The following is a 544617-nucleotide window of genomic DNA, read 5'->3' as shown; positions in this document are numbered from 1 at the left end:
AGAGGGTCAGGCCCGAAGTACCCCCCACCTGCCCCCCGCGGGGCCCTGAGAGTCAGAGCTGGGGCCAGCGGCTGGCTTCCCGGGCTCACAGCCATCACCGAGTATTTATTAAGCACCCGCTGTGTGCAAAGGGAGTTCCGAAGACATGGAACCAGGTGAACGCATTCCCACTCCTAACCGCGGCGGACTCAGGGATCAGCCAGGAAGGGGTCATTATGGGAGTCCCCAGGCACAGCTGGGGTTTTAGGAGGGGGAATGACTCCTCTGTCCAGCGGCTTCCCTGACTGGGAAGAGGAAAGAGTAGGAGAGTCGCCCACACACACAGAGGCACACGTGTCCGTAGGTACACACGCACTGACCCGCATGCCCCTGTACACGCACCCGCACACACCCGCACACGCGCTCACACACACAGCGGGTTGCTAGAGCCGCTCCCTGGAACAGTGAGCAGCAAGTGGGCGGAGCTCCCACAAATAGGCCAGAGGACCCCATCACGCAGGGCTCACCTCTCCAGGCCCCTACTGGCCTCGATGACTAAGAACTAAATATTACTTGTACTCTGTCACAGCCCCAGAAGCCTGAATAGTCACAGTCACACACAATGACCCTGATCCCTGTTATCATTGCCAGCGAGGTGTTCCTCCCCCTGCGCCCCCCACTGCCCCTCCAATCATCAAGCCAGGGTCAGACGCGAGCTTGCCGCCTCCCCTGTCTTCCCCACGGTGCAGGCCCTCCAGAGCCCACCCGCCCTCCAGTATACTCTGCCCTCCCCCTTTCCCTCCCCCCATGCCCAAACAGAGCACCTGTTCGGTTCAAGGCTCCAAATCACACACAGGCTTAATGATTTCCTAATAAATTACCATTACTATGTTGTTAGTAACAGAACATGCTGTTAGTATTGGTTCTCAGTCCCAGATACAGCATCTGGGCTGTGAAAAAAATCAATTTTCAGAGACAGACTCCAGGTCTGGGCCCACTCCACCACCGTGACCGGCCTTTTGCCTCAGCTGACCTTTCTGGGCCAGCCTCCTGCCTCTGGCTCTACTGGATGTGCCTCTTGGATCCAAACAGGGACTGTGAGAGTGTGTCCTGCTGTCAGGGGGTGAGGGACAGCCGGGGCGGGGGGGGGGGGGCAAACGTTCAGAGCCAAAGATGGACAGCGGACTCATTGGGAAGTGGGCTGGAGCTCGACACTGAGACGAAGAAGCCATCCACGCAGCCGCCCTGTTGGACTGGCAAGAGCAGAGCTTGAGGGCCTGGGCTGGAGTCCTCGCTGCCACATCATGGCCACGGGATCACAGGCAGGCCGATGCCCTCCTAATCTTCGGCGTCCTGCTCGATGAAATGAGAGCCCTGCCACCGGGTGTGGAGGATTCGACGCAGGTCGGGCCATCCCACCAGACGGCACCGGCGGCTGCTCAGCCCTGGGGACTGACCACATCAGATCTTCTGTCCTGGCCAGCTCTTCTCTGCTGTCCACCGCTGCCTGTCCAAACCCTCCTGGTCGGGAAGCCCCGGCACCTCCCCGAGCTCCCAGCCATAACCATGTCTTCAGAACCCAAGAGGTGGAGCCATCAACCACTTTACAGATGAGGACAGCAAGGCATTAATTAGGCAAGTTTTAAAACTTGCCTACAGTGACTAGAACTCGTGGCGGAGCCGGGCTCAAATTCAGGTCTGTCCAACCCGAAGACTCCAGCACTTTCCATCCATCCTGAAATCCTTACCAGTAGTATTCAGTCTTACTGATATTTATGAAAGTAAGCTGTACCGTACGACTCACATAGTCAGCCCTCGGGGGCTTGTGGGCTCACGATGGAGGCGAGCTACCCTCCCACGGGGTGGTAACCACAGCAGAGATCCCCACGTGTGGTCCAGACAGAGTTCCCTGAAGGCAGGAGGGCATCAGCAGCGGCTTCGTGGAGGCGGTGGGTCTTGAACCACACCTTGAGCGATGGGCTCTTCCTTCAAACACTTTAGGCCGCTTTGGTCTCCAGGACCCCCTCAACAGACCTCATGGGCTCCGTCCCAGACCACTGCAATAAGCGAGCATTGCAAAAAAGCAAGCCAGAGAGGATTTTTGGACCCCCAGTGCACATAAAAGTTATATTTACATGATATGTAGTCTCTTAAGTGTGCAAACTCATGATGTCTGAAAAACCAAGATACTTACCTCAAACAGAACATACTCCATTGCTGGGCATCTGGCTGACTCAGGCGGAAAAACATGAAACTCTCCATCTTACGGTTGTACGTTCAAGCCCCACCTTGGAGGTAGAGGTTACTTAAAATCTTCCCCCAAAATAGCTTATTGCTAAAAAGTGATAACCATCACCCGAGCCTTCGGCAAGTCATAGTCACTCATCATAGGTCATCATAACAAATAGAATAATGAGAAAGCTTGAAATATTGCAAAAATGGCCAAAACATGACACAGAGACACAGAGGGAGCAAATCCTGTTGGAAAAACAGCACCGATAGACTTGCTCGATGCAGGCTTGCCACAAACTTTCCATTTATTAAAGAAAAAAACAGCAGTATCTGTAAAGCACAATAGAGCAGAGAAGGATCGACAGGGTGCGTCCGTATGAAGACGCAGGCAAGCGGGCACAGTGGGGCTTCCGAGCTCAGGGAGCACGGGGGACGGGAGTGAGGGTGCTCCGGAAACCCAGTGAGGAAGAGATGGGCGGTGGCCTCCAGCGGCACACCGGCCGGCTGCCACTTGTCCCCGCCGTCCCCTGCACTTCACCCCTGCCCGCCTCCCTCTTCACCCCGCAGCACCCCTTCTTCCAGCTCCTCCGGCGAGCTCTGTGCCCTTCTGCCCGGCGCGCCTTTCCCGACGCCCTCATCTGGAACATCGTTTTTACCCTTCAAGAGACGACTCACAGGGCCTCCTTCTAGGAGGGCTCCCTGAGCTCCTCGGATCCGACCAGACGCCCTCCATCCCCATCTACGCACCCTGTTCTCACCTGTGTCCCTGTCTTTCCCAAGCGGCCCAGCTGTTCCCTCCTTGTGTGTCCTTCTCCCCCTCGACTGTGACCTTCTTGAGGACAGGCATGAGGTCTTCTCCAGCACTGGATCGGCAGCTCTTGCCCATAATAGAGGCTTAATACAGATTAACTGAGCTGAACTGAGATCAAAACCCAGGAGAGGTCACGTGGAGGCTAAGAAAAGGAAGTTGTGGTACTTCCCACAACAAATAATGGCCACGGTTTCCTCATCAGTAAAATGAATGAAATAGAAGAGACCAGACCTGTGATCACTAACCTTAAAGTCCCAGAGTCTGAGATCTGTGGAAATTGTTACTCCAATTAAAAAAAATTAATTAGTAGAACTGACCGAAAATAGGTTTAAAATAGGTTAAAATAACAACTTGTGGTTTATACGGCTATCTTTCCCAGTAGACTGTGAACTCGAGGAGCACAGAGAAGGGTCTAATGTTTTTTCTGTATCCCCAGAACTAAGCCAGGTGCCTGGCCATGGATGTATTCATTAAAGTTTTCCTGGATGGCTAGATAGGTGAAGAGTGGGTGGCTGGCTGACGGCCATGTGGACGGGCGGGCGGGTGGGGGGATGGACAGAGTTCAGATATAGTGATAGATAGTAGTGGGTTGTGTATTTAAAGGATATCCTCAACCTTCCAGGGACAGACAGTATCATAAAGTCAGCCACGCCCTCCCTCAGACCCTGGGTGGCTGGAGCAGGGACAGCTCTGAACTGAACAGCTCAGTCATTACTATGAAGCTTTGTCACTAGGTCAATTAACAATTTTTTTAAGATTTTATTTATTTGACAAAGAGATCACAAGTAGGCAGAGAGGCAGGCAGAGAGTGGGGGGGGAGCAGGCTCCCCGCCGAGCAGAGAGCCCGATGCGGGGCTCGATCCCAGGACCCTGAGATCATGACCCGAGCTGAAGGCAGAGGCTTAACCCCCTGAACCACCCAGGCGCCCCTCAATTAATGATTTTTTTTTAGATTTATTCATTTATTTCAGAAAGAGAGAGAGAAAGCACAGGGAGGGGAAGAGAGAGGGAGAGAATCCCAAGCAGACTCCCCACTGAGCACAGAGCCGTGTGAGGCGCGACCTCAGGGCTCAGATCACAACCCGAGCCAAAACCAAGGATCAGATGCCCAACCAGGCGCCCCATTAATGCTTTACTAATAAAAGAATTCCAGTGTTTGCCCAGCATCTTCTCATAAAATACCCCATCTCCACCCCCAGCAGCCCTGAAAGGCAGACCAGAATCTACTCTCTATGCTTTACGCTCTCACCCGTAAACTAAATTTTAGAAAGATTTAAGTGACTCATTTGGGTCACCAGTGAGTCATGAATTTGAACCTGAATCCCCCTGACCCCAGACTCCCACTTTTCCCACTTGTGCTGCCAGGACCGCCGTTCCCGGACCCCCGCGTGCAGTCCTACCGGACTTGAAGGCGAGCGCTCGCAGCCTTCTTGGCCCTGCCTCCTCGCTCTCTCCCCCCGTGTGACACCATCTCCCTCTTCTGAATTCCCTTCACACTTTCCTCCTGTCTTTCTGGAGACACTTTTCACCTCCTGCCTTGCATCGGAGTCCTCTGTGCTCATGTCTTTTCTCTGTGTGTTTTAATTTGCACCACGAGCCCGTGGGTGACCGAAGCTTACGGCACAAATTGTAACGCACGCATACACACGGCACCGCACCCCACACCCGGACCGCTCACTGAAGCCGTGAGATGCGAGAGCTCAGCACCCTCTGGCCCCAGACATGTGGCTCACCCCTTCCCACTGGTCAGCAAAGTCCCCTGTCAGTGCTTCTTCTGTCTGAGCCCCCAAGTGATCAGAGCCTGGGGGAGGCCTCTCCCCTCTGAGGCCCACCCACCCTTCCCCAGGCCGGGCTGAGTGAGGGAGCCACGGCGGCCCCAGCAACTCCCTGCCGCCTGTGGGAGCTGAGGCCCCTCCAGCGTGCACATGGAGGGAAGGAGATGCTTGGGTGAAGGAGAATGGGAACCTTGCCTGGGCCTGACAATAATGGGGACACACAGCCTCACAGCCCACCCCCTGGTGCACCTGCGGGGGTGAGGGTGGGGATGGGGGGTGGGCTCTGTGCACACCTGCAGGGGGTGGGGGCGGGCTCTGTGTGCCTGTGTGACTTCAGCCAGCCAGAGTGGTCAGCCCCATATTCCCCTTCTACAGAGGAGCAAACCCAGCTGAGGCTTGTTCTCAGAGGAGGCAAGACGCCCAGCCCGAAGCCAGAAGGTCTGCCTGCTCATGGGTCCCCCTACTCCCGCCACCACCAAGGCTGGGCCTCTATTCCTGCTCAGCTTCTGTGACCCTCCCTCGGACAGAAGAGCCGGGGAGGCTTCAGAGCAGCTCTGCGGGGGCCCATCTGGCAGAGGCTGGTGAGGCTGTCCCTGCGTGGGGTGCGTCCTGAGGACAGAGTGGGGCCACCAGGCACCACCTAGGCTGGAAGCCTGGCACCTCTGGTTCCTGCCGACGACCCACAGGCAGGTGCGTGCGCCCCTCAGAGCCAACGGAGCTGGGCCCGTCCACGCTTCCTTCCACAACTGGTCTGGGAAAGTCAAGATACTTTTTAGGGCTTCTCCTGACCCGTCCTCCGCAGCGCTGCTGTGAAAACTTGCGGTTCTGTCCGCATGTGTCAGTCCGGATGTCATGTTCATTTACTTGACAGGTCAAGGGTCAAATGCAAGGTGCTGATAGCGCCTGGGAAAGAAAGCGTGGGAACTGGGCACGCAACCCTTCCTCACTGTGAGGTTCCGCCAGGCCCACCAGGAGCTAGTAGGGGTGCCCTTAATTTGCAAACCAAGAAATGCTGCCCACGGGACCTGGGTCAGGGTGAGGACCTTGTGGACTTCTGGAAGCTGAGGGAAGACCCACGTAGGTCCCTGCCCAGCCAGGGCTCAGCGGCTGGGCCTCCTCCCTGGAGTCTGGTAAGGGGCAAAGGCCCGCATACCCGGCACTGAGTGCGCAGAGAGAGCAGGTCGCCAGCCCGCCCTGGGTTCGCCAGGTGGCCCACGGCCAGCCCCACTCGGCTCTGCTCACCCAGCGGAGATGCAGCCTCAAGGGCGGGGGAGGGGCGGGATTTGCGTCCGTGCGGTTCAGCACGGAATCCCCAGGGCCTGGAGCGGCGCCTGGTGTAGAGTGGGCTCCCGCCCCCCCCAAAAAGCTCAGAGAGAAAAATCGCCTCCAGCAGTTTCACAGACCCAGAGCGCGCCCCTGAGCTCGGCCAGCCCCGCCCCGCCGCAGGTGCGCAGAGGGAGGCAGCGAGCGTGGCAACCCCTGCTGACCACCGCGCAGTGGTCAGGGAGGGCCGGAGCCCCCGGAACCAGCCAGCCCGTGCCGTGGGCGCCAGCCTGCCGCGCGGCCGGGGGTCTCACGGCCCAGCTCCGGCTCCGCTCCGCTCCGAGAGCCTCGCCCGGCCGCGCGCCGCCCCCGGGGCCCGGCCGCGCCGCCCCACCTGGGCCCGGCCGCCCGGGCGGGTTCGCGAGGACTGTGGCGCCCTCTGCTGGTGGCGGGCGCGCGCGGCCGCGCTCTCCGGAGCCCCGGGGCGGCGCCGAGACCCCAGCCCCAGCCGCCCGCCCTCACTTTCCGCCTCCTTCCGCGGCGCCCGGGGCTCGGCTGGTGCCAGGATCCAGCCTGGGGAACACTTCCAAGGGTCACCCTAGCCCAGATCAGCCCCGCGGCCACCCCGGGCGCGGCGGGACGAGGCCGGAGAACCCCGCCCCCGCCCTGCGCCCCCCCGCGCCCCGCCCGCCGGCCCCCGCGCCCCGCACTTCGTCGCGAATAATGCGAAAGGGCAGAACCCCGGCTCGCCTCCCTGCCCGGCCCGCGCCCGCGGTGCGGTGGGAGCCCCGGGGCTGCTGCGGACACTGTCCCTCCTCGGGGGTGGTCCGCAGCCCGCGCGGCCCGAGCCCGGAGTCCCGGGTCCGGCCGGCGGCGGCGGGAGAAGCGGGGTCGCAGGGGCTGAGCGAAGCGGCGCGGCCAGGCGGGCGTCGCCCGAAATGCAGCACCGACTCGCCCTGCGCGGGGCGGCGGAGCCGAGGCAAAGCCCGAGGGTCTCCGCGTCCGACGCGACGGGTCGGCCGGCGGGCACCGCTCGGGCAGGAGTGCGGAGGGAGGGCGCGTGGAGGTCCGGCGGCGGGGAGGGGGTGGGGCAGCCGCCGCGGCTTCCGGAGCCCCTCGCCAGCCCCTCGCCCTGGCAGAAGAGCGGCGGGGGCTCGGGGAGATTCCCAGCAGGACTCCGGGCCCCTCCGCGGCCCCGTGGGAGGGGCTCCGGGCTGCACCTGCCACGCGACCCCTTCTTTCCCTCGCAGAGGAGGGGGCCCCCGATGGCCACCGCACGGCTGGCTTCCCCCCAACAAGGACCTGAGGACTCAGCTTCCACCGTGTGCCCTGAGCACGCTGCGCCCGCTGCCGTCTCTGCCCCAAGGCCAGGAGCTACTCCCTGCACATCCCTCCAGGAGTTCTGGCCGAGCCGCTGGGCTGTCCACCCTGAAAGGTCCCACCGCTGCCCACCGCACACCAGCCCAGCTCACCTGGACCAGGACACCACCCGTCCACAGACTCTGCTCCAACTGGACAGGACGGTCCAAAGCGGAGCCTCCTTTCACAGTGGTTGACCCAAAAGCCACCCACGTGCCACTGGGCGCCGCTGGCCTCCCCCTGCAGGGTCCCGGTAGCCACAAGGGACCTTTCAAGAAAGGGAATCTGGGGAAGCATGCTGGCCCTGTAAGCGTTGAACGCATGCACGGTGGCTGCGGCGACCTTCTCACGCAGGTGCAGCCACGAGGACAGAGGTAGCTTTGCCTCACCTGACCACCATCCAAACCCCCTCCCCGTGTGCATTAACCCCAGAGGAAGAACGTGGACAGACCGGGGAAGCCCATCGCCATCCCAAAAGGCCCTGGAGATGGACACAGACGCAGGTAAAAGCACATCCAAACTCCGGCACACACGTACGGACACACGTGTGTGTGCGTGTACAGACAGGCGGAGGCTGGGGTCGAGGGTCTTGCCAAACCCCCGCATTTATCACTCTCCTGTTTGTATTCCTGCTGTAAGATACAGGGAAGCGAAACAGAGAGCCGTTCCTCCTCCAGACTGTCACGGATGTCCCAGAGCCAACCTTGGAAAGAGGGCCCCAGACCCCAGATGCAAGGCAGCCCGCTAGGCCCACTCACTAGCACCGACTCGCCCCAGCACGGACTTTGTAGGGAGCAGAACTCCAGCCCACGCTCAGGAAGAGCACAAGCACCGCCTGTCCCGGATACGAGGACACTCAAGGACAGTCTGTGTCACAAGAGTTGGGGCTGTACGGACAGGAGGACCCCAGCCCCTGCGGGCCTGGTGTTTACTGGGGGCAAAGGAACCGCCTTTGGACAGAACCACAGCTGGACCTGAGACTTCCTGATGCCACGGAGAGCGTCTGACCAGGGCGGCGGCCGCTGGAACCGTCGGGAGGGCTCAGGCACGGAAAGCAAGCAAGCGGTGGGGTGGGGGGTAACGGGACCCGGTGAGTGCAAGGGGCCTTCCAGATCCAGCCCTGCCCCCCACCCAGGGAATCTGCTCATGGCCCCCCGAGATGCTGGAGGGTAAGTGGAAGACAGAACGTGTTTCCTGGGGATGTCCAGGCTGCCTGTCACCGGACGAGGAGGAGGGGGGTGTGGGCAGCAGCGGGACACTCCCTCCGTCACCCTGTCACCAGACCTGGACTCTGCAGCTCAGAACCAGACCCAGCCCGCGCTCGGGACCCCGTGACCCTCCACATGTCGCTTCTCGTTGACCCCCTCGTGTGAGGAGCCACCGGGACCCAGAGAGGCCGTGGCCGTGCCCAAGACTTAACACCTGAGCTTCAGCCCCTCACGGCCAGCACCCTCGTCTTGGCTGTGTTCCTGCTCCTGCCGGCGTTTGAAAGTCCCACTTCAGGACGGGGATGGGCCGAGGCTCCGTCTCAGAATATGCCCAGCAGCTGCCCTTACTCTAACGGGGAGTGAGTCCCTACAGCCCAGGAGCGCTTGCCTCCTCTGCTCACTTCCGAAAGTGTTTCCAGATGTTATGCGGGTTCCCTGCGGCCGTTGGGGGCCTCTGGGAGGGCAGAGCCTCTTTTCTTGGCACAAGGCCCTTTGCCTCCTGCAAACCTAGCGATGAAGCAGGCGAGAGGAAGCCCCGGAGCGCTCGCAAGGCCGGTGCCTTTGCACTCACTTCTGGCCTCCACTTCCACTAGAGAAGCTTCTGGACCAGCCAGGACGCCTGGGAAGGGGAAGAACAAAGGTAGCCCCGAAACCTTCCCAGAGCTGCTCCCCCCACCCTGACTCCATCAGGGGGCACGACTGCAGGTCCTCACCAAGGCCGAGTGCTGTCAGACCCGCGATCTTGGCCGATGGACTTCGGAGGTAGAAAGGATGAGTTCACAAGAGATCCAGAGAGATCGGACCCCAGGTCTGGGGCTGCAGGAAACGGATTTGTGTGTTATCGGCACCAAGGCAGGAATTGTCCAGAATCGATTGCCAGACACAAGCAAGCAGCCGGGGTCACCTCCACAGGGCTGGACCGGCTCTCCCTGGAAAGATGCGCTGTCCGCACGAGGCGGCGCGCGGGGAGCCACCATCACGGCCCCGGCGAACGTTCCTTCCCTTCTCTCCTGCTTCTCCGCCGTCTTCCGGGAAGGAGAGGCGCGTCAGTGGGTGAGGAGAGCCTCCGCGGCCTGGATCAGGAGCCCCAGGCTCTGGACTCCACTGGCGCCTGCATTCCCCGTCCTGCCTCCACTCAGGAGAGGGAGGGGGCAGGTGCCTTGTTCCCAAGGGACACACAGCAGCTCAGGGAAAGGCCCTAGAGCATTCGTGACATTAGCTATGCCCACCTGCGGGGTAGGGAGCCTGCGTCTCTGGCGCCCATTCCCACCGGAGGACCCCGTACCTTCCCATCCTTGACCTCTTAACGGAGCCGGGAGGCAGTGCGGCCAGACTGACCCAGGGTCCGCGGAGCCCAGCCCCAAGGCCACGCTCTGCCCGGCAGGTCCCGGCCGCTCCTGGCCAGGGGACCGGTGGAGCCCGTGCTTCTCTGCCATCACCCCGGCCTTGGCCATTTGGAAGCAGCTTTGCCGCGCGATGCCCCAGAAGAGGGAAGAGAGACGCGCGTCCACGGGGCCGTCCGTTTGTTAGCCGCCCCAGGGAAGCGATGGTGGGGGCGGCAGAAGCCAGTGACTCAAAGCTGTCTCCACCGTCCAGGCCCTCGTCACCATGGAGAACCGAGAACGGGCGTCTCCGCCTCCCCCTCAGACCTGCTGCTGGCGCCAGAGCCCTGATTTGCACGGGGAGCCACGGTGGGAAAGGGACTCAATCTCTGCAGGAAAGGTTTCCCAGCGCTGAAGTGTCCTTAAAGAGCTCTCTGGGCCTGGCCCCTCTTGGCCCCTTTTTAAAAAATAGCAGAAAGGAAAAGGCACGGTTGGGGGGAGGGGGACAGACCACTGCTGAGTTTCTGGGGGCTCCTGACACTTGGAGCCACGGACGCTTCAGCTCAGAGAGGCTGAGGGACCCGTCCATGACTTGTCGCAGCACGGGACGGCGAGGCTGGTGCTCCAGTGGACCAGGGGACCCACTGGATTCCACAGCTCATTTCCCCACCGCAGCCCTCCACCTGTGAACTCCTGCTGCCCTGGAACACGGCGGGCCTGTCTGGGACCTTCTGTTTACATCCGCGTCTAGGAAAACCCAACTTGAGATGGTTTAAACACAAGGACACGCATTACCCCGCACGAAGCACTCGAGGGGCAGACCGTTCCGGGAGCCATTCATTCGGTGGCACGACTCGGCCCCACTGTCCTCAGCACGCCGGCCACTCCCTCATGATCACAGGACGCTGCGGCCTCTCCAGGGGGGAGGCCCGTGGACTCCACCGCCCTTCGAAGTCCAGAAACAATAAAGAGACCCCCTCGTCTTGGATTTCTTTTTAGAAATGAGGTTCTTCCCACAGGCGGCTCCCCAGTGTCCACCACAAGGACCGCACCAGCTCAGAGTCCTCGTGACCCAGACGAGGAGGGGGAGGGGCTGGCTCGCACGGCAGTGAGAACCGCTGGCCCCGTCGGGAGTGGGCTTATCTAGAAGACACACGTGTCCCACTCATCAGAGAGATTTGGGGAAGAACTCTTATTAGAGACGTGTCCCGCAGATGCGCGGGAGGCGAGGGTGAAGGCTGGCGGGCCATGCGGGGGCCGGGAGCGGCTGCACGGCGCCGGGGTCTTCAGTTTCCCGCCGGAGAGCCGACCGAATCTGTCTGCAGACGCTCCGGCTCCCACAGGGGTGTGCGAGGCCGCTGTGTCTCACACCGCAGACCCAGGCCCCTGCAGGAGAGCTGCTTGTGCGGAAGCCAGACGCGTCCAGGGCGCCCGCCAAGCCTGCCCTCTGCACATGCCCTTAGGGGCAAGTTGGGGAAGGCTGAGGAGGTGACCCAGAGATGGGCAGGAGAGGAGAAAGAGAAAGGTGCCAGGAGCCAGAGGGAGACAGGGCAGCGCCGGCAGAACTAGCGCGGGAGCAGACAGGCAGAGAAGACCAGAGGATGGGGGGCGGCGCCAGAGGACAGGGGGCCCCGAGGGGGCTGGTCGTGAGACGAGGGGGGAAAAGAAGAACAGGGCGTGGCACATAGCCACCCCACCACCACCTCTCAGGGACTCTTGTTAACACTGACAGTCACCGTGGGAACTTCCAGCCAGGGGTCACCTTTTTGCCACAGAGGACAGAAATCCAGGGGTCACACACTGTTTTTCCAGGCCAGCAGGATCCAGATGTTTCCAGTTCCTGGACCAGACAGGACGGAAGGGCCAAGGAGTCCTTGAACACGTGTGACTCTCCGTTTGGGGGTTGGGAGGAAGCAGCCAGGATGCATGGGGTTAGTCGAGCTGTGCACTCAGACCTTTGGCCCTTCTTCTCTGTGCTCCGGCCGGCATGAGGTCCACTCCGCAGAGGTCCACTCCACAGACAGTGCACTCATCCCATCTTCCCTCACAGCACATAGGCGTCTCCAAAAATAATGCCCAGCGCAGCACTGAGTTCTGTTTCCCTCCACAAGCTGCCTAGAGAACTCCTACTCATCCCTCAAAGCCCTGTTCAAGTAAGCCTCCTCCGTGAGGCCTTCCCTGATCCCACAGCCCCAAACAGGGTCAGCTGCTTCCTCTACCACGGGCCTCCACACTTTGCAGAGACACCCACCAAGGCACTTCTCACGTGGGATCGGGATTTTTTATTTAAATGCAATCAATTACCGTATATTTGATTATTGGCTTCCGAGACAGAGACCAGTAACTCATAAGTTGCTTCCAACAGCCAGTCCTCATCCCGCCCCATGCCCCCCTTCATGCCCATCCCCCAGTTAGCTCATCCTGCCACCACCACCCCCAGCAGCCCTCCGTTTGTTTTCTACAGTTAATGAGTCTCTTGTGGGGGCACCTGGGGGCTCAGTCTGTTAAGCATCTGCCTTTGGCTCGGGTCATACTCTCAGGATCCTGGGATCGAGCCCCAGGGAGCCTGCTTCTCCCTCCACCTCTGCCCCCCCCCGACCCCGTTCCCGGTCTCCCCGTCACAGTGGGTTTGCTTTGTATCTCTCCGGTGTCAAGCATCATGTGGCAATGGACTGTCGTGTTTGTGGTCCCCGGCATGTGGGACACCAGGGGCAGACGGCAACTCCATACACACGTGTGAATTAATGAATGAGTAAATAAGTCAGTCTGATTCCCTGACTAGATTGCGAGCTTCTCAACGCGTACAGAACTAAACCGAACCCCAGAGCTCCTGAACCGAAGACTGCTGCGCGCTCACCCAGCCTCTCTCACGCATCGGAGTGCGTGTCGCTCCACGCGCGGCACGACAGGCCCCAGGGCTCACCGAGCTCCGCTCACACCGGGGCAACGCTCTTCTGATCTACACGGGTCTGCGAACACCGATGGTTTCAGTGTTTCATTTACTTTTCTGAATTTTCATAGTAATGCTCGCTCGCTCGCTTGTTATAAAAATATGCAACAACCGGGGCGCTGGGTGGCTCTAGGGGTGAAGCCTCTGCCTTTGGCTCAGGTCATGATCTCAGGGTCCTGGGATCGAGCCCCAAGTCAGGCTCTCTGCTTCCTCCTCTCTCTCTGCCTACTTGTGATCTCTGCTTGTCAAATAAATAAATTTAAAAAAATCTTTTTTAAAAAATGTGCAACCAGAAAACAATAAAGCAGCAGAAAAGGCATGTATAGTCCAGCCACCTGAGTATGGTTAACGCGTAGCAGACTTCAGTCCTCGCTCTGCCCCGGCTTCCTCGCACAGCGGGGGTCCCGTGCCCACACACGGGTGTTGGGGCTGTTGCAACGAGGGTGTGACCTGAGATTTCATGCTTTGCTTCCTTCACGAAAGGAAGCCACGGACCCACGAGATCTCATCTCACTAGCACGTCAGTATAATCAAGAGCAACCGACAACACATCAGCAATAATCCCACCCGCCTGGTGCAATTTTTTAATAAACATATAATGTATTATTAGCCCCAGGGGTACAGGTCTGTGAATCATCAGGTTTACACACTTCACAGCACTCACCAGAGCACATACCCTCCCCCATGTCCATAACCCAACCATGCTCCTCTCCATACTCCCCCTCCCCCCCCAACCCTGTTTGTTTTGTGGCATTAAGAGTGTCTTATGGGGGGCGCCTGGGTGGTTCAGTGGGTTAAAGCCTCTGCCTTCGGCTCAGGTCATGGTCTCAGGGTCCTGGGATCGAGCCCCGCATCGGGCTCTCTGCACAGTGGGGAGCCTGCTTCCTCCTCTCTCTCTGCCTGCCCCTCTGCCTACTTGTGATCTCTCTCTCGCTGTCAAATAAATATAAAAATAATCTTAAAACAAAACAAAACAAAAAAATAATAATAATCTTAAAACAAAAAAAAGAGTATCCTATGGTTTGTCTCCCTCCCGATCCCATCTTATTTCATTTTTTCCTTCCTGACCCCTCAGACCCCCCACCCCCCACTCTGCCTCTCAACTTCCTCATATCGGGGAGATCATATGATAATTGTCTTTCTCTGATGGACTTATTTCACTCAGCATAAAACCCTCTAGTTCCATCCACATCACTGCAAATGGCAAGATTTCGTTTCTTTTGGTGGCTGCATAGTATTCCATTGTGTGTATATACCACATCTTCTTGATCCGTTCACCTGTTGATGGACATCTAGGTTCATTCCATAGTTTGGCTATTGTGGACATTGCTGCTGTTAACATTCGGGTACACGTGCCCCTTCGGATCACTATGTTTGTATCTTTATGGTAAATATCAGTAGTGCGATTGCTGGGTCGTAGGGTAGCTCTATTTTCAATTTTTGGAGGAGCCTCCGTGCTGTTTCCCAGAGCGGCCGCACCCGCGCGCGTTCCCACCGGCAGTGGAGCAGGTTCCCCTTTCTCCGCCTGGCGCTTTTAAGAGGGACACCAGGCCCCCTTCGCAGGAGCGCGGCCCATTCACGATCCTCAGGCACTGGTCGGCTTCAGCCCAGGGCCTCCAGCGGGCACAGCTGGAGGAGACCACGCCAGCGGCAGCGTCCACGGGCTCTGAAGGTGGCGCGGGGCCTGGACGCACGTGAAGTAAGCTCAAGGGGCAGGAGCAGCCCGTCCTGTTCCGTGACACCCCCGGCCCTCCACAGAGCCCTGCCCGGGCGGGCGAACGGATGAGTGCACAAGGCCCTGCCGGGTCTGGGTGGACCGTGCCTTCCGTGTGCTGTTACTCCACGACGGCGAACAGAGCCCCGGGCCCGCAGGCAGGTCCAGGAACGTCGCGGGTTAGCGCAGGGACATTGTGCCAAGTCCATGGGCAGAGCGCAGCGGGGCAGCCCACGGCCGGCTCAGGGGTAAGAACCAAGGACCGGCCAGGACCCCAGCCCCAGCCCCACGCCCACGGCTCCCCCGCACCTCTCCACTCCCGCCGGGGATGGGGGCCGGCTGGGCAGGAACACATGGGGCTCTCGGGCGCACCAGGCTTTCAGCCGGCGGAGCAGGGCCCCACGCCCGAGTCGGGGTGACTAATGCGTGGCCCTCCTTGTGGAGCTCACGTTCTGCCCCCCACGGGCTCAGGCGTGCTCCCCATGAGTCCCGCACCCAGCCTCCCCCTCAGGCAGACCAGCACCTGAGCCAGCAGGTGTCCCCAGCACCTGCATGTCCTGGTCCTGCTGACCCCGCCTCCCTGCGGCTCCCACCTGGGCCCTCCGACCCCCACCCCTCGGGGCAGGTCTAAGTCCCACCCCTCGCCCCTACCTGGCCCATGGCCACCCTTGTGCCCTTAAACCGCCCCCCATCCAGCCCAGAGAAGTCCTCTGAAAATGCAGATCTGGTCCTGCTGCGACCCCAGAGGGCTTCCCCGCGCTCTCAGGATGGCAGCCGCGTCCTCCTCGGTGGGGCTGGGACCCCGGGCCCGGCCGGCGGTGCTCCCGGAGCCGCCCCTCCCAGCCCACCTGCCACGCCCGCAGCTCCAGCTCCCCAAACAGCCCACCAAGCCCCTCCCTCTCTAAAAAATAACAAAAAATTCAAAAACCAGCGAACAAAAATCTCAGTGCGGATGATGAGTTTCCAAACGGAGGGCGTTGGGTGTGGAGGGAGCCAGGAGCGGGCCCGGCGGGCAAGACTGGCCAGGACCGGACAAACCTGCCCGAAGTCCCCGCCCTGCGAAGAGCAGGGCCTGCGCTCAAGACGGTCGCCGACGGAGTACACAGGCGCCCTCGTGCAACGCTTGTAGAGGGAGAGTTCGTGTCTATGTAAAATGGGCAGGGGTTGTGTCCTCCGGCCCAGCGTTTCCCCTTCCGGGAACTTATCCTACAGGGAAAGTCCCACAAGTGTGTAAAGAGACACGTACACAAGGACACTCGCTGTTTGCAGAGACTTGGAGAGAACCCAAATGTGCATGACGGGGCCTGACTGCAAGGCGGTGGCAAAGGACATGCAGAAAAATGCGGTCGACCTGTTTGTACTTTCCGGCAAAGATGTCTACGGCATTTCCTTAAAGGAGGAAGAACCAGTTCCAAGACCAACGGAACGTTCTCCACCCTATTTTTAGTTTCGAAAAGAGCTGATAGTGTGCACATAAGCTTCTGGGAGAGAAGACACTCGATCTCAAGTGATGGAGATTTCTGGGGGGCTCGGCGTGGGGGGCTCTGCCTTCTAGCTTTGGACTTGCACATGGTTTGCGTATCTGCACCCTATTTCGTCGTCGGGAAATAGGACAGACCAACGTGAGGTCTGCTGGCAGGAGGGCCCAGACCCGGAGCGGTGGGGGGGGGGGGGGGAGGTCCACGTGTGTGGATGGGGAGGCCCCACAGAACCTGAACACGAAATTTAAGCCTGGATGCGAGGGCCTCCTGACTGTGTTCACACGTGACCAGACGAGACCCCAGAAACAAGGCCGTGCCTCCATGGTCAAGGGGAGCCGCACGTGACGCGTACACGGTCATGCGGCAGTTGTGCTAACCACAGACACACAGGCACCCTCCCGCTGGGGCACGGCCGGGCCACCTGCCCGTGTCCTCTTGCCCGTGTCCTCCTCCGGCTGCCAGCTCTCCGCCAGCCCGGAGGGACCTGCGACTTAGGGGGTGGGGAGGAGCGCGGGCGGGAGGAAGCCACAGGGACGGACTTGGGGGGTCCCCTGTGGCCCGGGGCCGTCCTGCTGCTCCTCTGGTCAGTCCCCACCGTGCAAGACCATCGCCTCAGCCACGACATTCCTAGGGCTCCTAAATTTGTACTTAAAGCTCTGCCTCCTCAGGTTTCCACTGGGCTCACGACCTCAGGGTCCCCTGGGGAGTCTCTCTCTGTCTCCACAGCACCCGCACACTCATTCTACATAAACCAGTAAAACCTTCAAACTCGTGGTAAGTACAGGGGTCTGGTATAAAAGCGTAAAACCGGAGACGGATTCGCCCAGGCCCCCAGACGAGCACGAGAATCAGAACTGCCGTAATTTCACTTTGATAAAAGCATCTCAGGATTTAAATTCTCATAAAATGTGAAAAAACTGAAAAAAAATAAATTTTCATAAGACTTAAAATCACCAACTTTATTAAAAAGTTCTGCTTTGGGGCACCTGGGTGGCCCCACAGGTTAGGCCTCTGACTCTTGATTTCGGCTCCGGTCATGACCTCAGGGTCCTGAGATCCAGGCCCCCGTCAGGCTCCAGGCCCAGCAGGGCATCCGCTGGACTTTCTCTTCCCCCAACTCCACAGCCCCCCTCGCTCGTGCCCTACCCCTTCCTCCCTCTCGAAAAAAAAAATTGGGGTTTTTTGCTTTAAGTTTCCTACATTAATTCACTTAAGCTACTATTTTGCCTTTTATTTAGTAAATGACTATTTTAAAAGAAAAGGAATTTCTTTGAAAATATATGGAAAATGGGGCGCCTGAGTGGCTCAGTGGGTTAAGCCTCTGCCTTCGGCTCAGGTCATAATCTCAGGGTCCTGGGATTGAGCCCCGCATCAGGCTCTGCTCACCAGGGAGCCTGCTTCCTCTCCTCTCTCTGCCTGCCTCTCTGCCTACTTGTGATCTCTGTCAAATAAATAAATAAAATCTTAAAAAAATATATGGAAATTAATTTCAACTTTTTTTTTTTTTTAAAGATTTTATTCATCTATTCGACAGAGATCACAAGTAGGCAGAGAGGCAGGCAGAGAGAGAGGGGGAAGCAGGCTCCCCGCTGAGCAGAGAGCCCGACGCGGGACTCGATCCCAGGACCCCGAGATCACGACCCGAGCCGAAGGCAGCAGCCCAACCCACTGAGCCACCCAGGCGCCCTAATTTCAACTTTTAAATGCTTACCTTTACGTCAACTTACACTGTAATGAAACAATTCATATTCTGTACTTTTTCTTTGTACTTTCCTCCTCTTTTAGACCATTGTTAGCAACAGCACACAAATTAGGTAAAATCTTGACCAAATCAATATAATTCGTGATCTTTTTTTTTTTTTGCTAAAGTAAGGACAAGAAAAACAAACACTGTGGAACATCATACCCTCACTGATGAAGAGTATGTGCCTTTCTTACCTGTGCGGTCATCTCTGGCCCGTAGCAGCACGGCCGGACATGCAGAATCAGAATGAAATGCAATCGGTTTTAGTATTCTGCCAACTCTGAGTTAGTTATTTTCTACTTTTGTCGTTATAAAAGCATATTTGTCAAAGTAAGGGGTTGGAACATGATTTCATTTGACGGTTTGCTAGTTTTATTTATAGCCCTCCGATACCTGGACATGCAGGATGCCGGCCACCTGCCCCAGCCCCACAAAGCTCCGGGACCGGCCACTGGCAGGGCCCCTCGGGACCCGGGGCAAGCCTGCTGCTCGAGCAGAGCCCCCCAGAGCCACAGGCCCCCCGAGGCCACGACCTAGCCACCCTGCAGAGGGAAGAAAGAGGTTCCCCAACAACTAGGCGAGAACCCACCTTCCTGACCAGGACTCCAGTGACGGTGCCCCCTTCTCCACTCATCAGGGCTTCAAACATCTGCGCATTCCATCCCGCTGGGTACCCTGCCCCAGCGTGGGACAGGCAGGAGTGGGTTCTCCGGGCGCGAGTGTGGCCAGTTGGACACCCATGCAGATAAGACACTCAGAAGCCAGCCTGAGGCAGCACTACAGCCCCCTCCCCAGTGGGCGGACATCACTGCGTTCCTAGGCCAAGAAGACAGGAGGAGGCCCAGACAGACCCGGCGGGCCACAGACTTCAAGGAGGAAGAGGCGCTCACACAGCTGCAGCCGGCAGGTCATAAGGCAGGACAGAACGCCGTGTCCTTGACGGGGACCTTCAAGGAGCTGTGTCTTAGAGATGGGAGCAGGGGTTGGACTGTGTTCCCGAGCAAAGGGAGGACAGAGGTGGTGCCTGCTGGTCAGCAGACAGGGAAGACAGACTGTCTGCCAAAGCCAGGGGAGAGGGGCTGCTCGAGGCGGCAAAGTCCCAGCTCAGGGGACAGGTGCGAGGGAGAACCAAGGGCAGGCCCTCTACCCCGAGGCCAGAGTGCAGGCCAGGAGGGGCGCTGGGCACACAGGCTGGGGCTCAGACCCTCCCGCACGGCCACACCAACACTGTGTCTGGGGTCTGAGCTAAGGGACCAGTGTGCCCCAGAGCCCAGTCACTCCGGGGTCCCTGCCATGGCCTCCTGACCACCTCGGAACGGGCTCCAGTTTGGCGGGACCTCACGTGACACACTACCGCTTGCCAAGCTGGTCAGATTCAGGCCCAGCAACGCCACAAAGGCAAGGCTGGGGGAGACCAACCGGCAGCAGGAAACGGGAGCGGACACGCCTGGACGTGCACGTGCCCAGAGCCTGTGTGTCCGGTGCCCGCCGAGCGTGGACCTCCCGGCTCGCTGGTCATTTAGAACACCACTGTGTGCTACGGCGGGAAGCGGGTCAAGTCCCAAAGGGCCCGGCTGAGCCCGCGCCAGGGCTGACTCCGGACGGCCGCAACCGCCCAGCTCAAGGCGGACTCAGACAGTCCATCCAGGGGTCGTGCTCAGGGCCCACTCCCAGAGCAGCTGGCAGGAGGTCGGTCGGGAGGGGCGGTGAAAGCCAAGGCCTGCCAGACAGGCTGAGAGGGACCGGCCTGGTGAGTTCAGGACAGCCAGAGGCTCAGCATCCCAGACCAGGCCCCAGCCCTCTGTCCACGCTCACACCCATTTCTATCTTCTGGGTTTCCCTTTACTTCTTCTTCTTCTTCTTTTTTTTTTTTTAAAAGATTATTTATTTATTTATTTATTTATTTATTTATTTGACAGAGATCACAAGTAGTCGGAGAGGCAGGCAGAGAGAGAGGGAAGCAGGCTCCCCGCTGAGCAGAGAGCCCGATGCGGGGCTCGATCCCAGGATCACGACGTGAGCCGAAGGCAGAGGCTTAACCCACTGGGCCCCCCAGGCACCCCTCCCTTTACTTCTTAATAAAAACTCATTTTCCAAAAATGCCAACTTTGCCCCACATACATTAGATGGGGGGACACACTGAAATTGCAGTAGAGGAGCACCTGGTGGCTCAGTGGGTTAAGCCTCTGCCTTCAGCTCAGGTCATGATCTCAGGGTCCTGGGATCGAGCCCTGCTTCGGGCTCTCTGCTCGGCGGGGAGCCTTCCCCCCCCCCTTGGCCTGCCTCTGCCTGCGTGTGATTTCTCTCTCTGTCAAGTAAATAAGTAAAATCTTAAAAATAAAAAAATAAAATTGCAGTAGAAGTTCAAATCCAGCTTAAGCCCCGTGTCTGGCTGCAGGGTCTGGGAGAACCTGAGGGGCAGGACCCCCCGCCCGCCATCTGCAGGGTGAGCCGAGGCTCAGAGGGCCCTGACTTGGCCCCCGCAGACGCACCGCCCAGAGTCTCCTCACCTTCCTGTGTCCCCCGTGTCTTCAGTTTTGAAATGGGAACAAGACGGGTGCGATCGCAGACGTTAAAGCGGATCACCCCATGAGTGCAGGGAGTGGCCAGCACAGCGCGGCGCTCACAGCGTCCGAGCCCCCCACGCGGCGCTGGCGGTGAGAAGGCAAACACTGTGGGGCTGCAGGCGGCTCCCTGCCCGTCCCGGCCGGCGCGGCCCTTGCTCAGCAGGACCGGCGGCTGCACAGCCCCCCGCACATCCCAGAGTGGCGGGAACGGGGCCCGGCCCTGGCCCACAGTCCTGTCCAGGACCAGCCGGCTGTGGCAGCTGGAGCCCAAGGGACCCACAGGCCACGAACTTCGGTCTGGGTGTCACAACAGAGGGACCGTGCTGGGAACATCCCCACAAGGCAGACACACCCTCCGCCTCCCGAGGCCCAGCCCAAGGCACAGCCCCAAAGGTCCCCATCTCTCCACTCCTTGTCCCCAGCATGGCAGGAGTGTTCCCCTCTGGGAAGTGGCGCCCGTGGCCAGTTTGATTCACCTCCAGATTCCTCAGGGGAGTCTGGGAAAGCCTGGGAAGCAGGGACCCAGACCCAGCACCCCAGTCTCATGCCAGACCTTCTCTGCCCCCCTCAGGTAAAGGGCACCACATCCCAGGGCTCCCAAGTCCCCACCCAGGGCTTTTCTGTTTTTCCGGGGAGCCATGCTGGGTGTCGGCTACTTCAAGGCTGTGAGCTCAGGAATGCTGCATTATTTCCCAACACCTCTACAACTCTTCCATTTCCACACACTTATCAGCACCAGACAGATTCGAAAAACAGAAAAAATTTTCACAGGCCTCCAGAGAAAGGACGTGACCTTCAAAGGCACCAAAGTCCAGGCGGCCTCAGACTGAGCAACACTGACCACGGCAGACAGTGGAACCAGGCCACGATCCCACACCTGCCCCGGCAGTGTCCACACGGATGGGCGACACTGTGCAGGGCTGTCACTCACAGCGGTTCAGAAGAGAGCGCACCCACGTGCCCTTTGTGAAAAAAGTCTTTGAAGGCGCATTGACTGCCTGGAGAGGAATTAAAATACAAAATAAACAAATGAGGAAGCTGAGGCATCGTGGAAGGGCCAAGATGAGCAGTAAAAGTTACATCTTGGAAATAAACTGTTGTTCTAAACATGTTTTAAAATTGGATGTTAACCACGTATGAGAAATCCTAGAACAGGCGAACCGTCCTACGCGTCCAGGAGGCGGGGATGACAGCGAGGTGGTGGGAAGGCGCCCCTGAGCTCAGCCCACTTCAGAGCTGCCGCGGACTTCCCCCGTGTGCCGAGTATGAGAAACAAACACAACTAACAAAAGGCAGAAACAGACCCACAAACGCAGGGAACAAACTGGTGGTCGTGGGGTGTAGGGGGGAGGGGAAGTGCGGCGGGAGGGGTGTGGGGGGAGGGGTGACCTGGGGAGGGGAGGGGGAAGGGCGGGAGAGACGGGAGGCACAGTCCAGGGCAGAGTCAGGGGTACACTCGTGCCCTGACGACACTCGTGAAGCTACCGTAACACCGTACGGGTTACGGGTCAGACGTACGCCGCCGAAATGATTCTTGCTTTGTCTGAGACAGAAGGAGAAAGCGCGCACGTGGGGGCAGAAGGGGAGACCCCCAAGCAGACTCCTCGCTGAGCAGAGAGCCCCGCGCGGGGCTCGATCCCACGACCCTGAGACCACAACCTGAGCCGAAATAAAGAGTCAGACCCGTAACGGCCTGAGCCACCCAAGCACCCTGATAAAAATAACTTTTAAAAAGATCAGTACCTTTCACTGTCATCACATCTCCGTGAGACCCTCCACACGGAGTCCCGTCTCTGGGCGCGGTGGCATCTGTCCGTGGGGTCTCCAGCCTCCCCGGAGCACGGCAGCCTCCGGCCTGTCCTTATGACACTCGTCTCTATCTCACGTGCTTGCGCTACTGTAAGAGCACGACGCGTTTCCGTTTTGGCTGTCCTGTGCTGACACGACCAACACGACCCACTTTTACAAAGCGACCTCACACCCTGCAGTCTTGGTGAACTCACCCATCCGCTCGACAGCCTTCCTGGCCGTTCCGTCCGGGTTTCCGCACCAGGGACCCCATCTAGGAACAGAGGTGGCTGCGCATGCTCCCTCCCGACCCGATGCCCCTTATTTCCTCTTCCTCCGGTGCCCAGGGCTGGGCCCTCCACGGGCAGCATGCAGAACAGGCCCTGCCGCGGGCACCCCGGCCTCCCCCTCGGCCATGGAGGGGGGGCGAGGCAAGGGGCGCGGTCTTGTCCCACGAAGGGTCCCTTTGAGCAGGGCTTCTGTGGCCGGCGCTCTGTCCGGCAGTGGGCACCCCGCTCTGCTCCCAGCCGGATTCGATCAGAGCTGAATGTGGGGTTTATGTCAAATTACCAGGGAACCGCAAATAAAGTCACACCGGGACGGCCGCACTCAGACCCATCGACCCAAGCACCGGCGAGGACAGGGGCGATCGCGACCACCTCATAGGCAGGCGTGTGCCCTGCAGAAACCAAAGCGCATGTGCATGCAAAATCCTGCACACGGATGTTCACAGTCGCTTTACTGGTCACGTCCAAACACGGGAAACAACCCAAATCCTCGTCGAGGGGTGAACAGACCAGCCACAGGATCAAACACAGAATCGCCGCGGACCGGCAGCAAGAGGGCACACACGGCGGAAATCAGCAGTAACCCGACGGTTCTCGAAATAATTACGCTCAGCGAGACACAAGACCCAAACGAGGTTCACAGTGTAGGATTCCTTGACGTAAAATCCCTGAAAATGCAAACTTACCTACTGAGACAGAAAACAGACTAGTGGTGGCCTGGGGTGGCGAAGGTGACGGCCACGTGTGCACCATGACGGTGGCCACCGCTGCTGGTATATTCAAACGTCAAAACGTACCAAAGTGCACGCGTCAACTACGCACAGTTACTACGAACAGTTCCATCTCAGTAGAGCTGCTGAGACGCGGAACAGAGCACGTGTGCACGGGAACGTCGCTGCTACAAGCCGTTCCTGGAAGACCAGACGTGTGGGAACAAGAACACTTCCTAGCAGGACAGGGTGCCAGGACCACAGAGTCAGCGAAGACCAGCCCGGCAGGGAGATCACCTCAGAACCAAAGCCGCGAGAGCTCCCGTCGCCACAGAGAATCAAGAGTCGGGATTATCCTTGATTCTGCTATTTAGACAAATATCCTTTTTTAAGTATAGAGGAACTTCAAATCCAGAAGGGACTGTTAGACACCAGGGCCTCCTGTTTTAGGACGCATCAGTGCCAACCCGTCAAAGGGTGGGGGGCAGACCCCCTGGCCCTCCAAACCTCCCCGGAGCCAGGGGCGAGGTGAGCAGCGGTCCCGGGGTGGGGACGGGGACAGGCACCAGGACAGGGACATGTCAAGCCCACCAGCCCCACCCCCATAAGGATCCCCCGGCGACCACCCAGCGATCCCACTGCTGGACACGTGTCCGCAGGGAAGGGAAGCCCCACGCCAAGGACACAGCTGCACCCCACATTCACGGAGGCCAAGACGTGGAAACGGCGAACTCTCCACGGCCGGAAGAGCAGGTAAAGAAAACGTGCCTCCCGCGCGCACGACAGTGATGTGCGGTGACGGGGGCCACTAACGAGTGCCGACGAGCTCACGACACACACGCGCATCTCATCGCCGACACGGTGTCCCGTGAGCCCCACGTCACCACGCCAGGAGGAAGCATGAGGAGCGAACCCTCTCCAGGCTCACACCCCCCCGAGCTCCGAGTCTCGGTGTGCGCGCAGGGACGGCCGCCCTCCGGGGGGGGGGGGGGGGGGGACGACACAGCATCCCTGACCCTGAAGGACACGCGCCAAGGGAAGGCAGACACAGGCTTCCGGGACACAAGCTGACCCCGTGCAGGTTCTGCAGTCCGGGGCCCTCAGGCTGCTCCCAGCTCCGTGGGGGTGAGAACACCCCAGTCTGTGAGGCAGACGGTGACCCTGACGACACAGGCCGTTCCACGACCACCAGGGCTGCGGCTGCCGCGCACGCCTCCGAGCTCCGAGTCCAGGCAGCACCTTCTGAGCCGTCCTCATTCTTCACAAATTCTTAAAGTGCTTGAGGGGCGCCTGGGGGTCTCCACGGGTCACACGTCTGCCTTCAGCTCGGGTCATCATCCCGGGATCCTGGGGTTGAGCCCCGGGTCCGAGCTGCTGGCTCAGCAGGGGGTCTGCGTCGCTCCCCCCCACCCCATCCCTCTGCCCCTCCCCCATCTCTCTTTAAAGTAAAAGAAATAAAGTATCTTTTAAAAATAACAAAATAGGGACGCCTGGGGGGCGCAGCTGGTGAAGTGACTGCCTTCGGCTGGGGCTGCGATCCTGGGTCCCAGGTTCAAGCCCCGCATCCGGCTCCCGGGTCAGCAGGGAGCCTGCTTCTCCCTCCCTCCGGCTTCTGGTCTCTCTCGCTCTCTCTCAAATACATGAAATCTTTAAAAATAAGTAACATGGGGTACCTGGGTGGCTCAGTGGGTTAAAGCCTCTGCCTTCAGCTCAGGTCATGATCCCAGGGTCCTGGGATGGAGCCCCGCATCGGCCTCCATGCTCAGTGGGGAGCCTGCTTCCTCCTCTCCCTCTGCCTGCCTCTCCCCCTGCTTGTGATCTCTCCCCACACGCCAAATAAATAAATTAAAAAAAAAAAAAAAAAAACTTGGGCGCCTGGGTGGTTCAGTGGGTTAAGCCTCTGCCTTCAGCGCAGGTCATGGTCCCAGGGTCCTGGGATTGAAACCCCGCATCGGGCTCTCTGCTCAGCAGGGACCCTGCTTCCTCTTCTCTCTCTGCCTGCCTCTCTGCCTACTTGTGATCTCTGTCAAATAAATAAATAAAATCTTTAAATAAATAAATAACATAAATAACAATATAAATAACATAAAATATAAAGTAAAATAAAACAGGTCATGTCCAAAGCCCACCATGGGCAGGCAGAGGCTCGCTCCAGTGACGTGACCAGCCCAGGGCCACACCACGGTTCCAGGGAGTCCGTGGATCTCCAACACTGCTGTGGCTCTATAGCACCCCAGGCCCTCTGGGCACTTGCTGGTGGCGTAGCACCTGGAGCCTCTCGTGGGGCTGTCCCTGAAGACGAGACCGCCAGAACCCAAACCTGCCTCCCTCACACGCAGGCCTACCTCCCACGTGGCCCAGGCCGCGCTCTGCAGGACACGGCCACCCAGATGGGAGCCAGAGCGGGGCCCACCGCGCCCCCGGCCATCCGGTCCCCACACGGCTGTGCTGGCATCCAGGGAGTGAGAGCCGTGGGCGGCTGAGTGCGCTCCAGGACGGTTTATTAGGCTTGGGAGCCCTGGGCTGAGGGCGTCCAGACAGGGCGGCCGGGTCGGCGCCGGGGGCCTCTCTTTGCCCTTCGGTCTCCTCCTAAAGAGGTGGGGCGGTCCTGTGCCCGCGGCGAGGTCCCCGCCGTGTCCTGGCTTGTCAGGCATCCGCCGGGCCCTCAGCCGGCGTCGGAGACCACACGTCCGCCGCTCCCGGGACCCGGCACGGACGCCGGGACTGGACAAACGCCACCAGGTTCTCCAGCTGCTCCTCCAGGCGCCGCTCGTCCCCATGGTTCTCAAGGACCCAGTCGAAGGCCCCAAAGTTGTCGAGGCCACACTCTGACTCGGCATCATCAACCCCTGCGCAGGGGCATGGTGAGGTCAGGCCCCGTCCACGCAGGCGGCCCCTGGGCATGCGGGCCTGCTGGCCCCAGATGGAGCTGCCCCTCCTGGCCTCCCTCGTGCCACCAGAGAGCCTCCTGCACCCACCCCCAGCTGGCCGAGCGCCCCCAGAGTGTCCACTGACTTTGCCCTTTGTGGCCACTGTCCACGGAGTGTGGATGGGTCTTCTGGAACCACAGAACCCAGCGGCACGGGTGGCTTCCAGCTTACGGGAAGCCTCTGATCCCACCCTCTGGGGAGGGTCTGCTGGGCAGGTTCAAGAACCGCAGAGTGAGATGGTGCGTGAGAAACGCCAGCACAGGCCTGCCTGCAGCAGACACCCGGGGGGCAGCAGCCTCCCAGAGCAGCGCCCGCTGGGTCCTGGGACCTCGGGCACAAAGAAGCCACAGGGCAGGACCCAGGATCGCCTGCTCCACACAGACATGCTGCTCATCAAACACCCGGAGGCAGAGGTAAAAGACCCAGCAGCGGGTCCCACTGGCCTAGAGGGGCCAGCCCAGGTAAGGGCACCAGGCCACGGTCATGGACAAACCGTCAGCCCCAAGGACACCCTCCCCAACCCCACTCCAGTCTCTTACGGGGCAGTCTTGAGCTCCAGGCCCCAGATCCCCTTACCCTGCTTGGCTCCGTCCCCCACAGCCTGCCAGGAAGAGCACAGACGGAGCCTGGGGGCTGGGACGAAGGCCGTGCGCGGCTCACCTGGGGTGAACTCCCAGCCGCGCTGCTGTCGGCTCTGCTCCGAGGCCACCACGCGCACTGTCTGTGTCATAGCCCCATAGGCCTCCCGGAACCACTGGATGTCTGACAGCCTCCGCGTGTCACTCACCAGCTGCAGGAAAGAGCACAGGCGGGTGACCAGCGGACAGAGGGCAGAGGGACAGGGCCCCTGGCGGTGGTGGGAAGACACAGCCCCCCACCCTCCGACACAAGCCAGCATAGAGAGCTAGGAGGGGCTGGCAAAGCCAGACAGGTGTCCCCCGTGACCCCATGGTCACCGCTGTCCCCCACTTGCAGGTCACCCTCCCAGTCGCCATGGACCCGCCTCATCCTGGGGCCGCTGCTGAGCTGAAGCAGAGGCTCAGGCTTGGAGGTCAGATCAGCAGGTCCAACACTGTGTGTTGCAGATGAACAGACTGAGGCCAGAAACAGAGATGCTCCCAACACTTTCTAACACCGAAGAGAGATCACTGCCTAAACCCCTCAGAGGCCTCTCAATGCTCTAAGAAAATCTGAAGTCTACAGCCAGCTTATAGGGCCCTACACGACCTGGAACCCACAGTGTTCCTGCACCCCCCTCCCACCGGACCCCTCTGGTCTGTCCCCAGACATACCACCCACGTGCTCTTGGGGACGCACGTGGCCCCTGCTGCCCGGCCAAGCGCGGGCCAGGCTCCCTTGCCGGCAGAAATCTCTGTCCCAGTGTTCCTCCTGCAGGACGCTTCCTACCACCCTGCCCCCCACCACCCCCGCCACGCTGGGGACGTCCGGCCAAGCAGCAGGGCCCTGAAACCATCACCATCTGTTAGGCTGCTCGTCAGCTGCCCTCCCCGGAGTCCACTCCACGACGGAAGGCCTTGGGGACGCTCCCAGCAGCCGCACATGCTCCACGAACCAGCCAAGCGGCAAACGGAGGGACCAGCGGCTGGTGCTGATGCTGACACACTCGCTCCTCAGGAGCCACGCGCACGTCACAGCGACACTGGTGTGCAGGCACTCGGCCGGTGCGGGGAAGGCACGGACCTGGTGCTCACCGCCTCAGAGCCCAGACGTCAATCTGGCAGCTTCCAGCCCAGCCGTGCCATGGTGCCCCTCAGCGACACCGAGCTCCCAATCCTGTCCCCACACCTCCCCCGGCTCAGAAAACCCTTGTCTGTCCGGCTGCCCCGGCCCCTCTACCTGTCCAGAAAGATCCGCCCCCTGGCCTCCACTTCCTCCCCTGACCCCTATGCCTCTCCCCAGTTCAGGTGTCTCCCGGGAGCCCAGACCCCGCTCTTCCAAAGCACCGGCTTGACTCAGCCTCACCGCCTGCCGCTTGCCCCCCACTCACGAATTCCTACGTGGCTCAGGCCCTGCTCAAGTGCCGTGGGGTCCGGGGAAGCCTCCTCACAGCCCTGGCCTGCTTTGTCTTGCTGCTGCGTATCGACCCCCACCTGACGTGTTCTGTCTTCCTAACTCCCTCCAGCCTGAGTGATAACGGAAGTTCCCCCGAGAGCAGGGACTTTGGTGTATGTTCGCAGTGATGAACCCTCCACATTGCCAGGAGCCAGGCCGGTACATAGCATACGGGCTGCCAGAACGAGGAGGTCGGAAAGGGGTTTGGTGCTATGGAAGCACTGGATGGCAAGCATCAGTCCAGACCCGGGTATCAGGGAAGGCTTCCTGGTGGAGGCGGCGTGCAAGCCAGGGTGGGGTGAACCCAGTGAGGAGGGAAAGAAGGGGCGTCTCCAGCAGGCAGAACACCCACGAAGGCCCTGACTCCAGGAGGAGGCTGACTCGCAGGACGGAGAGAAGCTGACGCAGCTGCAGCATAAGGAGCAGGGTGGCTAATGGGCAGCAGGACCGGACAGCTCAGAGCCTGGAAGTCTGTTCCGGACGTCAGTGTGGTTCAACAGAACAATGGACAAAGGTTCTCAGCAAAGCAGTGACTGGTCTTGGATTGTCCCCAAACTGCCGTTCTGGCTGCTGGGTGGGGAAGGGACCGTAGGGGACGAGGACGGAAGCCAGGGCCAGGGCCAGAGCTCACACCATCGGTGAGATTCAGGGGAAGGCAGTGAAGACGCGGACAGAGAGGGCGAGTGGCCAAAGGCCGCCGAGCCACTCACCCAGATGGGCTGAGAGACGCCCTCCACGACCTTCCTGCAGAAGAAGCCTGGGTCTGCCTGGCGCTTCTCCTCCCCCCAGCGGATCATGTCCCTCCGGTAGGCCTCCTTGTATGCACTGGCGTCCAGGAGTCTCTGGAAGTCCAGGCCATGCTCCTGCCCAGAGAGCACAATGTCCACACCACCGGCCTCCGCCTCCCCGGTCTCTCCTGAAAGAGGGAAGGGCCATCCCCGCCCTCCCCCTCCCACCCCGCAGGGGCAGTGCAAGAACCAGGAAGCTGCCACCAAGACCCAGGTCTGCTGGGACAGGGAGCTGGAAACAGAAATCCCCAAGAGCAGCAGATGGACGACAAGCCTGGGCGATCCGGAAGTCGTTCCGGTTTAGCTTTAAAACGTGTGATGTGGCTTTTCTCTCTTGCAACAGCTTTACCTCCCCAAGTATTTCTGGCTTAAACTAGCCCTGAAATGAGTCTGCATCCCCCCTGGGCACCGGCTTGACCTCCAGCAAAGCAAGAAACCTGAACACAGCGCATGCCCAGCACACAGACCCCCACCCCCCGCCCCAGGCTCCTCCATCTGGCTCCAAGGACTCCTGGGGGCAAGAGGGGCGGCTTGGAGCATCCGCTCAGGCCACCCTTGCTTGCTTTCCCTTTCCTGGGGACACAGAGGACAGGAGGGGTCCTCCCAGGGCGCCAGGGCGGAAAGGGGTCTGAAACTTGCCACTCGGGGCAGCTTCTGGCTCCTCTAACTCGCTGCAGCTGGACCTTCCCAGACTCAGTTTCTTTGTCTGCAGACTGAAGGGCCTTGACCTTCCTGTGCCACCCCACGCAGGGAAACTAGGTCCCCAGTAGGTACTCCAGAGCACGGGAGGAGCGCCCACCAGGAGCATTGTGTTCTGCTTTTCAATTACAGTCCCCGCTGTGACTTAACAAAACAATACATTAACACTCCAGAGGGTTGTTGAAAGTAGGCTCCACACCCACCATGGGGCTTGAACTCCCAACCCTGAGATTAGGAGTCACAGGCTCCACCCACTACGCCAGACAGATGCCACGGATTTTGTTTTTTTAATGGGAGTGGGAGATGTAGGGGTGGCTGACCAGTTATTACCTATTGAGGTTTTAAAAATGCAAACTCCTGGGGCGCCTGGGGGGCTCAGTGGGTGAAGTGCCTGCCTTCGGCTCAGGTCATGATCTCAGGGTCCTGGGATCGAGCCCCACATCGGGGTCCGTGCTCAGCGGGGAGCCTGCTTTCCCCCTCTGTCTGCCTGCCTCTATACCTACTTGTGATGTCTCTCTGTCAAATAAATGAATAAAATCTTATAAAAAAATAATAATTAATAAATAAATAAAAATGCCCTGCCCCCGTTCTCCTCAGGAAGCCCTCCAAGGCTGCCATCCTACAAATGGGTCTGTTCAGCTGGAGGGCAAAGATCAAATGGAAGAGAATACGGACAGGGTGGCTGATGCACGGAAGGAGGCAGAGGAATTCATTTTGTGTCGCCCCAGAAGGCCAGACTCAGGCCAACTGAACAAGGGGCTGGGCGCACAGGTCCCTGGACAGGCACACCCAGAAGCCAGGGGCAGAAATGTAAGCAGCGAGCGCCTCTCCCAGTCTGGGAAGGTGGTCTCGCCCTCGGGGCTTCCTGCCTGAACACCAAGGCTCTAAGAGGTCCCGTGTGTTTTTTTACAATGCTTTTTTTTTTTTTAATCCATATGGTTCAAAATTCAAAAGATACATATTTGTTTACAGTGAAAGATCTCTCTCCCACCACTGCTCCCCTCCCTGGAGGCCGACAGAGCCTCCTACGTACCCCACCCTGGCTTCTCACACCCCAAGCCCCCCAGAAATACTTGTTATGTGGCTGAAAATATAAGCAAATATATTTACAACTTTTCTCCTTTTATTTTTTTGGATTTAAAAAAAAATTTTTTTTAAGATTTTATTTATTTATTTGACAGAGAGAGATCACAAGTAAGCAGAGAGGCAGAGAGAGAGAGAGGAGGAAGCAGGCTTCCTGCCGAGCAGAGAGCCCGATGCGGGGCTCAATCCCAGGACCCTGAGATCATGACCCAAGCCGAAAGCAGAGGCTTAACCCACTGAGCCACCCAGGCGCCCCTTTTCTCCATTTCTATACAAATGTAGCGTTCTCTGTGCACAGTCCTACATCTTGCTTTTCACTTAATGAGATATCTTGACACCTCAGATGATTCAATGTCTCGAGGAAGAATCCCAGGCCCTCACAATAACCCAGCCTCAGATCAGGCAGCTCGCTTCTCCAGCCTCTCCTGAACAGGCTTTCCTGAACCTACTCTTGGGGGGTGGCCAGAAGCTTAAGGAGCAAATGTCCCCAGCAGTCACGCCACAGAAAAGCAAGAGCTGTGCACCCCCTGCCACCAGCGCTCGTGGGCACTGTGCTCAGGATGACAGCCGGCACATGAGCAGGCTCCTCCCGACCCACCCGCCGCCACAGAGCTCCCGCCTACCTGAGCGTACTGTTCCTTGAGTGGACCCGAGAGTCGGAGGACGGCACAGACATCCTCGCCGAGTCTGCAGGACGGGCAGAACCAAACCCAGTTAACCTAGTTTCCAGGACCCTAACAAGTCCAGGGCATTGAGGTCCCCTTTCCTTTTTCCTTCTTTCTCTCTGTTTTTTTCAGGAGGCCCTACCAGGCTTGAACTCATGACCCTGAGAGCAAGAGTCTGAGTCACAGGCACTACTGACTGAGCCAGCCAGGCAGCCCTCTGAAGTCGCATTTCTGCTGTGCATCTCTGTGACTGTCACACCTCCTCCTGACGGTAACTCTTCACCTATACGGTGGGGACAGCACTTTCTGTTGTGTCCTGTGGGATTACTGGGAAACAGGGGCAGGTCAACAGTCCTGACACTAACAAGTAGGACAAACAGGACCAGAATTCCACTGGCCATATTCCCTGGATGAGGTTACTGCAGGGCCCCAGGCCTAGTTCTCGCACAGCCAGGGTCTCTCGGTCTCCACCAACGAGGTCACCACAGCATGAATCACTCATACACTCCCCTGTTGAGTTACTCCACCGGCCATTTGTGGGGCTCGGGATCTGGACCCCGGGAACACACCGCTCCTGCCCTGTCCTCGAGCAGCTCACAGACTCTTCCACACTGACCAGGGAGACCAGCGCTCTGATCTCCACCATTAAGGTGAGGAGCCGGAGGGTGGGAACAGATGGCCCCAAAGCAACAGGGCGGGGAGTAACAGCCACCATCCCGCTCCCGCCTCTCCCCGGCGCCAAGGACTGTTCTAAGCTCTTCGCAGGCATGACTCCTGGAAGCCTTAGGCGCAGCCTAGACCGATCTCCATTCGCAGATGAGGAGACTGGGACGCCAGTGGCTAGGACTCTGCAAGATCCCGAACGGGGAGGCGGAAAGTCAGGCTGCAAACCCCGGGGGTGCACCTGCACAGGCCCTGCTTCTGACGCCTACCTGACTCGCGTGTGCAGGGGTGGGGGTGGGGGGGGACAAGGAGAAATGCAGCTAAGGGAAAGGGGTTTGGGTCCCTGGTGTGAGCCCAGGGCGACCTCTGCCCGGGGCCCCCACGACCTCGTCCAGCAACTCCCCCGCCCCCGGCCCGGCCCGGCATTACTGCTCCGATCACAGCACCGGGAGCTAGAGCAGAGGGGACGCACTCCCGGCAGCCGCCGCTGAAGCTGTCACCTGCTCCCGGACGCCCGCGGACGCCTCCCCGAGCCCAGCCCTCGCGCCACCGGGCGCCCCTCCGCCCCGCCCCGCGGACACCTGCTCCGCAGCGCCTCGGCCACGAAATCCTTCCCGGACTTCCTCTTCCCGCTGACCAGCAGCACCAGGCACGGGACTCCTCGCTGCGGAGCCATGCGGCCGCCTTCCCGCCGCCGCCCAGGATCCCGCCCGCGCCGGGACCCCGCGACAGCGCCCGCGCAGCCGCAGAGAGGGCCGCCGTGGACACGCCCCCGCCGCCGCACGCCGACGGAGGGCGTGGCTCCGCCCGAAGGACGGTCCCGCGCGGAGCTCCCTCGGAACGGCTCGGCCCCGCCCGGAGCCTGACGTCATCCGGACACAACCATTCTCTTGTAGGGGGTGAAGCCCTGAAATGCCGCGAGCTGAGCCTCACGATTGCGCCACGCAGCCCTGGAAACCCGGAGAGACAGAACAGCCGAGACCAGGCCGAGCCGGTCTGCAGGCTTCCCTCCTCGGGTGCGCGCCGAGGCGCACGGACTAAAAGCGACCTCGTCGGTGCCCCGCGGTGAACGTGGGTCCTCCCGGAGGGGCGGGAGGGGGCGGTTCCGGGGCGTGTCTGTGACGTCAGGCGGGGGGGCGCTCGCGGGTTTGCGGACGGGGCAACGGCCGCTGCGGTTCCCCGCGCGGGCGGGTGGCGGGCGCTGGCCGGGTGGGACGGACCTGGCGCGCCGGCGTCGGTGGGGTGCGCTGAAGGGGGTGGGAGTCAACCCGGCCCAGACGACCTCGTGCTACCCGGAGTCGGGCCGGGACCCTGGAGGTGCGGGGGTCCGCCCGCTCCCGGGAAGCCCGCGGCGGGAGCGGCCGGCCCCGAGCGTGGAGCGCCGTCGCCCTGAGCTGGGACCCGCCGGCCTGCTGGTCTGCGCTTGTCCGCTGCTGCGAGCCGCGAAGGCCAAGGCCGTCGGGGAGAGAAGGGGGCGTGGGCGGGGAGCCCCGGGCGCGCCGAGTCCTGGGCTCAGAAGCCCGGCGGGGCCTGGGCGCGGCCGGACGCGGAGAGAACGGGCTCCTGGAAGGTGCCGTGTTTGGTCCGGTTCGAAGCAAGCGTGCGGTCCCCGCGCTCGTCCGTGGCTCGGCGCTGCACACCGTGGGGCTCCCTTCCAGCTCGGACCCGCTCGGGCCGTGGGCGAGATCGCGGGCTGCGGGGCTGCAGCAGAGTCGCGGCGCAGTGGGGCAGGCGCTCCTTGTCCCGTCGTTCCGGATGCAGCGCGTCCTCTGCAGGCACGTCGGGGCCCACGGAAGGCGCAGAGCCTCCTCCCCCGCTGGAAGGACTGGGGACTCCCCGCGGGTCCTTCCTCCACCGGATTCTCTCCCATCCCCGCTGCGCGGAGCGCCCAGGAGTTCCCCTCGGATGATCCCATGAGAAACACCCTCCCCGCCTCTCAGAGTCGCCTCAGTGCCCCCCCCCCCGCTGCCCTCTCAGATGGAGGGTTTATCTGCCCCCAGCCCTCCTACCGCAGCACAGACTTCGGGTCGGAGGCCTCCCTCCTTCCCAAGTCGGAAAACTCCAGCTCCTGCAAGGCTCGTAACCACCCGGCTGGGCGGCCTTTTCCCTGGTCAGTGCGGGCAGCCTGCAGTCCCCGCACTCCTTCCGTCACTGCAGCTTGGCCCTCGGCTCCGAGGCCTCATTGCAGGCAGGGTGACCCTTGACCTCAGGTGGCCAGAGGGTTCTTCCTCCTCCTCGCCTCAGACACGGGCTCCCCTGGAACACGCTGGGCCTTGTCCCCCGAAGCCGGTCAGCCTGCTCTGTCCCCCACGGAGCCGCCCTGCTCTCTAAGGCTGCTCACTCACCTAGTCCCCAAAGCGGTGTTTTCCTCGCAGAGACACCAACAGCCCTTGAAATTCGGGCCTCGCCACACCAGCCCGTCCTTCCCGCCACCACCAAGAGAACTCACATGAAAAGCGTTTGCGAGCTGTGCAGTTCTGCACAAACGTGAGGCCTTCCTCTTAGGGTAGGAGGCCTGGTTTACCAGCTGGGGGCTGGGGAGGGTGAGGCGGGGAAGAGGGGACCACCGGGATTGTCAGGCAGACGCAGCATGAGCCCGGAAGGCACAGCCCGAGTTCTGGATGGACGCCAGCCCACGCAGCCTCCTGCAGGTTCCGGAAGACGAGGCTTGAAGAGGCCAGGGCCCGCCTCCGATGACAACACCCTTACACCTGGGAGTCACCCCTCACTAAGAAGGCAGACCATATTTTTTTAAGATTGTATTTATTTATTTGACACCGAAAAAGAGGGAGGGAGAGAGTGCAGGCAGAGACAGAGGGAGACCCGTGGGGCTCCATCCCAGGACCGTGGGATCACAACCTGAGCCGAAGGCGGATGCTTCACCTGCCGAGCCGCCCCGGCACCCCTAAACAAGACATTTTTAAAGATTTCCGATTGAGAGAATCATTTTTGTCCTTCTGTTAGGTGATTATGCACTGATTTCAGCTTTGGAGGTGGGGAACTGACCCCACAGCCACGAAAGAGTCCTTTTTTGATTTCATTGCATGGTCTTCTAGTGACAGAAGCTCGCTTTTATTTTATTTAGGGGTCGGGCCGACGGGCCTCAGTCGGGAGCCATGAGCAGAGGAGCTGGGTCTGCGTGGCTCGGGCACCCCGGAGCTGCCTCCCCCGTTCCTCCCCAGCACCCCACTCTCGCTTCCCAAACACAGCGGTGACGCCAGCCTGGGGCCCCCGGGACCTGCTGCGCCCACAGCCATGCACTCGAGGGGGAACGAGGGGGGCATCCTGTTGCTGGGAAGCCCTCATGCCAAGGTTTCTGCCCCTGCCCTCCCCCCCCCCAGCCACGGGCTGCCTCAGTGATGGCCCGAGGCCCCCTTCCAGAGGCAAGCATGAAGTCTGTGTGGCCCATGGGTGCGGGGCCTTCCAAATGGGGCTGTTGCTTACCTCTCCATGGCACCTGGTTTCAGTTCCCGCCTGCCCTGCGCCAACCTGACAGCTGTCCCTCTGATGGTGGCCAGGGTCTCAGAGCCGACCTTGGAGGTCACTCCCCTTGGGCTCTGTAAGGTTAAGCGTCTGACTTCTCCAGCGGGGCCCTGCCTTGGAGGGAACGGGGAGGGGGGCACCCACGTGTCTGGAGTCGTGGGTGACAAGCCCAGAGGCCGGCGCGCTCCCTCCCCCTCATCCTGCGGAGTCCAGCCCCGCTGCCCTCTCCTCTCCGCCCCACTGCAACACCAGCACCTCCTTTCCCAGCGCTGCAGGGGTGCAGGGGAGCGTGGTCACCCACCTGTCCCAAGGCCGGAAACCTGGAGTCCTTGACCCCCCCTGCAGGTGCCCCGGCCTGGGCCCACTCAAGGCTCGTCCAGTCCCCAGTCCGTTGCATGCTCCAAGTCAGGCCCGTGTCACCTCGCTCCTGGGCTGTTGGCGGACACTTCCCAGTTTCTCAGCTGGTCCCTTCTGTCCTGGCTGCCCGCACGCAGGCCCGAGCACACCTTCCCTCACACAGGCATCCTGCCCCAGTGCCCTCGGTAGCAACCTCCCCCCCCCCCAAAGCTCCTCCGGCAGCCTTGCTGTGGGTCTGTGGGGGGAGAATCCTGACCCGTCCCCTTAGCCATCCGGCCAGAGGGCTTTCCCCCTCCCTCGGGCCTGACCGCTGTCGGGTTTGAGGCCCCCTCCCCCGTCGCAAATCCTGTAATCCCTCCCAGTTCCTCCTGGTCGCTAGGCCAAGTCCTCCCGGTGGCGGGTGCAGAGGACCCGGTGGAGCGGTGCGGTTCTGCTTGTCGGACTAATCCGGCTAGCCTCAGGGCCTGGGTCTGCACAGCGGCAGCGCGGAGCTGGAGGCAAGAGCTCCTCCCACCGGCCGGCTCCGCCCTGTGTTTCGGGAACCAGCCCTTTCTCCTCTCAGAGCCCCCAGCTCCCCGCTTAGAGCTTGGCTAAACCAAGAAAATGACTCTTTGTGATGGCTACTGTTTGAACCGTTTCCTGCTTGTCTGTAGTGACTGATTTCCCCCTTGGGACAACCTCTGGGGTGTTACTCACAGTCTCCGCTTTACTGCTGGGAAAGCTGAGCCCCAAAGCAGGGAGGAGCGCCTCACCGGAGGCCCACAGGTTGGGGGGTGGGGGCGCCTCGGTGTTCTGACCTCAGAGCCTGCTCTGCCCCAAGGACTAGTTAGGAGAGACCTGGGCGGTCTGGGCCTCCATGTGGCCCGGAGTAAAGAACCAGTGACTGGGGCAGGGCCTACTGCGGCAGCCAAGGCTTACCAGAGAGATGGGCCATGACCTTCCACGAGGCTGGGGGCAGAGGGCTCAGACAGCTGTGCAGGAAAGCAGGTGAACAGGGGCTTCTGTGGCTCAGACAGCTGAGGGGTCAGCTGGGAGGGAGGGCCCTGTTGCTGTTTGGGTTTAGGCCCAGCGGCCACCCTGCAGCATCCCTACCTGACCCGCAAAGAAGGTGACGTGTGAAAGGGCCAAGAACACTTGTGGTCCAGAACAAGCCTGATGGGGGGACATCCCTGCATCAAGGTGACCCTGGCAGGTTCCCAAGGTGACAGCCAGCCAGGCCAGGGTTGGGCCCATGGGGGCGGGGCGGGGGGTGGCTGGGAGAGGTTCTCAGGGGGAACACATGGCTTTGACCTTCAAGGAGCTCATGGGGGTTATACAGGCCCAAAGTCCACTCACCACCACAGTCTCACATGCACCCCCCATCCCCTAGGAGGGGTGGGAGTGGGAGGCAGTAGGGAGAGACTGGGGCCTGGGGACCTGGGGCGGCAGGCAGAGACGGGGAGATCCCAAGGGTGGTAAGGGCCGGAGGGGGCACTGGCGAGGGAAGGCCAGGCTGAGGGCCCCCGGGGAGGGGCAGGACCTCGAGGAGCCCAGGAAGGAGCGAGGCTGGACAGTGAGGAACAGGGAGAGGGAGGTCAGACCGGGGGACAGAGGGACATGGGGATAGGCCAAAGGAAGTAGAATGTTTCTACTGAGAGCAGAAGACCCAAGAGAGACACCCCCGACTTGAGTAACTCCCCCAAGTTGCCCCCCGGCCCTGGAGCCAAGCTCTGAGCTGGGGGTTTCTTAGAGAAAAGGCAGAAAAGCCAAACACTTAAACGGGAAGGTCCAGGCCAGAGTCTGGAAGGCCAAGCAGGGCTGGGCAGCAGAGTCCAGTGGGCCTGTCCCCAGGGCGCCCCCCCCCCGCCCTCAGGACAGATTATCGGTGTGTGTGAGTGAGTGTGGAAGTGTGTGTGTATGTGTGTGTGTGTTGGGGTGGGGAGTGCTGCCACCCAGCTCTACCCTCCCTTGGCCCACATTCACTTGCAGACCTGGATCCGGGGTTCGCTGGTTCCCAGTGCTGCCACGGGTGCACGGGCTGGGGGCTGACAGGGGCCTGCTGACCTATGACCTATGACCCGTGCTGTGAGCATCACCTACCCAGCTCAGCCCAGGGACGGGATAGCCAGCGGCCACTGGCCCTGCTGTCCTGGGCTCCCCGGCAGACCCCTTGGGTTCATGGCTCTCCTTGTCGCACTGACTGGACAGTCCCTGAGATGGCCAGCTCAGCACGGCCACTCCCTAAGGAGCCGGTAAGAAGCGGGGCTTGGGGGCTCTTCCCAGCCTCCCTGACTTTGTCATGCAGATGAAGGAACCGGCCCAGGAGGACCTGAGGAGGCCAGGCTGTGCCCCCTCCCGGGGATGAGGAAAGTGGCCTCCCTTCTGGCCGGAATCCCAGCCGCGGAAACCCAAGCTGACTGGCCGACTGGAGCCCGCGCAGACTCTGAGCACCTGCGGAAGACGGGGGACTCGAACAGGCGAACACAGACCTCCTCGTGGGGGTCCCAATCCAGGCCCTTGGGCCAGCCTAGCCAGCATCCTCCCAAGGCCCCTCCAGAAGGCCCGTTTCCTGAAGACCCGGGCCCCAGTCACTGACCCCCTGCCGAGGCCGGGGGACTTCCTCGAGTCCCTCCTGACCCAGAAGGCTCCACCGACGCCGGCCTTCCACCGCCCCACACCCCCCAGACCTCACTACGCGGCCCCGCCCCCCAACTCCCGCCGTCCACCCCAGCCCCGCCTGGACCTGCGCTCTCCCCTGCCCGCGGCCACACCGCGTCATTCTGCCCCTACACGCGCGCGCGGGGCATGTCCAGGGCAATCAAGGAGCCCCGCCAGGATGGACGAGCCCAGCGGGGTCTGCGGCCTGGGTCTGCGGGAGCGGCCGCCCGCGGCGGGGCCGGCGGGGTCTGCGCCCAACCCGGAGCCGGGGCGCCACCTAGCGGCCACCCCGCGCCCCCGCGCCCCCTCCTCCGAGCCCCGGAGACGGACCGCTTCGGCGCGCAGGACACGGAGCAGGCATCGAGCTTCCGCCGCTTTATTTAGTCTCTCCGCGGCCGTCCAGGCCCGTTTTGAGCCTCGGAAACCCAAGGCTCCCCGGAATGAGCCGGCCCGAGATCAAACAGCCGCAGGCTCACACCCCGAAACCCATGGTCATCTTCTCCATCTCGCAGGGGCCCCAAGGCTGCGAGCAGAAATGGGGAGTTCCAGCCCCGGTCCCGGGGTGGCTGGGAGGGTGGCGTGGGGGACAAGGCGGGTGCGGGGCCCCTGTGCTCGGACACCACCCCCACCCGCAGCTCCTTCAGTGCGCACGGGAGGTGCTGCCACGTGAGCAGCACAGGTAAAGAGGGGACTCCACCACCCCCCCCCCCCCCCCCCCGGGGTGGCTGCTTCAAGTCTAACGACACTCCAGGGAAAGCCCTAGTGCTGGGCCCCCATCCCGGGGACTGGGGTCCGTGCATGGAGCCAGGGGGCCCGCTGTGGGGGGCACACGCGCAAGGGTAAAAGCTGTGGCTGCAGAATGAGCATTCCGTCACACACACCCCCCCAACCTGCTCGGGCTGTCACGCCCCCGCATTTGCACACATTTGCATAGACAGCAAGGCCAAGCCAGCTAAGGCCTTCTCCTGCAGAAGTGGCCTCAGTGCTGAGTGATTCTGCTCCCCTTGGAGCCAGAGGAGAGCGTGGTCCCTGGGACCAGGGGACGCCAGGCCTCAGCCCCTCCCCGGGCTCCGCAAGGGCCTCTCCTTCTTCCCAGACCTGTCGGGAGACACGGGGTGGGGGCAGGAAGACAGCTTTAGAGGATGAGGCCACACAGTGAGACAGAGCTCCTGGGAAGGGGGGACCCTGTTCCTCTGGAGACAGCCAACACAGGAGCCAGAAGGCTACCTCTGCGTGAAGTCAGGGCGCCAGGAAGGCAAGAACAGAACAGGACAGAACACCCCGGAGGAAAAGTCTCCCCAGCCCAAGAGGGGCCGCCCAGACCACTATGGGGTGAGCTTGGGCGGCTCCCGACCTCCCGGAAGGCAGGCAAGTCTGTGGACGCCGCCCCATGGGTAGCCAGCTACAAACTAAAAGCGACTCCAATGAAGACCCCTCCTCAGGGCCCCTGCTCCTTCAGACACCCTGTCCCCCTCCCCTGGGCCCGGCCGCCCACCTCTTCTTCAGCGCTGCGTCTCCAAAGAAGTGGCTGATGATGAAACGCTCAAAGTCATCCACCTCATCGTCATCCCCCGTCTGCCTCACAGCCACCTCCTCCAGGCTGTCCTCCAAGGCATCCACAAAGTCCCGGAAGCGGAGGCGGTCGTGGCGGAAGATGCCGTCCTCGCTGAAGTAAGCAGGTGAGAGGGGCAGCTGCTCGGTCAGGGGGCCAGCCCAGGGCAGGCGAGCCAGGTAAGTCCTCAGCAGGGAGGCCAGCTCCTCCTGCCGCACGGGGGCCAGCTCCACACCGAAGGCCAGGCCCTCCTGCCGGGCACACTCAGGCACACCCGAGCAGCCCTGGGGCGGCCGGTACTTGTGCCTCGACAGCTCTGCCCACAGGCTCAGGGGGTCCCGCCGGCCTTTAGCCCCCTCCTTCCACGGAAGGTGCTCCTGCCGCCCCGCGGGGGGGTACAGGCCCCCACTCCTCTTCGGGGGCGCCCCGGGGCCCTGCCGCTGGCCGTCCTTCTTCCCGCCCCGCTCCTCGGCCCTCCCCGCGGCCTCCCTGTCCTCCTCGCCCCCCCGGCTCTTCCTTCCCTCGCGGCCGTCCTTCCTGTGCTTCCAGGGCTCGGTGCTCCGGGCCCCCCGCCCATCCCGCCACTTCTCCTTTCCGCCCCCTTCCCTGGAGCTCTGGAAGCGGGCCTCGGAGGCATTGGCAGGGACCCCCGCGTGCTGGCCCCATTTCTCCAGGTCCTGTAGCTTCCGGGCCAGTCTGTGGCCCAGCGCGGTCAGGCCCGCACGTGCCGGGTCCCCGCGGCCCACGTCCCTCAAGCTCTGCTCCAGGTCCCGCCGCACGGACCCCAGCAGCTCCCGCTGTCTCTCCAGCTCCCGCCGGAACGCCTGGGCCTCGGCCTCCAGCCGCTGCTTCTGCTGCAGGAAGCCGGCGCCGGGCTCCCGCTCCCGCTCCCCGGGGCCTCGCTGCTCGGTGGCCCCGGCCCCGGCTGGCGCAGAGCCCGGGCCCCAGCTGAGGCACACCCCATCTGGGCCGCGGAGGCAGTCGCCCTCCAGCCCCTGCAGCCGGGCCCGCAGCTGCTGCAGCTCTGCCTCGAGGGCCCGCTGGGCCGCCTCGCCCCGCCGCAGGGCCCCCCGCAGCTCAGCGTTCTCCTCCTCCAGCTCCCGGGGCTGTTGCATCAGGCTCTGGAGCTCCTCCTTCTGGGCCTAGAGTGGACAGGGCCACAGGGGGGTCCCGTCAGGGCCGCCCCCCATCCACTCCAGGAGCGTGGCCACTCAGAGACTTCGATCCTCCTCCGCCGGCCACAACCCGCACCAGAGCCTGCAGTCCCCAAATCCTGTCCCGGACCTCCGCTTCCGCATCCTTCTAGAAGGACCCTCTTCGACCCACCTGCCATCAGCCTTCTGAGACCCGCCTCCCCCACCCAGAACAGACACTATTAACTGATGGCCGCTCAGCCTTCCCTCTGAGTCCCCGCAGGTGCTGCCATGGCCCCGAACAAAGCAGCACCACCTCCAAGGGGGCTGCCAGGCATGCGGCCTGGGCCCCGGCAGCAGGAGGGATGAGACTCTCTGGTTGGAAGGTGCGGGTAACAAAGACGACTTCCTCCGAGGGAAGACGGTCAGCCCCTGGCCGGGGGAGGGCCCTGCGCACGAACCTGCAGCCGGGCCTGCAGCAGCCGCACATCCTGGTTCTCCTTGGCGAGCCTGTCCAGCAGTGCCCCCATGCTCTGTAGGCTGGGAATGCTGTCCGCCGGTCCCGGGGCCCCATCCTGAGGGCAAGGGAGACAATGACCCTCCTGCCCCATGGCCTGTGGTCTCCCTGGCAGGCCCTGCTTAGCTCTGGGCCCAGGAAGCCGACCTGCCCATGCCCTGCGGAGTCCCGCACCTCCGTGTCCAGCCCCGTGTCCGGGAAGACCTGCAGGTCTACTTCCTCCGCGGGCCCTGCAGGAAAGCCACATCCAGAATTGGCCTCTGCGTACACCAGACACCCCCTCCCGCCCACTCTCACATACACACACGCGTGCGTGCCCTCCTGCCCCGGACCTGGAGCCCACGGCTGAGAGGGCCGGCAGGGAAGGGGCCCAGGATCAGCACCAGCAGCCCAAGGGTCACTGACTGCCCCCCGCAGCCTCCCTCAGGCCTCCCTCGGACAAGCCAGGCCCCGTCCCCACTCACCACTGTCTGACTCTGTCAGGGCACCTGAGAACAGACACGGAGAGCTTGGTGAGGGGACGGGGGCGACGGGGAGGCCAGACGGGGCCCCAGGAGCCCGCAGGTGAGGTCCCACTCACCGGAGAAGAGGAGGGTTCCTAGCCCCAGCATCACCAGGGCCCCAAGGACACACACGTTGAGGGAGACGCCCAGCTCCCAGGCCGCACCCTCGCCTCCGGCCTGGCCCTCGCGCAGGGGCCCCGCGGGCTGAGCAGCGCGAGGCTCCCGGCCCCGCCCCCGCCGTCTCCGCAGACCTTCCACGTCCACTTCGGTGTCGTCCTCGCTGCTGGAGCCTCGGGCCTCCTCCCTGGGCCGAGCTGGAGGAAGGGACCGGGACGAGGCAGGGAGGCAACCGGAGAACAGGACACGGGCCGAGGCCACCCACAAGGACACGTGGGGACCCCGGGTCCCCGTGCACCTGGGCAGCCGAGAGCGGGACACGGGCCCTTCCGTCTGCAAACCCAGGGAGCCACTCTGCATGGCGCAGCCTCCTTCTGCCCACACGAGCCTCCCACCAACTCCCTCACAGCTCGGGGGCCGCCCCGCTCTTCCTGGCCTGACGGTGAGGGTGCTCGGGGGACCGGCCACCCCACCGCACCATGTCACCCCCACGCTCCCCAGTCTGTAGCCCCTGACCTGTACGACTGACCGGCCAGCCACTCCTGCCTGCCGCCCCCCAGGGACCAAACTCAGCGCACTGCCCTCCACGCTGGTCTCTTTGGGGGCCCATCGCACCCCGCGCCCGTTCGGAGAAGCACCCCTGCTGCCATCCGGCTGCCTGCGCCCTACCCCCTGCGCGCGCCCCACACCCAGATAATTCAGCATCACGTGCCTCGAATCTGCCCGCCCCTGGTCTTTGCACTTGTCCCCTCCAGGGCCCCGGCCTCTCCCTCTACCTGTCACCCTTCAGAGTCACACACGCTGTCCTGGGCCCCATCTCCTTAGCACAGGACAGGTGGCCTCATCCCACAGTGGATGCTACAGCCTTGGCCTGGAACCTTCTGTTCCTCCAACCCTACCGACCCAGAGCCTGGAACATCCCCTCCAGTGTGAACCCCTCCCCAGCAGTGCTCCCCTCAGCCCTTCCCTCCACCCATTCCGGGACTAAACCCCCTCCCCCCTGAGGGTGCACAGTGATCCCACCTCAGCCTCCTGCTCTCTTGGTCTGACTTGCATTTGGCTCAGACAAGACAGCCTGCAGCCTCTCTTGCCCAGGCCATGCAGCTCCCTCCCTCTCTCATCTCTGGACACAGGATGGAGACTCATGGGGGGCGAGAGCTGAACCAAGGGGCTGGAAGAGAAGCAGCCCCGGACGAGGGGAAGACCCGGGCCCTGCCACTTCCCTGCTAGGTGACCTTGGCTGCATCACGTAACCTCTCTGAGCCTCGGCGTCCTCGGGGGTAAGGAGGAGGAGTCTCAGACACAGCGTAAGGAGACCCCCAGCTGCTCAGTGCCAGGGCCCGGACCACAGCCCTGCTCGGCGGCGAGCCCTCCAGTGAGCACTCCCTCCCCGGAGCCTGCTCGTTCCTTCCAGAAGGAGAGTAAAGAGGGGCACATCTCACCTATGTTGGGCGATGAAGGCAGGTTTCCTGGGGGGCTCTGACCCTCCGAGTCCTCTGTGTCCAGTCCCAGGCCTGCCACCCCAGGGCCCTCGTCCGAGTCTCCCTGGACCGGCGTGTCTCCGAGGCCAGGGGGCCCCCCAGCACAGCCATCGTCTTCCTGGTCCCCCTGAGCAGACAGGGCCATAAGCACTCTGGACCGTACCCACCGCCCCCCAACCCGATGAGGGTCCTCACCTCGGCCGCAGTCTTCGCTGGCAGAATGGGCCCAGACTGGGAGCTTTCCCCAGACCGGAAGACGGTCTCGGTCTCTGTGGTGGAAGAAAAAGTCCAGGAGACACGCCACCGCCCCCCAAGTGAACTCCCTACACAGCCCTGGCTGCCGCAAGCCCTGCAGAGCTGGAGGGGCAGGAACACGCCAGGCCGGGTGGGGGCAGGAAGGCTTCAGACCACCACTAACCCCGGAAATCAGACGAACCAACGCCCTTCCCCTGAGGGAATGGGACCCCCGCCCGCAGGGGAGCCCGGTTACCTCCTCCCTCCTCAGCTCCAGTGGGCTCTTCCGCAGCCGCCTTGGAGGGGCTCCCGAGTGCCCGGGGAGCTCGCGCTGATTCGGTGTCCGCCGCGGATTCCGGGCCCAGGGTCTCCACGGGCGGGCTCTGGGGAAGGGGCGCAGGCAGAAGGCCACTGCAGAGCTCAGATCCAGGGCCATGGCGGGGGGGGGGGGGGGGGGGGCTCTGCTGGGGGTCTCCGGACCCTGCCACACCGCTCAGCGACCCCCACCCACATCTCACAAAAACCTCCGTGAGCAGAGGCAAGCTGGTGGGGAGGGGAGGGGCTGGGACGTGCCCCCACATCTCTCTCTCTCACACACACACACACACACACACACATCGGGTGCCCCCCGCCCTCCCAAAGAAGCCAGCTGAAGCCTGGGTCTCCCGCCTCCCCACAAATGAAACCTGGAGACTGGCGGGAGGCGGAAGACGGCCCCCTGGGGACTAAGGGTCACCACACGCCCCCCTCGGGCTTCTCTGCAGCTGCTCACACCACCGGGTCTAGGTCATCTCTCAGGCTTCTCCCTCTGCCCCACACAGCCCTCTCCTGCAGCCCCGCCCCAGCCCCACCCCCGCTCCCCTCCCTGCACACCCCTGCTCGGCAGCTTGCCAACCGCTCCCCTGCCCAAGCTTCCGCCACCCCTCTGTTCTCCATCTGAGTACGTTCTTGGCCATTTTCAAACCAGTCTTCTCTCACGGCCTGCCAGGCACATCAGGAGCCACGCCCCCGCTGCTACAGGGGAGGACCCGGAGGTAAATGCCCCTCGATTAACAAAGATACCCAACAGGAGGCAAGTGCATCGGACAGATGACAGGGTCCGCCCCTCTCCTCCCCCGCTGTGCCCCAGGCCCTGGGTCCTGGCCCAGCAGCTCCCGGAGCCCAGCCTCCTCCCTCCCCTCTGCCCCTTGTCCCCTCCGCCCCTTCCAGCAGGGCCTGACACACCAAGTAGCCAGGGCTGGGACCCTTGATGACGTCCTTCTCTCTTCTCAGTGGCTTTGGGGACACAGGCGTCCACAGCCGCCAGCTGTGCTGCAGATGTTCAGAACAGTCCCCTCTTCACCTCACCCAGGGGGGAGGGGGGGGCTCTGTCCAGGGCAATGACCATCCAAGTCCCTCTGACCCAAAGCCGTTCCATGACCCACCCCTCAGGAAGACACCCGTGTGCCTGGGTCTGTAGAGGTTCCCAGGCTCTGCCCCCTGCTTCATTCCAGCACAATCTAGCCTACATCTCCACCTCACTCCATGGACTGCCTCAGTCTCCCCCAAAATGGCTTTCCTGTTGTTGCCCCAGGCCCTCTGCTCACACCAGCCCCCTACTTCTTGCAGCTGACCCCATGGTACCCTTCTTTCAAGGCCCAGTCCAAGCCCCACCACTTGACTCTTGGGGCCCCATCTCTGTCCTCCTGGCCCTGGAGTCCCCTCCCCTGGCAGCCTGAAGGAGGTGACACAGGTGACCGTGGGCACCAAGGAAGGGCACAGACCCAGGGAGCAGCCCAGGCCTGCCAGCACCTCTCTTCTGTGGGTTCCCAGGCCTGCTCTCCCTACCTCGGAGCCAGCCAGCACCCAGCTGTTGTCAGAGTCTGGGCAGGAAGCCATGCTTGCTGGCGTCCCCGAAGCTGCCGCCGCCACCTGCAGAGAAAAGCACTCTTCAGGACGCCAGTTCCCTTCGGCAAAGGCAGGATGCAGAGGGCAGTCTGGGCCGGGTCCTCAGGGCTGGGCAGCAGCTTCCAGAACCAACCCTTCTAACCCTAACCTCCACTGTTCTGGGCAGTACCAGCCTTGCCCATCAAAACCTACCCACAGCCACAGAGAAGGTCCCCTTTCCCACAGACCAGCAGGGCCACTCCAAAAGGTCAAAACACATGCCCGGAGAGGCTCTGGGGGTGACCTGGCCAGGGCCCTTGGGTTAGTCAGGGAAGATGAAGGCCACACAGGCTGGCTAACTTGACCTTGCCGAGGACGGGCAGCTGATGAGAGGAGGGAGAAAATAACCATCCCAGACTCTCCCACCATCACCCCCTCCCCCATGGGGGCGCAGAAGACAGGACTCCCGCCCAGCCTCAGCCCTTCGCGCAGTCTGGTTCGGGGACCCCCAGCGCTGGCACCCGCCAGAATCACCCGGGAGTCTGACCCAACTGGGCCTGGGTCCTTTTTAAAACCTCCCCGATGGTCCTCACGGCCGCCAGGCCTGAGAAGAGCCGGCAGACCCGTCCATGGGGACCCTTAGTAAGGCTCCTTGTCATGCTGACTCTCCTTCCCAGATTCTTTCCGTGCTCTGTGATGGGCAGAGTGTCACCTTGGGGCATGTGAAGGCCACAGGGAGAGGTTCTCGTGACCGCTCTCCGTTATAAAGACTTCACAGTTTGCAAAGCAACAGACAGCAGAGCTGTGGGCCAACCGTTCGATAATCCACTCTGCCCTGGCCGGGCGGGCTGGGAAGTGGCTCCAGCTTCCAAAGCCTGATGCAAAGACGGCTAAGAGGAGGGAGACCTATCCTGTCATCACTTGGGCCCAGGACTGTCGCCTCCGGCTGGGAGCTGCAGCTAGGACCCAGCATGAGACAGGAGGGGCAGAGGAGCCGAGCCCCCAGTCTTGGACCTAATCCTCCAGATGATAAGTGGCTGTTTCCTGTGGGGCCAAAAGGTCGGCAAGTGGAAAGGGCTGACAGCAAACCCGGGAAGGGAAGGTGGGCTTGGGAAGAAGTCTGGCAGTAGGACTCCCCCTCTCGGCCCCCTTCTGTCTGAGCTAGGGCGAGACCCCCACGCAGCCTGAACGACCTGCAGCCCCTTGGGATCCACAGCTGGGACAGACACTCACGGTGTCTTCCCCACGCCCATGCGTCCCTGGCACAAGCAGCATCCCCAGGACACCCCGGCCAGCTTTTGCAGCGTCCCCAGAGCGGCGGCCCCCCCACGCACTGGGCTGTCATAGTCCCCTGTCCCCAGCTGCTGCGTGTGACTGCTAACAGGTGGTGGCAGGAAGGAAGTGCCGGCAGCTTGGGCTGAAGTCCCCGTTTATCCCTGGCTGTGTACAGCCTGCTCCGGTCCTCCAGAACCAGGCGCCATGGCAACCAGGGTGATGTCAGACCCGCCATCTCCACGGAAACCAGCCCCGATATCTGGGTCAACAAGACGGACGCTCGGGAGACCCGAGAGGAGACAGTCCGGAACCCCCCGCACTCGGGGCCTCCCACTCGGGCACCTCTCTCCCCCGGCGGAGCTCATCCCAGACGCCACCGGGGAGCCCCGCTCTCCCCCGCCAGCGTCGCTGGGCCTTATTAGGAAGTCCCCCGCCGCTCCCCGCCGCCACCCCTCCGCACTCGCAGGCGGGCAGGGTCCGGCCCAAACACACTTCCAGGCGCGTCCGGCCCTTCTGCGGTGTGGAAACCGCAGCTGAAGGGGGGCCTTGCCCCTCCGACTCGCTCAGCTCGGCGCGTCCAGGAGCCGCCCCCCAGCCCTCTAAGGCGGGCACCGCGGCGCAGCAGGAGCCTGCCCGGGGCCCCAGCGCCAACTCCGTCTCGGGGACGGACGCCCGGGGCGCCCCCCGCGCCGGCCCCGCGGCGACACGCAGCGCCCGGTCTCCGGCGGAGCGCACGCCCGGCTGCGCGTCCGCGCCCTGCGGGGGTCCGGGGACCCCCAGCCCGGTAGGGCCTCACCTGACCGCGCCTTGCGACCCGCCGGGACCTGTTGCTGCCGCCCGGGGTTTCCAGTCCCCGGAGGGAGGGAGGGAGGGAGGGAGGCGGGACCACGTGACCGGGACCGGCCAATGGGAGGCCGGCGTCCCTGAGGGGGCGGAAACTTCGGGCCAATAAGATCTGGAGTTGGGAGGCCGGGCAGAGAGGGGGGCCTGCTGGGGTCCCGCACCCCCGCCCCCTCCCGGGGCGAGCGGCGTGAGGGACGACCTCCCCTCTTCCCGGCGTCTAGACAGCTTCTCCGGGGAAGAGCCGCCGCTGGAAGGCGGAGGGCGGCACCTCCCGAGGCAGCAGGGGCGAGGGGCAAGGTCGACCCTAGGACGGACGGACACAGCTGCAGGGTGGGGGAGGGGACACGGCGCGCTGAGGGTTGGAAATAGCTCTCCGGCCGTTCTCCGCCGGCCCGGGTGCCGAGGGAGGGTTCCACGGCTACTCGTGCCACAGGGGAGCGGAGGCGCCCCCCGATGGAGTCTGCTAGCCCGGGGCCGCCGCTTCCCGCTCCGCGGGACCGCGAGCGCCGGCCGGGGTGCGGGAGGGAGCGCTGAGCCTAGAAGCACTGAACGGCACTGGTCTCCGTCCCCGAGGCGCTGGCTGCCCGCCTGGCCCAGGAATGTGCCCAGAAAAGAAACACGTTCTCCGGGCGGGGACGCAGAGGGAGGGGTGGCGCGCTCGGGCGTCCCTCGGCTCCTCGACTAGGAAGGACTAAGGACTGCGACTAAGATCAGCTCGGGGCCCTCAATCTCGCTGCCAGTCCCGCTGCCAGGAACCCTGGGCCACATACCCATCCGCCCCCCGCAAGCCTTCCCCCCGGGGTTTGCGGTTCACTCCAACCTTTGTGCCCAGAAAGAGCAAGGAGTCCTTGTCTGCGTTTTCAAGTCTTTTTATTAACCCAACGGTACAAAAAAAACCCCATCACCACATATCTGCCACCCCCCCCTTCCTTCCAAAAAGTACTGGAAAGGGAGAGAATTGAGCAGACCCCGTCCCCCAGAAGCCACTTACAAAAGGCAGAGATGGGAGGCAGGGGAGGAAGACATCACAAAAATAGCAACAGATGGAGGGCAACAGAACCACAAACACAACACAAGGGGGGGGGGGGTCAGACACTGGAAGAGAGAAGCCCAGAACCCCCTCCCCTCTTTCCCACCGCCTCGAGGCTGCTGCCCACCTGGGCAGGCAAATGCGTTCTGCAGTACGCTCGCTAAGTCTTCGGAGGGGACCTGGGGCGCTTCTCCGGGCCACAACCGTGCCTGCCTTCCCCGCCCCACCGAGGAACGTGCCCTCCAACCGCAGGGAACCGCGGCGCGGGGCTCCTCCGTGGGCGCAGGGCCAGCTCTGGTAGGCGGTGCAAAAAAGTAAAATATGAACACACAGAGCCCAGTGCCGGCCTCTGGGAACGAAGGGATACTGCCAGACCCCCCGGGCCCAGCAGATACACAGAAAGGCAGGGAAAGAGAAGCAAAACACCAGTCTCTGGACTGCATCTCAGGACCACCGCAGTGACCGGCCCGCCACCTCCCTTACCCACGCGGGGACAGAGATCCTTCTATCAGATGAGGTATAAGTGGTCTGTGCCCGTCCAAGCTTTCCTTCGAGCCAGGGAGGCGGAGGAATACAGACGCCAAAAGCGCGAGACCAGCGCCATGGCCGCGCTGCCAGGACCACGGAACAAACGGGCGAGGCGGGGAGGGCCGGGCGAGCAGGGTCCCTGATCCAGGGCAGTCTAAACTTCAAATATCCTGATCCGTTAGACCGCAAAGCCCAATTTTTGGCAAAAATATGGTCATTGGGGGAAAAGCCCAAGAGAGGCTGAGAAAGGGCCAGTGGCTTTGGTATGAGGGACACACAGGTCCGGACAGCGTCTCTTACCCAGTCTTGAAGCCCCGAATCACCAAGAAACCGCCCCAGCCAACAGCTCTCCTGCTTTCTCAAGCTATTTGGTTCTCTGACGGGGGTAGGACTTAGGTAGGTCTTGGGAGGAAGCGAGGGGAGATTCCCCATCGATCCCCTACAGCTGTCTCCTAAGGCCCACAACGAGGTTTCTGCAGGGCTGGGAACCCACTCCTCTAGCCAGAACCCTTTAACAGGTCACTCCAAACACCAAGGCCACGGGGAGGGGTGTGGCCGGCCGGCATCGCGGCCGGCATGGGGGAGGCCCCTGCCCTCCAGATCCTCCTTCCCTCACAGCCACACCCCTCGGCCTTCAGGACTGGAGCCGCCAGACACTCAGACACTCAGACGGGCTTTGGTTCCCCGGATCTCTGTGGATCTCAACGTGTCCGTGTAGTTTCCAGAAGGGTGAGTGATCCAGGCGCTTCTGCCTGCCCACCTCGGTTCCTTCTCTGGCCCCAGGAGCCACTGTGTTTCTGCCCCACGGGGACGGGAAGCCAGTGGAAACAAGGACCGAGAGCCAGACTTGGAGACCACGCCCCGGGCTGGCGTCACCCATCGTTAGCAGCCACCAGCTGCCCCACACCCTCGCGGATGTACACAGACTGGATCTCCTTGGTCTTGAGGCAGAGATCGCAAGCCCAGACGGCAGAGGCCTCGGTGGTCAGCAGCCCGTAGGCACTCTCCGTCATGCCGGTGCACTCGCGGTGGAACCACTTCTGGCAGGAAGCCTCACACAGGATGGCGTCCTGGTCATCGTTCACCTCGCTGCGACAGGCGCCGCACGGATACACCAGGCCCGGGGGAGGCTGAGGCCCCGAGCCCCCACCCACCTTGCTGGGGGGTGCCAGACTGTTGGCATCTGGGGGCCCCCCACCCCGCCCACTGCTATCTGGGGGGAAACTGGGCTGATTCCCATTCACAGCAGCAGCTGGGGAGCCTGAGTGAGGCTCCTGGGGAAAGGCAGTGGGAGCAGGTGGATTCAAGGGCTTTCCCCCATCCTCACCACCGGGACCAGGAAAGCCAGGGTCTGGGCCAGGGAAGGGACTTGTGTTGGGGGGCAGGCTGGGGAGCCCCGGACCAGATCTCTGGAGAGGAGACGGGCCAAAAGGTGCTCCTGGCTGGGTAAAGCGTTGGGGAAGAGAAGGGGGGCCCAGCTCTCCTCTGGGAGGTTGACCCATGGTAGGTGAGATCATGGGCCCAAATCCCCCCACTGGGCCTGGCATCATCTGCCCACCAGGAGGGCTGAAGTTCTGACCCAGAGGCTGGTTGAAGGGCTGGCTAGGAAAGTTCATGTTGCCTGGGGGTGGGTAGCCAGGGCCCTGGGGCGGCATGTTGAAAGCAGGGCCCATAGGGTTGGGAGGAAAAGGGGGGGGCTGTCGACGAAGAGGCTGGGGGCCCCCTCCACCCCCAGTGCCATAGCCTGGGGGTACCTGGCCTGCCATGCCCCCCTGTACACGGAAGCCTCCAAAGGGGACAGGACTGCCCAGGAATGGAGGGGCTGCACCCCCCACCTTAGGGGCTCCAAAGTCATCCTCAAAAGGGTTGGATGCAACCAGGTGGTCCACCATGGGAGTCGGGGGTGGTGCGAACTCCGTCAGATGTGAGTATGCAGGGCCCTAGTGGGGAACAGGTGAGGGAAGGAGGGTCACAGAGGGAAGCGCACAGCCACAAAACCACAGGAGGGCAGCGAAAACCGCGTGTTCTGGACGTTCCAGACGGCCAGCTCAGATGTAAATGGGGACAGACCTCAGACTGTAACAGAGCAACAGAACCGGGCTGAGTCCTCGCTCTGACAGCCGGTAAGCTCGAGACCCCTAGGCGGGTGTTCCGCTTTTTAAGGCCGCGGATCCCTCCTCTGTAAAACAGGGACGGTGCCTATCTCCCCAAACCGTCAAAGCGTCAGGAGCACAGAGGGCCGGAGAAGTCACCGAACACACCTCGGTAAGGGGGAGGTGTCGCCTGCCAGGAGGGAATCGGGACAGGAAACGTGCAGGGCGAGGAAGCCCGCTGGCCGGACCGGGAAGATCGGCGGCCCCCCGGCGCCCACCCCCCATCGGTGAGGAAGCGGAGGGACGGGGCGAGCCTCGGAGCCGCCGTGCTCCCCGCACCCCAGGCAGGTGCGCGCACGGGGGGCGGCACCACCCACCTGCGTACTGGACTTCCTCCGCTTCTTCTCCGGGCTCTTCATCTGCAGACCTGGAAGCGCAGCACAGGGCACACACAAACGCGTTTCCCCGGGGCTGCCCCACCTCCAGGGTCCCGGACGCGCCCGGAGGGGCTCCTCCAACTCGGACAGGCGCCCGCTCCCAGACTCGGTACGAACAAAGGTACCACACGAGACACGCCGCGCGACCGCACTCTCGGCCGCCTCCTCCCTTCAACGACAGACATGCCCTCCGACTCCCCCGGGGCTCCGGGGTGCCCCATCCGTGACGCCAGACCCCCACCCCTCCCGCCCGAGCCTCCCTTCGGGCCCCCGGAACCACCCCCCGCCCCCCGGCCCCGGGCCCCTGGAGTGCTCGGCGGGCCCAGCCCCTCGGCGCTCTCACCGGCCTTGCCCTGCTTCCTCCCGGTGCCGGGCGGCGCAGGGGGCGGTGCGGGGCCGCCACCTCCCTCCAGCTTGTCCGGTGGGGGCGGCGCCGAGGCGGCCATGGGGCGGGGGGTGGGGGCCGGGGTCAGCGGCGGCGGGGGACAGACGCGCGCTCGGGCAGCACCATCGCCGGGAGCGGGGTCGGGACGCCCGCGAGGAGCGGCCAGGCCAGGCGGCGAGGCCCGGGAGCGAGCGCAGCGCCAGCCGCCGGCCCGCGGCCACAGCAGCAGCAGCGGCAGCGGCGGCGGCGGCGGTGGCGGCAGCGGCGGCCGGAAGCGGAAGTCGGCGCGGCCGCCTCCACCGCGCGGCGCGGGGGCGGGGCCACCGGGCGGCCCGGGCCGAGGGTCGCTGCGCGGACGCGTGGGTGCGGGAGACCCCCACCCACCCCCCGCCGACGGGGCCGCGGACGAGCAGCAACAGGGACCACGAGGCCGAGGTACAAGAAATAGGGACTTTAATGAAGACGATTTCCCTTTGGTATCATCGCGACCCGTGGAGACGCGCGAACGACACGCAAAGGCCGGGACAGAGACCGCGGAGACCCAGACTCGCAGCGGCAGGACGCGCTCCGGGCGCTCCGCGAAGGGCCGGCGAGGCGGCCAGGCCCCGCCGCTGCAGGAGTGAAGCGGCTCGCACCCGTGGAGCCTCCCCGCCTCGCTGCCGTCCTGGCTCGGGACCCCTCCTGGAGCCCCGCGTCTCGGCCGGAAAGGAGATGCTGGGGGCCCAGCCGCCGCCCAGGCCGGGCGGGAGGAGGAAAATGCCGATCATTGTAAAAGGCTTTGAAAAGTCAGAGGTGACGTGTACACGTAATTGATTATTGTCATTTGCCACGGAAAACACATGAGGAAAATAAATCTACAGCCCTAAAATATATGCATAAAAAATAAAAATAAATCCCTTCCCAAGTCTACAGATGGTATTTGGGGATTGTCCACTGCTTTCTTCTGCCTCCACAGATGCCCCTGGGAAAGATACCAGGTCAGGAGGACTGAATCCAGTCCCTGCCACCGCCCCACCAACACCCCCCCCACCCCGAAGAGAGGAGGGTTCTAGGACCCAGGGCTATGCTTTGGCTGTAGAGTGTAACATGCATGCAACATGGGGGAGGGGGGACAAACGACACAGACTTAGGAAATGTATGTACAGACCCCTTGGGTGAGGGGTGCCCCCTGGCCAGGAGGCACTGAGCAAGGGAGAGTCCATCTCCCCGCTGGCCAGGAAGGGGGCTCTGAGGCAATATCTAAGGGTTGCCTGTCCCCGGGCGGAAGGGACAGCTAACATTCCTGCCTCTGTTCTCCCAACCTCAACTGGAGGGGGATCCCAGAAGCCAAGAAGATGTCAGTACCCCCACCCTTGACCTCAGGGGCTCAAGAACTCTTTGCATAAAATATCTTCAGACCTAGGAGATGGTCAAAGGCACAAAGTTTAACCACTGGGAGGGAGGGTTGTTGAAAGGGGTCTGGGGTACCCTGAGCCCAGGGGTAGACCAAAGGTGTGATTCATCCCCCTTCCTTGGAAAGGTGACTGCCCCCATTAAAGCCTTTCTCACTTCAAGGAGACACACTGCCCACGCCTCAAGCACCCACCTTCTTGGGAAAGGGGGTATCAGATTGGCACAGGAAAGGCCCAGGGAAGGGAGCCACTCTGTTCAATAATACTTTGGTAAGGTTCTGGAAGAAACAGGATTCTACCCCCAGCTTCTGACAAACCCTCTCATTCAGTGGGTGCTGAGCCATGTCCACACTATCCCCAGCTCCAGCACAAGGCCAAGCCCACAGAATGCTCCCACATGAGGTCCTGAGAATCAAGGAGTAGGGGAGAAGGGGTGGGAGGGCCCCTTCGGGGAGAAAGCACTGCGAGGGTCACAGCTTCCGCTCCACGGGCTGCTGGAGACACAGTTCACTGCCCGCAGAGATGATGGGCAAGTGATTGTCCACGTGGTAGCTGATGAGGTGACTGACACTCTCAAAGCGGTGGTCCTTTGTCCGAACCTGAGCAGCAGGAAGGAAGGGGTTAGTTCAGGCGCAAAGTCAAAGGCTGCAGAAAGGAGACAACTATACTGCGGGATGAGGAAGGGGAAGAAGGCCGGGAGGACTGTCCGCCCAGGCCCCTGAGACTTCTCGAAAAGGGGGTCCCACAGCTAGCTCTGGCAGCAGACCGAGAGAACATCAGGACCAGAAACGGAGAAGCTGAGGGATACCACCTCTCCTGACCTGTTAGGTGGCCCGTCTCAGAGGAGGACACCCACTCCGAGAAACCTGGGGCAGGGAGATGGGGACTGCTGTGGAGAAGAGCCCAAAGTCAGGAGGGACAGTGGGCTGGCGACAGGACGCCAGGTTGAGCCCTGAATCCAGAGGGGCTACGGAGGCCCCTCCGTCCTCTTGCAAAAGGAGATTTGGGGTTTCTAGGCCCCAGGCCTCCGACGCCGGGCGCCGGGCACCACCACCTCTCTGGGAGGGTTTCCTCGTTTGTCAAGATGGGCTCAGGCAGGCTGAACAGCGTCAAGCTCAGATGGAGAACTGAGGGCCGAGAGGAACAGAGCTCGGGCCCAGGGCTGCGTGAAGAGAAGGACGCCGTCCTGCCGGGAAGGGGGCTGCACAGGCGAGCCAAGCAGTTTGGAAAGGGGGCGGCAGCGAGGGGAGACCGGGGCTCGGCGGGAGCGCGCCGCAGCGCCCCCCCAACACGTGGCCCCACGCCACTCACCACGCCCTCTGGGTCCACCAGCAGCAGGTGCTTGGGCTGCCCGCTCTGCAGGCCGGTGAGCACGTACTGGCCCGGGCTGCTCGCGCTCTCCCGCACCAGGAAGTCCCCGTGCAGCTGCAGCAGTGCCTCGGCCTCCCGCCGGCTCAGCTTCCCGTGGAACCAGGCCTCCCCTCGGAGCTGCTCAGCCATGGCCACCGCCTGGGGGGGCGGAGGCACCCGAAGGGCATCTTCGAAGGGCTCTGGGGGTTCAGAGAGAAAGGGCTGAGAGGGGCCACTGGCCCAACACAGGCCGGGACGCACACCTTCCCGGAGGGGAGGGCAGAAGAGCAGGAACCGCGGGGTAAGACGGAGGCGCAGAAAAGGAGACAGGAGAACTCACTCATGTCAAAGAGGTCTCGGGGCGTGCTGCCATTGACCGCGGCACTGGGAGGCCCCGCCCCACCCCCTGCCTGCCGGGCCTTGTCCAGGTTCTGCACATTGACGTAAGAAGGATCGTCAAAGAGCTCTTTCCCTGCTAAGGAAAGGGCGGCGTCACAGTGGCCCCAGCCCCGCCTCCTGCGCCCGGACTCCGCCCCTCCCAGCTCCCTTCACACCTGGGCAGGGTGGCGGAGGTGGCATCTGTTTGCGGGTTTCCGGGTCTGCCCCCACAGGCTGCCCCACCGGCTGCGGGGACAAAAATAAGATGAGACCAGAAGCCCGGGCCGGCCACTCCCATCCTGGGCCCCAGCCCACCTCCACCCAAGCGACTCACCAGCGTTGCTCCCAGGTGGCTGGAGGTCTGGCCAACAGGTGGGGGGGGTCGAGCTGCCCCGGGGGCTCCTTCCCGAAGCCTCATGTCCACCACTCCCCCAAGAGGGGGTTCCTTTCCCGGGAAGTCATTATAGTACTGGTGGCCAGGTGGCTCTTCCTCTTCCTCATCCCAAGCCGAGCCATCAAAACCGGCCATCCTGAGAGAACAGGTGGGAGGGGCACAGGCAGTGGTCACAGGCCGGGCACTTCCTGCAGGCCAGGCCTGAGGTGGGCTGTTTCCTATGCACAGTTGACCCTCAAGGTAGCCCCACAAAGTGGCTGTCACTTCCCTCTCCAGTGACAGAGCAGAGAGATGAGGGTCGGAGGTGCAGAAATTTGCCTGTGGTTTCCCAGTTAAAGGTGATGGACCTGAGCTGCAGCACCGGATTTGATTTTAGGGTTCATGGCCTCGATTATCGTGCTGCCTCCCCAGACGGAGGGGAAGCAGCAACACAAGAGAGCAAGAAGAGCCGCGTTCCAGAGCGCCAAAGTCTCCTCTAAATGCTCCACAGCTAGCGGCCTCGAGGGGACAGAGAAAGGCAGAGACCTCAGGAGGAAGACATCCTCCCTCTCCCAAGTTCGTGATGGCTCCTGGGGGCAGGAGAATGAAAAATTACGGATGGAGAAATGGGCAAGAGAGGCCGACAGGCCGGCAGCACAGGAGCGCGGGCCGCGAGAGGAAGAGTGGGCCTACAGCAGGGCAGGGCCTGGCCAGACTTTCCCGCCGGCCACAGGAAACCTAAGAATAGCAGGAAGGGGGAAACGGGCCTGCAGGTCGTCCCCCGACACTCGCCGGGCCCCCGACCCTCTCGGCTTGAGTCTGGGCAGTGGAGCAGACCCGCTCTCTCGGCCGGGGCCCCGGGGGCTCAGGGGCCGCTCCGCCCCCTCCGCACCCACTCACCTGTCATGAGGGGTGACCAGCTTGGGCGGGTTCCTGAGGTACTGTTTGAAGCGCAACTCGAAGGCCTGCCCGATGGTGCTGATGACGTCCTGAGCCAGCCCCTCGGGACACTCCAGGATGTGGCAGGCTGGGGACACAGCGGAGGCGGCCCGTGAGCCCCGAGGCAGACCACTGGGACGGGCACTGCCGCGGGGCCCTCATCTTCCCGGCCGGAGCCCCCAGTTAGCTCCCCGGGTCCTGCTCACCTGCCTCCCGGACAGCCGGCCCCACCCAGCTCCCCACCACGCCTCACCTCTCTGATTCACCGGGTCTTTGGCAACATAGGCGACGTACTCAGCTGTGTCCTGGGGTGGGCAGGGTCAGAAACAGCCCCTTAGCTCAGTTTTATGGCCCACCTCACCCCCGACCCCCAAAAGCCCGGGCCCTCCAGACACTGCCTCGACCCCAGCGTGGCCTCTTCTCTGGCCGCCGCAGGCCCTGCTCTTCCCCCGTCCACCCTGTTTCCCAACTCACCGGGTCTCCACCGGACGCAAACGAGATAGACTGCATGTGGTGGTTGGCGATGATCTGAGGGTCAGGGCAGGGGCCAGGGAAGGAACGGGTCAGGCAGCCTCGGGGCCCAGCTGGGCGCCCCCAGCCCCAGCCCCAGCCCCAGACTAGTCAGACCCACCCTTCTGGCTTCCTAGCCCTGGTGCTCCTAAGCTCCTCCTTCCTGTCTTAGCTCCTGGCCCTCCTGGCAGGGCTTCTGGCCCCCTCGCCCGACCCCACCAACCTGTTTGCAGTCTGCGGCCATGAGGTTGAGGCTGCTGGTGGAGACGGTGAGCGTGATCGGCATCCCGGCAAACTTCAGGTTACTCCTCCCCAGGATGGAACTGAGCGGGCGGCTACAGGGCTAGCCAAAGATCCGAGGGTCTCAGAAGCCGGGGGTTCCCCACACCAGAAACCCCCACCCTTTGTTTTTTGGCCTTGTCCCCACACGTCCCCATGCTTGTCTTTGCCAACTCCCCCACATTTCCCAACAGCACCCCCAGCCCCATTGGCCCCAGGTACCTTTCTCCTCCTCGTCGCCCCCTTGGCACCGGGCACAGCATCACACACCAGGCTGATGGCCTCCCTGGCGAGAAAGGGGTCCTCAGACGCAGAGCCTGTCTCCCGCTCGGCTGGGGTGGCCACAGGGCAGGGGGAGGGGAGGACCAGGCCAGACTCCAGGGGCACTCCAGGCTCTTTGTCGTGGTGGATTGAATTAAGGGCCTTTAATATTTGATGACACGGAGAGGCCACTTCCTGGCTGATTGGGTTAGGGCCTCCGTGGGTCTGGCCCCACCTCCTTCCAGCTACCAAATGAATGTCCCGTGGCCTTCCCAAAGCCAGCAGCAACCTTCCATCCACCCCGTCCTGCACTCAGGCTCCAGCTGCCAGCTGCTCTGCCACCTCCCCCACAACCCACAGGACTGGAAAAGTGAGCGGGATCCAGACCAGAGGCGCCTCTTTTCATCCAGACTTACTCACTCCCCAAACTCTCTATCCCCTTTACCTAAAGCTAAGCCGTGGATAATAAGCCACCAAGACCCACTCCCCTGCTCCCCTCACTAATCCAGGGCGCTTCCCCCCACCCCGCCCCGACCCCCTCCCCGCTAACCTGGTGACCTGGGTGCGGGTGTTGAAGTCCAAGGCGCGCATTGACTGCAGAACCTCCACGCAGCCCATGTACTGAAGGAGGGACGGAGGGGAGCAGTCAGCCGCCTCCCCCCACCCCTTCACAAAGAGCCCTGGGCCTTTTCCCTACGTGCTCCCTAAAGGAAGAATAAAGACGAAGAAGTTTTTCCCGCTGCTTGCGGCTAAGCCCCACAAGGCCCCACAACATGCAAGACCACAGGAAAGGAGGAGCGGGGAAGAGGGCAGGCTGGGAGGGCCTGGGCACCTGGGAAGAGACTGTGGAGGGCAGTGACAGGCACTGGGGGGGCGAGGGGGGGTGACATCCACAGAGGGGGGAGGCTGGAGGACGCGATCGAGGCTCACTCATTCCCACACTAAGGGCCAGCGCGTGCTGGGCTTTGTGCTAAGCATGGCAGGGTGGGGGTGGTCACCAGAAGGAAGGGGCCCGGGCAGAGCTGGAAGGGGGGTGCGCAGAAGCGGAGAAGGAGCAAGAAAGGTGTGAGAAACAGGACCCTGAAACCAAGGGCGGTGCTGGGAAGAGCAGAAACCAGAGGCTCCAGAAAAGCCCCAGTGAGACAGAGGGGTCTGGGAGGGCGGAGGGCGGAGGGCATGGCCGGACGTTCACTCACCCGAACCAGGTAGGAAACCCCGGGTCCCATGACTTTGTCGTTGGGATGCAGCCAGCCCCGTGTGGGCTTATTGACAAAGCTCCCGTGGCGCGTCCACTCCTCGCCCCCCAGCTGGCCGCCTTCCACCCGAGTCCTGCGCCCGCCGCCTCCACTCAGCTTGTTCATGTCCTGGAGGAGGGGCGGGGGGCCTGAGTCTGGCGCGGCCACCCCTCCGGGCCCCTCCCCATCCTCAGCTGCCCTTCCTGGCTCCCCCTTTGGCCCCGGGCGCCCCCCGGCTGGGTTGGCCAGCTTCAGGTTGCTCATCCGGGGGAAGAAGGAGCACAGGGTAGTGGGACTGTCATCCCCGGGCAGAGGTGGCAGGGTGGGCCCCAGAGACGAGGCTGATGGGGAAGGCGGCTCCTCCAGTGGGGAAGGCCCTGAAGCCCCCTCCTCCAGCGATGACAGAGACTCGTTCCGGAGTGGGTTGTACTTGGACTTGGGGGGCAGGAGATCCATGGCTGCTGCTGGAGGGAGGCTGCTGCCCAGCCCGGCCCCCCTGCCAGTCCAGGCAAGGGGGCCAGGCAGGGGGCATCCCCAGGCCCTTAGTCTGACCGGACCTCTAGGGCCCAGGGATCTCAAGGATCCTGGAGAGGGAGAGGGACAAGTGGCGCCAGCGCCCCCGGCTCAGACCCAGAGAGTTTCCGGCCCCATCCCCGCCCAGCGTGGAGCCTCTTCTCCAGCTGCAGAGAGAACAGGCTGGACCCCGAGCTGCCTTGCTCCTCCCCAGGGGCGGAGCGCTAAGACCGGAGACCAATCCCGGGGACAGTGCTGACTCACAGGCTGGAAGGGGCTAAGCCCCCAGCACAGCCACAGCCCCAAACTCGGGCTGGGATGGAGCTCCCTCCACGCACCCCCCCACCCCGCCCCGCCGCTGCCCCCAGACAAACCACCAGTAATCTGGGGAGGAGGAAAGTAGGGGTGGGAGGGAAGGATGTGGGAACGAGAAAGAAAGGAGGGAAAGAGGAGGAGGTCTGGATCAATCCACACAGGACGCGGGCAGGCCAGAGGGAGCAGGAAGCTGCGGGAGGGTAGGGGGAGTGAGAGAGGAAACAGGGAGCTGCAGGTGGAAAAGGGAGGGGACCCCTGAGCTCAGCACTTCCCTTCCTGTCCTGGTGGAACACTCAAACGCCCCCTCCTCCAGGCCACCCCCCCAACACACTACCGCACGGCGTGTGTGGGGGGGGATTGGCCCCAGGGAGTCTGGGCCATTAGCACCCTCTGCTACTACAGCTGTGGGCAGGAGGTTGGGAAAATGGGAAAGGATGGAAGAGGTCCCAGCGGACGCAGAGAGGGGCCGAGAGGAAGAGCAAAGCTGGAGAAGTGAGAACAAAGTCCAACCTGGGCGGTGCACCAGGGCAAAGCTGGGGCAGAGGACAAGCTGATGGAGCCCTCCCACACCACCCACCAGGCCAAGGAGCAGCAGCCCCCAGGCAAGCACTTCTCTGTGGCCCCTTCCACAGGCCTAGTCAGCAAAGCAAGCTGGCAGGGGCGGCTGGCTGGTTCGCGCTCCTCCTCCTGGAGTGGGGACAGGGGAAGTTGCCTAGGTCCACCACGGAGCACAATGCCCCCCAACACCAGGGGCAGAGTCTGGCTGGAGGAGGCGGAAAAGTGAAAGCGTTCCCCAGGAGAAGTGGGGGCTGCAGGCCAGGAAGGGACCGAGGGAGCAGCAGACAAGGCTGTGCCAGGGAGGCTGGGGCTGGACACCGGGAACAGCCCCAGCATCCCTTCCACACCCCGCTCCCAGACACAGCTCCGCGGGAGGGGCCATGGAGGAACCGAACAATTAGTTGAAGATACACAAGACCCCCTGGCTCATCTGGGGATTACCTCCTCTTAAACTGCAGAAGATACAAAGATGCAGACTACAACGACTGGTAATACTAACACTTAAATGGTGTTAGATACACAGCTAACTCTCCCCTGGTCTCAGTCACTCCCTTTCCTCAGGCCTTCAGCGCTCGGGCCCAGAGAGATGGAAGAAGGGGTTCCGCCCTGGCCTCGCACGCCCAGCACGCAGGGCGGGACGTCCTCGGCCTGCGGGAGCCCGCACGGACCAGTCAACAGGTGTGGGCTCGGAAGTCGGGCGCTTTAAATCTGCATAGGAAAGGGGACTGGGAGTCGGGGTGCCTGGGTGTGGGGGAGAAGCTGCTCGCGGCTCGGGCCAGCAGGGAGGAGGAGGCGAGTAGCAGGAAACGGCGAAAGCCTCAGGAATGTTTCCAGAAGGGAAGGCCGGGCGAGCGCGACCAGGAGGAGTGCCCAGGCCAGAACTCTGGATGGGGGGAGGGGAAGAGCCAAAGAAACGACGGAGACTGGGGAGTCCAAGAAAAATTAAAATAAAATGAAAATCAAACAGCAAAAAGTCACTGTCCCCTCCACCCACGCCAAGCCACCGTTTTCTGGCCGCAGAGAACTTTCGCTCCGGTCGCACCCGCGGGTCACACGCCAGCAAGCCCACGGCCCTACCAGCTCCCGAGCTGCGGGTGGGAGACCTACAGCTGTCTCTGGGGCGGAGTCGGTCCTGGGCAGGGAAACCAGGAGCAAGCCTCCGAGCCCCTCTAGCGCCCCACGCCCCAAGTCCTGGCCGGGGGCAGGGGAGGCGGAGGTCTGCCCCGGCCCTCGCGCCGCTCAGAACCGGGGCACCTGGACGTCCCACCCGCCGGGCCAAGAGCGCTCGGGACAGCCGGGCCCGAGGCCCACGCGAGAAAAGGGAACTCTGTCTGCCAGGGCCCTCGGGGTCCAAGACGGCGCCTCTGAGGGGGCCCGGGTCCCACTCGGGGCGCTCCCGAGGGGGCGTGGCCCCAGGTCGCGCGCACGCGGGACTTCCCGGAGGCCAGGCTCCCGCTCGGCCGACGGGGTCGGAGGGGCGGGGCTTCGGGCGGGACTGGGGGCGGGGCCTCGCGCGCCCGGCCCGGCGGCCGAGGGGCGGGGCCCCGGCCTTCCGGGAGTCCGGCTTCGGGACGGACCCGTGGCCAGGAGGCGGGGTCTCGGGGAGCTGGAGGCGCTACCGTCCGGTTTCCCGCAGTAGCGCTGGGAAGCGTGTCCGGGGGTGGGACTTCCAGGAAAGCTGGGCGGCAGGGTGGGGTCGTGGACAATAAACAGAAAACAAGTCGGGGTTCGGGGCGCCCCCCTGAAGATGGGGGGTGGGACTTCCGGGGAGGGGGTCGTAGGGGGCGGGACTTACAGGTCCATACCGGAAGTGGGGTCCCGGGAGAGGGGTTCCGGGGTGGAGGAGTGGGTCACCTAAGGAGAGGGAGAAGACCCAACTCACCAGGGCCTCATGGAGTCTCCGCACCGCACCGCGGCTCGATTTGGTTCCGGATCACGCCACCGCCCTCTCAGGTGGCCGTTCCAACTTTCTCCCCGGCCGGGCCTCCCTGAACAAACTTTATTGCACTCACTTCCGGCCTCACTAACCCCTGACCCTGCACCTCAGCGTCCCTCCTTCAGCCGGCCCACTTCCCCGAATCCGCCAATGGCAGCGCGAGAACGCGCACGGGGTGGGAATAGCCAATTAGAGGCGTAAGTTTTACCTACGCTGGTTCTTCACGAGCGTTAGGCGTCCGCTCCAATAAGGGCGCGAGGAGAAGCCAATCTAAGCCAATCCGAGGCTGGAAGGTGGAGACGCCCCGCCTTAAACCAAAGGAGCCAATAGGAAGCGCAGGCGGCGTGTTTGAAAGCGAGGCCAAAGTGGGTGGGAGCGCGTGCCGCTGGGAGTTGTTTGGAGGCTGGCGGCGCGGGCCTGACGGTCCTCGGACGGAGCGATCATGTCGCACAAACAGATTTACTACTCGGACAAATACGACGACGAGGAGTTCGAGTACCGGTTAGTGCCGGCGCGGGGGCCATAACGAGGTCGCGAACTTTGACAAAGGAGAGCCAGAGGAGTTCGTCACCGGGGCCGCGGCGACAGGACCGGCGCATGCGCGGGAGACTCCCGGGACGCGGGCGGGGAGCGCAGGGCGCCTGCGCGAGGGCCGGGCGGCGCGCGGACCCGGGAGCTCCGAGTCGGCCCTGCGCTGCGGCGCGGGCAGGGGGCGGGGCTCTTGCGGGAGGCGGACCCCCCTTCCGCCCTGACGGGGCTCGGGAGCGGGGTCGCGCTGGGCCTTGCGGAGCCTGCGGGGGAGGGGGGCGTGGGCGCGCGGCTGGCCGGGAGGGGCTGCGAGGTCGCCCGCGGCGTCGGAGCCCGCAGAGTCGGAGCAGAGCCTGCGGGGCGGCGGGGCGGCGGCGCTCGCCGCGGGCTGGCGTCTGACCGCCGGGAGGTCGCGAGGAGCCGGCCCGAGTGCGGGGCTCGCTAGGCGGTGGGGCCTGGCGGTGCGGTCGCGGTTCAGGACCGGGGGAGGCCTTGGGGGTGGGTTTGTGCGGCCGGTCCGAGCGCGTGTGGGAGGCAGCCCGCGCCAGGGGCTGTCGGAGGGGAGGCTGCGGTCCTGTGTTGGGACGGGAGCGGGGCCTTTGCCGAGCGTCGCCGCCGCTGCTCCCGGCGGCACGTCTGGCGTGTTTCCGCGGAGCCGGGGCGAGTCTGGGTCAGCCCAGCTCGTGTCGGAGTAATTTTTCGCCACGAAGGGGTCTTCCCCTTGGTTAGGAGAACTTGGGAAGCCGTGTCCTGGCTGCTGTCCCCAAAGCAGGGAACGAGATCAGGGGTAACCGTGGAGGGGAGGACATGGCCATTTCACGCTTCGTGGTGGCTCTTCACGCGGCTCCCCCCGAGGCTTTTCTTCCGCGAAACCAGTCCTTTTCACAACTACTTTGAGTTACTGGCTGTGTGTGCCCTGAGGCTGCCCTGATGTATTCTAGAGTACGCCGCAGCCTGAGCCCCAGGAAGGCAGGAAAACCGTGCCCCTTTCCGTGAGTTACTCATGAATGTGTGCTTCTTAACCGGCTCTGGGGAGAATTTTCATAACTGGGCTTTATCTGTAGCTGCCTCCACCCCACAAAAAGTTGCATAACTCCCTCCGTCAGAAGCCCGTTTTTCCTTCCTGGCCTCTGCTTCATGTGCAAGCTCTCGTCTAGCAGACTGCACCCAGTACGACGTGAGTCAGCCCCCTTCCCATGCTTCTGTTGCAGGCATGTCATGTTGCCCAAGGACATCGCCAAGCTCGTCCCCAAGACCCATCTGATGTCTGAATCCGAATGGAGGAACCTTGGTGTGCAGCAGAGTCAGGGATGGGTCCATTACATGATCCACGAACCAGGTTGGTGCAGCGTCAGAGCAACCACGGAGGGCTCCTTCCGTGGGGGAAAGAGGGAATGATGAGATCATATAACCCAGACAAATGGGGGGGTGGCAAGGGTGCTTTATTGGTTCCTCACCAGCCATCTAGAAAAAGTGGAGTGACCAAAAATAAGAGGAGCGTGTCTGTGAGGCTCAGAGACGACCTGTCCCTGAGAGACCTCCTTTCATCTCGAGTTCAGTCCGAGTGTACCCTTTTTTTTTTTTTAAAGATTATTTATTTGACAGACAGAAATCACAGGTAGGCAGAGAGGCAGGCAGATAGGAGGAAGCAGACTCCCCGCTGAGCAGAGCCCGATGCAGAGCTCGATCCCAGAACCCTGGGATCATGACCTGAACTGAAGGCAGAGGCTTAACCCACTGAGCCACCCAGGCGCCCCCGAGTGTACCCTTTTTTTCCTAAGGCCACATAGATCCTGGTAGAGGTTATGGTCCCTGCATCATTCTCCATCAGCAAGTGAATTTTTGGATGTGTTCCAAGTAAGCCAAGAAAGGTAAATTTCTTGATAAGACACCAGACCCCAAGCGGCTGAGCAGAACTAAAAAAGGCCCGCAGGGCTGTACCAACAGCAGAGGTGCCGATGCTAACAGTTCTGGGCTCTGCTGACAGCTTGGCGCGCGGGGCTGTGTCTGCAGCCGACGCTTCCGTCCACCTTTAGTCGGGAAGGTCTGAGTGGGTGACACCTGGGAAGTGCAGAGACTGGTGCGAGCCCGTCCCTTAGCTTCTCCTCCCTCTTTCAGAACCTCACATCTTGTTGTTCCGACGGCCGCTGCCCAAGAAGCCGAAGAAATGAAGCGGCTGCCGCTTCAGCCTCGAGCTCCGCACAGCTGCCCTCGCTTGCCGACATCTTCCCGACAGCATCATTATGTCGCCTTCTTGTTTCTTACTTTGATATTTAAAGGACGTTCGGTACACTGTTTGAATGTGCTGCTGACCGCTTTGCTGGAGCAGAGCCGACAGCACCACGGCCCGGCCAGGGCAGCAAGCGGTCTTCGGGCTGCGGCCTCCGCTGAGCGTTACCCCAGAAACCATGCTGAGCTGTGTACCCGGCGGCACACATGTGGTGGACAGAGGCAGCGTCCGAGGGTGAGGCCGTGGCTGCCACAGGGATTGTGTAAACTTGCTGTTTGGTTTTGGTTTTGTTTCCTGCCAGGTGTTACATGATGGTGGTTTGTTTCAATGTATTGGAAACTTTTCATTTTATTCAAGAAATCTGTTCCATGTTAAAAAGCCTTGATTAAAGAAGAAGTTTTTATAATCTAATTTTTTAATTGTGAAGGTTTTCTGTTCTCTCAGGGTGAGCATTGCACTCAGTACCGTGTTTCTGATTATGTTCCCTTCGGTTGGGTAATGCAGTTCAGCTCTTTGCTGATAATGGGGTTTATTTTAACATTCAGGTAACTGGTTTTTAATCTACTTTAGCAGACTTTCTGTCAAACTTCTGAAATATATGTAGCTCTGTTAGCCTTGGGTAGAGGTTACAGAGAGACGTCATCTCATCAAAACAAATCAACTTTCCTACGGTCAGGGATGCTGCCTTTACCTCAGTCCTGATACTTGATGGGCACAAGAGGGTAAAGGGAGGAGGCTATAAGGCAGAGGGTGCACTTGCGCTCCTCTTCCTGCCCAGCCTAAGGCTTGGGCCTATCTGTGGCCTATTACCTGCTGCGGTGGGGGATGGGGGGGAGCCGCCCGGGCTGTTCATTGTGGCTAGTACTGATGCCTAAGTCATTACTTAGTGCCTTACTTGGTCTGGGGTGTGGCCTGGATGTGGGGATTTCCAAGCATTTTTATGCAGGTAGTTGGAGTATTAATCTTTGAGAAAACAGGTATAAGCTGTAGTTGTTCTAGAAAACGTGCCTCCCGGGGGTAGCAGGCTGGCTCAGTCGGTGGAGCGGGCAGAGTGGATCTCAGGGTTGCATAGTTGCTGCCCCATGTTGGGTGGAGAGACTGACAGTACTAATCAAGGAAGTGAATCTTCTCCCTTCTCCCTTAGTTCAGTTGTGTTCCCGGAACCAGCAGCATAGGCCACACTGGGATCTTGTTAGAGATGCAAACTACTGGGCTCCACCTCGACCTTCTGAATCAGGAGCTCTGAGGGTTGGGCCCGGCAGTGTTTGCACCAGTGATTCTGGTGATCACTCAGGCTTGAGAACCCACTGCTAAAGAATTGGACCAGAGCCTTTTTGTGGGAGGGGTGGTCAAATGTTACCGGCACTACTAGTAAAGATAATGGGTTGTGTGACATACCATTAGCTGAGTGGGACTTCTGTTTTGCCTTTAAAAAAATTTTTTTTTCAGGACACCCTGATGGCTCAGTCAACCCCAGGCCTCTGAGACCATGACCTTCAGCTCAGGTCATGATCTCAGAGTTCTGGGATTGAGTCCTGGGTCGCATCGGGCTCCCTACCCTGCAGGGAGCCTGCTTCTCCCTCTCACACTCCCTCTGTGCTCTCGCTCTCAAATAAATAAATAAAATCTTTTAAAATGAGGAAAAAATTCAGGGGGCACCTGGGTGGTTCGGTTGGGCATCTGCCTTCAGCTCAGGTCGTCATCTCCGGGTGCTGGGATGGAGTTCCGCATCAGGGTCACCACACAAACAGGGCTTACTGCTCCAGAAAGAATGGTCTAGAAGTGAGGCTGTTCCTCACTTTAGTGTTTTGTGGTTGCTGTGTGGCACTCCTAACTTTTCTAAGCCTGTGGCCCATCTGTAAAATGGGGATTGTCTGTCTTGGGCCTTAGAGTAAAATGAGGGTGGGTGTGGTCCAGCTGTTCAAGTGATGAGTGAACTCCGAGGATTTGCTGCAGAGAGCAGTCTAGGGACCGGGAGCATCGGCAGGACCGCAGAGCTTGCTAAATGCAGACCCCAGGCTCCCACCGTAACCCTCCTGGATGGGAGAGACTAAACCAGCCTATTGAGAAGCCCCAGCGGGAGCTCCGGCCTGCTCAGTCAGTGGAGCGCGACTCTGGACAGTGAGCTCAAAATGCACCTTGAGCATAGATACTCCTTAAAATGAAACAATTTTTTAAAAGGTCCCCGATCAAACATTAAAATTTAAGAAACTTTTAGACCAAAGGCAACTGAAACTCCGGGATGACCTGAGAATCCGAGGCAGACACACAGCACGGCCTGTGAGGCTGCCCTCAGTGGTACCTGCGAAACCAGTGATCAGGCAACGGTGACGTTTAACTGAGCACTCGGGGGCGGGGGGGGGGGTGTTGTCGACAGGTGACTTATGGCTTCATCGCTCATAACGGAGGTGAGTGAAAGTTCCCCCCGAGATTGTCCTACCCCGGGCAGTGCCCACACCAGGTGTCCCCGCAGCTGGCTGCGCTACTATGCAACCCTCCCGCGGCAGCCCCGGCGCCCGGAGTCAGGCAGGGCCGGACAGCACGTGCCCGCGAGAACTCGAAAGCAGGACAGCAGCGAGAGGCACGCCTCCCTGCCCCTGCCTCCGCCGAGAGCGCACCCCAAGTCCTCGGAGCACCGCCCACCACCGCCCCTTCCGCGGCCCGGGCCCGCCCCCGCCCCCGCCCCCGCGGCCCCGCCACGCCCCGCGGCCCCGCCCCCGCAGTTCCGGGGGCGTGGCCACGCGCTTGTCACCAATGACAACCCGGCGCTCCTCCCGGCGCCCCCCCCCCGCTAAGGCGGGCGAGCGACAGCCAGCTGCACCAATGGGCCCTTGGAACTCGTGTGAGCGACAGCCGAGTGGCCAACTGCTGTGAGCAGGTGCGGGTGTGAGGCGGGACTGCGTGCGGCGGCCGCCCGGGACGTGCGGGAGCCGAGGGCGCGAGCCGGGCCGGGGCCCGAGAGGCAGGTGGGGTCGTGGGAGAGCGGGGCGGGCTGCGGCGAGGCGGGGGGACGGGACTGCAGGCCGGAGAGGGTGCGGGCGCGTGCGGGAGAGGCGCCTGAGCTCCCGGGCGAAGCGGGCAGGGGCGTCTTCAGGGGTCGAGGCACGCGAAGGCACGGTGCCCCGCGAGAGGAGGTATTTGCAGGTGCAGGCGCCGAGCTCGGCGCGCAGACCTGTTCAAAGGGGCGGGTGCTGGGAGAGCAGGACGTTTTGAGACTAGAGCCCAGCCCAGAAGACCTGTGAAGAGGCCGGGGCTGGGGTTTCTTAGAGGCTGGGATAAAGGACTCTCTTACCCAGCGCCTGGCGAGGTCTTAGAGGAAGGACGGGCACTCCCGCTCTCCCCCGGTGCCCTCTCTGGCTCCTCCAGGTTCCCTTGACCCCAGACCCCCCTGTTTTCAGGCTATGGCCCCCAGTGCCCTGTAGACCTGGCGCGACTCCCGTGCTTTCGACCCCTTTTGGGGGCCCTGGGTGGCTTCTGGAGGGCCTTGCAGAGGGGCAGAGAAGGCAGGACCATGGCATCTAGGGCCTTTGACCCTCCCCCAGGGCGCAGCGTGACGGCGGGCATCATCATTGTTGGAGATGAGATCCTCAAGGTGTGTCTGGGACAGGAGAGGGGGGAGGGGGTGGCAGCCTCCCATCCCTAAGCGCCTGCAGCCCTTCTGTTGAGAGGAGGCAGCGGGGCAGGAGTCCCCTTGCTGCAGTAGGGTCCTGGCGTGAGTCCAGCCTATTACAGGGAAAGTGGCCCTCTGTTCTTTCAGTAACTCCGTTGAAAACTTGTAGCAAAGTCACTACAATTTGTCAAGGGGCCTTATAGAGGTAGGAGGGACCTTACAGGAATGACAAGGAGTCCAGCAGGTCAAGGAGGAATGGGTGCATGTGCTATCGCGGAAGTTCTAGCCAACCTGTTGGGAAAATGACCCACGGCATTCAGCAGAGTGAGTAAGCAAAATAGAAGGAAAGTCCTAGATGGGAGAAATCCCTTCTGAACAATCCAGAAGTCTTTCGAAAGGTCATGGTAGGTTTCAGGTTGGAATAGCAGCACTGACCCTGTTTTCTGAGGGGTTTACTAGGGCCTGGCAGCACGCTGAATATATCACATAGGCCATCTTACTAATCCTTAGAACATTCCCACGAGGTTTGATACTTTTACTATAAATTTGTTAATAGATTACGAGACTGAGAAGCTTGCCAGAGGTAGCAGAGCTGGGAGTGGTAGAACTGGGATTCCAGCCCGATTCTCTCTTCCTCCCGGGTAACCCTTACCCACTAAGCCCCCTGCAGAGAAGCAGAAGGAGACGGGGCTGGGAGAGAATATGAGCTACACACCCGCGACACAGCGTCAAAAGTTCTGCAAAGGAATTTGAACTTTATTCTGTATATGGCTGGAAACAATACATGGGTTTTGAGCCCAAGAGTGGTGCAATCCCAGTAGCATATTAGAAGGGTTAGTCAGGAGGCCCCGGCAGTCCACACTGGTGGCTGGGAGCCTTGCCAGGGGCTGTCGCCACCGTCCAGATAAAAGGTGCCAAGGGCCTGTCTGGTGGCAGTAGGGACACAGAAGAGATGCCGATGAGAGGGAGACATGGCAGTAGGGGCGACGCGGAAGGGCCCGACGGGCTGTGGACAGTGTCTGGGGCTGCCACTGACCAAAGGGACAACCGCCAGGAATGTGCGTCCATGGCGGACCAGGGGACTGAACCGTCAGGGCTGGTGTGGAATTGACCACAGACTCCATAAGCATAGATGAGGTCAAGGGAAAGTATGGAGAAAGAGGCCCAGGGCAGGTCATGCTGTCCCTGACCCTTCAGACGGATTTCCTCACTCCAATGCCCAGTCCAGGCTTTTTGGCGGCCCAAGGCAGCGTCCCCCAAGAGCACGGTGCCCCAGTATCAGGCAGACATGGCTTGTCGCCCCCGCCCCTTTGCTCTTCATCCCCGTGGCATTGACTCTCATGGTCCCCGTCTCACCTCCCAGGGACACACTCAGGACACCAACACCTACTTTCTGTGCCGGACGCTGCGCTCCCTAGGGGTCCAGGTGTGCCGAGTCTCTGTTGTCCCTGACGAGGTCGCCGCCATCGCGGCCGAGGTCACTTCTTTCTCCAGCCGCTTCACCCACGTCCTCACGGCAGGGGGCATCGGCCCCACTCATGACGACGTGACCTTCGAGGCAGTAGCACAGGCCTTTGGGGACGAACTCAGGCCGCACCCTGAGCTGGAAGCAGCCATCAGAGCCCTGGGAGGGAAGGGCTGGGCCAAGCTGTGTCTCGTGCCCTCCTCCGCCCGCCTGCATTACGGCACCGATCCCCGCACCGGCCGGCCCTTCAAGCTGCCGCTGGTCTCCGTCCGGAACGTCTACCTCTTCCCGGGCATTCCGGAGCTGCTGCGAAGGGTGCTGGAGGGGCTGAAGGGGCTGTTCCAGAACACTGCTGTGCGGTTTCACCTGCGGGAGCTCTATGTGGCCGCCGACGAGGCCTCCATCGCCCCCATCCTGGCCGAGGCCCAGGCCCACTTTGGGCGCAGGCTGGGCCTGGGCTCCTACCCTGACTGGGGCAGCAACTACTATCAGGTGAAGCTCACTCTGGACTCGGAGGAGGAAGGGCCCCTGGAGGAGGGCCTGGCCTACCTGACCGCCCGCCTGCCCCCGGGGTCGCTGGTCCCCTATGTTCCCGACGCCGTGCCGCAGGCCAGCGAAGCCGTGTACAGACTCGCCGAATCAGGTAGGGGCCTCCGCGGGGAGGGGTGGCGCGCCGTGCGCTGGGCTGACTCCCTGGGCCTCGGGAACGCGGGGGTTGTCGGGGGCTCCCGCGCACAGAGACGGCGTCGGTGCCCTCCAGGGCACGGGGCTGGGCAGCTCGCCGGCACAGGCGTACACCAGGCCCTTCTGGGCCAGTAGCGTGACAAGAAAGGTCCCCAGGTACGACTTGTCGCTGACGAGGGGCCTCCGTCCGCGGCAGGGAGGTCAGCCCAGGAGGTGGGCGAGAGCAGACGATGTGGGAATTCAGGGAACAGAAGGAAACCGGGACCCGTAGAGGGCAGACACCGAGGTGGGGCTGCGGGGCATGGGAGTCCGGACAGTACCCGACCCACTCTGGGGAGCCACGGAGACTTGAAGCAGGCGGCCTGCTCCCATCCCCCACCCCTGCCCCCCACCGGCCGCGTGCATCTAGCTGGTGGCTTCTGCCTGCTCGCAGGGTCTTCTCTGGGGGAAAAGGTGGCAGGTGCTCTGCAGACCATCGAGACGGCCCTGGCTCGGTACAGCCTCGCCCGCCTCTGCGTGGGCTTCAACGGAGGCAAGGACTGCACGGCGCTCCTGCATCTCTTCCATGCCGCCGCACAGAGGTGAGCCAACCTCGGGGCGCGAGGCCTCCGGGGGCCCGTCTGCCCTCCTGTCCAGCTCCCCGTGTGAGGCCCGAGGAAGCCAGAAGGGAAGGCGTGGCCGGTGGGTGGGGTATGGGAGGGAGGTGGCCCTGGTGGCCTCCAGTTCTGTTCCCCGCTGCTTACTGAGCATCTGACATGGTGTGCCCGGGGCATGGACCTGAAGGTCATCATCCTGCACCGGGACACAGGGAGGTCGCAGTCTTGTTGGGGAGGTGGCAGTTACTCACCTGACATAGGGCTGCGTGCTCCAGATCTGAGAAGGGAGAGATCAGAAGGGGCTTCCCGGAGGAAGTGGTTCTGGTGGATAGGAAGGACCGAAGAGCCGCAAGCAGGAGGTTGTCCGTCCATGGAGAACAGTGCGAGTTCTCTGAGAGCCTTTCCCGGCCTGCCTGGCAAGCCTATGCTTTGTTCGCCTGCCCAGGAAACACCCCGACACCCAGGAACTCCTCCAGATCCTGTATATCCGCAGCATCTCCCCTTTCCCCGAGCTCGAACAGTTCCTACAGGACACCATCAAGAGGTACTAGGTGCCCAGAGGCTGGGGCTCCGGTGGGGGGAGCGCCGCAGTGCCCACTTCTGACCGCAGCCCCCTTCCTTCCCCAGATACAATCTACGGGTCTTGGAGGCTGAGGGAGACATGAAGCAGGCCCTGAGCGAGCTGCGGACACGGCACCCCCAGCTGGAGGCTGTCCTGATGGGCACCCGCCGTACGGACCCCTACTCTTGCAGCCTCTGCCCTTTCAGCCCCACTGACCCCGGCTGGCCGGCCTTCATGCGCGTCAACCCGCTGCTGGTAACGGGGTAGAGGCTGTGCTGCCTCTAGTCTCCCCATCCCTATCCCCCGTGGGGGAGCGGTTGGAGCCTGGGGCTCAGATGCAGAAACACCCGCCCGAGGGAGGCTGTGCCGTCGGGTCCTCCGGCCTGAGCGCCGTCCACTGCACCCTGAGAGCAGGCGCGCGCTCTCTCCCGCTAGGTCTGTGCTGCCCAGTGTGGGGGCCGCTGGCCACCCACTTACACTCAAGCTGCAGTTTCCTAAAATTAAATAACTACTAAAAATAGGGCTGGTGGGAGGAGCGGGCCCCCTGAGTGGGGGCTGGCGAGCAAGGGGAGAAGGCCAAAAGGGCGGCTTAGCCGGCACGTGCCCACCTGCAGGTGGACGCTGGGGGGAAAAAATAAAGGAAAGAAAAGAACTACTAAAGCCGACCAAATGGGGGCTTTAAAAGGATGAACTCAGTGGCCTGCGGAAAGTCAAAGTTCTGTCCCTGACTTGCGCCGAAGTCATTTCAGGTGCCCCGTGTCAGAAGGCACAGCTGGGGCCCATTTCCACCCCTGCGCAGGCCGGCCTGCTCCCCGCAGGCTCACACACGCGCGGGAAGGGGCCGGGGCCGGGGCCGGGGCCGGGATGAAGGCTTCTCTTCCACAGCCAGTGGCCTACCTGTGTAGGTTGGTGAGCCGCACCAGAGAATCAGCTAGGGGCCTACCCTCGGGGACCAAGAAGCAGCCCCGGGTGGGCTCCTCCCGGGTGGCCAGGGGTAAGTGAGGGAGGGGACCCCTGACTCGGCTCTGACCTCCCAGGACTGGACCTACAGAGACATCTGGGACTTCCTCCGTCAGCTCTTCGTGCCCTACTGTATCCTGTACGACCGCGGGTAAGGGGTTCCGGAGACAGCGGGCGGGGGGAAGACGGGGTGCTGGGGGGAGCGAGCCACCCCCACACTCGCCTCCCTGCTCCCCCAGCTACACCTCACTGGGGGGCCGGGAGAACACAGTGCGGAACCCAGCCCTGAAGTACCTGAGCCCTGGGGGACAGCCGGCCTACCGGCCCGCCTACCTGCTGGAGAACCAGGACGAGGAGCGCAACTCCCGCACCTGACCCGCGACCGCAGTGGGGGACGGAGGTGCCCCGGGGTGTCAGCTGTCAATAAACTGTCTCTCCTGTCCCGCCCCTGCTGTGTCTTCCTGCTCCAGGGGATGGGAGATGCCAGAGGGGACCAGGCAGCTCCCTGCAAGGGGGTGGCGCGCCTGCGTGCGTGTGTGTGCGTGTGCACGCGCGCGTGTGCAGACTGAAAAGGAGCTCTCGGCACAATTCCCAAGGCCCGCCTCAGCAGGAGCCCCCCAGAGGGCAGGAGCCCGGAGTTGTGCTGGGCACTGGGGGAAGAGGTAACGCAGGCTTGGCCCCAAGGTCTGGAGACCTGGGCTGGAAGCCGAGCAGGCCTGGCTGTGGAGGATGGGGCTGGGGTGGCCGGCCGGGCTCACCCTCCCCCTCCTGACCCCAGCCTCCATCCCTGTCCACAGAGGCTGACTCAGCCCGTGCTTGCGCCCAGAAGCTTCCCTGTGCTAGACCCTGGGGGCCTTTGTCCGTAGTCATGAGGCATGAGGGGGTGGGGACACTGCTGATAAAAGGCCCCAGAGGCGGCTCCCACTCGCCCCAAAGCTGCTGCCCTCATGCAGCCCCGGATGCAGCCGCTAGCCCAGGCCCTGCCCTTCTCCTTCCGGAGGGCCCTTCGAGACACTGGGCTCCGGGTGCCCGTCATGAAGGTGGGCACGGGATGGGAGGGCCTGCAGCAGACCCTGAAGGAAGTTGCTTACATTCTCCTGTGTTGCTGGTGCATCAAGGAGCTGCTGGACTGACGATGGCCAGGGAGGGAGCTGACCCCGGCTCAGCGCAGGTGGGCAGGGTAGGGCAGGGCAAACAGGAAGCACAGCCGCTGCTTCAGGGCCAGAGCCCGCCTCTCAGCCTCCTGTTCTCTGCTCTAGCGCCCGGCCCAGCCCCCATCGAGACCCCTGGGGCCCGCCATGCTCCACCATGGAGGGGCCCCAGACACCGCGGGAAGTGCGGATCTTGCTTCCGGTGTGCCATCTGTTGGTCTGGCCTCTCGGGGCCTCCATTCCCAGCCCCCACCTCGGGTGGACCTCCGGGGCCCAGGAGCTCGGCCTGCTGGCTGGGACCCCAGGAAGACCGCCGCAGGAGCTGGCATTTCTCCGAGCCTGGCACAGTGAGCCCCCCAGCCCAGATGGTTGATTTCTCGATGCTCTCTTAGTGCCAGGAAGGGGCTGCCCCCGGTCTCTCTGCTCGAGAGTCACTGAACTATGTGTGTGTGTGCATGTACATAGATGCATGTGTGTGTATACATAAAATAAACAGGCCTTGGGGCCTAAAGTTCTAACTGTCTGAAAGGGAATCAGAAAAACTCAGCCCTGGAGGGGTCTTGGAGCTAGGGTACAGACCAGGGAAGAAAGGTTGTCCGGGACAGAACTGAGATTAAAAAAAAAAACAGCTGTTCTGACTCCCTGATGCCTGGGCAGGGAGGGTTGGGGCTGGAACCGTGGGGTTCCTCCCAACCGGTGGAGAGGGAGGGGTCCAACCTGGGTGGGGTCTCCTTCTGGGAGACGCTGTGCCTTAGACTGGAAACCTAAATAGAAGGGCTGGTCTGATCAGCTCCCTGCCTCTGAAGATCTGGGGCAGAGTGCTGGGCCTGGTGGGTCCGCAGCTCACAGAGGACCTTGGGCCCTGCTGCTCCGGCTCAGAGGTGGCTACGGGTGAACCGCGCCTGTGCGGCCACCCAGGCTCCTGGGGCTTACTGCTGCACGGCACAAACGGCCAGAAGGAACAGAACTAACTCCACTTCCCCTGGCAGCCAGCGATGCGTGCTTTCCCCCAAGTCCCGTGACTCCACCGCGGACAGCACCTTGCTCACCCTCGGTGGCAGGCCCACTCTCAGGCCTCCACAACCTCAGAGCCGGCCCGCCCTGGCCCCGCCCTCCCCTCCTGGGGCACAGGCCTAGAGAAAGTTTACGGGACCTTCTGCTCGCTCCCAGTGACCAGCCTTTCCGCTGACGTGCGAGTTCAGTCCTTGTTCCCTGGGCCTGTAGTGCCACTTGTGAAGGTAACAGAGACCCAGAGTAAGGAGCTGCGCTGGTGGGACGCGACCCTCCGTCCTGGCCCCCGTCCGCCCCCGGCGCTCCTGCCGGGAGCCGGTCAGCTTTACCCGTCCTTTGGAGAGCATTCCAGAGATAGTCTGTGCACGAGCTGCATTCGCTCCACAACTGTCACCAAGCCCCCGCCCGACGCCCGGTGGGAGGCTTTAATATGGCGGTGATCCCAACGGGCCCCTGTGTACTCGGGGAGCTTCTGTGCTCGGGGGCAGGCCCAGGAAATAATGACCAAAGAATAAGTGTAGTGGTGTTATTGGGGGATCGGTGCTCTGGAGAAGAGAAGCTGAGGTGGGGTGGGTGTGGGGCAGGTCGCAGAGGGCCACACAAGCCGGGTAAGGAGGGCTTCCTGTAGAGGGACAAGAAAGCTGTTGCGGGGTCTTCACACTGGCTGCTGCGTGAAGAACAGACTTTGGGGCGCAAGGCTTGGACAGGAGAGCCTGATCTGTAGGCTACAGGCACCGTCTGGGCCTGACGTGCCGGTGACTGAGAGCAGTTGAGACAAGTGGCCGGCCTGAACGTGTACGCGTTCTTTCTTTCTTTTTTTTCTTTTTTTTTTTTTTTTTTAAGATTTTCCTTGGTTTCAGGGCACCTGGGTGGCTCAGTGGGTTAAGGCCTCTGCCTTTGGCTCGGGTCATGATCTCAGGGTCCTGGGATCAAGCCCCAAATCAGGCTCTCTGCTCCGCTGGGAGCCTGCTTCCTCCTCTCTCTCTCTGCCTAGTTGTGATCTCTGTCTGTCAAATAAATAAATAAAATCTTAAACACAAGAAAAAGATTTTCCTTGGTTTCACATAATCTCTACACCCGACACAGGGCTTGATCTCACACCCCTGAGATCACCACCTGAGCCAAAACCAAGAGTCGGACTCTTAACCAAGTGTACCACCCAGGCGTGCCTCAAGATGATTTTTTTTTATAAATTTTATTTATTTATTTGACAGAGAGAGAGATCACAAGTAGGCAGAGACGCAGGCAGAGAGAGAGTGGAAAGCAGGCTCCCCACCGAGCAGAGAGCCCGATGCAGGGCTCGATCCCAGGACCCTGAGACCATGACCTGAGCCGAAGGCAGAGGCTTCAACCCACTGAGCCACCCACGCACCCCCTCAAAATGATTTTTTAACCCAGCAGCCGGCAACCCTCTCTAGGCACTAGGCATCCACATGATGAGCTCAGTGCTCTTACCAGGCCCCTCCAACCCCGACTGCACCCCAGGGCACAGCAGAGGGAAGGGAGGAGGTCCTGAATCCAACCACAGAAAGGCTGGTGGCAGAGAAGGACATAGAAGTCACCTTCCTGCAGGGGTGTGGGGCTCCCAGGACCCCCCACAATAGCCTATACCTGCTTGGTCAGCCCCTCCCTGACTCAAGCTCTGGCCTTCTGCCTCCCTTTCCTTTCTTGGGCCCGGCTGGGACGGCGCACGGAGGTGGACCCCGGAGTCTCAGAGCTCTGAGCTCCAGGGCCTTTGCCAGGGGAGGGGGTATCTGGCAAAGACCCCAGGGGAAGTGGTGGATGGATGGGAGGGCCCAGGAAGTAAAAAGAGGAATCTGAGGTGGCCCGAGGCCAGTGTCAGCTATCCAGAGAGCCCTGACGGGTAAGGAGGGAGCGGGGAAGAGGTGGGCGCCCAGGGCAGGCAGCCAGGAGAGGCGGAGGAGAGGGAAAGCTTGCACACACCCGGAGGGCCCGCTGCTCTTGCGCACACCCGGAGGAAGGGCCCGCTGCTCTCACTCCAAGTGTGCAGAAACCGACACAAGCCCACCTGAGCAGCAGACAGGGCGGCGGCGGTCCTCCCCCGCTAACTGGAAGGAAACGGGCCCAGAGAGGTGGCCAGGCCCGTGGAAGGTCAGGCCCATGGCGCGCTGCGCAGGGTCGTCAGCCGGTGAACGGTATTTTCTCATCTCAGCCCCAGGGCTTCTCTGGACCAGCCAGCTCCCCTGTTTTGAAATAGTACTGTGGGGGGCAGGCCAAGGTGTGGAGAGGACCAGAACCCACCCCCCAGCTGCACCCGCACACAGTTCCCACTCCCACCCCCACTCTAGGCAGCTCTTGTTCTTGCTTTCCGAGGGCTCCTCTGGGGGTCCCAGCTATGCCTTTTCTGCCTGAACCACACAGGCCAGGACATGGTTCCCTGGTTTACGCCTCCCCCCTCCTCTCCAAGGGAAAGAGATGCAGCAGCTTCCCCACAGCGTTCTGGGCCCAGCTGGAGCAGGCTCGGGGGTTGAACTACTGTCACGGGGCAGCAGAAGCGGGGAGTGGAGGACCAAAGGGGACGAGGAGGGGCATCTTATTTCCCCGGGGTGCCCAGGGGCCCTCCGGTGGCCACAGGGGGTAGAGGAATGGACGGTAGAGCTGGGAAGGAGCCTTGCGGAGCTGTTAGGGACCCCACAGGCCACAGCCCTGGGAGGAGCATCCTGACACCCAGGACTCCTAGCAGGTTAGTGGGATAGAAGACCCCAATGGCGTGCGAAGGGCAGGTGGAGGCTCGGGGTCCCAGAGAAGGGGTCTGGGAGCCTCGCGGAGCACAGCCGACTATTCCGGTAATGATCTCGGATGGGGCCTGTGTCTTCCCAGGAACACTCAGAGGCGGACGGGAGGAGGGCGGTGGCCGTGATCCCCGCCGCGGCGGAGCGCAGACCCCCAAGGGCACAGGCTCTTCCTCGCGGTCCCGTTCGCGTCTCCCCTCCGAAAGGCCCCAGCCCCCCTCTCGGGCGCTCCCCGCCGAGCACCTGCTCCGGTCCTGGCCACCCTCGGAGGCGTGCCCGCTCGTCCCGCCACGCTGGGGGCCACCCCCCCCCCCCCCCGGCCGCCGCCCCCGGTCCCTTCCGTCCCCGCCGTCCCTCCCGGGAGCCCGACACCCGCGCCGCCTGCTGGCTGCCGGGAGGGCAGAGGGGTTCCGCGCCGCCTTCTCTGGGACGTGGAGTTTTGGAAAATGTTCCCCGAGCTTCCTGAGACTAAATTTATCTCCCCCGGCCGTGAGGGGCGCAGAGATCCCTGGGACGATTAGCTCCGAGGCGCAGCCGGCACCCGCTCGGGGCCCGGAGGAGGCGCCGAGTTATAAATAGTGCGCCCGCAGGTGTGGGGGGAGTCGGCGGGAGGGGCAACCCTGGCAGCCACGGCCCCTTCAGGTGGGTTGGGCGGTCGCGGTGGGGGCGCCGGCGGGCGGGGGGGCGCGCTGCGGTCTGAGCGCCCCCAGCGGTTTCCTGGGCGGCGGGTTTTTCGAGGGAAGCGGGGGCAGCCGAGGCAAGGGGGGAGCGGGGAAGAGGTGGGCGCCCAGGGCAGGCAGGCTGACGCTCCGCTTCCAGCTCAGCAGCACCCTCCCACCCTCCAAGCCAGGACCCCAGACCCACTCACTCAGGACCCCGCCCAGACAGAGCCTCGCCTTTCTTCCGCCAGAAGCCCTCTCCCTCCAGGCTCTGCAAGCGGCCCCCGAGCGCACGTGGCCCGGCCAGTCCCTGCACCTGGCTGTCGCGCAGAGTCGCTGTCTCCAGCCCCAGCACACCCACCCGCCTAGGACGGACTAACTCCCAGCCCGGGCTTTCATCCTCCGCCCTGGTCAGGCCCATATAGGCCCATATCACTCCCCCGATATCGACCCACCTCCCGCCACTCTTCCCCTCTCCAAAGTGAGGTCCAGCTGGTCGCCCAAGACTTAGGTCTGAACCTGCGGGTCTGGGTTGCCACGCTTTCCCTAGGAGGCCCCCGCAGGCTCCACACCTGCCCTCCAGACCCCAGGGCCAGTGCGGGCCTGGTGGCTGGGCAGGGTTGGCAGCGGGCCCCTGGGGCCTGGCCCGGGCTTGGTGGGAGGGGGCACAGGCCCCAGGCAGTGTTTCCCAGCCTGCAGGCTGTGGTTTGGCGCGGTAAGGGCCAGGAGCTGCGGGGGACGCAGGAACTTCAGGTCAGGTCCCCGCTCCGCTTCTGAGCCAGGAAGGGAGCCTTTTGGACCAGAAGAGAAACCTGGGTAGTGGGGGAGGAGGGCTGTCCCTGAGAAACAAACTGGAGGTTCCAGAACTGTCCAGAGAGTGTAGAATGGCACTCCTGTTGCCTGCAGGTCCAGACTGGGTCCAGCAAGAGTCCGGAGGCGACCCTGAGAGGGGAGCCGCGGCGGGCCCGAGGTACCGGGCGCCTTTCGTTTCTCTGAACCTGGGGGCCGATGCCAAGGCGCCCGCCCTCGGACGGCCTGTGGAGGCCCAGGCTCTGCCCTCCAGGAGCCGCCTTCCCGCCCTCCCTCCCGGGGCCATCACGTCCCCCCACTACCAAGCAGCCCCCTTTCCGTTTCACGTGCGCGTCGGGCACTGCTGGCAAGCCCCTGGCACGACTCTTGCCCCGCGCGACCCCGACGGCTGGAGAAGGGAGGGGAAAGCCCCGGCCGGCCGCCCCGCCACCCCCCCGTCGCGCTCCTGGCCCTCTCCGACCAGACTCTGCCCGGCGGGGCCGAGAAGAAAACCCGGAGCCCTGACCCGCCGCGGGGCCCAAGGGGGACAGGGACGACAGGAAAACCCGGAGCGGATTCGGCGAGCGGGAGCGCCCCAGGCTTGCTGGTGCCCCCTCCCTCCTACAGCCCCTCTAATTCTCCAGTGAGATAATGTCTGAGGTGGGGGGCTGTTTGGCTTGGCCTTGGCCCTCAGGGGCGCCTCACACTTTCCGCCCCTGGCTGGGGCGCAGGGCAGCGGCTCCGAGGCTGAGTCACGGCCGGAGAGGGAGGGAGGGAGGGACCGGGACTCCGCCCCTCCCCCTGCGCGGGGATCCCGGGTCAGCCCGGGTGAGGGCCAGGGCCCCCCTGGCGCCGCCCACTGTGGTCCAACAGGTTGAGCTGGTGTCCCGCGGAGCCACCTGCTGGAAAGGGAAGGAGGCCCCCTGCGGAGGGGGCTGGGGAGGAGAAAGCGAGCCGGACCCGGTTCGGCCCGGCCGGCCTCGGGGAGCGGAACCTGGCCCGCGGTAGCCGGATTTGATTCCGTTTTACACCAGTGGGAGGGGCTCCCCGGGGTGCGCCGCGCGGCAGGCCCCGCTGGAGGTGTCCCTCGCAGGGAACCTTCCTCCCTGGCGGGGGCACTGAAGCACGTATCCTGCGCCCCCGGCCCGCACACGCATCTGGAAACACCCGGGCCCCCCGGGCCCCCTGGGTCTCCGGCCGGATCCCTGACCCGAGGTTCCCACCCTCGCGGAGACTCAGTTTCTCTACTTAGGGCCCAGGCGGGATGGAGGCGGGGTGCGGGAGCGAGAGCGCGCCTCCCCTCCCCCTCGCGGCCCCGGCCCCTCCCCTCCGACAATGCCAAGGCCGCAGCGGGCACCGGCTGGAGCGCAGAGGCTGCCTGCCCAGGGCGCCGTTCCCTCCCCGCGGGGCGCCGTCACGCGTGGGGAGGGACGCAGGGTGCCCGCAGCCTCCACTCCCCCGCTCCCTCAGCGTCGGGGTGGGGCGTAGGAGCTGGAGCTGACGGCCTGGTGGCTCCCCCTCCCCCTACCTCCCGGGGCACTGACCTGATTATAGCCCCTCACGGGACCCCCCCCTTCAATCCTTTAAGTCCCCGCCTCACCCCCACTTGGCCTATCCTTAACCTCTCATACCCTTCCCTCCCGAGGAGGTGACCGTACAAAGGCCCCGCATGGAGACCGAGAGCCCTTGATGGGGGCGCGGGCTCCCGGGCCACTGCGGACACTGCCCCCTCCCCCTTTCCCTCCTCCAGGTTTCAGGCCAGCCCCTCGGCTCCGCCCCCTCCCTGGCGGAACGCGAGGCCGGACCTGCTGGAGATGGGCGGGTGCGCAGGCCAATGGGCGGGCAGGGCGGTGGAGTGCAGGGGGCGGGGCGGAGCTGCGGCGGAGGGCTGGATGGGGTTGAGGGCGGAGCCCGAGTTAAGGTGGACTGGGAGAGATAGGGGCTGGAGGAGAAAGAGGGAGAGGGAGGGGGAGAGGGACCGCGGCAGGTGGAGGGAGAAAGAGACCGAAGGAAAGAAGGAGGGAAAAAGAGGAGGGTGGGAAAGGCTCGGAGAGCAGAGTAAAAGCTCGCAGGAAGGGAGCTAAAAGGGAGGGAGGGAGCCATCTGCGCCCTGCAGGGACTGGGTGGACCGAGGGGTTGAAGTTTATATCCTTATTGGGCGGAGGGAGGGGGACCTGGGGGGGCGGGTGAAAAACCAGGAAGTGACAGAGGGTGTTGCTAAGGATTGGGGGGGGAGTTTGGGGGTGGCAGGGGGCGGGGGGAGGGAGGGGAGGGATGGGGGGAAAGCCAGCGGGAGGACAGGTGAGACAGCAGGACAGGTGAGGCGGGCCCTGAGGGGGGGGCGGTGGGAGCCAGGTGAATGTGCGGTTCTCGGCGGCCGAGGGGGGGGCGGGCGGCAGGAGGAGGCCGAGGGCTGCGGAGGAGGAGCCCCCCAGCAGAGAGCGGCGAGCGACTGACCGCGGCCTTCTGACCAGGACCGGAGCAGGGCCCCAAGCCCCCGGGCCCGGCGGGGGACGCGCTTCTCTCCACACCCTGTGCTTCTGCAGTTCCGGCCCGCGGACCCACAGGCGGAGAGGTGAGTGTACCCTACTTTTGTCTCCGGCTCGGGGTCCCCCAGACGCGAGACTACTGCAGTGTCCTTCGTCTGTCCTGTGAGTGGGACCCCCCCACGCACACACACACGCACGCTGACCAGACTCCCACCACTCCCCTTCCCCGTGCCTTCCCGGCACCCCGGGTCTCTGGAACGGATTTTAACCGCGAGGAAAGGTGGGCGGAGGGTCCCCAGAAACTTTCTCTGCACTTCTGGGATCAGACCGCCCGGCGGCCCCGGGATGGAGAGGGGGTGAGGCGGCGCCGAGCGCTGCCCGGGTCTCCGCCGTGACTTGCGGGGAGACCCCCGGTCCGCCCGCGCTGAGGGAATGGAAAGGCTGACGGACTCTAACTAGGGCAAGCGGGCCCCCCCCCCCGGCGCCCCCTGGCGCGGTGGGCTGGACCCGGGCCAGTGGCACTGGGGGCGGGGGGAGCGCAGGAGGAGCCGCGGCTGGGGGGAAAGTTACCGGCTGGACTATTCGGTTTCCTGCGCCTCCGGAGCCGCGCTCCCTCTCCAGTAGTGGGGCTCGGCGGCGACCTCCGAGCGACACAGATCGACCCCTCCGCCCCAGTCCCTTCCTTCGGGCGCCGGTCCGGTCGCCACCCTCCCCGGGCCGGCTCGTGCCCCTAGAACCCGAGAGCGGGGGCGGATGGCCGGGAGGAGTTCTACCCCCACGCGTCTCCCCCGCAGGCGCCCGCGCACCTGCCCCTCCACAGAGTGGGTGGGGGTCGCTACTGTGTAGTCGTGGAAGCCACTGGGAGCGCCGCTGGCAGAGGGCTGCCATTCAAAAGGGTGGGGGGCGCCGCTTTCCCCTCCCAGCTTTCGCTCTCTCCTCCCACCCCACCCCGAGTAAGAGAGCGACGTGTCCCGGCCACAGCGGTGGGGGGGGGGTGGGAGTGGGGGGGCGGCGTGGGCAGCGGGTTGTGCCCGGACACGTGCCTGCCCAGGCGCCCCGGCCCTGCTAGTGTTTGGAGAGAGGGCGGGTCCCCTGCCCCCCGCCCCGCGCAACCCCCACGTATCAAAGGGCGGCTGAGACGTGGTGAGACCTCGGGGCGCCCTGGGGGGGGGGCGGGGAGCCTGGGTCCGGAGCAGGGGAGGGGCAGAGGCGCGGGTGCTAGCTGACCCACAGGAAACGAGCGCCGCTGACCTAGTTTGGGACACCGGAAGTGGGTGCTGAGGAGAGGGGGAGACCAGCAGGCTGTCCCGGCTTCCGGGCCAGGTGGAGGGCGTTCGTGAACTGACCCCCGCCTGAACGCCCTGCAGACCCCCAGCTGCAGCTGGGAACGGGAGTGAGTCAGCGCAGCGCCTCCCCTGCCCCCAGCCTATTCCTGAGAAGGGAGGCAGCTCCTGGGGGCTGGGGGAGCCGGACTGAGCGGTGAGGGGTTAAACCAGGATGGGGACTCTGCTCCCCGGGGTATACGTGTGTGCGGGGGAGGCCTGGAGGACTGTGGGGTTGCCTCCGGGTCCCCCCCCCCCAGACACACACCAACTGGTTTGGTCACCCCTGTACCTGCCTGGCACTGCTGGCCGAGCTGGCATGGAGTGGGCACCAGGCTGGGGGGGAGAGCGGGCGCAAGGAGCGTTGTGCAGGGCTGGAGGGGGACGTATTTGCGACTGAGTTTGGGTGGCAGTTGCTGTTCCTCGTCGTCGGTGGTGACTGGGGAGAAGGGCAGGGGGCTCCCCCTGGAGCAGCTGATGAAACATGAAGAAATCTCTGTCACTGTCTCCTGCCCCGGCCCCCGGGGCCTCGGCTCCCCCAGCGAGCCTCCGTGCCATGGTTGCCGCGGGCACAGTGCAGTCTGCTGGCACCCCCAGACGCTGTCCCCTCCCTCGGGTACCACACCCCCCAGCCTCAGCACAGGGGTCAGAAAGGGGTCACTGTCACCCGAAAGGGGCTCTGGGGAAGGAGGAAGGCAGTGCCCACCGGGTCCAGGTGTCAGGGACAGAGGCCTGCTCCATGAGAGCCCTCTCATCACCACACAGCTCTGGCTGATACGGACCCGGTGTCTGGGAGACAGGTGTTGACCTCGTCCCCCTTCCCCGCGGTGCCCCCTGGCACCCAGGGCCCCCAGCTCCTCCTTGGCCTAGTGCCCGCCCCGGGAGGGCGCGGCGGGCAGCGGGGGCTGGGCTAACAATGCACCATCGGGCCCTTTGTGTGCTTGCACTTGGCACCCTGGGGAAGGGTGGGGGAGGGGCCCAGCAGGCATGGGGGGCGGAGCTCCTCGGGTGGGGACGGTGAAGGCTGGGGGAGAGAAGCGGAGAATGAAAGCAGGTGGGGAGGAAAGGGAAGTAGGTCAGATAGGGTGCGGGCCCCCCATTCCAGGCGGAGGCTGAGAGGACCAGCCCCTGCTCCTACAGCCTCCCAGGTGGCACCACGCTGCCTGAGGCACTGCCTGGGACCCGTCATTTGGGGTCAGAAGTCACTGCCCAGGGGACTGCTCACATGGAGGAAGCCTGGCCTGGTACTGCCCCCTTCTTGGTGGCTGAGAGACCAGTTCTGGTCCAAAGCCAAGGCCCTATGATGGGTAGTAAATGGGCTCCAGGCAGGGCACTGCCCTCTAATAGGGGCCTCTGGACCTGCTTCGGGGTTTCCTGCCTCTGGCCTGCTTGGTTCCGTGACCTTCTGAGAGTTGAGACTACCCTGCCACCAGGCCTTGGGGCCTACGGCTGTTTTGGCCTAGGGCTGAAGAGCAGAGTCGGGGGAGGAAGGTGGGGACAGGAGACGGATAGGACCCTGGCATGGGGTGTGCCCGCTCTAGCCTCTTCCCCCTCCTTCTGCTGAGTAAACTCGTGAGTAAACTTGACGTTTTGCCCGGACAGTTTGAAGTTGCCTCGCTACCCCCCCACCCCCAGTCCTGCCAACACACAGGCGGCCAAGCGCCAAGGCGGGCCTGGGGGACTGGGGGGAAGGGGTTAGAGCTACTGTAGTCCACTATCAGGGGCTTTGGAGGGGCAAGGAAGCCCCCCCCCACCCCAGCCAACAACACTCAGGTCTTGGCAAGAATCTTAGCTGAGGCCTGTAAGAATCTGTCTCAGAGCCTTGGGGAACCCGGGGAAAGTGGCCTTGAAACAGAGCCTCTCCCCACTTGTGACCTGCACCCCCACTAAGGAAGGGCACCCAGCTGCCATCTGGCCCCTTGCATTGCCCCCTCTGATGTTCACAGGCTGCCTGGCCCAGAGGGAAAGCCGCCTTCAGCGAATTCCCCAGGGAGACGGGAGAGGGCCGCCCTCTCCACTGCAGCCTGTAGTTGAGGTGGACGGGAGGCCTCGGTGACCTGGGCCCCTCTGCACTGAGGCCCCCCAGCTGCCATGGAAGGCTGTACCCTCAGGGGCCAGCACGATTCCTTGGACTCACACCTGGGCCTAACACCACACCTAGCTCCTTCCCCCGAGCTCCCCATCGGGCCTGGCCCTGACTCCCCCAACCTCTTCCTCGGCCTGCGAGCATCCCAGAACCAAGTCAGCCTTCAGAGTGCTGCAGCGAGCAAACCGGGGGGGGGGGTGCCCCAGGCAAAAGAGGGCTTGCGGTGGCCAGATGGACCCAGTGAGCCCCCCACGAACGCACCAGTTTGCTGCCAGTTGGTATCCCTAATTCCTTATGCCTTCCCAGTCCCTGCCAGGCTTCGGAGCGAGGTGCTACCAGGCCTCTGCGTGCGACCTCGTGTCTCTGGCTTCGGTTTCCTTCCTGTCCCGCCCCCCCCCTCCCCACCCATATGCCCCTTTCAACAGACATCCTCACCTCCTTCCTTCCTCCTTCCCTCCCCTTTGCCTGGGAGAAGGGGTCCTCTTCCCCTCCGCCACGGATCTCCTAGCCTTTTATCTCTTCTAAAAAGGAGATTTCTGGCCAGATCTCCAGCTCTGCCCTCCTCACCTGGTCAGCAAGGCTCTGGGGAGGAGAAGGCAGGACTTCTCTTGGGAACTACAACTCCCAAGGTACATGCAGAGTAACTGTGGTGCATCCTGGGAGTTGTAGTCCTCACGCTCTCAATTTGGTGCCTTCTGGAAGGGTTGCTTGATGGGAGTAAAAGCCAGGACTGGGGTGAATTGGACATGGATGCCCTCTGCATCCATTCCACCCGCCCCACTTCACCCTGTTCTCGCCGTCCTGTGCCCACGTAACACCACGTACCCACGACTAACCTCCCTCCTCTGCTGGGACATGCTGCCATTCTTACCTTAGCACCCCACCCAAGAGATGCCCCACCCTGGCCTGCTGCCCCTGGCAGGGATAACATTGAGGGGCCCCATGAACCCCTTCCCTGCCCCCTGCCCTCCAGGCTGGCTCCCTGCCTTTATGGGGATCAAAGAGCAGAGAGCAGCCCCACCCACTCCCTTGCAGGCTGCGGGCGCCAGGGCTCTCAGGAGTTGCGGGGACTTTGGTGCCCAAGCAGATGCTGAGGCAGAGGGAACGCTGGGAGGCTGGCACCCACCCTGAAGGACGGAGCTTTCAGTAAGTGCTCACAGGGCCGTCCACAGGCTGCTGGGGGCCCTGTGTAGGCCCTGACTTGTAGCGAGCCTCGAGGGGCGATGGCTGGAGAACAGGGTCTTAGGCCTTATCTGTCGGACCTGGGGACTGGACCCGCCTGGCTGGCACCAAGGCTCAGGGGTGGCCCTCCCCCACCCCAGGCCCACAGTTGGCATGGGGCGCTGGGAGCAGGGGGCAGGAGGGAGAGGAGGGCAGGACTGCCAGCATCCTGGTGGGTAGGTGCCAACCGGGCCGGGAGCTGGTGAGGGGCAGCAGGCCAGCGGCGTTGAGCCAGCAGCTGTTGGGGGGAAAGGGGAGGGGATGTTTCGGGGGCATTTCAGTGGTCCTCCCAACCCAGGAGGACTTGGATGGGCCTCATGTCTGGGGAACATGAGGGCACCACTTGTTCCAGGAATAAGGGACCCTAGGAGTTGTTTCGGTGGAACTGTGTGGCCCACCCATCTCTGGGCTCAGAGCCTTCCTGAGCTGCCCCTCGGGCCCAGGCGGGTCCCACCCAACCGGCCAGGGTGGCGGAGGCTTGCGCAAGGGGTGGGGCTAGGCGCTTCCCAGCAGATGCCCCCTCCTGGCTCCTTCCTCTTTCGGTGCCCACAGCTCCCCCCATCTGTCTACCCCCCTCAGGCCAGCTCTGTCCCCCGGAGCCCCCTGGCCACTGGGGGCTGGCACATGGGCTGCCCCCTAGCCTGGTTGGCAGGGGCTGGCGCCCGGGCAAGGAACTGTGGTATGTGAGTGGGTTTGGGGTGAGGCATGGGGAGGGCGGGGTGCTGCCTTGCCCAGCCCCCGAGGGCCCCAGCCCAGGACAGGGTGGGGAGAATTCGGTCAGCTCCCAGGGGTCTCAGGGGCCCACTGGGGACCGGAGGGCTTCCCTGTGGCCCTCCATGGTGCCACATGCCCTGAGGGGCCCGGACCTGGGCACCTGTCAGCCCTGGCACCGTGTGTCCAGGGTTCCCCTCCTCCCTCCTCTGGCCACCGCCGCCGCCTGTCCCCTCCCCTCCTTCCTTCTCGCAGTCCCACCTCCGGCAGCCTCTCCCGTGGCTCCTCCTCACCTCTGTCCTCCTGGACTGTCCCGGCTCCTACTGTGCCTACACTCACCTTTTTCCCCTTTCGGGACTGAGTAAGGCCGGGCGGGGGTGGGTACCGCCGGGGCTTTGGGCACCACAGGCAGAGACTTCAGGCCCTCTCCCACGTTGCCAGCCCTCTGGTAACCCCTCCCCCCAGCTTGGAGGGAGGGGGGACAGCACCCAGAGGGTTAAGGCTCTAGGGGGGAGGGGCTGGGCCAGGTCGTGGGCGGCCCCTTTGAAGGAGGGAGCTGGAGCGGGGAACAGCCACCCCACCTCCCCCCCCCCAGCAGGGCCCTCCCCCACCCCTCCCAACCTGCTCCCCCCAGGGGCCAAGAGGAGTTGCCGGCAAGGCCCCTCAGCGTTCAGGTGAGTAGGCCCTGCTCCGGCTTGGGAGATCAGGCCCCAGGGGCGGCTTGGAGGCCTAGAATTGGCCAAGGGTCAGAGAGGGACTGGAAACAGGCTAGGAAGAGGGTGTCCAAACTTCCCTGGGAAGGTGGAGGGGGCTGAGGGTATGAGGCGCGCTTCGGTCCCAGGGGCCCCAGGAGGACCGAGGAGCAGAGGGGGCCTACGGGAGCCCAAGGACTGCTGGGCCAGGACAGGAGGCTGGACAGGCTGGCAGGGAGCCGGGCTCCGGGGATCGGGCTGGGGTGTCCTCTGGGGCTGGGGGGCTCAGGTTTCTGCCTGCGGCTTGGCGGGTGTGGGGTTACCAGGCGGCTCGGTTACTCAGCCTGAGACGCTCGGCTGGGGGGAGGGGGTGGGCACCGGGCAGACCCTGGCACCTTATGCCGGCTCCTCGGGCCCTGAGGGGAGAGGGCATTGCCTAGGCAGGTCCCGCTTAGAGCCCTGACGGTGGGGGTCTGTCCAGGTGCGGTCGCCTGGCCCAGGGTGGGTACCCTCTGGGGAAAGCCCAGTAGTTCCAGGGCTGGAAATTCTGACGGGCAGAGAGGCCTAGGTTGTCCCCCCTCACCCCACCCCACATCCGCTCTCCGCACCAGCCCCCCCCCCACCGCCACCATCCTCCCCAACTGGCCCCCAAATTTCTGTCCTGTGCTTCTTCTAGAAGGGTGGCATGGGTGCCCTGAGTGCGGCCATCCTATGGCAAGACCAAGCCTTGGAAGGCAGGCCTGGCTCCGTGACTCGATTCCCCGGGGCCCTCTCTCTACCTGCCAGCCTGGGCAGAAGAGAGCAGATGCTCGGAGCAGGGCAGGATGGAGGAAGCCGGAGAGGCTGGAGTGGAGACCCGAGGGTAAAGGAAGGAGCGGGCAAGGCGGCTCCTGGGGGGCCAGGGCCACGGATGCCTAGAGCGGGCCAGGGCCACGGATGCCTAGAGCGGAGGCAGGAGGCTGGCCAGGGCTGAAGGAGGGACAAGGATGCGTGGCGGAGCAGGCACTGGCTGGGCCGGTCAGCAAGGGAAGGGGAGGCCACGGATGGGGCGGGGGGCCCCAAGCACGGGGCAGGGTCCCCCAAGCGGGAGGAGGATTTGCCCCCTTCCCTTCTCTGCCATCATCGCCCCTCACAACCCCGAGTGGCCTGGGGAGGGGGGCGTGGGCTAGAGCGGGTATCAGGGAAAGAAATGTGGAGGCGCACTGAGATCTCCTTCATTTCAGGGAGCACCAGGAATTGGGGATTTGGAGGGAGGAGAGGCTTAACCCCCAGGGCACCGGGAAGCAGCCGACTCCCCTGGCCTCCTTCCCCTTCGTGGCTTGCGGTCTCCCTTCCCCGCCTGGCCCCCAGGAAGTGCGAGTGCTGGGGGTGGTGAGGTTAGGAGGGGGGAAGCGGCATGTGGGGGATGGGCAGGGCACGCACTTGCTCCGAGGGGCTGGGGTGCCGGGGCTGGGGTGCCGACCCACGGGCTCTGTAGGCGCCAGGGCATCCCCGGGCCTGGGGCTTCGCCTTCCAGGCCCAGACTGTCCTTCAGGGGGACTCCCTCAGCCCCTGATCCCGCCTTCCCGACTGGGCAGTCCAGGTGGCTCCAGCCCCTGGGCTCCAGAGGCCCTGGGAAGAGGAGGAGAGCTGGGGAGCCAGGATTCCTGGGTCCCTGAGGACTTCGGCCTGGCTGTCCCACTTCCCCACCCCCCTGGTCGGGCGGCCGAAGCCCCGCTGCTGCCCGCGGCTTCGTGCAAACTGAGCTCCAAAAAAACAGGAAGAGAACGTGAGGCTGGAGTCGGGGCGGGGGTGGGAAGCAGAGAGGAGAAAGAAGGGGGGGGCGGCTAGCCAAAGTGGGGGCGGCGCTGGGGAGTGCCCCAGGCCCCCATCACCTGGCAGGGGGATGTCACAGGCGGACCTCACCCTCCCTTACCCTGAGTAGCTGCACCTGCAGAAGTCTTTTGGGTAGGGGTGTCTGTGTGCCTGGGTCTCGGCCCCATATCTGTTCTCTGTGCTGATCCCAGCTCCGCCCGCTGCCCCCCCCACTAAGCCTCACTCCCCTAATCCCCAGGGTGTGGGGAAGGGGGGCCAGCTTCACTCATCTGCCCCTTGGGGGCCCGATCCTGCCGCATCCCTGTGTCAGGGCTCAGGTGCCCCCGGGACACTGCCAGAGGTCAGCACCTGGAAAGACTTCCGGGCTCCTTTCCCTTCCCGGTCAAGGCCAGTGCTCTCCACCTTTTGTATCTGGGCTGGGGACACACCCCGCAGGTGCCTGAGGACACCGAGGAGTTGGGGGTTTCGGGGCTCCTGCCTTTGTCCCCTTCCTGCCTTTCCCACCCAGAGTCTTTCCCCCACCAGAGATGGGGCAGGCTTGACTCAGGGCCCAGTTTCAAGAGAGCTGCCCACCTGCTTGGCCGGTCTAGCAGGCCTGACAGTGAGGGGAGCCTGGGGGGGTGGCGGGAAAGGGGGAGCGATGGGGCGGGGCCCCCAGTTCTTCCCCCTACCAGGCAAACAAACCAAACAGACCTTGCCTGGTTCCCTGGCACAGCGGCCCCCCCCTCCACACACACCCATGCCCACAAGGCCTTAGCAAGAGGGGGCATGCCAGGCTGGGTGGAGATGGGCCGTCCTCATGGGGCGTCAGGGGGCTGGGCCCTTGGGGATACAGATGTGGGAAGGGTGCCCAACGTGGGGTGGGCATCCTGGCACCGGTGCCCTGCCGCCTAGGTGATGGGGCTGTGAGTGCCCCCTCGGCCTGGTTGGCAGCAGCATTGTTCTAGGCAGCATCTAAGTTGGCCTGGGCGCCAGAGCCCTGGGTAAGGGCTGGGGGAGTTTCCCAGAAGCTAGAGAACCTTAGAGCACCTCCCCTTCCTACGAGTGTCCTCTGCCTCTCCCTCCTTCACTGCTACCTCGTGGCCATGGGCACTGGACTTGGGCCTAAGGGGTTAAACACCCACCCTTGCCCAAGCACCCGGTGTGAGTTGCAGGCGCTGAAGCAGCCTAAGCCCGTGACCTGACAGCAGGGTCAGCCAATCAGCACCCTGCCACGCCAAGTTGCCGCGGAGACCGGCCCGGGCTGGGAGGCGGGCCTAGCGGCAGGAATGGGTGGGGTGGGGAGGGAGGGGGCTGGGGCAAGCCACGTGCCTGCGGGTGCCCAGCTCCAGGCCAATGGCCAGCGAGGACAGCCCCACCCATCCCCCTCGGGAGGGACAGGATCTGCCTGGGCGCAGGAGGGTGCCCACTGCTGCCACTGCCCACCCGGTTTTTGTTTGTTCCCGAGTCCTGGGGCCATTTGCCACTTGCTCTGTTTGTGGAGTGTGGGCAGGGAAGCGAAGGGAGCTGGGGTGGCTCCCAGGGAGAGAAGTGGGAGCCGAGGGCTTGCTGACGGCGCCTGGTGTCGGACTGGAGCGGGGAGACCCGTGGGTGCTGCTCCCCGACGGTGCCCTGCAGGAGTCCCGGCGTCACAGGGAAGGTGACAGGCAGAGACAATGCCGTTCTTGTGTTCGGAAGGGGAAATCTGTGGCTCTTGCCCCCCCCCCCAGCTCCCCGAAAAATCCTTTTCCCTCCGCGGTGGGGCTGAGCAGCTGTTGGGAGTGGCAAGGAAGACACTGACCAGGGTCAGTGGGACCCACCCCTGGGACCACATGGGTCAGCCTTTCCTATTACAGAGGAGGAAACCGGCTTCCTGGGGAAAGGAAGTGACTGATCCAAGGTCATGAAGCTCATAGTAACTTGACTCTTTGGGGCGATTTGAGGCAGGGAGACCCAGCTGTCCCCAAGCCAAGCCTTCCCAGGAGAGGCCATTTGTGGAATCTGCCCCGGGCGAGGCCTCGCTCCTACCTCCCAAGGCCAGAATGTTTATTGCCCCCCCCCACGTGGTCTCATTTACCCGATGTCCCCACAAGCCTCCGGGTCCAGTGGAATTACCCGCAGAGTAGACTAGGAAGGAGGCTCGGAGACCGTGTGTTTAAAGTCAAGGAACTCCTCAGCCACAGGGGCAGGTTCCACTCTCAGGCGGCCGACTTCAGAGCCACTTTCTTTCCAGGCCCCCCTGTCTCCGCTCGCTTCAGACCCACCCTCCCAGTGTCAGGCCCGAAGGGCTGAGCTCTTGGGACCTCGCTCTCACCCGCTCCTTGTCCATTCCCGGAAACACACGCCTGACAGAAGGGACTGGCCCAAGGTCATTCGGCAACCTGGCCGCAAACCCAGGACTCAGGCAGCGCTCCTCACTCCCAGGCCAGGCCCACCTGCCGCCCTCCTGTCCCCCCACCAGCCTCCGGGGTGCTGGGGTGCTGCAGCGCCTCCCTTGGAGGGGAGAGCACCTAGGATAGAAGAGAACCCTCTGGGGCGCGTGCTCTCCACTCTCCCGAAGGGCTGCCGTGGATGGGGAGGGAGAGGTGCGGAGGGCGAGGTGCCGTGGCAGCTGTGGTGGGGAGGGGTGGAACTGGAACTTGGCCTATTGGCAGTGGGGGAGGGGGCGGGGACGATGCTTATCTGTGCGGGGCAGGAAGCACCAGAGCCAGGCCTCGACACCCCAGCAAAGGGTGGTTGCTCCTTGGCCCCCTGGGGGAGGGGAGGATTTGGGGGGAGGGATGCTGGGAGCAGTGTTTCCCTTTTGGCCTGGGGGGGTGTGTGAAATCTAAAAGGGGAGTTGAGCTTTCAGTGGGGGCGGAGGGGAGGAGGAGGAGGGTGAAGGTGAAGGTGCCGGGAAGCTGCCTGGTGAGTTTGCAGAGCTTCTGTGGAGCCCTGAACCCTTGTGGAGTCACTTGGGTGGCAGTGCCCAGAGCAGACCTTGGTCCAGTGCGAATCTTAGCTCTGTCCTTGGCCTCGCTAGTGCCATCAGAGGCTGTCACCCCACTTCTCAGATGACTGAGCCCCGAGTCCTTCATGAAGCCTGGGCCAGGACCCCAGAGCTCCCTCCAAAGGCATGGGGAGTGGGGCAGGCAAAGCGGCAGGGGCAGGGCGGCCAGAGCAGCTGGGAATAGGACTGGGGGCCCACCGCCTGGGTCTGAACGCGTTCTGCCCCTCAGAAGTTGGACATCACTTGCCCTGTCTGCGCCTTGGGTCCCCTGTCTGTGAGATGACTGCTTCTCAGTCTGGGGAGGCTTCTGGAAGATCCCCTGGGTCTGAAGCACTGGGGAGCCGGGCTGGCAGTCTGCCGGCACAGGAAGTGCGGGCCTAGCGCCTTTCACCTGCCCCTGTCCTCCACCCACAGGACAAGATGGGGAGCCCCGAGGACGACCTCATCGGGATCCCGTTCCCGGACCACAGCAGCGAGCTCCTGAGCTGCCTCAATGAGCAGCGGCAGCTGGGCCACCTGTGCGACCTCACCATCCGGACGCAGGGCCTCGAGTACCGCACCCACCGGGCCGTGCTGGCCGCCTGCAGCCACTACTTCAAGAAGCTCTTCACTGAGGGCGGCGGTGCGGTGGCAGGGGCAGGGGGCGGTGGTGCGGCGGCGGGGGCCGCCGGGGCTGGCGTGTGCGAACTGGACTTCGTGGGGCCCGAGGCCCTGGGTGCCCTGCTGGAGTTCGCCTACACGGCCACGCTGACCACCAGCAGCGCCAACATGCCCGCCGTGCTGCAGGCCGCGCGGCTGCTGGAGATCCCGTGCGTCATCGCCGCCTGCATGGAGATCCTGCAGGGCAGTGGGCTGGAGGCCCCCAGCCCCGACGAGGACGACTGTGAGCGGGCCCGCCAGTACCTGGAGGCCTTCGCCACGGCCACGGCCACAGCCTCCTCGGGAGTTCCCAACGGAGAAGACAGACCACCCCAGGGGCCCCTCCCACCCCCGCCCCAGCCCACGCCACGGCCAGTGGCCCGCCGCAGCCGCAAGCCCCGGAAAGCTTTCTTGCAGACCAAGGGGGCCCGGGCAAACCACTTAGTGCCCGAGGCACCCACGGTACCTGCCCACCCCACGACCTATGAGGAGGAGGAGGTGGCGGGGGGCAGAGTGGATCGCGGCACAGGCAGCGGGCTGGGGGACAGCTACAGCCCTCCAGCGGGGACTGCTTCACCCCCCGAGGGGCCCCTGGCTTATGAGCCCTACGAGGGTGATGAGGAGGAAGAGGAGCTGGTGTATCCTTCTGCCTACGGGATGGCGCAGGGGGGAGGACCCCCGCTGTCCCCAGAGGAGCTGGGCTCGGACGAGGACGCCATTGACCCCGACCTGATGGCCTACCTGAGTTCGCTGCACCAGGACACTCTGGCCCCAGGCCTGGATGGCCAGGACAAGCTGGTGCGCAAGCGCCGCTCCCAGATGCCCCAGGAGTGCCCGGTCTGTCACAAGATCATCCACGGGGCCGGCAAGCTGCCGCGCCACATGAGGACCCACACGGGGGAGAAGCCCTTTGCCTGTGAGGTCTGCGGCGTCCGCTTCACCCGGTGAGCACTAGCCCCCCCCCTCCCCGGGGGCGGGGGGGACCCAGCAGGGGTTCCCCGCCCAGAACGACTGGGGGTGTGGAGGTCCCCAGAGCCCCTGGAGACACCCAGACTGGGAGGTCGGGAGAAAGGTGACGGAGGTGGGTTGGGCACAGGACAGCTCTGGGCTTGGAAGGGGGGGGCGCTGCCCACCAGCGGTGGATGGAGGGGTTGGGGAGGGGGTGGTCCTGGGCCTGACCCCCTCCCCCTGCCCGCCAGGAACGACAAGCTGAAGATCCACATGCGGAAGCACACGGGAGAGCGCCCCTACTCTTGCCCGCACTGCCCAGCCCGCTTCCTGCACAGCTACGACCTCAAGAACCACATGCACCTGCACACGGGGGACCGGCCCTATGAGTGCCACCTGTGCCACAAGGCTTTCGCCAAGGAGGACCACCTGCAGCGCCACCTCAAGGGTCAGAACTGCCTGGAGGTGCGCACCCGGCGGCGCCGCAAGGACGACCCGCCCCCCTCCGCTGCCGCGCCGGCCGCCGCGGGCCTCGACCTCTCCAATGGCCACTTGGACACCTTCCACCTCTCTCTGGCTCGGTTCTGGGAGCAGTCAGCCCCGCCTGGGCCCCCGGTCTCCACCCTGGGCCCCCCTGATGAGGAGGAGGAGGAGGGGGCACCCAGGACGCCTAAGGCTGAAGGTACCATGGAGTCCTCTTAAAGAGGGCCGGTGGCCGTCCCCAGCAGCGCGCGGCCGGGGCGCCCATGCCAAGCAGCGGGGGCACGCGGGCTGGACAGGGCTGGGGGCCGGGCGCTGGGCTCCCTGGCTTCAGCAGTCCGTCCCTGTCGCCCCGGAGCCCTCATTCCAGTTCCAAGCTGAGAAGGCTTTGGGGTCGGGGGCTCCCCAGATTGGGGTGAACTCCTAAGGAGTGATCCCCATAGTATGTCTCCATTTCCAGCTGTTTGTTGTGAACGGTGGGACCCTGTCCCCAGCCGCTCCTGGGGAGAAGAAGCAATAATGTATTTCTGATTTGTGGGGTTCCTCTTCGGCTATGCGGGTTTCTAGGGGGTGGGGGGCTTGGGACCAAAGCCTCGCCCCGCCCCCATGCCCCCAGGGGTTTGGCGGAGTCCGGGGGTGAAGGACCGCCCCTCCCTCCCCTTCTGAGACCCCCTCCTTCCTGCTTTCTGTTCCCTTTCCCCAGCAGAGAATTATGCAAAGGGGGCGGCGAGGAGGAGTGGGTGGGGGGAAGCGAGGTAGAGGCTGGAAAGCCTCGGGGATTGGGCCCGCAGGAAGGAGCCGTCCTCGCGCGCGCCCCCCGCCCCCCCGCCGCATCCTCCCCACCCCCCCACCCCCCCGCACCTCACCTACCCCCCCACCCCCGCCAGGCTCCGAGCGCTGAGTCACGGGGTCCTGAAGGAGCAGGGGGCGGGGTGGCCTGAGCGGCTCGCCCGCCCCTGGGGGCAGCGGGAGGGGCCGCTCCGCTCGGCTCTCCGCCCCGGCCCTGCCCTCCCCTCCCGCGTCCCCGGGCAGGGAATGTCTTGTTCCCGCCGCTCCCTCCCCGGGGCCAGAGGGCAGGGCGGGCCGGGTGGCTCCTGCCCTCCTCTCCTCCTCCCGCCCAGGTGCGAGCCGGAGCCGCCGCCGGGCCGCCCCTGACTCACGCCGCCCCCAGGCTGGCGCGGCGCGGGCTGCGGGGCGGGGTGAGGGGCTGCGGGCTGCGGAGCGCGCGGGCGGGCGCCCCCTGGCGGCCGTTCCCGAGAGCCGCGGGCGCCCGGGCGGGGGTGGGGGTGCCGGCTGGGGTCCCGCTGGGTCGCGGAGAGTGACCCCCACGGAGTCCGCCCGGGTCTGTACATAGCCTCTTCTGTCGGTCTCGATGAAATCTAGTTTCAGATTTTTAACTACCCGATTCTGCTGGGGGGGGGGGTGTCCGCCTCCCTCCCTCGCTGGGTGCTGCCCCCCCCCCTTTGCGGCCTGGGCTCTGCCTTGCACTATTTCCCCTCCCTGGCCTGGCGGCCCCTCCCCCTTCCTAAAAGGGGCAGGTTACGGGGCCCGGTGCTCTCCCGTCCTCCCCTGCACCCTCATGCCCATTTGCACAGCTGCCCAGGTACCCCCAGGAGTGAGGGGGTGTCACAGGGAGGGGGTAGCGGGACCAGTCCCTGTATCTATTTAAAAAGTGATGATGTAATATATTGGGGTTGGGGGAGGTCGGGTTGCCCTGGGCCTCATCTTAGCATTTCAGGTGATGGGGGAGACCTGGGGCCCAGCCCCAGAGGGTGAGGACAATGTGACCTCCCCCCTCCCCCCTTGCGGCTTCTCCACTCAGTGCCTTAGGGGGGGAGGCAATTTCCCCCCCTCCTCTTCCCCCCCTCTTCCCCTGCCCCCACCTCCGGTGTAAACGACAGGAAGAAATAATAATTTAAGATTCACACCCGTGTCTGCTTTTGGTTCCTTCATTTGGGGGTGGGGGGGGAGGGATCAGGGGCTGGAGAGAAGAGGGGGAGGGGCCAGGCTTCTGGAGCTGGAGGGGACTGCGGTGGGCAGAGGGTTTGGGAGGGCGGCCGAGGGTGGGCAGAGACAGGGTGGGAACCCCGAAAGACTGGGCGTCCGGTCGGAGCCGCTAACTGTGTGTCCTCTGCCGAGGCCCCTGCTCCTCGTCCAGGTCACTAGTGAGGAGGGCAAGGGAGTGACGCGGTCAGGGGCGCCGTTTCCACAGGTGCACGCCTGCCCTGTCCAGACTTCCCAGCCTCCGCTGCTCCTGGTCCCCACAGGATCTCAGCCTGTGGCTCAAGAGCCCCAGTTTTAGGCTGGTGCTGACGGACCAGGGGGCAATCCCTTGCCCAAGGTCACATGGCCAATAAGGACAGAACCAGTAGTGACCTTGGTGTTACACCTACATGGTCAGGGATCAAGCTTCCCCCCTCCCCACGACCCCGCTTTTAAGTTCAGGGAGCCCCCAGGAATCTCTGAAAATAAAGCTTCACTTCCTCCCCCGCCCCTCAGCTTACCATTCCCCCTGCCCGTTCACAACAGCCCGTGCCCATCCCTCCCCTGCCCCGTTCACACCAGCCCGTGCCCACTGCGATTTGTATGCAGGCCTCCCAAATGAAGGCTGCTCATCAACCTGCTGGTACATGGGATGTTGCAGAGGTCCTGCCAGTGGCACCTGCCCCCCGGGGGCCACAGCTATCTCCCCAGACATCTGCTGCACCCACCCAGGGGGCCACGGCCAGACCAACTGCTTATGTGGCCCCCACCCTCCTCACCTCTCTAGCTTTGACCCCATGGCCACAGAGGCCTCTGCTCCTGCTCCCAGAGCGACCCCCAGCCTTGGCCACCCCTGGGTTTATCCCAGAACGTTCCCTGGCCACGACCCATTCTGTGTTGCTCTTGCTCTCACACCTCAGGGAGGCAGGGACCTTGGACTTCCCCAGGGAGGCGGCCCCGTTTCTACCCCAAGGCCAGTCCTATCACACGCTTCCTGAAGACACCCCCGTTCTCTCCCCAGTGTCCTTCCCCTGATCCACCCAAAAAAGAGCCTTCAGCCCTCGGGTCCTGGTCCCGAAGAAAGCCACGTCACCCAGCAGCACCCTGGAGGTCAGTCCGGCTGCGCCACGCGCGTGCAGTGTCTGCGCCTTTGAGGCCCCGCGAGCCCGCTGCTCCCAGGGCACTCCCAGGGCAGGTGTTTTGCCCCCTAGACCCGGTCCTTGCAACCATCCACTCCCAGCCCCTTCCTGGCGCCCTCAGCAGGGCTCCCGGTCCTCTGAGCCTGCAGGGAGCGGCAAGGCCAGCGGCCTGGAGAGCACTCACTCCGCTCGGGGCATGCCGCTCTCCGGAGGCCGCCGGGCCACCTGGCCCAGACCCGGTGCCTCAGGGGCCCTCCGTCACCTCCGAAGGGCTCAGCTCTCCCCTTCCTGGGGAGCCCCACATCCCCTTGGGCCGGCTCCCAGCCTGCTCTGCCGCTGTGCAGACGCAGGCTCCCCGCTCCTCCCCGACTAGCTTCCTTGTTCGACTCCGGCAGTGACTCCCCAGGGACAGGACCGAGCGTCTCGGGCTCTGACACCGAGCCACGCACGGCTTCCTTCTGGGTCTTCTCTACCTACTGGCCTATGGCCCGTTACGGTCTGCTCTGGTTTGGGCTTGCTCGGGACCACGAGAAATGTCCCACAGCCACTCCAGCGGCCTCTCCACCACCGCCGCCGCCTCGCCTGTCTCGGCGTGACGACGCTGGGCCCCCGGCTGCTCCGGTCTCTCCCCCACTTGGTTTGCGCCTGAGCCCCTCAGGGTTCGGCCCCTTTCCCTTCACCCTTCCTGCCCTGCCCTCACCCCCCTTCCCCGCTGTAATAACTCAAGCCTGGAGCCACAGGCCCAGACCCCAGGCCTTTCGTAGCGGCCCCTGGGCTGCCAGCTTCCCTCCAGACAGCCCAGAGCTCCCCACCCGAGCCCTCTTCTTCCCCCAGAGCCTGTCCTTCCGCTCGGCTGGCACCACGCCGTCCCAAGCGCCCCCATCCTCAGCACCTCCGTCCTGAGGCCGCCCTGGCTTCCCACTGCCTTCTTAGCTCAGGCTAGAACAGAGCCAGGAACGAGTGGGGCCATTTCCCGGGATCTTCAGACGGCCACCAGGGCACTCAGCCAGCTCTCTGCCCCTCCACTTCCCAGCTCATCCTGGCGCCCCTGACTCGAGTGACACACACACAGCCTCCCAAACATCTCCCATTCTCCAGGCTCCCCCCAGGCTCCTCGCCCCCCATGCTCTCCTCTGCCCCTTGGCCCAGCAGACACCCAGGTTACCCCCGAAACCTGCTTCCTGAAGCCCTCATTAACTCAACCTCATCCCAACCCAGCTGTTCTGTCCGCTGCCTGACCTGGCCGGCTGCTCTCCTGGACGGGGACACCGGCCCGCTATCACTCCCCACCGCTCCATAGGCTCGCTCAGGGCAAGCTGGACGGGTCCCCCCCCAACTCTGCCACAAGCCCTTCAGCTGTCTCCAGCCCTAGCACAGGGCCACGCAGCCCAGGAGCCCACTGCACACATGACAGCTCAGGCCTCCCCGGCCCCAGGTGCTGCTTTCTGCTCACCTGACCTCGGAGCTGGACTCCGAAGCAAGGGTCCTGCCCAGGGCCTCCTGCAGCTGCTGCCGCAGGAAACGCTCCTGCTCAGGGTTCTTCCTCCGAGCGGCGGCCAGCCAGAGGCGGGGGGCCTCCTCGTCACTGGAGTCCCTGGGAAAGCCTCCCATCAGGCGGCAGCTCCCACCGCCCCCACGGACAGGACTGCGGCCACCGCATCCCCCGGAGACTCACAGCTCCAGGTCCAGGCCCCCCTGCTGGGAGAGGGGCGCCGCACACACGGAGCAGGTGTTGTCCAGGAGACGGAAGCAGGTGGGGCAGAAGAGCCCTGCAAACACCAGGAGGGCAGGAAAAGGTGGCTGAGCTAGTCCACCCACCCCGCCACCAAGCTCCCCTCGCTTCCAGCCCTGCAGGGACTGTCCTCACAGAGGGACAAGCCAGGGCCCGGCTGCAATGCCACTTGCGAACGAGTGGTTACCACCAACAGAATTAAGGCAAACACAGGGAGAATGAGCTTCTCACAGTTCTCTGTAGACAAGAACATGTGGTCACGAAGGGAGGGGCCTAAAGTGTGAGTTCCAGAAGTCCACAGAGGAAGGACCATAGCCAATTGTCACACACGACTGTGGGGAGTCCCCACAGGGAGAGGGGAGAGGTCCAACCCCGGGGGCTCACCTCGGCAGCCCGGGGTGCTGCAGGACACAAAGTTCTCCGTGTCCTCGGGGTCGTGGAGCTGCCCACAGCCCAGGCAATAATCCTGGAGCGGCCAGAAGTGGCTGAGCACGGGGCCCAGACAGGAGCACCTGGGGAGGAGTCCCAGACGCTGACGCGCCAGCCCACTCCACACCCAACACCGCCCACCAGCGGGGGCGGGCCTCGCTGCAGCCTGACCCCCCTCAGCAGCAACCTCTGTGTCCTGTCCGCCCCCTCCCCCCACTGCCCACCGCCCAGAGTTCTCATCCCTGTCTCCGTCTTCGCGCATGGATCACAGAGAACGGGCACCCTCTTCAGCCAAACCTCAGGGACTTAAGAAGGGAGCCACTGTGACCTCTGGCTCTTTTTCTGTCCCCTCTTGCCCCACTTCTGCAAGGGGGGACAGTGGGCCCACCGCCTGGCCAGCTTCTGGAGGACACTTGCGTGGCCCTGGTCCGCTGCCCGCCGTCTCGCTGCTCGGTGCACGGTCGCCGGCAGATTGGTTCGGTGGCTCAGAAGTAGGTTGTAGAGGTAGGAGATCCTCTCCTGGTGGAGGGGAGATCGGGGCCGGGATCTGCCTTGATCCAGTCTCGTCCACCCGGAATGCCTTCTGCCCCCCAGCCCCACTCCCGTCCTTTGCCTTCTGCCCACGCTTCTGAATCCGTCTAGGCCTGGCTCCGATGCCTCTTCCTTTGGGAAGGCCCTGGGCTCCGCTAGGTGGGGTGACCTAGTCTGTCCTCTGGGTGTTCATAGCACTTTCTTTATTTCTGCACAAAAACACTGCACAAAAACACTTCTTCCTTGTAATATCTGGTTAAAAGCCTGTCTGGCCTTGAGACCGCAAGCACCGGGCGAGGTCGGCTTCATCCTGGCACAGGGTGCGGAGGGCTCCGCCGCACGCTCCAGGACTGACTGGCAATCGAGCGCCCAACTGCTGCATTTCCACTTGCGCCTCAACACGCCAGCACGGACCCCGGCGGCCATGCCCTTCCCCACACTCTGGGGACGACAAGCTCCTTCTCAGCCAACGCCCCCCCAAGAGGCACCCCTGCTCTCAGCACCTCTGGGGCCCGGAGACCCGCCGTCCAGGTCATGGGCCTAGCGGGACTTCAGCCAGAGGAGAGAGGACTGGCGCCATCGAGGAGTCGAAGCTCCCCCAAACCAAGACAGACGGCCGTGGGCTCCCAGCAGGCAGGGGTGGGGGCGGCCGCGGCTGTGGCCGCTCACCTGCTCCCTCGACGGATAGTAGGAGGCGCAGATGGCCCGCCGCAGCCTGCTGACGTAGTTGCCGAACAGCGTGACGAAGAAACTCAAGCCGTACAGGATGCCTGGGGGGCGGCGGGGCCAAGAACCGCCGTCTGCGGGTGCGGGCTGCCGGCCGCCTCCGCACCCCCGGTCCTCACGCCCTCTGCCACGCCTGTTCCTTCCCCACCCCGTGCCCTCACGGCCGAGGCCGGTACCGATGACGATGTAACCGGTGGCATCTGGCTCCGAGGGCCTCAGGAGGCAGTGCCGGGACAAGATGCTGATGTTGCTTTGCTGCAAGACGTCGAACGCCGACACCAGGTCCCGGTAAATCCTCCCAGTGTAGCCGGTGCCTTCCACGGTTATGGACACTAGCACGGGGCCTGGCACAGCGCACTCTGTGAGGGCCGGTGCCAGGGGGCGGGTGGTGGGACAGGGCAGCTCGCAGCCTCACCCCCCAGCCAGGGGCCTCTGCTGCCCCAGGGCCCCACCAAGCCCCTGCCCCCCAGGAGCCTCTTGGAGAGGCCTCGATGCTCCATGAGTCCGTCCCTGTCCCCACGACGGCCCAGCAGCATTTGCTTTCAAGCACTTGCTAATGTGCCCCGTGTCCCGCATGCGGTGGGCGCCGGACTGAGTGTGCCGGTGACTGTGTTGGGCGCTTTCTAAGTGCCGCCGGCCTCTGCGCACAGGATGGGAGTCCTTACTCCCTGTGGTCCCGCACGCTCATCAGCACGGCCTCCCGGGCCCTCCCACACAAGGCGTCCTGGGCCCCTTCAAGCGACCCGGGGGCTGCGCCCAGCATCCCAGCTCCGAAGAGGCGACTGAAGCTCTGGGGGGTTCGGGAATGGCCCGAGTCACCGCCGCAGGGGGCAGGCTCCCTGACTCCAAGTCCTGTGCTTTTGACTACTCCGTATGGTGGACCCAGGACTCGGAGGCAGGGGTCCCAGGAGGATTGGAGGGCTGGCGGCGGCAGGATCGGGGCTGATGAGTCACAGTGACCTAGGGACCTCCAGGCAATCCCTGGGACCCAGGAGGCCACCTGGGTCCAGGACGCCGACCAAGGGGACCACAGCGCGAGGCCCGGGCACTCACTGCGGGCCACGATCTCCCCCTGCAACTGGTACCGGGCCAGGTCGAGCACCCAGAAGACGGCGTAGTCCAGGAAGACCAGGGCCAGCACGAGGAGGAGGTGCCGGGCAAGGCTGAGGATGGCCAGGGTGTAGAACATCTGCTCCCACCTGGACAGGAAGACGGAACCTGCGGGGAGCGCAGTCAGGAGGCCGCTGCTTATTCTCCCGGCGGAGCACACCCCATTCCGAGCCAGGGCCTGTTTGCTCATCTGGTGTGGAAGCTGGGACGGTCCCCGGACAAGGCTGGGAGGGGCTCTGAGGCTAGAGGAACCCACCCTCCTGGGCAGCCCAGCCCCAGCCCCCCAGGCTTCCTCTCCATGTTGGCAGGTTCATACTTCTGGCCTCACCCCCAAAGCCCCCCTTCCCTCAGCTGGCAGCCCCTCCCCACCTACACTTCCCTCTGTCGGGATGTCCGGGGCCCCGGAAGCTTCCTCTGCCCTTCTTTCTGTGTCTGGGTGTCTGGGTGCCGGGAGGTCCCCCCTTTGGGACCGAGGGCTCCCCAGAGACAGGGCTGTGCACAGGGCCTAGGGTCAGGGCTGGGGTGGAGGGGAGGCCCTGGTGTCCTCCTGGGTCTTGGTCTCCAATCTTGGGGCCCTCACCAGGCTGGATGTAGCGTCTGGCCTCATGGGCGCTGAGGGGCAGCACCGTGGGCAGCCCCGCCTCGGAGCGGATGGCCTCCATGCGTAGGAACCGGCTGGTGATGTACACGTTGTCATAACCGACCCAGTTCAAGTAACAGTACCGGTAGAACAGAGCTCTGGCAAGGTAAATGGAGGCCCCTCAGCTCCCCAGCCCACACCGACTCCCGCACGGTCCCACGTCCCCTGGCCCCCAGGCTCCAGCCTTCCTGGAGGCCCTGGGGGCGACCTGGTGCCGCGCAGCCCAAGCCCCCAGCTGGGGCCCTCCCTCACTGGAGGTACAGGAGCGAAAGCAGCAGAGGCGTGGTGTAGCCCATCAGGGCCAGGGCCTCTCGGACACGGTGCAGCTTCAGGCTGACGGCTTCATGGAGGTCCAGGGCCACCTGCGACAGGCTCCGAGAGGCATTGAGGTCCACGGAGAAGTGGTGGGCGGCCGTCACGTTGAACTCGAACTCCTGACGCACCCGGTTAATTAGGTTCCTCACAGCTGGGGCCAGCAGGTGCAGGGGAGCCGGAAGCCAGGAGAATTAGTGGGGGCAGGGCCTGGCATAGCTCGCAGAACAGCCGGGACCCCCCAACCCGAGGAGGAGAAGACAAAGCCCCCGCGGTCCATGCTGTCACCACCAGGGGCCTGACACCACGGCCCCTCTCTGTGCCCGCCCAGCTCAGTGCCCTGCCCTGGGCTGGGAGGACCGGGGAGGGGGGCGCGGGGGTAGGACGTCTTGGTCCTCTCCCTGCTCCAGCCCAGGCTGGGCCTCCGGCGTCCCTGCCCGGCACCTTTCCTCCCTCCTGCATTCTCACTGGGGACTGGGAGCACCGCCGGCCTGGAGAGGGGAGAGTCCCCAGGAGTACCCCCGCAGCAGGGCTGGGAGGGGGCCACTCACGGGTGCCAAGGGTCTTTCGCAAGAAAGGCTGGAGGTACTTGGGGATAATGCAGAACACCTGCACCACTGGGACCCAGAGACCGAGCGTCAGGGGAGGCGGAGGCACGCGGCCCTCCCGCCTCCGGGTCCTCTGGCTTCCCTCTCCTGCTGCTGACCTCCGCAAGGGCTCCAAACCGGCTTCTCCCAGTGCCCCCAGTGCCCCCAGCGGCCCCAGCGCGGGCCCGGCCCCGCCGACGGACCCCCTGCTCACTGGCCATGCCCCGCAGGCGCTCGCCGGCCCTCACCGCTGGCCAGTCCGCACAGCGCGAGCTTGAAGGGCATGAGCACGTAGCACAGGTGATAGGCCCAGGGGACAACGTGCATGCAGCGGTCCTTGGCGTCGTCGAAGACCCGCGCACACTTGAGGTAGGGGTTGCCCAGCTCAGCGTTGCACACGTCGCCGATGTGCAGGAGCCAGTACCACACGTTGCGCAGGACCCTAGCTGGGGACAGCGGCGGGGCTGGTCCCCAGGCCCGGAGCCCTGCGGCCCCTTGGCTGGGACTCGGGGACCCCAGGGCAGCACCCAGCGCGGGACCGCGGTCAGGGCCCTGGCTGCGCCGTATCCGGCGGGGGCCAGTCAGCACCCGGGAGGGGCCCTGGGCCGTGACGTGGGCACGGGTGAGGAGACAGGGTGAACCGTGAGCCCGCCCTCTGGAAACACCCCAGCCGTGCTGACTGTGCTGACCTACGTGCTTCACGCCGTCCATGATGGACCGGAAGAACTTGCGGACCCGGTCAGCCACCTCTTTGGCCTTCTGGGCAATGGCTTTAATCTTGTTCAGGGCACCTGGGGGGCAGGGGTGGAGGCACTGGGGGGCCGGTTCTGCCCGCTGCAAGGGGGGGGCGGGGGTGGGGAACAGAGTGGAGAGGAGGCTGCCCCCCAGGGTGTGGGGAGATGCAGCTGGCCAGGGAGCCACGGGGAGGGGTCCGCAGCCGCAGGGGACGGAGCGGGGCCACAGAACGCACAGCCACGGGCCCGGGGGGCCTTACTGACAAGGGGCTGCTTGGCCTGCTCCAACACCTGAGCGGTCTGGTTCAAGGCCAGCTCGGCCCCGCAGGCCACGGCCTCGCTGGCTTGGGTGAAGTTACGCAGTGTGTTGGCACAGGGTCCCTGCAGCACCAGCCCGAAGGCCGCCACCAGCAGCAGCATCCGGCCCTGCCCTGGGGGAGACGGCTCCATGGGCCCAGGGCCCCGGCTTCGCGCACGGTCTCGCACGGAAGCCTCTGGAAGGTTTCCCTCAAACCGCCCCCACCTCCTGTAAGATCCCTCCTGCCCCCCTCATCCCCCACCCGGCACTCACTGGAGAAGGCCTGGGGCAGCAGCAGCAGGACTGTGACCCGGACCTGGCGCGAGAACCCCATGCCCAGGCTGAGGAAGGCAGCCAGAGTGAGGGTGCCCACCAGGCAGCCCCAGGGGCTGTGTCCTTCCACCAGCAGCTGCAGGAGCCCATAGGCCGTGGCCAGAGACATGCCCAGGCTAAACCCCCCCAAGCTGCGGACCATGGTCCGCGCCACGCTCGGCTCCTCCGTCCCCAAGGGGAGCACATGGTCCTTCATGAGTCTGGGCATGACTGCTGAGACCCAATGCCGGCCTGTCTCCAGGAGATGCCCGCCAGGTTCTGTGGCCCTCGCCACATTCTCAGGTTCCGGAAGCTTGTATTGTGTCTGTCTCCGAGAGCCTGACCGGCTCCAGGACTGGAGACGGGGACACAGGTCTCTACTCTCCTTCCCCAAGTCTCAGAGCAGAGCTTTGGCTGCTGTCCGGCTGCGCAGACAGCAGAGGGGATAGAAGGGGACCTCTGTGCCCGGGGCCACCTTGAGGACGTTTGTGGGACAAGGGAGGGTCCCCCAAGCTGACTCATGGCCATCACACTTCATCAGAATGGAGCCAAGGGGGAAAGAAGGAAGCTCCCCCACACCAGTGAGTCCGGCCTTTCCCAGCACCGGCCCTCAGGGCATCTCATCCCCTGTCCCCTTGGGGCCCCCACGCCCCCCCCTGTGGGTCTCCGGCTATCCCCCAGTGTTCGCCTCCAGCCAAGCCCCTTCCTCTTCTCTCCCTCACAGCTGTCCTGCCTCCCCAGGGTCCCGCATCCTACTTCGGGATGGCCCGCCCGCTCCCACCACGCCTGCCAAGGTCTCCCCTAGCCTCTCCCCCGTAGGCCCCTGACCCCAATGAAGCGCATCTCACCCAGAAGAGCGGGCTGTTGGCCCCAGTGTGTCTGCCCCCACCCCCGCAGCGCTGCAGAGACTCCTGAGCTGGGGGCTGCCTGTCCCCTGCAGCCGGTTCCTGCAGCGACAGCCCCGCACGTTTCCTGGTGCCGCCTTCCTGCTGGGTGCAAGCAGCGGCGGGCTCCTGGCCATGGGTGAGTGTGGGCAGAGCCCGGGGGGCAGGGACCCGCCTCCCGATCGTCAGCTTGACCCGCACCCTCAGGTCTGTTTCAGCTCCTGGTGAACCCCATGGACATCTACGAGGGTCAGAAGATGGTGGCCTTGTACGGCATGGTGGGTGAGTGCTGGCTGAGGACGGGGACCCTCGAGAGGCCTGTGGGGCAGGCCTGGGGAGTCCTGGCCCAGGAACGGATCTGATCTTGTTTCTTGTGCACCGAGTATCCCAGCCCCAGCCTCCTCGTGGGCTTTGAGGGGAGATCCCAGGAGAAGGGGCCCCAGTCTATGGAAGAAACCTGACCGGTCCTTGTCCCCTAGGGGCCTCCCCAACCAGAAGGACTCCATGTTCTCCACAGGGTGCCCCATGGCTCCCAACCTCGCTGACCTTGGGTCTTGCTCCTCCCAATTAATCCTGTTGGTTCATTCATTCACTCACACCTTCATTCGTTCATTCAGCCCTCTCGGGGGCCCCGTAGCGGCTTCTAAAGGGCGCGAGGTCAAGGGGCCCCCAGTGGAGAGAGAGAGGGAGGAAGGAGCCTTTCTGGGGATGACGAGGAGGCGTGATGGGAGGGTGCCGGGCCTCGGGAAGGGGCTGGTAGTCAGGGAAGGCTTCTTGGAGGCTCCACTGGGGAGGGAGCCTCGTGCGGGCGCTGCGGGGCCGGGAGAGGAGCCCATGAGCAGGTGGATTAGCCACGGAGAAAGCCGGCTGTCTCCCGCAACAGCCACTCTCAAGGCCGAGCAGTCTTTGGACTTTGGATAATTCAGCCCCTCAGTCCACCCCCCACGGACCCAGTTTCCCTCTCTGTTTGGCCTGGTGGCCGCTCGTCTTCAGGTCACGCAGGGGCGGCCTCAAGTCCAGGCATCTCCTCTTCAGCCATCGATGCTGGAAGACGGGAACATTCCTTCTCTAGGTCTCCTTTAAGAAAGAGGAAAATGTTCCCGTCCCCCCGGCCAGCGTCGCCGGCCAGCGTCGCCGCGCTGCCTGTTCCAGGCGGCCCGGCAGGGCCCTCGCCCGCTCACCCCGGAAACCGACCTGTGTGGGCAGCCCCAGGACCACACCGGGCCCCGGGGAGGACCTCTCCCTCCGACCCTTCCCTTGCTGCCTATTTTCAATACGAGAGCCTGTCTTGCTTCCGCGAGGGCGACTTTCTCCTCCAAAAGGCCCACTCGTCCCCGAGGAAGTCCTCCATCCTTGCCCTGCCAGAGTAGGCGAGCAGGCACCTTGCCGCTGCCCCCTCCCCTGCCGGGCTGAGAAGCGAGCAAGGCTCCCGGGGCACATCCCCCACCCGCCCCAGAGTTCCTGCCAGCGCCGAGCCGGCCTCGCCTTCCACGCCGGGCTCACGTGGCCACGCAGGGCCACCGTCCCCTCCGCCCCGTCTCTCTGGGGTCCCGTGAGGCTCGCACTCGGCCTGGAAGTGAAGCCCCACCCTCTCCTCAGACCACCCCTGCTATGTCTGCCTACTCCAACTTCTTCTCTTCTAGAAAGTACTGATTTCTTTTTTTTTTTTTTTTAAATTTATTTATTTGAGAGACAGAGAGAACCAGAAGGGGAGGGTCAGAGGGAGAAGCGACTCCTCGCTGAGCAGGGAGCCCGATGCGGGGCTCGGTCCGGGAACTCGAGGACCATGACCTGAGCCAAAGGCGGTTGCTTAACCAACTGAGACCCCAAGGCGTCCTAGAAAATTCTAATTTCTGGCCTTGTCTTTGTATCTACTGGTGGGTAGAGGGCCAGAGACGAGTTTCGCCCTGCTGGTGGGCCCAGACAGGGCGTTACAGACCCCCTGAGCTCTCTGGAGAACCAGGGAGACTACTTGCCAACTCCTTTAGCTTGAATCCTTGGCCAGAAGGCCAAGACCATGAAACAACCCCCCCCCTTTTTTTTTTTTTTAAAGATTTTTTTTTATTTGACAGACAGAGATCACAGTAGGCAGAGAGGCAGGCAGAGAGGCAGGCAGAGAGAGAGAGGGGGAAGCAGGCTCCCCGCTGAGCAGAGAGCCCGATGCGGGGCTCGATCCCAGGACGCTGGGATCATGACCTGAGCCGAAGGCAGAGGCTTAACCACTGAGCCACCCAGGTGCCCCGAAACAAACCCCTTTTGATATCCTATTATCCCATGATTGTGTGAGAAAATCCCAATTTCCCCCAGGGACTGGGGCAGGGACAGGTGGCTGGCCTTGAAGGAAACTCCAGTTGTGTTAGCCAGGAAGAGGGCAGACGCTCAGGCGGGCGCAGCAGACAGGGCTCCCAGCAAACCTGTGTGACCAGGTAAGGCCAGCCAGGTGAGGAGCCACACTTCGGGCAGAGGCAGGATGAGCTTGGCCTGTTCTAGGGCTGGCCCGAGGCATGGGGGGTGGGTGGTGGACAGGCAGGCCATGGGCTGAGCAGCCCTAAGCCATCAAGGGGGTCCGTGGACCCCGCTAAGGGAGCTCGGACTGGACCCCACCTCTGGTGGAAAGTCCATAGCTGGTTTGAAGCAGAGAAGGGACAAAGTCAGAGGCTGTGTGTACAAGACCACTCTGGCCACCTTGTGAAAACCCAAATACAGAGGGGAGGCAGGGGACTGGTTAGGCCCCGCGAAAGGTGACAGGGACCCCACAAGAGCTGGGGAGAGAGACAGAGGGAAGAAGCGGGGACTTGGCTCCGACGATGGCCAGCGCTCCATCGCACAGGAAGCCACTGGGTTCCCTGCCCAGCTCTGCCGTCCCTCTGGCCTGGAACGCTGTCCTGTCTCCCGACGACACGCCCCTTGTCTTCCGGCCCCCGCCGACCCGTCAGCCGCTGCGTCCGGCCTTCGCAGACCCATGCTCCGCACAGAAACGCTGGCTCCCGCCGCGCCCCCACAGCCCTGGAGAAGGGCCTCCCTTGTGCACTCGGGCCATATCATCTGTTAACTCGCTCACTCTCTCCCTGAATTCTGAGCTCCGCGGAGCTCTCCGTGTCCTTGCGGGGACCACAGGGAGACACCTGTGAAGCTGTTAACACCACCAGGAGGTCCATGATTAAGGCTAAAATTAGAGACGGAGATAGTGATTGGGATGGGGTCAGAGCACGGGAACAGGGAGGCGGCTGTGAGCACGAGTGACGGTTTCCAGAACTTTCTCTGGCACTCCCTGCCTCCTCGCCACCTGGGTAGTGTGTGAATCCAGCCTACCAAAGAGGGAAGAGTCCCCTTCCCACACACACACACTCGACCCTCCCTCACTGGCCATGGCTCTTGGACCTCTGGTGTCCCTCCACGCCCCTCCCGAGCCGCCATGCAGCGGAGCTTGGGAAAGGGCTGTTCACATGAATGAGCGGCCTCCAAGGGCGATCAGAGCCGGTGCCCAGCGTCAAGAAGGCAGTGCGGTTCTGGGAAGAACCTGGGGGGCGGGTGCCATGCTCAGCCTGGTGGGTCAGGCTGCACCCTCACTCCCCCTTGCCACCTGCTGGTCTCTCCCGACAGGCTTGGGAGCTGTGGGCTGGGGGACCTCCCCTCACATCCGCTGTGCCAGCCTCCTGTTAGTGCCCAAGATGCTGGGCAAAGAGGGCCGGCTCTTCGTGCTGGGGTACGCCTTGGCGGCCATCTATGAGGGTGAGTGTGTGTCCCTGGGGATAGTGTGTGACTGGGCGGGCCACCGGGCAAGACCCAGGTGGGTGAAGGGGAATGAGTGGGGGCCTGATGGCAGCTGTGTGCCTCTGAGAGAGTTCCTCCACGTCTCTGGGCCTCCTCGGCTTACACGGGGAAAATCAACCCAGTGATGAGCCGGCTGCCCTCTCCCGGGCTTCGGGGCCCCCTCATACAGTTCTAGAAGGCGGTCACCCACTGCACACAGACTGGGGGTGAAGGGGGCCTCTGGAGAGCAACTAGCTCCAGAGGGAGACCCACGAGGGCATCTTCCCGCCAGGACCTGTGGCCAACCTGCGCTACAACCTCAATGAGGTGGTCGTGTCTCTGGGCTGCACAGTGGAGCTGCAGGTCAACAACACCCGGGCGGCCTGGCGCGTCTCCACGGCCCCGCTGCGTGCAGTGTTCAAGGACCTGCTGGTCAGGACCCCACGTGTGGGCAGGGCCGGGCCCCTCTGCCCCGGGGGGCCGGCATGGCTGCCTTCAAACATTGCAGGACGTGCCCTGGGCACTAGACAGTGGGGAAAGCCCCTGCCCCCGGTCATGGGACCTGCACCCCCCATTTCCAAACACCTGGGCAGGTGAACTAGAATGTCAGGGTAGCTGAACTAGAATGTCAGGAAATTGGGGGCCGTGGCCTTGAGCACTCAGGAAGCCTGGAGGCCCCGGGGATTGCGGAATGGGGCTGAGGGGGCCTGGAGGCTGCAGGCATGGGAGAATTGGCGCGTCGACGAGCTGGGGAGTCAGGTGACATCGGGGACACTGGAACTGAGGACCCTGAGATGGCATAGTGGTCTGGGAGGCTCATGTGAAGCCCCAGGGCTTGGGGAAGCTTCCGTAGCTAGCGGGGATCTGAGACAGAGGCCGGTGGAGGAGCTGGGTAGGGGGCAGAGCAGAGGCCACTGGTCGCAGGGAAAGGCGGTAGGGGGCTGTCCCCAAGACTGAACAGTGGAGCATGAGGTGAGAGGCTGTCTAGGGCCTGGGCTCTGCCTGGGCCTGAGGGAGGAGCCCAGAGTTTGGCCAAAGGAAAGGCTCCTTCCTCTGCAGCTGCACCTACCTCCCTGTCCTCACCCCCCAACCCCAGGGCAGCAAAGATTCACTGCGAGCCGGGACTCAGAACATCTCCAAGTCCTTCGAGGAGCTGGATGCCCAGGTGAAGAGTGACGCGGGGTTCGTGCCCGAGGACGCGTCCGGCTCCGACCCCACAGCCCGCAGGGGCCCGAGCCAGGGAGCCTTTCCTCCCCGGCGGCGCGCACTGTCCACCCAGAAGATGTATGAGCTCAAGACCAAGCTGCGCTGCTCCTGTGAGGGGCGTGGGGGGGGCGTCGGGGGCATGCCGGGGGCGGGGCTTCAGGCAGGCCACCAGGGGACCTCACCTGCCCCTGCCTTTCCGCAGACGTGGTGGACCAGGCCATCGCCAGCTGCCGCCGCTGGTTTGACCGGAAGCACCAGCAGTGCCTGCAGCGCATCTGGGTCCCGCTGCTCAGGGACCTGCTCTGTCTGCCGATGAAGTTCAAGTTCTTCTGCAGCATCGCCAAGGGTCAGCGGGGCGGTGGGAGGGCGGAGGCACGCACGCGGGCGAGCGCAGGGGCCCAGTCCTCGGGGACACTGCGGGGGGTGCAGGCGAGCCTGGGGGGCAGCCTCGCGGCCGTGGCGGGGACATTCCCAGGGACCTCTGCTTCTGCCTCTCTGCCTGGAAGACGGGCCTAACGATAGCCTATGAGGGGGCTCCGAGGTGTGAGGGAGGAATACAGGAGCCGAGCTGTGCTTCCCCGTGCCTGTTGCCACCCGTGTTCACAGTCGGCGTGGTTACGTGGTTACACACCGACGAGCCGGATGAGGGGAAGTCAGGCCTTGTGCCCAGGACGCGGGACTCACGGAGCGTGGAGAGGGGTGGACAGGCAGCCGGGGCAGATGGGGTCCTCAGGCCCTGGGGGGCGAGAGGCGGGCACAGGCCCCTGACCTCCCCCCCCCCCCCCCGGTAGCGATGGAGGTTTGGTGTCGTCACCGAATCCCCGTGGAAGGGAACTTCGGGCAGACCTACGACTCCCTGAACCAGTCTGTTCACGACCTGGACGGGGACTTCTCAGCCACTATCGAGCTCAAGGTAGGAGGCAGGGGGTGCCCGGCTGGGAGGGCGCGAGGGAGAAGGGGCGAGGGCACAGGCCTGCGGAGAGCAGGTGACAGGAGGGCGGAGGGGCACGAGGGCGGAATGGGCTGGTGCTGGGGGGTGGGGGGGCTGTGCTGAACCTGGGTGGGCAGGGACCTGCCTCTGAGACCCGATGGCCAGCCTGGCCAGAGAGGGTGTCAGCCCGGATGGGCGCAGGGGAGCAGGACCACGGGGAGGAGGGGGCCGCACCCAGCCCCCTGCGTGACCTCCACACGGGGGGTTCCGAAAGTGCTGGGAAGAGCTGGGGGTCACGAGCGGGGTGCCCGGGCAGAGACGCCCAGGAGGGCTGTGTCTGCCCCGTGCCCCTTCCCCCCAGGAGGAGAAGCGGGCCGCGCTGGTGGGCGCGGACACCAGCTGGGAGCACGTGAGCACGGAGCTGCGGGGCTACGTCCGCCAGCAGGAGGCCCGGCTGCAGTGGGCGCTGGGGCTGCTGCACGTGCTCTTCTCCTGCACCTTCCTGCTGGTGCTGCACGCGTGAGCCCACTGGCCCGACGCCCCTTCCTCCCGGGGTGGCCCCGGCACGGGGGACGCTGGCCCGCACTCCGCCACCTGGAAAGGGAGCCAGTCTTCACTGAGCCGCCTCCCTCGGCCTCCGTCCCAGTGCTGACTGCCCTCTGACGGCGCTGCCTGCCGTGTTCCACTTGGTTTTGACCCTGCCAGTCTCTACCATCCAACCCTGCCCGTCTCTACCGCCCAACCCTGCCCGTCTCTACCGCCCAACCCTGCTTTCATTTTCGGCCGCCTGCCTCACTGGCAGCTACTTTCCCTCCATTTGGACCAAAGTCCTCAACCCCAGCCAGCGGGGCGTCCAGCTGGGCAGTCCCGGGCCTCACTCTGTTTCCCCGCTGACCTCTGGACCCTCTGTTTCCTGTCCCCACCCCCAGATGCCTGAGACAGGCAGGGGCTGGGCAAGGGCGGCCACAGGGGGCTCCGGCCCCATCTGCCCCTTCCATGGGGCAGGTGAGCGCGCCGTTCGGTGTGTGCCGAGGGCCCCGTGGGAAGACAGAATGAAGGAGCCTTCCTCCCACCCTCAAGACGCTGGTGGTCTAGTGGAGGCCAGAGGGGCGCCCACGGGGCACCCTGTGGTGGGTCGGAGGGCCTTGCGAGGGCGGGGCTCCTGGAACGGGGCAGGAGCTGAGGACAGGCCCCTGTAAGAGCCATTGTCAGTGGGGAGCCAAGGTCAAGGCGAGGAAGACTGTTCTCTTGGGCAGGGACCAAGGCTTCTGTGGGATGTGGAGGGCAGAGGCTGGGCTGAAGGACTGGGCAGGCGCAGGCAGGGCCCCGAGAGCTGGCCAAGCCCTGCAGGCTGGAGGCCAGGAGGCTCAGGTGGATCAGGGGTTAGAGGGCCCGGCGGCTGCGCGGGGCACCGCAGGAAGCCGGCCTGAGGCGGAGGCAGGAAGGGGAAAAGGTTGCAGCAGGTCTCCGGGGCCAGCTCCGGGAGGGAAGGAAGGAGGGGAAGGAGGCACTGAATCCGCTTCCCCGCTCTCGACCTGGCGAGGTCACTGGCCGGAGGGGGGGGGGGGCATAGCCGGCCAGAGGGCAGGGCCAGGCAGGGCACGGCCCATCTCCCCACACGGGGGCGCTCACAGGCTGGCCTGCAGGGGACCGCTCCCTCCGCCTGAGCCCTCCCAGAGGGTTTTGACAGGGTCTCAGAACCCCTGAAACTTAGGTTGCACAGTTGACGGGGCTGACTTAGAGTCACGCGGCTTTAAACACATCTCCGATAATGAGCACGTTTCCTTAGCAAACCAAAGCGCTACGTGGGACTTGGACTTGGGTGTGCACAGAGGGGCACTTGTGTACAAAACAGAAAACAGCCTCAAGGGTGTGTTGGGGAGAGGGGAAATGCAGGTGGGGGCATGCGTTTTGCTTGACGTGACCCCCAGGAGATGTTCTGCCGGCTCAGGCGAGAGGCGGATGTGGGAGTCGGGCGTGAGGGCTGGCGGCTCTGCAGCCTTGAGGGCCTCCCCACCTCTCTGTGTCTTTGCTCCTGCTGTGTCCTCTGCTTGAGATCCGTGCCTGAGACCCCTCCCTTCCCGGCCAGGCATGCGACCCACCCCCCCGCCGCCTTTTCACCCGTGTCTCCTCGCCTGTGGGGTGCCCGCCCTGCCCCAGATGGCCCAGTGTCTCCACCTGGAACATACACAGCATTCAGTGCAGGCTGGGGTCTGGGGAACGCCCCACATCCAGGAAGCCCGCAGTGGGGGGTGGTCGAGGACAGCCTGGAGGACACAGAGACGTCCTCGTACACAGGTGCTTCTCCTACATGGACAGTTACAACCGCGACATTCGCTTTGACAACATCTACATTAGCACCTACTTCTGCCAGATTGACGAGCGCAGGAAGCAGCTGGTGAGGGGGGCCCAGCCCTGGCCAAGGGGGACCTACTGCGTGTCCTCCTGGAGCAGGAGGGCAGAGCGCCGAGGGGAGGGGACCCCGGTGTCCCTCACCAGCTGGACATTTTACCAGGGCAAACGGACGCTGCTGCCACTCCGCAAAGCTGAGGAAAAAACTGTCATCTTCCCCTGGAGTCCCTCCGTGCAGGCCTCGGAAATGAGAAACCTGGTGAGGAGGCCATGGGGGCAGGTCCGGGGGCTCCAGCCGCAGCCCAGGGCACGGGTCCCGGAGAGGGCCCGGGCAGGGCGGGCGGCGCCGCCCAGCTCAGGCCCGCGGCTCCTTGGCAGGTGAGGGAGCTCGTGGAGACGGTGCCCGTGCTGCTGCTGCTGCTGCTGCTGTGCGGCCTGGACTGGGCCCTCTACTCCATGTTCGACACCATCCGCCACCACTCCTTCCTGCAGTACTCCTTCCGCAGTGAGCCCTCGCCCTCGCCCCTGCCCCTGGCCGCCACCTCTTCCAGCCCCGCGTGGGGTCCGATCTCGGGCCTGCTGGCCTCAGTTTCCAAGCCTCCTTTATATTTATATCTGCAGCAGGGAGGGGTTAGCGCTCAGCGGACGGAGGGAAACCCCCCCGGGACCCCGTCCTCGTCCTACGCCAGCCTCCTAAACTGCAACCCTTTCCTGACCGCCCCCCCCACGGCCTTAGGCAGCCACAAACTGGAGGTGAAAGTCGGGGGGCGCTCCATGCTGGCCCGGCTGCTTCGGAAGACCATCGGAGCCCTCAACACGTCCTCGGAGACGGTGATGGAGTCAAACAACATGCGTGAGCGACGTCCAGCGTCCGGGTTAGAGCAGCTGCGGGGGGGCACCGGGCTCTTTCCGAGGCGACCCAAGAGGGGCCCTCAGAGCAGGAAACATCAGGTGGACCCCGCGTTGCTAGAAGGTGACAGCTTGGGGTCCGACGGCTGGAGGATCTGGGGCCTTGGCGACAGAGGGTGCCAGCGCCCCGGAACCACGCTGTCCACCAGAGTTTTCTCCCGCACCTGTGCCCTGTCAGGGGACTAGCCTCAGGAGCCTGGTAGCTCTGGGCTGGAGAGGGCAGCTCTGCAGGGAAGAGGACGCAGGCCCGCGGAGCCCTGACAGGCCCGCCCTGCCGCAGCCTGCCTGCCCCAGCCCCTGAGCCTGGACGCCTGGGCTTACGTGAGAGCGGCGCTCCCCATCGGCCTGCTGCTGTGTCTCTGCCTGCTCCAAGCCTTCGCCTACCGGCTCCGGAGGGTCATCGCCGCCTTCTACTTCCCCAAGGTACCCTCTCCCCAACACCCTCAGACCTGCATCCGAGCCCCCCCCCGCGCCCCCACTCCAGTCTGCAGGCGGCACTGTCCTGTCCCTGACCCCCTGTTCCCGGCCCCAGCGGGAGAAGCAGCGGGTCCTGTTCCTCTACAACGAGCTCCTGAGGAAGAGAGCAGCGTTTACGCAGCTGAGGAGGGCCGCCATCCTGAGGCAGGCGCGAGAGCAGAAGGCTCCGGTAAGTGCAGGCCTCCTTCCCGTGGCTCCTGGGGTGGTGACGACCCACGGCAGGGGCCTCTCCCCTCAGTCCATCCAGCCGCAGGGCCCTAGGCCCACGGAGCCCAGTGAGTTCTGACGGGAGAGGTGCCAAGGGCCCTGGTCATCCAGCTCCCGGGGGTCAGGGCTGAGTCCACCTCTCCCCCAGGATTCGGCCCAGCCTGAGACACTCAGTGGGCCGTGAGGAAGCAGGCAGAAAAGGGGAATCCGATTTGAGGTCTGGCTAAAAAAAAGCAAGGGGGCTCCATCAGAAGCAAGGGACTGAAGGCAAGCCACAAGTTCTACTGAGTGTCTCTGGGGGTGGTGGGGAAACTGGGGGGCTCGGGGTGCATTCCAGAAGGCGTCAAGAAGGGCCACGTGGGGTAAGGAGAAAGCGCAGAGCCAGAAGAACTGGGTTCCAGTTACACGTCCTCATTATGCTGGGCGACCTTGGCTATGGTCCCCACCAGACCTCAGTGTTCCCCTCTGAAGGTCAGGGAGCTTGGAGAGATGTGTGAGACCTGTGCAGTGATCAGCAACAGTGGGGCCGGGGCCGCAGGCTGCCGGCGCGAGAGGGCCTGGATTTCAATCCTGGCTCCCTTCTTTATCGCCCTGACAACTGGGATCTGGAGTACTTGCTAATTGCTGGGCCTTGGTTTTTCCCTTCTGTCACCCGGAGTGAGCTGCCACTCCATCTGGTTGTTGTAAGGACTGAGGGAGTCTCGGTCCCGAGGAGCCGGCATCTAGCAAGTTCCATGCACAGGCTAGTTGTCAGCGTGTGACCTTGGGCAAGAAACAGCCTCTGCAAGCACGTTTTCTCATTTGAAAAAGAAAGATGATGACAATGCCCACCTAACGGGGTTACTGTGGAGGGAGCTAATTTATTCACCCTTTCTTAGTATGGGACCCAACATTAAAAAAAAAAAAAAAGGGAAGAAGAAATAAAAAAGAAAAAAAAAGAAAAGAATGACAGCCGTTCTTAGCCCGGCAGAGCCCCTAAAAGTGAGAGAGACCCGCTTTGCCTGACTTTCCCTCCAGGGCCTAAATCCCCCAGCCCACAACACATAGAGGCTAAAGGCCTATGAACAAGTGGCTGTGATGCCGTGAGAGGTCGGACGTCAGCCGGCTTTCGGCGGGTGGGAATGAGAAGGGCATCCGTCCCAAGCTAAGGGAATAGAATGTGCGAAGACTCAGAGCCCAGAGCGAATGTCAAAGGCCAGGGTCAGTCTGAGAGGCTGGCGCAGGAGCTGCCAGGCTCGAGCTGGGGCAAGTCCGAGCAGAGGCTGGAGGGGACCAGAGCATGGACGGCCCTGCAGGCCAAGGCCAGGCCTTCTGCCTTTGCAGGGGACCTCCTCTGCGGTTTCCAGAGCGAAGGCCGCCCTGATAAGGTGGCCTGCAGAGGGGAATTCCTGGTGACTGCGAGGCGAGAGGGTGGGAGCACGGTGAACCAGACCTGCGTTCTGGAATGCGGGGACCGGAGCCAGCCAGGTTGGCTGCTCGCTCTCTGCGCGCCTGGGGAACTCACTGGCCGCTGTCCCGCCCGTCGAGGGGAGAACGCGGCAGGGATGGTGGCGGGCGCCCTGCTCCCTTCCCGGCCCACGGGGACGGCCAGATAAGGCGGCTGGCGGGGAGTGGGAGCTGCGCCCCGAGTCTCCATCCCCGAGCGGGGGAGGGCCGCGCTCGGCACCACCGCCCCGGCAGGCGGGCACTGGCCGGCGTGCGGCGCCCTCGCAGCCCTCTCTCCGCGCCTCCCGGCAGCGCCCCCGCCTGACCGACGTCCTGCACCGCCGCTGCCCGCTCGCGCGCCGCTGGCTGCGCCGCCGCTGCGTCGTGTGCCAGGCGCCCGAGACGCCCGCCGCCTACGTGTGCCCGACGCCGGACTGCGCGGCCGTGTACTGCCGGCCGTGCTGGGACGACGTGCGGCGCCGGTGCCCGGCCTGCACCCCGCGCGAGGAGCTCTCGTCCTCCGCCTACAGCGACAGCAACGACGACGCCACCTACGCCGAGTGAAGGCGCGTCCTGCCCACCCGCCCCTGCGCGATGAATAAAGGCCCGCACGCCCCCGACGCCCGCGCTTCCCAGGGCTCTGACCCGCAGTCCGCAGACCCCGGCCGCCGACGTGACGCGGGAGGGCGGCGGGGCCGCGAGGACGGGCCCGGCCCCGGGAGACGCGCGGCGCAAGCGGGTGGGACCCGGCCTCGGCTCCCTCCGCGCGCGGCAGCGGGGAGGCGGCGGGGGCGAGCGACGCGGGCTGTCCGCGGGCGGGGCCGGGCCCTCCGGGGGCGGGGCCGCGGCCTCCCTGGGGGCGGGGCCTGGCCCGGAGCCGCGGGGCGGGGGCGGGACGGGGCGGGGACGGGGCGGGGCCTGGTGGCTGCGCCGCGCGGCGGGGTGCGCCAGGCAGACCCGGCGGCCGCGGCTCCTCGGCGCGCGGCCCAGCACCTGCTGCCCTCGGCCGGCCCGGGGCGCCGCTGCCATGCGGCTGGCGCTGCTCTGGGCCCTGGGGCTCCTGGGCGCTGGCAGCCCTCTGTCCTCCCGGCCGCTCCCCGATGTCGGTGAGTGCCCGGCCCGCCGTGGGCGGGGGCGACGGAATGGGAGGAGGCGCAGGGAGGTCGGGAGGCCCTGGGTTCGGCTGGAGACGGGCGGAGACCCCGGAGCGGAGCGCGGCCCGCCCTCTCTGCTGTCCGGGCCTGAGCGCCCTGCGACTGGGCGACTGGGTGGGGGAGTGGAGAGAGCAGGAGGGGGATGCCGGGCCCCCTGCTGCGCGGTCATCCTCTGCTCAGTCCCCGCGGACACTTCCAGGCTCCGGTGCCCCGCACCGAAGGCCCTGGCCCAGCGCCCCCTCGGGATGGTGGGACAGGGTCGTGGCTCCCCAGGACTGACGTCTTCGCTCCTCTGGGGCCTAGCGGGCCATTGCACCCGCCAGAGCGCCGAGTCGGGGAGAGGATTCTTCCTGGACGCCCATCCCTGGGCCTGAGCAGCCAACGCACCCCTCACTCGGATGCTGATGCCACCAGAAACCCGGCGGAGCGAGCGGGCGGGAGCGCGGGAGGAGCCAGGGGAGGGGAGACTTGGCCGGGAAAGAGGCTGACACCAACTCCTTCTCGGGACTTTCACTTCCCGCCGCGGTCTCGGGCCAGGGGCTGGGAGGGCAGGCGCAGGTGGGCTGGCCGGAGGAGAGAGAGAGCCATTGTGGGGACAGGGGTGCTGGGGAGGAGGCTGGGCTGTGGTGAGCGGGTGTGCCTGACCGTGGGGGGGGGGGTTAGGGAGGGGTGTTCGCACTGCGCACCCAGAAATGGGCGTTCCCGGCAGCTCGGCCGTGAGGACAGGGGAGGGCAAGTGGGCACCGGGCCACAGGCTTTGCCCAGGCCTGAGTGGGGGCGTTCCTAGGGGGGGATTGGAGGGACTAGGAAAGGGGGGCTCCCCCGAGAACCTGAGATTGGTCTGGGGGGGCCAGGGAGCAGCCGCAGGCAGGCTGTGCAAGGTGGGGTGCTGGGATGAAAGCTGGGAGCCGAAGCGAAGACCCTTCCCTTCAGAATTCTCCTGTAAGTCCCAGCATGCAATGCACGAGTCCTTCAAGCAGAGAAAGGCCTGGATGCCCAGGGGGCACCAGCTGTGCCCAGCACTAGTGTGGTCTCTCTCAGCATCCCCTCGGGGTGTCCTGGGGGCCCTGCAGGTGACATTGAGAAGCAGCAGGCAAGGCCAGAGAGAGCCCTGGGCAGACCCTTGGAGCCCCGGATCCCTCCAGACACCCCCACACTCAGCCTTGCAGAGGTGAGCCTCCCTCTCCCCTCGAATGAAGACGTACACCCCCGTCACCCCACAGAGCAAAGTGCGGCTGAGGACCGGGGCCATCCCGGGGCAGGCCGCCCTCCTGCCGCACACCAGCACCTGGCTTCACCCATGCCCTCCACATCTGCCACCACATCTGCCAGCCTCTGCCCCCACCCAGCCACCGGTCTCCGTGGGGATGTCCCAAGGCCAGGCTGGCCTTCTTGGTCTCATTCTGTCCGTTTTCTCCCCAGGGGAGTCGGGGGGGGGGCGGCTCCGAGAAGGTCAGGGCCTCACCAAACACCCCCCTTCCCCAATTCCAGAGCTGAGTCAGAGGAAGGGCTGGGGCCCATGCCGGGTCTTCCATGATGCTTCCTCTCTGGGCAGGAAGCCGAGAAGGGGCGGCTCAGATACCTTCCTTGACCTCCCCACACAACCCCCCAGAACAATGCCCCAAGCCGGGCAGGGCTTCCTGGCCCCTCCCTCGGGACGCCCCCACCCCCACCCATGATCTAATAGTTGGTGCTCTCCGAAGGACCTGAAGGCTTCTGGGTAGAGAGAATTGGAGTTTGGGGCAGGGCGGGGAGGTGACTGGCCCTGTACGGCCCACAGACCCAGCTGCCTGAGGCCTTGCAGATCCCGCTGGAACTGGATGGGGAGAAGCACGTTCTGGAGCTCCTACGGGACAGGTAAACACGCGGCATGACATTACCGATGCGGGTAGCATAGCCGGCCGTACAGCACCAGTACTGTACTCTTGACCCACCCTCGTGACAGCCCGCGCGGCAGGCACCGTTCAGTACTGTCCTCACATTATATATGCAGACGCCAAGGCCCAGAGAGGCTAAGTAGTTTGCCCAAGGTCACACAGCTCAGATGTGGTCAAAACCAGATTAGAACGCAATAGCCGGGCAGTTTGGGACCCAACCACAACACTCTGCTGACTCTGGGGGAACCCCTCCACTGCTCTACCATGTCCAGGCCTCAGGCTGTTGCCATGCCCACAGGAAGGCGACAGTCACCGCCCTGCTTTCTCTTCCCAGAGAGCTAGTCCCAGGCCGCCCGAGCCTGACGTGGTACCAGCCTGATGGCACCCGTGTGGTTGGTGTGGGCCACAGTCTGGTGAGTCCTGTGCCCTGTTTGTGGCCTGCAGGAGGAAGGCAGGGGCCCCCCAAGGGTGCCATCCCTAGAGGACAGCCTGTCGTCACCAACAGGCCAACCTCTTGGCCTTCAGCACCGCTGTTTCTCTGCTGTAGGGAAACTGCTGCTACCAGGGGGCCGTGAGGGGCCATGCGGGCTCCTGGGTCTCTGTCTGCACCTGCTCTGGGCTCAGGTACTGAGGGCACATCCTGTGGGGGTGGGGGCAGTGAGGGTGCGCGAGGCTGGCAGTTGGGAGGCCTTCTGACTTGTTGGGTCTTCCCAGGGGTTTGGTGATGCTGTCCCCGGAGAGAAGCTACACCCTAGACCTGGAGCCTGGGGACCTTCGGGCGCCCCCGAATATCTCCCGGATCCAAGACCTCTTCCTGCCAGGCCACACTTGTGCCCTGAGCCGGCGAGCGCCCGCGCCCATGCAGGTCCCCCCGGAGCGGCCCTGGGGACAAAGCCACAGCCACGCTCAGCGGGTGAGGATAATCTGCTGGGCTCCCGGGGACCAGGCCCCAGAGCCTCAGAGCCCTGTGTTTCCAGGACCTCCTAGGCAGCCACAATCCACACCCTTGTGTGAACATAATCCTTTCCTCTTCCCAGCAATGCTGGGAGGTATGGGCTAGATCCGTGGCTCTGTTGGAGGGAGAAAACAAGCCTGGAGAGGTTAGTGACTTGCCCAGGGTCATTCCACTATGAGTGATAGAGCCGCCATTCACATGCCAGTCCCTGCCCCAAACTCCCTCCCCCAGTCTTGAGATCCCCAAGGCAGGGACTCTCACTCGGCCACAGACAAAACAGTTACCAGCCATCGAGCAATATGAATCCGATCTCCTGATTTATAAAACGGAGACAACCGGAGCACCTGGGGGGTTCAGTCAGCGAAGTGTCTGCCTTTGGCTCAGGTCCTGATCTGAAGGTCCTGGGATCGAGCCCTGGCGGGGAGCCTGCTTCTCCCTCTCCCTCTGTCCCTTCCCCTGCTTGTGCTCTCTTGCTCTCTGTCTCTGTCTCCAATAAATAAAATCTCATAAAAAAAACAAATCAACCACCACCCAGGGATAATAAAACGACTCACCTCTCAGGGTTAGGGTTAGGGTTAGCTGAATTATCTGTCCTGCGCACAGTGCTTGGAACCGGGCCTGGGGCCTGACGCATGCAGGACGGCGTTGCCTGTGACTTATTTTTTTATTTTTTAATCTCTACAGCCACTGTGGGGCTCGAACTCATGACCCCGAGACCAAGAGTCCCAGGTTCCACTAAGTTAGCCAGGCGCCTCTCTTCTTTTCTTTTCTTTTTTTTTTTTTTTTAAGATGTTATTTATTTATCAGAGAGAGAGAGGGGGGGAGAGAGCGAGCACAGGCAGACAGAGAGGCAGGCAGAGGCAGAGGGAGAAGCAGGCTCCCTGCTGAGCAAGGAGCCCGATGTGGGACTCGATCCCAGGACGCTGGGATCATGACCTGAGCCGAAGGCAGCGGCTTAACCCACTGAGCCCCCCAGGCGTCCCTATTATTTTCTTTTTAATTTGGAAAAGGCACTGAATGTGGAGCCAGGAAAGCAAGGCTCTGCTCCCAGCTGCGTGGCCTCCTCATGGGTCCGCAGGCGCCCCGTGGTGCATCCGTGAAATGGGCTCCTTGCTCTCCTCCGTTCGGCCGCCCAGGGTGGGAGCGGGCCCTGTGGGCTGCTGGCCGAGAGCCGCGGTGAGCCCGCTGCCCCCCCTTCTTGCCCACAGCGGAGGCGGGACGTGCTGACAGAGACCAAGACCATCGAGCTGGTGATCGTGGCCGATCATTCGGAGGTGAGCAGGGGGCCCCGGCACGCCCTCCCCACCCCTCCGCCACCTGCTGCGGCTTTTCCTGCTCACGTCTCTGGCCCCCAGGTCCAGAGGTACCCAGACCCCCAGCACCTGCTGGACCGCATGCTGAAAGTGACCCTCCTCCTGGACACCGTGAGTGCTGGGCGAGGCTGCACCCTGGGGCCCTCTGGCCGTCGGAGCCCCTCTCCTGAGCCCCGGGTCTTTCAGTTCTTCCGGCCCCTGAACGTGCGGGTGGCGCTCGTGGGCCTGGAGGCCTGGACCCAGCGCGACCTGGTGGAGATAAGCCGGGACCCGGGGCTCACGCTACACAGGTTCCTCCGATGGCGTGGGAGGGACCTGCTCCCTCGCCTGCCCCACGACAGTGCCCAGCTGGTGACGTAAGCCCCCGCGGGCCCTGCCCTGGCTGGTGTCACACCCCACTCCCGTCTGAGGCCCTGAGGCTCCGGCCCCCTGGCCTTGGGCCTGACCTCTGACCTCATGACCCCACAGTGCTGCTTCATTCTCCGGGCCCACGGTGGGCATGGCCATTCAGAACTCCATCTGTTCTCCTGCCTTCTCGGGGGGGGTGAGCATGGTGAGCGCTCTCAGGTCTCCCCCCTACTTCCAAGTCAGGGCCACCCAGTTAGAGGGCCGCGGAGTCACCGAAGCCCCTACAGAGTGGCCAACCCCAGAGCTGGGGGTATGGGGGCAGGGCTGGATGATGTGGCCACTGCTGTGGTGGCCCCCCTCCCGTGGCACCCCCCCTGTGGCCCCCTCCCATGGCCAACAGTTGAGGAAGGAGGCAGTGCTGAGGGCCCGGAGGTCAGAGGAGGAGAGAACAGGAGCACTCAGGCTGCTGCTGGACCTGGGGTATCCCCTCCCCAACGCCAGGACCATTCCACCAGCGTCCTGGGGGTCGCCTCCTCTATAGCGCACGAGTTGGGCCACAGCCTGGGCCTGGACCACGACTTGCCGGGGAGCAGCTGCCCCTGCCCAGGGCCGGCCCCTGCCAAGAGCTGCATCATGGAGGCCTCCACGGAGTGAGTCCCTGCAGCAGTGGGGGCGGGGCAGGGGAGGGGCAGGGCCTGAGGCCACCCTGCAGCCCCCACCTTTCTTGCCACCCTCCCCAGCTTCCTGCCAGGCCTGAACTTCAGCAACTGCAGCCGGCAGGCCCTGGAGAAAGCCCTTCTGGAAGGGATGGGCAGCTGCCTCCTTGAACGGCTGCCCGGCCTGCCCTCTCTGGCCACCATCTGCGGGAACAAGCTCGTGGAGCCCGGCGAGCAGTGTGACTGTGGCTTCCCGGATGTGAGCGCCTCCCCCAAAGCCTGAGCCCTCGCCCTGGCTCGCTGCCCCGCCGTCCCCTCTCCAAGGGGACAGCAGTGTCAGCCTCCAGCTGCAGCTCATGTGTGTCCTCCGAGGGCAGGGGTGGGCTCTCGCCCGGTCTGCTCTGACCGTGGTTCCGCCGCCCTCAGGACTGCAGTGACCCCTGCTGTGACCACTTCACCTGCCAGCTGAGGCCGGGGGCACAGTGTGCATCCGATGGGCTCTGCTGTCACAACTGCCAGGTAGGCACAGACGGGACCCGCCCTCCACCCACAGCCCACCTGTCCGGGGTCGGGGTGGAAAGGGGGTCCCGGCTCCCGGGGGCCTGGTGGGACCCACCGGCGGCCACACGCACACTCCCTCGCCCCCGCAGCTGCGCCCGGCTGGCTGGCAGTGCCGCCCTACCAGAGGGGACTGTGACTTACCAGAGTTCTGCGCGGGAGACAGTGCCCAGTGCCCTCCCGATGCCAGCCTGGGAGACGGCGAGCCGTGTGCAGGGGGCGAGGCTGTGTGTGTGCAGGGCCGTTGTGCCTCCTATGCCCAGCAGTGCCAGGCTCTCTGGGGCCCCGGGGCCCAGCCCGCCCCGCCGCCTTGCCTCCTTGCTGCCAATACTCGGGGGGACGCCTTCGGGAGCTGTGGGCGCAGCGCTAATGGCAGCTACGCGTCCTGCGCCCCAAAGTAAGTGAGGCGGCTGGGTTCCCCTCTGGGGGCGGGGGAGCCTTGGCCTGACCCGGTACCCTCTGCCCTACCTCAGAGACGCCGTCTGCGGGCAGCTCCAGTGCCAGGGGGGGCAGGCCCGGCCTCTGCTGGGCACCGCTCGGGATCTGCGCTGGGAGGTGCTGGAAGCCAGCGGGACCCAGCCGAGTGTGAACTGCCGCTGGGTCCACCTGGACCTGGGTGACGACGTGGCCCAGCCCCTCCTGAGTCTGCCGGGCACCGCCTGCGGGCCTGGCCTGGTGAGCGGTCCCGTTGGGCACGACCAGAGGGGAGGGTCTATATGAGCCGTGCCCAGACCCCGGGGTCCGCCTGTGGGGGAGGCACGGACTCTCGGGGGTCAGACGCGTGCTGCCGACCGTGCGGCGGCCTGTCCTGCCGCAAGCCTCAGTGTCTCGATCTGTAAGAGTAGGTGTGGCCTCTCAGGGCTGGCAGAGGTTCTGACCTTGGCTTTCCCACTGCATCCTTGGGCAGGTATGCATGGATGGCCAATGCCAGCCTGTGGATGTCCTGCGAACCCAGGAATGTCGAGGCAAATGCCACGGACACGGGGTGAGCGGGCACGACAGGCACGGAAGGGGGCAGGCGGTGCCAGGCTTGGCACACACACCCCTAATCTGTCCTGCTTCCTCCCAGCTGTGCAACCTGAGGCCCGTTACTAACCCCTCTGAGCTCAGTTCCCTCGGCCACCCAGTGGGGCGTCCTGGGGTCCGGTAGATGAGTGTGAGAGGGTCTAGCCCCGTGCCCGGTGAAGGCGCTGGCGGTGGGTTCGAGGTCATGTCCTCGAGCAAGGCCACAGGCTCCCTGTCTGGCCCCATCAGCCGGCATACCTTCCCACCTCAGACAGAGAAGAGACCCTGAAAGGCTAGGGACAGGGAAACACGGCCCCAGCACGTAGGGTCCCTCATTGCTCAACCTCTGCCCCCCAGGTCTGTGGCAGCAGAGGACACTGCCACTGTGAGGAGGGCTGGGCTCCCCCGGACTGTGCCAACCGCATCAGAGGTAGCGGGGGGCGGCGGGCCGGGCCGCGAGGAGGGCAACGTGGCTTACCCTTCACCGGCGCCCCTTCTCTGACCCCTTCCGGTCCTCTGAGCGCCCCACCTCCGTTCCCCCCACCCCTTCTTCGCCCGGCCCGCGCTCACACCGGCCCTCGCCCCGCAGCAACCAGCGCCCTGACCACGGGGCTGCCTCTCAGCCTCCTGCTGTTGGCGGTCCTGACGCTGCTGGGGGCCAGCTACCGGCACCGCGCCCGCCTGCGACAGCGGCTGTGTCAGCTCAAAGGGCCCACCTGCCAGTACAGGTATCGGCCTCCCTGACCCCAGGCCCTCCGCAGCGCCTGGCGCCGGGCTCTGACCCCTGGTGTGCACACCTCGCTCCCCCTGTGGGCCCCGTTACCCCTCACCTCGCACCCAGACCCACCCGAGGGCAGCGGGAGGCCGGGTCCACGTCTGCCCAGCAGCCCTGTGTCGAGTAGATGGGGCACTCCCCCAGGCTCATGAGCTGCCTCCCCAACTTCTGACTGGGCCTCAGCTACCCTCAAACCGCTCTGCCCAGGCCTGCCAAGGGTCAGCCGCACTCAAGGGCCACGTGGGGAGGGAGAGCTGGTCTGAGTCTGGGCCCTCTCCCTCCTCGCCTTTCTCCGTGTTCAGGGCAGCCCAGTCTGGTCCCCCCGAATGCCCAGAGCCCCCGCAGAGGGTCCTGCTGATGCCAGGGACCAAGGTAAGTATGGAAGCCAGAGGAGAGCGGCCCCACCTCCCCAGGCACCCAGCGTGGGCCCTGGGGTGGGGGTATGGAAGGCCGTAGACTCAGAGAAAGGCTCCTCTTGCCCGAGAGTCCGTCAGTGGAGCCAGAGCCAGCCTTCCCTCGCAGGCCCAGCAGCGTTAGCGGGGAGGGACAGTCACCCGGAGGAGGGGCTGCTGAGCTTTTTGAGCTGTGGCCATGCTGGTGGCCATGAGAGGTGGGTTCCTGGTGCTCCCAGAAGGGGACCTTGGAGGACCACGGGGGCGGTGCCCAGAAACGGCCTCAAGGGGCCACGACCCGATGAGGCCTCGGTCAGCACGTGTGGCAGGGCCAGCGAGTGCCCCCTGAGCCCCTGGAGCTGATGACGGGGGTGCGGGCGCAGGTGACCCGCATGCTCCCCCCACCACTCGTCACCCCTTCTCTGTGCCTGCAACTGAGTAACCGCCGGCGCACACGGCCCCGCCCCGGCCCCGCCCCGGCCCCGCCCCGGCCCCGCCCCGGCTGCCGCTCCCCGCACTAACTGCTCTCTGCCCGCACCTGTCTCTGTGCTCCCGCCGCCCCCCACCCCGTCCCGCCTGTCCGCCCCGCCCGCTCTCTCGGCAGCCTAGTGTTCTTGGCTTCCCGGCACCCCCTTCCAGGCCGCTGCCTCCTGACCCTGTGCCCAAGAGACTCCAGGTAAATCCAGACCAGGCCCCGCCCTGGCCCAGTGGCGGTGGGAGGCTTGGTGCCCCGTTGCAGTCCTCACCCCTGTTCCCTGCGGGTGGCGCTCTTCGGTCGGGGCTGGGGTGCCCCTCGGCCTCCTGACACTCTGAGCCCCGCCCTGCGGCAGCAAAGTGTGAGCCTCCTGCCTTGGTTTCTACCACCACCTGCTGGTCAGTGGCAGGACTGCAGCCGGCCAGGGGCCACTGTGACCCCCCTACCCCCCCCCCCCCCCCCCCCCCCCCGCCTTCCTGCGCTGCGCATGTCCCCATCCTCGCTTGCCCCCGGCTGACTTTGCATGTTGAACTGAACCCCCCGGAGAAAACCACTGCACGCCCCTGTGCCCCCGGCTGTGCTCCCACAGCGCTGGCCCTCTCTCTGTCCAGGCTGAGCTGGCTGACCGGCCCAATCCCCCCACCCGCCCTCTGCCCGCTGACCCAGCGGTGAGGCGCCAGAAGGTAACAGTGTGGGGCGAGAAGGGCGCAGCCTCTCCCCCTCCCAGGGCTGTGCTGCTAATAGTGAGATGGTGAGATGCCCCCTCTGAACCCGAGGGCCCGTACCCTGGTGTCCGTTAAAGGTGACAAGTTGGTTCGGAACAAAGGTGACCTCTGGGGCCAGCCCCACAGACTGGTGCTCCCCAGCAACAGGGGTGGGCAACACGACACCCCCTCCCAAGCCAGATCGCGTGTTCTCTCTCACTCTCAGGGGCCTGCCAAGCCCCCACCCCCGAGGAAGCCACTGCCTGCCAACCCCCAGGGCCAGCGCCCTTCGGGTGACCTGCCCGGCCCAGGAGCTGGAGTCCCGCCCCTAGTGGTACCGTCCAGGTAGGCGAGGAGGGGTGCGGGGGACGCCTGCACAGCACCGGCGGTCTGGGGAAAGGGGACCTCTGAACTTTTTCTCCATTTCCCGCACCCCAGGCCGGCGCCGCCGCCCCCAGCAGCGTCCTCGCTCTACCTCTGACCTCTGCTGAGGTTGCCCGCCACCCGGACTTAGGACTTCGAGAGGCAAACTGGCCCCTGGAGTCCCCCACGATGACGGAAGGAGCCAGAGGCTGGACACGGCGGAGCAGGCACCTGAAGACCCTGGGCACCCCCACGCGCCGCGGGGCAGCACGCTCGGGACCCGCGCGCGCAGCTGGAGCTGGGGCGGGAGGGAGCGGGCGCCGGACGGAGCCGACGGAGGCGCGCACAGCCTGTCCCTGTTCGGGTGCAATAAACGCGACGTCTGGGGAGCGCGCTTGGACTTTGTCCACTCCGGGCCGGCCGCGTCGCCCCGCTGCGGTTCCAGGTGTGGCCGCCAGGAGGCGCTGCCGCCCCGGGCGAGGGTCCCAGGCCGCGTCCGCGCGTGTGTGCGCGGGACGCTCGCGGCCGGTTTCTGCCCCGTCCGGGACGACTGCGCAACCCAGTACCCCAGGGCGCTGTCAAACCCCGTGCCACCCCCCGGTCGCCAAGTCCTCGCCCCCGTTGTGCGCGGCCCCCAGAGGCGGCGCCCCCCTCCCCCCAGCCGGCCCAGCTGCCGGACGCGCCGTCCCCACCCTCTGGCCGGTGGCTGGGAAAGTGGATCCGGCTGGTGTTCACGGAGCCCCGGAGCCGGGGCGGAGCGGGGCGGCGGCTCCCACGATCCCAAGGCCGTGCACCTGCCTCCGCCCCCTCCCCTGCCCCACCTGAGGGCTTGGGAACAAAGGTGCTTTGTACCGGCCGCAAACACCTCATCACTTCGACTTCGGGAATGGGGCCGCGTGGGCCCCCAGCCCGGAGAGAAGGTGCGGGGCGGAAAGGGGCAGGCGCCGGCCCCCAGGTGGGCACGAGCTCACCACTGAGGCTCCGTAAGGGGTGGGGGGATCCCTGGAGGCGATCTGTCCCTTCCACTCGCGCTATCCCTGGGTGGGCAAAAGGGGCGATAAGCTAAGGTGGCGCGGGACGGGCTCCGCGGACCCTCGCCGCGCCGCACCTCTTCCTCTTTCTGGCCAAAGGCGGTGTGCCCCGGTTTCAATCTTCCAGTCTCAAGTAATAAGGCCTCCTGCCTGCCCGGTACTAGCGCGGACGCGCAAGACGCGACCTCCCCCGAGACGGACTCCCAGACAGTGGACTGCGCCGCCCGTGCCGCCCCCTCGCGACGCGGGGCAGCCCCGGGGGGAGCGTGGCGAGCCTGACGTGCGCCTCGGCGCACAGAGGGTTAACAGGAGTCGGCTCCGAGGGGAGAGGCGGGGGCGCGCCCCCATTGGTGGAAAGTTACCGGGGGCGTGGCCTGCGAGTCTCGGCGCCCCACCCCCAGTTCCGCACCCCCCCCCACCCCCCCACCTCCACTTTGTACCTTTCTCGCCGCGGCAGCGAAGCGGGCCGGGACCGGCCGGACCAGACCAGAGCGGACCCCGGGGGCGATGCGGCTGCTGCCCCTGCTGCGGACTGTCCTCTGGGCCGCGCTCCTCAGCTCCCCGCTGCGAGGGGGCTCCGGCCTCCGCCACGCCGTCTACTGGAACTCCAGTAACCCCAGGTAGTCGGGCCGAACCCGGGGACGGCGGCCCGGGCCTGCGCGCTCCCGCGCTGGGCGCGCGCCCCACTCTCGCTCTGTGCGCGGCGCCGCCTGCGCCCGGCCGCGCGCCGGGGCTCCTTTGTTTGAGCCGGCGGGGGAGGGGGAGGGGAGGGGCGAGGCGCGCCCGGGGCTCCCCCCGCCCGCACGTGTTGGGGGGCGGGCGGAGGACCCCAGCTCCGGAGGCGGGCGGTGGGATCTCGGAGCCGGGTGCCGGGGGGCCCCCAGGCCGGCGCTCCGAGCCCCGCCCCCTCGCTTCTCCCTTCCCGGCGGCTGTGACCCCCCCCCCACCTCCGGCCCGAGCTGGGGCGGGCGTTCTGGAGAGCGAGGGAGGGGGCTTCGCTCCGGCGAAAGAGCGAGGTTTGCTCTCCTGCTGCCTTGGCCTCCTGCGCTCGTTCGCTATCTCTGCGTTGATCTCCGTCATTCTGGGCCCTTCTATTTCTGTCCAGTCTCGGCCCTGCCCTTCCAGCGGAATCACCTTCGGGCAAGTCGTTTGACTCCCTAACCTCAGTTATCTCATCTGTAAAATGGGCTAATAACACCTGGCACCCTGGGAAATCAGGCGGGCTGAGCGAGGTCACGTGTGCGAAAGGAGTGCAGGCTGTGCAGATACAAATTATTCTCTTTCTCCCCAGCCTTTGAACCTCAGTATTTTTTGACTGTTTTCATTTTCCTCCCCACTTCTCCCTGTCTGTCTGCTTTCTCCATCTGTTTGCCTTTCTGATTTTCTACTTGAGACAATCTGTGACTCTGTTCATTTGTTCACTCCCCAACAGTTGTTACGCAGGACGTGTGCTAGGATCCTGGCTACAGACAGATGAGACCTCTGCTCCGGCCTCTGGGAGCCCAGAGACCCCCCGGGGAGGGCGGGTATCAGGACAGGTCCTTGGGACGCCGGCACCACGTGATAAGAGCTATTGTCCTCCTAGTTCCAAAGCCCTCTCTCTGTTCCAGACCAGTGCCTCTGAATCACTCGGAGAACTTGGTTAGAAATGCAGCTTCCTAGCCCCCAACCCTGAGGTTTCTGGCTCGGCCATCCAGTCTGCAGATATCTGTTGAGCCTGCGAGCAGGACACTTGCCCAGGCGTGGAAGATGCTGTGCAGCAAATCACAGCGAGGCTCCGCCTGGGTTCGGTCGATCCCAGCTGAGCCCAGGAATCAGCATTTCTGACTAGCCCCCAGACGCAGCTGGTCCTGCTGAGCACCCGACGGGACTCGATCTCAGGACCCTGACATGGACAAGTTAGAGGCCCCAGGTCCCATCCAGTTTCTGTAGAGTGCTGTCCTTAGACCACCCAATGCGGACTGCCTTTCTCCGGTGCCCTGCCCCTCTCTCCTGTCCCGGCCCCCACAGGCAGCTCCCAAGAGGTAGTGAAGGGAGTCCTGAGTGGGCCAAAGGTGAGCTGATATCTGGAGGGGCCTCCCCCCATCTACTCCCTACCCCCCTTCCTTCCTTCTACTGTGGCCTTCTCGGGGTCGCACTGAGATCCAGAAGGCAGTCTTCCTCTCTCGGCCTGTCTGACGCAGATTCTGTTGCTGGCGGCCATCTCTGCGGCCGTAACTGTGCTGCGGGCCCAGATTTGTACCCCTCACCTCTGTGCCCCAGCGTCTTCCCAGCAGCCACACACCTGATACTCACCGAGTCCACGGGGCTGGGCCAGGCCCTGCATCGGGCCCGGGGCTGGTGCACGGGTCACAGCTCCAGCCTGCGCTTAGGCGCGCAGAGTGGCCGGCTCGGACTTGAGCCGCACGGTCATGGCCCCTGTGGTCAGTTCGGCCCCCTTCCCCTCTCCCACCTGTTTCCTGACTCTGTCTCTTCGGAGCTGTCAGGCTGAGAGACTCCGGCCTTGCCGAGCTGCTCCCTCCCCAGTGGCTGGGGGAGAGGCCAGCCCTGGCCCCTGGGACCCTCCCGGCCCCCGTGAGCGGTACCACGTGCCTTCGGCCCACACTGGCCTTCCGCCCGCAGGCTTCTTGGAGGAGACGCCGTGGTGGAGCTGGACCTCAACGATTACCTAGACATCTTCTGCCCGCACTACGAGGGGCCAGGGCCCCCTGACGGCCCCGAGACCTTTGCTTTATACATGGTGGACCGCGCAGGCTATGAGGCCTGCCAGGCCCAGGGCCCGGGCGCCTTCAAGCGCTGGGAGTGCGCCCTCCCCTTCGCTCCCTTTGGCCCTGTTCGGTTCTCTGAGAAGATTCAGCGCTTTACACCCTTCTCCCTTGGCTTCGAGTTCCTGCCCGGAGAAACCTACTATTACATCTGTGAGTGAGGGGGGCTCCCCGGCTGTCTGGGGGGCGGCGGGGGAGGAAGGGGGCGTCCTACCCCTGCCACAGGTCCAGGTGGAGAACCTGAGGTGGGGGGAAAGGAGGGGCCTGGGAGGGAAGATGGGGGGACCCAAGTGTAATCCTGAGTAGGGGCCGTCTAGGAGAGTGTGCGGAGAGGAGGAGAAAGCAAGAGGAGCCCGGGGACACGATGTGGGGCCCGGCCGAGGCCTGGCACCAGGGTGTGGCCCGGAAGGAAGGGGAGGCTTTCCAGGGAAGCAGAGAAGAGGAGTCGGAAGGGTCCGGAGGGGTCTGCGGCGAGGAAACCAGCCGGTGCTGACTTCTTCCTCTCGACCCCCCACCACCCAGCCGTTCCGGCTCCGGACAGTTCTGGCAAGTGCTTGAGGCTCCAGGTGTCCGTCTGCTGCCGGGAGAGCAGTAAGTGGCTCGGGGTGCAGGGAGCAGCCCTTCTGGCGGGTGTGGGGCCCTTGGAGTGAGGGAGGCCTCGGGGAGAGACTCGGAGCATCAGACCCTGAGGGGTCCAGCAGGGGCCTTTAGCTATGGCTTCTGCTCCCCCTGTATCTTTCTGGGAGCTTCCATTCCAGCCCTGTATGCTGGGCCAAGAAAAGGGCGTCTCCAGCGCGGTATCCTTCAAGGCCTCTGCCGAACCGGGCCGCGCGTGAAGAGTCCAGGGCGGGGCCCGAAGCGGCTGCTGAGGCGGGGGTCCCTCAGCGCCGCCCCTCCCTCACAGAGTCGGAGTCCGCCCACCCTGTCGGCAGCCCCGGAGAGAGCGGCACCTCAGGGTGGCAAGGAGGAGGCGCTCTCAGCCCTCTCTGTCTCTTGCTGCTGTTGCTGCTTCCGATTCTGCGTCTCTTGCGAGTTTTCTGAGCCAAGCAGACCCGTCCTGCTACACCCCTGCCGCTGGAGCATCCCACCAGACAGACCAATGGAAGAGTGATGGGGAGGTCGGAGGGTCTGTGGTGACCCTTCCAGGGGCTGGCCCCTTCCCACAGGCTGAAGAGTTGCCAAGGGGCTGCTGCACACGGCCCCTGGCGCCCTGGAGCCCCAAGCAGGACAAACGCGGGCTGTCAGCTGCTTTGATGTTCTCATCCTGTCCCCCCCAGAAAGACTGGGATTTGGTGGGGCTGAATCCTTGAGTCTTTTGGGGCCAAAACCGAAGACCTGGGGACGGGTGGATTGCCAGATCAGGGCAAGGAGGAGGTCGTGGCCAGCCCGCCTGCCGCCTGCCGCCTGTGCCCGGCGCCCTGGGGGCCTCTTCCCTCGGGCAGCGTTCTCCCCTCCCCAGGTGGTCACTCATTTGTCTTCTGTGAAGACGGACTTGCTATGAGGTTGAATATCATGCCAGTTTGTATTTTTATAAGTGTCTGGACCAAGCCCTCAATAAACCACCTGACTTTCGGTTGCTGTCCCCCCGCCCCACCCTCTGGGTCCTTCCTTGACACCAGGACTCCCTGTGGCCTCTGCTCTGGCTTCACTTGGCCCGCCCTCCGTGCCAGCTGCGCGCAGGCCGTCCACTCCAGGCCGCCGGGGGTGCCCCTCTGGGCCCTGTGAGGTGGGTGCCAGCAGCATCTGTGGCGCTTGGACCCTCTCCCACCTCCTGAGCCGGCTTCCTGTGCCACCAAGGGGGCACAGGCTCCTGACAGCCCACCCACCTGGGGCACGGCCCAAGTCTGGTAGCACCAAGCCGGGCGCTGGGGCAAAAGCTGAGGCTTTTAGAGAGAGGGCACCCGAGTTTCAGAATGCCCGGGTCCCTGAGCTGGGCATCTCTCCCCCTCCCCAAGGGCAGTCTGGGCCGGGCCTGGCCTAGAACTGGGAAGGTGGGGTCAGATCAAAGCTTCCTTCCCCAGCGGCTTCTTTGTTCTCCGCTTTTATAAGGAGGAGGGGGTGGGGCCGAGAAGGGAGGCCCCCTTTGCTCCCAGCCGCACACTCTCTCCCACCTCGGGCCGCGAGCCTCTGATCCCCCCAACCCCAAGCCCAACCGGAGCCCTCTTTCCGAACGGTGTCTTGGGTGGAGCCAGGGCGAGGGGGTGCCCCTTCCCCCGCAGCTGGGCTCCGCCCGCCCCGGTGCCCCGCAGCCTCCCCTGGCACCGAGCCGGCCGCCTGGCAGCGGGCCAGCGATCGATAGGTGGATGTTGTGATTAGCTCGGCCGGGCTGCGGCAGCGAGAGGCGGCGTGTGAACACGCGGGGGGCGGGCCGGGGCGGGGGGCGCCCGGCGGGGGGGGGGGGGGGAGACTGACAGACGCCGGAACTCCGGGCATCGCGGGCCCCTCCCCCAGCCCTTCACACCCCGCTCCGACCCCGCTCGCCGGAGGGCTGGAGGGCGGCGCCGCGGGCGGGGCAGACGCCCGTCGCCCCCTCCCCCCACTCGAGGCCGCGTCCCGGGAACGCCACGTCTGGAGGTGCACGTGCCTGCGGCTGGGCGCCTGGGCTCGTCCGCGCCCTCGGCCTCGCCCCTGCCCCCCCGCGCTGCTTAGCGCACGGGCGGGGGCGTCGGTGCTGGAGGAGGAGCTCCGGCCCGGCTTCCGGGCCTGGGTTCGAGTCGCGTGTCACCTGCCATGCAGGAGTGGGGGGCGTCAGTCTGTCGCCGCGGAAACGGGGCCCTGCAGGCTTCCCCTCCCCCAGCCGTCGGCGGGGCGCGCGGGGGCGACGGGCGACTAGCCCCCGCCCTCCACTGAGGACCGTGCAGGTGTCACCCCGCGGCCAGCGGCCCCACACTTCCCTCGGCCCCCCAGCCGGTCGTCGCGCCCAGTGTGCGGAGCAGGAGGGGGCGGGCCCGCGGAGGGGCCCTCGCCGGCCGCCCGCTCCCGGCAGGTGTCTACGCGGACGCCTGGGCAGCTGGACTTTGGCGACCCCCCAGCCCGCCCTTTTCTCATGCCTGGCCCTGCGCATTCAGCCCGGCCAACCCCGGGGCGCGCCCTGTAGAGGGCCAGGTCTGCTCCCCGGGGCCGAGGCAGGTGGAAGGTGCCGCACGGGCGGCCTTCCGCGACTGGGCCTGACCCCATGAGAAGGCCTCCAGGCGCGTTCCGGGGCGCGGTTCCAGGAGGCTGGGCAGGCCTATGAGTTTTGGGGCGGCACCGATCTCCCCTAAACTCAGCGGCGCTAGACGGCCCAGGGTGGGGCTCTCAATTCGCTGGGCCCGCCCTAGTCTCTCCCCAGCAGATGCGAAAACTGGTCATCTTTGCCTCACTCTGTCTCGTCGTCGTCCCAAGAGCCTGGCAGACTGTGCGGGTGACCCAGGTCCTGCCCCACACTTTGCAGGGTTGCAAATCACCCTTTTCCTAGAAGCTAAACCCTGAAGTTTTGGTCTTTCTATGTGACCCCTCCCTCTTTTCTTCTCTTTCCTTCCTTTGCTTATTCATTCATTCATCAAATCGTGAGCTCCAGCTCGGCCTGCTCTCAGCAGGCTACCGCAGCTGGGGTCCTGGGGGGGGGGGGATTCCCAGCAGTGACGCACTTGGACTGGGCCGCTCAGGCTTCCAAACAGCCAGGTGAGTCCCCCGCCTGGGGCATGAGGTCATAATTGGTGATGCCCATTGGTTCAGGCCTGGAGGTGGGGAGGGGTCCCCATAGCAACCCGAAGGAAGGGTGCCACCCCAGTAACCTGGAGAGGAGAGTGGTCCTGCTTGAAGCTCCAGTGGCATCTGGGGGCGGGGGCGCAGGTTGGGTTGGGGGTGGGGAAGCTGGGGTGGAGCTCAGTTTCCCAGGTCCCCGCAGCCCTAGCCCAACCAAGCTCTTGTCATTCTCGAGGTCCTTTTCTCACTCCAAGTAGTGGTCAGTGCCGCTTACCCCAGGAAGGTTAGGGGAGGAGTCCTGGCAACAGCCTTGGGGTCCTGGGTGCCAAGCGGAATGCTAATTCTGACATCCTCCTGGTCTTCTGCATATCGTCTGCATCTCATTTGCATTCTCTTCATTTAAGGTCAAATTGAGCAGACATCTCCACATCCCCAGCCCTGTCGCTTGTCTGTATCCGACTGTATCCTTTAGCAGCTCCGTAATTTCTCTCTCCTTTCCCCATTCCTGACCCCACCCCTCTTCTAGCCCCCGGTGTCTCCTCCAGTGGGAGGGGGCGCAGCCCTGCTGAAGCAGAAAGGAGAGGTCTGCCTCTCCCTCTGGATGTTGTTGACAGATGGGGAGGGCTGGCCTGTACTGTCTAGAGATGAAATTGGCAAAGCAATGGTGGGGGGCAGTGCCCCGGGCGGGGTTGAGGGTCTCCAGGGCCAAATCACCCACATGCCTGGCAGGGTGCTGGAGCCCAGCGATGCCTGCCCACCTGTCTGGTGCCAGGCCAGCTTCCTTCCTCCAATTAAATACTAATGAGGTGTCATTAACCCTTAGCTTGCCTGCCAGCCCTCAGGGGAAGCTCAGATTCGTGGTCTCCCACCTGCACCAAGAGGGAGGCCCTTTGAAGAAGCTGAGAGGTAGTGGGGCCCTAGGGGTGGGAGCAGCAGCCCTGATCATCCTGTGTGCTTCAAGGGTCTCTAGACATGGGTGTCCCCCCTGCCCCGTCTGAGGGCACCTCTTTCTCTGTGTATCAATCCAACAATGATTTGAATCAGCTTACCTGTTTCTCCTAACTCAACACCAGGCTGCCTGCTGCGTGCAGGGGTAAGCACTTGCATCAGACAAGGTCCTTTCCCCTAAGGAATCTGCAGATTACTCGGGAAGGCAGAGTGGCCAGCTAATGATTATAATGCCAAGTGCGAAGGCTACTCTAGAGCTATGTAGAAAGTTCTAAGGGGGCACGGGCTGTCGGAGGAAACTTGCGCTTGAAGGACAAAGTTGAGGGCAGCGACGGGGTGCGCAGACTGGGTAGTGCCTGTGCATGTGGCTCAGTGTGGGCCCGTGGTCGGGCTGTGTTTGCGCTCCCGTCTGTACGTACGTGTGAGTGGGTATGGCTGCTGTCTGGATCTCGCATTGTCTGGAGTCCCTTCTCCTGAACACACACTGTGGTTCTATTACAGATCAATGTTTGCTGTGAGGCTCTGTGCAGATTAGCCTGGACCTGCCCAGCCCAGGGGAGGGGAGTAGAGAGAAGGGCTCTCTGGGAAGGGGTGGGCAGGCACCGGCTCCACTTGGGGGCCCAGACTCTTGGCTCCCCAGTTGGCAGCGGCTGGCCAAGGGAGGCATAGGGCTGGGCCCCCGGCTGTGGCAGGGTGTGCCCAAGCTATAGTCCCCTCTGGCCCCGGCTCCCCAGAGGAGACAATAAGGGGGTTTAGAGTCACCGCTCCCCCCCAACTAGCCCCCTCCCCCAACCTGTTCTGTCTGCGGAGGAGCAGGCCAGCTCAGACCTGTCTGCTGGCTCTCTCCTGCAGGGAGCAGATCCCTTCCAGAGGACTCCGGAGGGCTGGGGAATGCCGGAGCCTACGAGGGAGGGGACCCGCCCTGTATTCCACCCCCGCCCTTGGAGGCTCCCTGCAGCCTGGGCACCCCCCCCCAACTCTAGGGAGCCACTTCTCTGGGTTTCTCCCAGACATAGCAATCGTGGCCAGGGAGCCTCTTAACCTAACCGTTAAGCAGAAGGTGGGGGCTAGAGTCCTGGCTATGAGGCGAGGCGGGGCGGGGCGGGGGTAGCTGCTCAGACCTCTGCCCCGTCCCCTCTCCTTGAAGCCACTGGCTTGAAAGCTCAATCTTGGTGTCTTGGTGGCGGGAAAGGCAACAGAGTCTGGATGCAGGCGGAGTGTTAGCCTTTAGGAGACTGCAGTGTGCGGAGGTCAGAGACCCCGCCGAGGTCAGAGGTCAGAGACCCCGCCGTCCACACTGTCAAGGATAGGGACTTCCTGGTTGGGGCTGAAATTGCCCCTTCCCTGAGTCCATCGAACTGTTTCCTGCCCCACCCCACTCCCCAGACAGCGGCTCTGCCCCGTCAGCTGTATGGAGAAGCTTGGCGAGCAGGAGAAGGAATGGAAAAGCGAGTCCAGGGCTAGTCCCAGTGGGCAGACCTCAGGAGAGGACCCCTTCCTAATAATGGTGTTGGGGACGCCCTGCTAGCTCTGCCAGCGGAGGTGGAGGTGGGGCCTGTGAGTCTCATGGTTGGGAGTTCAAGCCCCATTATGCTGGATGTGGAGATTACTCAAAAATAAAGTCTTTAAAAATAAATAAATAAATGGGCGCCTGGGTGGCTCGGTGGTTTAGTGTCTGCCTTCAGCTCAGGTCACGACCTCGGGGTCCTGGGACGGAGCCCCGCATCGGGCTCCCTGCTCAGCGGGGGTCTGCTCCCTCCCCTACTTCCCTTTCTGTTCCCTCTCTCGCTGTCTCTGCTAAATAAAATCTTTTATTTATTTTTTTTTTATTTTTTTTTTTAAGATTTTATTTATTTATTTGACAGAGAGAGATCACAAGTAGGCACAGAGAGAGAGAGAGAGGAGGAAGCAGGCTCCCTGCTGAGCAGAGAGCCCGACGCGGGACTCGATCCCAGAACCCTGAGATCATGACCTGAGCCGAAGGCAGCAGCTTAACCGACTGAGCCACCCAGGCGCCCTAAATAAAATCTTTTAAATAAATAAGTAAACAAATGGGGCACCTAGGTGGCTCAGTGGGTTGGGCATCTGTCTTCAGCTGGGGTCACGGTTCGGGGATCCTGAGATGGAGCCTCGCAGCATCCACTGGGCCCTACTCAGCAGGGAGCCTGTTTCTCTCTCTCCTTCTGCCCCTCCCCTCCACCGTATTCTCTCTCTCTCTCTCTCAAATAAATAAATACAATCCTTAAAAATAAATAAACAAGGCGCCTGGGTGGCTCAGTGGGTTAAAGCCTCTGCCTTCGGCTCAGGTCATGATCCCAGGGATCGGGTCCCACATCGGGCTCTCTGCTCAGCGGGGAGCCTGCTTCCTCCTCTCTCTCTCTCTGCTGCCTCTCTGCCTGCTTGTGATCTCTGTCTGTCAAATAAATGAATAAATAAATAACTAGTGATGAGGCCCGCATGAAATCATGGGTCCTAAGCACTGTGCCAAGTGCTTCTGGGACACGGGTCCTAATCTGGCCACAGGCAGCTCCTGGAGAAGGGTGCTGTTCTCCCTGCTTTACAGATGAGGAGGCAGTCACAAGTGCGGTGACCTGAAGAGCCAATGAGTGGCGGAACTAGAATTCAACCCCCAGCCCCTCCTGCCCCTGCTAAGCCACACAACCTCCCTCTCAGCTTTTCTGGAAGCACGTGCAGAGGACCCACACGCACCTCTCAGAGCAGCCCAGAGATGCCCCCACACTTCAGGCGGGGCAGCTTGCGGGGTTCGTAAGAGGAAGCAGGGTGTGAGGAGGATGGTGACGAGAGTCGGAGGCTCTCCCCGTCCCCCTGCCCCCAACCAGCCCACTGAGCCTAGCATCCTGGTTTCCTGCGTCCTGGACACACAGCGGTGCATGCGTCCCAGGGCAGGCCTGTGTGCGTGTGTGTGTGTGTGTGGCTCCACGACAACTCAGGACACTGCATGTCGCACAGCCCTGCGGACAACACGGCAGAGTCGGCAGACACACGCATCGCCCTGGTCCTCAGCACTCGGGTCTCCACACCGGGACCCTCCTGACCACCGGCCCGCTGCGGGCCACTCGCATGGGCCCCTGGGCAAGGTGCGGAGCCTGGGAACGGTTCCCCTGGAGCAGGTGGCTGCCTCCCCCGCGCGCATGCCCAGGCCTCCCTCTCGCAGGCCCCTTGCTTGTTTGTTCAATGAATTGTTTATCCGCGGCCTCGTTCCCTGCTGGACGCCCCTCCCCCAGGCCCCAGCCTCCATGATTTATTGAATACATCTCAGCTCTGGGTTTGCCACCTGATGTCCTGGGAGCCGCCTTGGGCCACAGGGCCTGAGTACTCCCTCTGTCCCCTACCTGGTCCGCTCCCTGCTTCCGCGGCCCCGAGACAGGTGGGCCTGTGGCACCATGTCCCAGGGCTCCCAAGGGTCTGAATTCTGTGTCCCTGGAGAAAGCATGGCAACCAGAGGAGCACCGGCGAGACTGAGGGCCAGAGGGAGAGGCAGGCAGAACCCACAGGTAAGAGAGAAGAGGCCTGAGGCCCTAGAGGGAGGGCCGACCCCAGGGAGAGGACCCCCCCCCGACCAGAGGCCTTGCTCTGGTGTCCATCCGGGCCCAGGCCTTAGATGCCACAGCCAAACCACGACTTATGAGCCTATGGGGTGGTGAAATCAAGAATACATTTTATGGGTCTCCATTTTATGGGCCACCTTCTTATTTTAAAGAAATTTTAAGACTAGAAGAGAAGAAAAATCTGAGTGTGTCCTCTATAGTAAGGCTATTGTGTCATGACCATTACTGTTCTGGGTACATGTGACTGTGTGTGCGCACACGTGTGTGCTCTCTGGGGAAACATACATCTTGGAGTGCCTGGGTGGCTCTGCCGGTTAAGTGTCCCACTCTTTTTTTTTTTTTAGGTTTTAGGGGGTTTTTTTTTTAGGTTTTTTAAGTTTTTAGGTTTTATTTATTTATTTCACACAGAGAGAGGCACACAAAGGGGGAGCGGCATGCAGAGGGAGAGAGAAGCTGATGCCCAACCGATGGAGCCCCCCAGGGTCTGACTCTTGCTTTCAGCTCAGGTCATGACCTCAGGGTTGTGGGATCGAGCCCCGCGTCGGGGTCTCTGCTGGAGATTCTCTCTTTCACCTCCTCCACTCGTGCTTGTTCTCACTCTCTCATGGAAGGAATAAATAAACCTTTTTAAAATATATATACATCTTGGGCACCTAGATGGCTGAGTCCTTAAGCGTCTGCCTTCGGCTCAGGTCATGGTCTCAGGGTCCTGGGATCAAGCCCCTCATCGGGCTCTCTGCTCAGCAGGGAGACTGCTTCCTGCCCCCCCCCCGTCTCTCTGCCTGCTTGTGACCTCTGCCTGTGAATTAAACAAATAAAATATTTAAAAAAAATAAATACATATGAACAAATAAACAAACATCTAACTGTGGGTCACCGTTGAGAAAAAGTTGAGTGACAGTTCTACACAGAGGCCTAGAACCCACTGAGGACCCAGATGCCACAAAAAGAGGCCTAGGCTTCAGATCAGATCCCAGGTGTGCAGACAATGGCCGTGATCATACCCCCAGAGACCCAGTCCCCAGAGAGGCCTCCAGGCAGGCCTGTGCACCACAGCTGGACTGGAAGGCCATACCCCATGTCACCCTACTTAGTCAAGCAACTTGTGTGTGGCACAAAGGAGTCACCCGCGGAGCAGGTAAAGGCGCCATTATCTCAAACTCCTTCACCAAGGTAGGGAGACACACAGGGCCACCTCCTGCTGAAGGAAACAGCACGGAGGCACTACTTACAAAGAGAAGCACCCCAAAGACTGGGTCCACATAGAGAGTACTTATCCTAAAACAACACACAAAAGCCCACATCAGTCAGAGACTGATTTGGCCAGAGGTCCGCATAGAGCACCAGATCCCATGGACAGGCCCTGGGCTCTATAGAGAGTGTCTCAGAGCTTAAAAACCCAACAGACCTGCTTAAATCCTAGGGAAAGGGCTCCAGAGTCTAAGGAGAAAGGGTCAGTTATGGGGAGTGGGTATGGGAATTCTTGTTTCTAGACAAGAGTATCTGAGTGCTGTAGAAAAACACTCACAGTCTACGGCCATACCACCCTGAACGCGCCTGATCTCGTCTGATCTCGAAAAACAGTCACATCCATAAGTGGGGCCCAGATTCTACAAAGAGGGATTTAAGGCTTCTAAAATGAAATCTGCGGGCGCCTGGCTGGCTCAGTGGGTTGAGCCTTTGCCTTTGGCTCAGGTCATGATCTCAGGGTCCTGGGATCGAGCCCCGCATCTGGCTCTCTACTTAGCGGGGAGCCTGCTTCCCCCTCTCTCTCTGCTTGCTGCTCTGCCTCCTTGTGATCTCTGTCAAATAAATAAATAAAATCTTAAAAAAATAAATAAAATGAAATCTGAACTCCTAGACCAAACCAGCAAGCTTCCATCCATACATAAATGGGCAGCCCTCTGCCCACTGTGGGCCCTACAAAGAGAAGCCTCCCTTGGCCCCGCAGGGAGCGTGGGGGGCGGAGGAGGAGGCTGGGGCCTGGGGTACCTGGAGTAGAGCATGTTAGCATCATTCGGGAGAAACAAATCTCCCTGGGGGTGCAGAGTCTGGGGAAAGAGAGAGCTGTTTGCAAAGTCCCCCATTCCCACCCCAAGGGGCCCAATTTATTTTCTGGCTCCCGAGAAGGGAGAGGAGATCTCCTGGGGTGGAGGGGAGCTGCGGGAGGATGGAGACTGCTTTTGCCTGGCAGAAGCTGGGCACGAGGCCCGTGCCGGATGGCACTGTCCCCCCACCCCCACCGCAGCCCCTGAGGCTGACTTGTGTGGGGACCCCTGCCCCGCCAAGAACCAGCAGATGGAGGGGATCTGCCTGCCTTCCCTCCTGAAGTAAAGGAGAAAAGAGCATCACAACAGTCTCCCTGGGCGCAGGTCGCTGAGGTGTGGACTGTGGGAACCTGGTCTGAGACCCGGTCACTCCCGTCCGAGCCTCTCCAAGAGAGAAGAGATGACGGCTGGGCACCCCCTATGTCTGGATCCCAGACCCTTTCCCTCAACGTTTACTTCCTGGGCAAAGAAGGGACCTGAGGAGAGCAAGGAGCTGTGGCTTTCTGGGGGCCCGTGGGCCTGTGCGCACATCCCTGCCTGGGCACGGTCTGGGGTGCGCTCCCACGGTCCGTGTGTCTGCGGATCTCTGGTGGTGTGAGTGTCGGCTAGGGCATGCGTGTGTGTAAACGTCCGTGTCCAGGGCTGTGTCTCTCTGTTCTGGAGAATGTGTGTGTGCGACGTCTGTGCTTGGGCGTCACTGTGGGGACAATGTCAGTGAGAGCGGCCGGCGGCAAGCAAGCTGAGGGACGCCCCTCTAGGCCCTTCCAGAACACGCACTAGGGACATTCTAAGGCCCAAGCCCCTCTCCCTCCTCCAAGACAAACAAGCTTCGTGTGGCGCTGGGGGCTTCAGGTCGTGGCTTTCATGCCCCTGGTGCCCACTGCGGCCTCTCCGCCCTGCCGCGCAGCGGCCTCCTCCTTCACTCGGGAAGAAGGCCATGGACCCAGCGGAGGGCGGACTGCTCAGAAGGAAGGGGTGGGAAGGGGCCTAGTTCTACTTATGGAAGCTGTCCTGGACCCCCAGCTCCTTTCCGAATCTCCCTCGCCCCATCCCCCGGGTGGATGTGCTCCCAGAAGATGGAGACCCTGGTCTGGGCCCCCCTAGTCCTTCTCCAGGGAGCTCGAGACTGGGCAGCAGAAGGCCGGAGACCCGCGCAAAAAGTAAACCTAAGAGGGAGCGAGGAGGCGCGCGCCGGTCGTTCCCGACGGGGCAGCGCGGTCCCCATCTCCCCAACGCCGCGCGCTCCGGGTCCGAGCGGGGCGGGGCCGGGTCAGGCGGGAGCGCGCCTGGGGCGGGGCTTCGGGGGCGCGCCCAGAGGGCGGAGGGAAGGGCTGGGGGCGTGGCCTAAGGCTTGGGGGCCGGCGGCGGGCGGCGGCGGCGGCGGCAGCAGGGAGCTGGGAGGCGAGAAGCCGGGAGCGCGGGGCTCAGTCGGGGGGGCGGCGGCGGCGGCGGCTCCGGGGATGGCGGCGGCTCCGCTGCTGCTGCTGCTGCTGCTCGTGCCCGTGCCGCTGCTGCCGCTGCTGGCCCAGGGGCCCGGGGGGGCGCTGGGAAACCGGCATGCGGTATACTGGAACAGCTCCAACCAGCAGTGAGTCGGGGCCCGGGGAGCCCAGAGCGTCCCGCGTCTGCGAGGGGGGGAGCCGGTGGGCCCGGGAAGTCCTGAGGGCACCGGGGGTGGGGGTCCTGGGAGGCACGGCTGGGGGCTGGGAACGAGGAAGAGGGGCACACTCTGTGGGCGGCTGTGAAACTCGCGGGGGGGTGGTCTGAAAGGGGCTGTTGAGGTCTCGGAAGGAGGACTTGGGCCGTGCGGAGGAGGCTGCTCGGGGACACCGCACGCCGCCTTGCCCTCTCTCCGCGCCCGCCGCTGGCCGAGCGCCCCTCCACAGTCCCCCATCTTCGCCCCCTTCAGCCGTGCTGGGCCATCGCACGGGGGGGGGGGCGGCCAGGGATGACCTGTTTTCAGCGCTGAGGCTTTCGAGGGGTTCTGTCTAGGACTCCCGCTTTTAAAAGTGGGGTCCGGGGCAGGGCAGGGAGTCCGGCCCGGCGCCTCCTCAGAACGTAGCCGAATGGCCTGCCCTGGTTGTGGGGAAACGCCAGGCGCGGGTGAGCCGGGGCTGGGTCGCCGCGGCTGGGGTCCTGGAGGCGCTGCTAGGCGGGGATGGGAACGTGGGCCACCGGCGAACCGGAGAGAGGCAGGCAGATGTCGGCGTGTCACACACGCACACACACGCCCGGCCTGGGGACGGCGTGTGGCTCCAAGTGTGAGCGGGCGTGCGCGGCTGTCAGTGTGCGTGTGTGTCTGAGTGTGTGATTTGTGTGTCTGCGTCGGCGATCGTCTGGGGGTGGGAGCGGGCGGCGGGGCGGGGAGGGGGCTGCGGTCGCTGTCCGCGTGGCCGGCCGCGTCTGGGCTGGGGTGGCTGCCGGCGCCGCCGCGGTCTGGGCGGGTGTCAGGGCGGCCGTGTGGTTTCCCGGGGTGTGTGGCGCGGCGGCTGGGTGCCGGCTGCGGGGCCGGGTCCTCAATCTGCTCAGTCCTCGCTGCCCTTGTCTTCTCCCCGCCGTGCCTCCGTGTGTGTCTGTGTGTTGGGGGCATCCCTAGGGACGCGGGGGTCACTGTCACACCTGCCCAGGCGGCGGCGGCGGCGGCACTGCCTCTGGCTCCCCACCCTGGGGGGCGACTCGGGAGCAACTGGAGAGGCCCCAGGGGAGGGGGCCGGGAGGGCCGGGCGGCCGCGACCCCCAGCCTCCCGGGGGAGGGGCTGCCGCTCGCCGCTCCGCTCTTTGTTGTTTGGGGCTCCGCGCCTCCCCCTCTCTCCCTGCTCGCGCCTGAGTGTCAGACTGGGGGTGGGGATGAGCCAACGACGCCCCCCTCTCGCTTCCCATGGAAACCTCGGGGGTGGGGATGAGGCCCCTCCCCCCACCCCGGGAGCGGGACTCGAAGAACTCCGGGGGGTGCTGGGGGCTGACTCCCCGTTCTATCTAGCTCGTCCCCCTCCCCCAGACTCACACGTCCGCCTCCCCCCTCCCCGCTAGAGTCTGGCGGGGAGTGGAGAGTACGCAGGTGAGGGGTCCCAGGTTCCCACCACCCTCTGGGCAACCCCGCGTTCTTAGGGGACGCCGGAGCCGGGGGTATGCGGGAACGGCCTGAGGGTGGGGGGGATGTTGTTGATCAGGTTCCCCTCCCCCGCATACACCTGGGCTCAGGTGAAAGCCCTGGGAGGGGGTGGCGGAGCCCGGTTCCGGGAGCCTCCTTTCTGTCTTCCCCGCTCCCCCGCAGGTCTGGACCGGCAGAGGTGGGAGGGGGCGCGCACCCGGCTGGGAGGACGCCGCCGCCCCCGCCTCGCTTCCTCGGCCTTTGTTGCCGCTGCGCCCGGGCTCCCCGGCTCCCTCACTGCGGCAGCCGCGGCCCCATAAATCGTGAGAGCGACGTGCTCCGGAGCCGGGAGTGGAGAGGGCCAGGGAGCTGGGGGCGGGGCCGGGCCGAGCCACAGGCTCCCGCGCCCCCTCCCCCCGTCACGTGAGCCGGGCGCCGGGCTCCCACCCCCTGTCACGTGCTGAGGGTCTCTGCCCCTTGGGGTCACGTGGAGAGGGTCTTGCGACCCCGCCTCCCGGGGTCACGTGGGAGGGTGCTGGTGGGACACGTGCAGAGGCCTCCTTTGACAGACCTGGGGGCAGTGCCCCGCACAGTGGTCGTGATCTCGCCCCGCGTCCCCCCCCCCCACTCGGGCCCTCCGTCTGATCCGCTGTAATTGGAGAGACCAGTTCCCAACCTGGCCGGACTAGGGATGGGGGGTACCATCCTGGAGGAAAGGAGGAAAATGGGAGGTCGACGGAGGGGTCCCCTGAGCCCGGAATTGAATTGGGGGTGGGGCTGGGAGGACCGGCTGATGGCCACACGCATGCCCCCCGGCCCTGTGCTTCCTTGCTTTGCAGAAGGGAGCAAGGCGCTGTTATTCACCCCTAACTCGGGGAGCGTCGGCGGCATCTTCTCCAGCCGGCTCCCTACCTCTGTCTCTCGGAGACGTTTCTGCGGCTGGTCTCGCTCTTTCACGCGTTCATTCAGCAAAGGTTTATTGAGGCTGTACTAGGTCCCGCTGGTCTTTCCCTGCGCGCGTCCTCCCAGCCGCCGAGGCTCTGCCCGCACCCCCTTGCCCGCCCCCGACAGCCGGCTCGGCTCCGCTGTCTGGGGGCCCCCGCGCTCGGCCCCCTCCTCTCTCCCTCTCTCCCCGCCTCCCTCCGTTCCCATTCCGGTCCTCTCTCTCTCCGATTCGGGGCCCCCCTCTTTCGCTGTCTCGCCCTGTCCCCTCTCGGGGACCCGGGTCTGGTAGCCTCCCCTCTGGCCGCGCGCGCCTGCTCTCACTCCGCTCGTGGCTCGCTCTCGGCGGGTCTCTCGCTCCTCGCCGCCGCTGCAGATCAATAAACCTCCGCCGCCGCCCGCCGCTGTCGCAGGGAGGGGGCGGGGACGTGGGGCGCGCTGCCTCTCCCCCACGCGACGCCGGCGGGAGAAGCCCGGGCCCGGGCCGGGGCCGGCGAGACCCAGCGGGGCGGGGCGCCGGGAGCGCCCCGAGAGGTGCGGGGGTGTCCGCGTGCACGCGCCGCTCCGCGAACGTTCCCGCCACCCACCCACCGCCAGCCGGGCGCGCGGGCCCCACGCCGCGCGCACGAGGTCCGGCCTCGCCTGCTGGAGCGAGCGGCGCGCCGCCTCGGGGCCGCGCGCCAGAGGGGAGGGAGCCCGGGTCGGTGTCTTGCCTTCGCTCCTCCGCATCCCGGCTTCTAGGGGTGGGGGCAGGGATTAAGCAAGTTCGGGGCCCCTCGGGATGCCTTCTCTACTCCCTGGTCTTGTTAGGCACCCTGTTTACCTGCCCCTAATTGCCCCGCGGGGAGAGGTTTGCTCCTTCCCTGCTCCCCCGCCGCCCACCCCCCCAGGCGCAAGCCGGCGGGGCACTGAAGGAGTGACGGAGAAGGGTCGGAATGCGCCCCGGAGGCGGTGAGAGCCCAAGAGACGAAATAACGGGGTGAGGGTGCACCCCCTCCTGGTGGGGTGTGTCAACACTTGCCTTTCTGCGAGAGACGTGGAGGCCAGGAGAGGAGGAAGAATAGAGAACCGTTCGGAGGGGCAGGCACACCCCAGCCCCCAGGTGCCTCCCACACCCCCCCCCGCAGATCGGGAGCTGCAGCCCTAGAGGGGGAGTGAGCCACAGGCCATTGCGTGGCCTAGTGGCACTGCTGGTTCGGGGAGGATGACAGATTCATTGACAGTGCCCGAGCCTAGGAGACACCTCACTGGGGTCTCCCAGGAGTTGTGACTGGGGACACCCAGTGCCCCTGCCCGCCAGACTCCAGTTGCCCACAGCCATGCCACAAGCCGTACTTCCTCCCACCCGCCCAGCTTGGGGGGCATTTCAGGGACTCCTCCTGCCACCCAGCCCAGGGAGAGGTAGAAGATGGCTTCTCTTCACTGGGGCTCACCCACAGGCCTCTCTGTAAGGCCAGTCTCCGCCCTGTCGAGGAAACTGAGGTCACCTGTCCCAGTGACCCTGGCTTTGGTTTACTCCTTCCTGGGATAGGCTGTGTTCTAGGGGGAGATGGGCAGGGTCCCAGGGAAGGGTCCTTTCACAGCAGGGCTGGAAACCTAGGTGAGGCTCAAGGACAGAAGTCCCAGGGTGGCTGGGCTGCGGCTTTGGGCCCAGCCCCCTATCACTGGTGGTCCCCTCCTCAAAGCCTATGGGGGAGGAACAGTAGACTTGGAAGCTGGGGATAGAGAGGCAAACCCAGGTGGCGCCAGGAACTCGGCCTGGTCTAACCCGTTTTCCTGCTCCCAGTGCCCCAGGCCGAGACTCCTGCCCACCTGAGTGCCAGGGCCAGGGAGGGGCCTAAGTGACCCATCACTCCCGTGGGAACCAGGTGGGACTGGTGGCATTCCTGATGACTCAAGAAGGCTGTGCCCATTCCCACTGAGGTGCCCAGGCACCAGCTCTCATCTCTCTGCTCCCTGCCAGGCTTGGAAGGGAGCGCTTGGGGAGGGGGTGGCACAGGCCAGGCCCAGCAAGTCTGGTTGGGTGGGGAGGGACCCTCAAAGCTCCGCCCGATTCAGAGGCCTCAAGCTTGTTTCTCTAATGGATCTAATGACTATTTGTGGAACTGGGAGGTGCTTGGTGACCGGAGGAGCCAGTCCCTCCCCTCAGGGAGTTCCCAGGACTGAGAGACCCCTGTGGTATGACAGGCTGCCAAGTGCTCCGGGCCCTCTGTGTCCACCATGTTCTCCTCTCCCTGGAGGGATGTGTGGATTCCTACCCTAAAGAAATTTGGGGAAACTTCCCCCTACTTCTCTTGAGTTTCTTTCTCCACTCGGATGTTTTTCCCATCCCCGCACCCCCACCCAGGGCATTAAGACCAACACTTTGATGACGGCTGGCAAGGCAGGTGGGGATTAGGTGGGACCCAGCGTCTGCTCCTGTGTCCCCATAGAAGAATCAAGGAAGTAGGGGGCTCAGCCATCTTGCCCGGGCACTCTGCCCACTTCTCCGCCGAGCACCACTCAGGGCCAGTGGTTGAGGAGGACGGTGTGGGGAGATGGAAGTTTGGGCCGGTGGGCATGCTACCGCTGGGGCTTGCTGTTGAGCCCCTGCTCCCAGCTCTGTTGTCTCAGTTACTGGGGACCTTGATTGCCAGGAATAGCGCAGAGAGGGCATGTGCGCCTCGCGTGTGTGTGTGTGTGTGTGTGTGTGTGTGTGTGTGTCTGGGGGGGCGCAGGGGTGGGGAGGGTGGGCGCAGGAAGAGAGCTTGAGATGTCTGAGGTCAACCAGTCCTGCGTGCGAGTCCAACACACAGGCAGCCTGGCTCCCCCAGGTGTGTGCCTCCCGCGCGGACGGTGCGCGTGTCTGTGTGCGCGCCACGGCACTTAGGCGTGGATATGCGCGAAGCGTCCACACCTGCGTCTGTGAGGTCAGGTCCTGGCCGACTGGCCTCGGGGGTGCGCTGGCCACGGCAGGGAAGCATGCGGGAGAGGTGCGCATCTCTGGGAAGGGATCCCTCCCACTCCCCCCTTCCCTTCCAGTCCCCGACCACTCCCCCCCCCCCGCAGTGGAGGATTGTGGGGGATGGGCGGAGGAAATCCGGGCCGGGGTCTGGGAGTCGCTGGGGCCTGCGCCGTTTCTGTGGCAACCAAAGCGCACGTCCCCCCTTCGCTGTTGGAGGCAGGCCGGGCTTCCCTGCGCCGTTGCTGCCCTCTGGCGGCCGCCGGGAGGAGGACAGCACGAGGCGTGGGCGTGGGCAGCTGCCGTGGGCCTGGTGGCGCTAGGGCCTTGGGGACGGGGACGGGGACGGGGACAGGCGCTGGGAAGAGAGGCGGCTCCGGAGAAACGCCGAGAGGCTGCGAAGGCCCGAGGGAAGCTGTGCCGAGCGGCGGCGTGGGACGGGGGTTGGCGTGGGGTTTCTTCGCTCTGACCCGCTTCCTCTCCCCCGCAGCCTGCGGCGAGAGGGCTACACGGTGCAGGTGAACGTGAACGATTATCTGGATATTTACTGCCCCCACTACAACAGCTCGGGGGTGGGCCCCGGGGCGGGCCCGGGCCCCGGGGGCGGGGCGGAGCAGTACGTGCTGTACATGGTGAGCCGCGCCGGCTACCGCACCTGCAACGCCAGCCAAGGCTTCAAGCGCTGGGAGTGCAACCGCCCGCACGCCCCGCACAGCCCCATCAAGTTCTCGGAGAAGTTCCAGCGCTACAGCGCCTTCTCGCTGGGCTACGAGTTCCACGCCGGCCAGGAGTACTACTACATCTGTGAGTGACGGCCGGGGCGGGTCCGGGGGCGGGTCCGGGTCCGGGGGCGGGTCCGGCGGGTGTCGGGGTGGGCCGGGGCGGGGCCTAAAGAGGGCCTGGGAGACGGCCAGGGGCGGAGCCTAGGGAGCGGCCGAGGGGTGGGACAAAGGGCGGAGCCTAGAGAGCGGACCAGGGAGACGACCAAGGGGTGGAGTCCGGGGGAGGGGCGTAAGGAAAGGGTCTGGGAGATGCCCAGGGGGTGGGGCCCCGGGGCCGGGGGCTCGGGGAGCTTGCGGCGCCGGGCTGGGCTGGGCAGGGCGGGGAAAAAGTGCGTGAGGGCCTTGGGATGAGGTCCCCAGGGGCCAGGTATGTAGGGGTGTGGGCCTGACGGCGAGTGTCAGTCCGGCCGGGGGTGGGGGGGCGGTCGGCAGGGCCCGGGATTAGGGGGGTGGGCCTGGGCCTGACGGCGAGTGTCAGGGATTTGGGGCGGTGGGGTGGCCTAAAGGCGAGAGTCAGCGTCTGGCCAGGGCGTGGGGTCCGCAGGGGCCGGGGCGGGCCACGTGGCTGCCACGTGGTCCGCGTCGCGGGGCGCGAGACACCCCGGGACGCCGCGTGGGGCGGGCGGGCTGCAGGCTGCGGCTCCTGCGGCGTCTGAGACGCGGGGAGGGTTGGGGGCGGCCCGAAGTTTGGGTCGCGGGGTCACCGCGTCCCCGAGGGACGTCGCAGGACTGAGACCTCAGGGCCGGGGCTTCTCGAGGGCTGGGACCGCGGGGGCTGCCCGGGCCGGCGGCGTAGCCACGCGACTCGCGTCCGCGGGCCCGGGAGCCGGGCAGGGGGCGGCGCGGAGGGGCGGGACGCGGCGGACGCAGCTGAGGCCCCGTCTCGCCCGCAGCCACGCCCGCGCACGGCCCGCACTGGAAGTGCCTGAGGATGAAGGTGTTCGTCTGCTGCGCCGCCAGTGAGTGCCGCCGCCGGCCGCCAGCGCGCCCTCGCCTCCCGCTTCGGGGCTCCCGGGCTCCCGGGGGCGGGGCGGGGGGCCCCCCCGAGCGGGGACTCGCTCCCCAGCTGTAGCGGCGGGGTGGGGGGGGTCCTGGCCCTGACGCTCCCCTCCTCTCTCCCACCCGCACCGCGCCCCGCAGCACCGCACTCCGGGCAGAAGCCGGCCCCCACCCTCCCCCCGTTCACCATGGGCCCCCATGTGAGGATCAACGTGCTGGGTGAGTCTGCGCAGCGCCCTCTGGGGGCCGCTGCTGGGACCGCAGCCCCGTGCCTGCACGCCCCGCATGCCTTCCCGGGGCGCAGCCCGCCCGCTCGCCCCGCCCGCTCGCCCCGCCCGGCCCCGTGGGTGGCCACGTCCCGGCTCCGCCCCGCCGCCGCCGCCGCCGCCGCCGCCGCCGCCGCCGCCGCGTGCCCCGCCCGCGCGCGCAGCCCGGCCCTCACCGCGCTCTCTGTCCGTCTGCCCACAGAAGACTTTGAGGGAGAGAGTCCGCAGGTGCCCAAGCTTGAGAAGAGCATCAGCGGGACCAGCCCCAAGCGGGAGCACCTGCCCCTGGCGGTGGGCATCGCCTTCTTCCTCATGACGCTCTTGGCTTCCTAGCTCTGCCCCCTCCCTTGGCGGGGACACGCGGGGCTGGGGAAGGGCAGGGAGACTTGGGCCTCTCCCAGGGAAGCCTCGCTGTGGGGCCTCGACCCCTCCTCCGATGGCTGGCAGTGCGGTCTGCGCCACACATCTGGGCCCGCCCCCTCTGCCCCCTCTCTCCCCACGTAGGGCCCTGTAGTGGACCAGACGCAGGGACAGCCACGGGTCCCGAGTGGCCTTGTGGCTCTGGTACCTTTCTCCGACCCCTGGTACCCTCCCCTGTTGTCACCACCAGAGACAAATTTGCCCCAGAGAGAGCAGACCCCAGCGTGGGAGGCACCCCCCGTCATTCTCTTCTAGGGGCGGAACACAGGGAGGGGACTAGATGGGCGAGGGGGTGGCCCACTGCCCCGCTCCCCTGTTTACAGCAATAAGCACGTCCTCCTCCTCCCACTCCCGCGCCCAGGACTGGGGTTTGGATTGAATCCAAGTTTACAAGTAGACACCCCTGGGGGGGGGGGGCGGTGGACAAGGGTGACACGGGGTGGGCACCGGGGTTCCAGCAGGCATGTACAGACGCTATATCTCTATATATAATGTACAGACGGACAGACTCCCTCCCCCTCCTTAACTCCCTGACCTTCCTGGACGTCTCCTTCCAGCTTCAGACCCCTTCCCCACCAGGCTAGGCCCCCACAGGGGGACCCCCTGGCCCCTCTTGTGTCTTCTGTGAAGACAAGACCTATGCAACGCACAGACACTTTTGGAGACCGTGTGACAACAACGCCCCCTCCCGTCCAGCCCTGAGCCGGGACCCAAACCCCATGACCTTGCCCTGCCCGCCCTCTGTGGCCCTACCCATCCTCCGGGCCTTTTTCAAGTGCTTTGGCTGTGACTTTCATACTCTGCTCTTAGTCTAAAAAAAATAAACTGGAGATAAAAATAACGAACTGTGTGTCATTTCAGGGACCATCGCCCGACTGGACTCTGGTTAAACCCACAGGTCAGGGGGGCAGGGGTGGTGGGGTCGGACTCGGGGGCCAGAGGATGGAGCGAGTAACTTCCTCTGTGGCCCGGTCTCCCTTAGGAGGCAGCTCTGAGTGCAGGGAGGCCCCGGGGCTAGAGCCCGGCCTGGCTGCCTTTGGGCAAATCACTGACCCTCCGAGAGACCCACATTTCTCCGCAGAAACTTGAGTTGGACCCCATGTCTCTCAGGGCCGCCCTAAGTGTGGGCCAGCGGGGGCGCTCACCTCCGGACAGCTTCCCCTTGCTTCCCGTCCACTCCGCACTCGGGGTCTTGATCCGGGTCTGCAGGCTTCAGGGAGGCTGCGAACCCAGACAGGGAAAAAGATCACATCGTTGTTTCCACTCGTAACCGGAACGAAGCATTCTCTTCTGCACTTGGGCGACCAGCCAAAACAGTTAGCAGGGGACCCGTGTCTCTGTCACCAGCAGAAACCACCGCCGCTTTCCGGCTGCATTACAGTTTTTGAAGCTCAAACCACCATTTGTTCCCGTCACTACTTTGGATGGACCCTCATTGTTAGACCGTCCCGGTTTTTAATGTTTAGTCCAGAAGCATCTATGTTACTAGACCAAAAAATGGAAATGTTTTACTAACTGTGTTTCCATGTAGTTGATTTCCTTTATAATCCTTGGTAATTTTGTTTTATTCGTTTAAACCCTCAAGGCCCAAGGGCTGAGAGTGTGCTGGCACGGGGCGGGAGGGGGTGCTCACCTGACTCCAGCACCCTGTGCCTGTCAGGAAAGGAGAGGAGGCAGAAGGCACCAGACGGCAGGGGAACAGCCACGCAGCCCCTCCGGGCTGGGTGAGGTCAGGGTTGTGCAGGCGCCGTTGTGGGGGTGGGCAGGGGGTGACCACAGGTGCCAAAACCTGCCAGGGAGGACGTGCCTTATTGTCAAGCTGTGCACCCTTGGGAGTCTATCCCAGCTGGGTTCTCTAGCTGCGTGGGCAGCCTGGGTCCCAGCTGAGGCCCCTCCTCGCCCCTGTGGCTCCTGCTGGCCGCATCCTAAGAGCGAGCCCCCACATTGGGGAGTCTGCTTCTCCCTGGGCCTCGGCCCCTCTCCCACACTCATGTTCTCCCCCCCCCATAAATATCTTTTAAAGATTTTATTTATTTATTTATTTATTTGACAGAGACCACAGGTAGGCAGAGAGCCCCTGATGGGCAGACGGGCTGGGGCCTGGAGCGTGCACAGACTTAGGGCTGGGGCTTTGGGGTGGCGACAACCCAGCCTCTCCTGAGCGGACAGTAAGGGCAGCCCAGGTGCAGGGGGTGGCAGAGAGAGGAGGTGGCCCCACCCGCTCCCCACCCCTGCCTGCAGTCCTGTTACCTCTGCGCCCTCCCCAGTAGTCCAAATGTCTTGCTCAGTCCCAGGTCCCATATTCTTTTTTTTTTTTTTAAAGATTTTATTTATTTATTTGACACAGAGAAATCACAAGCAGGCAGAGAGGCAGGCAGAGAGAGGGGAGGAAACAGGCTCCCTGCCGAGCAGAGAGCCCGATGCGGGGCTCGATCCCAGGACCCCAAGATCAGGACCCGAGGTGAGGTGAAGGCAGAGGCTTAACTCACTGAGCCACCCAGGTGCCCCAAATAAGTATTTTTTGGTAAAGATTTCATTTATCTATTAGAGAGAGAGCGAGCAGACACAAGCAGAGGGAGGAGGAGAGGGAGAGGGAGAAGCAAGCTCTCTGCTGAGTAGCGAGCCCACTGGGGGGGGTTCCGTCCCAGGACCCCAGGATCATGACCCAAGTTGAAGGCAAATGCCGAACCAAGTGAGCCACCCAGGAGACCCAGTAAATAAAATCTTAAGAGAAAAAAACAAACAAACACAAAAAACAGCAATCCAGACAGGGGGCCAGGCACGGGGGGGTGGGACCTCGAGCAAGCCGCCCCCCATTCACTGACCCCCACAGTGTGCCAGGCACCGCACCCCGTGCTTGCCAGCGCTGGGAGCACCGCGCCCTTGGAAGGCTCACTGTCCCTGAAGCCCAGAGGGGAAGCCTGAGGGTCTAAGAGGCCACTTCCCCAGGTTAGGGTCCTGGGGCTGGCACATGGGACAGGGCCTGGCAAGTGACTGTCACCGCACTCCACTCTGCCCATTGGCAGCTCTACTGCCACATGCGACAGCTTGGCACATGTCGTAATGGCTTCCTGCCACCCTTCCGCCAAAGTCACGTGGAGTCTGTGCAGAAAGACATCAAAGGACCCCCAATCTGGATTGAGGGAGCCAGTCTGAACCACACATTCTAAGGGCAGGAAAACTAGGGGCACCTGGCCGGCTCAGTGAGAGGAGCACGTGACTCCTGATTTCGGGGTGGTGAGTTCGAGCCCCACGCTGGGTTTAGAGAGGACTTAAATAAACTAAGGAAAGAAAAAAAACAGGACAGGGAAATCAAAGTCCAGAGGGGCAAGTGAGTCGCCCAGCCATGCGGACAAGGGGGCACGGCAGAACGGCCCTAGGACTCAGGTGTCCTGGGCTCCTGTCCCTCCACCGTGCTGCCAGGTCCCCGAGGAGACTGAGAGCTGCTTGGGGATCCAAGGCTGATACTTGAAACCCTTTAAACCACCCCAAGCAGGGGCTAAAGAGAAAGGACTATCTGCGCTTTAGCTAGGGCTGGACCCCGGGGGGCCTGTGGGGCCCTCCCCTTGGGCAAGCCTCCTCTGTCTTAGATGGACAGACACCAGTGACCCTGAGCCTACCTGGCACAAGGTCCCTGCCTTGTGGCATCAAAGTGGACTGGGCCCGGGGGGGTCCTGGCCAAGGCAATGGTGAGGTGACACCGGGGCCAGGAGGGGCGGAAGGGGACAAACCATCCATGCTCAACACCTACCGACGGGTGGGACAGGGGGAACAGGACAGGACAGCACAGGACAGAATGTGGGGGCTCAGTGGGTTAAGCCTCTGCCTTCGGCTCAGGTCATGGTCTCAGGATCCTGGGATCGAGCCCCGCATCGGGCTCTCTGCTCGGCGGGGAGCCGCCTCCCCCGCAAAAGCCTGCCTCTCTGCCTACTTGTGATCTCTGTGTCCAATAAATAAATAAAATCCTTAAATTAAGAAAAAAGAATATGGGATCTGGGACTGAGCAAGGCATTTGGGCTACTGGGGAGGGGGCAGAGGTAACGGGAGCCCTGGAGGGGGGCAGGGAGTGGGTGGGGCCACCTCCTCTCTCTGCCACCCTCCGACACCTGGGCTGCCCTTACTGTCCGCTCAGGGGAGGCTGGGCCGTCACCACCCAAAGCCCCAGCCCATCTGCCCATCAGGGGCCCCTGGGCCCTTGTCTGTGTCCCCCCGGGGCCTCAACAGGGGCCATAGCAAAACACAGGCAGGAATTCTGAGCGCTGTCCCAGGGGCTCCTGAGGACACAGCTAGTTGCAGGAGCCGACAAGGACTTGGGTGGGCGGGGGTGAGATTCGGAGCAGCCGCGCCCTCTGCCCCTGGGCACCCGTCACCCTAACCCAGCTGTGCAGAGGGAAGAGGGGCAGGACCATTTGCAAGGGTGGGTGTTGACCCTTGAGGGGCGCAGGGAGCTTCACCGAGGGCTGATCAGGGCTCAGCCCTACCTTCCCTACCTTTGTGCTCTGGCCTAGGGCAGAAGGAGCGAGGCCCCGGCCCACGTGGCATCCTAGGGCTTCTCCAGCCCCTTCCAGCCACCTCTCCTTCCCTCCCATGTTAGCGGCTAGGGCCTCGGGGATGGGCCTGTCTTGTCTGGCCAGCGCGCTCAGCCCCAAAGCCTCACACGCCTCCCTCACCCTCTCTGTTCTGCTCAGGTGGCAAGCCTGGGGTCAGGGACTGAGCTCGGCTGCAGGGACATCGGCTCGGATGGGAAACATGTGCTGGGAGCGGGGAAGAAGGACCCGAGCTGGGTAGAGGGCATAAGCAGGAAGGGGTGGGGACATACAGGCTGGCGGGCTCAGCCTCGGACAGACTGGGCACAGACTGGGGACAGACTGGGGACCCAGGCAGGCCCAGGGACTGGCATGGAGGTGCTGGGGTCAGGCCAGCCAGGGCAACAAGAGCAGCGTCAGGCAGAAACCCAAGGACCAGCCGGGGACCGGACCCTGGGGAGGTCTAGCTTCCTGTGGCTGGGCCCTGGGTGGGACAGATACGGCCCCTCCCCCAGAAGGTCAGCACCCAGCTCTTGGCTCTCCACACGGCGTCTGGCTGGGGGTGATCCCAGGACTGTCCCCGGCCTGGGCTATAAGAGGGGGAATGAGCCAGCCCAGGGACCCGAGCGAGGCTTCAGTGGCCTGGGGCCCCCCAAGCTGCTCCTGAGGGCTGGTGTTAGCCCGGGGATGCCTGGGCCTTACCCTCATGCCGCACCCACTTTTGCTCCCTTCAGTCCACACCTGCTCGTCTTCTTCACAACCTTGCGACCCACACGTCCATCACACTCACCGCTCTGGGAAGGGGGCTGGGGCGAGCGACCATGAAGGGCCTGAGAGCGGAAGGCAGGGGCTTTGTTGACACAGCTGAAGTGGAAGGGGCCTCCCTGGGCCCCTCCGCCATGCGCCAAGCAGGAGCGCTGATACACACCCCTTCACGCTTGTGCGCACACTTGGGCGTGCGTGCGGGACACGCTCCAGAGCCACGCTGACGCTGGCAAACACAAGCCACACGCGGGCTCCAGGAGCCACACTCATATCCAGGGTCACACAGCGGGATGCACTTGAGGGCTGGCGTCCAACCGCAACCGACCAGCCAAACAGGGTTCAGTGCCCGGCAGAGCTCAGGCCAAACCCACGGGACAAAGTCTGGAGTCTGGGAAAAACCAGGGAAGGGAGGAGGCCGGCTTCACACCCTCTGGAAACCTACACGTAGACACAAACACGAGCCCTGGAGCCCTGAGGATCTGCACACGTCCGCGCGCATACACGGCGAGACTCAGACCCAGACCCCCCACAGCCCCTCCCGGGAGCCCCCAGCTTCCCCCCACACCCATCCCACGCTGGTGAGGGAGGGGACAGTAACAAAGAGAGGCGAGCTTGGGACCAGAGAAACCCCTGTCGCCACAGGGCAGACTCACGTGCACACTTGGGTGCACATGCAGACACCAGACCCCGAACCTGGGGGACAGACCCAGGGAGAGACCGGCAGATCCTGCCTCATCCCCTCTGGGGCCACATCTGGGCGCAAGCACTGCCCGCTCTGGACACAGGCCCCTCCTCTCCGGCCCAGCTCTGGGCTCGCCCCACCACCCCCCGCCCAGCTCTGGGCCTGGAGGATGGTCCTCCTCTGGTCCCGAGGCCTGCAGTCTGGGCGCCCTTCCTGGCCTCCGAGTACCTGGTCTGGCCGCGAGAAAGGGGCGCCCGGTGAGCCGCTAGAAAAGCCCTTAAAACCGGCCGTGGGGGCCTTCTTCCCTCCCGAGGGCTGCTCCGCGCCCAGGAAGGAAGGGCCGGTTGGCTGGGCGCGCGGGCAGGGCTGGGAGGCAAGGCCTCGGGAGAGAAGAGGGGCCCGACGGCGGGCCGGGCCGCGGGGAGGGAAGGGGCCGGCGGAGCGGCGCGCGGACGACGGGCAGAGGCCGGCGTGTCCGCGGCCCGGGAAGAGCGCGCGCAGCCACAGACGACCGGCTCCACGCAGGGCGCCTTTCGCGCGCACCCTCGCCAGCGCGCGTCTGCGGTGCCCTCGCCGCCCCGGCAAGCCTGCGGGCACTGCGCGCGGGGGGGGGGGGGGGGGCGGGGGGGGGGGGCGCGGGGGCGGGTGGGCGCGGGGGGGCGGGTGCGCGCGGGGGTGCGCGCGGGGGCGGGTGCGCGGGGGGCGGCGGGTGCGCGCGGGGGCGGGGGCGCGCGGGGGCGGGGGCGCGCCCGCGGGAGGTCTCTGGCCGCAGCCCGCGCAGGTGGCGGGAAACGCCGTCTCAGCAGTGCGGGCCTCCGCGGCCCGTTCTCTCCGCCAGGGGCGCTGAACCCGAGACTTGGGTGCGAAGTGCGCGGCGCTTCCCGTCGGAGGGCGGCAGGGGGGCAGCGCTTCCTCGGCCGCGAACCCTCGGGGGCCCGGGGAGCCCAGCCCCGGCTCCGCCTGCCGCCCCGCCGCCGCCCCAGCTTACCCCTTGGTTAGCTTCGGCCGCGAGGCCTTAGAAACTCTTCCCGGGGTGCCTCTAGGGTCTGCCCCGCTCTGCTTCCCACCCGCCAGCCTCCTGCGTCCCACGGGGTCGGGGGGGGGGGCGCGGTCCACGCCCGCTGTCTTTGCTGGAATCCCTCAGCTGTCACTTAAAGAGAATTTTACTTTATTTTTAAAATTTTATGTATTTGACGGATAGAGACCCAGGGAGAGAGGGAGCACACGCAGGGGGAGCGGGAGCGGGAGAAGCGGGCCTCCTGCCGCGCGGGGAGCCCGATGCGGGGCTGGATTCTCAAGACCCTGAGCTCAGGACCTGAGCCAAACCCAAAAGTCAGACACTTAACCAAATGAGCTCCACTTAAAATAAGGGAAAGGGGGCGCCTGGGTGGCTTGGTCAGTTAAGCGGCTGCCTTCGGCTCAGGTCATGATCCCAGGGTCCTGGGATCGAGTCCCACATCTGGCTCCCTGCTCAGCAGGAGGCCTGCTTCTCCCTCTCCCACTCCCCCTGCTTGTGTTCCCTCTCTCGCTGTGTCCCTCTCTGTCAAATAAATAAATACAATACTTAAGATTTTTTATAAAAAAGTAAGAAAAAAGTCTCTTATATTTAGCCGCATATTTATCGGTGGCTAAGTATCTGGTGCTCTTTGTTCCTTTGTATAGATGGATGTTTCCATCTGGTATCATTTTTCTTCTACTTGAAGAATTTAAATCCTTTCTCATAGTGCAGGCCTGCTGGTGACGGCGTCATTCTGATTGTGACTGTCTGAACTCATCCGTACTTCATCTTCCGCTCTGAGCGATATCTCCCCTGAACTGTAGGTTGACAGTGTTTATCTTTTATTGCAATAAAGTCAGTGTTCCACTGCCTTCTGGATTCTGCTGTTTTTGTTTTGTTTTTATTATTTATAAAGACTTTATTTATAACTAATCTCTAGGGGCACCCAGGGAACTCTGTCCATCGGGCATCTGCCTTCGGGCTAGGGTGCTGGGATCCACATCGGGCTCCCTGCTCAACAAGGCAGTCTGCTTCTCCCTCTCCCCTCTCCCCCTGCTTCTCCCTCTCCCCCTTTCTGTCAAATAAATAAATAAGATCTTAAAAAAGATAACTAATCTCTACACCCAGTGAGGGGCTTGAACTCACAACACCAAGAGCAGGAGTCACAGGCCCATCCGCTGACCCAGCCGGGAGCCTCCGGACGTCCATGGTTTCTGACGAGAAGTTGGCGTCTCCTTTTCCTCTTTATATAACAGGTCGTTTCCTTCCGGCTGCTCTGAAAATTCTCTCCTTATCACTGCTCTGCAGCAGTGCCTAAGGCAGATTAGGACATGTCTTCTTGTGGTTTTCTTCATGTTCCTCGTGCTTAAGGTCTGGGGGCCTTCTTGGATGTATGGGTTTACAGTTCCCATCCAAACTGGAAAGTCTTTCGACCGTTATTTCTTCAAATGTTCTCCTGTCAGCCCTTTCCCCATATTTCTGGGTCTCCACGCACACTCCACAGCTCACTGACTTCTTCCTCCTCCTCTTCCTCCCGCCCCTTCCCCTCTCCCCGCTTTTTCTCCTCCTTCTCCTTCTTATCTTTTCCACTGTTTCCTTTTACATAGCTTCTCTTGCTGTCTTCAAGCTCACCGGTCTTTTCTGCAATGTCTGCTTTTAATTGCATCAACCACACTTTTCACCCCAGACCTCGGGGTGCTTGTCCCCAGAAGTTCAGTTGGGGTGTCATGTGTTTCTTTATCTTCTTGAACATATAGAATATATTTAATGATGACTATTTTATTTTTTTAAGATTTATTTATTTACTTATTTGTTTGTTTGTTTATTTATTCTACAGAGAAGGAGAGAGCACAAGCCAGGGGAGCGGCAGGCAGAGGGAGAGGGAGAGGCAGGCTCCCCGCTGAGCAGAGAGCCCAATTCAGGGCTCGATCCCAGGACCCTGAGACCATGACCTGAGCCGAAGGCAGAGGCTTTAACCTACCTAGCTCCCCAGGCGCCCCAAATTTCTAATTTTTAAAAAGACTTATTTATTTATTTATTTATTTATTTATTTATCTGAGAGAGAGAATGTGTGTGAGGGAGAGAGCACGAGATGTGGGAGGGTTAGAGAGAGACGCAGACTCCCCACTGAGCAGGGAGCCCGATGTGGGATTCGATCTCTGGACCCCGGGATCATGACCTGAGCTAAAGACAGCTGCTTAACCAACTGAGCCACCCAGGAGCCCTAGTTTATTTTTAATATAATCTTATTATTTCACGAATCCTCTCTTACCTCTAAAAATATCAGTTACTTGGGTGCCTGGGTGGCTCCGTCAGTTAGAGCACCCAACTCTTGGTCTTGGGGTGGTGAGTTCAAGCCCCACAGTAGCATACAGATTACTTTAAAAAAAAAAAAAAAGAAGAAGAAAAGAAAAGAACTTTAAAAATGATTTTAAAAAAAGATTTTGTTTATTTATTTGACAGAGACAGGGCACAAGCAGGGGTAGCAGCAGAGGGAGAGGGAGAAGCAGGCTTCCTGCTGATCAGGGAGCCCAACACAAGGCTCCCTGGGATCATGACCTGAGCTGAAGGCAGACGCTCCATGGACTGAGCCTCCCAGGCGTCCCAGTTGCCATTTCCTAGGGATTCTTCTACTTCCCACACTATTTCCTTTTCTCCCTTAGTGTGCTGTGATCGCTGCTTCCTCAGGTGCCCGCTGGTCCTTGGCTTCCCTTCATATGTCACCAGGGGGCACAAATACTGATGGGTAAGTGCGGGCAGGACCCGGTTTATGGTCATTCCCAGGAGATGGGCTCCTCGTGGCAGAGATCTGTGTCAGTGCGGTTCACAGAGTCCCAGCTCCTGGAATACCGTTTGGCACATAGTAGGTGCTCAATAAATATTTGCGGGTGGGCGGCAGGAATAAGCAGACAGCTAATGACTTCCTCATCTTTCAGTGTTGACCTTTTCTCTGGGACCAGCCTCTGTGGTGTTTTCTAGAAAAGAGACCTCAGGTCTCATTCCTGAAAGTACAGTCCTGGCTTTCAGGAAACAGGTGGGGAAGGGGCATTTGCTCCTTTCACCTGTTTTGCTTGGTGTTCCCGAGGCTAGAGCCATGCCCTTCCTATGTTTTCCAAATCTTTCCATGTGCCTGGGACTGCTCTCTGCTTCAGGAGCAAAGTCTCTGCCCCCATGGAGCTTACAAACTCCTGGAAGAACCAGACAGAAATAGCAAAGGAACTCTACAAACACACATAGGAGTCAGGCAGTGACAGGTACTATGAGAAAAAATAAAGCAGCAAAGGAGGGTGAAGAGGAACAGGAGTGTGTGTGTGTGTGTGTGTGTGTGTGTGTGTGTGTCAGAGAGAGAGACAGTCCTCAGGAAGATCTCCCCACGGAGATGACATCCGCACCAGCCAAGTCTGTATCTTGGGGAAAGTCTTCCAGCCTGAGGTTTGAGGCAAACTACCCCGCAGCTGGAGAGTGAGGACAAGGGAAAAAAATGGTTTGAGCCCCTGGGGAAGGGAGCCAGGGCCAGACAACAGAGGCCTGGGGAGACCACAGCAAGCCCCTGAATGTCACTGTAGGTGTGACTGGGGCCACTGGCGGGCTCGACCTGGGGAGCCCGGATAAATCTCAAAGTTCCTGGGCACCTGGTGGGCTCAGTTGCTGGTCGTGACTCTTGATAAGGGAGTGCTATCGAGTAGCCCCATGCTGGGTGTAGAGATTATTTAAAACAAGATCTTTTTTTTTTTTTTTTTTAATTTATTTACTTGACAGAGAGAGACGCAGTGAGAGAGGGAACACAAGCAGGGGGAGTGGGAGAGGGAGAAGCGGGCCTCGCATGGGGCAGAAAGCCCGACGCAGGGCTCGATCCCAGGACTCTGAGCCAAAGGCAGACGCTTGCTTAACGACTGAGCCACCCAGGTGCTCCTAAAAATAAAATCTTAAAAAAAAAATGTCTCAGGGCGCCTGGGTGGCTCAGTGGGTTAAGCCTCTGCCTTCGGCTCAGGTCATGATCTCAGGGTCCTGGGATCGAGCCCCGCATCGGGCTCTCTGCTCCACAGGGAGCCTACATCCCCCCTCTCTGCCTGCCTCTCTGCCTACTTGTGATCTCTGTCAAATAAATAAATAAACCTTAAAAAAAAAAAAAAAAAGGTCTCTCTGGGCTGTGTGTACAGAATGGGACCAGGGGTGAGAGCAGAACCAGGAGCCTGCAGGGTAGAGCCGGGGCGGGCTCAGAACCTGCAGGAAGGTAGATCTGACACGATTTGCCGAGGACTGAGGGACTGAGTGACCAGCGAGGGAGAGGACGGCTCCCGTGCTGTTTCCTGTGGGTTTGGGGAATTCAGCCGCGCCATCCCCCAGGTGGGAGGCAGGGTGGAGGCTCAGGGTGGAAGTGAACAGGGCGCTGGCCAGACGTCCTGGTGGACCAGTAAGCCCTACAGGCTAGCTACAAATTCCTCAGCTTAGAGACAGTGTGTACAGCAGGGAGCCTGCTGTGACCTCTCAGTGGCTCAGGGCCTCGGGGCAGGGGGGAGGCCTTCTCTGGGGGGAGGTTTGCAGGCGTGCAGGAAAGGGGGCTTTTCTGCCCTAGGCTGCCCTTTCCCAAGCCCTCCCCGTTTCACCCCTGGGCTACCACCAGCATGGAGGTGCCTCATGCTTCTGAAGGCTGAGAGCGCCCTGCGACCCAGAGCGCCCTCGCCTCGCAGGCACCCACCTTCGAGCCGCTTCTTCTTCCAGCGATGAGCCCCACTCCCCCCTCTAGTGATGTGTTCTCTCCTCTCTCCTGGGGAAGCCACGCTACTATCACACCGCAATTCGCACTAACTGTACTGTGGTTTTGAGAAACAGATATGTACGATTCACCCCTTCTGTTCCCACAAGTCCGAGTGTCTCCGTGGGAAGAGCTGAGGGTCAAAGTCCAACAGCTCGACTGCAAGTCCCAGCTCTCCGGCCTACTGGCCTCCACGGTGGAGGGGAACCCCAGTCCTCAGTTCCTGAACGAAGAGCCTGGTTCTCTCTTCCTCTCCCACCTCCTTCTAAACCCAAGTCCTGGGGCACCTGGGTAGCTCAGTGGGTTAGCTCTGCCTTCAGGTCATGATCCCAGGGTCCTGGGATTGAGCCCCGCATCAGGCTCTCTGCTCAGTGCTCAGTGCTCCCCCCCCCCCCGCCTCTCTGCCTACTTGTGATCTCTCTCTGTCAAATAAATAAATAAAATCTTAAAACAAAACAAAACCAAGTCCCCAGAACACATAGAAATTCAGATGGGGATAAAAGTAGACAAAGGGGGCTAAGAAAAAAAAAAGCAGCTCGCCTCTCAGGGCTGGAGGCCCACCCCATAGCTCAGGCAGACAGACAGCTTGAGACTTCCTGCTGGTCAGTCCCCCTCTGCCCTGGGAACCCATGTGCCCCGTCCAGAGAGCAGTTGTCAAACTTCCCAGCTCAAACCAGGAGGCCACCTGGCCGCCGAGGCCCGGAGCCGCTGTGTCTGCCTGAGGAACAGCCCCGGAGATGACCTATCAGATACCACTGCTTAAGGGCTACAGCTTCCTTCTGGTACTTCCCAAACTCAAACGCTGGGAAGACCAAAGTCCAGGCGGCCCCAGCTTCCTGCCGCGCACCACGTCCACTTGTGTGTCCCACACCCTCTGCCGGGCCGCGTCAGAGAGGACTTTGCTCAGGGTCGAGTTTCACAACACTTCCAACAGCAGTGCCAGAATTATCCACATATTAAAGCAAACAGCGTTTTAGACGTTTCTAGTAGTTTAGAAACTTCACTGTTCTGGTCCCAAAGCCCCAGTCTTTGCCATGTCATCTAGGGCTCAGGAAACGAAACTCAGCCCCAAATCAACCCGATACCCCCCCTTCCGAACATCACTCTTCTTGGGGCGCCTGGGTGCTCCGTCCTGCGGCTCGGGTCGTGATCTCAGGGTCCCGGGATCCGGGCTTGCGGGGGTCCCTGTTCAGCGGAGTGGGGGGCGGGGGGCCGCTTCCCCTCCCCCTCTGCTCCTGCTCGCTCTCTCTCAAACAAATAAGTAAATCTTAGGAAAAGAAGAACATCGCTCTCTTAAAAACGTGGGCAAATGCCACAGTCAGCCGGGCCCTGGCCGAGACTGCCCACGGGGAGCCGCGGCGGCGGTGGCCCGGAGCCTGGTGCTCCCGGCGGCCAGCTGGGGGCACGGACCAGCCCCCGGGTCCCCATGAGGACGCGATTCTCGGGTCCGGGGCTCCTGGGGGTTCGGTGCGGGGCTGTGCACGGCCGCTCCGCCCAGCAGCTCCTCGGGGCCCGGGTCAGTCCGTGCGGAGGCCGACAGGGCCACGGGGGCCGCAGGGCAGAGCCGCCCCCGTCCGCCGCGGAGGACCGCAGTCCCAGCGGACCAGGAACCTTCCCCGTGTCCGAAACGCGGCGGCGGACGGACCCGCACTGAGCGCGTCGTCACTGCTTGTCCGAGGCGCAGTGTCACTGGGTGTGCCCCGAGCTCGTCCGCGAAGTCCTAAGCCTCAGTCGGAGCGGACTGTAGCCTCCCTGCGCGGGCAGGCGCGGGAACGAGGGGGCCTGCCAGGTGGGGTTGGGGGCAAGGCGCACGCGCCCTTTACACCTGCCGCGCACACGCCCTTTACACCTGCCGCGCACGCGCCCTTTACACCTGCCGCGCACGCGCCCTTTACACCTGCCGCGCACACGCCCTTTACACCTGCCGCGCACGCGCCCTTTACACCTGCCACGCATGCGCACTTCAGCTGCCCGGCCTTTTACTAAAATACCGTGAACCCCGGGAAGGCCCTTACTGTTCCTCGCTTCTCGCAGGTGAGAACGCGGAGACTGCAGACCGCGCTGCTCCTTAGCATTCCAGCCCCCAGCCCTCCTGGCTCCTCAGCTCCTGTTTCTTCCCAGGCGCCAGGCCCTCCCCAGGGCAGCGGGGAAGCCGGGGAAAGGGCATGAGGACCGCCGCCCTGTAAAGGTCCGCGCCAGGCCTCCGCCCCAGCTCTGCCCCGGGGCGGCCTCACCACTGCATGCCAGGGAGCTAGCAACTGTCGCTGTTGTCCTTCCGGGGAGCGGAACAAACCTACCGTCCAGATCGCCGCTGCCTTCAACCTCGGCGCCTGACCAGCTGCAGCTCGAGCTCCTGAGAATGTGCCTTCCGCGCTCGGTTTTGGGTTCCACGAGATCCATCCCCCAAAGAATGGTGCTCGGAAGCCAGAACGTTCCATCGTCCCGCCTGGCAGCAGGAGAAGTCCTAAGGAAGACAGACTCACCACGGGTCATCTTGCCCCCCAAGAGTGCTGCCCCTCACCTGAGGAGTTCCTAACAACAGAGTCATTAGAGCACAATGATAGGTACCTTGCAGCGAGGCTTTGGATAATGAAATAAAATTCTGAAGTGTGAGGACCTCCCAGGTTAGGTCTGCACCAGTGCCCTGAGCTGGTGCGGGGGCTGGATTGTCTGCACAGTCGTCCTCTTAGAAAGCCCCTGGTTTAGTCCCACGAAGCCGAGCAGGAGCCCGCTTTGAGCCCAGAGCAGTCGGGGCAGCGCTGACCGCCGGCACTGGGCTCTGGTCCCCAAAGCACGTGCTCCAGGAGCCCACACAAACTCAGACACATTCAGCGGAACTTCGAAAGGGAAGGGACCAAGTAAACTGTAAAATACAGAATGTCGCGGGGCCCCAGAAGAGGGAGGGACAGATGCATGGTGAAGGCCCCAGGAGGGAGGAAGAAGCCAGGGGGGGGGGGTCCTGATCGACCTCATCATCTAATGTATCCAAATGTAGCCGCTGCTTTCTAACGAAGACTCTTGTCAAATCCTATCACGCCCACTCACTTCAGAAGTAAAAATCACACACCTGCATTATTGCCCCTACAGGCCTTTAACTAATGATTTATAAGTATAGTAGTTTTTAAAAAGATGCTAATTTCCCAGAAGAAACCACCCTCCCCAGTCCTGAGGCCTCTCCCGCACATTCCAACACTAGGAACACACACCCTGACCAACAACGGGCTCCTTCTCTCCGCCCTGCTGCCCGCCAGCCCCTCCGCATCACCACCTCCAAACTCCCTCGTTAACCCGAGCTCCAGGCCACACACGTGCGTGTTCCCAGCTCCCCATACTGCAGTGCCAGACAGGAAACACATTTGGAGGATTTTAAACAATTTTAAAATGTGCCTTCAAATTTTACAACTTGCTTTACTTGCCTGAGGGAGGAACCGAGCCCCTTATATAAATATCACCCAAACAGGCCCCTCAACATCCCACCCAGCTTGGCCCGTATTTCGGTGTGAAGTTTGGGGTGAGTTGGGGGGGGGTGTGTTTATTTATTTATTTATTTACTTTCATTTCATCTGGCCCTCTAGGTCGTATTTATTTTATCGGTGCCCTAGTGAGGGGGGAAGAGGACAGACTCTAGCTGGCTCGGGGCAGCCCCAAGCGGGAGCTCCTCAAAGCCAAGAGCCTCCTGGTCGGAGGCCGGTGGTCCCTAGAGTCAGGGCGGTTGCGGGCAGAGAAAAAAGGCCCCTCTCCCCCCAGCAGGGGCTGGGGGCGCCCACCCGGAGGGAGCCGGGGGAGAGGGGCCCTTCTCAGGGACCCAACCCCCGTGCAGCGGCTTGCTTCTCCTCCACCCACAAACGCGAGTCCCAGGCGACCAGGACTATGGCGGTGGTGTTCTTTGTTTTCTGTCACCTTCAGGGAAGTGGAACTTGCGTGTGGTACTATTCACACATTTTATTTTATTTTATTTTATTTTATTATTTTATTTTATTTAGTTGAGAGTGAGAGAGCACAAGCAGGGGAGCAGCAGAGGGAGAGGGAGAAGCAGACTCCCTGCCAAGCAGAGAGCCCGACGCAGGACTCAATCCCAGGACCCTGGGATCGTGTCCTGAGTTGAAGGCAGACGCTTCACCGACAGAGACCCTCAGGCGCCCCGTATTGGCACGTTTCCAAGCGTGTGGGTGCTGATGACTTTCAGCAAGTGTATTCACACGATGCCCACCGTGAAGATGAAGACATTTCCATCTCCCAAGAGAGCTGCCTTTGCCCTCCAGTCGGACCCCCAGCCCCTCCCCACACCCTCCCCCTCTCCCAGTCATTCGCTCAACTGCTACTGGTCCCGTCCATTCGATTTGCCTGTTCTAGAAGGGCACAAGGGGTCCGCAGTAGGGTCAGACACTACTGCCTGCCAGCCCTCGCCTCCTCCGACCCCCGCAGGGCACCCAGGTTCATCCCCGGCCCCGGGGGTTGTGCAGCTGCCCTCTAAGTCAAGAGAGTTGTGTGAACACAGGGCCCTGGGGAGAGGTGGGCCCAGCAGGGGGAGGTCCCGGGAATGTCCTCAGCCTCCTACATGGTGGGGACAGAAAGCAGATCAGTGATGACAAGGGCCTTGGGGCCTCATGGCCATTCTGGGCCTTTGTGATAGAGTATGGACAGGTGGCCTGTCCCCCACCTGGTGCCCTTGGCCCTGCCCCCTGCCCTGCTTGTGCCCTTGGCCAACCGCGCCTGGAGCAGGTCCAGCCTCATGTTTTCTGCCAAGCTTTCTGCCAAGAGCCTTGGCTGGGCCACTGTCCCAGGACAGACTGTGGCAGGACTCAGTCCTGTTGGGCAAGTGTGTGCCAGGGTGGAAAATCGCCAAGCAACCAGGAGGGGACCCCTCCTCACAGGAGAGTCCTTGCTGGAGGGGCTGAGGGAGCTCCCTCAGGGCCCCGCAGCAAAGCACCCCCCACCCCCCCGAGAGAGGGCCAGAAGACCTGGCGGGACAGCTTGGCAACCGAGGTGCAAACCCATCGTCGGTCCAGCCGTAGAGCAGCTGTGCGCAGCCCCGACCCGCCAGAGACCCCGCGGCGGCGGCAGGGGAGAGAGCAGGGAGCTCCCGGCTGGCAGGCAGTGAGAGCTGGGACCCCAGAGGAGCCCATGTGACCGGCCCGGTGGGAACCATCAGCAATGTTTGAGGGGCACTTGGCAGGGGTGCGGGGTAGCATGAGGTCCTGGGTCAGGAGATAGGAGCAGGAGCCTGGGACTGGAATCCGTGACTGTCCCTGTGCAGTAAAAGCCCCCAGAATTCCCATCATAATCGCTAACCCCGTGCTCTTCCCACACAGCAGACCCACCTGCTTTCTGAGCGCCGCGCCTGCATCGTCGCGCTCACCGCCGGCCGTGATCCTCTGGAGGCGCCATGAAGGAGAAAACGGAAGCCCTCTCCATCCAGATTCCTCTTCCGATGCCTGCCTGGTCCTGGCGGGCACTGGTTGCAAGCCGCCCTCTCTCGCATGCGTTCCAGGGCCTCAAACCCCTTTCCCTGCTCACTCAGAGCACTGTCCCAGGCCCAGTCCCAAATATGCAACATCTCAACCCATTCCCCGAGCACTTCACAACTAACCTCAGCCTCCTCAAGGAGAGCTCCTGTCCTTCCCCGGGGACACGTCTGCAGCTGACACTTCCAGCCTCTTGGGTCTGGACCTTCCACCGTCACTGACCTCTCTGCTGGTGAGTCCCTGGCCTCCAGGGACAGAAACTGGCTCTGAGCCACTTGAAACAGAACAGGGTTTATTGGAAGGAAATTCAGTATTTCTCACAATAGGTGGAAAGGCCGGGAGCAGGGGGACAGGCAGGGATCAGGTGCACGGGCCACAGAGCTAGAGCCAAGAGCACAGGAACATCCTGGTAGGAAAGGAGCACTGGAGTCCCCCCGTCTCTGAATCCCTCTTGTGCCTTAGGAGCCCCAGGGGAGCACCTCACTGGCTGTGCTCCGAGCTCCAGCGGGAAAGGCCTGGGGAAGAGAGGACTTTATCTGTAGGCTTCCGCAGCTCTTGCTCCTGCCTGGGCTTCGAAGCCTGAAGGGACAGCCCCGTCATCCCCCCACATTCGAACCGCTGCATCTGTAGAGGTCATTTCCAGGATGGCCTTCCATCTCCGTGTCCCCCGGGGCCCTACCAAGGCCCGTTCTCGCTGCCCCTTTCCAGGAGCGGTGGGCGGACCGCTGGCCAGTGCAGTGCCCCGCTGGGCGGCCAGGCCACCTTGTTTCCGCAGCTGGCGTCACCACTGACCAGCTGTGTGGCCTCGGGGAAATTAGGAACATGTCTGTACTTGGGGTTTGCCCATCTGTGAAACGAGGCCACTGGAACTGCCTGTCCTGGACGGTGGCTGTGCCGATGAGGACCCTCATGTACACTGAGTGCTTCCGAGGAGCCCGGGGCCTGGAAGGTTCTGTGACGCAAGCTATGACCCCCCCGGGCCACCCTGCCCACCATCCACACTGGAGTCCCCAAAGCTTCTCTCGCACTCTGCCTTCCCACAGCTGACGGTTCCCCAGTGACACACAGCCCGCTTGGTTTGTCTCTGAGGCCCACTCTGAATGGCCTTGGCCCATCCAAAGCCAGTCTCCCTCCAGGACACGGGGACAGGACATGGGACTCGTGCCCGAGAGGAGCTTTTCCAGCGGAGTCCCACACACTCCACACACCCGCCTGGCCCTCTGTTTGTACACTCCTGCCCCTCCTAACACACGTGTGCACCCCTCCCCACCTCCTCTTCACCGCCCCCCCCACACGCCTGGGTCAGACTCAGCTTCCCAAGACCCCTGGGCTAGTGATGGCACCGAGACCAGGGTAGGGGGTGAGGGAGGAGCTGGGGGCAGTTAGGAACCCGGGGAGAAGAGTAGGCTCTGAGGGCTGGACCCCCCCAAGTCCGTCCTGGCCCCCCAGCTCAATCCCACTGAACCTCAGGGCTCTGCGTGGCCACGTTTATCCGGTTCTGCCCAGTGGAAGCAACGCTGATGCTCCTGGGGCTCCCGGGACAGTCACTGTGGGCTCAGAGAGGGTAAGGGGTTTTCTGGAGTCCCCTCTGCGGGGGCACAACCACCTCTGTTAGCTCCGTCCCTGGTCCCAGTGCGCCTCATCTGGCTTGCGCTGCGGCACCGGCACAGTGCCTGATGTGCGAACGGACCTCAATGAACGCTCCTGAAGGGCGCCCTGAGCTCCTGGAGGACACCCACTGGCCGCAGGAACAGGCCAGGGTGGGCGGAAGCCCTGGAGGTCTGCACCTCATCGACCTGTCCCACATGCCCCCTCCGGTCCCTTCCAGAACCTCCTGCCTCGTGCCCCGCTCCTCCCCCTCCGCCCCACGGTCTACAAACACTCGCTCCTCCCCCGCCCCCAGCCGCCCGGTGTGCCCACAGCTGATCAGCCGGCCTCAGGCCCGGGCCTCTGCTGTCCCCCCAGGCCAGCACCGCGGCAGTGTGGACGGGGGAGCGCAGCCCAGACCCAAGCCCCCCACACAGCTGCCGTCCGAATTCTGGAGACCTCCGCCCTCCAGCCTCGGTTTCCTGGCCTAGTTGGGGGCCGGGGGGCCCAGTTCCTGCCTTTGCCCACCTCGCAATGTGTGGGAGTCTGTAAAGATGAAACAGTCCGCGATCAAGTGCGCAGCTGAACACGCTGGGCGGTCGTAGTGTTGCACAAAGGTGAGGGCTCCGAGCCGGCCGTCACATGGGCACTAAGCTGGGGCCTCACCAAGATGGTCACAATAAACCCCCCATAGCCTCGAGGAGGGGACGGGGGGGGCGGGATGGGGGGTCCTGAGATTTCTGCCACTTCTGTGCGTGACCTTCTCCTCCACCGCATGTTCTGCATGGATCATATACTCCTTCCGTCATCAGAAAAAAAGGTTATAGGGGCGCCTGGGGGGCTCAGTGGGTTAAAGCCTCTGCCTTCAGCTCAGGTCATGATCCCAGAGTCCTGAGATTGAGTCCCGCATCGGGCTCTCTGCTCAGCGGGGAGCCTGCTCCCCCACCCCCCCACCCCCGCCTCTCTGCCTACTTGTGATCTGTCAAATAAATAAATAAAAATCTTTTAAAATAAATTTTTTTTTATTTTAAAAGATTTTTATTTATTTATTTGACAGACAGAGATCACAAGTAGGCAGAGAGGCAGGCCAAGAGAAAGGGGGAAAGAGGCTCCCTGCTGAGCAGAGAGCGGAATGCAGGGCTGGATCCCAGGATGTCCCAAGCTGAAGGCAGAGGCTTTAGCCCCCTGAGCCACTCACGCAGCCCAGGGACCTGTTTAGATTAAAGAAAACTGAAGGAGGCATGACAACCAAACATAGTGACACTTGATGGAACCTTGGATTTTTCTTTTTTTGAAAAGCTACAAAGCAGGACACCTGGGTGGCTCAGGGGGTTAAGCCTCTGCCTTTGGCTTGGGTCATGATCCCAGGGCCCTCAGGTTGAGTCCGGCATCGCTTCGGGCTCTCTGCTCAGCCTGCATTACCCCCCCCCCCCCTCTGCCTGCCTCTCTGCCTACTTGTGATCTCTGTCTGTCAAATAAATAAATAAAATCTTTAAAAAAAAAAATGCTACGAAGAGAAAATTGGGGAAGGAATACTAGAGAGTTTTATTTGATTGACTTAATTGCCACTAATGACTGTCTCGGGGTGATAAGGGCATTGTGGTCTGGTAGAGAATGCCCTTATCAGAAATGTGCTTAGGTATTTTTTTGTTCAGATTTTTTATTTACTGGGGCACCTGGATGGCTCAGTCATTCAGCGTCTGCCTTCAGGTCAGGTCATGGTCCCAGGGCCTGGGATGGACCCAGGTAGGGGACTCTGGGACCATAGACCTGGGGCTCCCCGATCAGCAGGAAGCCTGCTTCTCCCTCTCCCACTTTTCCTGTTTATGTTCCCTCTCTTGCTGTGTCTTTCTCTGTCAAGTAAATAAAATGTTTTTTTTTAAAAGGAGATTTTTTACTTATTTATTTGAAACACAGAGAGAGAGAGAGAGTTGCAGGGCTCGATCCCAGGACCCTGAGATCATGACCTGAGCCGAAGGCAGAGGCTTTAACCCACTGAGCCACCCAGGCGCCCCATAAAATTTAAAAAAAAAAATTTTTTTAATTAAAAAAAAAGGGAATTCTTTTGAAATAAGTATCTAAACTCTTGGTTTTATACCATGTCCCCGGGAAGATTCTAGCCAGTGGTGGAAAAGAGGTTTACAGGCAGCGCTGAGAGTGGCCTTTCTCCTGCCTGCTTTCACAGGCTTTTCCCCCCCCCCAGGAGACCAGGAGCTGGGAGGGTCGCAATGGGCAGACGATGCAGGCCGACTGGGTCTGCGGACACCGGGCCCAGCCAGAGGCCCCTTGGCTTCATGCTGAGTGGAAACCAAACCAGAGCCACGAGGAGAAGCCAGCAGAGTTCACCAAGGACACGGCCCGAGTAGATAGGAAGAGAGCCTCAGAAAGGAAAGGAGGGACGCCTGGGTGGCTCAGTTGGTTGGACGAGAAAGGAGTCCCGGATCGAGGACTCCCAGCTGGGGAGTCTGCTTCTCCCTCTGACCTTCTCCTCATTCATGCTCTCTGTCACTGTCTCTCTCTCAAGTAAGTAAATAAAATCTTTAAAAAAAAAAAAAAAAAAAAAAAAAGAAAGGAAAGGAGAGGACAGTGAGCCTCATCTTTGCTTGGGACTGGGGTGTTTACTGAGGGTGGTAGAGCACATGTGTTCCCAGTAACCCGAGAACAAAGACCCCCCATCAGTCACCGGTACCCTGGAGCCTGGCTCTCGATGAGTCAGTCGTCTTGGGAAACCTGGCGATGACCTGCCCCATCCCTCCGTAGTTATTTGCGGGAAGATATCTTTGGAAGACTGCAAAGAAGTCACTAACTCCTTGACCTTCTCAAGGACAACTGTACTATCTGTTCTAGAAGGCGTGTGTAAGGCGGGGGTGTGGGTCCTAGCGAACAGAAGCTAGAAAAGAAGTGGTTTTTCGTGGGGTCCCCTTAGCTCCAAGGAATTCCCAGCCCTCCATCCAGCGGGCTTTCCTCTCCCACCTGGAGACTCAAGGCTCGGCACGGACCCCAAGCACACTGAGCCCCCACCCTCCTGAGCTGCAGGCGCCCACCTCCGGCTGCCCCCGGGCACTCCGCGCCCGAGTCGCACTGGCTCTCGACATCCCACCCGCCTCCAGTGGGTGCAGCTCGGTGCCCACCCTCCTCCCCAGCTAAGAGACTCAGTTTCTCTGGGGAGCAGAGAAGGTCCCAGCTGGGGGACGTGGGCCCGAGGCTGAGTCCAAGCGGCCCCTTCTCCTTCCAACATGCAGGTGTAGCCGTGGACACTGGGCCAGGTCTTTCCCCAGAGAGTAGATTGTCTAGGCAGCTGCTAGGGAAGATTTCCTTACCAGATAAAAAGAGATCTTTACAAGGACAAGACCTCTGCTCCCACCCCTTTTCTCCTGCGGCTCCCACAGCAGGAATGTCGCTCTGTGGCTGAAGCCACCATCTTCTGACCACTATTGTGAGGGCAGCAAAGAGGGGACAGGCAGGACGGACCGGCTCCTTGACGACACCAATGAGCAGCTTTCAGATGCTTCCAGAGTGCTTTGTCATGGGGGGAAACAAAACCTCTTGTTCAAACCACTATTTCTGGGGTTGGCGGAGCATATGCCTTTGGCTCAGGCTCAGGTCATGATCTCAGGGTCCTGGGATGGAGTCCTGCATGGGAGGGGTGCTCCCTGCTCCCTGGGAGTCTGCTTCTCTCTCTCCCTCTGCGCTCTGCCCCTCCCCCACCCGGCTCCTACCCCTCCAGTGGAACTAGCCAGCCCCCCTACCTCTGAGCTCCCTCCTTGACCCACATTCTAATTGCCCAAGAGATTTTTCTACACACCAGGCTGCTTGTTTCCTGCTCAAGGATCTGGGAGCTACAGAACAATGTGTGAGATCCTTCCTGAGCATGGGTTCAAGGCCATTGGCAACATGGCCCTTGCCAACAGCCTTCCGCTCTCATCTCCTCCCCCAGACCCATTCTGTACTGGTGGCTCCCCCAGAGGAATGGGGCACAGACTCCCAGCCCTCCCACGCTCATCTCAGAATGTGAATGCCTACTTATCCTCCAAAACCCATTTCAAATATCCCCTCCTCCGTGAAGCCCTCCTCATCCAAATAAACATTCCTTCCTCTGTGAGCCCACAGCCCATTGTCTCACTTAGGTCTCTATTACATTCCCAGCCTATATTCTAACCACGTATTTGCCAGGAGGACTCAATTCCTTGCGGGCGAAGACGTACTTCAGAGCCCCCAGCGCCTCCCGGCACAGTGTTCCGTGTGAGTGATTAGTCAGTTCTCCGTGGAAAAGGCAGCAGTGCAAAACACCTTCTGGTGCTTTCTGTGCAGAAACCACAGTCCCGTCCTCCTCAGCACATCCTGTTCCATCTCCCTCCCACTCCCCATCCTGCCCAGCCTCCCCCCCAACAGCACAGTGGGCTGGGGGCTGGGGCGGGGAAGACCTCCGACTTCTCTCCCTTCTCTCTGAGTCTGCCCCACCCCCTCCAACTCTGGAGTTGGATTTGAGGGAGGGACAGATCCATGAGGTTCTGGTCACCTTGGCCCTCAGTGAGAGAACTGACCTGTAGTCAAAGGAATCTATCTTCCGTTTGGCAACATCAAAAACATTTTCTCACATCTGTGAGATCCTCCAAAATCTAAGAGAGCAGAGGTCCAGATTTCATGTAAAATGTAAGCTCCACGAGAGCGCGGCCCTTACCTGTTGTCCTCCACCAAGCCCCTGGGCCCCACCCAGAGCCCCCGTCTGGAGTGGGCACACCATAAACGCTTGTTGAATGGGAGTCAATCTCAGGGTCATCTGTAAGTTCTTTTCTTTCTTTTTTTAAGATTTTATTTATTCATTTGAGAGAGAAAGAGAGAGAGCACAAGTAGAGGCAGAGGGAGAAGCAGACTCCCTGCTGAGCTGGGAGCCGGACACAGGGCTCGATCCCGGGACCTGGAGATCATGACCTGAGCAGAAGGCAGACCCAACCATCTGAGCCCCCCCGCCCCGGGCGACCCTGTTAAGAACTAAGAGGCAATCAGCTGTGCTCAGCAGCCGAGGAGAGCCCGAGTGTGTGTGTGTGTGGGGGGGGGGGGGGCTCTGATTTATGTCCACGCAGCCTATGTTAATTGTATACAATTAACAATATTGTATACAAAGGGTTTATAACATGGAAACTGTCTTCTGTTGCAAAGCTAAGAGGGAAACAAAGAAGTAACAATAGAAATGAGTCATATTTATCACACTGTCTAAAATGAGCAAAGTTTCAAGCAAGGGCCGGCCAGGAAGAAACAAAATGCGAACAGTGACTGGCCCTTCCCTGCCCCTTTCTCCTGGTCTCTTTTTTCCAACTTTCGAGAAACATACACACATTACTAATACGGTGGGAAACGTAGCCTTTATTTTTCAGAAGAACAGGGACAGAGCTCCAGGCTCAGGACTCACCCTGACAGGGCCCCTCCCGCCTCACCCCATCGCCCAGAGATGCCCTCAGGGCGCCCTGGGACAAGGTGGCCCTGGCCTTCCCCACCTCAAACCACAGAGCACTCAGCAAGGGAGTGGCAATCAAGCAGCTCTGTCTATTCCAGACTGGAAAGGGCCCTCCAGGAGGGAGTGCCCCTGCCCCCCCCCCAAGGTGGACAGACCCCCTCTCTGCAGAGGCCAGGCTTGCCCTGGAGCACTCAGAGGGCTAATCCTGTACCCCAGGAATTCCCAAGAAGGACTCACAAGGGAATTTCCCAGACAGACAGACAGACAGCCACCTCAGACAGGTCGCGTCACTGAGCACAGATGTTTGCCTGGGGGTAGCAGAGCTGCTAGTGAACCGCCGCGCACCACTGAGCGGGGACAGGCCGTCTGCCTCTGCTTTGAGAGCAGGACAAGAGACGCCTGGGCAGGCAGGGGCTGGAGCAGGAAGGGAAAGGAGGGGGGGGCAGCCGAGCGTCAGACCGGAAGTGCCTGGTGAGGTCTCCTGGATCGCAGGGTGCCTGCAGCCCTCCTCTAGGTCCAGCAGGCGTCGCCGAGGCTCTAGGCGCAGCAGGGCGAGCCAGGGGCGCGGTGGACAGCAGCTCGGGCTACAGCCCCAAGCCAGTGGCTGTCTCTCCTGTCCCCTACTGGCCTGGGGGCTTCCCAAGGGCAGGAATTTCACCTTAGGCTCCCCCTTACCCCGGTGCCCTTAACATCTGCACCTGAGGTGCCCCATCGAGTCTGACAAACGACCCCCGACACGAATACCGGGAGCGAAGGGACCAAAAAGGAACCAAAGCCTCAAGCGAGAAAACTGGGGACAGCGCCAAGCTGAGAGAGGCCCCCACCACCTCCCCACCCGGCTCGCCCCAGCCCTGCCCCAGCCCTAGACGCAGGCAGAGCGGGAACGGACATGGCCCCGCCAGGCTGGGCGGAGCGCGCCCGAACCTGCCCGGCCGAGCGGCGCAGCCCAGGGACCCCACACGTTCCGGCCTCCAGGCCCCGCGGTCGGGAAACGGGGGTGTGCCCCAAGCCCTCTCCTGTGGCGGGCAACCCAGGGCCACCCCCTCTGAGGAGCTGCCACCAACCCTCCCCTCCGTAACCCTCTCCCGGCTTCTTTTCAGAGCAGTGAGTCCCGCAGGAGCTGGCCCCCCCGTCTGCGGGGATTTCCCTCCCTCCACGAACACGGACGGACCAACTACCACGTGCGCCAGGTGCCGGGCCGGCGCGGCGGTGGACAAACAGACCCTGCGCTCGCGGAGCGGCGATCCCCGGAGCAGGGATCGGGTGATCTCGCCAGGGGCACGTAGGAAGCCCACACCCAGGTGTCCTCCCAGGTGAGCCAAGCGCGCGCGAGGCGCCACCCTGGGGTGGTGGGCGGCTGGACTTCGGACCCGCGGGAGCCGCGCGCCGCACGTCTGCCACCGCCGGGCCGGGCGCGCCACGGGGGCCGGGGGCGGGAGCGCGGAGCCGGGCGGGACGCAGACACTCGGTTACGCTCCGAGGTGTTTACAGTCCGCGGGGCGGGTCTCGCCTCCTGCCGCCCGCGGCCCTCGGAGGCCAGCACCCCCCGCCCCCGGCCCTCCTCGCCCCGGGCTCCTCCCCCGCGGGACCTCCGCGCCCAACTGGCAGCGGCGTCGCGGCCGCGTGTAATTACAGGCGCTGTCGCCAGGCCCGGCCGTAAAAGAAGAGGATGAAACGGCCTGGGCTGCAGGGAGCTGGGCCCGAGCCGGCCGGGAGCCCCGGGTCTGCAGCTTCCGGCGAGGTGCAGCGGCGGGGAAGGGCCCGCCAGGAAGGCGCACACGCTGGCCACGCCAGCCGGGCGCGCGGACTGCCACGCGGTGACACACACGAGCCACCGAACGCACGCAGGCACACGGCCTCGGGCCTCCGCTCCAGACGCACACGCGAGCCTCGGCCAACACCTGTCCTCCCTCGCGCCGACCCTGCTCCAGACGCCAGCAGATCCCGGCGGGGAGCGGGGCTCGGGGAGGCCAAGTCCAGCGGGTGGGAGCGCCTGGCGAGGGGGAGGGTCCCGCCGGCCCGGAGCCTCCGCCGCCCGGCCCGGGGGCCGCCGTGCGAGTCCCCGCCGCCCCCCGCAGGCCCCGCTCGCCGGTGCACGTTGCCCCTGTGTAGACACGCCGTTCACCAACACGCGCACAGGCGTGGCCCCAGTTAGTCACCTTCGGTGAAGGCCCGGACTCTCACTCCGTTTTCAAAGCCCCTTCGCTCGGTACCCACGTGTGTCGGCGCACACGCGCGCGCTCAGGCACGTCACTAGCGCCCTTTGGCGCACTGGAAACGAGAGAGAACGCCCAGGAGCCCGAATGTCCCTCGCTCGCGCTGTTAATGACGGGCAGAGGCGCCCTTAGCCCCGGCCGCACGCGTGACACACTCGATCACACAGGGTCGCACTTTATTCCCGGCATCCAGGCGATGACACAATCTCCCGAACAAAGACAACAGTGACAAACCCAACAAAAACAAACAGCGCGTGTGCGGAGGGGCGGCCGAGCCCGGGCGTGCCAGGCTCGGGAAAGGTGCGCGGCCTGCGGACGACCTTGCGGCCCGCCAGACCCGCGCGTTCGCAGACCTGCACGTGCGGCTCGTTCCCTTCTCCCGCACGCCACGGGGCCGGGGGACACAGACCCAGAGCCCCGCACAGGCCCACGGGGTCGCCTGCAGAGCCGCCAGCGAGCGAAGCCGCGGCGCCGAGCACCTTGGTCGCGGCCGGCGCTCGGAGCCAGCTCGGCTCCGCGGCCCTCCCCTCCCCCACCGCCTCCACCTCCTCCAGCTCCCAGCCCCCAAGCCCCGCGGCCGCCGCGCTCCGGGCGGGGTGGGGCGGGGCCGGGGGCGGGCCGGGGCGGCGGACGGCGCCGGCCCAAAAGGCGGAGTCGCCTGGCGGAGGGGCCAGAGCCGTGCGCGGTGCAGAGGGCGCCGCCGAGACAGCCCGCGGGAACAGGACCCGGAGGAGCCCCTCGTCCTCGCCCGGCCGGGCCAGGCCCAGCGCTATGGAGTTCCTCTGGGCCCCGCTCTTGGGTCTGTGCTGCAGTCTGGCCGCTGCTGACCGCCACACCGTCTTCTGGAACAGTTCAAACCCCAAGTAAGCGCCGAGTCTCCGGCCGGCAGCCGGGTGGCACTGCCCACCCCGAGCCCCCCTGGCCCCGGTAACTGTCCCGGCCAGACCCTGACCAGAGGCGGGAGGGATTCCGTAGACTTTGCCCCCTCCCTTCTTCCGGGGGAGCACCCCACCCTTGGGCAGGAACCCGCCCGTGACTACTTGCACAGGGATCTTTCTGCCTTTCCTTTCCTTCTCTTGGGCACCTCTGTTACCCTGAAGTGAGGGGCGCTTGCTGAACAGCTCCTGCCGGTCAGGGCTCTTGTTCTAGGCCCTTCTGCCACAAGCTTCTGTGTGTCACTTGGACATCTGCCCACATGGACAGGTACCTGATGTGACATCAGGGGCAAGCAGAATGGTCACTGCAATCCTGGAAGGACCCTTCAGCAGGCCCCCTCAGGACCTGGCCTTCCCACTTTTAGCGTCTGTGTTCTGTGTTTGAGAAGACCCCGGGGTAGCCCCCCCCCCACAAGGGGTCTTTCCAGTTGGCATAACAGGGGCACATGCGGTGTGTACATAGGCTGAGGGAGTCACCTGTTTATGAGACAGGGGGGGGGGCAGAGGGAGAGCAGGGGAAAGGCTCAGGAGTGAATTGGTTAAAAAGGGTGACAGAGGGCTCTGGGCAGGAAGGAGTTAATTTCTCCCGGGCAGGTTTAGAGCTGGGAGGCAAGTGGTATTGGGAGGAAGAAGCCCCATTGGACCCTTTGTTCTTGCCCTTGAGTTTTCTGAAGTTATGGGAACAATATTTGTGGGAAGAGGGGAGAGGGGGGCAGGGTGGAGCAGGGAGTGGGGCTGGGACGCTTGGGGTCAGGAAAAACACTCCACTCAGCTTAGCCACCCCCAGCCCTAGCACGCGTGCCCCCCGCTCCCCCCCCCCCCGTCCAGAAAAATGTTGTGCCAGCCTCCTCTGACCCTGCGGCCACGCTGCCTGATGGGGGTCTGTGGGCTGGGGCTTGTGGGTCTGGGAGGGAACAGCCGGCTGCCAACCCCGGAGGCCAGTGCCCTTTTGCCCACCAGCCACAGGGGCACCGGGTCAGCCCTCTCCACCGCAGGCTTCCTGTCCTTCAGCTCCTGCTCGATTTTGTCCTAGTGGGAGAGAGCGAAGTCCCTGTTTATGCCCATGCCAGGTGCTGGCTGGAGGAGGAGGAGGGGCAGGAAGCCATGAGTAGGGAGGGGGGAACCTGGCCTTTTCCGTTCCCAAGCTCCCAGATTTCCTCTCTTTCAGGAAGGAGCCTCTTCCTTGCCCCCCTCCAGGCCTTCCCTGACGCCGCGGCTGCCCCCCTTCCCCAGACCGGGAGTCAGAGTCAGAGGAGCGCTGAGTGGAACAGATTGTACTCCCAAGAGGGGAGTCATGGGTGCCCCCAGCAAGCACAGCTTCTGCCCTGTCCATCTGGCCACACGTGTGCGCGCGCGCGCACACACACACACACACACACACACACACACACCTCTCCAGCCCCAGGACTGAAGAGAAGCCAGGCAGAGTGCAGTGCACAGGCGGCCAGGCCGGGTCAGCTTGCAGCACTGATGAGGGGGCGAGGAGCTGGTTGGGGGTGAGGCCGGCCAGGGTGACTCAGGGCAGTGGGCATCAGCCGGATCTCCAGGCCCCAGGCCCCAGGCTCCAGGCCGGGGCGGGGCAGGGGGGTGAGGTGCGCGGCTGGGGCAGGAGGGCTGGGCTGGGGAGCCGCGCCCACTCAGACCCGTCAGCGGCTTGGGCCTGCCGGACCGGACCGGGCCCAGGGCAGGTCGTGGCCCCGGGGTCAGGGGTGGGGGGGGGGGCATGCACGCTGGGCAAGGGAGATGCTGGCAGGTTCTCATGAGTGCTGGGGCGGGTGGCAGGGGTGGACGAGGAATGAGTCAGTGCCCGTCACGGGAATGGGGGAAAGACGCCAGGCCCAGAGCTGAAATACCTGTTCTGAAATGGCTTCTCTGTTTATCTCTCCAGAGAGGAATTTTAAAAGCCTCTCCCTCACTCGCGCGCCTCCTCCCCTCCCCCTCCGCCACCGCGACTCCCCCCTCGCCGCGTCCCCGTGGGGGAGGAGCCCGGGGTAGCCGGGCGAGCGCTGGCACGCTGCCCCCAGGCCCGGCCGCGGTGGGGGCAAAGGGGGGGCCCGCGGCCGGGGCAAGGGGTGCCCACCCCAGAGGCCTCCCGTCCGAACTCCTCCCCTCCCCCCAGCCGGGCCGCGGCGTCGGTGGGCAGCCAACAGTGCTGAGTCCCGCTGGCAGCGCCGGGGAGTGCAGAGCCGCTGACCCGCTCGGAGCGGGGCGGGGGAGGCCCCTCGCCCGGCCTGATCCCGCCCCGCCCCGGCTGGAGCCAGGTGTCGGGCCGCCCGGCTGGAGCCCGAGGGGCCTGCGGGAGGGAGCAGGCTGCCCCAGGGCTGGTGGGTGGAAGAGGAGGCCTCCCACTGAGGCCTCCGGGCGCTCTTCCTCGGAAGGGGCAGCGTGGCTCTGGAAGTAGAGGGACTGGGAGGTCTGGGGTGCTTTGGGAGAAGAGGACTAGGAGGCCTGAGCCCAAAGCCGAGGAGCCGGCAGGGGGATTTGCTGTGGGCCCAGCGGGGGCTCGGGATGGAGGTTCAGTTGGCCCTTGTGAATGCACCCAGGGGCTCGGGCTGGGGGTGGGGGCGGCGGCCAGGAGTGGGGGACCTCAAAGCCGCAGGTGCTGTGAGAGCCGGGCTTCCTTGACCCCCATTGCCCGGAAGGGTCTCAGAGTGAGGGCTGACAGCATTTTAAAGAGCCCCTGGGAGAACAGTTTTGGGAAAGTGCTTCCCGGAGAAGAGCAGGACACCTCCAGGGGCCCTTCTGTGGGCGACGATGTGGGGGCCACACGAAGTGCTTTGGTACCCGAAGGGCACTAAAGTGGACACTATTTAGAGGGTGAGCGAGAGGTAGTGCTGGGGGGCAGGCGTGTTTGAAGATGGTGTAAAGATCCCGAAGGGGTCAAGAGCCATAAATACGGAGAGCTGGGATTCTGGAAAAATCTTCACGGGGCCCAGTGAACATTTGGAAGCTCACAGCCCCAGCCGGGCCCCCGAGTGACCACCGGCTCGCTCTCGCTGCGCCCGCGCAGGTTCCGGAGTGAGGACTACACGGTCCATGTGCAGCTAAACGACTATCTGGACATCATCTGCCCGCATTACGAGGACCACACGGTGGCCGAGGCCGCCATGGAGCGGTACACCCTGTACCTGGTGGAGCACGAGCAGTACCAGCTATGCCAGCCCCGGTCCAAAGACCAGGTCCGCTGGAAGTGCGACCAGCCCAGCGCCAGGCACGGCCCGGAGAAGCTGTCGGAGAAATTCCAGCGCTTCACGCCCTTCACCCTGGGCAAGGAGTTCAAGGAGGGACACAGCTACTACTATATCTGTGAGTCCCCCGTTCCTGTGCCGGCCGCCTGGGGCCAGGCCAGCGGGAGGCACGTGCTCAGGACAGAGCCGCACATGGCTCCTTCCCATCCCGAACTGTTTTCATGCATTTGTGTGACAGCGTGGTGTGACCTGCTGTGTATGAGGCACTCCACTCTGCACAGCAGGCACAGAGATAAAACACTGTAGGGTCTCTGTCCTCCAGGAGGCTGGAAAGTGACACACACGGGGCACTGACTGTTAGAACAGCGGGCTGTGAAGATTCATAGCCTTGGGGAAGTGACGTGGGTACCTGCCGGGCTCGGGAGGCTCAGGGAGGCTCAGGGACGTGTTCCTGCGGCAGATGACCCAAGAGCTTAGGACAAGCAGAGACTCTGGCTAGAGGGACCATGTGCAGAGGGACCATGACGTCTTCAGGGACCTCCATATGGCTCGGTCTGGCTGCAGCAGGAGGGACCCTGGCAGTGGGCAGAGGTAGACAGGGCTCATCACAGGGGCCTGGGAAGTGCGGACGAGTTTGGACTCCGTCCTAAGACCAGTGGAGAGACCCTGGTGGCTTCAGGGGGGCCTGGCTAGGGGGAACATAGTGTGAAGGCCTCAGCCAACTTCAGGCTGGGGGCAGTGAAGAACGAGGCCAGGGTCTGTGTGCTTTTTAGCGCCACCTCCAAAGCCAAGAGTCATTGCAGAGAGTGGGAGCTTGAACAGGAGGCAGAAAGGGAGCAAGCTAGGAAGGTGCGGCGCACAGATGAGCAGAAAGAGGGGCATTTGCACTTGGGTTTTCTCCCAAAGAAGTTTCCTCCCTTAATGCTCTGCCCGGGTCTGTCTTGCAGCCAAACCCATCCACCTCCAGGAAGACCAGTGCTTGAGGCTGAAGGTGACCGTCAATGGCAAAATCAGTGAGTGTCAGAGCCCTGTGCGCCTCCTTCCTCTGGCTGTGTGCGGGGCCTGGGCTAGTGACCGGGGATGGCAGGGAAGTCCCACTCACCTCCCCGGGACAAGCCCTGATCGGCCACCACTCTTCCTTTCAGCTCACAGTCCTCAGGCCCACGTCAACCCCCAGGAGAAGAGACTTCTGGCAGGTAGGTAGCTGGAGCAGACTGGGCCTGGGGTCTGCTCACGGAGGTATAGAAGGCGGCTCCCTTGCCAGGCGGGGGCTGGGGAACCACGTGGAGCTGGGGGCTGCGGCTGCAGTAGGGTTGCTCACCTTGGGGGCACTGGCCCGCTTACCTTGCAGATGATCCAGATGCACAGGTTCTCCACAGCATCGGTCACAGTGCTGCCCCCCGCCTCTTCCCACTGGCCTGGGCTGTGCTGCTTCTGCCGCTGCTGCTGCTGCAGGCCCCGTGAGGGGGTGTGCCACATCTGACCTGATGATCGGAACGGGGTTAGGAGGCCGGACGGAGGCATCCCTCACCCATCCTGGGAACCATTCCCGCCACAAGCACAAGCTGCCACTCAGCAGCCTCAAAATGGGTATTAAGGGTTTTGACCCAAAGGAGCTCATCAAAGCTGCCAGTGCCTTCCCTGGCTCCACCCCCAGGGACAGACAAAGAAGTGGGGACAGTCCTTTCCCCACCATTCCTGACCTCAAGCCAAAGAAACGAGCCGTGTGGATGTGGCCTCTTAAGAAGGGCACTGTAGGGGCCAAGCTGGAAGGGGCCTGGGGCCACGAAGGCGGACACTGAACTTGGCAGAGATGCCCCTCCAGAGAGAGCCGGGATGCCCAGATGAACTGACCGACAGAAAAGCACGAAACGGTTCCCTGCTTGGGAGCCAGAGAGCAGAGAGGCAGCGTGCTTGGGCTGACCCGGTGTCTCTCCCGAGGCTTCCGGAAGTCTTTGGAGCTGCCATGGAGAAGTAACCAGGCACTGCATCCAGTCCCAGCTGGGGGCAGCACTGCCCAGAGCGGTGCCCACAGGGGGGCTGTGCCACCCCGTGCCTAGAGTGTAGCCGCAAGGGCAGGGCCCACGCGTACAGGATCTGTACATAAACTTGTGTGTCTGTGATTTCTACAACTGGAATTTTTTTATACAGAAAAATAAAACAATGTTGTTTCTCTATTTGGACATGCTTGCCTGCTCCCCCACCCCCTCCTAATTTAGGACCACTGAGTCCTGACCATGTGCTAGGCTCTGGGGCACACCAGGTAGCAACTGGGCTTCAATTTTCTTCCTTCCTTCTGGAAAGAATACATGTTCCCGGCCAGCACCGAAGGCTGGGGTGCTTCCTCCTCTGTGCGCCACATGGCGGTCTCGGGGGCTCCAGGCTGCACCCTACCTACTCCGGCAGCGCTGGGCTTTGGCAGCCTGTTGGGCTCCTGCTGTTGAACGCGTCAGGGGAACACCGGCTGAGGCACGGCCGGCCGCGGGGTCCCGCAGCCGCAGCAACCGGGGCGAGTGGGCCGTGGGCGGCTGCAGGGAGAGCTGTCGGCAGCGGGTCCTGCCGGCTGGACTGGGGGGTCCGCGGCAGTGCTCCAGCCCACCGGCCCAGTCACCCGAAGTTGGCAGTGTGCGGAAGGCAGAGGGCCTGACAGACTGTGATTCCCAGAAAGCCCCCTTATTTAGGGGAGACGCTGGGCAGAGGCTTCAACAATCCAGGGGAGAGCCTGGGCAGGTGAGGTAGCCATCCGGGCTCCGGGCGGGACAGGTCCGGTCACTGAGGTCGGCCACGACCCCTCACGCGCCAGAGACTTGAGGATGGGGTTCGGGTGAGGCAGGGGGTGAGCAGAGAGTGAGGGGCGGCGGGTGTCTGGCCTCGCGAGGGCGCGGACCCCAGGGGCGGGGCCTGGCGGCGGGGGCGGGGCCTGGCTCCGGCTGGACGTCATGTGGGCGGGGCTTCGGGTCCATTTCCGGCGGACGGCGGCGCGCCGGGGGGAGGGGCCCGACGCAGGGGCGGGGCTCCGGCGGCGCGGGCTCCGGCCCAGTAAGCGGACGCGGGCGCGCGGTGCAGGATCCGACGCGGGGGCAGATGGAAGCGGGCGGCGCGGCCGACTCGCTCCTCTCCGGAGCCTGCGTGCTCTTCACCCTCGCCATGTACTCCACCGGCCTGTGAGAGCGCGGCCGGGCGAGGCTGGGCAGGACTGGAAGCCAGGAAGGGAGAGCGGGGACAGAGAGGTGGCCGCAGCTCCGGGCTGCATCCGAAACCTGGGTCAAAGTGGCTTCGGGTCGAGGGATCCAGGGCACGTGGGCGAGGCTGGGCACCTGAGAGAGAAGCCAGAGAGCTGCGGGCGGGGGCGGGACCTGCAGTTGTCCGAGGACGACCACAGGCATCGGGGATCTCGACTCCCCCCGCAGCTCGGTTCTCCCTTCCCATCTCTCACCTCTGCTTTCGGGTCCCGTTACAGCTCAGACCTCAGGCAAATGCGGACGACCCGGAGCGTGGACAGTGTCCAGTTCCTGCCCTTTCTCACCACCGACATCAAGTGAGAGGGGCGACGTTTGCGGCGGGAAAGGTTGGGGGGGGGAGGAACGCTAAAGAGGCCCCTTGGGGTCCCCCTCCCGTCCTCATCCCCGTGGCGAACGACCCTCCTGTCCACCCTGCAGCAACCTGAGCTGGATGAGTTACGGGGCCTTGAAGGGTGACGGGACCCTAATCTTCGTCAACGCCACGGGCGCCGTGCTTCAGACCGCCTATATCTTGGTGTACCTGCACTACTGCCCTCGGAAGGTAGAGCCCTCCCGCGGACCCGCCTCTCTGCCGCGCGCCCTGCCGGGCTTCCCAGAATGTTAGGAGAGGCCGGCACGGCCACCTTTTCCTGGAAGGCGCTGCAGCCTCGCAGTCCTCCTTCCTCCGTGGAGCCGCCGTCTGACACTCAGAGCACCCGCCCCGCGTTTCTGGCAGGCTGGTAGCTCTGCCTGGCCTGCTGGTGCCTTGCGGCCCAGCTAGCTGAGGGACTGGGCATGTCTCCGATAGTTCCTTCAGTCAGGGCCAGTGGCTGAGAAATGAGCTGATTAGCTGTGCTTCCCCAGTCATACCAGCATTTATTAAGTTACTACTGTGTGTACCAAATTCACACGGAAAACAAAAACAAACCCCTTCTCTCCTAGAAGCCACTAGTGCTGTGGGGGATGGGACATGTGTTTGTCACTGGAAAGAGGGAAAGAGGCTTAGTCCAAGGTCAGTGAGTCCAAGAGGGCTTCTGGAAACATCTAGAAGGAAGGCTACTCTCTCCCCTGCAGCGTCCGGTGCTCCTCCAGACTGCGACCCTGCTGGGGGTCCTTCTCCTGGGTTTTGGATACTTTTGGCTCCTGGTGCCCAACCTTGAGGCCCGGCTCCGGCAGCTGGGCCTTTTCTGCAGCATCTTCACCATCAGCATGTACCTCTCACCACTGGCTGACTTGGTGAGTGGGGGCTGTCCAGGGAAGTGGGGGCATTGAGGAGGGTCAGGGTCCCTTAGCCAGAGGCTGTAGCTTACCCTCCGAAGGAAGGACGATCCTGAAGAGAGGGCAGTAATGCTAGGTGAGTGGGAGGCAAGAGGAAAAGGCTAGGTAACAGAAGATCAGAGAGGAGTTTGACCCTTTTTTCTGAGGAAATTCGTAGACAAGTGGGAGCTCTACGGTGTGTCTGGAATAGGGGTCTTCCATCCTCGTTCCGCAGGCCAAGATCATTCAGACAAGATCAACCCAGCGTCTCTCCTTCCCACTCACCATTGCTACCCTCCTCACCTCCGCCTCCTGGACCCTCTATGGGTTTCGGCTAGGCGATCCCTACATCATGGTAAGCTGAGCAGAGAGGGACGGGTGACAGGTGTGCACCGTGGAGAAGCAGCCCCTCTCCTCATAGCAGCCCTTGTGACTTCAGGTGCCCAACCTACCAGGGGTCCTCACCAGCGTCATTCGCCTCTGGCTTTTCTGGAAGTATTCCCGGGAGCAGGACAGGAGCCATCCGCTCCTGCAGACCTGAGGGAGTTCACCCCACCCCTGGGCACCTTAAGGCCAATCTGCTACCAAAGAGAGCTCCTTGTCGCAGCTGTTTGTGCTGACCGGCTCCGTGAGCACAGCAGGTTGTGGAAAGGAAAAAGAGCTCTGAGAACCGAGGGACCAAAGAAAGTGTTTTGCTTGGAAGATTGGCTGGGACTTGGGAGATGAATCACTTATTTTTTATAGATTATATTTTTAAATTGTGGACCTTGAGGTGAAATCCTTAGAATGTGCCTTAAAATAAATCGTTGCCTACCCCTGCCCATCAAAGCGTAGTCTCTGTTTGATGGTTCTCAACCTGTCTGCTCTGGTGAGGGGCAGAAGGTGCACTGCCTGATCCACAGTTGTTCCACGGGCTGGGGTCGGCTCAGAAGACGAATCTGAAGGAACCAGGACGGCGAAGAGCCCTAGGAAGGCCTTCAGAGCTCGGAGCCCGGGCATAATGAACAGAATTCGGATTTCCAGAAGTCCTTCCTGCCGGCGTCAAAAGGACCAAGAAAGTGAGATGACAGTTCCCTCTCGAGAGGTCTGGAGCCTCCTCCGGAACAAGGAAGGAGGCGGGACACAGACAAGGATGCTTAGATAAGAGCGGAGGTGACCCCAGGAAGGCGCCCCCTCCCCCACGGCTGGGGCACGGAATCCCCAGCTCCCGCGCCCCATAAGCGAGACAGAGTTAGAAAATAAGCTGCTCTTTAATGGGCGGCGGGAGAGAGGCTGCGGGGGAACGCGGCCGGGGGTCAGAAGCGCAAGCCCCTGCGCGCCAAGTCGGCCCGGGCCTCCTGGATCTGGCTCTGCAGCTCGCGAGCGGCGTCCTCACAGTCATGGAAAGTGGCCACGCGGTAGCCCACAGTGCCCAGGGCGTAGCAGCCGGCGGACACCAGCAAGTAGGCCGGCAGCGGCCACAGCACCTCCCGGCATGACGAGGGCAGCTCCAGGCCCAGGGCTCCCGTGGTCAGAGCCGCCCAGGTGGAGCCCAGGAGCGCCAGTCCCCAAAGCCACTGCGCTAACTTCGTCATGGGCACTGCGGGGAGAGAAAGCGCGGCTCGCGGTCCCTTCCGCCCCGCCACCCCCTCGCTGCCTGAGACCAGTTCTCTGTCCCCCTCACCCACCCTCCGGAGCAGCTGCCCCCAGGGTCCGCTCCGCCGCGGCTCCCGCCCAGCTCGCGCCCCGCTTTCGGGCCTCAACCCGCACTCACCGCCGCCGCGGTCCTCCCGGCCCGGCGCGGCTCCGACGTCAGCGTCCGGAAGTCCTCTCGGATCGCGCGGCCTTCTGGGAGTTGTAGTCCGCGCGGAGGCTGCTCTCGCGCAGCCTGCGCGCGGCCTTCTGGGAGCTGTAGTCCGCGCGGTGGTTCCTGGGGGAAGGGGCGGCCGCCGCTTGAGTGGCCACTGCGTTGGGCGAGCGGCCGGTTGCGGCCCGAGGGCCCGGGGGCTCCAGTGGCGCTTCTTTCCCTCGGGGCCCGCCTCCCGCTGGCTGGCGTCCTGCCCAGGACAGCCTCAAACTTTGCGAGGAGATGGGCATGGAACCCGGTGCACGTCTTCTTCCTTTCGCTGGACGTTCCGTGGTCACCGGGCTGGACCTCGGAGAAACGGAGCCGCGCGCGCCCCCGGCCCGGAGCAGAGGCCCGGACCACTGACCGCGGCGCCTCGAGAGCGCTGTTAGGACGGGGTCGTCGCACTTGTGAAGAGCCGCGGGGAGCCGCGGTGCCCCCCCGCAGCCCGGGGACGGGGGCTCCCAGGAAAGACGCGCGTGGGGCCGGGGACCACCTGCGGAGTCGCGGGTGTGGACCCAGCGGTGTTCGGGGTGGGTTCGCGGCGGGCGCGTGGGCAGGGCCCGGCCACGCTGGGCCTCAGGGGAAGGGCACGGACGACCGCCGCCCGCGGGGGACCCCCGCCCCGCGCCCCAGGCCGCCCCTGCGGCTGACCCGAGCACACCCGGGGGGGCGCGGGCCGCTCAGCAGACCGGGGTACCGGCCAGAGCGGGGTGTGGGGAAGGACCGAGCTCAGCGCAGAGTTAAAGGCGGGTTCAAGCCGAGCGTGAGTTCGGCGACGGCATCGGCAAGCCGGGGCCGCGCCGGGGCAGAGGGTCCACCTGGTAACTACAAAATTAAGGTAATTAATTGAGAGAATTATGTAATAGATAACCACGTAATTAAGATAAACACAGAGCGTCGTGTCCAGACGCCCCCACTTGAGGCTTTGCGCGGAGGGAGGAGACGGAGGCCGCCCCCGGCCGAGCGACCCCAGGCTCAGACCCGGCCGCCCTGGGGGCTCCAGGTTTCGGAGACCCGCGCCTCTCAGCCGCCCGCCCCTGACGTGAACTGACAAAAACACTTGGTACGGAGGCGCAGTCTCGGTGGCGCGGGGTCGCTCCGCTGGAGGCCTGCCTTCGGGGCCCTGACCCTGCAAGCGCCGAGCACCGCGGGGAGGGAGCTCGGGTGGGTGGGGGAGGGGAAGGTATGAGGGGGTCACCGGTAAAGAAACCCATAACCTCGCCTTCCATGGCAGGCGGTCACTTATGTCTAAAATGGAAGAGGAAATAAACGGACGAGCACTTGACCGAGAAATATGATGTGCACCGGGGAGGCCGCCCGGAACCCGGGGCGGGGCTTACGGAGCAGTGCCCAGGAGAACTGGAGAACAGGGGCCCGGGTTTTGCATTAAGTGCCTTTGGAAAACGAGTTTGCTTTTTACACTATGCAAATTCTGTTAAAGAAAAAGGACAAAAAGCTTTATAAAAATTTGCTATAAGGGGCGCCTGGGTGGCTCAGTGGGTTAAGCCTCTGCCTTCAGCTCAGGTCATGATCTCAGGGTCCTGGGATCCAGCCCCGCATCAGGCTCTCTGCTCAGCAGGGAGTCAGCTTCCCCCTCTCTCTCTGCCTGCTCTCTGCCTACTTGTGATCTCTGACTGTCGAATAAATAAATAAAATCTTTAAAAAAAAAAAAACTTTCAGATTAAAATTTTTTTTTGTTATGAGGGGGGCACCTGAGTGTCTCGGTTGATTGAGCATCTACTAAGGGTCTGCCTTCGGCTCAGGTCATGATCTCAGGGTGCTGGGACCGAGCCCCACGTTGGAGTCCCTCATCCTCACCTCTCCCTCTGTCTGCAGCTCCCCTTGTTTGTGTGCTTTCTCTGTCAAAAAAGTAAATAAAATCTTAAAAATATGTATATTTTTTGCTATATGAACTTCAAAGCCCCCCCCCTCCACCCACTTCCCTTTCCATCTGAAACGCTCCTGGTTCTTCACTCAAGACCTCCCTGGTCAAAATCCCTTCCAGAGCCGTTCAGCAGCGAGTTGTCAGCTCTGTAGATGCAGAAATTCTGTTTGTCCATCCCCAGTAGACCTGCCCAGAAAGAATGCCACTCCCAAGAACAGTTTTTGGGGAAAGATAATGAGGAGGGGTTCGCCCTACAACACATAAAGACAGATACTAAATTACAGCATTCTAATAATAATCAGAAAAATAAACATTCATTGAAGGGCTATGATATGTTGTGCCCTATGGGACATTGTCGTGTTTAATTTTCACAGAATGTTGTAGTAGATCATTTCTATCACCATATATAAGTGAGGAAGCTAAAACAGACAGATGGTGAATGATAACTTGCCCAAGGTCTGGCAGATATTAAGAAGAACCATGCCATCCTTCTCGAGGCTTGGGGCTTAGTGGTTTCAACCTCCTGGTTCCTGGTCTAGGAGGGGGCAGAGAGGGGTCATCACTGCAACTGACATTCGCTAAGTGCTGTCATGCATTCAGTCTTCACAGCCCCATATAGAGTAGGGACTGTATCTCCATGTCACAAATGAGACCATGACACAAACCCCACATAATGTGACCTCTGAGCTTGCCGACTCTGCCACCCCAGTATATTGCTTCTCTCCCTAGATCAGTGCATCACAGTAAAAAGGGAAGAAATAGATTTTTGAAAATGTACCAATTTGCATATAATAGAGATGGCAGCTCTAGCAAGTGAGGGAAGACTAAGGATTTAAAACCATTTGCAGGGGCTCCTGGGTGGCTCAGTGGGTTAAGCCTCTGCCTTCAGCTCAGGTCATGATCTCAGGGTCCTGGGATTGAGCCCCACATCGAGCCCCACATCGGGCTCTCTGCTCAGCAGGGAGCCGGCTTTCCCCTCTCTGCCTGCTTCTCTGCCCACTTGTGATCTCTGTCAAATAAATAAATAACATATTTTTTAAAAAGAGAAAGAAAAAGAAAGTTAAGTTAGATTTTAATCTCACACCTTATCCCAAAATAAATTCCCAGTGCATTAAACATACACACACACAAAATGTGAAAAGTGAGACCATAAATATGCCACAAGAAAATGTGGGTCCCTATTTCTCTGTGTTCCACTCAAGCTTCATGTCCTTCAAGGTTGCAGGGTTGGCCACCATCTTCCTCCTCTGAGCACCCGGGCTCTTTCCACAGCTGGCACTAAGCGCGATGATCAGTTTTTCTTCCCTGCACGGCTCGCCCAGGGACAGTGTGGCTCCAGGAGCCAGCACAGTGTGAGAAACCTAACAACGCTTCTCTAAAAGTAAAGCCGAAGGGACAGAAGGAAGGACAGGTTCCCATCTCATGGTCTCCAGGGAGACCCGCCCAGCTTTCCTGGTCCCAGGAACTCGAACTACTCCGGAGACTCCCACCTGTTGCACACAGCGCCCTTGGCCTTGGACAGTGCTCAGCAGAAGCTGGCGGATTCTTACCATCCAAATCCTTCCTCTTCAGTCTTTTTGCAGACCGTCCCTCTTCTGGAGCCATAGGACATGCTACATGTGATTATCGTAGCATATGAGAGGCACTGTGGCTCAGTAGATAAAAGTTTGTGCTTTTAGGGGTGCCTGGGGGGCTCAGTTGGTTACGCGTCCGACGCTTGATCTCGACTCAGTTCCTGATCTCAGTATCATGAATTCAAGCCCCAAACTGGGCTCCGTGTCGGGCGTGGAGCCTATTAAAAAAAATACATACATGTATATATTTTGGGGCTTGGGGGGTTTCGAGTCTGGTTGTCCTGAGGCTGGGTTCTGCTCTGTCTTTTCCTTAGCTATATGAACCTGAGCCTCGGTTTTTCCGCCTAAATAGTGGAGCCCATAGCTGTTCTCCCTCCTGGGGCTGCCCCGGAGAGGGAAGGAGCTGATGTGTAGGATGCTGGCGACAGTGCGACAGTGCAAGCGCGGGGAGTCTGCGATGGGAGTTGGCCCCTGTCGCGGCTGAGGGCGCCCCTCCCAGCCTCCCTTCCTTCTTTGGAGGTAAGTTACTCCTGTGGATGGCTCAGCTCATTTGTGTGGGTTTTCGGCTTTTGTTAGCTTTGGTAAGAGAAAGACAGGCTCCCAATGTGGGAGCCCTTATCCCACAGTCTACTGGGTGGGGAGCTATGCAAAATGAGACCCATACAGAGGAGGGCTGACTTCACAGAGGCCCAGAAGCCCCAGCTGATACTGGAAAGATGAGCGAGGGTTGCTCAGGTTGGGAGGGCACGCATGGCCCAGAGAACCTGAACGAAGCCCAGATGCGGGGTGTAATTCTCTGTGCCTGTCTCTTGGACAAAGACGCTTTGAGGGGGAGTGGCAGGCGATGGGGCTGGAAAGGCAGGCTGGGGCGGGCTGCTAGAGCCCCTTGAAAGGATGTGTGTTGTGGGTCGGGGTGTTGGTCCCTGAGGTCGGGCGCCTTCAGCCCTAGAAGAGTGTGTAACCCCCATGTGTGCCTGAGTGTCTGGGGGAAGGCAGTTGAGCGTTCTGGGCACCCACAAGGGCCAAGCTGATTACTGAGTCCTTGGGGGAGGCCCCAGTGAGTCAGGCTGCGTGGCTTCCAACCCTGTCCCAAGGGCTCCCATAGCTCCGCAGAGGCAACAGGACAGACACCCGTGTAATTAGCAGGGACACTCCCCACGTTATAGCCAGGCTGGAGGGGTCAGAGGAGATCGGAGATGGCGCTACTGCTTGGGTGGGGCGGAGGGGCTGCGTGAGTCAGGGCTTCCCAGAGGTGAGCTGGAGGAGATGCTAGCCTGAGGGAGGAGGGCCCCTGTCAGAGGCCTGGCTGCAGAGAGACTGACTGGCTGATTCTGGATTGGGGCCCGTTTGGAACGGATGCAGGGGGAAAGGTGAGGTCCCGGGAAGAGCTCACAATGTGGCCTGATGGTGGTGTGCTGCTCGAGGAGCCCTGAGTCTATTTAACACACGTGTGCCAAGCACCTGTCCTCCCTGGAGCCGTGTTCCGGGGAACAGACCAGGCAAACCACCCGCTTTCAGTGAAGCATTCGGTGAAAACCGATAGGTTTCCTGCTTCGGTGAAGTAAGTGGTGGCAGACAGACAAACAGATCAGTATTTAATGTGCCGAGTAATGAGTGGCGTTAGGAGGGGAAGGAGAGCCAGGTAAGGGGCAGAGGGGGACGGAGGGCGCCGTGCACACAGCGCGGCCAGGGCACCGGGAGCGGTGGAGGCCAAGCTGGGATGGGGGAGCATAAGACGTGGCGGGGAGCGGGGCCGGGGGCTGGGCCGTGCCCGGCCACACTGGCTCAAGAAACTTGGCGGGCACCCTCGGGTCTGAAGTTCAGCCGCAGCCCTTCCTTCACGTAGCAAATTGTTTTTTCTTTTCTTTTCTTTTTTTTTTTTTTTAACTTTCAGATAATCTCTACACCCAATGTGGGGCTTGAACCCACAACCCCAAGATCAAGGGTCACACAGTCTCCTAATTGAGCCAGCCAGACACGCCTTCATCATGATCTTGAGCAGCTTATTTAACTTCTTCTTCACCTTCCCGCAGGTCATTTCACGAAAATGGTATGTCCGTCAGGGCTCCCTGGAGAAACAGAGCTCATGGATGGACGTAATGTTACGCAGAAAGAGATTTATTTTAAGGAACCGGCTCGTGCAATTGCAGTGACTGGCAAATCCAAAGCCCACAGGGTCTCACTCTGTCAAAACTTGACTTCCATGAGGCGCCTGCGTGGCTCAGTGGGTTGGGCCTCTGCCTTCGGCTCAGGCCATGATCCCAGGGTGCTGAGATCGAGCCCCATATCGGGGGGTCTCTGCTCAGCGGGGAGCCTGCTTCCTCCTCTCTCTCTCTGCCTGCCTCTCTGCCTACTTGTGATCTCTCTGTCCAATGAATGAATAAAATCTTTTTAAAAAAAAAAAAACCCCATATCGGGGTTAAGCCGCTGCCTGCTCAGGTCGGGGAGCCTGGGATCGAGTCCCGCATCGGGCTTTCTGCTCAGCAGGGAGCCTGCTTCCGTGTCTCTCTCTCTCTGCCTGCCTCTCCGACTACTTGTGATTTCTCTCTGTCAAATAATGAATAAAATCTTTAAAAAAAAAAAAAAAAAAACCTTGACTTCCAAGGTGCCCGGGGGCTCAGTCGGTGGAGGCTCTGGCTCTTGGTTTTGGCTCAGACCGTGATCTCAGGGTCATGGGATCAAGACCCTTGTTGGGCTCCACGCTCAGGGCTGCTTCTGCTCCAGACTCTCTCTCTCAAATAGATAAAGACAATCTTTAAAAAAAGAACCAAAACCCTTGACTTCCTCCTGACCTTGGTGGGAAGCAGGGGTCAGAAGGCCAGGCCGCAGGGGTGAGCACGGACGCCTCCAGGCACCCTACAGACTGGAGACCCAGGGCAGCACCAGGGCTGGGGGGCAAGTCTGAAGGTCATCTGCTGTGTGGGGCAGGGGTACGTCCTCGTGGGAACGCTTGTCCGACGCCCGGCGGGCCGGTGGCTGGCACCGCTCAGTCTTTGCTCCCAGTCCTGACCTTCTTTGCTGCTGGTGCTCGCCATCCACATGGCAGTGAGGGAACTGAACTCGCTCCGGTCAGGGTTCAGTCTGAGCTCACCCGGCTTGCTGTAGGACCTCCACTGGCTAAGTGTTCAAAGACAAACCCAGAAGGCAGGTCATTCCGAGTTCAAGCCCCAAGTCCCACCATCCGGAGTCCTGTCTGGAACCTGGAACTCTTCACAGAGGCCGGAAATGGGGGCTGGAGGCTAGGCAGGAAGACGAGGGGCTCGGGGTGGGCGCCCCCTAGACCCTCACACACCGGCGCGCGCGCCTCGGTCCTACGAACGCCCCATGGAGCAGCCTGAGGTCAGCCCCAGCAGCCCCGGGGCCCAGCAAAGCCCAGTAGAGGGGCAGGGGGGCTTCCTGCCCCCCCACTCCTGCAGTGCAGGTTCACCCTAAAATGGGCAGGGGCCCCCTGCTCTTCCAGCCTGAGGGCAGGGCTGTTTTCAGAGAAGAGCTCCTCACACCCGGAGGCCATTGGTCTGAGGCCTGTTCTCTCCACCTGCGCCCAGCACACCACAGCCCTCTGACGGGACAGAAGGAACCCCCAGACAGGACCCAACCTGCTGTTTCGGAATCTCCAAATAGATACAGACAGAGTCACATGAACCTGAGACGCCCATGATCACAGGACCTTACATTGTAAGAAGAGAGCCTGCAGCTCCCTGTGAAGGAAAACTTTCTAAAAATCCCGTAATAATCTCGTTGCTGGCGTGATTGTAGGATATTGTCATTTTGTGTCAGAAAGCATTCATTTGGGACGTCTGGGTGGCTCAGTCGGTGAAGCGTCTGCCGTTAGCTCAGGTCATGATTCCAGGGTCCCAGAATCCAGGCCGCACGCGCTCCCCTGCTGGGCGGGGGGAGCCGGCCTCTCCCTCGGCCGCTCCCCCTGCTCTTGCTCGGGCTCACGCTCTCGCTCTCTCCCTCTCTGACAAATAAATAAAATTTTTAAAAAATAAACAGAAAACCAAAAGTTAAAAAAAAAGTAGAAGCACTCGTTCGTTAAACGTAAACACTTCAAACGTGTGTTTCCATTGCTCATCTTGAGGCTTATCTGGAGCCTCACCAGCCACCAGGACCGTGTGCCAGAGGCAGCTGTGTGGGCCCAGGTAGGAGACTAGGTTGGAGGGCAGGGCGCCTGCCCCACCCCCAGCACTGGGTTGCAAAGGCTGGGGGGAGGGACAGGGCAGAGGGGGCTGAGCGGAGGGGGCAGGGGAGAGGAGACTACCTGGGAAGGGGCTGGGGGAGGGCCTCTGGCTGTCCCTGCAGGTGAGGTCAGGGCCTCCGTCCGGGGCCACCAGGGGCCTCCCTCCCTGTCTCTCGAGGAACCAGAGCAAATACTCTGCACAAGCTCTGAGTGGCCGGCTTGCTCGCAGCCCCAGGGGCCCGGGGAGGCAAGGTTAGGGAGCAGGGTCCTGGCCTGCCCCCGGGGAACTTCCACTCTGCTGGCAGAGGCAAAGCAAGCTCCCTGAAGCCCAACAGTTCAGTGCCGCCACTGGCGCCCGTACCTGGGTTCCGGCCATTGTCCACCTAAGAGGCGGCTCGGAGACCGACCCTAAGTCCAGAAGGAGTGTCAGGGCAGGCCCTCCCGGAGGCCCCTGAGGGGGCAGGGCCTCCGGCTGGCTTCCCAGTCTTCTGTGGTTCCCACAGCGCCCAGGGCCTTCGCAGCTCACAAAGAACTTCAGTGCTGGCTTTTGACTGAACCTTTCCCCTTTGTATCTGTCTCTGCGTCTCTCAGCATCTCTGTGTCTCTGAGTCTCTGGCTCTCTCTTGTTTCCCAACATCCTTCCCGAGCCCCTGGGGAGCAGAGCTGGGGGGCCGGGCAGTGGGAACCGGACTGGGTCCTGTTCTCACCAAGGACAATAAGAGCCGGAAAGGGCTGGAGCCAAGGCCTGGCGCGGACTCTGTCGCTCCCGCCTGTCCAGGGCGCCCCCACCCCCTTCCGACCCTGCGGTGTCCCGTCACTCCAGTGCCAGTCCAGAAGGGGTCCAGCCTCTGCCAGGGATTAGGGAGCTCTCTTAGCTCCCCTGCCCACTGCCCTTCTCTCTGGTGGCACCACCTCCGGCCCCCAGCCCCGGGCCTCCGCGGCAGGAGCAGCCGGAGTGGTCGCCCCACAGGGCTCCCCACACACCCAAGGCTCCGTCCCACTGCATTATTTACTCCTGTTTCCGGAGCTGGTGGCGGTGCTGGCGGGTGGGCGGGTGTCAGGGCCACGTGTGAGGGAGCAGGAGGAAGCATCTGGCTTCCCCCGTCCTCCAGGGAACTGCTGCTTCCCTGTCCCCTGGGCCAGCAGCCACCAGGGAGGAGTGGAGCCCAGGAGAGCAGGGGCCAGAGGTTAGCGCCTTGCCCTTCCCACCTTCAGGCCTCCAGAAGCCATGACGACCTCACGCCCCCTTACTTAATGATGCTTATTAGTGGGTAGGATACCCCTGTCAGGGTTAATTGATAGGTTAAGCCTGCAACCTACAACTAGGCACCCCAAGATAGGCTGGGCGGAGGGCTGAGGCTGTCCCCAATCGGCCTTGTAAATGCACCTGTTCGCTGAAGGGGGTCATTATCCCTGAGCCACTTAGCCCTGGTGCCTACACAGTGGGTGGCAGCAGGTGCCCCAATCACTTGGCATGTTCCTGGCCCTGCTCTCCGACTCTTCCCCACCCTTCCTGAGCCTGGCCCTATACCCAAACTCTCATCTAGGAGTCAGGGCGCCCTCAGGTGGCCAGACCCCCCCCATGTCTATGTTCCCTTGGCTGGGATCTGGCCCTCTGCCCACAGCTCCCACCCATTGGGCGGACGTCAGGGTTTGACAGAGGGCGCCCTAGAACCAACTCAGCTTCCCCGTAGATCCAGGGTCTGTTTTTGACAACCTGTCATCCTCCCCAAGAAGGTACCACATACCACAAACCCCTAACCATCACTAGGTCAGTTAAGAGCCTAGAGCCACCATTCCCTTGCATGGAGGCTCTGCTGGCCCTTGAATGCTCTTTGCCTCCGCTCCCAGGGACACGTGCTTCAGGAGCCATCAGTCTGATGGCCACCAGACTCCAGCCTCCAAGACGCCAGTGCTTCAGGGCCTGCCTGGGAGGCTGGACAGACTTGGGCCAGAACCCGGGGACCCAGCCGCAATCTTCCCCTGCCCTCGGGGCAGGCTTGACCGGCAGGTGCGAGCTCACGGCGCCCTCTGCAGGAGCCCTGGGCACACTGCATGCCACTCCCCCAAGCTAGGGACTGAGGAGCGAGGCAAGGGTGGGGTGACCTCTCCTTAGAGGGCGGGCTCTAATCCCTGCCCAGGACCCCTCCACTCACTGCTTTGCCTCCCCTGGGACTCCATCCCTACTCAGACACATCTCATTTACAGTGTTTTCTTGCCAGAAGGGCAGCTTCTGCCAACCAACCCACGTCTTCACTACCCACGACCAAGCACTGTGCAGGACACCAAGCTGTGGACACTGAAGCCCATGTCATCCAGCAGGGGAGACACTGCACCGTGGCCTCAGAGGACAGGCACTCTGGGCGGAGAGGCGCCTCTCAGGGCAGAGCACAGAGCCGGCCCTGAGAAGCCACGTCCTCATTCCCGTCATGGTTGGCTCCTGGGCTGACGGCTCGGTCCCTATCATTTTATACGCTTTGCTAAAGTGCAGCAAGTCTCTGATCTCTTGGCTACAAGACAGAGAAGAGAAATGGAGGCACCTGAACAAAGAGGGGGCAGTGATCAACCTTGGAGTCTTTCAAAACACAACCATCTGTTTGTGCTGGAGGTGACGGATGGGTCCAGGAGGGCAACATCAGTAGGCACTCCCCTGGCCCCGCAAGGCCTTGGAGCAGAAGGGGCAGGAGGCTTGTCTGCTTCGGGTGGGAAGTCAGAGTAACGAGGCCCCAGAGGTGTAAAGGAACTCCTGGGGGGAGCTGCAGGGGTGACAGTTCTTCTGCTCCAGGATCTACTCCCCTCTGATGGGAAGGGAGGGCTTCCTGCACTACAGCCTCGACCCCTTTTCTGAAAGGTCAAGACGGCAGGTCACCCACGCGCTTTTCCTCCACCTGGAGACTTTCACACTCATGGCACCGACAGCCGTCCCTAAACATCTACTAGAAATGAACCTAGGAGGAAGGCAAGCCCCCCGAATCCCCGAGGTCTGAAACCAGCAGGTATCCGACTGCCACAACCTTCAGCACACCCCTGCAGGCCTGGGCAGAAGACGCCACAGCACATCGCAACTCCCGGGGCTACAAAGATCAAGTTTATTGGACATTCAGGGTCAATTTCTCTTCTTGCCCTTCCCCGTGACCCTGGCTGGGGTGAGGACGGGAGCCGCTGCCTGGTACAGGGTGGAGGAGATCTTGTTGATGTAGTACAGGCCGACCATGGAGAAGATGAAGCTACACCGTGAAGACAGGAAGGTCACGGCACCGGCGCACGCCAGCCCGGCACCCCCTCGGCACACGGCAGCGGCCGGGGAGGCAGCCCGGCTCGGGCTGAGGAAACCCCTTCCCCAGCTGTGAAGCCCTTACCAGGTGGTGACGCAGACTCGGTGAATGAGGCCAGATGCAAGGAGCGCCAGCAGGAGGCAGAGAAGAGCTGGGAAGGCAAGAGGGGGCAACGGGGCGGGGGTCAGAAGCGGTAACAGCGGGCGCTCACGCGTGGAGGCTAGGGGACATCGGGGGCCTCCGCACCTGGGGGAACCTGTGTCGGGGAATGTGGCACGACATGAGCAGGACGACTGCAGATGCCCTGAACGATGGCCAGGACACGGTGGGGGGGGGGGCACGTGCTCGCTACCAGCTCTGTCCCAAATATCATTTCCCGATCCTGGCTCTCTTCCAACATAAAGGAAAAAGATAGTGATACAGAGTCTGAAAGGCAAGGTTTGCTCCCGTTTGGGAAGGGGAGGCAAGGCCTTTCCAACAAAAACCAGCCACTAAGGACCAACTCGTGAAACTGGCTGGCCAGGGGCGGAAGCTGAGGGCCTCGCTCCCTGGATGCAGGCTGGAGGGCTAGGTGTCCGCAAGCACATGCCCGTGGAGACAGGAAAGGGCCTCTGGGTGTCTAGCAGAGGACCGGAGACAAAGTGGGAGGTGGTCGGCAGGGCAGACACCGCCTGCCCAGCTAGGGAGGGTGAAGGGGGTCAAGAACCTGGCCCCACAACAAAGGTTTCTTTCCATAGCAAAGGAAGACAGCACATCGGGAAACAAAATCCCAGAGGTCTGGAGGCTACCAGCTGGGAGGAGCTCTGGAAAGCTGCCCAGAGCTAGGTGGAGGGTGCAGACCTACAGACCTACAGGAGCCAGGAGTGCAAAGACACGAGGGCCACGAGGGCAGAGGCAGGCCTATGTTCTACCCTACGAAGGCTCCTCACGAGGCAGCATTCGCTGCCCCCTGTAAGCTTGTGATGTTCCTTGGGCCAGCTGGCCTCGATGCCTCATCTGCTTTATGAACTTAATTCTGCAATAAATAACTAAATCATCTATTCTCCAAAACATGAGCAACAATGAGCACCGTGTCAAAGAGGAAAGAACCTAACATTTATTCTAACTTGGTCAGGGTTCCTGCTGACATCGAAATCCCGTGTCTCCAATGCTGAAACCCAGGCGCCAGGGGGGCTCAGGTGGGTGTCTGCCTTCAGTTCAGGTCAGGATCCTGGGGTCCTGGGATCAAGCCCCACATCCCTGCTTCTTCCTCTACCCTTCCCCCCTGCTTGTGCTCTAATGAACAAATAAAATCTTTTTTTAAAAGATTTATTTATTTGACAGAGAGAGACACATCAAGAGAGGGAATACAAGCATGACCTGAGACGAAGGCAGCCACTTAACCCTGAACCTGCCAGGTGCCCCATAAATAAAATCTTTTTAAAAAATCGAATACTGAAGCCCTTCACGATCCTCTCAAAAAAACAGAACCCACGGGGCACCTGGGTGGCTCAGTGGGTTAAAGCCTCTGCCTTTGGCTCAGGTCATGATCTCGGGGTCCTGGGATCGAGCCCCTGGTGGGGTTCTCTGCTTGGCGGGGAGCCTGTTTCCCCCTCTCTCTGTCTCTGCCTGCCTCTCTGCCTACTTGTGATCTCTGTCAAATAAATAAATAAAATCTTAAAAAAAAAAAAAAAAAGCAGAACCCACTAACACTGGCTCAACTTCACATCAGAACCCCTCAATGAACTCAGTCCTGTTTCCTCCCCACACCTCAAAAGGACTGGGCAAAGCCAGCCTGCAGGGCCCGGTGTCCTCAGAGTCCCCTGGGAACTAGGCTTCCCGCTCCAAGGCCTCAGAGCTCCGGGAGGTGCATCCGAGGCCGGCGCCGCCTCCGCGTGGTCTCAGGAAGCCTGTTCCCTTCCGAGCCACCTTCACCGATCGACCGGGCACTTGACCACTCCGGACCGTGCTGGGAGCGGCTAGGGCGGAAGGCTGAAGCGCCTGACCCCCCTCTGCACTTACTCTCAGGGAAGATCTTTGCTTGGAATCCTTTGCCAAAAACCAGATTCTCCAGATTATTGAAGGCCTGGTCGAGGGAGTTAAGGGCAGGCCGAGCGACCGGGCCGCGCCCCCCGCCCCCACCAGCCCCGCAGCGCAGGAAGGATACGGTGAGCGAGAAGACGAACAGGCCGGAGCCCAGCAGGCCCCCCTGGATGGTGAGCCACTCGGTGGACGCCAGCTGCCGGCTGTACATCTGCATCCCGGCGAAGAGCAGCAGCGACAGGAGCGAGGACAGCGCCAGCGACGTGCCCGTGCCCACGGCTGCAGGGGGGCGAGCAGCGGGCCGCGCGGTCGGGCCGGGCCCTCCCTGCCGCCAGCGCCGCAGGCCGAGCCGGCCCCCCGCGTCCCCGGGGCTGCGCGACCCGCCGCGACCCCCGCCGCCGCCCCCCGCCGCCGCCCCCCGCCGCCCCCGGGCGCCCGCTCCCTGCCGTCCCCCGGGGCCCCGGCCACGTCAGCTCTGCGCGAAGAGGACCGGACAGCCGGTCCGCCCCAACCCGACCCCACTTGTCCGTCGGGGAATCCCGCCAGTCCCGTTACCCATCGCGTGCTGCCCCCGGCCCAGTCGGCGCCGCAGGCCCAGAAACAGGGGAACCGAACCGGGGCGGTCGGCCGTGCGCACGCGTCAGCCCCACTCGCGGACTCGCTGCCCCCGGGGCTGCTCGCGCGCCCTCTAGGCGCCTGGCCGCAGCGGCCCCTGCCGGCAGGGAGGAGACACTGCGTCCGAGAGCGGCCTTGGCCACCGCCCTGGTCCCCTGCCCTTCCCCGCTCCCCGAGCGTCTGCTGCCCTCCGCGCAAGCCGCTGGGCCCACGGCCCGTTGCCTCTAGCCCAGCCCTGTCTCCTTCGCCGTACGTGTCATCTCTAGTGCCCGCCCCTCACACGTCCCTCCCGCATGAGCCCTGCCTCGCATCTCCCGTGGACTCTTGCCCAAGCCAAAACCTAGTCCTCGCATTCTGGAGCCCATCTTTCTCCGAAACTATCCTCCGGTTTCATCGCAGGAAGACTAGGGAGCCAATGAAGGATGCGCACATTAGAAATGGCTCCCCCCATACCGTTCCCTGTTACCCACCCCCCCCCCCCGATCTTCCTAAAACCACGTGGGGAGAACTATTTCCCACCTCCTACCTCGACGGGCGCTGTGCGAGGCTGTCCCTGGAGCATGCGCAGTGACATCTCACCCCCACCCCTCCGCACACCCCCACGGGCTCCTGCATTAAGCCGGGGGTTCGCAGCCGCAGCCGGGATCGGGCACCCGGGGGCGGGCGGGCATGGTAGGGCCATGGCTGAGGGTGAGGATATGCAGACCTTCACTTCCATCATGGACGCACTGGTCCGCATCAGTGTGAGTTAAGGTGGGGTCGAGGGGAAGGGGGGGGGGAGTAGAGGGGTCCAGGGCAGGCCGGGACCTCGGACAGGTGGACATGAGGCAAGATGCTGGGATGTAGTCAGGGGGCTGGGGATGGCAGAAAGGACTGGGGGAGGGGGTCGGGGTGCAGGTTGGAGAGGGTAATCCCGGGGCAGCCTGGAGGTGAGTCCCGTGGAGGCGTCCAGCTGCTGGGCTGGGGTGTAAGGAACCGGGAGCTGCCCGCATGCAGCGGGTGGGCTGGGGTGGCCGCCAGCAGTGCACCAGGGGCTGCAAGGCCAGGGGGCTATGCTCTGAGGAGGGGGCGTGCGTGAGCTTGGATATTTTCCAAGAAAACTGAGGATAGGTGAGGGGCGATGAAGGAGCCGCCCCCAGGGTGCAGTTCCAAATTTGGACCCTTCGGCGAGACCCCACCCCACCGCGCCCCCACTCGAGGCTGCCTCCGAGCCCGCGGTTGTCATGGCAACCCGTGCCCGGCTCTCCCAGGGGCGGTGCCAACCCTGCTCCCCCCCCACCACTTCCTTCCCCCTCCCTGCCTGTCCCTCCCTCCTTTGTGTCAGCTGCGCCCCTGACCGGGATGGCTGCGAAGAGAGGGACCAAGGTGAGGTGTGGGGGTGGGGCATAGCTTGAGGACCCCCTCCACCAAAAAAGGGAGGGGTACTTCCGGTGGGGAGGGGGTAAGTAGGCGGGCGCTCTTTTCCCCCTCGCTTGGGGAGGGGATTCTGGCTAGTCGGGTCGTGCTGGGGGAAGGAGCGGGAGGGCCGGGCGGTGGGGGGTGCAGCCGGGAATGGGTTCGTGTTGGGGCCCCGAGGAGACGTCCGGGGAAGTGAGGGATGGGGAATGGAGGCTGGAGCGGCCGCAGGCTGAGCCGCGGCGGGATGACGGACGCGGTGAGCGGGAGGACGGAGAGCGCGCGGCGCTGGCTGTAGGGAGGAGCCACGCCGGGAAAGGGGGGGCTGCCAGAAAAGGGGGCGGGGGTCTGCACCAAGCTGCAGAATGGGCGGTGTCCTTGAGAGAAGCTGGTGGCCCGGAGATGGGGGGATGGGGGCAACGGGCAGGTGAGAGGGGCTGCAGGCCCCGCGCCCGCCCTGGGTGTGGAAGGGGTGGGGCTTGAGGCCGGGGGAGGCAGGTGCTCGGGCCGCGAGCCCCGACCGCCCCTCGGAGGCTCTGGCTCTCCGCGGAAGGGAGACAGGCAGCAGCCAGAGCCGGGAAGGTCTGTGAATCAGGCCCCGGGCGGGTGCTGGGGAAGAGCCCCAGGTAGCTTGCCCTGCCCCCACCTGAGACCCCCTTGGGTTTCTCAGGGCACCTGAGAGGCCGGCTGCGGTGTGCCCTGGGGGTTCCGTGCTCCCACCCGACCTCCTGCTCCCTCCACAGACGAGCATGAAGAACATGGAGAAGGAGCTGCTGTGCCCCGTGTGTCAAGAGATGTACAAGCAGCCTCTGGTGCTGCCCTGTACCCACAATGTGTGCCAGGCCTGTGCCCGGGAGGTGCTGGGCCAGCAAGGCTACGTGGGCCACGGCGGGGACCCCAGCTCCGAGCCCACCTCCCCCGCCTCCACCCCTTCCACCCGAAGCCCCCGCCTCTCCCGCAGAACTCTCCCCAAGCCAGACCGCCTGGATCGGCTGCTTAAGTCAGGTGGGCCTGGCTCCTGTGGGCCGCGGGTGGGGATGCTGGGACATCCGCGCCGGCCGGGGGCCTCTGAAGACCCAGCTCCTACGGGCTGTAATAGAGCCGACTCTGGCACGACAAAATTACTGTTTAATTGAACAGATCTCCCCCTCCCCCCCGCCAGCTGTAACTTTCAGCCCCCTCCCTCTCTGGCCCTGCCACAGGCTTTGGGACGTACCCCGGGCGGAAGCGAGGGGCTCTGCACCCCCAGGTGGTCATGTTCCCGTGCCCGGCCTGCCAGGGCGATGTGGAACTGGGGGAGCGGGGCCTGGCGGGGCTGTTCCGGAACCTGACCCTGGAGCGCGTGGTGGAGCGCTACCGCCAGAGCGTGAGTGTGGGTGGCGCCATCCTGTGCCAGCTGTGCAAGCCGCCGCCGCTAGAGGCCACCAAGGGCTGCACCGAGTGCCGGGCCACCTTCTGCAACGAGTGCTTCAAGCTCTTCCACCCCTGGGGCACCCAGAAGGCCCAGCACGAGCCCACCCTGCCCACCCTCTCCTTCCGCCCCAAGGTGAGCAAGTGGGGAGAGGGGCCTGGCGGTGCTGGGTGGCTGGGGGAGCTGGCTCAGTGGGCTTCCCAAGGGAGGTGGGCAGAGGTGGCCCCTGCCAGGCTCCGTTTTGCCTAACAAGGACAGAAAGGGACTGGGTCAATCTTTAAATTTCTCGGAGCCCCATCTTCTTGTCTGGGGTACAGACAAGAAGTAGTACCCATGCCCTGGGGGTTGTTGGGGGGGTCCCAGGAGGTGGTTTGTGAGAGTCACCCCTAGGCTAAAAAGGTCTGTCCACATTCATTCATTCACTCAGCAAATATTTATCCAGCATCCATGTGCCTGGGGCTATTCTCGGCATTGGGAATAGGCAGTGAGCAAGGTGGACAAGGTTAATTATTAGCCACAAGGTGGAGATTAATAATCATTATTTTTGCTGTTAACCGCACATGTGGAGGTGGGAGGGAGGAAGGATGCCAGCGACGCTCTGGTCGATGCCGCCGCAGGCCACCAGGTGGCACTGCGGAGCACCCCCCATGGACTCTCAGGCCTCCTACCTTCTCCCTCTCAGGCCGGCTGCCCAGGCTGCACACTGCTTCTGCCCCAGGTCAGCAGCCTTAAAACCACCGTAGGCTGATGATGTCATTGCTCCTTCTGTCCCTAGGGCCTGATGTGCCCGGACCACAAGGAAGAGGTGACCCATTACTGCAAGACATGCCAACGGCTGGTGTGCCAACTCTGCCGGGTGAGGCGTACCCACGGTGGGCACAAGATCACACCTGTTCTCAGCGCCTACCAGGCCCTCAAGGTGAGGAACCCTGCCTCACTCCACCGTACACCAACCCTCACTCACGCCCTCTCCCACCTCCTCCTGACTGCTGGCTTCCACCGAGCGAGGCACGATGCCCACCTCTCTCTTCCCCCTCAGGACAAGCTGACAAAGAGCGTGACATACATCCTGGGAAACCAGGACACAGTGCAGACCCAGATCTGTGAGCTGGAGGAGGCCGCGAGGCACACCGAGGTGAGGGAGGGCGCGGCGGTGGGCTCTGGGCCCCGCCCACGACTGGAAGCAGGAAGGCATGTGGGGGGGCTCTGCCCAGTCCCCTGCTTGGCAGCTCAGGGTCCGTGGGTGTGTCGAGGTTCTGGTTAAACCAGGCTGGTAGGAAGATCAGTGCCCCAGACCAGGCTGTTCCCGGGGTTACGATGGGAACAGTGTGGCTGTCACCCAGGACCAGGACAGTTTGGAAAGCCCTCAGGGACATAGCTCGGATGCCCTCGGGCTCAGCTGCCCACTTAGGACACCACATATCCTTGGAGCTAGGGCGAGGCTCCGTCTCTGGTACCTTCTGCCAGTTTGCTTGAATTTGCTGACAAGGGGACAGACAGGAAGGATGGCCTGGAGGCGGGGGACACCCGTGTGGTCCAAGTGGGCGTTAGTGCAGTCACATTCTCTTTTGTTTGAGGGAGTCCTTCTGGGGTCAGGATGGTGGTGTGGGGCTCCAGGAAGGGTGGCACAAAGTGTCGGGCGTTGAGCCCCTCTGGGCGGACAGGTGACTTTGGAGATGTGGGCCTGGCCCTGGTGGCCTGGCTGGGTAGGATTTCCCTGGATCTTTGGTGATCCGAGGGAGGCTGCCACGAGTGCTGCCTTCGAGAAGATAGTGAGTGTTGCTCTCTGGGCAGGTGAGCGGTCAGCAGGCCAAGGAGGAGGTGTCCCAGCTGGTGCGGGGACTGGGGGCTGTGCTGGAGGAGAAGCGGGTGTCCCTGCTCCAGGCCATTGAGGAGTGCCAGCAGGAGCGCCTGGCCCGTCTCAGCGCCCAGATCCAGGAGCACCGGAGCCTGCTGGATGGCTCCGGTCTGGTGGGCTATGCCCAGGAGGTTCTTAAGGAAACAGACCAGCCTTGCTTTGTGCAAGCAGCCAAGCAGCTGCACAACAGGTAGGCAGGGGCACGGGCTCCGGGGGGCCCGGGTGTCACAGGTATAGCTGGCGGCTAAGCTGGTGTCTGCGCCGCTGCCCCGTGGAGACATGGGCCCTGAGGACCATCACCAGGCCACACTGATAGCCAGCTTGCTGGAGGGACCAGGAGGTGACCCAAAGCAGGTGCCCAAGCTCTAGGGACAGGCGAAGCAGCATCAAGGGGAAGGGCAGCTGCCCAGCTGGGGGTGCCTGACCCTTGCCTGCCCCCATGCCAGGATCTCCCGAGCTACGGACGCCCTCCAGACATTTCGGCCAGCTGCCAGCTCCTCCTTCCGCCACTGTCAGCTGGACGTAGGGCGTGAGATGAAGCTGCTGACGGAGCTTAACTTCCTGCAAGGTAAGGAGGTGGCCGGGGTGGCCCCGCACCCGATTACAGCCTCCCTCCCTTCCCCAGCAGCGGGCCCGGGGGGCAGCGCCCAACAGGGACCTCCCTGGCCTCCTGCCCAGCCTGGCCAGCCGCCCCTCCCACCTCACCCACCCGGCCACACCGCCCCACTGCGCTCAGCGCTGCTTCTCCCTCTCTTTGTTTGTAGGCTGTGGCCACCGCGGACTCTGCTCAGGAGCACCCCAGGCAAGTCAGCGGCCCTGCCCCGGGGGCCCTGCCCTGCCGCCCCCACACAGCTCCCCCCACCCCCCATTCACTGCTTCTTTCTCTGTCCTGCCTTCACCAGACTCTTGGTCCGCCCTCGCCCACCCCCACCAGTGCCCTCTGGCTCTCTCTGCCTGCCCTAAGCTCCTGCCCAATCCTTGCCCTTCTCACCTTTTGTCCTTGGGCTTCTGCCCTCTGGACTTGCCTTCTCCTCCCATTGACCTTCGTCTCCTCCCGTCGTCAAGCTTTGCTTGTCCTCTGCTGTCCCCCGTTTTCGGCCTTGCTGGCTCTCGCATCTGTCTCCCTCCCACTCGCCCCTCCTTCCTGTCCAGTGCTCTTTCCCCGGCTTCCAGTGGCCTCTGCCTGCCTTTCCCTGGGGCTCCTCTTTATTCATAGAATTAAAAAGATCCTAGAAAGAAGCGTCCCCATCTGGTCTAAGACCATTTTTGACAGAGGAGGAAACTGAGGCCCAGAATTGGGAAGCAACGGCCCTAAGGCTGGAGGCGGGAGAACCGCAGGCCAGGGCCCGCGCCAGGCTTCCTGCCCCTGCTCCCCCGCCGCTCCCCTGCTCCCTTGGGCTCTGCCCTGCCGCTCCCCGCCCGGCACCCCACGGCCTCGCCCCCAGCTCCCTCTCACCCACACTCACCCCCCCGGCCCCGCTGCTTTCCCTCTTCCTGCCCGCCCTCCGCGCTAGGCCCGCGGCCAGGCCCCGACTGACGCCGCTGTCTCTTCCCACAGTGCCCGAGGCGCCCGTCATCGACACGCAGCGCACCTTCGCCTACGACCAGATATTCCTGTGCTGGCGGCTGCCGCCCCACTCCCCGCCCGCCTGGCACTACACCGTGGAGTTCCGGCGCACCGACGCGCCCGCCCAGCCGGGCCCCGCGCGCTGGCAGCGGCGAGAGGAGGTGAGGGGCACCAGCGCCCTGCTGGAGAACCCCGACACCGGCTCCGTGTACGTGCTGCGCGTCCGGGGCTGCAACAGGGCCGGCTACGGCGAGTACAGCGAAGACGTGCACCTGCACACGCCCCCGGCACCCGGTGAGCACGGGCGGGGAGACCCGCCCCACCCCCGACCCCGACCCCGACCCCGACCCCGGGCACCCGGTGAGCGCGCAGGCGGGCGGACGCGGGGCAGGCAGGGACCAGGGGACCAGCAGGGACCAGGGGACCAGCTCGCTGCGCCAGCAGCCGGGGCTGCGCGGGCCCCGCGGAGGAACACAGCGGGCCACACTCACCAGCCCCCCCGGGCTAGACACTTCGGATCAAATCCCCACTCTGCCTCCACCGTGGCTCTGGGCAAGTCCTTTGCCCTCTCTGAGCCCCAGGTCCCTCTCCCCGTAGTAGTAACGACAGTGTCATTGCGATGAAAGTGAAGCCAGTGAGTTCCCAGCTCACAGTAAGGACTCAGTCAGGGTCCGCACGGGGACTCTCCAGAAAGTAGTCTGGCCCCAGGGACGCAGGCAGAATACTGGAGCGTCACTGCCCAAGGGGGGTGTGCCGGCTCTGCCAGCGCCAGAGTGTGCGCTGGAAGGTGTAGGTCGGTGGTGGGAGACGTCACCAGCTGGGACGGGCCCCAGCCATCGGAGAGGGGTAGGAGGACACGCAGCCAGTCAGCTGGTCTGGGGTCCCATGCCCATTTGGGGTGTTCCCTGTTCTCCTCAGGCCCCCACTGCAGCTCTCCAGGCCCTGGTCCCTGGAGCCCCCGCCCATCCCTTGCAGCTTATTTCACATTCTTAAATCTGCCGGTGTCCTTGGCTGACACCTCATGGCCTCCACGGCCTGGGTTTGTCCCTCAAGTCCTTCCTCTGTCACCCCTACCCCACGGCAGTCCTGCACTTCTTCCTCGATGGCCGCTGGGGCACGAGCCGAGAGCGGCTGGCCATCAGCAAGGACCAGAGGGCGGTACGGAGCGTCCCAGGGCTGCCCCTACTGCTGGCTGCCGAGCGGCTCCTCACCGGCTGCCACCTGAGCGTGGACGTGGTGCTGGGAGACGTGGCCGTGACCCAGGGCCGCAGCTACTGGGCCTGTGCCGTCGACCCAGCCTCCTACTTGGTCAAGGTGGGCGTCGGGCTGGAGAGCAAGCTGCAGGAAAGCTTCCAGGGTGCTCCAGATGTGATCAGCCCCAGGTCAGGCTTCTCTGGAGGGCATGGGGCATGGGGGTCCCGGGGTGGGGGAGCTGGGGACTGGGTGGGGGTGGCAGTGGGAGCACACGCTGGTTGGGGTGGAGCAGGGGCATTCTGGAGCATGGAAGCCAGGCAGGAGCCTGTGGCCAGGGCAACCTTGGGCTTAGCCCAAGGGCTTGAAGAACTGGTTTTCAGGGGAGCAAGCGGCTGGGGAGGGGGGCGCGGGGGGGCATCCCCCTGCTCCCACCTGTCCTCAGGACAACCACACCGCCTCTGCATCTCCCAACGCCCCGCTTCCAGGGCGCTTTCCTCACATCACCACATCTGGCCTCAACATCCCGAGACCCTTCCCTCTCAGGGTCCACCGCCATCCCCTCCGTCCCCCACGTGCTGTCCAACAGCCCCAACACGCAGGCCTCCCCGGACCTTCCCTCCCGGCATTCTATCCCGGCACTCCCCATTTCTTAGTGCTCTCCCGCCAACACCAGTGCCCCCACCCCATGCGTCCCCCACCCCACCCCTCCCTCCCAACACCCGCCTGCCCAACAGCCTTCTCTCCCCAGGCCCTCAGTGACCAAGCCCCCACCTTCAACAGTCTGGAACCCTTCCCAAGAGCCCCCAGCACCACGTCCCCACGCAGTTCTCCTCCCCACCTGTCTCCTGCCTCCTCCTAGCGCCCCCGCTCACCTCCGGCTCACCTTCCCCACCTCGCCTGTCAGCGTGCCCGCTTTCAACACCCTTCTCCCTGGGCTCTCTAACCCGGATCCTCTAACCCTCGGGTCGGCGACGCGGCCTCTCCGTACCCCAAACGGACCCTTGCAAACCTTTGCTCCCCAACATCCCTTGCTCCCAGCATCTCAGCCTTCTGCCCCGACCCCCCCCTGAGCCCCACTCCCATGCCCCTTCCCCAACACCCCCCCAACTCCGCTCCTGCAGGTACGACCCCGACAGCGGGCATGACAGCGGCGCCGAGGACGCCACGGTGGAGGCGTCCCCACCCTTCGCCTTCCTGACCATCGGCATGGGCAGGATCCTCCTGGGGTCCGGGGCCGGCTCCAACGGGGGCCTGACCGGCCGGGACGGCCCCGCGGCGAGCTGCACCGTGCCGCTGCCGCCCCGCCTGGGCATCTGCCTGGACTATGAGCGGGGCCGCGTGTCCTTCCTGGACGCCGTGTCCTTCCGTGGGCTCCTGGAGTGCCCCCTGGACTGCTCGGGGCCCGTGTGCCCTGCCTTCTGCTTCATCGGGGGCGGGGCGGTGCAGCTCCAGGAGCCGGTAGGCACTAAGCCTGAGAGGAAGGTCACCATCGGGGGCTTTGCCAAGCTGGACTGACCCTTTCTGGCCCTGTGCCCTCCAGGCCTGCCGGAGCCGGGTTAGTCTTCCGAGGGCTTCTCCCTAGACTCTTCTGCCATGTCGTCCTGTTCCTTCCCCTCTATCTTTGTATTCCTGGGCCTTCTCTTGACCCAGAGACTCTCCTCTGCTCACCTTTCTAGTCGCCCCCCATTCTCCTCACTGCCTGTTAAGCCAGGCCCCAGCCCAGCCCCCATCAAGTCTCACCCATGTCCCGCCTTTGGTGTCCCGCCCGAGTCACAGAGACAGCCCCTTCCCCATCGCTGTCCCGTGCCCCCGCTCAGGCTGATTGGGAGGGAAGGCACCTGGAACACAGGGCATGACCCCAAGCTCCCCGCCCCACCGATGCAGAACCACAGTCGGGGCGGGCTTTTTGGCCGGACCCTGGCCAGGCCCTCCCTGTGGGGAGAAGAGGGCCCTGCCGTCCTGCTTGAGTTGCTGGGGTCCCCACAGCCCTTGGCCGCATGCCTGTATCTCTCCCTCCTGCATGCTTCACCCTGTCCTGTGACCCCACGCCAACGTGCCAAGTCTCCCTGGGGGCCCCAGCGGAGGGCAGGTGTCCCCGATGGGTTGGGCAAGGCAAGGCCTCTGGGGCCCTGCTGCTGCCCCCTGCAGTGGGCACTGCCAGGCCTGAGCCGAGCAACAGCTGGTATTTTCATGGTTTATAAACAATAAACTAGGTTTCCAGGCACATCTGTGCCTTCCCTGAACCCGACTGTCCCTTTGCGTTTCTGCGCCGGGCCCGACAGGTGTGAAGGCTGCAGGGGGCGCCGCTGCTGCTCAGAGCAGGGGTGCTAGAGGGAAGGAGATCCCAAGCAGGTACCCCAGAGCCTCTGGCTCAAGCCCCGGCCAACCAACAGGGGGCCTACTGGGGGCGCACCACGTGGTGGCTGCTGGCCACTCCAGGGCCCAGGCCCCCAGGGCATGTGGTAAGCGGGGGCGGGCACTGTGCCTGGGCCCAAAACGGTCAGGGAACCAGAACCACTTCCCCATTCCCAGGGTGCCTAAAGCAGACCCCACCAGCCAGGGAGGGGACCGGGCCGGGTGCCAGCGACCAGATCTTGACACTGTGCTTATCACGGCGGTGTTGACTCGGGCTGTTATCACTGCCCACGCTCACTTCACACCCTGGCAGCTAAGAATAGAGCCGCTGGGGGCACTGGGCCAAGGGGAGGTGAGGGCGTGGCCGCCCCCAGCCCCGGTGAGCACGGGAGCCCTACCTCGGGGGCAGGTGGAGCTGGGTCACGCTGGCCTCAGGTCACGGGTCGCACAGGCCTCCAAACCAACTCAGTTTCACTTCCTCCTTCCTCTTGTGCCACCAGGGACGGGAAGAAGTGACCTGTGCCCCAATGTCATCTCCTCTCCATGTCTCCTGCTTTCCAAACAAACCCTACTCTTGCCTTTTCTTCCGTCTCCCGCAAAGACCCCTTTGAAGCCCCATATACACACATTTGCTCTCCCTGCCCAGTCTAGGGGTCACAGTGACAGAGCTGAAGGTGGCCGTCAGCACAGAAGAGGTTCCCTTTTTATTCAGCCCCAGTCCCGTTCACATTTCCAACTTGGGGCTTTCTGGGCCGGTCCTCCTGGGAGCCCCTGCCCCGGGCCTGTCCCCAAGGGGCTTGGATGGGCTTCAGCGGGGCTGACGTACGTGGGTTAGGGGACCCGGTGGGGCCTGTGAGCAGCCCGCCTGAGCTCCCAGCTCAGCAGCGAGGCGCAGACCCGAGCCGAGAGGACTCTGGCAGTGAGGAGCCTGGGGGAGGGCACGTGGCACTGCCATCTGGACGCTCGGCGGCAATGCGCGCCTACAGGTTGGCGGAAGTGGCTGACGTGCTCGGGTTCACGGACGCGAAGCCCCCGTTGCCTGCAGAGACCTGGGTGGGGGACCAGACCCCGATCAGACCCGCAGCCTGGGGTCAGAAGTCGGGGAGTCTAACTCTCAAAGGGTTAATTCAGAGAGCACCTGCCGGCACCACACCTCTACCTGGGCAGCCAGGTGACTGTAAACAGGGCCCAGGGCCGCTGCTCCCCCCCCTTTCCTCCTCCTCTTGGCTCTCATCAGCCTCCTCGTCCCCCGCCCCCCACCCCTTTCTCCTTCCCCGCTCTGCTCCTCCAGCCCCAGCAGGACTGTGCCCGTCTCCACGGAGCGGGCGGCAGGAAGTCCCTGGGCAGCAGGAAAACAGGGTCAAGCCCAGCGGCATGGCGCTCCAGCCCCCGGGGCCCAAGTAATTATTTACTAGGTCCTGGAGGGAAGAGGAAGGTCCTCGCTTCCTTGAGACTCCCAAGAAGCCCCTGGCACCAAGCTCAGCTGGCAGGGCGAGGCTTCCTCCCCGTGAGACAACCCCCCACTCCCCGCCAGCCTTTCTAAATCGACCCCCCACTCCAGCAAGCTCAGTGGGGGCCCAGGTGCTCGTCCCCTCGTGAGTCCTGCCTGGCCCCCCTGGACCCAGCACCCCACCTGCCCCACCTCCCGCAGTGCGGCTCTGGAAATGCTGGTGGTGGGGACACTCTCTTGAGATCCCCTTGCTCCCAAGGTCCCTCCCGCAGGCCGCCCCCACCCCAGCCCCTCTGACCCCACCCTCGTCCGGCCCTCCCCAGCCTCTCCCCTCTTCTACCACTTCTCCACTCTTGGGGCTTTGCCCGGCCCAGTCCCAGCCTCCGGCTCCCCACGGGGTGGGGCCCCTTCTCACCTCCTCATAGGGGCTGCGTCTGCTGCCCGGAGGCACGTAGCGCCCGTGGGTGTGGTAGGTGGGGTACTCGCTCATAGGGTGATAGGCGTCGCGGGCTGGGAAGATGTCCAGCTGCCCACAGTTCTTTCGGCAGCACTGACACACCGTCTGAGAAAACAAGAGGTAACAGGGGGAGCCATGGGGTTCTCTCCAGCAAGGGGCCTCTGCACAGGCCTGGAGACCCAACACTTACCAGAGCAATGACACAGATGATGGCGAGTGCCACCAGGACACAGACCAGCACCAGCAGAGCAATGCCCCAGCCAGGTACCCCAGACCCAGACTGGCCAGAGGAAAGGGGCGACACATCTTGTGCTAAACGGAAACACAGTGGTCAGAATACTCTCCCGAAGGAGGGGGCCCCTCCCAGCTCCCCGGGGGAGAGCAGGAACCCAGGTGCTGGAGCGAAGGCCCCTGCAGGCGTGGATGCTGGGCGGCAGCTGGGGACAGTGGCCTCACCCCTGACATTCGAGATGGACAGGTGATATGCGGCAAATTTTTTTTTGTTCTCTTCCAACTGTGTCTGCACGCTGTGGGCATCCGTGGCACCCTTTCGGAAGGCCAGGCTCGATTCGACCACCACCGATCCTGCTCTGGTGGGAAACGGGTGACTCAGCCGAAGGTCCCAGCTTCCGGCCAGACGCCCCCCATGGCACCAGTCCTCCCCACGGCCTCCCTCCACACGCTCCACACCCAGAACGGTACCTGAATTTGATATTAAAGAGGCCCAGAAAACCTTCCTTCTTATAAATCTGCCAAAACTGTGGTGAGAAGAGAAGGAATTAGGCTTGAGGCAAACAGGTCAGGCAGCCTGGAGGCTGCTGCCGGGAGGAGCACGGAGCCCGGGAAAGAAAGGGCACCCACTCACCAACTCAGAAATGTTCCTCTGCAGCTCCTGGTAGTAGCTAGAGCCCGGATCTTCCAGAGAAGAGTTAAAATGACGGTTCTCGATGGAGAAGGACAGCGAGAAGACAGAGATGCTCAGAGACTGGGGAGAAGTGCTGTGATTGGAGGGCGTGGGAGGTTCCGGGCCACGGAGAGCGGTGCTGGCGGGCGGGACGTGGGTCGGGGATGTGCCACCGTGCTGTCCGGAGGTGGCGGTCGAGCTCGAGACTGAGCTGCGGGTCAAGGTCAGGACCCCATGGTGTCGGGTGGTGGTGGTCAGGGACGGGCCGCTGTGGTGTCCGGGCGTGGTGGACGGCGACGGGCCGCTGTGCTGTCCGGCCGTGGTGGACGGGGACGGGCCGCTGTGGTGTCCGGGCGGTGGTCGGGGACGGGCCGCTGGTGGCTGTGGGGCGGTGGGTGGTCGGGGACGGGCCGCTGTGGTGTCCGGGGCGGTGGTCGGGGACGACGGGGACGTGTCCGGGTCTGGTGGTCGGGGACGGGCCGCTGTGGTGTCCGGTGGCGGTGGTCGGGGACCGGCCGCTGTGGTGTCCGGTGGCGGTGGTCGGGGACCGGCCGCTGTGGTGTCCGGTGGCGGTGGTCGGGGACGGGCCGCTGTGGTGTCCGGTGGCGGTGGTCGGGGACGGGCCGCTGTGGTGTCCGGTCGCGGTGGACGGGGACGGGCCGCTGGGGTGTCCGGTGGCGGTGGTGGGGACGGGCCGACTGGCCGCTGTGGCGGTGGTCGGGGACGGGCCGCTGGGGTGTCCGGTGGCGGTGGTCGGGGACGGGCCGCTGGGGTGTCCGGTCGCGGTGGTCGGGGACGGGCCGCTGGGGTGTCCGGTGGCGGTGGTCGGGGACGGGCCGCTGGGGTGTCCGGTCGCGGTGGTCGGGGACGGGCCGCTGTGGGTGTCCGGTCGCGGTGGTCGGGGACGGGCCGCTGTGGTGTCCGGGCGTGGTGGACGGGGACGGGCCGCTGTGGTGTCCGGGCGTGGTGGACGGGGACGGGCCGCTGTGGTGTCCGGGCGTGGTGGACGGGGACGGGCCGCTGTGGTGTCCGGGCGTGGTGGACGGGGACGGGCCGCTGTGGTGTCCGGGGCGGTGGTGGGGGACGGGGACGGGCCGCTGTGGTGTCCGGGCGCGGTGGTCGGGGACGGGCCGCTGTGGTGTCCGGTGGCGGTGGTCGGGGACGGGCCGCTGGGGTGTCCGGTCGCGGTGGTCGGGGACGGGCCGCTGGGGTGTCCGGTCGCGGTGGTCGGGGACGGGCCGCTGTGGTGTCCGGTCGCGGTGGTCGGGGACGGGCCGCTGTGGTGTCCGGTCGCGGTGGTCGGGGACGGGCCGCTGGTGTCCGGTGGCGGTGGTCGGGGACCGGCCGCTGTGGTGTCCGGTGGCGGTGGTCGGGGACGGGCCGCTGGGGTGTCCGGTGGCGGTGGTCGGGGACGGGCCGCTGGGGTGTGGTGGTGGTCGGGGACCGGGCCACTGTGGTGTCCGGGGGTGGTGGTCGGCGACCGGCTGCTGTGTTGTCCGGTCATGGTGGTCAGGGACGGACCGCTGTGGTGTTCAGTAGGGCCGCTGTGGTGTCCAGGGGTGGTGGACGGCGACCGGCCGCTGTGGTGTCCGGTCGTGGTGGTCGGGGACGGGCCGCTGTGGTGTCCGGTGGTGGTGGTCGGGGACGGGCCGCTGTGGTGTCCGGTGGTGGTGGTCGGGGACGGGCCGCTGTGGTGTCCGGTGGCGGTGGTCGGGGACGGGCCGCTGTGGTGTCCGGTGGCGGTGTTCGGGGACGGGCCGCTGTGGTGTCCCGGTGGTGGTGGTCGGGGACGGGCCGCTGTGGTGTCCGGTCGTGGTGGTCGGGGACGGGCCGCTGTGGTGTCCCGTGGTGGTGGTCGGGGACGGGCCGCTGTGGTGTCCGGTCGTGGTGGTCTGGGACGTGCCGCTGTGGTGTCCGGTGGTGGTGTTCGGGGAGGGGCCGCTGTGATGTCCGGTGGTGGTGTTCGGGGTGGTGTTCGGGGACGGGCCGCTGTGGTGTCCGGTCGTGGTGGTCGGGGACGGGCCGCTGTGGTGTCCGGTGGTGGTGTTCGGGGACGGGCCGCTGTGATGTCTAGGCGTGGTGGACAGCGACCGGCTGCTGTGGTGTCCGGGGTCGGGGTGGGGAAGCTCGGGTGTCCGGTCGCGGGGGTCGAGGGCCAGGGCCCCCATGCTGTCGGGGACGGGCCGTGGGGTGTGGTCAAGCTCGAGGCTGAGCTGGTGGTCGAGAATGAGTTATCAGTAGACTGTGCAGTGTCAGCTGTAAAAGTCGAGGTCACAGGGTTGGGTAGGTGACAAACAAGGAGAAAATCCACCATCTGGCTTCTTGAGCCGTAATGAGCAGGAAGATCTGGACAGTGGGCCAAACCCTGGGTAGGCCGCCCTCCTCCTTCCTGGCAGCTCTCTGCTCCTAGCTGTCCATCTCTCCGCTCCTGAAAGCTAACCTCTCCGGCCCCCCGCCCCGTCCCCGAAGGCTTTGCTGCAGGTCACTGTGCTGCCTGGGACACCAGCTTTCCTGAGCGGCTGCCTCCCCGAACATCCTCAGCCTCTCTCCTCTTTTCTGGCACAGACAGGTCACCCCTGGCTGCAATCTGCCCCTTGGGGTACCGTGCGCTAGCAAAGGAAACCCACAGGGAGGCTGGGAAGAGCCCATGAGCAAGGTAGACCCCTCCCCACCTTGTGCCCCTCACCTGGAAGCTGCAGGGCTGCCAGGAGCAGGAGGAAGAGAGGGGCCTGGAAGCCCGGTGTCATGGTGGAGGCCGGCAGGGTGGGGAGGGGGCGGAGGAGTCCTGGCGAGGCGCTGTGGCGGAGGTGGGGCAGTCGCAAGCGCCTGCTGCTTTATACCGGTCCCTGGCCCGCCCCAGGCTCAGCCAAAGCAGGTGACAGGTGACAAAACCCCGCCCCCTCCCCCTTTCCCTGCCTCCAACTTCTTCCTCCTCCTCCCCACCCGTTCGTGACCCCTCAGGTGGGGTACCTGGGCGCCAATCACTCAACCCTCTGGCCATCTGTTTGCTCTCCAAACGGTCTCCTCCTTTCCCAACCACTCCCTGGCTCCAGAAGGCCCTGGGTCTCCCGGGCTCTAGTTGTAGCCTCAGGGCGACAACCAAGGTGAGAAAAGGGACAGAGGAAGGGGCCAGGTCAGGGTCCCGGGCAGCAGCCCAAGGAGGCGCCCCCTCACGTCCCTCGCCCCGCTCCCCATTCTCACTGCGCCCCTTGAAGCCCCGCCGTGCGGAGTGGGGAGGAGCGGGAAGCCTCGAGAAAGGGTGGACCGGGTGCCCCTTTCGGACGCCCTCCCCCCGCCACTTCCCGGAATCGCCGCTCCTCGCGCGGCCCCAGCCGCTCCCTGTCCCGTTCCGCACCCAGAGCACCGAAACCCGCGGTCCCCTCCCCTGCCGGACTTTCCAGTAGCCCGCGTCCCCGCCCGGGCTTGTCCCGAGGAGGGGGCGGGGGAAGAAAGTTCCACTTCACGTGCCGCGGGACCCCGGGGTCTTTCCTGCTCCTCCGCCCGGCCCCGGGCCGGGCTCTCCCGCCCCCTGGCGGTCCCCGGGAGCCGGCGGCGGTGCGCGAACACTGGGAGCGCCCGGGTGGCCGGGGGAAGCCGCGCGCCCCAGTGCGGCCCGAGGGGCGGGGCCGGGGGGGCTTGCGGGGCGGGGAGTCCCCGCGCGCAGCTCGGGGGCTCGGACGCAGAGCGCAGAGAAGCGCCGCTGGGTCGGCGGAGCGCCTGGCCGCGCTGGGGGGTCCCCGAGGCGCGGGCGGCCGAGGGCGGGAGGTACGAGCCGGGGGCGCGGAGGTATGTGGGAGAGGACGGCGGAATGTGGGAGGGGCTGTGGGCCGGGGCAATGACGCACTTGGGCAGCAGCGACTAGGTGGGGCGACGGAATGGGATTTGGGGGCCCCAAGCTGTCATGGGGAGCAGAGGGCAGCTGGGGTCGGGTAGGCACATGGTGGCGACCAGGGGGCTGTATGTGAGGGGGCGTGCTGGGGGGAGAAGTACGAAGGGCAGAAACCTTTGGGGCACAGCGCACGTGGGGCTTGGGGGTCCGGCCCCTCCGGAGGCCCGTCCCCCCCAGTTGCGTCCGCCTTGGGAACGGTTCTCGGTCGCGGCGAGGGCAGACAGGACAAGGGGCTTCAGGACGCCTCGGGGCCGCGGGGCTGGAGGGCGGCCGGGCGGAGGCGAGGGGGGCGCGGCTTCGAGCGGGGCGCGCGGGTCCGAGGGGCGCCGAAGCCCCCTACCCGCCCGCGGGAGAAAGGCCGAGCATCGAAGTGGGCGGCCCCAAAACGTCTGCCCCGGCGTTGCCAGGCAACAGCCATTCAGTCGCGTTGCTGGGACACGCGTCACCATGGCGACGGCTCCGCGCCGCGCGCTCCGAGTATTTAAAGCGCAAGCGCGCGCAGCGGCTGGGAGTCGGAAAGCGGCTTTCCGGGCCACCGCGGCCTCCCCTCGGCCACCACCCTCCCCGCCGTCCCCTCCCCCCTCGCCCAGGCGCCAAGTCTCTGGCCTCCGGCGGGACCCAGCTCCCCCGCGCGGCCCCGGTTCTGGGGCTGGCCCGGCACGCCGCTGGCGGTGCGGGGCGGGATCCCGGGCCCCGGGCGGTGCGGAGCGGGATCCCGGGCCCCGGGCGGGCCGGAGGGACGGGACGCGGTGCAGTGTTGTTCTTTCCCCCGCCAATATTGCACTCGTCCCGGCCTCCGGCCCCCCCGGCCCCCCGGCCTCCCTCTCGCCCCGAGCCGGCCAGCTCCAGCCCTCCTGGCTGTCGATCCGGACGACCTAAGATGGACTGGAGTGCCGCCGCTGCCGCCGTGAGTGAGTAAGTGGGTCTGGGAGGACTTAGCCATTTCCCGGGCCAGCCTCTCATCCTTCACCTGGCCCAGGCCAGCGCCTTCCTCCTCCACCCGCCCGCGCGCAGCCAAACTTCTGTAGAGCTCCAGCTTTCATCCGACCAGCCCCCTGACCAGCCCCCTTTCCCGCCCGCCTTGTTCCTTCCTGCTCCCCACACTACCGTGGAAAACCCCTAAAAGAAGCAACAAGCAGTAGCTTAGAAAACCACTGGACCTTTATGGCAACGTGCTGTTCTCTTTCCTGGGGTTAGTGCCTGAGAAGAATACCCTTGAAAACTTCCCAACTCCTGAACCATGGGGTCACCACCCTTCTGGGGGGGAACTCCTGTGGGTGCCGGAGGAGGGTCTGTGTTTGCTTGAGTGGCTGTAAATTAGACCCCAGGGTCTCCAGGATGGACCCCAAGGCCAGAGGGTCTAAAATCAGGATTCGGAATCCCACCGGGCCGCCTCTTCACACCCTTCCCTGGAGCAGCTGCCTCCGGAACGGCTCAAAGTCCTCGGGCACCGTGTCTGTGGTGGAGAAATGACTGGGGTCAGAAGACAGGACCCTCCCACCGGGGCGTATGGAAGGTCAGGCCAAAGGGGTCTGGAGCCTCACCATTGCATCGATACTGGAGATTGGACCAAATGATATTTTCTTGAGAGAAGCAGAATACGCCCAGACGGCCTCCCCGCATGGCTGTGTCGATGATCACCCCGGAGTCCGCCACCAGCTGAGGACCCTCATAGAGCTTCACCCTGCCCAGGACAGGGGCGTCCGTGGGTGCTAGGAGGCCAGTGGGCACTGGGCCATCAAGCCCAGGCCCCTGCTCATCCCCAACCCCCCTGGAGCTCACTGGGCCAGAGAGAGCGGAAGGAGGGAGCGGGAGGAAGGGAAGGGGAGGGGTGCTTTCTCAGGCCCGGGGCCCCAGCCTCTTTGTCAGCCCCCTTTGCATCTCAAAGCACCAGCCGCATTCCAGGCAAGGATTGGGTTGCCATGACAATGAGCACAATGGGCTGGGGGGTGAAGTCACCCGCTTCCCAGGCTCTAGTCCCCCCTCCCTCATACCCTGCCCTGGCACCCTGCAGCCCCAGGCACCTTAAAGGGAAACCAGCCCAAGTCCCTGGACCCGGGGCTCTGGGCTCTTGCCATTTCCCCTCCCTGCTGACTAGGAAGCGCACAGGGGTGACCACAGCGCCCGCCTGAGAAGTCCTAGCCCTGCTGCTCAGAGGTGTGCAGTCTGGGCCTCGGTTTACTCTTCTGCAAATAACGACCCCTTCCAGGTCAGACATGATGATGGGGCGGCTTCTGGGATGTAGCACAGACGGGGTCGGAGGGGACGGGCCTCTCCAGGGACTGTCCTGTGCTTTACAGGCTCCCACACATGCCCTCACCTTACAGAAGAGAAAACGGCCCCACATCGCCTGTGGGTCCTGGGGAGCATGAGCCCCGAACAGGGCTGAGGTGGGACATCCCTGGTGGAGGGCAGAGAGGAAAGTGGCCCCAGTCCCAGTCCAGGGCCCAGGGCACCGAAGAGCAGAGTGCAGGGGCAGCCTGTGGGGAGTCCCAGCTAAAGGCGAAGCCAGGCCGGGCCTGGGGTGCCCCCTCCGCAGGGCTCAGCCCCTCCCCTCACCGGATGTAGCCCACTTGGGGCCGGTGCAGCAGCTGCCAGCGGTAGGAAGTCTTGTCCCGCCAGCCCACATTTCGGGGGTCAGTCCACAGCAGCCGGACCTGATCGGGGGTGTGGCCAGTGTGCCACAGGGCATTGCGGAGGTGCTCACCTGGGCCTGACACAGACGTCACCGCCTGGAAAGTATTGGCAAAGACAGGGGGTCAACCGTGGGACCCAATCAGCAGGCCAGTAAGCACAGCTGGAAAAGGAAGTCCAGGGGGTCGGGAGCACGTTCTGGAGTCCCCTGGAAGCCAATCTCCAGGCCAGATGTCTGAGAAAGAGAGTTCCCACTCGGGCAGTGGGGGGAGCTTGGGGAGGCTTGGGGTGAGGGCCCTGGGCTGGGGGCTCCGGGCGGCTGCCGACCTTGAGCTGCAGCCCTGGCTGAGCGACAGCCCGGAAGGGTGTGGCCTGCCAGTAGGTCTGCTCCGTCTGCTTCCACATGACCACGTAGAAGCGGCCGCTGTCCTGATAGCTGAAGAGGAAGCCTGCGTAGTCATCATCAGTCACCGTGTTCACGTGAAAGGTGCCTTCAAAGTCCACACCGTTGAAGGCCGTGTATCCTGGGAGGGGGTGGGATCTGGGTCAGGGGTTGCAAAGCCACTAATGGCCCACGGTGCACTCGGGGTGGGAAGCAACGCCTGTGAGGCGTGTGCTCAGCTTGGCCCCTGCCCCCTGCCCCTGTAGGGTTCCTCCAGGTGGAAGTGTTGGAACCGGGTGCCCCGTACATACCAACCGCCAAGCCAGGGTCACTGTTCATGGTCTGAACGATTTCCATGCCCTGGTGGAGTGCAAGACAGAAGAAAACCTTGTTCCAGAGACCCCGCCCCACCAGGGCCCCACCCGGCAGCCTGGCAGCACCTGCCCAGCCCGTGGCTGCAGCACCTGGTTGAGCACAACCCAGTTTGGGTCGATCTGAGCGTCTCCCTCAGGGTCCAGGACGACGGTCTGATAGGCCCGGAAATCCGTTAAGGTCACCTCTGCACTCTCGGGGCACACGTCCAGGGGGTCGGCCACTGCGTCATTGTCGAAGTCATCCTCACACACATCGCCAACGCCATTGCCTGGGCAGAGCGAGGCCAGGGGCTCAGGAAGGCCTGGCGGTGGGCTCTGGACACCACCACAGCGCCCATGGGGCCTCGCCTTCCTGGCTTAGCCCCCGTGGCCCCTGCCACCCCGCCCTGGGCAGGGCCCCCACCAGTGCAGGCCTCTGCGGGACCCCGGCCTCACCGTCTGAGTCCTTCTGATTGGGGTTGGGGACAAGGCGGCAGTTGTCAGGACCCGGAGGCGCGTAGTCTGGGACTTCGTCATTGTCGTCATCCCCATCACACTCGTCTCCGAGTCCGTCGTTGTCGGAGTCCAGCTGGGAGCTGTTTGGCAGCTCTGGGCAGTTGTCCTTGGTGTCCTGATGTCCATCCCCATCGCTGCCCAGGACAGGCACCGAATAAAGGCTCTAAAAGTACCATGTCCATTCCCCATCTTCTGCTCAGAAGTCAGGGAAGTGCGCCCCAGCCAGCCAGGTGAGGCAAACGTCCGGCAGCAGGAGTAGAGGCTAGACTTGGGGCGGGGGGCTTCCTGCCCAGCAGGAGTGGGGAGTCCAGGCTAAACTGCCCAGGAAACCCCGTGCCACGAGAAAGTGAAGGAACCCGGGGAGGCCCGTCTGTCTTGGCCCTACCTGTCCTGGTTGGTGTCACAGACGTCCCCCACCAGGTCGCTGTCGGCATCTGTCTGAGAGAGAGAGCGAAGCCTGTTCTCCACCTCCTGACAGCCCCGCAGACCGGGGCCGGACCAGGGCCGGACCACTTCCCACGGGAAGGGCCTTGGCCTCACCCCGGGGCCCGCCCTCCCCTGCCCCAGTACCTGGGTAGGGTTGCTCATTTCAGGGCAGCTGTCACAGGCATCTCCCACCCCGTCCTCATCCCTGTCAGTCTGCAGTGGGTTCGGGACCTTAGGGCAATTGTCCAGTCCATTGGGGATGCCTACGAGGCATGCAGGGGACACAATCCTGTCGCTACAACAGGTCATGCTCTCTTCTGGAGCTGGCGTCCCACGCAGAGGACACCCCCTAGCCCTCTCCTGCCTCACTCTGCCCCCCACCCATTCCCAGGGCACTTTGCCCACCCAGGCCACCCCTGTGGTGCTTAGACCGCCCAGCCACGCCTCCTTCCCACTGCTCGGGCCTCCCAGTCCCCCAGCCCCAGTGGCACCATCTCCATCCACATCATTGTCACACGCGTCCCCTTCCCCGTTGCCGTCCGTGTCCTTCTGGTCATTGTTGGGGACGTTGGGGCAGTTGTCACAGGCATCCCCAAAGGAGTCTGTGTCAGAGTTTTGCTGGTCCTTGTTGGGGAACAGTCGGCAGTTGTCCTGGGGTGAGAGGAAGAGTCAGGCCGCCCTTACGCCCCTGGGCACCTACCCACACCCCATCCCCGTGCCCACGTCTGCAGTCACCCTGCACCCCCACCCCCCACAGAATCCATCTCATCCTGGCACAGGGTCTACGCCCAAATGGGAGCCCTGGGGCCCTTCCTGCAGCGCCACCAGAGACCCAAGAGGGGACAGGGTTATGGGACAAGGCATAGAGAGGACAGAGGAGCCACAAGGGACAGGGCCGCCAGGAGCCACCTCCACGTTCTTGATCCCGTCCCCATCAGCGTCCTCATCACACTGGTCCCCCACACCGTCGTTGTCAGCGTCTTCCTGCCCAGAGTTGGGTGTCAAAAGGCAATTGTCCTAAAGGTGGGGGAGGAACCCCGATGGGGTTGTGGCCTGACCCAGCCTGGGCGGCTCAACCCTGCCCCCGCCTGGATGCCCACCCCTGCCCGCCGGCCCCAGCCTGGGCACCCACCCCTGCCTGCGTGCTCCCCCCCTGCCCCAGCCTGCTCACAGCTGCCCGCCGGCCCCACCCCTGGCCACTGGCCGCGCACCTGCTTGCAGTGCTTGTTGTTGTCCATGCATGGCAGGGCCTGGTCCGGGTAGCCGTCGATGTCCGTGTCGGTCCCACACACGTTCCCGTTCCCAGCCCAGCCCACGTTACACTGGGCCACGGGGAGGGTAGGAATGAGGGCCAGGCCTGTCTCCTCAAACCCGGCCTTTCCCGCTCCAGGCCTCGTCCTCCCCAGGTGGCTCCCGGGCCCCTTCCCACACAGGCCCCCATCCCAGGCCCCATGCAGGCTCACGGCCCGGCCCCGTTCTCCATACCCTCCCTCTCCCTCCCAAGCCCCAGGCCCAGCTCACCGCGCAGGACACTGCTCCGTTGCGCTCAAAGAGACAGTGCGCGTGGACGTGGCAGGGGCTATGGGCTGGGCTGTGGCAGGTGCGGGCTGGGAGGCAGCCCTGGCTCTGGTTCCCCAGGAAGCCCAGGCGACAGGGACCACACTTGAAAGACCCCTGAGAACCGGGAAGCGGCACGTCAGGGAGGAGGGTCAGCTGGCTGGGCACCCGGGACCCAGGGCTGTCCCGCCCAAGGGGTGTGTGATGGGCGCTCCTGGCCTGATGCCCACTAGGGCAGTCGTGGCCCCTGGCCTCTCCTGGCAGCCTCGCGGGTGTCTCATAGCCCCAGCTTCCAGGTGGTGACCCTGAACCCCAGGAGACCTGCTACCAGCCACCGTAAGAAGCGGAACCCGGGTTTGAAGCCAGCGTGAGCCACATCAGGGTGGCCTGGCCTGGGGACGAAGGCGGTGCGGCAGGAGCCCTGCGGCGGCGCGTGCGCGCGCTTGTCCCGACGCGCTCCCGGCGCGCGGCTCACCGCGGTGTTGGTGCAGACGGAGTTCGGGTCGCAGCCTGCCGTTGTTCCCGTCGTTGCATTCGTCCACGTCGCTGCAGACCTGACGGGCCGACTCGGTGAAACCGGGCCCACGGCCGGGCCCCTCCCGCAAAGCCGGCGCACCAGCCAGTAGCCCTGTCCCATTTCTCACAAGGACTCCGTACCTAGCCCAGAAGCCCCTGGTCCCCGCAAGCCCCAGACCTCGTCTTCACGCTCGGGCCGAGCTAACCTGTTTGCTGGCGCGGGCGTAGTCGATGCCCACGCCGGACACCCGAGTGCCCTTATAGCCGCGAGGACAGGCTTCACAGTGGAAGCCAGGCACCGTGTTGACGCAGCTGGCCCCAGGGAAGCAGGGGTCCGCGTGAGCACACTGTGGGAGAGACAAGGGGGAGCTCAGGACCCTGTCCATGCTCCCACCGCCTAGCCTCACTGCGCTCTGACCCCCTACCCCGGGGCCCCCTGCCCCCCAAGTGGCCCTCCCCAGGCGGCCCCCTGCTCTTTGCACCGGCTTTGTGCCCCCCCCTCCTCATTTCTTTCCCGGTCTCCAAGCATCCGCCCCACGTCCTTGGGCCTCTCTCAACTTTGCGCCTTTCCAGGCGGCCCTCCCCCACCTCATCGATGTCCGCACAGTGAGTGCCGTTGCCCTGCAGGCCCGGGGGGCAGGGCCCGCAGCGGTAGCCGGGGTACTCGTACACTTCCATGCAGTCCACGCCTCGGAAGCAGGGGTTGGGGCTGCAGTGGGAACGCTGCTCGTGGAAGCCTGAGGGGTGGGCACGGTCAGAGCCAGCCACAGGGGGCCGTGCCCATCCCCAGAAGGGGAGGCCAAAGCCGTGGGGTGGGGAGCACGGGGTGCCATCCGGAGCCCTCCCCACGCGCCCACTCACCGCACACCTGACACTCCATGATGGCGTTTCGGATCAGAGACATCTCCTTCACCTGGTGGATAGACAGATGGGGGCGGTCGGCTCCTTGCGCCCCCCACCAAGCCCCGTGCCACCCCCCACTGGCAAGCTCGGACCTGGTCTCGGATATCATCGCGCAGCTCCACCAGGATCTGGTTGAAGAGGGTGAGCTGGGTGACCAGCGCCTTGGTCTGCTCCCCTGTCAGAGCCCCAGGTGCAGAGAGGCTCAGAACTGGGCCACAGGTCTCTTCCCTTCTTGGGGTAATAAGCCAGCTCCTGCCCATGCTCCCCACCCCCCCCCCTTTAACCAAACCCCACCCCTCTCCTGGCTAAAGGGGCCTTTGTTTCCTGCCAGCTCCTGCCCAAGCCCCGCAGCAGCTGCCCCGGGGCTCCTCCCCACCCACCTCCTGGGGGCCTGCTCACCGAGGATGGAGTGCAGTGCGCTGGTCACTGGAGAGGAGAAAACACAGAGGGCAGAGATGTGAAGAGGACCAGGCCGGTGAGGAGGAGGAAGGAAAAGAGAGGCAGGAACAAAGGCCTAGAGGAGTCTTGGAAGAGGGACAGGCAGTTGGATGGTGGGAGGGCAGAGGCGACAGGCAGGCGGCAACAGCTCTCCCCACTGGGTGACCGGCCCTGAAAGAGGGTTGCCTCACAGTCAGAAGCCAGATCCCCCTGGTTCCCAGGCCTGGGAGCGGCAGAAGGGATCCAAGTCTGTCCGCTCCATGTCTCGCCCCCCTCCCCCAACCCAGCTCCTGGGAGAAGAGGGCGTCTTCTGTCGGTCAGGACCTCTGAGCATCCCCGCCAGAGACACCAGGCATACGGACCATGCTCGGAGAGGCCGCTGGTAGGTGACAGCCGCGGGTGACAGCTAAGAAAGACCCAAAGACCCTTCTCTGGGTCGCCAAGACCAAGCAGTGAACTGTCTGGCCCCCACACAGAGCGCTCGGCAGTTCCTTTCTTCTCCAGTTGCTCTACTTTCCCAGGTACCCGGGGAGGCGGGGGCCCCTGAGCAGGGAGACTTTTCTAACCCAGGCCTCCTGGGATGGCCTGCAACCACGGGCGAAGGAGATGGGGGGTAACAGCGTCTGAAGCCCCAGGAATCAGTGAGCGGAAGGAATGAGTGTTAAGGGGGAAGCCAAGGGATGAGGGTCAACAAAGGCCATAGGAAGTGACTCTGGGGTCTCGAACGCCAGCTCTGTGTTACCTGCACTGTGGATGGACTCGTCCCCCTGGAATGGACACTCACTCAGGGCCCCCACCCGGGCCATGGACCCGCCCAGAATCATTTTCATAGATTCCACGAAGCCCTGGTGGGGGGAGGGCGGACAGGAGCAGAGTGGGGTGGGAAAACCCGCCGGGTCCTCCTCCCACTGCTGCGAAGGCCGCGCGGAACTCAGGGGGCCTGTCTTCCCCGCTCACCTGCATCCTCAAATACGCCTTCTGTCCAGTCCGAATCTCCAGCCCGTCAACCTCGGCGGGAGGAATGGGGGCCAACGCAGGGAGCCCGGAGTGCTGGTCTCCCAGTTTGCAGTCCACGTAGAGCTGCAGGGCAGGGCTTGGTCGTGCGGGACCGCGGAGCCGCAGGAGAGCCGTGTGCGTGCGCCCGTCGGCCAGGCCTGCCTGTTGCAGGTTCACGGCGTGGACTCTGCCGTCCTCCCGCTGGTACCGCACCAGCACTGCCCAGGAGGGGAGGTCAGTATGGGTCCTGTCCCTCATCCCGTCTCCCAACTAGGGTTCAGGTCAACCCTTCTGGATAGCACTCCTGTCAGCCCCTTGTCTGCGATGCATCTCTCCCCACCTTGTATGGGACAGGCACACCACAAATACTATTCAAACTGCTTCGTTGACTAGGACGTCCTTAGTCTTCCATTACTCTGTCCCTTGCTAGGGTGCCAGCTGGTTCTGTACCCACTGGACTGTGCCGGGCAACTGAGGGACTGCCGTACACCCGAGCTGGGACACGGAGACCTCTCTCCCCCTCCCTCAGACAGCCCCAAGTACAACACCCTCTCCCTGCAAGTATTAGGCCTTGCTCTATGGTTTGGGTACCTGGCCTCCCGGTGCATGTCCTAAGCACCCCATCCTGGGTGCCCCTAGTGCCTGTGCACAGCTGGATGGGCCCATGAGCCCCCAGAGAGGCCGGGGGAGAATTAAGAGAGCTATGGGAGTGGGGACGAGGGAGAGTGCTCAGGGGGTCATCAATGCAGGAAAGGAGATGCCCACCAGTCACCTTTGTTAATTTTGCCCACAACGGAGGCCTCCAGCCATCGTGTGTTGTCCTGGCGAGAGTAGAGCCCAAAGAGGACACCACCCTGCTTGGGGGGCAGGCGGAAGGTGGACAAGAGGTAGATGTCAGCAGCAGTGAGCAGGGCTGCCCGGATCTTCTCCGCCACAGCGGTCATCTGCCGAGACTCGCCCACAGTCAGCAGGTCAATCACTGGCCAGGCGAGGATTATCAAGGTCAGAGAGCAGGGTCAAACGCTCAGCCTGCCCTTTCCCCTGAGCCCTGGGGCGGGGCCGTGAGGGGGGATCCTTCATCATTTCCCCCACCCCTGCCCCCAGGGGGCAGTGTTAGTCACCTTCCTGAAATTCAACCCTGGTCGCTATCAGAAGACAGGCGCTGTGCCTCCTTTCCCTCAACACTGCTGAGGGCCACCCTCTGGGAGCCCGAAGGGCCTGAGGCTCCCTTGGAAACAGAACCAGCGCCCGGCCCACTCGAGAGGCCCCCAGCAGGTGGCGCAAGGGAGCCACTGTGCTGATCCCACGCAGAAGCAGCACCTGGTGCCCACAGCGCAGAAATGGAAACGCAGCTTCTCTTCAGGCGGCTGGGTTTGGCTCATCCCACCCCCAAACGCCCTCCTCCCCGCCCCCGGGGCTCCGTGCACACACGCTGGACGAGGAGAGCTGCCCACGGAGGGCTCGGACCCTCCTGCTGTCTGCCTCGCTCCTACGGGAATGTGGGACCCGGCTCCTCTGCCTCCTGTGTCCTGGCCAATCTGTGGTTTCCCTTCCAGCCAGTAATGAATCTGTGCCTCTGTCATCTGCTCCAGCTACCTCTCCCACACCCGCAGGCCCATCCCACAGCCAGACCTCCGGGAGAGCCCAGACCTCTCGGTCCCCACCCCCACCCTGTCTTGGGGCAGCCGGCAGCCCCGCGGATGGAGAAGCCCACCTTTGCCCTGGTCCCCTGGACCCTGGGGTCCCTGCGGAAGCTCAGACGCCAACCCAGCCCGGGCAGCCCTAGCGTGCAGCTCCTGAGCTCTCTGCCCTGGCCTCAGGCTGACTCTGGCCAGTTCCTACTCATCCACGACCCTCTGGTGTTCACTGCTTCCCTGAGGGCCACAGTTTCGCGGACTCTTGCCTCCTGTTCCACTCCAGGACTCTCCCCTTGCCCACATGTTTCCGGCGACTAGGCTGAGGACAAACAAGGGGAGGCCGAGAGGGGTGGGAGAGGACGGAGACAGGCTTACCCTGCAGGTCCCGACTGGCAGATGCGAAAGTGCAAATGAGGAGGAGAGCCAGGGCCCCCCGGAGTTTCTGCGCCTCCATGCCGCTCAGCGGGCTCACTACCCTGGCAGGCAGGCGGCTGGGAGGGGAAAAGGCTAGGCGGGGAGAGCAGGAGCGGGGGGCGGAGGGACTGGAAGGGGGAGTTGAAGGGGGGGGGGCCAGCAGGCGGGTGGGGGGGGCTGAAACAAAGAGCTGCCAATCAGCCCGGAGGCATCCCCAGCTCCGAGATCCAGGGCACTGGGGAAGAGTCTGGAGGCCTCCCTGCCTCCTGCGTCTCCCTAACGGTCCTCTCTCCCAGGTGCCTCCTCCCTGCGGCCATCTCGCTGCGGGGGGCCACTACCGAATGCTACTGTTTTCTGTCCGTCGCAGTCGCAGAAGGCAGGAACCCCTGGCAGGGGCAGTGCAGGCAGTGCGCATTATCCCACAGCTTGGCAGGGAGGGATGCCAAGGGAGTGGTGGAAACTAGCTCGCTCTTGTGCCCAAGGGATGCCCACATGGCCTGAACTTGGCTGCTCCGACGAAGCAAGTGCTCTTTACTGGTGGGGGTCCCCTGACACGTGCCTCCGTCCTGGGAAAACGTGAAGGCCTCCGCGGGGAGCTGGAGGGCCCGTCCAGCGGTCAGCGAACGGGTCGGAGGGAAGGATCGGGAACGAGCAAAGGGCCAGCGGGGCCAGGAGGAAACCAGGGGACAGGCCAGGGGCCGGGGCCAGACTGGGAAGACTTGGGGGGGGGGTACTACTGGCGGACAGGCCGTGACCCGGATGAAGCGGAGGGGCGCCTCCGTTCCCGTTACCACGGCAACGGCCCGCGAGCGCCACCCCCTCCCCCACCCAGGCCCCAGCCCGACCCGGCTCCGGCCGCCGCCGCCCCTGTTTTGTTTCCATGGCGACAGGCGGCGCGGGGCCGGCTCCAAACATAACGCGCTGTGGAAAACATGCGGCTCGGGGGACCCCCCCGCGGCCCCTGCTCCCGGCCGAGCCCCGCGGGGCCCTGGCACAGCGCGGGCCGCGTGCACGGCTGCGAGAAAGCCCGGCGCCCAAGAGCCGCGCCCGCGCCAGGCCCCGCCGCGCCGTCGGGGGTCCGGGGGTCCCCGCAGCCAGGCCGCCCAGCCTCCGCGCGGGCCCGCGGAGAACCCTTCCCCCCTTCGGGACCCGCCTCTGGAGCAGGCGGCGGCCGCCCTCCCCCGAAGCCCTCGGCCCCGCCCCGCCCCGCCCCGCCTCGCCCCGCCTCCCCGCGCAGCTCGCTCCGGCCCCCGCCTCGGGCGGCCCGAGGGGCGGGGCGGGCGGAAGCGCGGGGGGAGGTGCTTCCGGGACAGAGGGCGGGCAAGATGGCGGCGCCCATGGAGCTGTTCTGCTGGTCGGGGGGCTGGGGGCTGCCGTCAGTGGACCTGGACAGCCTGGCCGTGCTGGTGAGGGGTGGCGCCATTGCTCTCTGTTGCGCTCTGGAGGACTGGGGCGGGAGCCCAAGTGGCCGATCGTCTGAATTTCGCTAGGGCGCCTCCGCCCGGGAGCACTGGGGGAAACTGAGGCAATTTAAGATCTGTGTGTGTGTATGTGTGTGTGTGTGGCGCGCGCCTCGCGCACATGGGCTCAGTGCCCTATGGTCTGACAGCCTACGTTTGGTGCAGCCACAGCAAGAAGCCTGGCCGGGGGTTCAGGAAATGGGTGTTAGTCCTTGTACACCCATTTACCGACTGTGACCTTGGGGCGATCCCTTCTCATCTCTGAGCGCTGTTTCTTCATCGGGAGGTTTTCCGAGCCTGGACGGCCTCAGGGCTCTCTGGCTCGGCATTCCTGTCCCCTCCCCCTCCCCCTCCCGCGCACTAAACAGCATTTCCTGGTTTGTGTATTGCCGCCAGGCTCTGTGGAAAGAGCTTTCCGGTCAGAAAGACTCGTTCGCCTCATTCCTTCGCCCCTTCCTTTAATAAGCAGGATCAGGCCGCTTCCAAAACCACCCATTGGCATGCAAAGACGAGTAAGACTTGGTTCCTCCCGTGTGGTCGTTTGGAGAAAGGCAGACACGTTCAGGTGCTAAGGCTTAAGGAGGAGCAGGCCACAGAGACTCCTAGAGAAGGACATGGTCAGTGCTTCCAAGGAAAGGAATACACGGTTAGGAAGAACTTAGGAGACTCTGTGTACATCAAGCAGATGGCAGGAGAGGAGACGGGGGAGGCTTTGACTGGCAGACCTGTCCACCATCTCTCTGAGCCCTGTGTTGCCCATTGTGAAAGGGCAGCTGTCATGTCCACCTCTTCTTTTGTGAGGCAAGTACAAAGCCTAGCATGAAAGGAACTCAATAAATGTTCTCTCTCTTCCTGATTCCCCTGTGGGGGCCTCTCTGCCTTCTGCTTCCTTCCCTGCAGACCTATGCCAGATTCACGGGTGCCCCACTCAAGGTGCACAAGATCACCAACCCCTGGCAGAGCCCTTCAGGTACCCCGTGTTCCTGGGCGTGAGGAAGGGTGGAGCAAGAGGCGGACAGGAATGTGGTGCAAGTCCGTGTGGAAAGGCAGCTAAGGTTCTGGTGGGCATCCTTTTTTCTCAACGTCAGGAACTCTGCCTGCCCTCCGGACCAGTCATGGAGAGGTCATCTCGGTACCACACAAGATCATCACCCACCTTCGGAAAGAGGTAGGTGGCTCAGGTAGGGGGGCTGCCAGTGAGAGCAGCTCAGTCATTTCAGTGCAACACACCTTTATTGATAAGTGCCAGGCTAGAGACAGGGGACCCAAAGCTTCAAGGAGCACATTGTCCAATGGGGCAGACAAACCCAGAGCTGCTGAGTGCAGTAGAGCACTAGGCCGGGCATGGAGCAGGGGCGCTAGGGATGCATCAGAAGGCACAGTGCCTTTTGCCTGCTGGGCAGGGAGGGAGAGGCAAACAGGCTCATGACGCAGGGAAGAGAAAGGCAGGTGGCTCAGATGAGCCCCCGAGAGGTGGCTCCTGCCCTTCTCACAGGACCAGGTTGGGCTGGATATGGGGCTGGGGATGGACAAGACTTCAAGCCAGCACGGGGAAGTTGAGGGAGTATTACAAGACGAACAGAGATACCTTGACTGTGTGACCTTGGGCAAGTTCCTTCCTCTTTCAGATCTATAAGTTCTTTGTTCGTAGAGGAGGGGGCTTAGGCAGAATGTTTTCCAGCGGCTCCTCTACAGTTGTCAGAAGTGGCGTGAAGTAGCGCCCTCCTCTTCATTTCTGCTTTCCCAAAGGTGAAGGGGCTGGGGAATTCCGTGGAGGTTCGGGAGGCATGGAGAGAGGGGAGCCAGGCAGAAGGCAAAGTTCCAGGCAGGGACTGGACCACCACCCTGAGTCCTTATGAATGAACACAGCTTCTCCGGTTTCCAGAGCATTCTAACACAGCCACATTGAGAGAAGAGTCTACTCTTCTTGCTGCACTCAGCAGCTCTGGGTGTGTCTCCCCCAATGGACAGAATGGGAGAAACTGAGGCTCAGAGAAGTTTGGGTGGTTTTTTGTTTGGGTGGTTTTTTTTTTTTTTTTTTTTTTTTTGAGGATCATGCTCCAGAGGTTATGTGGGGACAAAACTTGCTCAGGATGTGGAAAGTGTTGCTGAGGACCAGACACTGGAGCCTGCAGCAGTGTGTGGCAGGCTGAGTACACGTGGGGTGTCGTTAGAACATGTGTGGTGGCACCCGGGCCACAGGATGAGAGAGAAGAAATAACCCCAGGCACTGAGAGAACAAGCTAGGGAGCCTGGGGCTGAAGATGGCATCCTGTAGTTCCTGAGGCACGGACGGAGGCCCGCACGGCCTCTGAGCTCTGCTGTGCCAGCCCTGCGGTGCCTGGACTGGGGAAGTTCCTGTCCGAAAGCTGCCGTCAGCAGGCGAGCTGCCAGCTTTCCATGGAGGCTCCGGGAGCTGCTCTTGGTTTGTGGCTGGGCCTGCCTCTCTCCCCACTGTGGGCGCCCGACCTTGATGGCCAGCAGGCTTTGAGGCCCAGGCTTTCCGCCAACAGCAACAGGCTCCTGGCTGGGCCTGGCAAGGGGGCCTCCGCGGAAAAAGCTGCTTGCTCTAGCTCTGCTCCACCCAGAGGCCGTGAGGGTGGTCCCAGGCAGGATGCCTTACTCCTTGGGGACGTGCCCTGGAGCCTCCTGGTGTCCAGCTCACGGGCATCTCATCCGCAGAAGTACAACGCTGATTATGACCTGTCGGCCCGGCAAGGGGCGGACACCTTGGCCTTCATGTCTCTGCTGGAGGAGAAGCTGCTCCCGGTGCTGGTGAGTGCGCCCAGACCTCCCAGCATCTGTGGCCAGTAGGGGGGGGCGCGGGGGGTGTCAGGGTCGCGCACGCGGGCACACGGAGCCCCGCGGGCAGCACAGAAGCCCAGCCTGAGCAGGCAGCTGCACCGGCTCAGACCCGCCGCCTCCCTCTGCCTGCCCAATCCAGATACACACTTTCTGGGTGGACACCAAGAACTACGTGGAGGTGACCCGGAAGTGGTACGCGGAGGCCACGCCCTTTCCCCTGAACTTCTTCCTTCCCGGCCGCATGCAGCGCCGGTTCGTGGAGCGGCTGCAGCTGCTGTGCGGGGAGCACCGGCCCGAGAACGAGGAAGAGCTGGAGAAGGAGGTACGTTGGGGCGGGGCGCTGCTGCCGGCCAGGAGCCCCAAGGACGCTGGTCGAGGAGGTGGGGGGCAGCCCAGCAGGGAGGCGGCGCCGTCCGGCGGCCACGAGCCCGCCCGTGTGCCCCCTCCAGCTGTACCACGAGGCCCGGGAGTGCCTGACCCTGCTCTCGCAACGCCTGGGCTCCCAGAAGTTCTTCTTCGGAGACGCGTGAGTCTGTCCGCGGGGGAAGGGAGAGGGCTTGGGGGGCGATACGGGACTGGGGCGGCTCAGGCGCCCGACAGGAGGTCCTAGGGACAGACACTGGGCCTGATGACAGTGGCGCTGTGTGTGAGGCGGGAGGGCTGCCAGGCCTGGGGGGAGGGGGCCGCGGGGCCGCGGGGCGCTCAATGTGCCCTTTATGCAGCCCCGGGATAGAGACCCATTCAGGGCTGGGCTGGCGCCACCCGGGGAGCCCTCCCCAAGCCAGGTCCGGAGCCAGCCCCAGAGCCAGGCCCAGAACCGGTGTCGGCTCCTCCCCTGGGGGCCCTCTGCTGCCAGAGCCCACCTCCCGGGGCCTGCTGCCCCTCCCCCTCTGTCCCCGCCCCTTCTGCCTCAGTCTCTCTGCTCCGGCCCTTCTCTCGGCTCCAGCCCTGCCTCCCTGGACGCCTTTGTCTTCGGCTACTTGGCGCTGCTGCTCCAGGCCAAGCTGCCCAGTGGAAAGCTGCAGGCCCACCTGCGGGGGCTGCAGAACCTCTGTGCCTACTGCACCCACATCCTCAGCCTCTACTTCCCCTGGGATGGAGGTGAGGGGCGCGCAGCGGCCTCCCCGGGAAGGTGGGCGGGGTCCAGGACGAGCCCCTGTGCCCATCTTCCTTCCCCGGTCCTCAGCTGAGGTGCCGCCCCCCCGCCCCACGACGGCTGGCCCAGACACTGAGGAGGAGCCGAACCGGCGCCGGAACCAGATCCTGTCCGTGCTTGCGGGCCTGGCAGCCATGGTGGGCTACGCCCTGCTCAGCGGCATCGTCTCCATCCAGCGGGCGACACCTGCTCGGGCCACGAGCACACGGTCCCTGAGCATGGCCGAGGAGGATGAAGAGGAGTGACCTGTCCTCACACCTGCCCCCCGACCCTGGGACTGACTTTTCTACTGTTGTACATTCCAGAGGCCCCTGTCCTCGGCAGGGCTGGAAGTGGGGGTGCCCCTCCCACAATAAACCACACTGACCGGAATCAGACCCTCTCTTGGTGACGGGGCCACCATCTTCCCTAGCTGGCATGTAGGGGGGTGGTGTGGGGCCTGGCCCTCCTCACCTCCTCCCCTCCCCAGCCGCTCCCCCAGTCCCAGCCTGTGTTTGCACAGACGGTGAGCTCACTCTGGGCCCTAGCCCAGTTTCCGTGGAGCCAGCACACAGTGCATGGCAGGGGGGAGGCGGGGGGGGGGGCCGCTGGGGCTTCCCTGTCCTCCCCGAGGGGGCCCCCCAGGCATCAGCCATGGGGAGAATGAGTCACCCAAACCACTGGTCCGGGCTTACGTCACCTATGCTCAGCCCAGCCTGCCTAGGTGTTCTCAGCCACGGACAGTGTGTGAGCTGGCTGTACCCCTTTAATGCCCACACCCAGGCCCCATCACGGGCGGCTCCACAGGTAGGTGTGGATGGAGTGGCCTGGGGACAGCGTCTCCACGAAGCCCACGCCAGGGTCCTCGATGGTAAGAGGCACGTCCTTTGAGGAGCTGGCAAAGGAAAGGCAGAGAAGCTGAGTGCTCAGCCTGCCAAGGCCACCATCTGGCCCCCCGCCCCCGGCCCCGGGCCCCGCTGCTCTCACCGGTTCAGCACCACCACAACTGCCGAGCCATCGGGACGGGTCAGTGCCACTGTGTCCAGGCTGTTCTTCTGGCTGGCCAGCAGCCCCACTCTCTGGGAGCCCTCGGGGATGAACTTGCTGAGGTGGGAGCAGGCGTGGTCAGGTGGGGCCACTCCCCCTTGCTGAGAAGTGTCCCGTCCCCCCCGGCACACCCCCAGAGCCAGGGCTGAAGCTGCACGCTCACTTCCTACCCTGCTCCCTTCCTGCCTGGGGTGGTGGCGGGGAACATGGGGCCGCCCTCCACTCACCTAAAGTGGCCGAGATGATAGAACATGGGCTGTTTGTAAAACGTGTCCTTGGCGATGTCGACGATGATGGGACTGTCCACAAAGTTGCGCACCCAGTTGGGCCCCCCTTCTGGGTTCAGGGCGAGGTTCCAGTCGGTCCAGCCGGCCACGTGGTACAGGAGATTCTGGGGTGGGAGCAGGGCAGAAACAAAGGCTCCACACAGGGTCCCCAGACCATGTCCTGAAGGGTCACATGAGGAAGACAGACGGGGGTGTCCCAGGCCAAGGAGGAGCGCTCTGCACCCTTACAGCTTGGGAGAGCGGGGTGCTGCGGATGGAGGCACGGGATGAAAAGCTGAGAAACTGAGGCAGATGGGACCACCCGAGACCCGGGCGTGAGGAGGAGGGGTAATGGGGTGTGCCCATCTGGAAGAGAAGGCACGACAGGGAATCACGAGATCCCCAAGTCTGCCCCAATGAGCAAGCCGGCGGGGGTTGGTTGGCTCAGAGGCCATTCCTCCATGCGACCAAGAGGGCCTGCGGTGGTGTGCTCGGCAGGTTCCTGGGGGCTCACCGTGATGATGCTGTGACTGTACTGTACTCCCCGGTCCCAGGAGCCCAGGCGCACACTCTGCTCCCAGAACTTGGAGCCCACACAGGCCTCCGAGGCAAAGAGCATGATGTCGGGGAACAGGCGGTGTGTCTCCCCCAGGGTGGCTTTGGCTGGGGCCAGGAAGTCCAGGTACCAGTGCACGGCCACACCGTGCACGTACTTAGCCGCCTCTGGGTCCGCCAGCACCTGTGCCAGGAAGGGCAAAGACTCCTGGGGAGAGCGGCCACTGAATCTGGGCCCTGCGTGGAGGGTTCTGGAAGCAGCAACGGGACCTGAGAAATGGGCAGTGGGATGCAGGCAAGTAGAGGGGCTCCAGGTGACAACCCTGGGGCCCTGGGATCCGGGGGGTCAGTGCCCCAGGGGAGCCTCTAGGGTGCCTGGCTCCAGCCCAGGGAATTCTAGGAATCAAGAGCTGGGACAAGGAAGACACTCTGGGCGCCAGCCACTGGGATGCTAGATTTGGGGACCATCGGGACACCGCGGGGGGCGCTGGGCCTTACCACCTGGGCCCAGTGGGGCAGCAGCAAGCGCTGGTCATCCAGGATGAGCAGACGGGTGTCACGGTGCGTACTGTTGGCGAGGGCGGGACCCAGGTCCCGGGCAATGAAGTCTCGCTGGTGTTCGGGCGTGAAGCCCAGGCACTGGAAGGGGTACCCGCTGAGCAGTCCCGCCGAGGGCTCGTTTTCTGCCGTCACTGCCCAGAAGCGTAGCTTGTGCTCTGCGTAGACGTCCAGGAACCTGGCAGGGCAAAGGGTGGGAATGAGCCTGGCCAAGCAAGAGGACCAAGCCCCTGGGGGATCAGGAGGCCCGTCAGGACGGGGGAAACGGACAGGCCAAGCCTGAGAGGCCCAGGAAGTAGAAAGGTGATCTGAGCAGTCTGAGCTGGGGCTGACCCAGGACCAGGAGTGGGGCAGAGACGAGGCTGTCCAAGAGGAGCTGGTCCAGACCCTGCGGCCTTGCGGCTTCCTTACTTCACAAAGTATCTGGCCCAGGTCTGGTGGTAGATGTCCCCAGGCTGACCCTTGAGTGACCCCTTCCCATTCACAGCCCCATTGGTCTTCAGCCACGTGGGTGACGTCCAGGGACTGGCGAACAGTGACACGGGGCGCCGGGCCAGCGCCAGAGCTTGGTGAATCAGGGGTATCTGGAGACAGTGGAGGTGAGGAGAGAGACCGTGAGAGCTGGAATATGGACAGACTGGCCCGACCAGTGCGTCAGGCCTTGCCATGGGCCCCCGCCCTGCCCCCCCACCCCAGGACACAGCACAGCAGGGGCCAGGCTCTGTGTCTGTCTCCGTGCCCTGCTCTGGCCCGCGGCTCCGCAGCTGGCAAGCATCGACTCCACCAGGGCCGGGGGCCTACCTTGAGCTTGACGTCCTCCTCGGGGAGGCTGAAGTCTCGCAACTGGAAGTCATCAGGGGTGTCATCGTATGTGTAGGTGCGGACGGAGAAGTCACAGCTGGCCATGGGGACCCTGATGATGTTGTACTCGATGCCTACACAAGGACAAGACCAACACAGGAGGGTCCAGGTCGGCAGGAGAGTGTGTGACCCGGCCCACCCTCAGCCCTCACTGATGTCCGAGGCAGGGCCAGAGAGCCCGGGCTTCTGAGCCTCGGCAACCCTAAACACTCCAGGACAGGCGGATCGGACATTTACTCCACGGGGCACTGAGAGGACCCAAATGTGGGATGGGTGGAAGTCATGGTCCGTGGAAAGGTCGAAGGGTCTGCCACACCCTCATCTCGTCCCCTCCTTCTCACCTTCTTCAGAGAAATAAGATTTGAGTAGCAAGTCCCGGGCAGGGGGGGACAGGGCGAGGATGTTGAGGGCAGCGGCGTCTGTCATGGCCCCTCCAAACCCCTTCACTTTCTGGAACTTCTGGTCTGGCTGCAGGGTCAGCAGGAGCCCTGAGAACATGCACAGGGAACGAAAGGTCTCAGTGCCCAGGGACGAAGGTCATGGCGGTCACTAGCATGACAGCTCTGGGAGGACCCCAGCCTGTCCTGGTCACCTGTGCCCGTGCGGTTGGCCCGGATGGTCCCCAGACTCCGCTCCATCCGGCGTCCGCTGCGCGTGCTCTCGTAGCGGCTGAAGGTGCCCGGGGCCGGCAGGGTCAGGGGGTCAAGAGAGTCACAGTACGTGGCATTGCAGACACACACCACCGAGCTGTAGCCGAAGCTCTTAGGGATGCAGGGCCGGGCACCTGGGGGGGAGGGAGCACAAGCGGAGGCCAGGTCTGCAGGACGAAGACAGAGAAGGGACACGCTGGTTTCAAAAGTCCTCTCGCTGTACCCCCACCCGCGCTTGGTCTCAGTCCCTCCGAAGGGTTTATTCAACACCTCCTGGTGTTCTGGTATGCCAGAAGGCGACCAAGGACCACCAGGCCGGAGAAGCCAGGGGGCTGCCTCCCGTCTCCGTGACTCGCTCACCTGATGCCCATGATATCACCTGAAGGAGCAGCAGTCCCGTGAGGCTGGCAGCCCTGAAACCCGCCCTGTCCAGAGGCCGGGAACATTCCTGAGAACAGAACGAGGAGCGGCTGCGAGGCAAGTCCCTCTCCACGCCCCGGCTCTCTCCTGTGGGCTGGAAGCCCATGGCCTAGGCTCCCACCGTCCTCCGACAGACACCTGGCTGCTGCCCACCCCAACCAGGACGCTTCTCTTCCCCTCTTCCCACCGCCTCTCCTCCCACCCCCCCTTCCCTCCCTCTGCCCCTCTGCCCCTCCATCGAAGAGCCATGACGGCCTGGGCTGGAGGAGACCATCGTTCCCTGAATTCCAGGGTCCGGACGGCCAGGACTCCAGACCGATGGGGAGCTCGGGCCCACTCACTCCTCTGGGAGGACTTGAAAGCTCCATCAGCAGGGGCTGTGGGGTTCCAGCCTCAGAAGGATGGAGGATCCACTAGATGAGAACAGGGAGGCAGGTCCCAGCCGCAGCCACAGACCCCGAATTCGTCCTGCAGGTTTAAGTCCGGCAGAATGGAGCAAGTGGGTCATGTGACAACTATGGGCGCATCACGTGACACAGGAAGTGAGGCAACTGCAACCATACTTGTGAAGGGCGGCTCGCTTCCTCCTGGCTGTCCGCGATTATTCACCGCGAAACTGCGGGAGCCACGTGCGGATGACAACCTCAGGAAGAATCCGGACCAGAGAGTGCACGGTGGTGTCACGGCGCCCGAAGCCCAGAGACGGGAGCCACAACAGGCAACTGCTTCCTTGAGAAATAAAATTTTTAAAAATCCTTAAGGAAATAAAAGGAATACCTAACAAAGGTGGGGCTCCTGGCTGGCTCGGTGGGCAGGGCGTGTGCCTCTCCATCTCGAGGTTGTGAATTCAAGTCCCGTGTTGGACAAGCTTACTTAGAAAAAAAGAAAAATAAATAAAGATAAAAGTAAAGTAATACCAATAAAGGCAATACTGATAAAAGCAGGTTCAGCCCCAAGATGCTGGGAGACAGCTAAGGTACAGTTTGCCCTCCGGAGGCTGGAGAGACGGGGGAGTCAGATGCCTACGCAGATGCTTACAGATCAACAGGGGCTAACAGGTGCTCACGGTGGGAGTGACCCAGGAAGGCTTCCTGGAGAAGGGGCGGAAGAGCAGGGAGGTTGGGCCCTGGGCAGAGAGCATGCGCACTTGGGGGGCGGGAGGGAGTCACCAGCATCAGGCCTCTTGGGACACGTTTTGTCATCAGATGAGGACCGTCATGACGGGTCTCCTTTCCGCCAGAACAGGGCGGTTGTGAGGTTCAGAAACCGGAAAGTGTCCACAGCTGTGTCCTCGGTGGACGGGAGCAGGGGGTTGTCCACGATGGTGGCCAGGGACCACCGTGCCTCCAATACAGCCGGAGCGTGGAGCCAATCGCTCCTCTGTGAGACGGAGCAGCCCCCCGCCCCCGTCCAGGGTCACTCCGGGATCAGTAAGCCAAACAGCGCCTGGAGCCTAGGAGCTGCTCAGGAACTGCTTCTTTGTGGGGTCTTTTGGCTTTTTGAATTTTTTTTTTTTTTAAACAAATTGTTTTATTGCTTTATGTCATTTTGGCTTACACAAAGTTTCATAGGAATGCTCTACTGTTGAATACCTGGGGAAACCTGTACTGATTCTTTTTTTTTTTTGACAGAGAGACATCACAAGTAGGCAGAGAAGCAGGCAGAGAGAGAGAGAGGAGGAAGCAGGCTCCCTGCCGAGCAGAGAGCCCGATGCGGGACTCGATCCCAGGACCCCGAGATCATGACCCGAGGCGAAGGCAGCAGCTTAACCCACTGAGCCACCCAGGTGCCCGGCTTTTTGAATTATTTCACGGAAGACTTTCCAGACACACTGCAGGCACAGTCAGTCCTTTCTTCTAGGTTCCCAGAGCACCGAGGCCAGCCTGGGGGGGCAAGCTGGGTTGAGGCCCAGCTCCGCCAAGTACTTGGATGTGCGACCTTCGGTCACCGTCTCAGGCGCGCTGGGCCAGGACGGGCCGAGCCCCGCCCTCTCCCCGAGGTGGGAAGCCCGCCCGCGTGGTCTGTGCGGCCGGCCGGCGTCCTCGCTTTCCGCGGACCAGAGTGGTTCGGGAGAGACGGTCACGATCTCGTTGGACCGAGAGCTTTCCAGTCGTGCCCCCACATCATCAGTGTTGCCTGGGGACAGGGCCGCCCCCCCAAAGACGCAGTGAGGCCGCGTGCGGAGAGCCCGGCCGTAGCCCTCTCGGTCCCCCTCCCTGGCTGGAGCCCAGCGACCCGGCGCGACCCGGTCCCGTTCGCAGGCCGGAGAGGGCATGGGCTCCGGCCGACGAGGATGAGCGGAGTCTGGGAGCGTTTCTAGAGACTCTTCAGAAGCCGCGCGGACGGGTGCGGGGGGCAGGGGCGCGGCGGTGGGGGCAGGGCCCGCGACAGGGGCCGCGCCTCTGCACCCCTCCCCGCGGGGCCGCGCTCCCAGCTGCGGGGCGGAGGCGCCGCTCGGCCTCCCCGGCGGGAGAGCGCCCGCGCCCGCGCGCACGCGCCAGCGCCAGGCCCCGCCCCGCTGAGGCCCGCGTCGCCCCGCGAAGGCCCGGCCGAGCCACCTGCGCGGACGCCAGAGCCGGCGGGGGCGGAGGCGGGGGCGGCGGCGCCAAGGGACCGAGGCAGCCGGTCACGCCTGCCCCGGACTTCCTGCTCGCCCAGGAAGCGCTGCCCTGCGCGGGCCTCGCTGCCCGCACCCCGCACCCCGCCCGCGGCCGCAGAGCCTCCGCCCTGCCCCGCGTCCCTCCGCGCCGAGTTTGCGGGTTTCCTGTCTCTCGTTCTTACCCTTCACTTTGTAAAAATTCTCCCGCAGGGGGCGCCCGCCCGGCCCAGGCAGTGGAGCCTGGGAGTCTCGATCTCGGGGTCGTAGGTTCGAGCCCCAAGCCCGGTGAAGAGATTGCTAAAGAAAAATAAATTAATACAATAAAATAAAAAATCTTTAAGAATGAAAAATAAATAATATTGGTTATAATAAGAGTTCGTATTTATGGAGTACTTATTCCGTGCTACTTTATGGGTTTTTTATTTTTTTATTATTTTTTTAAGATTTTATTTATTTATTTGACAGAGAGAAATCACAAGTAGGCAGAGAGGCAGGCAGAGAGAGAGAGGGAAGCAGGCTCCCCGCTGAGCAGAGAGCCCGATGCGGGATTCGATCCCAGGACCCTGAGATCATGACCCGAGCCGAAGGCAGCGGCCTAACCCACTGAGCCACCCAGGTGCCCCTTTATGGATTTTTTAAAAGATTTTACTTATTTGAGGGGTGCCTGGGTGGCTCAGTGGGTTAAAGCCTCTGCCTTCGGCTCAGGTCATGATCCCGGCACCCTGGGATCGAGCCCCGCATCAGGCTCTCTGGTCAGCAGGGAGCCTGCTTCCTCCTCTCTGTCTGCTTCTCTGCCTACTTGTGATCTCTCTCTGTCAAATAAATAAATAAAATCATATATATATATATATATATATATATATATTTTTTTTTTTTTTTTTTTTTTTACTTATTCGACAGAGAGTACCAGCAGGGGGAGCAGCGCGGAGAGGGGGAAGCATACCCTTGCTAAGCAGGGAGCTGGACGTGAGGCTCGATCCCAGGACCCAGAGATCACGAACTGAGCGGGAGGCAGATGCTAAACCCACTGAGCCCCCAGGCGCCCCCTGTGCTACTTCATGTTCACCGTCTCCTTTGGTTCTCACAAGGCTTATACTACAACTTCTCCCGTCTTACGTTATTTATTGATTGGATTCTATTTACCTAATTATTTTAGAGACAGAGAGAGAGTTGTGGGCGCCTCAACAGGCTCCCTGCTGAGCTCAGATCCTGATGCGGGGCTTGATCCCATGACCCCGAGATCACCACCTGAGCCCAAATCACAAGTCAGGCACTTAACGGACTGAGTCACCCAGGTACCCCCCATTTCACCCATTTTAAGGACGAGGAACTTAAGACTCTGAAAGGTCATTAAATTGCCCAAAGTAGGGGCGCCTGCGTGCCTCACAGGGTTAAGCCTTTGCCTTCCATTCAGGTTGTGATCTCAGGGTCCTGGCATCAGGCCCCACATCCGGCCCTCTGCTAAGCGGGGAGCCTGATTCCTCCTCTTTCTCTCTCTCTACCTGCCTCTGTCTCTGCCTACTTGTGATCTGTCTGTCAAATAAATAAATAAATAAATAAATATTTTAAAATAAATAAATAAATAGAATCTTTTAAAAAAAAAATTGCCCAAGGGCACCTGGGTGGCTCAGTGGGTTAAAGCCTCCGCCTTCGGCCCAGGTCATGATCCCAGGGTCTTGGGATCCAGCCCGGCGTCAGGTGCTCATCTCAGCGGGGAGCCTGCTTCCTTTCCTCTCTCTCGGCCTCTCTGCCTGCTTGTGATCTGTCTGTCTGTTAAATAAATAATAAATTTTTTTTAAAAATTGCCGAAAGTCCAGTGGCCACTCAGTAGTAGAAGCTGGATTCATGTCCAGAATCCCACGACACACAGCACGTATGTCCTGAGTGCCTCTGGTGTGCCACACTCTGTGCCAGGTGCTGGTTATTTTCAAAAGTCGGAACTGTTGCCATTGCTTTAGGTCATTACAAGGTGAAGCCCAAGTCGGCTTCTGATGCTGCGCAGAAGCATCTCAGGGTCCTTTTCTCCAAAACCGTCGGACAAGGCCTGAGGCTGCATAGTGAACCTGCCTCTCGGGAATTCCCCAGCAGCAGGACCTACAGACTCTCGGTTGGGAGGGGCAGCTTAGCTGCAGCCTGAGCCCTCCCCCTGCCCCCAGCAAATATTTCCTAACGCGTGCTTCTTTCCTGAGCTGGAATGAATGTAAAGATAAGAGAACTCACTTATAGGGCACCTGGGTAGCTCAGTTAGTTCAATGCCTGCCTTTGGCTAGGGCCCTGATCTCAGGGTCCTGGGATTGAGTCCCATGTTAGGCTCCTCTGCTTCTCCATCTGCCTGCAGCTCCCCACCTCCCCCCCGGCTCTCTTTCTCAAATAAATAAAATCTTTTTTTTAAAGAACTTACTTCCACATATACTTTAAAATAATCAATACAGTTACCTTAATTGAAATAAAAAGAAAGAATAATGGGACAAATTTGGGGGGGGGACAAATTTTTATTATAAAATATGTTTTCAATAAGTGAATGCTTAGGCCCCATCATCTAGAAGACATAATGTAGTCAGATCTTGCAGAAACCAAATGGAATAAATTGGGATTTAATAGAAGCAAAACAGAGCACAAGTTAACAAATAATTTATAGGGGCACTGGGTGGCTCAGTGGGTTAACCCTCTTGGGGTCCTGGGATCGAGCCCCACATCAGGCTCTATGCTCAGCGGGGCCTGCTTTCACCTCTCTATCTGCCTGCTGTATCTTAATCCTTTAAATTCTTTAAATAATGGGGCGCCTGGGTGGCTCAGTGGATTAAGCCGCTGACTTCGGCTCAGGTCATGATCTCAGTGTCCTGGGATCAAGCCCCGCATCGGGCTATTTGCTCAGCAGGAGCCTGCTTCTCTCTCTCTCTCTCTCTCTGCCTGACTCTCCGCCTACTTGTGATCTCTCTCTCTGTCAAATGAATGAATAAAATCTTTAAAAATAAATAAATAAATAAATTCTTTAAATATTAAGTTTTATATTTATTATATCATATATATTAAATATATTAAAAACAAATTTATTAAAATTTAAATATTAAAAATTAATATATTTAAATTCTTAAAATAATTTACATGTAATATATGTCATTTTCACAATATGTAATTATCATTGTGCTACAAAAACATAAAACATATGATAAATCACAATGTTTAAGGGGCCCCTGACTAGCTCAGTCAGGGGACTGTGCAACTCTTGATGTTGGGGTTGTAAGTTCAGACCCCACATTGGGTACAGAGACGACTTAAAAATAAAATCTTCAGGGGCACCTGGGTGGCTCAGTGGGTTAAGCCGCTGCCTTCGGCTCAGGTCATGATCTCGGGGTCCTGGGATCAAGTCCCGAATCCGGCTCTCTGCTCAGCAGGGAGCCTGCTTCCCCCTCTCTCTCTCTGCCTGCCTCTTCGACTACTTGTGATTTCTCTCTGTCAAATAAATAAATAAAATCTTTAAAAAATAAAATAAAATCTTCAGACATCTGGGGGGCTCAGTCGGTAAGGCAGCTGCCTTCAGCCTGGGTCCTGATCCCAGGGTCCTGGAATCCAGCCTCACAGGGCTGCTGCTCAACAGGGAGCCAGCTTCTCCTCCAGCCACTCCCCCCGCTTGTGCTCGCTCTCTCTCTGACAAATAAATAAATAAAATCTTTGAAAAAAAATTTTTTAAGTAAGAATTGGCTTTAAAAAAATAAAAATAAAAATAAAAGAATAAAATCTTTAAAAAGGGGGGGGGGTGCCTGGGTGGCTCAGTGGGTTATAGTCTCTGCCTTCAGCTCAGGTCATGATCTCAGGGTTCTGGGTTAGGGCTAGGGTTAAAAAAAGAAGAAGAAGAAGAAGAAGAAGAAGAAGAAGAGGGACTTTTGTGGTATGCAGACTACACCTCAATGAAGCGCGGAAGAGAATCCCAGCTGGCTCGGTGCTTTTGCAGGACCCCCCAGGACACCGCCGCTCTAATCTAGCAGTGTGTACTCTCCCGGTAAACCGCGGAGAGCACAGATCCAGTAATTTCGGGTTGACGCACTGTCTCTGCGCTTCCTTCTCCATGATGATCTTCTAAATTACGGGGCTTCCCCGCAAAAGTCCTCATGTAAAACGTCCTTTTATTATGAGATGATACAGTCCTGCCTGAATTTTATTCTGGTTTTTATTTTGACTATGTCGTTGAGCAGAACATCCCAAAGCCAGGTCGCAGGAGCGATGGACTTTCGCCGCGCGGGACAGTGAGGCGCGGGCCCGGGTGCCCGCCCTCTGCGCTCCCGCCTCCGCGTCCGCAGAAGGCCTCCTGAGGGCGGTCCCCACGAGAGACAGCAGTTTTCGGAGCGTCCCCTAGGGGGCGACGGAGGCCCGCCCGTGACGGGGGCGCGCGAGGGGGCCGCAGACACGCACTCCTCGGCCGCCTTCGCACCGCACTTTTGAAGGACGTACCTCAAGTTCCAGAGAGGACGTCCGGGGACGTCCGGGATGCCGGCCCTGGCGCTGGAGGTGGCAGGGACCGAGCCACGGGCTCCTTGCCCTGGAGGCCTCAGACCAGCTCCCAAGAGGGGGGACGCGTTCCCAGCCCCAGGTCACCAGCACTGTCAGGTCCAAGACAGGCCTTTTCTCATTCCACACTCACTAGGCTGTGGCTTCATCCTTGGGTTCATGTGATGAAACAACCCCTTTGCCCCCAGCCTCACTGCGATATAACTGATATATCACAGTGGATGAGCTCGGGGTGACCATGCGAGGATTGGACATGGGTATATACTGCAACATGATGACAGCAATAAAGTCTGATTAACCAACTCTTCAGAGACACCCAGAGCCTTCCTGGTGAGGCCCGGGGCAGTGGGAAAGTACCTGTACCCTGCAGGTCATCCTCTAAGTTCTCTCGAGAACGGCAGCCAGGCTTTCCTAAGTGCTCATCGCAGCCACGCACCCCACAACTGCACAGGCGACACTCTCCAACATCGTAAGCGGCAGAGTCGAGCCTTGGTTCAGGGCTGTCCCACTCGAAAGGCCAGGCAGCACCCCCCCAACACCCCCCCCCCCCCGGTACTCAGCCCTGTGCCGCCAGTCTCTTGGAAAGCTGGTACAAGACTGCGGAGCCAATTTCTTTGAAACCTCAAAGCTCTTCCATCAGAGGCGAGTGCACAGTGGGCCTCGCTGCCTGCTGAATGAATGCGTTAGGTTAGCAAGGCTTCTTCAAGGCTCTTCCAGGCTCGGAAGCTCAGTGTTTCGTGCTGTCCTGGGTGTGGGCTGAAGCAAAGGAGTCCAGGGCTGGGGGCAGGAGGGGGCTCAATGAACACTGACCAGCCCGCACCATCTAACAGAGAGATGCGGTTGAGGCCACGGGAAGGACGGGTTCACACACCGAGTACCCATGAACTTGTCTGCAGGTCCGGTCCTGCTCCGAGCCTCCCGTGCAAGGCTGGGATGAGGCTCACAGAAGATAAGGATGTCCGTGAACCATTAAGTTCCATGGAAAACTCATGGAGGAATCTGTACTTTATTGCAACTCAGCCTCCGGGGACGGTCCCAGGAGTCCTCGGCCCCAATGCCCTCCGTCCACCCTTGCTCCCCGCAGCTGCCACCATTCCTCTCGTCCGCTTAAAGCAAGACAAGATGGAAGAGTGTTGTAGTGAGGCCCTGGGACTATTCAGGCCTTAAATCCTTGCTCCTTTACTCACTAGACCTGAGATACTGGGAAGAGACTTGACGTCTCAGAGCTTTGGTTTCCTCATCTCCAAAAAACTCTTGCCTCAAGCGTTGTTGCGAGGGTTTAATGCAACAATACCCACAATACGAGGGAGCAGGGACCGAGTTGCCACATCTCACACTGCCTGTATCCCACAAGCCATCTCTGGACCCTCTCTGCTCCAGAACTGCTCCTGCCAAGGTCACTATTGATCTCTGCGTTGCTGAGTCCAGTGAGCAATGTTCCGTCGTTATCTGATGGATTCTTCACCTCAATGGACACACTACTCCCCCATTCTTGAAACACACTCTTGTTTTCATGACTCCACACTCTTCTTCAGCTGTGCCTTCTCCTTTGCGGCATTACCACTTCTTTCTATGGGTGTCCTTTTGGGGTTTGTCATAGACTTCTCCTCTTGTGTCGTACTCTCTCCGGGAGACAATCCCATGGCTTTGATTACTTCTTAGTTGCTGTTGGTTCCAAACTCTCCACCTCCAATCCCAATCTTTCTCCTGGGATTGACTCTGTGACGGCACTCTGCCCTCCAGACCTGTGCTCTGGGCGTCTCATGGACAGGTCAGCAAGACCATCATGAGATGGTTCTCTTCTCCAGCCAAATTCACTCTTCCCCCTGTGTTCTCTTCCCCCATGAATGCCGCCCCTTCCTCCCAGAACTGGGGCTCATCCTTGACTCTGTCCTCTCTCCGTACCCGAATCCCCATTATTTCTTCTCTAAACTCCAAAACATCTCTCTTGGTCTCCTAACCTCCAGTTTTCTCTTCCAGTCTATCCCCCCCCCCAAATTGGATGTTCTAACTAAAATACAAATTCTGGGGTGCCTGGGTGGCTCAGTGGGTTAAGCTGCTGCCTTCGGCTCAGGTCATGATCTCAGAGTCCTGGGATCGAGTCTCGCATCGGGCTCTCTGCTCAGCAGGGAGCCTGCTTCCCTCTCTCTCTGCCTGCCTCTCCATCTACTTGTGATTTCTCTCTGTCAAATAAATAAATAAATAAAATCTTTAAAAAAATAATAAAATAAAATAAAATACAAATTCTGAAGGATCCTCTCTCTTTCTCGTCTAAAATCCATTAGTGATTCCACACTACCCTTAAGAGAGGTTGTGGGACCTTGCCCCACCCTCATTTGTCACCTGCCCATTTGCACCTTATGCTCTAACCACATTCCTCCAGTAGGCCGTATTTCATCTCACCTTTTCATATTTCATGCTCTCCCTTTGGCCATGAGTACTTTCTTCTTCTCGTCTCTTGAAAAACAAAAACAAAAAAGGGAACAGCTACTCATTTTCATCACGGAAGCCTGAGTCCCTGCCATCAGAATCATCTTCCTGACACTTCTGACTGGGTAGGAGGCATCCTTGATGTGCTCCCCAATTCACCTATCCAACAAATAGTAATTGAACATCTGCTATGTGCCAGACTCTCTTCTAGGTCCTGGGGATATAGTACTGAATGGGATGATAAAGTCCTTGGCCCCAGGGGCTTATATTCAAGTGGGGATGGAACACAAAAAATCTAACTTCAGATGGCCATGAGAATTACGAAGCAAAATAAAGGGCAGAGTGTGCTGGACAGAACCAGGGAGCGGACGAGTAAGGAGTCTGGAGGCAAAGGTTGGTTGCCAGAGTCTCTGGGCCTTGGTGACCACAGCAGTGAGTCTAAGTTTTGTTCTAAGATGGAAATTCACTGGAGAGTTTGGTGCAGGGACGTGCCAAGATTAGATTTATATTTTCAAAATATCACTTTGGCTGCTGTGTAGAAATCAGACTGCGAAGGGGAGACCAGCCTCCTCCTCCTCGTTCTCCAACTCTTCCGCGTGCAACGCTCCTCCCTCCCGTCGGACCCCTTAGTGCTGGGGCTTGTGGCCTGAGCTCGAGCCCTACAGGGCCGGTGCAGTACACACAGCTGCAGTGACTCGTACCAGGGGTTGCTTTGTCCGTGGCTCAGCCCACTAGGGTAGGGACCGCTGTGTCCCGGTGCCCCGCCCCGTCCCGGGAGGCTCTGGGTTCCCCGTTTCTGCCCTCCCACGGCGCCCCATCCCCCTCCGACACCCCCCGAGTCCCCGGCCCCGCCCCACCGCCGGAGGCTGTCTAATCCTCCGCCCCGCCCCACCCGGCAGCGTTCCCTGCGGCGCGGGATCCCGGACCCCGTTCCATCCCGGCGGGGGCCGCCGTGGCTGGCGCCGGCTCCTTGCTCAGTGGGAGCTTGTCCAATGGCTACAGAATGGATACATTTATACGAATGATACAGACTTTCTCCGCACCCCACGTGGATGGAGAGAGTTTAAAGATTTCATCCCCCGCGCCCGGGGGCTGGGTGGGCTCAGCGTCCGCCTTCGGCTCAGGTCCGGATCCCCGGGCTGTGAGGTCGAGCGCCGCACCCGCTCCCTGCTCGGCGGGGCCCGCTCCTCCCTCTGCCCCACCCCGCTGTTCTCTCTCCGGGAGCCTCAGAGGCCATTCCTACTATTAACAAGAACGAACGCAGAGAGCGGAGAGCGAGTCCGACCGCGCGACACCCAGCACGCCTACCGCCGAGGCGAACGGGGAGCCCCGCGCCGCCCGCACTGCGGAGAGGCCGGGCGAGGACACCGCCCAGCCCAGCCCGAGCCCAGCCCGCGAACAGCCCCGCCACGCGCCGCGCAGCCCGTCCACGCGCAGCCCGTCCACGCGCAGCCCCTCGATGCGCAGCCGCGGGCGGAGTCTCGAATCGCGGGAGGGAGGGGGGACGGGACGCCGGCCCCTTCCGCACGCCTATTGGTCGTCCTGGGGACCGACTACTCTCGCTGACCAGCCGAGTCCAGGTGCGGCGCAAGCGTCGTCTGGAGCCTACGCGAACAAGGGCGCGGACGGCGAGAAGTGCGCATGCGCCTGGGCGTCCAGCGGCCGTAACGGGCGGGGCCGGGGGCTTCCCGGCGGGGAGGCGCCCGTCGAGGCGGCGCTGCGTCCGCGAGCATGCTCCTCCGGGGGCCTCGGGTCAGGGAACGTTCAGTGCTCGGAAGCTGCCTCGCTGGGAAGCCCCGTCTCAGCTCCTCCTACCCCGTCTGTGGGCCGGCCGCGCCCTGACCCGCCCTGCGGCTGCTGAATTAAAGGCCGGGCCGCCCGACGCCGTCCGCGGGCTGCGCGCCTCCCCCGCCGGCCCTCCGGTCTGCCCCCGGTAGCCCGCTGGTAGAGCCGGCCAGTGACTAGACTGGCACGCGGCGATCCTGGTCCTCGCGAGTGCTCGGCGGGGAGCGCCGCGGCACTGACCCAGTGACCGGGAGCCCTGCGCGGAGGCGCGGAGGGCGCCTCCGCAGGGCGCCGCGGGCCGAGCAGGTGCCGAGCCCTGGCGTGAGGCCTGGTGGCTGCAGCGGCGTGAGACGGGCCGTGCCTGACCACGGTCTGCTCAGGAGCCTGCAGCGGACTCCCGGGCCAGCGGGAGGCCGGCGGACTGCGGCAGAACCTTGCGGCGACGTGACTTTCGCTCTACCGAGCGGAGAAGAGAGGTTTAGGAAGGAGACCAGTCGGAAGGCTGGGAGAGGGGGGCTCAAGCCTGTCTAGGTAGCTGGTGAGGACTGGGTGCGTTGGAGGAGGGAAAGCATAAAACCAGGATGATGCCCAAGCTTTTGGAATGTGCCTCCGGGTGAATAGAGGTGCTGTTGATTGAGATGGGGACAGGCGCCCGGGGTGGGATTCAGGGTTCATCTGTGGCCGCCGTGAGTCTGAGGCGTTCATTGGACATCCCGACAGATGTGTCAAGTTGGAGGTCAGAGGAGATTCAGGGAGAAGAGTTCCACGTGGGCAGGCAGATGGTATTTCATTTTTTTTTTTAAATTTTAAGATTTTATTTGACAGAGAGAGACACACACACACAGAGCACAAGCAGGTGGAGTGGGAGAGGTAGAAGCAGACTCCCCGCGGAGCAGGGAGCCCTATGTGGGGCTCGATCCCAGAACCCTGGGATCATGACCGGGCAGAAGGCAGACGCTTAACAACTGAGCTACCCAGGCGCCCCAGGGCAGATAGTATTTAAACCATGGGTTTGAGTAGTGCTATTTGCAGATGGAAACTAGAAGAGGACCAAGGGGGAAATCCCGGGGTTTTCCAGCACTGAACGATCCAGCTGAGTTGTGGGAGCTGGCAAAAGAAACCAAAAGGGTCAAGAGGAAACGTAGGGCTATGATGTCTTCAAAGACAGGAAAGGGCAAAATTGAAGAGAAAAGATGCTTAAATGTTTCTCAGAAGTCAAGTGACATGCAGGCAGAGAAGTGGCCATTGGTTACTGAAGGCTTTTTCAAGGGTAATGCCTGGGGAGAGATGGGGATGGAGCCTGATGGGAGTGTTCTGAGAAGAGCAGGAAAGGCAGAGTGAAAACATTTTGCTCCGAAAAGGAGCAGAGATCTAGATAGCTGGAAATAAATGTCTTGAGAGAGTTTTCTTAACCACGAGAGATGCCAGAACAAATTTCCCATGGTGGAAAAGGCTGGTGCAGAAGAGAAGGCGAAAACTGAAATTTTTTGAAGGCCTATTTAGTGTATTAAGAGCTTTACAAACATTCATCTTCACGATGTTTTACGGATCAGGCAGTTGAGGTTAAATAATTTGCCCAAGGCCATGCAGGTAGACGTGGCAGAGCTGAGAGCCACCCAGGTTTCTTGGACTCTTCACGCCTCACCACCCCAGTGCATAGGCACACAGCTCCCTATGCAGAAGCACTGGGGCATACCTTTGCCCCAGCCAGAGTGCCCCTGTCCAGTCGGAGGGCTCTCTTACACTGGGGGTGGGACTTTTTTTTTCCCTCTTCGGATGCTGTAAGCAGGAGCCTCTCCCCCAGACAGCCTCAATACCCAGATACCCATGCAGCATAGGAGAGAAGCTCTCCCAGTCCTGAGGGCCAGAGACAAGCAGCAGGAGCTCCCAGAGGTAGGCGGCAAAAGGATACTTCTGGGCATGTTCAGCGGGTTTCTGTTGTGTCAGCCAGCGCGTGGGGTGCTGGGGGTTGTTGGTCCCACCAGCTGGTGCCTGTGCCCCCAGCATTCACCTGGATCTGTTCAGAGGGTCAGGAAGCCCAGGTCAGAGCCCAGTCTCCCGGCTGCCCCCATTGAGGCTGAGGCTGTGGGGGCGAGGACCACGCTCCAGTCGGCGGCCAGACAGGAGGCGCCGCAGTGAAGAACCAGAGCTCAGGTCGCCACAGCTCCGAAGGTGGAGGCTCTCTCGGCCTGGCCGACCCCAGGGGCTCCGGGGCACCTAGAGGGGGACACAAAACCGGGCATGAGTGTGGCTTAGCCTAAAGCTCCCGGCTTTCCTGGGTATCTTCCCAGACTCCCCTAACTCCTACCTGCTTAAACCCATGGGCCCCATTCCCACTGGGGTCTGGGGCCTTCTTGGACATCTGGAAGAACCGAGAGACCAAGCCTCGGCCTGGCCAGCTGCTCTTAAGATCCCCGAGGGAGTGGGCAGGTGCAGGGCCGGAGGGCAGGGGGACCTTTTGAAAGGTGGGCACGGGGCGCCGTTTCTCAGCTGAGCGGGCGCGTAGCAGCTTGGGTGAAGGGCAGCGGGCTAGACGGAAGAGGCAGGCTTCAGAGCAGAGCCCTGGAGAGAGAGAAGGAAGGGAGGTGCACGGAGGGCCAGGCAGCACTCCCCTAACCCACCCTCTGGGTGCCAAGCACACGCCTGACCTGTATCTGCAGAGGAAAGGGAGGCGGCCTCTTCCTCGAGCACTTTGGTATAAAGGTCCCTGAAGTCAGCTGTGGGGGGAGGCAGGGAGTGGAAATGCCGGGTCGACAGGTCCTCCCAGGAGAGACTCAACCCCCCAGGAGCCTCCCCAGCCCCACACCCCACCCTCAACCCAAACGTCACGTCTGCCCATGTCTGCCGGAAACCCAATGGCGCAGCCCAGCAAGACGGGGACTAAGGCGGTCTCTTGGTGGCTGCATCCCCCCCACCTCGGCCCCCTAGAAGAGCACGAGGCCAGGGCTGAAATGCTGTCGGGTCCCCTCATTCCTCAGGCACTCCAGCACCTGGGCTGAGGGGCTGCTCCTGTGCCCAGGGAGCAGGTGGGTGGCCTGGGAGAGGGTGGGTAATGGGGCCCGGGTGGGAGCTGTGGAAGCTTCTTCCTCTTTCTGCTGCTCAGCTGCTGACGGTGTGGTTTTAGAAGGGGAACGCTCAGAAGTGTCTCCTGCGGGAGTGAACTCAGCCCTTCTTGGGGCTGTTCTAAGCCCTGCAGGCACCACCGGCCCTCTAACTCCCCGGCCTGCCCTCTCCTGACCCTCGGGGCTGTGTGTGCAGGGGTGGGGCGTGCTCACCGGTGTCGCTGGAGGTGGTGATGCCTGGGTCACTGTGAGACCGCGGCAGCAGCAGCAGCGGGGGCGGCGGGAGAGCCAGATGGGGAGGCCGGTGCCCAGGCGGCGGTGGCGGCGTGAGGGAACCTGAGCTGTCGCTGAAGCGGCGAGCAGGGGCGCGGACGGGAGGGGCCGCGGTGGGCCGGCTGCCTCCGGGGCCGCCTCCCCGGGGGACCCGCCGCCGCAGCTCCGGGAAGCAGGGTCCCACCCAGGGCGGCCAGCCCTCCAGCCGGTGGCAGCTGCGGGCAGCCGTGGGGGCTCCCAGGGCGGGCGGGGCCTCGGGGGCTGAGCAGGAGTAGGAGCGGGCGGCCCTGGGGGGCCGCCGCGGCAGGGGGCTGTCCTCGAAGGGGCCGCGCAGGCCGCAGTCCAGGCTGAGGCAGTAGCCGGCGCGGCTGCGCTGGATGGAGCGGAAGAGCACGTAGTCCACGGAGCGCACGGAGCCCTGCAGCTCCAGCAGGCACGAGTCCTCCGACGGGCTTGAGCCCCCGGGCAGGTCCCCGATGGCCGACAGCACCAGAGACCCACTGTCCATGGACACTGGGGGCGGCAGGGGGGCGTGTGGGGGCGGCTGTCTGTCCACAGCCCTCCGGAGACCTCAGAGCCCAGCACCCCCCACCGAGCTCTGCCCTCCCAGGCAGCCCAGCCCTTGCCCCCCGCTTTTTTTGCTCACCATCCACGATGGAGGCCACGCGCTCGCAGACGCAGGAGCTGTCGTGAAGCTGGGGATCAAAGAGAGTGGCCTGCAGGAAACCCGATGGTCAGGTGGCTGGCCCTACAGCCGGTGCCGCCATCCCCCCCAACCCCCCCACGCGGTGTGCAGGACAGGGCTCTGAAGACCTAGCGTTCAGGCCAGCTTTGCCACCCTGCACAGGTCAGTTATGGGGGCCCGAGTTTCCACATCTGGAAGAAATGAATAATAGTTCCTGCGCGCCCACTCCCACCCCGCCCCAGCTCTAGGGAAAACCAGATGGCGGGTGCCACAAACACCATGAGGACTACTGTCTTCTTTGTCCAGGGACAGCAGCTCCCTCAGCTTTTCAGGCTGTGTCGCCAGCTACCCAGACCACGCCGAGCACTGTTCTCACCTGGCTGTCTCCTCGTAGCCCCATGACGGCCTCATAGGAAGGAGGACAATCCGTAGGATACAAAGGTACCGGACTGTCCATGGAGCCGTTGTAGGTGATGCTGGCAGGAAGACGGGGAGGACAAAGCCTGGAAAAGCCCTCCGACTGCACAAACCTCCCCCTGCCCCCTGCCCCCAGCAAGCCAGGCTGCAGCCCCTGCCCCCTTGCTTAGTTCCCCTGGCAGGACTCTGCCCGGCCTCACCTCTGCGCATCTGTTTCCGAGCTGCAGGTATACTCCGGGGGGTAGTAGGGCGGAGGGGGCACTGGCGGTATGAATTCTTCTAAGTCCAGCGTGGTGTGAAGGACAGGCGCTGCAGGCACCGATGTACAGCCCAGGGGCCCCAGGGGGCCTGAGACAGAGCGCTCGGGGGCCAGCTGCTGGGACACAAGCGGCTCAGTGGGCCTGGTTTCTGGGAATGCAGCTTCTAGGCTCCCAGATGCCGCCACATTGTCCTGGGCCTGCCCCCCCCCCCCGTGCCCATGCCACAGCCAGCTCCCCTTCTCCCTCCGCCCCAGTTATCTAGAAAGTCTTCCACTTCATGGCCCCGCCTACCCCCAGAATCGCCACCTGTTCTCTGCCCCCACTAGAACACCAACCCTCTATCCTTGGCCCTATCTGGGATCTTCTGGACTCCACCCGATCTGCAGTCCCATTGTTTAATGTCCACTCTCTGGGCTGCCTGGCATCACAGATTTCTCCCACTCCCCATCCTTCCTCGAACCCCCCCTACATGTCCCTACACCAGACATGCCTAATAAACGACCCACAGCCCCCCGCGCTCAGAAGCCAGCCCAGTCGCAGCACACACTCGCACCCGCCCCGCATCACACCTGCTTGGCTGTGACCCTGGCCCGCCTCTCACCGTGTGCACAAGGTCCAGGGAGAAGATCTGGACGCAGCACACGACGGCAGACAGGGTACAGGTGACGGCACCACAAATGGTGAGCCCACAGACACTGAACAGCAGGTTCTGAAAGCGAGAGGGGAGGCAGGGTGTGAGCGGGCCCTGGGGAGGGGTGCATCCCACAAGTTCTGGACCTGTGAGGACTCCAGAAGGGGAGGCAAAGGTGAAAACCAGAGGGATGGGGTCAGGGGGAGAAAGGAATGGTTGAATTGGGGAGGGCGCACTCACCTTGAGGGCTCCCCGGGCTTCGTCACAGGTGGAGTTAGGGGCGACTTTCAACTCCTGCCCTGACTCTGGACAGGGCCGGAGTAGGGGGACAGAGGGGCAGCACACACAGACCTTTCCTTCCTGAGCGGCAGGGCGGAGGGCGCAGTCAGGACAAACCCAGGCACACCTCCCACCACTCAGTCTCCCCGCCCGCCCTCCTCAGGCTCACCATGGAGCAGTCTTGGAAGTCTCGGGCTAGCTGGGCATTCTTGCAGGAGAGCACAGAGCCGGCCATGCTGAGCATGACACAGAGCACCGAAAGCAGGGAGAAGAAGGAGATCTGGGGGAAGCAGGGGCACATTCAGGGCTGGGGCCTGGGAAGGGGGTACCTCTGCCGCGGATGGGACCACCCCTCACACACAGTTATGCCCGGCTGGCATGAACCGCACCGCCCGTTCCCTCCCTTCTTGGGGGCATGTGCTGGAGCTGGGCACCTGCCTCCCCGGGGGCACCAGACCCTAACACCTACCACTAAAGTGAACGGCCGCTTCCAAGACACAACGCCAACCACCCCGGAGAACGCCAGCTGGGGACAGAGTGGGCACAGGCTCAGCCTGGCAAGGGGGAGGCACATGAGTGAGCCCCTCACCACAGGGTGTGCCCAGCCCTGTAAGAAGACAGCCACCCCGAAGAGGGAGGAGAGGCCGGCATTTGCATCAGCCGCTAGTGTGTATCGCAGGGGCCCCAGGAACCTGCCCCCTCCCCCACCCCCCGCCAGGACTGTGCACCCAACTCACCGAGAACCCAGCCCAAGATGGGCAGGACCTCTTGATGCTCTCGGTGGTGGTGACAGAGGAGGCCACCATGCTGAAGGTGACCACCAGGACGCCCAGGAGCACCTGGGCTAGCCCCAGCATGAGCAGGGCCTGCAGCCAGGGTCGGTGGAGGCGAAGGTGGGTAAGGCCCCGGGTGCTGGGTCGGCTGGTCAGCGAGCGGCTGGAGTCACTGGGCGACGGCATCATGCCTGCTGCCCGGTTGCCGGCGCCTCGCTCGGCCTCCCCCGGCGCTTGGGAGCATCTCAGAGGCGCCCAAGGCCCCGTCCTCCCTCCTCTCCACTCTCTTTGCTCTAGAGCCCACCAACCGGATGGGTCCCCTGGGGCATGGCCCAGGGCCTCCAGCTGGGCGGGGGCCCAAGGGAGGGGCGTCGCGGGGGGGTCGCGGGGGGCTCCCTCCCCACCGCGGGCACCGGACGGGCACCGTGCCCGGGACGGCGATGAGGACGCGGGGGCGCCGGCTCATCGCATCTCCCTGGAGAACGGGGGCGCCGAGAAGGGCAGGTCCAGGCGTGAGGAGAAGCCGCGGTCGGGAACCCGGGGGAAGGGCGGGGAGGGTAAAGGCGAGGAGGGTGGGAAGAAGAGGGGAGGGGTCCTGGGGTCTGAGACAGTCCGGCGGGGAGAAGCCGGGGCGCAGCCGGCTGCGGGGCCGCCCTCCCCGCTCCGCCCCAACACGCTGCGCTCCCCAGCCTGGGCGGCAGCAGGTCCGGCCCGGCGGCGGGGGCGGGGCGGGGGCGGGACTGCGCGGTGCACCCCGGGAGCCGGCGTCGGCCCGCAGGCCGGGTGCAGGGGGGCGGGCGGCGGGGCCGGAGTGGGGCGGGGCTGCGAACGGCTGCCCGGGAGCTGGCGTCCGCCCGCGAGCCCGGTGCCAGGGGGCGGGCGGGGAGGGGGCAGGAGTGGGGCGGGGGGAGCCGGCGTGCGCCCTCGGGCCGGGTGCAGGGGGGCGGGCGCGGGGCAGGAGTAGGGCGGGGCTACACGGGCCGGGAGCAGGGCGGGCCCGCGGGCCGGGTTAAGGCGGGTGGGGGGGTCTCCGCGGGCCTTCCGGGGTCCGGGGTGCGACCCCAGCCCCGCCCAGCCTCTGGGGCCCCGGGCCCGCGCCCCGCCCTTCAGCAGCCCCTGTGGGCCCCGCAGCCCTGCTCGCCGCGGCCCGCCCCCTCCGGGGTCACGTTCTGCTTCCTCCCCCGTCTCCGCCACGCTCCCTTCTCTCTTCCAGCGCCCTCGCTCCCAATAAAGACCCCGGAAACGGGGACTGGTTCCAGTTCCTCTTCTCTTTATTTAAATAACCGAAGCACAGCCTTGGCACAGCGGAGGGGAGCCGGGTGGGGTGTGTAAGGGCTGGCAGTAGTGTGGCCTAATCGGGGGGTGGCGGGGGAAGCGAGACGGGGTTAGTGGCTCCCCGCACCCCGAAGTCAGGGTCAGCCAGCTGCGGGCTTGGGGGCACCAGAGAGGAGACCCCAAGTCGTGACGTCTCACCGAGTCCCGGAGACGTCCAGGACGGGGTGGGGGTGGGGGGCGGGGGGAGCGCCCTCCAGCGGCAGGGCCGGGGGTCGGGGGTCACGGGGCTCTGAAGGCATTCTCGGCAGCCCCAGCGGCTGCGTTGGCGGCGGCGGTGCGCACGGCGGGGTTGGAGAAGACCCCGGCCGCGAACTCCTGCTGAGCCTTCTGGAAGCTGGCCCCGGTGCGGCGGTACAAGGAGTGGATCTGCAGGAGACGGCAGGGATGACCCCACCCTCCCAGAGCTGGCTCCCGGCCGGGCGCCGCGCCCTCCTGGGCCTCCAGAGTGCCCCTCCCAGGCCCCCGGGGCCCATGACCTTGGCGCAGCCCCTCACCCGCTTGAGCATCACGATCCCCAGCACCGCGACGCCGGTGAAAAACAGGGCCACCAGCAGCATGAGCGCGGCCGCCGCCTTGTTGGCGTTCAGCACCACCAGCGCCGAGATCCAGCCACTGCCAGAGGGGACAGCGCCGGCTGTCAAGAGGGGCGCCCCCCCACCCCACGTCGGTCCTCCCAGCCTCTCCGGGGTCAGCAAGCGGGCCCCATCCTACCCAACCCACCAGGGTTCCCCCCAGCCCCTGACCGTCAGTCTGGCACTTTCCAAGCACAACAATCCCACACCTGATCCACTCTCTTCAAAGTTTAATTCCTGTTTCCCCGCAGTTTTCCTACCTCTCCAGGCCCCTCCAAGACATCCTCAGTCCAAACAGACCTCTCTGTGGAGGAGGCCCCACCCCCTCTTCAGAAGCGCTCTTGGGCGCTTCCTCCAGGAAGCCCCCCTCTGATTGACCACGGGTACTTTTCCTCCCCCACACCTAGGCTATCGAGAATTCTGACTGGGTAGGTCCTGTCTCTTGCGTTCAACAAGCACCTTCTGGGGATCAAAACCACATTTCCTTCTTCTGAGCAACTCCTACCCCAGGACCTTGTGCTGACTCGGTCTAGAGGAACGAGGGGAGGGATGGGGGGGGGCTGGAGGGCAGCCTCACAGACCTGAACCCCCAACCTGGGATGCCAATGGCCTGGAGAACAAAGAGCACATCCTGGACGAAGAAAATGAAGAAGAAAACGAAGAAATTGAATGAACTGTCACTCCTGCGGGCAGGAAAAGCCGGGAGAGTGGGAGAAGAGTCAGGGCCGGAGCAGGAGCCGCGGGGCCCATCCCAGGTTCTCCGCCAGCCCCGCCCCTCAGCTTACCGGAAGGCCTTATACATGGGGCGGTACCAGCACATGAAGGAGCAGGGAGTGAAAAGGAGGACCCAGAGGATGGAGAGTCCAAAGCCCGAGCCATTGCTGGTCTCCACACAGAAGCTGGCCAGGCAGGCAAGAAAATTCAGGAGAAGAGCCAACGTGCTGCCTGAGGGATGGACGTACAGGACAATGAGCGTGGCCAGCAATCACAAAACCCTCACCAAACGCTGCAGAGTACGGAAGAGAAGCTTCTGCCTCCACAGAATCCTCCACTCAGCCGCGGAGACAGAGCCCTATCGCACACGATCACCTCTGCAAAGACATTTAGAAAGGGGGAAAGGACAAGACCGTATGTTTTCTAGAAGGTGGAAGAACACGTTCTAAATAGTATGAAAGGAGTCACCCAGGAAAATTCCTGGAGAAACTAGCCTTCAACTCAAGAGAGCAGAGATGAGGGGCGCCTGGGTGGCTTGGTGGGTTAGAGCACCCCCCTCTGCCTTCCGCTCGGGTCATGATCTCAGGGTCCTGGGATCGAGCCCCGCATCGGGCTCTCTGCTCAGCGGGGAGCCTGCTTCCTCCTCTCTTCTCTGACTGCCTCTCTGCCTACTTGTGATCTCTGTCTGTCAAATAAATAAGTAAAATCTTAAAAAAAAAAAAAAAAAGAAAGAGCAGAGATGAAATGCTGAGTTCTAGGCCAGTCGGCTTGAGGGCAGGAAAGATAAGGTCCCTTCCTTTACTGTTCCTCTAAAACAGGCTTCTCACTACTCACACATCCAGAGGTAGTACATGGTAGACACGGTCTTCTGAAATTCTTGGGGGATCTCCATGGAGATGTCCTGGAAAAAGCAGGGCTGGACCGGGCAAAAAGAAGGCAGAGGGGGCCAATTGTTCTGTCGAGCTATAAGGCGGAGAGAGAGCAGGAGGACCTGAGGCGTGAGGCAGAGGCCCACCGAGGAGCCGCCCTCCCTTTCACCCCAGGTTCTCTCTCCATTCTCCAACGTGGTCCGAGGAGCCGTGGGGCGGAAGCAAAGCCGGTGCTGCCGGTGTTCACTGCTACTTACAACTGCTAAGCACTATGCCCAGCCCTCTGCAGGGATGACCTTATTTAACTGCCACAAAGTCCTGTCAAACAGGTACAAACGTTACCTTTGTTTTATAAGTAAGGAAACCAAAGCACTCAAGATCAAGGAACTTATCTAAGAGCTCATGCGCAGTAAATAATAGCGCCTAAATTCACATTCGGCAATGTGGCTCCAGAGCCCACATTCTTAGGGTTATTTTGCTCCTTCAAAAGTGTCAGGGCACCCGGGGGGCTCCGTTGGTTAAAGGACTGCCTTCGGTTCAGGTCATGATCCTGGAGTCAGGGGATCGAGTCCTGCATTGGGCTCCCTGCTCAGCGGGGAGTCTGCTTCTCCCTCTGATGCTCCCCCTTCATGTTCTCCCTCTCTCAAATAAATCTCGGGGTCCTGGGATCGAGCCCCACGTTGGGCTCTCTGCTCAGCAGGGAATCGGCTTCTCCCTCTCCCCCTCCCCCTGCTTGTGTTCCCTCTCTCCCTGTGTCTCTCTCTGTCAAATGAATAAATAAGATCTTTGAGAAAAAAAAGTGTCAAATGCCTCCCCATCCTCCTCAGTGCCCCCACCCCAGACCCCGCTTACCAGCGGCGCCCCCCAGCGCGGCGTGCTGCAGTTCCCGCTCCCTCCGGTCCAACTCCTCTGCCTTCCGGTTGAGCTCCTCCTGCTTCTTCAGCAGCTCAGCAGTGGCTGCCGCAGCCGAAGCCTGCCCAGGACCCCAGCGGGAGACGTGAGTCCTGGGCGCAGACCAGCTCCCCACACCCCCACTCCCATCTCGGTCCCCTATTTACCTGGGTGCTGTAGGAGCCGTAATTTTTGGGTTCTGTAGGGCTGAGCTTTCTCGAGGATTGCAACGAGGGAGCCGAGGGTGGAGGCAATGGGGCAGGGGCAGGAGGCTCATAGGCGGGTGGGGGCTGTTGATTTTGGAAAAGACTTTAGGGACCACCTAGTCCCTTCCAATGCAGGTGTCTAGAGCCTGCTTGAGGATCTTGAGATTCTGAACCCGTTCCCCAGGCTCCTGGCCAAGAGAGCGAAACCTCTGGCGGAGAACTAGCTCTTCTCTAAGCTGCGGCAGCCCTCATCAGCCCCCACATCCTTTCCCTTGACCAGGACTCAAGGCACTCACCCACCAAACCGCCCCCTTCACTTTTTAAAGCTCTTAGAATTTTCTATTCTGTGGGACAAACAGGTCTGGTCCTCCTCATTTCTTCCCTCCAAATGCACCCCTAAGCATAACTGGTTTTTCCCTCAACTCCTACCAGCCCCATTCTGTATTTTCCTCGGAAAAGCCGCCCCAGACACAAGCCTTGGTCCAGGCGTCGCCAGTCTGCAAGTCCTCCTAGGACGGAGGCTTAGAGCTCAAACGGGATCGTTCGCCCTCGTGTCCCCAGAAGGGTTAGGCAAGCCAAGGCAGACTGGCCTCTCTCCCGGGGCTAAGACCGTTTGCATGCAGAGAAGTGCCCTGTACCCGAAGGAGCGGGCTTACAGGCGCATCCTCCCCTTCCCTGCCATCCTGTGCCGCCCAGAGCCTCACCTCTCGGGTCTCAAAAGGGTTGTAGACGTCAAGGGTGGCATACTGCGGGCTGGGTCGGTGCTGGATCACAGCTGGGTCCTGTGGGCAGAGCTGGGCTCAGTTGGCACCTGGTGCCTCTGGGGGAACTCGCTGGGGCCTCTTCCGACGCCCGTGGCTGCGAACACTGCACGTCGGAGGCCACGCTGCTGTCCCAACGCCTGCCCCCAATCCCTCACCCCGCACTGCCAGCACCGGCTCCTTATAGGGGCAGGGCCCGCCCCCCAGGGTGCCTACTGGTCTGGAGTCCCCGTCACCCCCACGTGGCGGCCCTTCCCCAGAACAAACGTCAGGGCCGGGAGGACAAGCGGGCCCGTCCAGAACCGAGCAGAGTCCACCGAGCTAGCCGGAGAAGGCCCGCGCGTCACCTGAAAGGGGTTGTCAAGCTCGCCGGGCCCGGCGAAGGGGTTCCCGCCGTCTCTGCTCTGAGCCATGTTTGCAACTGCGGCCTGGGCCGCCCCTGCCCTCCACGCCCCTGCGCGGCGGCGGCGGCGGCTCCCTGCGCTCCTCGCGGTCCACCCGCTCGGCTGCGCACGGATTGGCCGCGAAGGCCGGAAGGGCCCCGAGGGTCCCCGCAGCGGCGGCGCGCTGCGCCTGCGCCTCGGCTCCCGGCGGCGACGGGGCGCCCACGTGACCCAGGGCCCGCCTCCCCGCCCACCGACGAACTACAAGTCCCGGCAGGCCCCGCGGCGGGGTCCCGGCCCGCTCCGGCGAGCCAGCCGGCAGCCCCGCGTCCGACGCCGGCCGTTCTCCTTCCGCGGGCCTCCCGCAGGGCTGGGCTCCCGCCCGGTGGGCGCCGCCGCCGGGACTCCCCCGGCTCAGCTCACCTGTTGGGAGAAGCAGCCCCTGCGCCCCCACCCCCCGAATCACCAGACTTCAGCCGCGGGCGGTGGGCTGGTGGGGCGTGGGCCACTCGGAGGAGGAGATGGACCCCCTCACCCGCAAGCTGGGAGGGCTGCCAATCTTCCCATCCCTGCAGCCCGGCGCCCCACACCTCGAACTCAAGGGGTGGGGTCCGATGAAGCACGTCATTTTTATTTCACAAAGACTGTACAAAATTCCTTATAAAACATGGGCGAGGTGCCACCTGGTTACTGCCTCCTGCCCCCATCCAACGCCGCTGTGCGGAGGCAGGGGAGGCCGGGAAGTGTGCGGGACGGAACAGCGTTCTGTACAAGGCTGGGGAGGGCGCAACAGGTACGAGTCCTTCCGTATTTACACTATTTCACATATTCACAGGTATACAGGGAGCCAGGAGGAAGGGGCGGGCTCCGGCTCTGTTCTCTTGTATAAAAAAGCACCAGTGTCCTGGACTGGACACCCACTGCTGGAGGAGATGCAGGGGGGCCCAGGGCCTGATCGTCACCGACTGATATCCCGACTGGAGTCCCACAACTTGGTGTTGGGTGGCTCAGCCCGAAGGCGGGCGAAGAAAGAATGCTGAAGAGCTTCACCCAAGGTCAACCGCTTGGCAGGTTCATACTCTAGCATGCTTTCAATCAGATCGAAGAGCTGGTGGTGTTCCTCTGCCTCTGAGGTCAGATACCGCTGGTGGTGGAGGGCAGGAAAAAGGTGAGGCACGATGCCCTACAAGGAAGTGCTGCCTTTCCCTTCAAGGCCCTCGCATCCAACCTCCGAGGACATGGTCACGAATACTGCCTTCCCACGAGCACACCGTGACCAGCATTTCTGACGTCACCGCTCCGCATACCTTCCACCTGCACCATCACTTCCTTCACACTCCCGGAGAGTTCTACCTGCGCATCCTGGTCAACTTCGTGCTGCTCTCTAGCTTCTCACCAACATGCAAGCTCTTCAAAGGGAGTTTCCTTTCCTGTCTGACCTCAAGGAGCCAGGACATGGCTTTGGTCTCCGGTTGGCTCAAGAAAGAAAGGCCTGTCTAACCTCCTTCCCTTCACAAAACCACTCCCTCTTCTCTCTCCTACTGACCAAAGGGGCCTTCTTTCAGCTTCCCCCCTTCCTTCCTAACAACACTGCTCACGAGGGGCCGCGCAGAGGCAAAGCCCCGGGAAGGGAATGGCCTGTGGGGGGAGGCACCACCTCACCCCGTGGCTCACCCGCAACGGTTTGCAGTTTTCTCGAACATAGCGCCCAGCTGACGTGTTCTCATCCCAGTCCAGGCGACCCCGGTAGAAATACTTCTGCTTCCTACAGAGGAAGGGAAGGTTGAGGGTCAGGAGTCTCCTTCTGTTGTGGGGTACTGCCCTAAATCCCCCATCTGAGTCGCTGGGGCGGTGGGGGGAGGGGGAGGTTTCAAAGAAAACAGAAAATGATGTGAAACAGAGCGATTTTGTGGAGATAAAGGAAGAGTTTAAAATCCCCTGCCCCGCCCCGCAAGGTTCACCTTGTCTTTCGGATCATCCGGGAAGGGATGGGCCCCAAGATCCTTTCCATCATGGCTAGATGCTCTCTGTTGTCATGGGTCTGGGAAACAAAGAACCGAGCGTGGCACTGGGAACCGGCTGCTGAGGGCCAGCTTCCAGACAGCGGGGTGGAGGGAGCAGACAAGACCAGGTCGGAGACCACCGGGGGGCTACAGAAGGTGCCCTCCACTCACCTGGAACAGTGTGAAGCCAACGTAGTACTCGAAGATGATGCAGCCTATGCTCCACACGTCACAAGGCTGCGACCAGCCCAGCTCTGGGTGGGGACATGAGGGACAAGGTGTTAGGGTGATTAGGGGGCCCTCCCCTCCCCACCCACACTCCCATACTTGGACAACCATGGTCCCCCACTCGCCCCGCTCACCGAGGATGACCTCCGGTGCCCGGTAATGGCGAGTGGAGACGATGGTGCTGTGATGCTCATGGTCAAAGGTGGCGCTGCCGAAGTCCACCACCCGCACCGCTGTGCTCTTCACGCTGCGCTCATCTCGCTTCTAGGAGCAGAGCAGGAAGGGGTTGGACCCCAGCCACCTCGGATCAAGACTCTTACCTCAATTCTCTAAAGTGCTTTCAGATCTGAAAGAAGCACCTTGACCTCCTGCTTGCTCCCGTACGCACTGAGAACCCGCTTTACAGCTTCCCCCGTGTCCCGCAGGTAATTTAAAAAAGGCAGAGCACGAAGGGATGATGGTGACACAGCACGCAAGCCCCTGTGCGTCTGACTTTTCCCGAGTGACTGGTATACAGGGTTTCTGAAAATAGGTCAAGAGAACTGAGCTTCCCTCACAGAGAAGAAAGTCTAAACCGAGAATCTTAGAAGCATCTGAACTCTACTGGAAGGTTAGCAGAGGTCCTCCTCCCAAGTTTTCCTCCAACTTAAGTCTTCGACTTCTCCCTTTCACCCTACTCTGCTACTCTGGTTTCCCCGGCGCCAGACACGGAGAGAACACGGGAGGAAGCGGAGGGGAGGGAACGAGGCTAAGAGAAAGAAGTGGCGCGCTGCCGGCCCCGCTCACCTTCTCTAGATTGTAGGTGAGCTCATAGTCTGAATTCACAAACAGAATATTTTCAGGCTTGAGGTCCGTATGGGTCAGCTTGTTGTCATGGAGGACTGCAAGGGAGAAGGCCAGGTCAAGGTTGGTCCAGGCGGCCAGGGCTGAGCGGCACCCGCGATCCCAAGTCTGACCAAGAGGCCCAGGGCTGCTCGGCGCTCCCGGCTCCACCTCCAGGTGAGATGCCTGCTCTAAGACACCCTGCGCTCCTCGGCTAAGACCCGAACGTAACCCTCAACTGACGCACACGGGTCTGCCACGCGCGCTGTTTCCGTCTTCTGACGTACGTGCCTGACATCCTGTGAATTCAACTCTGTAAAACCGCTTAGTCGTGAAAACCCCAGAGGAACCAAGTACTTGTCTGGATCCCCCACCGGGCCCCTCGGTCGCACTAGTCCCTGCTGCCACCTGCTCTGCTGGAAACGGAGAGCACCTCAGTGAGGACAAGCATAAACCTCTAGCGGGGGAAGTCTCTGTCTCTGTGCTCGTAGCCTGACTGAACACTTTCCCGAGGAAGGGAAATGAGAAAAAAAAAGCTTTCTGCCCTGGCTCCTGCTCGAAAGGAGCCGGGTAAGGCTCCTCAGGGATGGTGAGGACACGGGTCACGGAGTCAAGTGAGGGAGCTGTCAACGCGATGGTAAGAGAAGTGCAGACAATCAGGTTGACAGGTAAAGGGCTCCGCCAGTGTAAAGGGACACAGAGGAGGTCCCGCAGGGGGAGGGGCTGCCCCAAGTCCGCCCCGGCCTGCCGCACTCACACTGGACGGCCTGGCACAGCTGGAAGGCCATGTGGCGCACTTGGTGGATGGGGTAGGGCAGGTAGTTGTTGTCTTTGAGGAAATCGAAGGTGCTAAGGCCCAGAAGCTCGAAAGAGATGCACATGTGGCCATGGTAGTCAAACCAGTCGAACATCTGCACACAGAGGCTGAGAAGAGAGACAGGGGAGGGGAGGTCTGTGGAGCTCCCGCGTGCCCAGCACCCCTCCGGCAAGGAGGGGCCGCAAAGCTGCTGATTCCACACGCTTGTGTGAAACATGCCAGTTTGCACCACTACCAAAACGCAGCTCCGCGGCAGGATGGCCTTGCCGGCAGACCCGAGGAGAGAGATCCTACCTGCCAAACTTCAAACCATTCCTGCATCGTTTTAAATAGTTAAAACTGGCTGAAGAGTGGGGTTCCAGGCTCCAGCGTGGACCCTGAATTGTCAAACTGTCATTCCCAAACCCTGACCCCAGCTCCCACTCCCAGATTCATTGACCACCAGCCACCAGCGGGTCCACGTTCATACTGTCCTCTTGCCTCTTTGCTTCATGCCTTATTCTACACTTAGCTTACAGAAGTCCATGGACAGAAGCAGTACATACAAAGGTCTGGGGCCTCATCAGCACAGAAAGCTCAAATGATTTTTTGGTAGAAATGTGAATTCCCAGTCCCAGGGCCATTTCCAGGGCACAGCCCCACAGAGGGCATCCTGGGCTAGGCCCAAACTGCAGAGCACTCTGACCGCCCCGGGAACAAAACAAAGGGATTGCAGCATGTCAGACTCCCTTCCAGCCCTACCGTTCTGCTAGTCTAAGATGACGAACAAAGAACGGATGGATGAGAAGGTCTAGGACCCCCTGCCGAAACGAGACCGGGGAGGTCCTCCGGTGTAGGAGCGGGGCCTCTCAGACTCCCCATCTACTCCTGTGCTTGCTTACTTCTTGTTGTCAGGGTCCTTCTCGTTGATTTTCTCCAGGACGTTGATTTCAAGTCGCGCTGCTTCCTTGTACTTTTCCACATTCTTAATGATCTTCAGGGCAACTCGAGCCCCACCCCTGTAGGATGGCACAAGAGGCATTTGCTGGGTCGTCAAAAACATCTCAGATGGAATAGGACAGTCCGAGCACTACGAAATCCTACCTCTGGCTTATCAGCAAAAAAGCCCCAGATGACCCTCACTACCTCTATTTTTTTTTTCCTTTTTAAAAAAGATCTTATTTATTTGACAGAGAGAGATCACAAGTAAACAGAGAGGCAGGCAGAGGGAGAGAGAGCGGGAAGCAGGCTCTCTGCTGAGCAGAGAGCCCGCTCGATCCCAGGACCCTGAGATCATGACCTGAGCCAAAGGCAGCGGCTTAACCCACGGAGCCCCCCAGGCGCCCCCCCACTCCCCCTTTATGCCTCGCAGACACGGAGCAGGGAGGAAGGAGCTGTAGCTACCTGCGATGGTCGACACACTGCACAACTCGGCCAAAGGTCCCTTCTCCCAAAGTGCTTACAATTTCATCTGAAATGAAAAAGAGCAGGGTCGGGGAGAGGGAGGGAGAGAAGGTGGGGAATGAGCTGAGTAGGAAGAAGCAGGGATACAGCAACCTGGGGTGAGGAGATGAAGGAAGGGGAACAGATACAGATGGTCACAGGGGAGAACACCCCTGCGTGACTCCCACCACCTTTAACCCAGGGGCCATGAGAGCTGGGAGTGGACAGCAGAGGTCAATTCTCAACAGCAACTCAAACCACCCAGATAAACAACACCACTGAGGAAAGGCAAGAGGCCGTGACTTGGGTTGGCTCGGGACGTTAGGATGGCTATGGGACCATTACAGGCTATAGGATTGTTACGATTTGGCTTGTACATCGCTCTTGTAGCCAGTCCCCGACGTGGTAGATGAGGTGGCCCTCAGCGTCGTCCTCTACACTCTTGGCTCTCCGGCTGCTGTGCTGCTGTCGGGGGGCGGGGGGGGTCGGAGCAAGCCAGGTGTCGGAGCGGGGGCCGGAGGGAGGCGGGGTGGGTGGTGGAGGGGTCACCGGTCACAGGCGCCCAGCCAGGGGGGACAGACGATGATGGGGGACAGTGGAAGGGAACACGTCAGATGCAGTAAGGCGGATTGGGGTGAGAAGAGAGAGCGGCGCACAATCCCAGGTCCCCAAACCCAAAACGGGAACAGGGAGAGGAATGGGCAGAGCAGAGAAGTGGTGTCGTTGCCAGTGTCCCCCACAACCCCATGCTCTACACAACGCCCTTCCAGACAGGCACAGATCTCCCTTTGCCCCCACCCAAGCCCACCTACTGAGGGGGCCACAGAGCCCAGAGCTTGTGGGGAAAAAGGCTATTCACAAGCAAGGTCCCCACGAGAGAGCAGAAGCCTCTGGGACACAGGAGCCACTCTCCCACAGTCAGCCCAGCATGGCAAGGCGGGCACTGGGGTTCACAAATGCTCTGTGCCCATCCAGGGCCAGAGCAGGTCCAGGGCCCTCCAAGAGCTGGAGGGCTTCCAAGAGAGGCGACAGACTCGGCACCCACGCCAGCGTTCATGCCCCCACACTCGGCCAAGAACTTACCAGGGTCCTAGAGGGCTGAAGAGGAGTGGGGAGAGGAGGGGCCCAGGCCAGCACTCACCGAAGACGAGCGGCTGAAAGTCCGGCTGCGCCGCCTCCGCCGCCGGTGTTTCCTGCGGCTGCTGCGCTGGCTGCGGTAGCTGCTGTCCTCTCGGTGGTACTCGTACGAATGCCGGTAGTCGGGCTCACAGTAGGCCTCTCCCCGGTCCCGGCTGCAACCGTTGCGCCGATAGCTGCCGTAGTAGCGCCGGTCGTAGAGCCTCCGGTCCGAGGAGCGATCGTCGTAACTGCTGGGGGACAACACACAGCCACTAGCTGCGCCGGCTCTGGCCACAGTCCTCACATGGGACGGGACAAGTGGCGATACCAGAAAACCTGCTCTCAGCCACTCTGAGGACCAAGGACCAGAGACGGAAGAGGAGGACCCCGAGCGCCATGTCACCCAGACCTCTGGACAGACTCTGACAGAACCATCGCCTCTGGGGGCCTGCCCTCCGTTCCCCTACAACGAATGGAGCAAAGAGCCATTTCTGTCCTAACATCCGGTTCTGCTCCAAACTGCCCCTCCCCTGCCCCTCCTACAGAACACGCTGCTGTTACTGAAACCACACAGACCTGACTTTGTCTTTTCTGTTAGGTCAGTAGCTCCCTCTAGACCCTCGCCTTCTGTGTGTGCCTCCTTTCCCTCGGCCCGAGACACTTCTCCCGTGTCCTTCAGACGAGCTTAGATGGCATGTTCTCGAGGAAACTTCCCTGAATTACTCATCCTGCCCTGCTCCCATCAAACCTGCTGGACGCTTCCTCAGCCCCTACGATCTGCTTCCTCTACACAGACACACACAGAGCACAACTGGCCGCCTCCGGTAACAGTCTCGAATATCACCTTATCCAACTGCTCAGTGTGTAACCGTGAAATCTTCGTTTAATAAACGAGTGAGTGACCCTGAGCCCGAGGTTCCCCTCCTGAAACCTCACCTCCGGGAACGGACATGGTAGCTGTCTTCCCGCCGGCGCCGCCGTGTCCGGTCACTGCTACTGGACCAGGAGCGGCTTCTTCGTCTCTTATGTTTTCGGCTCCGATAGTGCTCATGGTAACTGCCCCGGCTGCCTCGCTCTGAGGAATGGTACCTTCGGGGATGAGGCATCTGGAAGGGAAGGAAAAACAGAAATAGTGGGGAAAAGCTCTGCATTTTCAGGATTCTGCTCCGAGGCCTGGCTGTTCCAGAGACGCTGAGCTGCCTTGAGCCCTTTTACTCCTTTTACAACCTACAGCTTCCTCGGCCTTCCTGTGCTCGTAACTTCTCCTGAGCGGAGTGTGGTATGGATCGTCTGCGAATGCTGGTGGGAGACTCCAGGAGTGCCCACCCCCACCCCAGCCAGCCCCTTCATCTCATTGTTCCCACTGACTCTCCTCAAACGAGGCTCCAGGAAGAACTTCAGGTCTGGGCCCCAGCTCATTAGAGGGGAGGCTGTGCAACTGGTGGAGACGGCCAGCTTGACCTTGGCTGGCAGCTACACTACATCTGTGCCACTCCACGCTTCCTCACAGCTCGACAGAGTAGCATCTTAGGATACATCGTCGTGAAAAATGTTCTACAGTTATTAGGACCGGATCTCTGTCTTCCCAAGCAGGCCACGCGGCACTCTGTGGGCAGGAACGCAGTTTACCAGGCTTCTGCAGAGAGCGATATCCACCAAATACAAGGAAGTTCCTCCGAAAGTGCCAAGGGCTTTCGGTCTGACCTCTTGAACTGCCCTCATCACCTCTCCCATCACTGGCCAGCTCCCCCTTAGAAGTTTGTAATAGCGGAGGCCCCAGGCTGCAGTGGCTCCCCAGGCTCCCCATCTGGCTCCTCCCCCTCGTGTTTAGGAATTACTGAATAACCGTGTTTAATTAGCATCAGGCCTCCTTCCAGCTCGTTACTGGAACCGAAGGACCACCGTGCACAAGCGCTTTTGCCCTTAAAGGAAAGAACCACGGACAAATCACCCTCACCACCCGGAAGAGGAGGACAGGAGAACAAAATTCCATTACACACACCCAGGGACGCAAGTCTTGGGGGGCCATTAGGTGTGCAAAGGCTTAATGACTCCAACATCTGGCTTTCATTCCGGGCGCTACTGCCCGACCTAGCACCGAGGAGGGGGACACCGGATCCGGCGCGGGGCTAACTAGGCCTGCAGCGAAGGTGCGGGCGCAGGGCTGCGGGTACTCCCACCTGGCGGGGCGCAGCCTCGTAACCGTCCCGCCGCGCAACACCCCGCGCCGAAGTTCCTCACAGCCGCCCCCCACCCCGAGGCGGCTGCACTTGACCTTTCCCAACTCCACGCCTCCCCACCCTCCTTGCCCACTCGGAAAACCCGGGACGACTCCCCGAGTCCAACTCTGCCTGCGCCCCCAGCCCGGGTCCAACTTTGGGGCTGCGCCCCCTTCCGTCCTGGAGCCCCTCCCATCCCGTCGGTCGCCCCCTCCGACTCCCGCCCCTCCCGCGCTCCCTCAGGGCCTCCCGGGTCCACTCGGGGCAGGCCGGTCTCGCTCCTCACCTCCCCTCTGCTCACCCCCGCCGCCCCGCAGGGCCCTCCCCGCCTCCTCTCCCCGCGCCCCGCGGCCGGGCCCCCGACCCCACTCTGCCCCCGCCCGCTCCGCGGTCGCCATCTTCCCGCGCGGCCCCGCGGCCCGCAAGCCCGCGCGCTCACCGTTCTGGCGGCGAGGCCCGTGCGCTTGTCCCACAGGAAGTCCGTGATGGCGGCGGCACTGCGGCCGGAGTCCCGGCACCCCCGCGGCGACGAAGTGCGGCTCCACCCCCCCGACCCGAGACCCGGGGACCTCCCGCCTCGTTCCCGGGCTCCGCTCCAGTCCCGCCCGCCCCGGCTCCGTCCCCGCCCCCAGGGTCCTCTCGGCGCCGCTCGCACCGCCCCCGCCCGGGGCCCGATCCCAGCTCGGTCTCCCGCTCTGGCCTCTCCGATCCGCCGCCGCCACCGCGAGCGCGCACGCACGCACGCACGACACACGCACGCACGCACGCACGCACCACCTCCCAGCGACCCCGGGGCCCCGCCCCCAGGGCGGCGCGCACGCCGCCGCGTCCTCGCGTAGCTGGCGGGCGCGGCCGTGGGAGCGCCGGGGCGGGGCTCGGGGCGGGGCTCGGGGCGGGGCTCGGGGCGGGGCTCGGGTGATCCTGCGGGCGGGCGGCCCTGGGGCCTGGCTTCCCTCTCCGTACTGGGTGCGTGCCCTGGTCGGGACCCTGTGCGGCTGACTCCGCGCGCCGTGCGGGCTGGAGAGGAACCCGGACGTTGTGGTGTAGGGGGCGCCGGCGCTCCGCACACTTTTTGAAGCTTGGTGTGAGGTCTGACTCTCCCGCCGAGTCTGCAGATACCCAGTCCTTAGAGCCGTCGGGCCACCTAACCGCAGCACAGGGGCTCCCCGCTTTTGCCCTGGACAAGGGGGATGCCCGTGAGAGTCGGGGTGCAGCCGTGGAGGAGAGGCTGAGAGACGGAGGGACGGAGAAGCAGGTGCTGGGAGGGCAAGTCCCGCGTCCGCTCTTAGCCCCCAACTCACAGGTCGCACACGAGGGTACGCGAGTGGTTAACCAGCTGAACTGAAAAAGGAAAAAAAGGAAAGAGAAGGAGACCTTGACACAAACTGGACGCAGAAACAGTCCCAAACGGAAAAGAAAGCCTAGCTCGCGGGGCGCCTTGGGGGCCCCGTCGTTGGGTGTGGCCTTCGGGTCAGGTCGTGACCCCAGGGTCCTGCGATCCAGCCCCGCATTGGGCTCCCTGCTCGGCCGGAGGCCTGCTTCCCCCTCTCCCACTCCCCCTGCTTGTGCTCCCTCTCTCGCTGTGTCTCTGTCAAATGAATGAATACAATCTTACAAAAGAAACGGGCATAGCTCCGAGTATGACTCCGTGGAAGTGGGACTTACCGGAGGGGACAGGGATGGGGGATAGTCAGATGCGATGCGATGAGTTAGCCAGAAGTGGTTTAGGGAAGGTTCCCGAAAATAAGAGAGGAAGCGTAAAGAAGGGGCTGACGGGACAGACTGGAGGGTCCCTTCCTCTTCCGCTAACACCCTCCCAGACCGTCCGTGCGCGCAGCAGGCACTGACTGCGTGTCCGGCAGGTGCCTGGCCCCTGTTCTTCAGAGCCCTCGGGTGCAGTGGGAGAGAAAGCCTCGTGGCCACCGCCATCGGGCGTGCTGTAGGAAGCCTAGACCAGACCCCGGCTGGGAAAAGGAGACTTGGCAACGTGTTTCTGGGTTTCCTAGAGGAATGCCCCGGGAGCCAGCCGTCAGGAGGAGCTGGACAGGAATGCCCCGCAGAAGAGTATTTGCAGAGGGCTGGGGGCAAGGCAGAGCACAGCATTTCAGCACGACCGACCGGAGGCCCGGCTTCCCAGGAGCGCCATCAAAGCGAGGGGAGGAATTCGAGATGTTTAGGAGCTTCTAGCTCTTGTGTGTGTATGCGGGCATGGGCGAGACGGGCTTTGTGGCTGGGACCCGGGTATTCATCTTTGTGTCCTCAGCGTCCACCCCGTGACGGGTAGGGTTACTCTTGGTGAAGGCTGGCGCGTGGACCTCGGAAATGAAACACTAGGGGGAGAGGGATGGAGGAGACGGAAAGAAAGGAATATGCCTGGGAGAGTGCTGAGAAAGAAGGTGAAATGCCCGAAGTCCGGGAGTAAGAGCGGCCATTCCCGCCTCTTCCACTGGTCCCCAATGCCTCGCCTGGGGACCTTCAACTACCTTCCGGTTTTCCCGCCACTCGGGCGGCTCCGCCTCCCTGGCGCTTATTGGCTAAAACCCCACGGACGCTAGGCCACGCCCCCTCCGTGACTTTGGCTCGCGTTTCCCCGCCGCCTCCTCCTCCTCCTGCGCTTCGAGCTGCGCCCCCGCCTGCCAGGCCACGCCCACGCCCACGCCGGAGTCTTCCCAGGAGGCGGGCTTCGTTGGCCCCGCCCCCTCCGGAGGCGGCTCCCGCCAGGGGGCGCCGCGCAGCCCGCCCGCAGCCAGCGGGCGAGTCTGGCGCACACACCCCCTCCGCCCGGCGCGCCGGCAGCTCGGAGCCCGTACTCGGGGAGGGGCCGGGGTCCCGGATGGCCGCGGCCGGGTCTACGAGGCCAAGCCTGTAAGCCAACGGGCATCATGGAGGCAGAGCAGCGGCCGAGGACGGGGGCCGACGAACTGGCGACCCCTGAGCTGGAGACGGCGCCTTCTGCTGCCCCCGCGCCGGCGGCCGCGGCCTCGGGACTGCTCCCCGGGCCCGCCTCGGGGCCCGAGCCCAAGCGGAGGCGGCTCGGGACGCTGCTCCAGCCCACGGTCAACAAGTTCTCCCTTCGCGTGTTTGGCAGCCACAAAGCAGTGGAAATCGAGCAGGAGAGGGTCAAGTCAGCGGGGGCTTGGATCATCCACCCCTACAGCGACTTCCGGTACTGGGGGCCCGGCAAGGAGGGCGGGGGACACAGAGCCCACCCCCAGGGGCCTCGACACGGGGGCAGGGTCCGCCCCCCCTCCACGGACACTCCATTTCCGGCCCAGGGGTCCTGGGGTGGGATGACAGAGTCACTTCCCCCGATCTAGCCTGGGAATTCTTGGGCGAGGGATTCCCAGCAGGGAGGCCCTCGGTGCCCTGACACCAGAGCAGACACCAGGGAACCCGGCACTCCCCCTGGACTACACGATCTACGGGAGTCAGGGACCACTGCCTCCTGCAGTCCTGTCTGCTGGGGATCTGGGAAATTATGTCATGTTCCACGGCTCGGGGTCAGCCTGAGGGAGAAGCCGAGCTCCCGTGTCTCCCACCTCGCACTTGCACCCGCAGCACCCGCACAGGTCAGCAGGGCCGGCTACCCGGAGGATGGGGGGGGGGCGGGGGGCAGCAGCCGTTCTTGTCGCTGTCCCTGGTACTGAAGGCGGGATGCCCGCAGGGCAGGGCCGGGACTCCGAGCGATGGAGGCAGCAGGGCTGGGGCACCGCCGCCCTCGCAGGTGACTGTCAGAGAGACGTAGGGACGGACGGTGGAGGTGGGGCTATTTCATAGTCCCCAGCAGGCTGCACCTCTACATCAAGGTCGCTAGGGGAGGAGAGCAGCCCTGTCCTTGGGGAAAATGAAGGACAGCTTTTGGAGGAGGCAAGGATGTGTCCAAAGCAGTAAGGTGGGGAGCAGAATGAGCAGGAAGGGTGAGGCGTGAATCAGGAGCCTGGAACACAGTAGGAGACCTGGACAGCACTTGGAGTCCACAACCACACACTCTCCCTAAATGCTCCTCTTTCTCCCATTGTTCCTTCCTCTCCCCTCTTGACTGCCTTATTCCCACCTCACCGGGGCACCTGTTCTAGCCTCCGGTGGTCTCCCTCCCCTCCTCCACGTCACCCTCAGATGTCACCCCAGAAGCCATTTACCCCCTTATTATCATGCTTCCTCCCTGTCCTCTCTCCTGCATCACCCGCTAGGCTTGTGACTGCCTGTGAGTCAGGCTGTGAAGATTCTGCACGGCTGGGCGAGCCCTCCTCGCCTCTCCTCCCCAGGCTCACAGTACAGGATTTCTCCAGTGGCCCAGGAGGTGGAGGAAGAGGGGCTCAAGGATTTGTCCTTGACGGAAAGCACACATTCTGAGGGGCTTCCTGGAGGCCTGCATTTCGGAGCCCCCATGTTTCTTTCGGAAGCTGAAAAGATTGATTTTGTAGTCAGACTCAGAAGGGGCTGGGCCCTGGTTTGATGCTGTGATTAGGTGTGTCCTGGAATTAAAACCACCATAGCTGGGGTGCCTGGGTGGCCCCCAGTTAAGTGTCCAACTCTTGGTTTCGGCTCAGGTCATAATCTGAGTCGTGAGATCGAGCTCCACATCAGGCTCCACACTCAGTCTGCTTAAGACTCTCTCTTCCTCTCCCTCTGCCCCTCCCCCACCTCTCTTTCTCAAATACGTAAATAGATCTTTAAAAATAGAAATAAAACCACCATAGCTGGGACACCTGGATGGCTCAGTTGGTTAAGCAGCTGCCTTCGGCTCAGGTCATGATCCCAGCGTCCTGGGATCGAGTCCCACATCGGGCTCCTTGCTCCGCAGGGAGCCTGCTTCTCCCTCTGACTCTGCCTTCCACTCTGTCTGCCTGTGCTCGCTCTCGCTCGCTCTCTCTCTGACAAATAAATAAATAAAATCTTAAAAAAAAAAAAAAAACCACCATAGCTAATGGGGGCCCTAGAAGGTCCAGTGATCTCTGAATGAAGGCTTCACCTAGCTTCCTCCTGACCTCTTCTTCCCACAATCCCACCGCAGCTGTGTGGCCCTCTCCTGCCAGTGCCCTTGCCTGGGCTCAGCCAGGGCGCTAGCCAGCATGGAGGGATTAGGGAAGGAAAGGAGTGCAGAGCTTTAAGCTTTGCTGCCTGGAGATCTCCTATGGAGCCTCTCTAGGCAACCCTGTCTGAAGGGCTGGGGTGGGGGGTGGACCATCCCTAAAAAGCTCAGTTCAGAGAGAAAGCAGAACAGAGCACCCCACCCAGGGACATAGGCAAGCAGATCCCAGCAGAGAACCAGGAACCATGGGTCCAGCTGTGTTGGGAAGGAGGGTTGAGGCAGGAAGGGCGTGAAGTCCTAGACCAGCAGTGGGCAGAGAGTTGGAGATGGAAGAAGCAGCAACCTCTTGAGAAATCTAGGAACAAAAGGTGGGCGAGTCACAAAACCAGCTAGTGCTTCTACAGCACTGTCTTATCCATTGTCTCAGGGGGTATGTTTTCGACAATGCTATGGGGTTAGCACAGGGTACTTTATCTTTTTTTAACTTTAAAAATATTTAACGATAGTGACATAAAGCACGTACATGGTAAGACATTACGTATATATTATACATGTTAGAGAGATACGTGTGTGTGTAGAGGGATATATACAGTAGAGATACCTTTCCAGGAGGTACAGATACAGTGGACATTCTACATAGTGGTACAGTGTATGCTGGAATATTCTATTGCATATATACTCAAAATACGTGATGCTGTGATTAGGTGTGTCCTGGAATTAAAGCCACCATAGCTGGGGTGCCTGGGTGGCCCCCAGTTAAGTGTCCAACTCTTGATTTCGGCTCAGGTCATAATCTGAGTCGTGAGATCGAGCTCCACATCAGGCTCCACACTCAGTCTGCTTAAGACTCACACACACGTACATACACTCAAGTATACACGAACATACACTCAAGTATGCACGTACATACACTCAAGTATACATAACCACAAAACACTCCTGTGTGTAACAGCCGCCCAACAAGGAGAGACTACCTTGCCCATACCCAGAAGCTCCCTTACTGCTCTCACAACCCCTGCCCTAACCTACTATTCTAATTTCTGTGACACTCATATCCTTACTTTTTTTTTATAGTTTCGCCACTTTTCTGTAAATCTCTAAATAATGCAGTTTAGTCTTGCCTGTGTTTGACGTTTGTGCAAGTGGGACCCCCCAGTATGTATCGTTTTGTTTTCTCTTTTGTTGAGCGCTAGAGCAGTGCGGTGCACTGGTGCTGTGGGCTGTGTCTGTGGGTCATCCCGGGGAAAGAGTATATCACTGTCTATGACTCCACGCTGTTTAGTCTGGTTACCCACATTTTTGTACCAATGAACGTTTCGGATTAATTCCAGATTTCATGCTGCTGCAGACAACCCTGTGTGTCTCTCCTGGACCACATGCTTCCCTGGAGCGTCAGTTACTTAAAATGGAACCCCTGGGTTGCAGGGAATGCAAATGTGTAAGGTTATTAGATAATACCAAACTGTTTTCCCACATGGTGGTCCCACCTTCTGCCCCCACCAGCTGTGAAGGGTCATCACGTTCCCCAGCCTTGGCCGCGCCGGCCTCGCTGCTGTCTGTCTGGCTGGGGCAACCTCGCGGTCTCACTCCCCGTCCCGCCCCCACCTTAGGTTTTACTGGGACCTGACCATGCTCCTGCTGATGGTGGGGAACCTCATTGTGCTGCCTGTGGGCATCACCTTCTTCAAGGAGGAGAACTCCCCGCCTTGGATCGTCTTCAACGTCCTCTCCGACACCTTCTTCCTGCTCGACCTGGTGCTCAACTTCCGCACGGGCATTGTGGTTGAGGAGGGCGCTGAAATCCTGCTGGCCCCACAGGCCATCCGGTCGCGCTACCTGCGCACCTGGTTCCTGGTCGACCTCATCTCGTCCATCCCGGTGGACTACATCTTCCTGGTGGTGGAGCTGGAGCCCCGACTGGACGCCGAGGTTTACAAGACGGCGCGCGCCCTGCGCATCGTACGCTTCACCAAGATCCTCAGCCTGCTGCGGCTGCTCCGCCTCTCCCGACTCATCCGCTACATCCACCAGTGGGAGGAGGTGGGGCGGGGAGGTGGGCAGGGGGGTTCGCGGACTCCGCAGGGACTGCGCTATGGGTGGGGCTCCTGGTGACTTCATGGGGGGAGGCGGCTGGGCGGGCTGTCTCCAGATGGTGGGGCAGAAGCAGGCACAAGGAGGGTCTGCGGGAGGGAGGGGGCGGGGTTGGCCCCCCACGCCCCTGAGGGGAGGAGGGTGGAGCACAGCTGCGGAGGAAGGCCTGCGGGTTAGCTGGCCCCTGGCAGGGCAGGAGGGACTGGGAGAGGAGCAGGACGCGGGAGGGCCTGGAGTTGCAGCTTCAAGGGGGCAGAGTTCAGTGGCTCAGAGAGTGGGCCCTGCAATCTCATTGCCTGCGATCCTAACCCCGTTTGACTATTTACTATAGGAGACTCGGTTTCCTCTTCTGTAAGATGAAGATGTTAAATAGACTTATGTATGAGAAGGCTGTAAGGATTCAAGGCAGTAAAGCTGGTAAAGCTCCTGGCACAGGGCCTGGAGCCCAGCAAGTTCTCCGCTAGTGTTCTGGGAGGGGAAGGGGGCTGTCAGCGTGGACGCCTGCGTGCACGCCTTGGGGGCATTGCGCTGAGAAACACCCTCTTTCTCTCTCCCAGAGGGCACAGCCTGGGCAGCTTGTGCAGTAGAGTTTTTTGAGTTTCTGCTGTGACACTGATTCTGGGCATGGGACCGGCACCGATTTCCCATATCTGTAAGATGAGCGTAGTAACACAGCTGACTTCCGTTGGGCTGTGGGGCTCTGTAGGAGTGAATAACAGTCGTGCTTAAGGAAATTCGTGGGGGCTGGGGCTAGGCAGAAGAGGAGGACCAGCGGGGCCGGGGGGGTCCTGCCCACAGCAGCCGCTGCTCGGACTCCTCAGATCTTTCACATGACCTATGACCTGGCCAGTGCCGTGGTGCGAATCGGCAACCTCATTGGAATGATGCTGCTGCTGTGCCACTGGGACGGCTGTCTGCAGTTCCTGGTCCCCATGCTGCAGGACTTCCCTCCCGACTGCTGGGTCGCCATCAACCACATGGTGGTGAGGACTCCCCGCAGCTCTGTCGCTTGTGGGCCTTCTCTGGGCTCTTCCGCCCAAACACCAGGGTCAGGAGGCGGGAGACGATAGAGTAAGGAGGTGGGGGGGTGAGAAGGGGGGGCTACCTAGAGGAGGTGCTTTCCTGTTGTGGGGAGCAGCCACGGAGGGCTCCTCCTGCTGCGGAGAGGCCGCGTCTGCCCCGGAAGCCCCCAGAACCAAGTGGGGGGGGCAGGCGGAAGGACCCAAGGATGGAGGGTGCAGGAGGAGACTGAGGCGCCTAGCTGGGTGACGCACTCTGCCCTCCAGAACCACTCGTGGGGGCGTCAGTATTCCCACGCCCTGTTCAAGGCCATGAGCCACATGCTGTGCATCGGGTACGGGCAGCAGGCGCCTGTGGGCGCGCCCGATGTCTGGCTGACCATGCTCAGCATGACCGTGGGCGCCACCTGTTACGCCATGTTCATCGGCCACGCCACGGCGCTCATCCAGTCCCTGGACTCTTCCCGGCGTCAGTACCAGGAGAAGGTCAGCAGGGGCGGGAGAAGGAAGGGGTGGGCATGGCGGCCCGGCAGAGCGGGGGACAGCCCCGCCTGAGGCCGATTCTGACACATGCCCCTGTTGGGTCTCCATGTCCCTTCCCTGCCTTGTGTCCCTTTGTGCCATGCCCCCGTGTGTAACTGTTTCCTTGTTTGGACCTATGTCCCTGTCCTTGGACCTTTGTCTGCCCACGTCTGGGTTTTCCTGGGACTGTGCCGTGTGTCTTCCCCATGGCCGGCCGTCTGCCCTCGTGTCTCTGTTTCACCCCTCTGGATCTGCCCGGTGCCTGTGGTCATCCTTCCACGTGCCCGCCCCCCTGACCCGCGGCCTGCCCTGCACCGGCTGTGACCGCCGCCCACGGGCCTCTGGCTGGCCCTCCAGTACAAGCAGGTGGAGCAGTACATGTCCTTCCACAAGCTGCCGGCCGACACCCGGCAGCGCATCCATGACTACTACGAGCACCGCTACCAGGGAAAGATGTTCGACGAGGAGAGCATCCTGGGGGAGCTGAGCGAGCCGCTGCGGGAGGTGGGTGGGGCCTGTGGGGCGCCCTCCGGGCTAGGCCTGCTGGCCGGGGCCTGCGGAGGACCTCGTCAGAGCCAGGACTGGGGAAGGCTTATGGGGACTAGGGTCTTTTTGGAAGGTCTTACGGGGAGGGGCCGCAGAGATCTCTGTTTGGGGGGACGGTCCTGCAGGGGCTTATGGGAGAGCTTGGAAGGCAGGAGCTTAGGGCTTGTCCCAGGCTGACTGCAGAGTCCCTGTCCTTTGGCAGACCATGGCCCCAGGGGTGGGGCCTCTGGGAATGCATGAGCTCAAGGGGGGCACCTCGGCGCAGGGGGCACCTCCAGCTTGACAGGCCCCTCCCCTGTCCAGGAGATCATCAACTTCACGTGCCGGGGCCTGGTGGCCCACATGCCGCTGTTCGCTCACGCTGACCCCAGCTTCGTCACGGCCGTGCTCACCAAGCTGCGCTTTGAGGTCTTCCAGCCGGGGGACCTCGTGGTGCGTGAGGGCTCCGTGGGCAGGAAGATGTACTTCATCCAGCATGGGCTGCTCAGTGTGCTGGCGCGCGGCGCTCGGGACACCCGCCTCACTGACGGATCCTACTTTGGGGGTCAGCAGGCCTCGGGGAGGTTGGGGGGACTGGAGCAGAAGCCAGAGGGCGATTGCTTCCCTGGATCAGGGTCCCTGCCTGGCTGTGTGCAGAATCCCCAGGCCTGCTTACCCAGAGTCTCGGGGCCTGGGGCTCCACGGCTCTAACTCGCCTTCTAAGGGAGTCTGGTGCGTGGCCAGCTTCACAATTTTTGGGCCAGTGGGCCTTGTCGAACCCCAAAGCAGTGAAACCCAAGGACCTTAGGAGATGGCGGAAAGACAGGAATAGAGCTGGTCCAGGGGCTTGAGTTCCGGAGCTCCCGGGGGATATGCCCCCACGCCACCCCACGCCACCATGCAAGGGTCAGGCCGGGGCACTGGGGGCCGTTCCACCAGAGGCTGCCCAGGGCCACTTGAGCCTCTGCCCTGTCTCGGACCCCAAACCACCTGCTGCCCTCTGGCCCCGCCGTGTTGCCCTTTGCCCATGGGCATGCTTTCCTCGGTTGCCCTTGGACTTCATCCGCTGCCCCTGGCCTTCCCCTTGGGCCAGAGCAGGGGAGTGGGTATGAATTAAGTGGAGCGGGATCACCAGGCCGGAAAGACCCACCGTTAATCAGCTTCAGTCTGGAGAGAGTGTGAGGGATTGTAACGTCGCCTGTGCGGAGAAAGACAATCCTTGGGGTGTTTAGGGACCTTGGTGTGGGTGGGGAGGAGCCTGAGGAGCCGGTGGTTCTGAGGACCTTCTCCCACCTCGGACAGAGATCTGTCTGCTGACGCGGGGCCGACGCACAGCCAGTGTCCGGGCGGACACCTACTGCCGCCTCTACTCGCTCAGCGTGGACCATTTCAACGCGGTGCTGGAGGAGTTCCCCATGATGCGGCGGGCCTTCGAGACGGTGGCCGTGGATCGGCTGCGCCGTATCGGTGAGGCTGGCCTGCCTGCCCCTGGGGTCCTGGCTGTACCCCCGCCCCACCCTATAGCAAGGCACCCCTGCCTCCCAGGGTCCGGGCTCTAGGGCATCAGCGTCACACCCCAGCCCACCCTGTTCTCAGCAGATGCCCCCAGGAGACCTTCAACACCGTGCCTTACTGTCCTTGTCACTCAGTGTCTCCTGCCCCTGGAGATGTGGCCCCGAGTCCCCGTGTGGAGAGTCCTCCTTCCCCGAGTACCTGTCCCCAACCCGCACCATCTCGGATATGTACTCTTGTACTCTGGGCCCTGACCCTCTTTCTCCATCCCCCCCCCCCCCGCGGTCCTCCTCCTGCTCTCCGGTACCCGACCTTCCGCTTGGACTCCTTCCCTCTCCTCCCCCTCCCGCTGGGACCCCGTCTAGGCAAGAAGAACTCCGTGCTGCAGCGGAAGCGTTCTGAGCCCAGTCCAGGGAGCAGCGGGGGTACCATGGAGCAGCACTTGGTGCAACACGACAGGGACATGGCCCGGGGCGTTCGGGGCCTAGCCCCGGGCACAGGAGCCCGGCTCAGCGGGAAGCCGGTGCTGTGGGAGCCACTGGTGCACGCGCCCCTGCAGGCAGCCGCAGTGACCTCCAGTGTGGCCATCGCCCTGACCCACCAGCGGGGCCCTCTGCCCCTCTCCCCTGACTCTCCGGCCGCCCTCCTTGCTCGCTCTCGACGCTCTGCAGGCTCCCCAGCCTCCCCACTAGTGCCTGTCCGAGCTGGCCCTCTGCTGGCCCGGGGTCCGTGGGCCTCTACCTCCCGCCTGCCCGTCCCACCTGCCCGAACTCTCCATGCCAGCCTGTCCCGGGCCGGACGCTCCCAGGTGTCCTTGCTGGGTCCCCCCCCAGGGGGAGGTGGACGGCGACTAGGACTTCGGGGCCGCCCACTCTCAGCCTCCCAACCCTCTCTGCCTCAACGGGCAGCCGGGGACGGCTCTCCTGGGCGCAAAGGCTCAGGAAGTGAACGCCTGTCCTCCTCAGGGCTCCTGGCCAAGCTTCCAGGGACAGCCCAGCCCCCCAGGCCATCAGTGCCTGAGCCAGCTGCCCCTCGGGGCCCCCAGCTCTCTGCCAACATGTGAAAGCCCTGAATGAGCTCTTGGGGGCAGCGGTGTGTACCCAAGGGCAGAGGCCTCTTGGGAAAGGCCATGGAGACCTAAAACGTGGCCCTGTGGAAATATCTCCCTTTGCTACCAAGAAGATGGTCTCTGTCCTCAGCTCAGGCCCCCTGCAGCCTGTCTGAGGTCCTCCTAACCCATTCGCCCACCATCAAGGTACTGAGCGCCTACTACGCTCGAGAACTGGTCTTCACTGCCAAGTACAATGACTCCAAGGCCTCTGAGGAGGGTGTTCCCCGGGCATGGTCCTGCCAGGTGCAGGCTCAGGCCCAGGTCCCCAACTCACCAAGCACAGCCCCTTGCCACCACCGTCACTGCCAAGCAACTACAAGTCTCTGTTTCCCACCAGTGGCCCTGCAGGTGCTGTCGGCTGCGTCTGTGCTCTGTGTCCCCATCACAGCTGGGCACCGTCAGCCCCCCGTGCCTCTGCTGCTGTCGACAGACATCTTGGCTCCCCAGTCTGGGCCTCTGCCTTCACTGCCATGTGCGGGTCCTCCCCCTCCCTACCCCCCCAACGGAGAACTCGTCTCCTGTCAAGTCCCTTGCATTAGCTGCCCCCGGGCTAGAACTTTTTGTAGACGGGGTGGGGGGGTCTCCTCCCTGTGCCCCAGTCCCGCTGGGGTCCCCCTCGAGGCTAAAGGGTGGTAGGCACCTCCCTCTTTATGTGCCGGCCTGGATCTCCCCAGGCAGGGGCACGTGGCTGAAATCCTCAGATGGCATCTTTCTTTCTTTCCTCCCTCCTGTCCTTTCTTGTTTATTATTATTCAATCACATAATAATTGTATTTATTCATTTGCTAGTTTCATTCATCATTAGTTCATCTTATTCAGCCTTCCGGTATCCGTCCCTCCCCACTTCTCCTTATAGGGACAGAGGAAGGAGCAGGGCCCCCATGCCAGCTCTTGTGGTCCTGGCTCAGCGCCAGCACCGGGCAGCAATCCTTAGCCTTCTCCCAACCTAGGGAGCGACCTAGGGAGTGGCCGGAGAGCTACCCCAGCGGGCGGGGAGGACTCTTGCTACTTTTAGGGGTTTTAGCCCCTCTGAGTTTACTGCTGGTGCAAGACTGAGGGGAGGACCCGAGGTATCCGAGGCTGGGGAAGGGTAGACGCGCCAGTACCAAGAGAAGTCTCTTGCCCCTGTCCTCTGTCCCCATGTCTGTTCTACAGTATCAGCGAATGGGGACCAGGACCCGAAATCTTTCTGTTTGAGTAGAGTGTCCTGGGGTTATCATTGCTCCCAAACAGCTGGGTTGAAAAGGAAAATAGAGCTACTCGTTTGGGCTCCTGTTTGGTGTGGGGGAGCACAGCATGAAGCAGTTTCTGGTGCAGGACAAGGCCGCAGGGCATCGGGAAGCAAGGCCTGAGGTGGGCAGGGAGGGGCCTGCAAAGCCCACAGAGCTTGTGGAGATGAGCCCCGCCCCCGTCTCAGGCTCCCCGGTGCTCATCCAGCCTCGCTTCCCCAGAAGGGTGGCGCTTCGATGTCACTGTCCATCACAATGGAGGAAGAGGGGGAGCTGTCCCCGGGGCAGGGGGGTGCTCAGATCGTCATGGGGGCCACATCAGAGAATATCAGAATGCACGATAGTGATCTTGTGGGGACTGCCCTATGCCCCTCGCCTCACCCCCCCCCCCACCGTACAGGAAGCCCAGGGGAATCGAATTAACCAGCTAAGCTAGGATTAGGGGATCAGAGCATCTTAGGGCCCAGCTGAGAGCTCGGGGCGCAGGGGCTACTGCTGCCAGATGTCCTGTGCTGCTCTGGACACAGCCCTCCAGGGCCTGCATGAAGGGGCAGGGAGCAAGTGTGGCCCGGGCAGGGGGTCTGTGGGGGGAGGGGGCTGGCTTGCAGGGTGTCTCAGGATACGCTCAGAACTCGCATGATGTTGGTGTAGCCAGACCCAGGTCGCCAGCCTGTCACCACGATCACCAGGTCCCCCACGCGCAGGAAGCCGCGGAGCTTTCCTGGCAGGGGCGCAGAGAGAAGGTGACAGTCAGACACTGAGGGACGGTGGCCAGCCCTGTTGTGAGAAGTGGCCACCGCCCTCCATCTCCTCCAGGGCAGCCCTGAGGGGCCCTGGTGATGCTGTGGGGACCGCAACCCCTGCACGACGCTAGAGCAGGTGTGTCCCGGGCTGGCATGGGCTGTGCGGCTAATGAGCCACACTGTCCACCTCTGTGGCTATGCTGGAAGAAGAGGTGGCGTATGATCAGTCAGGAAATCAGTTTCGTTCCAGCCTGGGGATGGGGGCCCGGCTCCCCCTTGGGCTCTCACCTCTTACTCTGGCCGCCTGTGCGGGCAGCAGCCAGGCTGACCTCTCCTCTACTGCCCCCCTCCCCAACATGCCCCCCGGCCCCTGCCTCCTCCCCAGCCTGTCCCCCGAACCCCGGAGGCCAGGACATCTCTGTGTCTTTGTGAACCTCTCAGAGAGACTCTGGCACCAGAGGAGAGAGGCAAGGCTCTTTGAGTGGGTGTGGAAGGTGAGGTCAGGAGACTGAAGATGCCAGTCCAGGGCCGGGAGAGCAGAGGGTAGGAAACATAGACGGCTCACCACTTTCAATGCCAAATTGGACCCGGCGATCCACATCGTCCGCCCAGATGGTCTCTGGAGGTTCACTGTAGAGCAAGGGGAACACCCCCCGGCACAGGTGGGCCTGCCGAGCAGCCTGGGCAGAGCGGGTGACAGCAATGACCGCTGCCCGAGGTCGGTACCGAGACAGCAGCTGTGCTGAGCTGAAGGGGTTGGAGAAGATCTCAGAACCGGGAAAGGGGGTGGAACCAGGAAACGGGTTTGGGTTTCGGGACCCAGGAGTTGCAAACAAGCTGTGTGGCCCTGCGTGATCGATCATAGTCCTCGGGGCCCTGATTTTCCCACCTGTATAATGGGCATAAGAGGGCCTACTCTCCTCACCACACAAGGCAGATCAGAGACAATGAAGGATAGAGCAGAGCAGATAATAAGAAGTTTCTTGAGAGGCATAAAGCCCTTCTGAGAAGGTACCTAGACCTAGTACTTAACTCACAAATGTCTCTTGTTAATCCTTGAAACCCCATGAGAAAACGGAGACCTGCAGGGGATCATAGCTGATTTCAGAGCAAAGACCTGGACTAAGGCCTTCTGGGCCCTTCTGCAACACCTCAGCACTGCAGGGCTCGTGGGCTAAAAGCAGGGCCCTAAAGTGTCCTGGTGCCCTGCAGCCCCCTGGAGCTCACTGGGGCACTTCCCCATGCCCCAAGATCTGCCTCTCCTGGCCTCCAGCTACCTCTCCTCGTGCCACAGAATGATGCTCTTTGTCTCCTACGTCAAGACAAAACCCAAACCTGGGGCCCATCCCAGCCTGCCCCTGGCCCAAGCTGTGTCTTGGTGTTGTCAGGGTCCATCTCACCGGCCAGTTGTGGTCAGCACGACGATGGCAGCCGCACAGCACTTGAAGGCGGCCTCCACGGCGCCTATGGCTGTGACCTCAGTGGGATCGCGGCTCAGGGGTGCGGCCCGGCGCAGCTCCTCAAACAGCTGCCGGTGATACACTGCAGCCTCTGCCTCCCGAGCTATCTGCAAGCACCCAGAAGTCAGCTGGGGGCGGGGTCCTGGGCATGGGAGGGGCTTGGGGCCCTGGCACCCGGAGCTCCTACCGCGTGCTGCATTTTCACTGCATCCACTGGAAATAGGCCCTTGGCGGTCTCCCCCGACAGCATGATGCAGTCCGCTCCGTCCAGCACAGCGTTGGCCACGTCACTCGTCTCTGCCCGGGTGGGCCGCGGCTTGGTGATCATGCTCTCCAGCATCTGGGGGACATCGGGGGATCCGAGCTAGAGACTCCCATCTGACCTGGGACCCTGCCCCAGCTACTTCTCTGCCACCCTCAGAGGGCCCCGAAAGCCAGGGTCATGGTCACAAAGTATGCGATTCTGGTTCCTTATCTGAAAATGAGGCTCAAAGAATCTCTTCCCAACTTCGTTGTTTGAGGATCAAACACGGGACAGCAGAGCGTACTTAGACCTGAGGTGTGGGTCCCCACCCTCAGGCATCCCTAACACCCAGAGAAGGCCCGGGGCCCCGAGGGCTCACTCCAGACCTGTGTGGCGCAGACGACCGGCTTGCCCGCCAAGTTGCACCGTCCGATCATCATCTTCTGGGCAAGGAAAACCTTCTCGGCTGGGATCTCGATGCCCAGGTCACCCCGCGCCACCATGATGCCATCGCTCACCTCCAGGATTTCATCAAACCTGAGCGGTTGGGGGAGTCAGGGCTGGGGAAGAGCCAGGAGATTCCAGGGAGAGGAAGACTGGAGAAGAGGAGGGTGGTGGGGAGGGCTAGGGCCTGCGAGGGACAAAAACCAAGCCTCACTTCTTCACGCCTTCGTGGTTCTCAATTTTGCTAATGATCTTGATGTGACGTCCTTCGGGCCCCAGAGCAGCCCGGATGGCGGCCACGTCGCTGGCTTTCCGCACAAAGGAGGCAAAGACGATGTCCACGTTATGCTGCACCCCAAAACGGAGGTCCAGAACGTCCTGCTCAGACAGTCCGGGCAGGTCCACCTCGGCACCTGGCAAGTTCACACCCTTCCGGCTGCCCAGGAGGCCGCCGCTCTCCACCTGGGTCTCCAGCCCATCTGGACCTGCAGGCATGGAAAGAGCCCGCTCAGGTCAGGGGTGAGCCAGGGGCACGGTCCGGGAGAGGGAGCCCAGGTGTTGGGACCCCAGGAGATCAGGAACCCACGTCCTAGTGTCTCTCCACCCTCGGCCAGGCCTGCGCACGGAACAGGCCCCGGGTGGACGTCTGTCCAAGAGATAAACCCGGCAGTCCAGCCCCCCCCCCCCCCCGCCAGGGTTGAGCCCACAAGTCTGGACCCCAGGAGCTCGGGGGACAGGAGGGGAAGGGTGCTGGCCAGGGGAGAGGGCAGCGGGTCTACCGGGCTAGGGGACCCAGGGAAGGGAGTATGCCCGTGTCCCCGCTTGGCTGGGGCAAAGGCTCATCCGCACCGATTTTCTTGACCTGGAGGGAGATGAGCCCGTCGTCTATGTAGATGCGGCCCCCCACCGACACGACCTTGACAATATTGGGGTAGTCCACCCACACGATGCTCGCGTCCCCCCGCGTCCGGAACGCCGGGTCCACCGTCACCAGCACCCGGGAGCCCTTCACTAGCTCCACCTCGGCCTCCGGGCCCTAGGGGCGGGGCCAGAGTGGCCTTGAGACCCGCCTCGTGCCCCGCCCCCGTCCCGCCCCTCGCACAGCAGGGGTCACCCCGGGAAGCCCGCGGCGCGGGGTCGACTCTCACCCCCCGCAGGACGCCGGTGCGTATTTCCGGTCCCTTGGTGTCCAGGGCGATGGCCACCGGCCGGTAGCCAAGCGGAGAAGTCGCAAAGCTCTCCGCCGCCTCCCGGATGTTGGCGATGGACTGAGCGTGGTACTGGGGGGAGCGGGCAGCGACGTCTGGGGAAGGCGGCCAGGACCCCCACCACCCCCGGCCGCCGGCGAGCTTAGCCCCGCCCCCTCCCCTCAGCCCCGCCCCGGACCTCGTGGGAGCCGTGCGAGAAGTTGAGGCGCGCGATGTTCATCCCGGCCTTGATCATCTCCTTGAGGCGGTCTACCGCGTGCGAGGCCGGCCCTGCAGCGGGGACGGGGAGGCCGCTCAGACCAACGTCTGCCCGTCCGCGGCCGCCCCGCTGCCCGGCCTTTACTCCGGCGCGACCTCCGCGCACAGGTCAGCCAGCACCTGCTTGCCCGGGGGCGTGCGGGGCCCGGGGCCGGGCGTCCTGCGCGCGGCTGCGCCGGCCGTGTGGGCAGCGGGTGGCCGCGGCGGAGGGGGAGCCCCCCGGCGCGTGAGGGGCACGGCAGGAGGTACCGTGCCCGGTGAGGGCATCTGGGGTCCGTCTGGGCCCGCAGAGCGGAGAGGCCGTACGCACGGCGGAGCGGCGGAGCTGGCCTCGCCGCTGGGGGCCCGCCGGACCCGCCTCCAGTCCCTGCCCAAGGCCAGCGCGTGAGGCCCCTTTCTCAGCTGCTGGAAGGCCGAGTGGGCACGGCGCCGGCCTGTGGCCCCAGCGGGCGCCCCGCTGTCGGTCACGGCCGTCAGCACGGACCCCGCGGCTCCTTCGTCATGACAGAGCCCGAGCCCCAGGACCCTCCGCGCTCGCGGCTCCGGCCTCGCTCCGGCCCGCTTCTCCCGGGCTCTCCCTCCCGCCCGGCGCGGGCCTCTCTGCTGCCGCTCTTCCTGCCGGGGTCGCCAAGAACCTGTGCGCCGCGGCTGGATGCAGGGATCGCTTCTCGGTGCGCACCCCGGCCGGCGGGTCCACAGCTCCGGACCCCGCGCTGGCCGCGCCTCCCTCACCGGCGCGCAGGGCTTCCCCACCCCGCCCCCCACACTAGCTGCCTCATTCTCCCTCTGTCGTTTCCCCTTCGCTCTCTGGGTGGTCTCACCTAGTTTCAGGGCTTTAAGTACCATCTACATGCTGATGACTCCCACATGGGTATCTCCAGCTCAGACCTCTGCCCCAAACCCAGACTTGTGTATCTGATCACATCTGAAACGGCATGTGCGAAGCCCAGCTCCTGATCTCCTCCGCCCGAAACCTCTGCACGAAGATCTTTGCTGCTCCGTTGATGATGCGTCCTTCTAGTGCCTCACGCTGAAAGCCTTGGGCCCCTCTCTGCTCCCCTCCCCATGCAAACCATCTGGAAATCCCAACAACTCCATCTTCCAAATGCACTCGGAATCTGATGCCGTCTGACCACCGCCACTGCCCCCGCACCTGGTCTGAGCCAGAAATGTCACCGCAGCCATTCCTGCCCTGGCCCCAGGGCTGCCCCAAGCTCTTCCCAGGCGGTCCGTCACAGCATAAGAGCGAGTCACTCTCCCAGCACTGGCAGCCCTCTCCCACTTCTCCGAGGAAAACCGAACTCAAACTCTAAGAATGGCTTGTAAGCCCTGATCTACTCCCTACAATGTTTTCATTTTGCTACTCTTTCCCCCAGGTGGTTTCTAATGGTTCCAGCCTCTTCGACTCGGGGCCCTTGCACTGGCCGCTTCCTTGTCTGGAACCCAATCCCCAAACTTGAGCGCGGCCTCAGCTCCTTCACGCCTTTGCTCAGATCTAATTTTCTGAACAACCTCGAGCCTCTACTGCCCCTTGCAATGCTGTGTTCCTTGCGTCTATAGTTCTTACCACTTTCTCACATATTAAACAATCTTTTTCTTTTTAAGTTAGTATGTGTGGCATTTGTTGTCTCCCCCAGCTAGACAGTCAGCCCCTCAAGTTGGGGATCTTTGTTTACATGACCGATCAGCTCCCAGGGACCCAAACCTTGGCTACCAGACGCCCCACCAGTATTTGCTGAATGAATGACTCTGTTAAACACAGAGTGGTCTCAGAAGAGACAGCAGGTGGGGAAGCATCTTGAGAAACCCTCGCGGGATCCTCTGAGGGTTTCTCTGATTCTGGGCTGGGGGCACTCACCGATGGTGGCAATGATGCTCGTGCTGCGGGCTGCCACGGGCTCCGAGTCAATGTCCAGCAGGCAAAGGTGCTCGAGGAAGGTGTCTGCCATCGCGGCCGACAGCTGCTGCCGCTGGAAGAAGGCTGTGCCCAGCTCGTGGGTCAGCTGGGCCACGCTGGCCCGCCGCAGGTACCCCGCTGGCCCTGCAGTGGAAGAGGGCTGTGTGGGCCGCTGCCACACCCCACTCCCTTCACCTCAGCACACTCCAAGTCCCCTCTGTCCGAGCCAGGTTTCACGGAGCCCTTCCTAGAAGACGGCACTACACAGACGTTATCCAAGAGACGGGCTTCACATCCAGGCCTGGCGGGCTCTAGGCTCTGGCTCTTGACCAGCCAGCTCTCCGAGCCCTCCCAGCCCCGACCCCTGCCCTTCAGCTGCTGCCTTCCCACAGCCTCAGCCCTTTGCTCTAGTCTGGAGCTGCTGCTCACGCTTGCCCTGTCCCCTTTCCTAAGCTCCGCATTTTCTTCCTTCTAATTGGCTGGCTTCCGGACCCCCTCCTCTGAGTTTCCCCAGTCCTTTCAATGCCGCTCCAGTCCTAGGATCCCTGTGGCTTGCCCCGGCCCCGCCCTGAGGAGGCTCGGTCCCAGCCATACCCTCCATGGCCCTGAGCCCCTGTCCCTGGGGGTCTGCTCCACGCTGTCCGGCTGCGAGAGGCACGCCGGGCCAAGGGAGCGGTCCTTTCTGCTGGTTAAAATGTCACGACCAGGGGCCAGAGTCCAGGCAGCACGGGAGTGCCTCGTGGCTCCCAGGCTGCAGGACAAGCACCCCCCCCCAGCCCCGCCTACAGAGGCAGAGAAGAGGCTCAGACCAGAGCCCAAAACTGAACACAGGGGACACTCCAGTGAGCAGAGACCCCCACCCCCACCACTGAGGCCCTCTTGTCCAGCAGCAGACATTGGTCATGTGTGTCCCACCCCCGCTCCTGACTTCTACCCTCATTCCCCACCCTGTTCACTGATTCCCCCCCCCTTTTTTTTTTTAATATTTTATTCATTTATTTGACAGAGAGAGAGAGATCACAAGTAGGCAGAGAGGCAGACAGAGAGAGGGGGAAGCAGGCTCCCCTCTGAGCAGAGAGCCTGATGTGGGGCTCGATCCCAGCGCCCTGAGATCACGACCTGAGCCGAAGGCAGAGGCTTTAACCCACTGAGCCACCCAGGTGCCCCTGGCTTCCCCTTTCCTTACCTCCTGGAGCCCCGATCAGGATGGACTTTGCTAAGTCCCTTTGGGACTTAGAGATCCTTGAGCAAAACTCTTGGGCGTGTATGTTCTCCTGGCTGGACATGCTTACAAAGCGAGAGGCTGTGGAGAGAGGGGGCAAGAGGACCGAACTGCTGGTCTTATCTAAGGGAGACAGAGAAAAGAGAAGGGGCACACCCAGTGGGCTGTCCCTGTGGCCACAGAGTCCCGCCCCCCAACTTGCTGGCTCACCGCCCCATCTTCTGGCATACCCCCTCTGTCATCCATTTTTTCTGATAAGTTTCCAATTCATTCACGCTGTCATCAGCCTGAATAGAGATTTTGGTACACGGCCCCCTTTCCTTTGTACTTTGCTGAAGTTAGTCCGAGATCAACGTAGGAAGGAGGGGGTGACGGTGGGGACTGGAGCCTGAAGGAAGGGGAAGGCAGCCCCGTGAGAATGTGGTGGGGTTCTCTGGAAGGCTTTTGACAGCATCACTGCCACTGTCACACAGACCCCGTTCGCTCGCTGGCCAGTATTTGCTGAACACCTATTCTTCCGGGTCCCAAGGAGGCAATGATGAGCAAAACAGGGCCTTTATCCTTCTAAGGGATTTCCAGTGTGGGGACACTGACAATGGATAAGCACCGCAGGGGCACCTGGCCGGCTCAGTAGCAAGAGTGTGCGACTCTTGATCTCAGGGTCCTGAGTTCAAGCCCCAAGTTGGGAATAAGAGATGATAGATAGAAACCTTAAAAAAATAAATAAATAAAACAAGCACCAAAACAATGAACATACAATCACAAACTTGGTGTTTTTGTAAGGTTTTCTTTTTCTTTTCTCTTTTTAAAAAGATTTTGTTTATTTATTTGACAGAGAGATCACAGGTAGGCAGAGAGAGAGAGAGGGGAAAGCAGGCTCCCCGCTGAACAGAGAGCCTGATGTGGGGCTCCATCCCAGGAGCCTGGGATCATGACCTGAACCGAAGGCAGAGGCTTAACCCATTGAGCCACCCAGCTACCCCTAAGGTTTTCTTTTCTTTTCTTTTTCTTTTTTTTTTTTTTTAAGAGAAAGAGCACTCTTGTATGTGTGTGAGGGGAGGGGCAGGGGGAGAGAATCTCAAGCCGGTTCCCTGCTGAGCCCTGAGCCCGGGCTGGAAGCAGGGATCTGTGATCTCACAACCCTGAGATCCCGGCCTGAGCCACCCAGGTGTGCCCATAAGCACAAGCTTTGTAAGTGCTGTGAAGGACGGGACTTGACCGGGGCGCAGAACAGCAGAGCCACCTGGGAGAAGAGAGAGACCCGTGTTGTAGATGAGGCGGACTGGGAAGGCCTCTGACATGGGGTAGTATCTCCGCTGACACTGGAAGGACTAGAAGGATCTGGTGGGGACAACTTGAAGGGAGCAGTTTTCTGTGGGGTTAGGGGTCTGTCTGCGGCGTCTCTGAGGAAGGAAAAGGCCCAGTGCGACAGAGAGAGAAGGCTGCTGTGGGACGGGGGCCTGCGGGGAGCAGGCGGCAGGCTCCGGGAGCGCGCGGGCGCTGTCCCTGTGAGGCTGGACACTGGAAGCAGGAACTTGGAGGGCACCAGGTTCAGCCAGCGGCTGACAATACCCAGCACTTGCTTTAGATCCCTCCAGCTGGCAGGTGGAGATCATAGAGCAGCAGTGAGACCGGAGGCTGCAGGAGTGATGTAGGCAGCAGGCGACAGCCTAATGGCAGCAGTAGGCACAGTGAGAGGGAGACAGATCGGAGAAGGGCAGAGGGACAGATCGGGGAGCGGGGGAGGGAGGCTTCCATCCCCTGGAGGGCGCTGGTCTGGTGCGATCAGCTGGGGAGATGGCAGTGCCACTTACTGAGACCCGGGGAAGGACAGGTTCGCAGCGGAAACACACAAGGTTTCAGTTCTAGGAAGGCTACGTTCAAGATGCCAATCAATCAGAATCAACAGGCAGACAGTAGGACCTGTCCACCGAGCACTTGTGGCGGGCTGGGACAGTGTTCTACATCTCCCGCGCAGCTTCTCTATCACCATGACAACCGGGAAGGAAAGGGGGACGGAGAGCCGGTTTGACAGCGAGGGAGCTGAGGCTAGGACAGTGGGCGAGGCGTCTTCTGCCACTCCAGATCCTTTCTCCACCTTGTCCACTCTGTCTGGGGCTGGGAGGCTGAAGGCCTTGCCCAGGGCTTCTGTTGGGCTTGGCCAAGGGCACCAGTAGAAGATGAGGCAAGAGGGGAGGAAGGCTGGGCTTTTTCCCTCTCCTTCTGGCAGCCAGGTTGTTGGAGGTCACAGCTCCTGCCAGGGACCCTCTCCAGATTCTAGGACCCATTCTCTCCCCATGCTCTGGGCTCCTAAAGGTGGTACTAAGCCCACTGTTATGTAATGCTGTATCTCTGGGGGTTTAGCAGCATCTGTGCACATCGTGGGATATAATCCTGTTAGCAAGCATTACTCAGTGTATCTGATTTGAGAGAGCCCTCGGTTTCTGATGGAACCCTGCCTGATATGCTTCGTCTGGGGCTAAAACCCTTGTGGGCAGCAGAGCTGGCAGTCCGATTCAGTTGGTTACTAGGGCTGAGCCGTAACCACTAACCTCCATCCTGACCCTCAGACTCTGAGTGGAACAGAAAGAGGTTAGATAGCAGGAAGGACTTACAAGAGGAATGAGCCTGGGATCCTAGGCTCTGTTTATAGAAGACAGAACAAATAAAGATAGTTGAAAGATGTAACCAGAGGGAATGTAGTAGACTTTAGGGATCGGCCTTGTGCTTGTGGCTTGGGGAGGGACATGGGATGTTTAAGGTTGGCCTGGGGATTTCAATCTCATTCAAAGACCTTTTGGGAGGAGCAGAATCCCAGAGAGCCAAGCCTGGAGGAGCTAACAGACAGTGCGGTTGGTGCCCCAAAGCAGCCCCTGTCCTATCCAAAAGTTTTGACCTCAAATGAGGTCAAAGAGGAGAAGCCCTGGGGCTGACCCTGGGTCCACAGTGACCACACCACGTGAGGGCTGCTCTGCACTTTGTCCCGGGGTCACGCAGCCCTGTGCAGGTGGCTCGTGGGTGACAAAGCTGGAGGGACCAGCAGGCCTACAGGATCCAGGCCTCCGCTACGTGCCACGAGGGCCCCCTCAGGCTTCGGCGCGCACAGAGCGGCCCCACCGCGCCAGACGCGCACAGGCGCGCGCTTGCATGCGTTCTCGGCTCGTGCCCTGCCCCGCGCGGGCTTCCGAGAGCCCGACCGGCCCGACGGGGCAGAGATAGGCTTGCTGCCCTTAGAGTTCGAGAAGTGCGCCTTCGGGGCGCAGTGGGGACAGGAGGAGGGGAGGGTTGTGGGTTACGGAGGAGCTCCCAGGGTGCTTTCACGGAGGCCGCGTCAGAGCTGAAGGGAGGCAGGGGCGGACTGGCCAGCGCCGGCACACGCGCCCTACTGGGACACACGGACACGGGGACACACGCCAGCGGCCGCCGCCGCGCCGCACGCACGACAGCAGGCGGCCTGCAGGGGGCGCCCGAGAGCCGCCCCAGGGGCGCCGAGCGCGCCCGCCCCCGGATCGGCCCCGCCCCCGGATCGGCCCCGCCCCCGGATCGGCCCCCTCCCGCGCGCCCGGCCCCGCCCCTGCGCGCCCAGGCCCCCCAGCTTCCCCCCGCGCGGCTCTGGGCGGACGGTCCTGGGGGTGCGGGGGCCGTGCGCCTGGCCATTCGCCTCCGACCGCCCCGCCCGCGGCCTCATTCGGGGGTGGCCCTGCGTGTGCGCTTCCAGCAGGTCCCTGGACTTTGTGCACGTGCCCTCACGGTGACTTGCGCGGACACTTGGGCAATATTCAAGCCTCAGAGGTGCAACCGCTCCAGGACCCGCGCCATGCTACCAAAGTTTCTGTATCTTCTCTCAGAAACGGATCACGCAGTCACAAACAATATATGCCCCCTTTTATAATATAGGAACATTTTACTTTGTTTTATTATTTTTTTTTTTTTTAGTTTTGTTTATTTGACAGAGATCACAAGTAGGCAGAGAGGCAGGCAGGGGTGGGGGGGCAGGCTCCCCGCTGAGCAAAGAGCCAGATGCAGGGCTCGATCCCACCACCCTGGGATCATGACCTGAGCCACCCAGGCGTCCCTATTTATTGCTATTATTTTTAGTAATCTGTGTCCGATGTGGGGCTCAAACTCACAGCCCGTCGGAAATCAAGGGCCGCCTGCTGTACTGAGGCGTCAGGGCTTCCGGAAGCTTCCCTGTCAATGCAGGTGGTGGCTGGGTACGAACACCGCATTCTGTGACACCCCCCCCCCGCCCCCCGCCCCCATGGGCTTCTCGCATAGGAACGGAGGCCTTCCTTTGGGGCACCATTTCGATTCCCTGAAATCCGCGGTGGGAACTCTCACTTGCAGGAGAGGAAACTGCCCAGAGTCAGCGCCCAGGTCTCTTTTGGTGTTTTGAAAAATTGTAGTAAAATATCCGTAAGAAGAATCGGACTGTTTACCAGTTTTAGGCATATGGTTGAGTGGCTTCCAGTACATTCACCATGTTGGGCGACCACAATAGTAGTTCCAACATGGTTCTCTCCAACTCAACCAGAAACTGCGTCCCCATCCAGCGCGAAGTCCCTGCTCCCCCCGCCCCCCAGGCCCCAGTGACTGCCGTTCTGTCTTCTGTGTCCGTGGATTTGCGGACTCAGGACCTTGTGGAAGTGGAGTCACTCGCTGTCTCCTCGTGACTCACTTATGCCACTTGGCGAGTTTCCGCGGCTGCTCCAGACTGCAGCGTCTCTGCAGACGTCTCTTCTTCTTCGGACCGAATAATGCTCCATTGGGTCCGGGCCACACCTTGGTTATCCCTCTTTCTGGGAACCGTCCCTCTGTCTGTCTCCACCTTCCGGCTGTGGTGAGTGGCGCTGCATGGACGGGTGTGTGGGCCCATGGAACCTTCTGGAAAGGCCCGCCACCCTCCGCGCAGCTCTGGTCTTGCCTGTGGGGCCGGGCGGACAGCTCCACCCTAGGGAGAAGAGAGACGGTGGGAGAGCCTCACATGGGGACAGGGTCTGGAGAGGGGGTAGAGGGCACAAACCTGGTTCGTGGCTTGACCCCACCAATCCCAGAGTGCAGGCTGAAGGCCTCAGGAGGCCCTGCTCCTTCCCAGTCCTCCCCCACGAAGCCAGTCACGCTGGCCCTGGTGACGTGGGAAGCAAAAGACAGAAGGGAAATGATTAAATCTCACTGCCCTCGGCTCATTGACAAGGCCTTGAAACAGGGAAGAGTGACCTCCCTCTGGGGACTCAGCTGCCTTGCGCTGAACTTTGCTGAGGGCAAAGGCAACCTTAGCCCAACTGCCTGGACCTTGTAAGTCCGCGGTAACATACCCGAGATTCCTCTGGAAACCTCCGCTACCGCTCCCCGCCGAACCCTCCCTAACCTTCTCCCGGCTCGGACGCCTGATGCCTCCCGTGCAGCTTTCTGCCCGCGGGGCCTGTCCCTGTGATTTCATAAAACTACCTTTTTGCACCAAAGATATCTCAAGAATTTTCTTGCCTGGGGGCTTCGAACCCTAACAGTCTCTCCTGCATCACCCCATGTTTCTCAAACAAGGAAAAAAGCCTCCACCGGAGAGGGGGCTGCTCTGAGCTCCCTCCATGAACAGAGGGCGCCGTTGCCCCTGTGGGCCCTGTGGCTCCCTCGCTTCTGTCCGGGCACCGCTCCTGGTGAGGCCTTCCGGGAGCACCCATGGAGCACAGCTTCCATGTGCTTTGCTGTCCTGTCCAGCTCAGCTTTTTTAATTTTTTTTTTTTTTAAAGACTTATTTATTTGACAGAGAGACAGCGAGAGAGGGGACACAAGCAGGGGCAGAGGGGGAGGGAGAAGCAGGCTTCCCGCTGAGCAGGGAGCCCGTGGGGCTGGATCCCAGGACCTCATGACCTAAGCCAAAGGCAGATGCCTAGTGACCGAGGTGCCCCCAGGTGCTCCCCTCACCCAGCTTTTATACACCGGACTTATTCCCTGCACCCTCCCCCCGCACCTAGAAAGTCAGTTCCAGAATTAGGCATTTTGTTTCTGTTGCCCACTGGTATATTCCTGGTGCCTGGTAGGGGATCAGTGAGTAACTTTGAACGGGGAGGGGCCCAGCTCTCGGGGCGACTCAGCTGGCTCCAGCCTCTTTCCAGATCTGCACCCCCCCCCGCTCCAATCCGGCCCCCTCTCTCCTGTGCCTCGTACTGTGGCGGCGAGTCTGCGTCTTCTCCCTTCCTTACCTGCACCCCAACCCGCCCCAACTCCACCCGACCCACCTCAACTGTTTCTGAACCGCAGGGAGACTGGGAGCCTCTCGCTATCCACAGCTCACTCGGTCACCAAAATCTGTAGATTCCAGATGTTTTCCAAAGCCACGCCCTCTCCATCGCCACTGCTTCAGGCTGTGCCTTTGCATGTACAGTTTCCTGCACCTCGCTGCCCTTCCTCATCCCCTCTGTTCAGCGACATTCCTGTCCAGTCCCTTGGGTCTCACTCCCCTCTCCGTCATTACCGGGGCTTCTCTTGTCCTTCAGGTCGAATGGAAGATACTCACCGGCAGAGGTGTCCGGCTGGCTCGGGCGTAGAACTTGTGGCTTTTGATCTCGGGGTTGTGAGTTCAACCCCGCGTTGGGTAGAGAGCGTACTTTAAAAATCAATAAAACAAAATACTCATCGATAGCCACGAAAACCATCAAGTCTGGCACACAGAAGTGGGGCCACGGAGTGCCACTGCTCTGGTAGGAGGCAGGAGGAAGCGCACCGGGACAGATGCCGGAGCTCTTGGCGCCGCCCAGCGGGCCCGTCCGCAGGAAGCACAGGGAGTAGAGGAATCAGTTCACCACATGCGGACGCCCCAGCCAGACCCAGGACTCGGGCAGTTCTAGCAGCAAAAGACCCAGTTAATCAACAATGAAACAGCATGAAAACAGGGGGGAAGGAGCAACTGTTTGTTTAAAAACGGTTTAAGACACAGTCGACCGACCGAGTGCAGCGTGAGGCCCCGAATTAGATTCTGATCTGAACAAGCCAATCGCAAAATGCATTTTTAACCCCATCCAGGAAATCTGAATGCAGGTTGTCTATTACATGCTATTAAGCGTGTGATTCCTATTAAGGAATTACTGTTAATTTTGTGCCTTGTGTTTAAAAAAATTCCTTGTCCACTAGAGATGTGTCCTGAAGCGTCTGTGGTATTGCCTGTGGAGGCTTCACGGAAGCCCTCCCTGCCGAGGCGGAGTGTGCGGCTGCTGTGGGGGAAAGCAGGGTCGTGTGACAGAATGGGACGGTCGCGCCCAGTGCTGCCTCTGCACCAGCGCGGGGGGGGGGGGGACAGTTCTGGGCGTGTTCATGAGAATCGTTCTCTCCTTGGGGTGCCTGGGTGGCCCCATCAGCGGGACGTCCAGACTTGGCGTGTGCTCAGGTTGCGATCTCGCTGTCACAGGGCGAAGCCCGAGGGCTCCTGGCGAGTCGGCGGGCACTCCCTCCCTCTGCCTCTGCCCCTCCTCTGGCTCGTGCTCTCTCTCCTCCTCTCTCGAAGATAAATAAACCTTTAAGAAAGAGAGAATATTTCTCTACTTATCAAGATAAATTCCATCTAGGTTTCTTTTGGGGGCAGACCGTGTGCTTTCCTCTGGCCACGACAAAGGCCACGACAAAGCTGTGCTCCTGTCCTCGAGAAGCTCCAGGGGATGGAGAAGCCAGGTGAGGGCTCGGACCCCGCCGGTGTTCCGTGATCAGGGTGTGACTGGGGCAAGCTTGGAAGCCACAGGGAGCTGGAAAGGGTCGCCTGACCCAGTGAGGGGGGCACTCCTAGAGGATGACTTGTCTGGCCTCTGTATCAAGAGATCACAAAACACAACCGCTCCAAGCCGACCGCGGCCTAATGGTCTGGGGACATGGCCAAGAGCTGGCCTGGTGCATTCTCGCCGGAGTGCGGCTTCCACCATTTGAGGAAGAACACCCAGCACCAACCCAAGATACACACCATCTCCGTTCTAGGGAGGAGAAAAATGATGTTCAAGGAGTTTAGGTAATGAACCCCAACTACACAGCCAATAAGGAGTTCAACCAGAGTTTGAACCCACGATTGTTTGCCCGCAAAGGTGCATTCTTCCCCTAAGTGCTGGAGGCTTCTCCTGACCAGGAGAGGGGATGGCTCTGAGCCGTCGGGGACCTGGGTGTGTAGGAGGCCGCGGCCTAATGTGCTGCCCAGTGTGTCCCACTGAGGATTAGTTCTGGTGTAGAAGAGCCCAGGGGCTCTCATCCTAGCCAGGCTGGGTCCAGCCCATCCCAGACTCATTGTGTCCCATAGCGAAGGTCAGTTCTAGGAGGTCCCAGGCTGGGAATGAGGAAGTGAGGGTGCTTTAGTTCTGAGACACATGGCCTCCCCATCTCTTGATTCCCTCCCCCCATTTCCTGAAGCTGGAGTTTTCAAAGAGAGTGGATTAAGAATTCCTTGGGGGGCGCCTGGGTGGCTCAGTCGGTTAAGTGTCTGCCTTTGGCTCAGGTCATGATCCCAGGGTCCTGGGATTGGGGATGGGGCCCCTCCTCTGGCTCCCTGCTCAGTGAGCCTACTTCTCCCTGTTTCTCTGGCTGCTACTCCCCCTGCTGTACTCTCTCTCTCTGTCAAATAAATAAATAAAATCTTAAAAAAAATAGTAATTCTTGGGCACCTGGGTGGCTCAGTGGGTTAAGCCACTGCCTTCGGTTCTGGTCACGATCCTGGTGACCAGATCCCACATCAGGCTCTCTGCTCAGCGGGGAGCCTGCTTCCTCCTCTCTCTGCCTGACTCTCTGCCTACTTGTGATCTCTTGTCTGTCAAATAAATAAATAAAATCTTTTAAAAAAATCTTCAAAAAACCCACCATTCAAGACAAGGTCTGAAGGCTTATCTCTATGTTTTCTTCTAAGATTTTTTTTATGGTTTTAGCTTCTTTATATAGATTTTAATCCATTCTGAGTTAATTTTTGCATATGGTGTGAGGTAGGAGTCCAACTTCATTCTTTTGCCTGAGGAAAGACAGTTGGGTTTACCTGGTGCCATTTTTGAAGAGACTGTCCTTTCCCCATTTAGTGGACTTGGTGCCTCTGCAAGAAACCTGTTGGTGGCGGCGCCTGGGTGGCTCACAGGGGTGGGCATCTGCCTCTGGCTCCTGTCATGGTCTCCAGGGCCTGGGACCCAGCCCACATCAGGCTTCCGGCTGGCTCAGCGGGGAGCCTGCTTCTCCCTCTCCCTCTGCCTCTCCCCCTGCTTGTGTGCTCCATCTCTCTCTCAAATGAATAAATAAAATCCTAAAACAAACCAACCTACCTACTGGTCACAGATGTTTATTTCTGGACTCTCAATTCTGTTTCCTTGGTCAGTAGGTCTGTCCTTATGCCAGGACCACATTGTTTTGATTATCATAATCGTGTAGTACATGTTGAAACTGGGAAGTGTGAGTTTATCCAGATTATTATATTTATTATTTTTTATTTATTTTATTTTATTATTTTTTAAAGATTCTATTTATTTATTTGACAGACAGAGATCAAAAGTGGGCAGAGAGGCAAGCAGAGAGAGAGAGGAGGTAGCAGGCTCCCCGCTGAGCAGAGAGCCTGATGTGGGGCTTGATCCTAGGAACCTGGGATCATGACCTGTGCTGAAGGCAGAGGCCCTAACCCACTGAGCCACCCAGGCGCCCCTATCCAGATTATTTTAGCCATCCAGGGTCCCTTTCTAACCGCCTACGCATTGGCAGATTGTCTTTCCATAGCTGCAGAAGAATCCGTTGGAATTTTGACAGGGATTGTGTTGAATCTGTAGATTGCTTTGCGTGACATCTTAACAATATTAAGTCTTTGCTCCAGGAATACGGCTGTTTTCCATTTGTTTCGGTGTTCTTTAGTCTTTGTCAGCAGTGTTTTGTAGTTTTCAATGCATAAATTGGTTAACTTTTGTTCTTAAGTATTTACTTATTTATAGATTTTATTTACTTATTTGACAGAGACCACAAGCAGGCAGAGAGGCAGGCAGAGGGGCTGAGCAGAGAGCCCGACGCAGGGGCTCGCTCCCAGGGCCCTGAGGCCGCGAGCTGGGCGGAAGGCAGGCGCCGTGTCCCGCCGTTTCAGACGCGGCGGCCGCTCGCAGCGCTTTCTTCGTCCCCCCCCCCCCCCGAGGCTGCCGGTCGCTGGGTTCGGCCCGTCGGGGCTGTGCTCGGCACCTGCTGCGCGGTCGGCGCCGGTCGTCCCCGCGGATGTTCCGTAGCTGCGGCCCCAGCCGCTCCGAAGTGGGCTGCGGGCTGCGCGCGTCAGTCCGGCCCCGCAGCGCCGACCGCACCTGCGCGGGGCTGCGGCGGAGCGGCGGGCGCGCGGACACCCCGCACAGCACTTCTGCTCCCGTCGACGACTCGGGTGGTTTGCGGTCCGGGGCCCCTTCTCAGGCGGTGGCGTCCCGTGTCTGCGCGGGAGCCGGTGAGGCTGCGGGCCCCGGCCCCGGCCCCGCTTCTCGGGCCCCGCGAGCGCTCGGAGCAGCCGGTCCCGGGCGCTGCCCTCGTGGAGCAGGCGGGGACAGTTCGCGGAGGGCCGGAGACAGCGAGCGGTCCGCCCGCGGCGCAGCCGGTCCCGCCGCAGCCCTGCCCGCCGCAGCCCTGCCCGCCGCCCGGCCGCGCGCGGAGACACCGACCGCTACTGCGCGCAGGGGGCGGCGGCCGCAGCCCGACCCGCACCCCCGCTCCCGCCTCCGCGGCCGGCCCCACCCGCCCGGGACGCAGCCCTGCCATTGGCTGTCCTTCCCAGGGCCCCATGCTCACACGAGGGGAAGCAGCCAATCAGCGCGGCTCGTCTCCGCCCAGTCGGCCCGCGAGAGATCGTGTGGTCCTGTCCCTCCCGCGGCATTCCGGGAATTGTAGTCTGGTGAGGCTTTTCCGTCCGGAGGGAAGGGAGCTCGGGAACTACCGGACCCAGAGGGCCGCGCGCCGAGCCGAGCGGCTTTCCCGAGTTCCCGGCTAGGACTGGACCCAAAGGCGGCATCCAGGAGCAGGTGAGAGAGGTCTGCGGCTGCGACTGGGGCGGCGGTGGGAGCCTCAGCCCCGCTTCCGTGGCCCGACCGCGGGGCCAGGAGGTCCCCCGTGTCGGCGGCCGGTGGCCCGACCTGCCGGCGTTCCGGCTGTGTGCGGCCTCAGCCTCCCCGGCCGCCCCGTGTTGCTCCGAGGCTGGCCGAGCGGTCCCAGCGCTGCCTGTGCGGCTCGGGGCGCCCAGTCCCCGAGCCCGGGACCTCGTGTCCGTGGTCCCCCGCTTCCGGCGCAGTTCTCCTCCTCTTGGGGTGTCCCCGAGCCTGCACAGCCCTTTCCCCGCCTAGCGGGGGTCCCGGGTTCTAGACTTGGCGCCGCTGCCCGCGGGTCTTCTGCGTGCTGGAGCCTCAGCTGGCCCCGGTCAAGCAGGGCGCTGCCCGGGCGCTCGCGGCCCTCGTCCTCCGGAGCTCTAGTGCGGACTGCTCCGGCTGTGCCCCAGGGCTTGGGGGAGGAAGCCGAGAGGGGGCGATTCCGGAGGCTCGCTGCAGGGGCCGGCGCTGGAGGGGACGGTTAGGTGGCACCGAGTTGCTTCACGTGCGCGCTGGGTGAAGTGCGACCCGCTGACTGTCGGTCACCGGATGCCTTTTGCTCCTTGCATTTCCTTCTCTCTGGAAATGCCCTCAGGCCCAGCTCAGCAGAGAGCGCGGCGTTCTGGGCCCAGAGGTAAAAGAGTGGTGGGGATGACCTGAGGAGCCGCGGCCGTGCATCTGCTTTTGGTGCTTGCCCTGCAGGGAGTGCTCGGTGCCTCCTACCTATGCCACCCCCATGATGCCCCTGTCCCGCTGGCTGAGATCTGTGGGCGTCTTCTTGCTGCCAGCCCCCTGCTGGGTGCCCCGGGAGAGGTGGCTGGGTCCCCTTCGGCGTCCCTCCCTGGTGCGCGGGTGCCCAGTCCTGGGGGCCTGGCATGGTGCCCGCTGCTGGTGCCAAGCGTGGACAGAGGAGCCTCGGTGAGTGTGGTGGGGGGTGAGGGGCCTCGGGGAGGGAAGCAGCTGCTCAGGTGTCTGACTTGGCTTTCCTCTCTCCACAGAGCACTTTACTTCTCCCTCACAATGAACGGAGATCAGAAATCGGACCCTTACGCCCAGGCAAAGCAGGACTTCATCCAGCACTTCGCCGAGATTGTCAGGGTGCTGACCGAGGATGGCGTGGGCCACCCAGAGACGGGAGATGTCATTGCCCGGCTCAAGGAGGTGAAGGATTGGTGACTTCAGAGACAATCTGGGGTTCGCTCTGTAGATGTGTGGGATCCAGCTGTGGCTCTTGGGGGATCTTGGGCCCTGGGGTGAGAGGAGGGGCGGCTTTTACCTGAGTGACTCTGGGTCTCTTCTGGAGGGGGCAGGGCGGGAGCAGGGACCCTCACGCAGCCCGTCCGCCCTGCTCGTGGTTCAGGTGAGCCATCCAGACTGTGTTCTCTGCGGTGGAGGCCCCTGGGGTGCCTGCTAAGTCTTGGGTTTTGTTGAGAAAGGGAATTAGGGGTCCAGGAGTTCTCAGGTGCCACTTGTCCGGGACCTGGAAAGAAGGCAGCCCGAGGAGCTTCCGGGGAAGCTGGGCATCACCAGAAGCCCTCCTCCGGGGCGCCTGGGTGGCTCAGTCAGATAAGCTTCCGACTCTTATTTTCTGGTCAGGTCACGAACTCATGGGTTATGAGATCAGGCCCTGTGTCGGGCTCTGCACTCAGTGTGGAGTCTGCGTAAGACTTTGTCTCCTTCCTCTGTTCCTCCCACTAAAGTAAATAAGTAATCAAAAAAAGAGAAGAAACGAGATGAAACCTCTACTCCAGGGCAGGAAGTTCGGCTGGTATATTTGAGCTGCCTAATTGTTTTTATTCTTTTAGGGTATCTAGTAATTCTTTTTATAAATACTGTCTCATTTGTTTGAGGAGAACCAAGGAGAAGGTTTGCCTACACGGGGATGAGGATTAGAAGGGAGGTTTCCCACTGGAGCGGGGTGGGGGGGTGGGGGGGAACAGCAGGGCAGCAGAAGGCAAAAAGAGAGCTCCCAGCAGGAGGCAATAGGCCTGGGTCCCCTCCCCCTCCTGAGCGCACTTCCGGCCAACTTTGGGAGCCTGATCTTTCCTCCAGTGAGATAGGCTTTCGTTTGCTGATGGTTTGAACAGTGGGGAGTGGGGGGTGGCAGGGAAGTCTAGGAGAGGTGGGGATGGGGCTGGAAGCTGGGAAGCAGAGACTGGAACGTACCAGCCATTGTAATGGCACGTTTAGAGGTTTCCCTGCGTTCGAGCCCTGCTGCGGGCTCGGGAGCAGATTCTACTGTGCAGCATGGGGCCTTACCACTGACTGAGGGACGGGGTGCCAGGTTGGCTTAATCAGTCGAGCGCGTGACTCTTGATCTCAGGGTCGTGAGTTCAAGCCCCGTGTTGAGTGTGGAGCCTTCTTAAAAGGAAACAAATGTCCTGAGGAAGACCAGGCAAAGAGAGCCCAGGCATGAGGGGGACCCTTCCAGCTGTGCTCCGGGATTTGGAGATGGCAGCCAAGGCACAATTCCAGAGGCTCTGGGAGGAGGAATGGGGCCTGAGGAGGTTAAAATCCAGTCTGGGTTGGAAGTGGGAGAGGGCTGGGAGACGTCTTAAGAGGGGGCGCCCTGCGGAACCTGCTGTCTTGCCCCTCTGCCTTCGCCCCCAGGTCTTGGAGTACAATGCGACTGGGGGCAAGTACCATCGGGGCTTGACGGTGCTGATAGCATTTCGGGAGCTGGTGGAGCCCAGCAAGCAGGACGCCGAGAGCCTTGGGCGGGCCCTGACCGTGGGCTGGTGTGTGGAGCTGGTAAGGGGCGGGGACGGCAGGAGACGCGGGGGGGGGGGGGGGGGGGGGGGGGGGGGGTGGGGGGGCCTTGCCAGGGTGGGAGCTGTCCTTGGGGGGAAGGGGAGGGATGAGTTTGAGACGAATTTCTCCATGTGTTTCTGGGCATTAGTAGTCAGATTTAGCCGTGATTCACTCTAAGGGTTAACAAACGCGGGGACCCCTTTGCCCGTGGGAGCGCTTTTCATCTACAGACTGAGCCCGCTGTGGGCCGGGGCCTTGGAACCGGGCATAAAGGTGTCCGTTCTTCCCTCTGAGCGAGGACAGCCGTCAGCGGGACATAGTTCTTCCAGGGGCAGTTCTGAAGCAGAGACGGAAGGCTTGCAGCCCGCCGGCTGTTTCCTGAAGCAAAGTGCTCTACACTTAAGGAGAGGCACATAAACACCCAGATTTCTAGCATCGCTTGGAAAATTTCTACATTTGCGTCCAGGGTCCCTCGCGGCATCAGCGGCTGATGGTGAAGCCCAGCCCGGCCGGCGGGCACATGCGCCCGTGCGGCTCGCTGTCCGGTTGGCTCCGGTCCCCGTGTGTCCTTGTCTCCGGTACCCAGCTCGTTTGCCCCTGAGGAGGGGTACGGTTTCCTTGCTAGCCTGAGAGCTTCATTAATGGCCAGGAGCCCCGAGGAGGGCGGCAGTGGGGTCGGAAGGGAAGGCACTCAGGACCTGGCGTGTGGAAAGGGGCAGCTACCTCGGGGGGCTGTGATGTGCTTGGGCCCAACCACACCGCCTCCTCCGCCGAGGCAGCGCGGGTGGAACTGTCAGAGCCGTGGAGCCTGGAACTGAGATGGGGTTGGGGAGGAGGGATCTGCCTCCAAGGAGGGAAAGGGACCGTGGCGTCACTGTGGGACTGGGCGCTGGGGACCAAGGAGCCTGTACACACTGCGGGGCAAGGCAGGGAGGCTGGGCGGGTCTGGGCAGAACAGAGGAGCAGAGCTGTGGGGTCAGGGCGGGTCACCTGGTAGACAGAGGACACGGCTGAGTCAGAGCTGAGCACAAGCTGCTCCCCGGGGAGTAGCGGGGGGGCGGGGAGTGGGGTGACACGCGACCAAGGCCGGCACCTGCCAGGACGCCGTTGTTTTCGCTTGGGGGACTTCTGTGACAATTTCCGCTTTGATCTTCTCCTCCTGCCTCGTGTCCTCCAGTCTGTTTCAGCCGTCACCTCCTAGGAGTGAGGACATTTGCCCCCCTCAGCACCGTGCCCTGGTCACATCTGTCTCAGTTCACTCGGGTCACCCCAACGAAAGACTGCACACCGGGTAGCATAGAAAGAACAGAGCTTTATTTTGTCGACTTCTGGAAGCTGGAAGTCAAAGACCAAGGCCCCGTTGTGGTTGGCGGGCCCCCTCCTGGCTCAGCAGCCCCTGCCCGCCGCAGCCTCTTGTGGGGAAGGGGCTGGGCAGCTCGTCTCTGATGGTTAGGGTTTCAGCGTGTGCATCGGGGGGACACGTTCAGATCCCAGTAACAGTGATAGTGTCTAGTGCATAGTCCATATTTACATATTCCTGACTCTCCCCAGAATGTCTGTTCTAGGTTTTTCTGTTTCGTTTGTAAGCATCTAAGATCGTATCAAGGGTACCGTGTTGGGCGGTTGTCGGTTCTTCAGGCTTTAATCGTCGGAACAGGCCCTTCACCGCAACTGATACTGCGGATCGATTTCTCTCTTAATTGACCGCTGGTCCCCTAATAAAGAGGAAGTGCATTTGGGTTAAGAACCACTGCTGTGGGGTAGAGGGGCATGAGGGAGGCTGTGCAGTGATCCCTTTAGAGAACATCTTGGTTGAAAGCAGGTGGGGGAGGCAGGGGCCTGTGGCCTCAGGGGCCCCAAGTCAGAGCCCCATAAATACACACGCCTCCCGCGTGGAAAGCCCGAGTGCGGCCAGAGATACGGGCGCAGATTGGCGCCTCCTTCCTCAAGGGGTCACCTGGGGCAAGAGCCGTGGCCGCCGCAGGACGCGGCACACTGAGCGTGCTGGAGGCCACGGGCAGTGTCGGGGAATCCGAGCGAGGCAGACCCACAGGCCCACACAGCAGGACGGAGCCAAGGTTTAAAACCACGTCCTGAGAAGCTGTTTTGAAAGGCTTGGAAGGTGTAGCCTGAACGCGGGATGTCTGGGGTACGTGAGTGTCACATTCGTTAGGTGTTTAGGACACACTGGCTCTGGGGCGAGCGCCGTGCTCGGCCCCCAGGAGGGCACACGTCCGGCCTCCAGGGACCAAACAACCTGCTAGGAAAACCAGCTCGTCCTGGGCCTCCGAGGCCGGCCGGTGCACAGAGGAGAGGCTCTTGGCTGCCGCTGGCGAGGTTACACGTCGGAGACCCGCAGACAAATGCGGCCGAGGGAGGCCGCGGCTCTGGCCTGTCGGTCCCCGGAAGTGTGGCTTTGTCCTGTGTGAGCAGAGGGCCTGGGGACGACATGCGTCGGGCCTCCTTTCCTTGCAGAAGTCCGTGGAAGGCACCACGGGGAGGGGGCATAAGCACTCGCTCGGGTTCTTGGCAAGAGAAGCCTGCAGGATGCGATGCCTGGGCCTCCCGTGACCAGGGCTGCTCGCGAGGTGATGGGTGAGACCCGCCGGCATCTCCCGAGTCGTCACTGGGAAGCCTGAACAGCGAGGTCCTAGAATCTCCCTGGGCCCCACAGCACAGCACAGCGGGCCTCGCTCTCCTCGGCCCGACCACCCTTCCTCGCTCAGCGCTGGGCAGCGGCGACAGCCCCGCGGCTGAGTCCCGTGTGCCTTCTGCAGCTGCAGGCCTTCTTGCTGGTGTGCGACGACATCATGGATTCGTCCCTCACCCGGCGCGGGCAGATCTGCTGGTATCAGAAGGTAGAGCGGGCCAGGCCTCGGGGGGCATCACTGCACGTGGAGCTGTTCCGCATGGCCAGGGGCTCACGGCTTGTTTGCCTCCGTGTCCCCGCCAGCCGGGCATCGGTTTGGACGCCATCAACGACGCCCTGCTCCTGGAGGCGTGTGTCTACCGCCTGCTCAAGCTCTGCTGCCGGCAGCAGCCCTATTACCTGAACCTGCTGGAACTTTTCCTCCAGGTGCGGCGCAGGCCCGGGCTCTGGGCCAGGCTGTCCGCAGCTGGCACGGCCTCGGGGGTTTCGGGGTCGGGGGTGTCACCGGGTTCGCCTGGAAGGGAACAGAGCTGGGCAGCGCTGTCTCGGCCTGTGGCGTGGGCTGGGGGCCCTGCCTTTCAGGGTTTCCGGCCCCAGAGAAAGCCCAGCTCAGGGGCCATCTCCCTCCTCCTCAGAGTTCCTATCAGACTGAGATCGGACAGACTCTGGACCTCATCACAGCCCCCCAGGGCAACGTGGATCTTGGCAGATTCACCGAGAAGAGGTGAGGGAGGGGACTGGGCGGTGAGGGAGGCTGTGCCGCGCGCTTTCCTTCTGAGGACTTGACCTTCTCCCCCTACTCAGGTACAAATCTATTGTCAAGTATAAGACCGCTTTCTACTCGTTCTACCTCCCTGTGGCTGCCGCCATGTACATGGTGAGTGAGCCTCACCCCTTGCTGCCCACCGGTGGGGCTTTTGGACAGACGGCACAAAGCAGACGACTTCGGGCAATCTGCTGTCTGGCCTGTGACCCCGGGCAAGTCACCGAAGGTCTGAAGGGGTCTGTGCGATGATGGAGTCCCCTCAAGATTTTTGTGAAGGCCAGCGGAGGCCGGGATATGCGAGGGGTCCGCCCGCCTTGGGGGAGCACAACGCCCTCCATCTGGTCGGGATGGGGGAGGTTTCACACTGAGCCGAAGAAGACCGGGTGCAAAGGCCGGTGGCCGGACGGCCTGCTCGCCGCGGCCTCTCTTCTCCAAGTTCCCATTCGGTCCAGGCAGGAGCAGGAAGACTGAGTTGGGCTGGGCAGGCGCCGGCCTCCCGTCTGAGGGCACACACCGGAGGGCCTCGCTGGAAGAGGCGCCCTAGAGGTCGGAGCACCAAGAGGTCCTCAGGCCGAAGCCAGGGCCGTCTGAACAGAGAGGGGAGGGGATGTGGGGGCCCGTATTGGGGGCCCCGGGAGATGCCGCAAGGAAAGCGGAGGTCCCCGGTGCGTGGCTTACTGGTTCCGTTTTCGCCGTAGGCGGGCATCGATGGTGAGAAGCAGCACGCGGACGCCAAGGAGATCCTGCTGCAGATGGGCGAGTTCTTCCAGATCCAGGTGGGAAGGCCGGGGCTGGGCGGCAGTGGCTCCGGCGCCCTGCGTGGGGCCTCTTCACATGTCCTTCTCTGCCCCCTGCCCAGGACGATTACCTCGACCTCTTTGGGGACCCCGCTGTGACGGGCAAGGTCGGCACGGACATCCAGGACAACAAATGCAGCTGGCTGGTGGTTCAGTGTCTGCAGCGGGCGTCCCCGGAACAGCGCCGGCTGCTGCAGGTTCCTGTGCGGCTGCGACCCCAGAGCTCCCAGGAAGGGACAGAGCAAGGATTCTCCAGGGGGTGGTGGTGACTGTGCAGCCCAGGGGACGCGACATCAGCACACGTTCTCTGTCCCGTGCTGTGGGCATCTTCAGTGGGTAGAGGCCAGATGAGGCCCCAGACAGCACCCCCTTCCCCTTGCACACAGCAGCCCCCAGCGTTTGGAGGCAGCCCGGGCCCTGGTGGTGCCGCGGTGGAGGAAACAGGCCCGAGCTGCTCTCTGAGGGTTTGCCGGCCGCAAAGGACAAGACCGCAGGCGCTCCAGAGCCCTGGACGGCGGAGGCCGGAATGTGTGGTTGAGGGGCCTTGCGGGGGTGCTAAGCCCTTTCCCCGCCTCCCGCCCCTTCCAGGAGAACTACGGGCGGAAGGAGGCCGAGAAGGTGGCCTGGGTGAAGGCGCTGTACGAGGAGCTGGACCTGCCCGCCGTGTTCGCGCAGTACGAGGAGGACAGCTACGCCCGCCTCATGGGCCTCATCGAGCGGTACGCGTCGACCCTGCCGCGGACCATCTTCCTGGGGCTGGCGCGCAAGATCTACAAGAGGACGAAGTGACCTGGACGCTGCGCGGGCGGGGCGGGGCGGGGCGGCTCTCAATAAATGATCGAAGCTTCTTGTGGTTCTTCGGCGCCTGCTTCTGGCAGCCCCGGCAGGGGTGGGGGGCGGCCGGGACCCCCGGGGGCTGGCCTCGCGGGCCCGTCAGCAGCGGAAGCGTCAGGCCTCGACGCCGCGCGTCGGCCTAGGTGGGGGACACGCGCACGACGTCAGGCGATGGGGGCTGGGCCCAGGCCCCGCCCCGCCTCTGCGTGAAGGGGCGCGGCTGCGCGGCGCCCGCGGGTTGTCCTAGCGCCCCCCTTCCAGTCGGTGCGGTCTGGCGGGGACCTTGGGAGTCGTGGAGGAGCCCAGCTGCGGCGGCTGCGGAGGACCCTGGTGAGGGGGGGCTCGGCGGTGGGTGTGGATGGAGCCTCGGGGCCCGCGGGGGTGCGGGAGACGGGAGCGGGAGCACTGCACGGAGGAGGAGTGGGGCGGCGCCCGGGGGACGGAGACGGGCGCGGAGAGAACGGGCAGGCGCGGGGTCCGAGCAGAGCGGCACCGAGGCCGCGGGGGTCGGCGGGCCCACCTCTCCGCGCAGCGGACTCGGTCTCGGTCCCCACGCCCGCCCCTTGCCCGCATTAGCCAGCCAGCCGCGCCTCCCCCCACCCCGTTAACGGGCATCTGGGCGGCGCCTGCCTCGGCCCCTTCCCCTGGGAGTGAAGGGCAGGGTGGGGAAATGGGGGGGGGGGCGGTGCAGGGCCAGACTGCCGCAGAGAGGATCCGGGGCTCCATTCTGGGCCCCATCCTTTTCCAAGCCCCCGCTCCTCCACGGAGATCCAGAGCGCAGCCGCATTCTCTGACCCGCCCCAGTCCCGGGGGGCTCCCTCCGGCTCCACCTGCAAATACTGCAGTGTGGACGTTTGCGTCTCATTGAAACACTGTCCAAAGCGGCCGGCGCCTTTCACGCCTGCTGCAGCGGGCCGTCCCCTCGGTGTCCTTCTGGCGGCCCGCGTCCTCTCCGGCTGGGCATCACTCTCCGTCCTCCAGGTCTGCATCTGCGGTTGCCAGGTAGGCGGGTGAGAGGCCCGACTTCCCGGATTCTCCAGAGGCCGCCCCGTCGCCGCCGGCACGATGCTGTCCCCTCAGAGGGCTTTACTCTGCAACCTCAACCACATCCACCTCCAGCACGTCTCCCTGGGCCTGCACCTGTCCCGCCGTCCGGAGCTGCGGGAGGGGCCCTTGAGCACACCCCCTCCCCCCGGGGACACCGGGGGCAAGGAGAGCCGGGGGCCCTGCAGCGGGGCCCTGGTGGACGCCAATTCCAACAGCCCCGCGGTGCCCTGCCGATGCTGCCAGGAGCACGGGCCGGGCTTAGAAAACCGGCAGGACCCAGCCCGGGAGGAAGAGGGGGCCGCCTCCCCCTCGGACCCGGGCTGCTCCTCCTCTCTCAGCTCTTGCTCAGATCTTAGTCCCGACGAGTCCCCGATCTCGGTGTACTCGCGGGGCCTCCCGGGCGACGAGGATGTCCACCCTCAGCCCAGCATCGTCCCCCTGGAGCAGGGCTCCCCGCTGGGCTCCGTCGGCCCCGGAGCCTGCTCTCCGGACAGCTTCTGCTGCTCGCCCGATTCCTGCTCGGGAGCTTCCTCCCCACCCGGCCCCGGCTTGGACTCCAACTGCAACGCCCTGACCACCTGCCAGGAGCCCCCTTCCCCAGGCCCAGAGGAGGAGGACGACGGTGGGGAGCTGGACCTCCCTGCCTCCGAGCTCCCCGAGGCGGATGATGACGGGAAAGCCGACGCTGGGAAAACCGAGCCCAGCTGGAAGATCAACCCCATTTGGAAGATCGACACGGAGGCGCCGGGCGCGGGCTGGAAAGCCGCGGAGAGCAGTGACTCCGGCTGCAGCATCGCTGGGGACTCGCGACCCGCACAACTCGACTCGGGGTGGGCAGGCCGCACGGCCGTGACTGATGGCAGCTCCAGGACCGACGCGGGGTGGCGGAGTGACGTCAGCGAGGAGCCGGCGGCCCACCGGACAATCACGTCCTTCCACGAGCTGGCCCAGAAGCGCAGGCGAGGCCCGGGGCTGCCCCTGGCGCCGCAGGTCAAGAAGGACCGCAGCGACTGGCTCATCGTCTTCTCGCCCGACAGCGAGCTGCCCCCCAGCGGCTCGCTCGGCGGCTGCCCCGCGCCGCCCCGGGAAGTCACCACCTTCAAGGAGCTCCGCTCCCGCAGCCGGGCCCCGCCCCCGCCAGTGCCGCCCCGGGACCCCCCGGCCGGCTGGGCCTTGGTGCCGCCCCGGCCCCCGCCCCCGCCCGTGCCGCCGCGGAGGAGGAAGAACCGTCCGGGGCTGCAGCCCATCGCCGAGCGGCCGCCCGAGGAGGGCAGGGCGGGAAGCCCCGCGGCTGGCCAGGAGGCCCCCGCCGCCCGGGAGCCGGAGGAGCCGGGCGCGCAGGCCGGCCGTGCGGGTAAGCGGCCGCGGGGAACGGCGGGGCGGGGAGGGGCCGGGCTGCGGCCCCGCCCCCTCCGTCTACGCCGCCCGCCCCCCCCCCCCAGGCCGCCGGCAGCGAGCGCTCCGGGAGGGACGCCCTGGGGGGAGCGGCCGGGCTGCGGCACTAACTCTCTGCTCCCTCTTTCTCCGCCCGCCCCGCCTGGCTGCCGCCCCACCCCCGCCGCCCCCCAATCCCCGCTGCAGCCGGCCTCCCCCCGCCGCCCCCCGCCCCGCGGTCCGCGGCCGCCGCGCGCCCCCTGCTGGAGGGCGCGGGCGCGGCGGGGACCCCGCTCCCGGCGCTTCCCGCCGGCCCGCCCCGCGCGGAGCTGCGTCTGCTGGGCGCGCCGAGGCCCCCGCAGAAGCAGCTGCTGCCCGTCCGCCTGTCCCCCGTGGGCGCCCACTCGCCTCCGGCTCGGGGGGCCCTGCCCTGCCTGGCCAGCCCCGAGCTGGCACTGCTGCTGTCCCCGCTCTTTCCCAGAAGCAGCACCTTCCCCGCCGTGGCCCCCCCGCCCTGCCAGGTGCCCGCCCCCCCGCTGCCAGCGCCGCCGCGCCCGCCGAAGGCCCCCCGCCGGACCAGGAGCCCGCCGCCTCCGCCCAGGCTACGTAAGACGGACCCGGGCTCGCCCGCGGGGGTCGCTCCGCCCGCCCCCCCCCGCGCCGGACCTCCGGCCCCAGCGTCCTCGGGGAAGGCGGCGCGGCCCCGCCCGCCAGCGGGTTCGGGGGCGGGCATCCGGCCCCCGCCATCCGCCGTGGGGCAGCGCCTTGGACCTCGAGGCCCGGGCGTGGGGGGGCACGGGCTGAGGGGGTGCCAGCGAGTGCACGGTCCGGGGCCTGTGTGCGGTGCCGGGGGCGCGGGGGACGCGGGGGGCTCGGCCCCCGCCTCGCTCGGGAGGGTGGGGGAGAAGCGGGCGCCGGACCCGGGTGTGCCCACGCCCGCGCCTCCCAGCCTCCCGACCCCGGGGTCGCCTCTCCCTCCGTGTCTCCTCCCATTCTCGGCGGCCGGCCTGTCTGCCCATTGGTCCCGGTCCCCCACGTGCTCCCCGGGCTGCTCTCCCTCCACCCGCCCAGCGGGCGGGGCGCGCGCCGTCCGGCCCGGGGCCGACCGGGCGGAGGTGGCCTGCGGCCCGGGAGGGGGAGGGGACGGCGAGCGCGAGGCGCCCCGCCCATCCCCGGCCCCAGCTCGCTTCCGGCCCGGGGCGCTGTGAGCCGTAGGGCGACCGGTGCGCCAGCCCGGCGTCCTGGGGTCACCCTCGTAAGCGTCGCCGCGTTCTTCCTTCACGCCAGCCCGGAGTTCCTGGTCGTTCGCCGGCGCCCCCGGGGCCCAGCGACGGTGGATGGCAGAAGCCCAGAGCGGGCCTGGCCAGCTGCAGGAGCAGAAGAAAGGTAGGACGCCCGGACCCCTGACCCCGGCTTCCGGGGCCGCTGCGGCGGGTCCGCGTCCCCCGCCCCCGGGTCGGCCTGCGAGGGCCTGGGGCGGGCGCGGGCGCCGCACAGACGCGCGCTCCCTGCCCGCCCCTCGCAGGGCTCCTGATAGCCGTGAGCGCCTCGGTGGACAAGATCATCTCGCACTTCGGGGCGGCCCGGAACTTGGTTCAGAAGGTGAGGGGCCCGTGGGAGGCCCTGCGGCCGCACGCACGGGCGGCGGGGAGGGGGCCGCAGCCACCCGGGACGTGTCGGTTGTGCCGCCTCCAGGCCCAGTTGGGGGATAGCCGGCTGAGCCCGGACGTGGGTCACCTGGTGCTGACCACCCTCTGTCCGGCCCTGCACGCCCTGGTGGCCGACGGGCTGAAGCCCTTCCGGAAGGACCTCATCACCGGGCAGCGCAGGAGCAGCCCCTGGAGCGTGGTGGAGGCGTCGGTGAAGCCAGGTGGGCGCGGGGGTGCGGGCGGGCGGGGGCCGGGGCCGGCGGGCCGGGGCGGAGCTGGGCCCGGCTCACGGCGCGGTGTCCGCAGGCGCCAGCAGCCGCGCGCTGGGGACCCTGTACAGTCAGGTCAGCCGCCTGGCCCCGCTGAGCAGCAGCCGCAGCCGCTTTCACGCCTTCATCCTGGGCCTCCTCAAGTGAGTGGCCGCTTTCCTGGCGCCCCTGCCACGGCCCAGGCTACACAGGTGTCCCCGACGGGAGGGCCGTGGCGCTGGGGCCTTGTCGCTCTTCGAAGCTCCTCATCCCCCACGCAGAGGGGCAGGGGCGCCGCGCTGAGCCCTTGCTGTCTTTCGTCCCCAGCACTAAGCAGTTGGAGCTGTGGTTTTCCAGCCTCCAGGAAGATGCAGGTCAGACGCCTGCGGGCAGGGCGGGGTGGCAGGCGGGGAGGGGCCAGGGGGCTGGCTCTGCTGCGAGTCCCAGTGATGACCCTGGTCCCCGGCTCCACCTCTGTTCCTCGGTGCCTCCCACGTCCAGTGCGTCCCCCCGGCCCCACCGCGGGGGGAAGACCCAGATCCTCCCGGGAACTTCCCGAGCCCAGAGGCCATCCACCCGCCGCTTCCGCCTGCCCCTGCCTCCCGCCCCTGCCTCACCTGCCCGCCTGCTCCAGGGTCTCCCTGGGCTGTCCTCCCCCCACCCCTCCGGCGTGCTGGCTCAGCCTTGGGGCCTTGTTGGGTGAGGCTGCAGGCCAGTGCACCCCCACCGTTGCTCTGGGGTCCCTGACTTTTCACATGCAGTGTCACCCCTGGTTCTGCGGGTCTCGGGCTCCGCCCCGCAGCTCCCAGCATAGACGGAGGCTGGGGGGCTGACGGCGGCCTGCTCGTCCCCAGGCCTGCTGTCCCTCCTGTACCTGCCCACCGGATTCTTGTCCTTGGCTCGGGGAGGCTGCCCCGCCCTGTCCACGGAGCTGCTGCTCCTGCTGCAGCCGCTCTCGGTGCTCACCTTCCACCTGGACCTGCTCTTCGAGCACCACCACCACCTGCCCCTGGGCCCGCCCCCAGCCGCGGAGGCGCCGGGCTCGCCCCCGGCCCTGCAGCAGACGGTGCACGCCGTGCTGCACTGGGGGGGACGGCTGGCCCAGAGCCTTCGGGGGGCCTCGGGGGAGACACCTCCCGGCCCTCGGGCTCCCGCCAGCGCCCCCACATCAGGCAGCTGGTGGGAGCAGCTGACCCAGGCCTCTCGCGTCTATGCCTCGGGGGGCAGCGAGGGCTTCCCTCTGCCCCGGTGGAGGTCGTGGCGTCCCGGGCCGGCGGCCGGAGGCCCGCAGGCGAGGCCAGTGCCCACGGAGGACGCGGCGCCCGGCCGAGGCCTGTGGCTGGGAAGGCTGTTCGGCGTGCCTGGGAGCCTGGCGGAAACGGACGGAGGACCCGTGAAGTCCAGGTACTGGGGTGGGGGTCCCCTCAGAGCCTGGGTCTCCCCTTGGCCCGCTGGGAGCTCCGCGGGCGTCGGCTTCCCGCTCCCTGCTCAGCCCTCAAAGCCGAGAGCCTTTCTGAGAACCGCGCGTGACCTGCGCTCCGGTCCTCCTGGTGTCTGAGCTTGTCCCCTCTCTAAGAACTCCAAAGGGGCCCTCCCGACCTCTCCCCACCTTCGAAGTCCTGGGTTCTTGGGGCCTTTGCTGAAGGCCGGTGACCTCTGCCACCCCGTGTCCTCGCCCCCAGGAGACCGTCCAGCTGGCTGCCCCCGACCGTGAGCGTGTTGGCTCTGGTGAAGCGGGGCGCCCCTCCCGAGCCGCTGTCGCCTCCCGAGGAGCTCGAGGCCTCGGCCGCCAGCCTCGTGCAGACCCACAGGTGGGGGGAGGGCGGGGGCCGTGACGCTCTTGTCCCCGTGCCTGGGCCCTGCTCTGCGGACGCGGGGGGCCGGAGCTGAAGCAAGCGGGATGGAGGCTCTGCTGGTGGCGCGCCGGGCCGCGTGTCCCCCCGGGAGCAGACACGCGGCTTGTCCCCGGGGGAGCGGGCTACGGCCCCTGCTTTGGCTCTGGCTTCCGGGGGCCGCTCTCGGTCACCGAGTGGGCTTTCTGGGTTTTTCCCTCGTCGGACGGCGGGGGAAAGTGCCGCGTGCCTGGCCGGAGCCTGGGGTGTCCTGGAGCCGGTGGCCCCTCGGGGGGTTCCGGCGGGCGCATGCACAGTTGCTGTGTGGCCGCTGCGCGGGGCCGGGAGGACTGGGTGCTCCGGCGCCGGGTCTCCGGGCTGGGGAAGGCCTGGTGCGGGTGCGGGTGCGGGTGCGGGTGTGGCGGGTGAGGAACTGTGCCCTGGTCCCGTGGGGTGTGCAGGCGGCGGCGGCTGGAGGCCTCGGAGGGCCGGGTGAAGCGGCGCGGGCCTGTGTCTCCGGAGGGTCTCGGGGCGCGTGGTGGGCAGCGGGCCTGGGGCGGGGGCCAGAGCCGGGGCTGGGGTCCGGAGAGAGAGCATGCGGCCCTGGGAGGGGAGAGGAGGGTGGGCGGAGTGGTGGGGCGCCGCGCGGGCTGCCGGCAGCCCCCGGGGGAGCTGCTGTGTTTGCCCCCCCCCCCCCCCCCAGGGGCCCCCAGGAGGCCTGCCTGGGCGGTTCCGATAAGGCGCCTGGTTTGCTGGGGATGGATTTGAAGCCCCAGGGAGTGCGGGTGGCGTCAGATAAGTGGCCGCGCCCCCCCGCTGATGCGTGGGCCCCGGCAGTGGGGCAGGCGCCCCGGGACAGCTGGTGCCCCTCTGGCTCCCCGCAGGGCGGTGCGCGCGCTCTGTGACCACGCGGCCGCGGGACCGGACCAGCTCAGCTTCCGGCGCGGGGAGGTGCTGCGAGTGGTGGCCACGGTGGACGAGGACTGGCTCCGCTGCGGGCGGGACGGCGCCGAGGGGCTGGTGCCCGTGGGGTACACGTCTCTCGTCCTCTAGGCCGAGCCCCTGGCCCGACCGCCTCTCCCTCCTGCGCCCCGGGAGCCGACCGCTCGCGGCCCACGGACCTGTGCACCCCGGTGGCAGCGGAACGAGCCCCCCCCCCCCCCCCCCCCCCCCCCCCCCCCCCCCCCCCCCCCGGCCAGCTCTGCGGGGGCGCCATCAGTCTCCCTCTCCCTCTCGTGCCACGTGTGAGTGAACTCTGCTCTCCTGGACACGTGAGAAGGAGTTTCTCCGCGTCTCTCTCCTCCTTCCCTCCCGCACAAGGAAATGTCTCCCTTCCCGCCTGCACCGTGGAAACCGCGCCCCTGCCCCGTTCCTCTGCGAGTGGACTGCGCCAGTGCCACCTGCGCCTCCGCCCCAGACAGGAAGGTTCTCGAGTGTCCTTCCTGCGTGCGGATCCCCCCCACGCGCCGCCCACCTCGCCTGTATTTATCATGTGCTTCAGCTGTGCCAGGTGCTGAAGTGCGGCCCCCCCCACGGTGGCCGGGGCTGTGGTGTTGGTCTGCCCCCTCCTCTGTCCCAATAAAGTGTGGGAGAAGAACATGTGTGTGTCACTGGCTGTGGGGACCGGGGCTGCGGGAGGGGGAGAGGCCCGCTTCCAACCTGCCTCCTGCCTGGCTGCTCCCTTGCCTTGTTTGGCGGGAGCTGGAGGAAGTGGGGGTGCGGGGAGGTGCAGGCCTTGCCCGTCTGCTCCCAAGAACCCTATCAGAGGCACTGGGAGGGATTAAAGGGTAACAGAAATGATCTTTCTGATGTCTCCACTGTGCAGCGACGCAGCTTCCGAAGGCACACGAAGGGGCCTGCGGTGCTCCGGTGGGAGCGGCTGCGTCTCAGTCCGGTGGGAACAGCGGGCAGAGCTCGAGGGGCCGGGGGTGCTGGCCCTGACTGCCTGCAGGAGAGCTCCCGGGAGGCCTGGGAGACAGAACCAGGCAGGGGACACGGGGGAAGGACCCTGGACAGTTTCCTCCAGCGGTGGGAGCTTGTGTCAAGGTGATAAGAGGCTGGCGACAGAAGGGCAGGGAGCCGTCCTCAGGCGCCGCCTCTTGCTGCCCCTACCCCTTCCCCAGCTGGGCTCCTCGCTGGCCGTCTCGGGAGACCTGACTCCTCAGGGCACTTTGGCAAGACGGCTGTCCTGTCGCACTCGGCCCCCGGAGCCGCCAGCTGCAGCCTTAGGAGTCGGAGCACTCAAGGTCACGCAGCCTCTCTATTTTCTTTTTCTTTCTTCTTTTTCTATTTTTCTCATGAAATTATAAAACAGCGAACAGGACTTTGATGTGGGGAGCAGTGTTTCTCACAGTAGGACGTGCACAGGGACTGGTGATTCCCGTGGGGGCTGTCACAGCGTCCGGTTTCCAGGACCCAGTTCTGCCCTGCCTGACTCCTGTCCCCATACGCTGGCTCTGATGAGGAGAGGGTCCCCCTGGTAACTCGGAACAGTCGTGCTGGAGTGTTGCTGGGACCCGGCAGTGTTTTGTCGTCACGGCTGCCGGTCTCACTCAGGCTTGCACACGCAGTGAGCCGCACAGGCTTTGCGGAGCGTCAGGAAGTGGCGCAGATGTGAGTGCGCCCGCGCTGTGCTGTCCCTCGCCCGTGTTGTCTGGATCAGCCGTAGTGGGAGCAGTGCTTACGTGATCAAGGCTGAATTGCTCAGGAAGCAGGGCCGTGTGCTGTTTCTGCGCCCGTGGCACCGCCTGCCCGACAGACATCTGGCTCTTGCCGCCAACTGTGATTTTTTTCTGTTTAAAGATTTTATTTGGGGGTGCCTGGGTGGCTCAGTTGGCTCAGGTTGTGATCCTGGGGTTTGGGGATGGAGCCCCACATCGGGCTCCCTGCTCAGTGGGGAGCCTGCTTCTTCTTCTCCCTCTGCTGCGCTGCCTGCTTGTGCTCTCTTGCTTTCTCTGTCAAATAAATAAAATCTTAGAAAAAAATGATTTTGTCAGAGAGAGAGCACAAGTGGGGGCCAGCAGGCCGAGGGGGAAGCAGGCTCCCCACTGAGCAAGGAGCCCGATGTGGGGCTCGATCCCAGGGAGCATGATCCCAGGATCATGACCTGAGCTGAAGGCAGATGCTTAACCCATCGAGCCTCCCAGAAGCCCCAGGCAACTCTATTTTTTAAAAACTAGATTAAAAATGGAAATTCCGGCAAAGGTAACATACAGAGCTATGTTAGTTTCTGCCGTGCGGTGCAGTGGTTCGTTAACTCTGCACATTACTCTGCTCCACCTCTTACCCCCATCGCTCCCCACCCCCCTTCTAACACAAGGGTCTGTTTTGGGGTTTCTCTCCTTTTAAATTTCCTTCATTTCTTAAATTCGCATGTGGGCAAAATCACGGCATTTCTCTCTGACGTATGTCTCTTACCATCATACCCTCCGGTTCCGGCCATGCTGTTGCACGCGGCCAGAGTTCATTCAGGTTTTGCAGGAGTAGGGTTCTGTCGTGTGTGTCGTTCATCTGACCAGGGACACTTGCCTGCCCTCTGGGTGCAGCTGCTGCGAGTGCGGTCACAGGTGCGCACGAGGGCGCCGGGGGCCCGGTCGGCACAGCACGCGTGAGAACATCTTAAAAGAATAAAACACACAGGGGTGCGCGCATCTTTTCGAATGAGTGTTCCCCGTCCTTTGGGTAAGTCTCCGATAGTGGCATTCCTGGATCCGATGGTAATTCTAGTTTTGAGTTTTTGAGGAACCTCCACGCTGTTTTCCTCAGTAGCTGTGCTCGCCGCGTTCCCAACAGCAGCGCCCAGGGGCTGCTCCCCGCGTCCTCACCAGCACTTGCTGGTCCATGTGGTTTTGGTTTTGGCCATGCCGGCATCTGTGAGGCAGCCGGTCCTTGTGGTTTTTGATTTGCGTTTCCCGGATGCGGAGCGGGGCGATCCTGAGCGTGTTTTCACGTTGGCCACTGGGAGGTCTTCTTTGAAATGTCTGTTTGTGTCCTCTACTAGCTTTAATTATTATCTTTTGGTGTTCTTTATGTATTTTGGATACTAACCCTTTATTGGATGTGTCATTTGCAAATACCTTCTATTCTGTCAGTTGACTTAATTTTTTTTTTTAATTTTTTTGTTTGACAGACAGAGATCACAAGCAGGCAGAGAGGCAGGCAGAGAGGGGGGAAGTAGGCTCCCTGCTGAGCAGAGCCCAACGTGGGGCTCGATTCCAGGACCCTGAGATCATGACCTGAGCCCAAGGCAGCGGCTTAACCCACTGAGCCACCCAGGCACCCCTTTTTAAAGATTTTTTTATTTGTTTGACAGAGATCACAAGCAGGCAGAGAGGGGGGAAGCAGGCTCCCCGCTGAGCAGAGAGCCCAACGTGGGGCTTGATCCCAGGACTCTGAGATGATGATCTGAGCTGAAGGCAGAGGCTTAACCCCGAGCCACCCAGGCGCCCCAGAAGCTTATTTTGATGCAGTAACAAGAGTTTAGTTTTGCTTTTGTTTCTCTTGCCTCAGGAGACCGGGAAGACGTCGCCGTGGCTGGCGACAGAGCCTGGCGCTCTTTTCTCGGATGTTTCCGGCTTCAGTTCCCGCGTCTCCCGCTGCGGGGGCCCAGCGCGCTCCGACTTGGGCTGCGCTCGGCGGCCGGTTTCGCTCGCCGCCCGGGGAGGCTTGTGTGTTCCCGCTGCGCGTTCTCGCCTCCTGAGCCCCAGAATAATAGCCGTTGGTTGTAGGTCCAGCTCCGGGCTCTCTACTCTGTCCTGTGCCAACCACTGTTGGGACGGCCGCAGCTCCGGTAGGACCTGGAATCCGGAGTTGTCGCAACTTCCGATCTTGACTATCTTTTCCAAGATTGCTCTGGGTCCTCGGTCTTCTGCGCTTCCCCACAGGTTTTAGGATTTCGTTCTGTGAAAAACGTTGTTGGCATTTTGACAGGGATGGCATTGAATCCATGGTTGGCTTTGGGCAGTGCGGACGGTTTTAAGTTTTTATGTGAGCTTGCGTTGACTTGCGGGAGAGAGTGGGCACAGGGGGCGGTGGCCAGAGAGAGCCTGGCGCAGGGCTCCGTCTCACGACCTGGAGATCATGGCCTGGGCCGAAGCCGAGGGCTGGACGCTTGACGGGCGGCGCCCCCCAGACGCCCCGAGTTCGGACATTTTCGCCGCAGTCGTCCTCGGTCCACGAGCCCCGGGTCGTCTTCTGTGTGTGGGCGCCGTCTGCACTGTCCGCCGTCAGTACCGTTTTCGGGTACGGGTCCTTCGCCTCCTTTGTCAAGTTCATTCCTGGGTGTGTGATTGTTTCTGGTGCACGGGATGGGGGGGTTCTTAATTTCTCTACCCGAGGCTTCGTCGCCGGCCGGTAGCGATGCTGCGGTTTCCGGACGTCCTGCGTCCTGCAGCGCCCCCGAGATCACCCGTCGCTTCTGCAGTTTCCTGGCGGCCGCTGGGGTGTCGTGTGTGCAGCATCGTGCCATCCGGAGGTGCGGCACGTCTCACGTCTGCCTTTGCAATTCGCGCGGCGTTCGGCGGCAGGCGCGGCTTTTCCCTGATGGCTCCCGGCTGGGGGCTTCCAGGACTGCGTCAGATCAAAGCGGGGAGAGCGACACCCCCGTCCCGTTCCCAAGCTCGGGGGAAGCCGCTCACCTTTCCACCAGCGGGTGTTGTGGCAGCTGCGGTTCTTGTACGTGGCCTCAGTCATGCTGAGGTGTGTTCCCTGGCAGCGTGCTTTGTTCGAAGGGTTTTTAATCGGGGATAAAAGAACGTTGTACGTTGTCGAATGTTCGTTGCGCCGAAACGCTGTGGTCCTTCTCTCACTGATGTGAGGTGACGCGCGGACTGGTTTGCAGATCCCAAACCACCGCGCGGCCTGGGCTGAGCCCGCTGGGCCCTGCACTTGCCGGCAGGATTGAGTCTGTCTTCCTTAGGAGGGCCACATGGGCTATTTCTGACACTTTTCTGTTTGCAGATGAACATGAAGGTTTTGGAATTCTGAGTCCAGCACTGGTTACTGGGTGACCTCTGGGAAGTCGCGACACTGTTTTCATTTCTACGAAATGGAAGTAGTAACCGCAGGGCTATCCCGAGGTGATCTAACGAGCTGGAAGCCCGGGCAAGCGACGTCACCTGGGTTGCTGCAGATCGGGTTTGGGGCCGCCTGGGTGGCTCCGTGGGTTAAGCCTCTGCCTTCAGCTCGGGTCCTGATCTCAGGGTCCTGGGATGGAGCCCCGCGTTGGGCCCTCTGCTCGGTGGGGAGCCTGCTTCCTCCCCCCTCCCCCCACCTACTTGTGATTTCTCTGTCAAGTAAATAAATAAAATCTTATGAAAGAGTCGGGTTTCGGTACCTTCCTGAAAGGGCTGCTGTGAATGTGAGTGGATGAGCATTTATGGAAGCTGCTTACTATGGCAACGGTGGGACACAGCGGCCTGCAGTAACTGTCCCCAAGCCTGGGGCTGGCTCATGAGTACCAGCGGGTGCGTGTGCGCGTGTGCGCGCGTGTGTGTGCGCGCATCCGTGCGCGGTGATAGTCTGCGGGGCGGTTGGCTTAGGGCTGACGCTGGTGGCGCGGTGGTGAAAAGACCAGTCTGGAAACAGGACGGAGGAAGGAGACCCCGGAAGAGACGTGGAGGACAGGGAGGGGGTAAAAAACCAGCAGGCTCACCACTCTGTTGTTAGGAAAAGTGTTTCCATTTAATACTAGACTTTCAAGGATTGAGATGCAAGCTTTTTATGCAATCACATCCAATGTTAAAATCGGTAATACATAATTTACAAAGATTAACATCAAAACAATCATCTATTTAGATATGCTTTTGTAAAAAGGAAATATATTAGCAGCATTTATGTTTTCCGCAATCACACAGCCTACAGACATGCAGACTAACTGTATCTATTCGCAGTGGTGTAGTGCCTTGCCCCGCGTTGCAAACACCGAAACCCACCCGGCAGCTGGGGGGTCCTTTTTATTTCATTATTATAAAATAACCGAAAAATAAAAAAAGGCATTAATTTCTACACCAGTAAGAAAAAACAAGTTTTTGCACTTACCTAACATTTGATTGTCTAAAAAACATTTCAGTTTTTAGTCTTTCAACAAAAGAAAGATAAAATGACAGAGCGTAGTGTCTTTTGCTTCTGTTCTCACATTTTACAAAGTTTTTTTCTTTTTTTGTCTTTTTTAAAATTTTAGTGTTTAACACTATTCAAGGAAATATTGAATTTTAATCTCTTTCTTGTCATTTTCCTGCTTTTTGACTAAAAGGAGACCCCCAAAGTGCCCTATCTCCCACCTCCCTCCCCCAGCTCCCTGCGATGAAAACCAAAGGAAACCACTTAAACGTTGCGTGGCGTGGCGTGGCGTGGCGTGGCATGCGACGGTCCGGCTCCGCACGTGCGTATCTCATACCCAGGTCTCGTCGTAATGTACAGTGCTTCTCTACAGTAAGAAAATACTCCAAACTATTTTCTTAATTCTCTTTTTTCTTTAATAAAATATTTATTCTGTTTTTTCTCTGCTCGAGGGGATCTTTGGCATCCCCTGTCTCTTTTGTTTGTTTTTCTTCCCTCAAGATCGACACAGAAAGGAGAAAAAGAAACAAAGATTCAATGGAATGGAAGGTGTCCGTGTTTCTACCTAAACAAGTCAGAGCGTCGGCATCACGGGGAAATGTACAGTGAGGACAGCATTGGTCCGGGTTTCGAGAACAGTGGGGCCGTGCGTCCTGCTCTACTGCTCCCGAGTCGCGCAGCAGACACACACACACACACATCCGTACGGACATATATACACACACAACTTGGCACATTTAAAAATCCATCTTTTCTCTTATAAGAACATCTAAAACGTATATGCATATGTATGTCTGAGAAGACAACAAAGCAAAGCTTTTTAAATTTTATTTTTAAAGAGACAGTATTGTCTGGTAACTTCTGGCCAAGAGAAGGGGAAGGAAGGAGACATCATGATGTCCCTCCTGCTGCCGTCACCAGGGGGTGGAGGACATGGGACGTGGGGGGCGAGCCCTGTCTCTAAGAGCGGGACACTGGAAACCGTGTGACGGAGGAAGCGAGAGTAGTGTTTTGAGCTGATGCTGCGCACTCACGACAGACACTCTGACCGGCGAACACTGTCGGCGTCTGTGGACTGACTCGGGGGAGGCTGGGGGTCGCTTCTACGGAGGCTCTACACTGAGTCTGTTCTGAGACGCGTCTCCGTCCCTGGGGCCCGGCAGACACACGCGGCCACAGCGCGGGTGCAGCCGGGTACCGCAGGGGCCTGGCCTTCTTGTTAGAAAAAACCAGGTCTGGCAGGTTATGAAGGTTAAAACAAAAACCACGACCGCAAGTCCTGTGCCCTCTGACCCCATGGGGGCCTTCCCTGACCCACGATCACATTCCGGGGGGAGAGGCAGGGAGAAGCGCGGAGGGCGCAAGTGCTTGGACTCGGCGGTTCGCGTCTTACTCTGACCTGACTGGGCAAGAAAGGAGAGACTCTCCCGGGCGAGGATCTGTCTGGAAAGAGGCCCCAGCTGCCGCTTCTGTCTGAGGTCTCTGGGGGTAGCTCCTGGAGCCCCCCGAGAAGGGGGGGTCCCCTCCCGCTGGACGGGGCGGGACCCCTGGGCAGAGGAAGCAGCTCGGTGACACGGAAAGACCCAGCCTGGGGGCAGGAGCGAGTGTTGTCAAGTTCCACGAGGCTCCGGTCACCCCCGTGTGCCCGGTCCTCGTCCCGTCACAAACCCGCTGGGGGAAGCGGTGGAGAGGAGCCCGAGTCGGAGCGCGCTGCTTAGACAGACCCCCTTCCTCTCCGCTAGCTCCACGGTGTGTGTAGCTCCACGGTGTGTGAAGTACCTAACGCCAGCGACGCAGCCACGCGGCCCCGCCCGCCCCGGCCGCGCTCCGAGGCCCAGAGGCAGGACTGGGCGCTCCACCGGCGGCTCACTTCCGAAAGCTGTTTTCCGGGATGAACAAAGTGCGTCTCCGCAGCTTCCGGCCCGACCCTTCCTCCAGCAAGTAGGTCACGTCGATGGCTGCGAACGGAACCAGGGAGGCTCAGCGACCACCCCTCCCGCTCCTCGCTCCGGGTCTGAGCTCTAAGGAGGTCACAGGAGTCCGGTGACGCCTGTTCCGACCTCTGGGCACCTGGGGCCTGCCTCCAGCCTCAGGAGAGACGGCTCCGGGGAGCGGGGGTGGGTGGGTGGGGGGTGAGCTCCCGCCACTCAGTCCCCCTCCCGGGAGAAGCGGGCACGGGGCCCACCAGAGAACCGGGACGTTTTCGCAGAACACTCGCCGTCCTGGGCGAGGGGTGGCAACTTGTTCTTTTTCCTTCCTTCCTTCCTAATCTCCTCTTTCAATTACACTCGGACGCGAGCCCGATTCGGTCTTACCGTTTTTCCCGGGGATTTTTTCAAGGAGATTGAGTAAGATCTGGTTGAGCCGCTCCCGCTGGCTGTGCCTTCGTTCCTCAGGGGCACGTGCGGGCGGGGGGTCCCGGCCCCTCTCCTCCGGCTCCTCGGCCCCCTCCCGCTCTGGCGGCTCCAGGCTGGGCATCCGGCCGGCGGCTTGCTCCTGGCTGGCCAGGACCTCTTCGATCAGGGGCAGAGCGTCGTCCTCCTGGCTCAGGCCTTTCAGGGGGGCCTTTGGGCGCTCGGACTTCCAGGACGACCTGCCAGAGGGATGTGGGAATTTTGACGAAGGCCGTGCAGGGGAGGGGAGGGGCCTCCGGCTGGCTCGAGATCCCCAGCGAGCTCTTCGAAGCCTCGGCTCTGGCCATCATTATGCACAAGTCACGGCCTTTTTCTGAAATGTACTTTCTAATTATAAAAGTCCATTTTCCGTCCTTCAGGGAAGCATGCATCACCGCGGAGCTGGTCAAGCCGCCAGCTGGCAGAGAAGTACGACGCGACCCTGTGACGCCTGCAGTCCCACCACCGGGACCGTCCGCATGGGGCGTCCGCCTTTCCCGACTGTCCTCATGGCCCCACCCACCGCGGAAGGAAGCAGAGGAAACGAACGAAATCGAAGGGAAGCCTTCACTCTCCTTCTCTGAGAACAAGACTCTCCGGTCAAAACCAGCACAAGTGGAAGCTCCGCGGCCACCACGCTCGGCGAACGCTCTGCCCTGAGCAGCTACAGGACAGCAGGTCCTCGGCGGAGGCCCCAAGAACGGACACGCCTCGAGGTGATGGGACAAGCTTACAGAAACCTTCGAGAAGGAGACTGCTCTGCACCGGTCTAGAGTTCCGTTCCAGAGCGTTCATGTCCTCCTCCTGCTCCCTGTGAGTCTCCCTCCCCACGCCCGACTCAAGCTCCGTCACGGCCCAGGCCTCCGACACCCAGGGCTTCCGAGCCGCTGCCGGCTCTACAGGTCACTGTCAGAGTCCCCAGTTCTCGGGGGGCCGGGTGGTCCGTGCTGCTGCTCTTGCAACACTCAAGTCGCCGCCCACCCCCCCATAAGGGCTCTCCCCGCGCCCCCCGCGCACTCACCGCCCTCCGTTCCTCTTGTAGTTGTCTGGGACGTAATGAGGCTGCAAAGAAAGGGAAAGCGTTGAGTTTGCTGCGGGGCCGGCTCAGGCGGGCGGGGAACAGGACAGGAGGGGGACGTTGAGTTTGCTGCGGGGCCGGCTCAGGCGGGCTGGGAACGGGACAGGGAGGGGACGAAGGAAAGCAAACACAGGGCAGAGCCCGTCCGAGCTGGGTGGCTGGGTTTTAAGGGCGGAAGGTCAGTCCTTCCGTCAGTCCGTAAGGCCGCAGTGGGTGCGCTGTCCTGCCCGCCTGTGACCATGGTGGGGGGGACGGGCTCCCAGTCCCGTCCGCCCCATCCTAACGCCCGAGTAGTTCAGGCTGGGGCTTCGAGGCTGACCTGAGAGCTGTTGCCTGAGCGAGACCAAAGGAGTCCAGAGGAGAGGCAGGGCTTGGTGGTGGGTGGGGAGAACATGCCGTAAGTACTGTTTAGAGAAATCCGAAAACAATAGGGGGAAATGGACATAGAGTTTCTTTCCGGTTAGATGGTTTCTTAACATTCTAGGGTTCTTAACATTCTTAACACGTTAAGAACAGAGTGCAAGACGGCCCCAAGTTTTGAGAAGCCCACAAAAAGCAGAGTCAAGGACGAGTAGCTCAGTCCAGAGTTTCAGGACAGCAAATGCACTGATGGATGGACGGACGTCCAAAGCCTTTGCGGACCGATGAATGGCACAGGACTGGAGCACTATGTTCACAACAATTTAAAGAGAAAGCATATGAAAAAGGCAAGAAATGAAACTGTTACCAGCGGTTGTGTTCTGTGTAGTGGGATGACATACCAGCGGCTGTGTTCTGTGTAGTGGGATGACATACCAGCGGCTGTGTTCTGTGTCGTGGGATGACATACCAGCGGCTGTGTTCTGTGTCGTGGGGTGACATACCAGCGACTGTGTTCTGTGTCGTGGGGTGACATACCAGCGGCTGTGTTCTGTGTCGTGGGATGACATACCAGTGGTTGTGTTCTGTGTAGTGGGATGACATACCAGCGGCTGTGTTCTGTGTCGTGGGGTGACATACCAGCAGCTGTGTTCTGTGTCGTGGGATGACATACAATTTTTTCTTAATGCCTCTGTACTTTTCACATTTTATATAAAGATGGTGTCTTACATTTTAAGTGCAGAGATACATGGGAAAAGCCCTGAACTATTTTCACCAAAGTTTTCTCAGGGTTCTTGCTATTCTCTCGGCTCGCTTGCTTAAAATTATGGATATGAAAACTCAACAAAATACTACACTAAGGGGCGCCTGGTGGCTCCGTCGTTACGTGTCTGCCTTTGGCTTGGGTCATGATCCAGGGTCCCTGCTCTGTGGGGAGCCTGCTTCTCCCTCTCCTGCTCCCCCTGCGTGTGCTCCCTCTCTCGCTGTGTCTCTCTGTCAAATAAATAAATAACATCTTTAAAAACTACATGAGCTTAAGGGCCAAGCCAGTGAAGCGGGGAGAGACGAGCGAAGAAATCCTGGCGATAATGCGGACACTGACGACTCGCTGAGAATCAGCCCGTGCCGGGGAGTGCAGAACAGGTGTGTGCGCGCGTCAGAAAATGCCGAACAGATGTGTGGGCGCACCGAGAGACGCCGAGCAAGCGTATGTACGTGCCGGGAAATGCAGAATAAATGTATGTTTGCTGTTTAAAAATCCCAAACAGGGGCACTTGGTGGACGAGTCAGTTGGGTGTCTGACTCTTGATCTCAGCTCAGGTCTTTGATCTCTGGGTCACCAGTTCAAGGCCTGTGTCGGGCTCCATGCTAGGCATGGAGCCTACTTAAAAAAAAAGAGAGAGAGAAAGACAAAGAAAAAAATCCTAGTAACTAGAGACCGATTCCTACAGTTCGGGATGGACTAACAGGATGAAGTAGCGGAGAGCCTGAAGGTTCCAACGCTAGGAATTCCCCGTGGGAACGATATTGCCCTTGTACGACAAGTAGGAGGATGAGACTTACGGAGAAATCTCTTTTGGGAGTGAGCTTCTTGGGGAAGTGGTCGAAGGCATAGGGCTTGGTGCAGACAGGGTAGCGATTCCGGTGGATCTTGTAGAACAGGTGCGCGGACTTGTCCAGCCGGTAGTCACAGATGTACACGTCTTGCTCCTTCACTCCTTTGGGTCTCCCTAGGAGTTCAAACACTGTTAGAGAACCCTCCTGCCCTCCCTCCTTCACCTTAAGCCTGAGCTGCCCAGAGGGGAGTCTGCACCACTGGGAGGGACGCGGAGAGGCATGTGGTGACCGCAGAAGAAAGCAGAGTCCTCAGACAGCAGTGCTAGAAGTGGAGGCGAGCAGTGGTGTGTGTATCTCTGAGTGTAAGGGTGGGCCGCGGGGGGGACCAGACAGGCAGCTCACCCCAGTGCTGCAGCAATCTGAGGGACACAGAGCACGGCGTGCGGACGCCAGGAGAGAGCAAAGGCAGGACGAATGAGGGGGCACATCTGGAAATGAGGACTTTATAACCAAGGGATAGAGTCCCCAGGATGATGGAGCCCCAGGCGGCTGATGCTTGAATGGAGTACGTATCCTTCTGGACCATGTGCTACAACAGAGAAGGTGAGCTGCTTCTCACCATGATAGGCACCAATCGCTCCTGCCAGTGGCCCAGGGACACCGGTAAAAAGTGGTGGGGCTGGAGTCTGAGAACAGATGCACTCCACAGCCTACGCCAGTGACCACGGAGCTTAAAAAGCTAGTGTGCTTTTTGGGTTTGTTTCATGTCCAGAGTTGATGACGGCCTTTGGGGTTCTGGAATGGGCTGCTGGAAGAGTGTGCCTTGTGACGACGCTACTAGGACGCGGAGCAGATGTTATTAAGAAATGTGAACTAAGTTAAAAACAAAGGGAAATTAATGTTTACTGAGTATCAAGAAAAAAAAAGAAAAAGAAAACCTTTATTAAATGAGCACCAAGTGCTAGCTAAAAGAAAGAGAAAACATAGCTCTTTGAAGCTTCACGGCTAGCCTGGGACAAGCTCTTATCAGAGACAGAAGACGGGAGCAGATGGAAGGGATAGGGGGCAGGAGATCATTTCTCTAGCAGCTCAGGTTACCTACCTTTACAGTAAGTATAAAGGTCCAGGACACAGCAGGTCCCCACCACAGCCTCCAAAGGAATGATCTCGTAGAGTGGCACCCGGAATAGCTCGTTGTGATAGAAGCGGCGGGACGGAGAGTGGTGGGTCTCGTGGGGGCGGAAGTAGTGGTGCCCAAAGGCAAACCGTTCCTCTCTAAGGAAGAAAGAGAGAGGTTTAGTTGACTGGCGAGATCCTCGGCCATACTCGGCTCGGCGCTGGCAGGGCAGAGCTGGGGGAAGAGAGAGGACCTCAACACGTACTTTTCATTCTTCCAAAGCTTCTCAATGCGGAAGATGTCCAGTTTGTCTCGGTTAATGTGCGACAATAGTCGGTAGGACTGGCGGACTGGGTGGCCATCAGGTGTGCGCCGGCTGTCCCGCATCAGGTACACGCAGTCGCCTAGGGAGGCACAGGACACGTTAAATGATGCCTGCGTGAACTCAATCTACAGGGAAGGGCTTAAGGTCTAAAACGACAGACACAGAGAGCTACCACGGGCGGTGTAAGGGCGATGCTCGTCAGTTTCGGACTATGGGGAGGGCACGAGGGAGGTCCTCCATCTCCTGGAATCCTGCAAAAGTTTTTCTCAGTCCTAAACTTAGCTTATTGACACCCTGGTCTCTCTGAATTAGTTTTATGTGGGGGAGGGGAAAACGTGTGAAGCCCAAGGACTGAAGGATAGCAGACCAATACTGCCAAGCCTTGAATGACGTGGGTTTGAGCTGCACGGCTCAAGTTACATGCACTTTTTTTTTTAATGAGTGCAGCACAGCACTGTGGGTGTAATGTAAAAAACTTTATGATTTTCTTAATACTTCCTTTTCTCTAGCTTACTCCGTCATAAGCATCCAATATATCAATACATGTAACATACAGAATATGTGAAAATCGACTATTTATAATGCCAGCAAGGCTCTGGTCAACATTAGGCTATTAGCAGTTGAGTTTTTGGAGAGTCAAAAGTTGTATGTGGATTTCTGACTGCATCCAGGGTGGGGCGGGGGGGGGCTCGGTACCCCTGAACCCTGCATGGTCAAGGGTCAACTGTATTTAACTGCTACGAGTGGTCATGCGGGGACCGTAACTTCTACACAGAGAGCAGACGCTCCCGCTGCTCGGAGCAGGGTCAGCTAGTGGGCACCCACCTTGACGAAGCAGCAAGTCATCTCGGAGCAAACAGATGAAGTAGACACAGCCCGGCTGGGCATAGTGGGGCCGAGGAATCATGGGTACCTCCTGGTGAGAAGGGAAAGCCGGAGGTGAGGGCCGGGACTACTACACCCGCCTACTGATGTCCATTCAGGAGGAAAAGAACTCAAACCTAGAACTTGCAACCATTGGAGACTTACTGTTCAGTCAGGCCAACACAACACACATGAACCCAGACGGAAGCCACGGGGGCGGGACTAGGAAAGTGAAGGCGGAGAACGAGACCAACAGGCCAAGTGCCCCGAGGAGCCGGAGGAAACTGACCATACGGCTGCTCCTGCACCCTGCAGAGCACGACCACGTTTGAGCCGGGACAGTGACTGTCACAAGGACTCACGGAAGCCACCAGCATTTAGTGCCCGGAGGCCAGGGACGCCGGACTTTGCACAGCGCATCCCTCAGAGCACAGAAACGTCCGCTCGGAATGCCAACACCGCTGTCCCGGAGCGCTGCCCCAAAGGCTTCCCTTCACAGCGAACACCTGCCCGAGACCACACGCACAGACACAGCAGACCCAGGATAAAACCCGCTTAGCAACTTGGACAAGTCACCCAACCCACTGTCTCTCCTGACCCGTGGGCCTAAGACCGGCCTGTGTACTCGCGTGGGGAGCTGACAGTGAGCTCGGCACCAGTCCTTCCAGAGGCCTCTACGTAATGTACTTCCCCTCTGACCACATGCTTGGGAAAAGGAAGGGCAGCATTATTACCCTAGTGTAGAGTGTAAGAAACTAAGGCCCAGAGAGGCTGAGTGGTTTATCGGGGGAAATGCGGTGCCCCAGGAGCAGGGCAGGTGACGGAGCTTACTCTGTCCACAGGCCTCGGGTCACACTGCTCGCACAGGTAGTGCTCCACGTCCGAGGTCACCCCCATGCAGTCGCAGTGCTGCCACACCTGTGGGAAGAAGAGTGCGGGTGGGAGGGGGCTCTGCGGCTAAGAATAAAGTAACAAAAAAATTCAGCAGCAGGACAGGGTGAGGTCCAACAGGAACTAAGGGAGAAGTAGGTAAGTGCAAAGTCAGAAATGGTTTAAGACTGGGGAAAGGGGAGCTCGCCTGAACCAAGTACCTGCCTGGTCCGCCGGGGCACGTGTGGAGAAGCGCGGAGCACCACAGCACCGCGGAGGCCCTTGTCCAGCCCCGCGGACGCCCAGGGACCGGGTGCCAGAAGGGGTGAGTCCCCGCCCCCCCCCATGCTCTCCAGGCTGCAGCCCCGGGACTGCCCCGCGCACCCCTGCCCCTCCTGGCTCCACTCCCCAACCGGGCAGCGCAGCGTGGATGCTCCTCCGTTGGAAGCCCCGTCCACTCGGCTCCCGAGGGAGGCGGCTCCGCGGGAAGCCCCGTCCTGCACAGACGTGCGGTGCCCCGCGGGCCGAGAGGCGCGCAGCGAGGGAAAGTGTGGGGCGCGGAGGGGATCGGCCCCCGGTGAAACTCGAGGCGAGCGCAGCGGCGCCTCCCCAGTCTGCAGGCCCGGCCGGCGCGGGCTCACCATGCACTTGTCGCACTGGATCATGAGGCCTTCGTCCTTGTGGAGGCCGCACACGCAGCGGATCACGTCGTCGTCCTTCTCGTGCGCGCTCTCCTTCTCCGACACCGACGTCTCGCTGCTGTCGGCCTCGCTCGCCGTCTCCCCCACGATCTCGTCGATCTGCGCCGCCGCCTCGTGCCGGGCGTTGTAGTAGGTCTTCCGCAGGCGGCACACGTCCCTCCCGATGGGCGACTTGCGCCCGTAGTACTTCTGCGGGAGAGCAGGGGAGAGCCTGGTGGGTCTTCTGGGGCGGGGGGCGCTCAGTGTGTGCGGCCGCGGCTCCCGATCTCGGGGCGCGGGCCTCAGGTCAGAGCGAGGGCCCCGCCGCCCGCCCGCACAGCCCGCAGGAGGCACGGGGACCCGAGCGTGCGTTTCCGGTCTCCTCTGCGGCTGTCCACCGTCCTGGGCCCGCACACCCTGCACACCCCGCAGACCCCGATCGGAGCCGGCGGCGTGAGCGCTCACTGTCCCGCAGCCGCAGGCTGTGCACTCGGAAGCGCGGTGGGCAGAAAGCGTGCTGGCGCCCAGCACCCACCGAGTTCTCCTACTTGTCCACTCTGCTTGTTTCTGTCCCCAGGTCCTCACCTCAATTCTCCTGTTATCTTGTAGCCCCTTTAGTCTCATTCCTCTCCAACGATTTCAAAATCACTGAAAAACGTCTTCTCCATGTTCCATACAATATTCTATCTCCTCTTTTAGGTTCAAGGTCACCTTCTCACCAGTGTAATCTACCACCCATTAGCCTAAACCCCAGTTCCATCCTTCAGATTTATTTCTTCTTACTCTACACAATTCTGCGTCTTTACGTGTATTTACTGCCTTGAGGACAGAAACTACAGCTATGACTTAAGTGTGTGAAAGATTCAAAACTAAATTAGGTTGTTCCCCCCCCAGATTTATCTATTCAACTAGAGAGAGTGAGAGAATGTGGGTGTGCGCCCACGCACGGGCCCCAAGGTGGGCCTGGGGACCCTGAGATCACAACCCGAGATGAAACCAGAGTCAGACACTGAACTGACTGTGCCACCCAGGCACCCCTAAATTAGGTTTTTAAGAAAATGTCATTTTGGGGAGTATAATTTAGTCTTTCCTTCTAGTGATATCAATGTCTTTACTATATATAAAAACTCCACAATATTTAGCAAACCTAAACTTTACACAAGGGCACTCAGTAAAAATTGCTGTCTTTTGGGACGCCTGGGTGGTTCGGCCAGTTAAAGCTTCTGCCTTCAGTTCAGGTCATGATTCCCGAGTCCCGGGATGGACTCCCGTACGGGGCCCCCCACTCAGCGGAGAGCCTGCTTCTCCTTCTGCCTGCCGCGCCCCTGTTAACGCTTGCTCTCTCTCTCTCTCAAATAAAGACATAAAATCCTTTCTTTTTAAAACTAAAATCTTAAAAAAAAAAATTGTTGCCTTCCTTTGCCAGAAATATAAAGGCTGACAGAAGGTAAAAATCTTAAACCTCTAGAACAAAAATTTTCTAAAGAAGTTATTACTTCTAAAAAATATTTTATTTATTTGCGACGGAGACAGCATAAGCAGGAGGGAGCAGCGGGCAGAGGGAGAAGCAGCGAGCCCGACGCAGGGCTCCATCTCAGGACCTCAGGATCACGACCTGAGCGACGGCGGACGCTCCACGGACTGCACCCTTTCCTCAAGTTTTGATTGAAATTCTAGTTCCCTAACCTATACTGTGATGCCGGTTTCTGGGGCACTCAGGGCTTCGTCGCGCACGCCTCTCCCCCGGGCTCATCACGGCAAGGGCCTTCCTTCATGTCCACCCCCTCGCGCCCGCCCCCCAGCTAGTCCGTCCCCCGCCCACCTCTCCTTCAAAATAAACGTCTTAAATCCACGTCTGAAGTCAGTGTAGGTACCTCAGCGTTGCGGAACACCTTGAGCATGTCAGCATCAAAGGCCTCCACGGTCTTGTAATGGCCGGTGAGGATCTGCCGCTCGATAGTGGCCAGGTCCAGCGGCTCTGGGATCTTCTCATAGTAATCCGCGTTCCTGCAGCCGAAAGCCAGCGTGTCAACCCGGCAGGCCGAGCGCAGACTGAAACCTCCCGGGTTCCTACGCTGCTGAACTTACTTTTTCTTTGGGGGGAGGTTCAAGAGGGGGGCGGCCAGAGCTTGTCGGGAAGAATCTGCAAAAGAAGGCGGGGGTCAGAAGGCCGGTGTGACCGGGAGAGGCCAGCGCGCACTCTCTCGGAGAACGCAGAAGCCCTCACGTAGGAAGTTTGCGGGGAAAATCCAAGCTTTTTTTGAGGCGCAACCATGAAAAGTACAAGACTTTTCAGAAACGTGGGCTCTTGGAGGCAGGGGAGGGCTTTCAAGACGACCCGGGACAGGAACAGCGAGGGACAGGGAGGGACTGAAGGACGGAGGGCCGTCGACGCCCCGCTCCGCAACCGTTACTGAAGCCGAGAACGTCTTCTCCAGAGTTTTCTAGTTCTTGCTCGTGGACCGTCGGCCACACTATTATTCTGTTGGTTTGGGTTCCATTAAATTCCAGGTAATGGGGGCACCTGGGTGGCTCAGTGGGTTAAAGCCTCTGCCCTTGGCTGGGGTCATGGTCCCAGGGTCCTGGGATCGAGCCCCACATCGGGCTCTCTGCTCAGCAGGGAGCCTGCCTCCCCCTCTCTCTGCCTGCTTCTCTGCCTACTTGTGATCTCTGTGTGTCAGATAAATAAATAAAATCTTAAAAAAAAATAAATAAATAAATTCCAGGTAATGAATGATTTAGAACTGGAAATCCTTGCTGGAATCCATCTTCTGTAACAGTTACTTTATATTATGTGAACAATCCACAACTGAGGCTATTGCTACCTTACCTACTTTCTTTGTTAAAAATTCTATTTCCTGGGGCACCTTTGTGGCTCAGTCAGTTAAGCCTCTGACTCTAGCTTCCAGCTCCGCTTGGGGTCTCAGGGTCGGAAGATGAGCCCCAGCTCAGCAAAGCCCGCCGGGCGCTCTCGCTCCCTGCTCCTCCCCCTGCTCGCGAGCGCTCACTAAAATAAACAAAATCTTTCAAAACATTCTATTTTATTACTGAAGTATAGTTGACATACAGTGTTAGCTTCGGGTACACCACCTCACGATCTGACAACCGTGTGTGGGACTCGACGCGCACCACGGGGAGTGCAGTCCCCGTCTGTCGCCACACGAAGCTGTTCCAGTATGACGGACTGCACTCCCGACGCCGTACTCCGTTCTGTGACTGACTGATTTTGTGACTGCAAGTCTCTGCTTAATCCCCTTTATTTCACCCCTCCCCTCCAGCAACCACCAGTTCTCTGTATTTAAGAATTTTCACATACGAGTGAAATCACATGGTACCTGTCTGACTTATTTCACAAAACATAATGCCCTGAGGGTCTATCCATGTTAGACAGATTTCCTTCCTTTTCGTGGCCAAGAAACATTCCATTGCACACATACCACCTCTGCTTTATCTGTTCATTTACAGATGGACACGGAAGCTACTTCTTGCCTATTCTAAATAATGCTGTGAAAACCACAGGGGTGCACGTATGTTTTTCAATTAGTACTTTCATTTCCTTTGGGCAAATACCCAGTAATGTGATTACTGAGTCGTATGGTGTTTCTATTTATTTTTTACTTTTGTTTCCTTCCTTCCTAAGATTTATTTATTGGGGCGCCTGGGTGACTCGGTCAGTCGAGTGTGTGGCTTCGGCTCAGGTCATGATCCCGGGGGCCTGGGATCAAGCCCCACCTTGGGTTCCCTGCTCAGTGGGGAGCCTGCTTCTCCTTCTCTCTCTGCCCCTCCCTCTGCTTATGCTTTCCCTGTCAAAAAAATAAATAAAATCTTAAAAAAAAAAGATGTATTATTTATCCGAGAGAGAGGGAAGTCAGTACGAAGGTGGGTCAGGGCGGGGGCAGGACGGAGGGAGAGAGAACCCCCAGGGGACTCTGCTGAGCACGCGGCTGACTCAGAGCTTGATTTCACAAGTCGGAGATCAAAATGTTACCACGTGAGCTGGAGTTGAGAGCTGGACACTCAACTGACTAGGCCACTCAGGTGCCCATCTTTGATTAAAAAAAAAAAAAATTATTTGTCAGGGACAGAGTGAATGCGCAAGCACGGGGAGCACAGGAGGCAGAGGGAGAAGCCGGATCCCAGCTGAGCAGGGGGTCTATCGAGGACTGGGATCATGACCTTCCGTCTTTAACTTTTTGGGGAACCTTCACAGGCTACTTTACTTTCTAACAACAGTGAGGGAAAAAGCCCATTACTTCATGCCCAGAATGTGGGGACATGTCGATGGACTGACTGCAGCTTCACAGTAAATCACACGGGCCCGGCTGGCCATGGGCAGGGTGACTTTTTTTGGAATAGAAAGAGAACAGGTGCCACAAGCCTTTCCACGTTAGGACAGGCTGGTTCCCCTTTCTTCTCTATCTCCTTAGGTTACCGAACTGCAAAGAGCCACTGAGATACAGAGATAAGTAGTAGCCAGAAAAGGAACAGGGAAGGGAAACCAAATTATTCAGAATCGAGGGAGAGGGAGGGAGAGCAAGCAAAGTTGAGGGCAAAAAGCTACAGTTATTTGTTAAAAGCTCTCATTTTAAACATCTCCAAATTTCCTGGTCAGAAAGTCACAAACTACCACACTACCTCCCCCAGATTGAAAACTCTCCTTCCCCACCATCACCCCCATCACATCCTCTAAAGACGTCTTGAAAGAGGAAAGGAGAGGTAATGGTGTTTGCATGAAAATGCTTTAAAAGCTCAGTCGGTAGGGCATGTGACTCTTGATCTCAGGGTTTTAAGTTCAAGCCCCACACTGGGTGTAGAGATTACTTAAAACAAAAGCAAATGAACAAAAAACTTAAAAAAATAAAAGGTTAAGAAACACTGAAATCACATGTTCATAACACCTTTTCCTTAAATTGCTAATTTACTGCCTCATTCAGGAAAATGACATTCAAGACAGAGACCTGTTCTTTCTATCCTATAGCTAAAAAACGTGATTTCTAAATACAGTACTTAACTTTGATAAAATTCTAATAAATACCGAAAACTGACATAGAAGATCAAAGGATTTAGATTTTTTTTTGAAGATTTTATTTATTTATGTGACAGAGGGAGAGATCACAAGCAGGCGGAGAGGCAGGCAGAGAGAGAGGGGGAAGCAGGCTCCCTGCTGAGCAGAGCCCCAGGTGGGGCTCGATCCCAGGACCCTGAGAACACGATCTGAGCGGAAGGCAGAGGCTTAATCTACTGAGCACCCCAGGTGCCCCCAAAGGATTTAGATTCTATCAACACTTCCCCAAGAGTAAAACCAGTCCTATGCATTCTATGCGGACAAAAGAAAGACCGAGAAAAGCCTCCTAAACCCCTCGCCCTGAACGGTCAGTCCGTTGTTCTTGGTCTTGGGGGTCTCAGGTGAGGGTGAGTGGCAGGATTTTTACAGAAAAGCTGAGGAGAAAGCCTCTGGGGTGAGGGGGGTCACCTTTGTAGGAGATGATGCCATCACAGATCTCTTTGAAGATTTGGGCGAGGCGTGCTGCCCGCGCCACCTCAATGTTTTCCTCTGCCGCTGCCAGCCGCCTTGTGCGAACCGACCGTGCTGTCTGTAGGGCCGAGAACTGGGTCATGAAGACGTCTGCAAGGACACAGTGAGAATCAGTTCTAGGAAAAGAGAGCGCCACATGGCCTTCTCCCCCACGGGTTCTTGCCATTGCTCTATTCTCCCTGAAGTGATGAAGCACATTAGTGGTGGAGTTCTCTCTCTCCTCTTTCAAGAAATCTGTGGAAACGCTGGAGTTTACCACAGAGACTGAAGCTGCACGTTCGAGGCGCCCGATCTCTGACCCAACGCTGGGCAGTACAGCGGCTGCCAGCCTGCGCCCCAAAATGAGTCTGTGTTTGAATTCTGGCTTCGCTACTTCCTAGCTCGTGATCTCGGGCAAGTTCCTCAGGCTCTCTGTCTCAGCTTCTGGGCTGCAAAGGGGAAATAACGGTAGTGCTCCCCTCAGGAGGTATCGTGCAGATTAAACGAGGGACTGTTTGTCATGCATTGAGCGCAAGCCCTGTACCAGGACCTGTACCAGACTCCGGAAGTACCTGTTATTACAGGAGACTGGACCTAACTGGGGTGTAAGTTCGGAGACTTCGTGCCAGTCAAGTTACTGACAGGACTGGAGGCAAATTTCCCCATTGACCAAGTTCGCACAGAGCAAGCAGCTCCCCTCATACACCACACACAACGCTTCTACTTCGTGAGGGGGAGGAAAGGCTCAACGAGGAGCGAGCACTCTTGAACTCTATTGGCTTAGAAAAGACGCTTGGACAGGCCAGTGGACAACAGATCTGAACTCAGGAAAGCGGTTACATTATTCACTCAAGAAGCTCAGAGAACAGCAATCTGGAGGTCTGTGCGCACGGTGCTCATCTGAACGTGGGGGGAAAGAAGTCTTCAAATTTACGCTGCTGTCATTTTCTCCCGCGTGCAGCGTCACGATTTAGCCATATGCAAGTCACAGTCCAGGTAGGAAGGGGCGCGGGGGGCCCACTACCGATCGCGTGAATGGACGCTTCTGGCTATAGGTGGTGTTTGGAAAGCTGGTGAAGGGGATTCTTCCTACTCCCTCGAGCACTGACTAGGAAACTGAGCAGCTGAATGATGCCTGTATGCTGGGATCTTAGCTTTTTTGGTCCAGAGTAAAAAGAATCCTTGAATAGAATGAAAGCAACTAAAATAACCAGTGGGAGACAATACTACGGAACCAACAGGTGCACTTGTTTCCAGCCGTACCGGACTTGATGTTCCCGTCATCTCGGCAGATGCCGTTCCAGCGGCTGTAGAGCGACGCAGAGTGGAGGTTGTCGCTGGTGTGCTTGACTTCCTCTTGTTTCTGCCGAATCTTCTCCCAGTTTCGGACCAAGAATACATGATGCTTTAACACAAAGTTCCTAGAAGGAAGGAAGGTCTTTTATTCATTAATTCAATAGTATTTATTATATGCCCACTCTATATAAACCACTTTTTAAAAAAGATTTTACTTGAGAGAGAGAGAGAACGCGCGCACGAACGTGTGTACAAGCAGTGGGAGCAGCAGGCAAAGGGAGAAGCAGATGCCCCTCTGAGCAAAGAACCCAACATGGGGCTCGATCCCAGGACTCTGGGATCATGACCTGAGCTGAAGGCAGAGGCTTGACTGACTGAGCCACCCAGGCGCCCTGAAGATTTTATTTTTAAGTCATCTCAACACCCAATGTGGGGCTTGCAATTACAACCCAGAGATCAAGAGTTGCACACTCTACTGGCTGAGCCAGTCAGGTGCCCCAGAACCACTGTTACGATGATATAAATCAATAATTATCAGTTAATCCACCTATTATAAAATAATTATATATTATATATGGGAAAACAATTCAGTTTTGCATTTTTTTTTCTCCATATAACATAAAGACTCCCCTGCACTATTTGTAAGCATCTGGCAAATACCACTTAAAAGCCTCAGAAACTCTAGCAAGTGCAACAGCCTGACTCGAAGGCTGCGATTTATCGAGTACGTACACGAATTCTCACTGAAGTCGCCCAGACGAAGCGTGGGCTCAGGACTAGCTGTAAGAAGGAGGACTGGACTGGCAGATCAAGGCCGAGACATGTGAGACAGGTATGGCGTGGGCAAACCCTGTGTAATGCAGTGCCCCACGCAGACCTGTGAGCTTATGGTAAGTTACGTCTGTCTTCAAGGACCCCACACAATGTGGTGACTCCACAATTTGATCCCCACTCCAGTGCACACATAGACAGATGGGACACTGGGTAAGTCTCAAACCGTGGCTTCACTAAACTAAACTTCGACCAATTTTATAGTTCCTGACCTGGTCACACGGAAATCATCAGGGGAGCTTTATAGACTACTAAAGCTTTGGTCCCACCTCTGAAAGTTCCAGGTCAGAGATGTGCGGAGCAGCCTGGCCGGCGGGAGGCGCTGACCGCTCCCGGCGAATACGCAGCCGGAGCAGAACCCGCTGGACTAGATCATCTCTGTTTTCCTCCAGTTTAAAACTTCTATGACTCAAGTGATATGGGACAAAAGGGGCCAAGATCACAGTGAAGTTACAAATGCTGACGAACTTTCTAAGATACTGGAGCAGGCCAGGGAAGATGGAGGGTGCGTCCTAGGACCCGGGAGCTCAGCACATGCATATTTACTTTGCTCACTCCTGACAAGGACGAATCTTACCCGAGTACAGGGAAGAGCGAATATGGTCACTACAGACCCTGTTTACTGCTCTAATAATTTACCAACAAAGCAGGGAATCTGGCAGTCTGATGAAGCCTGTGTCATCCTTCCCTGAACCAAGTTTTAAAGTATTAAAAAAAATTTAAATTTAAAAATTTTAATTTTTAATACACAGGGTTAAAAGGAAATCCAATACACTGAAATTGTTTTCACAAGATTAAAAAAACCCCAAAATTGTGACACAGAAGTAAACACTGATTTTTTTTTAACACATGACATGTTCTAGTGGCTAGTGGTAGGTTTAACAACAGTAATTTCAAGGTAGAAATCACGTGATATTTTGTGAACATTGGTGATAAAATCATGGAAACTGCAAATACTACACACACACACACACACACACACACACACACACACTCTTTTTGCCTATGATCATATTTGAAGGAAATGCTAAATTTCAGTTAGAAATTGGGGAAAACAAACACGTATCCACCCCCCATCCAGATTTACATATCCCGATTCCTGGCTAATGACCTCCTGAGAAACGACTCAACCTTACGGATGTTTAATGATTTTAAGTGACGAGCAAATCTTACAAAGGCAAGAAAACCTCCTTTTTACCTCTCGCGATTAGACATCGGCTTCATCTGAATCTGCGGGGCCGAGCTCGCTGGAGTGTTCATGTTTTCACTGGGTGCTTCGGAGAGGTGGCCTCTCTGGAAAACACAGGGACCGGATTGCAGGAAAGAAAGGATCAATCGGGAACCCCCTTGAAGGGCACTGGGACGGCTTTAAGACCAGCCTCCAGGGCCGCCTTCTCTCTGCACCCAGGCAGCAGTGCCCAGGCGGCAGTGCCGGGAAAGCCAGGAATGAGGCTGTTACTCACCCTCTTCTTCAGCTTGTGCTTTGACTTCCTCTTCTCTTTCGACCGTCCGGACTTCTTATGCGTAGCCACGGGCTGGCTGCTTTTACTGCTGGTGAGTCCGTTCACGCGCTGACTCTTGCCCCCGATGATTCCCCGACATTTCTCGAAGCCACACTTACACAGTTGCTTTGAAAGGAAAGAGAGTCGTGCTTTCAGCCTGCAGCCTCACTGCCGAGTTCCAACAGCGCGCCCGAGCGTCTGGACGCCTGACAGTTTCAGTCAAGAAGTTTTTAGGCAGAGGTAAAGCGACTGAGAGTAAAATAAATATAAATGTGTTTCCATGGAAAGGGAAGATTCAACTTTGGGAAAACTTCTTCACTAGGCCGGCTAAGAACTGACCAAAACCCAACACTACAGAGAGTCTCTTTCTACAGAGTTCTGAGCCGGCGCCCTAGGAAAGTGGGCTGGAACCCGCCTTCTCCGGCGTACTTCTCATCGGCTGTACACAGTAACGTTCAAGAAGGCCTGTGGTGTGCCTGGTGCGGTGGCAAAGTCCCAGCTCCCTCCCGAACGGCTTATGCTTACCTGTTTTTCCACATTAAAGGAATGGAAGTTGTAATCATAAGTGAGCTCGGTACCAGCTGGCACGTCTTTCAGAGCATACAGTCCGATCCGGTACACGCCATTGACAGACCTACGGAGCAGGAGGGGGTTAAAGGCAGAGATTCTTTTTTTTTTTTTTTTTTTTAAGATTTTATTATTTATTTGAAAGACAGAGGGTGTGTGCATGAGCAGGTGGCAGGGGCAGTGGGAGAGGGAGAAGCAGACTCCATGCTGAGCAGGGAACCAAACTTGGGGCTCCATCCCAGGACCAAGGGATCATGACCTGAGCCGAAGGCAGCTGCTTAGCCAGCTGAGCCCTCCAGGCGCCCCAAAGGCAGAGTTCAGGAATACCCTGCCTGAAATGGTATGCTGATTTCAAATGTGCCTTTGCTTATCTGTCCAATTACTTGGGGTTTCCTGGCCAGTGTCTGTACTTTCAGTGTCTGTCTTCTATGCCGATGAGACGGGTACTTTGATCCCTATTTTATACAGGAAGTATTTGTGGCTTAGACAGTTTATTCAGTCACACAGCAAGGAAGCTGCATTCAAACCAGGGGACTCAAATGCGGGCTGTCTGATGCCACAGATTTTCTTCTCTTGCTTCACTGCTGCCTCCCTGCCAATGTCAGAAACACTAAGGTTTAGCTTGGATCCTATCCTTATGAAATGGAAATTTCTCTAATATATTCAGGTTCCCCCCGCCCATTCAGAAAGCATTTTTAGTCTACGCTAGTGGTTGGCAAACTACAGCAAACCCCACCCACGTCTTTGTAAATTTTTACCGGCACACCCCAAAAGTCTGCGGACCCTTGGTCTACACCATGACATTACAAATCTGATTATACACTGTACTGTTTTAAAAACCTGGGGGGACTGGTGGGACGCCCGGCTGGCTTAGTCGGAAGAGCATGTTGCACCTGATCTCGAGGCTGTAAGTTCAAGTCCCATGTTGGGTGTAGAGATTACTAAATGAAATAAATTAACTTAAAAAAATGTTTGTGGATTCTTATTTGTTTTCAGAGAGAGGAAGAGAGGAGGAGAGAATGGGAGGGGAGGGCAGAGGAGAGGCGGGAGGAGACCGGAGGAGGACAGAGGGAGAGGTGCAGGCTCCCAAGCCGACTCCGTGCAGCACAGAGCCCGAAACAGGCCTTGATCTTACAACCCTGAGATCATGCCCTGGGCCAGAAATCAAGAATCAGGAACGTAACCAAATGAGCTGTCCAGGTGCCCCTGGGGGGTCTTACATGGCGTAGAACACACAACTCCTAGATGTACAGTTCGCTTGCCGACTTCTAGTTGTCTTTACACCTGTGCAACCTCCCAGAAACCTTTCTTTCCCAGCTAGTGTGTTCCCCACACAGGACGTGCTGTGACTCTGTCGCCACTGACTAGTCTGGCGTCGCTGGGACATCACATGAGCGGAATCATACAGAGTAATTCACTGGAGGAGACACAACCACAAGCTTCGTTCCCCCACTCGGTGTTACTATGGCTGCGATCAGCTCTACTCTGTGTGAACAGCACCACTTGGACTCCTGTCTTACGGGTAAGTATCCGGACCGCCCGTAGTTCTCAGCTGTTATGAAGATGTTTCTGTGGGTGTTCCTGCACACGCCTTTGAAGGTGAACGCTCACTTCTGCTGGGGACATACTCGGGAGTGTGGCCATGGAGCTACGGGCCATGTTTAGCCAAGACAGGTATGGGCAAGCTTTCTCTGGCCGTGGTTCTACACCCGCACACACGCCCACCAGCACCTACAAGCACTCGTGTCAGACTGCGTGCTCGGCAATCTCTGTCTCTGTAGCCATTGTGGCGGAACATGTCGTGTTCCAACACAGGTTAGTATTTCTCTTGGATGGTTAAAGATATTAAACACCTATTTTATGTGTATTGACTGTTTTTTAAAAGGATTTTATTCGAGAGGGAGGGAGCAGGAGTGATAGAGGGAGAGGGAAAGGGTGAGCCAGGCTCCCCACTGAGGACAGAGATGGTCACGGGACTCGATCCTGAGATCATGACCTGAGCTAAAGTCCAACACTTAACTGAGCCATCCAGTTCTCTCTGGTCTGAACACTGTTCAGTCTTTTCACTGTGCCTATTCTTTGAACTATTTTAAAAATTGGGCTTTCCTATTTATTTGTAGATTCTGGATTTATAAAGTTCTTTGTCAGATAAATATTGTAAATATCTTCTCCCCAGCGTATGGCTTAGCTTTTTAACTCTCATAATACTATCTTTTCATGAAATTTTTAATATTATCGTTCCTTTACAGCCAGTGCTACTTTCTTGGGGGGGGTGGTTAGCCCCCATGTTGGGCTCTGTGCTCAGCAGGGAGTCTGCTTGTCTCTCTTCTGTTCTTCCCTGTTCACGTGCTTGCTCTAAATAAATAAATAAATAAATAAAATCTTAAAAAAAAAAAAAAAGTTCAACCCCAAGACCAAGGGTTGTGTGCTCCAACAGTACACTGAGCCAGCCAGGTACCCCTGTAAACACTACTGAATTTTATCAAATGCTTTTTCTATTTTCTATTACCCCCACTGAGATGATAAATGATTTTTTGTCTTTATTCCATTAATGCAGTAAGTTACATTGATTATGAATGTTAAACTAACCAACCATTCCTGGAGTAAACCCCATGTGGTCATGATGTATTAATCCTACATATTGCTAGAGCTGATTTGCTAATTTTTTTTTCCTAAGATTTTATTTATTTGGCAGAGATCACAAGTAGGCAGAGAGGCAGGCAGAGAGAGAGGAGGAAGCAGGTTCCCCACTGAGCAGAGAGCCTGATGTGGGTCTTGATCCCAGGACCCTGAGACCATGACCTGAGCCGAAGGCAGAGGCTTAACCCATTGAGTCACCCAGGCGCCCCATTTGCTAATATTTTAATCAGGATTTCTATGTCTATGTTCATGGGAGATCTTCACCCGGATTTCTTATTTCTCTTAACGATGCTGTTAGGTTTCTGACGAAGGTTATACTAGCCTTAAGAAATGGAAGAGTTTGGGGCACCTGGTGGCTGAGTGGGTTAAAGCCTCTGCCTTCGGCTCAGGTCGTGATCCCAGGCTCTCTGCTTGGTGGGGAGCCTGCCTCCCCATCTCTCTGTGCTTGCCTCTCTGCCTACTTGTGATTTCTGTCTGTCAAGATAAATAAATGAAATCTTAAAAAAAAAATGGAAGAGTTTATGTGATATTGGCAGTATAGCCATTATTTCTTCTTTAAGTATACAGAAGAATTATCAGTGAAGATATCTGAGCATGGAGCTTCTTTTGTCAGAAGCTGTTAATTATACATTCAGCTTCACTGGCAGACATTCAGACTTTTTCTCTCTCCTTGTGCCATTTTTTAAGTTGTGCTTTCTCAAGGAATTTGTTCATTTTATTTAACTCTCCAAAAAGAAGTTCAAGAAAACGGACAAACTGTGGTGAATTTATACAAAGGAACATTAGTCCAGAAAAAACATCAACAAATCAACAACACAGATAAACTGTAAGAACCTGCTATGTGAAAGAAGCCAGACAGCAGATTACACAGACATGCTGCTCTGCAACAGGAAAACAGATCTGGTGACAGAAACCACATCACTGCTTGCCTTTGAGGTGGCAAGATTCTAAGCCTGAAACAATGGAAGTGTTCTTTATGTTGGTAGGATGTGGGCTGTATGGGTGTGTACATTTGTAAAAACGGATGGTAACTGACACTTAAAATCTGTGTCTTTATGTAATACTTAAAGTTAAAAAATTTACAAAAATAGAAAGCTGTTCAATCTGATTATCTTTTTTAAAAAAGATTTTATTTCATAGAGAGAGAAAAAGAGAAAGAGCAGGGGGAGAGAGAGAGGGAGAAGCAGCTCCCCGCTGAGCAGGGAGCCCGATGCGGGACTTGATCCCAGGACCCTGAGAGCATGACCTGATCTGAAGGCACTGAACTAAGCCACCCAGGTGTCCCTTCTTTAACTTTCCCTCAGCAACGTTTTGTAGTTTTCATGGTACAATTCTCTCACCTCATTGGTTGATTTCTGAGTATCTTGTTCTTTTGAGTACCACTGTAAATGGAAATGGTTTTGTAATTTCCTTCTGTTCCCTGTGTATGGAAAGGCAACTGATTTTTGTGTGTTGACTTTTTGTACCCTGTAACTGCTGAATTTATTTCTGATATCAGGGTCCTGGGATTGAGCCCCACATTGGGCTCTCTGCTTGGTGGGGAGCCTGCTTCCCTCTCTCTTTCTCTGCCTGCCTCTCTGCCTACTTGTGATCTCTCTCTCTCGTCAAATAAATAAATAAAATCTTAAAAAAAAAAAAATCTTCAGTATTACTGTAGACTCGGTTGTGATGTGCTTTGCTGCTATGAATTGCAGGAATTCTTTATTTCATGTATCACCCCTTATCAGATATATGAATTGCAAATATTTTCTCCCGTTCTGTGGGTTGCCTTATTTTGTTGATATTTTCCTTTGCTGCACAGGAACTTTATAGTCTGATGTCATCCTACCTGCTTAGTTCCGCTTTTGTTGCCCTTTGCTTCTGGTGTCAACCCCGGAAAGTCTTCACCAAGAATGATGTCAAGGAGCTTACCCCTATGGTTTCTTCTAGGAATTTTATGATTTCAGGTGCTACTTTTAAGTCCTTAATACATCTTGGCTTGATTTTTGTGTATGGTGTAGACAGGGGTCCATTTTCCCAACACAATTTATTGAGTAGACTTCTTGTTCTGTATGATATATTCGTGGCTCCTTTGATGTGAATTAAATGATTATACAAGCATGTGTTTATTTCTGAGCTCTCTGTTCAATTCATATCATTTTTAGGCCAACACTATACTGTTTTGATTATTAGTTTCGTAATACAGTTTGAAATCAGGGAGTGAAATGCCTCTTCCTTTATTAACCATCTGAGCCATGCAGGCACCCTCAAGATTTTACTTTTAAGTAATCCGTGTATCCCACATGGAGCTTGAATCCATAAGCCCGAGATCAAGAGTCACAGGCTCCGCAGCACATATACTAAAATTGGAACGATACAGAGAAGATTAGCATGGCCCCTGAGCAAGGATGACATGCAAATTCGTGAAGCGTTCCATATTAAAAAAAAAAAAAAAAAAAAAAAAAAAGAGTCACAGGCTCCACTGACTGAACCAGCCAGGCACCCCAGGCCTCCAAAATTTCTGGTTAAGAAATCTGCACGTAATGTTACTGTATGTGATGACTTGCTTGTCTAATGCCGCTTTCAAGATCTGCTCTTTATCACTGGGAAGTCTGATTGTGTTTCCTGCTGTGTGTCTCTGAGTTCACCTCGCTTGGAGTTCAGTGAGCTTCGTGCTTATTCATGTTCACCGCTTCCATCAAGCTGAGGAAGTTTTCAACCAATATTTCTTCAAACACTCTGCCTCTTTCTCTTTGGTCCTTCTCAGACACCAACGATGCGTATGTTGGTCTGCTGGATGGTGTCCCAGAGGTCCCTTAGGGTCAGTTCCCTTTCCTTCAAGGTTTTTCTTTCCTTTCCTCAGACTTGAGGATTTCCATTGTCTTATCTTGAAGTTCATGGCTTCTTTCTTCAGTCTGCTCAAATCTGCCTCTGATTCCCTCTTGTGAACTTTTCATTTCAATTATGGTATTTTTTAGACTATCAATGCCTTCTGCTCTCTATCTCTTTACTGATATTTCCATTTTGCTCACACATTATTGTCATGAATTTCTCCATACTGTCCCTTAGTTCTTTGAGCACCTTTGGAGATTTGTGTTTTATAAAATCTTTGTCTAACGTATTTGCCACTGAGTCTTTTTTTAGGGACAGATTGTTTTGGATTGTATTTTTTTGAATGGGCCACAGTTTTCTGTTTCTTTGTATTCCATGTGACTTTTTCTTGAATACTGCAAATTTGGACCTAATAATGTGGTATGTCTAGAAATAAGGTTCTCCCAACTTCCCCAAGGCTCACATGCCCTAATCTTTAATATCTGGCCCCCAAAAGGAAAAAAAAAAAAAAAGAAAAGTGAAAAATGAAGGGGAGAAAATAGGGCCCTGGCTCTTCAAGTCTCCTGGAAGTCACTTCATGTGGCAGGAGAGGAGCTTTCTACAACGGTGGGAGGGGCCACCACAATGGTTGCTCATCTTTGTCCGCACCTCTGTGATCAGAAGCAGCAATCAGAGCCCAGACTCACCGTTTTTGGAGGACAGGGTCTTCCTTAGCCATCCTAGCATCTGCAATCTGTGTGCAAGCTGCTGGAATGCATGCAGAGCTACCGTCCATGTGGCTGGGGGTAGGCATGGGAGTTGCTACTGTTCTAACAGTTGAAGTTGACTGAACTGACTAAAAGGAAGGCAATTTACCATCTCGGGCCTCCCCCAGTGGTTGCAAGCCTTCAACAGACTCCAAAATTGTTCCATCAGCCAGATTCTGCCAGTGTAAATATCTAAGGGGAGATAAGACTCCTGATGCTTCCTACTCCACCATCTTTCCAGAATCTTCTATTATCTTTTTTCAACTGCTTTTAGTTTTTATATTTTTAAGATTTTATTTATTTGACAGAGCTCACAAGTAGGCATAGAGGAAGACAGAGGGAGAGAGGGAAGCAGGCTCCCCGTTGAGCAGAGAGCCCAATGTGGGGCTCGATCCCAGGACCCTGAGATCATGACCTGAGCCAAAGGCAGAGGCCTTATCCCACTGAGCCACCCAGATGCCCCTTTTCAATTTTTTTTAGATGTAATTTTTTGCTTTTCAGTTAGACTCTTATCTATTTTACTTATTGTCTCTCACTGTGACAAAGCCAGTGGGCATGTAATAAATATGCTGAGTGACCTCACAGGAGATGAACATGTAACACAGAGCCGGGCACACAGTGAGCAGTTGCTAAGTCTGAGGTATTACTGTTATTATAACATCATATATGCTGCTATGTTCTTCTGGGAGGAGTTAAGATGAAGAGAAGAAAGAGCAGCAGCCAACTCTGCCTGGGGGGAGTCACCTGAGGTGCTGTGAAAGCGGACTCACCCTGAAGGCAGACTCATCTCTTGATACCCTCAATGCCTTCTGCTCTCTTAGGATTTGTGACTTCACCTTCCCCTGCTTCCTTACCATTTCTGCATTTCACAGTTTGGGTCGCAGCTGTGGTTGATGAACCGGGCCTCATTGCCCATCCGGTAGCTGTCGATCACCATCCCACTATCCAGGTTCAGGCAGTAGTGGTCACTGTGATTATGATACTGCTCGATCATCCTGTTCCTAAAGAGGAGAGGAAGAAGTGAAAGTCAATTAATGATTAAGTTCAAAGGAAACTTGAAACCTTCCACTTTATACTCCAATCTGGTACCTTTGCCGTTTTACTGCAGTATCATCATTCATCACTGTACCTGAACTCCTGTTCGCTGACAACCTCCCCTAGGTATTCGATGATGAACTGCCCAGCTTTCAGGGGTTCTTTGGTTCTTATTCCCCAACCTTTTTCCTCAGCTCGAAATCGTTCTAGACACTGCACCCACTCATGCCTCTGTATCCTCTGGTTACAGCACTGCTCACCACAGGGGCAAGTGTTGGGGGAACACTCGGCAAAGATCATTCTAGAAAGAAAAGAGATAATTGTATGCCAATTAATATTATATATGCCTTCATGAACCCATTTTTGTTTTATAGGAACTTTTAAAATACATTAAATTTTTATTTTATCAAGGTTGGATGGGTTAACAAAGTTCACAAGGGCGAAGAGTACACAACTTCAAAACTTTGTAATACTGAACATTTCCAAGTGAAGTTATACTGAATATTACTGAATAATACTGAAAATTTCCAAGTGCTGAATACATTATTAAGCTAACTGCCCACTAAGCATCCTGGGTAAACACTATCCTATTTAGCTCTGTGCTAAAAATAAAACTATAACCCACAGAGGAATTAATACTTTTTTAAGTATACATTTTAGTACATTTTTAAAAGAAGATTTTATTTATTTGACTGAGATCACAAATAGGCAGAGGCAGGTGGTGGGGGGAAGCAGGCTCCCTGCTGAGCAGAGAGCCCGATGCGGGGCTCAATCCCAGGACCCTGAGATCATGACCTGAGCTGAAGCAGAGGTTTTAACCCGCTGAGCCACCCAGGCGCCCCTACTTTTTTTTTTTTTTTTTGAAGATTTTATTTATTTGAGGGGTACCTGGGTGTCTCTGTTGGTTAAGCATCTGTCTTCGGCTCAGGTCATGATCCCGGGGTCCTAGGATTGAGTCCTGCATCAGGCGTGGTGCTCAGTGGGGAGCTTGCTTCTCCCTCTGCCTCTGCCACTCCCCCTGCTTGTGCTTTCTTTCTCTTTCTTGCTCTCTCAAAATATTAACAATTTTATTTTATTTACTTGAGAGAGAGAGCATGAGTGGAGGACAGGAAGAGCAGAGGGAGCAGCAGACCCTCTGCTGAGCAGGGAGCCCGATGTGGGACTCCATCCCAGAATCCTAGGATCGTGACCCGAGCTGAAGGCAGATACTTAGCCTAAGTAAGCCATCCAGGTGCCCCTGCACTGTTGTTGTTTTATAAGAATTTTAAATTTCATGGGGGTGCCTGGGTGGCTCAGTCATTAAGCGTCTGCCTTTAGCTCAGATCATGATCCCAGGGTCCTGGGATCAAGTCCTGCAACGGGCTCCCTGCTCTGCTCGGGAAGCCTGCTTCTCCCTCTCCCACTCCCCCTGCTTGTGTTCCCTCTCTTGCTGTGTCTCTGTCAAATAAATAAATAAAATCTTAAAAAAAAAAAATTTAGGGCGCCTGGGTGGCTCAGTGGGTTAAGCCGCTGCCTTCGGCTCAGGTCATGATCTCAGGGTCCTGGGATCGAGTCCCGCATCGGGCTCCCTGCTGAGCAGAGAGCCCGCTTCCCTCTCTCTCTCTGCCTGCCTCTCCATCTACTTGTGATTTCTCTCTGTCAAATAAATAAATAAAATATTTAAAAAAAAAAATTTACATTTCATTAGTGTAAATGACATCTCCATACTGGAAACATTTCCAATCTCTGTACTAGCTGAACTTACAACCTCTAGCAAATTAACAAGCAAAAACCTCTCAATAGAGGAGAGAAAAGTTGGTATGCACACGTCTTCTAACTGCTTTCCTTTTTTTGTATTTCTCAATCTTTCAGAGAAGCCATTTAGTTTTGGTGTTTGGTTTGGAATCATAGTAAGGCTGCTGAACATGATTAAAACAAAGGAGATCAAGAATGAGGTGGCAGATCAGAGTATCACATGATAGTTCATGTGACACACACACATCCACATCGTAACTTACAAATCGTGTTGAGAAAGCATTGAACATTTTATAATATAAAGTACTTTCACAGCCATTCTTCAAATAAACATTATCCTTTTCTAGAGGTCAGGAAACAGTGTGAAATCACATATATAAGCAGTGAAGCAGAGAAAACTCCGACCACCAGACTATTTAATTCAAGACTCTAAGCTGAACTTGTGAGAAAGACACTACATTACGGCCAAATTCGCTACCTTTTTTCATTCTTCGAGTGAATTCTTTGCTCCGTGAACGCGACTGACACCCACTGAGCCTCAAAATGCTTTCCTCCTCCATCTTCTGTGATAACGGATTTCCCACCTTTCCAATAACGAATTCTTTTTTTTTTGGAAAAATTCCAGAAATCCTTTTTCCCCGTCTCCCTCCCATGGCACATTCCTGCTCCTCCTATCTTTAGAAGGCTCATTCGCAGAGGATGGGGGGCTGGGGTAACTGGGTGACGGCCATGAAAGACGTCATGGGCACCGGGTGTGACATGCAGCCGACGAGTCACTGAACTCTGCCTCTGAAACTAGTAAGACACTACATTTAATTAATTGGATTTAAATACAAAAAAAAGAGGAAGGCTTGTTCATGCTCATAGTTTCAACTGTAACCCCCTCTTCACAATACCCCACCTGAATTTTCATCACACCTTAAAACACACAAAACAATAAGCTTTATGTGGATAAAAGAACTACAATGTAACAGAGTGCTGAGATGAAAGAGATTTTAAAATCAATTTTTAAACATTTCTTTTGGAGAACACTCATTTAGAGGTTGTTGAAAATTTGTGGCTTCCATTGAAGGCACTGAAACATATTCCATTTGTTTCAATTATCAAGATAAGCCCTTGGGGGTGCCTGGGTGGCTCAGTCAGTTAAGCAGCTGCTTTAGCCCCAGGTCATGATCCCAGGGTCTTGGGATGGAGCCCCGCATCGGGCTCCCTCGAGGAGCCTGCTTCCCTCTCTTGTCCCAACTTGTGTTCTCTCTCGCTATCTCTGTCTCTCTCAAACAAACAAAATCTTCAAAAAAACCCCACAAAAACAAAAAAAAGATAAGCCCTTTATGTAAAAAATAGAACATATTCTAGTTATTGTGTCTGGAAAACAAAACTGCAAACGGATCACAATGTGAAAGCACGTGCTGCAGACCATGACCCGTCGGCGCTGATTCCAGCACAAGCTGCCGTTAACTTCAGCAGCGGCAGGCTCGAGCCCAGAGCTAGCCGGCCGGCTACTACAATGCCATTCACTTTAGCTACAGAATGCCGTTCACTGTAAGACGAGAGAATTCTCCTTCCCGATGCAGACCTAGATTAGAAAGCTCTTTCCCTCACCTGGTGAGATTTAATGTTTAAGAGTCACTAGCAAGTGTACTAGTGAGACTGACTTAATAGCTACGGAGGTCAGACCATCTCCCATTGAGTAGAGACCGGTTTTCACATGAAAAATCATCCTGCTAGAAATCGTGCCAGGTCAGGAAGGAGTGGGCCTTGGACGCATGGGAGAGGACCCTCCCTGCTTTTGGGGACCAAGAACTTGAAGGCCTCCTGATCTTCTGTAGCAAAAGGTGAAGGGTCCTGGAGATGCTCCCTGTGGGGACAAGCGGAAGTAAACTGTACTCCGCAAAGGCGCTCACACAGGGCCCCCACGGGTTAGCCAGGGACCCTGAGGTTCAGTCTGTGTCTTGTAAACTCAGGAGTCAGCACTTCCAGTGGCATTAAAAGGCTTCCTGGGCAATACCGCTTTATCTCCCCTTAAGTATTTGGCTTTGTTATACAACATGTTTGTTGTTGTGAGAGCTGAGAGGGTGGGCTCTCTACGTGTTGTGAACAAATGGACATGGGGTTGAAAAGCAGCTTGAAATGAATTATGAGACTCTGCTCTAGGGAACGTGGAATGTTCTGGAGCAGTAATGGGTTCAATATGGATGGTGTACAGACACAAGGTTTTTTTTTTTTTTCTTTTTAAAGATTTTATCTATTTATTTGACACAGAGACATCACAAGTAGGCAGAGAGGCAGGCAGAGATAGAGGGGGAAGCAGTCTCCCTGCCGAGCCGAGAGCCCGATGGGGGGCTTGATCCCAGGACCCTGAGATGACCGAGCCGAAGGCAGAGGCTGTAACCTACTGAGCCACCCAGGCGCCCCTACAGACACAAGTATTAAGCAGGAAAGGTCTTACAGAATTTATAAACAATGCTGATGATTCCTAAGTGTTTAGAAGAGAGGAGGCCATGTTCTAAAAATATTTTATAAAAACCCATTACTTGTTTTTAAGACCATCCTGAATTCAGTTTCCTTTGGGCTACATGAGCCTTACATAGACATAAACCTGAATCTTAACAGACCTTTGAGTTTTCCCCACAAATATTTACAATGCCTTGACTACTAAGACAGGAAAGACATTTCAGGTCTTTCATTTAACTAAATTTTTGTGTGGGTTACTTTTAAATATATATGGAAGCATCCACTGAATAATATATTTTCATTTTTCTTAGGTATTTGTGCATTCCCCTTCTTTCATTAGATGCATGAGTCTGTAGGGATGTAGGGTTTCTAGTCTCACAAAGTTGGCAGCACCATATTTGACTTTTTTTTTTTTTAAAGAAAGGCAACACAGGGGTGCCTGGGTGGCTCCACAGGTAAAGCCTCTGCTTTTAGCTCAGGTCATGGTCTCAGGGTCCTGGGATCGAGCCCTGCATTGGGCTCCCTGCTCAGCAGGGAGCCTGCTTCCCTCTTACTCTCTGCCTCCTTGTGATTTCTGTCAAATAAATAAATAAAACTCTTTATATAAAAAATGACGTAAGATGACCAACATAATTATGGAAATGCAGACATTCAGATTTCAGTTTTATGTTGTTAAAAGACTAATGACTTATGCAATAAACAGTATATACATTGGAAAGAACATGAGTTTTGAATCAAACACACGTGGGTTCAAATTCTGTTTATCAGTAAAGTGCCGTATATAATATGGGCAACTTACTATCCAAACTCTAAAATCCTTCATTTATAAAATATAAAACTATTACCTATCTCATTAGACTACTGGGAAAAAGAGAGGAACTCACCAATGTGATGGCAGCTATACCACGGCAATTTCGTAGACAATACAATATCATATTAAAAAACAGTAATGTTAGCATAGAAAGGAATGCAAATTTAAGCAATTTTAAAGACATATAGTCCCAAACATTAAACCAATGAACTATTAAAGCACCAAAAATGAAGTTAGATGTGACTGCCTAAAGGAGGGAACTACAGGGACGTGAGTATATCCACACCCGGTGGTGATCCCGCACATTACTGCACTAAGTCATGAGAGCTGCTGGGCACAGTCAGTACACCGTGTACAGTCAGTACGAGATGCAGTAAGAATGGCACAGACGTTCATGTAGTCTGTACAGATAACTCGTCTCAGGATACACCTTAAGGGTTAAAAATAAAAAGAGGAATCCACACAGTTTCACAGTAGCGCAATTTTGAATAGAAAACATTGGGAATAACCGGAATGGCGAGGCGCAGGGGCCGCGAACTGGGCATGTCAACCTGCGGAAGGTAAGAGAACTAACAACGGTGAGCTTGTGGACTGCACCGACACACATAATACACATATACACATAAAGTGTGTATATATATAAAAAGAGAAAAAAAGATCGAAAAAGAAAAAAAGCATACATATAAAAGGTCTGTGAGTAAAGAACAATTTGCGCACAGCACAGACCAGGCCGGCAGCTGTGACCCGGCAACTGCGCGTGCGTGTGCAAGACGGTGACGGGCCGACGGCGTGGTGAGCAGGACGCTCCAGCTGGTGCGCGGTCACAGGAGGCCTTAAAACACAGATTCCCGCAGACCCCAGGACAACTGACCAGACGCTGGGGAAGCAGTTGTCTTTGGCCAGGAAAACTATCCAGAAGAGGAATTATTGATGTCAAGTTCACTGGTTCTTTTTTACTATAAATTTGCATATATAACTAAAACCCAACAAATTCGATCTCCATTCTTGGGTCTCCATCAGACATTTCCATTTTGAAATCTCCATGTCATTTAGAATTCAATGGCGCCAAAGTAAAATCACAGTTTTGATCACCAAACTAGCCAGACCCAGACCCGCCCTCTGGCGACAGCATGGACACCTTTCATCAGAGCCACTGGCCCAGTCAGCGCCTGTGCACCTGTGAGCGTACGCGAGTGGCTCACCAGCCTGGTCTTCCCTCGGAGTACATCACGGCTTTCTTCCTCCTCACCGTCACCATCCTACCTCGCTCCCTGGTTATGGCTACCACGTACGGAGATCTAGGAAATTTTCTAAAATTTCCTGAATACTTTATGTCGTGGGCTGAATGCTTGTGTCTCCCCAGAATGAACAGCTAAGCCCTGGCCCCTGGTGTAATGGTGATTTGCAGGCAGAGCCTTTGGGAGGGCAGCTGGCTTGTCTGAGGGTATGAGGACAGGAACTGCACGCAGGAATCAGTGTCCCTACAGGAAGAGGAACAGAAAGCTCTATCTCCAGAAGTATGCGCTCAGGCAAGGCCATGTGAACATACAAGGAGAAAGTGGCTGTAAGCCAGGATGTGGGTCCTCATCAGACATCAAATACTTGCATCTTGACCTTGGACTTCCCAGTCTCCAGAACTGTGAGAAACAAATTTCTGCTGTTTAAGCCACCAGGTCTATGGTACTTTGCCGAACCAGCCCAAGACACGTCAATTAGGTTTTATATAGCTTTGTGCAACTTCAAGAGAGGAAATAAAAGAGCTTAACTTTTCCCTCCAAATGAAGTGTCATCTACCCTGAAGCCCATGCTTTCAGAGAAGTCACTTCAGTACAGTACCTGTTGAGGCAGTCGTCCACACAGCCCTTCCCGGAGTCATCCTCTGGCTTCTTACAGTTACATGTGGTGGCCTCGTAACCAGAAAGGGGCTTGACGTCAACGTAGACATCTCGAGAGAAGACAGCAAAGAGTAATTTGTGAACATAGAGGAAATTTTTTAAGTGCCAGGCTAAGAAGAACACTGATGATATAAAGGCAGAAAAAAATAGCTCTCAAGTTACTCACTTGAACGGATTTTTTTATATAGTGGGACATCTGGCTTTTTGTACAGCTAGAAGAAAAAAAAGAGAAAAATCTAGATATAGCATTTAACTTCGAATACCAGACAGCAGCATCAATCACTAAAAATATAAGAAATTATTCACATGCTCTGCTTGTATGGGAATATTTTTAAGAAAGACTTTCTGGGTTGGATACACTTGAGGGAAATTCTTGGTGCTATCACTTTTTACCCTGAAATAAGAAGTGACTTACTGGATCAGGACGAGAGAAACAGATTCAATAAGAGAACGAACGTGGAAGAGCTTCCCGGGAATATGTGCGCGCTGTGGTCGGGCGCACACGCAAACCACCCTGCGGGGAAACCACCCTGCAGGACGAGGCTACTCTTTTCGATACATTAAGACTCACTTTGCCTCTATGAAAAGAAAGGAAAACACTCAGAGGGCTTGCTGAGATGGTCTGGCTAGCACATGAAGTTAAAAAGAGGAGTACCATGGCCTTTTCAGTGTGGGTATTCCAGAAAAACACTTTTCACATTTTAATTAAGGCAATTAATTTAGTGAATACAGGGGAGAGGGAAGGCAGGAAAGGGAAGTCTCATTGCAATTAAGAAGGCATTCAGGGGGAAAAAACAACAACAAGGAAAAAAGGAAGGTATGAGACAGGGGTGATCAGCTGGCCAGTGCTGTCCAGTAAGCGGCAGGACGACGACAGCGGCACTGTAGCCTCGGAGAGGACGGACTGACCCGCGCAAAGCAGTCTACCTCCGTTTCTCAGCAGGACCGTCGGAGCACGGTCTCCTTCACGGTCATGAACTCGGAGACAGGTATCTAACAAACTGATCCTCTTAGAATTCAAGAGAGGCCACCAAGAGAAGAGAATGCAGAGGGGAATGTCCACTGCTTCTGGCTTTCCAAAATTAACTTTGGTGGAGTTTTGGCAAAGGTCAGGAGCTGTTCACCTCCTTTGTATGACAACTTCTATTTCCTGATGCTTGTTCTCAACATGAGGCCTGGCCTACGGCTAACTACAAAAATTGCCAGGGGAAACTTTTCCATTAGGGAAGAAGCAGAGAAAAACAGCGCCTTCCCATTTTTAGTTCCCAACATAAAGATCTTTTAAAAGCGTATGCGTGTTAAACATTTTTCCTGTTTCCTTTGGTAGGAGAGTCTCTTTTGTATGTGAAAAATAAATTCCAAACGATGGGAAGGAGCCAACACAAATAAAGCCTGACATTTCTTAGTGCTGCCGGCAGCGCGTCACAAGCCTCCTGGGATGTGCATCCAACAGGAGCCTCACAGCACGGAGCTCTGCTACCACAGAGGAAGTGCAGACCAGAAACAGAAGTTGCCCAGGAAAGCAGACACTCACTGCTATTCTGAAGTATGAGTAAAGGCAAAGAGGCCACATTAGATATGGATGCAAATTCATTTTTCTTCGTCTCTAACCTTCACAGGGACAGTCTCGATACTTCCTAAGATGAGAGCACAGGGCACAGAGCATAACACGGAGGCGGACCGAGGCTCGCACTCCCCCCCGCCCGCCCCGGAGAAGGAAACCTGAGAGAGGAGGCCGGCCCGGTACCTGGTTGTGCTTCCACTGCCAAAGGATGTCATAGGGGAGCTGGAAGTCAATTCTCTTTTGCCTCAGATACTTTCCTGAAACAAAGAAATACTATCAATTTCAGGAAATTTTATACAAAGGGTCAAACAGCCACAAGATCTAATACGCACTGACTAGAAAAAATAAACATTTAATTTTTAATTTTAGGAACTTTTCTGTCACCAATTTTTCATTTTAGCTACTCTCTATTCCATTGTGCTCCAGGTGGTAAAGGCTGAGGGGATGTTTTGAGAGCAGCCTACATAGAACAATGGACACGGCAAACTTACTACCAAAAAATACACCGGTCATCATGAAGCCAACTAAAACTAACAGTTGTTGGACTGCTAAATTCATTAACTACAGCATCTGGCAGCTGTTCTCCAACATTATTGTACATACTATGAGACTGTCTGTAAAAGCGGGAAGTAAGATTTCCTAAGATAGGAGTCCCTGAATTTAAATAACTCAAGTTTATGATGTTAACCCCCCCAAGAAGTACTGCTCGTCAAAGTCAGAAGCCCCTTCCTGCGTTGAAGAGGACGCTGCGGCTTCCTGACTCTCTGACCTTCCTGCCCTTCAGGAAACTTGCTTCTCGCAGGCAGCTGACCTCCTTGTTACCGGGTATTCACCCCATCACGGACCGACTCCAGCCGAGCCGTTCTCAATGTTCTGCGAATGCGGGGGACCCAAGGGGCAAAGACCGTCTTACCGCTAAGTACCATGCGGCCACGGCTATACCGGTTTCACCGAGGCGCTACACGCCATCTTTACCGCGCGGACGTTTGTCCCAGTGCTGTAAAAGCGATGCTGAGTAAGGCCACTGGCATCTCCGAAGGAATCAAGGCAAGCGGAACGCTGTACTAGAACGGAACTGATGGACATGAACCATGCCAGTGTCTCAAAAGTTCATGTGTTAAGTCTTGACCCGCAAGCCAAACGCGCGGCTCCTCCGCAAGGCGCACGAAGGATGCAGCCGGCACCCGGGCCGCGCCCCGGCGGCCGAGTCCAGCTCGCGCCTGCGCACACGCGAGCTGCGCGAGCTCCTCCCCCGGAACGCGCCCCGTGTCCGGGAAAGCCCGGCCGGGCGACTCCGGTCATGCGGACTCAGAGCACGAGGACGAGCGAAGTGAGTTTGTTACTTCAAGAAACAACGGAACGTTTCTGTTTCCAGTGATAAAACGGAGTCTGAAGTGAATACGGGAGATCTGGAAAACGTGTGTCCAACCACGAGAATCTTTAGTTTTCTTTAAACTTTCCTCCTAAAGCAAGCGGGAGGACGGACCGGTGCGAACGGTTGTGGACGCACGCAGGGAACGCAAGAGCAACACAGTTCAGGGGACCGGAACTTCTTTTTTTTTTTTTTTTTTAATTATTTTTTAAAGATTTTATTTATTTACTTGAGAGAGAGACAGTGAGAGCGAGCATGAGCGAGGAGAAGGTCAGAGGGAGAAGCAGGCTCCCCACGGATCTGGGAGCCTGATGCGGGACTCGATCCCGGGACTCCAGGATCATGACCTGAGCCGAAGGCAGTCGTCCAACCCACTGAGCCACCCAGGCGTCCCAGGGAACCGGAACTTCTTAAGGACCAACACGTGAAGTGGGAACACCACACCTGGGTAGAGAATCCATTTAAATGCCAAGAGAGACCAATGGACTTCAATGGAACAGAAAACAAAAAGTGAACCGATTTCATAGTCTATGATGCAACTCACCTCTAAGGAACTATTACACTCATATTTTGCTAGAGTGTCAAAGAAGAATTATCTGAATTATTAAATACTCCTATCCTATCCTTTATAACATACTTATTACCTACACGGAGACAGATTTCTTCACGTACTTAAGCCAAAGTAACATCATAAGACACTGCCAAAATGGATCAGAAAATTCAGTTGACTTATATTAAACTAGACAACAATGAAATTTGCAAAAATAGAAAATAAAGGCACTTTCTGCATGGAATATTTCTTTGGAAAAGTTATTTCTCATAAAAATATGCTATTTGTGTTAACACATAATGTGTAATGAGTTTATCTGACAAATCTGAAGACACATGAGCATGGATTACAGGTATATTGTGGAGAAGCAACTTGTGGAGTTAGAGCAACACAAGACAAGGTCTGCGCCTGGGAGCAGACCAGAGTCTCCTGCGCAGGGAAGCAAAGCGGAACGCAAGACTGCAGAGTCTGCCGTGAGGAAGCGGAAACAATGTGAAGTCAAAGGTCAGCAAACTCTGGTACATTCAGGTAAGAATACCCAACTGGAGAGATAAAATGAGATACACATTTACTCAAATGGAAACATTCTCCAAGTTGCAAAAAAAGAAAAAATAGGGCATGAACTCATTAAGAAAAAGACACTTTGAAACATTTAAGAGCTATTCGTGGGGGGCCTCGGTGGCTCAGCGGGGTGTGCGGTCACGAGTCTCTCACTGGCCCCACGGGATCTTCTTGAGGTTCTCTACCCTCTCTCTGGCCCTCCCCATGCTCGTGCTCAATCTCTCTTTCAAATGAATAAATAAATCTTAAAAAAAAAAAAATTGGGGGCCTGGTGGCTCAGTCGGTTGGGCAGCCAACTCTTGGTTTTGGTTTAGGTCACGAACTTGGGGTCATGGATGGAGCCCTGCACCAGGCTCCACACTCAGTGGGAAGTCTGCTTGAGACTCCTCCTTACCCCTCTGCCCGAGACCTTGGTTCTGACATGAGTGCTGAAATATTTAAGGGAAGTGTATCATTGTCTGCGATTTACTGCGGCGTGCCCCCCAAACTCAGGTGGACTAACGGACGGATACATAAATCCAAGTCAAATGCTAATGACAGAATTTAGTGATGGGATACTGCACATTCACTACAGAGTATTTTCAATTTTTTGCTTATTGTTTAATTTTTAAAGTTTTTTAAATAGGTTCTACACCCGGCGTGGAGGCCAACCCAGGGCTTGTACCCAGGACGCTGAGATCAAGACTGGAGCCGGAGCCAAAAGTAGACTGCTGAACTGACTGAGCCATCCAGGCGCCCCAGAGGCCTTTGTTTACTGAAAAATTTTACAGTAAATTATTGGAAGACATATTTATAAAGGAAAAAGTTTGAGAGGGTATATACTAAGTTATTATATCTCTAGTAGGGGGAGATTTATCTATAATTCATACCCTTCTCTACAAATTGCTTTGCAAGTATATATTGTTTCTTAACAATATAAATACAATTTTTTAAAAAGACAAAATTGATCTTCAGCAGATATGATAAACCCCTTAAAGAATTGACTCCTTTTTTTTTTTTTTTAAAGATTTTATTTATTTATTTGTCAGAGAGAGAGTGAGCAAGAGCAAGCACAGGCAGACAGAGAGGCAGGCAGAGTCAGAGGGAGAAGCAGGCTCCCTGCTGAGCAAGGAGCCCGATGTGGGACTCGATCCCGGGACGCTGGGATCATGACCTGAGCTGAAGGCAGCTGCTTAACCAACTGAGCCACCCAGGCATCCCTTTTTTTTGCCAGCAGTATCTAATGTGTTTTCTGTAGAAGGTATAAAACAGTGAGGGAGAAGCCAGTAAGTTATAAATTTTTTTTTGAAGATTTTATTTATTTATTTGGCAGAGATCACAAGTAGTCAAGAGAGGCAGGCAGAGAGAGAGAGGGGAGAAGCAGGCCACTTGCTGAGCAGAGAGCCTGACACAGGGCTCCATCCCAGGGCCCTGAGATCACAACCTGAGCTGAAGGCAGAGGCTTAGCTCACTGAACCACCCACGTGCCCCCCGAAGTTATAATTCTTTAAATTATAACTTTATAATTTTTAGAGAAATTAACGCTATAAATTTTAAAAAAGATTTAAATTTAACGTTATAAATTTTTAAAAAGGAATACTTTCTCAATGGGGTACCTGGGTGGGTTGGTCGGTTAAGCGTCTGCCTTTGGCTCAGGTCAAATCCTAGGGTCTTGGGACTGAGCCCCGCACTGGGCTTCCTGCTCCATGGGGAGTCTGCTTCTCACTCTCCTTCTGCCCCCCCGATCTCTCAAATAAAAAAATAAAAATCTTAAAAATTTTAAAAAAGAATACTTTCGAGGTGCCTGGGTGGCTCAGTGGGTTAAGCCTCTGCTTTCAGCTCAGGTTATAATCTTGGGGTCCTGGGATCGAGCCCCGCATCGGGCTCCCTGTTCAGCAGGGAGCCTGCTTCCCCCTCCCTCTCAGACTGCGTCTCTGCCTACTTGTGATCTCTGTCAAATAAAAAAATAAAATCTTAAAATAAATAAATAAATAAATAAATAAAATCTTAAAAAAAATAAAATCTTAAAAAAAAAAAAAAGAATACTTTCTTGGGGTGTCTGGGTGGCTCAGTCAGTTTAGCATCTGACTCTTGGTTTCTGCTCAGATGACAGTCTCATGGGTTGTGACGTGGTGCCCCGATTTGGAAGTGGGAGTTGGCTTGGATACTCTTTCCCTCTGCCCCTTCCCCTGGTTTCTCTTTTTCTCTAAAATAAATTAATAGGGGTGCCTGGCTGGCTCAGTTGGTTGAGGTACTGCCTTCAGCTCAGGTCGTGATCCTGGAGTTGTGAGATCGAGTCCCGCATCAGGCTCCCTGCTCAGCGGGGGGTCTGCTTCTCCCTCTGCCCTTCCCCTCTCATGCTCTCTCATTCTCTCTCTCTCAAATAAATAAAATCTTAAAAAAAAAAAAAAGAAAAGAAAACTGAATTTGTGCAACGAAGTCATTTTCAAGAGGACAGACACTACAGAAGCTCAGAGCCTGTGCTGACCTTGCAATCTGAAAGGGGGAAGTCACGAAGATTTTCTTTCATGAAGTCAAGCCCGACAGGAGGAAGTGACAGCGGACCCCGAGGCGGAACATCACGGCGCAGTCCGCTGTGAGGGCACCGGGCAGAGCGCGTCGCGAAGGTGAGGGCAGTTCCCAACCGAAAGGAGAAAAGTAACAATGTCCTTTTCTAGAAGAGATCTTAAAATTTGACAAAAACTTGGCCTTTTTTTTTTTTAAAGATTTTACTTACTTATTCATCAGAGAGCGAGCGAGAAAGCACACAAGCAGGAGGAACGGCGGGCAGAGGCAGAGGGAGATGCAGGCTCCCCACCCAGCAGGGAGCCCGATGACGCAGGACTCGGACCCAGGACCCTGGGATCATGATCCGACCCGAGCCGAAGGCTTAACCGACTGAGCCACCCAGGCGTCCCTATTGGCTTTTTTTTCTTTTTTAAAACCAAGAATAAAGTGACTGACTCCAGCTAAAGCTCACCTGTAAACTACACACGACCTGAGCACTGGCTTGGAGTATCGTTCGATGACAGCAATTACTCAGGCTGTCTTCCCTGTTCTGTGTAAAGTGTCCCGGGATCTCCCCTAAAAAACCTGTAGCACTATTTCACTGAAAGGAATAGTGTATCAGTGAAATGTGTGCCATTAAGGAGGTTATAAATAATGACCAAGGATACTTATAGGAAACTGTTTAAGTTTCACTGAACAAATCACAAGTAGAATTTGAGCTACTGGTTTTGTCAGCCTGAGGGAACATAGGTGCGACCCAGTGGACATGGACAGTGGGATTTTTCTTCCCAGTGGAAAACTGTCAGCCCCAGGGAAGCAAGGATATTCATCTGTTCTGCTTACTGGTGTGTCCCAAACCTCTAGAAAACTGAGTGATCAAAAAGCAGGTATCGAACAAGTATTTTCCGAATGAATGAGTGCAAACATGTACCCTACGGCATGAGCTTGGACATACAGCCCCAACTGTTCTCATTTATTTATTCATTTACTTAAGATTTTAAACATTTTTGGGGCACCTGGGTGGCTCAGTGGGTTGTACCTCTGCCTTTGGCTTGGGTCATGATCTCAGGGTCCTGGGATCGAGCCCCACATCGGGCTCTCTGCTCAACAGGGAGCCTGCTTCCCCCTCTCTCTCTGCCTGCCTCTCTGCCTGCTTGTGATCTGTCAAGTAAACAAATAAAATCTTCAAAAAACTTAAAAAAAATTTTTAGTAAGCTCTACACTTAACGTGGAGCTCCAACTCACAACCCTGAGATCACGTCACCTGCTCCTGGGGACAGAGCCAGCGGTGTGTCCCCACTGTTTTCTCTCAACCCTGTGAAGCAGCAGATCACCCTTTCCTGCGGGTTTGTTTCAGGACAAGTGCTCCCTCAAGTCCTGCTGCCTCCACTGTTTCTGGAATTAAGTTCTTCCTATGCACAATCTCCCCTTCCTGCCTTTCTCCCCAGCACACCAGCTAACTCATCTCCCCTCCGACTCACTGCGATGTCCGTGCACCCGGGACGGGGCTCGCCTACGGTGCGCAGGGCGACGGGGCCGCAGCGGGGTTCACCGCGGTCACCGTGCTGTGCCCCACAGCCTCTGCGCGGGCCTGGCGTGCGGCTTCCAACTGCGGCCCGTCTTTCTCCCGTCACCCCTCCTCATGCCCCTTGCTTCTGGTAACCACAAAGCTGATCACCAGCCCCCCCTTTTACAACAGATTTTTGCTTTGTTATTATTGTATTTTCAAGTCATCTCTACATCACCATGGTGTTCGAACCCACAACCCCCAGAGCGAGGCTCGCGTGCTCTCCGACCAGGCCAGCCAGGCGCCCGGCCCAGGTGCCCCCCTCTGAGTTTGCTTTTCCGATTCCACATGCGCGGGAGACTATGAACTATTTGTCTTTGGCTTATTTCACCGAACATGATGCCCTCGAGGTCCATCCATGTTGTCACAAATGGCAAGACTCTTTCTCTTTTTTCTCTCTTCCCCTCTTTTCAAACAAAGCCCAGGAGAGCTGCCTCTTCTCTATCTGCCCGGCGGCTTGCACGGCTGCCGACCGCAGACGACGCGGCTGCGGGCACGGGGCAGACGTCAGAGCGAGTGTTTGCGTTTCCTTCGGATACGGTCCCGGAAGTGGCGCTGCCGGACCACATGATCACTCTATTTTTCATTTTCTGAGGATCCTCCATACATTTTCCGTAAGGGCCAGACCAACAGTTCCTTAAGTACAACCGGCTCCTCGTGCTCTCACGTCCCCGCGCGCCGCTTCTCTCAGCTGAAACCGAATTCTCTCAACCGACTTATACCATTGCCTCAGTTGTCTTTTTAAGTTTTATTTATTCAAGTAAGGTCTATATCCAACACGGGGCTCAAACTCGTGACCCCAAGATCAAGAGTCGCATGCCCTACTGACTGAGCCAGCCGGGCGCCCCCCACCTGCCTCACTTTAAACCCCACTTGAAAAGTCTGTAACTTTAACACAGCTTCGTCCACTACCACATTCGACCCTGATTACTAGAGCGGCTCCGTTCTGCGCGGTAGTTGGTGTAATGAAATGTGTCCCCTTTGCTTCCACGTTTGTACATTCTGTGCTCTTCTCTGTCCATGTCATACAGTCTATTTATCATATATCCGATAAGCGACTGATACCCAGGATCCGTGTGGAACTCCTGAGGCTCAACAAGGAACAGATGACTCAATTCAAAAGTGGACAAGCCCCGAGCACACGTCACTGCAGATAGACGAATGGCCGAGAGCGCGTGAAGAGCTGCTCAGCGTCACTATTAGGGAAATGCAAATCAGAACCACAGGGGACACCGCTGCACGCCCACCGGGATGGCTACTAGGAAAAGTCACACAAAGTGACGAGCATTACTGAGGACGTGTGGACACAGCTCTCAAGACTGGCTGGCGGCAGTGAAGGTGGAGCAGCCGCCGTGCGAACAGCACAGCCATTCCCGAAATCAAGCGGAGACGCACCGGAGGAGCCAGCAGCCCCACCGCTGGGCACACACACAAAAGAACTGAACGCGGGATCCTCAACAGAGAATGGTAAACCAAGGTTCACAGCAGCATTATTCACAGCTGGAAAAAGGAGGAAACCAGAGAGACATCCGTCAGCGGATGAAGGGATAAACAAAATACAGAGCGTGGGTACCGGGGAGACTACGCAACTTTACGAAGGGCGAACGCTTCACACGAGCTACAACACAGAAGAACCCCGAGGGCATTATGCTAAGTGAAATACGGTAGACCCCAAAGGACAATATTGTAATGACTCCACCATACGAGACACCTAAATAGTCAAATTCACAGGGATAAAAAGAACAGCAGTTACCAGAGGCTGGGGCAATGGGCAATTATCATTTAATGGGCACCGAGTTCTGCTCTGGGATGATGAAAAAATTCTGGAGAGGAATGGGGTCATGGCCACAAAATAATGTGAACGTGCTCAATGGAAAATGCAAATTCTAAGTTACGCATATCTTACGACGAGTTAAAAATATTAATGACATAATGCACCAAAACCCACTGTATGCTTTAAATGGGTGACCTGTAGGATATGTGAATTATGCCTCAGTGCATTTTAAAAAAATACAGCAGTGTTAAAATTTTGTGCTTCATTTATTAAAGAGTTACTTGGGAGATTCCCAAGGAGAAGGAAAGCCTACCACATATGCCCATAAATGTACTTACTGTTCCTTCTGGTATTTCTTTCCTGTTTAGACCTTCCTTACCCAGGGGAGGTCTACTGGCAACACTTCTTTAGACATTCTCCTTCCTCTAGGAAGGCCGTGACTCCCATTTCATTCCTGAAGGATTCTTTCGCCGGGCTAGACACGTCCTCTTTCGGCACTTGGAAAACATTTTGCCATCTCCCTGGACGCAGGCCAGCACTCCCCTACTGTCTGAACCGCCCTCCGCTGACGGGCAGGGGTCCACTTCTCTGCGACTCACAGTGGCCGGGTCTGCGGCGGGCTGAGCTCCGACAAGGCTGTGCGCCGCACAGGGGTCTCCTCAGGTGTGTCCTGCTGGGCTCCGTCGTCGACTTCCATGGAGCTTCCTGTCCGTTGCCGAACCTGCGAAGTCTCCAGCCATTACCCACCCGAGTCGTGTTCATCTCTGTGCTCCCTCCTCCTTCGGGACGCGGAGGACAGGCCCGCCCGTGGCCGGGACGGGTCGGGCTCTTGTCTTCTCAGGTCCGCGCTCTCTGCCGCTCAGACGGTCCTGGGTTCTTCCTCCTCCTTCATCTCGCTGCCAAGAGCGCCCCTAAGCCTTGGCTGCATCCTCCAGCTCTAGGATTCCGACTTGGCCCTTCCTTCCCTCTCCGTGCTGAGGCTTTCTGTTGCTTCTGCGCTTCATGCGTATTCATTACTGCTTGCTGGAGTGTGTGTGTGTTGGGGGGGGCATAGTTTTTACAAAAGAAATCTAAATGCTTTAAGGTCTTTTTTGGGTGGTTCTAACCTCCTGATGTTGGCATGTACCGATTGCCTTTTAAAGTTCAGTTTAAGGGGCACCTGGTGGCTCCGTGAGTTGAGCGTCTGCCTTTGGCTCAGGTCACGGTCCCGGGGTCCTGGGATCGAGCCCCGCCTTGGGGAGTCTGCTTTTCTCTCTCCCTCTGCCTCTGCTCATGTCTGTGCTCTTTCTTTGGTTTGTTCTCTCAAATTAATAAAATCTTAATAAAAAACTGTTTAAGATCTCCCTGGTTCTTAGTATGACATACGATTTTCACTTTAAACCTAGACATTTATCATGTTACCAGGTTCTGAATTTTACATAAACCTTCTATTTTGGCTGGCCTTTCCCAAAACCGCTCCAGCAAGAGAAGGGAGTCAGATGTCCAGACTACCAGTTCGGAGCCCCCCCCCCACTTGACCTCCACTGAGACCCAAGTGCTGGTAGGTCAGTACTGCTGGGGGATGGTGGGAGGGGCCGGGTTATTACTGGAGGATGGTTGAAGTCCCGAATCCTGTGGCCTTCCCCTGTCATCAGACAGGCTGGTGGACCACGGTAGGACACCCATTACCTCCGACTGGGAAGGGAAGCTGAGGCTCCCCACGGGCACCTGTGGGGAGGGAACAGTTTTTCTGCCGTGTCTGACCGGAGGACGGAGGATACGGTCTAAAAGTTTCCCATCTTGCGAGGCTGACTCTTCCCTACTCCTCGCTGCAGAAAGCAGGCCTTTCTTCACGGGCGTTTTTTGTGCCCAGCAGCATTTCCAGGTGGCTCCTCAAGGTTTTACCTCAGTATGACGAGGCGAGACAACTCCAAGGACTTGAACCCTCAGTCCTAGTTGGTCTGCCTCCTCCTCTCCACTTTTTAGAGTCTCCTTTTTTTTTTTTTTTTAAAGATTTTATTTATTTGACAGAGAGAGAGAGATCACAGGTAGGCAGAGAGGCAGGCAGAGAGAGAGGAGGAAGCAGGTTCCCTGCTGAGCACAGAGCCCGATGCGGGACTCGATCCCAGGACCCTGGGATCATGACCTGAGCCGAAGGCAGAGGCTTTAACCCGCTGAGCCCCAGGCGGCCCTAGAGACTCCTTTTTATATAGGATATGGAGAACATGACATTATAATAAGACATTTTTACTCATATTTAACAGAACAGGGAAAAGTATACCTACTTCATTTTCCAGGAGGCGAAAGCATGTCAATCCTAATCTTTTTCCCTGTTAGCTGCTGCTCATAGTCCGTACAGGAACGCACTGTCTGTGTGTCCGCTGGGCTGACGGACATCTGGACTATCTCTAGTTTATGCCATGACGAATGACGGTGTCATGAACATTCTTACAGACGTATGTCCTGATTTCTCTCTGGTAGGTTTGTTTACTCTTATAAAAGCTGCCAGAGCTTTAGTTTTCTTTTAAAGATTTTACTTACTTATTTGAGAGAAAGAACATGAGCAGGGGAGGGCAGAGGGAGAGGAAGAAGTAGACTTTCTACTGAGCAGAGAGCTGGACTCGGGGCTCGATCCCAGGACCCTGAGATCATGACCTGAGCTGAAGGCAGAGGCTTAACCCACTGAGCCACCCAGGCGCCCCTGCCAGGGCTTTTTAAAAAAAAAGTGGTGCCATTTTACTCTCCCACAGTTGTCTGTAAACACTGTGGTTATGCCAACTCATGATAGCTTTCGTTTGCAGTTCTTTGATGAGTTATGGTGGATGAGAATTTTACACGCAGGTTGTGGAGATATCCTATGCTTTCTTCTAGAAACTTCGTAATTCTGGCATTTACATTTCAGCCTGCGACCCGCGCCAGGCCGAGCCTGGCCCTGCTGCCAGGCCAGTGTCAGAGCTGAGCCGCTGGCACCGGACATCACCCGGGCCGCACGGGCCGCAGCACATCCTGCTCGGTGGCTCTGGTGCCTGCACGCAAATGCAACGACCACAACATGTGGGTCTCCTTCTGGGCTATCTACTCTGTCCCACAGACCAGTTCTACTGGCACGTCACTTTATTATCTTAGCGCGTGAGCAGGGGGCGGAGGGGGCGGAGGGGGCGGAGGGAGAGAATCCCAAGCCGACTCCACTCAGCACGGAGCCTGATATGGGGCTCAATTTCAAGACCCCAAGTTCATGACCCGAGCTGAAAACAAGAGTCAGATGCCCAACCAAAAGAGCCTCCCAAGGACCCCTATTTATTAAAAAAAAAAGTATTATTACTGTTTTTTTTAGAGGGCTCTATGCCAATATGGGGCTTGAACTCATGACCCTGAGATCAAAAGTTGTGTGCTCTACCTATGCCCTTCTAAAGCTAATTTAAAGTTTAAACTTGCTCTATAATTACTCTGGCCGATAATGCAAGTCTTGGGGCAACAAGAAGACATTTCTAAAAGATCACTTCGCATGTTCTGGGTTCTTCGCCTCTCCGTATAAATTTCAGAAAAATCAGCTCATCCGTTTTTACAGAAGAGCCTGCTGGTCACAAGCTACCCTGCATGGAATGTAACGACGTTTCTAAATGTGGCATATTTCTCCATGTACTTAGGTCTAATTTAATCTCGCTGATAAATGTTTTAATTTTCAGTATAAAGTTTTTGCCTATTTTTGGATAAATTTATTTCTAATTACTTCAGTTTTATTACACTATTTTTTAAAAATAGACTTTATATTTTAGAGCAGTTTTAGGTTCAAAGCAGTACTGAGCAACAGACAGGGATTTCCAAAATACACACTGCCCCCACACACCGCAGCCTAGCCCGTCGCCGACAGCCCTGACCAGAGCGGCACGCTGGTTAACAGCTACTGAACCACACAGACGCGTCATTCTCACGGAGTCACAGTTTACGTGAGGGCTCACTCTTGTTCATGCTATGGCTGGGAGACATGTAGTAATGACAGGCATCCAACCACTACTGTGTCATACAGAAGAGCGTCACTGACCTAAAAATCTCTGCTCTGTGGACCCATCCTTACTTTACCCTCAGCCGCTGATATTATCAATGTCTCCATGGTTCTGGCTTTTCCAGAACATCACACAGTGGAACCATACACTATGTAGCCTTTCCACACTGGTTTCTTCCACTCAGCACGATGATTTCAACGTCTCTCAGTGTCTTTTCAGGGCTTGACAGCTCATCTCGTATTAGTGTGGGTGACATCCCATCGCCTGGCTGTGCTGGTTCACTGCTCGCCGACAAGGACAGCTCGGTAGCTTCTGAGTTTAGGGAGCCACGAGCAAAGTGGCTGTGCAATGCACGGGCGCAGCTGATCACACAGACAGTTCTCAGCTTCTCTGGGTAATCACCAAGGACCAGCCTCGCCGGCAGGTACGGTAAGGGCAGGCTATTTTGTGAGAATACGAGTGGATTCTTAGATACGGATTTTTGTTTCCAGTAACTGTGCTAAAAGGCAGTAACAGGCTGTGGGGTACTTCTCTGGATTTAATCATCACGTAATGTGTGAGCAGAACAGTTTCACTTCTTCCTTCCCAAACTTTATGACTCCTATTCATCTCCTGCCTTACTGCGCCGGCTGGAGTATCCCGAGTAACGCAGACAGAAGCAGCGAGGGTGGCCGTTTTGACCTTCTTTCCGATTTCAGGAGGACACACTGCGTACTTCACCAGTAGCTGTAATGCTCCCTTGCGATGCCTTCTGTGCGACCGGGGAAATGCCCTTCTACCCCCAAGAGTTCCTGCCTGCATGTCTACACAGTCTATGCTCAACTTCCTTCTGTAGCTGTTTCTTCCCATCGAGTTTTTGTCAGGTTCTTTACCAGGATTATGTTAGCCTCACAGAGTAAGCTGGGGAAGTGTCCTCTACTTTCTGGAAGCTTTCGTGTAAGGCTGGCGTTGTTTTTTCTCAGTGATGGAACAGCTCACAATGGAAGCCATTTCGTTCTGCCATTTTTTACGTGTAGGATTTGATAAAGAACTAAATTTCCTTAAATGATACTGGCTATTCAGACATTCTGAAATTCTATTTCTTTTTGAATTAGTTAAGCTATATATTTTAAGGGATTTACCCATTTCATATACATTGCTAAGTGAACTGGCATGAAGTTATTCCTAACATCTCCGTACCAGCCCCTTCATAACCGCAGGACCGACCAACCTGATGGTTCGCGTGGCCTCTTACCTGCTGCCGTTTGCCGCTTCCAGAGCTTCGATTCTGTCGCACTTTTTGAACTTGTTTCCTTACTGTCTGTTCAGTATCTTATCGACTTCCACTCTTTATGATTTCCGTCTTTCTACAGATACCTGCTTTCTAGAAATGAGTGGGATGGCTTTGCCCTTCTCACTGTCACTTACAGCAAATCAAGGGGAAAGGGTATTCGCTCCGTGTCAAGTGCAACGCCAATGTTCCTTGATCCTCACAGCCCAGGCACGCGGAGACGCGGAGACGCAGCTCAGGTCGCCCGGCTGGAAGATGGGGGTGGGGAGCAAGCCGTGGAGTCCGACTCGCAGGGGTGTGCAGGCCCCCAAGGCCACCTTCAGGGTTGCTGGCTAACAGCTGCATTTCATTCAACAGCCAAAGGATACAAAGCAGACGTAGTAAAGGGGAAAAGCGCACTGGGCAAAACGGAGGAAATGAGGCATAAGCTTGTACAAATTCTCCCCTGCCTTGGCAATACACTGGGACAAGAGATATGAAATGTCTACCAAGAACGGTCATTACAGATTCAGTGCCCAAGGTTTTGAGGGTTTTGTCTCAATATTACGTATGTTTTCATGCTTAAATTCTTTCATTGAACCTATGCCCTTAATCCACACATAAGTGTTTCAATTCATATTTAAAAGTACCAGTGAGGGGCGGGGAAGCTGGGTGATGGGCCAGAAGGCAGGTGGGCAATGTAACGAGCGCTGGGTATGACAGTAAGACTGATGTATCACTGACCTCTACCACTGAAACTAATGATACATTACACGTTAATTAACTGAATTTAAATAAGAAAAAATACCTTTCAGTGTAAGACTCAAGGCATCAGCACCAGAATTTTTCTTTTGCATTGGGTAATCACTATAATTTTGATTAACATATGCCTGATTAAAACAATGTAACTACACTTTCAAGATAACACTTTCTGAGGCATAATTTACATACCAAAAAGTACATTCTTTTTTGGGTTTTAGTACATGGAGCTCTGGTGATGATCAATTTTCTGTATCAACTTGGCTCAATTACAGTACACATAGAGCTGGTGTCTGTAAAGGTTAACTCTTAGATGAAATTAACATTTAAATTACTAAATTGTGAGTCAAGCAGATCACCCTCCATAATGTGGGTGGGATCATCCAAACAGCTGAAGGCCTTAGTAAGAAAACAGACTGACCTCCCACGCCTTGACCCTCCCCTGGTCTCCATGCTTCCAGCCCGCCCTGTAGAGTTTGGACGTGCCAGTTGCCAAGACGGTGTGAATGGCAACCTTAAAATAAATCTCCAGAGGAGTCCCCTGCTGGCAGTCAGTACAGGGTTTTAACTCTTGATCTCAGGGTCTTGAGTTCAAGCCTCACACTGGGCATAGAGCTTACTTAAAAAATTATACATCAAGTAAAATGTTGTCACAAATGAAATCTATTTTTAAAGAAACCCCTTCTCAGGGCACCTGGGTAACTCAATCATTAAGCGTCTGTCTTCAGCTCAGGTCATGGTCTCAGGGTCCTGGGATCAAGCCCCTTGTTGGGCTCTCTGCTCAGCGGGGAGCCTGCTTCTTGCGCTCCCTCTGCCTGCTGCTCCCCTGCTTGTGCTCATCCACTCTCTATCAAATAAATAAAATCTTAAAACAAAACAAACCCAAACCCTCTCTATTAAAATGAGAAGGGTGGGAACATAGTTAAAAAAAAGAAATCCAGATTTGGGGGCACCTGGCTGGCTCAGTCGATGGAGCGTATGACTCTTGATCTCAGGGTCATGAGTTTGAGCCCTGAACTAGGTATAGAGATTACTTAAAAAATAAATCTTAAAAAGAAAAGAAAAAAGGAATCATAAAGCACATGGCATTTTGTGATTACTCTTTTTTAAAAAAAATATATTTTTAAAGATTTTTATTTATTTATTTGACAGACAGAGATTACAAGTAGGCAGAGGAGATTAGGCAGAGAGAGAGGAGGAAGCAGGCTCCCTGCCGGGCAAAGAGCCCGATGCAGGGCTCGATCCCAGGACTCTGGGACCATGACCTGAGCCGAAGGCAGAGGCTTTAACCCACTGAGCCACCCAGGCGCCCCGTGATTACCCTCTCTTACCCAGAGTAATGTTTTCACTTTGCCCATTTTGGTACCTATCTCCGTACCTCACTTCTTTATTTCTTTTTAAATTTAAGGTTTTATTTATTTGACAGGGAGAGAGAGAGAGTACAAGCAGGGGAAGTACACTGCCCACTGAGCAGAGAGTTCGACGTGGGGCTCAATCCCAAGACCTTGGGGTCATGACCTGAGCCAAAGGCAGCCGTTTAACAGACTGAGCCCCCTGGTGACCCTCAGTACCTCATTTCTGGGTACTGCCCAAGAGCACCCCGTGGTGAGCACAGACCACATTCTGTTAATCCATTATCCACTGTGGGAAACTCGCTTCCACCTGTCGGCTACTACGAATGCTGCTGTTACGAACATCTCTAAGTTCTTGTGGGACATGATGTGTTCCGTTCTACTGGGCAGATGCTTACCAGCACAACTGCTGGGTCATATGGTAACTTCTTGAGGAACTGCCAAAATGTTTTCCAAAGAGGGTTATACCACTTCACATTCTCAACAACAATGTCTGAGGTTTCGAATTTCTTCACATTGTGCATCAATCCTTTAATTAAAGCCACCCTAGCGGGTGTGAGAGGGTCTCTCATTGCTGTTTTGATGCCACTTCCACAATGATTAATGACGCTGAGCATTTTGTCACGTGTGTACCGGCCATGGGTGTAACTCTTTCGGAGAAATGTCTATTCAAATAATTTACCCACTTAAATTGTGTTATTTGGCTTTAAACTAATGAGTCTCAACAGTTCCTTATAAGTCTGGGTTTCTGGATACAAGTCTCTTGATACACAATTTGCAAACATTTCTCCATTCTGTGCATTGTTTTTTTATTTTCCTGAGGGTGTTTTTTGAAGCACAGAAATTTTAAATATTGACCAAGTTCAATTTGTCTTTTTCTTTTGTTGCATAGGATTTTGGTGTTATAGCTAAGAAATTATTGCCCGATCCAAGGTCATGAAGATTTCCTCCTATATTTTCTTCAAGAGTTTTATAGGTTTAGCTGTTATATTTAGGCTGATGATCCATTTTTTTTTTAAAGATTTTATTTATTTATTTGACAGAGATCACAAATAGGCAGAAAGGGAGGCAGAGAGAGAGAGGGGGAAGCAGGCTCCCCGCTGAGCAGAGAGCCCGATGCGGGGCTTGATCCCAGGACCTTGGGATCATGACCTGAGCTGAAGGCAGAGGCCTTAACCCACTGGGCCACCCAGGTGCCCCAAGGCTGATGATCCGTTTTGAGTACATTTTTTTATATGGTGTGAGGCAAGGGTCCAACTGCAACCTTTTGTATGTGTATATCCAGTTACCAAAGAACTACCTACTAGAAACATCATGGGCTCCTCATTCGACTGTCATGGCACTCTCATCAAAAATCAATTGACTATAGCGGGGCGCCTGGGTGGCTCAGTGGGTTGAGCCGCTGCCTTCGGCTCAGGTCATGATCTCGGGGTCCTGGGATCGAGTCCCGCATCGGGCTCTCTGCTCGGCGGGGAGCCTGCTCCCCCCCCCCCCTCTCTCTGCCTGCCTCTCCATCTACTTGTGATTTCTCTCTGTCAAATAAATAAATAAAATCTTTAAAAAAAAAAAATCAATTGACTATAAATTTAAGGGTACAATATACATTTTGATAAGTATTATGAAAAGTAAAATTTTACTTGAAATGTACTTCTCTAATGATAAAGAACCCTGATTCCCTTAGTTAAATGTTTAAGAATAAACATGATTTTGTTTGTTGATTCTGACTCTTTTTTTTTTTTTTAAAGATTTTATTTATTTATTTGACAGAGATCACAAATAGGCAGAGAGGCAGGCAGAGAGAGAGAGAGGAGGAAGCAGGCTCCCCGCTGAGCAGAGAGCCCGATGCGGGACTCGATCCCAGGACCCTGAGATCATGACCTGAGCCGAAGGCAGCGGCTTAACCCACTGAGCCACCCAGGCGCCCCTGTTGATTCTGACTCTTATCAGTGGTAAGATGCATTATTGTTTTTTTTATACGACCACTTTACTCACGTAACTCACACAGCGAAGACACAGACAAACCCAGGTCCGCCTGACTCATTACTTACATGATAATGGAAAGGACCAGTTCAGAATAACTGAGCGGCTCACTTCTAGCCTAATCATAAAATATTATTTGAACAACCAAATAGCACTGTCCAGGAAAAAAAAAATCTGTCCTCCAGCAGCCTGATTTTAAACCCTATTTCAGAGGGGAAAAGATCCCCTAGACTTGGATAGGTTTTTCCATTATTTACTCACTTTGAAGACCACGGAGTAGGAATCAGTCTTAGTGTGACATTAAAATGGGGATGTGGAGATACAATTTTTATCTTAAATCCAGGGATTCCTAGTCCGCACCTCTTCACCTCTAGCTGTACCGGGGCGGGGAGGACCCGGCCGTCACCGTTCCCGCCGTCACCGTTCCCGTCCTCCCTGGCGCGGGCCGCCACTCCCAACCCCTCGGGCAGCTTCCGTCCAAGACTCAGGGTAGAACCCAGCCAGGACAAAACCAGGAAGACCAAAATGATCATGTCTTCCTTTAAGTGGGTCTTTTAAATGACTTCTTTTCTAAGCCTGTTTATCATCATCAGATTCAAGAAAACCGCTAAATCTGCCGAGACTCTGCTTCCGGGCTATGACATCACGTAACAGAACGCTCGTTCAGAAGAGCCTTGGCAGTAATCCCAGGGAACGTGGAACTTACTCTTACCCTCATTAAGGTAAGAGAACTAACGCTTGGAACTTCATGTTGGAGTTAAACCACTCTCCTTCCCCCCCAGTACAGAATAATTAAAGCAAACTAATCCTTACTGCAGAATGTGTCGTCTATGCTCGCTCCTTTAAATACACTGCTGGTGCTGGGTCCTCTGGGGAGAAACAGGGGATCTGATCACCCCAGCACAGAGGAGTCCCACAGTCACAAGCACTGGGAGTCGTAGTGTAAGAGGACGCCGCAGCGTACAGGGTCCACATCCTCTGCGTAAGGAGGCGGACCCCGTCACGGCCTATTCAACAGGTCATCCTGGGTTCTCCTCCGCCTCTTTCATTTGTACGTGCACTGGGTAAACTTCTATTATGAACCAGGCACTAGGAAATAGAAGGAGAGTAAGGGAGTCAAATGATCCTGCACCTGGAGCTTACAATCTAATGAGGGAGACAGACAACGAACGGGAAACAGAGCAATCACGGGCTACAGAAAGGAATGGACAGGAGGCTGCGATACAGAGTAAAGGGAGGGGCCCTCTGTGGAGTGACAATCAGGAGAACAATTTTAAAGAAAATGACATCTGGTGGATACGGACATTAAACTCGTCCTTGAAGGACAAGAAGCCAACCACGGGAGAGTAGAACAGTTTTCAGACAGTGCGAGTAACAAGCATATACTGGCACGCTGGTGGGGAAGGCCTTAGTCTGTTCCAGGACCTGAGAGAAACCAGCAAGACCGCACATGGCAGCTTAGGGAGAAACGGGAACAGAGGGACAGGGGTGACGGGGAGGGGTGGGTTTGTAGGCACCAAGTCATCTTTTTTTTTTTTGCCTTTAAAATATTTGTTTATTTATTGGGGGGTAGGGACAGAAGGAGAGAGAATTCTAAAGCAGATTCCCCGCTGAGTATAGAGCCTGATGAGGGGCTTGATCCCAGGCCCCTGAGATCATGATCTGAGCCAAAATCATGAGTCAGATGTTTAACCAACTGAGCCACCCAGGCACCCCTGGGACAAGGTTACTCTTAAAAGCTATAGTAAGGAAGTCACTGTTTAACAGTAAGACACTGCAAGGTTTTAAGTATAACCTAGTTTCAGTTGTAAGATTTCTTTTCTTACTGTGTGGGGAGCGAAGTGGAGGGAGCAGGAATGGAACCGACACAGGTGTCAGAAGGCCGCTGCGGGAGTCGGAGCCGAAGTCACGTGCGGGACGCACCTGAGAGTGACAACAGGACCTGTAGACAAGCGGGACGAACTGCTCGGACGGCAACAGCCGAACTTGGGGGTGCGGACTGGATGCAGCTCTGGGAGAGCGGGAGGGACCCAGGATGACTTCCAGGTACTGGTTACTGATCTGGTAAGCCCAACGGCAGATCTCAGGAGGTACTGTTACCCCGATGCTAAACAAAGCCTTGAGATTTCCCCCCCAAAATGAACAGAAGGATAAACCCTGCTCAATTTGCAGGCAGATAAATGATTAGGAAAGTGGTGGGCTCTCTTCCGATGATTATTACGTATCCATGATCACGTCTTTCTGAACATGGAAACCTCTGAGACTGAAGCAGTGAACAGCTGCGCTTTCCCAGGTGACATCCTCGGGATCAAATGCTACAGACAAAGTAGTGTTTTTTATTACTGAAACTTGAGTAAGAAAGATGTATGTCATTGTGACTCCCAGAGAACAAAGAATTTGCAGAATTCTTCAGAGTGAGGATAAATTAAACGGTAAAGAAAGAGCTCAACCCCACCGGAGATGCAGAAATAATAGGAACATGGAAACACTTCATCCCAACTCAAGAAATGCCATTTCTTCCGAGCACCGTACGGTCTCTCCGGAGCACTCACCGACATGAATGGGGGCTGGGAACAGTCCGTACTCGTGCTCGCCAGGACAGTATTCCAGCTTCTCTTTCTTTAACTGGATCAACCGGCTCTTTGGGCTGTGACAGGAAAAGAATGGAAGTTATCAGAGGCGATAGAATCTCCTCCTGTGGCCAAACAAAGAAAACAGACCCCCATCAAGAGTTTTTGTTTTATGACTCCCGGTGGCTCAGTCGCTTAAGCCGCTGCCTTCAGCTTAGTCATGATCCCCGGGTCCTAGGATTGAGTCCTGCACTAGGCTCCTAGCTCGATGGGGAGTCTGCCTTCTCCCCCTACCTCTCCTGCTCCCCCTGTTTGTGCTCTCTCTCGTCAAATAAATAAATACAATCTTAAAAAGTATTTGTTTTAACAGTGGCTTAAATTTTAAATGCATATTTTTGGGGGGGAGCGATATAAAATACATTCACGTATTTTTAGAATCTATATTTTTGAACTTGTCTTTTAGGAATTACACATAAAAAAGAGCCCTGTTAGCATTTCCAGCAGTTTTGCAAGAGGCATCGAAGTTTCAGATCTGATCGTAATAATGACCTTACACTTGGCCCATAATTATGGCACGAATGTATGTATTATTTTCAAAATTTTTTATTTTTCTAAGATTTTACTCATTTATTCATTTGAGAGAGAGAGAGAGCACATGAGCCAGGGGAGGGGGGAGCACAGGGAGAGGGACAAGCAGACTCCCCACCGAGTGCAGAGCCTGACTCTCGGGTTGATCATATGACCCAAGATCACGACCTGAGCTGAAATCAAGAGTTGGACATTTAACCAACTGAGCCACCGAGGTGTCTCTATTTTCGTTTTGTTTTTTTTAAATTTTTTAAGTAAGCTCAATACCCAATGTGGGGCTTGAACCTACAACCCTGGGATCAAGAGTTGCAAGCTCCGTCAACTGAGCCAGCCAGGCCGCCTGAAGACTTATAGTTTAGGCAGTACTTTCACACATGATCATTTATATCAATCCTATGAAGTAGGTAAGAAGAGATGTTAGCTCTAGTTTACAGATCTGAAAACAGATGCTCTATGAGCTCAAATGACTTGCCGTCATTTTAGTAGCTACGAAGGAGATTTAAGGCGAAAACCCCAGTTTCCTGCGCGGCTCCTCCTCACTGTTCTTTTTTTCTACTCTGCAACATCTCCACAGACGCACGTCTCCGACTTGTCTGTCTGACTGGTCTGTGCTTCTGATATTTGGTATGACATTAGTCGTGAGACATTTCACAAATACATAAAAGGGGAAAAAGAAAAAGAAATAAAAAGGAAACGAAGAAAAAGAAAAAAGCGTTGCCGAAGAGCCTCACTTAGTCTACTCGGATTTTATTTTGCCTTTAAGTTCCAACAAATAAGGCTGATGTATTTCTTTCCCCTGTGAATCACAACATACTGCTGTCTCAGATTTTTTTTTTTATTTGACAGAGAGGGAGAAATCACAAGTAGGCAGAGAGGCAGGCAGAGAGAGAGGAGGAAGCAGGCTCCCCGCTGAGCAAAGAGCCCGATGCGGGGCTCGATCCCAGGACCCTGGGATTATGACCTGAGCTGAAGGCAGAGGCTTTAACCCACTGAGTCACCCAGGCGCCCCCATACTGCTTTTTTAAAAACAAGTCTATCTTGTTACAAGCAGCTCTAGTAATACATATTTTGTAGGTAAGAAAACTGAGGCTCCCAAAAGTAAGTTATTTGTAGAACCTGAAGTTCTTAAATTTGAACACTGGTTCCTTCTACTAGATCATTCATTTATTTGTTCAACAATTACTGAGCACTCACTAAGTCCGGGTCCTGTCTTTTTTTTTTTTTTTTTTAAGATTTTATTAATTTGGGGCGCCTGGGTGGCTCAGTGGGTTAAGCCTCCGCCTTCAGCTCAGGTCACGGTGTCAAGGTCCTTGGATCGAGCCCCGTACCTGGCTCTCTGCTCAGCGGGGAGTCTACTTCCTCCTCTGCCTGTCTCTCTGCCTACTTGTGATCTCTCTCTGTCTCTGTCAAATAAATAAATAAAACCTTAGAAAACATTTTAAAATCTTAAAGAAGATTTTATTTATTTGAGCGAGAGCGCGAGTGTGTGCGTGCATAAGCGGGGCGGGGTGGAGGGGGAGAAAGGGAGAAGCAGGCTCTCCGCGGACAGGGAGACCGGCAAGGGGCTCGATCCCAGCTCTGCGCTCAGGACCTGAGCAAAGACAGATGCTTTGCCAGCTGAGCCACCCAGGTGCACCTCAAGTCCTGTTCTGCGTGCTAAGACGGTAACGGATAAGACAGTTTACACTGTTCTTAGGTGCAAAGACAATACGTAGGTAAGAAAAACTAAGAAAATAGAAAAAAATTCAGAAAATGGAAAATGGTAGGCCTATAATTAAAATAATTTATTAAAATAATTAAAATAATTACTCTCTCTGAACAGAGAGTAACAGCGGCTCTTCTGAGGAAGTGATGTTCAGCTCAGTGTTAAGTGTCCCCGGGTCTTGGCAGGGACAGGGACGAGGAAACGGGACGACCAGGCAGGGGGAGGAAGTCTGTGGGAGCCGGTCACACCGGAATGGGACCGCGAAGGAGGAGGAATCAAAAGAGGCTGAAGGGGTACAGACGAGGCCAAGAATGTGGATGCGGTCAATGCGGTCATGCCGAGTGGTTGCAACACTGGCAAAGAGCTTGGGAACAGCTTCAAAGAAGAAAAGGAAAGATGAGAGGTCGCTCTCTTCATATCCACAAACCACTTTTCTCATTAAAAACAAAACAAAACAAAACCAAATAACTGTGAACACAGCTGTGAAATTTTAAAAAAGATTTATTTATCTATCTTATCAATCAATCAATCAATCAATCAGAGAGAGAGAGAGTACCCAGCAGGGGGAGAGGGACAGAGAGTCTCAAGCCGACTCTCTTTATTGACGTTGGCTCAATAAAACCAACGATCCAACTGACAACTGGGCACCGTGTCCGAGTGTCAAAGACGGCACACAAACGGCCTCCGCCGTGGAAAACGGGGGCTCAACAGCCAGAATTATGACGGAAATGCCAATCAAAACGAGGGAGCATCTCGTGCTTGCTAGACAGGCTACGCCGAAAACCAAGAAGTGTCCGGACGATGCGGAGAAGAGCAGACGCTTGTGCTGTGCCGCCGGCGCGTGCCTGATGAAGCACGGCGTGGGGGTTCCTCCAAGGGCCGCGCGGGACCCAGCAGTCCCGGCTCCGGGTGCTGTCGAGACCCCAGGGCAGCACGCGCCACCGGCGGCGCCTGCGGCTGCTGGACCGCTCCCTGCAGCGGCGCAAACGTGGGAACAGCGCGGCGTGTGCCGGCGGCTGAGAGCATGAAGGGGACGCGTGTACGCGCGCACACACGTGCACACACACGAGAAGGCTATTGAGTCATAAACCAAAGGACGTCCTGGCCCGCTGGACTACTGCAGTCGGCTGAGCGACTGACCGGATCTGGTTTCCGCTCGGGCTGTGACCTCAGGGTCATGGAGTGTGCTTGAGACTCTCTGTCCCTCTCTCCCTCTGCTCCTTTCCCTTATCCTCTCGAATAAATAGTTCTTTTCCCCAAATAAATCTTAAAAAAAAGAAAAAGCCTCTCCCCTTCTCTGTCCCTGCAGTGCGTCCGCACAAACCAAGCTGTCCCGCCACGCGTGAGGGCACGGATGGGAGTGTCACGTGGCAGGAAAGGAGAGCGAAGGACAAACACCCTACGGCCCACTGCCTACGTGGCAACTTCGAGAACAACAAAATCCCAAGCTCACGGATACAAACAACAGACTAGTGGTCGCCAGAGCGGGAACTGCGGCCTGGGTGAGACGCAGGACAGTGGAAATGCAGGAGGAACAAGCCTCCGGGCCTGAGACGGGCCATTCCCGGGGACGTGGCGCCCAGTGCGGCCGCAGCAAGCGGTGCTGCGGGTCTTAGAAGTTCTTACCGCAAGAGACAAAGTGTTGGAATGTGTGGTGGCGGGGCTAACTGTGGCGACGGATTCACAGTATTTACACAAGCCGAATCAAGGCATTATACACCTGAAACCAGCATTTTACATGTCAATTATGTTTCGATCTAGAAAAAGAACGTACAGTCCAGAAATCAGATAGAGACGCTAAGATGGCTGGGAGAAAGTGTGAAAGTACCAGCACATACTTTTGAGGCATCTCTGCAAACGTCAGAGAACGCACGTGCAACAAGCAGCGGTGCGGCACAGCGACACTCGACGCTTCCTGCTTCGCGGAGAAGGACCCGTCACGGTGCTGGTGGCACTCCGGCTGCACAAACCTCATCTATTCGTAAAGAAACATCAGGAAAACTCAAACTTAAGGACCTCTTAGGAAACAACTCTTCTGTCCCCTTCAAAGGCGCCAGTCTGATGAAGGACAAAGACAGGCAGAAGCACGGTCCCAAATGCAAGAACGAGCGAGCCCGCACAGGGTGTCCCCGGACTGCGCACGGCCGCCCGAAGCCGCTGGCCGCGCCGTGACGGCGCCGAGCGCTGGGCCCGGCCGGGGAGGAGCTGTGCGCTGGGGAAAGTACAGCAGCAACGTTGACGATCCTGAATTTAGAATCTGTTATCCTCTTTATACGAGAAAATGTCTTTTGGTCTTAGGAAACACGGAAGGAAATATTTACGAGTAACGTTGTCAGAATGTGTGACTTACCACCGAGCACAGAGGAGAAGGTGTGGGTGTGCGTGACAGAGACACACGTGAGGGGAGGGAAGCAGAGAAGTGGCGGATTATGACCCCCCGAGCGTCTGGATGGGAGGGCCACAGTGTTTCTGTACAATCCTGTGATCATCTACGAAGGTAACACAGACTATCCATAAAAATAGGGAATAAGTACATGATGTAGGGAAAATCCTAATTTTTGTACAACAATCTAATTTACTCAGGTAATAGAATTTATTGAGGTAAGTGTTTAAATAAACTTTTTTAAAAAAAAGATTTTATTTATTGGGGCACCTGGTGGCTCAGTGGGTTAAAGCCTCTGCCTTCGGCTCAGGTCATGATCCCAAGGTCCTGGGATTGAGCCCCGCATCGGGCTTTATGCTGGGTGAGGAGCTGCCTCCGCGCCCCCCTACACCTGCTGCTCTGCCTACTTGTGATCTCTGTCAAGTAAATAAATAAAATCTTAAAAAAAAAGAGACTAAAAAATAATATTTTATTTATTTGACAGAAGCAGAGATAGTGAGAAGGAACACAAGCAGGGGGAGTGGGAGCCGGAGAAGCAGGCTTCCCGCCGAGCAGGGAGCCACATGCGGGGCTGGATCCCAGGACCCTGGAGTCATGACCTGAGCCGAAGGCAGACGCTTAACAACAAAGCCACCCAGGCGCCCTTAAATAAACTTTTTTAACACCAAATAACTACAGGAAAGATAGGACCAAAACCATGGCAAAAGGTAACGAAAAACTGTATTGAGTTAGATCAAAAGACTGTTCTCGTAGAAAACGTAAGAGAACATATTTGAATGACTGCTTTGCTTCGAACCTCCAGGAGTTTAGGACGATGACAAACGAATTTAAATATAATTGATCTAAATGACAATTTACTTAAGAGTTCTCTGTAAATGTAAAGGGAGGCACACAAATTGTAATAATAGTTGACCACAGAAACTGGTTCTTTTTTTTTTTTTTACACACATCCACAACACAAACTTTTGAGCAAAATTTTGCATTTACTACATTTTGGAATGTATTTCTTTGGTGAATTGAAAAAGCACAAACTGAAATAATTTACTTACACATTTTTTGCCAAGTAAAAGGGCAGATACTACTCTAAGACTTTAAAATTTTTCTAAGATTTTAAGTCCTATGTATTATATTTTAGGAATTCAGGCACTTAGTTCTATTCCTTTTCTTTTAAAATATATTTTAGAAACCAGTAGGTTCTAAAAGATTTCTCTAAGACAAACAAAGTGAACTCATGGCCTAAAGAAGTTTATGGAAGCAAACATGCCCAGGTTACCTCTCAGAACGCAATTAAACTCATAGCTCATAAGGTGCTTATACTAAGCTTTACTAGTGGAAAAAGAGAAGTAAAACTAATTTCAACTAGAGGAGAATTAAGGATACTTTTACCTAATGAGAAAACATTTCAGACTTTGAATAAGATCTGAAAGAATGAGTGGGATCTGTCACGTATATGGGAAGGAGGAAAGTAGCTTTTACCACGTAGGGCAAACACCTAGGCCAAGTGCTGAGAGAAAAGGACAGAGAATTTGGGGGAAATAATCGGATGTTGTGGGTCAGAGGAACGAACAGATTAAGGAGTTTAATAAGGAGCGCCTGGTGCCTCAGTGGGTTAAGCGTCTGACTCCTGGTTTCAGCTCAGGCCGGATCACAGGGTGACCGCAGGGTGACGGGATGGAGCCCCACTTCCCGGTCCGCTCAGCGCTCAGCAGGGGCGCCTGTTTGAGATCCGTTCCCTCTGCCTCCCCTCCGCCTCCGCCCCCTCCCCGGCTCTCTCCAGTGCAGTGTAACTGGCGGAAAGACAAGAAAACAGGTCACACGAGGCCGCAGAGGGTCTTCTGGATGGGATGCAGGAAGTAAGTGTCTGAGAAGACATCTCGGTGGGGGAACGACAGCCCAGACCAGCGCCGATCGCTGTCTGCAGGAGGGCACGAGCGTCTTGGCGCAGTTAATTTCATCTGAGGCCACACTTAGTGACAATGGAATAAGGCATCGTAAAAACGCATGGCTTACTTCCTATCTGTCAACCAAGTAATCCTCTACCGTGCTACGAAACAGGTGTCTTCATCAGCGCCCCTGTTTCGCTGAGGACCCTGAGGACCCAGGCTCCGGAACACGCCCGAATGCACACACCCAGTCAGTGGCGGAACTGGGATTTGGGACGAGTTCTCGTACCACAGCTTCCTGTACATCCTTCACCGGATTTAAGAACCGTGTGACTCTAGCCTCTTTCTCCCCATACGATCTACTCTGTATGCCTCATGCAGTTAAATTTTTGAGAATACTCATTTCGTAAACAACTTTGCTGACGATGTGAACATTTCTCTCAACACACTCGACCAGCAAATACTACTTTCTCTAACTGTTATCTTACGGATTTTATTTTGTTTAGATTAACGTGAATTTACATGATTTTACAGCACAGCTACCCACAGGGAGACTTCCGGAATCTCAGTCCAAGGAAAATCCCATTACCTATTCAAAGGTGAACTACAATTGTACCCGGCTAAAATATTTCTGCACAAAGCCTGAGGACAGCAGGGGCATGAATGAAGCCCCGAGAGGCCCTGTCACGCACAGCAGCAGGGCAGCGTTCCTACCCTCTGTTGTGCCCTCGGTCTCTAACCTTCCTGTTAAAACCATTTTACCTTGAAACTTAAGAGCACCGAGGAGCACGACACATTTGCAAACAAAATAAAAAAGATCCCATTCTCAGGTTACTACGTAAACTTGACCAGCCCTAATGTTTTATCTCATGAAGTACATAATGTCAAAATATACATGTTTATCGGGAACAAGCATTCCATTTAAATAGGAATTAATCACATGTTCCAGACAAGTCAACTGTATTTTACAATCAAATGTACTTAAGTATTTAATCGAGCACAGCGGACCGGATGAAGTATGGTAACACGCGGAACGTGCTCAGCACGGTAACTGACACAGCCCGCATCAGGAACTACTAACTTCCTTCTTCGGGTTAGCCAGGGATGACACAGCCTCGCTGGATTTGACAGACCTGACCGGACTGTACAGACCAGGGCACCAGATGTGCAAACCAACATCAAACAATCAACCTGAGCGGGGAGCCTGGCAGGGTGAGCCCCAAGAGCGCGTGACCCTCATCTCTGGGTCACACGCTCGAGGCCCACACTGGGTGCAGAGCATACTTAAAGAGAAAAAAATTATTAGAAGAAAAAAAAAGTTAAATTTCTTAACTTCTTTAAAACCAGGACGTGGGAAAGCTCATTCAAGTTTGACTCAAAACCCCAGAAACATAAGGCACCTGGCGGGCTCAGTCAGAGAGGCGCACAAGCCTTGACCTCTAGGTCATGAGTTTGACCTTCATGTCGGGTACAGAGTTTACTTAAACAAACAAACAAAATTTAAAAAAAAATCTAGAAACATGATAAAAACAGAAAATTAAAACACAAAGCATTATAAACTTCGTGTGAATAAAAACAATCATTATAAGCAAAGTCCACAAATGACAGAATCCACTAAAATGCTCTTAGGATTAATAATTGAGTTAAGTAAGGTTCCAAGATTGTAGGATACGACCAATATACAAAACTCGATTGTATATTTCTATTCACTAGCAGTAAGTATCCAAAAATGAAAAAAAAATTCCATTAATGGGGTCCTGGGTAGCTCAGTCAGTTAAGCGTCTGCCTTCGGCTTGGGTGGTGATCTCGGTGTCCTGGGGTTGAGCCCTGAATCGGGCTCCCTGCTCAGTAGGGAGTCGTCTTCTCCCTCTCCTTCTGCTTCTCTCCCTGGCTCATGCTCTCTCTCTCAAATAAATCAAATCTTAAAAAAAAAATTCCATTTACAAGCCTCGAAAGAATGAAACGATTAGGAAATGCTTAATAGAAAAAGTGCATAAGTGAACACTGAAAACTAAAAACATTGTTGAAAGAGATTTCAAATGATTAAATAACTAGAAAAAATTCACATGTTAAGAATACTTAATACTGGGGCCCCTGAGTGGCTCAGTGGTTAAGCGTCTGCCTTCGGCTCAGGTCATGATCCCAGGGTCCTGGGGTCGAGCCCCGTATCAGGCTCTCTGCTCAGCAGGGAGCCTGCTTCTCTCTCTCTCCCGCTCCCCCTGCTTGTGCTCCCTCTTTTGCTGTCCCTTTCTGTCAAATAAGTAAATAAAATCTTAAAAAAAAAAAAAAAAAAAAGATTCTCTCTCTCCCTCTCCCTCTCCTAACCCCCACCACCACTCATGCTCTCTCTCCTTTTGTTAAAAAAACAAAAACAAAAACAAAACCACTTAATACTGTTAGGACTGTAAAACCCCCCAATTGATATACATTTTTTCAGAAGCCCCACTGACTTATTTGCAGAAATCGACAAAATGATCCTGAAAATATCAAGGGATCCAGAATTAGCCAAAGTTGGGATAAACCAGAACAGCGAAGGTTAGAGATGTCACACTTCCTGATCTGAGTCTACCACAAGCGACAGTGTTCAACACAACATGCTACTGGGACGGTCACAGATGTGTGACCGGCAAGCACAAAAGACAGATGGCAAACTGACAAGCATATTTGTAAAGGGCAAATTTCCTTAACATACAAGGGCCTTTCAAGGGGGAAAAAGAAAAGACTAATAAGCTGAGAGAAAAATGGGGAAAAAAAGCATACACAATTCATAGAAAAAGATCAAGACTTGAACATATACGAAAAGATACTCGACAATTTCACGTATGAGAAAAATGCAAATCAGAACCCACTGGAGATAACATTTCACACCTGTCTCATGGGTAAAAATGTACAAGTGTGACAACATAATTAGGGCTGGGGTCCAGGAAGACTGCAGAAGGGCACAGCTGCACCGGGAGCACAATTAGTCAATGTTTACAGAATTGTATGTAGGCTCACTGTTGAATTCGGTAATTCTGCTTCTCTGAACTTACCCCAGGACAGATCTCCAGAGCATCAAACAGCACGGGGACACAGTCATTCACTGCGTGTTACTGCTCTCTCTTTTTAAAAAGATTTTATTTGAGGGAGAGAGAGAGAGAGAGCAAGAGAGAGCACAAGCAGGGGTGGGGGAGTAGGAACAGGGGGTGGGAAGGTAGGGGCCGAGCCGAGGGGCAGGGAGAAGCAAACTCTGCAGTGAGCAGGGAGCCCGATGCGGGACTCGATCCTGGGACTCAGGGTCATGACCTGAGCAGAAGGCAGACGCTCAACCCAGCCACCCAGGCGCGGCTGACATGATCTATAGCAGGAACCATTAGGAACAACTGAAACGTCCTTTTCCGGGCAGCATGATTGGATAAACTGTGCTACAGCTACATACTCAGTTATTATGAAGCTATAAAACCGTAGTCTGGGTGTATAAAAAATGTTTACAACAGCATTAATCATGGCAGCAAAAAAGTACAAAGAACTCCTGGGGCGTCTGGGGGGCTCAGTGGGTTGAACATCTGCCTTCGGCCCAGGTCATGGGGCCCACGGTCCTAGGAGCGAGCTTGGAGTCCCTGCTTATGTACACTCTCTGTCAAATAAACAAAATCTTTTAAAAAACAGTACAAGTAACTCAAATGTTCTCCAACTGACAAATGACCAAATGAAATGGGGTTATGCGGTATATCCAACGGAACGTTATTTGGGAAGCTCTGCCACTACCGGAAAATTAACGAGTGTGGAGGAGCGCGCTGAGTGTCGGAGGAGAGCGCAGACTCAGCTGACATCTTGATTCGAGTCCCGTGAGACACAGGGCTGAAGCGCCCAGACTCTTGGAATTCTGGGGAAATTATCTGTGAGATAATAAGTCTGTGATGTTTTAAACTGCTAAGACTGTGGTAATTTTGTTACACAGTAACAGAATATTATTACACACGGGTTTGTGCATATTTATGTTTTATAGAAGCTTTACAAATTTCCTTCCTTTTTAAGGTAAATAATATTCCAGAATATAATTTTTTTTTTTTTTTTTTTTTTTTTAATTTACTTGACAGACAGAGATCACAAGTAGGCAGAGAGGCAGGCAGAGAGAGAGGAAGGAAAGCAGGCTCCTGCTGAACAAAGAGCCCGATGCGGGGCTCGATCCCAGAATCCTGGGATCATGACCTGAGCCGAAAGCAGAGGCTTAACCCACTGAGCCACCCAGGCGCCCCTCTCTAACTGTTATCTTACGGATTTTATTTTGTTTAGATTAACGTGAATTTACATGATTTTACAGCACAGCTACCCACAGGGAGACTTCCGGAATCTCAGTCCAAGGAAAATCCCATTACCTATTCAAAGGTGAACTACAATTGTACCCGGCTAAAATATTTCTGCACAAAGCCTGAGGACAGCAGGGGCATGAATGAAGCCCCGAGAGGCCCTGTCACGCACAGCAGCAGGGCAGCGTTCCTACCCTCTGTTGTGCCCTCGGTCTCTAACCTTCCTGTTAAAACCATTTTACCTTGAAACTTAAGAGCACCGAGGAGCACGACACATTTGCAAACAAAATAAAAAAGATCCCATTCTCAGGTTACTACGTAAACTTGACCAGCCCTAATGTTTTATCTCATGAAGTACATAATGTCAAAATATACATGTTTATCGGGAACAAGCATTCCATTTAAATAGGAATTAATCACATGTTCCAGACAAGTCAACTGTATTTTACAATCAAATGTACTTAAGTATTTAATCGAGCACAGCGGACCGGATGAAGTATGGTAACACGCGGAACGTGCTCAGCACGGTAACTGACACAGCCCGCATCAGGAACTACTAACTTCCTTCTTCGGGTTAGCCAGGGATGACACAGCCTCGCTGGATTTGACAGACCTGACCGGACTGTACAGACCAGGGCACCAGATGTGCAAACCAACATCAAACAATCAACCTGAGCGGGGAGCCTGGCAGGGTGAGCCCCAAGAGCGCGTGACCCTCATCTCTGGGTCACACGCTCGAGGCCCACACTGGGTGCAGAGCATACTTAAAGAGAAAAAAATTATTAGAAGAAAAAAAAAGTTAAATTTCTTAACTTCTTTAAAACCAGGACGTGGGAAAGCTCATTCAAGTTTGACTCAAAACCCCAGAAACATAAGGCACCTGGCGGGCTCAGTCAGAGAGGCGCACAAGCCTTGACCTCTAGGTCATGAGTTTGACCTTCATGTCGGGTACAGAGTTTACTTAAACAAACAAACAAAATTTAAAAAAAATCTAGAAACATGATAAAAACAGAAAATTAAAACACAAAGCATTATAAACTTCGTGTGAATAAAAACAATCATTATAAGCAAAGTCCACAAATGACAGAATCCACTAAAATGCTCTTAGGATTAATAATTGAGTTAAGTAAGGTTCCAAGATTGTAGGATACGACCAATATACAAAACTCGATTGTATATTTCTATTCACTAGCAGTAAGTATCCAAAAATGAAAAAAAAATTCCATTAATGGGGTCCTGGGTAGCTCAGTCAGTTAAGCGTCTGCCTTCGGCTTGGGTGGTGATCTCGGTGTCCTGGGGTTGAGCCCTGAATCGGGCTCCCTGCTCAGTAGGGAGTCGTCTTCTCCCTCTCCTTCTGCTTCTCTCCCTGGCTCATGCTCTCTCTCTCAAATAAATCAAATCTTAAAAAAAAAATTCCATTTACAAGCCTCGAAAGAATGAAACGATTAGGAAATGCTTAATAGAAAAAGTGCATAAGTGAACACTGAAAACTAAAAACATTGTTGAAAGAGATTTCAAATGATTAAATAACTAGAAAAAATTCACATGTTAAGAATACTTAATACTGGGGCCCCTGAGTGGCTCAGTGGTTAAGCGTCTGCCTTCGGCTCAGGTCATGATCCCAGGGTCCTGGGGTCGAGCCCCGTATCAGGCTCTCTGCTCAGCAGGGAGCCTGCTTCTCTCTCTCTCCCGCTCCCCCTGCTTGTGCTCCCTCTTTTGCTGTCCCTTTCTGTCAAAAATAAGTAAATAAAATCTTAAAAAAAAAAAAAAAAAAAAAAAAAGATTCTCTCTCTCCCTCTCCCTCTCCTAACCCCCACCACCACTCATGCTCTCTCTCCTTTTGTTAAAAAAACAAAAAAACAAAAACAAAAAACCACTTAATACTGTTAGGACTGTAAAACCCCCCAATTGATATACACATTTTTTCAGAAGCCCCACTGACTTATTTGCAGAAATCGACAAAATGATCCTGAAAATATCAAGGGATCCAGAATTAGCCAAAGTTGGGATAAACCAGAACAGCGAAGGTTAGAGATGTCACACTTCCTGATCTGAGTCTACCACAAGCGACAGTGTTCAACACAACATGCTACTGGGACGGTCACAGATGTGTGACCGGCAAGCACAAAAGACAGATGGCAAACTGACAAGCATATTTGTAAAGGGCAAATTTCCTTAACATACAAGGGCCTTTCAAGGGGGAAAAAGAAAAGACTAATAAGCTGAGAGAAAAATGGGGAAAAAAAAAAAGCATACACAATTCATAGAAAAAGATCAAGACTTGAACATATACGAAAAGATACTCGACAATTTCACGTATGAGAAAAATGCAAATCAGAACCCACTGGAGATAACATTTCACACCTGTCTCATGGGTAAAAATGTACAAGTGTGACAACATAATTAGGGCTGGGGTCCAGGAAGACTGCAGAAGGGCACAGCTGCACCGGGAGCACAATTAGTCAATGTTTACAGAATTGTATGTAGGCTCACTGTTGAATTCGGTAATTCTGCTTCTCTGAACTTACCCCAGGACAGATCTCCAGAGCATCAAACAGCACGGGGACACAGTCATTCACTGCGTGTTACTGCTCTCTCTTTTTAAAAAGATTTTATTTGAGGGAGAGAGAGAGAGAGAGCAAGAGAGAGCACAAGCAGGGGTGGGGGAGTAGGAACAGGGGGTGGGAAGGTAGGGGCCGAGGGGCAGGGAGAAGCAAACTCTGCAGTGAGCAGGGAGCCCGATGCGGGACTCGATCCTGGGACTCAGGGTCATGACCTGAGCAGAAGGCAGACGCTCAACCCAGCCACCCAGGCGCGGCTGACATGATCTATAGCAGGAACCATTAGGAACAACTGAAACGTCCTTTTCCGGGCAGCATGATTGGATAAACTGTGCTACAGCTACATACTCAGTTATTATGAAGCTATAAAACCGTAGTCTGGGTGTATAAAAATGTTTACAACAGCATTAATCATGGCAGCAAAAAAGTACAAAGAACTCCTGGGGCGTCTGGGGGGCTCAGTGGGTTGAACATCTGCCTTCGGCCCAGGTCATGGGCCCACGGTCCTAGGAGCGAGCTTGGAGTCCCTGCTTATGTACACTCTCTGTCAAATAAACAAAATCTTTTAAAAAACAGTACAAGTAACTCAAATGTTCTCCAACTGACAAATGACCAAATGAAATGGGGTTATGCGGTATATCCAACGGAACGTTATTTGGGAAGCTCTGCCACTACCGGAAAATTAACGAGTGTGGAGGAGCGCGCTGAGTGTCGGAGGAGAGCGCAGACTCAGCTGACATCTTGATTCGAGTCCCGTGAGACACAGGGCTGAAGCGCCCAGACTCTTGGAATTCTGGGGAAATTATCTGTGAGATAATAAGTCTGTGATGTTTTAAACTGCTAAGACTGTGGTAATTTTGTTACACAGTAACAGAATATTATTACACACGGGTTTGTGCATATTTATGTTTTATAGAAGCTTTACAAATTTCCTTCCTTTTTAAGGTAAATAATATTCCAGAATATAATTTTTTCAGTATTTTTTTTTTTTAAAGAATTTACTTATTTGAGAGAGAGAGAGAGTGAGAAAGTACAAACACGGGGAGAGGGAGAAGCAGACTCTCCTGCTGAGCAGGGAGCTGGCCAAGGGATTTGATCCCAGGACTCTGAGATCATAACCTGAGCCAAAGGCAGATGTTTCACTGATGAAGCCACCCAGGTGCCCCCCGAATATAATTTTTTGAAGCATCTTAGATCTTGCTATTTATTAAAGTATATTAAATCTTGTTATCTGTTAAGCCTGTCAGGTCTGTATATAAAGGTTTTTTTTTTTTTTTTTTAGTTTACTTAGTTGTCAGGGAGAGAGCAGAAACACGCAGCAGAGAGGCAGAGGGAGAAGCAGGCTCCCTGCTGAGCAAGGAGCCCGATGTAGACTGGATCCCAGCAGCCTGGGATCAGGAACTGAGCTGAAGGCAGATGCTTAACCCACTGAGCCACCCAGGCGCCCCTGTCAGGACTATACTAAGGAACACTCGTCAGAAATAGCAGCTGTTAATGAAGTCACTTTACTACCACTAGAGGGGAACAGAGCAATACAGCTGCGGCCTGCTGCGCCCCGCAGCAAACACACTTCTCCTGGCCATGGACAGGGGACAGAGTGAAGCTTCCATGACAGCGAGCAGAAATGTCAACGGGACTGTGGACTCCCTCCTAACCCGTCTCCATTCCTAAGTGGAAGACTGAGCTTCAACAGATCATGAGTTATAATTCCCGCAAATACACACAGGGATGGCCTGATGGCTTTACTCCACGTTAGAGGCCAAATCACATATGGAGAGTTCTTCAATCATCTCTGCTAATGCCTTCTTATTTGCTTCTTTTATAAAAACAAGTAACTTCCAAATGTAGGTGTTACAAGTATCATTTATTATTTTAAAAATGTTTTACATTTTCTTCTAGGAAAGAAAGAGGCAAAAAACCCTGGTATACTTCAATCATGATGATAGACTACAGAAAAAAGAACAGGAAACAGGATTTAGAAGATAAATGTATAAGAAGTACTCATAAATGTATGTTTCTGGGCTGGGCACACAAAAATAAAGATGTTATTTGTAACATCAATAACATAAAAGGGGGATAGGAGCTTTACGGGAGTGCAGATTTTGTATATAATTGAAATTAACTTGGTATCAATTCAAATTACATAGTTGTATCTTTGGGAAGTTCTATGTTATTTCCATAGTAATCACGGAGAAAACAGCTATAGAATACACCCAGAAGGGACTGAAGGGAATCAAAACATGTCACTACAAGATCAACTAAGCACAAAAGAAACTAAGCACATGAGGTTTGAACCTCATGTCCTACATTACTGACCTACAGACAAACAGGAAATAAAATGGCAAGTGTAAGTCCTTCCTTCTTGGTAATTATGTTAAATGTAAGTAGATTAAACTCTCCAAACAAAAGGCAGAGAGAAACGAAATGGATAAAAAACATGATTTAACTATACAGTGTCCACAAGAGACTCACTTTATTTTTTTTTTTAAGATTTTCTTTATGTATTTTAGAGAGAGAGAAAGCACCCTTGCAGGTGAGAGCAGGGAGAGGGGCAGAGGGAAAGAGAGAACCCAGACATGGGGCTCGAGCTCATGACCCTGAGATCACGACCTGAGCTGAAATCAAGAGTCAACCGATCGAGCCCCCCAGAACCCCCAAGAGACTCACTGTAGATCAGGACATAAGCAAGAAAAGGACGGAAAAAAGACATTCCGGTCAAACAGTAACCAAGAGGGAGAGGAATCACTAACTATACTACAGTATCAGACAGAGACCTGCAGTCAAAGACTGTTATAAGAGACACAGGAGGACATCAAATATTGACAAGAGTCAGCTCACTTAGAAGCAACAATCACACTCAGCAAACATCAAAGGAACATAGCATTCGAAGACTGAAGAGAGGAAACAGCTGTACAGGAACAGCTGGAGACGCCAACCAAGTTCAGTGATGGTTACAACGACACACATCAGGATGGACTTAACAATTAGATCTAACAGAAATACACAGAACACTCCAGGCAACAACAGCAGATACAAAGTTTTCTCAAATGACCACAGAAAATTCTCCAAGACAGGTAAGACATGAAGCCACAAAGTAAGTCTTAACAGATTTAAAGACCGAAGGGGTGCATTAAGCTTCTGCCTTCGGCTCAGGTCATGATCCTGGGGTCCTGGGACTGAGCCCGGCATCAGACTCCGTGCTCAGTGGGGAGACTGCTTCTCCCTCTTCCACTCCCCCGCTTGTGCTCTCTCTCTCTCAAATAATTAAATAAATTAAATCTTAAAAAAAAAGAAAAAAAAGAAAGAAATCAAAGGAGAAATTAGAAAATATTTTGAAATTAATAAGAATGAAAATACAAACAACCAAAACTTATCTGATAAGGTATAAGCAACAGAAGAAATTTATAAGTAAAACACACACGCGTTCAAAGACAAGATCTCAAATCAGTGACTGCAGAATCCACAGACAGTGGCGTAGCTCCTGGGGAAAAATCTGGTGGTTCTTTAAAACTCTGAACATACAAGGATCTAGAAATTCTACTCCTAAGTACATCCACAAGGGGATGAAAGCAGGGACCTGAGCGCCCGCGCCCACGCCGGGGTTCACAACAGCACGGGTCACGGGACCAAAGGGCAGACACAGCCCAAGGGCTCGCCAGCCAGTGAGCACGTAAAGTGCGGCACGTGCACACAACGGAATGCGACACGGCCACACACGCCACACACACGTGCCAGAGCACGCACGAACACTGAAGACACACCTAACGAACCCGGACAGAAAAAGCACAAACACTGTGTGGTTCTACTGACGTGGGGCAGCTACAACAGGCAAACCGACAGAAACTGAAAGCACATTGGCCATTACAGGCTGAGGTGTGGGGAGTTACTGCTTAATGGTTAGTTTCTTTTTCTTTTCTTTCTTTTTTAAAAGGTTTTATTTATTAATTTGACACAGAGAAAGACACAGCGAGAGAGGGAACAGAAGCAGGGGCAGTGGGAGAGGCAGGAGCATGGAGTCCGATGCGGGGCTCGATCCCAGGACCCGGGGATCATGACCTGAGCTGAAGGGGGATGCATAACCCACTGAGCCACCCAGGCGCACCCCTGGTTAGTTTCTGTTTAGGGGAATGAAAAATGCTCAGGGCGCCTGGGGGGCTCAGTGGGTTGGGCCTCTGCCTTCAGCTTGGGTCATGGTCTCATGGTCCTAGGATCGGGGTCCTGGGATCGAGCCCCAGGTCCGGCTCTCTGCTTGGCAGGGAGCCTGCTTCTCCCTCTCTCTGCCTGCCTCTCTGCCTGCCAAACAAATAAATAAATAAATAAAATATTTTTTAAAAAAGAAAGAAAAAGAAAGGAAGAAAAATGCTGGAGGGCGCCTGGGTGGCTCAGTTGGTCAAGCATCTGCCTTGGGCTCAGGTCATGATCCCAGGTCATGGGACTGAACCTCCTCTCAGGCGCGCCCTGTTTTTCCCTCTCCTTCTTCCCACTTCTGTTTTCTCTCTCACAAACAAAATCTTTATTTTTAAATCACTTTTTTAAGAAAGATTTTATCTATTTATTTGACAGAAAGAGCGTGTGCACAAGCACAGCAGGGGCAGCAGCAGGCAGAGGGAGAAGCAGGCTCGCCCTGAGCAGGGAGCCCGATGTGGGTCTCAATCCCAGGACCCCAGGATCATGACTTGATCCGAAGGCAGACGCTTAATGACTGAGCCACCCAGGTACCCCAGAAATAAAATCTTTAAAGGAAGAAAGAAAGAAAAGAAAAATGTTGGAAATAGATGGTGTAGTGACTGCATGACATGGTGAATGCCATGAACTGTATCCTCGGAAATGGTGAAAATGGCAAATTCTGATATTTTACCACCATAAGAAATTTCAGTAATAAATTGTAAATATAATATTTTGTGAGTTAATATGTGAGTTTAAAAGCAACAACAGGGCGCCTGGGTGGCTCAGAGGGTTCATGCCTCTGCCTTCGGCTCAGGTCATGATCTCGGGGTCCTGGGATCGAGTCCCGCATCGGGCTCTCCGCTCCGTGGGGAGCCTGCTTCCCCCTCTCTCTGCCTGCCTCTCTGCCTACTTGTATCTCTGTCAAATAAATAAATAAAATCTTAAAAAAAAAAAAAAGTAACAACAATTCTCCCTCTCTGAGATAAGGACCAGAAAAATAGTTTATTTCTTTGAAACTGATGGTCCATTTAAGTTTAGAGCCTTGCCAATTCGACATTCCAGAGCCTCCAGAGGGAGTGCAGCCTCACCGGCACCTTGACGTTAGCCTGGACAGACTCGGTCTGAACTTCCTGCCCCAGGAACTGTAAGCTAATAGATCTGTGTGGCTTCAAGCAGCTTGAGTAACGTGCCACAGAGGGCCCAGGACACTAACCGGGTTGGCGGGCTACGCTCTGCTGGGGACCCGCTGACCGCATTACTAGACACTCTCTGTACCTAAATAAGGGAACACTGATAATGCAGGTTTTCCTAAACCAAGGTGTACGGTCTAGAACACTTATTTCTGGTATTTTCGCTGATGACATCATTATCCAACCAGGAATACAAAATAAAACCCTGGGATCATCACTGACTCTCGCCCTGTCCTTGAATTCATACCATCTGTCCAATCTGGAATCCCTTTCAATTTTAACATCCATGTTCTCAAGAGCCCACCCTTTCCAACACCCTGCACTGTCATCGCCGTATTTCAGGCTGTGACTCCTGTCCTGGAAAACCACAAAGGTGTCCTGCTCCCTAACCAGCCTTTTATCTTCTAGCACCTCCCCATGTAAGTCACACCTCCCGTACTGGTTTTATCTCCACCCAAGTTTGACTGAGTCATACGCTTTCCTCTTATCACTCTTTTTTTTGTTTTGTTTTAAATTTTTAAATTTTAATTCCAGTATAGTTAACATACAGTGTAATATTAGTTTCAGGTGTAGAATACAGTGATTCAACATGTCGACGGACCACCTACTGCTCAGCTTGACGGGTGCACCCCTCCCTCTCCCCCCGCCGGTCTCCCCTGCCGCTCGGCCCACCTCCCCTCTGGTGACCGTCCCTGTGTTCTCTAGAGCAGAAGAGTCTGTTTCTTGGCTCGTCTCATTTCTTTTCCTTAGGGTTAGGGTTTGTTTTGTTTCACTTCTTAAGTTCTCCATACAAGTGAAATCATATCCCCTCATAACTTTTTAAAACCTACGATGATTTATACACAAAAGAGTAACTTTATAATTTCTTTGTACCATTCTGTGGCCCAGAAAACAAAGTGACAGAGCATGGAGCACCTGGGGGCGGGGAAACCGTGCTGTGTGACATTACAGTGGGGGACGCATGTCATTATGCATGTATGGAAACACATAGAACGTGCAACACCACAAGCAAACTCTAATGTCAGCTACGGCCTCCAGGGGACAACAGTGTGTCCCGGTGCACGATCTCGGATCAGAACAGATCTAACATGGTGGTGCAGGACCTTGAAAGGAGGAGAGGCTGTGCAGGCAGACTCTCTGCACTTGGTATCAATTCTGCCGTTAACCTAAAACTGCTCTAAGTAATTGTTTACTAGTGAGAAATCAAAAACAAAGAAAAAAACCCAAATTGCTACAAACCACCACCACGAGTCCACAAAAATAGGCCACTTCACAGTCTGGAAGATGGCACACATGTATCGTCTGACCGATTTCTTCACAGTGCCCCCAACACACCCACTGCTGCCCTCGTCTCTAAGACGCGAGTAGCTTGTGCTTAACAAACAAGCTGGTTCTCTCGGTCCATTCGGAGAGTGCAAGACTTCTGTCTGACCAGAGACATTTAAGTAACTTATTATCATTATTTTTAAATTTGGGGGGCGGAGCAGAGGGAGACTCTCAAGCAGACTCCACACCCAGATCAGAGCCCAATGTAGGGCTCGATCTCTCGATCCTGAGATCACGACCTGAGCCAAAATCAAGACTCAGACGCTAATCCACTGAGCTACCCAGGCACCCCTGACGAGAGACATTTTAAAACACCGATAGGGCTAAAGATATTGATCTTCTGATTCACAGTCTGACTTTATTATTCATCTTTTTTAGGGATTTAATCCAGAAAAAGTACATTAGTACAAACAAAGCAAAACTGGAACTTCAATTTTCTTAGCAGAAAATGGAGAAATAGATTTGTCTTCTCTATTCAGCAAAAACATTGCTTAAAAGTATAACTGAAATAGCTCTTTCCAAAAGATATTTCATTTTCTCATTTACAGTGACAGAACGCTAATTCTTATTTTTAGCCACCACCGTCTGAAGTATTAACCATGACTTCCCCGCCTGACCTGCGGCTGATTACATTCTAGCCGGGCTCTATGAAGGAGGTTTTGCAAGCATCCTTCCTGAGTCGGTCTGGGCTGCTGTGGCACATCCCCAGGCGGCTGAGACCACACATCTTTATTGCTTACTCTCCCGCAGGCTGGAAGTCCAAGATCAGGGTTGAGCTCCAGGGAGACCCTCTTCCTGGCCTGCGATGCCACTCCCGCTGCTCCGCACCCAGTGGAGGGAGCACATCTCTCTCTCTAAGGGCTTCTTCTAAGGCCACTCACCCTACTCACAAGGGCCACCCTATCATGACCTAATTGCCTCCCTAAAGTCCCACCTCCAAACACCATCACGTCAGGGATTAGGGATTCGAATTATGAATTCGGGCATGGCGAACGGGAAGGCACAGTCACTCCGTAGTGCTTCCTCACAAAGAAGGTGTGTGCTGTTTATACTCCCTTCTTTTCTGCTTTCTAAAGGAAGACCTTCCGACTGAACTCAGGCAGCGGCACTGGAACAACAGGTGACCACAGAAGTGGAAGCTAAATGCGGAGGTGGAAGAGCAGAAGGGGCTCCAGGTTCCCGAGGATACCGCGACATTCCCGCAGTAACCCTGAAGTGTGTCCTTCGTAACAGTTTCTACGTTAAAGGAAAATGAGTGTCTCCCTTCTTAAGGCCTTGAATATTTGAGAGAGTTTCTTATTATTGGGAGCTGAAACTAGGAAGCTCCATGAATCAAACATTTTCATGATCCAAAAGGCAGGGATCAGGTACAAAGAGCTTCTGTGGCATCTACTTCAGGGGCAAATTAATAGAAAAATCTTATTATTATTATTTTTTTAAGATTTTATTTATTTAGGGGCCCCTGGGTGGCTCAGTTGTTAAGGGTCTGCCTTCAAGTCAGGTCATGATCCCAGGGTCCTGGGATCGAGCCCCGAGTCAGGCTCTGCTCAGTGGGAAGCCTGCTTCTCCCTCTCCCACTCCCCCTGCTTGTGTTCCGTCTCTCTCTGTGTCTTTGTCAAATAAATACATAAAATATTTTAAAAAGAGATTTTATGTATTTATTTGTCAGAGAGAGAGAGGAGACTGCACAACTAGGGGAGCAGGAGACAGAGGCAGAAGCAGGCTCTCTGGACGCTTAACCAACTGAGCCACCCAGGTGTTCCAACAGAAAATCTTTTCAGGGGCGCCTGGGTGGCTCAGTGGATTAAGCCTCTACCTTCAGCTCAGATCATGATCTGAGAGTCCTGAGATCGAGCCCCACATTGGGCTCTCTGCTCAGCAGGGAGCCTGCTTCTTCCTCTCCTGTTCCCTTTGCTTGTGTGCACTCTCTTGGTGAAATAAATAAATATGTTTTAGAAATACCTAAAAAAAATCTTTTCAATGCAGAATAAGGTGCTGTGTTTACACAGACATCACTTTAACCACAAGTATGATATATAGCTCTAACATCTAATCTTTCCTCTTTCAATTTCCCTATTTCTTCCCCAAATTTAGACCCTTTCAACCTTCTGAGGGACATCGTGTGTTTCTGCCATTAGTTGCCCCCATTCATTTTCCGCTCTGCAGCTACAGTTCATCTTGTAACATATACTTGCACTTTTCATTTCCTTTAGCTTAACTAGGTAAATATCGTAGAGTCCCTTAGGACCATGGTTTTGTGGTTTCTATCACGCGATGCTTGTTTTCCACACCACCACCACATTTCAGAAGCACTGAAAAATCCTTGCATCCCACTATGTGCTTGGGACAAGCTATCCTGGAATAACTTTTCTACCCTGCAAACTAGTACTGAACTTCCAGAACCTAATCAACTGTGTTCTGTGAGATACCTCTAACTCCTGAGAGCTGCCTCATCAGAGCGCTTCCTCAGCTGTCCTTGCCAAGGGCAGAGGACGTTCTCACAAGGAGTGTATTCTCCTCATGCAACTAAGTGTTTGGAAACTCAGAAAGCATTCAGTCAGTGAGGAATAAACGTAGAAAATCATCAAGATCACTAGAGATGCACACACAGTGCCATTTTTCTTATTTTTAATTAAGAAAAAGGTACCCCTAGAATCCAAATTACAGATATATAATCTAGAAAGGCAGATTAAAGATTAGATGAGGGAAGATACTGCAATTAGTATTACACTATACGGTAACTAACTAGAATTTAAATGAAAAAGTTGAAACTGGGGTGCCTGGGTGGCTCAGTGGGTTAAGCCTCTGCCTTCAGCTCAGGTCATGGTCTCAGGGTCCTGAGATCAAGCCCCGCATCGGGCTCTCTGTTCAGCAGGGAGCCTGTTCCTCCCTCTCTCTCTGCCTGCCTCTCTGCCTGCTTGTGATCTGTCAAAAAAAAAAAATCTTTAATTAAAAAAAAAAAATCAAAACAAACAAAAACCAAGCACCCCAGAAAAAGATCTGAGAAAATAACTGGTCCCCAACACCAGAGCAGTATCACAAGGAAAGTGAACACTTAGGTGTCTGTGCGGAGGGTCACACTTGTGTACATTACGTCTGTACTGTGTTTTCTGACCGCCAAAAGTGTGTTTTCGAACGTGGGAAAGTAACAGGTCTTTAAAGCTTGTCAGCTGACAGGTAATACTACTTACTCTGCAGTTTTGTAAACGTCAGAATACAGCCCTGCTTTCTGATACTTCTTCTTTGGGGGACGTGGGGCCTTCTTTTCCCTTGGGATGAGAGAAAGCACAGGCTGCAGGGTATTTTCAGGTTCAGGAGGCTTGGCTGGGGTTTCAGGAGGACTGGGAATCTCAACTGCTGCTGCAGTAAAGCTAGAAAGACAAGTTTAAAGGAAACTTTTACTATTGACTCTTTAAAGAACACAACAGCAAGTAAAACACGAGGTACGAGACTTCCTCAGGCTGTGATGGAGTAACAGATAGCAGACTTGTCCTCCTGAGACACCCTATTAGAAATCTAGGAAACTACTACTACCATAAATCCTGGAGAAGGTTTATGAAACACTTAGCAGACACTGGACAATAGCACCATACTGTGATCCCAGAGAAAACTGAAAGAGAAAGAAAAAACAATATGGGGGTTCCTGGGTGGCTCAATCAGTTGAGTTCAACTCTTGATCTCGGCTCAGGTCTTGATCTCAGAGTTGTGGGTCTGGGCCCTGTGCTGGGCTCCGCCCTGGGTGCGGAGCCGACTTACAGAAGAAAAAAAGAAAAAATGGAAGAGTCCTATAACCAGTTTGCCTTTACAGGGAGGAAGACAGCAGAGGGAGTAGAGCCCCCAGAGAAGAGCCAGTGTGAAGAATGGAACAGAGCTCAGAGAGGTTGAGGACACGGGGCTTGCTGGGGCGGAGTCCTGGAGTGGAGAAAGCCACAGAAGAAAGCAACTCTAGAAATCCGTATGGGCCTCCCGCAGTACACTTACGAGGTTGTGCGAATGCGGGGTCAAGTTCGGCAAGGCTGGACAAAGAGTGAGCGGCGTCCTGTCCGTAACCTCAACAACCCGCAGAGCTCACACATGGCGGCAAGAGCCTCCATGAGGCACCGTGGGAGGACACTGCCCGGTACTAGGACATCCCACACCCCCCGGAGAGTAGAGTCGCCCACTTCCACACAGCTCAACTACCCTCAGAATAAAGACCAGCGCCAAAGAAGCTTAAAAACAATCTTCAAAGGAATCAGCCGAACCACAAGTACCTGAACTGTCTACCAGAGCCCCTGAGCATCTGGAAAAGAACAGTAAGTCCGACACAAGATGATGCGACATTTACAACGTAAAGAAATTCACAGTGAAAAAAACCCAAATGTGAACGGCCAAATATTTTCCAAATTTGATAAAAAGTATAAAGTCAAAATTCCAAGAAGCTAAACAAACCATAAAAAATATAAACTAAAAAACAAAAACAAAAAACACACAAAAAAAACAAGGTATATCATAGTAAATTGCTAAAAATTACTGAAGAAAATTTAAAAAGCGAGAGGACAAAATACAACCCATACAAGACGACAAAAATAAGAACGAGTGCAGATGTCGCGTCTGAAGCCAGGCGAGCCATAAGGCAACGATAAAACATCTGTAAGTGCCGGAGGAGGAGGGAGAGGGGAAGGAGGAGAAAGCCCATTCAAACAGAATTCTACGTCAATCAGAAACGCCTTTAAAAATTAAGTTGATTTCTGGGGCACCTGGGCGGCCCGGTGCGTTGCCATCTGTGGGCCCAGGCTGGGCTCAGCAACGAGTCTGCGGCTCCCACTTCCTCGGCCCCTCCCCCACTTGCCCGCTGACACGCGTGCTCTCTCTCTCAAGTAAATAAAATCTTAAAAAAAAAAAAAAAAAAAAAAAGTCAATTCCAGTTCCAGGCAAAGATGGAACGGATACTGCTACTCATCCATCCACTGAGTAAACGAAAAACACTAGAAGTTACATACAAAACAAACATAAGCAAACAGATTGGCTAGGGACCCTGCAACCGCAGCTACGACATGGCAGGGGATTTCCTCCATAGTCTTTGACTACTGAGTATGAGCCAAAGAAATACAGTTTCCCTAGTATAGGACAAGGAAATTGTCTGCTCTCATCATATATTCAGTATCAAAGAAAGCTCTAGCCAGTGCAAAAAGGTGAGAAAAAGAAAAAAGTCTTGAAGAGTCAATTCTCTAATTTCATTCTTTTTCAAGACTGTTTTGGCTGTTTGGGATTCCTTGAGATTCCTGATGAATTTTAGGATGGGTTTTTCTATTTCACAGAAAACATCACTGGGATTTTGCACTAAACCTGTAGATCGCTTTGGGTAGTTTGGGTATCTCAGCATCAGGTCTTCTAGGCCTTGAGTACATGCTGTCTTTCTGTGTGTTCATAGCTTCCCCTGAACTATGCTTTGTAGAAATTTCTTTTCTTCCTTCCTTCCTTTTTTTTTTTTTTAAAGATTTTACTTATTTTAGAGAGAGAGATAGAGGGGGATGACAAGCAAAGGAGGAGCAGGGAAGCCTGATGTGGAACCTGATCCCAGGCCCCTGGCATCATGACCTGAGCCAAAGGCCTACGCTTAGCCGAGACACCTGGGAGCCCTGTTCTGTAGTTTTCAACATACAAGTTTTGCCTTTCTAAATTTATTCTTAACTATTTCTTCTTCTTCTTCTTTTTTTTAAGATTTAATTTATTTATTTGACAGACAGAGATCACAAGCAGGCAGAGAGACAGGCAGAGAGAGAGGAGGAAGCAGGCTCCCTGCCGAGCAGAGAGCCCGATGCGGGGCTCGATCCCAGGACCCTGAGATCATGACCTGAGCCGAAGGCAGAGGCTTAACCTGAGCCACCCAGGCGCCCCCTATTCTATTCTTGACGCTATTATGAGAAGAATAGTCTTCTTAACTTCTTTTTGGGAAAAATCGCTGGTTCACAAAAACGCAGCTGACTGTGGGTGTGGATTCTGTGTTCTCAACTTACTGAATGTGTTCCGAGCTCTACCAGTTCTTGTGAGAGACCGTCGAGATTTCCAGCATGTAAGATCATGGCATCCGTGAACAGAGCTAATTTTATTTTTATCTTTACAATGTTATACTTTGCAAAACATTTTTTACTATTATTTCTTTTTCTTGCCTGACAGGTCTGGCTGGGAATTTTATTGGTATTTGTGTGATTTTTCCTCTTTAGCCTTTTGATGTGCTGAATAACGTGACCTGACTTCTGACAGTCTGCCAAGTCTTGCATAACTGGGATGCATCATACTTGTAGGATCTATCTTACCCATCCATTCATCTAACCAGTCAATTTATTATTTACCTTTTTTAACCTGTTCTTATGTATTTAATCATTTAATATTTATTTTTTACTCTTCTCCTTTCCAGGCAAATTCATTTCTACTTCTGTCTTTACCTTTTTTCTTTATCTTATTTCTTTCTTCTGCAATAAAAAATGTTTTCTGCTTTCGTGCTTATCACCGACATATAGAAATCCTCCCAGTGCTATGCTTCCCCAGGTGCTGTCCCGAGACCACACACAGCAGAATTACCACAACAGCTTACAAGAAATGCAAATGCTGAACCACAGAATTTTAAAAATTCTTATTAATGAAGTCTGGGATGGACCACTTCCTAACCTTGCTGCTATCTATATCCAACACCAGGCACTCACTCACTCTTTTTTAAAGATTTATTTATTTATTAGAGAGAACGAGAGAGCGTGTGTGAGTGGGGGCAGGGGCAGTGGGGGAGAGAGAGAGAGAAGCAGACTCCCTGCTGAGCATGCAGCCTGACACGGGGCTGCATCGAACGATCCTGAGATCATAACCTGAGCCAAAATCAAGAGCCAGACGCTTAAGCAACAAGGCCACCCCTGTCCCCCTGTCCCCTCCCTCTACAGAGCGTGCATCTCATTCGACTCAGGCTCTGACACTCCAGGCTGCGCTGATGCTCGCCCTCACCCCCTTTCCCAGGGCCCAACTCCTCACTCCATTTGGTCTCTAACATCAAGCTCAGGGCCACCACGGTCTCCATGCCCCATCTGGACACCCATGACTAATGGCTTTCAGACTGAATATTTCAAGGGGCACCTGGGTGGCTCAGGTAGGGTGAGCACCCGACTCTTGGTTTTGGCTCAGGTCCTGAACTCAGAGTCATGAGACTGAGTCCCAAGTTGGGTTCTGTACTCGGCAGGGAGTCTGCTTAAGAGTCTCCCTTTCTAGGGGCGCCGGGGCGGCTCAGTGGGTTAAAGCCTCTGCCTTCGGCTCAGGTCATGATCTCAGAGTCCTGGGATCGAGCCCAACGTCGGGCTCTCTGCTCAGCAGGGAGCCTGCTTCCCCCCTCTCTCTCTGCCTGCCTCTCTGCCTGCTTGTGATCTCTCTCTCTGTCAAATAAAGAAGTAAAATCTTAAAAAAAAAAAAAGAGTCTCTCTCTCCCTTTGCCCCTCTCCCGCAAGCACGCAGTCTCTCTCCCTCTAAAGAAGAAAAGAAAAAATATATATATGGTTTTTATGGGTAGCCTGAGTGGCTCAGTCAGTTAAGTGCCAGACTCTTGATTTTGGCTCAGGTCATGACCTTAGGGTCATGAGATCAAGCCCCTCGTGGGGCTCTATGCTGGGCATGGAACCTGCTTAAGATTCTCTCTCTCCCTCTGCACCTCTACCATCTACCCACGTCCACTTGTGTGTATGCTGTCTCTCTAAAATAAATAAATGAATAAACAAGACAAAATATGGTTTTATGATATACTGATCTACATCAATACAGTATTTTGTTCGGTATCCACCATTGTTTTCTTTTTCTTTCTTTGTAAAAAAAATGCTATTTTTAGGGGCTTGCTTTTTTTTTTTTTTTAATTTAATGTTTCTAAGGCTTATCCATCAATATTACATGTCAGCTGTAATTCATTATTTTTATTACCATATCATATTCCATTGTGTGAAAGCCTACAATATACTTATTCCATTTCATGGTAATCTTGGATATTTCCATTTTCTACACATTATAGCCAATCTTACTACTACTTTACCAAAAAGTGTTTTCTGGTGATTGTTGGGCAAGAGTTTTTCTAAAGGGGAATTTCTAGATTATATAGGGTTTGTTGATAGTACATTTTTGTTGCTGCTGTTGTTATATATTCTGGATGCCCAAACTATACACATTACAAGTGTTATAAATTTCCCACTTTGTAGCAAGTCTTTATGTATTTGTCACGATGATGTTTGATGAGTAGGAATTCTTCGTTTTTTTAATTTAATTTAATTTATTTATTTGGCAGAGAGAGAGAGAGAGAGAGAGAGAGATCACAAGTAGGCAGAGAAAGTGTGTGTGGGGGGGGAGGCTCCCCGCTGAGCAGAGAGCCCGACTCGGGGCTTGATCCCAGGACCCTGAGATCATGACCTGAGCCGAAGGCAGAGGCTTAACCCACTGAGCCACCCAGGCACCCCAGAAATTCTTAGTTGTAATACATTCTAAGATACCAGTCTTTACCTGTATGGTTACTGCTTTCGGTATCTTGTTTATGAAAGCCTTCCTGACAAGGTTGTGAAATTTTTCTCTTTCCATCTATTAGCCTTTGAAAGTTTAAAATTTTGCTTTTAACACAGATTTACTCAACTGGGATTTAACTTTTGTATACAGGATAAGACAGAAACCAATTTTGGGGCACCTGGGTGGTTCTGAGGGACGAGTGCCTGCCTTTGGCTCAGGCTGTGATCCCAGAGTCCCGTGCTCTCCTTCTGCTACCACTGCCCTCCCACGCTCTCTCATGCTCTTGCTCACTCTTCTTAAAAAAATAAAAAATAAAAAGACAGGGGCGCCTGGGTGGCTCAGTGGGTTAAGCCTCTCTGCCTTCGGCTCGGGTCATGATCTCAGCATCCTGGGATCGAGCCCCACATCGGGCTCTCTGCTCAGCGGGGAGCCTGCTTCCTCCTCTCTCTCTGCCTGCATCTCTGCCTACTTGTGATCTCTGTCAAATAAATAAATAAAATCTTAAAAAACACAAAAAAGACAGAAACCAATTTCATTTCCATTACTGCTGTGACATCAACGTTTACGGAACAATCCATTAAACAGTGTTTCTGTCTCTTCTGATACGCAGTGTTACCTCTGTCACTCAGCAAGACTACGTACATAGAAGGATCTGTTTCTCTCACCTCCTCCACACTAGCTTAATAACCATAGCCTAAAATTAAATCTTGGGACAAAACTTTTCATTTATTCATTAATTCCATTCCTTGGAATGTACCCTAAAGCAATGAGTGCCCATATCCACCAGTGGACATTAAAGGAATATTAAGAGCAACATTTTTGGATAACAACCTCAATGTGGAAATAACTCAACAGTAAAATGACAAAACTGTACTGTACGCAGACAATGGATGAGTGTACAATAGTATAAAGGAGGCAACAACAGCGACATGTACCAACACAGGTGCTTTGCTAACTTAATGTGTGTGTTTCCACGGCCTCATTTACCATTTTGGGGCTTATTCTCTTGCTTTTCTCATTTCTTTCTTTCTTTCTTTTTTTTAAAGACTTTATTATTTACTTGTCAGAAAGAGAGAGAGAAAAAGCACACAAGCAGGCAGAGAGGCAGGCAGAGGCAGAGAGAGAGACAGGCTCCCTGCTGAGCAAGAAGCCTGATGCGGGACTCGAACCCAGGACCCAGGGATCAGGACCTGAGCCGAAGGCAGCGGCTTAACCCACTGAGCCACCCAGGCATCCCTCTTTTCTCATTTCTTAACTGGCCTCTTAGTTCATGAAGTTTCAGCATTAAAAAAAAATAATAATGCAAGCCTTAAAGGCTGTTGAGTCTCTCTCTAGGCATGTCTTCAGATACATCCCGTAAGTTTTAACATGCAGCGGAGCAATTATTCAGTTCTAAGTATTTTTAATATTTTTATTATGATTTTATTTTTTTTGAAAGATTTTATTTATTTGACAGAGAGAGACATAGCAAGAGAGGGAGCACAGGCTGGGGGAGTGGGAGAGGGAGAAGCAGGCTCCCCGCTGAGCAGAAAGCCTGATGTGGGGCTCGATCCAGGGACCCTGGGATCATGACCTCAGCGAAAGGCAGAGGATTAATGACTGAGCCACCCAGGCACCCCATGTTATGATTTTTTTTTTTGATTTTTTTATTTATTTGACAGAGAGAAATCACAAGTAGTCAGAGAGGCAGGCAGAGAGAGGGAAGCAGGCTCCCCGCTGTGCAGAGAGCCCAATGCGGGACTCGATCCCAGGACCCTGAGATCATGACCCGAGCCAAAGGCAGCGCCTCAACCCACTGAGCCACCCAGGCGCCCTATGATTTTATTTCTTACCTAGTTTTTACAATTTACCTTTTTTCCTTTTAGAACCAGGATTTGAACCCGTTTCTGATTCTACAGCCCAGCTTATAACCACTATATTATCCGTTTGCAATCTGCCTTGTTATTCATCAACAAATAGTGTCCAAACTCTCTAGTTTGCAAACAAAGTCTCTGCATGATCCGGTTCCTACCACCTTCTTCAGACTCGTGCCCCAGGCCCTAGACCACAGGACTCCAACTAGCTCTGTGTTTTGGCAACAGAAACTTTCTTTCACCTCCTTGAACCTGCCATGCCTTTTCATACTCAGCCTGTAATGTTCGTTCTAGCCTTGATCCTTCAAGTAACAGATGAAGTCTATTCTCCAGGTTATTTATTTATTGTTAAAGATTTTATTTATTTATTTGTAAGAGACAGAGGGAGAGAGAGCAAGCGAGCACAGGCAGACAAAGAGGCAGGCAGAGGCAGAGGGAGAAGCAGGCTCCCCACCGAGCAAGGAGCCCGATGTGGGACTCGATCCCAGGACCCTGGGATCATGACCTGAGCCGAAGGCAGCTGCTTAACCAACTGAGCCACCCAGGCGTCCCTATTCTCCAGGTTTTAATTTCATCGTTACTTCCACAAGAAACCGAGGTCAATCACCTCAACAATATATTCTCGTAACATTCAATAACCCCTCATGCTGGAACTCCGACTGTGTGATCCCCCAGGGCAGGGAATTATCCAAATTTGCTTACCATTGTTACCTACCCTTAGCACGCTGGATAAATAATTTTGCAATAAATGTTATTAAATAAGTAAATGAACAACCCCCTGCTATGTAACAAGTAGCATAGCAGGTTCTACTTAGAAAAAGGTGAAGAGCTGTTGCTGTGTCTGGGAAACTCCTGTGGGGTGTCCTCTTGTGATACATCCCTCTCCTCCTGAGGGTAGAAACTGCATCTTCCTCTTCGTAATTTCTTCAAATTCTAAACTGTAATTTTGTGGAAAATTAAAGTGTTTAATGTTGGTGGCTATGATACTAGAAAGGCTTTTCTGGAATAAACCCTCTTCTCCCAAGCACATTTTCAAGGTGACTGTTCCCCTAAAATGAATGGTCAAATTGTCATGAACTGTCACTTTCCTACTACCCTGAAGGCAGGAATCATTCTCTTTTCAGTATTTTTTTAACAGATTATTTATTTATTTGAGAGAGAGAAAGAGATCAGGCAAGGAGGAGGGGCAGAGAGGAGAAAGCAGACCTCCTGCTGAGCCGGGAGCCCAACATGGGGCTCGATCCCCGGACCCCACGATCAAGACCAGAGCTGAGGGCAGACACCTCACAGACTGAATCACCCAGGCGTCCTCTTTTCAGTACTGTAAAGCCTCAGTGATTAAGATGAACAAACACTGGTTCTAAAATAGTCTGACGGGCCCTGAAACAGTAACAACGGACCCTGGGACCCAACAACATAAAACGTTTAAAAAGTTTAAAGTTCCAGCTGATCAAACAGCTGTGTGCTAAAGGTGACCGGGCGGGAGGGTGCTGGGGTGGCTTCGTTAGTGGAGCGTCTGCCTTCGGCTTGGGTCATGATCCCGGGATCCTGGATCGAGTTCCACAGTGGACTCCCTGCTCAGCTGGGGGGCTGCTTCTCACTCTTCCTCCGCCCCTCCTGCCCGCTCTCTCTTAAATAAATACATAAAAATCTTAAAAAAAAAAAAAAAAAAAAAAAGAAGTAAAGGTAATATGGACTCCACTGAAGGAGAACAGTTAAATAAATTATGCTGTATTCTGAGCACGGAGTAGGGTAATTCGTCATGCCCTAAGGACAAGATCTCTGAGACACATGAAGAAAAAAGAGCTGAAAACTATAGGGTGCCACCACTTACACGAGACACAAGCTCTGCGGATGCACACCTCTGTACAGATGTAAGAAGTCATCTCTATCCCCAGAGTGGGGTTTGAACTCATGGTCCTAAGGTCAAGAATCACACACTCCCCTGACTGGGCCGGCTGGGTGCCCCTCTGTGGTGCGCGGTTCACAGTCGTGCTCTTGAGGAGAACAGGATCGGAGAGGAAATGACATCATGTGAAAAGAGACTTAACTTTTCAATCAGTAAGCTTTTCGTTTCACTGAAAGTAGTACAAGTACGTACTACTCATGAAAGAAATTTCAACCCCACATATTCTGTAGGGAAAAAAGCAGTTTTCCTAAATGTATGCATTAGAGAGATATGAAAAACCTCTCTCTTGGGCGCCTGGGTGGCTCAGTCGGTCAGGCAGCTGCCTTCGGCTCGGGTGGTGATGTCAGGGCCCGGGGACGGAGCCCCGCATCGGGCTCCCCGCTCCTCCCTCCCTCTCTGCCTGCTGCTCTGCCCACCTGTGCTCTGTGTCAAATCAATAAAACCTTGAAAAAACAAAACCAAAAACCTCTCTCTATAGGATTTGTTCAGACAGATGGTAGAGAAAAAGACTAATAAACTCTAACTGTTCCATTTTTGTTTGGCCAAAAAAAAAAAAAAAAAGAAAATCAAATGTCATACAAAAACCATTAAGGGTTATTATTCTGACTGTATATAATGAGTACTTAAAAAACAGGTAAGGTACATCAACAAATACTAACGTCCTAATATGCAATTTAGTGCAAATTAAAATAAGTATGAACCAACATTTATGAAGTATATTTCACCTATATCAAAATGATGAAGACATTTTTATAAAGATTTTTAGAAAGCTAATTTCCCGGGTAGATAAGAGTAGGGATAAATAGTGGATGACAATTATTGGATGTTAGTAGAACTATTAACAGGTGTGGTTTTCAAGAGAGCAGTTTGAAAATAAATGTTAAGAGGCTTACAACGTGTCTTGCAGTTTTAATTTGTATTTGTCTAATTGTGAACGGGACCGCCACGTGATTATGACTGAGCCTGCTGTGTTTCTAACGGAAAGGTCCTTTGAAAATAGGGAGTATTGTATTAACTCAGTTAAAACTACCAAACATACCTTTAGGGGAAAAACCTGGTTGGATACAACAAAAGGATTAAGAGCTCTTTTTGGGGAGTGATTTTTGGCTCTGTGCGCTCTTTTAGAAAAAAGAAAGGACATAACAAGGAGACTGTGAAGAAAAGAAACGTAACACGCAGAAAGTGTGCGTGGTGACAGGATGGAAACCGGAGAAGACAGTGCGAGCCTAAAAAAATAACCGCGGGCGCGCGGCCCCGTGCTGGGCACAACGGAACCTCGCTGGGCCTTCATTTCCTCTTCTGCAAACTGGGGGTTCAGACTGGACTGCTACATCCCACGTGCTTCTTAATTATTTTAAAATTTGGGGCAGCCATGAATAAGAACGCGCTGAAACAAAGACCCGGGGGAGCGCAGGTTTTACATCAGGAGAGGTGAGGGGGTGACCCGCGAACTCGCTGCACCCCGACATCACGTCTATAAGCTGCTACTCCACTCCGCTCAGACAAGCCGTGGACACAGATAATTACCTCGTACAGCGCTCCTGCTCGTCCTCTGGGAACGGCTTCTGCTTCTTCTTGGCCTGCTCCTCCAACAGCCAGCTCTTCCGCTTCAGCCCCTTCTTGTGTTCCGGACTCAGGGTGACGCTCTGCACCACAGCCTCGATGGCGTCCGTCACCGTGTCGGCGCGGAGCGGCAGGGCCGCACTCTCCTCGCCCTCAGTCGAGTCGGGGCTGACCAAGCGGGCAGCCTGGAATGCTTGCATGGACACCACCGCCTGGAGGGGGCATTTCCGAGGTCGACCCGGTCTGCGCTTCACAAAGTTATTCCCCGTCCTGGCCTGTCTTTGAAGTTTTTTGGCTTTTAATATTTTATTGACATGGTCCAGGTTTTTCTTCGTGGCCAAGATTTTGTCATAATTGCACATTTTCCGAGCTTGGCGCTGCATCGCTTCCACGACACTTCTCTTGACGTGGTGGGGCGAGCAGCTGCTCGGCAGCTTCTCCGACAGGAGCGAGATGCCACCACCGCAAGTGTCAGTGGGGGCCGCGGGCACCAGAAGGCTGTCCGGCTTCCCCAGGGCCCGCTCCTTGCTGTGGCTGTGTCCTGGGCTGGAGGACGGGGGCCCTGGGGCAGACGCGATCCCGGCCTCGATGTTCTTCTCCAGGGGCTCCTGGTCCTCGTGCTGGACCACCCGCTGCAGCAGACTCCCCACAGAGTCGTCCCCAGAAGCAAGCAGTCTCGGACTTCGAGAGGGAACTCCGTTTACTAAAGAAGACGACAAATCACACAGATACGAACTGAACACAGCTTGGCATTTAAGTAATTTCTTATACCAAAGAAAAGGAATACTGCTCCATTTTTCTTAACACGATTAAACATCCTAACACCATATGCATCTGCCTCTCCCAAGCAAGGTGATCGTTTATTTTCCTGAATAAGGCATATTAAAGTAATCATAATAAATTCAAAGTTGGGGCACCTGGGTGGCTCAGTGGGTTAAAGCCTCTGCCTTCGGCTCAGGTCATAGTCCCAGGGTCCTGGGATCGAGCCCCGCATCGGGCTCTCTGCTCTGCGGGGAGCCTGCTTCCCCCCCACCCTCTGCCTGCTTCTCTGCCTACTTGTGATCTCTGTCTGTCAAATAAATAAATAAAATCTTAAAAAAAAAAAAATTCAAAGTTGGCCTGCTTTCCTAACAATACGTGAGCTAAGGAGCCACAACCACAAAGAAATGGCTTATTTCTTCGGAGCTGATGGTCCATTTACATTTGGAGCCTTGCCAGTTAGATGCTGGTGATACTCCTGGTTCAGCGCTCTTTCTAACAATGCTGTGAGTACAAAGGATATAAGTGAAACTTCTTTGGAAAAGCTTTAAAACTACAACACTAAACGTATGTCTAAACTAGTTTAGAAAGAATACCTGTTGACCAAAGACGGGAAAATAAGTGGTCTTCAGTGAACCTTGTTATCTTAGTGGCCCAATGACTGGGAGATCTTTGTTCTTCAAATACCATTCCTCATTTTTTATGACTACACAGAATGTGGGTAAACTGGTAAACTGTCTTAGTTCTGCAATATTTGTAAACATCAGATCGTACTTGGGCCATTTCCTAAGATGCCCAGTCAGTTACTCCTAATGAACACAGGTCATACTTTTTTCCAAAGCTCATCCATGCACTTCCTGCCTATGTGCGTTTAAAATGTGGTACTATTCTAGGTACCCCTTAAGCCCTGTGTATTCTAGATTCGATCTTATCAGACCATGCTGGAATTTTTCTCAAATTACCAGTAACTCCCTTCAGATGATATCCAGTAGTCTTGTCAAAATTCAGGATTTTTCAAATTTCAAATTCTCACAGCCATTAAATATCACCACTTCTTAAAATCTGGCCTCCACGGTTTCTCTGAGAATACACTTGGATTATCTTCCGATTACTTGCAACTCTATATGATTTAACTGCAGAGGTCCCTAAGCCCCAGACTGTCTTTACCTTTCATACTTACTTCCTCCCGGCCCCATGTTGATTCTCGCAGTTTCAATGATCTGAGTACATGTCCCGATCTTCCATTTTATCTGAAGCTGACCACATGAGAACCGCCTCCTTCCGACACTAGCTGGCACCCGTGAGCATTTCCTCACTCTGTCTGTTACAGGTGCGTTTCTTGTTGAACTCTCCACACTTCCTGGCAATTCATTCACCTGCCACCTACATTCTGACCATGCCCCAAGTTCAACCTTCCGAATAAAGCTTGTTTTTCTACTTATCTACTTTTGCATGTTTCACCGATTTCTCAAACTCTCAGTCACAACCCAAGTCATTACCTTCTCCTTCAACCTTGCTCCTCCAGACTACTGAACTCAGTGGGTGATACCTACCGTAAAGTCGCCTCCCCAACATCATACACCCGCGCCACCAACCCAACGGCAGCAGTTCTGCCAGCCACCCTGAGGCCACCTCACCTACTATTCCTCCGCCTCCCTCCCCACACACCAGAAAATGTGGTTTCGCGTGCGTCCGGCACCTGAACCGATCCGCCTCCTGTCGCGCCACCACAGCCACTCGCCGCTAAGCCAACCTCATCTCCCAGTCCGGAAGCAGCAGTCCGACTGCGTGCGGAGCTATTACAACCTGCACCCGAATCTTCTGCTTTCTCTCCCACCAGGTGGTAGATCTAATTTTCCTCGTCTTGAACAGGAGCTGCCCTCAGTGAGTTGCTTCTAGCAAAAAGAATCCCATGGAAGAATGAACATGCTGATTTCCAAGTTTGGGCTGAAAAGGCAGGACACATGCCACCTGGCTCTCTCTGACAACGTCTGCCCTTGGCTCCCAGCGCCCACACCGTCCGTCAGTCTAGGTGGGCTACTGTCATGTTTCCCAATGGACTCTGCTAAGGGTCACAGACAACAGCTTTCATAACGATGACTGCCGCCGTCAGTGAAATAATATTTTTACGTATTAGTCCTTTAGTGTATTTACCCCTTTGGATTAGTTCAAGGATGGACCATAAGATGTCTTGTACAAAATTGTATTTATTCAGTCGTTTATATATCTCAATTACTAAACAGATGGTGTCTACACATTTTCATTTCTTTGTCTACAACTCGAAGGTTAGGACAGAGTTCTGATTCAGGGATCTGCCTTCTGAATGCAAAATAAAGGCTGTCACTCTTGTGCCGCCGGAGAAACAAGAATGCTGGGTCAGCCGAGACGGAGGATGTACTCACTGAAAACACTCCGGTTCATACTACAAAGGAATTAAACCTTCCTTTGGCTCTGGAAGGAACTCAGGGCACTACCACCATCAACACATTTTCGTTAGTTTTCTCCTGCGTCCCACAGGCAGTCGCATGTGAGACGCGCCCGGGCAGCTCCCGCAGGGAGGTGGGAAGCAGCCGCCTTCGGCTCCGTCGGATTCCAGGATCAAGCCCCAAGTCGCGCTCCTTGCTCAGTGGGGAGTCTGCTTCTCCCTCGCCCTCCCCCTCTGCTCCTCCCCAGCTCGTGCTTTCTCTCACTCTCTGTCAAATAAATAAATGAAATCTTTAAAAAAAAAAGAAGTGCCCGTGAGACAGGAGATGGGAACGAGCTGTGGAGGGAAGCTCCTCTCCTGCTCCGCCCAAAGCCCAACTGAAGGAGGAGCCGCCTTCCTCTGTGACGGGTTTCTTTCCGTTTGCTCTGACCCTGGTACACGCCCCATTTACGCAGGGAAACCGGCCCTGACCTTCTGGGCCGCTCAGGCTATCTGCCGCCAGGAGCCAGGCCGACCGCAAGGGGTTCGAACACTCTTCAGTTCTGCTGAGTCAAGCCTTCTACAAACTTCTGGTTTCCTATTGATTTCAAAGTTCAGCAATGTTTTAAGAAACGTTTTCCGAATTTTATCTCGCATTTTTAGTTTTAGGTAGCAAGAAATTTGTTTGCTCAGTACATCTCATTTACCTCGTGGCTGGAAATGAAGAGCTCGAATTTAGACCAAGGCCACCTGAATTCTAGCAGTCTCCTCTCAAGGAGCCAAACTGCTCTAACTCTCCACTTGCAAACTAGTTCTATAAAAATCATTTTCCCAATTATTAACACTTTTCTGTCCTAATTTTTCTTGGCCTCTTTGTGACATCTGACATTAAGAGGCTTCTCGTACCTTTTTTCTATATAAAAATCTATTTAAAACTTTTATGTCATCACTCAATCTTTCCCTCCACTTCCCTCCAATGTAGATGGTCCTTAGATCTGCGTTCTTGCCACGCTCTCTGGGTTAGCTCCCTCACTGCCAGATTCAACTTCCTAGCGCATGCTGCTAGGTTCGCATCTCCTCCAGATCGCCCTCAAACTACAAGCCGCCACTTCCAAATGGCTAACCAACACCTTCACGTCAACAGCTGCTCGAAGTGCACACGTGCAAACCCAGGCCATCACCGGTGCACTCCTTCGCGCGCGTCTTGTTCCGTCCCGCTCTCCACGCTGGAAGGCTCTAGCGCTTTTCCAAAATGGGTGTGCGGGAGACTGTGCTGCTGGGGCCAGCCCTTGCCGCCCCGGCTTCCATAACATCGCCCCCCCCCCACTCCTCCTCCGCAGAAGACTTACTCTCGCCCCCTGCTATGGCACTGAAACGTGGGCAGCAACTGTAAGAGCTGCTCAGGCTTTCCCACACCCCTCAGCCCCGCTCACAAGACCAGCAACACTGCACCCAGGGCTCTGCCGGGCGGGCGGGGCCCTGAAAGGAAGACAATACCCAGAGGACCCGCACTGGTCACAGCACTGGTCACAGCGTAGGGAGAAAGGAAGACTTCGTTGTCTCCAGTCCCTGAAATTCTGGGCCTTTTTCAGCACCGCAAAGTCTATCCAATACTGGATTATACAATATATTGAAGAGTTTTTATCTTTCCTGTTCAAAATCCTTCAGTGGCGCCCAACTGCCTCTACAGCGAAGACTCAAGGCCTTCAAGTGAAACAACCAACCAACCAACCAACCAACAAAATCGCCTGCGCCCTAGAGGGGCCGTCTGCGACCTCCGAAGCCTCGCTCTCCGCCACCGTCACATCATCTCCCTCACACGCCGGGAACACCACACGACGCCCTGCTCTCCCGAACCAGCATTCTCTGTTCTGTGCCTTTCTTCGCGTTAACACACGCCCACCCTTCGCTCGGTCCCACGTGTCGACCAAACGACAGGAGTTCATGTGTCACACCTTCCGGGACGTCTTCCTGAGTCACGCACACGTCAGGCACTGGAGCTCCTCTGTGCCGCCATACCCGGCGCACTGGTCCGCTGGAGAACGCCACACGCCCTTCTCTGGTGACTCTGTCTGCATCCTTGAGGGCAGGAGCCTTATCTTATTCGTGTGTGTACCTCTGATGCTCAGTATTCAGTTACTCTCAACAAATATTTATTTGAATGAATAAAACGGTCTTACGGTAAGAGTAACTTCATGGACCTGGGTATTATTTCTTTTATTTACTAAAGTAAAATATTTTGGTGATTTTCTTTGTGGATATCTCCTTGAAATCTTATTCTTTCTTTTCAGGTGTTGGCGAACTGTTTCTGTAAAAATCTCAATGGTAAATATTTTAGGTTTTCGAGGACACATATAATGTCTCACATAACACTTTTTCTTTCTACCTTTATCTTTTTAAGCGATCCTTTAGAAAATACCAGAAATAGGGGGGCGCCTGGGTGGCTCAGTGGGTTAAAGCCTCTGCCTTCGGCTCAGGTCAGGATCCCAGGGTCCTAGGATCAAGCCCCACATTGGGCTCTCTGCTCGGCGGGGAGCCTGCTCTCCCTCTCTCTCTGCCTGTCTCTCTGCCTACTTGTGATCTCTGTCTGTCAAATAAATAAATAAAATCTTGGGTGGCTCAGTTGATTGGGCAGCTGCCTTTGGCTCGGGTCATGATCCCAGTGTCCTGGCATCGAGTCCCGCATCGGGCTCCTTGCTCGGCGGGGAGCCTGCTTCTCCCTCTGCCTCTGCCTGCCATTCTGTCTACCTGTGCTCGCTCTCTCTCCCTCTCTCTGACAAATAAATAAAATCTTAAAAAAAAAAACCAACCCAGAAATAGGGACATCTGGGTGGCTCAGTCAGTTAAGTATCCAACTCTCAGTTTTTGGCTCAGGTCATGATCTCAGGGTTGTGGAATCGAGCCCCGTATCAGGCTCTGGCTTAGTGGGGAGCCGCTGGACATTCTCTCCCTTTCCCACTCCCCTCTCCCTGCTAGGGCCCTCTCTCTAAATAGATAAAATCTTAAAAAAAAAAAAAAGAAAGAAAGTAAAAAAGATTTTTAGCTGAGGGCTGCACTAAAGGAAGCCTTGAATCTCATCTGGTCCATAGGCCGCAGTCTGCTAAACCCTGGTTTAGGTCCACACCATCAAAAGCAGCCACTCCCCGTCTAAGACTCTGCCTGAAACAGTATGAAAACAGCATCCTGAGAGGCAAAGTCCTCACGGATGCCCAACTTCAATGTACCTCTTCAATGTACAAGCATCTGACAGGGTGGCCTTGACCTGATGAAGGAATTCGACTTTCTGACCATGAGTCAAAGTGATCTACCAATCAAAATACAGGACGGAAAGCCAAGAAATAGTATGCACTTCCTTGTCTACAATTTTCAGCGGCTCCTGTTATTATCCAGGTTCCCCACTGGCCTTCCCAGCCTCACCTTCAGTCCCTTTACCCTAACCGTACGGGCTCGTTTATTTAGTTTCTTCGACTCACTATTGTCCCCCTTTCCACGTGTTACCGCCACTGCCCAGAATGACCCTGTCACTGCCCACCTCTCCTGATGACGCTGACGGATGAGAAGGACTCGCTCCCCTCAGAGGACAGACAACTATAAGATATTTGTATATCTTACACACAAGATAGCTGTCCACATACCTGTAATTTTTACATATAGATACAGCCCTCTAGTTTTTTGTTTTTATAAACACACCATCAGTATAAAGGAAAAACTGAGAGCACCATCCAAATCCGTGCATGAGTGGGCGCCTGGGTGGCTCAGTGGGTTAAAGCCTCTGCCTCAGGTCATGATCTCAGGGTCCTGGGATGGAGCCCCGCATTGGGCTCTCTGCTCAGCGGGGAGCCTGCTTCCCCTGTCTCTCTGCCTGCCTCTCTGCCTACTTGTGATCTCTGTCCGTCAAATAAATAAATTGAACAAAATCTTAAAAAAAAAAAAAAAAACCACGTATGAATTACACGAGTATGATACACTGTATCAAGAGGTTATACATACTTAAAATATGTGAACATTACACATTTTAAAAGTTGAGGTTAGAAATAAAGATCAACAGAGATTCTTCTTACAACCCCATGAATTGTTTTGTGTATCTCAGAGATCTGTAAATGCTACTTTGCAAACTATACGGCTTTACTAAGGCCATTTTATGCACACAGCCAAGTTTATTAAAGAGTTCCAATCCACATGCCCTATAGCACTGCACACTCTTGTACCTCAACCCAACTTCTAAAACCTCTATTTCTGTGTCTGCCTACTCTTGTCCCAGTCATTTAGAACTGTGTCCCCAGCCCCCATCCGAGCCACAGCACCCGCGAGCATGAGCCCACGTGCGCGGAAGCAGCACGAGGGGGGAGCGGGACTGCGGTCCAGCACACTCTGCTCATTCACACATCCGTGACCACTTCTGCTTTTTTCTACAACATTGTACGTAAGCACAGATTATAATTTACGTTGTAAAAGTCCACAGTATCATACTGTAAGTCTGTTCACAAGTAACAGACGGGAAAGTCAGTTAAAGTCTGATCGAACAAACAGTACTTGCCTGTCGAAGAAGTACTCTCAGATGACGACCGCTTTCGGGCAGGGCTGCAGTTTGTGCTCTCTGACGGCCGCTGGGAAGACTTCTCTGACGTCGGCTGTGAACCTAGAGAGAGAGGGAAAAGACAGAAACCACAGGAAAATTCAAGTCTAAAACTGAAGTCAAACCATTCTGGGTCAGAACGGTCATATTTTAGTCGTTGTCACGGCCATTCCCTGCAGTAACGGGACTCTGAGCTGGCGATAAGCGGAGAGCACGCAGAGGACAAGCCACCTGCGCTCTCGACACGGTTTCACCATCTCATATGCATGAGTTTCCCTGTTCCTTAACAGAGCGGAAAACTAGTTTTAGTGGAAGAATGGGCAGAGGACACGATTTAGTTTTTATGTAACACCACTATGAAACATATGAAGACATTTATTGATAAAGGTCATTAGCAATATTCTAATCACATCTGTCCCCGATTATCAACTCAAGTTCATCATATGAACTGACAAAGAACATTTATAATGCAATTAATTAGGAACAACTTAATGTGAGAAAGTAGGTCCACTCTGAGCATTTATTTCATTTACCAGAATCAGAGGTGAGAATCAGAGTCAGGCTTCACACCCGTACGTCCTATTTACTCCACAAAAGTCACTTTCCTAGTCTGTGTGTTTCCTCTACAGCATATTCGGGGAGAACTGGTGACTGATTTATCTATGGATACAGCAAACCTACTTTAAAACTGTACATGTAAGGTTCCTTGGTTTATGTACATAGAAGCTCATAAAGACAAAGAAACAATTTCCTTTCAAAAAGTCAAATACTTTTTGCCAAAACCTGAAATCAATGCAGCATAATTTAATACATTTCTGACTTGAGAGAAAAGTATGTTGTTCAAGAAGGATTATTTTTCTGGATAAAACATACTTGGTTCTGATACTGTATTCTCGTAACCAGAAAAGCCAGTTGTTGAGAATAATGAATGTCCATCCCCTGTCTGTCAAAAAAACCAGCAGTACTGTGAAATGTTCACTTTTAACTAGAAAGGAAATTACAAATTAAAAGCCTTGCATATAACTAGAACCACAAAAGGTATAAGAAATCAAATACTTGAAGATGAGATTTTTAAGCTGCCCCTCTAAACGAGCGTTAACTCCTGAAAGAAGACGTGACTAAACGAATGGAGAACCACTGAGGACAGAGGAACTGAAAGGAGCTACATTTCCAGCGCGCCCCTTTCCCTGAGAGACGGAACAAACCCCGAGCTGTCCTATTTACGCAGCGTCTGAAGTCACACCTGCACACCTCCTTCACAGCCCGCGAGCGCTGCTCGGGTGAGGACAGGGCTGCATGCTGCCGTTCAAGAGCAACGCGTTAGGTTCTGGGAACTGAGCTGGTGATAGTACATCCTATTTCTCAAACACAGTGACGACTAACAGGAGATCTAATCAAGAAGCAAGACTGTTTACTGCTGAATCTGAAAAATAAATACAAAAGGAATTTTAAAAACCAACAGTACAATAACCCCCTCCCCGACATTGTGGTCCAGATAAGATTTTCATTAAAAAGCTAAATACCACAATAAAAATATCTGAGAGGTAAAAGCCTAGGCATCAGTGAAGACCTAACTTTGTAAGTATTAATACTGTAAACTTCATACACTGGACAGATAAAATATTTCCGACTCAGACACACGGCCAAGACAGAAGACAGCAGTGGCCAAGAAGCTTGAGACATCAGCGAGCTCTGTCACTACTCTGGGGAAGAAGAGCCAACAATCTCAGGTTCCCTACGACGGAAAGGAGAGGCTGGAGAGGACTTTGGTAAAGCTTTCTCTCTTTCGGTCACAGACTAACACTTGCTGAGGCCCCTTTATACGCTCAGTCCTCTGGTAGACACGGGGGTGGGGGTGGATGAAAACAGTGTACGGGTCTCTGCCCTCAAGGGGCAGATCTGGGGTCTTGAACGTCATCGTGCACTGCGGGTCAGACGGCGCGCACCGTCCGTGCTTAAGCTCCCGTCTTCAGTTTCTAGGCTACTGGACAACGTTCCCACATTTCTTGGTCATCTTCAAGAAAGTCTTGTGAAGGCTTCAACTGTACCTTTGATCATCAGGGTGTCCTGAGAATCACCCTGCCTGGCCTCACCCACCTCAGGGTAAAAGAGGGTACAGGCACTTTCTTCAAAGCTTGTTCTTTTGGCGGCATCTGGAGCTGCAGAGGAGGCAGTGGGAGGTGAATGGGGGTCGGACCCCCGGAGACCGTTACTGGCAGCATTGTACAGCAATTCCTGAGAAACTGAAACAATTGAGAGAGACAGGGCTTAGCTCACTTAGCTTCTGAGCCACTTTTCATTTCCTGGAAGTAAGGGAGGCCAGCAGCCTATTCTGAGGATTTAACAGGAGATTGGAATAAAACTTCACACAGGAAAGTTTTCGTTTTTTCACTTTAAAAGTCTATTTGAATTCCCTTTTCATGAAAAGCAGAGATGTTCTTAACAGTGTTCCATATTTCAGGGGAATAAGGATGTGTCCCTGAGACACAGATCTCTAGGGTTCGGTCATCATCAGCTTTAGACCTGTATTTCATTGAAAATCGGTGCTTACAGGACAGTAAGACGATGAGAATTCCTGAACAACTTGACCTAATGATGTAACACGCGACCAAGATCAAGACTGGAAAATGAGGATCAGAGCTTAGACACACGAGGTAGCAACCTGCTAAAGATGCTCAAACTGGCCCAGCAGCAGAAATCAGATGAGATCTGCGGACGTCTCCTCCGACACCGCCACCAATGTACTGTGCGGCTGCGTGGCCGGGGAAGAGCAACAGGACACGAGAGACAACAGCATGTCTGTTCCGAGAGCCCCCGAGACGCACGTTTCCTGAGCGGCAGCACAGCGCTGGGCCGAGCGGCGCGGTGGGTGGTTAAGCACGTCAGCAAGGGCCGAGGCCGGGTCTGAGCCCTGGCTCTGACTTTAGGACGGAGGCAGGCAAACGCACTTGGAGGTTGGTTTCGTAAAGCACTCCAAGTCCCAAGAAGGCTCGTGTGAATTCCAAAGTGAAGTCATGTAAAAAATGGAAAGCGTTTCCATAAAAGTCGCACTAGCATCCATACACGGGCTCTTCAGGTTCACAGCAAATTTACTGGCCTGATGACTTAATAACGCCCCTGGCACGTGCAGGCAACTATTCGACAAGAAGGTAACAACAGGAGAAGGGCAGGACTCACGCCCACTTCGGAAACGGAACTGGCGGAGACTGTGAAGCGTCCCTGGCAAGCGTGCAGAAGAGGCGGCACACGAGGTACACCTGATGGGAAGCAGGAGGAAGGCGGCGCCTCGCACGAGGAGGGAGAAAGCCTCCCCGAAGGGCATCTTGAGCCCACTGGCCCCTGCGCGCAGCTTCTCCGGGGCCAGGTGATGCTCCGCACGCCATCCGTCCTGCCCACGGGGGCCGCAGGAGGCACGAGGACTCGCTGAGCTCGGTTCCGGGGAGCGCGGCTGCCTGCGTCCCCTGCTCGCCCTTCAAGTCTCCTGCACGGCGGCCGCCTCGGGGTGGCGACGGCTCACGACGCGGGTCTGTTCCCATCTCCTCAGGGGTCACTTCAGATCTATGGGGGGGGGGCGGGGATAGTCTCTCCACTCCTTTAGGACAAGAGGCTTGTATGGATTCCGGTTCTAGACACTCCGGTGCTACCCTCAACAAAGATGCGCGGAGAATCCACACACTTGTATTTACCGAAGAGTTCTCATTTCTCATCTCAACACGGCATAAAGCCAAATCTTGAAATATTTCAGAAGCAAACAGACTATAAATGGGATTCTTTTTTATTTTTTAAAGATTTTATTTATTTATTTGACAGAGAGAGATCACAAGTAGGCAGAGAGGCAGGCAGAGAGAGAGAGAGGAGGAAGCAGGCTCCCCGCTGAGCAGAGAGCCCGATGCGGGGCTCGAACCCTGGACCCTGAGATCATGACCTGAGCCGAAGACAGTGGCTTAACCCACTGAGCCACCCAGGCACCCTATAAATGGGATTCTTCAACTCACAAAACTATTGGGTAGAAACACTACTGAGAGTTTCATTACTTGGGTATCTGGCAGCTTCGGAAACATGTTTAGAAATGCCACACACATAAATGAAGTAGAAATGACAGAAAAGTCACCAAAGAAGTACCCAAAAAACACTGCCCTTCAGCACACACATAAGCTGGTTACTACACGTGCGCTCCTTTCCTTCAGCTGGAAAAACAGAGGACTTCGTGTAAAACAGAGGCAGACTATCAGTCCGGAGGGAAACTGAAAATAAACTCCCAATAAATCGGGAACAAAATGAGGGAAGTAAGGAGTTGAGCACACTCAGACATGTGAGGCAGCCCCGCAAGTCGTTGTGACGACACCGTCTCCGGGTTTTACCCGGCCACTGTTCAGTGAGCTTTTAAACATTAAAGACAGATTTTGGGGGGGGGCGGGAATCTTAGACATCTTAGACAAATTAGACAGAAAGGGGGAAAGATGGCACTTATACAGCAAAACCGTAAGATGAAACCATGGATAAAAAAGAAAGTTGAGAAAACAAAAAAAAGAACATAACTGGATTTTAAGAGACAAGAATCTGGAATCTTTCCATTCAAAACAAAAATGGGTGGAAACCAAGACACCCCTCTGAAGGAGATCTGTCTCTAGGGATCCTGCTTGATGGCTCTGCAGGAGGAACGGAGACCAGTCTAGGAGAAAGAGAGAGACGACGCTTACAGACGCCTGGTGTGCAGGCACAGTCACACGGGCAGAAACACCAGCAGAGAGAGAACTCCCACTGATAGCAGCTGGGGGGGGGGGGAGTGAAGGCATCACAGAGGAAAAAACTGGAATAATAATTCAGCCGAACTACTCCAGTGAAGCCTGGAGCATCCGGGGCTAAAAATGAGGAATTTCGAAATGTAAATTAACAAAAAAACACAATGAATGAAACCAACAGCTGGTTGGATAAAACGTATATATCTTTAACGTAAATCCACTATGAAAATTTTCATAATTTACAGTTATGAATTCTGGTCATGCCCTGTTAAGAGTTCAGTACTGAAGACCCAAGAAATTAGGGAATGATTTGGGTGAACAGATTGTTTGAGGGTTCTTTCGTTCTTTCTTCCCTTCCTTTCCTTTTTATTTTTTTAAAGAGTTATTTTTTTAAATTAAAAAAATTTTTTTAAAGATTTTATTTTTTTATTTGACAGTGAGAGAGACAGAGAGCGCGAGCGAGCGCACAAGCAGGCAGAGAGGCAGGCAGAGGGGAAGAGAAGCAGGCTCCCCGCTGAGCAGGAAGCCTGATGCCGGGCTCCATCCATGACCTCAGCCGAAGGCTGCCGCTTAACCAACTAAGCCACCCAGGGGTCCCTAAAGAGTTTATTCTTAAGTAATCTACACCAAACGTGGGGCTGGAATTCATGACCCTGGCTTCTCCAACTGAGCCAGCCAGGCACCTGCGTTTGAGGTGTCCAATGCTGGAGATGTCTCTGGGTCAGCTATGGAAGAACAGATTAAGTTTATAGATGATATACATTTATTTCAAAATTACATATTTCGGGGTGCCTGGGTGGCTCAGTTGTTAGGTGTTTGCGTTCGGCTCAGGTCATGAACTCTGGGTCCCGGGACTGAGCCCCAGATTGGTTCCCTGCTCAGCGGGAAGCCTGCTTCTCCGTCTCCAACTCCCCCAGCTTGTGTTCCCTCTCTTGCTGTGTGTCTCTCTGTCAAATAAATAAATATCTTTTAAAAAATCACATATTTAAAACTAGTTTCCAAGATTTAAATCATTCCTGCCCACCAAAACTAATTCACGTTATACAATTTTAATTTGAAGAAAGAAGCTTTAATTATCATTTACAAGTCAAGGCTGCTGGCAGTGTTTGTTGATCAGTGAATGAATCAAAACTGTTATAATACAAATGAGTATCACAGTAAAAGAATCTGAACATAAAATACCAAATAATTTGGAAGTTCTGATCAGGTTTTTGTTTCCAGATTCAAGTTCTGCATCCTTTGCTATGGTTCACAGCTCAGGAGCCCTGGAAGCTTCTCTTGAATGAGCTGAGCAAGGAGATGAAAGCTCGGGCCATGATAAAAACAGCTGTTTCCAACTGTGGGAAACACAGTTACTGAGAGCAATACATTCCATCGGACCCGCCAATTAAATGCAGTGCAAGAGAATGATTCAGAGCTTATGCTGGTGATTTTTAACCTAAAAAGTCTGTTTTTTCCCTCTAATTAGGCTATTTCTCATAATGGCCAAATCAGAACATTCACTGAAATGGAATTCCTCTGGAAATCCCCAAAACTGCACAAAGCCCCACAATTTTCTGACCTCATCTCCACATGTTCACAATTCACTTTTTTTTTTAAAGATATTTTTATTTTTATTTTTTAATTTATTTGACACAGAGAGAGAGATCACAAGTAGGCAGAGAGGCAGGCAGAGAGAGAGAGAGGGAGGGGGAAGCAGGCTGTCCGACGAGCAGAGAGCCTGATGCAGGGCTCCATCCCAGGACCCTGAGATCATGACCTGAGCTGAAGGCAGAGGCTTAACCCACTGGGCCACTCAGGAGCCCCTCACATTTCACTCGAGTGTATCTTTATACATCATGCTAATGAAATGGTCATAAATTAGAAAATTCTAATCAATGCACACAATCTTCAGTTAATAAGGAAAAAAAACCAGTATACTTCAACTCTTATGGTTTTACAGTGAATATACTTTTTTCAAACAAAAAAATTTTAGCTCTAGTTTATTTTTGGGGGACAAAATAATTATCAAAACCCATTATGCGTATATGTATGCGCACACGGGTGTGTATGTATGTGAATATGTATTCATCCGTTCTGTGATTCGGAAGCTGCGAGCGGGAGATGCCCCAGGCTACCCAGTCTCCCCTTTTCTGAAATCAAGTCTCAGGGTCTGAAAGGTACAGCCGAGAGCTGAACATGCTGAAACCAGGGATGGAGTATGTGATTCTCCAGGTGAGAAACTATTTCCCGGTAGGCCTCTCTGATGTCTACGTAACGTAAACAAACACTGAACTGTCCTGAATCGGCTGTGGGGACCAGAAGAAGCCAGAAGCCCGGCCAGCGGAGAGACGGATTGCGACAAGCTCACACGTCCAGCGGGGGCTTAGAGCGCTCGTCTGCACGGGAGTTGCTACAGGACAGCACGTAAGTTCAAATAAGCTACCCACCACATCAACATCATCCATACACTAATCAGACCCGTCACCTTATTTATTTATTTATTTTAATTTTTAAATTTCTTCTAAGACAGTGTCTCAATCTCTCCTTGGTTTGTCGGGCCCTTAATACTTTTCTGTTACTGTACTGGTCATGTACTTTGTACAACATCCCTTTCCTGGGCTTGTTTCAGTATTTTTAGGCTGGGTTTGTGTTTTTGAAGAGCTCTGGGGATGTGAGTTTCCGGAGAGAATACCACGTTGTATCGGACGGCAACGTCCCATGACGACGTATCACTGGTCCAGCTGAGCTCGCTCCCGGTTCGGGTGCTGTCTGCTCGGCCTCTCCATTATGGAGTTACTGTTTTACCCTCTGTGTACTCCGCTGTGCGGCCTTGAGTCACTGAGTTCAGTCTGTACTTAAGAAGTGGGAATGAAGCTCCAGCCCCTTGAAGAGGACCGTCTACATATACCATCTGGAATTCTCTGTAAGGAGGATCCGCCCCCCTCCCCGATCCATTTCATCTAGCGCTCCTACCTTCTCCCCCAAGTAGCTCTACGCCCAGCGTGGGGCTTGCACTCACAGCCCCAACATCAAGGGCTGCAAGCTCTCCCACCTGAGCCGGCCGGGCGCCCGGTACGTATGTATTTATACCAACATGGGCTAGTGGGTATTTACCATATTCTTGACATTATAATCTAATACTGTCATTACTAATTTTGTTACTGACACTGTTCCTGCTTTGGCCACTGGAAGCTGTTTCAGGATAATGTCCAGAAGGTAACTGGCAATTTTGTAATATATGGTATAATAAGCAGGTTTTTGGATATTTTAACAGGATACCAACTAATGGACAATGAATCTATCTCCAAATTATGTCTAGAAAAAATATGAGCTGAAGACTAAGGTCAACTTAAAATAACAAATTTTAGGGGCACCTGGATGGCTCAGCCAGCTGAGTGTCCCACTCTTGGTTTTGGTTCAGGTTTGATCTCAGAGTTGTCTCAGTGGGAAGCCTGTTTGGAATGCTCTCTCTCCCCAAAATACATAAATCTTTAAAAAAATACTTAAAACTACAACGTTTAGTTACACTCTTTTCACATTAAGAACAATTACGTGACACTGGAAACGATCACCTCACTGACAAGATGCAAATATTTTCTTGACAGAATGTGCAATTACGAGTAAATGGTAAACCAGACAGAACTACTACGAAGTTTAAAGCTGTAAGATTATTTTTTTTTAAAGATTTTTATTTATTTATTTGACAGACAGAGATCACAGGTAGGCAGAGAGGCAGGCGGGGGGGGGGGAAGCAGGCTCCCTGCTGAGCAGAGAGCCCGATGCGGGACTCGATCCCAGGATGCTTGAGATCATGACCTGAGCTGAAGGCAGAGGCTTTAACCCACTGAGCCACCCAGGCACCCATAAAGCTGTAAGAATTTTAACTGCGTGCACTTCCTCAGAAATCTAACATTCACCACCTTACAGAGCACTGAGATCACAAAGATAGCGCGGGACACCGAACTGTCTGCCCTCTGTCCTCAGGCGGCCTCTGCGGCACCCGACACAGACTGCAAACCCCTCGGATCCGGGCACGGTCCTTGGGGTGGTGGCGTCCCTTTCATGGCTTCCACAATCATGGCTCGAACAGGCTGACCTTCAGGCTGAGCTACGAACCTCCATATGCCACCGGCCAGCAGCGAACCCAAGCCTGCCCTGCCCCCTCCCAGGCCACAGGACGGTCCCACCAATCCCCGAGGACAGGGATCTTGCCGACTCTCTAAAATCTCCCCCATGCCTCACTTTTGTTTTTTTAGGTCTTTAAAAAGATTGTATTTATTTGTTTGACAAGGAAAGGGGGGGCGGACACAAGTGGGGCAGATGGATGGCGGCAGAGGGGAGAAGCAGGCTCTCCTCCGCGCAGGGAGCCCGACGCGGGGCTTGATCCCAGGACCCTGGGTCACGCCCTGAGCCCAGGGCAGATGCTTAACGACTGAGCCAGCCAGGCGCCCCTCCTCACCTCTTTGTAAAATCGACTTCTATGCCTTCTCCATCACAACCTTAGCTCAGGCCCCCATAATATTCTGCTGGACAATTCCCAAACTGACGCATCTGATCTGTCCAGTCTACCTACCAGAGTACTTTCCATGTAACTTCGGCAAAGCATTCTTCTTCTTTAAAACCTTTAACTTCCAGGGTGCCTGTGTAGCTTGGTCAGATGAACGTCTGTTGGGCTCCCTGTTCAGCAGGGAGTCAGCCTCCCCTCTGCCTCTCCCCCTGCTCATGCTCTCAAATGAATAAATTAAAAATAAACAAACAAATAAATAAATAAATAAAACCTTTAACTTCCCACTGCCCATACGGTAAACTCCGTTAAACTCCGTTAAACTCCTTGGTATCTTAGATAAACAGAGGTTTTAAGATCCGTCTCCTGCCTGTCTTTCCAGCCTCCCCTCCCGCGTCCCACAGCGGACTGCTTACACTTACCTAAGCGCACTAGCACTATCAGATCTCCGAGACCCTGAAAAGCCAAACAGGCAAGGCAAGTGTCCACCCTTTATTCTTTGCACACTAAACTCAACACACCTTTCTAGCTCTTCCTGAGTCCCTCTCTTCTCAGTCCCCAAAATATGCTGTGAATACCTCCATTTTAAGGAGTTATCAGGAATTGTTTTTTAAGATTTTAAGTAATCTGTACACCTAATATGGGGCTCGAACTCACAACCTGGAGATTAAAAGTCACAGGCTCAACTGACTGGGGTAGCCAGCTGCCTCTGGGGCTATTGATAATTATCTGTATACACGTCTATGTCCTCTGCTGAACTGTAAATTCCTGATGGCAGGAAATTACATTTTATTCATGCACTCCCTGCTCCTGGCAAACATCAGACACTAACTATGAATGGGCAGGGTAGGGGGCGGTGGTTGGAAACGCCCTGGTGGCTCAGTCAGTTAAGCATCTGTCCTGGGCTCAGGTCATGATCTCAGGGTCCTGGGATAGAGACCCACGCCAGGCTCTCCACTCAGCAGATAGCCTACTTCTCCCTCTGCCCCTCCCCCTCTTGTGGTCTCTCTCTCTCTCTCTCTCTCTTTCTCAAATAAAAACTAAAACTAAAACAAAAAATTAAGACACCTTTCTATCCACTTATCAAAAGAGTGATTGTGAAGGAGATAGAGAGGCTTCAAGATACAAGCTAACAGAAGAATTCAGACTTTTGATATAATAAAGAATTTATCTGTTCTTTTTCTCAGATTCCTGGCAAAGAGCTTCAAAACCCCTTGGAATTTCCTGAGCGACAGAAGTGTCTTTGTTACGCCAAAGAAGGGACTTTAGGTGGGCCCCAAGATCCCCTCAATGATGGGGCGGCTCACTAGAAAGACCAATCGCAGGAGTAAGGGACTGAGATTTTGGGCCAGCCCAATCTACAGTGAGTGGAGGGGGCGAGTGACGGGGTTCCATTATACAGCCAGTGATTTAATCAACCATGTGGATGCAGTTAAGCCCAACCAAAACTCTAGCCCCGCAGGCCCAGTGTTGTACCTTAATTGGTGAACCCGGTGCTGTGCCAGGAGGCTGACACACCCAGATGCCACAAAAAGAGGGCACAGTAGTGGACTGTCTCCTTCTCCACTCCAGACGTGGCCCCATGAATCTCAATTCCTGACCTGCATCCTTTGTAACAAAACTGTAACCCTACATACAGTGGTTTCACTAAGTTCTGAGTCGTTCTACAAAGTATCAAAGCTAAGAGCCTGTGGGGACTCCAAATCCGTAGCAGGACAGACAAGAGTGTGGGTGGACAGGGGCATGGAGACTTGTCCCGCACAGTAGAGGGGCTGAGTCTGTGGAGGACTCCAGTTATGACAGAAAATTCGTGTCAGAACAGTGACTTCAGAGAGATCTTAATGGTTTTGTTATTTTTTAAAGGGGAGGAAGACAAGTTCTTATTCTTTTTTTATTTTTTTGACACAGATTGAAAGGGAGAGATCACAGGTAGACAGAGAGACAGACAGAGAGAGAGGGGGGGAAGCAGGCTCCCCGCTGAGCAGAGAGCCCAACGTGGGGCTCCATCCCAGGACCCTGAGATCATGACCTGAGCCGAAGGCAGAGGCTTAATCCACTGAGCCGCCCAGGCGCCCCACAAGTTCTTCTTCTTAAAGTAGGCACGTTCCCGAATCAGGTCGCCTCGTCTCTCGCGGACCCGGACGCCAGGCCGCATTTGTCCTTCCAAGCCCACGTCCTGTAAGCGGTCTCTCGGGCGGCTCTAACGTTTACACAGACAACGCACTTGACCACCTCGACCGTCTTCTCGCTCACCTTCGGCGCATCCCCCACCTCTTATATGCTCCTTTTCACAACCCTTAGAGGCCGCAAACTAAAATGTTCCGTAGAGACAGATGCCCTGCTTGAACACATGACCCAGGCCAGGTGCAGCACATGACAGGAAACTGGGGACTGACGGCAGCTGAAGAATGCATATCCCAACCAAGGTGGTGGCGGGGCTGGGGGGACTGCTCCCGCCAAGGGACACACAGCCACGGATGTCATCCCGGAAATGTGGATTGACTGTTGACAGATGTTCTGACTTTTCTTTGGAAGAACAGCAGACTTCTGAACTCCTATATGAAATCTCCAGATTTTTACACTTAAGCAATAAATTTTTTAAAAACAGAAGAGATCACGAACGGTCGCAGATAAACCAGAGGCTGATGGCTGTCAGTTACTACCTTCAGAACTGCAGGTCCTCGGGGCTGCCCCAGGCCCCCTTCTCCTCTGCACGCCGTCCTGACAGGAACCGTCCATCACACGATGGCGGACACACAGACGGTTCATAAATGTGTCACCTGCTTTTGCTTCTACAGTACAGGGGACTGGCTCACACATGACCGTAAAGAGAACACCAGGATGATATGGAAACTGCGCAAGGCCACGCATGATTTTTCAAAGCACATGAATGTTCTGAAGCACCAAGTTCTCTCACCAAGGGAGAGAATACATTCACACAAATGAAACGGGGAAAACCATCCCATGTTCCTCTTCTCGGCTCCAACTGGCCAGAGCCTGGTCGACAAGTGCCTATCCTGTGGGTTCCCTGACCTCCGTGCAGAACAGCCAAACAGGACAACGGGGCAGAACCAGCTCTACATGGCGCCATTCATCTGCCCCACACAGTGTGGGGATCTGCCTGGGCGGCTTCAACCCTTCTAGAGTCCCTTCGATCAAGTTACCTTTTCCTTTTCCAAAAAGTGTTAAAGCCTATGCTTACCGGAGTATTTCTTTATTTATTAAACAACTTAACTTGTCTTCTTAACTGCTGCTGGCATTTTCTAGTACGATTTTTCTTGGTGCTCTGGTTACAGAGTCGCATACTTCTGGTGAATCTGCTCCTGGCTTTATCTTTTCCAGAAGCCCTTTTGTTTTCAGTGAATGATACTGACAGTTTCCCAAAAGCTCATAGTGGAATGCTCCGATCTCCAGCCAAAACCTCTTTATTGAGCTCCAGAACTAGATCTCCAACTGCCTGCTCAGTACCTCCACGTGAATGTTCTAAAGGCATCCCAAAGCTGACAGAGATTAAAAGAGCAAACTGCTCTCCTGAAATGTCCGCTTCCTCCGGCTGGCCAGCACGCTCGCTTAAGTGCCACCGTTTCCTCCAGACGGACCCCCATGCCACCAACAAACTGGTCCCCCTGTAGCTATTTTTCCCCACTACAGTTCAGTGTTCACACATGAGCCAGAATGATCTTCTGAAAACACAAATCTAAAATCAACATCCCTCTGTCCCTTGCCTGGACCTAGCATAAGACCTCAACTCTCTGGACACGGTCTGCTGTCTTTACTCACAACTCTGGCACCGTGCTTTGTGTCCCTCTGGCCACAGGTGACCTGCCACAGAGTCTAACTCCAAGCTCTTCGTCTAGGACTTCAAATGTGCTCTTTACTCAAACCCCAGCTTGGGAAGCCAGTGGCTTCTCGTCCTTCAACATTTTGTCCTGAAGCCATAACTAGTAACTTTATCTAATTACGTGTCCCCCTCCCCTAATGATCCGTGCCCACACTGCTATAGGAACTTGACGGCGTGTTCCCATCATGCCTTCATCCGGGTGCCGGCTGCGCTCCTGGGGGTCCTCCCTCGCTAGGGCGAAGCGCTCATGAGGCCGCCGTCCTGTCTTTACTAGATGCCAGTGACTAGAGGAACACCACAGGCCTCAGCCTTTAGTAAACAAGGGAAGGAGTGGGTGAGTGAGTGAAGGCTGAAGTGCAGCGGCATCTCCCTGCCGGCCGCCGCTCCTCCCCCGGGGAACGAACAGCCTGGAGTCACTTTCTCAGGGGTGGTTTGCAGGGTTAGGCCCTGGTTCCAAACGCTCATGGACCCTGTTCTTTTTCTTTCTTTCCTTTTTAATACCCCCTTATCAATTTTTAATGACATTTAATGTGTAAATGTTTTTATCACCCCCCCCCCCATCGTAAGGTGCATGAAAACGATGCACTCGCCTGCCTGCTCCCTACGGTGTCGGTCGGGCCGCAAAGGAGAAAGCCTGGCAGACAGACACCAGTAACGGCTGCTGATTAATTACTTATCAAGTATTTGCTGAATGAATCTAACTATAAGTTTAGGAATTTTTTTTCTTTATTACATTGTTAAAAACTAAAGAATGCTCAAGTGTCTCAACCAAAATGGCTTTCAGTTCTCAAAAGTTCATGAATAATGAACATCAGGAGCAAAAACTTCTGAGGGTTTGTCGTTTCCTCTCACGCAGGAGCTTTCCGCCTCTAGGGGACGAACACCACCAACTAACATGTGTGCACTTCCTATGGGCAAACCCCTTCCCTGCACACTGTGATCTCATTACTTGGCCTGATTGCCTTATTACCATTTCACAGGAACGGATCCAGAGGCTTAGAGAATTTAGAAAATCTGATGAAATGTATGGATTTTCTCCAGAGAAGCACACACAAGCTACATACACTCATTTTATTGATAACGAGAGAGGCTCTACGGACTCCCTAGGGTTAAGTTACAAGCCCCCAAGGCTGAGATCTCTGATAAAGAACTTCTGATCACAGATGCCTTCTGCAGGGTCAGGCAATGTTTCCTGCATCTCGCTTTCTATCTTTGTTTCAATTTTTTTTTTCAATTCTTCAGACACTTTGCAGATGTTACAAATGTATTTATTATCTAGATTTGCTTCATGTCATTTTTGTATGCAACTGAAGCAGCTTTTATGAAGATTCCTAGAGAGAACTCTGCAGAATGATGTCCCTCTGAACACTGTCACCTTTTGTGAAGCTGGTGATTCTGAACGCCTAGATTTTTGTTATGAGGCACATAGGGTCACCAACTTTCCTTCCTATAACATAACATCACTTGTGATGATTAGATTAGCATGTGTCTTGAAAGTCCTGCACAGCTCCTAACAGATATCTATGAGCCATTTTTCACTGAAGAAACTGTGTGTAATGGTCTTTCTGCATAAGAAAGAATCATTTTTCCTGGTTTCCAAAAGCTGAGCGTTACTTGTTTTTATAATGGTATCTCTTCTCAAAATTCTTGCAAAGACATACCTTACCTTATTTCTCACATCTACTGAAAATGAGAACTTTGAAGACAACATTTCACATTTATTTATAGAAACACAAACCAAAAACCAGGAGCTCTATTAAAGGTCCACATACATGTATCAGGCAACCTGTAGGCAGAATGTCCTTCTTTTCCCATACAACTGACAAGGAAACAATAACCCGCTTACCTGTCATGGTCTGCACTACCCTTTCGCCGGAAGGCAGTGGCTCCTTCCTGTGAGGCCGAGCTAGCGAAGTGTCCTGTGCGGAAAACAGTCCAGGGCTGTCCGTTACTTTCTTCCGGCCACTGGAGTTAGGGTTCGAAACTCTGCAGCTGCCTTGCACTATTGCACTTGTGAAAAGGTTCGTATGTTCATCACTGCTGGCCGGATCAGAGTTGGGAGTGAATCCTCCAAGGGATAAACTTGGAGAACTTTCTGAACAGTCAATCTGTAAAGGCGTCTGGAGTCCCAGGGCCAGTGGGCTAGATTCTGAAGGCTCCCGGTGGACCCACTGCTCTTCTCTATTTATTAAGCTTTTGGAAGGAGAGAGATGGGGGCAGGACATATGACATCGGTGCTTCTCCTTGTGTTTGTATCGCTCTCCAACAGTTTCCTTTCCAAATCGATAGCGCTTCAAAGACTCCAAAACAGACCTGGAAGAGCCCGCGTCCATGGAAACCTGGGGCTGCTCGGAAGAGCGGTGTTCCCTGTGCTTGTGACGGTGCCTGTGCTTGTGCTCGACCATCCACCCGTAGGCCATCTCGGGAGGGACGCTGGGGTAGGTGCTCATGGAAAGGAGGGGCGTCCTGCTGGTTGTGAGGAAGGCCTCCTGTCGAAGCAGCTTGTGTTTCTTCTTATGGTATTTGGTGGGATTGAGCAGTAGGTGGCCGGCATGCATGTAGGAAGGGGGCGGCAGGGGGGTTGTGAAAGAAGGAGAAGGAGGGGGGGGATAGAGCGCGGGCGGGTACCTTCCGTAGTAGCCCAGCCCCAGGGGCGTGGCCGCCAGGGGCGAGGGCGAATACGGCATGCCGTAGGAGGGGTAGAAGCCGGTACTGGAAAGAGGAAAGCTAAGGCTGTGCATGAAGGGCATCTCGGCCATCGCCTCCCTCATCTTGGGAGGCCTCCCTCTCTTCTTTTTCAGATCAGGCTTCCGAATGTAGTGCAAAGGGTCTAAGGGGAAGGAGGGGTGCGCATAGAAACTGTTAAAATTGATTCGAAAAATAGTGGGCAGCAGGTCTCGCGGGATGAAGTGGTGACTTCGGTGGGTGATTCGAATCTCGCTCAGACGACTTATCAGCTCCTCCAGGTCCGCGATGAAGTCTGGGTCCTGTCTGCTTCGGAGCTGGGGGTATTTCTTTTTCCGTTTTCGCTTCTGCCTTTTCATCTTGTCGTAGCTGAGGTAATCGTGGTTCCTGCGCTTGCACTTATGCTTGTGTTTTTCTTTCAGGCCGCTCAGGACTGTGGAGGTTTCAGGGGGAATCAGAGACACGTGTTCAAAAGAATGCCTCCTCTTCTTCTGCCCACAGAACTTCTCCGCTCTGTCTGACGTGCTGTTATTATCTGTCCCGATGCCACTGTCGCTGGGGATGGTCTCATCGCTATGAGACTCGCTGATGGGAGAAGGAGTTGCTTCCTTCAGGGAGGTGAGCTCACTCAAGTGCGAGGGAGAATTGGGCAACAGAGTCGGGGGAGAGAGTCGCCTCCTCCCCTTGGCGGCCTTCTTCATGGCCAGAGTCTGAATCATGCTGCCCCGGCTGGAGTGTAAATGCAAGTAGGGCGCCGAGCTGGGCTCCACGAAGCCCGCGTCGCTGCTCACGGGGCTCTGGCCACCGCTGGTCCCGGAAGACTGAGAGCAGACGGGCGACGGCAGGATCTCAGAACCGCTGGCGGGCGACGGCAGCAGAGGGGGGAGGATCTGTCCCAGCGCGGAACCGGCCGCCTGCTGCGCCGTTTGCTCAAGGACCGCGAGGCTGCTGGGGCTGCCGGAAAGGATGCCATTTAAGACCGTTTTGGGTTTCCGACCCCTTCTCTTCCCTATGTAAATGGTTCCTTTCTTGCTGACATTTATCTGCTGGCCCAACTTAGAGCCGAAGGTGGCGGCGAGACTCGACACTGTGTTATGGAGCTTGGATTGCACTTTCCCCTTATTACTGGATTCTACGGAGCTTGAAAGGATCTGATTTAACAGTTTCTTCCTCTTCAAAGTCTTCATTTTATTTATTTTGCGGATAATTGTTTTCATTAACTGTCCATTGTTTCTCTTGGTAATTTTTTTATCTGGCTCCATCTCAAGGTCACTCATGCTGCAGACGGCGGGCCTGTGACTGTCATCCAGATCGTCTGGGTCCTGAAGCTGGTCCTCACTCTCAAAGAAGTCACTGCCGCTTCGATGGTTGTCACTTTCCGACTCCAGCTTGCTGGGACTCTCAGTGGCAACGAACGGGGCCACGGAGAGAACAGGAGGCTTCATCTTGACCGGTGACCTCATCTGCCTCTTAGGTCGGCCTCGTTTTTTCGGAAAAGGAGACACAGAAAGACTTTGTTTGAAGGAAGGAATTTCAATTTCGGGCTGCAAAATTGGGGGTTCCTGTTCTTCCTTAGACTGCAGAGAGAGAACTTTGGAGGCAGGGATTTTCAAAGTCCTCTTAGGAGGGCCTTCCAGCTGCGGCATCTCCTTCACTTTAGGTCGTCCTCTTTTGGGCTTATAGATACCGGACAGGAGGTCACTAGAGACGCACATGCTGGAGGGCAGCTTGTGAGCAGCGAAAGCCTTGGGCGATGTCTTTTCACTCTCAGCTAGGAGAGCGAGAGATGGCGCTGCGGACTTGCTCAACTTTGGCAACCGACGTTTGAGGAAGTCATGGTCGACAAATGAAGACGGGCCGATGTTCTTCATGAACTTGGCCGGCTCGGCATTACCGCCGGATAGTGAACTGCATGAAACGTTTTTGAAAAGCTCTGATCTTTCTAATTCTAGCCCTTTTGGAGACCGGCATGTGCTTCTTGCCACCACTTTAGTCCACCGAGGTTTTCTCCCTTTCCTTTTCTTTAGCGGTTTGGACTGCAAGCTGGAGCTCAGGCTTTCGGCAGCCTGGCAGTGCCTGTCAGACGCGCTCACCGCCCCGAGCTTCAGAAAGGGCTTGTTACTGAACAGACTAGTGAAGTTAACAACGGAGGGCGTGATGGCGTGAATACTGGACTCCGAAGTCAAAGGTGGCTTTTTTCCCAGGGAAGAGCTTATTCTTGGAATATCTATGTGTGTGGCTTTTGAATCAGCTAGCTCTTTATCGATTCCTTTACATTCCATGTTCACGCTGTGACCCACAGACCTGTGCCCGACGTTCAGGTGGGCACTTTCTGTAGGAAACTGCTTCTTGCCAGCAGATCCGGAAATGTCCTCCAGCAATTCCGTGGGAGGACTTAAAAGTAACGGATGAGGGGCCAACTGTGAAGACGTTTCAGGGGGACTTCTGGCTAAGGGGTTAACCGATGAAGTAGGTGACGGGGAAGGGAGGCTGCCCTCCCCCGCCGCGCTGAAAGGGGACTTTGCTGTGGACACGTCAGAAGCAGCTCCCGCCTGGAAGTCTGGAGAAGTGCAGTACACGGGAGCTTGCTTTTCGTGCTTCGAGGTTTCGTATGGCCCCCGGTCACTGGCTGAGAAACTGTCCTGCTGAATGCATGTTCCCTCACTAAACATTTCCTTCTCCAAATTAATGATTTCTTTTCGAACTGAGAACTTCTCCAATATGCTTTCTTTACTCTGCCGTATAACATTCTTCTCAAAAGTTTTGCTGGTGGTACCATCTTTCAGGGATTCCGGAATTCCCTGGCTTTCGTGACTACTGACGTTTGTACTACAAGAAGCCTTAAGTGGTTCCTGAGTGGGGAGCAGTGCTTCGGCCTTAAGGTTTATGGCGTCCTGACTGACCAGTCCCGCCACAGAACAAGTCACCAGTTTCCTTCCCACGTCCTTAGTCACCAATCCCATTGCGGAACTGGCTACGATCTTCTTCGCACAGTCCTTGGCCACCAGGCCGACGGTGGAACTTAACTTCTTGCCCAAGTCTTTATTAACCAGTCCGACCACAGTGCCAAGTCCTAATTTCTTTCCAGATTCCTTATTCACTAAACCTGGAACAATACCAATCCCTAGCTTCTTTCCTGAATCCTTGCTCAGCAGCCCTACTGTAGCGACAGTCCCTGGCTTCCGGCCCAGGTCTTTATTAATGAACACGGCCGCACTGCCGGCCCCGAGTCTTCTCACGGAGTCCTTGTCGACCAATCCTACCGCTGCGCTCAACACCGGCTTTTTCCCAGGATCTTTAGTTACCAATCCAACTGCTGTGCTGATAGCTGGTTTTTTTATTAAGTCCTTATGTATTATTCCCGCTACAGAGCCAACGCCTGCTTTCCTGATCAAATCCTTGCTAACCAAGCCCGCAGCAGTGCCAGTTCCTAACTTCTTCGGTTTAGTCTTGGAAGACTTAGAGGGAGGACAAGTTGCAATGAGCTGTGCCAACTTCTCTGTTACACTCGTTCCTCCATTAAGTAATGCTCTGTCCTTTAAATCAGGATCCCGGCTACCAACAAGAGTCGAGGATGCCGCATTAATGTAATCTGTCATTTCTGAGTGCACTGGAGAAAGCTTCTTGGACAGAGGACTGTGTGCTCCCTGTGAATGAAGACGCACGCTCTCTTCAGACTGGCATTCAACGGCTGCGACATCACCTGTTTTCTTGTACAACTTGGAAGGGTCCTAAAATTTGAACAAGAAAAAGGTTTCAGAGAGAATAAACCTATCACTTCAGGTCAGCATTACAAGTGAACAAACCGACTGATCACATATCAGATCAAAGGTAGGCAATCGCGCTATTTGAAAAAAGCCTGGCGGGTGTTACACTGTGCCACAGGAAGAGAGTTCCTCTGCTGCTGTCAGAGGCCAGCAAAGTGTTCTATCTTTGCTGAATTCCAACCTTCCATACAAACCTATATATATTACTCAGCATTTAGAGAAACCCCTATTATTTTCTGACATTGTTCTAAAAAGGCAGATTACCAGTCTACTCTTACTTTTCTTTAAACTGAGTAAACAGACATTAGCCTACAAATGCACTGTTTTTGAAAAGAGAAGTACTGTTGGTCACAATATCCCATGCTCCTTTTGTTAAAATAATTGCTCACAGCCTACCTCCTTCATCGTCTTCCAAGTTCCCTAACTAGTGCCGTATGACCCCCCCCCCCCACTGCCATTCCTTCAGCTCACGCTCGCTCACGGTCATGAATGGTCACTCCAGGTCCCTCTTCAGTGACAGGAGTAAAAAGGACAATGAAATACATTCGTACTTTCTTTTTTTTTTTTTTTCTAAGAAGATTTTATTTATTGGACAGAGATCACAAGTAGGCAGAGAGGCAGGCAGAGAGAGAGGGGGAAGCAGGCTCCCCATTGAGCAGAGAGCCGGATGCGGGGCTCGATCCCAGGACCCTGGGATCATGATGGGAGCTGAAGGCAGAGGCTTTAACCCACTGAGCCACCCAGGCGCCCCACATTTGTACTTTCTTTAGAATATAGTTTTATATGACATTTTAGGGCTAGAAATAACTTTAAGTCGTTAAAATAAATTGCTATCCAGTTCATGAATCCTCACCGTATACTTTAGAGGCAAATTCATGACTTCACACACCCATCTGTTTTACTTTTGGATAACAATTAAAGAATTGTCTTCTGGGGTGCCTGGGTGGCTCAGCTGGCTAAGGGTCTGCCTTCCGCTGGAGCCATGACCTGGGACTGAACCCTGCATCAGGCTCCTCGTTCAGGGGGAGCCAGCTTCTCCCTCTCCCTCTGCCTACTACTTCCTCTGCTCATGCTCTCCCCTTCTCTTGCTCTGTCAAATAAATACATTAAATCTTAAAAAAAAAAGTTATCTTCTTTCCAATTCCTCTTTTTTCCTTCAGAATAGGTTTTTTTTTAAACAACTGAAGTATGATTGACAGAACGAGTTCTTTTTAGCCATGAAAGAGCAAATAAAGACTTGAGCAAATGGAGAAACATACTGCGTTCATGAAAAGACAACATAGATGACAATTTGTCCCTCAACAAATTTATAAATTTAATACTATCCCAATAAGAATAATACCAAGATTTCTTTCAGGAATAAGAAAAATGATCACATTGGTCGGAAAAATAGGCAAGCAGGAATAGCAAGATCTAAAAAGAAGCCAAGCGAGGGCGCCCGAGAGGCTGAGCTGGCTCAGTGTCTGCCCTTCGATACCGGCTCAGATTGTGACTTCAGAGCGGTACAGAGCCCAGCATCCGTGTAGCCTACTCAAGACGCTCTCTCCCCCTGCCCCCCCAACCCAAACATGAAAAGAAGAAAAGCAAGGGGATAACTATACCAAATATTAAAGTATTTTTTTTTAAGATTTTATTTATTTGACAGAGAGAGAGATCACAAGTAGGCAGAGAGGCAGGCAGAGAGAGAGGAGGAAGCAGGCTCCCCGTTGAGCAGAGAGCCCGATGCGGGGCTCGATCCCAGGACCCTGAGATCATGACCTATGCTGACGGCACAGGCTTAACCCACTGAGCCCCCCAGGCGCCCCTGTTAAAGTACTTTTTAAAGCTTCTATCATGAAACCAGTATGGCACTGACACATGAAAAGACAGAAGACCCAGTGGAACAAGGCAGAGCAACAAAACACAAATTCAAGTACCCAGACACGAACTCTATGTAACATGGTATGACTCCTATAGCAGGGAGATTGGTAAGAACTGGGAAACTACAACCTACATTAACTAGATCTCTGGAATCCCACTGTGGGATTATTGTTCCAAGACACACAGGCAGAAATATAATGGATACAGAAAGTAATAAAATGTACACTATGTTTTAAGATTTTATCTTAAAAATGTGGTTTGTGAAAAATGTTTTTTTGTTTAAAGTTAGTTAGTTAGTTTATTTACTTATGCTATCTCTATATCCTATGTGGGGCTTGAACTCACAACCCTGAGACCAAGAGTCACATGCTCCCTCTGAATGAGCCAGACAGGTGCCCCGACCACTCTTTTAATAGCAAATCCCTAAAATGATTATCTACAGGCTAGTGGCTGAATAAACCAAAGTGTATCTGCAGAACGGAGCACGATGGAACACAGTGCTGTGATTCCCTTCAAGAATATATTGTTAAACAAGAAAAGCAGGATAGAGGAGTCCGAACATATGCCTGATTATATTAAACATGGGAGAAAAAGAGCAAAGATGAATGAAAATGGTGATGTATGAGGGAGCAAAGAAACCTAGAAGTTAGAGCTCTCTGCATTTGCTTATAGTAATTAGTTTTAAATATTTAAGAAACAAAATTATATCATATAGAAAAATATTCCAAATCTCTAAATATTAAAAACAATGTAAACAAATACATCTACCAAATTAACTACATAGCTACATGGAAGGCAATTATTTTGAATTACCTTTTAAAATATTTATGTATTTATTTTAGAGACAAGAGAAAGAGTGTACAAGCATGAGTAGAGGGAAGGGCAGCGGGACAGAGAGACAAGTAGACTTTTCACTAACTAAGCTCAGAGCCCCACACGAGGTTCAATCCCACAACCCTGAGATTATAAAAGCACTTCGTTACAGTAGATTTCAAATTAAAAAGTAGAGTGGTTGGGACGCCTGGGTGGCTCAGTTGGTTGGACGACTGCCTTCGGCTCAGGTCATGATCCTGGAGTCCCGGGATCTAGTCCCGCATCGGGCTCCCGGCTCCATGGGGAGTCTGCTTCTCTCTCTGACCTTCTCCTCGCTCATGCTCGCTCTCACTGTCTCTCTCTCAAGTAAATAAATAAAATCTTTAAAAAAAAAAAAAAGAAAAGAAAAAAGAAAAGTAGAGTGGCTAGTACAAGTGAAGAGATACACGTCCAGCACCGGGATCACCTTGTACATTTCCGATCTGGTACTTGGAAACACTCTGTTCCACAAGGAACTCTGGTTCATTTTAATGGGAAATAGCACAAAGAGACCACAGTCTTGAGTGTTAGAGGTGTTCACTGCTACTGGAATTTCACTGTTTATAGGCCATTTGAACAAAATAGGGGTCTTCCTAAGAGTAAAGTAAGATCTGCTTTTCTGTAACTTGCATTCACTGATCTGAGTCTTTCCTTCCCAAACTATATACAGTAAGTCTAACTGCTCTAGTTCCCAAAGCTTTTCACCCATCTGATCTCAGTCAGCATATTCAACCTGCCCCTGAGCAGTCTCACATCTCTTCTGGCCATTTCCTGAAGGCTGAGTTTGTTTCTCAATACTCTTTACATTGTGGAAACTACGGCAGAACATACCACCACCAACAGCTGATAAAATCAGAATTAAGGGAATGTAATCACTGGTTTTGGATTAGACTCCTAGTTTTGCTCAAGAGGAAACAGACTTCTTTGACAGTCTCCTGTACAACTTATGTTAAACTTGTAATTAAAGAAGCCTCTTACATTTTTCCCCCATTCTATTAAGAATCAATATACTCATTCTGTACTTTCACAGTTACTTTTCAAAACTTAAAAATAAAGAGGTTTCATTATTCTTAGTATTTTAAAATACATTTGTATCTGAAAACTGCAGCATTTCCAATTTTATAACTGACCTAAATCTGTCTTGTATAAACTATGTGCAATAACATGGATAAGCTTATTAACAGTAGTGAAGGAAGGAAGCCACTATGTACTATACAGTCCCACTCAAATCAGGTTCACAAACAGCATCACTAGTTACACTATTACAAATCAGGAAAACGGTCTCCCCCAGTATGAGGTAGTAAGGTATGACCTAGGAGTAAAAGAGAAGGAGCACGAGGAGGGCTTAATGGGTGCTGGCAGTTACTCTCTTTTAACCTGAATAATGGCTAAATGGGGTGTCTGGGTTTGTGAAGATTCACTGAGCTGTCACACTTATGAATTAAATGTAGTTATACTTCAATACATTTTTTTTTAAAGATTTTATTTATTCACTTTACAGAGAGAGATCACAAAGAGGCAGAGAGGCAGGCAGAGAGAGGGGAAAGCAGGCTCCCTGCTGAGCAGAGAGCCCGATGCGGGACTCGATCCCAGGACCCTGAGATCATGACCTGAGCTGAAGGCAGAGGCTTAACCCACTGAGCCACCCAGGTGCCCCACTTACAAGTTTTTTTTTTTTGTTTTTGTTTTTTTTAATTCTGCCTAAAAATAGAGATATATACAGCTCCCATAAGCTGCTGTAGGACTGGAATTGAAGCTGGATTTTCATCTCTGTCCAAAATATATATATGTATTTACATATATAAGATCTATGTATATCTAAGATATCTATATATATCTACTCATATATAAATGTATATTATACATTTAATATGTATGTATATACATATATATATATATGTATGTGTGTGTGTGTATATATATCCAATTAACGAAGATCAGCCTAAGGCAGGATCCCACAGTAAATGGTCAATGATTACAGAGAAGAATAAATTCAGGGCAAACAAACTAAAAGAATTTGCCATCACCAAAACCCCTACAAGAAATACTGAAAGGAATACTTTAAGTAAAGAGAGAGTCCAAAAGCAAAACAGACCAGCAAGAAACAGAGACAATATACAGAAAAAGTCACCTTACAGGCAATACATTGGCACTAAATTAATATCTTCCAATAGTTACCCTGAATGTAAATGGGTTAAATGTCCCAATCAAAAGAGACAGGGTATCAGACTGGATTTAAAAAAAGCAAGACTCATCGATAATGCTGTCCGCAAGAGACTCATTTCATACCTAAAGACAACTCCAGATTTAAACTGAAGGGGTGGAAAATCATTTACCATGCTAATGGACATGCAAAAGAAAGGTGGGGTGCCAATCCTTGTATCAGATAAATTGGATTTTAAACCAAAGACTCAATAAGAGATGAGGAAGGACACTCTATCATACTTAAAGGGTCTGTCCAACAAGAAGACCTAACAATAGTAAATATTTATGCTCCTAACATAGGAATAGCCAATTATATAAGCCAATTAATAACAAAATCAAAGAAACACATGCACAATAATAGCATGGGATGGAACACCCCCTCACTGAAATGAACCAATCATCTTTTTTTCTTTTTTAAGATTTTATTTAGTTATCTGAGAGAGAGAGAGAGAAAGCATGAGCAGGGGAAGGGGTAGAGGGAGAAGCAGACTCCTTGCTGAGCAGGGAGCCCAATATGGGCCTCGATCCCGGGACTCTGGGATCATGATCTGAACTGAAGGTAGATGCTTCACTGACTGAGCCACCCAGGCGCCCCTGGACCGATCATCTAAGGAAAAAAATTAACAAGGAAATAAGGGCATTAAATGACACACTGGACTAGATGGACATCACTGATATATTCAGAACATTCCACCCAAGCAAGAGAATACACATTCTTCTCTGGTGCACATGGAACATTCTCCAGAATAGATCACATCCTGGGCACAAATCAGGTCTCAACCGGTACCAAAAGACTGGAATCATTCCCTGAATATCTTCAGACCACAAAGCTCTGTAGCTAGAACTCGATCACTAGAGGAAAGTTGGAAAAGAATTCAAATACATGAAGGCTAAAAAGCATCCTACTAAAGAATGAATGGGTCAACCAGGAAATTAAAGAAGAATTTTAAAAATTCATGGAAACAAATGAAAATGAAAACACAACTGTTCAAAATCCCTGGGATGCAGCAAAGGTGGTCCTAGGAGGGAAGGATATAGGAATACAAGTCTTTCTCAAGAAACAAGAAAGATCTCAAATACAGAACCTAACCATACACCCAAAGGAGCTGGAGAAAGAATAGCAAATAAAGCCTAAACCCAGTAGAAGAGAAATAATAAGGATCAGAGCAGAAATAAATGAAATAAAAACCAAAAGAACAACAGAACAGATCAACAAAACTAGGAGATGGTTCTTTGAAAGAATTAATAAGATGATAAACCCCTGGCCAGACTTATCAAAAGGAAAAGAGAAAGGACCCAAATAAATAAAATCATGAATGAAAAAGGGCAGATCACATCCACCACTGAAAAAATGCAAACAATTATAAGAAAGAATTATGAGCAAAAAAAAAAAAGGATTATGAGCAACTATATGTCAACAAATAAGACAATCTGGAAGAAATGGATGCGGTTCTGAGACGTATAAACTATCCAAACTGTACCAGGAAGAAATAGAAATCGTGAGCAGACCCATAACCAGCAAGGAAATTGAAGCCGTCATCAAAAATCTCCCAACAGGGACGCCTGGGTGGCTCAGTTGGTTGGACGACTGCCTTCGGCTCAGGTCATGATCCTGGAGTCCCGGGATCGAGTCCCGCATCGGGCTCCCAGCTCCATGGGGAGTCTGCTTCTCTCTCTGACCTTCTCCTCATTCATGCTCTCTCTCACTGTCTCTCTCTCAAGTAAATAAATAAAAAAATAAAAAAATTTAAAAAAAAAAGGAAAAAAAAAAATCTCCCAACAGGGGCGCCTGGGTGGCTCAGTGGGTTGGGCCGCTGCCTTCGGCTCGGGTCATGATCTCAGGGTCTTGGGTAGATTTACTCCTGGGCTGCAAGGTTGGTTCAACACTTGCAAATCAATTAATGTGATACAATACACTAATAAAAGAAAGAACAAGAACCATATGATCCTCTCAAAAGATGCTGAAAAAGCATTTGACAAAGTACAGCATCCTTTCTTGATCAAAAAACTCTTCAGAGTGTAGGAACAGAGGATACATACCTCAATATCATCAAAGCCATCTATGAAAAACCCACAGCAAATATCATTCTCAATGGGGAACAACTGAGAGCTTTCCCCCTAAGGTCAGGAGCACAGCAGGGATGTCCATTATCACCACTGCTGTTCAACATAGTACTAGAAGTCCTAGCCTCAGCAATCAGAAAACAAAAAGAAATAAAAGACATCAGAATTGGGAGAGAAGAAGTCAAACTTTCACTCTTTGCAGATGATTTAACACTTTATGTGGAAAACCCAAAAGACTCCAGGCCAAAACTGCTAGAACAGGAATTCAGGATATAAAATCAATGCTCAGAAATCAGTTTCATTTCTATACACCAACAACAAGACAGAATAAAGAGAAATTAAGGAGTCAATTCCACTTAAAATTGCAACCAAAACCAAAAGATACCTAGGAATAAATCTAACCAAAGAGGCAAATATATAAAGTATATTTATATATAAATATATAAAGAAAACTATAAAGTACCTTTGAAAGAAATTGAGGAAGACATAAAGAAATGGAAAAACATTTCATGCTCACAGATTGCAGGAATAAATATTGCTAAGATGTCTATGCTACCTAAAGCAACCTACACATTTAATGCAATTCCTATCAAAATACCATCAATGTTTTTCACAGAAATGGAACAAATAATCCCAGAATTTGTATGGAACCAGTAAAGACCCCGAACAGCCAGAGGAATGTTGAAAAAGAAAAGCAAAGCTGGTGGCATCACAATTCAATAGACTTCGAGCTCTATTACAAAGCTGTAATTATGAACACAGTATGGTACTAAAAACAGACACATAGATCAATGAAACAGAACAGAGCACTCAGAAATGGACCCTCAACTCTATGGTCGGCTAATCTTTGACAAAGCAGGAAAGACTATCCAATGGAAAAAAAAGACAGTCTCTTTGAAAATTGGACAGCCACATGCAGAAGAATGAAACTGGAGCATTTCCTTACACCACATACAAACACAGACTCAAAATGATGAAAGACCTCAATGTGAGACAGGAATCCATCAAAATCCGTGAGAACACAGGCAGCAACCTCTTTGACCTCAGCCTCAATAACCTCTTCGACCTCAGCCACAGCCACCTTCTTAGACACACCACCAAAGGCAAGGGAAGCAAGGGGAAGAATGAACTATTGGAACTTGATCAACATACGAAGATTCTGCACAGCAAAGGAAACAGTCAATAAAACCAAAAGACAACTGGCAGAATGGGAGAAGCAATGACATACCAGATAAAGTGCTAGTATCCAAAATCTAAAGAGAACTTACCAAATTTAACACCCAAGAAACAAAATAATCCAATCATGAAATGGGCAGAAGACATGAACAGACATTTCCGCAAAGACATCCAAATGGCCAACAGACACATGAAAAAGCGCTCCACATCCCTTGACATTAGGTAAATACAAATCAAAACTGTAATGAGATACCACCTCACATCAGTCAGAATAGCTAAAATTAGTAAGTCGGGAAATGACAAATGTTGGCGAGGATGCGGAGAAAGGGGAACCCTCCTACACTGCTGCTGGGAATGCAAACTGGTGCAGCCACTCTGGAAAACAGGACAGGGGTTCCTCAAAAAGTTAAAAATAGAGCCACCATACAACCCAGCAACTGCAGTACTGGGCATTTACCCTAAAGATACAAATGTAGAGATCTGAAGGGGCACCCGCGCCCCCCAGTGTTTATAGCAGCAATGTCTACAATAGCCAAACTACGGAAAGAGTCCAGACGTCCACTGACAGATGAATGGATAATGAAGATGTGATATACATATATGTAATATTCCATTATATAGATAATGGAATATTATGCAGCCACAAAAAAAAAAAAAAAAAGAAATCTTGCCATTTGCAATGACGTGGATGGAACTAGATGGTATTCTGCTAAGTGAAAAAGTCGATCAGAGAAAGACAATGATCATATGATCTCCCTGATCTGAGGAATCTGAGAAACAAGACAGAGGATCACGGGGGCAGGGAGGGAAAAACGAAACAAGAGAAACCAGAGAGGGAGACAAACCATAAGAGGCTCCGAATCTCAGGAAATAAACTGAGGGTTGCTGGAGTGGTGGCGCTGGGAGGGATGCAGTGGCTGGGTGGTGGAAACTGGGGAAGGTACGTGCTATGGTCAGTGCTGTATATTGTATAAGACTGATGAATCACAGACCTGTACCCCTGAAACAAACATTATATGCTAAAAAAAAAAAAAAAAAAAAAAAAAAAAACTGTATAAACTTTAAAAAAAGGAAGAAAAACAACAAAGACATACATAGATAATTCGGTTTTTCTTCCAAATCATGATATAATATTAGATTAACTGAGACGTCGAGGTGCTGCCAGCCCACGGTCCCCGCCAGTAGGCGACTGACGGGCTCAAACCCAGTCTCACTCCGGTCAGAGCTCTCAACCCTTCCCGCCAACAGAACAGTCTCTCCAGCTCTCCAGCTGCTCCCACGGCGCGCCTGCAAAGGTCAAGCCCTCCTGAAGACAACAATCTTCACCACATTTTCCATGAATTGTTCTTTTCTTTTTAAATTATTGATCTACTTTAGATTGTGAAAATAATCTGTGAGTAGGTCAGCTTTTTATCTCAAAAGGAGTTTTTCCATTACTCACTTCATGTTCCTTTACTTGAAATACATTCAGCATCTAATTTACTCATATTTGAATCTTCCTTTAAGCTCTCCATTTTGTGTCACTCACAGTTATGTTTACTACTGAGCCACTAATACAAAAGACTGATCCTATAACTTCATACCAAGTTTTAATACTTGGAAAGACTGATTTTTCTTTGTACTCCTGCAGAATTTCCTTGGCTATTTTATTTATAACATTATTGAGGTATAATTCAGTTATACCTAAAATTTCCTCTTTTAAAGCACAAATTCAATGGTTTTTAGTATATTCACAGACTTGTATATCCCAAACCACTACCTTTAGAACATCTGTATAAGGACTCCTGATTAGTTCTGCATTAGGTAAACTTCCAGGTGGCCTTGAGATGCATTTGAAATTTCAAGAATGTCCAAATGACTTTAATTTTGTATATTACAGTAGGGGGAAAAAAATCTAAACACCAACATTAATACCATAATAATGAATCGAATTAATTTAGTAAAACTTTCTGGTGTTACCAGATATTTATAATTTTATTCAAAATAGACCCCAAACAGTTGCTCTCAAGTTTAGTTCTAAATATTTCACAAATAACATTGCTTTCATGAATAAATTTGGTTTGTTTGTTTTTTCTTTTTAAGATTTTATCTATTTATTTATTTGACACAGAGACAGATCACAAGTAGGCAGAGAGGCAAGCAGAGAGGGGGGGAAGCAGGCTTCCCACTGAGCAGAGCCCAATGTGGGGCTTGATCCCAGGACCCTGGGATCATGACCTGAGCCAAAGGCAGAGGCTTAACCCACTGAGGCACCCAGGTGCCCCTCATGAATCAATTTTTTGTTAGATTTTCTTTTCTTTCTTTTTTGTTTTAAAGATTTTATTTATTTATTTGACAGACAAAGATGACGGGTAGGCAGAGAGAGAGAGGAGCAAGCAGGCTCCCCAATGAGGAGAGAGCCCGATGTGGGGCTTGATCCCAGGACCCTGAGATCATGACCTGAGCTGAAGGCAGAGTCTTTAACCCACTGAGCCATCCAGGCGCCCCTGTTAGATTTTCTAACTCTACACTGATGATAGTCACGAACACTGATTTTACTTACTTTACAGTCTTGAATTCTTGCTTAATCAAGAACTTATTTTTTCAGAAAGTAGTAAGTACCTACTGTTTAAGCACAAAGAACAACAGCAGTGACAAAATCCCTTTTACCATGGAGCATTCACTCTAATACGCCAACAGGGTAGAGACAGTACAAAGGTGAGTCAACTATTGCACATCTCGAAAGCGAGACGTGCTACGCACAAGCTGCAGAGTGTGGGAGAGGAGGAGAAACTATGGCTGGAGTGCATTCACAGTGTTAACAAAGGTTGTTAGGGACGTCCTGACTGAGAAGACCATATCGGCACAGAAACCCAACGCAAAGGAGGTGAAGGAGGAATGTACAGACACCTGAGAAAAGAATATTATCCCAAAGAAGAAACAGTGAGAGCAAAGGCCCCGAGGCAAGACCTCCTCTGGTGTAATCAAGGAAGTGAGGTCGGGCAGGAGCTAGAGAGGCAGACTGGACACATTTTTGTTAGTCCAAAAGATGGGAAGCCATTGGAAGGTTTTATGCAAAGAGGTATGTGACCTGATTCTTCTTTCAACAAATATACATGGAGTTCCTACTCAGCATTGGAGATATAGCAAAGAATAAACACAAAAATTCCTCTGAAAGGCAGAGTGGGGGGCTGTGGGGGGTATGGAGGGGAAGGGAGGGGAAAAATGAACCAAGATGGGACCTGGGAGGGAGACAAACCATAAGAGACTCTTAACCTCGGGAAACCAACTGAGGGTTGCTGGAGACGAGGGAGGTGGGAGCGAATGCGGGGTGACGGACATTGGGGAGGGTGTGTGCTATGGTGAGTGCTGAGAAATGTGTAAGACTGGTGATCCACAGACCTGTACCCCTGGGGAAAATAATACATTATATGTTAATAAAAATAATTCCTGCTTGGGACACCTGGGTGGCTCAGTGGTTAAGCCGCTGCCTTCGGCTCAGATCATGATTCCAGGGTCCTGGGATCGAGTCCCGCAGTGGGCTCCTTGCTCGGCAGGGAGCCTGCTTCTCTCTCCACCTCTGCTTGTGCGCTTGCATGCATGCCAGCTCGCTCGCTCTCTCTCACAAATAAATAAATAAAATCTTAAAAAAAAAAATTCCTGCTTTTGCATGGCTTGTATTTTAATAGACGAAAAAGACAATAAGGAAACCCACAGATCTGGATACCTGGCTGGCTCTGTCGGTTAAGTGTCTGCCTTGGGCTCCGGCCATGATCCTGGGGTCCTGGGAGAGAGCCAGGTATTGGGCTCCCTGCTCAGCAAGAAGTCTGCTTCTCTCTCTGCCCCACCCCCACGCCCAACTTGTGCTCTGTTTTGGACATGGTGTGACTGAAAAGCCTTCTGAACATCAAACAGAGAAGTGTGAGCGTGAAGTTTCAAAATCTGAAAGACAACAGCACACAGACATTTAAAGCCTTGAGGCCGGCTGACTCAGCCGAGGGAGGGGATGGAAAGGCAGAGAGGAGGACTCCAACAAACACGGGGGCAGGGCCACATCATGAAATAAGGAAGAGCCAGCAAAGACTAAGGAGCCAGAAGGTAATAACGGGGACGTGGGGTGAGGAACCCATCTTTGTAAGAGCCAACTGCCAACCGCTGCTGACCGAGCAAACAGAACCAAGGGCATGGGTGGATCAGCGGGAGGTGGCACGGGGGGCGGGGGGAGGTTGCCAGGAACCCCGCAACAGCACTCTGTAAAGTGAGAGCAAAAACCCCGTTGGGATGGGTTTAAAAGCTCAAGAGAATCTAAGAAGAAAAATGTAAGACCACGTGAAGAAACACAGGGAAAGAGAGAAATGGGAGTCAGAGCTAGAAGACAACGTAGAATCAAAGAAGCTTTATTGTTTTCAAATGTTAAAAACGACAACTTTCTATTCTCCAAGGAAATACAGCAGAGAGGGATTTCAGGGGGAGCTTAGTCAATTAAGCATCCAACTCCTGGTTTTAGCTCAGGTCATAATCTCAGGGTCAGGAGATCGAGTCCTGAGTTGGGTTCCTCACTGATTGGGGAATCTGATTGGGATTCTCTTCCTTCCCTCTCCTGCTGCCCTTTCCCCACTCTCTCTCTCAAATACAAATAAATAAATCTTCAGGGGGCCCTGGGTGGCTCAGTTGGCTAAGAGTCTTCCTTCAGCTCAGGTCATGATCATGGGGTCCTGAGATCGAGTGTGACGTCGGGCTCCTGGCTCAGAGGGGAGCCTGCTTGTGCTTGTGTGCTCTCTCTCTCTCAAAAAGAAATAAACACAGGGCGCCTGGGTGGCTCAGTGTGTTAAAGCCTCTGCCTTCGGCTCAGGTCATGATCCCAGGGTCCTGGGATCAAGCCCCACATCGGGCTCTCTGCTCAGCAGGGAGAATGCTTCCTCCTCTCTCTCTGCATGCCTCTGCCTACTTGTGATCTCTGTCTGTCAAATAAATAAATATAATCTTTTTAAAAAAATAAATAATTAAAAATAAATAACTCTAAAGAGTTTAAAAATAAAAAAGGTAAAGTATCAGTGAGAAAAAGATGAAAGACCACACACTCCTGAAGTTTAATATAGATGTGTACCTGTGTATGTATAAAATCTCCTAGACAACTACCCAGTTCCAAAAGAATTTACTGAATCATTTTGTCATTTGTCCTGTGACAAGAAATGCTACATTTTTCATACATTAAATTCTTGTATATACACGGGTCTGTTGCTAGAGCTTTCGTTCTGTGTCACTGAATTTCTGTCTCTACATTCACCACTACCATAATGCTCTAATAATTTTAACTTTGTTTTATTTTCTAATAAGACTGATTGCTTGGGGCGCCTGGGTGGCTCAGGGGGTTAAGCCTCTGCCTTTGGCTCGGGTCATGATCTCAGGGTCCTGGGATCGAGGCCCGCATTGGGCTCTCTGCTCAGCAGGAAGCCTGCTTCCTCCTCTCTCTCTGCCTACTTGTGATCTCTCTCTGTCAAATAAATAAATAAAAATCTTAAAAAAAAAAAGAAGACTGATTGCTGTTACTGTTCCTTTCAGAAACGTCACTGCTACTCTTATTTTGCCACATAAACGTTACAAGCAACTTATCTAGTACATGTGTGTGCATATATATATAAAACATATATATATATACACATATATGTAAAAAACTTTAATTTTCATGGTTGAATTTACGAATACCCCGAAGGAATAAAGGGAGGGGCTTGTGCAGATAAATATTTCTACACTGATGTTCACAGCTCTACTATACACAAAGAGCCAAAAGGTGGCAGCCATTCCATCGATGTCCACTGGCAGGTGAATGATAAAGAAATTGTGGCGTATCATACAGTTGTTCAGCCTTAAATGGAAGGAAATTTTGACATATGCTATACAACATGGATGAACCATGACGACATTAAGCTCAAAGGAAATCATAAGCCAGTCGCAGAAAGACACTGTATGGGGTACCTGGGTGGCTCAGTGGGTTCAGCCGCTGCCTTCGGCTCAGGTCATGATCTCAGGGTCCTGGGATCGAGCCCCACAACGGTCTCTCTGCTCAGCAGGGAGCCTGTTTCCTCCTCTCTCTCTCTGCCTGCCTCTCTGCCTGCTTGTGATCTCTGTCTGTCAAATAAATAAATAAAATCTTTAAAAAAAAAAAAAAGAAAGAAAGAAAGAAAGAAAGACACTGTACGATTCCATTTCTGCAGCACCTGGAGGAGTAAAATTAGAGACCAGAGTAGAAAGCAGTTGCCGTGGCCGCAGGGAAAGGTTTTCACTAATGGAGGACAGAATCTCGGCGGGGGGCGGGGGGGGGGCAAAAATGTTCTGGAGATAGACGGTGACGAAGGCTTCATGGCAATGGGACGTACTTACTGCCACAGAACTGCTTATGCAAAACTGGTTTAAAAGGTCAATCTGACGTTATGCATATTTTACCATATTAACAACTCACAGATGAATTCTGGGAGAACTGACCTCTTCACGATGATCCTACTCAAACACACTTCCACTGGTTCAAGACTCAGCGGCATGTTGCAGCTTTCCTCACACACGTCAAGCCCCGCGCCTTGCTTCTTTCTAGGTGCTACTCACTTCTCATTTATTACTCTACTGGCAATCACCTCACTGAACTCTCCGACAAGCCTTCTCACTGATTCTGATGATCAATGTATACAGCATCACTTACAAATAACAATAATCTTAATAACTTTTCCTATTTTTATCCTTCTAGTTTCTCCTTTCCAAGTTTATTCCCTCCTGTCCCCCAGTAACATTAACACACGACAGAGCCCACCTGCTTCATCTCCACCGCAGCGAGAGCGCTCTGGCTGCTCCTTATCTAGCCGCACACGCGCAAACACAACTCCATGTGCTCATTTACACGTCTACACGTATTCCACACTTCTACATACTCACTTTACTCATCGAGGGAGTATCAGTTTTTCTGTTTTTTTTAGCTACTGATGTTATTATACTCCCTTACATTTCTAGGAAAAAACAACCAACCATACATAGTGCCTTTTTTCCTTTAAATAAACAACTTTTGAAAAAGATTTTATTTATTTGAGAGAGAAAGAGAGAAAGAGTGTGTGTGTGTGTTTGTGTACGTGGGCACGATCATGAGTCGGGGCTAGGGGCACAGGGAGAGGGAAAAGCAGACTCCCCACTGAGCAGGCAGCCTGACACTGGGCTCAGTCCCAAGACCCCAGGACCACGACCTGAGCTGAAGGCAAATGCTTAACTGAGCCACGTAGGCGTCCCTCCTTTAAATAAACATTTTGAGATAATTGTAGGTTCACCTGCAGTTGTGAGAAATAACAGAGATCCGGTATACCCTTTACCCAAGTCCCCCCAATAACACCTTTCCAAAGTATAGTTACCACAACCAGGATATTGATATTAACATAATCCACTGACCTTATTCAGATTTTCCCAGTTCTACATGTATTCGTGTGTGTGTGTGTGTGTGTGTGTGTATGTATATGTGTTCACTTCTATACCATTTTATCACCTGTGCAGGTGCATGTATTACCACTACAGTCAAGATACAGAATGCTCCCATCACCGAAAGGATCACTGTGCTGTCCCCTTATACTGCACAGCTTCATATTTTTTAACTAAGAAAATTGTAACTGCAGTTAAAGACTGCCAGCCTTGGCTACCAATTGTTAATGCCATAAATGCCTTAAGCACAGGGCTACCACACCATTCTATAAAAATAAAAGATACCTATAAACTTGTTTCCATGAAATATAAAGCAAATCTATTTCTATCTTGCCAAATTACGTTGAAATAAGCATATTTTTGTCAAAATAGGTAAAAAAACAAAAAACAAAAAATAAACAACCTTTGCTTTGACATTTAAAGACTCAATACTTTCAAGGACTGACTTGTAACCCTGAAACTAAAATGAAGCCCTTACAGAACTATATGGCTATTTATTACAAAGGATACGTTTTAATCATTAAAAATTACAGATTTTCATTCTTGAACAGTGGAAATAACACAGTAATATACCTTGAATTCAACAAATCTAACAGGAGTGTGTGTAGTCCTCTTTGTGCACATATTCAAAAGTAAGCTGAAGCAAAACTTGCCCATACTCAGAAGCAGCTGAGCACGAGCTCAGGGAAGATTATCGTGTTGTCTCCCTTTCTGTGTATCTTTGTAAGGCTTCAGAATACTATGCTTGCTTTCTTCTCATTCTTAGGCTCCGCAAATGTCTCGATAATTTTGGAATTATTGGTTTCCTCAAGGTTTTACAGAATGAAACCAGAGCCAGGAACAGGATTTCTGGGCAATAGTATTAACTTCGAGAGAATTCTCTATTATTAATTTTCATTGATCATAAAGCTAAAATTTTCTGTGATTTCTGGAATCAGATTTAGTAAATTATCTTTATCTTTTTATTTTTATTTTTTAAAAGATTTTATTTATTTATTTGACAGAGATAGAGATCACAAGCAGGCAGAGAGGCAGGCAGCGAGGGGGAAACAGGCTCCCCGCTGAGCAGAGAGCCCGGGGCTAGATCCCAGGACCCTGAGATCATGACCTGAGCCAAAGGCAGAGGCTTAACCTACTGAGCCACCCAGGCGTCCCAGTAAATTAACTTTAAAAAAAAAAAAAAAAATTATGCTTACCCATGTTTTCACATTTATTAAGATTTTATTTTTAAGTAATCTCCACACCCAATGTGAGGGGGTTTGAACTAACTGCCCTAAGCTCTACTAATTGAGCCAGACAGGAGCCCCTTATTTGCATATAATTAAGCAAAAAACCGAATTATTCCAACTTTCTTTTAACTTCTCCTGTATTTGGAATGATCTGTCCTTTAGCACTACTTATTCTATTTATCTGTCTTCCCTCCCTTCTGTCTGCTTCCGGGCTACACTTGCTACATAAAACCTTCCGTTTCATTTCCAAACCATTAGGTCTTTTTGTTGTCTGCTTTTATTAATTTCTAGTCTTTCTCCATCCTGACCAGAGAATACGGTTTGTTTTTATTCTTTATGGTAGTTTACTGCAAGTTCCATTTTTGTGAAACTCCATCTGTTACGGACTGAAGTATGTGCCCCAAAATTCGAATGCTAAAGCCCTAACCCTCACCCCCTAAACGTGGTTGAGTCTGGAGACAGGCCCTTGAAGGAGACCTCTACTTCAGCATAAAGGAAGTTAGAAAGGTGAGGCCCAAATCTAGGAAAATGGGGTCCCTGTCAGAGGAAGAGAGCCCAGAGCTCTCCTTCTTCTGCATTCACAGAGAAGAGGTCACAAGAGGACACATCAAGAAAATGACTATGTCTAAGCCAGGAAGAGAGTCTTCACCAGAAACCCACCCTGACAACAAAATGATCTTGGACTTCTAACCTCCAGAACAGAGATGGTTTTTAACCCATCTGGTCTATGATTTGTTGTTACGGCAACCCTAGTAGCCTGACACACAGGAACATTTTTGTTTCACTTGGTACTTTTCATAGCCTAAACTTTTTTTTTACACTGTGTGGAATATACTTATTTTATCAGTTAAATTTAAAATTCTATTTTAAAATGTATACTTCTCGAAATTCAAAAACCGATCACGTAGTTTTCGATACTTGCTTTCTATCAGTAGCGATTAGATTAGCACACTCTCCCTGCTCTTGCCTCATCACTCACTTATAGGACTGCTGACTGTTTTCACTGTATTACATCTTTATCCACTGTATCACCTTTAAATGACATTTTCCAACCCTTACTATAATATTTGCTTTAGCCTTCCCATTCTTCTCCTGGTTGGCTAACAGAAAGAATGAAGGTTGTCTTCCACAGTTTGCTGAAGAATGAACATAATATACTCCAAATTCAAGTGTTCAAAAAAGTTAGTCAATATCCTTTTAATACAGATGAGCTGTCCGACTTGAGGGCATTAAGAAAATTGCTATTTTGGTTCTGAATTTTGACAAGAACACGCTGAAGTTTATCCTCCCAGAGGTAACTTGATCCTTTGACCTGGATCACAAAGGAGATTATAAGGTTCACTGATCAAGTCTAACACTGCAGTTGTTTCCATGACACATCATCTATAACAATATTAAATGAGATCTAACAAGCCCTCTCAATCTATTTATTGAAATTTTCTATTATTTTTAAATTTATTTTTATCTTTTAAAAAGATTTTCTTTATTTGAGAGAGAGAGAGAGAACACACGAGTGTAAGACAGACACAAGCAGGCGCAGGAGGAAGGGGCCGAGAGAGAGGGGAGAAGCAAACTCCCCATCGAGCAGAGAGCCTGATGTGAGGCTCCATCCCAGGACTCTGGGATCATGACCTGAGCCAAAGGCAGATGTCTAAACAACTGAGCCACCCAGGGACCCAGAAATTTTTTATCATTTTAACAATGTCTTTACATTCAGCTAATAAAAAGTTCGGCCTTTCTAATTGAAGATGCCAATCACGCATACTTTTACTTCTTCCCTCTTCCCATTCTATCACACATTGCCCATCCTTTTGAACTTTGTTCATTTCCATCTTGTTCCTTCTTCCCCACTGTTTTCACATGTGCTGCTTCTAACTGCACTTTTCTATAATTTTTTTCTTCTATTTGTCTTTGTACGCCTTCAAATGCCTCATATGTCTCCTGTGTTCTTGAAACCGTTTTATCCTTCATTGTTTTTACAAAAGTGACTGTTTTTTTACAATTCCCAGCAAAGTATTTGGAAACAATATCCTTGCTACATCTGCAATCCAGTCTGCTAAAACTTGACAGCAGGGGAAGCCCTGTTCAGAACCGACAATTATTTATTCTCAGCATTCAAAGACATAACTCTTTTGTTCCCTAACCTTTCTTTAATTGATGGTTGGAGGCGGATATTTAACTGTTGCTCCTCTAATTCTCATTGTTTTATATATATATTTGTCTTCGATAGTCTAGAAATTCACTTAATGTGCCTTAATATAGACATAGCTTTATCGGCCCTTCTTAGAACGTGTCCATCATGAATATTCAATTTGGGACTATTACCCTTCAAATATTAGGTTTCCTCAATTATTCTTCAGGACTCCAACTGGGACATATTAGACTCACAATCATCCTTTATCTACTGTAATTCTTTTTACCCTATTTGACATCTCTGGCTGTGCTACATTCTAGGTAATTTTCTCAATACTGTTTTCCAGGTAATTTTCTCAATACTGTTTTCCAGTTCACTATTCTATCCACAGCAGTGTCTAAATTGAAAGCTAAACTATTATTCACTGAGCCTTTATTTATTTCTTTAGGAACACTTCAAGAATTTGTCTGTCTTCCTAGCCCAGGGGCCATGCTAATCTTCCCTGTATCATTCTAATTTTAGCACATGTACTGTCAAAACAAGTACGACCGAGTCTTTAAATGTAAATGACTCTACTTTTTTCATCATAAAAATAAACCGATCATATCCAGAAAATATATTTCATTGGCTTCTTTTGAAAATCTGCCTGGTTACCTTCATCTCCCCGCCCCCAATTATGTGTGTGTGTGTGCATGCTATTTATTAATTATTTTTATTAAGATATAATGTATTATTTGTCCCAGGGGTACAGGTCTGTGAATTGTCAGGCTTACACACTTCACAGCATTCACCACAGCACATACCCTCCTCAATATCCATAATCCCACCACCTTCTCCCTCCTCGCCTCCCCCCAGCAATACTCAATTTGTTTTGTGAGATTAAGAGTCTTTTATGGTTTGTCTCCCTCCTGATCCCATCTTGTTTCATTTTTTCCTTCCCGATTAATTTTAAATTCTTCTCTAGACAGGAGTATATTTTTCTGGGAGGAAGGTAACAAAAATATATGTAAAGGAAACCACTGAGATATTACCTTTTTTTTTTTTAAGATTTATTTATTTATTTGGAAGAAAGAGAGAGCACGAGCAAGCACAAGCAGAGGCTGGGCGGGCTGAGGGGGAAGGAAAAGAAGCAGACTCTGCTCAGCAGGTACCCCAGCGCAGGACTCTATCTCAAGACCCCAATATCATGACCCGAGCTGAATCCAAGAGTCAGACACTTAACCCAACTGAGCCACCCTGGCTCCCCACTGGGATACAGCTTTTAAAAAAATAACAACAATGAGAAACTGTATTTAAAAATTTTTTAAAAAATATTTTATTTATTCGTCTAACAGAGAGAGAGATCACAAGCAGGCAGAGAGGCAGGCAGAGAGAGAGGAGGAAGCAGGCTCCCCGCTGAGCAGAGAGCCCGATACGGGGCTCGATCCCAGGACCCTGAGATCATGACCTGAGCCGAAGGCAGCGGCTTAACCCACTGAGCCACCCAGGTGCCCGAGAAACTGTATTTTAAAATGAACAAAGATATGAACAAAGCAAAGAATTACATAGCAGAACAAGTAAACATGTTCAAACTCAACAGAATAATGGAAGAAATAAATGCTACAAGACAGGGCTTTTATATTTTGTCATTACTATGAGTGACTACCAAAAAAGTGAAGGAGAATAAAGAAAATGAGACCTTGTGAAACACAGTCACAGAATCTAAAGAAAGGGCAAGTTATAGGAGGAAGATAGGAGAATAGTAAAAATTACAGAAATATTTTAAAATATCTCCTTCTAAAAGATATTATCAATTTATACTTCAAGGCAGATTTTTACCAAGTTTGGCTTCAGTCTCAAGAAAGCCAAACAACTGGGACTCCTGGGTGGTTCAGTGGGTTAAGCCACTGCCTTTGGCTCAGGTCATGATCCCAGGGTCCCGGGATGGAGTCCCATATCGGGCTCCTTGCTTGGCGGGGGGCCTGCTTCCCTCTCCGCCTCTGCCTGCCACTTTGTCTGCTTGTGTGCGCCCATGTGCGTGCTCTCTCTCTCCCTCTGACAAATAAATAAATAAATAAATAAAGTCTTAAAAAGAAAGAAAGAAAGAAAGAAAGCCAGCCAAACAACTAAATGCTTACATTCATGTTATTTCTGGTATTCAAAACTTAGAAGTAATCAACATAACAGATTACTACCAATTTTTCTAACACTGTCAGTAATACAAATAAGGCATCACACTTGGATTTGTGGTATTATTTGAATATTCACTTTATTTATTTTTCTAAGATTTTATTTATTTATGTGACAGAGAGATCACAAGCAGGCAGAGAGGCAGGCAGACAGGGGGGAAGCAGGCTCCCTGCCGAGCAGAGAACCCAACTCGGGGCTCGATCCCAGGACCCTGAGCCGAAGGCAGAGGCTCTAGCCCACTGAGCTTCCCAGGCGCCCCGAATATTCACTTTAACGAATTCTATCTGAAACATGAAGAACTTCCTTATGGGCATCATGTGTTAACGTTAAATAAGCAGAGGTACATGTATTATTGTAAAACCGAAATGCTGAAATATATATAATCACAAAAGCTGTTAGTTGCTAAAAGAACCATGACACAGCGTGCCTGGGGCTCAGCTGGTTCCGCAACACCCTTCGGCTCGGGCCACGATCCTGGAGCGCCGGGATCGAGCCCCCATCGAGCTCCCCACGCGGTGGGGAGTCAGTGTGCTTCTCCCTCTGACCTTCTTCCTTGTCATGTTCTCTGTCTGTCTCAACGACTACCAAACAGTCAAACGAGGGGACTGACAGTATAAACAGGTCATCTAAGTCAACGCAAACAGGTCAAGTCCGGACGCTGATGGAACGTAAGGGATCATAAAAGACTGGGCCACAGACTCCCGTTCTTACCGTCATCCTCGCCTTCCTAGCATCTTCCTGCACTGGGCGAAGGAACACGGAACAGTGACTTTTAGGTGAAACGTCTTAATCTCACCCTTGGAGCTTTCAAGAGAAATCGCTCTTGGGCACTCCTTCATGGTTCGCGCACACGAAATCACAGCGTGTCCACGCGGCTCAAAGGTTCCCGCGAGCAGCCGCAGAGCGAGCTCGCCTCCCGCCTCTGCTCCAGGCCTAGAGAAACGTCTAAGAAGTCGGGGCCGTCAGAGCACACGGACTCGTGTGCAACAGCGGGGCCCTCCGCGCAGAAACACGTCTCGCGCCGCCGAGTGACCACGGCCCAGCGGCCGCAGCGCTCCTTGCGCTCTGCCCACACGCCCCCGAGCAGCGCTCCTACACCCCCTGCGCGCCACCGCGGCCGGCCCGGGCCAGCTCGCGCCCCGCGCCACACTCGCCGCCGCACGAGCGCCCCGCAGCCCGAGGTCAGCGCCGCCCCGCGTCCGCCGCCCGACAGCGGCAGCTCCGGCTGCCCCACGGCGCGCGCCGGGCCAAACGGACATGCAGGACGGACAGTCGCGGACAGACTGACGGTTCCTGGTCGTTTCGTGAATGCGGACAGCGGAACAGACGCGCCGGACTCCGGGCGAGGTCACGACCCCGGAGCCCCGGATTGAGCCCTGCATCCGGCTCCGCAGCTCGGCCCCTCGGCCCGCGCGGGCGGTGTCACGGGGCAATGAATAAGCAACGCCGTTGGAGAGCGGTGTTCTGGGCACGTGCTCCAGGGCCACGTCCGCAGAACCGGAGCCGCGGTCCCGCAGCGGCTGCGCCCGAGACCCCGGAACTCACCGCCCGACGGCCGCGGAGGTGCGGAGCGCTCCCCGCCGTGCACCGGGACTCCCGGACGGCCGCGGCCACACGGAAGCTGGGACGCCCCGGCGCCGCCGGGAAGTCGGACGCGGGGAACGCGGCTGCACACGCCGCAGCCAGCGCGCTCCCGGGGCCGCGGCGGACGCTGACCGGCGGCCCGGGACAGGCTGGGCGCCCGACGCCGCAGCACGACGGCCGGGGCCGGAGCCCGCTTCCAGCCCGGCGTCCGCCCCGGGTCCTCACCGGGAGGAGCACCGCCGGGGGACGGGAAGGGACCCCGCGGGGGACGTCGGAGGCCTCCGGCGACGCTCCTCAGCACGGCCCGGCCTGTCGAGGCGGGTCGAGCCCACACGCTCCGCGGGAGGAAACGCGCGCTCCCGCGGCGGACCGAGAAGCGCCCGTGCGGCCGGCGGATCGCGCTCCCGCCACCGAGGCTGAGCGCGGGAGCCGAGCCCGCCCCGCGGCGCTCGAAGTCCGGGGGCAGCGGCGCGCCACCCCGGGAGCCGCGGGACAGGCGACGAGCGCCGCGGCCGCCGGGGAAAGCGGCCCCGCGGCTCGGCGGGTGGCCCCGCGGCTGCGGCTCCCGCTCCCCGCGCGGCTGCGGCTCCCGCTCCCCGCGCGGCTGCGGCTCCCGCTCCCCGCGCGGCTGCGGCTCCCGCTCCCCGCGCGGCCGCGGCTCGGGGCTGTCCGACGGTGCGTCCCCGCACGGGCTCCAGCACCGCCAACCTCGAAATCGGGCTGGAGCGCCACCGCAGAGGCAGGCGCAGCGACTAGGAAGAGCGCGGCGGACGCGCCGCGGGCCGAGCACAGCGGCGGGAACGGCCCGCACGCGCTCCTTAGCGGCCTCAACACGGCTCAGGAAAGAAGGAATCTCCGAGTTGAAGGCTGTCTCGATAGAAACCTCCAAAACTGAACAGAAAAAAAGACTAGGAAAAGACAGGCCAGGAGATGAAGAACCGGCAACGGCACGGCGCCACGGGAACACGGCAAGGGAGCCCGAAAGTCCGGAAAGCTCAACGAACAATAAGCAGGAAAAATGCAAACAAAACAAACCTACACACATCACTTTCAAACCACAGAAGTCATAGATAAAGGGGCGCCTGGGTGGCTCAGTCGGTTAAGTGTCTGCCTTGTGCTCCGGTCATGATGCCAGGTCCTCGGCCAGAGCAGGACATCAGGCTTCTCTCTGCCCCTCTGCCGCTTGCCCTTGTTCTCTTCAAACAAACAAAACTTTTTTAAAAAGAAAGAAAAAAAGGGGGGAAAAAACCCTGAAAGAAGATGGGAAAAACACCTTTCCTACAGAAAAGCAAAGGTAGGAATTATATCTAACGTCTTCTTGGAACCATGCAAGCAAGAACAGCAGACTGAAATTTAAGTGTAAAAAAAAAAAAAAAAAAATCACCAACCTGAAATTCAGTATTCTGTGAAACTACCCTTTAAAAATGAAGAAGAGGGAAGTCTGGGGGGCTCAGTGGGTTAAGCCTCTGCCTTCAGCTCAGGTCATGATCCCAGGGTCCTGCGATTGAGCCCCACATCAAGCTCTTTGCTTGGCAGGGAGCCTGCTTCCCCCTCTCTCTCTGCCTACTTGTGATCTCTCTGTCAAATAAATAAAATCTTAAAAAAATAAATAAAAATGAAAATGAAGAAGAAATAAAGACTTTGACAAAAATTGAGGGACTCTAATCCAGCAGACCTGCTTTTTAAGATGTTCAAAGTTCTTTAGAGAGAAGGAAAATGATGGTTCAGAAACTCGGATCTAGAAAAAGAAAGGAATACCACTGAGGAAGGAAAAACTGAAGGTGACGTAGAAGCTTTTATTTTTCTTATTATTAGTTGATATAACAGGTACGTCTGTTTAAAATAATAGCAACAATGTATGAAAAGGCCTGATATCCTTATATATAAGTGAAATGAACAATGGTGATGATACAAAGGAGGGTAGGGAGGAATTTGGGTGATTTTGTTATCACAATGTACCCTTGAAATGATAGTGTTGAAGTGAAAGTGAACTTGGCTTAGGTGTAACTGTGTATTGCCAACTCTAGTACAACCACTAAAAAATGTAAAGGAAAAGGTTTATGGACAAAATTTTCCCCAAATAGTAAGAAACATTAAGTTACTCATAAAACTATGTTAGAAATTAGAAACACAGGGGCTGGCTCAGTCAGTTTCATAAAATCCCTAGGTTTTGTTATCTCATCATGTAAGGCCTTTAATTCTGATGTCTCCCCAAAAGTTTTCATTTGCTTCTGTGCAGCTATATCTCAAAATTAATTAGCAATGTGCACTTACAGAGCAGTCTGTATGTGAGCATCTCTGTAGTGATTTATGGTCATTAAAATGAAATAAAAGATATGAACAGGCAACAATAAAAAGCAGCATGTGAATTAGCAAGTCACTGTGATGATGTTCAGGCTTAATTCCCTGGGACTTAAAGAAAGCTATGCCGTCTTTCAATGTGGTTCAATAATGACTTTTTCCATTAGCAAGATCAACAAATAAATGAGAAATATTCACATTTGCTGTACCTCATTTTGTACACCATTCAAACAAACCATGATACAGACTCAAGCAGATATCATTAACATCCAACACTTTAAGAGAAAGTGAACTGCCCTATCAGCCAAATGCAGCACTAATTAGAGAAGATTCTACTACAAAATGCAAGAAATGAGGATGAACCTGCTGGAACTGACTATGAGAGTTCGAGTCTTCCTGGTACATTTATAGCCGTGTTCACAGTGCAGCAGAAGCGATCTGCTTTCCCCTCCATTTAGGGCAGCAGAAGCTGCCATAATGAAAGGTATTTTGGGAAGAGTGGCATCTTGTTTTGTCTCCAAGGCCCCTTAGCTGTTTGTGTATGTAAAGGAAGAAAAGAAGCCTTTACAGAAATGTGAGATCCACCATAATTTGCATAACAGCCGCTGCCGTGCAGAAGCTGGGCCCCAAGCCAACCTCTCTCCTCTTTTCCACTACAAAGTAAGCAGCGCAAGCAGCTTCCAAAACAAACAGTCCGTATGAAGGGAAGACAACAGAAGCCTACTGAAAGCAGGACCTGTACACCATCAGGTCTTCCAGCTCCAGTAACTTTTGCCAACAAGAACCCGGGAGTGGAAAAGCAGCAGCGGATGATGCAGTCTTCTATTCTGGACCTGCTCCTACGCCGGTACAAGGAAGACTGCTCCCACAGAGGACACAACTCACAAGGTGCGGTTAGATGAGAGAATGGGACCCCTTACTTCCTGGATAGAGCTAAGGAGCCTAAACACAAAAAAAACTGGTCAAAAATGGAAAAAAAGGCCCTGGGATAAACAGTATCAACAGCAGTGATGATAAAAGTGTCACTAGGGCTCATTTGTATCGTCTGTTAGTGATTGAGTCACTAAGATGTGTTAAATGCTTTGAAAAGGTACCTGACATCCAAAAATGTTTTCCTAAACTAAGAACCTAATGCGGGGCTGTTTCCGAATGGAGACACTGCAGACAGCTTGGTTTATCTCTCCGCGATGTGGAGACCCACACATCTGGCTTCGTCTGACCTACTGCAAGATGAACGGCTTTTCTAAGGGTCGTCAAAGTTGTGATTCACCAGGAAATTCATGAAACAGCCACAGATAATAACGCTAATTTCTTAAAAGCAGCAAACTATAGACTGTTTTAAATAGACCTAAAAGTTTTAATACACACTTTTAGTAACTGAAAGGAGAAAATATGAGTATTTCAGTTGGGGAAATTTACGCAAAAGCACCATCTCAGGGCTACAGAAACCAATCCTCTGTTCTTGAGCTAGATGAATGTTAAGGTGCGTAGTTCTGGTGCTGGGGCTGGTTTTGTTTGTGCTGTTGCTGTTTTTAATGCCTGCAGATCTTGACACACAGTCCATAATCTCAATGACCTATTTTTGTTAAGATTTTATTTATTTATTTAACAGAGAAAGAGAGACAGTGAGGAAGGGAATGCAAGCAGGGGCAAGGGAGAGGCAGAAGCAGGCTTCCCGCTGAGCAGGGAGCCCGATGCGGGGCTGATCCCAGCACCCCGGGATCCTGACCTGAGCCAAAGGCAGACCCTTAACCATCTGAGCCCCCCAGGAGCCCTTAATGACCTATTTTTTAAGTAGAGTTTTGATCCTTAAATGCAAAAACTAAAATGATTGCCCTAACATTCAAGGAGCATTCATTCACTAGTAAACAAAAGAAAAACCACGAACTGCACTACAAGGTGACATGTTAGACAATGGAACCATGCGCAGTGGAAGCGGCGAGGTTACAGCTCAGGGGCCCTTCCCCAGCAGTGGGCGACAGGCAGGCTGAGGCTTTCTACTGTCCCATCGGCCCTCCTTTCTCTATTTCAAATGAAACTTTTTTCTCTTTGCTTTTTATTTAAGAACTTAGTAACAAATTCATCTTTCTAATTTTTCATTTTGATGTTAGCTAATTTACTTCTTGAGATTGCAACAGAAAAATGTGTCATCAAGTGCGTGCAGGACAATTTCCAGTTGTCTGATAATTCCTAGCGTCACAATCAATAAGCAGCTTAACAAAAAGTGACCAAGCATCCTTTTGCTCTGGCTTCTAGCCATCAGCATCTGTCTGTGACTTCCTCAGCAGTCTTTGTAGTTCCTACCCGTGCAATGAGGGACTAGACAAGGAACTACGGGATAATCACACTCAGCAATTTCGGTGCAAAATAAAAAGGTGGGGTTCAGAAGCAGGGTCTACCTTACTTCATTGTTGTTACTGTGAAAGTTACCACTGAATTCTGCAAGTGTTAGGATCATCTTTCTCCTTTCACATATATTCTGAGGTGTTACTAATCCCACGTAGCTTGGCTAAAAATACCTAAAATATTCTAGTGTACCTATCTACCATCTGTGCGTCTGTGTCAGAATGCCTTTGCCCATCTCCTAAACTCTGACTTCCTAACACAGTAGCAGAACTCTTTACTACTAACGTGTTTTGACGTTGAGATGTTTTCTAAAACTAATGGTAATATACACACAGTAGACAAAAACTTGACTGTTACAACATGAAGGTAGAAAAAGACCAAATTTAATAGCTCAGAACCTATTTTGTTTGAAGTGTGAGTAGTGGTTACTATCTCACTTTACCAACACTGCCATTTCTGCCATCTTTGCTCGTATGATTTTTTTTTTTTTTTTGCTAATCTGTATAATCGCAATTTAGATAATAGACTCCAGATAAACAAAAGCCTTAGGAACACCATACATCCAGTTCGAAGACCCATATCTATAAAAAGGGTCCCAAGGACATCACAGTTAACACGCAAACAATGACCCACTCCCTTCATTGGGAGGTCTCCCTCCAGTCCTACATACTTCTGTTTAACTCCTGACATTAGGTACTCGCTGGGACCAAGTGTCCTCATCTTTAACAAAAAGATGAGGTCATTATTCAGATCTTGGATTATGTCCTCATATTTTCCCACCTTTTAGTTGTAAGGGCAGAAGGGGGAATTAAACATACAACAAGTTTCCTTTTCTTCTGGAAAAAGAATTCTTAATTCTATGAAACAGAACTACATTAAGATTGGCTTTAGGGGCACCTGGGTGGCTCAGTGGGTAAAGCCTCTGCCTTCAGCTCAGGTCATGATCCCAGGGTCCTGGAATCAAGCCCCGCATCGGGCTCTCTGCTCTGCAGGGAGCCTGCTTCCCTCTGTCTCTCTCTCTCTCTCTCTCTCTGCCTGCTTGTGATCTCTCTGTCAAATAAAGTTTTTTTTTTTTTTTAAATCTTTAAACAAACCAACACCACGAACAGTCACATTGAGCTTCGCCAGCTGTATCCTAAACCCCTAATACACCTCAATTCCCTTTCCCCTTTTAGAGTTAAATCCCTGCAACCCATGCTTGACCCGGCTCTCCATCGCCACCTGCTGGTGCAGCTCTGTGCGCTCCACAAGCAGCACCAGCCCGCCCAGAGGCCCTTCAGTACTAACAGATCAAAGTAAGATGCGGGTACTGTAGCTCGGTAAGATTTAACATTTCAGCTAAAAAGGACACGGCTCCTACTAACTACAACTAAAAATAATTCCAAATTTCTCTAAAAAAAGAAAAAAAAACTTTCCAAAAAATCAATTTTAACTTCAATGTTTCCTCTTTCTAATATAAAGTACAGCCACAAAATGTCAGAACTTTAAAAACAAAGGAAAAAAATCCTTAAAAACAAATGGGAGGGGCGCCTGGGTGGCTCAGTGGGTTAAGCCTCTGCCTTCGGCTCAGGTCATGATCCCAGGGGCCTGGGATGGAGTCCCGCATAGGGCTCTCTGCTCAGCAGGGAGCCTGCTTCTCCTCATCTCTCTGTCTGTCTCTCTGCCTATTTGTGATCTCTCTCTCGGTCAAATAAATAAATAAAACCTTTTAAAAAAAAACAAAACAAATGGGAATGGTCATACAATTTTTTAAAAATTTTATGTTAGAAGCAACACTACATGGTTCAAAAATTTAAAAACTTTGTAAGTCAAAACAGAGAAGAAACTTTCACCCAAGATTTCTTAAGAAGAAAATGTAGACAAAAAATGCAGTTTCCCTAAGTTCTGAGTATGACACAAGAAAGCAGAACATGTAAGCCCCCCCAACTAGTCCTCCACAGTGTATTTTCTCAGCACTCGCCTACACTAAAGGGCTTCAAATTCTTGTCCTGTCATCACAACTGATAAATGTCTGTGCAACACGCTAGCTGTGCCTCTGCGCCCTTATATTTACTTTGGCCCCCAAAGCCTCTTTCTTTCTAGCAGTTCTAGCCAAGATGCCAATACCTAATTCTGAACACGAACCCCTCTGCAAATCTGCCCAGCATACACTCCACCCACCTCCTCCCAATGACTCTGTGAACTCCTCAACACTCTGCATGTGTTTTTATTATGGAAGCTACCACACAGTAACAACCTGTGTACTGCCCAGGATGGCACTTCAGTATTTTATGGAGAAACAGATAAATCAAAGAATACTGTGAGGCTAGAGATTGTTTAAAATTAAGTGACCCAAATCCTGACCTTCCGTTGTGAAAAGTACAATCATTAATAACAGAAGTCATACCAGTAAATTTAAGTAATACAAGTAAACGATTAATCCCCTGACCAGTTAGCTGAAGTGTAACAGACACGGGCGCCTGGGTGGCTCAGCCAGCTAAGCCTCAGACTCTTGATTTCGGCGTAGGTCATGAGATCCAGGCCCACATCACACTCTGCACCGGGCATGGAGCCTGCTTACGAGTCTCTCTTCCCCTCCTCTCCCTCTGCCCCACACCTCTGACCCTGGCTCATGTGCACTCTTTCTCTCTCTCTCTGGGGAGGAAAAAAGTAGGAAAGAAAGAAAAGCCAAAACCTAGATAGTATCTAACCCATTTTTTCCCTCAACATTTCATTTCGAAACAATTGGGATTTGTGTGCAGCAATTTAAAAACTGCTCGGCAAATGAGCTGTACTAAGCAAGGGCTGAGATACTATTATTATTATCCGTATGTTTTCTTATTAAAGAAACATTAAACCATCAGTTCTGTAATTAAATAAAATCTCAGACCGAAAGGGCTTAATTAGAATACTTGGATTCATGTGGGTTTTAATAACTCTCCATAAAAATCACTTGACTCAAATTCAAAATTACCTCTTCAATGAGCTGTTTCCTAAAGAATCTATTACGTCAGTACAGACATTTCTTTCCCAAACAGAAAACTATCTTTTGGAGGAAAATTATAATTAGCGCTGTAAATTTTATTTATAATCCATTGTGCTCATTAAAGCCACTCAACTAGGCTAAAATGACACCAAAGAAACTATTCACTGGCAAAATGTCAGTCAGCACAGCACTAGAGGCTCAACACTCTGTGACCTAAACTGTTATCAGGGTACACTGGCACTGAAACAGACCCCAATCCCATTAACCTCAAACAAGTTTCAGTTTTAATCACCGGCCGCAGGAAAACACATTTTGGTTACTCTTCATCTGTCTCGAAAGTGCCTGTTTGGGCAGAGTCGCCTGAGCAAACCAGGGTCACACGTAAGTACAGATGCTGCGCGACTGTGACACTGCACTGCTGCTTACACGCCAGAGAGGAAGGCACCAGCACCGCCACCGTCTACGTTTGGGCATAAGGCATGTAGGAGATACTAGGGCTTCCACCTCTATCCTCACTTGCTGAAATGCTGCTGCAGAAGAGTGGAGAGACCACTCGGACAACTTCCGAAACGACAGACACCACATGAAGTGGCAAGACAACAAAACCCAATTTGCACAAGAAGTTGTTTTTTTATTTTTATTATTTTTTTAAGATTTTATTTATTTATTTGTCAGAGAGCGCGAGCACAGGCAGATAGAGAGGCAGGCAGAGGCAGAGGGAGAAGCAGGCTCCCTGCTGAGCAAGGAGCCCAATGTGGGACTCGATCCCAGGATGCTGGGATCATGACCTGAGCCGAAGGCAGCCGCTTAACCAACTGAGCCACCCAGGCATCCCAAAAAGTTGTTTTTCAAAGATTTTATTTGTTTATTTGACAAAGACAGAGACCAAGCATGAGCAGGGGGAACGAGAGATGGGGTGGGGGGGGGAGCAGGCTCCCCGCTGAGCAGGGAGCCTGATGCAGGACTCAAAGATCCCAGGACCCTGAGATCCCGACCTGAGCTGAAGGCAGCCACTGAGCTGACTGAGCCGCCCAGGCGCCCCTTACAGGAAATGTTTTTTAAAAAGACTGTATTTATTTCTTTACCTGAGACAGAGAGAAAGAGAACGCGCGTGCAAGCAAGCGAGCACGCACCCGCACGGTGGGGGAAGGGGTTCAGGGAAGGGGAGTAGCTGACTCCCCAGAGAGCTCAGTGTGAGGCTCAATCTCAGGAACTCGGAACCATGACCTGAGCCGGAGCAGACTTGGACGCTGAGCCGACTGAGGCATGGAGGCGCCCCAACTGTTACTGCAGGAGGAGGGAGACACACGCATTGACCTGTATATACCTAATGTCTTTGTGGGAGACGTTACAGACTCAAATGTTGGGAGTGATTTTCCTGGAAGATTCTTTGCACCAATTTTGGCTCCAAAACAACTAGTTCTTGGGGCACCCGGGTGGCTTCTTCCTCTCCTTCTGCCTGCCTCTCCCCTGGCTTGTGCTCTCTGTCCAATAAATAAATAAAATCTCTAAAAAGAAACAAACAGGGGTGCCTGGGTGCCTGGTCATTAGCTGTCTGCCTTCAGCTCACATCAGGATCCCAGGGTGCTGGGATCGAGCCCTGATGCACCCGGCTCCCTGCTCAGTGGGGGGCCTGCTTCTCCTCCCACGCCTCTGCTGGTGTTCCTTCTCTGTCTCTCTCTGTTGAATAGATAACATCTTTTTAAAAATAAATAAAATTTTAAAAACTTAAAATACACAACTAATTCTTAATGAAGTATTATTTTCCAAATGTAAATGTAAACCTGAAAATGCATTCAGTATACACATCAGTTTTCTCATTTTGATTGAGAAATGGTTGTTCTGCTTAATCGTTATCACAGTTGGTTAGGGGTTATCACGAGATTGTCTAAAAGGCGATTCCAAAATAGATTTACTCAGCGAGGAGAAGGGTAACAACGGTAACAGTATTTCGTTTTTTCCTTTTTTCTCTCTTAAATTCTGAATCATAGGAGTTTATTACCTAATCAAATAGCATCTTCTGGTCCAGTATCCATACTCTTACACATGATTTTATTTGTCGTGGGAGAGGCACAGAAGGAAAAGGAGACGGAGAACTGTAAGCAGGCTCCACACACAGTATGAAGCTTGATGGGGGGGGGTCAGGGTCAGTCTCTCCACCCACAGACCATGACCTGAGCTAAAATCAAGAGTCCGAGGCTTAATTCACGGACTCACCCAGGCGCCTCTACACATGACATTGTTTTTAATAATAGCTTCCCACGTCCGAAGTATCTCTTGCAGTCTGAATTAGTTCCTGAATTCACAGAGCAAGAATGATAAAACCCTGAAAAAAACATAAAGAAAAATCTTCAATAAACGGGATTTGACAGTGATTTCTCAGATAGGACTCCAGAAGCACAGGCAACAGAAGAAAAGACAGATAAGCAGGAGTTCATCAACACTGAAAGTGCTCGTGCATCAGAGCACACGGTCAAGAGGGTGAGAAGACAACCCTCACGGGGGAGTTCACATTAGCAAGTCCTGCACGCAGAGTGTATAAAGAACCCTGAAAACTCACCAATAAAAAACAGCACAATTCAAAAAGTTCCATACCAATTTACTCAACACCGGCTGTGGACGAGAGGGCTTGTTTCCCCAGATTCCTGCCAACACTCAATTATTATTATTATTATTATTATTATTATTATTATCATTAATATGAAAATTTTCAGTTTTGCCAAAACTTAAATACAGAAAAGCCTCAAAATTACTGAAACATAAACCAACCATACCTTCACGCCGAGTACACAGCGTAAGTCAGTTTTATCTATAAAAACAAGTTAAAAAACATACTAAAAAATACATTACAAATACTTTAAATAAAAACAGAATTAGGACCCTTAAAATCTTTAATATAACTTTAAATAAAAGACATTAAGAGCATCATCCTCTAATATTTTCTCAAAAGAATGAACTAAACTTCAAACTCCAATTATTAATGTGCCAGATCCTAAACAATGAATTGAAATTTTTCGTAAATTAGTTGATGTATCTGAATCCCTCTAAATAACAGAGTTCAGAGGCGCCTGGGTGACTCAGTGGGTTAAGCCTCTGCCTTCAGCTCAGGTCATGATCTCAGGGTCCTGGGATCGAGTCCGCATCGGGCTCTCTGCTCATTGGGGAGCCTGCTTTCCCCTCTCTCTCTGCCTGCTTGTGATCTCTATCAAATAAATAAATAAAATCTTAAAAAAAAAATCACAGAGCTAATGAGTAAACTACTATAAATTTAACAGTATGTCACATAATTCAAGAAAAGGAAAAATTTCACTCATGGAACTAAACTTGGGTTTTGCTTTTTAAAATTACATAAACAGTTTAAAAAATTACATATACAGTTACCAATCATTCAATACTAATCATAACAGCAAATACTTTATTTTTTTCTAGAGGGTCTTGTGTTTGCTTTCTGAATACTGCCAAAACAGAAAATAAATGGAGAGATAAAATATATGATCTATGTTTTCATTAGAAATGTAAGGCCTGGGGCGCCTGGGTGGCTCAGTGGGTTAAGCCTCTGCCTTCGGCTCAGGTCATGATCTCGGGGTCCTGGGATCGAGTCCCACATCGGGCTCTGTGCTCAGCGGGGAGCCTGCTTCCTCCTCTCTCTCTCTGCCTGCCTCTCCATCTACTTGTGATTTCTCTCTGTCAAATAAATACATAAAATCTTTAAAAAAAAAAATAGAAATGTAAGGCCTAATATTTGCTTTATTTTTTATTTTATTTTTTTAGGGAAGGAGAGAAGGAGACAGAAAATCCTAAGCAGGCTCCATGCTCAGCACAGAGCCAAACACGGGGCTCGATCTCACAACCCAGAGACCACGATCTGAGCTGAAACCAAGAGTTGGACACAACTGACTGAGCCACACAGGCACTGTGTAAGATCTGCTTTAAAAGCAACACTGACAAAAACCCAACTGCTTTTAAAGAATTGGGGGTAAATGTTCCAGGTGCATTTGGTAAAGGCCTGTTTTAGAGACTACAACATGCCTCGTAATAGTCCCTCTTTCCTTCCTTAGCCAAAGATGCTTAGTCTTTTTCGAGTCATGAACTCCTCTGAGAAGCTGGTCAGAGCTACGCAAAAACACAAACCTGGATCCGGAGCGGACCGCACCGTCGCAAAGACAGCGCAGGGACCGCACGTTACATAAAGCCCTACCTCAGGCTGTAACAAGGGAAAGAAAACATTCACAGGAACCTATCGCATGCCAGACGCTTCATATAAATCTAATTCTGCATACAGCCACTGAGGAAGGGCATCCCTACTCCCGCACTATGAATGAGAAGACCACGTGTGAGTGAGAGAAAGCAAGCTGCTTATGTGTGGTTGTTAAGCCAGGATTTCAACTGGGTTCTGACTGCATAGCCCGTGCATGCCCTTTCCACTCCTGAAGCACTAATGCAAAGTTTACTTACACACCCAACATCCTGTGCTAAAGTAGCTGCCTGAAAAATAAACATCACCTTATGACTAGCAGTTCTGTTACCGGCCTCGGAAACCACGGACTACTCGGACTACTCGTAACAAGATACACGATCGCAACCACCCCATGCCGAGAGTGAGTGTGTGCTGCAGGTAAAATCCACTGAGTACAAGACCTCGTCATCAGTGTGAACTATTTAAAAAAAAAAAAAAACGACTGCAGAAACATTACAAAAGACCATCATACTGGAGACTTTTACAAACCAGCTGTAGAAGATAAGCTCTAACATTGTTTCAAGGAAAAAAGCCAGATAAAAATCTTTTTCAATCAACCTTATGAAAATCCTTGAGTTCAGCAGGAAATCCTTGAGTTCATGAGGAAAATAAGGCTCAGGGGAGGTTACCCAGGTTAGCGAAGATTCATTGAGTTCATTTTTGCAAATATTGGTAGAACACCCATTTCTTCCCTGGCTTCTCATCTAACTCACTCACAGTTCATTTTATCAACAAAACACCCCAAGCTACTTTATATGCCTATGATCTTTGAAGAATAGCAACTATTAAAAATTTCTGGATGCCACAGCAATTTGAAGAACAAAAAGCCTGCATCATTATGGTTTCTGCTAACATGCAGAAAGCACATGAATTTGATGTTAAGTAATCAGTAAAAATCAAGTGATTTTATGTAGCAATATTTCAAAATTTTAGCCAAAATGTTAAGCCAAGTGTTTCTACCTCGATTCATTGTTTTACTTATATTTACAAATAATTTAAATATGCAAGTGGGCACATATGGTGCCCATCGCCTAAAATTAAATATTGTATGAAATGGCTAGAGGAGCCTGGGTGGCTCAGTTGGTTAAGCATCTAGCTGACTTCGGGTCAGGTCATGATCCCAGGGTCATGGGACTGAGCCCCATGTCAGGCTCCTTACTCAGCTCAGAGCCTGCTTCTCTCTTTTCTCCCCACCCCACTCCCTGCTTGGGCTCGCTCTCACGATCTCTAATTAATACAAAAAACCTTAAAAAAAAAAAAAAAAGAAAGAAAAAAGACTAAAACTTGTGATCAACACATAACCTAAAACAAATCTAGAATCTTTACAGCAGAGAATAAATAGGGTTAAGAAAAATTAGTGTATTTTTTTTGAAGATTTATTTATTTATTTGAGAGAAAGAGAGAGAGAGACAGTGGGAGTACAAACATGGTGAGCAGCAGAGGGAGAGAAGCACGTTCCCCGCTGAGCAGAGAGCCCAACGCAGGACTCAATCGCAGGATCCCAGGATCACGACCCGAGCCAAACACAGTCAGCTGAACCGACTGAGCCATGCAGGCACCCTGAAAAATTAGTTCCTGTATTTGGATAGCCTATGAGAAAGAGGGAACAAAAAAATAAAAAATAAAAAGAAATAAATTAGAGAAAAAAAAGAGGGGACAATTTTTAATGTATCAACTTGCTTTGAGTGACAGGAATTAATCCTTGTATTAAACAATTCATTTTACAAAAGCTTTCAACATATGCGGCGCCTGGGTGGCTCAGTTAGTTAAGTGTGTGACTCTTCATTTCGGTTCAGGTGATGACCTCAGGGTTGTGAGATCAAGCCCCGCTTAAGATTCTCTCTCTCCCTCACCCTCTGCCTCTCCCCTACCCCTCACACTCTCTCCCTCCTTCTCCTAAAAACAAAACAAAACAAGACCAGAACCAAAAACCAAACCAAACCAAACCCAAAAACCCACAAAAGCTTTCAACATGGTAGCGAACTGGATCCTTACCGCCACCTTCAAAGGTAAGCGGTTTCATGACCGTTCAACATCTTTGAGCCTCAATTTCTTCCCCGTCCGACTGCCCACCACGGGAGGAGACGGGCGGCTTGTCCTGCACACGCAGCCCGCACGAGCCGGTCCCCGCCTCGCACACCCGCCCCACGAACACAAGCGCCCTCGCTGCCCTGCCCGTGCCCGGCCAGCCTCGCAGCCTCCCGCCGTGTCACACACAGACTCGGAACACGGAGCTCGCGACCGGACTGCCCGGGAGGAGAGCGGGCAGCAGACAGGGCACTGCGGGCCGCAGCCCGCGCCGCCGGCCAGCAGGCCGACTCCCCCGACTCACCCGTTTGGAAGGGCAGCGCTCGCTCTTCTCGCCCGTCATCTTCCCGCTCTTAAGTGCTTTCCTCGGGTGCTTGCTGCTTGTTTTTATGGCAGGCCGACACACATAGTTCTCCAAGTTCTTTGGAGGCTTTTTAGTTCTCTTAGCCTGAAGGCCAATTTTCAACTTTAAGTTTCCTTCTGAGAAGTTTGTTTCTTTCACTGAAAACTGCTGCTGTGCGCCGCTCAAACCGTCCTCCGGGCCGGCCTCGCCGCCCCGTGCCCGGGGCCACTGGCGGAGGTCCTCCTCCCCTCGGCCGGGGCTCTGGAGCTCCGCTTCTCTCGCGCTCCCCGCTGTGCCGGGGCCGGCGGCAGAGGGACTCCTCCTTGAAAACCCTTCGGAGTCAGAACCCAATCCTAACATAGCAGTACTCCTAGGGTCCATCACAAGTGTCTGTTATTGCCGAAGAAGCTTATGAAAATTTTACAGAACTGCGTTCCATAAAAAGCAGGGATCTTCAAAACTTGCATCCAGCATCTCTTTCTCTGCAGAATAAACCATAACAAAACTCATGAGAACAGAAAGCAACTACTGATCAATATGAAAAAATGGGCACAAAGGGAGAGGGACAAGGAGGTCAGGAAGAACCCCAAATCCCAGTTAAAATGAACCGAAATACAGTACAAAATGAATTTAAATTAGTTTAGTTATAAATAAATTTAAAATTTTAGAATAAGCTTATTCTACAGATATCATAAACAAGTTGTAGTAATACATGTTATGGACTGTTAGTGCTTCACCTTTTATAAGAGGTTTTGAGCTTTTCAGGCCAGGACTCAGGATGGAATCATCTCCGCTCCTGGTGTACAATTAAATTCTGAATTCATTCACTCATTCATTCATTCAAAAATATTTCCGATCTCCTATCATATGCCGGGTATTGTGCAATAACCTGGAAACACAGTACTCAACAAAATAGACCCAGTTCCTAAATTTACGAAACTTATACTCTAGTAAGAAAAACAAACATTAAAAAATTGTTAGATAAATGATTTATAACACTTGTTATAAAATCTTTGAAAACCAGAAATTTTACAAGTTTTCCTAATAGTAAGTAGTCAGTTGGCATGCTTTAATCCACCAAATCCATAAATATTTTTCCAAATTCATAAAATATAAACAAGCAAATTATTATGAGATGTGTACCTAACTTGCAAATATAAATAAAGTACCCGGGCAACCTCCCTTGTCACAGAGAAAGACCTTCAGGAAACCAGATTACCAGATAATCACAAGGCTGACTGACGAACGAATACAGAACCAAAATAATTCACTACTCTTGAAGACTGACAGACTAGCCTTTACTCTAAGCATATATCCAATAAAGATCCAGGACAAGTATCTGAAAAAAGACCATCCTATTCCTTAGAACATTCCCTTTATGAAGCAGAGAATTTCATAGTTTAAACTCTGTGCCTTAAGACTTCTTTCCAACGAGACTGTAAGATTCTCAAGGACAAAGATCATATAGCTACTTCACACCTTGTATAGGAATGTTAGTAAAATACATAGTCCACCGCCTGGCAACACAGTAAGGCTTTAAGAGAAAGCACCAATGATCAATTATCATAACTAACGGTAGCAGCAGCACATTAAGTGTTCAGTAAATGCCGGCTGACTGACTAAACTCCCAAGTCTGTTCGCACTCTGTTCATCCACAAGAACAGTCGCGGGGGTAACCTTTCCATCAGCTCACTCTGATAATTCTTGCTAACGCTGCATAGAAATTTTCGAGGCTGTTCGTAATTCGGCTGGAAAGTACGCAAACTTGCTTGTCCTTCCTTCCCAACACACATCCCCATACCGTCGCCAATTCAGTCTCCTTACTGTCCCTGACAAATCACGTTCATTTCTGCTTCTGTGCCATGTGTTCTCTTTCCCTCTCAAAGTACAAAGTCTGGGGGCACCTGGGTGGCTCAGTTGGTTAAGTGACTGCCTTCTGGGGTAGGTCATGACCCTGGGATCCTGGGATCAAGAACCCTGTCAGGCTCCCTCCTCTGCGGGGAGTCTGCTTCTTCCTCTCCCTCTGCCGCCCCGCCCACTTCCCCCGCCCCGCCGCTTTCTTTCTCACTCTGTATCTAATAAATTAATTTTAAAAAATTAAAAGTAGGGGCACCTGGGTGGCTCAGTGGGTTAAAGCCTCTGCCTTTGGCTCAGGTCATGATCCCAGGGTCCTGGGATCAAGCCCGACATCAGGCTCTCTGCTGGGAAGGGAGCCTGCTTCCTCCTCTCTCTGACTGCCTCCCTGCCTACTTGTAATCTCTGTCAAATAAATAAAATCTTTAAAAAAAAAAAAAATTTAAAAATAAATTAAAAATAAAAGTACAAAGTCCTACTTTGTCCGCAATGGGTTCACAATCCTGGAATTTAAAACACTGAGAACCACAAGCTTTTTCATTACTCACTAGTGACAAAACCTGAGTGACAGACCTGATTGGGATCCGTTTTGGTCTTAATTACAAGTTTTTGAAAACAGTCCTACATTTCAATGCAAAAATATTGCTGTGCTTGATGAAAGAGCTCTGCTCTAACCACCACCAGCTTGGGTGGAAGTAACCCAACCTACACTATCTTTCTAAAAGCAAAACCCAAACTTTTGCATGGTGCTTTGTGGACTTATGTCTTAATACTTACATTTAAGCTTGCACTGACCTGATCCTTCCCTGAGTGCTTTTATCCATACAGGACTACAATTTGAGTAATCAGCTTTTTCCCCTTCTTCCGTATTTGTCATCTACATTTCAAAAGAAGACTGTAACTACCCCCCCCCCCAAAGGCTATAATGACAGTGTTAAGCTTCATTGGGGTAGGGACCTCTTCTGGTTTGTTCACAGCTATTTCCCAGCACCCAGAACAGTGAACAGCACATACAGTAGTGCCCACTCAATAGCTGAATGAATGAATTTTAAGGCCCCGATGGCTTCTAATGTAGCGTCTGGCGTGCAGAAATGGTTCTCCTCTCCTTTCTCATGTGACGACACCCTGCGCTGTAAGAGTCCCATGCACAAGTTTTATCTCAAATGTTCACTGTATGTCTTTCACAGAGGCGTTTTCTGTAAGCCTACTACGGTATCTTAATCCCCCTAGCAACAGCTTCAAAATTGTATCTTATACCTCCTCCTTCCTGTCTCTGTACTGTCAAAGCTGGTCTAAGAAAAACAATCATGTTCACTGAACTCATTTTACATTCCTGAACGCTAACCCCGACTGGACCCTTCGTGCTAAAACCTGTCTCAATCACTCTCCTACACAACAACTTTAAGTCATCTCCAGCCTCACTGACTCTGCTTCCAACCTGACGACGACTGCAGCAGGAACAATCAGAAGGAAACTGCCACAGGCTCCACCATATTGACACCTACCCACCTGCTGTGTGTGTTCCTGCAGATTCTGCCTTCCCTGTGGTCCTCAAATACTGGCCCGCCTGGGCGGCTCAGCCCCTTAAGCATCCCACTCTCCGTCTCGGCTCAGGTTTTGAGCTCAGGCTGGGATCTCACGTTGGGAGTCCAGGCCCAGCTTGGAGCCTACTTAAGAAGATAACAATAGGGACGCCTGGGTGGCTCAGTGGGTTAAGCCTCTGCCTTCAGCTCAGGTCATGATCTCAGGGTCCTGGGATCGAGCCCCGCATCGGGCTCTCTGCTCGGCAGGGAGCTTGCTTCCTCCTCTCTCTCTGCCTGCCTCTCTGCCTACTTGTGATCTCTGCCTATCAAATAAATAAATAAAAGCTTAAAAAAAAAGAAGATAACAATAATTTAAAAATACATACACTTCTAACCCCTCCCCTCAAGCACTAGGCCTACCCTCTCCTTGCCTTCTCAAGAGCTTTACTAGGACAACTATCCTATCTCCCTTGCACCATCCGCTTCTCCTTTTTCCTCTGGATAATACCAGTCAGCATGAAAACATACTACAGTATTTCTCATCTAAGAAAACTCCTCTTGACCCTCTATCTTCTACCAGCTTCACATTTCTCTGCCCCCTCTCAAAACAAAGCTTCTTCAAAGAGCAGTCCACTCTTGCCATCGCTAAATCCTCACCTTTTTTCTTTGAAACGCACCAATCATAGTTTCACCACCACCTCTCCAAATAAAATGCTGGCCAAGGACACTGACATACTCTATACTACTAAGCACACCGATCAGTTCTCAGTCCTCTACCTGACCTTGTCACAGAACATGACACAGCGGAACAGCCCCATCATCTCCACACTGACTTCCAGGCGTCCATTCTGGATTCTTCTGCCTTACTGGCTAGTCACCCTCAGTCTCCTTTACCAGTCTCCCCTTCCCCCCCAACATCAAACACCGGAGCACCCGAGGGCACACTCTTCCCTTCCCCATCTACGCTTATTGCTAAATGAACAAATCCAATCTTTCGGCCTTGTACAAATTCCACCCAACATTGTTGATTTACAAGTTTCTATCACTAGATAGAGGCCAGCTGGGACCTCTTCCTAGAACCCCAGAACCCTGTATCGAACTGCCTGCCCAACACACTGCCTAGATGTCTACTGGTTAGACACCACACGCTTCGTCTGCTTCAAATCAAGTCCTCTTCTACCCCGTCCCCGTCCCCGTCCGGGTCCGTTCTTCCCACGGGCTTCCTCATCTCCGCGTATGAATGCAACTCCTGCTGGAAATAGTTGGGCTGAAACTTCCTAAGCTCCTTGAACTCCTTTCTCCCCCGTGACTCACACGCTCATTGTCAGCCGACGGCTCTGCCTTCGGAGCAGCGCACCCTGCGGCTCTCGCTCACCTGACAGCTGCCGCTCAGAGCCACGTGCTCGTCCAGCACCTGGACCACCCAGGAGTCGTCCCTCCACTGGCCGCCCGCAGCTTGGGCCCTCCGTATCTCCTTAATCTCCTCAACTCAGCAGCCAGGTGACCCTTAGAGCTTGTCGATCGTGTCCTTGCTCTGCTCCACACCCTGTCCACCCTTTCCCATCCCACTCCAAGTGGGAGTCAAAGTCCTTCCGAGGGTCTAAAGGCTCTATTTACTCTGCCCTACAGTCCCCTCTGCTTCTCCTCCGTCTCCTACCAAACTCCCCACTTACTTCCCAGAAGGGGGTCAGAAGCCGTCTCCTCTTCATCAAAGTAAAATACTCCTACCACAGGACCTTTGCAATTATTATTCTGACTAGAACATTCTTTCCTCAGATAATTGCATGATTTGCTCTTTCATGTCCTTCACCTTTGCCTAAATGTAACCTCCTGGAACAGGCAATCCCTGACAATCCTTTATAAAACTGAAAACTACTCATGTCACCATCTTCTTCCAACACTCGATCCTGTTTTCTTTTCGTCCATGGCGCTTCTCACAATCTGGCGAACGACGCATTTATTTACTGTTGATACCTTCCCACTGGGATATAAAAGTGCCTCCAGGAGCTGGGTTTTTTGTCAGTTTAGTTCAATGTAACATCCTAGCACCTAAAACTACACCTGGCATATAGCAGGTGTTCAATAATTATTTGAATTAATTGCATGTTTTTTTGTGGGACATATCTTATTGGCTTTATTTTGTTCCTTTTCTATTTCTTTTCTCCCATGTTTCTTCTTTTTATTTTGTAAATTTTTTTTTTTTTTAAGATTCTATTTCTTTATTTGACAGAGAAAGAGATCACAAGTAGGCAGAGAGGCAGGCATAGAGCAGGGAAGCAGGCTCCCCGCAGAGCAGAGAGCCTGATGGAGGGCTTGATCCAGGAACCTGAGACCATGACCCGAGCCAAAGGCAGAGGTTTAACCCACTGAGCCACCCAGGCGCCCCTCCTTTCTTATTTATTTACCTATTTTAAAATAGGCTCCACATCCAGGGTAGACTCCAGCATAGGTCTTGAACTCACGACCCTGAGATCAAAACATGAGCTGAGACCAAGAGTTGGACTCTTGGAACACCCAGTGGCTTGGTATGTTAAGCCTCCAACTCGTGATTTCAGCTCAGGTCAGGATCTCAGCGCCATGAGATTGAGCCTCAAGTCTAGTTCCAGGCTCAGCGGCTATACATTCTCTCCCTTTCTCTGCCCCCTCCCTGTTCTCTGCCTCTCTCTCTCTAAAATAACTGAATAAATCTTAAATTAAAAAAAAAAAACAACAAACAATTGGACACAATCAACTGAGCCACCCAGGCGCTGCATGTTCCTTAATTTTTGATGCCCATCCTGGGTTTCAAGTGACTAGTGCACTGACATACCTGCGTATACCCTTCCGGTCGCTCATGAAAACAAACCTGTTCTAGAACAAAAACAAATAATTTACACAGAAACAATCGCTTTTATATCCAGTACTCACAAGTACATACATTTTTAAATTTCCCTACAATTCTTTTCATAATGAAGGAATTCCAGAACGCATTAACATATATATGTATAAATTTGAACCAGAATTTCAGTATTTCCTCCAAAGAACTCAAAAGCATTTTTACCAGCACTTACTCACTTTTAACACATTCCAAAGAAGGGTTTGGAGAGCATGATTCTCTTCATTTTAAAATGGAAAAACTGAATCTGAGTGACACAAATTATTATACAAATAGTAGAATATCAATAAACTAAAAAAGAACTAATTTGAAAACACTGATCACTACCCCAGAAACATAGGTAAGAATAGAGAAATTCTATGTTTCCCTAACTTCATCAAAGAGGAGAAAGGATAGTGAGCCTAGGGGCCTATTTTGTGAATCCATCTAGGCAGTGAGACTGGAAAAGCATGATTGGCAAACCGTACATACCAAATTTAAGTGTTTCTAGTAAAGATAAACCCAAATTCTGAAGATACTTCACAACAAAGAATGCTTTTTATCTGCTAAATGTAAACTGCTTGTAAACCAGTCCCTACACCAGCTGCCAGAATGCTGATCTTGAACTTTGAATGCAGCGTTCTCGGTAAATGATACTCTTCCATCTATACGCACTAGGTTTTCCATCCAGGGACAAGGACACATGCTGTCACACAATGTAATCTGGTTCCTACTACAATATCCAAGTCAAAATACAGTTCCAAGGAGAAACACAGAACTAAGACTGCTAGAATCTCTTTGCTCTAAGCAACAAATTCAACATTCATCTCACTCGCAACTTTGGGATTTATAGGATGTCCTCAAATCACTGAAATCATCCAGAACAGTCTAGTCCAAATCCAAAGGAAACTGATACTAAATCTATAGCCTGAAGCCCTTTCACTGAGATCATTTTAGCTGTGAACAAACTGTTTAGAAAATTACTCAGCACCGAGGCGCCTGGGTGGGTCCGCACTCAGCGGGGAGTCTGCTTGTCCCTCTCCCTCTTGCCCCTCCCCACCAACTCCTGTGCGCATGCGCAAGATGTCTCCATCTTTCAAATAAACAAATGAGATCTTAAAAATAAAGAAAGTTACTAATTGTATTAATAGGATATATACATTATATCAACACAAGGCATGATTACCTTTTTTTTTTTTTTAAAGATTCTATTTATTCATGGTGGGGAGGAAGAGAGCATGAGCAGGGGCAGCAGCAGGCAGAGGCAGAGGGAGAAGCCAACTTCCTGCTGAGCAGGGGGCCGATGCAGAACCGGATCCCAGGACCCTGGGTCATGACCTGAGCCGAAGGCAGACGCTTAGCCAACTGAGCCACCCAGGAACCCCAAAGCATGATAATCTAACAGCATATTAGATACTACCTACAAATAGACAAGTAAATCACATTTCATAGTGATCTATGAATGCCCTACTGCTGGCCCGCCGTGAACTGCAACGTGACAAAACCTGGGCAAACAAGACAAATACCAAATTCTTGATCAGGAATCGCTCAGATTTGTTTTCGCCTTCATGCCCTACGCCCTCTCCAAAGTGATGACTAGTGCCCACCCACCTCTCCCATACGAATCTCACATTCAAGTAACAAACAATGCATCGGATAAAAATAGACAAATTCAGAGTTAACACAGGCTCTGTTCTGTGAGATACCAAACCATTATGGAAAACAATTCAACTAAGTCTGGAGACCATTCTGTATAGACACCTAGTCTATCACTGGAGGTTGGAAGGGAATAGGCATACTTTGATAAAACACTACTTAGCAAAGCAATATAAAATCAACTCTGTATTCATTAAATACTACAAAACTGAGTCCTTCCAGGAGATGCATTAGTTAAGTAAAAACAAAAACAAAAACCAAACAAAACAACAACAAAAACCTAAAAATTTGCTGAGTTCTTAATATGTGCAAAGCTCTATGCTAGTATTACACAGATGATCTCAGTTACTATTACGATTCCATTTTCAGAGATGAAAAAATAAGCTAATAACCAAAAAAATGCTTGAGCCCAGGTCTGTCTGGCTCTTCTCGAATACGGTGTTCCACTGCCTCCCAAACATGTTTATTCCTGGTCTCAGTCCTCCCCTCTGTGACACCTCGCAGGACACCTCGCAGACCTGCTGTTTGCAACTCATGCTTGTCTTCTGTGATGACACTTGCTTGTCTTCTGCAACCATTATATCATTTCCTTTATGCATTCATCATCCTTAATCTATTCCTTCATTCAGTGGACATTTTGAGAGCCTCAAATATGTCTTGAGAACCACTGTACAAATGGTTGTAAATAATACAATATGGTCCCAGTCTTACAAACTGTATATTTGAGATAGGGAGGCAGATAAATGACTATTTAAAAATGTGGTTAGAACATAATAAATGTGAAGGTATTGAATATATGAAGTTGTATATCAAGGAAATTTGGAGGAACAGGGAATATACCTTGGAAAAACAGTTAACTTTAAGCTGAGACGCAGTCTAAGTAGGAAATAGCCAGGCAAAATGTCGAGTTAAGTATGTTCCCCAAACAGAGAATAGTATGTGTAAAAAGTCCCTGAAACTGTAAAGATTAACAGTAGATTCACCAAAGTGGGGACAACACAAAACAAAACTGGAAAGCTGTATGAAAAGAGCTTTCAGGACAGCTGGGTGGCTGGGTCAGTTAGGTGTCTGCCTTTGGCTTGGGACATGATACCAGGGTCCCAGGACAGAGTCCCACATTGGGCTCCTGGCTCAGTGGGGAGCCTGCTTCTCCCTCTGTGGGCTGCTCCCCCTGCTTGTGCTTACACACTCTCTGACAAATAAACTGAATCTTAAAAAAAAAAATAGATTAAGAGCCTGTTGGGCTACCTTAAGGATTTGGAATCCAAAATTAGTTCTGAGCAGAAGAGTAGTAAGATACAACTTATGGGTTGTTGTGTTTTTTGTTTTTGTTTTTTTTTTTAATTTTTATTTATTTATTTGTCAGAGAGCGTGAGCGAGCACGCTCACATGCAGGCAGAGTGGCAGACAGGGGTGGAGAGAGAAGCAGGCTCCACTGAGCATGGAGCCCGACTGGATCTCAGGACCCTGGGATCATGACCTGAGCCAAAGGCAGCAGCTTAACAGACTGAGCCACCCAGGAGCCCCAACAGCTTATACTTTAAAAAACCTCCCTGGCTGCTGTGGAAGAATGATTAGAAAGACAGCAAAACTTGGGGCAGCACATGGGTGGCTCAGCTGGTTAAACGGCAGCTCAAGTCATGATCTCAGGGTCACGAGATCAAGCCCCATGTACCTAGACTCAGCAGGGAGTCTGCTTGAGATTCTGTCTCCCTCTCCTGTTGTCCCCTTCCCCTACTCGAACTCTCCATGTCCAAAATTATGAAGTCTTTAAAAAAAAAAAAAAAAGCAAAGCTGATTCTGGAATACTAGTTATAAAATTCACAGATTAGCAAAGTAGTACTGAAAATTTAAAAAACGGATGAATTAAGAGATACTTCTAAGGAATAACAGATTTGATTTGTCAGCAAGATACAGAAAGGAGGAAGAGAAGCAAAGACTTAAGCAACTGGTGAACGGTTCGGTGGTACCACTCAGACATCCCGACAACAAAGTACTTACCGATGCCCATTGCATGACAGCAACTGGGGACAAAGCAGCGCCAAAACAGGAAAGTCCCCGCCCTCATGGGGCTGACACTATAAAAGCTGTCTGCTCAGATGAGACAGACAGGAGAGGAGACTGAGAGTTCAGCTGAACGTTAAATCTTAGACGGCCGTGAAACATTAAGTACAAGGTCAAGCTGGCAGCAGGGAGCACACGCACAAGACACCCACACAGGGAGGCAGTATGACGACAACATATGAATATATAACAGAGTCTTAGAATGGTTTTCCAACTTGGTAAGAAAGATAATTTATCTGAACTCTCTTTACTATGCAAGAACAACTTTTCTCTCTTTCTGGATAAGTACACTTACCTGAATTATCACATTACAGACTAAACAATGTCAGCAGATTTTTAGCTTAAAATAAGTCTAGCTTGTCTCATCTGTGATAAATTTTGGTCTTCTCTGTGGTCTTTATCAAACATCGTCAGAGACGGTAATCATTGTTCTATTTCTCAACAGTAAAAAACATACAAATTAACTGTGTAAGATCTTTTAAAAAATCACAGCACATTAGTTTACCGCAGCTTTTACACTGTCCAGTCCTACATCGCGTTTCCTGGGACCCATCACACTAGCCAAGTGAACGCAGTACTGCCACTTGCTCAAGTCGGAAACCTGGAAGCCACCCTTGCGTCCTCTCTCACCGCCACCCCGTTCCCAACGCGACCCTAACACCAAAACTTGTGAATTCCACATAATTTCTATTTACACTGAGTTATAAGTCCACTGCCATTCTATCCGAAACAACAACAGATCTTAACAGAATATAGCAGCTTTCTAACTCTGCATATCCACCTTGTTCTCCTCCAGTCCCTGCTCTGAGATGCAGCTAGAAATATGATTTTTAAATAATCTGTGTCATTTCCCTGCTCGACCAAGGGACATCTTCCTGTTAAGTGCTCATGCAGCATTCTGTAAGTCTCTTAACGCTCATCATCCTAGTAAGTTATATGCTTTTTCTGGGTAAATTATACGCTTAACACTCATATTTTCCACTACAGCATTTGTTCCATGAGAATAAGAATCCTCATTGCCTTATTCACTGCAATCTCCTTAGCAAAGTCCCCGAACATAAAAGGTATTCGATAAATATCTACTAGCTGAATTAGCAAACATACACTGCTGTATTTTAAATTACATATGTAGACAAAAACTAAGAGAATACAATGAAAATAAAAATATTAAAGGATTGACATTTTTCTTTAAATATCATATCTTATACTATTACAATTTTTAAAAAAATAAGCACTATGTATATATCACCATGTAATTTGCTCTTCAAAAGTAAAAGGGTAAGCAGTCTGCTAAACCTGAAGATGTTTTATATTGTGCCACTGATCTACTACTCACTGAAATCACAAAAAGCTAGAATATATTCATAAAGATAACAAGAAAACTTGACCCATGTTTCTAAATAATTTATATAACATAAACTATACTTACAGAGTTGGACAAAGCTGCTTTTTTTTTTTTTAAGATTTACTCATTTGAGAGAGAGAAGGAGTGGGCGGGTGACCACCGGGAGGGGAGAGAGCATCTCAAGCAGACTCCCCGCTGAGCACAGAGCCCAAAGTGGGGCTCAATCTCACAACCCTGAGATCATGACCTGAGCTGAAATCAAGAGCTGGACACTCAACTGAGCCCCCCAGGTGCCCTGGACAAAGCTTTTTGACTCAACTAGAGAACATCATTTCATTTAAAAAAGAGAATGACAGGGCACCTGGGTGGCTCAGTGGGTTAAGCCTCTGCCTTCAGCTCGGGTCATGATCCCAGGGTCCTGAAATGGAGTCCCGCATTGGGCTCTCTGCTCAGCGGGGAGCATGCTTCCTCGTCTCTCTCTCTGCCTGCCTCTCTACCTACTTGTGATCTTTGTCAAAGAAATAAATAAAATCTTAAAAAAAAAAAAAAAAGAGAGTGACAACCACCAATAACTCCTAACTTTCAAACTACTAATCACCAGTCAATCTAGCTATTTTCATACCTGCGTATAGTATATATTTCTTAAATTCCAAGATGCCACTGATTTTTTTTTTTTAAGATTTTATTTATTTCTTTGACAGAGAGAGATCATAAGTAGGCAGAGAGGCAGGTGGAGAAAGAGGAGGAAGCAGGCTCCCTGCTGAAAGGAGAGCCTGATATGGGACTTGATCCCGGGACCCTGAGATCAGGACCCAAGCCGAAGGCAGAGGCATAATCCATTGAGCCACCCAGGTGCCCTGCCAGTGATTTTTAAAGAAAAGTCTTCATGATGGTGTGTCTGGGTGGCTCAGTGGGTTAAGCAACTGCCCTCCGCCCAGGTGGTGACCCCAGGGTCCTGGGATGGAGCTCTACATCGGGCTCCCTGCTTGGTGGGGAGCCTACTTCTCCCTCTCCCTCTGCTGCTCTGCCTGCTTGTGGCTCTTGCTCTTTCAAACAAATAAATAAAATCTTTTTAAAAAAATAAATAAATAAAAAGGCTTCATGGATCACTGACCACATTTTCAGGAGAAAAAAATTTTACCACATTAAATATTAAAATGTTACCATATTAAATACATTATCAATTGTGTGATTTCCTAATTTCAGAAACATAAAACTGAGAGAAAAGAATGTGTCTCAAGACCAAGGAAATACTATATTATACCAACAAACTAATTCTGAAAGTCAAAACAAGAAAGCATAGTAGGAGACGGTATTGCCACGAGGGAGCCATGGGGGAAAGGCAGACAGAAAGCATTCCGGAAGCTAAGCCCTCGGGAAAAGTCACACTCACTGTCTCATGGATAATCTAATCAAACCTTACAGGGCTCTTCCTGAGAAGTAAAGTTAACAAAGCTCAGATGTAGAGACTTAACTGTTTTTATTTAAATTAAAAAAGGGGGGGGGATGAGCTGCTGCTGTTGCAAGGAAGAGAGATGCCGACTTCCATCCCCAGGGAATTCTAAAATGGCAACAAGAGGGAAGTAAAAGTTAGATCACATTTTCCCCATAAATGAGTTACTGCATTCTGACAAGGGTTAGGGGCTGTGACTCCAGGCCAACGCACGTAGTTTCATATTAAACAGAAGAGCCACTTCAAAAGGGCACCATTCACACTGTAAATATCTTACACTTGTTTTTTATAAAGATTTTATGTAGAGAAATGGATAGGAATGTAAAATGGTGCAGACACTTTGGAAAACAGTTTAGCAGCTCCTCAAAAGGTTAAACAGAGCCACCAGAGAGCCCAGCAAGTTCACTGCTAGGTACATACCCAGGAAAATGGAAACATGTGGATCCCAAAAACTTGCACACAAATGTTCACAGCAACATTAGCCATACAATGGAATGTCAATCATCAGTAAAGAAGAATGACATCCAGGCCCACCAGGTGGCTCAGTGGGTTAGGTGTCTACCTCTGGACTTCAGCTCACGTCATGATCTCAGACTCCTGAGATGGAGCCTGTGCTGGGGTTTGCCCTCAGAGTGGAGTCTGATTGAGACTCTCTCCCTCTGCCCTTCCCCCCAAGTAAATAAATCTTGGCAGGAGGGAGGGAGAGAGGAAGGATGGAGTACTGGTACATACGACAGTGCAGATGTACCCTAAACATTATGCTAAATAAAAATGCCTATTCCAAAATACAACAGATTATATAACAACAAATCATATGTCCATAAAAGGAAAATCCACAGAGAAAGAAAGTAGATTCATGGTTATCTAGGCATAGGGGAAAAGGAGAATGGAGTGAGTCCTAGCTACTACACGATCGGATGTTCTAGTATTAGGTAGTGGGGATGGTTGTATAACTATGTGACTATACCAAGAACACTAAATTGTACACTTTATTTTTTTTTAAAGATTTTATTTATTTATTTGAGAGAGAGAGAGTTTGAGAAGGGTGAGGGTCAGAGGGAGAAGCAGACTCCCTGCCAAGCAGGGAGCCCGATGCGGAACTTGATCCCGGGACTCCAGGATCATGACCTGAGCCGAAGGCAGTCGCCCCACCAACTGAGCCACCCAGTGCCCAGAATTGTACACTTTAAATCAGTAAATTATAGAGGACACAAAACAAATCTCAATGAAGCCATTTAAAAATTTTCTGACAGATCAACACAAGGTACCTTGTGGAAAGGGTTCTCTCCCTTGCATAAAAACAAAATAGGGGCTAATGATAATCTTGTAAAAACTTTTTCAGTTAATAGCTTTCAACATGGCAACAAGATGACTTATTTGACATATGCTGCTACATATTCCCTAACTGGCTGTTCACTTAGAGAAAACAAAGTTAGATCCATTCTTTCCGTTATACTCAAAAGTAACTTCCTCATGGATTTAAGAGCTAGATGCAAAAATGAAAGTATCTGAAGGATTTTTGTCACTATTTCTATAGCCTACTGTATAGAAACCTTCCTAATCAAATCAAGAAACTAGAAGCCATACAGGAGAATACTGAGAGATTTGATTATATAAAAACATTACAGGGGCGCCTGGGTGGCTCAGTCGTTAAGCATCTGCCCTCAGCTCAGGTCACAATCCCAGGGTCCTGGGATCGCCCCATGTCAGGCACCTGCTCGGTGGGGAGTCCGCCTTTCCCTCTCCCACTCCCCCTGTTGTATTCCCTCTCTCACTGTCAGATAAATAAATAAAATCTTTGGGGCGCCTGGGTGGCTCAGAGGGTTAAGCCTCTGCCTTCTGCTCAGGTCATCATCCCAGGGTCCTGGGATCAAGTTCCTCACTCAGGCTCTCTGCTCAGCAGGGAGCCTGCTTCCTCCTCCCTCTCTGCCTGCCTCTGCCTACTTGTGATATGTCAAATAAATAAATAAAATTTTTTAAATATATTAATAAATAAGTAAGTAAATAAATAAATAAAATCTTTTTTAAAAAGTAAATCAGTATGGTTAAGAGTCATTTTATAAACTGATAAGAAATTATGTAATACGAGAGATGTGCACAGAGATGTCACAGAAGAAATGGAAATAAACAGAAACACAGAAAGAAGCGCCACATCGTTAGTAGTGAGGGAGGTATGAGCTACAACAAGACAGTTTTCACTCATCAGTTTGGTAGAAGTTTAAAACACTGATACAAGCAAAAACAGCAAAGTATACAGGAAAATAAATACTAGCGGCCTCCACATGTATTCTGGAAAGCAATTCTTACAGCATCTAGGACAATTTTTCATACTCTAGACTTCAATAGCAACTTTAGATACTCTTATCATAGAAAAACAAAAGCACCAATAAATGCTTATTACAGCACTGCATAATGTGGCCACAGAAAAAATTTAAATACACACACACACACACATATATATATTCACACGCACACAAATACAGAACCACGTCTACCTTTTTTCAGGAAAAGAGCAAGCGTCATGTTACACGTGCAGGGAATAGGAAGAAAACCAACCACGTGTATTTATATGCATATGGAATTAAGTACAAATGATTATACACACACCAGCTAAAAGCACTGGTTATTTTAGGGGTAAAGGTTTGGAAATAAAATTATGTGTATTTTTCTTGACATATTATAGAATTTGTATTAGTTCCATAATTAGGCCAAAATCCAATAAAAACACATTTTTATAAGATCTAAGATACACAGAGCTACCATGTCCGTACCTCTCGAAGTCTTACTGTTGTGTTCACATCTACATGAAATTGAGCAAAGTAACACAATTAACAGTGGACCACTTTCTAACTCCAATATTCTGCCACTGACTAGCTACTTCCTTAAAACATTCCTCTCCTGTTCTTTTCCATTCAATAGACAGCTGCGCATTACACACTTTTTTAAAAAAATTATTATTATTTTATTGTGGTAAGAAGATTTGCCGTGAGATTTACCCTCTTTACAAATTTTTACGTGTGCAATTCAGTACTGTTGACCACAGGTACATCGTCATCCAGCATACCTCCCACTTACTCATCCTGCTTGACTGAAACTTCACACCTGCTGGTAAGGAATTCTACATTTCCCCCACTAACTACCTATCTCATCAAACTAGAGCACCACCTCCCCCTTTCTACAGGGGAAAAAATTAATTGGACTTCATAAAAATACAAACTTCTATTCATCAAAAGAAACCACCATGAGATTAAAAAGGCCACACATTGGATAATGTCACGTGCAAGGCACATACTGCAGAAAAGGAATGCGTTCAGAATACGTATTAAGAGCAGGTACTTTACCAAAAAAGATACTCAAATATGCAACAAGCACTGAAAGATGCTCGACCTTACCAATAATCAGGGAAATGCAAGTCAGTACCACAATGTAATACTACTTCACACTAAAACGGCTCAAACGAAAGAGAATGACAAGTGTTGGTGCAGATGTGGCAAACGCAACCCCATGCATTCCTGCACAGTTACAAAGTCATACAATCAGTTTGGAAAACTGTGTGACAGTATTTACTCAACATAAAAATATGCTTACCCTGTGGCCCAGCAACTCCACTCCCAGGCATGTGCCAAAGAGAAATGAGTGCGCACTGGTCACCAAAAGAGGGGAGATGGCCAGGTAAGGCTTCACAGCAGCAACTTGAACCTTGTCTCAGAAGATGGGAAGGTGTTCTCTAGGCAGCCAGGCACTGGGAGGAACATGAAAGTCATGGAGATATAAACGAACTGTGTTTGGGAAAGATGACGGCTCCAAACAGCTGCAGCACAAGGGCAAGAGACCCAGGGAGACACCGCTGAAGGGGCCGACAGGATCCTGAAGGAGGAGCTCAGCAGTCTGTTATGCCAAGAGACACGCTGGGATTCGGATTCAGAAGTCACATTCAGAAAGGGGTGTGGGATGTAGCTAGGGAAGCCAGTCAGGGTGGGGCACAGAGAACAATGCTCACTTTGCTGCCATCTTACCCGGCGTGAAGAGAACTGCTTTTCTTACATCCAGCCCGTCATCTCTAGCACCGGTGTGCTGCTGTAACTACTGATCCTCCAGAAGTTACTGTACTACCGAAATGGTGGGGGGGGGGGGAGTAGTGGACAGATGAGTCCAGCAAAGATTTACTCAAACCATTCTCCACAACCACCACTGCCCTTACGTGAGTTCACCTCCGCTTTTTTTTTTTAAGATTTTATTTATTTATTTGACAGAGAGAGAGAGAAAGAGCACACAAGCGAGGGAACGGCAGAGGGGAAGGGAGAAGCAGGCTCCCCGCTGAGCAGGGAGTCCGACGTGGGGCTTGATCCCAGGACCCCGGGATCACGACATAAGCCAAAGGCAGGCGCCTAACTGACTGAGCCACCCAGGCGCCCCTCGCCTCCGCTTTTAAGAGCAATCACGTTGAACATCAGGTAAAGAACATAGCCGCCATTCTGTAGCATTCGTAACTGAGAGGACTAAGAAACAAGGGGTGTTGGCCTACAACAAAAATTGCCTATAAACTCCCCAAAATCATACAGCAGAACTTCTATGTGTATATATGCGCTTTTGGGGAAAGCGTATAAAAAGATTCACTGTATTCTTAATGGGGCCCATCACAACTGCTGCTGCTGTTGCTACTACTGCTACTATTATTACTACTACTAGTACTATTACTACTACTACTAGTACTATTACTACTACTACTAACACTACTACTACTACCATCATCATCATCCTCTGTTTTTTTTTTTTTTTTTAAGATTTTTATTTATTTATTTGACAGAGAGAAATCACAAGTAGATGGAGAGGCAGAGAGAGAGAGAGAGAGGGAAGCAGGCTCCCTGCTGAGCAGAGAGCCCGATGTGGGACTCGATCCCAGGACCCTGAGATCATGACCTGAGCCGAAGGCAGCGGCTTAACCCACTGAGCCACCCAGGCGCCCTCATCCTCTGTTTTTGAGGCCAGCTGCTAAGGTAAGGCACAGAATGGATACCCAGGAAACTAGAAGATGCCCCTTTTGAGCCATCTAAGTCTCTGTGAACAGTTTCCAGATTTTTGTGAAATAGATTCATCTAGAAGTATTTTTAGAAGCTTATCTGAATCCCAAATCATATTACCCTCTTACACATCTCGGTTTCTACTTAAGAAGATCATCTCTAAACTATCTGGAAATTTGGGGCAGTGTTTTCTTAAGGACACCATTTACCCGGAAGAGAAACGGCTCTCTAATGCACACACCTGATGATTCGGACTTTGACTTGCGAAAGAGAACTCGTACACGACGGACCCTTAATTCTTCAGTGATTTCTATAAAATTGCAACAAGATGTCAGGTAAACCCTGGGGAGTATGTTGTTATTAGAAATGTTTCCCTTCAATGTTATGGAATTAATTTCTCTTCCTGGACTGACAAAGCCCAAAACTACTAGCCTTTCGGGCACAGTGCAATTCAACAGATGGGCCCTGCACGTTCCTAATGGCTGAGGGGGACCGGCCAGCGGGAAGTCATGCACTCAAGCGAGACAGGATCTGCTTCATGCGGTAGCTAAGAGGACTTCTGGTAGGGTTTAAATCAACCCCACAAAATAACCTATATGCTGTGATCTGGGCTGTAATTTCTATTCCTTTCCATTTCGGACACCACAAATACATTTAAAAAAAAAATTCCTACCCAAGCCCAGATGTCCCCAAATATGCAGCAAGTAAACCTAAACAATATTAAGTCCCTAATACCTTCACAAATTGGATCTTACAAATGTATTCTCAGATGTTAATGTGTTGATTCAGCAAGTCTACAGATGAAAAACCAGCTTCATTAAAGGAAGGTTTAACAATGCCCAGTGACAGACCAGAGAAGAAAACAGGACACAGCCTGACCTCACTCTAACTTGTCCAAGCCAGGAATGGTTATCATGCAAATGGATAAGAAGCTTCATGTCTTCTGATACTTCCTTATTTTATTACTAGTTTTTACATTTTATTTAAGTCATCTCTACATCCAACATTGGGCTCAAACTCACCACCCTGGGATCAAAAGTTATATGCTCCTCCAACTGAGCCAGCCAGGCCCCCCAAAACTTCATTATTTTATAAATTTCTATTTCTTTATTTTAGTTTATGTTGCCTTCCACAATGGATATCTAGGAAGGTAATGACCATTCTGGCCATCTTTTCAGGGTAATCTAGTAAAAATAGGCACTGTGTTTTAGTTTCACATAAAATGAGTGTTCTGATCTCGGAACAATCAAAAAGCTATTTGACAGAAAATAAATCTGCTCTTCAACCACTTTTTTTTGTCTCTGTCTTTACTAGTACTTGCCAGCTTTTCTTAAGAAAGTATTATTTGTGAAATTATCACACTATCCTTTCAGCCGAGGCAGTACGTATTAAATACCTCTAAATGCCAAAGAATACTCCACAATTCATTCCAAGAACTTCATCTCCTGTCTACACTCACTCTCCTGGTGATCTCATCAAGTCCCATGGCTCTAAATCCCTCTACCTGATCACGCTACCCTGATCAACTACCAAATTTCTATCTGCCCCAATCCTGATTTTATAGATCAAACTTTCTACTTAATACCTCAACCGGAATAGAATTAGAAATAGAAGTAACAGAAATAATAGGAAAGTCAGTACACATCCAAAACAAATTCTTAATTTTTGCACTCTTGCAACCTGCCCCTCCCGGTGTTCCAAATCTCAGCAAATGTTCAGCAAAACCCAATGTGAAACCATAATTTTACTCACACCCCACAGCCAATCCAAGTTCTCATCCCCCCACCGTTAAGAACAGATGGTGACCCGGTCTCCCTGACACCACCCTAAGTGCTCCTCACAACCCTCTCTTGCCTCAAGTGTCACAATGGCCTACCTGGCCACTCTGGTTGCCTCATTCTTGCCTTTCAAAGGGTACATCACTTCCCTGCTCAAACCTCCCAACAGGTTCCTATCAAATCTAGAATAATCTAGAATAAGATCTAGTTACTGAGTCAAGTCTTCTAGGTCTCTCCGTTACATAGCCCAGGCTAACCTCTTTACCTATCTCCTATCATTCATCCCCACCTCGTTTCCTCTGTTCTAGCCCTTTCTCATTTCTTAAACACAAACATACTACTGCCTGAGGGCCTGTGCTATCGCCCCAGACGCTGCCTGGCAGCATTCCGGTCTCCACTGCAGTACCACTGCCTCAAAGGACCTCCCTAACCACTGACCCCGCTCCACTTCACTTACATGTGCTTCACAGCACCTGCTGTAGAGATGCTATGACATTATATCCATTTATTTAATATCTTACTTAAAGTGAGCTCCAATGATTTTTTTCTAAGTAATCTCTACACCGAAGGTGGGGCTTGAACTGAAGACTCCGAGATCAAGAGGTGCACGCTCTAGCAGCTGAGCCGGCCGGATGCCCCTGAAAGCAATGATTTTTGACTGTTTTTTTTTTTCACTGCTGTACCCCCTGGGCTTAGAACAGTACCTGGTGTAACGTAAGTATACAATTAATATTTACTGAATGAAAGTCTACATGTTCCTTCTGTTAGAAGGCATAGGAGACAGAATGTTAGTTTTAATTTTTATTTGACTCTGAACAGAGGAGTTAATCTACTGATGTCCCAAAGGACGAACTGCACGGTAGATCGCCTGGATAAAACATAGGCAGATAATGGAGGGCCTCAAGAGGAAGAGGGTTTTGTCCTAGAACTGACTTGCTCTGGTATAAAATAATCATATTCCAAGACATTCTTTCAGAAAGTTTTACAATACCTTGCTTGAACCACATGTAGATGATGGTAGCACACTGCAGCAGTACTAACACATCTTGTTCTGGAAATGAAAATGCTCAAGGACCTTGTCTGGTTCATTCTTTACTGTATCCTAAAGTCTAGCACATACTAAACACTCAATAAACGCAGGTGGTTTAGTGAAAGCAACAGGTTCTGCTTTGGAAGGATACACCAGGCTTCTAAAAACCAAAGAGATGATCAGATTTAAAAACAGAACTATGCTGGAGTGCCTGGGAGATTCTGTCAGTAAACTGTCTGTCGTCAGCTCAGGTCATGGTTTCAGGGTGCTGGGACTGAGCCCTGCTTCGGGCTCCTGCTCAGCGGGGACTCTGCTTCTCCCGCTCCCTCTACCATGCGCATGTGTGCTCTCTCTCAAAGAAATAAAACCTTTAAAAATAAATAACTACAGGGGCGCTTGGGTGGCTCGGTGGGTTGGGCCTCTGCCTTCGGCTCGGGTCGTGGTCTCGGGGTCCCCGCGTCGGGCTCTCTGCTCGGTAGGGAGCCTGCTACCTCCCCACCCCTCTCTGCCTGCTTGTGATCTCTCTCTCTCTCTGTCAAGTGAATGAATGGAATCTTAAAAAATAATAATAAATAAATACATACATACATATATTGAAAACCATCCTAACTAAACCCAATTCAGTTCAAAGACAAAGTTCTCTGCCCTAAAAACTTCAAACTGAAAGATATATTCCTGTTCACTTTAAAGACAAGTACTTGATTTGGTAAAAAGCAGCAGCCAAACATAAAAGCCCAGTCTCAGGGCTCCTGGCTCAGTTGATTAAAGCATGTGATTCTTGATCTTGGGGTTGTAAATTCGAGTTCCATGTTGGGTCTACACAGAGATTACTTAAACATAAAATCTTAAAAAACAAAAAAAGCCTAGTCTAGAGTTAAGTGAGAGAACACAAAAGTAGAATTCACAGGTGAGGGAAAGTAAGAGAACATAAATTGAGAATTAGAAAAAATACATATATATGTAACAAAGTTGTTTATACATACTTTTAAAATGTATTTTACATGTTCTTACTTCCTATAAGCATTATATGCATGCTAGATCATTTATTTTCCTTAAAAAAATTTCTCTTTCTAGGAAATAAGAGAACTAGTCATAGCAAATCTGTATTATGTACTTGCTACATGACACACATGACGCTACCTAAGCACTTCTCATATATTACCTGGTACAATCTCTCAACAACCCTGTGCTGTATTACCATCATCTTACAGTCAAGAAAACCAAAGACCTTAAGTATTTGCCTGAAGATTACACCGTAAGTAGCAAAACTGGGACCTGAGCCTAGTCAATCTGATTTCTGAGTCCATGATCTTAATCACTATTTCAGATTTTCAACAAACTGAGGGGGAAATGCACCAATGTGCGGGCTGGGAGATCTGCTCACTCCTCAGAAAAGCAATCCTACCAAGTCTTCACTGGCTGGACGCATATAATGCTAATGAATGACGCCCGGATGAGGATGGGGAAGGGGTGGAGTGTTCTAGTAGAAGTTTTTTGAATAACTAAGACATAACAATTATTTTCTTGACTTTAATCTTTGTGAGAAATAACCTTTATTTAACAGTAACAGCGTATTATGATGTTGTCTCGGCAGAGTGTGTGGAACACAGCTCCACTGTTGTTCTGTGGATCTCTTAAGTACAAAACCCAACCTTACATGGTACTGAGGACACAGGAAATCCTAGGAAAACAGGCAGAAAGTGCAGATCCGAACTGCAGCTCCTAACTCATCCTGCTATGTCATTCTCATTTTTATGCCTTCCCAGGTGTCTTCTGCTATCAAGAACGTCTCCTCTAAGCCTTACTGAGTAACTCGTATTTATCCTTGAAGACCTGGCTCTCCCCCTTGCAGGAAGCTATACTTAACCTTTTCGTTCTCTCCACAGAGTTAATAAATTTCTCCCTTCTCTACCTGGGAGAAATGTACTATACTATGTATTGTAGCATTTGTTAACATGATGATCTTCTTACTAGATTCACTACTTTCTGAGGCAGGAAAAAAAAAAAAACCTTCTCTTTTCCTAACACCTAAGTACAGAAATAGAAATGAGATGAGCATCAGAAAAATGTCAGCCGGCTGAATGAGAGATGAATAGAAAAAATACTTTTTATTTGTCTTTTTTCATTTTTCAAGATTTTTTAAAAAATTTATTTGACAGAGAGAGATCACAAGCAGGCAGAGAGGCAGGCAGAGAGAGAGGGGGAAGCCGGCTCCCCGCTGAGCTGAGTGCCTGACGCAGGGCTCGATCCCAGGACGCTGGGATCATGACCTTAGCCGAAGGCGGAGGCTTTAGCCATTGAGCCACCCAGGCGCCTCTATTTGTCTTTTTTAAAGTAGGCTCCAGGCACAAGATGGAGATCAAGACCTGAGCTGAGATCGCGAGTCCAATGCTCGACAGACTGAGTCACCCGGGTGCCACAGAAAGAACACTTGCTGAACAGAATTTAACTGTGACTTTATCTACATTTATATAACATTTTTTCTTTCCACACACAAAGTTAAATTAAATCTCTCCTTGTAGTTTCAAGGTGATTACTCTTTTTTCTTTGATATGTTTCTGCATCTAAACTTTAACTTCCTCAAGTGCTGTCACTTCACTTGGTGTAATCTGCACTTAAGATGTACATCCTCCAATCTTCTTTGAAGACCTTTATATTCCATAAAATATGTACCCTGGAATTATCATAAATGACTGATTCAGTCCCCCATATCCTCAAATGTCAGAGTTAACAGTTTCTTCATTCAAAGACAATCTTTTAAATTCTCTCCATTAAGCACTATTAGGCTTCTTATATTAGTAAACATTTAAATTCTGGTGCTTCCATTTTCAGCAATGCTCAATTTAAGAAACCATATCATAAGGAATATCATCTCCATATTCTAAATAATGTCCCTTGTAACAAGAAGCCAACAATATAGTTACTTTCTAATCTGACACTGTCCACCTGGGGTTTTAGGAAATTAGGACAGAAAGAGAAGAGTGATTTGGTACCAAGTGTGGAAGACATAAAATGTAAAACAAGTCAAAAACTCATGATTTATTTACTGTGGGACTATAAATATAACAAAAGATAAGTTAATCAAAGTTTCACTAGTGACAGAACTCACACTCATAATTTTAACTGTCATCTTTTTATAGAAGGCTAAATTCTACTTTATTAGTAATCACTTCAAATCTCTATGTTTGATTTATCTTTGTAACAACAGGAAATGTACTTTCTTTTTCTACAATGTTTCTATCCTCATCATAATTGCGAATGGTTTGTAGTTAACAACTGACGCAATGGTACGGACTTTCAATTGTCTACAATTAAACTTTCAAAATTCAAAACAATGTTATTTCATACCATCCAAGATGAATTTAAACCAATTTCAGCTCTGGTTCAACATCTCCAGTATTATCTGATTTCTCTGTGGTAATTAGATTCAGTTAGAAAATCAAGAACAAGAAGAACTCAAAAATGTTTTCAGCATCTTGTTACTAGCACTTAAAAAAAAAAAAAGACTATAAGAGACACATTATTTCTCACTTGTACATTAGAAAAAAGCTGATAAGCTTTTCTGGCAAACACAGGAACTGTTTGCATTTTTCAATGCAAACATCTAAAAGGCAGTGAGGTGAATTCTATTCCGTTCATTTCTTATAGTTTGCAGAGGCAATCCTTACATGTAAAATGGATTAGAAGTAGTTTCATTCCGCTTATCATCACTTTAATTTAAAAAGTTATAGAGATCTAACTATGGAGAAATATTTCTCCATTAAAGTGTAAAAAGAATGCATACACTGAAGTATTTATGAATGAAATTATATAATATCTGAAAGATTTGCTTCAAAATAAGCAAAAGCAGGGGAGGCGAGGTGGCCGCGAGGCCAGCAGGTAGGGACTCAGGGTAGCAACCGGTGACACTGACTGCTGAGGCCAGGGGCTGAATCCAGAACTCACTACACTGGTCTCTTCATTTCTGTATGTTTGAAATTTACCATGTTTAAAAAATGAACAAAATGAAATGGAAAAAGTACACAATCCTGTCATCGACTTGAGTATGTCTGAGAGCAAAGGATGAAAAGCTATGAAAAGCAAAACCAATCAATGCTAAAATAAATTTTAGATTCTTCAAATATACAAAAGTTAGCTGTCCAACAAAGGCAACAAAACTCTTAAAATAACAAGGTTATTACATTTCTGTCATCACTTAAATCTATAATTTATTTTGGGGCACCTGGGTGGCTCAGTGGTTTAAGCCTCTGCCTTCGGCTCAGGTCATGATCTCAGGGTCCTGGGATCAAGCCCCACATCGGGCTCTCTGCTCAGCAGGGGGCCTGCTTCCCTTCCTCTCTCTCTGCCTGCCTCTCTGCCTACTTGTGATCTCTGTCAAATAAATAAATAAAATCTTTAAAAAAAAATCTGTAATTTATTATGTTGTGTCAACATCACGCTGCCATTGACTACCACCAAGGAGGCAGTCACTAAAATACTAACCTCTAAAACATGAAATGTAAGCTTGACAGTTATCATTTACTAAGAAGACAAATCCTAAGTTTGAAAATCTAACAACTCAGTACAAAAGAATATAAACAAAACCAAAAAAATTACAGGTAATTTAAAGAAAAAATAATTTTAGGGGCACTTGGGTGGCTCAGTGTGTTAAGCCTCTGCCTTCAGCTCATGGGGTCCTGGGATCAAGCCCAGCATCGGGTTCCCTGCTCAGTGGGGAGCCTGCTTACTCCTCTCTCTCTCTGCCTGCCTCTCTGCCTACTTGTGATCTCTGTCAAATAAATAAAGAAATAATAACTTTTAAAAATAGCAAAATAACTCAAAATAAAACAAAAATTACTTTCACTTCCCCTCTTTTATGGCAACCAGGTTTAAGACAGGTCAGGCTTCTAGAAAGGCTACCACAAAGCAGACTTCAGAGCAGACATCAGGAAGATTATGTATTACCTTTAAACAACTCAGACCAACACACATGACTCAAATAGCAATATGAAATTCTTAACTACAGATGCATCACCTACAGATATGGTAAAACTTCTCCACTGTGTACAGGCAGTCATTCTGGCAGGACTAAATGTGGCCACTTCTCTATTTGTAAGTCCTGGAAGACTTAGGATAAAACCTCAAGTAGTGGGGCGCCTGGGTGGCTCAGTGGGTTAAAGCCTCTGCTTTCGGCTCAGGTCATGATCCCAGGGTCCTGGGATCGAGCCCCGCATCGGGCTCTCTGCTCAACGGGGAGCCTGCTTCCTCCTATCTCTCTGCCTGCCTCTTTGACTACTTGTGATCTCAGTCTGTCAAATAAATAAAACCTTTAAAAAAAAAATGTTTAAAAAAAAAAAAAAACCTCAAGTGGTACTGCTAATGCCATAAAGACACAATGCCTAGCAAGATAGAGGGGAATAAAGTTATGCTCCATACTTTATTTTTTAAAGATTTTATTTTTATTTGACAGAGATAACGAGAGAGGGAACACAAGCAGGGGAAGCTAAAACGGGAGAGAGAGAAGCAGGCTTCCCACTGAGCAGGGAGCCCTAGCTGGGGCTCGATCCCAGGACCCCGGGGATCATGATCTGAGCCAAAGGCAGAAATCTAAAGACTGAGCCACCCAGGAACTCCTATGCTCCATATTTTAGAACACAACTCAAAAATATGACAAGAAAATTGCTTTTGTTCCGTGATCCTTAGATTCTGAATAATTTCTTATAATTATTATAAGCATTATTTTTTAAATTATCAAGTATCTCATACAACCAAGACTATATAAATATGTATCTATATGCACAGATACACACTACATGCATATGAAAAACACATTATTTTAAAAACCCACCAATTTAGGGGCATCTGGGTGGCTCAGTGGGTTAAAAACCCACAAATTTACTATCCAAGTTAAAAATTAGAGAAAACATTAAACTTTTCACAAATTTCCATGACATTCTTACACAGAGGCCATGACAATAAAGAGTAGAGAAAATTGCACCATTTTTTCTTCAAATCTTTCCATTATCTTAACGAATCCTGTAATCTGTGCTATCAAAACACCTTTCCGAATTTCTGGTTCTTTCAAAAACGCAGTAAGTATTTTAAATACCTAGTACTTAATGCATGGGTAGTCTATCAAATAGCTGCTGCATTTTACCCCAGAAGAGTTTCTTGGATGCATGCACACCACCCCCCAACCAAAAAAAGACATTAAAACTTTCATTACAAACTCACTACATAAATACACTGAGAACAAGACAAGGAAGGCAACCAAAGTATGCCTCCTTTTCAAAAACACCAGATGACACCAAAACACATTTCATAGTTACAAAGTTGCATACAGAGTGGGAAGACTTCATAGCTTCCTAAGAATTAATAACCGCAAAAACTCTGCAGTTAAGTCATGAAACCTCAACTTCTAGGAATATTCTTCCCTCCTTCTTGCCCTTCTGAAAACCAACCCCATCACAGAATCCTCAGCTTCAAGTGGATTAGAATCTGTCCAAGGACAGAGCCCATATATTACTCATCTGTGTGTCTCCTGCACAGAATTCAATTGATAAAGTTTGTTACACATAACACAAATCCAGTAAATGAGCTTCGGAAGCTTGAATCCCAATGCAAAACCAGAAAGAGGAGTTTAAGAATAAAAAGGAAAAAGAATAAAGCCATAAATATCTGAGCAATATGTTTTCTTACCACCTAACTCAGAATCCTGTATTAACATTGCAAAATCGAGTTTATAAAAAGAGTAAAAGACACGACCTTAAAGTTCTCCTCACTCTCAGCACACCAAAAACTGTCACAGAATCTTTTTCACCTAAAACTCATACCAACATCTTCATCTCCAAACAAAGCTCCATGTATTTTAAAAGGCTTTCAAATGAGACCTAAATATGAAAAGGTTCTACTTCATCACAATTTCAGTTCCTGAAACCGTCTGCATCATTTGTGTGACTGTGTTAAAGCTCGTTTATCAGTGAGGACCTGTCATCAGAGTCTCAGAAGGATAAGTGACCCCAAAAAACTTTAAGAACTACTAATCTAGCATATCAAAACTACTCAGTTTTCCAGAGATGCACCGTTATGCGGTCTTCCTTCAAGCATTTCCCCCTCATAGTCACTGACGGGATCCTTACTGCAAAATCAGTCTTTAGAGAACTCCTTCAGCCGGGCCAAAAAGTTCCAATATCCACAGGAATGTCCAGCAACAATGACCAGATCCCCAAAACAGTATAGTCATAAATGTCACCAGAAGATGCAGGAGGAGGCGCCGTGTGCCCCAGACCTGCCTGCTTTCCCAGGGACAAACAGACTTGCATGCTTCCGTGTAAACCTGCCCCGGAGAGTAAATTCCCTCCACACTCAACAGACTTTTTAGGAAAGTTTTAGTTTCGATCCCAACACTGACTCGTCCTGGTCGCTGGCCTTAACCTACCACGGCCACGGCAAGTCCCCTCAGAGGCACCCAGGTTGTGTCCACAGGGTCACCTCGATTATTCTCCCCCCACGGCAGGGACCACTCGCTGAGTACCTGCTCCGTAAACTCCGTAAATCCATCTGAGGGACGAAGGGGAGAAGGTCCTCCCGCCCACAGACTCCGAGAGAGGCGGCCAGCAGTCCTCCAGCGGCCGCAGGGCCGGCCGGAGCCGGGCAGACCTGCTCCCCGCACCACACGCGACCACACGCGCGGAGCGTCAGGGCCCGACTCCTCCGGCAGCAACACTAACCCGGAGTGGACGCGTTTCCTCCAGGCCACCCTGCAGGGCCGGCCCAGGGTCGTGCACACGTGAGACACGGCTCAGCCCCGGCAGCCGCGCCGGCCAGGCGCCCGCGCCCCCGGCTCCCCGGGAAGCCCGACGGTGCGGGACACCCTGCGGGGCCCGGGCGTGCGGAGAACGCACCGCCGGACAAGCAGGCACCGCACTCGGGCACGGCCTCAGCGTGGCCACCCACTCGGCGTGACCTTGGGGAAAGGATGTCGTTCGGCCTCCACTCCCCGCTCCGCGCCGGGGGAAGGCGGGCCCCGCACCGCGCGCACGGGCGCAGGACCACCCCGCAGCGGCGCCGTCGCGAGCAGCCTCCCGGCCCGGCGCCGGCCCCGACCCGGCCGCAGGAAGGCCGCCCGTGCCTCCCCGCCCGTCGGGGCTCGCGCTGGCCCGACCGGCCGCCGCCCGAGGACGGCTCCCACCCGCACGACCGGCCGGGACGAGCGCCCCGTCCCCGGCCGCGCACAGACCCGCGCCGACCGCGCCACCGCCATGGCTCCCCCGCGCCGGCAGCAGCGGGCGCTCCCAGGCGGCGCAGGGCGCGGGCACGGCCGGCGGGGCGGAGCGGGCGGCCGGCTCCGGGACGCGGCGCGGCGCTCGGGGAACTCCCGCACACTTGCTCGGACCCCGCCAACTCTCCCGGAGCACTTCCCGGGCCCGCGCGCCCGCACCCGCACCGCGACAGCTCACGGCCACACGCGCCGTCCCCGTCCGAACTCCCCAGGACACCCGCTCCCCTCGCACCCCGGGCCGCACCGCGCGCGCCGGACCCGGCCCCCCCCCCCGCCCCCCCCCCCACCCCGCCGCTGCCCCCGGGGCCGGGGGATGCTCCCGCCGCGCCGCCGCCGCGCGCCAGCGAACCTGTCAGGGGCCCGGGCGGCTCCGCCTCCGCCCGCCGACGTTCCCGCCCCTCCCCCAGCCCGGAGCCCGCCCGCCAGGGACACCCCTTCCCCCCCCCCGCCGGGAGGGACTTCCCGGGCCGCCCAGGATCCCCGCGCCTCGCTCCCCTCCCCCACCCCGCCGCCGCGCTCCCGGAGGTCCGGGTCCGGGAGGTGACAGGGGCGCCCGGGCCGCCCGGGCTCGCCTCGCGCGCGGAGCACTTAGGCCCGAAGCCTCCGCGGGCGGCTCTGCTCACCGTGTCAGAGGCCGAGGCCGCGCGAGCGGGGAGTGCAGGGAAGTGGGGAAGGGGGGCGGCCGCCAGGCAGGCTCCTCGGCGGCCCCGGGTCGGCGGCGGCTCCCGGCCGCTCGTCGGGAGGCGGCCCGCGGGGGCGCGGACGGGCGGAGCCGCGAGCGGGGAGCAGGGCCGGGCGTGCGGCCGCGCAGGGCCACCGAGGGGAGGCGGTCCCGCACGCCGGGCGGGGATCGGCCGCCCCTCCGCACAGCGGACCCAAAATGGCGGCGGGAGCGGCGGCGGCGGCGGCGGCGGCGGCGGCGGCTCGGGAGGGAGGGCGGGCGCGAGCGCAGGGCGCCGCCGCCCCCCACCTCGCGCCAGGCCCGGCCCGCGGCGCCCCCCCGCCCCCGACTCGGGCCGCGCAGCGCGCACGCCCGCCCGCACGCGCCCGACGGGCTCCGGGCTCGCCGCTCGCTCGCCCCCGACCCCCGCCTTCGGCCGCCCGGCGCGCCCGCCGGCCCGTCGGCGCTCGCTCGGGGGCGCCCGCCCGCGCGGCCCTCCGCCCCCCCCCGGCCCCTGTCAGGACGGCCGGGCGCGGGCCCTCACGCGTACCTTCGGCGGCGCGGGCCCCGGCCTCCTCCTCCGCCTCCGCCTCCGCCTCTTCTCGCCTCCCCCCCTTCCCCGCCCCCACGGCCACCAACCGCCGCCACGGCCGCCGCCGCCGCCGCCGCCGCCCCCCCCACATGCCCTCCGCCCCTTGCGCGTGCGCCTCCCACAATCCCCCCCGCCGGACCGTTCCATTCCGGCCGCCGCGGGAGCGGGACGGGGGAGGCCCGGCGCCGCGGCGGGGCCGCCGTGAGGGCTGCAGCCCGGGCGAGGGGCGGGCGGGGGCCCGCGACGACTCACCGCCGCGGCCGCCGCGCCGCGCCCCCGACGCTGGCTTCCGCGCTCGGCCGCCGGGCCGCGGAGGGCGCGTCGAGGGCGGCCCGGCTCCCCCCGCCCCCGGCTGGCGGGTGGACGCCGCGGCGGCTGCGCGCTGAGCCGCTTCCTGCCGAGCGGGCCGAGCTCGCCGGGCGTCTGCGGGCAGCGCGGGGAGCGGCGGCCCTCGGCGGCGCGTGCGGCTCGCGGCCCTGGGACCGTCGCGGGGGAAGGTCCGGCGCTCGCGGGCGGGGAGCGGGATCCGAGCGCCCACCAGGTAGGGAGCGGGGCCGTGCGGCCGGCGGCTGTCCGGGGGGGGGCTTCCTCCCGGGCCCCGCGGGGCGGACTCGGACCCGCCGGGAGCCCGCGCGCCGGTCGCGCTTCTGGCTTTGCGCGGTGCAGCCCAGCCCGGGGGCTCGGAGCTCACGGCCGGGCGCCCGCCCGCTGCGCTGGAGCGCTCCCGCGTGCCTCCGGGCGGGACTCGGGGCACCGGGGCCGGAGGCCGCGTGTTCCCGGCTCCGCGCCGGCCGCGGTCTTCCGTGCCCGGCGCGTCCTTCCGAACCTTGTCTTGCTTCGTTCTGCGTCAAAAAGGAACGGAAAAGTGGACGTAAAACTCGGGCCCGTGCCAATGGGTCCTCCGCGTCGGTGAGATCCGCTCCGCCGAGCGGAGCGCGTTCCCGCTCGCAGTCGGGGCAGCGCGGCTGTGCGGTGCCGCGGGCCCTCCGGACGGTCGCGCGGCCCGAGGCCTGGCCGACCGCGGCGGCTGCCGACGCGCACTTTCTCTTGGTGGGGCCGTGCGGGGGTCTCCGGGCTGTCCGAGCCCAGGGTCTGCCTAACCTCGCAGTTTCAGTTTCCCCCAAAGGGTCAAGCTCCCGGAGGGATCTGTCTCCTTGGGTTTCCATTTCCTTCACTTCTGTGCACTTGCAGGGATCCAGGGAGCGGCTTGAGAATCCCTGTCCTAGACTGACCTCAAAGCCCCGCTGAAGCTCTAAAGTTCAAGTAGACATACCCCCTTTCCACATTTCCATGCATGGGTCAGGCTGTGTTTGCGTAGTTTGTATTTTTGAACGTAAAGAGAAACTTAGCTTTAATGATCCCATATATATTTGGTTTTCCTAACCATGTGTTAAGTCTCAGCTCTTTCATGGGCCCCATCTAAGTTTACTTTAATCTTTCTTTAATTGTATCCTGTATGCAAATGTGTTACCCTATCAACATTTTAATTTTCCTTAAAGATCTTATTTATTATAGACAGATCACAAGTAGACAGAAAGGCAGAGACAGAGAGGGAAGCAGGCTCCCCGCTGAGCAGAGAGCTTGATCCCGGCTAGATCCCTGAAGAAGCCGGGCTGGATCCCAGAACCCTGGATCATGACCTGAGCAGAAGGGAGAGGCTTTAACCCACTGAGCCACTAAGGCGCCCCCTACCAACATATTTAATTTGATGATAGGGACCAGGTCTAACACTCCTTGAATATTCTTTTATAGCCGTAGTGAAAATATTAAAAGAACCTTAGGTACTTAAAATCTGAGAAGGGAAAGAGAATTAACATTTGAGGAATGCTGCATGGGGAGAGCACGTGTTCCTGCTTAACTAACGCTTTAGCATAGATCATCCTAATCCACGGTTACAGATGAGAAGCCTGAGGCTCCCAGAAGTCCAGGAACTTGAGATTTCACGTTGGGTGTGGTGCTTGGGTGGCTCAGTCCTTTAAGCGTCTGACTGTTGGCTCAGGTCTTGATCTCAGGGTCCTGGGATTGAGTCTGCTCGTTCCTCTCCCTCTGACCCACTCACGCTTCTGTGTGTGCTTTCTCTCAAAAAAATGAAATCGTAAAAAAAAAAAAAAAGATTTTACTTTGTCCTACAAACCTTTTTCACTTTCCCACATCATCTTCACAGTAAAAATTTGTCATCACCAGCATAAGTACATGTGCTACGAGAAAAAACACTTAATGGATTCCCCTGCACCTGTGTAGAAAGTTGCTTTCTCAGCCTTCATCTTGCTTTCAGGACTCGCCCGCTAAGTATACACAAGATCATACCCTGTTCTTTTGTATAAGCCCCAGTGCCTCCCAAGCTGTATTAAGTACTCAGCAAAATGACTTCATTGAATGAATGAAACCTGAACTCCTTGATCCAAGGAAGGTATGGAAGGCAGAATCATAGTCTCCCAAAGATGGCTGTGGCCCAGCCCCTGGATCCTGTGTGTGTATTACATGGCAAAAGGGAACTGAGAACGCAGATGGAATTAAGTTTGCTAATCAGCTAACCTTAAAATAGGGAGATTATCCTGGATTATGTGGTAGGCCCACTGTAGGTACAGGAACTGTGGAAAGATGGAAGATGGGGCAGAAGAGTCACGACTGGATGTTGCCGGCTTTGAAGATGAAAGAGCAGCCTCTAAATCTGCAGAAGTCAGAAAACCAGGTTCTCTGGTGGAACGTCCAGAAAGAACGCGACTGCGCGTGTACACTTTACTGAGGGACTTCTAAACCACAGAGCTGCCAGCGACAGATCTGGGTGGTTTTATACCACAAGTTTCTAGTAATTTGTCGCAGCCGCTGGAAACTGTGGAAAGGGAAGCGAAGGCCTAAGTAGGCTCCAGAATACCTGGCTTGGATTGTGGTTTTGTGCTTTAATTCAAGAGTTTGTTTTGTTTTTAAGATTTGATTGATTTGAGGGGCAACTGGGTGGCTCCGTGGGTTAAAGCCTCTGCCTTCGGCTCAGGTTGGTCCCAGGGTTCTGGGATGGAGCCCCGGCATCAGGCTCTCTGCTCATCAGGGAGCCTGCTTCCCCCTTTCTGCCTGCCTCTCTGCCTACTTGTGGTCTCTCTCTCCTTCAAATAAATAAATAAAATCTTAAAGAAAAAAAAAAAAGATTTGATTGATTTGAGAGAGCACAAGGTGGGGTGGAGTAGAGGCAGAGGGATAGGCAGGCTCCGTGCTGAGCACGAGAGCCAGGGAGCCAGATGTGGGACTCCATCCTGGAACCCTGGGATCACAAGCTGAGCCGAAATCATGACACTTAACTGCGCCACCCAGGTGCCTCTGTGCTTTGATCCAAATGAGGCTGTGGTTCAGCTGAAAGTTTGCCCTGAGAAAAGTGATCCGCGTTCCTGCAGCTGCCTGGATTTCCAGCGTTTTCCTGCAGCTCTGCCTCTGGCGTCAGGCCTCAAGGTGTAAATAGACAGCTGGGCTCCATGGTCCTGCCGTACCGCAGCAGTCTTAGCTAAGCTGCCTTCAGACTCGGCTGCTCCAACAGGAGCACTTAGACACGCTTTTCATGGTGCTTCCTTGCTAGGGTGCTGTCTCAGTGCAGTACAGGGTGCAGGAGAATGTCTTCCCTGCAAACTCCAAAATAAAGCTTCAAATGTTAAAAGAAATTTTTAAAGATAAAATTCAACTAGAATATCATCATGATTGACTTTACATGTGATAGGTTGTGAAGAAATGCTATCTAAGCACAATAGTCTAAATTTCCTATGTAACAAAGGAAGAACTCCGAAATTTTGGAGGTGTGTGTCCTACCAAGATTTTAAACCACCGCTTCGGGTGATGGATTGCCTGTTGCAGAAGCACGAATGGACACCCGGACTGCGCAGGTACGAAGCCAAGCTGTGAAAAGTTGGGTAGAGCCTCAGTGGCGGTGGCACATAGTAGATTTAGGTGCCACAGTTATCTCCATTTTAGAAATGAGGAAACAGCCCCATGGAGCTGAAGTAGCAGGCTCGAGGTCACACAGCTATTAAGTAGGATTTCAGCGCGTGGATTGGAGAGTCCGTGCTTCTGACCGTCCTGCCGTACTTCCGCTCTGTTGTGTCTGTAAATTGGAGATGTTACCTACATCACAGGATTGTCGTAAAGGTAAAGTGAGTTAATTCACATAAAGTACTTAGAGGCCCCCGACTTACAGAAGGTGTTGGGGGTGTGTTAGCTGTTGCTGTCGTTGGAGCCCAAGGCTGTTCTTCGGTGCACTTGAGTCGCTGGAAGAAAGAAAACATCAACGCGGATGCCCTTCCTCTGTGTGGACCAGCGCCGCCCTTTTCTTTCTTTTATACGTCAGTGCTGTCACTGCTCTCAGCTTCGTAAAAGTTAGATGACCAGAGGAGGGAAACATCTGGAAAACCTGCTGGAGTGTCCTTGTTTTATAGGTAGGAAACTTGGCCTGAGAGAGAAGGAAAAAAAGACTTGTACGAGCTAAAATCAGTGTCTTTTCCTGTAGGAAATGCTATGTGCAGGGTACTTGCCTTGCAGTGTAAAGGGCTCATCCGTCCTGACGTGGGTTTAGATGCGGCGTTGGGGTGAGGACCCACTGCTTTTAGTTACTTATCATCAATCTCTAACAGTTTGATGCAGCAGGGTTTTCTATCCTCAGAAGTGTAATTCCTGCAGAAAATTACGTGTTAGCTTAAAGGATCTCACTAAGGGTCTGTTGACTTGAGTTTGTAAAATTTACTCTTTGGGCGATAGCAGCCTGATCCAGATTCAAAAAGTACAAAGCACACCTCCCTCCCTGTTCCTGCCCCCAGTGGAACCCATTCCCTCCCCTGAAAGCAACCAGTATTCTCAGTTTTTGTATATCCTTCAAAATATGGACCTTTTTACAAACAGGTTGTGTGTGTGTGTATATATATATATATATATATATATATATATATAAATTTTTTTTAAGATTTTATTTATTTATTTGACAGAGATCACAAGTAGGCAGAGAGAGAGGAGGAAGCTGGATCCCTGCTGAGCAGAGAGCCCGACTCGGGGCTCCATCCCAGGACCCTGGGATCACGACCTGAGCCGAAGGCAGAGGCTTTAACCTACTGAGCCACCCAGGCGCCCCTATATCTATATATCCTCCCCCCCTTACACGAGTGATAGCTAACTGTACACAGTGTTCCGTGCTGTCTCTCCCCTACCTAATGCATATGGAGGTTTTCCTTCTTCAGGTGCAGAGGGCTCCCAGGCTGTGTTGTTAAGCAGTGGTGTGGCTGTGGTGTAGCATCATAGGGCTGTGCTGCTTGCCCACTGGTGACAGATATTTAGATTCTTTCCATCTTAAGGTCAGAAACAATGTTGCAGGGACTAATCTGACATTCATGACAATCTCTGTTTTCATTATGTCACTGTAAAAGAGGTTTTGGTTAGGTCTCATTAAAAAAAAAAAACTTTAACATGGACACCTTACTGAAGTGTGGATGTTTTTATTACATGAACAATATTAATATTAGTAATTATTGTTAATAACATTACAAATCAAAGTCAAAAAAAAAAGTTACCAGCAACATGAGCACCACCATAGACCAGATTATTTTCTGTCCATCCCTTTCGCGCATCCGCACTTCAGAACACTAAGCTAAATGCACCTTTGGGTTGAGCTCAACCTAGCTGTGTCCCCGGCCCTGAAGCTGGGGGGTGTTACGGCTGGGCCTGCGTGTTCATGTAACGTGCCTTCTGCAAAGCCTTCAGAAGCCTCTGCGATGTTTCACTGGTCTCGCGTCCGGGAATTTCGCAGGTTCAGTTTGTTGATGAGGATCTAGGGTCCCCCCAGTCTCAGACGCAATCCTGGGTCCTCCCTGTCCCCTCCCTCTGCCTGCTCCATTAGGAGAGTCGGCCCATCGCACCGGCACTCATTCCCTTGCCCTGGGACAGTGAGTGCAGGTGGTTTGCAGCAGAGACACCTAGTTTGTGCTCGCTCCAAGGTGTCGTCATCAGTGTGTTTCAAGGAGACGCCTTTACTTCGAGAGCCCAGACGTGGGGAAGTAGATATAATGAGGATTACAGAAAGCAGCATAACAAATTCTGGTTTTTTGAACCAAGATTATGAAAGCAAGGAGAGTAGTTTCCATGAATCAAATTTTTCCTAGAACAATCTCTTTCTCAGCCTCAGTACTCACTGTTGACGTTGGAGGCTGGGCGACTTGTTGTGGGAGACTCTTGTGTGCATGACGGGACGGTCAGCACAGTCTCTGGCCTCCGCTCACTGGACGCCACCACCACCCCCCCAAGTCTGACAACCAAAACCATGTCCAGAAATTTCTAAATGTCCTCTAAGGGGGCAAAATTGCCCCAGTTGAGAATGACTGCTGTGGAAAAAGAATTGCTGGGGCGCCTGGGGGGTTCAGTCAGTCCGCGTCTGCCCCCCGCTCAGGTCATGATCCAGGGGCCTGGGCTCAAGTCCTGCTTCTGCCTCTCCTCCCCACTTGTGTTCTCCCGCTGTCTCTGTTGCTCTGGCTCTCACTCTCAAGTAAGTAAATAAAATCTTAAAAGGAAAAGAATTGCTGATCACCAGGACATCAGCCTTGCTTCAGTAGAGAGTAAGTCATGGCAGAGTGATACATCCTTTTTGTCTGAATTCCTTGAATGGTAAATCAAAATAACAACATGACATTCATCGCGCCTTCAGGAAAGTAAAGCATTTGATAGTCTCCTTATGGCCTTTTGGGGAAGTAGGTCCTGAACGTTTAATTGTTTGAATAACCATACCAAAGACTCCATGTTAATTCAGTTGAAATTCCCTTTACCGTCATCATCGCGCACAAGTTCTCATTCTTAGCTGCACATGGGAATCAGCTGGAGGACTTTGAAAACTGCCAGTGCCTTAAGTCTCCCTGCAAGAGACTGTGATTTAATCAGTCTGAGAAATAGTCTGGGCATCAAACGTTTTAATTATGGGCGGACCTCGCCTCGCGGTGCTGGCCGCGGGGCGCGCGGCCGCTGTTGGGTTTTCACAAATGGAAGGTTCTGGGCCCCCGTGTGTCGGCGCCCGTGTTCCGACAGCAGCTGCTCTTCCTGTCTCTGTCACGCTCCGGTGACTCTCACAGGATCTAAAATCGTTCATTGTCTGATTTTCGTGGGGATCTGTGCCGAGCGGTCGTGGATGGCACCGGCGTCCCTGGGCCCCCGCAGGCTGCCCCCACGCGCCGGCAGACCTACGGCCGCGCGTGGGACGGCTCCGCCCACGGCCGTTCCTCCATCTCCCTCCCCGCGGGCCTCCCTCGTCCCAGAGACGCCGCGGTGTGGACACGAGGCCAGTTCATAACCTGACGACGGCCTCGACGTGCTCGGACGAAAGGAAGAGTCGCGCGTCCGACGCTGGAAGTCAGAAGCGAGCAGGGGTGAAGCTCGGCGAGGCAGGCGTGTCCGGACCCGACACCCCGAGAGCCTGGGCCTCGGGCGCCAGGGGTCAGCCGAGCTGTGAACGCGAAGGAGAAGCCGTTGGAGGGAACGGCGCGTGCGGTTCCAGTGAGCGCCCGGGACGAGGAGAAAGCTGGCTGGACGTCGCTAGTGCGGGGAACGTTGGAGCGGTCCGGGCTGAGTGTCCCCGAGGCCACCGTGTCCCCTTCGGCCAAAGTCCAGTCCAGGGTCCAAGCAGTCCAGGCCGAACGTCCCAATGGTCACCATGTCCCCTTTGGTCGAAGTCCAGTCCTGAGTCGGAGGGGTCTGGGCCGAGTGTCCTGGTGGCCACCATGTCCCTTTCAGACAAAGTCTGGTCTGGAGCAGGCAGGGGTGGGTTCAGCACGGTGTCGGGAAAGAAGCCGTGTCCGTGACCCAGAAGTGGCCGGTGAAGCAGCAGGTGCTCCGGAAGGCGGAGCTCAGAGTTCCTGAAGGTGCCACACTGTCCAACAGATTTTCCGTGGGGACGAAGCAGCCTTCCCCGGAAAGGGGGCGCAGCCAGGACTCCCGCAGCTGGAGAGGAGAGGGCAGGGCCTGGCTGCGGGCTCCCGAGGACAGGGTGCCTGTGTCGTTAGGGGCGGTGAGCGGAAGCCGACGCTCGGGGGCCGCTCCCGGAATCCCAGGGCCCTGCGGGAGGACGCGGACTCCACGCCGCCGGGGCTCGAGAAACGGCCCCGCAGAGCCCGGAGGGCCACACACCTGTCCCCGGCAGGGTGGACAGAATGTCTGAGCTCCACTGCCGAGACCTGCCCGGAACAAAGACCCCGGTCCACACACGGTTGCTCACAGCCGGGGCACCTTTGCAGTCCTCCTGCCGGTCTACTGAAGTCTTTTTAAGATAGAAATTAAAAGTGCTACAGAAGGTTACCACTTGCAACTATTTGTGTGGCTCAAGATTTGTAATATTGTGTGCACAAAGTAAAAGCTAAATTTCATTCGATGCTGAAACTGTTAAGAAACTGCAACTAGGTGTCATAGTTGTTTTCGGACTCTAGCAGAGTTAACTTCCGTAAGGTCGTCAGTGCTCGTCACGTGAGCGGACTCTCCGTCCCCTCCACGTGTGTCCCCGCATCCCCTCGTGACCCGCAGTGTGTTCCCTGGAGTGAAGAGTCTGTTTTTTTCATTTGTCTCTTCCTTTTCTTTGTTCGTTTGTTTGTTTCTTAAATTCCACATACGAATGAGATCATGTGGTCTTTGTCTTTCTCTGATTTATTTCCCTTAGCATCATACTTTCTAGATCCATCCAAGTCATTGCAAATGGCAAGCTTTGGTCGTTCTGAGGGCTGAGTTCCCTTCCCGCGCTCCGCATTTTTATTCGTGTAGCTGCGCTCGCCGGCCTTCCCAGCGGCAGTGCACGGGGCTCCCTCTGCCCGCGGCCTCGCCAGCGCTTGCTGGTCGCTGGTCCGTGCGGTTTTGGTTTTGGTTTTGGCCATGCCGGCAGGTGTGAGGTGGCCGGTCCTTGTGGTTCTGATTTGCGTTTCCCGGATGCGGAGCGATGCTGAGCGTGTTTTCATGTGTCTGTTGGCCACCTGGAGGTCTTCTCTAGAGAAATGTCTGTTCGTGTCTTCTGCCTATTTTTGATAGATTGGGTTTTTTGTTTGTGTTCAGCTATAGAACTTTATATATTTCAGATCCCGAAATCTGAATCTTTCCAATCTTTTATTGGATATGTTATTTGCAAATATCTTCAATTTAGTAGGTTGTCTTTTAGTTTTGTTGATTGTTTCCTCTGCTGGGCAGAAGCTGTTTATTTGGGTATCGTCCCAACAGTTTATTTTTGCTTTTGTTTTTCTTGCCTTAGGAGACAAATCTAGAAATATGTTGCTATGGCCCAAGTCAGAGACCTTACCGCCTGTGCTTCCTTCTAGAATTTCTAGGTTTCGGGTGTCACAGTTAGGTCTTTAATCCATTTTGAGTTTATTTTTTGTGTATGATGTGAGAAAATGTTCCATAATTCTTTTTTTTTTAAGATTTTATTTATTTATTTGACAGAGATCACCAGTAGGCAGAGAGGCAGGCAGAGAGAGAGGGGGAAGCAGGCTTTCCCACTGAGCAGAGAGCCAGATGCGGGACTCGATCCCAGGACCCCGAGATCATGACCTGAGCCGAAGGCAGAGGCTTAACCCACTGAGCCACCCAGGCGCCCCGAATGTTCCGTAATTTCTGATTTAGAATTTTATCAAAACAACTTCTAGTTCTCACTGGTTAACTGTATAACTAAATATTAAAAACTGTGTACTTACAAACACTTTCATTACGTGAAAGAAGACACCTACAAACTGAAGTAAGGTTCAACATTAATAAAATGGATTTTAACACTTTGTTACAGTCAGCATCACAAATAGCCGCACAGATCAGTGACGAAGGACAGAGTATCATAAGGCTGTAGGCTCTCGAGTTCAACGACCATGTTTATGCACAGCAGTCACAGTGGTTTCCATGGGTCAGAAAATTTTTTATTTTCTAGCTCCTTCCATAGAGAGGTCAAGTCGGCTTCTTCCCCACCCCTGACACTATGATGGGCTAATGGGCTGCAGTGGGACGTAACCCCTGCTGGATCTTAGCCAGGTTTGACGAGGTCTTCAGGGCTTTAGCTCTCCAGGACCTTTGCCTCCGCTGTGACATGTCAGGCCACGCTGCCACGGGATGAGAGACCGTGTGGAGTCGAGTTTGTCCTACCGGCTAAGGCTGACCTTGCCAACATGAGACAGCCCGACCTGATCCAGAACAGAACTAACCAGCCCGGAGCTGCACACTCGTGAGCACTAACAACAAGATATTGTTTGAAGCTGCTGAGTTTTGGGGTGGCCTGTTTCACAGCGACAGCTGGCACAGTGCTTCCAGACAACGCTGTGATGAGAAGATGACCCAAAGCATGTGATGTCTACAGCTCGTATAGTAATCAGGACCAAACTCATCATGGCAGTCTCTGTTGTCACTGTTGTTTTAATATGGCTACACGGCACATTTTTTACTAATGGCTTTATTAAGATTCACAAACCATAAAATTCAGTATTTTTGAAGTATACAATTCAGTGGGTTTTTAGTACATTCACAGAGCTGCATAATCACTATCGCTACCTAATGTTAGAACATTCCAGTGACCCCAAAGAGAAATCCATTCTCCCCTCTCCCAACCACTAATCTAATTTATTGTCTTGACAGATTTACCTATGGTGCACATTTCGGATCATTAGAATTCTCCTATAGGTGGTCTTTTCTGACAGCCTTTTTCTTCATGTGAAGATTCACCCATGTTGCAGCATGTATCAGAGCTTCGCCTGGCGTTAGGACTAGATAATGCCCCGTGGTACGGCTGCACCGACCTGCTCTGTCCATTCATCGGCGATGGACGTTAGCGTTCTTTCCACATTGTGGCTCTTGGGAATATTGCTGCTGTGAGCATCTGTGAACAAGATTTTGTGGGCACACGGTTTTTCATTTCTTTGGGTATATGAACGGATCTATAGTAGAATTGCTGGGTCACTTGGAAACTATGTGTTTAATCTTTTGAGGAACTGCGAACCTGTTTTCCAAAGTAGCTGCACATTTTACGGCCCCAGCAGCAATGTATGAAGATTCCAGTTTTTCCTCATTCTCCCCAGCACTTGTTACTGTCAGTTCTTTTGGTTTTAGCTATCCTTGTGAGCATAAGGATATAATGTTAGCTTTTATTTCTTTTTTTTTTTTTAAGATTTTATTTATTTATTTGACAGAGATCACAAGAAGGCAGAGTGAGAGGGGGGGAAGCGGGGCTCGATCCCAGGTCCCTGGGACCATGACCCGAGCCGAAGGCAGAGGCTTTAATCCACTGAGCCACCCAGGCACCCTTCATGTTATGTTTTTGATTTGCATTTTCCTAATGACTTATGGCACTGACCATCTTTTCTTGTGCTTATTGGCCATTATGTATCTTTTTTTTTTTTTTTTAAGATTTTATTTATTTGAGAGAGAGGCAGTGAGAGAGAGCATGAGCGAGAAGATCAGAGGGAGAAGCAGACTCCCCGCGGAGCTGGGAGCCCGATGCAGGACTCCATCCCGGGACTCTAGGATCATGACCCGAGCCGAAAGCAGTTGTCCAACCAACTGAGCCACCCACACATCCCTGGCCTTTATATGTCCTATTTGGAGAAATGTCTTTTTTAAATTCTAGGCCCATTTTTGAGTTGGTTGCCTTTTTATTGTTGAGCTGTAAAGAGTTCTTTATGTATTATGAGTACAAGTCCTTTATCAGATATGATTTGTGCGTATTTTCTCCCATTCTAGTCTTTCACTTTCTTCATGGTATCCTTTGAAACAGAAATTCTTAATTTTGATAAAGTCCCAAGTATCTGTTCTTCTCACTTGAGTTTTGGTATCACTACAAAACCCTTGTCTGATACAAGGTCACTTGTATTTAATACGTAAGATTTACTCTTATGTATTCTTTTAAAGAGTTTTATTATTTTGGCACTTCCATTCAGGTCTGTATTCTGTTTGCATTACTTTTTGTGTATGATGTGAGGTAGGGGTCCAGTTTAATTTGTTTTTAAGTCAAAGGAAAAGGAGGGTTTCAAAAGTGACTGTTTGATTCCTGGCTCATTCAGGAAACGAATAATACTGATTCTCTGAAAGATAAAATCCTTAGAGAGAATCAGGCTTTGGTTTTTAGTTTTGTCCTTAACTGATTTTTCTTTCTTTCTTTCTTTTAAGTTGAAATATAGTTGACACAGTTGCTTTAGTTTCGGGTGTACAACATAATGTACAACATAATATTTCAACAAGGGGGTTTTTTGTTTGTTTTTGAGATTTAATTCATTTTAGAGAGAGAGGGCGAGTGAGCACAAGCGGGTGGAGAGAGAGACTCTCCAGCAGACTCCACGCTGAGTGCGGAGCCCGGGCCAGGCTCCGTCCCACCACCCTGAGGTCATGACCTGAGCTGAAATCACGAGTCGGATACTTGACTGACTGAGCCGATCCCAACAAGTTTATACATTGCTCTGGGCTCACCACAGTGTAGTTACCATCTGTTACCACACAACGCTATTACTGTCACTGACTATATCTCTCCGCACTGTACGTTTTAGTCCTGTGACTGACTTATCCCATAACCGGAAGCCTGCTTCTCTCCCTCCCCTTTACCTGTTTTGCTCATCCCTTGACCCCTCTCCAGCAATCATCAGTTTGTTCTCCATCGGTTCATTTCTGCTTGTTTGTTCATTCGTTTATTTTGTTTTTAAGATTCCACATATAAGTAAATCATATGATATTTGTTCTTCTCTGACATACTCAGTTAGTGTAATACACTCTAGGTCCGTCCATATGGTTGCAGATGACCCGCCCTCATCCTTTTTTATGAATGAGTAATAGCCCATCTCTCGCACGCACACACACACACACGTGCGTGCACACGCACACACACACACACTCCCTCCATCACTGGGCATGTGGGCTGCTTCCTTAACTTGGCCACTGTAAGTAATACAGCAGGAAACATAAGGAAGCATGTATCTTTTTGAAGTAGTGTTTTTATATTCTTTGGGTAAATACCCACTTCAGTATAATTATTTTGCCTCTGGATATCTGGCCGTCTTAGCACCGTTTGTTGAAAACATTTTTCTTTCCCCCATTGAGTCGTCTTGGCGTATGTGTTGAGAATCAGCTGATTGTGATGTAAGACTCTTCCTGAGCTCACAGCTACACCCCACTAACTCATGGATGTGGTGGGTCAGACACATGTCATCTGTCGACATAAGCTGATAGCACACTGTCTTCGTTACTGTGGCTTTGTAGTAAGTTTTGAAATCAGGAAACGGGAGCCCTCCAACTTTGTTCCCTTTTTTTTCAAGGTTATTTATGCTTTTATGGGTCCATTGCATTTCCATATGAATTTTGAGATCAGCTTGACAATTGCCATAAAAAATGTTGCTGGGATTTTGAGAAGTAATGGTATTTTTTATAAAAAAGAGAACTGAGGGGCACCTCGGTGGCTCAATGGGTTAAAGCCTCTGCCATCAGCTCAGGTCATGATCTCAGGGTCCTGGGATCGGGCCCCGCGTCGGGCTCTCTGCTCAGCAGGGAACCTGCCTTCCCCCTCTCTCTCTGCCTGCTTGTGATCTCTGTCTGTCAAATAAATTAAAAAAAAAAAAATAGTCACTCTTGGGGTGCCTGGGTGGCTTAGTCCATGAAACATGTGCCTTTGGCTCAGGTCATGATCTCAGTGTCCTGGGATTGAGCCCCTCATCGGGCTCCCTGCTCTGCTGGGGAGTCTGTTTCTCCTGCTGTCTCTGCTCCTCCCCTACTGTGCTCTGTCTCGCTCTCTCAGTGTCTCTGTCAAGTAAATAAAATTTTAACAAAAAAGTCACTCTTAAAATATAAAATCTAAAAACAATAGGTCAGGGGCGCCTGGGTGGTTCAGTCGGTTAAAGCCTCTGCTTTCGGCTCAGGACATGGTCCCAGGGTCCTGGGATTGAGTCCCGCAACGGGCTCTCTGCTCGGCGGGGAGCCTGCTTCCTCCTCTCTCTCTGCTTGTCTCTCTGCTTACTTGTGATCTCTGACTGTCAAATAAAAAAATAAAATCTTTTTAAAAAAATAATAAATAAATAAATAAAACGATAGGTCATACCAAAAGAGCATTGATAAGTGGGGAAGGAACTTGTACTGGGTAATAATTGCTTTAAAAAACTAAAAACTTTTCTTTAGCCAAGAAAAGAAAAAACAGCACAGAACTACACTCAGTTCATCATGTGGGAAATGGCTTGTAAAACCTAAGAGAAGGACTGGGACAGTGAATGGAAGCTGCTGAGACATTTCAGCTCAGATTGTGAAAGAATTTTCCAGAAAAGCTGTCTGAAAACTCTGTAGCCTGCCTTCGAGTTCCCCGGACGTGTTCAGGTGCTCAATGACGGACACGGCAGGACACACAGTAACTGACGGGACAAGCTGCCGCTCTTAGCAGGTGACCAGGGCGCTCCATCCCCCTTCTCGCCTGGGTATAATAATGTCTCCCTGATAGTTGTTGGGACATAATGCCTGTACATGGCTCAGTATAGAACTTACTTCTAGAAAATAGTGATTAGGGGTGCCTGGGAGGCTCAGTCGTTACGCATCCGCCTTCGGCTCAGGTCATGATCCCAGGGTCCTGGGATCGAGCCCCACATCGGGCTCCCTGCTCCACGAGTAGCCTGCTTCTCTCTCTCCGGCTCCCCCTGCTTGTGTTCCCTCTCTCGCTGTCTCTCTGTCAAATAAATAAATCTTTAAAAAAAAATAATGATTATTGTTAAAATCAAGGTAGCACTAATTCAGTTCTGCACTAGTTCTGAAGAGTCCAGTTCCTGAGCTAAATCGTCGTAACCTGTAGACTCTCGGCTTCTCTCTCCACGAAGGCCGCTCCATAGGAGTTTTGCCCTCACGGCAGAGGCGAGTGACAGCCCCCAGGTCTTCACTGGATGACTGGTTAGACGCCTCCTTACCATGGCACAGGGTCGAAGGAACAACTCTTAGTGCCTACGACACACAGCCTGGGGGTGCCTGGGAAGTCAGGATGAGTGAAAAAAGCCGGTATCAAAGGCAGCGTCCCGTACGTGTCCTTCATAGGATGTCTCCGAAGTGACGCGGTCCCAGGAGTGGAAAGCAGGGGACTGACTAGTGGTCAGGGGTCCGGTGGGGGGGGACTCAGAGGCGATAATGGGAGGAAACATCCCGCACACGAGCTCTTCGGGCGACCTTCAGCTGCAGGCGGCTCTACAGTGACCTCAACAGAACAAGTTCAGTTTGCAAAACAGACTGATTTCTGCGACCGCTGACGTCCGAGTCAGCAGAGGGCTCCGGGTTCGGGCCCTTCCCGAGTCCCTGTCCGCGTGCATCGGAGCTTCCTGTGAGGGGACTTGCACCCGAGAGAGAGGGGGCATCAGCGCGTCTTTCATCAGGGCAGCAGCAAAACCTGACATACGGTGGGGAGCAGGGACCCCTGCCCGGCACCCTGGGAAAGGCTTCGGACTCAGAAAGTGACTCGTCTCCGGGGTCTCTGTGTCCCGCATTTAAAGCAACGCCTGGGGTCAGACAGAGGACTCTTCTGTCTTGGAAGAGAACTGGGCAATTTAGCTTGGATTTTTCCATCACTCCTTTGTGGCGTTTGTGGTGCAATATGCAGAACGTCAGATTTACCGTCATTTCCAGTGTGCGGGTCCACGAGGTCACACCCGCCTTCCCGTGCGACCGGCACCACCATCCGTCCCCAGAATTGTCTCGCACACCGGTCTGTTCCCCTAGGGGCCCGGGCTCGGGCCCAGCCCCAGCGGCCAGTGGTGAGCCGCGCGCCTGCCCTGCGCACCTGCGAGCGACCCTGGAGACCTGAAAGGACACTCAGTGCCCGGAGTGTTCGAGCAGTGGCGCCGGGAGCCTCTGCCCCGCGCTGCCCTGACCTGGACGTGCCCGAAAGCGGGCCCGGCCAGGCCGCCTCTGCTTCCCCGCGGCTGTAGGAGCCGCTCTGCGAACGCGTCTTCTGAAAGACAAGGAAAACGTGGTTTCGCGCAGGTGGTTTGCTGGGAGATCAGCCTCTGGAAACTCTCCACCTTCCCCCCTTGCTTTTAGAGAAACTTCCATTCATTCTTTCCGTATTTTTGTACCTGAGAGACAGAGGGCACGGACATGTGCGCACGCAGGCGGGGCAGGGGGACAGGCCGAGAGACCCCTCCGCAGACACGGGTCGGCGTCGGCACCGCGGGTCACGACCTGAGCCAAAACCGAGTCAGGTGCTCGGCCGCGGAGCCACCAGGCGCCCCTGAAGTGACTTCTGTTACCTGTGTGCGCGCGCGCGTGTCCTTTCCCTTTAGAAAGCAGTGGGCGCTACTGAAGGATCCGAAGCAAGACTTCGGTGGAAAGAATGGATCGGAGAAGCTCCCGGCTGGGCGCCCGCAGACCGACTCCGCCGTGTGGGCACAGGGGCTAGTGTCCAGGGGTGGAGCTGATGCCATTTTCCTGACCAGCATTTCTCATACTGTCTAAAAGCCGGCCAGGGTCATGACCCCAGCGGCCACAGGGCCACCTGTGGGAAGAGTGGACCTTAGGACCATGTCATCTGCTCTTTTCTCTCCGGGACCCATGCCCCCGTCAAAGCTACTGCCCACAGCTGTCTGTACTGGGGTGCACTGGGGCAGCAGGGTTGGGCGGGCCAGACGTTGCTGGAGTCACACTGGGGTCCTAAGTTTGGAGTCGAGAAAGTGGAGGCTGAGTGCAGGGCTCGGGGCTAGCGAGGAGCCGATGTGGAGGGTCAGGACGGGCGTGGCAGGTAGCGGTTGTGGACGGGGAAATTAATAAATAAATGACTAATAAAATAAAGTTAGTACGATAAGCTCCCGTACCCGGAACCCAGCGCTGGAACCGCGCGCCCAGCCTCGCCCCCGCCGCCTCTGCTCTGCCCGGGCTGTCCTTCACCTCTGTCCTTGGGTCTCGCTCCGTCGCGCATGTGCCCGGGCGATGAATGAGGGCGTGCGGTTCCCAACGGTACGCCGTGACAGGACGTGTAGACGCGTGCGCTCACACAGCCGGTTTTCCGAGATGCCTCAGTGTGCCGCGTGTAACCGCGGTCGCGACTCTCACTGCCGTGTGGGGTCTCGCCGTGGCCGCTTCTGTTAATCCGCTCCTGTCCGCGGGTGCTTGGGCTCTGTACGGTGACCAGCGTTACACGTAGTTCCCAGTGCACGCGTACGTGTTCTTCTGGAGTCAGTACCCAGGAGAAGAACACATGGGTCATAGACCTGTACATTTTCAACTTTATAAGGTAACACCAGATGTGTTTTCTAGGATGATTGTGCCCCCACCCCCCAACAGTGTCCCATCGGTGCCCCCGCCGTGGTGTCTCATCATTCCCTGACTTGTAATGAGAATGAAAATCTTTTCATGGGTTTACTAGCCATTTGTTTCAGGTTCTGTGAAATGTCTCACTTGTGTTTTCTGCTCCTTTCTTGGTCCGTCTTCAGGCGCTCCGTGTGTGCTCTGGGCGACATCCGTGCGCCGTCTGCTGCCCAGGTGCGGCCTACCACTTCAGTTTGCCTGAGCTCGCAGCCACGATGCTGAACAGGGTGACAAGGCTTGTCCCCAGGGCCCGGCAGGTGAGTCCCGGCTGACCTCGCTGCTCCGTGCACATTGTCTCTAGGTGGAACTGTAGATTCTAGATGGATTCTCCCAGTCCAGAGTGACGCGCTCTGGAGGGTGGCTGCTGCCTAGGCCTTCCGTTGACTTCTGCTCTCGAGGGGCCACTCCGAGCCTCTGCTCCCAGAGTCTGGCCTTGTAAATAGCCTCGTTGGAGAATTGACACTTAAAAAAGAAACAGCTGAGGGGCGCCTGGGTAGCTCAGTGGGTTAATAAAGCCTCTGCCTTCGGTTCAGGTCATGATCCCAGGCTCCTGGGATCAAGCCCTCCATCAGGCTCTCCACTCAGTGGGAGGCCTACTTCTCTTCCTCTCTCTCTGCTTGCCTCTCCGCCTACTTGTGATCTCTGTCTGTCAAATAAGTAAATAAAATCTTAAAAAAAAAAAAAGGAATAGCTGAATAAGCTCAACTGCAGTTACCTTTATTAACTGTTGTTAACATCTCATTGGATTGATGATTATCCCCCTTAATGAAGTATTTGAAAGAATAATAAGTTGCTTCCTTAGACTTTTGGCATCTGACAGCTGAATAAAATAGTAAAATCCCATATAAAAACTGCCCTTGCATTGCTCTGCTTCGTTCACTGAGCAGCTGTTTCCTCAGTACCTTCGGGACTCAGACAGCTCATTGCGCATCCGCGGGTGCGATTCGCTGGGCCGTGGTACGTGCCCGGCACAGTGCTAAGTGCTTCGTCTCGTTGCGTCTCCGTGACGGGGCAGGGGCCGGCAGGAAACATCTTCGTTACACAGAGACAGAAAGTGAGCAGTAGCCAGGCTGGGCCAACCGCCCGCAGCGACATCCCGGGAGCGCTGTGGAGCCCAGGCTTTCATCACAAGGCCTGTGGCCTCAAGCGCTGTCCTTCTGGCCCTTTTATGGTCACGGTTCTCCTGGATATCAGAAGCCAGAGACAGAGTCAGGGTTCCCCGAGTTTGTGGGGCCTGCAGAGAGCACCCCAAGACTCGCGTCCCAAAGGGTGAGAGCCCCAGGAGGGCTCCATCCCTTCTGTCTCGGCCTTTGCCACCCGTGAGACCGTCTAGAGGATGGGCCCTTCCCTCCATAGAACTCTTTTTCCCAGGGGTTCATGATAAAGCTTGTAGATGTGAAATAACCCATTATTAGGAAATAGAAAAACAAACAAGGATCAGCGATAAATTCGGGCCTCCGACTATTGGCACTGAAAGGCTAAAATCTGTTCCTGATGGCAGACCAGAACAACCTGAGCCCGCGGCAGCCGGCAGGCTGAGAATTTTGTGCTTTTCGTAGATTGATTTAAAGTCACCTTGCCGCGGTCGCGGGTGCCGCTCTTTCGGGAACTGTCTGGTTTTCGTTCCGGAGCTGTGCGGAGGCAATGGCACGCGGGCGGTCTCCCCGGAGACGCAAGACTGTCTGGGCGAGGCCATATGTAACATTGTAAGGAGTAAGGTATCCATTTTGCTAGGGTGTAATTTGCTGCAAAAAGCATTTAACTAAAAGAAAAATCAGAGGATTTGTGTAGAAATACCACCACCTTGTGGCCCTTGAATATCTGTAATTTTCTGTTACTTTTATTTTTTTAACAAAGCCCTGGGGCTTTGTCTCCTGTAGCAGGGAGCCCACCGGGGTGCGGCCGCTCGGGGCGTGGCGGTCAGACCCCCGGTCCCATGCCCCGGGCACTCATCAGCTCTGCACAGCCAGGGTGGCCGCGGCTGCTGCGGCTGCTGCGGCTGTTCTGGCTTGGGTTTTTTTTGTCTGTTTTCTTTTTTTAAGATTTTTATTTATTCATCAGAGAGAGAACAGCAGGCAGAGGGGGCCGCAGACTCCTCACCGAGCAGGGAGCCTGATGCGGGCTCGATTCCAGGGCCCTGGGACCATGACCTGAGCCGAAGGCAGACGCTTCGCCCAGCGAGCGCCCCGGCGGCCCGGATGTCGCAGACACTCAGTGTCGCTCTTGCTCTTGCCGCGTTTCCGAGATGGTTTGGGATGCAGGTGGGGTGCCGAGTCAGCACATTGATGCTAAGGTTTAAACGATTCTTTTGCTCAGAAAAATTACACTCATTTAAGTTCTTTAACAACTTTCTAACCGGTATTTTCTCCTCTAAATCTTGACTCTTCGTCTTTCCTAGTCCCAAAGATTTATCCTCCCTAATAACATGTTTACCCGCCAGCTAATCAGACAGCACAGCCAAGGGGCGCCTGGCCAGTCGGTTGGGAGAGTATGTGACTCTTGATCTCAGGGTCGGGGGTTCGAGCCCCACGTTTGGGCTGTAGAGATGACCTAAAATAAAGGAACATAAAAAGAAAAAGAAAGCATGGCTCATCCCTGCCGCTGTCAGGTCACAGACTCGGCATGAGAACCAAGGCCACGGTGCCGACCTCACCTGCCTTTCGGGTTGTGTGTAAACTCGGGTTCCCAGCCATGCCGACCTGGCGTCTCCTTCTGCCTGAGGCCCGTTATCCTTCAGCTCAGTTTGGGGGTTCTCCGGGCAGTGGTTTCTCAGCCCGAAATCCATAGCCCAACCAGTGGTTCAGGGGCGGCTTCCTCCCACTTAGCTGGAGGCATCCTCAGTCAGAGTCTTTATTCCAGGCCCCGCCAGCAGGACAAGGACTGCGAGCGTGTCCTGATAGCTGTTTCGTGGGAGCCCCGCATGGGCCCCGTGAGAACAGAGGTGGCCACGATCACTGCCCGGCCGCCGGGCGCCGTGAGCCAGAGTGCAGGAGCGTGCCACCTGTTCCAGGCTGCCAGCAGCCGCGCCTGGCTCCGGAGCCTTCTCTAGCAGATGGCTTTGCGTCCGTGGGGGACGGAGCCCAGCCCCAGCAACACAGCAGATTCAGAGGGTGGACCACGTGATTGTATGTAGAGAATTGGACGAATAAAGGTTCCTTGCACGTAACGCTAAACTGTGCATTAGTGGATTTCCCTGTCGCAGATGGGGCTCGAAACCTCCCTTTGGTAGCATAAAAAGCCTGCAAATCCCAGGACACCTGGGTGGCTCAGTGCGTTAAGCCTCTACCTTTGGATCAGGTCATGATCTCGGGGTCCTGGGATCGAGCCCCGCGCCGGCCGCCCTGCTTGGCGGGAGCCTGCGTCCGCCTCTGCCTCCGCATCTTCCCTACACTCGTTATGCTCATCTCAAATAAGTAAATGTGTCTTTACAAAAAGAGGAAGAAGAAAGCCTGCTAATTCCGAAACATTACCATGGTTTCTTTTATAGTTGGACCCTGGACGTTTTTTGCACGGGGGACCCCAGGGCCCCCAAGGCCTTGCGGTTCACCTGGATGACCGGGTTCCGGATGAGACCCCCAGAGCCGGTTCCCGCCCCAGCGAGGACGACCCGGTGAGTCGCTCGTGAGCGTGCGGATTTATTTCCGGTCTTGCAGGTCGCGTTGCCGTCGTTTTATGTATCAGGAGACCCAGCAGCCAGGTCTGCCTGCGGTCTGCGCCCCCAGGACAGATGGGGAGTCCGGATGGGCTCCTCGGGCAGGCCAGTCCACACGGGATTGACCCCCTGCCGCTGCGGGCCCCCGTGTTGCTGGGTTCTGTCGGGCAGGGGGCGCGCCCAGCCCTTCGGAGCTCCGCGGGGGAGTTTCTGGTCTCCCAGTGCGGTGTGGCCGGACGTGGCCCCTGAGTGACCCGACAGGAGCAAAGCTGCTTTACTGCCACAAGCAGGCGGCGGGGGCTTTACAGAATAAGAATCTGTAAGTGAGTGTAAGCGGAACAGTAAGTAGAATCTGTACTAAGTGTAAGCGGAACAGTAAGTGAAGACGCAAGACAGAGGGAAGCCACAGAAACGGGGCCACCGGCGTCGATCGCGGGGAGTCCGCGCGCCCGGGTCGCAGGGCTGGCGCCAGAGGGCCCGGTCCTGCCGCTGGCCTGTCCGCCCGCTGCCCGCTGCCCTGGCAGCGCCTCCCGCTGTCCGGAGGGGCCGTGTCGGGGGTCTGTCCGCGGCCAGGCTCTGCGGGGCCCGGGGTCGCGGTTTCGCCTTCCCGGGCTCCACGAAGGCCGCCCTGACGGGGCCGTGGGTCGAGGTGAACGTGTGAAGGGGCGGGGGACGCGGGGCCCGGGCCCCCTCATCCCGCACAGGGCCACGGGAGGGGAGCGGGCCTCTGGAGCCAGGATGGCGGCACGGGCACCCCCTGCTTCCAGAAGCTTCTTTGAGTTGAACAGGGAAGTCACTGAGGCGCCGCTCAGCTTCCCGTGGCAGGGGAGCCCCCCTGTGGCGGGTTCCTCAGGTGTCCATGGACACAGCGGCCTGCAGATCTGTCGACTGCGGATCTGTCGTGTGCCCGGAGCCTCTCCACGCCCCGCACAGAAGATCCCAGATGGCGGGAGTCGTGTCCCTGCCGCGTGCCACCATGCCCACTCCCGCACGCGGGGCTCACGCTGCCGAGCAGCCGGTGTCTCAGGGCGGCCGACCGCCAGCCCCTCCGGGCCCGGCCTGACGAGCAGACGACCTCTTTTCCCGCCCTGAGGTGTGAAGTGTCCTCGATGCGGTCGTGGGCCCTTCCCACCGCTGTGACGGGTCGCAGGCGCGGCCCGTAGCAGCTGTGGCGTCCCTGGTTTCCCAGGCTGGAGCCGGCGAGCAGCGGGAGGACCGCCACTACCGCATCCCCCTGCAGGACCTGCCGACCGTCTTCGCCCACGGCCTGCCCCGTCGATTCGGCCTGCAGGTGCTCGCCGGGGGGGGGGGGGGGGGGGGGGGGGGGAGGCGAGGGCCGGGGCCGTGCGGACTGGAGGAGCCGGAGTCTGCGCGTGGGGCGATCCCTGGCGGCGCGGGGCGGGTGGAGTATTGGCCCATGGCCAGAACCCTGCTCGGTCCCCGTGTTACCCACCCGCAGCTTTCCAGGACGTTTGTTGCTCAAATAATCGTTCACAGGTGGGTCTCAGGCTGGCCTTAGCAAAACGTCATGAGAAAGTGAGCTGTGGGGCACGAAATCATCATCTCTCCTGAGCCAGACAGAAGTGGGATCTGGATTAGAGGCTTTAATGTCCTTTATTGTCCTGGATTTTCAGGAAACTTCCACCCAAACACGTACTCTTGGGTTGCTTTGTAGCCGCTGGAAATGCCTGATGAACTGCAGGCCTGGGGCTGTTTTGCTGTCGTTTTCTTGGGTGTTTTTTTAAGATTTTTCTTTCACTCATTTGACAGTCAGGGAGGGAGGGAAGACCAGCAGGGGGAGTGGGAGACGGAGAAGGCAGAACAGGGAGTCCGATGCGGGGCTCAACCCCAGGACCCCGGGATCGTGACCTGAGCCGAAGGCAGGTTAAGGCCTTAACCCCCAGGCGCCCTGCCAGCCTGGTTTGTCGGCCCAGTTGGCTTCTGACCCCTCCTGCTGCTGTGCTCTCAGCCTCGGAGACCCCCTTCTCAGCCAAAGGGCAGACTGGATCGCGCGTGTGACTTCGGCTTCAGAGGCAGAGGGCGCCATCCCGTCCGCGTCCTTTAGTTCAAAAATTCGGCGAGACACCAGCAAGGGGGCGCAGACCACGAGGAGCCTTGTCAGCACCGCAGAACTGGGGCGGAGGGCCTGGAATTTGGAAACGGGACACAGCCGGGAGAATCCGGTGTCGGGGCGCTTCGGCCGTGGATGCTGGCGGCCCCCGTCCTGCTCCGGCCCCGTGACCGTCTCCAGTCGCTTCCCGGCTGGCCTGACCACCAGGGCTGTGGAGGGAATTACTCATACATTCCTTCCATAATTTCCTTTTACATGAAGGCCAGCTCCCTCCCCACTGTTTGTGTATTTTAGCGCTGTCATGTTGCCTAATATGGCATTTCTGTTTTAATATCTCTGTCACATTTACGGAGGATTCACTTTCAATTAAGTTTGAATCTGCCTGTCAAATCCTTCAATTCAGCTGTACGGTTAGGATTTCTTTAAAAATATCAACACTATTGGGCGCCTGGTGGCTTCGACTCTTGGTTTTGGCTCAGGTCATGATCTCAGAGTCGTGGGATCGAGCTCCCATGCTGGGCTCAGCGCTCAGCGGAGAGTCTGCTTCTCCCTCTGCCCGTCCCCAACTTGCGCCTGCTCGCTCTGTCAAGTAAATCGTTAAAAAAAGATCGCAACACAAGCTTAATCCTTATTCACTTGTAGATAGTGCTTGTTAGGTATTTGATCTTACTAAGAAACATCATGAAGGGGCGCCTTCATCATGAACGTGGCTCAGTGGGTTAAGCCTCTGCCTTCGGCTCAGGTCATGCTCTCCGGGTCTTCGGATCAAGCCCCGCATCGGGCTCTCTGCTCAGCGGGAACCTGCTTCCCCCTTTTTCTCTGCCTGCCTCTCTGCCTGCTTGTGATCTCTGTCTGTCAAATAAATAAATAAAATCTTTTAAATAAAAAAAAAAAAGAGAAAGAAAAAAAGAAACATCATGAAATCCTTTATCTGCCAGTTACCGTCACATGCATCAGCACGTCCCAGATTTTTCCACCAGAGTATTCCTGGTGACAAAAAGGGACTGAAACTTTTGTGTCCGTTCTCTGGCATCCAGGGTGGCTTGTGGGGTCCCTGGTCACACCTGCTCCTGAGCTGTCACATATGTGTTTCTAGAGAAAAGTCCAAATACTCCTAAGAATTAGCTAAAAATAGATTTAAATGAATTAACATTCATTCAGCACTTAGCATGTGTCAGATACCTCGTGAAGCGTTTTACCTTCTTTCAGTGAGTTAGTCCTGGGTGGTTTGCGGAGCGTGTGACAAGGTGCCCGCGGTCGCCTGTAGATTTCCATGTCGTTAACAAATCCGCAGACGGGGACTGCTGTGTTAGCAGGAGTCAGCTGGAGCCTGGGGTGCACCTTGGACCCAGTGGCCCAGCCTCGCCGAAGGACAGGGGCTGGGCGTGCAGCAGCGCCCTCTGGCCGCCGGGTCTGCTCCGCGCCCCTCGCCCCAGCCCGCCCTGCTTCCCGGGTCTGCCAGGTGAAGACCTTCCACGAAGCCTGCCTGCTGGTGAGGAGGCCGGCCCTGGAGCTCCTGCGGCACCTGGACGGCACCAATTTCGCTCACCCGGCCGTGCGGTACGTGCTCTGTATCCTTTGCCGCCTGCCGGAGTGTCCTCACTGACGACGGGAGAGGGGCGGGCAGCGGCCCTCCGCTGACAGGCCGGAGCCCTTGTGGTGAGGTTTTCCTTGACCGCAGGTGCTTTAGATGGGGAGAAGGGGACAGGAAAAACCCTCAGTCTCTGCCATGTGATTCATTTCTGTGCAAAGCGGGACTGGCTGGTTGTGCACGTTCCCGACGGTAAGGGGGCCCTCTCCTCCCTGCTGGGGGGCGGGCGCTGGGCTGCGGCTCGGGGAGCGGCCGGTGGAGCTCGCCCGGCCTGACGTCGCGGTCACCCCAGGCCGGTTGCATGTGGCAAGAGAAGTGTGGCGAACACCTCCCGAGAGCCGCTTGACAGTAAGAATGGAGTGTTTGGGGGCCACCTGGGTGGCTCCGTCGGCTGAGTGTCCCGGTCTTGGTTATGGCCCCAGTCGTGGTCTCAGGGCCCTGGGATCGAGCCCCCGCATCGGGCTCCCTGCTCAGCAGGAAGTTTGCTTTTTCCCTCTCCCGCTCCCCCTGGCCGTGCTCGCTCGCTCGCTCTCTCTCTCTCTGTTAAAGTAAAAATAAAAACTGCTGGGAATCTGGTGATCTGTCACCCTGTGGCGTGCCTCGGGCACAGACTGCAGTGCTGGTGACCTCAGCGGGACCAGCATGGCCTCTGAGGCCAGAGGACGTTAAGGAACACACGGCTGACGCCCGGACGCACGATGTACACTTGCCCGTCCCCTTGCACAGCGTCGCACAGTGACGCCGCGAGTGGGTCTTCCCTTCCCTCTCGTCCTCCGGTCCCAGCGCTTCCCCTCGCCCGCCGGCCCGGCTCGCAGGAAGGCCCCAGCCCGCGGGAGGTTGTCGTAGTCCGTGCCAGGGTCCGAGGTCCCCGGCGGCCTCTCTAGTGCGGGGGTGGGGGCGGCCGCGCGAGGGGGCCCGGCGTCTCCAGGACGCGAGGCGGGGGCGTCCAGAGCGGATCGGTCACTGCCTGGCTTCCTCCCGCGTCTGTGCGTCTGTCTCCGCAGCTCACCTGTGGGTGAAGAGCTGCCGGGGCCTCCTGCGGTCGGCCTACAACAGGCAGCGCTTCGACCAGCCCGTGGAGGCGTCCAGCTGGCTGAAGAGCTTCAAAACGGCCAACGAGCGTTTCCTGAGTCAGGTGAGGAGCCTCCAGAAGCCCGGCGTGGCCGCTGCGCGTGTAGACGTGATCCTGGTGCCTTGAGCTCGGGTGGCCCTGGAGAGCGGGTGCTGTGGTGGGACCGCCAGGCCCGCCTGTCCCCGCCGCGTTCGGCGTGGAGGCACAAGCTGGCGTCGCGTCCGTGGGACCGGACACGCCATCCCCGAGAAAGTGAGAGCTTTTCCCCCCAGGCAAAGTCAAGGCCACACAGATTCCCCGACTTGTCCCAGGCTACCGCCGCAGACCCTCTAAAGCCCATTTCCAGCCACAGCGTTTTCTCCTGATCAAGGTCTTCTTTGGAACCAAAAATGTACTGGTGGCATCATTCTCTGCTCTGGTGATTCTTCGATACAGTCTCTAGGCTGCGAGTTTCGACTCTGGACACAAGTCAGGGTCACCTGGGAGCTTGTGCCGGTGTCAGGCTGCCAAGGCCTCGTCCTGGCGTCTGTAGTCAGGAGCCCAGCGACTTCCGTTCTTAACGCTCTAGGTAGAAAAGGTCACCTAGAAAGCGGTCACCTCTCTCCCGGAGTTGCTCACGGGGCTTGAAAAACAGATTAAAACTCACTCCTTACAGCCTGACCCTCCTACCTACGCGCTACGGATGGGCTTATCTTCGGCTAAATAGCCTTTCTCTGGTTTTCATGTTGTTTTTAGATAAAAATTCAGGAGACATACATGTGGAATAAGCGAGAAAGCACCGAGAAAGGCCGGCCTCTGGGAGAAGTGGTTGAGCAGGTACAGAGTAGACAGGGGTGGGTCCCGTGTCGTCCTGGCGGAGGCCTCTCCTGGGCCCCAAGCCCCCGCCTCTCTCCCCTGTAGGGCCTGACGCGGGTGAAGAATGCCACGGATGCGGTTGGCATCGTTCTCAAAGAACTCAAGAGTCAGAGCTGCTCGGGTGCTTTCCGTCTCCTGGTGGCGGTGGATGGAGTCAATGCTCTCTGGGGAAAGACCACGCTGAAGAGAGAAGATAAGAGCCTGGTAGGACACCAGCATTTCTCTGTCACTGACCGCGGGTGCCGCCGTGCGTGCGCCGGGGCGAGGCCGTGTAGCCCGTGCACGTTTGCTCGCCTTGGGAGCATGTGAATTAAAACACGGCATAAAAATGGCACCGGGGGGCGGGGGGCGTGCAAACTCAGGGACGGGGGGTGGTTGCAAATGAACCCCCGCCCCGGGAGCTGGGTTTTGGCCATTGCTCTTGGCGCTGTGCTTTCAGAACGAGGCTAAGTGACTCGGTTTCCATAGCGTGGCGGCCGGAGCACCTAGCCTCGGAGCACGCGACAGCAGCGGCGTGGGGAAGGGGCGGTGCTCTCCCCCCGTGGCTGGTTTTCATCAGAAACCGGGCAGGGGGTGCGGGGGGCCGAGGCTGGCAGCCACCAGCCACTGAGCTTATGTAGCTGTGCGGGAAGCTCTAGTTGTGGCCAGTCGTTTGCAAAGCTTGGCCTGACCTCTGTCCCCTCCCCGCCTGCTGGCGGCATGCAGATGGCCCCCGAGGAGCTGGCGCTTGTGCACAGCCTGAGGAAGATGGTGCGAAACGACTGGGTGAGTGTCCAGGCCACCTGCTGCTTGTCAGTCTCTGAGTTCGGGGACAGAAAGTTCCTCATTTAAAGTCTCTGTGTTTAGGGGCGCCTGGGGGGGCTCAGTCCTTAAGGATCTGCCTTTGGGTCAGGTCATGATCTCAGGGTCCTGGGATCGAGCCCTGCATTGGGCTCCCTGCTCGGTGGGGAGTCTGCTTCCCCCTCTCGTGGTACCTCTTTTTCTCAAATAAGTAAATAAAATCTTTAAAAATAAATTAACTCTGTGTATTTGGTTGGCAATCTCCCCACTGGCTTGGGAACGGGCCTTGTTTGTGTGTATCGGAGAGCACCTCCGCGCCTGCCCGGCCCTGGGAAGCTCGCCGCTCCCCGGGAGCTCGCACGGCCGCACGTGCTCAGAGCCGGGCCCAGAACCAGGGACCTGCTCAGTTGCCATTTGCCTGTCCTAAAAATCCAGATGACGACAACGCATTTTCCTGTTCGCCCCCTTCTTCTCCCCCGGCCTCTCGGCCTCTCTTGCAGCACGGAGGCGCCGTGGTGTTGGCGCTGAGCCAGACCGGGTCCCTCTTCACGCCGCGGATGGCCTATCTGCCACAGGAGCTGCTGGGCAAGGTCCGGTCACCAGAACATCAGGTTCCCCTAGATAGTCGGTCTGTCTGATGAGCCTTTTGTTTTGGGGGGTTGGTTTTTTTTTAAACATAATTATAGACTTGGAGAAAAACCGTATTCGTTTCTGACTTCGCCCAGATTCCTGAAGTGGTAACGCTTTTCCATGTTGGCTTTATTCTCCTCCATCTGCTTTTCTCCCCGAGTTCTGTGACACTGACCTGAGACATGCTGCTGGTTTCTAATGATTGCCTGAAATCAGACATTCCAGATCTAGAATCTACGGCACAATGATTAAAATCACGGATCTGGCACCGATAAGTTCCGGCACCTGGTCTTTAGGACGTCCTGTGGTCTTGCCCGTTCCCCCAGTGTCACACACAGAAACAGTCGTGGTCCATGCGTCCCCTCGACTGTCCTGGTCTGTTGGTCTCTCTCAATCTGGGACAGCACCTGCCAGTCCCAGGGGATTCTGTGGCTCGTCCGCCGCTGACCCCGGATGGCGTCTCTCAGCAGCCGCCACAGTGAACCCTGAACACTTGGTTCGGGGCCGCGCATCTGCTTTGTCCTGCTTTGTCCTCGGTGAAGACGCTGTGGTGGCCATCTTGCTCCCTGGCTACCCCTTGCACTCCTGACAGCTTGGACGTCCGTCCGTCCGAAACCCAGCGGTGGTGCTGGCAGATAGTTCCCAGCTCCCACGTTTCTCCCACACGTGGGTTGGCTTTCCATTACGTGTAAGAACTTTCCTGACCTTCCCACGCTTACTTGTCTCAGCGTGGCCACGCAGACGCCTCTTCCACTGTTGTTCTCCGTTCTGGCGCTTAAGCGACGGCAGATTTGGCCAGCAGACACCCCTTCGGACTGGCTTCAGTGTGCTTTTCCCACACCCCCATCCTTCTCGACCCCTGGCTTTACTTGTGGGCGAGGAGCGTGGGCGTTCCACACTCACCCGGTACTTTCCACACCCAGGCCCAGAACCAGCCACTGCTCAGGCAGCCCTGGTTCGTTGTAGAGGACAGCGGTATGTGGACACCAGGTCCCGGGGCCGGGGGTGCTGGGGGGCAGAACAGGCGACTCTTGATCTCAGGGTCATGAGGTCAAACTCCTAGAACACCTTGGGTATTGAACCTTTATTCATTTATTTAATTTATTTAAAGATTTTATGTATTTAATTGACAGAGCACGCACAGACTAGGAGGGCGGGGCCCATCAGGCCGACTGTGGCCAGCAGGGACCCCGGGATCATGACTTGAGCCAAAGGTAGACGCTTCACCGACTGAACCACCCAGGCACCCCTGGAGGCTACTTTTATTTTTTATATTTTTGAAAAAATTTTATTTATTTGACAGAGAGATACAGAGCAAAAGTAGGCAGAGCAGCAGGGAGAGGGGGAAGCGGGCTCTCTGCTGAGCAGGGAGCCCGATATCATACTTTAAAACAAAATGTTTAAAATAGGGCCCCTTTAGGGCACCTGGGTTGCTTAGTGGGTTAAGGTCTTCGGCTCAGGTCATGATTTCGGGGTCCTGGGATCGAGCCCCACATCGGCAGGGAGCCTGCTTCCCCCCCCCCTCTACCTGCCTGCTTGTGATCTCTTTCTCTATCAAATAAGTTAAGTCTTAGAAAAAATAAAATAGGCTGCCTTCTTCAGGAGGTAGAACTGAATTCCCCCCACTGTCTTGAGCATGGGCTGGATTTAGACTCCAAGACCCGAGTGCTGTGTGCTTCCTACGTCTGGGCTGTCCCCTCCTCGAGGCCCCCAGGGCAGTGTGAGAACCCAGGACACAGGATTCCCGCCTTCACACACGCACGCGCATGCTCTAGGCACGCGTCCTCACATGCACACCCACACACGTCTCTACGTTCCCTGATTCCTGTGAAACACCCTTGAGTTCGGGTGATACCACCCACAGCGCAGCCTCCCCTCTGCCCCATTCTGCGTGCGTGAGCCGCGTCCCGGCTCGGCCATCACCTCTCTGGTTTCGGCCTGGCCGTGGGGCGCAGCCCGAGCTCCGGGCTTTTGTCGTCCTGGGCGGGGTCGTTGGTCCAGGTGCTCTGCTCAGGAGTGAGCTCGGTCCCTGGTCCCTTCGTTGTTGTGTTTGCAAGCTGCACTGCGGTTTGGTGACGGACTGGTTTCAGTGGGGGCCGGACTGGTTTCAGTGGGGGCCGTTTAGTGGCTTATCACTGCCCTTGTTTTGTTTGTGAACTAAGTGGCTTGACTACTGAAGGCAGAACTGTAAACAAAGGAGTTGTCACTATGTCTGCACAGCAGGTGGCAGCTCCCCCGTGGGCATCATCACCCTGGCACAAGGACCATGCAGGAGGCCACGGGCGACAGCGGCCAGCTGCCGTGCGTGGCGCCTGTGTGCGACGGGGTGGCCCGAGAGCAAGGAGCAGAGAAGGAAAGCGGGCACCTTGGTCGCGCTAAGGTCAGGTCACTCTGATGACTCGTCACTGAACGGTTCTTCCTTCTCCAGGAAGGATTTGATGCCTTGGACCCCTTTGTTCCCGTCCTGGTCTCCAACTACAGCCCAGAGGAGTTTGAGCGCTGCATTCAGTACTACCTGGAGAACAGCTGGCTGCAGCATGAGAAAGGTTGGTTCTCGAGTTTCTGCTCACAGAGCCCTCAAGTCAGAGCCTTGATGTCTTCCCACGGCAGCGGCCTGCGTGGTCTTTCTCCCTTTTTCTCGACTTCTCTCTGGCCTATCAGACGGCAAGAAAGGTGGCGGTGGCGGGGGGCAGTTACTAGACGGTGCATTTCTTCCCACCACCTCACATCGGTCTAGAATAAGAGGCTCGGGCTCGAAGCCCAGCCCTGGATGTGAGCGAGGCCCGCCGGTGCCAGGCCAGACCCACGCTCCGCCCATCCCGCTCTGTGGACACGGCGCCTTCGGCCGCACACCGCAGCCTTGACCCCGGCCCAGGCACAGGCGAGCGGAGCAGAGGCCGTGGTGGTCCTGTCCCTGGGCGAGAGCGAGCCAGCGGCCGTGGAGGACATCACCAGGGACTGGAGGGAAGGGCAGCTGCAGCATCGGTGGGCCGGGGGCCGCGGTGCGGAGATTTCTGAGGGGGTCGGCGTGCGACAAAGTCTGAAAGGCCGGGTGAGGTTCTTGGAGCAGAGGGAGACGTGCTGGAGCGCAGAGGAACAGAGACGGACAGAACAGTCACTTGCTGAGAGAAAGGATCTAGAAGCGGGGTCTCCGGGAGCGGTCGTCACATACCAGCACCGTCTGGAGCACGTAGCCTCTGCGCACAGAATCTTCTGGGGCGCACGGCGCTGCCGACAGCACTGCCAGCTGTGTGTCTCCCCCGCTCTAGCTCATACAGAAGAAGGGAAAAAGGAGCTGCTGTTCCTGAGTGACGCCAACCCCGGGCAGCTGGAGCGGCTCTGCGCCTACCTTTAAGCCGCGTCCCAGCCCGCACGGAGGACGGGGGATGCTGCCCGTCCCCGACGCCGCCAGACCCGACGCTGCTGGGACGAGTCCGCTCCGGCCTCCAGTGAAGCCGGACATTAGTGCCCTGCAGTGTCCTCTTGTTCCTGAAACCAGTTTATTAGGTGGGGTTCTCAGATTGTAAGTAATTACGGTCTTTCCGTTCAATAAAGTATCTTTCTTAAAGTGTTGTGTGAGATTTGTAAGACGGAAAGAGCCTTCAGTCGGCCAAATCGAGTCTCTCCAGTGTTCTGCTTGTGAGGGGTCCGCAGCGGCCGGACTGCAGAAACGTCCACTAGTTCTACCTTCCAGACCGACAGGTCAGGAGACTGAGATCCGCCCTGACATTCTCCCTCCAAGGACCTGGCGCCGCGCGGACGGAGGGCAGGAGGGATGCCGTCCTGCCCACGCTCGTGTGCGCCGGCCGGCGGGGATTTGAGGCAACGGTGACTCCGGTCAGCTGTGGCCCTGCGTTCCCGGACCCAGCCCCGTGGGAGGACTCGCGTCCGCGCCCCTACGTCCGCTCACCGGCCGCCTCCAGGCCCCGCAGCCCCCAGCCCGCTGGTGTCCTCTGCCCTGGAAGGTCCGGGGCTTGGGGAGCACTGACCCCCACGGTGGGTGTAAAGCGCCTCACGCGTGGGCGGCCGCTACCCCGCAGGACCTGATGCTGTAGCGCTTTAGCTGGGGAGCGGCCACGACGGGGATGGTCCGTGGACGTGCCTCAGCACGTTCCCCGCACAGTGCGCTTCCCCCACGCGAGGCCGCCCGCACGGCTCCCTCAGAACCCGACCCTTGCCCTGACCCAGTCCTCCGTGAGGTCGGCTGGTCACCCTCGGCCCCGGAAGGCGGGAGGCTCATTCCGAACCACGACACGCCCCCCCCCCTAACCTCGCCAACCGTGACCGGTCGGGTCTTCAGCTTCATGGTCCCAAGGTCAAATCCCTTCATTCTCTCCGTCCTCACAGGCTGCCGTCACACCCACCACCTCGTGTTCGAGCTCCTCCCTGCATTTGCCCGTCTCCTGCCTACCCACACCCCTGCCTCCCCCCTCGACCCCCTGCACAGGGCCACTGACCCGAGCTGCCCTGCAGCGGCTCGCTGGGCGGCTTCCCTGCGCCTCCGTTCCTGCCGCTCAGCCACGTTCAGACCACAGAGAAGCGCGTGTCATGGGCATTGCCTCCTTTCCTTCCTCCTCCTCTTCTAGAAGCAACTTCCGTTACCAAAATCTAGAGAGGAAAGTCCACACATAAATAAGATTTCACCTATTCATTGGACAGAGAGAGAGATCACAAGCAGGCAGAGAGGCAGGCAGAGGGGGGGGACGCAGGCTCCCCGCTGAGCAGAGAGCCCGACGCGGGGCTCGATCCCAGGACCCTGAGATCCTGACCTGAGCCGAAGGCAGAGGCTCAACCCACTGAGCCACCCAGGCGCCCCAAAATCTTTTAAAAAAGGAAAATACAGGGGCGCCTGGGTGGCTCAGTGGGTTAAGCCGCTGCCTTCGGCTCAGGTCATGATCTGAGTCCTGGGATCGAGTCCCACATTGGGCTCTCTGCTCAGTAGGGAGCCTGCTTCCCTCTCTCTCTCTCTGCCTGCCTCTCTGCCTACTTGTGATCTCTCTCTGTCAAAGAAATAAAATCTTCAAAAGAAAAGAAAAACTTAAGAAGTATCAAAAACATCTCCCAGAGCTAGAACTAAGGTCGTCAAGGTCACAACAACACAAAAGCCAACCTCATTTCTCATTCTAGCAGTGAAATAGGCAAAATGGAAGTCATGGAAGTAATTCTATTCAAAATAGCAGGAAATAAAGTATGTAGCTGTTTTAATGGAAGAACTCCAAAATTACACACCAAAACCGATAAAACACTACTAAGGGAAATTAAAGAGGTTCTAAATCCACAGGAAGAGAATCTGACAGTAGTGCACGATGTCCATTGACCCCAGACGGACCTTACAGACCATTCAATCGGAGTCACGACTGCAGCCGACCACTTTGCAAAAATTGGCAACTGACCCTGAAGTTCATCCAGAAACAAACACAACCTAGAATAGTTCAAATGATTTTTAAATAAGCAAACTGGGAAGACTTACTCTCCCTTTTTACAAAGTATCCTACAAAGCTACAGTGACCAAGACAGGGCAGTACTGGCATACGGGGAGGCGTGAGGTCAGTCTGTGAAACCACATGGTGAATCCAGATACGAACCGTGTATTTAAGGTCGGCTGCTTTCCAACCAAGATGTCAGGACAATTTATTGGGGAAAAAATCCTCAACAAACCATGCTAAGACAGTTGGTAATAATGGACACCCAAAAAGATGAATTTGGGCCACTGCTTCACATCAGACACTCAAAACGGAGCATGGAGCCAAGCGTACGAACTATAAAACATTTAGAAGAACAAAAGGGATGTCTGGGGGGCTCAGCTGGTTACACGACTGACTCGGTTTCAACTCAGTCATGACTTCAGGGTCATAAGATCGAGCCCTGCTTCGGACTCTGCACCCAGCAAGGATTCTGCTTGAGATGCTCCCCCCCACCTCTGGTACTCCCCCTGCTCACACACACCACTTGCTCGCGCTCTCTCAAATCAGTAAATTCCTAAAAACAAAATTGGGGTACTTGCCTGGCTCAGTATGGCCTTGAACTCTTGATCTCAGGGTCATGAGTTTGAGCCCCACCTTGGGTGCACAGCGTACGTTTAAAAAAAGAAAGAAACAGATTATAAATGACTACAAAATCTTCATGACATTTCATTAGACAAAAATTTCTTCTATGTAATGTCAAAGAGGTGGTCCATACAAGAAAATGTGATAGAGCAATCAAAATCTAAAATTTTTATTCTTCAAAAGATATTATTGAGAAAATGAGAAAAAGCTACAGGCTGGGAGAATAGATCTGTAATTCATCTATCAGAATAAACAACTATCCCTCGTCGGTGAGAGAACAGAGTGTACAAGTCGGTGAACGAACTGAGTGGACGTTTCGGACAGTCTGCGCGCAGCTCTGCGTCCCCCGCGTTGGGGACCACGAGATCCCAAGTGGGGTGAGAGGCCACGGCCCAGCCCCGGGGCGGCCGAAGCGCAAGTTGGGGAGGGCGTGGGGAGACAGGAACCCTCACACTTTGCCAGTGGAAATAAACGACAGAAATACAAAATTTCTAACTCGTGTCCACTTTAGGAAAGAGATTCCTGGTTTCTCAAAACCTTAGAGCAGGAGCAGCAGGGGCCGGTTCTGGCCCCGGGCACCTCCCGCGGGTGCAGCTCCGCAATCACCCGAGCGGGTCACCCAGACAGACGCTGCCGCCCGGGTGCCTCCAGCCCCCTCAGACCCCGGCACAAGAGACCCCCCCGCGGAACACATCCCACCAGAGAGCCGGAGTCCATCCCGGAGGGGCAGCTGGGCGGTTGCCGCAGCGGGCAGGAAGGGGATGGGCCGCAGCCCCGCCGGAGACCTGGAGGATGGGAAGGTCTGCGGGCGCCGCCTCCCGCTTCCTCCTCGCCCCCAGGCCCCCGCCCAGCGCCCCCAGAGCCCCGGGGCCCTGGCGGTGGCCCTCGCAGGCATTTCCCCGAGGAGGCGCTCACACGGGTGTCGGTGTGTGGTCTTCAAGAGGCAAATCCTACCTGCAAGTAAAAAGTCAAAAAACACCAAAGGAAGCTGGTTCATCTGTCTCAGTACCAAGCAAAGCAGACATCGAGATAAAACAGCGTTTTTGGAGGAAGACGGGCGCTTTAAAATGGCAGAAGGTTCCATCATCAGGAAGATGAAACTATCCCGAAATGGTACGTCCTCCGAAACCAGAGAGGGAGCCAAACCCTAAGAGACCTTTAGTCTCAGGGAAAGAACGGAGGGTTGCCAGGGGCGGGGGTGGGAGGGCTGGGCCGTGGGGTGACGGGCACTGGGGAGGCCGTGTGCTGCGTGAGGCCTGTGAAGTGTGTCAGCCTGATTCCCAGACCCGTACGCCTCGGACAACACCCTGCATGTTAATAACAAAAAGAGAAAGATAAAAAAATAAAATCGTATGCCCTGACTATACAACCTCAGAAAATAAAAGCCGATGAAACAGAAGGAAAGACAGCCTGTGGTGGAGAATTAACATACCTCAGTCACTGATAGCCAAGGGTCGCCGAGAACGTATAATCGAGTAGCATAATTAAGAAACCTGTCTTGTGAAAGGTTTTTTAAAATTAAACCAAGACATTTCTGGATACACATTCCTTTTAAGCACACCTACGCCTGTTCAGAAGTTCACAACCACTGGGCCGTATCAACAGATTTCAAAGAACTTAAGTCATACGAATGGCGTTCTCTGACCCCAGTGCGGCTTAAGTGAAAACTGAATACCAAACACAAGCACAGAAAACCCCTTCTTTGGAAATTAAGGTACTCTTCTGAGGGGCGTCTGGGGGGCTCAGTGGGTTAAGCCTCTGCCTTCGGCTCAGGTCATGATCTCAGGGTCCTGGGATCGAGTCCCGCATCGGGCTCTCTGCTCAGCAGGGAGCCTGCTTCCCCCCCTCTCTCTGCCTGCCTCTCCGCCTACTTGTGATCTCTCTGTCAAATTAATAAATAAAATCTTAAAAAAAAAAAAGACTCTTCTGAGAAAAAAATCAAAATGGAAATGAGAAGGTAATTCAAACTAAATGATTAAGAAAATACTGAACACAAAACTTAAAAATCTAGTTCTCCGAAAATATTAAAATTAGGGGCGCCTGGGAGGCTCCGTCACTGAAGCGCCTGCCTTTGGCTCAGGTCATGGTCCCAGGGACCTGGAATCGAGCCCCAAATCAGGCTCCCTGCTCGGCAGGAAGCCTGCTTCTCCTTCTCCCACTCCCCAACTTTTGTCCCCCCCGGCCCCCGTCAAATAAATAAATAAATCTTTAAAAAAATAAAGAGGGGAGCGCCTGGGTGGCTCAGTGGGTTAAAGCCTCTGCCTTCGGCTCAGGTCCTGATCTCAGGGTCCTGGGATCGAGCCCCGCATCGGGCTCTCCGCTCCGCAGGGAGCCTGCTTCCCCCTCTCTCTCTCTGCCTGCCTCTCTGTCTACTTGTGATTTCTGTCAAATAAATAAAATCTTAAAAAAAAAAAAAAGATAAAGAAAAATACAACTTACCGACTGTGGCACAAGAGAGAACTACTACAGAATCCATAGTCGAAAACTTCCTTAAAAAGAACTCAGGCCCATATGACTCCACCAGTAAATTCTACCAAACACATAAAGAAGAAATAATGCCAATCTCATACAAACTCTAGAGGAAAACAAAAAAGAAAGGTACTTTTTAAAGATTTAATTTATTTATTTGACAGGTCACTTCTTTTTAGTATTGGCCTCAAAAAAACTTGGTTTTTGAGGCCAATATTATGCTGATATTAAAACCTGACAAAAATATTACAGAAAAGGAGAGTCATAAGCCAATCTCATTCATAAATATGGATACAAAAATCTCAAATCAGATCCATCCAACATTTGAAGTCAAATGAGTCAAGGTTTATTCCAGGAATACAAGAAAAGATTGTATGCAAAATCAAACTATGGTGGCTCCTGGGTGGCTCAGTTGATTAAGTGTCTGCCTTCAGCTCAGGTCCTGATCCCAGAGTCCCAAGACCAAACTCCGTATCAGACTCCGTGCTCAGTGAGTCGTCTGCTTCTCCCTCTACCCCTTACCCACCTTGTGCACTCTCTCTCTCGCTCTCATTCTCTCAAGTAAATACAATATTTAAAGAAAAAAAATCAAATGATGTAAGAATACTATTACTCATCTTGATGAGCACTGAGAAATTTACAGAACACTGAATCATGATATCGTACATGTGAAACTAATAAAACACGTTAATAAACTCCAAAAAAGGAAACTATGTAATGTATCCCTTTAGCAAAGGATGAATAAAATTATCATCTTAATTCAGATCATTTTTTCTTCAATTCCAAATCCATTCATGATCAGAACTCTTAGTAACCCAGAAGGAGAAGACAACGTCCCACGGGCTGACAAAGAGGACCTACAAGAATTCTCCGGGCCGCATCAGACTCAGAAGTGAAGGGCTACAGCTTCCCCGTCAGATGGGCAAGACCTTCGATTCCCCACACTTCCTAGTCAGCACCCCGAGAGGAGGAAATCAAAATGTTACATAGAAGATTTGGAAAGGGATAAATAGGATCATCATTATTTGGGGACATGATGTTGTAGAAACCCGAGAGCCCCCAGATAAATTATTTAAATTACTAAGTGAGCCCAGACAGTGTTGCTGGATAGGTCAGGATACACATCAGCTGCCTGTCTCCATAACAGAAAATAAAGATTTTAAGGATTTCGTTTACAGTAGCAACAAAAATAGAAAATAACTAAGACATGTATATGATGTTTATAAATAAAACTGTGAAGTGTTATTGGAGAAAACTTAAATGCCTCCGTCAACGGTAGGAATAAACTAGAAAAGTTACTACGGAAAAGGTGTCAATTCCCCCAAGCCATCCGCAGCAACGCGATGCCACCCCAACGGAAACACC

At 56.5% G+C, this 544617-nt stretch overlaps 31 protein-coding genes, 2 long non-coding RNA genes and 2 other non-coding genes across 80 annotated transcripts; 19 read left to right on the top strand and 16 right to left on the bottom strand.

The window, feature by feature from the left end:
• Positions 1 to 25674: 25674 nt before the first annotated feature.
• PMVK (phosphomevalonate kinase) lies at positions 25675 to 32870 on the bottom strand. Of its 2 annotated transcripts, XM_004778634.3 has the most exons (5): positions 32673 to 32870; positions 31387 to 31450; positions 28904 to 29056; positions 26781 to 26910; positions 25675 to 26039 (listed from the first exon to the last, which is right to left on the bottom strand). In XM_004778634.3, the coding sequence occupies exons 1-5, from the start codon at positions 32765 to 32767 to the stop codon at positions 25837 to 25839; spliced, it is 645 nt and encodes a 214-aa protein (XP_004778691.1). In that variant the 5' UTR covers positions 32768 to 32870; the 3' UTR covers positions 25675 to 25836. The 2 variants fall into 2 exon arrangements, with proteins under 2 accessions (XP_004778691.1, XP_044942775.1); XM_045086840.1 differs by lacking the exon at positions 32673 to 32870 and having other exon boundaries at positions 28904 to 28937; positions 31387 to 31439.
• Positions 32871 to 38928: 6058 nt separating this feature from the next.
• On the bottom strand, positions 38929 to 48138 carry PBXIP1 (PBX homeobox interacting protein 1). 3 transcript variants are annotated; one of them, XM_004778631.3, is made up of 11 exons: positions 48043 to 48138; positions 45933 to 46016; positions 44362 to 44488; positions 44067 to 44140; positions 43833 to 43998; positions 42351 to 42587; positions 42235 to 42258; positions 41918 to 42000; positions 41715 to 41828; positions 40064 to 41262; positions 38929 to 39666 (listed from the first exon to the last, which is right to left on the bottom strand). In XM_004778631.3, exons 2-11 carry the CDS (start codon positions 45981 to 45983, stop codon positions 39621 to 39623), a joined length of 2121 nt encoding a protein of 706 aa, XP_004778688.2. In that variant the 5' UTR covers positions 45984 to 46016; positions 48043 to 48138; the 3' UTR covers positions 38929 to 39620. The 3 variants fall into 3 exon arrangements, with proteins under 3 accessions (XP_004778688.2, XP_004778690.2, XP_004778689.2); XM_004778633.3 differs by having other exon boundaries at positions 41945 to 42000; XM_004778632.3 differs by having other exon boundaries at positions 43833 to 43989.
• Positions 48139 to 48942: 804 nt separating this feature from the next.
• Positions 48943 to 52824, bottom strand: PYGO2 (pygopus family PHD finger 2). 2 transcript variants are annotated; one of them, XM_045086839.1, is made up of 4 exons: positions 52521 to 52537; positions 52118 to 52167; positions 51718 to 51826; positions 48943 to 51587 (listed from the first exon to the last, which is right to left on the bottom strand). In XM_045086839.1, exon 4 carries the CDS (start codon positions 51537 to 51539, stop codon positions 50520 to 50522), a length of 1020 nt encoding a protein of 339 aa, XP_044942774.1. In that variant the 5' UTR covers positions 51540 to 51587; positions 51718 to 51826; positions 52118 to 52167; positions 52521 to 52537; the 3' UTR covers positions 48943 to 50519. The 2 variants fall into 2 exon arrangements, with proteins under 2 accessions (XP_044942774.1, XP_044942773.1); XM_045086838.1 differs by lacking the exon at positions 51718 to 51826 and having other exon boundaries at positions 52521 to 52824.
• Positions 52825 to 52998: 174 nt separating this feature from the next.
• SHC1 (SHC adaptor protein 1) lies at positions 52999 to 62713 on the bottom strand. 5 transcript variants are annotated; one of them, XM_004778622.3, is made up of 13 exons: positions 62547 to 62713; positions 59240 to 59407; positions 58594 to 58664; positions 58005 to 58068; positions 57727 to 57846; positions 57468 to 57521; positions 57247 to 57298; positions 56955 to 57081; positions 56016 to 56211; positions 55858 to 55927; positions 55644 to 55778; positions 55265 to 55503; positions 52999 to 54552 (listed from the first exon to the last, which is right to left on the bottom strand). In XM_004778622.3, exons 2-13 carry the CDS (start codon positions 59402 to 59404, stop codon positions 54424 to 54426), a joined length of 1422 nt encoding a protein of 473 aa, XP_004778679.1. In that variant the 5' UTR covers positions 59405 to 59407; positions 62547 to 62713; the 3' UTR covers positions 52999 to 54423. The 5 variants fall into 5 exon arrangements, with proteins under 5 accessions (XP_004778679.1, XP_004778681.1, XP_004778677.1 ...); XM_004778624.3 differs by lacking the exon at positions 62547 to 62713 and adding an exon at positions 61772 to 61890; XM_004778620.3 differs by lacking the exon at positions 62547 to 62713 and having other exon boundaries at positions 59240 to 61725.
• A 232-nt stretch (positions 62714 to 62945) lies between these two features.
• CKS1B (CDC28 protein kinase regulatory subunit 1B) lies at positions 62946 to 65769 on the top strand. 2 transcript variants are annotated; one of them, XM_004778627.3, is made up of 3 exons: positions 62946 to 63101; positions 64340 to 64467; positions 65247 to 65769. In XM_004778627.3, the coding sequence occupies exons 1-3, from the start codon at positions 63043 to 63045 to the stop codon at positions 65297 to 65299; spliced, it is 240 nt and encodes a 79-aa protein (XP_004778684.1). In that variant the 5' UTR covers positions 62946 to 63042; the 3' UTR covers positions 65300 to 65769. The 2 variants fall into 2 exon arrangements, with proteins under 2 accessions (XP_004778684.1, XP_012904468.1); XM_013049014.2 differs by lacking the exon at positions 62946 to 63101 and adding an exon at positions 63633 to 64120.
• Positions 65770 to 68234: 2465 nt separating this feature from the next.
• Positions 68235 to 74904, top strand: FLAD1 (flavin adenine dinucleotide synthetase 1). Of its 4 annotated transcripts, none has more exons than XM_045086832.1 (10): positions 68235 to 68320; positions 68757 to 68950; positions 70332 to 71076; positions 71551 to 71698; positions 72159 to 72257; positions 72341 to 72530; positions 73313 to 73386; positions 73706 to 73897; positions 74354 to 74406; positions 74495 to 74904. In XM_045086832.1, exons 2-9 carry the CDS (start codon positions 68870 to 68872, stop codon positions 74388 to 74390), a joined length of 1566 nt encoding a protein of 521 aa, XP_044942767.1. In that variant the 5' UTR covers positions 68235 to 68320; positions 68757 to 68869; the 3' UTR covers positions 74391 to 74406; positions 74495 to 74904. The 4 variants fall into 4 exon arrangements, with proteins under 4 accessions (XP_044942767.1, XP_044942768.1, XP_012904467.1 ...); XM_045086833.1 differs by having other exon boundaries at positions 68241 to 68324; XM_013049013.2 differs by lacking the exon at positions 68235 to 68320 and adding an exon at positions 68472 to 68492.
• Positions 73906 to 74904, top strand: LOC123393750 (lens epithelial protein). The gene is made up of 2 exons (XM_045086834.1): positions 73906 to 74406; positions 74495 to 74904. The coding sequence occupies exon 1, from the start codon at positions 74183 to 74185 to the stop codon at positions 74366 to 74368; it is 186 nt and encodes a 61-aa protein (XP_044942769.1). The 5' UTR covers positions 73906 to 74182; the 3' UTR covers positions 74369 to 74406; positions 74495 to 74904.
• Positions 74905 to 81822: 6918 nt separating this feature from the next.
• ZBTB7B (zinc finger and BTB domain containing 7B) lies at positions 81823 to 96896 on the top strand. 4 transcript variants are annotated; one of them, XM_004778619.3, is made up of 4 exons: positions 81823 to 81899; positions 82073 to 82173; positions 93317 to 94485; positions 94741 to 96896. In XM_004778619.3, the coding sequence occupies exons 3-4, from the start codon at positions 93323 to 93325 to the stop codon at positions 95189 to 95191; spliced, it is 1614 nt and encodes a 537-aa protein (XP_004778676.1). In that variant the 5' UTR covers positions 81823 to 81899; positions 82073 to 82173; positions 93317 to 93322; the 3' UTR covers positions 95192 to 96896. The 4 variants fall into 4 exon arrangements, with proteins under 4 accessions (XP_004778676.1, XP_004778672.1, XP_044942766.1 ...); XM_004778615.2 differs by having other exon boundaries at positions 81854 to 81916; XM_045086831.1 differs by lacking the exons at positions 81823 to 81899; positions 82073 to 82173 and adding an exon at positions 86531 to 86641.
• A 6-nt stretch (positions 96897 to 96902) lies between these two features.
• DCST2 (DC-STAMP domain containing 2) lies at positions 96903 to 105899 on the bottom strand. Of its 2 annotated transcripts, none has more exons than XM_004778601.3 (15): positions 105464 to 105899; positions 105153 to 105323; positions 104848 to 104949; positions 104407 to 104604; positions 104123 to 104188; positions 103512 to 103725; positions 103200 to 103357; positions 102563 to 102727; positions 101686 to 101868; positions 101453 to 101553; positions 100641 to 100771; positions 100208 to 100335; positions 99767 to 99860; positions 99545 to 99685; positions 96903 to 97131 (listed from the first exon to the last, which is right to left on the bottom strand). In XM_004778601.3, exons 1-15 carry the CDS (start codon positions 105729 to 105731, stop codon positions 97086 to 97088), a joined length of 2166 nt encoding a protein of 721 aa, XP_004778658.1. In that variant the 5' UTR covers positions 105732 to 105899; the 3' UTR covers positions 96903 to 97085. The 2 variants fall into 2 exon arrangements, with proteins under 2 accessions (XP_004778658.1, XP_004778659.1); XM_004778602.3 differs by having other exon boundaries at positions 101686 to 101853.
• A 95-nt stretch (positions 105900 to 105994) lies between these two features.
• Positions 105995 to 118266, top strand: DCST1 (DC-STAMP domain containing 1). Its single transcript, XM_045086835.1, has 16 exons — positions 105995 to 106083; positions 106400 to 106525; positions 106594 to 106668; positions 109990 to 110118; positions 110432 to 110571; positions 111236 to 111455; positions 111548 to 111691; positions 112137 to 112258; positions 112638 to 112795; positions 114575 to 114674; positions 114792 to 114887; positions 115007 to 115133; positions 115365 to 115481; positions 115818 to 115960; positions 116070 to 116183; positions 117959 to 118266. Exons 1-16 carry the CDS (start codon positions 106023 to 106025, stop codon positions 118208 to 118210), a joined length of 2124 nt encoding a protein of 707 aa, XP_044942770.1. The 5' UTR covers positions 105995 to 106022; the 3' UTR covers positions 118211 to 118266.
• Positions 118267 to 118561: 295 nt separating this feature from the next.
• ADAM15 (ADAM metallopeptidase domain 15) lies at positions 118562 to 128610 on the top strand. 5 transcript variants are annotated; one of them, XM_045086822.1, is made up of 23 exons: positions 118562 to 118752; positions 119874 to 119971; positions 120581 to 120657; positions 121012 to 121090; positions 121225 to 121301; positions 121392 to 121590; positions 122841 to 122906; positions 122988 to 123056; positions 123132 to 123301; positions 123414 to 123498; positions 123795 to 123943; positions 124034 to 124208; positions 124376 to 124468; positions 124600 to 124904; positions 124981 to 125182; positions 125415 to 125492; positions 125870 to 125942; positions 126102 to 126240; positions 126590 to 126659; positions 127284 to 127355; positions 127766 to 127837; positions 128085 to 128203; positions 128297 to 128610. In XM_045086822.1, the coding sequence occupies exons 1-23, from the start codon at positions 118674 to 118676 to the stop codon at positions 128337 to 128339; spliced, it is 2589 nt and encodes an 862-aa protein (XP_044942757.1). In that variant the 5' UTR covers positions 118562 to 118673; the 3' UTR covers positions 128340 to 128610. The 5 variants fall into 5 exon arrangements, with proteins under 5 accessions (XP_044942757.1, XP_044942761.1, XP_044942759.1 ...); XM_045086826.1 differs by lacking the exon at positions 125415 to 125492; XM_045086824.1 differs by lacking the exon at positions 127284 to 127355.
• Positions 128611 to 129673: 1063 nt separating this feature from the next.
• Positions 129674 to 133599, top strand: EFNA4 (ephrin A4). The gene is made up of 4 exons (XM_045086829.1): positions 129674 to 129872; positions 131875 to 132170; positions 132540 to 132608; positions 132922 to 133599. Exons 1-4 carry the CDS (start codon positions 129760 to 129762, stop codon positions 133056 to 133058), a joined length of 615 nt encoding a protein of 204 aa, XP_044942764.1. The 5' UTR covers positions 129674 to 129759; the 3' UTR covers positions 133059 to 133599.
• A 10057-nt stretch (positions 133600 to 143656) lies between these two features.
• EFNA3 (ephrin A3) lies at positions 143657 to 152551 on the top strand. Its single transcript, XM_045086828.1, has 5 exons — positions 143657 to 143857; positions 149734 to 150047; positions 150919 to 150984; positions 151166 to 151243; positions 151493 to 152551. The coding sequence occupies exons 1-5, from the start codon at positions 143730 to 143732 to the stop codon at positions 151621 to 151623; spliced, it is 717 nt and encodes a 238-aa protein (XP_044942763.1). The 5' UTR covers positions 143657 to 143729; the 3' UTR covers positions 151624 to 152551.
• A 26340-nt stretch (positions 152552 to 178891) lies between these two features.
• Positions 178892 to 184459, top strand: EFNA1 (ephrin A1). The gene is made up of 5 exons (XM_045086821.1): positions 178892 to 179022; positions 182105 to 182400; positions 183230 to 183295; positions 183428 to 183478; positions 183634 to 184459. The coding sequence occupies exons 1-5, from the start codon at positions 178931 to 178933 to the stop codon at positions 183744 to 183746; spliced, it is 618 nt and encodes a 205-aa protein (XP_044942756.1). The 5' UTR covers positions 178892 to 178930; the 3' UTR covers positions 183747 to 184459.
• An 823-nt stretch (positions 184460 to 185282) lies between these two features.
• SLC50A1 (solute carrier family 50 member 1) lies at positions 185283 to 187588 on the top strand. Of its 2 annotated transcripts, none has more exons than XM_004778594.3 (6): positions 185283 to 185446; positions 185743 to 185820; positions 185942 to 186065; positions 186578 to 186739; positions 186996 to 187115; positions 187200 to 187588. In XM_004778594.3, the coding sequence occupies exons 1-6, from the start codon at positions 185367 to 185369 to the stop codon at positions 187299 to 187301; spliced, it is 666 nt and encodes a 221-aa protein (XP_004778651.2). In that variant the 5' UTR covers positions 185283 to 185366; the 3' UTR covers positions 187302 to 187588. The 2 variants fall into 2 exon arrangements, with proteins under 2 accessions (XP_004778651.2, XP_012904477.2); XM_013049023.2 differs by having other exon boundaries at positions 185390 to 185512.
• A 403-nt stretch (positions 187589 to 187991) lies between these two features.
• Positions 187992 to 188672, bottom strand: DPM3 (dolichyl-phosphate mannosyltransferase subunit 3, regulatory). Its single transcript, XM_004778596.3, has 2 exons — positions 188514 to 188672; positions 187992 to 188339 (listed from the first exon to the last, which is right to left on the bottom strand). The coding sequence occupies exon 2, from the start codon at positions 188332 to 188334 to the stop codon at positions 188056 to 188058; it is 279 nt and encodes a 92-aa protein (XP_004778653.1). The 5' UTR covers positions 188335 to 188339; positions 188514 to 188672; the 3' UTR covers positions 187992 to 188055.
• A 10630-nt stretch (positions 188673 to 199302) lies between these two features.
• Positions 199303 to 202236, bottom strand: KRTCAP2 (keratinocyte associated protein 2). 2 transcript variants are annotated; one of them, XM_013049022.2, is made up of 6 exons: positions 202080 to 202236; positions 201649 to 201803; positions 201504 to 201567; positions 199749 to 199892; positions 199587 to 199653; positions 199303 to 199454 (listed from the first exon to the last, which is right to left on the bottom strand). In XM_013049022.2, exons 1-6 carry the CDS (start codon positions 202081 to 202083, stop codon positions 199334 to 199336), a joined length of 555 nt encoding a protein of 184 aa, XP_012904476.2. In that variant the 5' UTR covers positions 202084 to 202236; the 3' UTR covers positions 199303 to 199333. The 2 variants fall into 2 exon arrangements, with proteins under 2 accessions (XP_012904476.2, XP_004778655.1); XM_004778598.3 differs by lacking the exon at positions 199749 to 199892.
• Positions 202237 to 202676: 440 nt separating this feature from the next.
• TRIM46 (tripartite motif containing 46) lies at positions 202677 to 211807 on the top strand. 3 transcript variants are annotated; one of them, XM_045086814.1, is made up of 10 exons: positions 202677 to 202882; positions 204278 to 204539; positions 204737 to 205080; positions 205721 to 205864; positions 205985 to 206080; positions 206740 to 206993; positions 207250 to 207371; positions 208362 to 208664; positions 209455 to 209752; positions 210686 to 211807. In XM_045086814.1, exons 1-10 carry the CDS (start codon positions 202700 to 202702, stop codon positions 211077 to 211079), a joined length of 2400 nt encoding a protein of 799 aa, XP_044942749.1. In that variant the 5' UTR covers positions 202677 to 202699; the 3' UTR covers positions 211080 to 211807. The 3 variants fall into 3 exon arrangements, with proteins under 3 accessions (XP_044942749.1, XP_044942751.1, XP_044942752.1); XM_045086816.1 differs by lacking the exon at positions 202677 to 202882 and adding an exon at positions 202899 to 203504; XM_045086817.1 differs by lacking the exon at positions 202677 to 202882 and adding an exon at positions 203446 to 203504 and having other exon boundaries at positions 204205 to 204539.
• Positions 211808 to 212604: 797 nt separating this feature from the next.
• MUC1 (mucin 1, cell surface associated) lies at positions 212605 to 219037 on the bottom strand. The gene is made up of 10 exons (XM_045086540.1): positions 218960 to 219037; positions 218195 to 218588; positions 217417 to 217515; positions 216181 to 216899; positions 214692 to 215033; positions 214529 to 214584; positions 214283 to 214416; positions 214017 to 214138; positions 213785 to 213931; positions 212605 to 212968 (listed from the first exon to the last, which is right to left on the bottom strand). Exons 1-10 carry the CDS (start codon positions 219035 to 219037, stop codon positions 212900 to 212902), a joined length of 2160 nt encoding a protein of 719 aa, XP_044942475.1. The 3' UTR covers positions 212605 to 212899.
• Positions 219038 to 219758: 721 nt separating this feature from the next.
• Positions 219759 to 230160, bottom strand: THBS3 (thrombospondin 3). The gene is given in 24 exon segments (XM_004778591.3): positions 219759 to 220075; positions 220164 to 220303; positions 221179 to 221351; positions 221581 to 221777; positions 221947 to 221995; positions 222100 to 222278; positions 222445 to 222638; positions 222890 to 222942; positions 223075 to 223193; positions 223422 to 223581; positions 223840 to 223947; positions 224142 to 224252; positions 224452 to 224604; positions 224963 to 224998; positions 225000 to 225041; positions 225210 to 225350; positions 225592 to 225740; positions 225865 to 225916; positions 225999 to 226081; positions 226306 to 226332; positions 227087 to 227189; positions 227302 to 227558; positions 228113 to 228319; positions 229353 to 230160. Coding segments are annotated over 24 exon segments (2871 nt in total). The 5' UTR covers positions 229432 to 230160; the 3' UTR covers positions 219759 to 220016.
• On the top strand, positions 221601 to 222676 carry LOC123393749. Its single transcript, XR_006608582.1, has 2 exons — positions 221601 to 221740; positions 221902 to 222676. It is a non-coding gene; the product is annotated as an uncharacterized LOC123393749 (long non-coding RNA).
• A 148-nt stretch (positions 230161 to 230308) lies between the features above and the next one.
• On the top strand, positions 230309 to 235184 carry MTX1 (metaxin 1). Its single transcript, XM_004778587.3, has 8 exons — positions 230309 to 230797; positions 231752 to 231821; positions 231940 to 232019; positions 233534 to 233626; positions 233796 to 233978; positions 234106 to 234182; positions 234603 to 234757; positions 234843 to 235184. The coding sequence occupies exons 1-8, from the start codon at positions 230324 to 230326 to the stop codon at positions 235055 to 235057; spliced, it is 1347 nt and encodes a 448-aa protein (XP_004778644.2). The 5' UTR covers positions 230309 to 230323; the 3' UTR covers positions 235058 to 235184.
• A 355-nt stretch (positions 235185 to 235539) lies between these two features.
• Positions 235540 to 239849, bottom strand: GBA (glucosylceramidase beta). Of its 2 annotated transcripts, XM_004778589.3 has the most exons (12): positions 239712 to 239849; positions 239490 to 239616; positions 239089 to 239176; positions 238671 to 238895; positions 238420 to 238566; positions 238019 to 238152; positions 237629 to 237801; positions 237158 to 237395; positions 236619 to 236843; positions 236066 to 236229; positions 235779 to 235895; positions 235540 to 235686 (listed from the first exon to the last, which is right to left on the bottom strand). In XM_004778589.3, the coding sequence occupies exons 2-12, from the start codon at positions 239514 to 239516 to the stop codon at positions 235581 to 235583; spliced, it is 1644 nt and encodes a 547-aa protein (XP_004778646.1). In that variant the 5' UTR covers positions 239517 to 239616; positions 239712 to 239849; the 3' UTR covers positions 235540 to 235580. The 2 variants fall into 2 exon arrangements, with proteins under 2 accessions (XP_004778646.1, XP_004778647.1); XM_004778590.3 differs by lacking the exon at positions 239712 to 239849 and having other exon boundaries at positions 238671 to 238862; positions 239490 to 239643.
• A 12386-nt stretch (positions 239850 to 252235) lies between these two features.
• Positions 252236 to 257590, bottom strand: FAM189B (family with sequence similarity 189 member B). Of its 2 annotated transcripts, none has more exons than XM_004778582.3 (12): positions 256813 to 257590; positions 256545 to 256601; positions 256245 to 256355; positions 256037 to 256156; positions 255767 to 255874; positions 255106 to 255278; positions 254865 to 254991; positions 254450 to 254519; positions 253744 to 254316; positions 253117 to 253185; positions 252777 to 253030; positions 252236 to 252685 (listed from the first exon to the last, which is right to left on the bottom strand). In XM_004778582.3, exons 1-12 carry the CDS (start codon positions 257035 to 257037, stop codon positions 252512 to 252514), a joined length of 2061 nt encoding a protein of 686 aa, XP_004778639.1. In that variant the 5' UTR covers positions 257038 to 257590; the 3' UTR covers positions 252236 to 252511. The 2 variants fall into 2 exon arrangements, with proteins under 2 accessions (XP_004778639.1, XP_004778641.1); XM_004778584.3 differs by having other exon boundaries at positions 254865 to 254964.
• Positions 257591 to 258101: 511 nt separating this feature from the next.
• SCAMP3 (secretory carrier membrane protein 3) lies at positions 258102 to 262769 on the bottom strand. The gene is made up of 9 exons (XM_004778572.2): positions 262544 to 262769; positions 262140 to 262217; positions 261397 to 261519; positions 261191 to 261311; positions 260304 to 260432; positions 259541 to 259700; positions 259337 to 259438; positions 258678 to 258795; positions 258102 to 258549 (listed from the first exon to the last, which is right to left on the bottom strand). The coding sequence occupies exons 1-9, from the start codon at positions 262607 to 262609 to the stop codon at positions 258403 to 258405; spliced, it is 1044 nt and encodes a 347-aa protein (XP_004778629.1). The 5' UTR covers positions 262610 to 262769; the 3' UTR covers positions 258102 to 258402.
• A 420-nt stretch (positions 262770 to 263189) lies between these two features.
• On the bottom strand, positions 263190 to 271962 carry CLK2 (CDC like kinase 2). Of its 5 annotated transcripts, XM_004778578.3 has the most exons (13): positions 271649 to 271962; positions 269927 to 270096; positions 269013 to 269241; positions 268249 to 268336; positions 267833 to 267899; positions 267331 to 267447; positions 266390 to 266556; positions 265597 to 265691; positions 264945 to 265074; positions 264754 to 264836; positions 264541 to 264620; positions 264254 to 264344; positions 263190 to 263723 (listed from the first exon to the last, which is right to left on the bottom strand). In XM_004778578.3, exons 2-13 carry the CDS (start codon positions 270094 to 270096, stop codon positions 263538 to 263540), a joined length of 1503 nt encoding a protein of 500 aa, XP_004778635.1. In that variant the 5' UTR covers positions 271649 to 271962; the 3' UTR covers positions 263190 to 263537. The 5 variants fall into 5 exon arrangements, with proteins under 5 accessions (XP_004778635.1, XP_004778633.2, XP_004778632.2 ...); XM_004778576.3 differs by lacking the exon at positions 271649 to 271962 and having other exon boundaries at positions 268249 to 268333; XM_004778575.3 differs by lacking the exon at positions 271649 to 271962 and having other exon boundaries at positions 269013 to 269238.
• A 1939-nt stretch (positions 271963 to 273901) lies between these two features.
• HCN3 (hyperpolarization activated cyclic nucleotide gated potassium channel 3) lies at positions 273902 to 283803 on the top strand. Its single transcript, XM_004778579.3, has 8 exons — positions 273902 to 274375; positions 277852 to 278281; positions 279154 to 279315; positions 279619 to 279837; positions 280231 to 280377; positions 280723 to 280963; positions 281701 to 281865; positions 282276 to 283803. Exons 1-8 carry the CDS (start codon positions 274092 to 274094, stop codon positions 282971 to 282973), a joined length of 2346 nt encoding a protein of 781 aa, XP_004778636.1. The 5' UTR covers positions 273902 to 274091; the 3' UTR covers positions 282974 to 283803.
• PKLR (pyruvate kinase L/R) lies at positions 283778 to 291836 on the bottom strand. Of its 2 annotated transcripts, none has more exons than XM_004778580.3 (11): positions 291690 to 291836; positions 290465 to 290647; positions 288527 to 288618; positions 288289 to 288420; positions 287990 to 288176; positions 287355 to 287625; positions 287083 to 287233; positions 286640 to 286792; positions 286393 to 286559; positions 285558 to 285739; positions 283778 to 284970 (listed from the first exon to the last, which is right to left on the bottom strand). In XM_004778580.3, the coding sequence occupies exons 1-11, from the start codon at positions 291787 to 291789 to the stop codon at positions 284864 to 284866; spliced, it is 1725 nt and encodes a 574-aa protein (XP_004778637.1). In that variant the 5' UTR covers positions 291790 to 291836; the 3' UTR covers positions 283778 to 284863. The 2 variants fall into 2 exon arrangements, with proteins under 2 accessions (XP_004778637.1, XP_004778638.1); XM_004778581.3 differs by lacking the exon at positions 291690 to 291836 and adding an exon at positions 291098 to 291205.
• Positions 291837 to 302559: 10723 nt separating this feature from the next.
• Positions 302560 to 310578, top strand: FDPS (farnesyl diphosphate synthase). Of its 4 annotated transcripts, none has more exons than XM_013049015.2 (11): positions 302615 to 302707; positions 303363 to 303401; positions 303766 to 303928; positions 305378 to 305518; positions 308296 to 308376; positions 308472 to 308594; positions 308804 to 308892; positions 308973 to 309045; positions 309633 to 309710; positions 309794 to 309928; positions 310320 to 310578. In XM_013049015.2, the coding sequence occupies exons 3-11, from the start codon at positions 303788 to 303790 to the stop codon at positions 310518 to 310520; spliced, it is 1062 nt and encodes a 353-aa protein (XP_012904469.1). In that variant the 5' UTR covers positions 302615 to 302707; positions 303363 to 303401; positions 303766 to 303787; the 3' UTR covers positions 310521 to 310578. The 4 variants fall into 4 exon arrangements, with proteins under 4 accessions (XP_004778628.1, XP_012904469.1, XP_004778625.1 ...); XM_045086813.1 differs by lacking the exon at positions 302615 to 302707 and adding an exon at positions 303556 to 303685 and having other exon boundaries at positions 302719 to 303401; XM_004778571.3 differs by lacking the exon at positions 303363 to 303401 and having other exon boundaries at positions 302560 to 302707.
• A 198-nt stretch (positions 310579 to 310776) lies between these two features.
• RUSC1 (RUN and SH3 domain containing 1) lies at positions 310777 to 318312 on the top strand. Of its 2 annotated transcripts, XM_045086812.1 has the most exons (11): positions 310777 to 310895; positions 311547 to 312960; positions 313194 to 313592; positions 314274 to 314372; positions 314512 to 314588; positions 314682 to 314856; positions 314942 to 315047; positions 315211 to 315257; positions 315738 to 316287; positions 316566 to 316694; positions 317600 to 318312. In XM_045086812.1, exons 2-11 carry the CDS (start codon positions 311631 to 311633, stop codon positions 317766 to 317768), a joined length of 3081 nt encoding a protein of 1026 aa, XP_044942747.1. In that variant the 5' UTR covers positions 310777 to 310895; positions 311547 to 311630; the 3' UTR covers positions 317769 to 318312. The 2 variants fall into 2 exon arrangements, with proteins under 2 accessions (XP_044942747.1, XP_044942746.1); XM_045086811.1 differs by lacking the exon at positions 313194 to 313592 and having other exon boundaries at positions 311547 to 312966.
• A 5062-nt stretch (positions 318313 to 323374) lies between these two features.
• Positions 323375 to 506852, bottom strand: ASH1L (ASH1 like histone lysine methyltransferase). 10 transcript variants are annotated; one of them, XR_201234.3, is made up of 29 exons: positions 493064 to 493751; positions 476688 to 477208; positions 435197 to 439766; positions 420243 to 420344; positions 412507 to 413245; positions 401907 to 402086; positions 378606 to 378700; positions 358603 to 358676; positions 357022 to 357067; positions 356797 to 356905; positions 350056 to 350262; positions 349781 to 349927; positions 342688 to 342796; positions 342124 to 342288; positions 341859 to 341953; positions 339797 to 339954; positions 338492 to 338644; positions 335107 to 335161; positions 334893 to 335025; positions 332980 to 333228; positions 332300 to 332386; positions 331430 to 331520; positions 330545 to 330683; positions 330265 to 330437; positions 329169 to 329335; positions 327565 to 327649; positions 327189 to 327229; positions 326090 to 326367; positions 323375 to 325732 (listed from the first exon to the last, which is right to left on the bottom strand). XR_201234.3 is itself a non-coding variant. In XM_045086802.1 (29 exons), the coding sequence occupies exons 3-29, from the start codon at positions 477105 to 477107 to the stop codon at positions 325641 to 325643; spliced, it is 8874 nt and encodes a 2957-aa protein (XP_044942737.1). In that variant the 5' UTR covers positions 477108 to 477208; positions 493064 to 493217; positions 506776 to 506845; the 3' UTR covers positions 323375 to 325640. The 10 variants fall into 10 exon arrangements, 9 of the variants coding, with proteins under 9 accessions (XP_044942737.1, XP_044942738.1, XP_044942739.1 ...); XM_045086802.1 differs by lacking the exon at positions 327565 to 327649 and adding an exon at positions 506776 to 506845 and having other exon boundaries at positions 493064 to 493217; XM_045086803.1 differs by lacking the exon at positions 327565 to 327649 and adding an exon at positions 506188 to 506472 and having other exon boundaries at positions 493064 to 493217.
• On the top strand, positions 347683 to 347791 carry LOC123393756. Its single transcript, XR_006608609.1, has one exon. It is a non-coding gene; the product is annotated as a U6 spliceosomal RNA (small nuclear RNA).
• On the bottom strand, positions 459193 to 459299 carry LOC123393761. The gene has a single exon (XR_006608614.1). It is a non-coding gene; the product is annotated as a U6 spliceosomal RNA (small nuclear RNA).
• On the top strand, positions 496361 to 499234 carry LOC123393748. The gene is made up of 3 exons (XR_006608581.1): positions 496361 to 496988; positions 498379 to 498559; positions 499071 to 499234. It is a non-coding gene; the product is annotated as an uncharacterized LOC123393748 (long non-coding RNA).
• Positions 506853 to 507209: 357 nt separating the features above from the next.
• On the top strand, positions 507210 to 538304 carry DAP3 (death associated protein 3). Of its 2 annotated transcripts, none has more exons than XM_045086809.1 (13): positions 507210 to 507358; positions 524211 to 524342; positions 527573 to 527695; positions 528927 to 529028; positions 531271 to 531379; positions 531499 to 531591; positions 532404 to 532534; positions 533207 to 533287; positions 533372 to 533530; positions 534032 to 534091; positions 534607 to 534696; positions 537165 to 537282; positions 538006 to 538304. In XM_045086809.1, exons 2-13 carry the CDS (start codon positions 524301 to 524303, stop codon positions 538089 to 538091), a joined length of 1194 nt encoding a protein of 397 aa, XP_044942744.1. In that variant the 5' UTR covers positions 507210 to 507358; positions 524211 to 524300; the 3' UTR covers positions 538092 to 538304. The 2 variants fall into 2 exon arrangements, with proteins under 2 accessions (XP_044942744.1, XP_044942743.1); XM_045086808.1 differs by having other exon boundaries at positions 531103 to 531379.
• The last annotated feature ends 6313 nt before the right edge of the window (positions 538305 to 544617 follow it).

This window comes from Mustela putorius, unplaced genomic scaffold (assembly GCF_011764305.1).
Source record: "Mustela putorius furo isolate JIRA1106 unplaced genomic scaffold, ASM1176430v1.1 tig00000997_pilon_pilon_pilon, whole genome shotgun sequence".
Taxonomy (NCBI): domain Eukaryota; kingdom Metazoa; phylum Chordata; class Mammalia; order Carnivora; family Mustelidae; genus Mustela; species Mustela putorius.
This window is presented reverse-complemented; position numbering and strand designations above follow the sequence as displayed.

Excerpts from the sequence above, each read along its gene's own strand:
- PMVK (XM_004778634.3), bottom strand. The coding sequence starts at position 32,767 with ATGGCTCCGCAGCGAGGAGTCCCGTGCCTGGTGCTGCTGGTCAGCGGG. Across the intron at positions 26,911-28,903 it reads GCGTCTCTCAGCCCATCTGG|CTGGTGAGTGACACGCGGAG; the intron begins GTGAGTGGCTCG and ends TCTTTCCTGCAG. Across the intron at positions 26,040-26,780 it reads CGGCTGGGAGTTCACCCCAG|GGGTTGATGATGCCGAGTCA; the intron begins GTGAGCCGCGCA and ends GCCCCTGCGCAG.
- PBXIP1 (XM_004778631.3), bottom strand. The coding sequence starts at position 45,983 with ATGGCTTCCTGCCCAGACTCTGACAACAGCTGGGTGCTGGCTGGCTCC. Across the intron at positions 44,489-45,932 it reads GGGTGCTGGCTGGCTCCGAG|AGCCCGCCCGTGGAGACCCT; the intron begins GTAGGGAGAGCA and ends CCCCTTCCCCAG. Across the intron at positions 41,829-41,917 it reads ACTCCGCAGGGCATGGGCAG|GATGGGGCCCCGGGACCGGC; the intron begins GTCGGCTTCCTG and ends CCTTGCCCTCAG.
- PYGO2 (XM_045086838.1), bottom strand. The coding sequence starts at position 52,623 with ATGGCCGCCTCGGCGCCGCCCCCACCGGACAAGCTGGAGGGAGGTGGC. Across the intron at positions 52,168-52,520 it reads GAGGAAGCAGGGCAAGGCCG|GTCTGCAGATGAAGAGCCCG; the intron begins GTGAGAGCGCCG and ends CTGCGCTTCCAG. Across the intron at positions 51,588-52,117 it reads GGAGGAAGTCCAGTACGCAG|GGCCCTGCATACTCACATCT; the intron begins GTGGGTGGTGCC and ends GTTCCCCACTAG.
- SHC1 (XM_004778620.3), bottom strand. The coding sequence starts at position 59,734 with ATGGATCTCCTGCCCCCCAAGTCCAAGTACAACCCACTCCGGAACGAG. Across the intron at positions 58,665-59,239 it reads GGGTTTCCTACCTGGTTCGG|TACATGGGCTGCGTGGAGGT; the intron begins GTGAGTGAACGT and ends TCCCTCCTTCAG. Across the intron at positions 57,522-57,726 it reads TGGCCGCAGACTGCAAACAG|ATCATCGCCAACCACCACAT; the intron begins GTTGGTGGGGTC and ends CCTGACCCTCAG.
- CKS1B (XM_013049014.2), top strand. The coding sequence starts at position 64,059 with ATGTATTCTAGAGTACGCCGCAGCCTGAGCCCCAGGAAGGCAGGAAAA. Across the intron at positions 64,121-64,339 it reads GGAAAACCGTGCCCCTTTCC|GCATGTCATGTTGCCCAAGG; the intron begins GTGAGTTACTCA and ends CTTCTGTTGCAG. Across the intron at positions 64,468-65,246 it reads TTACATGATCCACGAACCAG|AACCTCACATCTTGTTGTTC; the intron begins GTTGGTGCAGCG and ends TCCCTCTTTCAG.
- FLAD1 (XM_045086832.1), top strand. The coding sequence starts at position 68,870 with ATGGCATCTAGGGCCTTTGACCCTCCCCCAGGGCGCAGCGTGACGGCG. Across the intron at positions 71,699-72,158 it reads TTCCATGCCGCCGCACAGAG|GAAACACCCCGACACCCAGG; the intron begins GTGAGCCAACCT and ends TCGCCTGCCCAG. Across the intron at positions 73,898-74,353 it reads GCTGGGCACTGGGGGAAGAG|GAGCTGCTGGACTGACGATG; the intron begins GTAACGCAGGCT and ends TGGTGCATCAAG.
- LOC123393750 (XM_045086834.1), top strand. The coding sequence starts at position 74,183 with ATGCAGCCCCGGATGCAGCCGCTAGCCCAGGCCCTGCCCTTCTCCTTC.
- ZBTB7B (XM_004778619.3), top strand. The coding sequence starts at position 93,323 with ATGGGGAGCCCCGAGGACGACCTCATCGGGATCCCGTTCCCGGACCAC. Across the intron at positions 94,486-94,740 it reads TGCGGCGTCCGCTTCACCCG|GAACGACAAGCTGAAGATCC; the intron begins GTGAGCACTAGC and ends CCTGCCCGCCAG.
- DCST2 (XM_004778601.3), bottom strand. The coding sequence starts at position 105,731 with ATGCCCAGACTCATGAAGGACCATGTGCTCCCCTTGGGGACGGAGGAG. Across the intron at positions 101,554-101,685 it reads CACCGGTTACATCGTCATCG|GCATCCTGTACGGCTTGAGT; the intron begins GTACCGGCCTCG and ends GCCGCCCCCCAG. Across the intron at positions 99,686-99,766 it reads GGGGGCCTGGACCTGGAGCT|GGACTCCAGTGACGAGGAGG; the intron begins GTGAGTCTCCGG and ends AGGCTTTCCCAG.
- DCST1 (XM_045086835.1), top strand. The coding sequence starts at position 106,023 with ATGGCCATCACACTTCATCAGAATGGAGCCAAGGGGGAAAGAAGGAAG. Across the intron at positions 106,669-109,989 it reads GGCCTTGTACGGCATGGTGG|GCTTGGGAGCTGTGGGCTGG; the intron begins GTGAGTGCTGGC and ends CTCTCCCGACAG. Across the intron at positions 112,796-114,574 it reads TTCCTGCTGGTGCTGCACGC|GTGCTTCTCCTACATGGACA; the intron begins GTGAGCCCACTG and ends CCTCGTACACAG.
- ADAM15 (XM_045086822.1), top strand. The coding sequence starts at position 118,674 with ATGCGGCTGGCGCTGCTCTGGGCCCTGGGGCTCCTGGGCGCTGGCAGC. Across the intron at positions 118,753-119,873 it reads CCGGCCGCTCCCCGATGTCG|GTGACATTGAGAAGCAGCAG; the intron begins GTGAGTGCCCGG and ends GGGGCCCTGCAG. Across the intron at positions 124,209-124,375 it reads GTGACTGTGGCTTCCCGGAT|GACTGCAGTGACCCCTGCTG; the intron begins GTGAGCGCCTCC and ends CGCCGCCCTCAG.
- EFNA4 (XM_045086829.1), top strand. The coding sequence starts at position 129,760 with ATGCGGCTGCTGCCCCTGCTGCGGACTGTCCTCTGGGCCGCGCTCCTC. Across the intron at positions 129,873-131,874 it reads TGGAACTCCAGTAACCCCAG|GCTTCTTGGAGGAGACGCCG; the intron begins GTAGTCGGGCCG and ends TTCCGCCCGCAG. Across the intron at positions 132,609-132,921 it reads CGTCTGCTGCCGGGAGAGCA|AGTCGGAGTCCGCCCACCCT; the intron begins GTAAGTGGCTCG and ends CCTCCCTCACAG.
- EFNA3 (XM_045086828.1), top strand. The coding sequence starts at position 143,730 with ATGGCGGCGGCTCCGCTGCTGCTGCTGCTGCTGCTCGTGCCCGTGCCG. Across the intron at positions 150,048-150,918 it reads CCAGGAGTACTACTACATCT|CCACGCCCGCGCACGGCCCG; the intron begins GTGAGTGACGGC and ends TCTCGCCCGCAG. Across the intron at positions 151,244-151,492 it reads TGTGAGGATCAACGTGCTGG|AAGACTTTGAGGGAGAGAGT; the intron begins GTGAGTCTGCGC and ends GTCTGCCCACAG.
- EFNA1 (XM_045086821.1), top strand. The coding sequence starts at position 178,931 with ATGGAGTTCCTCTGGGCCCCGCTCTTGGGTCTGTGCTGCAGTCTGGCC. Across the intron at positions 182,401-183,229 it reads ACACAGCTACTACTATATCT|CCAAACCCATCCACCTCCAG; the intron begins GTGAGTCCCCCG and ends TCTGTCTTGCAG. Across the intron at positions 183,479-183,633 it reads GGAGAAGAGACTTCTGGCAG|ATGATCCAGATGCACAGGTT; the intron begins GTAGGTAGCTGG and ends CTTACCTTGCAG.
- SLC50A1 (XM_004778594.3), top strand. The coding sequence starts at position 185,367 with ATGGAAGCGGGCGGCGCGGCCGACTCGCTCCTCTCCGGAGCCTGCGTG. Across the intron at positions 185,821-185,941 it reads TTTCTCACCACCGACATCAA|CAACCTGAGCTGGATGAGTT; the intron begins GTGAGAGGGGCG and ends TCCACCCTGCAG. Across the intron at positions 187,116-187,199 it reads TAGGCGATCCCTACATCATG|GTGCCCAACCTACCAGGGGT; the intron begins GTAAGCTGAGCA and ends TTGTGACTTCAG.
- DPM3 (XM_004778596.3), bottom strand. The coding sequence starts at position 188,334 with ATGACGAAGTTAGCGCAGTGGCTTTGGGGACTGGCGCTCCTGGGCTCC.
- KRTCAP2 (XM_013049022.2), bottom strand. Across the intron at positions 201,568-201,648 it reads TGTTCGTCTTCTCGCTCACC|GCCTTCAATAATCTGGAGAA; the intron begins GTATCCTTCCTG and ends TCCCTCGACCAG. Across the intron at positions 199,893-201,503 it reads AGCAAAGATCTTCCCTGAGA|AGAGCCAGGATCGGGAAATG; the intron begins GTAAGTGCAGAG and ends TTATGTTGGAAG.
- TRIM46 (XM_045086814.1), top strand. The coding sequence starts at position 202,700 with ATGCGCAGTGACATCTCACCCCCACCCCTCCGCACACCCCCACGGGCT. Across the intron at positions 205,865-205,984 it reads GCGCCTACCAGGCCCTCAAG|GACAAGCTGACAAAGAGCGT; the intron begins GTGAGGAACCCT and ends CTTCCCCCTCAG. Across the intron at positions 206,081-206,739 it reads AGGCCGCGAGGCACACCGAG|GTGAGCGGTCAGCAGGCCAA; the intron begins GTGAGGGAGGGC and ends CTCTCTGGGCAG.
- MUC1 (XM_045086540.1), bottom strand. The coding sequence starts at position 219,037 with ATGGCTGTTGCCTGGCAACGCCGGGGCAGACGTTTTGGGGCCGCCCAC. Across the intron at positions 213,932-214,016 it reads TCATCTGTGTCATTGCTCTG|ACGGTGTGTCAGTGCTGCCG; the intron begins GTAAGTGTTGGG and ends TTGTTTTCTCAG. Across the intron at positions 212,969-213,784 it reads GACGCAGCCCCTATGAGGAG|GTCTCTGCAGGCAACGGGGG; the intron begins GTGAGAAGGGGC and ends TCCCCCACCCAG.
- MTX1 (XM_004778587.3), top strand. The coding sequence starts at position 230,324 with ATGCGGCTCGGGGGACCCCCCCGCGGCCCCTGCTCCCGGCCGAGCCCC. Across the intron at positions 231,822-231,939 it reads CCCCTGGCAGAGCCCTTCAG|GAACTCTGCCTGCCCTCCGG; the intron begins GTACCCCGTGTT and ends TCTCAACGTCAG. Across the intron at positions 234,183-234,602 it reads AAGTTCTTCTTCGGAGACGC|CCCTGCCTCCCTGGACGCCT; the intron begins GTGAGTCTGTCC and ends TCTCGGCTCCAG.
- GBA (XM_004778589.3), bottom strand. The coding sequence starts at position 239,516 with ATGGAGCTTTCAAGTCCTCCCAGAGGA. Across the intron at positions 238,896-239,088 it reads GGTGATATCATGGGCATCAG|ACCTGGCCTCCGCTTGTGCT; the intron begins GTGAGCGAGTCA and ends TTCGTCCTGCAG. Across the intron at positions 235,687-235,778 it reads GTTGTGGTGGTGCTGAACCG|CTCCTCAAAGGACGTGCCTC; the intron begins GTGAGAGCAGCG and ends TTCCTTTGCCAG.
- FAM189B (XM_004778582.3), bottom strand. The coding sequence starts at position 257,037 with ATGATGCCGTCGCCCAGTGACTCCAGCCGCTCGCTGACCAGCCGACCC. Across the intron at positions 254,317-254,449 it reads CGTGGCCTCCATCGTGGATG|TGTCCATGGACAGTGGGTCT; the intron begins GTGAGCAAAAAA and ends TGCCGCCCCCAG. Across the intron at positions 253,031-253,116 it reads CCTTTCCTCTGCAGATACAG|GGCTCTGCTCTGAAGCCTGC; the intron begins GTCAGGCGTGTG and ends CTCTCTCTCCAG.
- SCAMP3 (XM_004778572.2), bottom strand. The coding sequence starts at position 262,609 with ATGGCTCAGAGCAGAGACGGCGGGAACCCCTTCGCCGGGCCCGGCGAG. Across the intron at positions 261,312-261,396 it reads ACGGCTCCTACAGCACCCAG|GCTTCGGCTGCGGCAGCCAC; the intron begins GTAAATAGGGGA and ends GGTCCTGGGCAG. Across the intron at positions 258,550-258,677 it reads GGATCGTGATGCTCAAGCGG|ATCCACTCCTTGTACCGCCG; the intron begins GTGAGGGGCTGC and ends CGTCTCCTGCAG.
- CLK2 (XM_004778578.3), bottom strand. The coding sequence starts at position 270,096 with ATGCCTCATCCCCGAAGGTACCATTCCTCAGAGCGAGGCAGCCGGGGC. Across the intron at positions 267,448-267,832 it reads CAGTGTGTCGACCATCGCAG|GGGTGGGGCTCGAGTTGCCC; the intron begins GTAGCTACAGCT and ends GCCATCCTACAG. Across the intron at positions 264,621-264,753 it reads TTGGCTTCACACTGTTCCAG|ACCCATGACAACAGAGAGCA; the intron begins GTGAGTGGAGGG and ends TTTGTTTCCCAG.
- HCN3 (XM_004778579.3), top strand. The coding sequence starts at position 274,092 with ATGGAGGCAGAGCAGCGGCCGAGGACGGGGGCCGACGAACTGGCGACC. Across the intron at positions 274,376-277,851 it reads CACCCCTACAGCGACTTCCG|GTTTTACTGGGACCTGACCA; the intron begins GTACTGGGGGCC and ends CCCCCACCTTAG. Across the intron at positions 278,282-279,153 it reads ACATCCACCAGTGGGAGGAG|ATCTTTCACATGACCTATGA; the intron begins GTGGGGCGGGGA and ends CGGACTCCTCAG.
- PKLR (XM_004778580.3), bottom strand. The coding sequence starts at position 291,789 with ATGTCCAGCCAGGAGAACATACACGCCCAAGAGTTTTGCTCAAGGATC. Across the intron at positions 288,177-288,288 it reads GCACCGGCGTCCTGCGGGGG|GGCCCGGAGGCCGAGGTGGA; the intron begins GTGAGAGTCGAC and ends CCCCGCCCCTAG. Across the intron at positions 285,740-286,392 it reads GTGCTGACCACAACTGGCCG|CTCAGCACAGCTGCTGTCTC; the intron begins GTGAGATGGACC and ends CAACCCCTTCAG.
- FDPS (XM_045086813.1), top strand. The coding sequence starts at position 303,317 with ATGCCTTTTGCTCCTTGCATTTCCTTCTCTCTGGAAATGCCCTCAGGC. Across the intron at positions 303,686-303,765 it reads GCGTGGACAGAGGAGCCTCG|AGCACTTTACTTCTCCCTCA; the intron begins GTGAGTGTGGTG and ends CTCTCTCCACAG. Across the intron at positions 308,893-308,972 it reads GGCAGATTCACCGAGAAGAG|GTACAAATCTATTGTCAAGT; the intron begins GTGAGGGAGGGG and ends CCCCCTACTCAG.
- RUSC1 (XM_045086812.1), top strand. The coding sequence starts at position 311,631 with ATGCTGTCCCCTCAGAGGGCTTTACTCTGCAACCTCAACCACATCCAC. Across the intron at positions 316,288-316,565 it reads GGAGGACCCGTGAAGTCCAG|GAGACCGTCCAGCTGGCTGC; the intron begins GTACTGGGGTGG and ends CCTCGCCCCCAG. Across the intron at positions 316,695-317,599 it reads AGCCTCGTGCAGACCCACAG|GGCGGTGCGCGCGCTCTGTG; the intron begins GTGGGGGGAGGG and ends GGCTCCCCGCAG.
- ASH1L (XM_045086805.1), bottom strand. The coding sequence starts at position 477,107 with ATGGACCCTAGGAGTACTGCTATGTTAGGATTGGGTTCTGACTCCGAA. Across the intron at positions 357,068-358,602 it reads GGCAGTGGAAGCACAACCAG|CTGTACAAAAAGCCAGATGT; the intron begins GTACCGGGCCGG and ends TTTTTCTTCTAG. Across the intron at positions 325,733-326,089 it reads AAAAATCCCCGGGAAAAACG|CCATCGACGTGACCTACTTG; the intron begins GTAAGACCGAAT and ends TTCCGTTCGCAG.
- DAP3 (XM_045086808.1), top strand. The coding sequence starts at position 524,301 with ATGCTGAACAGGGTGACAAGGCTTGTCCCCAGGGCCCGGCAG. Across the intron at positions 533,288-533,371 it reads TGGGAGAAGTGGTTGAGCAG|GGCCTGACGCGGGTGAAGAA; the intron begins GTACAGAGTAGA and ends TCTCCCCTGTAG. Across the intron at positions 534,697-537,164 it reads CACAGGAGCTGCTGGGCAAG|GAAGGATTTGATGCCTTGGA; the intron begins GTCCGGTCACCA and ends TTCCTTCTCCAG.